Below are 576716 nucleotides of genomic sequence, written 5' to 3' on the forward strand. Positions count from 1 at the left end.
CTCTGGGGAGAGCAGAGACGGGACAACATGCCGTCATTTCTCAACCTGGTCACGAGTGTCATTAAGTCAATAGTCCCTCCTCCGCTGATGAGGTAAACATTATTACACACAGCCAATGGGTAGGGGAAAGGTCAGCATTTTTAAACCACACCTCGGTCTCCCACTGCCTGTCAGATCAGCTTTCCTTGAAGTGAGGTGACCGTTTTGGAGCAGAGACCAGCTGAGGGACTTGTTACCAGCTGACTCATGCAAACCCCTGCTGCAGCCAATGCTTGTCCACCCAAACCAGTTGGTGTGTGCTGAAATCCTACAGCAGGGTCCTGAGCATCAGCCTGCTGGGACAAAATCACCCCTTCCCCTTGCCAGCACTGAACCCAACCCCAACCCCAGCCCCAATCTCAATCTCAATCCCAAACCCAACCCTCATCCCTATCCCCATCCCCAATGCCCATCCCTATCCCCTGTCCCAATCACAACCCTCATCCCCATCCCTATCCCCAATCTCCATCCCTAATCCCTGTCCCTATCCCAAATCCCCATCCCCAATCTCTATTGCCAATGCCCATCCCTAATCCCCATCCCAACTCTCATCCCTCTCCCCATTCCTAATCCCTCTCCCCAATCCTAATCTCTAATCCCCTTCCCTATCCCTAATCCCTATCTCAATCCCAACTCTCATCCCTATCCCTATCCTCAATCTCAATCTCAATCCCTATCCATATCCCCAATCCCCAATCTCAATCTCAATCTCAATCTCAATCCCCAATCCCAGCCCCGCCCCATCACACCTCCCCATGACTCAGCACAACCCCACCCCCGCCCTCCGATTGGCCGCCCGCCTAGCGCGCGCAGCAGCCGGCGCCGGCGGCCCGGGGGTCCCATTGGCTCTCCCCTCCGTGACGTCATCGTCGGGGGCCGGGGCGGGCGGGAGCGTGACTCAGCAGCGGGCGGGGGCTGAGTCAGCAGGAGGGGATAAAGGCGGCGGGGCCGGCGGCGGGCGGGCGGCCATGGAGCTGCCGGGGCTGGGGCGGCACTGCGCCGAGAGAGCCTGCAGGAGGCTGGGTGAGACACGGGGGGTTGGTCCGTATTGGGGTACGCTGGTTAGTGCCAGATATTAGGGCTTTAACACCTCCTAAATCCATCCCGTGGAAGAGTGGTAGCTAAGGCTGTAGCATTTCGTGCTGGGGTGTTGTTGATAAGCCTAAGGAGCTTTTGTGTTTGAAGGGAAAAGTCTTTTGAGACAGGATTTTGGTTTTGTTCTTCAACCCCAAGCTTCTGGCTAATGCCTTTTGAAAAGTTTGTGTTTTAGGAGCTCCTGGGGTACTGATGGTTTGTGTTAGCCTAGCATGGGGGGGGAAAGTTTTCAATCTTAACTTTTGTCTTTGTGCTTATGAAAAATAGCATGCTCTTCCTAGAGTTACCTGGGTTGTGACTATACCAAAATGATGATTTGCTTTAGGATTTATTTGTCTTCAGTAAGCGTGCTGTAAAGCTGTTAACTCTGCTGTATACAAATCTGTTTTCTCTTTTCATTCCTTACCCAGACTTCCTTCCTCTGAAATGTGATGCGTGTGGGGAAGTCTTCTGCAAAGACCATATCCGTTACGATGACCACAAGTGTGGCTCTGCCTACAAAAAAGTAAGTTCCTGTACATGAGTCAGTAATTGACACTGCAGAATTGCTAAGTCATGCAGCAAGGCTGCTCTGAAACTTGACCTGTGGTTTCAATAAAAACAGGTGGGAGAACCACAAGATAAGCTACTGATAGAGCTGAACTTCAGCTGCAATGGGACAACACTTCTGAGTTTACTACTGCTGGATTCTAGTCTCTTTCACTTATTCTGCCCCTTTCTAAAGAGAGGTGCCTTATGCTTTAGCGTAGTGGGGCCCAGAACTTTCTACAGCCCATATTCTTTTGAGCTGCAAGACAGGATAACTGCAGGATGAATAGGAAAAGTGGGGCTGAATGTTAATCTCTAGCTCATACTTGGGCTGTGTAGTGTTCATGACTACACTTTCAGGAAGCCTAGAATCGCATCTAAAGTGAATTTATTGTATATGTTGGTACACACTTACTTGGCATAGCACTTCTGGCTTTTTGGTTACAAATCTGCAGTTACCTTCTTGAAGGACATCTTTAAGAGCATTAGTAAATGAGTGGAACATAAAGCACTTATAAATATACCATCATTAGGCATGGTTAAGAAAAGGAGAAGGACAGAACAATAATCGGGTCAGACTTCTAATCTGTGTGGTGTGTTCTTAGAATGTGCAGGTTCCGGTGTGTCCACTCTGTAACGCACCCATTCCAGTACAGAAGGGGGAAATACCAGATGTTGTGGTTGGAGCCCACATGGATAAGGACTGCAAATACAATCCGGCACAGCAAAAGGAGAAGGTGAGAAAACTTGTTGAAATCTAAGCTACTTGCCTAATTCTTGTGAAGCTTGGTTTTCTGACAGCACAATGTGTAGAAGCTTATTCTGTTTCTTTTTTTGTTCTAAGAGCGCTTGAGCATTCATGCTTCAGCCTGGTTGCTACTTGGAAGCTGATCTCAGAAAGCAACCAACTATTGCTAATGTAGTTTTCTCTGTTATCTAGATCTTCACAAACAAATGCTTAAAGCCAGGATGCAAAAGAAAAGAGATGATGAAGGTAGTTTGTGAACAGTGCAATGGGAACTTCTGCATAAAGCATCGGCATCCTCTGGACCATGACTGTAAAGGGAGCAGCCACCCCATCTCCAAGGCTGGGTAAGCTGTAGCTGTGGTACTTTGAGATTAAGCTGAAGCTTCAGGGCTTGGTGGGAAGCTCAGACAAATAAGAAATTCTGTAGACTACTGGTCACTTCAATAAAAAAGTTCCTGAACCTTGTACCTAACTTCTGAAAGCCTGAGCCAAGGGGGGGAAAAAAGCTTCTTGTCAAATGCTTTCCTAAAATTCTTCCCACCTTACCTAATTTGATAGTATGCTCTTTGAAAATAATAATAAAAAAAAAAAGCCCCGAGAACAGGTGCTTGCCAACCCAAGTACCTTCTAATGTCTTGATCTAAATACTAGAACCCTACTTAGAGCCTTGAATTAACCAAGAATAAACTGCGGCAAGGTATTGATTTTAAGCTTAACTTTAATAAAACATCTCTTGCAGGCAGACATACCTTCCTTGCTCTGTGCAGTAGGAATGTAAGACTTGTGCCAGATGTGGATAATTAAACTGGATGGAAGAGTGAGACTACTGGAAGCATGCTTAAGTGGTGCTTAGCCTGGTTATATTTCTTTGTAGGTATGCAGCTCTGATGAGAGCATCTCAAACTGCCTTCAAGTCAACAGAAGCAATTGCAGTGCCATCTAATGGGAACCGTCAGCACAACAGGTATAAGCTGTGGAACACGATGAGATGGTTTAAAATAGTCTTATGTCAACACAGCATGGTAGTGCTGCTGTCATACATCTAACTGCTCTAGGCTTTGTAGTTGACCTTTGATCAGTGTTGGGAATATAGCAGAGAGCTTTCTGACAGCACAAGCGAATCTTTATTTCTCCACACTGTGAGGATTAAAATGGCTATGTAGACACAAGCATTAGGGCATTAAGTTGTTTATTGTACCAGCAGGTTGGTCTCCCACCTGCCCAGAATGAGGCCTTTGGTCAAGTTTTGGAAGACTGGTGCTTCAGTGTAATGCTGAGAAAGCACAGCAAATCTGAATGACCCAAGTCATTCCCAGCCATGGTTTATCTCCCTTTGACTGCAAGTTGTAATTGAATGACTCTTACAGTTTACTCTTCTGTCTTTCAGATGCAGATGATAGAAGCTCTTCACACTGGATCAAGCATCTGCCTACTTCAGTTGATCTTGTCTGAAGCTCTTTAAACTTTTTCTATGCAAGTAACTTATTTTTGTGTATAATCTCTTATGGATTTAATAAACTGTTACCCTTTAAGCCAACTTTTTGTTTCTATATTTAGAATAAGAGCTGTAATACAACCATAGAATTACTAAGATTGGAAAAGACCTTCAAGATTATCTGGTCCAACCATCACCCTACTATGAAAAATGCTTGGAGGAAACTGGGGGGTAGTTTTAGAAAACTAAAATTAGGGTGAAACAGTGCTTGTTTTACTTAGGTCGTGCAAGGCTAAACTGAGTCTCATAAGGTGAAAGACTGAAATACATGTTAATGTCATAGCTCTCAATTCTTTTGGAAATGATCTGGCACAATGCAGCATTGTGCTTGACGACAACATACCAATGTGAAGTCAGTTTTCTATGGTGTCTCTTGTTTTCTGAATGTTGTTGGAAGTACTGATTTATAAAGCCATACCCTGTCCTTCTAGGCCCTCCCTAAGCAATTCACTGTAGGGATAGTGCTCACAGAGGCATGCACAGCGTAATTCTTCATAATTTATTGCCCCCAAGGTAGAAATCTAGACTTGTATTGGTATTTTTCTCGCAGTTGGGGCAAAAAGGAAAACAAGCTATTAACTGTTCCTTGTCCCACATAATAAGGCCAAAATACAGCACTGTCAAAGGAGCCTACTCTTGCTCCTTTCCTGAAAGGCTTAAACAAAAACACATTTTTATGTCTATTGTCTTCACCAGCAATCTTACCTGAAGGCTCAGCTCTTTGAACTGCGTGAACATCCAGCTACTTAGTTTGGGGCCCAAAGTACTGTAGCTTGAGGAAATGGAAGCGTGCAGTTAATGAACAATGCTAATTCCCCAGCTGTGATCTAAGTAGACCTCTCATCCAACTAATTGTGAGAAAAATGCCAAAGCTTACTGATGATGTCAGGGGGCCAAGACCTCAATTTCATGTGTCATTGGAACCATTCCTCTGCATGCTGGGGCTCGTAGGCTGGAGTATTGGTTTAGGACTAATGGATGGGTAATTGCAGTCTATTGAATCACCTGCAGTTGAGTTCCCAACCCCATTTTCTTGAGGTGGGAGGAATAGCAGTTTGTGTAGCTGAGAATGCTGTGTTCTTTGACCTGCCTGGAAAAAATAATCTTTAATACTGCAAGAGATGTGAGCATGATTGCAGTTAACGCGTATGGTTTATACAACCTTGGGGCTTACTGCAATTGTGCAAATGGTGTGTGCTTCTCGTTTCTATTTGAAGAGGCTTAATTCTTAGATTATGAATGCTCCCTGAAGAAATGCAGATTTATGGTCCCTTACAGGAATAACACAGATGGCCAGCATATTGACTTGTAGATCTTTTATCAGAAAGGGGGAAGATAATAAAATTTCTAGCAAATGCAGAACAACAAAAAAAAAGTGCACTACTCCCTATTGTTTAATGTGATTTTTTCTCATCCACTGCCATGTTTTTTGGAGAATGGTTAAAGCTATATGGAAGGTTATAGTTGGCCAAACTGAATGTCTAAAGCTGGCAGGTACAAATTACCACTGCTAGTTCCATTTAACCTTGTTTTATGCAATCCTGTGGTCTAAATAGTGATCTAACAATATTTGTAATACTGTGTTTAACCACAGGGTGTCACAATAGGATGTGTAATAAAACGATTGTTATTCTAGGCACTCTAAACAGAAAACATGCTTTCCCCATTCACATTGTAACAAAAGCCTAAATTATGGCTCTAATTTTAGATACCACCACCTAGTGATTATCTTGTGTGCTCTAATGCTGTAACTCATTCCTAAGACAGCACTAGTTATGGGACTTTTATAATTTTTCTGTATAGTATACAACTGGACATGTTTCCAAACTCTGCTTTGTACCCTGCTGTGGGAAGAGTTTGCAGGGGGAGCAGCAGCGGGTCCTGACAGCACTGTGATAGGTACCCCATAGTGTGGGGAGCAGGTAGGTGGAAGCAGCAATAGTTGTGACCCCAGTCTGGTCAGGAGAAAGAGGTACAAAGGTTTACCTGTTCATGTGGGTATGTGTAATATATTGAGCTATTGCTGCCACAACCAGCACCTTAGCTACTGGGGTCAAAGCAGTTGGAAGCTGAAAACCCTGCGTCAGGTTGTCACTTAAAAATGTTCTGGTGACTCATTTGTTTTCAGTAAATATTCCTGCCCTTAAATCACTGGGGAGATGTTTGTGCACAAGGTAAGTATTTATAGCAAATGGAAGCTGGTACATTTCCAGGAACCCGTGTGCTAGGCGATGTTTGTCACCCACCCACACCTCAGCGGCTCCCTGCCCTCAGAGCCCCACTGGGCTGCTCCAGCCGCACAGCACTTATGATCTGCTGACTGAAGTGGGTGATACTGGTCCCTGGGGAGCCAAGAACCCCTGTGCTAGCCCACGAGTGGGTGGCAGCGCTGGGTTGTCTGGGGGACACCGGGGGTGGCCGGGGCGGGAGGGCTGCGCGGGGCCTGCAGGCCTCGGTGGGCCCCAGGCCCGGCGGCCATCACCCTGGCAACGGTCACCATGGCAACGGTGGCCGGGGCGAGCGCTGAGGCCCCGGCGCGCGGAGCTGACGTCACACAAAAAAAGCCGGCCGGGCCAGCCCTCAGCACGCTCCCTCCGAGCGGGCGCTCGACACCACACCTCGCCTTCCTATTGGCTAGTTAGCGGATTGGCAGCTCCGAGCGCCAACCGGACGCGTCCGCTGCCTTTGCTACAGCCAATAGCAGGGAGGGGGCGGGCTGCGGCGGGGAGCGTGAGTGTGAGGTGTGTGAGGGGGCCGCGTGCACCCCGCTCGCGCGTGGCCGCTGAGGGGCGGCCGGGCCGGGGGGAGCTGAGGGGGATCCGTTGGGAGCCTTTGGGATCTTTGGGGATCCCTTGGGATCTCCACGCCCTCGCGCCGGTGTAAAAGGCAGAGTAACGGCCGCCGGCAGGCAGAGCCGGGGCCGCGTGGCCGTGCCGGCTTCGGGAGCGGGCGGCCCCGAGGCTGTGGGGTCCCGGGGGGAGCGCAGCCGGAGCGAGATCCTGAGGAGAACGGGGAAAGTCAGCCGGGCAGGTCCAGGTTCGGTGCTAGCAGTGTTTTCAGTCAGATGTACCTCTTCAGATGCTGTGGTTATAGGGTAGCCTGTCAGTATATGCTTCTCTGGCATTTATAATAAATTAAAGTTATTTAAAATAAATAAAAGGATTCTAATTGCACTTCTGTAGTGGCATTTAAAATAATTAATTAAAATAAAAAGGGTTCTAATTGCACTTTGGCAGCTTCTAATTGCATAGCGTTCTGTTCCAGAATGGCAAAAAAGAACACGCAAAGCAAAGAAATGAAGGAGGAAAAAAGGAAAAAGCTAAAGCAGCGCATGGCCCCAAAGGGAGAGCTGGAGTCAGAAAGTGAGCCAAAGAAAATGAAACAGAGCCTGCAGGTAGGTCATCCCGGCTTCAGCTGTTTAATTCAATAAAACAGTTACCTGTGCCGCTACCTGTGGTGTTCAGCACCGATCCTGAACGTACCATGAGATTCCATGCAGTGATTCCTTGGATATGATTTACCTAGAGTGAAAATGAAAAGGTAAACTCAGCCAAAATCTTGAGGCCTGTGTGATTTCTGAATGTGGTTGTAGCACTCAGAGTACACGGTCTCTGTTCTGAATGGTTCTGTGAAAGGCAGAGGCTGGGTGGGAGCATGTGAGTGAAAGGGAAACCAAATGCCTTTAAGCAACTGTCATATGGCAGTATAGGCGTAGCCTAAGTCTTCATGTGATTCTGAGGGGTTGGAAGCACATGAAAGATTTCATGGAAATCCCGTTGATTTTTGGTCAGAATGTGAAGTGGCCAGAAGGTGTCAGCAGTCTCTATATTACGGAATATTTGATAAAGTAGTAAGAATGAAATTAGTGATATTGAGATATCGTTTAAGTGGAAACTTAAAAGTAAAAGCCTTTTTTTCCCCTGAAGAAAACAATACAAAAGCAGGGCAGCTTACCTGTGGTTTTCTGAGTAAGTTAATGCAAAACATGGATCAAAGCATCAAGTGTTTGGATAATATAGAGAACTGGAGAATGAAAGGCAAAATTCTTTTCCTTAGGAACTGTAAGAGTGACTTTAAGCCATGGTCTTAAAAGCATTCCTTGTTTACTGACCTAACATAAAATAAATGTAAAAGGTACGTATTACTCATTTATAGTGAGATGCATAGTTCAGTGAAGATTGTAACTAAGAAGCAGTACTTGTTATTTTACTGTTACACTTTATTGAAGCTTATTGGCAAGAATACTTGTGGTTTTTTTTTTGTTGTTGTTGTTGTTTTTTTTTTTTTTTTTTTCTGAGAGCTTTTGCATTCATGTATAAGTGTCTCTAGCTATTACATTTAGAGTTTGTGAGACAGTGTAAGAAAAGCAGACCTATTAGCAGTGGCTATTTGGAGTCTCTAAATTCTTGCTGTTTAGATCTCAGCAGAAAGGTGCTTAAATAAAGTCAGGGAAGAGTACATCTTTGTCTACATCAAAGCAAAAATGGAAATTCTTGTATTTATTGTATGTTCCCTTAGTACAAGGGAACGCTTATTTCCTTTGTTGGTTCTATATTATAGACTTAGATCCACAGAAATATAATTCAATTTGTGTGGAAATAATTTTCCAGGATAAAACAGTATGAAATTGAAATGCCAAAATTAAAATTTTATTGCCCGTGACGTTCTGAAGCATTTTATGTACAAGTGGAAAAAAATCCCAAGAGGACTTCAAACCCCTGGCAAGCAGGGACTTTTTCGACCATCCGATTAATATCAACTGGTAAGGACTTAGAACCCCCAAATTGGTGTTCCTTCATTATGCAGACTGTAGGACTGTGGAAGAAAGAGCAAATATTAAGTGGAAAGCAGGCTCCTTAATACTACTAGGGAACACCACTAGGCACAACAGCTCTTCTAACTATAAATGTTGGTGTCAGTGGGTGGCTTAAACATGTATCTGGTGTTAGTTTTAGGGAATACCATATAAGGTCTATGAGAAGCCATTTTTTGGCATCAGCTTTATAAACTGTGACTGTTGATAGTAGGAAAGTGTAAGTTAGTAGACCCCGTTTTTTGTTTGAAATGGCTGTAGGGGATGAAAAATGTTAAGCAGATTTTAAGCTATTTTACTTTAGGAATAGTTAACGAATGTCAGCTGTTTACTGGTTTATGATTATTACTCAGCATGTGTACCCTCAGCTTTGTGTGAAATAGTTAAGTCATAGTGGCATTGGGTTTTAAAATGCTTTTGATGATAGTGCAGTGTGGAAAATGTAGTGGGAAAAAAGGTAAAATTCCTTTACATATACGGGAAGACCAGAAGGAACTCTGAAGCTGCAGAGAAAAGCGCTCAGTTGGCTTGGATGGAGCAAAGATTCAGGCAACTGCTGAGCGTGCTTGTTCTGCAATCTAATTTTCTTTATATTTTTTTTTTACTTTAATCTGAAATTTTGATAGAGCTACAGAAATTCCTGAAGGATGACAACTGGTTTCTGATAAACTGTGACTGACTTCTAATGCGCTGATTTAAAGCCGATTTTTTGGCCTTTAGGCACAAATGGGTAGGTTCCAGTTTCTGTTAGTCTCCTATGTGATGGAAATAAGTCAAAAGATAGTAGCATAGCACACTGCTTTTGGTGGCGGGGAGTTTTCTGTGGTTCCTTAAATCACTTTACTTCCCTGTGGTTTACTTTCTTCCTATTTTACTGCAGCACTTTCAGTCTCCAAAGTGGAAAACGTAAATCTCTAATTGATTTTGTTAGAGCTGCAGGCAGGCACGTTGAAATGTGTCTTAAGTGACTGAATTTAGTATACATTGATCATTCTTTTATGGAATTTATTTCAAAAATTCTCACCAGCCTAAGATTAAAGCGTTTTTCCTTGGAACAACTTGACCTTTCTGAGTAATCTTGATGTTTTATTGATTTTCATCTACTCGATTTCTATTGTTTACATTAAATAACAAAGAGCAATTCAAGTCCAATAAAAATGTTTTCATGAATGATCTTAGAACCACACAGCTCTAGTAAAGCCGAACGATACAAGTTTTTAAACTTAAATCAGCCTTGTGTTTTTATTTGACAGATCTCCCTAATGTTACTGCTTTATTTAGTTACTTGGCAATAAAACCCACATTTTTAACATTGCTTTTTAAAATGCCTGGGCATTAGTTTTACTAGTTTTTTAATGATTTTGTAGTTTACTAACGTACTCACATGTCAAACCTTACTACAGTTGGAGATTATTCTTTTGAATTATCACATACTATAGGCATTAAAATAAGAGATTGAAAATGTGCTGTCTAGACTGGTGGTCTGAAGTTAAATACTGGCTTTTTAAGTAAGAACTTTCTGATGGACCTTGTCTGTGACGAATTAATTTTGTTTCAGTTCTCTGAAAAGAATATTTACAATATTGTTAACTGTCATGTTCAAATAACAAAAGCATTAGAAGTGCTTGTTTGCAATTACTCGTGTCTTGCTTCTGTTTATGGATTTCTTCACCCTTCAAAGTTTCAGCTGCCTCAGTGCCACAAAAGCTTATCGAAACAGTGTACCGACACTTCCAACATTGTCGTCAAGGAACAACATGTTGTGGTTACTTTGTTCACAAAGGCTATTTGAGTTCTACTGAGAATGACCTTACTGTACCAAAGCATCTTTTAACCTCATAATTTAACAGTAGATCTTGTTTCTCCAGTGTTGTTTTCAGAGCTGCAAGCTTTCCTCAGAACAGTAAAATTCTTCCAGAGTTGATCATCTATTAAGCAAGAGAGACTCGAATTTGCTAATCCATAGAAAACAATATTCATTTCCTCTTCCTTCCCAATTTAGTCTAGCAAACATTGTAACTTCAAGGAAAATTGAGTAAGAGCCAGTCAGTCTTTATAAATCAAATCCCATTGTTCATGGTTGACGGGTATTTTAGATAATGCTAATAGAGTATGAGTCTTTGCCTGTTTCTTGTTATCATCAGCATTGCAAATGGTTGGAGGAGGAGGAATCAACATTTTCCCCAGATGAAGGCAAAATCAGTGGGAAAGGAATTTAATTTTTGAGATTCCATACAGATAGTACAAACAATGGCAAATAAACAAGTAGCTCATAGTGTTTCTTTAATCAGAGGGCTAGTGTGCAGGTGCCCAAACAGTAAGCTGTATTTACTAGATGGGAAATGGCAAAATTACTAGGGAAAGTGTTTCTCTGTTCCTTTTGGGGATTATTATAAAGACAAATAAGGAGTTATTAAACTAGTACTAGAGCAAAGCAAGCTACAATGAATGATTCTTTAAAATTGTTTTGCTTGTAGTAGTGGAAAACCCCATAAAAATCATGCTGTTTATGCCATGGAGATAAAACATTTTGTCATGAGCTTGGTGAAATAGTTAAGAGTGCTACTTTGATGTGATCTCTAATGCTGCTTGTAATCAGGTAACTGTTTAGTAGTTTGAATGTTTAATGAATGCAAACCACGCATTCATGGTACAAGACCTATCACAGATACTGTAAAGCTATAACTGGGAAATACATTTATTTATTTGAAAACCCACTAATTCATACTGAAGTCTGTTTTGGAAATAATGGGTTGTGGATGATTTGCAAACAAACTCTAAGTCCTATCTTTTTACATTTATTTTAATAGGAAACTGATCATGTAACCATCAAAATAACTTGTCTTGTTTTTTCCATCCTAAACAATGTTGGGAAGTTAACACTTTGCGTGATGTTGCAGGATGTTCTTCTGATTAGCTGGCTACCGGTATTTGCTGTATCTTCACTTCTATACATTAAAATTTCTTTTTGGAAACTGTGTTCTGAATTGACCATCAGCTCTTTCTGCATTTGTATAGTTTTGCTTTACTATGTTAATCCTGCTTTGCGTGCCTTAGCATTACCCATGTATTTACTTTTGTTTAAGAAATATGTAGAAAACCAATCTGATATATTGAAAATAAATTACTAAAAGCTTCATTTTGTTTAGCATAACCTCCTAGAATAAGAATCTTGACTTGTACTGTTCTTGGCTGTTTTGCTTGTATCTCTAACATGCAAATAGGGTTTTATCCACATTATGAAGAGAAGATGACACAATCTTTCATCCTTGCCCTATCTTTCATCTGCCCCCTCCCCCTTTGATCTAGGGATACATCAGCAGTTAGCATTTTGCTGGAACGGATACCTCTGGTAAATTAATGTCTTCTTTCTCAGAATGGTGAAGTTAAATGTCAGTATGGATATTAGATCACTTCTGTTAGTCTTCTGGGTTTGGTCAGTCTGTAATTGAAATGTTGGGCCTATTTCTCCTCTTTGGGCTACTTGCAGTTGATTTTTCTATTCTTTTTTTTTTTTTTCTTCCACAAAGAGCTTAGTTTGCTGGCCCATTGGCTTCTGATTGCCTCTCTGCGGGATGGCGTCTTGATAGCTGAAAAAATTATGAAGCCATAAACCCACTTGGCATTTATGACTTGCTGTGTGGGATCTCACTCGGTTTGTCTGCTTTCTTAATATCTATGCAATATTTTTCAAATTAGGAAAAAGAATAAGAAAACAAACTTAGAGGGCAGCTGCTTATGGGACTGAAATGTTTGTTTCCCGCTAACACTTTTTACTCAGAATATTGATAGAGTTGCTTCAACTTATTTTATTGAATTAATGATGCATTTATTTATTTATTTAAGAGGTTAAATTCATTGCGACACTATATAATGTTTATAGAGAATACCGGGCCTTTTGTAAACAGACATGTCTAAGAAGGTACAAAATAGTGTCTGAAATACGGATATGCATAGATTAGGCTAAATAATTTTACATTCCTTTGAAAATTATTTTTGTAATGGTAGGAATAGATTTCCCAGGAAGGAGTATTCACAGCTGGGAAAACAGTTGCTACTTTGAAGATGGTTTTCCCAGGCGAAAGGCTCACGTCCCCGACTGTGTTTGGTATAAACAATACGTGGTGTATTTCTTACTTTTGTTTAAAGGGATTGTGCATTTTTTATTACATATTAAACAGCAAAAATTTCATGCTAATTCTGGGTTTTTGCCTTAATCTATCTACATTCAAATTTAATTCCTTACTTTTGCTCAAAAAGCTGGGATATTAAAGTGATGGGGAGTTTGGTGGTGAATGACAACTGTCCCTTCTTCCCTGTCAAGAGGGGAAATTCTTCTGTCTCTTCTTGGAGCACATAACCGATGTTTACTTTCAGCTCCCATTCTTTCCTTAGTGGTGAGAACTTCCCTTGACTCTTCTTGTTAGCTTTCCAATATAAATTCTTGCTTTCATGACTTAGCTGCATGTATTTTCATGAAAATTGAAACTCGGCACAGGATTCCCACTTGTGGGCTAAAGTTGTTGAGGAATGGTCTTCAAGCAGTCGCTGAAGTGAGGAGTGAGGGCTAGGTCTGCTGGAGTACGTGTCACCCAGCTCCAGTCAAGTGAGGACACTGCTTTCTTGCCATTGTTAGCTCTTTTTTTTTTTTTTCTCTTTTCTTTCTGGTTTTACATGAATAAGTTCTGGCTCATCACAGAAGGAGGCACCATAAATTACTAGAAAGGCCCAAATTGCTTAATATAGAAAATTTGGTACAAACCCCTCAAAAATAAGTAGACACTCAGTTAAAAGAATGTGTCTGATTACATGTTTGAATTCTCAAAACACATCCTACTTGGCAAGAAATTATGGTGTAAGCTTGAAAGGATAAGCATTTGCTATGTTCTGATGTATGGTAAAGACCAAAGCAATGGGCATTCAGAGGCAGTTGTTCTTGACAAGACTTGAGATTTGGAGCTTGTACAGTAAGTATAACTTATTAGTGAAAACCTGAACCTTGTGGTTTGCTCCTTCCTGTTTATTGCTCTTGGTACAATTTTGTTAATGTTAATCTGTTTAAACAAAAAAACACGCAGATTTGGATATTTAAAGCATGGTAGTTCTAAAAAGCAACAGCTTTCCCAGTCTTTAACAGAATGCTGCTGCTTTTTTAAACAAAATAGGAGGCTTCTATAAGGCTTTTAAAAAAATGTATTAGTGTGTTTATGGAGTATATTTAAAAATAAAAAGCCACTCATTTTGAGCAGAATGGGGTGGTGATGGCTACTTCCATGGTATGAATGATGAACTAGAATTATTTCACCAGAATTTCCCTCCTCTGAAATACCTCTTGTGTTTAGAGGCAATATTGTGAGCTACATGAAAGATTAGTGTATATTTATATATGTTAATTAATAAATCGCTGAATAGATGGAATGGCTCTTGTGTATTAGATCAAAGCCAAGCAGATTAATAAATACTTGTAAAATGCTTGTCTGTACATCCAACAGGTAATTAGAAGACAAAATTAATCTTATGACTTGTAGAAGCTGCCTGAAGTAATGAGGGTACAAGCATGAAGATATTTGACAGAGGAATCTCTTGCTTAAAGAACCAGACCCTGTCTTTGAATGCGTTTACCTTTTTCTAATTGAATCCCAGTAGAGTTCTGTAGGACATCAAGCAGAAGATCATTGTACAATGTTTTATTAAATTTTCGGCATTATCTTAATAATTTGCATCTGTATGGCAGGCTTTTGCAAACAGCGTATGTACACAAGGGACGACAGAGCTCTGCTCCTACAATCGTACTGCTTGAAACACGTCAAAACTGTTTGGAGAATGTACCCAATGCTTAAAGCTGCATCACTTAAAAGGGAACACAGAGGTTATGTAAAAGAGGAAAAGAAATCTCAAGTATGTGGGGAAAATGCATGTTTTTATTAACTGTCACTCTATTCTACCTTTACATTTTTTACATAGTAGATAATAAATGGGAGAAATTTGTGCTTTTTATTCTAAAGGCTTTATTAAAATAAACTTACGTTCTTTTTTTCATGGTTCAAGTTTATCACTCTCCATTTAAAACGTGTTGCTGCCTTTACAAAGATTTGTCTGGATTAAGTCACGGGTCTAGTCTGGGTTTACAGTTAGAGTGGCCAACTGTCCTGAACCTGTAGGTAATACAATGAAGCCACCTGGCCGGGGGCCCAGAAGTCCTACTCTATGGCAGTTAGAGTCAAGAAGAGTAGGAATCTTGCAGGGGCCAGGATTTCCCCAGATCTTCATGCAGCCCTTGTTAAGGGCTGAGCACGCAGTTAGGTTCTGTGTGATTTGATGTCAGCTTGAGCAGCTCCTCAGCTGGCAAACTTGGGCTTCTGACCCATGGTGTGTCATCAGTGCCGTACATCATCAGACACTTTTACAGTAGAATAAGGAAAGAACACATCACGTCTTAGTGTAATGTAAGAGTTATAAGCTTTAAATAATATCAAAAGTAATTCTTCTGAATTCATGTACTTGAACGCCAACAGAGCTGCTAAATTAAGTTTCCGCAGGTATCACTATCTGTATCTTCTTTTGTCTTGCTACCTATCCCACAGTTGGACACTTGGAACATAATTTAAGTGAGCTCTTCCCTTGGTTTCTTTCTGTTTGCTGAGTGTACTTGTATCTAAGTGCTGGAATGAGTTAAATGGTTTCTATAGTCAGGATAAGGCTGTTGCTCTTTAGTTCTTAATGGAGAGAGAATGAATGGAAGAAAATCTTATTTGCTATTGTATTTCTGTTTCTATTGAGAGAATGTCCGGGAAAGGAAATGAACGTTTTCTGCCTCAACTGCAGAAACATCTGCACCACTATTAAGCAACTCCATCAGTGAGCTCTTCTTGTTGAAATACACTTAATTCCATTCTTAAGGATAATTTAACAACATTCTAATATTTTCCCTATTTCTCTAGTATGTTGTTTTTTCTCCAGTTTTTCTGAAGTCCTTCCAGAAACATACTCCATGCGATTTGAAAAGGTTCTAAGCCTGGGGAATAATAATTTGTTTGCAGGTCAAGTGAGTTGGGATTTCTACACAAAGTTGTTGTTCTGGAAAGGCTTATCCTGCTGCATTAATACTAGCAATTAAATGCTTTTTTAGGGTAGTTATATTTACATGTTTGTGGAGCTTTCTTGATAACACGTAGCTCAGTAGTTTGCGAACTTAGAACTGAAGTTTCTGCATATACTTTTAGCAGACAGCATTTGAACAATTTGGAGAAATAGGTTGAAAAAGTGGATGTGGTTTTATCCCTGGAGCTGAATGACTTCAAGAGCTGTTCTAAACACACAGGCTATATCATGAGAGTAAGACAGTCATCTCTAAATCTGGTTTAGTGGAATTAAACGTGTGCATGTAAAATAACTGAAGCACTGTATAAGAGACTGAGTTGAAAATAATGAGCTGGTCCTGCAGTGTCTGAAGTCCTGAGAAGGCTTTTTTGTTGTCATCTTGGGTGGCTGGCTCAGTATGCAGCTGTTTATTCTTAGCTTCTGGCGGTGTCATGCTGCCATATGATGGAATGGAAGCCTAAAAGGAAGCTAAAAGCCAAGGGCTAAAACTTTGGTGTATCCTATGTCAATGGAGAATAAATAGTTTGGAAAATACCATTGAAGAAAAGATACCTAGATTATAAATATGAATGGAGAGTTCAGATTTTCAAATCTAGTGTCTCTCCTTAAAATATAGCACATGGCATGGATCACAAGAGTGTACAGGCGAGATGATCTGTATACATGGCTTAAAAATGACTTGTTCCCTGTCATCTGTTATTGCAGATTAAACATTTAAAAAAAAAAAAAAAAAAAAAAAAAGAAGATAAAATGCAATTCTGAGATGGAAATGTTTATTGGTGACATGTTTATTAAACAGAATGTAAAAATAATAATCGTCCCTTAACATAAACAGTCTCTGAACAAGAAATGGCTAGGTCTAATTGTGGATCAAGGGGTAAATGTAATTGGTAATGTAATGGTAAAGTTCTGTTGCAAAGACATAATTCAATTAACTGACTTCAACAATGAATTTGGCTCAGTGCTCTTCTTTTATAAGAGACCTAAATACTTGTATGCTGGTCTGAATTTGTAGGGTATGAGTGGGAGGGAAGGATGCTCTCTTAAATTAAAGCTGCAGCCACATCTTCGTTTTCAGCCCAAATCAAATGAATTCATTGATTCATCTTCATGCTATTAAAATTCAAACCTGTCTTCTTCATACTCATTTGTTTTTCCTATTTATCTAGAATCAAGTTGAATGTAGAAACAAATGGAACTATATGGTAATCTAGGTTAAATTTGTTATGCTTTTATACTTGTGACAATCCTAACCAGTCAAAATTGTCCAGGTAACTAACCTTTTCCCTTTTGTAATCATAGTAAACAGCTGAAACTACAGCAAAATCCTCCCCTGATGAAACATTATTAGCTTCTAATGTAACTTGATGGCTGGAAAAAAGATGAGAGCATGCATTATACAGCCAGTGAATTTTGTCTAAAAGATAGGTACTTGGTCTGAAATTCAAAAAGCATTTTCTGATAGAAGCGATATTGAAAAAAAACATGTTTTAAGAATTCTGGTTTTTGCTTTTAACATTTATTTTATAACATATGTTCTCTTTTGTAGTTGATGGATCATTCATTTTGAGTGCTAGCCTTCTGGTGTTTTTGTCGAACAGAGGGGAAGGAAGGGGTGACTTGTCTCGCATCTGGTTCGTCTTGCTGGGAATCTGGGGCCGCCTATTGCATCTGATTCAGCCTGCTGCTAATTTGTGCTATTGGGATTTAATTTTTTTTCTAGATACCCAGTAATACTCTGTTTCCAAGACATTTTCATGTTAAGATACTATTTACAAAAGCAGTTAAGGATTTAAGGGATTCTTTAATTTTTCTGTGTGCATTTCCTAATGATACTTTTCTTGTCTGGAGACTTAGTGTAGGTTATTGTAGCAAGGATTGTAAGCATCTGTGATCTGCAGATTTTTCAAATCTCATAATTGTGGGTCCAGCATTTTAGAAAGGCATACGGAATCCTGTCCTTAAACTAAACAATTTGTGAGAGACCTCAGAGAAACGTTAAATGAAAAAGTATCCAAATTCTTGCTCTCATTTCCGCTTTACCCTGCACTCCTGAAAAGCTTTTGTTTAATGATTATCATGCTCTTCAATTTTAAAGAAAACCGTATAAAACATGGGTCTTTTTGGTTCCTGGATGAGCCATAGCAAGAAGTTATTACAAGATGATGGGCTGCAGAAAACATGTTGATCAGCGTCTGTGAAAAATACAATATAAAAATGTATGAAAATCATGTGGCATCTCCTTAAATATCAATTTGTTCATAGTTGCCATTGAAAAACAAAATCTGTGAAGCAGTGTGCTGTTTTTTTTTTTTTTTTTTTTTTTTCTTTTTTACTTGGGAGAGGTTTCTTCTATTTATTTAAAATATATAGCATGTTTAAATGTAGTCATTTAGGTTCAGTTCAGTAGGAAACTACTCAGGTAGCTCAGATTTGTAATGTGCTTTTAAATGTGTAATAGGACGTTTCAGGTTGAGTAGCTAAATGCTGTTTTCTTCATTCTATAATAATCTGATCTTTCCTAGATTTTTCTGTGGTATCAGGACATTACTGAATATGATCATGCAGAAAAATTTCATAACATGTGCAAGCAGGCATTTATTATTACTATCTGTTTGTGATAAATTTCTGAGCAAAGAGATGTTTGTGACTTGTTACCTGCAGTGGTGTTAAAAGGGCTTCCAGCTTGATGAAAAAATATTCCTATATTGGAAAGGTGGAGGAGGGATAAGTTTACTCCTAGATGAGCAACAACTACAGTTGGGAAATTGTATTGCTGTAACCCCAAATAAGTTGCTTTATTCATGACAAGTAAGATCACACAACCCCAATATATCTGCATGCTCAGATGGTGCGTTTTACTTCATGGAATTCAGCTGCTGAAAGAATTATCAGCTCATTTAGTTCTGTGTTGTTTGAAATAGCCATCTTTCCAAGGTGTAACTGACGTACACTGTCAGTCAATAGGACATGGAGAATTGTGGCTAATTCCAGACAAGAAAATAATGAGGGAAACGGGCTAGGTGTAATGCTGCAGGATAGTTTGAGACTTTTTGGTATGTCTTGTTTAGCAACTTGGTCTATGCAGAGGAGGCATGGCAGTGCTTGCACCTTTATGGAGAGAAATTATATTTAGTGTTCTGCAGGAAAGATGGGACTGAATGAAACTTTTCCTTGGGTCACGGTTAACGGTCACTTGGAAATAATCAGCAGTTGCAGCAAACTCCACCCTGCAGTTCCTGTTTTTGTTTCAGCTATTTTGTCCAGCTATCTATTTCAAATTCAGCCATCGTCATGGGGCCTCTGATTATAGGTCAAGTCTTTTGTGGCTAAACTTCCACTAAGGAACTTAAGTATTTCATGAGAGCTGAGGGCAATCATTGTTCTTACTGCTTTCTTTACTGGTTAGAGCTCTACTAGTTGCTTTAAGCGTCTATATTTTAGAAATCCTCTAAAAATCTTTTTTTTTTTTTTTTGTGCTAATTGGTTCATATATGATCCAATATATTAAAAAATTGGGTAAAATACCTTATTCTGCAGTGTTCTGGTGCTTTACTCAGTGAATTAGTTTGTGTATTTCCGAGATGCAGCGAATGACGTTTTAATGGTCTCGAGCACCAATCTCTAGGAACTTTATAGCCTCCTCTGAACAAGTTCAGTAGTAACCTGTGCTAAACCTCATCCAGATTTAAAACCCAATTATCTCCTGACAGAAATCAGAAGCTGTTGTTTCCATGTGTATGGTGCTAACATTTGTTTTCTTAGTATAATTTGTCTTCAGGTGAACAAAGCAACCAACATGCACCTTAAAATCCTGAAAGACCAGTGGTTTCTGGAGGTGGGATGGACAGAGTGCAGGTCTGATGACAGCTAATCACGTTCCCCTTTACAGAAAGTTCTTATTAAAAAAAAAAAAATAGATTTTGTCACTTTCATAAGCAATCCCTAAGTCTTTTTTAGAAAGTGCCTTTTTTAAAGCCACTGGATTCTGTTCTGGCCATCAAAATAGGCCTGCAAAGTGTAAACAGATCTCACGCAACTTTCATTTAAATCTGAATGTGAATGAGCAATCATGTGCACTTGCATTTTTGACAAAAAGCCCAGTAATATCTGTCCTGGGAAAGACTGTCTTGGGCAATCCTTAAAAGAATGAAGCATTATGTTTTGCTTCTATTAAGTTCCTTGAGATGAACAGCCTAGTTACAGATGATTTCAGGTTTGATCAAGTACTGATGTAAACAGATTAGATTTGAGACGAAAACTCATCACCATTCTAGATTATATTAAGATTTTAAAAAGTTAATTGTGGAAGACGTGCTGGAATACAATGATGATAATACTATATAGTTCTGGAAAGCAAAGTCATTTAACTTAACATATTTGGATGAAAAATAATTGTTTTCTGCATCTTCATATCAATATGTTGCAATGATTTTTTTCTCCACTGTTATGGCAGCTCCATTATTTAAGTGGAAGTACCTTATCTACACCAGCAAAATAGCATCTCTGATAATCAAGTTAAATCTAGAGTCTTCCTAGCTTGATAAAATTTTCTTCTATATTATCGGTCATACACATTTAATATAAAATAAAGCTCCTTCAGTGCTCAGCTTTTAATAATCCTGTTCATAATTAAATATAAATCTGCCTGAAACATTCTTCTACTTTAAAGTTATATTCAAAATGTTTTTATGACAAACCTTCAATACTCAGCAGAGCAATATAATACATACGCACGCAGGCGCGCTTTTTTCTGTTAGTAGCAAGCATCTTGTTCACTATTTGCACAACTTCACAGTTGTATGTTTTCTACAACCACTGCTAAATCAAACCTCCGATTGCTCGTTACTGTCAGGAATGACAGACGTTAAGGCAGCCTGACAAAAGCGATGCAGCGTTGACATTTTGGTTTTCTGTTCAATGTACAGTCGCAGTTTGTCTCTGAAGGTTTCCCCTAGAAAACTGTAAATTAAGGGGTTCAAACAGCTATTAGAAAAAGCTGCAAGGTTCACAATATGTCCTGTTAAGGGATAATCGTGTCTGAAAGATGGGCTGCTCGAAGAGACAGGTTCGCTTTTCTTCTGGAGAAGCTGAACACTAATGAAGACGTTTTCAGGTAGCCAGCAGATAAAGAAAACCAAGACGACAACAAAAATCATCCGAAGAGCCTTTTGTCGCCGCAGACGAAGACTCCTGTGCTTGTGTGCTTTTATAAGAACTCGGACAATTAATGAGTAACAAAGACCGATGATCACAAAGGGGATAATAAACCCCAAGGTTATTTCTAGCCACTGGATTTCTTTTACATCTGCAAAACAAAAATGGATCTCTCCGGTGTGTTGTAAGTGCACAGCTGTAAACGGAACTAGTGCTGCTGAAATAGATGCCATCCATATGAGACCACAGCTTAATCTAGCGTGTTGCATAGTGCGAAATATGTTGGACCTCATTACTTTTGCCAGTGCTATGTATCTGTCAAAACTCATCCATGTCAGAAAGAAAATGCTGCTATACATGTTGATCTGAAGGAACAAAGACATAAAGGTACATATAATAGTGATATCGTAATACTTTTCATCAAGATTAAAAACCTCAATGAGAGAATCTGCAACTAAAATGAGATCAGCTACTGCAAGGTTTATAAAGTAAAGGTCTGGAATAGTCATTTTTTCACGAAAGCTTATGTTCACAACCAGTATCAGAATGTTTCCTACAAAACCAATAGGAAAAAGGAATATTGTGTAAAGACACGATAAGAAAAGACCAATAACATATTGTTGGTGTTCTGATTTATCAGCTAATCTGGAAGATAGGCTTTCATTACACAAATGCGATCCGTTTAGGTTAAAAGTTGTACTGTTGCATATAACAGGTGATAGCGAGGCAGAGTAAGTTTCCATGGTTAAAGTATCTGTGCAAAAGATAACAGTACTCACAGTTTGGTAGTAATGCCCCAAAAATCGGATTTTTTGATGTTTTCAAAGAAGTTCATTGTAAGCATTTTGATTGGAATGGAAAAAGAAACACTTTTGTATAGGAAATTAAAGTTCTTGAGAAGCCAAATTAATTATACTTGAAAATGACTGAAATGTGACAGTACAAAAAGTAAATTTCTTAATTTTGTTTTTACAGGCCACTGTATACATTGCAAGTGAGAGAGTTTGCCATTCCTATATGCCTTAAGATCATGTAGGGAATCTTTTTACCATAATGGTACTTGGATCTCTTTAAAAAAGGCTTTTCACCAAGTGTTCCTTCACGCAGGGTGGAAGATAGTAGAATATTAGCTCCATTTGTTTTCTGTTAATAATCAATGAACATCCTTGGACCTGCAATTTGTAAATGGAAAACCATTAATCTAATACTCCAGCATTCTACTATGCACCATATGTTTTTTTCTAGCTTACGCAGCTGAGGTTGTAGGAAGCATGTTCAAATATATATACAAAGGTTCAGTTAAAAGGATTAAAAGCTGTTTGAGATGTTACTATATTGTGAGGTAGGTCTGTAAATTTGGCGAACGTTCTAGGGATTCAGTACTGGAATATATAGAAATACAGAAAATCAGATGAGTGAGTTTGGCCTAATAAAGACAGACTATCTAAAGTTTATATAGTGTGTGTATATATAGTGTGTGTGTATATATTCATTTCATCAGCAGCTAGTAAGCTTATTAAGTAGCAGAGCCTGTGGCTGAGAAAGCAGCGGAGACGAAGAGCAGTTGGTTTCCTCTGCTTTCACTGGGAAGGCAAAGGCAAACTTCAGAAACAAAGGTACTATAAGCAGCATATTGATTTACACCCACAGTATTAAACTCAATTTGCTTCTCTTTGCAATTAATTATGCTGCACTGATTGCTGGAAAGGAAAGGAAAACATCGGTAATCCCATTTGTTTACTTATAAACACTGAACGCTTTGGGCTTGAAGCATTGCTAGAAGTTTATTTAAAAAATATCTCAAACAGAACAGTGAGAAAATGATAACCCAGGATATTTTGTGTTAAATTTTTCAAATTGATTTAATCTTCATCTTACTACCAAAGCCTTCATTGTAATTGCACTAAACTATATTTAATTGTTTATTAGTAAAATCAGTGCATATTTCCACCTTTTAATAATTTAAAATACTGCAGATGCACAGTCTGGGGGAGAAGGAGCAGACCACCAATGGAGTTAGGAGTATGAGAGTATTTGTAGTCAGAAATGCAGGTCTGAGCTTGCTGAAACATGTTCAGGTTGTCAGAAATAGCTACTTAAGAGAAATCTGTGTAGTCCCAAAGCTTTTATTTCATAGTGCAATAGCAACACTTACAGAGCACTTATGCCTATGTTTGGAAGTATTTTCATGAGGTGAATCTTTATGCTAAAATATCCGTATGAAGTGACATGAATTTGAAGGTTTGGTGTTTCACGCAGCTATCAGTCAGACACGAACCCCTGCCTTTTACGTAACATCCTTTGATTTTTCAGGAAGGCAGTAAAATGCTTTAAATACAACAAAGGTTAATTACGAATCTGAGCAATTGATTTTAAAAGGCAGGTCTGTGGTTAGGTTTTAGTTCCAACTGAAAGCCCACCAAACAATTGCAAAATTACAGGTAACCACGCACTAAACGCTCCAATTTACCTTAATTCCATTTTTCCAGAGCTGATTTTCCTCCGGACAGCAGAAGGCTGGTTCTTGCTCAGCTTCACGCTTAATGCATGTGTCAACTTGGCCGGTCGTGGCAGGGAAAACTTGCCTTTAGGTGTGCAGAGCTGCAGTGAATGCCACCTGTTGACAATTTGGTAGTAAAAAAAAAAAAAAAAAATCATATAAAAGTCTCTTCTGTTTTAAAACGCCTTAAATAAAGGATAGTTTACAACAGCAAAATGCAGATCTTGCTGCATGCCCTTGGCAATAAAACAAGCTTTATAGATTCCCAGGGTTGTTCTAATTTGTGTTCAGTTGAAGTGCTGCTGAACAGCCTCATCAGGCTGGGATTAACCCTGTTTCTGCTGGCTGCTTTTTTACTAGAACCAGTCAAATGGCTTTTGTCTCGGATCTGTCAATTTTATTTTGTTCATTTTACCCCCTGCCTGCCTTCAGTGTTTTTTCAAGTTACGCCGGCCATTCAAACCTGCAGCTCAGCTGATCAATAATTAAGAGATTTATTTTCAAATCATAACGAAGCATGATTTACATGCTTATAAAGCAGCAATTACTGATAGGCAAGGTATTTTTAAAAGCCCCTGGATAGTCTAAAGAGAAATATTAGATTAAGAGAGATCTGGCAGCTGAGAAGGGTCATTTGCTGAACTGACAGTATAAATCTCGGTTTTCCTACCTTGAAGGCGATCCCATTTGCCTGTTCGTATTTAAATTTTCAGGTACACATCTTTGTCGCTTCTTAGGATTGTTCAGTTCCAAGTCACATGGATAAAAGAAGCTTATTTTGCAGAGAATGTGGAGCCTCAGTCTTGCATAAAGCCACCAGTGTTGCAGGTGGAGTTGTGCATTTCATCTGTAGGGGAAAAGAAGTGCTTGACATTTCCCAAAACACCACCTACTGGTGGCTAGAGTTCTTAAAATGGAAAGCAAATTCATTTCTCTCACGAAAGAGCAATATTTTGTATGCCTGAATTTATTTTTTATGATTATATTTATCTGGTAACTTAATGTTAAGTGCCATTAATGCTGTGCTTCAGTGCAGTATTCTGCTACTGGAAAAAGATGAATGGGATCTCAGCAATTCAGATTTCAGGAAACCAATGTTACAGTTTCAGCAGTGTGGAGTAAACAATTAGTGTGCCCTTATAATGGATGCATTAAATCTGTTACCATGGTCAAACACTTTAGGTTACAAAAGATCCCATCCATAGAAGAGCGAAGAAAAAGTTCTCACCCAAGTGGCTGTGGGAAAAGAGGGTACTTTGCCTCCTGGTGCCATTGAGCCATGCTTTATTTGCTGGTTTTCTTGCAATGTGTTGTCCACAGGAGTTTTGACAGTGTTGCTGAAAGTGCTTCTGAAGGTGTTTGGACATGATGATGCTTCATGAGTAGTTTGGGAGTAAATCTTACTAACTTAAAAGAAAGTGTGTGTGCAAATCAGTACTGGTAAGGATTTCCTGCATAGACTTGGAGTGTCAGTGGATGGCCTTCTGGAGTCTTTCTAAACAGGATAACAAAGACAGAGGGCCTCAAGTGTTTTGGTTTGAGAAGTGTACAAACATCATCGGGTTATGGGACTGCAATAACTGTAATGTTAGAAAATCTTGTGATACCAGCTTTGATGGTCTATTTTTTTCTGTCTTTTGAATTTTTCTTCTATAAGAAGAGAGATATAAAGAGTCTTTATTGTTGTTTGTTGATCATGTGGTTTTGCTCTACTTAATTCTGCCCTTCAGAGCTTTCACTGATCTTGTAAGGGCCAGAAGGATTTTTATTTTTCTTTATGTGTAATATTGGCTTCTGGGTGTTGCTTGTAATTACGGGGGGGTGGATTTGGTAATCAGCTGCTCTGTCTGTCCTTGTTTTTCGAGCTATGAGTAGTGGCTGGTTTGCTATCAAAATGTATAATTCTGTTATGAGTGCTAATTTTCTGGTTTGAATTCATGACAAGAAATGTGTCATTTTGCTGTAGTTCAAGAATGGGAAGGGAATTTTCATTTGAAAGAGCCCAAAAGTAGCTGTTTTTCCCGCTAATAGAACTATGAAGCATAATATGAGACCAAATCTACTATTACTACATGGTAATTAGTGAGTTGTGTATTTCACTAAATATTTTATGAGACGATCATGTGAATTCTCTGAATTTTGTTTCCTAAAACAGATGACAACATCTCCAGGTTCTTGTTTATGCAGGCAAGTTATTGTTACTGATTAATCCATCTTAATCTCACTGTTCACCACTTCCATATTGAAAAGGGTCATAAAATGCTGAAAACAAATTTTAGCAGCTGCTGAACATTGTACTCTTTTCTTCCCATCATTTGCTGATATTCTGTGGGACTTCATAATGAATGCCTTCATGATCCATCTTTAGCTGCAGTTGTGACAGCATTAAATATTACAGTTCCGCCTTGTCGTACCTTATCTTGATTGTTGCTGAGAACATGCAATGAAAGCAACTGGTGTGATAGCCTTCATATCACGTCAGAATGCAATAATCCAGCATTTAATTTATTTTTTTTTCCTAGCAGTTTAATTTTAAATCTGTAGTGGTCAACTTCCCAAACACTATATGCCTCAATAAACACTATAGGGTGTTTAAGGAACAGTAGTGTAATCAGCAGAGATGTACATAGGTGTACCAAAAGGCTTAAAATGGGGTATAATGTAAGATACTCTCTACATAATTTAGCAATCTTCAACGTATGTGCTGACTGCTGTGTTGAAAAAAGAGCAGGACAGCTGAGGAAGAAGGAGGGAGGTGAGCATAGGAAGAACAACGTAAGAGGTCCAGCACATCATACCTCTTGACCCTGGTTACACGGTAGCCCTCCAGCAGGGTGGTAAGTAAGTAGGATTAGGCCTGTAGGATTTAAAAGGTGTTAAATTCTGCCAGAAGTGTGCAAGAGCACGAATTGGACTGAAACTGTTGATTCCAGGAGAGACTAGATCAGAGCCGGGATGTAGAAAGCTGGAAAAAAAGTAAGGTACTGTATAGCATCAAAGAGGAAAGAGGTATGATTTAAAATTATGTTGGAGAGCTTTACAGTGTAAGGCAACTATGTGCAGAAGAAATAAGATCGGTATCAGTATCTCTGCTGAAATTATCTCCAGAGGACATATGGATGCTGTTGTAATGTTCTTGAAGTTGTACAAGCGGATTGATCTCCACCTCCAAAAATCTCTCTCATCTTTCTGCTATCATGCATACCAGTTCTGACCTTTCTCAGCTACTGAATGACGTCTTCTGCCTGGGCCTGTTACCGTCTTCTAGAGCACCCTGGTATTTTATCCCAGCCACTCTCAGTAACTCTCCCTTTCTTACAAATAATCAAGCTTAGCTTGAGTTGGAACAAGTAATTGTGTTCTATGCCTGCAGAAAACCTTGGATAGGGTGTATTTTTTTTTTGTCTCTTCAGTTGCCAGTAATTCTGAGAATGTGTTTTTCTTACTAAAAATAATTTTTAAAAGTTCAGCCTTCTCTTTGCAGGGACACCACCTGTACCCATTCAAACTATTCTGGTAAAACCTTCTTATTTCTCTTAAAGTGTATATTGCAAAATGCTTTGGGGGTGGGAGAGGCACTCAAATTTTATGAAATTGGACCACAAAGCATTGTAAAGTGAAGCACTTTCATCATAGGTCTTCAGTCTCTGTCCAGATGTGATAAATAAAACTGAGAAAGCAGCAATCCTTTCTGACTCTGGTAGTTGAGTCTGGCAGTCCCTTGCTGGACACTTCACCTCTCTAGTTGCCCAGATGAAAGGGTCGCTGCAGTTGCCACTAGCTGCTCCAAGATGAGAGAACAAGAATTACAGTGCCAAGGAAGCAAAACATACTATTTCATACCAGTCATTTAGTGAATCAATTTGTTGTGCAACATACATAGTATAAATATTGTATACTGTATTTGTTTTGGATAATTTTCTTGAGTTTTAACTCTACTCCAAATCTGTAACTACCCCAAAATCAAGCTAAATAATGCTGCAGCCCTTTCCAGGTCTGTAAGTTTGAAATTTGAATGCTTCTGAGGCTAGACTTAATAACACACATAGGGGTATAGGAGATAAAGTTGTGATTCAAGTGCAAATCCAGTCTCTCTTCAGATCAGATGTTGTTTTGCAATGGGATCAGATCAGATTTGAGCCAGCTGGTTCAGCAAAGATGAGTCTTTAGTCTCTACATGTTCCTTTCCAAAACTCATTACCAATTCAGAAATTCAGTGCTTAAATTTCAGCAGTCTGCTCATTTCTCTTATTTTTCTGAACGGAAGGTGTTTTTTTTTCATATGAGCCCATCTTAGATACAAATGTTACTGGTACAGAAATAAAATACTCTTATTTAAATTTTCCGGTATATGGCATTAGTTAATTTTGACAGTGCCTGTAAAAAACACATGCTCTCTTCCAGAACATACTGGTCAAAGCTAGGTGAAGCCTGGAAGAAATTGATCAACAAAGTTGTTGCTGGTATAGCTGGAAAGAAATTTGAGCGGTCAGATCTTATTTTGTTCTTAGAAAATACATTTCAACTTACTAATAATTTAAAAATAATTACTTTTAATCTTACTCAAAGCTGCTCTTCTACCTCAAATTTGACCATTTTATAAAGCTTTTTTGGGATTCCTTCTGTTCCTTTCCTATTGCATGTAGAGGTGTCTGCCCTCGTATTCTTGCTGAATCAAAGTCAGTCTTCTCTAGGACTACATGTTCATTGTCCTGAATTTTAATGGGAATTGTGTAAGTTTATCGAGAATTATAGCAATACAGAAATGTTTGTAAAATCAGGTATTCATAACAGTTTGGATTATTGTTATACTTGTCCACCTCTTCTCTCCTGATTACCTTTGTTTTCTCCTATTAAGTTGGTCTTTTCATTGTATGAAGAGATTTTTTTATGACACTATAACCCACCATCCAGAAAGGACTCTGTTTGTCTCCATGGCAGGAGCTGTGGATAGGAAAGAGACCAGAGAGCAATGGTTCACATTGTGCAGATAACAGCAAGAAGCTACACCCAGCATCACTCACAGATTTACAGCATAATTCATTGACAAGACATCATCGTTCCCAAGCCTTAGATCTGACAGTAGATCCCTACAGCTTTCATTTCTCTGAGACCTTTGGTGTGGTTCTGGTTCAGCTCTATACCACACTGGAGTTTCATCATGTGTGCTGCCCGTGCTGAACCTTCAGGCTCCTGCAGGTGCATTGTTGGGATTTGCTCACTGTTAGACCAGTTTCCAGGTCCCAGCCAATGTTACCTAATGAGGTCATACTTATTTTCAAACTTCACTTTCAGGCACCTTTAACAGTAACTCAGGACACGGAAACAATACAATATTTATTCTTTCATCCTCAAATATAAAATATATGGAAGCATTGAATAAAGTAGAATCCTTTGCGCATAATTCACATGCTAGAAAATAGCCTACTTAGCCATGAACTGATATTTTCCATCAGCTTACATCTTTTGACATGCTCTGTCACTCAGTCTGTGGGCTTTCTTTGCTGACGTGCTGCTCTAACAACTCCTCTCTTCAAACTTCTTTCTGCAGGGCTGGTGTTTGGTCAATGTTGTTTCATCTCCCTCTTCTCAGGTGGGAAATGAAACCTCTGATGCCAGCTGAGAAGTCCTTGCACAGCTATGAAGTTGACTCTTGAAGAGATGGTTCTGATCTACGCATTTCCTTTTCGACCAGGTTCTAATAATGGTCTAATACGGAGTGTTCCTTAGTTATCCATCTGTTTGTGCTGGCAGCAGAACAAAATTGAACAGGAAAACAGACTGACAATGCAGTGCAGACATTTCACCAGTTGATTTGTACATCTTGCAGAAACACTGGTCCTTATGGTCATAGTGAGACTATTGCCCTCTGTTTTCCTGTGATAGTCACCATCTATAAATTTCTGGACTTGAATATCTAAAACTAATTCCATATATATACCTTATCATTATGGGGTAAAATGTCCTTTAGTCTTCCATTTACCCACCTGGCTGTTTTGCAGAAGGTGTTCCTCTTTGTAGACCAGGGCCCACTGGTCTCTTGTCTCAGACAACCCATGCCAATTTGCACCAACTGCACACAAATCTGGACCCCATCAAGAAGGCTTTCCAAAGCACACAATTGCTATAAAATCTCTCACTTCCTTTAGCATCCATGTGACGTGCTTAATCAAGTATATTCTTGTCCTCTTGAATGCTATACAAAGGTATGCATTTTAAGCACCAGTGTTTTTTTTTTCTTTAGAAAAAAAATCTTTTTTTTTTTAAAGAAAAAAAATTTTTTTTTTCTTTAGAAAAAAAATCACCAAAAAACCACCTTCAGGTCCCTTGAGCCTTGCTCAATACATCACTGTGCTTTTCTTTTTTTTTAAGACTTGCAATCCAAGTCTACATCTGTATCCAAGATCTAGCACAATTTTGTGCCTTCCCTGTCATTTCTGTTCTCTCCTCCATGAAAGGAAAAGCTGAAACCGAAGCCAAATATCTAAGGTGGCTCCTGGCCAATTTGTGTCACAAACAACATGCTCAAAGCCACCATTTAAAACTTTGCACCTAAGTCTCAGCCTGCATTGGCAACTACTTCTGGAGGGCTACATCTGAATTCCAAAACTGCAGCAACTGTTTCATTCTCTGATTTGGATTTTTTTTCACCACTTTGCACCATTGACCTGTAAATTCTCATGTAGATGTATAATGTTCCTATCCTGTCTCCATCAGAGCCTTGATTTGTGTCTAGATCTCGGGTTCTGGTTTTGTTTGCCTTTTTAAAAGCAGTTCTGCTGTTCTGGGCCTGGCTTTTCTCATTTTTTAGTTAGGATATTATTGAATGTGACTCTTCAAGGCATGGGACCTTACACTTCTGAATGAACTCATCAAGAATGGCTTAAATCAATAATTGCTTAAAGTCTTTATGCAAAGTTGAAGCTGAGCGTACTTCAACAAAAAGCTTTCATTCTTGCACAAAGTTTTAATTAGCCATCCTGTCGATCTTTCCAGTTCAGTGCCTCAGAAAAGACCCGAAGCTCTTCTTTATGGACCAGCGTTTCCATTAATTTGAGCGTGGGGTTTTTTGGCACAATAATTCAGATAAAAACCTTCAGGGTTTCAACAAACATAGAAGAGGAAAATGGAAAAAATGAAGGAATGCTTGATCTTGTGTATGGATGTGTGTATAACCCAAGCAAGCAGTGATATTTACAGTATCGCAAACTATTTCAGGATTATAATGGGCTCAAACCATACTTCCCTGGTGTTGCTACTGGAACTAACCGGCGTTAAAAAATAAGATTAGTTTGTAGGGCAAGAAATCCCAGTCCAAGGAGGAAGCACACCTGCGAAAATGTTTTGGCTGCAGATTTTTACCTTTGTTCAAAGTTGCCTTTGGTTATGTTTTTGTTTGCATCTTTATCAAGGCATCAGTGCTATTACAAAAGCAGACTTGTATGGCAACAGTACTTTTCCTTCTGTTCACCTTTGAAGTAACACTCACAGAATATAGGAGATTAAAAAACATTTATATGGACAAAAAACCCCACAACTATCCCTACATGCCTTCTCAGAGATAACTGCAAATACTAGGCTGAAGATATTTTTCCTGTGATGCTGCTAATAAGATAGTCCAAGTTCGGGGTCTAAAGAAGGACACAGTTTTCCTTCATGAAGAAGAAGGAAAAAAAAGTAGATTGACAGTTCTTAGAACAGCAAGTATTACTGAGGTGTTCTTTCAGGGGTTGTAGACTACTGGTATTTCAAGGTGATTGTGGGTGGTATTTCTCCTTCGGCAGTTGTGTATGACTTGAAGTATTCTCTCCTTACATGGTTTGTGAAAACAAAGTATAAATACCAAAGTAGTACAGCTCTCCGCGAACAATACTATTTCTGCAATATTCATCATGAGCTCATTCGTTGGAGTTCCAATGCTCTTCTGTAATTTTAATGTTGTCCTGAAGAGAATCATAACGTTATAAAATAGATGGCATATAAATATTGTTGTGCTTATAATGAACACAGCGGCGTACGTACGAATGTGCTGCCGTAAGTCTTCAGCTTCAGCAGGTGCTTTTTTAGCAAAAAGGACAGTAAAAGAGAGTATCTGAAGAAATGCTGGGATTCCAAATCCAAAGGTGAATTTAATGATCTCGTACTCAGGCCATGCAAATAATGGGTCAGACTGGCACTCTGTTTCCACGTGGTAGTTATCCGTGCCAACCAGTACTGCTTCGGTCAGTGACAAACAGAAGGCATATATAAGTACGAATGCTACACACGATACGGGATTTTGGGTTGCTTTGCAGAGAGCAGTCATTGGCAGAAATCTCTTGAGTAATAGTATGAGGAGTATGAAAAGCAGAACATACTGAGAATTGAAATAACTGAAGTTGAAAAAAAAGGACAGGATGCTACATGCAAGGCGGGTTGCTTTTAAGTAGTCAGGTCTAGGAATGACCGTAAATGATAAAAAAATCATTATGATATTGCTGATGGTGAAGTGCAGAAGCAATAAGTCTAATTGTTCCATGCTTTTGTGTTGTAAATAATTCTTTATGAGAACAATCAAAATGCATATGCCAGCTGTTAATCCTGTGGGCACAAAAAAGGCGATGTAGCAGTGCATGAGTCTGGAAATGATGTTCTGAGATGCTATGAACGCTTCGATTTCTTCTGGGGAGGAGGAAGCAAAGTTCTTGCTCGGGTAGCTGAGCCACGTCATGTTGTGAGAAGCCATCCCTCCTGCTGTCCCCTGCTTGCCTCCGTGTAACTGAGTTTGGAACTGAAATGGAAAGGAAGGAGAAACAGGTTTTAAAGTACAGCTTGTGTTGTCTCTGATTCGTTGCGTCAAATACCTTGTGTGGTCAGGAGGGTTTATTCAGAATAAATGCAGTGCTTTTTTTAAGGGGCGTGAAACCAGATCCTTAGGTTCATCTCAACATGCATGGCATTTCTAGCCAGAGAAATCTGGCAGTTAGTTTTCCATCTGGCTCCTGCCCTCACCACCACCCTCTCCATCGTCCCCATTTGGCGCAGACAGGACTTGGGTTAGCTCCGTGCAAATGGGACCAGCCCTACAGCCTTACTCAGTTTTAGTTTTGTTTCCTTTCTGTTACAGGAAAAAAAAAAAAAAAGCCTTTCACAACTGCAGTCTGTTGTACTGAGCAGCCCATGTAAAATTAATGTGGATGTTTAAGGACTGTGATGAAGTAACAGTGCTTTCATGCAGAAATGTCTCTATGCATTAATAATGCTATCATTTTAGATGGAGCTGTTGCATAAAACTGCAGAAGAATATTTTCTGCACACTCCGATTTGAGAAAATGATTGCTGGTGCAAGCCTCTTGATAAAGTTTTGGCAAGGCACATTTTTTAGAACTGAGTTATAAATGCCTGAAAATAGGGAATTTTAAGAGTAACAGGGGTACGCTCCTAGCTGTAATGACTCAAAGATACATTGATATAATAATTCTGCTACCACATAAATGTTTGGAGGATCCCTTTTTAAGACGAAAAGCCTTGCCGGAAAACATTATGTATACTCAACAAAAACTAAGTGTAATAAATACGTGTATATAAATTTCCTATACCACCTACATGCACAATTGACACGCTTTCTATAAGAACATTTCCATGCAGCTTGTACTGGTGGATTCAGAAAATAATGTGCATTTTTTTATTATTTTTTTCAGTTATAAAGTTATATTTTTAAACATGACGTAGTGAACTGACTATTCCTAAGGAGTTTTGAGTATCTGATTAAGCACGTTCCTTAGTACTGAAAAAAATCACACATGCACACTTTTACAGTGTAGAATATTGTTTTCTGGGAGAAAAGAAACAAATGCTTTATTTGGAAGGATTTGAATTTTGTGTTAAAGTTGAGTGCTTTTACTTTGTTCTGTTGCATGCAAAGCTGGTCTGTACAAGCACTGTGTGTAGAAAGTGAATCTGGCAGAGAGGACTGGAGTTCTCCTTATAGGAGTTCCTATTGTGTCACATTAATAACAAGAATTATATACTTGGTTGTACATAATGCACTTTTCCATAAAGGGATTCCAGTGATGTTAACTCTTAATGTGGAAGTAACTTCAAATTGGTAAAAGTTCATAAAGATACACGAATGTTTTTAAGCAGTGTTCATTATAGATAAGTCGGGGTCTTAATACTGCTTGACAGTTCATTTATGGCTGTTACCTCTGACACTACTTCATATTTCTAATCTCTTCTCAAAATTGGAATTCTAATACTGGTTTTAATTAGAAAAGCTGACTTATCAAAGTGACTTTGATTAAGTGTATATATATAGTCTCATATAATTATTTCATTCACATAAAACCACGCGGTTGTTTTGATTTAGCAGTGTTCTTTTTCCCTTTTTAAGGACAGAGTTTTTCCTTTCCAGAGGAGGCTATTTCTGGGGAGGTTCCACTGTAGGAAGAAGCACTGATGCTCACAGAGAAGTTTTGTTACAGGTCTGCTCACAGCAAGGGAAAAGTTGGCTGGGCAGAGCCTGGCTGCGGTCTGAGCTCTCCGCTTGGGTGCACCAGGTAGGAAAGCATCGGTAGGCCAAACTAGTACAAGTCTCTGAAGCAAACACTAATTATTAGAGTCAGTATAGGTTTGAACTTTAAAAATAGACTGTTAAATACAAATAGTCTTGAGAAAAATGGGGTGAAAATCTTCTCAAAGATGCTAGGTTTGGGGAGGACGTATGGCTTGTTAGTTGAGGAAATGTCTCGTAAATGCTTGCGTTAGAGCTTTTGTTCCTGTTGAGGTTATTTTCACTATGGGCCACTAAGAAAGCATCGTGTTTGTATTAACATGCTCAAACTGAAGAGAGAGGATGACTTAAAAAAAAAAAACAAAACGCAACAAACCACAAAACCTCACAAATCTAGTCAGTTGATTGGCTCCTCAGTGTTCCCTTGTGCTGGTGATTTCTCCTTTCAAAATTTTAATTCCAGAGTATCTCTTTTTGAAATAAAACTGACTAGTCTGAATTACACTTAATTTTAGGTGGTAGTTTAAGAAGTTCAGAAAGATTTGGATCATGTCTGTGTAGAGTTAGATGCAAAGATTTTGTTTGGTGAACCACGAAATACTGAAGTGCTGGGGAATACATTCAGAAAATGTCTTGTTAATCAAGTAGCTGCAATGCTGTCTTACTCCCCTTTGGCTCGTGGCTGTGCTTTTTATGCGGATATGCATAAAAGTGGTCAACTGTGCTAGTCGGTCAGCTGCAGCCAGGCCTGCTTCTCCTGGCCTCCACTGCTGCTCTGATTTCTCTTTAATTCCTGGAAATCCAAAGACCGTGAACTTCCAGCTTCTACAATTCATCTCTTAAATGCTGAACAGAAATCTCGTGAGTGAAGCAAACAGTGTAAGTTGAAGTTTAACCTTCTGTTGGAAGAGATCTGAGGCCTAGTGCGCTTCTCAGCTTTGCAGAGGATGTGGCACCTCCTGAGCACCTGCAGCAAGCTTCTCACTGCTAGCAGAGGTCAGCAGCCCACACAGTGGTTTCAGGAGGTTAAAGCATATTTACATTTTGAGAAGCTCTTCTCAAAGATTGGCTCCAGGGTTACTTTCTAGGCCCGTTAACCCTTTTGCAGAACTGAAAGTTTCCATTTAGTCCTGGCCCTGTGGAGGTTTCCATTATCTTCTCAACAGCTCTCACCCCATGGGCCAACTCAGTGCACTCAGCACAGGATCTCAGACTGTGCTCAGTCAGTATCATTCAACTTTTAGAGTGGCATAATTGCAAAGGAGACAAAGGAAGCGGTTTTAGGTTTCACAGGAAATCATGGGGCCTTGCATCAAATTACAAGAAAAACAAGATGCCAACTTTTGTTTAAATTTGTTCAGGATCTGGCCTTGGTACTGATACTGGCTTCATTTTTGATGGAAGCAAGGTATTTTTTATTTTATTTAGCTACTTTTTGGGTGTTTAAGACAAAGTAAGGACAATTAAACTTCAGACAGCATGTTTCTGTAGTTGCAGCTCATTGGGGGGCAGGTTAAACTAAACCGAAGTAATCCATTCAATTTAGAAATAAACATTCACCTGGGGGAGAATAACACTGCAATGATGTGTGTATATTTATAAACAATGTAAGTATTAAAATTTTGTTAGAAAAAAAATAATAGGTGCGGTGTTTTAAAGGGAACTTCCAGAATATCGCTTTAGGTTTATCTACATTAACAAAGTCGTACCAAAGCACCAAGCTGCTGGCATCTTTGCGGTGTTGGGTCAGTATGTCCATAACGCTTGCTTGCAGTGAAAAAAAATGTTTATCACTGTGTTTATTCATTCATCAGTCACTGAGACCAACATCAAACCAGCATGTCAAAGCTCTCATGTACAGAAACTGTGGCAGAATTTGTTTTTTTTCCTGGTTCTCCTCAGGTTAATTAGTAGGGGAAATCCACACTACGCTGTTTGCATCATCTTTTCCTGTATTATCGTACTCCAAAAGCCCGTTATCCCTTCTTCACTTCTGCTCCCCCACGTTTTAAATTTAATTGTTTTAATGGATAGTAATTTACATGTTGTTAATCCTTCCCTAACTCCACGTGGCCTCACCAGTTACTCTTTGGGTTTTCCCTCTCTCTGACACAGTTTCCCCACTTATGACTGATCTGCCTTTGTGTCAGCTGTTGTTGACGTGGATGCGTTTGATTTTCACTTTCTGAACCACAGCTCGTACATTCTCCTTCACTTCCAACAGATGGAGCTGAGCAAATGAGCACAGCCTTCAGAAGGCAGCTCAAAAATAGCAAGTTGTGAAAAGTCGACTTCTCAGCGTTGCGAGGATCTAGTCTGAGGTTTCATTGTTTTGTTGCATACACCCATCCACACCACCCCATCTATTTGATGGTTAATTCTTGCAAATGGAGGGCTTGGTTTCAAGGAAACTCGGTGATTTAAAGTCTAGAAATAAGTGTTTCTAAAACAGGAAGTTTCTGCCTGGCAACCCAAACTCTTCCTCTATAAAAAGCTTGGCAGGGCAGCCTCTCTGTGTTCTGCCACCAGCCTTTAGAAGGAAAAAATTCTTTCATACACCAATAAAGCAACATATGTAATACTTCTTGTGAAACTCAGCTCTTGGTAGGCATGGGCTACATCACCCCGTGAAAACAATGCAGCAATTTGGTAGGTGGAGGACTAATACACACACACGGATTTGTCCTTCCTAGGTCTGACAAGGTGGGGGGGGGAGTTGCACTATATGAAAGATTGAAGTCTAAAATACTATATTGATTTTTCTTGTGATGTCACCGTGACAAAATTCCTACACTTTGGAAAGTATTTGAGGTTCAGGACTCAAGAAATCCTAATCTCAGCTTCTGAAAACGATCAGTTTCTGAGAAAATGAAAGCTGCTATTTTTACTTTCCTAGAATATAAGTGAGTCAGCAATAACTGAACGTAATCTTCAAAGTAGCATTGCTGACGTGTTTCCTGTCCTATGGAATTCTCGCAGTGTGGCCGGGATTATCCAAAAATGTCTGTCCTTTAAGCGACTACTCTTCGGCAATCGGAGTCTCTGGTCCAGACCACTGAATAGTATTTTATCATCTAGCTGCTGTCAGTTCAGTGGGAGTTCTGTATTTACCCAAAAGCAGTCATTAAATTTACTCTATTTAATGCTCAGCTTTATGAGGCTGTTTCCCAGAGACAGCATTTTATATTGTGTGGTTCCAGTCTTGCTAAAGAAGCAAACGCTAACAACTTTAAATGACAGCCATAGCATCACAATTTGGTCCTCTCGTGATGAATAAAGCATTGCATATTCAAAGTAAAATAAAGCACTTACCTTTTTAAAAACGTGTTCCCCAGATACAGTTGACTGAGACTCTATGTAAAGACAGACGAAATATTATTGTTCGGAGGATACAGCCCTTTTTATTTATGCAGAAAGCAGCATGTATGTATTATAATCACTCCTTCAGCTGCTGTAAATAACGGTGAAAAGTCCAGGCGCTGGCTGACTACAAAAACACACAGTTCTGCAAAGGAAACAGGAACTGGGCTTAAGTCATTCAAACCATACACGTTGCATGTTTAGCAAACCTATGGCTTCATCATGTGACTCTAAAGTTCAAATTATCCTCTGCAGTGAGAAGTTTTAGAACAGAAAAGTAGTGTTTGTCCCAGCCATTTCTAAGTATGTGAGGCCATCCAGTGGTTTTTTGCCTCTTCACGAAGGAATCCTATGCATGCTGCCCAGCCTTTGCAATTACGTGTTTTTTTTTTTTTAACTGTGCTGTTGTAAGTACGAGATGTCTAGAAAGGAAAAGCTAGTTGAATAAACACCGAGCAAACCCCTTACTAAATGAGACAAAGACTTAACACAGAAGTACTCCATGTCAGAATTAAGAGTCCTTATTAAAATTAAGGTGATTTCTATTTTTCCATGGGTTCTGGCTCTTGGAACACTCCCAGTATTGTACACATGCAACAAATTATTTTTCCAGATGCTCTGCAATGACCATGAAGTGTTAAAAGCCAGGATTTTGGGTCTGTAGTATGTTTTGGGTCTGGCACAGCATCAGTCTTATTAGCGACTTTTCAAAAGTGTTCTTAAAACCTCAGATACAAGTGCATGCAGCCTTCACACCTCAGGTACAAGTGCATTTGGAAAGCAGCAGCTACATCGTTCTTTCTCGTACAAGCACAACCATGGGAAAGCACTTTCTTGTCATCTTTTAATAGTGATCAGTGCTTTCTGTCTTCAAGGTGTTTTACCTGTTGCATTTTAATAAGCTTTATTGATAAACGTGAAAAGAGACCAAATGCTTCAATGAAATAAAATTAAACAAATGTACTTGAGTCTAGATTTCAGATACCAGCATTGCATGTTGCCTGGAGAAAATATGTCAGCACTAGGTCTACATTTCTGCCCAAAGGCTGGCATTACTGCTCCAAACACTTCTTGGGAACTAGAGAAACAAGTGCGTGGCAGGTCCCGGGTTGCAGCAGTGGCCCAGAGATGTTTTAGCTTTCAGCTAAAAAGTTCAAGTTTCCAAAACAGCTCTTCAGTGGGGCTCTGTGAAACGTGGTTTCCAAAGAGGTTACAAGTGTTATTCAGAAAACCCCGACTCCCATGTTGGTTTTCGTTTTGATCATTTTAGCATAGTTGTTTGCTAGACTGAGGGGGTTGTTAAATAAAACAAATAAAAAGTAGTTCTTCCAAATTGCTACTGAAAAGCCTGAAGCTGGCTGTGTGGTGTACCTGTTGGGTATATGGCATTTGGGTTTAAGGTGTACCCAAATCCAGGTTCCTTTTGTTGCTATCAGCTTTATACAGTTAACAAGGACAAAGAAAAAATGCATTAAGCATGCAAGTCAGGCAAATATTTTTTTACTGTTGATTTTCCATGAAAGATACAAATTTGAAATGTCACCTTATTCTTTCTAGGACTTGGCTGTGTGGAGAACACACTGAACTATGTAAACAACCAACTTATTGTTCTGGAAATTGCAAGAAAATTTCGGAAAGTATTTGGTCCTCGTCTGGAGGGTAGTAAATTGACTTTTTAGGCTCTAGAATGAATTGTGTGCTTATGCTGAGCAGCTTTGGCATCACTTTGTTGCTGCTTTCCACTAAAGTGCTCTGGATGGGCACTTGATCTCCTTTCCAGTCTCCTCCTGGATTGATCTCCTCTGCTTGGCTCAATTTTTGGCTGAGGACCACCAGCGACCAGCTGGGGTTTGTACTTTTGCAGGTTGCACTGGGTGGGTGTACGTAAAGATATTTTACTGCACCTTTTGGGGTTATTAGTAAACTACAGGAGAACCAACATCTGCACCAAAATTTTCAGGATTATTCAAACTACCCTTCATAAAGGTTTAAATTATTCAGAGTTAATTAGCAGTCAGTGAACAAGAAGTAACTCAAGTGAAGATAAGCCTTAGCACATCAGTGTTAAGACTGCATTTCCTGTTTTTCAGTAAGTGCTTTTCTGACGAGGCTCACTGTAGTAAAAGAGAAGCTCAGAGCGAGGTTGTCCTCTAGCAAGAAAGAAAATAAAATAGAATCAGAAAAACAAAAACAGAAAGTTATTTCTTACACCTCCCATCTTAAAAAAAATAAAATTAAGAGAGAGCTTCCATCTTGAAAATTATGTTCACATTTATAAACATTATTCTGTACCTTGAAACCTGTAGTAAGTGTTATTACTCAGGTTTATTTAGAGGGAAGAATGCTTATTGTACTTCGAATTGGGAGCAAGTAGCACGTTACAATTTCAGGATGTGTGCATAGATTCAGAAAACATCCTCATTTTACTGGTGGAGGACTGCTGAGAAATACGTTCTTCCAAGCTGATGAAATAAAAGAAAAGCTGTAACAGGAACAGAGTTTAGAAAATCAAGGTTTGCCAGGTCCATATTCCTTATTCCTTTTAGACTACGCTGATAGGCATCTTAACAGAGTGTTTTATCAGCAGCTCATTGTGCAGTTGTTTTCACAGTTGATGCATTACTAAAAGAAAAGCAAGATACTGCTGTTGTAAAATCAGCTGTGTCCTTTCTTAAACAATAGAACAGTTCAGTTTGCTTAAACGATCACAGGGCACGAGTCATGAGAGCAGTGGCAAAACGAAGTAGTGTTTAGCTGTAAAAACTGCAAAACAAACTGGCTATGACAGTATTAAGGGTTGGCCAATAACATTCACAATTCCAAGAGCTACCTGTAGTGTGCTGCTGTTGGCAAAAGTCTTGCTTGGTTTTTGACCCAACTTATTGGTCCTATGGCAAAATAAATGTATCTGGTACCGGGTGGGCAATGATCTCGTAAAGAAAGCAGATGAGAGCTGCTTTGCTTTTGACCAAAAACTTAGCATTTCTCTTAATTGTCCTGTGTTACTGATGTCTTCCGCAGGATACGGATCCCTGATGGTAGGTTTAATTTGAAGTGGAATCCCTTTCTCTTACGTATGTATGCCAGATGAGAAACTTACCTGTGTTCTGTAACAGGCACAGTCCAACACTACTGACTTGTGAGACACTGAAATACGGAGGTTTCAGTCTGAGCATCCTCTGGAGTAATGCACATCCCTCCAGCTAAGTGCTATGGAGATGCCAATGTAAGGTACTTTTTGCTGTAGGGTTATTAAGGCAAGTTTCCCCCTGTGTAGAGGAGTGTTTTGGAGTACTCAGTGGCTGTCGCTGCCCGCTCCCAGTGCTCTGTAATGAAAAGCAACTGGCGTGTTACTGGAATTTCAAATTGAGAAATAGTCAATGTTCATTGCCAGAGATATTTTTCACAAACCACTGTGTATTTCCATCTGATTTTTTCCTCTAGTGTAATTATCTAACAAAAAAATAACTGGTGTGGGATATTAGCCGCAGAGCTTGGGTGGTTAGAGGTGCCTTGATGCTGTATTCAAAGGCTGAGCTTGCAGGCTGGAAGCTTCTGTGGTGGCATTTGAGCACCTTAGGGCTTCTTGTATCAATGCAGTGACTCAAGATTCCCAGAGAGGGAAAGAAAACAACAAATCACCTTTTTTTTCTTTTTTTTCTGAGCATCTATTATAAGCCTTTTGTTATATTGATGCCCAGTTGACATTCACTCTGTATAACTGTACTTGTGAAATGCTTTGCTTTTCATTTGAATGGAAGTTTTGTCTTTTGCTACTTAACAGCAAGCAAATTTGTGTCCTTGATTAAAGGAGTATGGAACTTTGGGCCTTTTAGATAAAACATCAAAACAAAACACCAAGGGAGCTTGTACGCAAAAGCAGGAATTGATGGTTTGAAAAGTTAATGTAGTTTTGCTTATAGATGAATTTTAGAATCAGGTGGTCTATGTGAATTTGTAAAATTTGATCATTTTGTGGGCTCTGCTTGAACTGTCTGCTTCGATGGGGTTAAAAAAGCACAGGCTGGAGATGTGGATACATAAGCAGTGGTATTAATAATTAGCTATGCCTCAGAGGCTGGTCAATCAACATTTCTTCCTCTTATTCTTGAAAAGCCATGTTCTGCGCTGCATGATTGCTGCCTCAGGATTGCTCACCCATGATTTGCCATTAGTGATTTTATATTGGCTTATCTGGGCATTGTTTGTAATGTAAGCTGTTTTATAAATAGTATTTTATTATTATTACTACACAGTAATGATTCCATTATTCCTTGTTATGGGTAGATCACCTAGGTACCTCACCCGTGAGAGCTCAAAAATTGCTTTATTTCCAAATAATACGCTAAAAAAGGATGGAAAAAACCTTTTTCCTAACGGCAACTTTCATAAAAGAGCTGGGCTCTGCGTAACGCTGCAGGTGCTAGAATGATTATTTAATTGTACATAGGCTGACCTGAAAAAAATCAGAAACTTCTGTATTAATTATGTATGAAATCTATTTCATTGCAAACTAGTGAAACCATAACTTAATTAGAAAGAATTACAATGCTCTGGAGCTGAATGGGAATGGCACTTCCTTTGATCTCCGAGCATCTTGTCAACCACAGTGACTAGTACCAGATGTTTCACAAAAAGTACAAGAAACATATGCTTTTTTTTAATAAATATTTCTTTTTTTTTGTGAATAATCAGACTTAATAGTCTGGTTAAAAGCCTTCTGTTAGCTTCAAAAGTAAAGTTAACCATTGTTGAGGTTTCTTGCAACAGAATTTTCTCTCATGTACCTCGTCCTCACAGCAGCGTTTGTTGTAGAAGCTGTGCTTAATTTTGCCATGACATGTGCTTGCGGACAAAACCAGCTAGTACATATTTGTGTTTAACCAGAAATTGGAACGGATTTTTTTTTTCCAATGATTAACTTAAATCCTTTTAATGGTTTTACAGATCTTACTGCAGTTGTGAGCTGCGAGAGTGTTCTGCTAGTGACCACCAGATGGAGTTTCTAAAACAGTTTTGAGAACCTGATGCCAGGATTAACATCAAAAGTCTTTTAAAGGTTTTTTGGAGCTGAGTTAAGAAACAGTCTTGGAAAGTTTACCAACTTAAAGATGAATTTTAGCTTAAATATACAAATGTTGATGCAAGAATTATACCTTTTGTTTTTTTTCTAATTAGTAACATACAAGTGATAAGTAGAAAACCTCCTACTGGTATCAGTGGGATTTGTGGTAAAAACACTAAGATAGGGGATTAATTACATGTTTTTGAAGGTTTAGTTCAGACGGAGATGAGAATCTGTCTGTATTTTGATAGCAGAACTACTCCTCCTGTTGGCTCTGGGTATCCTTACAGGTACATTTCCTGCAGCACAGCTCTAATTCTAAACCTGTTCCTCTTCCTGTTGGTCCTCTCTCCAGGCCTCTGAGTTGGGAGTATTTATGCTCTTGCTTATTTATGTCTTCATATAATGCATCATCAACTACTTAATAACTGGAAAGAGGAAAGAGAATGCTTTTTTGTTTTACAAAACTTTTAGTAGGAAGGTTTTTCTTTCTTTTCTCCCCCCCCCCCCCTTTTTTTTTCCCTTTCCGTTATTTATTTATTTATTTATTTATTTATTTATTTATTTATTTATATTGGGGGGGGGGGGAGTAGACATTTGTATATTTAATTATAAATGCTCTGATAAGAGTCTGGTATTTTAAAAATCTTTTCCTGTCATGGTTTGTAACAATACAAGAACTGTCCGCTATAGACTATAAGTAGCTTTGCCTATTTTTGTAAATGTACTTAAAAGTGCCAGTTCTTTAGAAGGGAGGAATATAAGAAAATCACGCAGACTTCCCAGGTAAGGAAAAGACTTGGTGGGAAGAAGGTAGAATGACAACACAGATAATAAATCCACTGCGCTCCTGATGGGAAGAGAATGTATTCAGAATATGTCCAAGTGTTTTGATGTATGATGGAAAGTTAAAGGAAATACAACAGAGGAAACATTTCACAGTTCAAATTTGTTGCCATGGCAGTCTGCACAGCTGTTTTTGTACATTTAGGTTGCTTTTGCTTGGAAAAACTCTTGCATGATATAGTTAAGAAATACACAAGGTTTCGCTCACCAAAAGCTGTAAAAATTAATCTTAGAGCATATGTTTCAGATTCATCAGTGTGTTGAGCACCTTACAGCTGCAGAAACTTAGGCAAAAGTCAGTCCTTCTTGAAGTCCTGACTTAGCAGAAGAGCTGAGAGTGGCACTTAGCCAGGCTCTGCCTTTGTTTTCGGTTTCCCAAACTGTGCCACTGCAGCATACAGCTCATGAGAAGGTCTCCAGCCTGGCCACTCTCCTGCTTTTGTTTCTAATGAGCATTGGTAAGTAAGTTTTCAGCTAAGTACATATCCACAGCACACACACACACAAAAAAAAACATCAAACCTTTTTTTTTATGTGTGTTCTTTCCCCTTTTTTGGTACAGGTGTCATATTTTTGTGGTATCCTTGGGGCTTCTCTTCCTATTTGATAGTTCCTGTGACTGTTCCAAACTGTAGTTGTCTTCACCAAAATCTCTCTGCATTGACAGAAAAGGGCTGATTCTGATGCTGTGTTGGTCTGGCAGGCCATAGTGTAACCTTGTTGACTTGCTTGCTTGTACCCGATCAGCTGAGGTTACTTGCATTTACGTAGTTCATTCACTCTTCTCGAAACTGTAGGCTTGTGAACTTCTCATGGAGCTGCATTCTCATTCAAAACCCTTCCCCTCTATGTTGTATAAAGGGAGTTCAACTGACCAAGATGTTAAATACAGCCTGTCTCGTTAAGTGTAATGGTTATATCAGAAAGGTCTGAGGAATGAAGCATCAGAAAGTCACTACTCTGCTTAGAGATGTTCTCCAATAAGAGTAATAGAAAATACTCTTTAAGCCTTTGTGTGGAAGTAAAGGCATCTTATCTGATACTAGTCTTTGACTAAGCAATAAAATATTACACTCCCATTTTGCACGGTTAGCATTTTGATTTATTTTTCACTGAGACAACACCCAGAAGTAGTGCCTTGGCCTGTTTTTTTCTACAAGGAATGTACCAATAACCATTTAAAGTAGTTTACTTTTACATGTCATCATCTTATGCTTTACAGAAAATTCAAAGGGAACTAATTAATAACTTTGAAAGTACACCCAAGAAAATATTTTCATATGTTGTGTTAACTAACTGATCCATGGTGGCTGGTCTCTGGTTATGTGCAGTAATAAATGTATGACAGAGCATATTACCCTCCTAGAGCTAAGTTTTCTTTGGGGTGTCAGACGTATTGGTGGTTATATTAAGTTCTTCAGGGAACCAATTTCTGCAGGGAGCTGTGACAGCAGAGAGAGGAGGAAGCGACAAGGACATGGCCAACGTACGCGTTAGTCACCAGCCCTGTATTTCTGGCACAAATTACTGGCCCATGAGTTGCAGGATTCTTTATGCTGAAAAAAGCTGGGGCGTGTGTGCCTTTTTACCTTCATTCGCAGCTAACTTCATGCCAATGCATAATTAGATTTTAATGATGTAAAAATTATGACCTAGAAAATCTGATAATTTAACATGCCTGGTTTGACATCCAAGTCATGCAGCTTATGATGTTGTGATTCAGTGAAGCAGCACAGGTTTAACCTTGTCTACAACAGGCTTTCTATCAAGAAGGACCCCCAAAAATCACACCTCTTACTGACCACATAGGATTTAATATTTTTTATTAAGTCTTATGAGCCAGTAGTTTCTTTGTGAAGCTTTGCCTGAAGTCCATTCCTGTAGTTTTTTGATATAACAAGGAAGACCACAGCTCTTTGTTTTAAGTAGAACCAGAAATTTTCTAGTGGTTGGTCACTTTCTTTCCTTAACCGAACATTGTGCCTTCAGAGACCACCTCAGCTTGATTCTCAGATGGAAACTTTGGAAGCCAGGGCCCCTGCTAGGTGAAGCAACATGAAACTGTTTTAAACTAGCTACATTAGTACCTTCAGCAGAAGCAGAGACAAACATCTTTGTTAGTTCACTGATTTGACTTAATTGGATAGTCAGGAAGAGGGCTATAAGCCATAGATCATCTCAAATATTAAGTTTAATTTTGTGAGAAAATAACACTGTTAATAATGGCACTTAAGTAGTGCTTTCTTTCTAATGTACAGTATATACACACAGAAACATACAGTACACCTTACTGTTCAGAGGTTTACATTTAAATGATACACTTTGAGAAATAATTTAATAAATTCTTTGCAAATTCTTTTTACATCAGTAGGCTGATTTTTATCTTGCATATATACAGTATTTTATTCATATTTAATTAAAAGCAAAATAGACAAGCCCCTATTTACAAAGTTACCAGAAACCTTCGGGTATTGAAATGGAAAAGGACCCGTTCTTGAGAACTTGGTATGTTAAAGATTTGCTCATAAAAGTTCCTCTATAGTTATGTTACTGTTCATTTCCTTGAGTATTTTAATGTACTTGCTCATGTACTGTTTTTATATAAATATTGCAAAGTTTTTGCTTTGTGGGATATTGCTTTTGAAGAGATACCATGTGAGGGCACTGAAATTAAGTTCTGAATTTCCTTACAGTAGCAGTCAGTTGCATGGCACAGTTTCTTTGAGGCAACTAATATACCAAATTAACTCTTAAAAATCTGAGTTTGTATCAGTTTTGTTCATTGAAATATAAAACCTGTTTGCCTACATGATTGCCATCACATTTAATGTATTATCAAGGATACACACAAACATACTCAGCTCTGCTGCTCAACTCTGATCTTTCTAAAGAAGGATCTTTAGGAAAAAAATCACAATTGAGGTTTCAGGGGTAAATTATATAAAACTTGCTCTTTCTCCATCACGAGTAGCAGCTTCCATTTTTCTGAGCGGTTCCATTTGTAATGTCAAATCACTGGGTGGAATTTGTGTCGGCGTGACAGAGTTAGTCTAGCAGCTAAATGTGAGTGGTGCACAGTCTCAAGTGTAAAGGACCAAGCATGAAAGGCAGCAGAGGAGCAAAATAAAAATTAAATAAAATAGCACATTTAGATAGAGAACTGAAAAAGCTGAGGAAAAAAAATGAAGAAAGATGATGAGAGACATGATCTGAAACCAGGAATTTAGTGCGCGGAGAAGGGAACAGAAATAAATGCAACAGTCCGTGAGGCACAGAAAGTAAGGTGTCGTCGGAGAAGGGGGAAATGGAAGCAAGAAAGCAGCATACGAGTTAAACTTGCCCCTAGTGCTGCCTGCTCAGCCCCTCCGTCCTGGCAGGGTCCCAGTTCTGGGATCATCCACTCACACCAGATAAGCCAGTTCCTCCCGGCTGGAATTCGTCTTCCTGCGTAATGGGTCAGAATTTCTTTAACAGCTTTTACGTGAGAGATTTAACGTGATGCTTTAGGGAGCCTGGGGTCCCTCGGGTAGGATGAAGAGCCTATTTGTTCAATGGTTCCAAGGAAAGGTTTCTGAGGAACTTGGGTGGAAGTGAGTGCTTGAATGCTTACAGTGAGTGTAGCTCGCAATAGTTAGAACCTCTCAAGTTAAGAGAAGAAACAAAACAAAAACCCAATGGTTTCCAAAAAAAAAAGCCAGTATTGTGTTGGCATAGAGGCATAAATCAGTGTGTGAATTGGACACGGTGATAAGGAAAGGCTTCCTTCCTTGACGTGGTTTTAATCAGCAGGCTAAAGCTATGAAGTAAAGTGGTGTAATTGTGCTGGCTAGCTTTCACAGGGAGAAACCACCACCGAAATAAATGACTTACTGTATAGGGTTCTAAGGGTTAACCAGATTCACTAAGATATGAAATGCTCTTGAAAACTAAAGTCTTCCACTGGGATGTTGGTAACTTAAGGGATGATTGTATATGAATCAGATAAGCAAAAATGGCTGTGGGAACAAATGGCTTGGGTAACACTGAAAAGAAGGAAGATCTGAAAAGACTGTTCCTCATCCCCTTCCCACGTAAAACTGAAGCATGTCTCCATGCTGATAAATTAGGGTCAATTATGAGATAAGATCGTGCAATGGAAAAGGTTTAATTCTGTTTCAACTCCATGGTTTTTCCATACCAGAGGCTCAACATGCCACAGTTGTTGATTGAAGTCATGTGGAGTAAGCTGTGTTGTGATGGATGAAGTAATTAAATGATTTATTGCAGGGCCAGTGACAAAGATGCCTCGCTGTCCCCAGGCTGGTGGGAGAATATCAGTTTAACTTCTACCCTGTCCATTATTAAGAACGCAGCAACAGCTACGGGGGCAGCAATTCAGTTTGCTATTGTGAGTAACTTGAGTTTTTTTTTCCTGCAGCAACGTTTGTATTTCTCATGTATTTCATACACTCTGAACTGTAGAATTTGGCAATCTGGATTGGATTTCTTCATCCCCATTGTGAAATACAGAAACTATACTTTTACTGTGTATTCAAGAATCACATTGGGAGGCAGTCCATTTTTCACAGGTCAGCAAAAAGCTGATCTTGACTGGAATTTATACCTATGACTCCCATTTTAAAATCTTGTAAGTATTGAAGGATTTTGTATGGTTTCCAAACTTCCAGTGATGCCCTAGATTAAAGAGATTTCAATTGATTTGTTGCAAACATATCCCTTGAAAATACAAAATGTTAATCATAAACATATTTATTTTTAAGACAATTACTCTTGTTACATGAACATATGTGGACCATAACACTTAGCCAGACGTTCTTTACTACTTGAATTTTTATTTAACTTTGTAAACCACTGTGTCCTTCATTTTAATATGTGGGATAAACATCTCTCAGTTCCCCTAGAATTAGTTAATAAATATTTCTGAATTCTTGAAATGTCTTAGGATGCCAACAAAGCACTGGAAGAATAAACAAGTTTTTGTTAATTGTTATATCTAGAAAAAAAATGATTTACCGCACATGTTAAAAACTTAGGTTAGTTTGTGTGAGAATATAATTTCTGAAAATAGTAAATTAGAGATCTTTTAGAGGGAATTCAGTGATGGAGAAAGAAATTAAATAATTTAATTTATAATTAACATTTACTATTTGGACATGTATAATTGGATAATATGATCTTTAGTAAAGATCATTATATCATCTTCATTGAAAAATACTATTTACTTCATCAAGAATAGCACTGTTACTTCTTTGTACAGAAAATAAGGTAATACCTTTTCCTCTACAAGATACAAGGTGCTGTGTATTCGGTCAGTACTTCAATAAACTGTTTAGCGATTTCTTCAGACAAGAATATTAGAATGATGAAGACAGAGCTTACGCTTTGTAACCAGTTCAGTGCACTGAAAATATTAGGTGTCACAGGAATTACAGCACATAGGCCAGAGTCTTACAAGATCTCAGCAAATAATTAACTATTTGAAAATTAAGACTGTTTCATTAATTGAAGGCTCCTCCAAGTCTCCTGGTTGGGACTGTCACATCAGTGACTTTGGGTGCCCACACAGCAGTGGCAGTCTGAGTGCTGGTATGCTGGTATACTATGTCCTGCAGTAACAGCACCAGGGTTTTTTTTTTTTGCCTATGTCATAACTTGCTGTACCACTGTGCGTTCGTGTGAACACCCTTGATTTCCACAGTGTATCTTTTTAAGCAAACGTCGTAGTTTGTTAGGAAAGTTTTTGTTAATGTATCTGTAGAGCAGAGGCATTACAAAGCTGCTTGAGAAAGCCAAGAATTTGGATAAAATCTTGGTAAAATGTAATATTCGACTGTAATTTTCATCTGCAAATCTTCCTTGTGCATAAGTAAATGTGCTTACCAAAAGGGTAACATAATAGGGTGTCCATAAGGTGAACTGTGTACAGACTGTGGCAATCAAAAGCCTGTGCACTGACGGATCTAATCGTCCAGTGTCTTGATCCAGTGGTGTAGCCTCTTTGCGTATTCGCAAGATCAATATAAGTGCATAGAGTACCGCGACAGCTGGTACAACATACCCGATAAAGACCATGATGGCATCTGCTGCCTCTTTGTTCTGCATCTTGGAACATTCAATTATTTTAGTGGATACGTGATTGCAGACGTAGAACAGAAGAGATGAGAAACTTGTCAGCATGGCTCCACCCCATATGAATCCACAGACGTGCTTGGTGTTGTACACACTTGACATATAAGTTCTAGGTAGAGCGCGTTCAATGTAGTAGTCCAGACTGAGTAACGTCGTAGAGTACATGGTAACTAAAGACGAGACGTTGAATAAAATAAGCAAGGTGATATAAACTTCGTTGTTAGAATTCCAGATGGCCCATTTTGTATTGGCAAGACCTAGAAGGTACATTGGTGCCAGGGTGTTGATGATGAGACCGGCAATGGCTATGTTGACGAAGTAAACATCTGGCATCGTCATAGTTGCTTTGTTATACAGATTAACCAGGACCAGCAAGCCATTGTAGCAAAGGCTAATTGGGAAACATATAATGAGGTAGAGTAGGGACAAGATGGAAAGCACAAAGTGGAAGTCATGGCAGAGATGCTGGTCCTCACTGTTCTCGGTACTGTTTAAGGTTTCACAGCTCCACATAGTGATTTTAGCTCTTGTATCTTCTCTGCTGGTTACCAGCTTTCCTGTGGAGAGAGAAATAGTAAAAGTAGTATTGAAATATTACATTGTAAGTGAAATGGAATGTTGTATGAAGAAAACATTTTAAAGATGAAGATCACACAGTTCATGTAACTGATCTATTTCAGGTCAGTGACTGAAATGCCTTTTCATCTTATTAATCTGTAAGAAAGTAATATATGAATCAAAATGTCAGGTGACTAGTAAATAAATGTACAAAAGTTTTAATTTTTTAAAATGAAATTAGTGGTGAATGAGTCGATACAGGATATTCAACAAAAGTAAACCATAAGCTGTACATCTTTAAAAGAAATACTGGTGTAATATATGAACATAAGTACTTTTTAAAAAATTATGAAACAGTGCCTTTAATGTATCTAATACGATGTTAAAGTATTTGCTGAAGAATACAAGAGGAACTACAAATCTCAGCAATAAGATGGGGAATGGAATTCTCTATGGTGTTATGTGGTAAATACAAATAACCTCTCTTAGAGAGCTTCCTAAGAGGCACATCCAAGGCAGTATGATGAATATATTTTGTGTCACTGATAAAGCTAACAAAGACTAGAGGAAACTTGGAATTGAGGTGGAGACTTTTTTTTTTTTTAGCAGGTCTGTTTGTATTCAGACTTCTGTAACCATTTAGTTCTGAAAAAACAATGGACCTCTGTAGTTTAGGGAACCTAATATTGGTGCAGCCTGGCTTTCCAAAAAGGCAAGAATTAGTTATCATTTCCTCTCAAAATAGCTTGAATTCTTTAAAAAGTATGCTAATGTCAGTAGTCATTGTCCAGCTATCTTTGTTTTATCATCAGAAAAGAGATAACATTTTAACTGAAATCAGTGGACTTCTCAAAGCAATCATGAAAAGTCTCTTTCCAAAGTGCAAAAATAAGTAATCTCTAAAACACAACTGAAAACATTCAAAGCCTTAAAATCATGGGTATTATTCCTGCCAGGACATTTCTGGGACAATGTGGAATTTATGTGGCAGGTGATTTCCCATGTCAAGCGTAGCCTCAGATCATCAGATATGCAGCATTGTTTGCTCTTTCCTTTCAGCACGTATAGAAAAGCATAAGTACACATAAATGCATTCTTTCCAGAGAGAGAACAAGATTTAATCAAATCCACAATAAACGTTGTGCAATTACAATGAATGTTACTAGACAGCATGCTACACTCAGTGAACCATATGCCTAAATGATACAGTATGGGTTTTGTAAACATAAGATCTTCCACGGTTCCATCTCTCTAGCGCTAATCCTTTGACACTTAGCTGAAGTACAGGATTTGTTCCAGAATCATGTCAGGTTCCATTTTTATTTCCTGCTGCAATTACTTGGTGTGTATTTTTTTTTCTAAATACCACAGTCCATGCCAGATATCAGGCTAAAATGCAGTCATTTTAGCTGGCCAAACACACTTTTATTCCACTGTCATATATTGAATTTTCTCAGGTAAGGGACTTCTGTGGCAGTAGTGCAAGATGCAGTTCTGATGTATTCAAAGCTTTCCTTCACCTCTGTGGAAAAACTTACTTTTGTTTGTTTTCTCAAATCAGTTCTCTAGCTGTAGTATTGCATAGGTGTACAAACTGTAATATCATCATGGTGCCCTTCAATCCTCATACTCTTTTTTTATCACTGAAAGCAACCCAGTTCATTTTCAGGAAGAATCTGTTGCTTTTAAATCTTTAAAAAAGGAAGAGACAAGCTGCCTTTCCCAGTTGAAGGTGACCAAAATTACGTCTTATTGAAGTGCTAAGGCTCAATTCAGCCAAAGCAGCAGACTGGAACGAGGTATTGCAAATATATGCATTACAGTGAGCGCAAGGGTGACTAAGCACCGGCACGGATACAATCACGTAATTCCATTATGCAGGTTTATCCTTAAGCACGTAACTTCGATTACTCCAGACTGAATTACATCAGCCACAGACTACCTGCCTGTGTATTGTCTCAGAAGGAGATCATCACTCTTTGCTGCTAAGCTTTATATTTTACAGCGTGGTGGGACGTCTCGTGTCCCAGTTGTTTGTAGTAATTACCCCTTTTTACCCAACTCCTCTAACTGCAGGTAAATAAGTTCAATTTTAATGACAGCAGCGGTAGGAGACTTGTCCGACAGTAATGTTACGAAATCTTACAGATCTTACCTCAGAAACAAGCAAAAATGAAATCCCTGTTAAAAGTACTTTCTGAAGAGACCTTTTTAGCAACTTCTGGACGATGCCAGGCAAAGTTCCTACTGCTGATGTCCCTCTAACACAGCGTTCATCTGTGCGGGTGCTCAGCCCACGGCTCGCCAGCTCCTGCCACAGAGGCAGCCCCGGCCTCCAGCCGCAGCCTGGCCAGGGCCTCGCCATGCTTCAGGGGCAGGAGCTCTCCAGAAACCCCAACCGAGCGCTTCTCCAGCGCCAGGCACCTTCTCAGCCCCGGCGTGGCTGCGTCGCGGAAGCCGATGCTGCGGTGTTTGTGTTTGTGCTGCCTTCTGGCTCAGCCAGCCCCAAACGCTTCCCCCTCTCGTTTCGGCCGGGTTTACGCTTTTATCAGACTGCGAATCAAGGTCAGGACTTGAAAGGTGGAACCGAGAGGAAGGCGAGTCCTCCTGCCCGCTGCTCGCGGCCCTCTTACCTCCCGCTCCATCTCACGTTCCTCCGTGCCGCGGGACCCGCAGGCGCCCCGTCTGCGATGAGGGGAGCCTGACGAGACGCCTCGGCCTTCTTCTCCGGGGGCACATCGCCTGCCGCCCCACGGCGCGCCGCACGCTGCACTTGTTTTTCCCCCGGTGACTTACTCACAAGTTTGTGCACCGCCAGGCCCCTCCCTTTCGCTGTTTACAGCCCTTTTTTTCCAGAAGTGAGAGGCCGGGCTGGCAGCCGAGCGAGCTGCTGGGGTGCGCTCAGCCTCGGGGCTTCACATTCACGGCGGGCAATGCTGGGGCTGCAGCAGCAAGCAAAGCTGGCAGGGGAGTATCAGATGGGGACGTTTGAGAGCCCCTTCCTTGCCACCTACAGCTCTTGGGCAAGAGCATGTGCTTTATTTTTAACCTGTGGTAAGAATATACAGTGTTGAGGTTTCAGTTTTCTAGGCTATACATCCTGAACAGGCAGAATCACCCATGTTAAGAATCACCCAAGTGCTTGTCCTGCTTTACAAAGGTGACTTGTAGCAGGTAGGGAGACGAGTTTCTGGGTGTTTGAATGTGGAGATGGCTTTGGTGTTGAGAAGAGGGATTAAAATAAGACCGGTCCTCACTTTGTGATGGTGTTAGGGATTCTGCGCTGTCTCCTTTTTTTGGTAAGTTGAACAGCGGGTTGTGCTCAGTATTCATGCCACACACAATTAATGATGTATGTACTCTCTATCCTTAAAATGAAGCATGTCCATGCTGTCTTTTGAAAAGTTTTGCGCTGTAGGTTGATAGTTTATTGCATATTGAACTGTGTACTGTGGATGTTCTGTTGGTCGTATGAGAACTCCTCAGGCTCACAAACTGAAGTCGCTTCCTCCATCAAAGTATAGTTTAATGGATAGTGACAACTGAAACTGAGAGCTGCCCCCATTTTCCTAAACCATTTACCTTATATTTAGAGATTCTGAGTTCTCATTCTGCAGCAAATAAACAGCAAAGAAAAATCCACTAATTAAAAATTAAATTAAGCAGGTGTTATGGGGTAAACACCAGAGAAACGCTAAAAATGGTTAGTCTGTGTTGAGTTGCCCTTTTCAGTGCAGTTTGTTTTTATAGACAAGGTCAGTGCTTCTTGTTCCATACCTAACAATTCACTATGAATGTTGTAAAGCCACTGTAGCTCCTAAATAGCAGAGGATTCATATATTTCTTTTTGATATGTAGTCCACAGACAAAATTAAACATGCCATGAATAACTGTGTTACAGACTGTGCCATCCAGTCTTGGCTGCCTCAAAACTTCAGAAGGACTTTAATCATCCGAAGTTCGCTGGGGAAACAGCAAAGTAGGCAAGGTATTAGCATAGAAGTACTTCTAAAGCTTGGATAGCTGGATGGAAGCCAGTTTTTTTACATGTCATAAAAATTAATGGGGATTTTATTTAGATAAAAATCTACACATAGACTTGAGGAAAATGTCTTACAACATGCAAAAAGTTAAGAGCACTTGGTGGCAAAAATTATTGTAGAAAAAATGCATAAAGTAAACTTCAGTTAATGAGTAAGAAAAAATCAAGTGCTGCTTTGTTCTACTATAGAGTCCATAGCTGTAATCAGTTGTTTTCTTCAGAAATACATAGGGCAGCACCAAGTTGCAGAGCAGGTTGGTTAACAGTTTCAAGCATGACCATTCTGCACTGATTATTTTATTTGATGTAAAAAGAAACAAAACACACACACACACCTTTATCCTACTGTAGCACTGTCTCATACTGTGCAGTTTAGAAAAATAAATGCTTTAGTCTACTGGCCCTGTTGAGTTATCATCTATACATGAAATAGCTTTTACCTAGATAATCTGACCTCTGAATATGCATTTTGACAAGCTGTAGTATCATTACAAGCCATATGTAGCTAATAAAGCTGTTGCCAACAAATGAAATCTCTAAAGAGGCCTAAGATTCACGCTTTCTCTTCTAGAGTTCCCAAAGGATCTCTTAATTTGTACAGAGACCGAAAACAAGGAGTATTGCACAGGAAAGGCTGAACAGAGCTTTGCTCCACCGCACAGGCTTGTTCGGGTGGAAGATGAGAGAACTGAAGGGCTTTGCCAGACCTGTGCATATATGCATGAGCCATGACTTAGTAGATTGTCAGCTACTCATCAGGGTTTGTAAGGTGCTTTTAGAAAGTGACGCACTAAATATTATTTATGGATTAATCCCTAACAATTTAAATAATGGATGATTGGTATTTCTGAAAAGTAGCATACCTGCAATTAGTTGGGCCTCAAGAGGAGCACCCTCTGAAATCTCAAGCGCAAGAGAAAGCCGTGTCATGCGGCTGTTACCTCAAAGTCTGAATAACATGACATTTTTTTTGGCTAACTAGTTTACATACATGCCATAGGGATTAACAGAAGAGTTGTTGGCTGAATGTACAGAAAAGTAAAACTAGATTGCCCAGGTTAGAGAGGAGAAAAAATGCAGCAGTGCAGGCAAGTAAGGTCCAAATCCACCTTCCTTGTGCAGTCGCTGAGTTGCTATTGTTTATAATATAATGATACAGCTCAGATAAAATGCTTTTAACCTTAGTGTAGAAGAAAATCCTGCTTGATGCTGGGCTGAAAAACAGGCCTCTTCCAACCCTATCATTTATGTCTTCATGGTGCAATCATTGACCAGTTTGACAGGTGGTATACTTATAATTGATACCGGTTTCATTTTATAATGTAGTTAATTCCCTGCACTATAACGTGAAAGAAGCCATGACTAAATTACAAGAATAAATGATGTATAAAGTAGCATTAAATTAATCATTCTGTCTTGGTTGTTCAAAAAGTACTAATAAAAAAGCAAGAGGAGGTCAGTGGGAACAGGGGTGGTTTTCTTCTTCCTTCAGTCTGAGCACTTTCTAACACGGTTCTGCCAGAGGGAGCACAGGGTTGCCAGCCCTGGCAAGTGAATTCAGGGGCACAGCAGGCCTTGTGGCCACCCCCTCCCACTGACTGCACCTTTATCTTTGGCTCCTTTTTTTAGCACAGTAATTTGAACAAACAAACAAAACCTAACCTTTGACTCAGCCCATCCAACTGCTGCCTACCCCCACTTCGCTATGCGCAATTGGAGTCTGTGAGCCCATTTCCAGCCTTGCAGCTTACTGCCTCCCTTCAGTCCCGTCTTAGTCCTTCAGAGTTCCTTCCGCCCAGATGTAAATGCTTACATACGTTTTCCTCTGTTTTTTCAAAAATCTTGTGTTTCACATCTGTCTGGCCCTTGTTTTCCCTGCTCTCTCTCCGTGATGGCTCCATTCCAGTTAGCACTGCACCCCCCATCACCGTTTGCTCATATAACACACGTATAGTATTATACCCCTCACAGGGGTTCTCAGTATTACATTCTTCACTTCTTCTCTTCTCTATCACTTTCTTAAGAGACATCCCAAGCTGCCTCGGATACATTCTTAGGCATGTCAAGCCAGCAACAAGACCTGCATCTCAGCAGCCACGGTGTGTTTCTGTCACACGTGGAGTGAGGACACAGTTGCTCATGCTTCTGAAGTCATTCTTAGACATCGTTCATTCATCTCGCCGCTTTTCCAGAAACTGAATACACGGCTACTTGAGAACACTTCAAAATTCAGCTCCTTCCCATGGGCCCCTCTCACTTGCTTTGTGACCCTTTTTATTGTTCGGCAGATGTTCGCAGCCACAGTCAGTTGTTTATTCTCTCATTCTATAAGCACCAGCGTTGTGGTAAATCACCCTGCCTTATAGCTGCAGTGTCATTCAGCTCCCACTTCTGTGATAAACTGCTTACTGCTGCTGGCCTGGTAGCAGCCCACTAAATAAATGCAATTTTTTTGCTTCTGTTTCAACGGTTTGTTTATATTATTTTATTATTGCTATATAAATATATATCATTCCCTCTAATATAAAATGTTAACAATTTTTCAGCTGCACATTTTGTTTAGATTGTTCATTTCTTTGGGAATCTGAGTGCATTTAAGGCCATGCCAGAACTAAGTTCTCTGCAAATTGCTGTCAACAAATCAGTAAGCATCAAGCGAGTTCAGGCGCTCCTTTGGAAGAAAGAGGAAAACTCATTTTTAGGTAATGGCAACTGTTTTTTCAACACTGTGTCTTCAGGTTCAGAACTGTGTCTTCTGTCAGATTGGAACTGAAGGAATTTCTTCTGTCTTTAAAGTTCATAGAAGATTGCTCAAAAAATGTGTGTCCATCAGTTGTGGATAACTGCATTTGCTTTTTTTTTCTCATTTTCCCCTCAATTTTTAGGTAGCTTAAAGCTTATGAGAACAGATAAGATACTCCAGTATAGGAAGAATAAAAGATCAATTACTCTGGAAACCATGATAGAAGCTGCCAAAACCCGTTGTATCTGTCAGTAAGTAGTAGCATAGTAGTGGTCTGGAGAGTTGTGGTAACCGAGTACCATGGGATAGAGGAGAGAAATGAAATTCTTGCGAAACTGGGGAGGCTAAGTCTTGTGAAGAGATCTTCCATACAAGTCTGGAGAGGCCTTAGTGCTGGATTGAGTCCCCCATTCAGAGACAGATCTGCCAGGCACATCTGCCCTCCCAGCTAAATCCATCCATTTCCCCCGTAGGGCAGCCTCAGCAGGAGCTGGGTTGCAGTGGCTGCCCAGGGCTCTGCAGGGGTTAACTCTGTACGCTTGGTTGTGTTGTTCCCTTATCACAGTGCCCAAGTATCAGATGAGTGAGTATGACTGGTCTCCTGCTCCACCTCTTCCCGACTTTCGCTGTATCACTGAATTCCCAAAGAGTCTCTGCATGGAAAACATGACAGACCTTTTCTTCAGCAGGTATTACAGCAAGAAGGGATTTGCCAGAGAGTGGACAGTGCCACTTATATCATGGAATTGTTGTGGCTCAAGGTTTCATTACTGCAAAAAGTGGAATCTCTTACTTTTGTGCACTTGTAAAGGAAGGCTTATCCACTAGGCAAAATAATTTCATGTTCAAGTGAATCAGTGCATATGCAGTCATTACCTGTGTTTGTCTACAAGCCTTAGCTGCCTGGGTTTCTGAAATAAGTCACAATTTTTAGATACCCACATATCTACTCGGTAATATTTTTCTTTAAAAATTGAGTTATTTACAAAATTAAAAGCAGCTACTTTTCTAGTACTCATACTCCCAGTAACTTACAGTGTATTAAATAACAATAATAATTAGAATGAAGCTTCATAAGGTGTTCTGAATTCTGGATTTTATAAAGCTAATGGGACTATGCGAAATGACAGCTTCTAAATGTCAGCAGAGCAGACGGCTCCGTTCCACGTTCAGTGTGATCAGCCAGTTAGTGCTGCTCCTCCAGCTCCTCGCTCACGCTGTCAGGGCACATGGAAGCTGATTTTGATACAGCTTTCCTGCTTTAAAACTAAGTAGCAACAAATCTAAAGTAAAGAAAGTTCAGCGTCAATTCAGATGAATGAAAATTGTTTTGCGCGTTGTTCGGTTTTGTAATTGGTTCAGTGAAAGCCTTTAAGAAAAAAAAGCTGTAACCTGTGGCACAATTTCCACTATGCTTACAACTGGTGAGCCACAGAAACCAGAAGACTTAATTGAAACGTACAAGTTCAGTTTCTTGGAGAGCGCACAAGACCTTTAGCTGTAGCAAATATTTACATTCAATTTAAAACTGAATGTAAGTTGCAGTTTCTTTTAATGTGAAATACTTAAGTCAGTGGGTCAGACAAGGATTACATACACCTTCAGAAAGCACTCTCAATAGCTTGAAGTTGCTGTTCAGAATGTAGCAGGGACTCGATAGATTTACACAGAAGCTGCAATTTGTCCCACTGTCTTTAGTGAAACTATTTTTTTTTTTTCTGACTTAATGAACAGATGATGGGTGCATGATTCACTGAAGGATCTTTATTATAGGATAAAATTTAACTTTTACCCCCCCAGTATCTACAGACGCCTTAAACTGTAGAATAACATGTCAGTTTGGGGCAAAAGACTGGTTATGGGGGAAAAATGCATTTATGAAACATCTTTTGTGTGTGTGTAAAGATCAGATCTTGGAGACAAATTTAAAATTCTCTGTTGAGACCTTTTTAATATTTTAGAAAAGAGGAAGTCACAAGACAGCTTTATGCTAAATTTCTTTGTATAGATCATTTGCACTTCTTTGAGATGGCAAGTGGCCAGATCTCTGAATTTCCAGTGTTTTGGGAGTTGCTCAGGATTCCAGGAGGAAGGATTGTTCATGAACTGAACGTTATGATTTAAATCAACATCACTCCATTAAAGACCAATTCTCAGCAGTCAAAATCAGTGCAAATTATCCCTATTATAGATATCGGGGACTGAGCTCATCCCAGTGATGGAGCGTCAGAGGCACCAGCCCTGCTGGGACTGCCCTGTCCATGAGCCAGCGCGGTGAGCTGGCAGGGTGGAACCAGCAGCTCTTATCTTATCTCAGCCCTCTCCTTGCTGGCTTCACCCGTGCTTGGGGTTTGTGACAGAGCACTGCTCAGAGCTGGCAGCGCGGAAACATTCCTCGCAGATATTTTACTGCCAGTTGCAGACTGACAGGAGGCACAGATGGTAGTTTTCCTGGAAACTATAATATAATGTCATTTCCTATTAGAAGCATAAGTGAAAGCTGACTCAGTGACTTATCAACAAGAGATCACGTTGGCTGTGTAGGACACTTGTGAAACACTCAGATTGCCAGGACCATGTTTCCAGTAAATCCAAAAATATTGACATAGTTCTTTCCCATATAACGCTTACAAGAGTCACTATGAAACTGGATTGAGTTTAGAGTTTGAAGGGAATAATCTGCCCCAGCAGTTGTAATGTGGCTGAAATGACTCCAAAAGCTGTCACATCCATCGAAGATAGCAGGTATCTTCCTGATCATTGTCAGCAAAAGTCTGAGACATCTTGTTCTGGATGCTCCTACGACTTTTCACTTCGCTTGCTTGCTGAAGGAAATACCAGTTCCTAGCTGCCTCTGTGACTGAGATGAACTTGCCTATTTGCTGATTTCATCTTATTCCATTTATAGTGTCTGGAGACAGTATTTTCACGGAACGTTTTAGGGAGGTTAGTATAATATTAATACTGATGTAAGGATGGCTATTATTAGACTGTAAGATCTGGAGCAGGAGCTTTCACTTACGAGGGGCTTGAAATTAACTGAGGCGTCTCACTGCCACAAACAGGTGGTGATTTGTGCTGCTTGTCTTGTGCAGCTTCCCATTCCGCTTCATCAGTGACAGGGATTTTTACCTGTTGTTCATCAAAATTTTCTGTTGATAGTCTTGTTGTCTTGTAGGGCTCCCTGTAGCACCTACATGTACGGGATGATCCATCAAACTCCAAAAAGCTCATAATGACCTTTACCACCTTCTGTTCTAGGATGCTTGCCAAGCCTTGGACAAGCGTAAGTATTTGATGTTCTGTCACTTGACTCCTTGGCTATGCTTTCACAGGTGTGTGGGTGGGAATGCTTCCTTGGTTATTTTTAACGGAGCTCAATTCTTCTGTGCGTGTCAGTATGAGGCCACACAAACGTTTCCAATGACAGAAACCACACGTACTTTGTGAGGGCGAGCAATGCGTGAAGGGAGTCTTGGACCTGTGTAAACCTTGGCTCTCTGAATCAAGTCTCCCAGTACAAAGATATCTGTGGAGTTTTATCTCAAGTATACTACCTGTAACTGCCTATTACCCTGCATTCTGTCCAACCCATGGTATTTTGGGAAGCATTGCTTAGGATTTTTACACATTCCTGGGAGTACAGCCCAATAAATGACATTGAAATAAATTCTACAGCTTACTAATTGAACTTTATCATTTCACATGTCATTAAGCAATTATTGTTTTGTTGTTGTTGTTGTTTGTTTGTTTGTTTGTTTTCTTTGAACAGGTTTATTATTATTATTTTCTTCCAGTTCCCAATAGGTATACACCTTAATAAAAGTATTTCACACCACAGTAAGCCAGCACAACTCCTGTAGCAGATTTTGTTACTGCGGAAGCTGCATAGAGCCTCGATTATGAATTTACTTTGTATATCTGCTTCCTTCTGTGCTAATGGTTGGAAGCATGAGGAGTAATTACTTTGTCACAGAGCCAGTTTCTTAGTAATGATTGATAAATGGTTGTTTTTACATAGCCCACAGATACAGGGTGCATACGATCATTAAACCACAGTTTGTGAGGAGGTCGCTGGAGCCAGCTAGCCTATCTTCACTTAAATGAACATTGCGTGTTTTAGCTGTTATGGAAAATTTACAGTATACTCTGATAAAGCCTTATCTGCTGTTCAGATCCTGAACACAGCAGTTAAAGTGAGTCATTCAGACATGAAGATCATGATCATAGATGTTCACATGAATCACTTTGTCCAGACGTTCAATCAACTTCTTTTTTCATCATTTCAGAATCGGTTCAAATTCTATTAAAATCCCTGCAAATCCAAAGCAAATCCTGCTTTGACTTAAATGATGGGGCCAATCAAATACGTGAAGAATATGATGCTGGCGTAAGAAGTAGTATGCTGCCTTTTTATGCTGCTTTAACATTTTTATAAAAAGGACATAAAGTTCAGTTGACAGAGCCCTAAAGCGAAGTAGGTCTTGTGCTAAGTACAGTAGAAAATAGATTTGCAAATATCATGGTGATTAGCATAGTTAAAAATGCTTGTGGAGGCTAAAAAAGACAGCAGTCATTCTGCTTATTTAAAGCTTCTGCTGAAAGCAGGAAATTTTTAGTGCTTTGAAGTTTGCCTTTGGCTTACCTTCTTTTGTAATATAAATGAAAATGCAGCTTAATTGTAATTAATTAGTTAATTGGCTATTTCAGTGTCTTCTAGCTGCTTTGCAGTAATATTTCACAGTATGGCTTGCTGTGTGTTTTATTATTGTGCTATGAATAGAAGATTCATAAGTATCTCACTTTCACTGATAACTGTTCTGCTTTATTAAAGGCTAATTAGATTAATTTTTGATCAATTCCTCTGCTTCATGTCTGTCATACTGTTCAGAATTTAATGTAAACTAAAATTGAAGATCTCCTATATTCAGAGCATTTAATAATAAAACCTTAAAAGCACATTCTCAGTACATACAAGAAACAGTGAGAAGTGCAACCTGATATACAAGAGAATGAAAATTGATATGCATAAGAAAGCCTACTGTAACTTTCTTTTAGACAAGTAGATAAAAATAGAAAGCAGTATCATGAAAAGTTTAAACAATTATGTTTTTCCTAAAGAACTGACATCTAAAAACTGAACACTGATTTGTAAAGATAGAGCTACTTGTTTTCATTCAAGGTACATTATTACCAGTTGTTTCCAGACTCAAAAAAACAACAACAAATAAACAAACAAACAAAACCCCACAAAAGGAACCTAAAAGTTGAACTTCTTAAAAAATCTCACCTGGTAGGTACCCCCTTGCAGCTTCTGGATGGCTGGCAGAAACATTTTGCCCATCGAGACAGAACCTTTAGAAAGTAACTCAGCAGAAACTCCAATCTCTCATTTCTCTAGCAAGAGTAAACAATAGGGGAGGCTTAGAAAAAGCCCGCTGACGGCTGCACCAGCCCTGTTCGTGGCACCGAATCTGTATTTACATGTGACTTCCCCTGCACATACATACACATAATCTTTTAAGCTTCAGCTGCACGCTGCTATTGGCGGAGAGGGCAGTTGCAAAAACAAGGCATCCACAGTGATATCTCAAAGTGATTAAGTCCGAAGGGTGAAGGGGTGTTAATCATAGGGCCTGATCCTGCCATAAGGCCTATTTTGTTTACTGTATTCACAACTGTCATAGGATTTTGTTTTGTTTTGTTTTTTAGCTGAAAGGACATTACTGTGGTTTGAGAACAGTCCAACCCTCGGTATAGCTGCATAGCAGGGGACTGATAGTGCTGGGGGGAGCTGCTTTGGTACCAGAAAAAGAATTTTTACCAGAGAAGTAGCTGTTCAGCAAAGCTGTGCATGCTAACAGTACAACAAACCCTGAGCAAAGTGAGCCAAACTGGCAAAAATACTGTGTTTGTAAAATTTGGTTTTCCTTAGAGCTTCTCCTCATGGCTCCATTTGTCAGGAGCCAAACCCTTCCCACCTTCAGACACCAATGCTACATAGCAAAAGCCTGTAGCATCCACCTGGCCTCTGTAGAGTTTAGACAGAAACCAGCATTAGAACTGAAAAAGAGCCAATGTATATTTTAAAAAATACTTTAATGTAAACCTCGGAATTATTTTAAGCATGCAAAAAGAACATTTTAATTAAAACAAAACAAAAAAAAGAAAATGCCACTGCTATATCATTCTTACTTTAATGAGATGATAAGTAAATGTAAATTCCTTCAATTTGAATGAAAAGTGTATAATATCAGGATTCTGTGTACTTAGCTTGAATACAAATAGTCCTTAAATAATTTGCCTTTTAAAACTGTAGTGAAGTATTAATTTATGTGTTTTCCTCCCTGCCCAAAGCAGGAAGTGTAATGGATGCTTTTACTTATTAACCAAAAAGGAGTTGACCCCTAAAATATATGAAGAATGTATGTAACATGCTCTTTGGTGTATGTAAAATGTACGTGTTTTGTTATTTTATGCCACTAGTTGTTTATTTTTGCTCTTAAAGCACCTTGTAACCTTAAACTTCACAACAGGACAAATATTTCTGTGGACTTAAAGGTAGCACTTGCGAACTTTTTTGACTGCTAGTGTTTATGATCGATGTAGTTGCCTAGTTCAATTACATTTTCAGTTTGGATAAGCTTTTTTGTTCATATTAAAGTAAAACTTGGTTTTCCATTTTTTGTCTTTATAAAGGTAGTAGCACTGTCTGTAGATTCAACTATTAATTTTGCTGTACATATAATTTTCCGTGACATGCTCTATTTTGGGTATTTTGGGGGATTTGTCAAACTGATAGATAACAAAGCACTTTTGTAATCTCGTATTTTTATGGGGAGGCAGTGTGGGGCGGTCCAGAATTACGCTTTTTTTTCCCTTTTATTTAATGGTTTGTAATATTTTATATTTATCTCTCTTTTGGTTAAGCCATGATGTGTGGTTTGTTTTGAAACAGAGCAAATACCCCCAAACTGTGCTGATTTACGTTTGATGAAATATCAGTGATGGTTGCCTGCAGAGTTTAAGGCGAAGTGGGCTTTCACTTTGAATTCAGACCTCATAAACTTGAGCGTACGGGCTTTGTGCAGGAGCAACATGAAGCTATTGGGAGGTGGAATTAATATTCCTTCAGTCCCTGAGGAGACCAGCGGGTAATAACGTGGCTCCTGTGCGTCTGCTGCTCCCCTGGCGCTGACAGGCCGCACCACGCGTCCCTTCCCGACACTTCGTGCCTTATCCTGATCGGGTCTGTCTCACGCTCTTTCCCTGAGGCTTGTTGGAAGGTAAAGGTGTGTGATCCCTACATGCTGATGCCATGCAGTTAGTGGTGGCTCTGAGCATGGTGGTGGAGGCTGTGGTGCTTAGATGGTGTGGGTCCATCCCTTTGCCGATGCCCTTGGTGTCGCGCTCGCCCTGGTGTTGGTTAGGGCCTACCTGTGCGGCTTTGTGCTCAGGCTCTCTCCTGGCCAACAGGCGAACAGGGATGCCTGATGTTTTCCTTCAGTGACTTATTTTTTAATCTGTCTCATCACAAAGTAAGCAAGTGCCTGCCTAGGTGAAGGTGTAGCCCTTTCTGTGGCCTGCCCTGTCAAGAAATTTAGCCCATACTTCCAACACCTTTAAACACAAGGCAGGTATTTTTTCTGTGCACGTGGTGGAGATTCAACTGGGCAGGAGCACAATGTAAGCGTGAGGCATCAACAAAACCACACACACTTCTGCTCTGCCTCCCTGTGAAGGAGAAGATCCTGACCACAGAAGCCCTGGGGGTCTCCTCCCAGGCTTAGTTTTCAGCTACTTCATGTTGCTGATAGTGGCTTGATGATTGCTGACTTAAATACGGCCCCGAATACAGTTACCATTGCTGGTGGTTCCCTGAAGTTAGTGCAGTCATAAAGCTCCTAGTAAGCAGTAGCTGTGTTAGTGTGAAAGGCCTGCTGGAGCAGAGCAGCTTTCTGTGTACATATACATTGTGGTGGTTCAAGGGATGAAGTCACCACGAGTTTGAGATGCTGATGTTTCTGACACACTGCTGCAGCTGATACAAACTGATAGACAATTCTGGTAATATTTTGTACTTACGGAAGCTAAATAAGACAAAGATTAGTAAGTTCTGTTCAGTTTTGTTCAGCAACATCATGACTTTCCAAGGTTAATCTGTTAGGAGTGCTTAATGCAGTAACTTAGACTTAGGTAGAGTTACTCCAGATGGATTAAACAAATCGTAAGGCTAAAGTAAAAGTAGTTATTTAGGACTGTGGTTGCTTGAATATTATTTTTATGAGCTGAAGTGGTTTTGTTGAAGCATCGTTATGACATTAGTGAATTAGTGGCTGTGCATCTGGGCCCTTGTTACCCATGCATAAGTTGTCAGTAAGGAATAGTTATTTAAATAAAAGGGTTATCAGAACTACTCCTCGAAATGCTTTTAGTCCTAGCTGAAACGATGGTACCTTCAGAGGAGCTCAAACAGCAGATCAGTTAGTGCACGATGGAGAGATTGTGTTGTGGGCAAAGATCTCCTCATTCCATTGCGCAGATGTTTCCAGTCCCTGACTGACACTTTTTCCTGTTTTTCAGTGCTGTTGTTTTAAGTATAGAACTAAAAAGTAATATTAAGGGGGATTCATTTAGGGCTGTTTATTTGAGTTTTACCTTAGCATGAGAATTCAACAAGTTTATAGTTGGTCATAACATGCCTGAAAATGCTTTGGTAATCACTTTAAAAAAGAAATAAGAAATTGAATTTGCAAATCAGCTGAAGTAAGGACGACTTGCGAATTTTAGATCAGTTGCTTTAGAGCTGTCTTTTGCATGAGGACAACTTTTAGTGCCTCTTGTTTTGTAATCTGCTATGACATTTCAGGTTGCATGAACTCTGATGGAAAACTTTAAAGACGAGCCTGCAGTTGTGCCCACGCTGTAACCCAGATACTTACTGCCAGTTCTTTCTTCAGAACCGGCATCCCTATTTTGAGAAACATGCGAGCAGCTTCCCCCTGCCTGGCGGTGCAGCCTTCCCGTTGGCAGGGGCTGCCAGCCCTGCAGCAGTGTCAGCGGAGGGAAGTGTGTCTGCGCTCCCGCAGCTCGATTTCAAAACAGGACCACAAAGGTGCACTCTGGTATGGTGCCTTATAGTGAGCTCAACCTGCTGAGACAGGTGCCTGAGTTTTATTTCCCTTGCCCCAGATGCACTGGTACAGGAGGGTCAACCTGCAGTGGGTCAGTGACAAACAGGCTGGGAGAGGAGCGATAGCATCTGCACCCATCACGGCGCCTTCCCCTGCTGACGTGACTCAGGGTGCTGATGTGGTTTTAGCAAAAATCCCTCAGACCTGCTAACCCAGCTAATTCTGAGCAGCTTTCCAGAAGTATTCAGAGCTTGTGATTCCTTTCAGAAAATGCTTTTTATTTAATTATTTTCAAAAGACCACATTTCTGTTTCCAAAATCATGGTTCTCTGCCAAAAATAGGACAGAAACCAATAGTTGCGTACAAGTGGGAATGATAATAACGGGCAAGGCAGGAGTATTTCTGTCTTTTCTATTTAGCAGATCATTTCACTTGGGTTCATTTATATTTGACTTCTAATCTGAATGTCCAAAGCACTGAAATTCACTGTTATGTGGATGTGTTAGAGACCCTAATGGCATTTTCATGCATCTTTTGTTTCTGCGTACTTTGGATAATTTTATTAGCTATTGTTTGAAAATGTCATTAGACATTAAGTCAGTTTATTTAGCTATCATAGGCTAATCCAAACGTACAGAAGGTAATACCCTGCTCCTGACCTCTCCCTGCCTGCAGGCTTTCAGATGTTCTTTCTTCTGCAGACCTCAGGTGGTTGGGAAGGGGAAAGGGCTTTCACCCTTTGGGTATTTTGTGAAGACCACAGGAGGACAGGCTGCAGGTACCCCAGCTCGGTTCCCAGCACAGGAGAAAAGGGAGAGGAGATGATAAAGCAAAGAAGAAGTCAAGGGCTTTGCTGTCTTCCTTGATAAATGGTAGGGTGAAGTCTCCCCACCCTTTAACCCTTTTAAAGGTCTTAGATTTAATGCAGCAAGTTTGCATGCTTGAGACTGTGGTCAGCTAGCAGGATTTCATAGCCAGTTGACCATGAAGTACTCCCTCCTCACTTCTAAAATCTACTTGGTTGAACATTACCTCTTGAAGCTTTGCAGATTTGGGGGAAAATTCTTGCACAGAAATCTTTCAAGGTGAGGCTACAGGGGTCAAGGAACTCTTTCTTTTAAAGGATATTAAAAAAGAAAAAAAAAAAAAGTAATATGCCTCAAACATAAGAAATTGAGTTGAAAATCATTTCCTCTAGTTATTCATTTTAATATTGCCACTTTGATCTGTGTGGATTTGCAAATACAATTTATTAATAAATCTCTCCCACAACAGGTATTTTGATAGTATAAATCTATTGTATTTGCTGCTAATAGCAAACTTTAAAGGGAAGAAAAAAAAAAAAAAACAGAGGAAGAATGCAACAAAAATGTTGACCTCAATGAATAAAAATTGGACTGTTTGTACCATGAGAAAATGAGATAATTATGGCTATAAATTCCTTTGCTCAAAGAATGAAAATAAACAACATACACGCTATGTGGAAACAGGAGAGAACCATTGCATTAGGACAGATTCCCTGTAATCTTTTCTCCATGGTAATTCTTAATAATGTGGGGATGTTTTTTTAGTTAAGGACTAAAACTGTTGAGAATGTTCCTGGAGTTTGGCAGCTTTGCAAGATGAAAAGGCCTGGTTTACAAACATTCCCGCCCAGGAACATATTTGGGAGCCAGTAATGTGGTGTTTGGACACTACTACTACGAGGAGCATTAGATGCATTTCTTACTGCTGCATTACAGCCATCTGGCAGGTAAGGGCTCTGTTTGTCTCCTGTGAAGGCTTTTTAGAAAGTCTAACTTGGAGCCATTCCACATAAAATTTACTTGAAGGCTTATTCTTCTTTTGGAAAACAAAACAAAACAAAACAAAACAAAAAAAACAGGTAACAAAAAAAATACATGTTAAAGGGTTAAACCATCAGTTACATACAGCACAACAGCACCACAAGCTATTTAGGGCCTTTGTGGAGCTTGACTCTTTATTTCTAGATTGAAAATGAATTTTTGTTTTAAGTGATAGTTAAATGGTTTTCTCTGACACAGATTATTTGTGTTACACAAACCGTATCAGATCTGTCTATAAAGCTCAGCATTTTCTCTAGAGTGTCTAAATCCTACTACAAAGAGTACTTGCTCCTTAGTCTGACACCCAGTAGGGATAAAAGGCTGACATAACATACTACTAACTTGTTATAATTAATTGCATGTTTCTGTACTTAAGTGTGAAGGGTGGAAAGTATTGCTTTAAAGACTACCTACAAAACTGGTGAATGAGCAGCCACTTCAAAGAGAAACGTCCAAAAGAGCAACAGAAGGGAAGCTGCTTTTGAATTCCCTCAGTTCCTCCTGGCAGCCCCGAGCTCACAAAAGAAGCAAGAAATGGTGCTTTTCTGTTGTGTTAGTTACACAGCCAGCTCCCAGCAGATAAACCTGGAGGTGGAGCCGCCATATGAGGTTCCTTTTAATAACCTGTGCCTGACATAGATGCCGAAAGAGTCTTACCTAACTTTCATGGTTTTCTCTTTCTGGCAAAGGGAGGTTCCTCATGCCAACTCTAGACAAGAAACAGACACAATTCTGGAGCCAGTTGTAGCTCTCAGTTGCACTGGCACATACTTGAGATTGAAGCCTTTGCAGTTAATCCAGATTTACAGCTTTACAGCTGAAGCAGCAGGATGGATCTTGGCTTCTAACCCCTTTTTATTTTTCGGATTTCTCTATATACAGCATTGCTGTAGTTAAAGAAGTAGAGCAAAGCATGTGAAAATGGAAATCTGATTTTTACAAGAGTGCTCAGTTATTTCTTTAGGATAAGTTGAAGCTCCCAGAATTGTGCTTTCACACTAATTGTCCTATGCTTTTTGAGCCTTGCCTGTGCAGCCATGCCCTAGGTTCCTTTAACCAGCACTCCAGCTGCATGCAGCATGTACTTTGTTGCTGCAGATGACAGCTCCAGACGGTTGCCTTCATTCATTCTGGTAATTGTGCTCTGCCCCTGTCCTTCTTAGCCACCCGCTGTGCTGTACACCCTGCACTGACCCAGTCAGCTGCCCGATTGCTGTCTGTCTCCATCACTCTTTACTTCCCACAGCTATACCAATGGCTTTGTCTTGGCTTTGGCAATTCAGTTTATGATTTACTAGTTCCTTGTGTCTCAAATTCTGGAAGTGTATGTGCACTTCCATTGTCTTCAGGTGTCAACAGTGAATGATCAGAGTGATCATTTAAAGCAGGGTTAGGAGGCAATTGTGAGGGTAGCTATTCCTGATGATACAGTAAGTAAAAAGGATCAAGTGAGTGAATTTGTCATTTCTAATAATTTCTTACACTTAACATTACATGAAATTAGACCTGGAAAGGAGGGACTTGCAGTAGGTGTGAAATGCTAAAATGTCATCTGTGTCCAGCTTCTACAAAACCTTACCATCACTGATTGCCACTGTAAGAATTAAAAGTCATCTCATGTAGTCCACAGCAGCAAATATTGTCAGACAACGTATAATGGAAATTTGTAAGAGCTAATATTTAATGTCTTAAAATGAGAAGCATCTAGGATAACTCTTGAAATCACATCACTTGAGTTCAGTATATATTAACAAAAAAATATTAAGGTTAATACTAAAGTACTTTCACCAGATGACTTTAAATTAATCTTAGGATTACCTTAAAAAAAAAAAGGAGAGAAAAGAAAAGAGCCTTCGAGTACTGGGGACACAGGGCATTCTTCACATTGCTATCTATCACTCTCAAGCATGGCATTGAGAGAAAAATTAGTCAGAAATAATGCCATTTCCATCCCTAAACCTGTGATTATTTGAATACTGAATGCTTTTAAATGATTTGTTTCAGGCCTTTATAGTACAAATTCACTTTTGATAGTTAGATATTTACAAAGAGGCAGAACAAAACCCCACTGAAGTTAGTAGGTCCCGTGGGGCCCGGGGTTCTCTCTCACAGAGCTGGTTATAGTGCTTTTCTTTATCGTTGAAGTGTTTTAGAATGTCGTTTCCAACTAAATATATGTTCTGTATCTGACAGGTGAGGAGTACCAAACTTCAAACCGTCAGACAAAGTGGTTTTCCTTTGTTTTGTTTAGGGAGATCTCTTTGATTATGCTTGTATTAAGAGTGCACTGCTAGGTAATGATAGAACATACATCTGCTTAAACCAAATTCAAAGAGTATCATGAAGTGACACCTGCTTAAGTTTTTAATTAAAGTGACTTAATCTCTAGCGATCTCTACATACATAGGCAGAAAGTAGCTGTGTTTAATGTGTACTTTGAACCGCCATTCATTTAGAAATCAAAGATTTGTAAATGAAACACAGTATGCTAGACGTGATGATATTGGACTGGAATCCCTTTTTGTTGGCATAGCCTATTTTTTCTGATGCTGCCAGCCCCTGGGAATACATTCTCATTAAAATTATGTATAGAAGCAAACATAAAAAGAAAGTTATCTTAAAAAATAAATAAGTGCATATATAGAACATTTTTAAATATGCAAATATATATAGTTGTTCATGTAATGGGGAATTGCTCCTGCCTTTTGTGAGCAGTGTTCTGCCATTAAACAATTGCACTGTCTGATGAGTTACTATTTTGAAAAGTGACTGTAAAACCATCATGTATTTTTTTCATCAGTTTTCTAAATTTCAAGTCTCTGGCGGAGTAGGTCAGGTAACTGAATGCTATTTAATGGTACTCCTTGTTCTTCAGTGGGTAGGGTCCTTAACAGGCTCTGCTTAACTCAGTCATCTCTCCCTGTTGGCAGTGGCAGTGCATGGCCTTCACTTTCCCTGCTAAAAAGGCAGGGGAAAGCTCCAGCTCCTTTTTGTGGAAGTCGTGGGAGGTGCCATTTCCTCTAACAGGACTCTGATCTTTTCCTTGCTGCTGACTGTGTTGGAAGGCTCTGCAGAGGAATACTGTTTCTGTGCCCTACAGAAAGGGATCTGTTTTCCGTATTTTTCCTAACAGGGTGAATTTTGCTGAGGTAATATGTCTTAAAGACTGATCTTAGTTTAGTTGATATAAGTTCATATTGTCTTTCTCTCAGCTTTCCACCTACAAAAGTCCCTTGATATTCTTGAAACAAATGTACAGACAGTCCTGTATTTTCCCTCTTTTGTCAGCTGGTGATGGTAAATGTCAGTAAGTGATAGTGAACGCTGATTTGGAATGGGACAAGGAAAAAGAAGCAGAGGCAGTTCGGTTTTTGCAGATCCATAGTTTGTTATCCCTACCTACTGGTGACACCCATGGTGATTTCCAGCGTAATCCTATGTCTGACCACACTGCTGCAGTCCTCAGGATGGAATTTAACATGTGGGACCTGTAACCTCGCTGCCTGGCACAAGTCTCCTAGTCATGATTTTTCTTTGCAAAACGAACACCGTCTCCTACGTCAGGAAGGGAGACAGAAACTTCATAAGGGAAAGATGAACAAAGCCCTTAATTTGTGAGAGGAAGGAAACTGGTAGGGAGAGAGCACGAGCACTGTAACAATGCCAAAATGGGGGGGCAGCAGGGAGGGGTTGGGGGCAAGCTGGAGGTGTAAAGCACTGTGCTGATAAATGCAGAGTGATAAATTGCGAAGAAGATGCAGGTGCTGGAAAGGGCCCTGGGGTGGCTGGGGAGTGGGGGCGTGCGGAGGAAGCCCAGCTTGCACGGCTTCGCTTGTAACCCTGCTGGCACGCTCGCCTTGTCCGTGTTACGGATGTGCGGAGGTAAATTACTAACGAAGATGTGTGCGGATCCACCCAGAAGGGAGGTGAATGTTTCTTGATAACATTGTGTTCTCAAACATCAGCTCTGAAATGCTCAAGACATTTGCTTTTGATTTTCCTTTGACCACCTGCAGAGCTCACCAAACTAGTTTGGGGTGAGAGGAACAAGACTGCGCAAGGAGCTTTGGCTTCATTTAAATGTGGGTAGTTGTGCTGTTACGATGGGGAGTTAAATACTGAAATGCTAGCTGTTTGGCTTTTTTTCTTTCCTTTTTTTTTTTTTTTTTTTCCCTTTCCTTTAGAAATTCTCTCTTTCCCTCATACTATGGTTTATTTATATTGCTACCTTGGCAATATTGACTAGCATCTATAGGAACTGCACTCAGGGAAAGGTGCTGAGATTTAAAAAAAAAAAAAAAGGGTTAAAACTGACACACAGGTATTTCACTATGAAGTTTACTGATGGCTGTTGCTATTGCATGTCCAAAATTCATAAAGGACAACTTTATTTGCCCTCTTTCGTGTTGTCTCAGCTTTGCTTCAAAAAGCTGCAGTCATCACTGGATGATTTAAATCAAAAAATAGAGTCAGAGGTTAAACTTTTGCCTATTGTCTTTTTTCATCCCACCATGCATTGAAGTAAGGAGCCCAAATCTGTCTGCACAGTAAGCCTCCTGCAGGTGCACAGTGGTTGTGGCTTAGGTCCACCCAAAACTTTCTCTTCTGCAGGTGGAGTGAGCCTAGTTCCCTCAGCCTCTGACCGCAGGGCTGCAAGTGTTCTGCCCACAGCTGTCCTCATGTTCAACTGCTCTCAGTTTATCAAAGGCTTTTGGGAGGAGGGATGCACAAATCTATACAAAGAAATATCATTTTGGTCTTTATGCAAAAAGATCTTTGTGTAAATCTGTTATGTGGAGGCTTTGGGAGGTTTTCATGTGTTTCTGTGATTATTTAAAAAAATAGTTGCACCACAGTCTTGTCATAGCAGTATGTCTGTGATTATAGTAGGTAGCCGAAAAAAAATCTGGGCAATGAGCTCAAACTTTTTTAGCTGTGTCTTGTGGGTATCTAACTTAGAGGAACATTTTCTAGGCCAACTCTAGGTTTTGGGGTAACAGACATTATAATAACAATAGCAACAATAATGGCCCCTAAAAAGATGGGATGGATTCAGTGGGTTTATGATTGTCCTTCAGTGAAGAATTTAGACTAGAAGCTTGTCTTGCTATGGCTGATACCTTAGTACATCCTTTCTGTCCTTACACATGAAGTAGACTCTAAGATTAGTGTGGTTGAGTATATTGGAAGTAATAGAAAACAGACACAGAAAAATTGTTGCATGTTTAAAAAAAATCATAAAATGAAAGAGGAAGTGCATCATTTATTATAACACCATGTAGACTAATGAAAAACATACTGCAGCCTGGAAATTTGTTAAGAGCTGAACTCCAAAAGTTTCCATTCCCAAAAATGCCTTGGGGCCTCCGGCTGTAAGCTTGTGGCTAAAGAGGCCCTATGGTAAACTGACATAAAAAATAACTACTCCATAAACATTCAGCTCCTGTTTCACAATAGTTGGAAATAAGTTTTAAAGAAGTGTTCCCAACTGATACTGACTATACTTTATCAAAGTAAAAGGAAGGCAGGCAGTGCGTTTATGACTAGAATGTCAAACTGGGAATGAAACACTGGGGAGATGGGTATTAGGCACAAAAATGTTATGCTCATTGTACAGAGGAGAAAATGAAAAAGATGAAGCGATTTGCCAAGAGCAAGAGCAGCAGTCAGCACTGGCAGAGCTGGTGTTAGCATTAAATAATTCCTGGCTCTTGTCCTTTGCTCGTTAACTAGAGCAGGGCGGACAGCACACCTACGACACGCTGCTACGAGCAGGTCGCCAGCCTGTGCTCGAGCACGTTCTTCAGGCTGTGTGCGAGCACACCCCTGTGCCCTCAGAGGAATGGTGTTGGTCCCTTAGAGAAGGCTGAATTTGGTGTCTCTTTTCTTTTAATCTTTTTGTCTTTCCTAAAGGTATGTTTCTCCTGCAGAGTTAGCCCAAGCTGATTCACTAGGTGTTAGCTTTGCCTTTCTCCCCACTGACCAGCCTTTGTCAGTGCATGAAAATCTCCAGCACTGACCGTGGGGTTTCAGGCAGTTCTAGCTGACATGATGGCCTGCTGGTAGAGGTGGTGAGGACAGCATTACAGCCCTGATTCCTTCCTCGCAGGGGTCGGCAGGCAGTTTGCAGAGATGATGTCAATTAAATCCTCCAAGTGGTTATGTTCCTCCAGTCTGTTTCTGCAGTTCCTGTGGATCACAGAGGTTCTCCTGCCTGGCAAGGAGTCCTAAAGTGCCTTAGGATCACGGCATACATCCATGAAGTCCAAATTTCACAAGGCTATAAAGATGTTGTAAGCTGGAGGCGCCTTCATCTGAGCCTGTGTAAATTGCCAGTTTGTGAGCTTTGGGGAGGAGGTTGATCTGGGAGTCAATACAGACTGCCTTCGCTAACTCTTCCATGAGCACTTAGTAAGTTTTCTAGTACATTTTTACAGAAATAAATACCAGGTCTAGAAATCCCAATGTTGGTAAGTATTTTCACTGTTGTACATTAATAAAGTAAACATATGGCAATAGCAGTCACACTGTATTGCTATACCTGTACTTACGTGATGTGCAGCACAGAAGAATGTCAGTCAAAGACTGAACCACTGGAAGAAAAAAAGAAGAAAGAAAAGGTAAACCAATTGCTCATAGTTGTTTGAAAGAAATGAAAAGCAAATTTCATAAATTCTGTTAAATACATTTCATGTGTTATATTTCACTGTACCATGCTTTTTATAGCATTTACAACACACAATATTTTCATGCAGTGATTAGAAAATCCAGAAAGTAATTGTTTACAATGTTTGGTATTGAATTGCTTCATGATTGATTACTGACTCAATGACTGTAGCTGAAAGGTTGACAGAGTTACTGTATCATAGTGGTGTTGGTGTTGATGGCTTTATTTACATTTTGAGGTGAATTGAGTTTCTTGAATAAAAGCTGTGGATTGATCTAAAAATAGAAACTCACAGCTTTCTTCTCCTCATTGGAAATGTCACATGTACTGGGTTAAAACTGAAATGGAACAATCCCAATATGAAATATTTGGCATGTAGTGAGATACTATGACAAATGTCAGTTTGATTTGTTATTGTAAAACACAGTGGTTTTGGCATACTGTGTTACGCTAATTCACTTTGGTTACTGAGGATATATCTGCTCCTTTGCACACTGTGGGAGAAAATATGGAAAAGATGAATATCTTTTAAAGTATATCTTTTATACTTATATTTTTATAAAATATCTTTTAAAGTAAATTATAACAACAAAGGTGTAGTATGTGTGACCACTAAGAATTTGTAACCGGTATTTCAGATCTAAGTTATCTAAAGGAGAGGAATGATGTAAAGCACTAATTTCCATATTTCTTGCAGTTTAAATTAAAGTTTTAAGTCTTTTAGCTTGGATAAGTGATTGAACAATAATACTTGGCGAGCAAGATAACTTTAAGAACAGATTGTCGCTATAGTAAAAAAGGTGTATTTTCCCCTAAAAAGAAAGATTAACTTTGAGGTTACTCAATTATGACTGAGTTTTGAGGGAAATAGAGTACTTCATTTGTGAAAAAATGGTTTAAGATAGCAGCCTCTGCCAGTTTATTCTTTTTATATTGAAGTTTTACTGAAAGATCAGTAAGTGTCTGTGAAAGATCTCATCTCCCACTGGCCTGCATTTCCCACTAGTGCTGCTGGTCTCTGTGATGGGAGCCACCAGCGGCCCGGCCCAGCCCGGCCTCTGTCCTGTTCCTCACGTCTCGTGGCAAGCATTGGAGGGACCAAGAAAAGTACGTGGTGCAATCGATATTTGGTTGCAATTTTAGTTTCACAATCTGGTGAAGAATAGTAAATAGAAGCACTAATTGCTATTACTACACGGCCTTGAACTTGAGAGAGCGATTTCCGTGTGTGTGCCGTGGCCTGTGTGTGTGCCGTGTCACGCAGCTGGAGATCACCTCCCTGGCTCGAGCAGCCCTAAGACCTGCTGGCGTGCCTGGCTGCTTGGTCTGCAGCTCTGGCTGGCCTCCCATCCCACCACAGAAACAAATGTCTGCTAATTCATGTGAAGAAACAACAGATTTGCTGTTTATAAATTCATACAGATTGAAGCTGTGTTGCAGGTGCTGTTAAGACAGCTGCCCCGAGCTTTACAGCACAAAACACGTGTGGGAAGCTTTTTCCCTGTTCGTTAGCAAGTTCGTCAGGAGGATGTGAGCAGTCCCGGCCGATAGGCCTCACTGCTGGAGCGTGGCACAGCTGCCTCATGCTCTGGCACTCCTCAGTGTCCCTCAGCGACCTCCAGCCCGCCTCCTGACTAACACAGCCCCTCAGTGCCTTTGCTGCGGCCTCACATCCAGGTATTTATGGACGTGATGGAATTAGACACGTGAATTGTCATTGAATTCAGCCGGCTAAGCTGCACAAACAAACTTATTTATATCCATGGCTTGCTGCAGTGCTGAGATCGGCATTCAGAGGACCACTGTCCTTTGCTCACACGGGTTCGTAGGGTGGGTTGGAGAAAGATTTGTCCATACCAGTCACCAAGAAGCTTTGCTTCTGCTGACCTCATTGGATTCACGAGGGTAACGTGGGTTTCGTTGCCTCCCTCCATGGTGACTCAGTAGCTTTTCCTAGATTGATCTGTTTTTCTTGCATTCTGAGCCCTGTTGCTGAAGTACATTTTCTTTTAAGTAGTAAACTAAGTTTTAGGAATGATTAAATCACAACGTGAATCATAACTGAAATGCTGAGCTCTGCATACTGCTCTTCACATCTATAAGCCAGCAGGGATGAATAACAAGTTTTGTAGCGACAGACTTAGAGCGGGTCTGCAGTTCTGCTGAGAGGTGAACCCACTGCTTTATGTGTCTTTTGATGTAAGCAGCTCCAAGGGAATAAACAGCTGGTTAGTCAGTTTGCAGAGAGCTTGCAGCGTGTCTGAATGCACAGAAGCATTTCTAGATAGCTTAAAGAATGTAATGCCTTTTCAAGTGTCATATGTCATGCAGCATATAATTTTATTCATGAGGCCCGAGTTGTGTATTCCAAGAAAAATCGTAGATCGTATTAATCCTATTTAATTCTGAGTCACAACATAAAATTTTGCAGTGCTGTAATTAACAGTAATGAAAGATAAGGAGCAGCAGCTGTATAGCTAATGAAGGAGTTAATTTCAACGTGTATTTTAGCCCATTAAGTACTATAAAGCAAAAAGCCTTGTGTTGCCAGCATGAAGCAAAGGAAGGCAGTTAACCACCGCTCCCCTTGCCAGACCAGCAGAGCTGGGGATGCCGTACAGTTTAGGCTTCACTAAAATTGATTCATTAGCTAAGGCAGTAGCATGCACTACAAATGTGGAAGAATATATAAATCATTGTTACGGTTTGTCTTATCCCAAGGAAAAAATTCTTTCTTATTCTGCCTATGTGAATATCATTTTTTTCTATGAAAATGTTTCCCTCCTTTCAGGTTGGAGTATATTTTATAAACTGATTTAACAGTTTAGTTCAGGTTTTTGCTCTGTCTGTCAAGACTCTCCAGAGGCTGAAATCTGCAGGCCATCCAATACATCATTGTTCACATTGTACTTCTTTTTAACAAGTCTGAAACGTTTTCCTTGTGTGGTTTCGCAACCCCCTTTTTTTTTTTTTTTTTTCCCCAACAGCATGAGTCCTATCACTAGATCAAATTTAGAATTCACTGCTTCCAACAATTGTCTAATGGATCCACATGTTTACACAGCATGACATTGGCATCCAGATAGTGCTGTCAAAGTCTCCAGGCTGTACTACTGTCTCATGCTTCCTCCCTTCTCTTAAAAAATAATAATAAAATAGCTACAGTTACAGTTAATCTGGTATTCTGGGAAGCAGTGAACAGTGCTTTTACTTCAGCCACCAGTATTGCTCCCAAAATTTAGAAAACAACCCTTTTTTTGATCTGCTATATATGAAAATGTCAACTCTCAGGTATTTTATCAGCACTTATTGTATCAATCTCAAAATGCTATTGAATGGGAGACCGGAAAATAACTTTTCCAGACTTGTTCTTTTTTTTCTGTCCTGAGGTTCCCAGGCTGAATGACAGCTTTTATCTGTGTATGCCACTGCTACCAGCACAGGCGCTTGTGGCTTTCCGAAGCTCCCAGCTACTTCTCCCTGCCACTGTGCCGTTGTGTCAATACGCGTTTCTCTAGCCTGATGGTGAACAAATTACCGAACTGATGTGTCTGCAAATTAACCCACCAGCAGGCAGCCTCAGTCACTGGGCGTTTGTGTGGCATGAGAGGACCTTTTGTAATTAACTCGCCTGTGTGTTTTGCACAGTGCTTAATTCCTGTTCTGTGTGATCGGATGTAAATAAATCAGTAGCAATTACTTGGCAGCAACTTTCTGCAATCAGTTGCTCTGAAGAAACTTAGCCCATGGTAGCATTAAGCAAAGGAAGGGGGGTTTGGCTAGGACACCAGAACCTTTCTTTTTTTAATGCTCTCATGGGATCTTTCACTTCCACACAAGCAACTGCTTGAACTGGCCGAGTGGTCTTGATTTAACACTGCTGTACGAATACTGCTTGTCCCAGCTGCAGGGTATCATAACCTCTATTTCCTTAGCTTAGATTTGAAATCTGGAGCCATATGATTCAGATGAACCATGACTGCCCTCTCTTTAACTTGATGTATTTGTTTTGAAAATACCATTGTTCGGTCCAGGTTTTAGCTCCTAAGCAAATTAAGCTGATTTGCACTGGTAAATGGGGAATACTTAACAGCTTGATTAAAAAAAAAAAAAAAGGCAAGAAAAGCTGAAGCAATTTTTAACTCATCAGTGCCAATGAAAATACATCATTAGCATAAACTTTTTAAAAAAAGTTTTTAAGATTAAAAATGATAGGTTGTCCCAAAGGTAGCTATAGCTCTGATGCAAAAAGTACTTCTTCCAAGAGCAATTACATGCTATGCAGCAACCTCACAAAAATGTTGCTGCAGACAGGTTTCAGAATGAAGGCTGATGAGCAGAACTGGGTTAGCTTTGCATTCAAAATTTGATTTTATGTGGGCTTGTGTTCTTGTGAAGCTTAGATACAAGCTCTTGGATTTGAAGTAAAGCCAACTGGATTTGTAAAGATGCCTATCGTATTCCCTGGCCCTGTTCAAATCACCAGAAAATATTAAGGCTGACAAGCCTAACTTGATCTGCGTCTCAATATTTTTATGCTAGATTACAGTATACATAGAAAAAAGAAAAGTCTCTACCACAGCTGCAGCCTGCTTAAAAAAGAAAAATTAAAAAACAAAACAAAACAGGCCTTTTATTAAAAATAAACATATAGCAGAGAAAATGGAAAATCACCTAATTGCCCATGAGGGTTTACATATGTACCACGTGACCAAAGGTCAAGCTAAATTGCCATGATTTTCTACTAGGGTTTTGTAATCACTTGTTATATAAATGAAGATTTCTTCACAGGCTTTAATTGGTACTATTTTATAATTAAGCTTATAAACTTCATAATCTAATTAGATTCTTTTTTTCACTGCTGGTTTGTAGTGGCGTTTTGTGAATTTCCTTATTTATTTATTCATAAATGCTCAGAGAGCCTAAACAGCAAGTTGAGGGCTGGGATGCTTTCCCAAATATAGTTCAGAGCTGTCGGTCAATCACTGAGCTGCTCCTGCTGTCCGAAATAGAAGTGGCCCCAGCAGCACCTGCCAGGACAGCATGTACAGGGGGCTAAGTTTGGCAGGTCGGGATTTCTGTTCGATAGCGTGCAGGCAGGTTGCTCGTAGGGTGTCTGCAGAGTTGCTTCTAACTGTTACATGTATTTTACAGGATGGAAGAGTACTGAGGGAATTGCATTCAGATACTGAAGACGACCTTATAATTAAGATGCAATTTTACTCGCTTGATTTAGACAATTCTGCTTGCTGCCCACCTGCTTGGACTGAGTGAGGTTCTTCCCTTCTTTTTCCCCTCCCTCCTGGGGTAATGCACTGTACAGGTTCTGAGTTTGGTGGAAGACGGTGGAACTATTCCAGATTTTAAAGCTGTTTTTGGTGTCTGATGGTAGTGCTACGGAGCAGGGACATTTGACGTTTGCAGAGTGCATAGCAGCAGTAACATGGCCAGCTGGAGCAGCTTCCTGCACTTTACCGTCAATTCCCTTCTGACTAAGGTTATTCCAAATTACTTATACACCAGAAGACATAGCCCATCCCATTTTATATTTTATGGAATGTCCCAACCTCGTAGGCTGCTCTGATTTCATTTATATTCACAGACGCACCCACAAAGCTTCCACTTAGCACGTCCCTGTAAGTCAGACCTGCACGGGCAGCCAGGAGCGTGCTTGCTCCAGCCCTAGCGCTGCAGCAGCCTGTGCTGGTGGGCGGAATGGCACAGCATCCTTGCTGGCCAAGCAGCTCCCCAAAAAGGAGCACATGTGCCTCCTGGCTTGCTCTCTGACATGAACGCCTGCATTTTCTTGCCAAGCAGCTGGCCCATGGGAACGTGACCACCTCCTGACAAGCTGCAGCTGGGATGTCCACACTACCTCCCCTCCCCATGCATGCCAGGTGGTGCAATTAGTGCTCAGCTAACCTGGTGTTGGGTCACACAGCAACAAGAGAGAGCTGTCTTCGTGCCTTTTACTGGTAGTTAGAATTGCTAGAGGTAAAGACGGCAGGAGGGAGGCAGAAGAAAGGGTGGCGAGCACTGTAATGCTCCTGAATGGGGAAGCTGGAGGTGGGCTGAATGTTGTTGTTACAATAGAAGAGAAGAATGGGATTTCGCAATGAGAAGGAAGTGGAGTGCCATGGCATTGCTACATCAGTTTCCAGTGGCCCACCCATTTGTTTTGACAAAAATACCTATGCTAAAGCTATGTAGGATAGACACATACCTTCAGACCTGTGGTATTTAGGTTTCATTATTACTCTTTGAAGGTTGAGCTTGATGTTTTAGTATTTTGTTTGGAGACTTAAACATTTAGGTTTTTTAATTCTGCCCTTCTAGCCATTTCCCTGATTTACCTTGCAGAGTAAATATGCTTTCATTCAGTTTTCCAGACTTCTTTCCTTTCTTTGCTTTTGGCTTAATTTTGAGATATGACATTCAAACCACAGTTAGAGGTGAGTGCCTCTTTGAGAGAAATAGGAAAACAGCAAGGGAGTTCAGAGGCAGCAGTTTATTTTTCAGTATGCTGCAAGTCCGCTGACACAGGTCCTGCCAAAGGCACCAACTTTAACAGCAGCAGCACTTAGGAGAGTGTGCTCAGGGTTTCTGGCAATGCTCACAAGCCACTTAGAAAAAACACGCGTATCACTTGTGGCAAGAGCTCCATGGCTTGGAAAGCACTGCTGCAGACCAGTTTATAAGGATTTTTTTGTCTTTGTACCTCTCAGAGTTATCCATTTTCATTCCATCTACCATGAGCCCAGTTTCCTCAGTGTTGATATCTAGGATCTTAACATCAAATCTGTAATTAATACAGCTACATTTAGAAACTACAACATTTGCAGTGTTAAAAGCAGCAGCTCATTGTGTTACACAGTGCGGCATTTAGCACGTTTTAAATATTCTCCACTTGTGCATGTACAGATTTTTATAGTTGAATTAAGAATTTATAATATGCTGGGTCTCATATTCCAGGTCTGTTTGTTTCTAAAGCTGGGCACAGAACTCAGCCTAGGCCATAAACTTCTGTAGATGAAATGAAGGCTGATTAGAATTTTAATACTAAGGAAGGAAATGGTCTTGGGTAGTGCATTACAGAGCAGAAGAGGCCTTCTGTTAATACACAAGAGTATTACTGTTTTCTTGAACTTTGCCTTCCTATCCAATTACTGCTTGTGCCTAGAAATCATAACTCTGGTGCCTCCCATTTGATAATGTTGAATGCAATCCTCATGCTAGTTTACCTCATTTCCAGTAGTAAATATCATCTTGATTATACAACTGTTAGATAATACACTCCTAAAATTGAATAATAAGCAGTACTACATGGTTTTGTTGATAAACAAAGCGAAGTCATGATGGTATATCTAGCTGGCCCAGTTTTGTCTTTTTAAATTAAATGAAATCAAGAGGCTTTTCTTGTGAAATGCTTTTCTTGTGACTAACTTATTGCATATTCCACTCTTTGTGACACAAACAAAGCTTTCAGTGTTGCAAACGATTTTTCAGAGTCAAACAAAGTACCAGGAATCCGTGTTGTGGGGTTTCGTCGCATGCACCGCAGAGACAGCGCCGTGCTAGCAGCCTCTAACGAGCTCACCCAAGGAGCAGGTGCAGGCAGCGCTGTGAGCAGCATGAGCCAGCAGAGCAGGGACGAGCCAGCATCCGTGCCCTGCTCCCTGGACTGGGCTGGATGCTTTGTGCTTCTCTGAATCTGTGGTACTCAGCCCTCGCTGCACATGCTTGTTGCACATTTATGGCAGGACGCTCTTACCAGAGTGCAGAATCCCATTCTGGTATTATCACATGAAAATCGATTCTGATCCCTCAGCGTTTGGAGTGTATTATTAGCGTGGTACAACTAATCATTTTCATACAAGGGGAATGAAAATCATGCCCTTGTTTAGATGCTGCATGTGTATTTATAGGACCATAATGCCCAAATACGGTGGTGAAACTTGGCTGCTTCTCCTGCTGGTTTCTGTGGTTTTGTTTCATTGTCCAGAAAAAGTGACAACATTCTCAGCTCTGTGGCATCCGTCAACATGATTCATGTCATGTCCACTTTTGGCAGAAAAAGAGAGATGTATATTGTTTGCTTATTCCTTTAAATTTTATAGTTTTTTTATCTTTCTTTAAGGATTTTTGTTTGCAGTTCTCACACCATTAAAACATCACAGTAGGGACAGTCTGAAACATATTTATCCCACTCAAAAGACTCAGCGGTTTATGTATAGTCTGTTATGCAAGTAGCTTTACTTTAGATTTTTTCCCTTTTTTCTTTGATCACTTGTGTAACGTTTTTTGAAATGCGTGTCTGATGTTGATTCCTTTTTGTGTTCTATTAGATGCATTTGATTTTGCATCTGAAAGGATTGAATATTAAATGTCCTTTCCATATGTGTGTATTAACAGCGTTTTAGTTTTCTTCTTTCAGACAGAGCAGGGAAATTCCTAGGATTTAGGTTCCTAGATTCCTAGCATCTTTATGAGGAAGTCTTGAAAAGCTATATTAGCAAAGCCAAAAAAGACCCTCCAGATGTATTTTTATATTTTTATATGATTTTTATAGTGTAAATTAGAGCAGAAGGAACAAGCTATGTCAGAGATAATTTTGGAAATGAAAAAATAAAATTATTGCATTATATATATATATATAAGAATGGTACAGATAAACTCTTGACTCTCTTAGCGCTTTTTTCCCCCTGTATTAACCTACCAGTGTTTCAGTAACCAGGAATATATGAGTTTATGGAGACTTGGTATAATTAATCTCTTGCTAAGAAGGAGAATTGTAGTCAAAGATTTTTTTCCCTCTCTTACAGTAGACAAATGCTAATGTTTCCTTTCCTTTCTGAACTTCCAGACTGGAACAGTGTTTGATAAGCTGACTCCGAGGGTGAAAGTCCCCTTCAGAGATGCTCGCTGTACAGCATACCTGCTCTTTGGTTTCGTTTGCTGCAGTTTATAGGCACAGCACAGCAAGGTTAGTTTTGGTATCTGCATTAAGCATACCATTTCAGTAACGTTCCTGTTAAACAGAGGGCTATGTAGTGATTCAGCGCTGAGCATGCAGATGATTCTACAGCTCTAGAAAGGCTCATTTCTTTCTAGTCCCATATGTTATCTTTAATCAGGAAGTAAGGAGGAAAGCATTTGAACTGAGAAGCGTTTGGAAATAGCATGAGCAAATATAGAAGCTCAGACCTTAGTAGACAGTTTTACAGACTGCAAGGGAGGATCTGATTGTGGTTTTGCCTGCAAATGTTTTTAATCTGTTGACTTTGTTTTTAATTACTCACGACTGTGAGTGATTTTATGTCAGTCATGTGAGTTGTATAAGCATTTGAAACTGAGCTATCATGACAGGCTTTCCCTACATGTATTTTTATTTCTTCTTCTCTTCTCAATTCGCTCCTCTCAAAAGCCGAGAAGAAAGGAGCCCTGCTCTTGAGTTCCTGGTGAGATATTTCTTCCTACAGTAGACAAAACCAGAAGGCCTATCCCAGTGATCCTACTGGCATCTCTTATCAAAAGCTTCTCAAATGATCCAGGCATCATACAAAATGCTAGCGTGAATCCAGCTTATCACAAGATACTCAGCAGTACTGCTGTTAGCAAAAGACACTGAGAAGCCCTATGTCACATCACATACCAGTGTTCCCAGTGCTGACCCTGGAGAATTTCCCTCCCTCAGTGCTACCTGCCCTGATGGGCATGGAGCAACCACCTGCAGAACTGACCGGGTGCCTGTGGGTAGACCCAAGAGCCCCCATGAGCACTGAACGAATATTTGTAGCTTTGTCAAAGCTGTCTCCGTCTAGGAGTTTGCAGAACAACTCGTTGGAGTTCAGCTTACACCTTCACCCATGATTTCTTCCTGAAGGATGATGCTGTGTCCAACACTTGTTCTGGCAAAGCCGCCTGAGCTTTACTGTAATAGTTCTAATTAGATGTTTCTACAAGATCACTGCTTGAGAGTCACCACAAGACAAACATTCTGTGAACAATTATCTGAAGAAGTTGTTAATTAATGTGGAACAACTACAGCTTTTGAAAATGTATTGTCTGTACAGATACCATAAATCCACTTTCCTCCCCACTTGCTTGTGGAGCCCTTTGTATTCTGGGTTCTCTGTTAACAAAGGTGCTGATGTGCTGCTGTGGCCTGTTCTCGTGCTGCTGGCTGTTGTGGACAGGCGAGCATGGATGATGGAGACACAACTCCAAAGACCCTGCTAACCAAGCCAGTGAGGTATTTCACAGTCTTTATTTATTTATTTATTTATTTAATTCTGATTATCAGTCTGGACAAGGAGCTACAGAAATGCTACAAAACTTATCATCTTTGTAGTGGATTTTGAGGCTTCCTATGTGGAACACTTGTTGAACATAGATTTTTGCACTTTGGCCAAAATAAGAGTGTTTTTGTGTCTTTACTTCCAAATGTGTTGAAAGCATGTGTTGCTATAATACTATTTATTGTACAGCACTTAAATAACTTTATGTAGTGAACATATGCTAAGGCAGAATTCATAAATGGCATCTCCCTCAATTTAACTTCTAAAGTATTTCTTAAATCTGAGAACCTACATCTTGGGTCCTGTTATATGTAACCACGCAGCTTCGTAAAGAAGACAGACTGGAAAAGTTTTTGGACAGGATTGTGAAAATGATTAATATTTGACCCTGTTGTGCTACAAGAAACATTACGCCAAATTCAAATGTCATCCAAATACAAACCTTAGTCTGAAAAGCTAAAAAGGAAACTGTGAAAATATTGAGGCTTTCATTATGCGTGAAGGATTTCAGAAGCCTTCAGAGGTCTGTGTGCACTTCAAAATGGGTTATGTTTCTGACACCTCTCCTTGCGGGATTTAAAGCAGTTCTTCTATTTACAAGATAAACAAGTGTGATTAAGCGCTTTGTTGGCAGTAGATCTATTCTTCTTTGAATACATAAAAATGCTGTAAAAAAACCATGACAATTACTTTTAAGAGGAATTGGTGAACTGTATTAGCTATTTTTCTGCTTTCATTTCTAAATTTATAAGCTAAGTAGTTAAGGAGGTATTGTAGGTTAATGATTTATTTGCAATTAACAACTCTTCTTCAGTCTTGTAAGCATACTTCCAGCGTTGCAGTGGAGATCAGTCTGGAGATTACATTTGCTGCCTTTACTTAGTTTTTCAGCCTGTTATGAATTTTGCACAGATTTCAACGAGTATTGCTACTGCCAAATGTTTATTCCTTTCACCTAAACAGTACAGTGCCCTATTGCTGTACGGATAGATGTTCTCTGCTTCAGCATTTAGCTTGCAGGGACCTGAGAGGTCACCAAGAAGCTCCAAGCAGCAGGAGAATGCGAGGAATGGTCATCAGGTGAAATGGGGTGTTCCAGCTCAATTCCAGGAAAGCTCTTTTCACTGTAATTAAGGTCTGGGACGCATTGCCCGGGGCAGTTGAGGACTCCCTGTCCCTGGGGGCATCCAGCACCCAGCCAGGCAAAGCCTCACATCGCATCACCCAGCGCCAGGGATGTGATTCCTCCAAACATTGTGACAATTACAGTAGAAATCCTCCTGAAATAATAGCTCATTCCTAATAATGCCCAGTTCAAGGGAAAAGCAGTACCTAAAGCTGGCTCTGGTTATTTAAGCACTAGTCCTGGTAGATGAGGGGTGTTTTGTTCTTCTAGTGGATGTGTTCTTTCCTATTAAAGCAGTTCTGTTCCTAAAACCTTTCCTTTCCAGCATCCTGTCAGGCATCCTTACAGCAGTAATGTGCTGAGAAGGGTCTAACCCTAGGCCAGGTACAAATCTTTAAGATCTGGTGAGCTCAACCTGTATTTTGTTCTGAGCTGCCTGAGGGGGGAAAAGTCCTTTTGAATGAATTTGTTCTCTTTCTAAATAGGTAACTAGCCAAATGCATCTCAAATATTTGTTCTACCATTCAAATATTGGTTTAGGTTTAGAAAACAAATTAACCTAATGTTCGAAGAATTAGACATTTTGTACCTGGACGCTTTTCTGTGTCATTGGTTCTATAGTGATGACCCTAAAGACTTAGGTCAAAATAAAAGAGCCCTCTGATGAAAATCAGAAAAATATTTTTGCAACTTGGATGATTCTCTTTGCTGGGTGCATGCGTGTTAAAATAGCACAGATGTAGGTTTAAATTTTCGTAGTTTCACTGGGGGAAGCTATTCAAATGACAGTGCTCTTTAATGCTGCTAATGTGGATGTTTTTTCTGAAGGAACTGAAAAATATAAAGAACAGTTTGAGTGTTTTGTTAGTCTGTCAGTACTAGGTGAAATCAGTTTTATTTGTCTATATGTATTATTTCAATGAGAAAGGAAAGTTGTAAAATGGAGCAATTTTAGAGCAAAGGTAAATGAAATTTCTTACAAGCTAGCTTGTTTACTGATTTTTTTAAGGTTCTGCATAAAATAAGAGAACTATGTAAGTTCTTACTCATTTTCTTTTACCCTTTTGCTTATGAGTAAGGCACATCAGTGTGCAAAATTTATTACTTCCACTGTAGATATACCAGTTCCTGGCTTACTTTTATATTAGCTATATATTTTTGACAAAAAAATAACTTGGTAACTGAACATTCATTTCATTTTGTGATTAAATGGGTTGGTTCACAAACCAGAGCAGTCTGCTATTGTGGCTGCAGCTAAAAAACAGCTCTGGGTGGAAATTCTCCCCTTGTTCAGAGGGGCGCTCGGTCTGCATTGTCTGTGGTCTCAGTGGCTGTGCCTCAAGAGCCTGGTGGTGTCTAAACTGGGTCAGTGACCATCCTGCTGCCTAATCCTGAAGTAGAAGAAGGAAACTCCTTTTCCTTAGTATATGATAACAGATTTTTGCACACTTCCTATCACGAAGAGTTGTGAGTAGATGTTTTTGCAGTAACATTGCAAATTCTCTGTTGATTCTTGTGATTCCCCTGCTGCACGCTGCTGGTCGCACAGCGTAGCCCAACGTGTGTCTGTTGTGAGGTTCCAGAGTTCAGTGAGTATTGTGTTGTTCTGTTTACCTAAATATGAGCCTTTTTGAAAGGTGGCTGGAGTTTAACCTTGAACAGGGTATTGCCACTTGCTTTGAGTAATTGCTGACCTCAGCCATGATGCAGACGGGAGAGGAAATGCAAAGGGAGGGACAGAGGATGGCAACATCTATTGTTCTCCATCTTTGACTTCCTTACCCCATCTTGTACATTTGCATTTCTATAGCATGTGAAGTTACTAATCTTTATTCGATTAGATACCCTTAATAAAGGGCATAGGTTGTTACTAGATGGTGGCATTCTTTTATTTTATTAGTGTAATAATAAAACCAAAATTTTACTTTGGAAGTGTTTAGACTACTGGAGCGGTTTAACAATTGACTGGTGGTATTACCCATCCCTGAATGAGCAAGTAGAAAATTAATTTTTGAAACTAAACCAAAAAATTGCTTCTGATGTGTCTGTTGACTGCAGATTGGTAGGCAGAAATTGAAGGGGACTTTCTCACGCATCCTAAAATGCAGGAAGCTAAACCATGTCCGCTCACTGCAGCTGTAAATCCAAGTGGCTAGAAGACCTGACAACTCCACTCGGAGCCTATGTGCTTCCTGAGATGTTTGTTTCCTGGATTTGCTTTGGAGTTTTCGATGGGCAGGAAGTCAGTGTGTATGCTGAACAGTTAAACACTGCGACTCAAGGAGTAATGGCTATAGCAGCCAGAGCACACCATCTAAAGGGAGGAAATAAGGGAACAAAAACCTCACCTAGGAGGACTGAGAACAGAGAGGGACTCATCTTTCATGCTGATACTTTCAAAATTGTGAAAAGGGGAGTTCTACGCACCATGAAAATCTATAGCTTGCTATATTGCTATAGATCGCTGTGTTGGTTATCTGTTGATGTTTTTTGAATGAACTTGCTTGCGTCTGCCAGAAAAATAGCTTTTTCAAAATGGTGTTATAGTGAAGGCATTTTATTTGATCCTTGTTGTTACAGTACTGTTACAAATGCTCGCCAATTGCTAATGCAATAGCAAATGTAAAAAGAAGAGTTTAGCTGGATTTATGATAGACTGATTCTAGCCTGACACATTTTGAATAATAAAAATGTGAAGCATACAATATTGCCAGTCTTGGGTCAAATAAAAAGTCATGTTCCAAATCATATGTTTAAAAATACCATGACATTTTCATTTGCTTTCTGGTTTGCTTAACTTTAAGTAGTAGTAACTGCCTTCCAGGCAGCTGCTCAAGTAGCTTAGGTTCTCTACTCAATCTACAGCATTGGTGTCTGAGCAGTGAAGGTGCAGAGCTGCAAGTGCTCCATGCAGAGGTGTTGTTGGTTACCCACTTCTACTCTTGTTCATCTGTCTAGGTATGGAAAAGAGCAAGTATTCCAGTCATTATGCATGTGCTCAAGGGTTTTTTCTCCTCCGCTTTTCTCATGTGTTAACTTTTGCTTGAATATTTTACACTTATTTTTCTTCTAAGGAATGGTGTCTTAAGCCAGAGGGTGCAAAAAATGTGATCTCATTGAGCTGTACAGCCGCTTGTCTCCGCCTTTGCATCACCTCCTCGTTTTGCTGGCACAAACATTCACAGTGAATGGAATCGGGGAACAGATTCGGTTTTGAAGTAACCTTTGCGGGGGGGATAGAGAGGTAATTTTAACCCAGATGAGTTTACAAGACGGTACAAACACTTGTGCCAACCACAGGAAGAGGCGGGAGAATACAGACTGTGTGTCTTTTGGCAGCAGTACTAACTTATGGTGGTTTAAGTTGTTCCTGAATCTGCCACCTGAAATTCTTTTATTCACAAATAAAGCTTTGTTTAGAGCCTGAACAGAAGCGTTCCGTTGTGTAATCTTTCACTGTAAGCAAAATATATTACATCTAATTTATAAGCGTATTGTTTGTACTGCTGCAGTCACTGTGTGACTATGTTTCCTGCAGTAAGTTAATCATTTCTATTATAACATAATGTGGATATTTTAGTGTAAGGCGGGAAAGGAAGAAATCAGAGCTCTGTGTAATGACATTAAGCTTTTAGGCACATAGACAGCTTAAACGGACTCACAGCTGCTTAACATATGCCCTCTGCCTGAACTCGTTTTATCACTTGGTATCTGACTTCTCTCAACATATAAAAAGTTGATGTGATTGATTGTTGGTTATACAGTATTTGTCAGGGTGAACTGAATCATTATGTATATAGATTCAAGAATATAGAAAAATAAAGCTAATAAAATTTTTCTTGACATTTTTTCCTTTCAATAAGCTTACTTCAAGTACTTCTTGTTTGCAGGAGTTGGTGGCTGCTGGTTTTGCTAAGCAGCAATTGCTGAGTGATTTAGAGAACATCTCTGCTCCTTTGTTTGGATTTCATTTGCACAACCATTTAGAGTTATAAAACTGTCAGCTTAGGAATAGTCTATATGTTTTGCCAGGGCCTCATGTAAGCAGAGTTTATATTTTCCTCTCCATTTTGTGTGCCATTTGAATTCTCCAGTATGGATTGCCATTCATCTTTGCACTGGTCATTAGAATATAACCATTCCTGCAAGTCCCATGGCCTTCTTTAGAGAGGAGGAATCTTCAAAGTAATTATGAAATCGCACCTCAGATTAGTCATAAAATAAAAGAATGTAGAAGATCTGTTAACCACAGTATCTCACCCTTGGCCAAGCCTAGCAGTGATGGAAGGCTCTGCTGTTGCTTAAAAACACATGGAATTTAGGACTGGCTGTGACTAGAATTGAATCACCATCTAAACATTAGATAGCATGGACCAGAACTGTTAATTATATTAATTACAGAACTCTCAGATTCCCTAAAATAACAACAGTGTGTTGAAATATTGCCTACTGCTTGGAGTTCTGCTTGCTATGTTCCTCTCCGGCAGAATTTTGCAGGTGACCAGGCTTGGTTTGGGGTTGCATGGAGGTTGCAGTGCCTGGATGCTGTCATTTGGCACGAGGTGTAGATAACTCTAATATATGTCAGGCTTTGTGTACTTATCTTAGGTTTTCTCTTCCTATTGTTCATAATGCACCATGGATGTTAGCTATTAAGTACTTGATGAAATTATAGAAATGCTGATGTCACTGAACTGGAAGCAGAGCGGTATCGCATGTGGAGACCAAACAGCATCCTGGCTAGCACTGTGAGGTCCTGCAGTTATTTTGTTGTTGGTGGTCTCTCTCAACAGCATTTCCACCTTGCTGAGGACCCAACCTGTACGTTTTGCTAAGCACAACTGGTCTTTGGTGGTTGTCGCAGTGTTTGCTGAGCTGTGGGCGCCCTGTCAGGGAGGCGGGTGCAGGAAGCGTTGGGCTGTGCTGATTGCATCTAAGTGGGGCAGGCACATAAACACACAAAAGAGCTGACTTGCAAAAATAATAAATAGTTTGGGAATGTTTGATTTTTACATATAAAAATGAATATGTACTGTATGAAGGGAGAAAATATAATTCTGTAATATGTTTTTTTGGGCTGAAGATATGCCTGAAAATTAAGAAATTTTTAAGCTGAGAAGTTCCGCTGTTGGTGTAAATTTGTTACTTCAGGCAGGTTGCAGTGTTTGGCTTAAAATTGCCAACATGAACCAGGCTTCCTGTCATGAAAGTTGTCAAGAGCATTTGATGAATTAAATTTTTATCTTTTATTTCCAGTTGTATCCCAAGACTAATCATAGTAAGATCTGGGTGAATAGGTACAAAAAAAACACCACCTTGTAAACATTTTCAAAGCCAGGAAAAGTATGAATCATGCTGCTGTTTATAACTTGAAAGATGGAAATTATCATGAATTTGCACCTCTTGCTGTTGCCAGGTGCCTGGTTGCTCAAGTATAGTGGAAGGGAGGTCAGTGCTTCCGAGCTGATTTGGAATTGTGTGAGTCAATTAACAGCAGCTCTTAACAGTCAATGACATTTTATGGAAACCTTAAATAAAAGCAGAGTTCATTCAGGGAATCTGGAAGAATGATGTGTAGGAAGTAAAATGTTTTTGTCTTTGTATCTTGAGAGAAAACCCAGTGTTGACTTCCCTGGCTTCTCTAACTCCCCGCTGCTCCCTCTCCTTGACTTGAGATTTCAGTAGCCGTGCTCGCTGTCAGGGCTTCATCTCCCCAATTCCACCTTATGACTTTCCAGGATTTGCTATTAAACTCTGTCTTACTTTGCTCTCCTTTTCTTCTGGCAAGCATAAACCACTTCGCTTTCAAAGCTTTGCAATCTATTCCCACTCTGGCCATTATCCCACACATGCTATGGAGATGTTGACTTTCCTCTTTTGCTGACAATTCAAACATTTGCCTTTGACAGCCTGCATTTTCTAATGACCATCCTTGGTGCTTTCTACCGCACTGCCCTGTGTGCACTGAAGAAGACGCTTGTAGCTCAGCACAGAGGCACCTTACTGTCTTTTTTCAAAGCCTTCCTTAAACCTTCTTTCTGATCCCTGCAGAACTGTGTGATACCAAAACAGGTATGTGATAAGCTTAGTTCTCCTCCTATTCCACGTTACTCTGTCTGTAATTATCTACTCTAATTTAGACTCAATTTTTAAGTTATTTGCATGACAGCTGTTCTCTGTCGTGTTTATGCTTGATTTTATCAGATATGTAAAATATAACTAATAAAATATAACCACCACCAACACCTTGGTTTGTGTTGCATTTACAATGACACTCTTCAGTGAGGTCATTGGAAATGCAAACAGGTTTTATGGAGGGATTTTTTTCCTAACCAGTCGACAGGTTTTAATTTGGGATCTTAAATCATAATTGTTTTTCAATTTTCTGCTCTGCCTCACAAAAGCATAATGAGGGCACACCTGATGCTATAAAAAACAGATGTCATTTCAGTGCTCCAAGACTGTGTGATAAATTTGGAGGGGTTATGAATTGCAATCATAGACATGCACTTATCAGGGAGCTCACAAGAACAGAGAAGTAAAGCGTTGCTAAACAAGGTTTAGGAACAGATTGCACTTTAATTTCAGAGACTGAGAATGCAGAAGCTGGGGGTGGAATTTTCTTAAGGAACTTTCAGGAGACCATTTCAAACTGGCAAGTAATATATTCAAATTCTTTCTTCCTACCAGTCACATTTAATCAGAAAGTACTACTTGGGCTTGACCATTTTAAGTGGAAGAACAGCAAGCAGACTGGGAAGAAAGCTAGGTCATGCAGTTTGTGCTTACTTGGAGAAACATCCTTCCTTTCCTGTTCTCCTTGAGACAAAACTTCTTCAAACAGGATGTTCAGTGGGAGCTGAACTGTACATGAGATACAAGTGGAGCGTTCTAGCACTTTTTTCATTAAGCAGATTCACACAGGTGTTCAAGGGTGTATTCATGGAAATTAAATGTATTTTACATGAATGACCATTTCATGGGAAGTCATTGGCACAATCTAAGTCACCCGTATCTAGTTATTACTGAACATAGTCAACTGCAAAAAACTGTTATTTCCATCACATTTATTCCTTATTGTGTGGCAAGATGTCTTTTATTCATAACCAAACTGAAAGTCCAATTCTCTATTCCCCCAAGCTGTCTATTTTATTGTAAAGCAAATCAAGCGGCAAGATGCGAGTTGAGGTGGCTGTTACCCTGATGCTCCGTTGTCACCCTATGATGTACAGGACAGTTGAGGAGCAGCATGTGTTCTAGGTGTTGCTGTGGGTGTCTGCTTTAGGGTTGCTGAATCATGAAATGAACACATTCTGCTAAAGAAAAAATCCTGCCCACTCTGTTTTCTTGAGTGTCTTATTTTGGGTCTTGTTCATCATGGTTTAAAATTGCATGTTCTGCATTTGTGTGCCCGTGTAGTTGAGTGTATGCGTGAAATACCTTCTGGAATACTTGCTGAAAAGATCTTAGTGTATCAAACTATAGTTGTTAGTTTTGTTAGATACTAAATTCATGAATAGAAATGTGTTCATTTTTTTCTTTGGTTATCTGGGAGAACCCAGAGTTTGAAAACAGAGGATATATACCAGGGCATGAATTTGACGTAGCTATACAGCCTGTTGAACTCTGGAGCTAAAACTAAGGGGGAAGTTGGTTGCTTTATTGTTTTTAACAAAAAATGTCTTCCTTAGTCAAACATAAGGAGTCCTGTTTGAATTGTAAGGCAAACTGCCTTCCTAGGGATCAATAACCCTTTATTTTTCATTTAGTAATGAATCTCCTGTTTCACTAGTCTTTCCCATAGATGGGGACGAATGCACCTCTAACTCTATGTTCCTTTTTTTTGATCAGAATGGGTACATTTCAGGTGCATTACAGGAAGGCTGTCAGTTTGAAACTGAGCAAACTAAATATGCTCAGCTGAATGAAAGCAATGCTGTCAACATGAACAAGTGGTGTAATTGAGAAAAGAGGTATCTTGAAGCTTCACAGCATTCAAGAAGTGTCAGATCATGTTCGTTTGAAATGCATGGAAATGTTCTTTTTCCCGGTGTAGACACGAGTATTATGTGTCGTCCAGGACTGGCCACCCCGGTGCTTAGCAGACCCTGAGATTCGCACTTTGTTGTTGCCATCGTTGTTGAATTTCACCCTATTTGAAAGAATCACTCAAATTGGTTTTGTAGAATTCCAGACCTTTACCTTCATCAGGATGTAGATCAGTGAGATTAAAACAAGTGCTTGTCCTTTCACCTTTAGAAGTGTTTCACCTACTTTTGGTTGTTATAAAACCCTATATACTGCTTTCAAAAAGCTCTTTTAGTGGTATGTATTGCTGTAAGGACAACTGGCATGCATTATTAGGAACTCTTGACTATGCAGAAGATAGTTGAGGATGAAGTACTTCTGGTTATGAGACCATCAAGACCAGCAGAATCGTGAGAAACAGATTCCATCATATTTTGCTGTTTCCAGCTTAACAAAGCAAGATGGGTTTCTTCCAGATCTTCGTACTCTAAAGGAAGGGTTTGAAGGACTGGGTCTCACTGCTCAGTGAGTTTGCTTTAATACCATTGGCATGACTGGAAAACTTTGACAGATCTTGCCCTGTGGTATGATTGCTAGCATATCTGTATCTGTATTTGGTCAAAACTTCTGACTAAGAAAATGCATGGTACTTTTTTTTCCCCCTCTGTTGTGTGCTTGAAAATAACACATTCTGTTAACAGTAAATGTTATGGAAACTCATAGCACTTAGCTTCTGAGAAACACCGCTATGAACAAAAATATCCTGCACTTTTGCTTTAAAGTTAATATTTATATTTTCTGCTGAGAGAGTAATGGGAAGGAATATCATTAGAGCTTGAGAATGTCACTACAAGTGGTGTGCATTGTCTGTCCCACCTAAGCTTTTTTTTTTTTTTTTTTTTTTTAATGAAGTACAACCTTCAGTGAGTTCCTCTGTGTAAGGATAAATTTAGCTCGAAGAGCGGTGGAAACCAGACTTGTAGGTTGGAGTGGAAGTGACTGCTGTGATGCCCTCACTGGGTGCTGTCATTTCTGCAAGGGATCTGTGCAGGGGAAGGCAAAACGTGGAACAGATTCTGCAAATGGGAAATTGTGGTGAATCGTGGGTCTATGGATATGCTGCAAAAGTCAGGCGGGACCGTTTTCTGAATCACCAATTTGCTTTTTTAAATGTTAATTATTTTTCTCACATCTTAAGCTATAAAATCTTACGACTGTTTTGTACCAAGAGTTCAAAACTGGACTGATAAAATCAGTGTAAAAACTTCTTAGTGTTTAAACCTTGCCTCAGCTATTCCCGTAGTCTGATCAGAACTGTTCAGGCTTTGAAAATGATTAAGCAAACTTCTGTGCAAAAACAGCCCTAGAGATGGAGGTGCTCTCTATGTCATTCTTTGGGTCATTTGCATTTCAGTGTGAGGAGAAAATAATGCAACCACCCTTAAAAGGCCGTGTTTCCAAAGAGCAAGCTGCATCTGCACCTGCACAAATACACATGCACTTGTTGAACTCCAGGTCCTACCCCCTGCCTGGTGGTACTGAGATAGAGGAGGCACTGGGGAGGCTCTTCTCTCAGCTGTCGGTCTCTGTCCATCTGTCCAACTCTGTGTGTGCCCTCAGGCTTGGGGCAGTGAGGTGAGAGGCTTCAGGAGCACTGCCTTGGTGTCCTGCATGTGTCTGGGGGCATCCAGCCCTCCCCAGCTCTGGGCAGCTGCTGTCACCATCGCATGATGGCCAGCATGGAGGAGGCAAGTCTGCTTGCTCCCCCGGTACCTATTCGTGTCTGTCCCGTTAAATTCCTGCCATTGCTGGGAAAGAGGTGCAGCCGTCATCATTTTTGCTTACTCTGCCAAGGACAGGCTTCGATTTCACCCTCAGTGTCTCACTGATGTCTAGCTAAACCATGTCATTTTAAGCTGGTCCAAACCTTGTGAAGGATTTGGGGATCTCCAGCTGCGATCTGTGTCTTCTCATTTTTACAGGGCTGTCTGTATAAAAACTGCCTGCTGGTAAAACAAGTGCTGGGTAAGCCTGTGTTTGTCATTCCTGACCTGTGTGTCAGAAATCCCCCCTGGCTGCATGAAGAAATGATTGCTGAGCCCTTTCCGATAGAATAATCCGCGTAGCCCGCGTGCATGCAAACACCACAGTTCATGCTTCAGACCCGCACATGGAGCTCAGCGCGAGTAGTGTGTGTGGCTGCTATGGTGATTAAAATACATAAATAAGATAGATGAGCACGGACCGTGTTAGCAGTCCCTTGCTGGCAGCTGTTCAGATGGCAGCCAGCTCCAGCCCACGGTGCCGGGCGCGTTTCGTCGCCCCAAACAGCCAAAGCAGCGGGAGCGCCGGCGGCTCCTGTGAGGGGAGGAGTTACGCCATTGCCCCTCTACCTTGTCAGTGAGCAAATTCAGCCCCAAAGTGGCAAACAAAGGGCTTTTGTGCACTTTTACAGCTCGGCGAGGGTTAGCGGCCTGCCACAGTTTTGAGCCGGGACGAGCTCGGCGCTGACCTGCCTGAGAGGGGACCGGGGGGACGCGGGGCAGCCGAGGGAGGCTCGGTGGGGAGGTCTCACTCCCATTTCAGGCACGACACAGGGAATAGTTAAAAGCAGCTCCCACTTACCTGGGTCTGCGCTTTGCTCACGTGTAGGCGAGCGTTTCGGCCGCCTTAGGACGCAGCTGACAGCGATCGGGGCCGTTTGCTCGCGGTCAGTCCCGCAGATCCAGAGGTCCCCTCCGCCGCGGTTGACATCCTCGCCTGGCTGCAGGCTCTCGCTGACTCGGATTCCTCCTCCTTCCCCTCTCACCTTCTAACATCCTCCAACTGCAGAACTCATCCCTCTCCTGAGATGCCGAGCGGTGCACTTGCCCCAGGAACTTTCTCCAGGCAGGACCCGAATTCAAAGCCAGCCTTTCATTTTCGCGGCGGAGTGGCAAGGGCGAAGGCAGCGAGGGGAACTGGAGCGCTCGCTTCCTTTAAATCCCCACCAGAGTCTGCTGAGCGCTGAAAGCGAAGCCGCTTGTCATGGTGAGCTTCAGAGTTTAACTTCAGGGGGGAGGGAGAAAGTGGAAAGCAAACTGAATGCTGTAGTGGAGATTTCTCTCTTCCCCCACTGGGCCCCTTGCCGACTGTTTTTATTGATTTCAATCACTGGAGGCTAGCGAGCTCGCAGAAGAAACACTGTGTAATGTGTTCTTTCCTGGCTTTCATTAAAGAAACTCAATGCAGTGCGGTCACGCTGCCGAGCTCGCCTGGCAACCTGCCTACACCCTGTGGTACCTCTTTCATTGGAGGAGATGGAGCTCGTGGTTTGTTTTTTTTTTTTTTTTTTTTTTTTTCCTCCCCTCCAGCACTGATTTCAAAACAGCTTATCCTCCGCTTCTACCTTCCGCGAGCCCAAAGCTGTTTAAAGTTGGGAAGCAACTGTCAGCACCCCGACGGGGAAGGTCGTGCTGGTGGCGGTTCAAGAGCCGAGGGCTGGGACAGCCCCGCACTCCTTTTATTAAAATTCTTCTCGGGGAGGGCTGAAGAGGGGCTGAATGTGAGCCACGGCAATGTGGATACAAATGATTCCCGAGGGTTCTTTTTTCTCCTTCTCTTTCTCGTTTCTCCCTTCCCCTGATTGGAGAACGTGGTTTAATTAAGGCTAAGAGAGTAAGCGGAGTCCTTCTGCAAATCTGTGAAAATTCCTGGCACTGTCGTCGTGCAAATGAAGCAAAACGACATTCCCCAAGCCTGCAGTAGTGCAGTTGTCTTAAATACTTCTGTTGCATTCAGGACTGTGATACTGGTGGAGAAAAATGAGAAATAAAATATGGTACTAATTTATGCTTTAGAACTTAATCTGTTACAGTATGTACTTTATAGCAGCAAACAATCTATAAAGTGGAATTCAACAAGCTAGTTTCTGTGAGTCGTATTGTTCTGCGTGCCTATAAATCCTTTCATTTAATTTAGTAATTTGCTTGATTTCTTCTTATTATGCAGATTCTAACGTTAATACATTATGTGCTCTTCAGAACTGGATGTAAGTCTATGAAACATGCAAATATCACCCAGTTGTAAATAAAGCCTGATTTCGAGCCACAAGGGCTGTGCCCATTCAAAATTACAGCTGCAGATTTAGGGTACCACCTGGTAGCTTGTGCTTATGAGATACCGTATCTGGGTATGTAAGGACATACTCTTTTAACGTTTGCACCACTACTAAAAGAATCCGTCCCTGGATCAGAAAGATAAAAAGCTTGTTCTTATTTAAATCTGGCTTCCTGCAGAACTTGTTTGAGGCTTTTCTGCCTGGATTGCATCTACAGAAACCTTTCCAAATCAACGTAATTTATTCCCAGTGTTTCTGTTGCCAAGAGTTGAGATTTTTAAAGCAACTAGCTTTTATGAAAAATTTTAATTATTTCTTTATAACATATATAATTTTTTTTAAATCTTCCTCTAGAAGTTCTACAGACATGATATAAGGAAGTCTTATTTCTGCAAATGTTACTTTTAAATCAAAGCTTGCTTTCTGCATGGGAATTATGTTTCATGTGCTCTCTCTGGTCATACTTCTTATTCTCATAAGGTGCTAAATGACAGAAAATGGTTATTTAAATTCAATATGGCTGCAAACTATTTTGTGTAAATTCTATAGCTGTAGTTGTAGCATAGTCCTTTGGCAAGCCTCAAATAGTAAATCATTTGTCAGTCTTTCTTTTATGAACCTTGCATCTAAAGATTTGCCAGCCTTTCTTCTTTGTAGTTTTTGAACTGTATTTATAGATTCTGCTTTTTTGTTTTTAAGCTGGCAGATGGCCAGTTATTTATCTGGCTTCATATGTATTGTGTATGAGGGAAACAGAACATTTTGTATGCTAATATCGTGCATGGTGCATACTTGGGGCAAAAGGCTGCTTGTAAGCAGGATCCATTATGTGACGAGTCGGTAGCTCCTAGTCTGTTCTCGGTCAGCGAACAAAGCCCCTTTGACATTGCTCTATATTAAAAGTTATGAAATAACACGAGCTTAATGAACAAACAAGGCACAATGCTGCTACTATGAAGCGAGCTGTATCGTCCATTTCCCCTTCTTTCTCTTCAGAGTTCAAAAATTTGAAGCCTTCTTTATACTTGTCTCTGTTAGTCATGTTAAAATATATTCCTCTGAATTTCTGATGCCACTTGCTTTGCTGTTCTTTTGCTGGGCTGGTACAAAAAGGTAAAAGCACATTGACTTTTGGGGCAGCTGAACTCACTGGTGGTAACAGAAACTTGGTTTCCTTCCTTTTTCCAGCTCCCTTCCTGTCGCCTTTGTCAGGTTTCCTTTTCCATCACCTCTCTGCCCCAGCCAGTTCCTTACATTTAGTTTCCTTTGCCAGGGCATACGGCTGTCAGGTCGCACCCAGGGTGTTGCAGTGCTGCCAGAGCTCTGAGGATGTCTGCTGGAGGAGGATGAGCAGCACTCCTGGCCCCAGCAAAGGCAGCAGCTGTGCTGCGCCGTGCGCCCTCTGCACCTTGTGCCACACACGGGTTGGGCAGAGCCCCTCACCAGGCAGCAACTTCTGACCTACACATACAAATCCCAAAGGCACATTTGCAGTATATGAAAATCAGGTTCATAGGGGCACTTCTTCAGAGTTTCTGACTCTTGTCAACTTTATTCTGTGCTGGCAGGAGACAGCTGGGCATGCAAATGTAGGAGTCTTTAACAGCGGGAGAAGGAGGAGCAGAAGCCTTTAGAAGACATCTTCAGTCATACTGAAGTATGAGACAGCAAAGGTCCTTTGGTTAACTATAAATCTGGACACAAATTTAAAAATGTGCTTGTTGCTCTGTTGAAACACAACAAAATTAACGTGCTGTTAATATCATCTTGGTACTGGCTGTCCAGCTGTCACAGTTCATAATACCCTGGCAGTTGACGCTTTTATACAAATTCAGGCTCTGAAAAACTGCACCTGTTTGTTTTTGCCACTCTTGCTGCAAAAAAAAAGGGCCTGATGTCTTCAGCAGGTCCTCTCTCGGGTAAATCTTTCTGCCTTTTCCAGTTCCTCTTCAGTCAGGGTTGTTCTTCTCTGTTCTGAATTGCTTAGCAGGGCTGCTGGATATTTAAATCCTGCACTCACTTCTGTTTGAGATGGCTTCCCCCTTATGATAGGTAAACTCATTTCTAAAGACAGCCTGTAAAATGTTTTACATTTGTGCAGTATTTCAAGATTACAGATAATAATTAAAAACTTTATTTTTTTAACTCATTTATAAAACTGCCACAGCAGAAGCCTCTAGATGTTTTGAGTCAGATGTCTTAGCCTATTTATTTACACAATATTACTAAGCTTACCTAGAAATAAGAAATTTCAAGGCTGGCATTGATGAAAGGCTCTATTGGCAGTCTCTGTCCTTTGCATGCAAATTGACATAGTATAGTACAAACTTTGGGAATTTGCTTGAAAACATATGAGCTTTGCATCTCTTTTCCCTTGTGAAGATGACATGGATTTTTATGAGCGTAAATGTTAAAGATCTGGGGGTCCACCTCCTTTCCAAAATACAGCAACCAGTGGCAGTACCCCTTCCAGCACCTTTTCAGGCCTTCTGGAAAGTTTCCAAGTGGAAGACTCCCACCTCCTTAATCATGAAAAAAGCCTGCCTCTCCTCTGAATGTCATTCATTCAAGTGTACTGACCTGCCCTGACCTTGTTTAGATTGAGATCTAATGAGCCCACGGTCCAAGGTGGTGTGGGAGCTCACAGTAGGCTTTGCAAATAAGCAAGTGTTGTGTTTTTCTACATGCATGTGTTTTAAATTTATCACGTCAATAAACAAGTGTATCACACGCTCGAGTACGGACTTTACAGCGTTGTAGTTAAGAATAAATTGTGCCACTACAAATTGTGATGTCACATTATAAATATAAAAGGAGACAATGTGGAATATTTATGACCTCAAAACAATAAAGTCCCCTGTTGATTTGTGCTTTTTAAAAAAATTATTTAAATAATGAGGTAATGCTCAAACTCTGAATCTGAATGGCTCTCAAACTTCGGACGCATCTCTCAGAAAAATTGTCACGCTAATGGTACAGGGAGAAAAAAGATTAAAAAATAATGCTGTTGATTCGAAGGAGAAATGCGTTTTATGAAACAGATAAAACTTGAGGCTTTCAAATTAAAAAAAACAGTCGAGGACTGATTGTAGTACCTACTGCTGGCCTAAATTGTGTTGACACAAATGGATAAAAGTGTAGCTGGAATGAGAGACGTCGACTGCAAGCGTTCACAGGACGTGTGGTGGGAGTCCCAAACAGAAGCCTACTGAACCATATTTTTGTTGGGCCGAATTACGGTCTGTGCTATCAGAAGGGTACCTTAAGCTATAAATCCCGACTCTTTCAACCCTGGAAAAGCTCCAGCCCCGAAGGGAGAACAATGCTGCTGTTTCAGATGGCCTACAGTGCAGAAATTGTTCCGCTGGAAACAAACGTTGTTAGGGCTTGGTATTTATGTTGGGACCCACTTATAGGGAGGGAGCGACTTGTTTTGTTTTTAATGGAGCGGTCGGGAGAGGGATAAAAAGCTTTTTGATAATGTGAGGAATGTGTGGGGGAAGGGAAGGTACAGAGATACGCATTTACTGTAAGTATGAAGGAGCAGAGGCCTCTTTATCAGAGCTGCTCTAATGATGTGCCACAGTCACTTTATTTGAAAGCTTCATGGCTCACAGAAAAGTAAACAAATTCATTACATTATTTTTAAAAGAAGATTAAGTGTAGTGTGTCGTCTGTTGGACAGCTGCTCTAGTAATCTTTTACAAACACTTTATAAATGACCACCCTCGGTGTTTTTCTGGGCTTTGTGTGGCTGGATTGTTATTTTAGTAAGTACCAGGACAGTTTTTCCAATGAAAACGGTGTTTCCTGTAAAACAATGACATACCTACCTTCTCCCTAAATATTATTTCTTCTTAGCATGAGGTATAAATGTCTGCTATACAAATGCAATGTCTGTTGAGGTTTTTTGGGTGGATGCTGGCTTTCTGTAATAATAAATAAAAAGCATTTTAAACAACAACAACAACAAAAGCAAATCCTCTTTTCTGCCTCACTCGCATTTGTTCTGATGTCTGCTTTGTCCTTTTTTGGTCTGTGAAAACAGAGCTGAAAAAATGAGTCAAAGTCAACTTAGATAATGCGGGAAGTGACACCGAACAAATGTTTAGTCCTCAGCAGGTGTCTTTGGCAAATCAGCTAGCATTCAGGTATTGCTGTGTTTACCTATCCTTTGCTTTGAAGGCCTTCAACAATAATGTTATTTAGCACCATGTTTGGATTTTTGTTTTAAGGCGCTTGACAAACACTAGCTGATACAATCCCAGGGATCCATTGCTTCATAAAGAGGTTTTAACCCATCTCCCTGAAGCGATCGATGTTCTCGTGCACCCAGGTGCCTCTACCAGGGGAGGAGGGAGCAAAAGGGACATTCGTGCCTGAGTCTGAGCACCAGCTCAGAGACCTTTGTCTCAAGGCAGAAGAGACTTGACAGGCATGTTAAGCATCTTGTGGGGTCCCCTTCCCGCTGCACCGCGGTCAGGTGCTCTAAGCTAATCATCAAATGACCCCTTCCTTCAAAGCCCAGTCCATGAATGCAGGTCTTGTTCCGGGAATGCCGGTGGTGGTCGGGCTCCTTTATTGTCCCAGCCCCGGGACGAGATGCTCACACAGCTGCCGGAGGCACTGGTGACTCCTCCAGTTTTCCTTGCACTCTTCTCCTGGGCTGCCTCACGTTAATGCCATTTTTACTGCTGTTGGGGCTGTTTTTTCCTACACATCTTATAAATAAGAGCCTGGCCTCGTAGGAAATTGTTCCTTGCTCAGGTTGTCTTAACAAACCCAGCACAGCTGTTGCTGAGGAATTGGATTAATGGAGTCATTGGCAAATCAGCACTGTTTGGGCAGCATCTCTGTCATATTCCATGTTCCTGCAATCCATTTTGTTTCCAAAGCATCGCCTGTGGCCCCAACACCTCTTGTTAAATATCATGAGCAGGATGCTCGAACTGTCTCAACATAAGGTGCTAAATATGGTTCAATTTTTTAAAAACTTTAAAAAAAAAAAAGGGGGGGGGGGGGAGCCTGACAACCTATTCCAGTCTGAGCTATAATTTAGAAATGTGTCCATGTCTGCAATTTTCAGTTGGCTACAAATGATACAAAGGAATAGTACAGCACAGCAGCTGAAAACCCTGAGCTCATCACAGAAGCTAATACTTCCAGTGTTTTTGTTCTTCGCCTGGAAGAGATGGCAATATTTAAATGGTGCACAGTGTGCATGCCTTACCCGGCATTGATTCACAGTGCCCATGGAGGTGGCTGAGAAGCAGCAGGTCCTCAAACCACAGTGAAGGTGTCATGGTTTTATTTGGGACAGCGTGAGGTGTGTAACTAGCATGCTAAGAATTAATACCATCCCTTCGCTCTTGGATTTGGAAATATCTATGAGGAAGTGTATGTGTCCTGTTTGCAAACCTCTGTGTATTTTTCATTGCTCAGTCATTACTGGGAGGTTGCACAGAAGAGGTGGTTTCATTGAGTCCCAATCCCTACCGTTTCCTGAGGTCCTTAGGGACTGGGATATCCAGAAGCTACGTTCTCCACGATTTTGTGAAGGTCTGTCCAAGGTGATCATCAGAATAGGGCTCTATAAAGGATCTTAAGATCCGTCAGATCTGACGTCAGTCCTTCTACAGTGTGAATGGGAAGAGGAGGGAAAGCACAATCATTGCTAGTTTTGGACTGCAGTGCTCACACAGGAAAACAAAATGTACTAGAATGTGGAAATCGTGGGGGGATGTTGAGTAACAGCCTCTTAGTATTACACCAGCTGGATTTTTTTATGCTTCCAGTTGATACTTAACAACTCAGAGGACTACTGCCTGGAAAGATATGAATGAACCAGTGCTCAGAGTCACTGGAGTAAGTCTTGTCTTGTTATGGAACAGCTTGAACAGCTTTTTGTTTTTAGCTTGCGTGATTTCCCACTGGGTTTCCCCTGATAAACTCATCGTATCTCTGTAATGCTCTTCTTCTGTATGTGAAATAAATATTTTCATTTGGGGTATGATTATGCATATATTTATAGTAATTAGGTTTTCATTATGAACTGTTCTGTCTGAAAACCTAGTGAAACTTTAACCTTTGGGGATATATGTGTATATGTTTATGTAAGATTGTGCATATGTTTACCCGAGATAGCTGAAAGATCTCCAAGAAGGCTGGGATGAAAATGGTGGTTGTCACATCTTCCCTTCTGGCACAGTGGATATCAAGTGTGGAAGACAGAGATTTTCTCAGTGCACATCAGGATGAGATTACAGCCCCAGAAACTCAGGATCTTAAGGAAACTCTACTCCCTTACATATCTATATATGCTAAAAAAAAGTCCATAGTGAAATATAGTGTACAATAAAATTACGAAGATTGAAGTGTCTGGTTTTAAATATTACCGTTCCCTTCAATTAAAATTATGCATATGTTGTTTACCTTTATTTACCCTATATTTAAATGTTTGTTATTTCAGGAAACAGATGAAGAAGATCTTACCCCAGAAGAAAGAAGGAAACTGGAAAGAAAATTGAAAAAGGAACGCAAGAAGGAAGAAAAGAAGCTGATGAGAGAAGCTGGAATCTCTACTAAAAAAGAAGAGCCCAAAAAGCTGTCAGGATCAGAGCTGGCTCTGGCCTATTTAACCAGGTAAGACTACTAAAACCCCACTGCAGATGCTCCCTGCAGAAGCAAGCTGTAAACCATGCCAGAAATCCAGAACAAGCTGAACCAAGTAATAAGACATTAAAGGAAATTGCTGTAGTTAAGTAATAAGTTAATGTTTCATCTCATTTGACACCCTGTCACCGTGTTTTATTTATATCACAGTAACTACTAAAGGATTTTGAGTATGCTACAAACATTTTAAAGAAAGCTCCTGTCCTGAAGATCTTATAGTTGATATATAAATATCACTGGGTTAGCTGCACTTAAAAAGATGAAAGGCACATTACAGACAAGATTGCATTGGGGAAATGAGTTTTGATTAAGTGCACCATTTTAAGCAAAGGAGTTTCACTTGTTCTCTTTTTGTGAGCAAATTGCCTGAAGTGGTTAAGCATTATGGAGTCCTAATTTAACTTAACGCATGATATTTGGATATTTGTAAATTAAGAAGGGATTATGCCACCGTTACAAAGTTCATAGTGTGCAATGCCTTATTTCTGCATACCAAAGCATATAGCCAGTATAGTGGCCGATTTCAGATCGGAAGCAATTACTTTAGTTAGCATACTTATTTAGAATACTTTACATTCCAACATAAAGCAATGTCTATGGTTAAAATAGAGAACTACAACAACGCATTCACAGTACACTACAGACAGAGGTCTTGTATAAGCAGGAAGATAGTGTTTATTTTTTCCCCAAACTACAAAATATGCCCTGTCTCTAAGACCTGCAGAAGGCTGGCGTGTTACCAATAGTGGGTTACCACGAGGAATAAAACCAGTGTGGCATCTCTAGCCGTGCTTAAAACTGAAGCATGCAGACTGTCTGAATTGTTACTTACCACTCTCAGTGGGGAGGGAGGAAATTAATTGCATTCCAGGCAGAGGGACATGTGCATTTTTGTTACATAACCCTCAGCATGCAGTGATAGCAAAATGACAATAATATTTTTGATCTGGAAAACAGCTGGAATAGTTCACCGCTGTTTTGAACTGCAGACGGATTGACAGTTAGCTTTGAACCATCTGCTCAAGCTATACTGTGGTATGTGTGCTAGTAAGTGATGGATCTAGAGATAATGGTTTTCAGGTTTGGAAAGCAAAGGAACAAGCTGTGGGTTTTTGTTGATACTCTGCTGTTATCTGTATGGATCTGTGCCTTGTTAGATGAGAGAATATGAAACTATATTTGAACTAATTTGACTCCAGAGTTTCACTTAACCCATACCCAATTACTTTGAAACAGTGTTCCTGCTACATAGTTCAGTAATAGCAGAGTTCAGCTGCTATAGGTATGGCAGTAGGTTGTCTGGGATTGGTTCAGCAACTGATAGGAATTCTGTAGACTTATCAGGGATGGTCATAAGATGCTGAACTACCAAGCAGATACAACCATAGACAGCATTCTGGCCCCAAATGTCCTGTGACTGTCTTGGATCATCTTGGCTCAGTCCTTTTGTACACCTCTGAAGTATTTACTACCTATTTTTTTTTACTGGAAAAAGAAACAACTAGATTTAGAGTCATCACAGAAGGAAATCATTATCTGGGGAAAGGAAACTAAAATTCTAGCTCTGGAAGTCCACTGTAAAAACCCCAGAAACTTGAGTGGGTCAAGGATTTCAGTCTGTGTGTTTTTGCAGAGCTACGGGCATGAATAATACGTGGGAGGATAAGGTAATCTTACAGATGCAAGAGCTTAATATAATTGGAAGTAAACAAAAGGGTGCTGTGGATTTATGTTTTGCCCCACCTATGGTAAAAAACCTTCCATTAAATGAGGGTTACTAAGTAAGGTGGCATCTTAATTCCCTGATGACATGTGAATCTCTTGTAGGACAGGTGGAACTCGAAGTACCATACAGCAATTAAAACTGTCATTTTTATTTCTTAAGAGACTATTCACATCATGAGAACACAACTATATGGGGCTTCAGCTTTGACAGGAAAATATTTATTTTAATTTTGTTTGTTAACTTGCAAAGAAAAATGCTGGAAAGTGTTCGGTGAAAGAATTGCGTTACACGTAGTCTTCTGACATGCAAGGGTAAATACAACTTATTTTGTAGGTCATACATATTTGAAGAGGTAGCACTTCCCTTAGAGGACAGAATCATCTTTTCTGGTATGTGGGATGAAATAAAGAGAAATTCTTCAGCAGAGGAATAAATTTCCGTTTCAAGCGGTAACATTAGGGAGAAAGAGCATGACTTTACATGGAGGAAATAAAACGCATTTAATAGGATCTATTGTTTCCTGGGGGATATTCTTAGAAATTCCTGCTTCTGCAGCAGCTTCGTGTGTTCTGTTTGAAAAGCAACATGGAGTTAGCAGGCAGCCCGCAGCAGCAATACTCTCGCTGCTGAGACACTAAGACACCTTTCTAAAGCCATCCCTCATCCTTTTAGCTGAGAGGAGTAAATGAAGAGAGTGTCAGTGAGGGGGTGTTGGGGACAGACAGGCCCATTCCTGGCACTGCTCTGCCTGGCACCTGGGAGCGCAGCACACCGGCATTCACAGTGGTGCCCGCAGTGATGCTTAGCACAAAGAGCGATGCTAGACCAAGCCGTGTGCCTGTCCCTGACTGGGGTACATCCCTGTCTACCCCCAGGTGCTGGGTGGCATTGCCAGCCCAGCCTTTTTATCTGCTTTCTCATTTGAGTTAGAAAAAGGTTTTCACTCGTGACTGCTCCAGGAGAGGAGGAGGCCACATGGCTCACGGTTCTTTCTCTTTGCGTTGGCCTGAAGGAAGAGAAAAAGGGGAGAAAAAAAAATTGTCTCTGCTGACCAATTTTTGTTTCACCATTTCCCTCCATGAGAGAATCTCAGGTGGTTTCCCAGCGCAGTTCTGTCCAATGCGGTACTCACGGTGTGCCTGCAAAAATAGAAAGAAGAAAGTCTCCCTGCGTCAGATTCTCCAGCTTGCTGGGGACAGCAGGCAGCAAGATCTGAAGACAGAATTAAAAATAGGGTGCTGAAGCAAAAAGGGAGGCAGAAGGGTTATGAAACTGTGAGAAGGAGAAAAGAAAATGTAGAATAATGCTAAAAAAAACACGTGAGTGGTACTGAACAGAGGAGAAGAAATCATTAAAATTACTGCAGAGGAATAGGAGAAAGCAGGAGCGAAGCAGTGAGTATTAGTGGTTGCATAAACTACATAAATTTCTTTCTTTTAATGATGATGTGCCTTTTCTCTTTTATGATGGTAAGTGGTGAATCATGTTTAAAGCCAAGGTTAGAATGTCTCATTACTTTGATTCTTGGAATATATGAAATAAAAATCTCTCCTTTTCTAAGCATTACGTGCCTTCAAGTGAAAAGATGTTGCAATTCATGAGAATGCTAATTAGACTTAATTATAACCCAACTGACCTTCTGTGGTGCTAAAATGTTGGCAGAACTTGTTTGTCTTGGCAAGGCATTCTCTCCTAGAAATGTTTCTATTCTTAAGTTTGGCTCCGGAAGTTCATTGCTATATGTATCTGCACGTATGGTTTTCTCCATCACCCATTAAAGTAACAGAAATATGAGTAGATGTTACCAGAAGTATGTGGAATTACAGGACTGGTATCTGAAATAGCAGAGATGGAAAGTATCGTTATCTGGATATTGCTGTGAATTACCTAAGCCTTGGACTATGATGTGTTTACATTTCAAAAATCCACTGCTGGAGTACATTTCTTTTCTCTTTGTAATAATTTGTATTCTTCTAGTAATGTGTGTCACCAGAATGTTTCCCAAACAATGCCAAAAGGCGCTGTCTTTTCAGTTCCCTTTGCAGAGCTTGCTTTGTTCATCCCTGACTTAAATGTAGGTGTGATTCAGAATGGCAGGCGCTTCTTAGAAAACAAGAAAATAAAAACAAGAAAAAAAAAGAATAATGCAAAGCAAGGGCAAATTACAGAAACACAAAAGTAAAACAGAATTTCCCACTGAGTGGGGAAATAGTCTGACTCTGCAGAACACCATTTTTTTTCCGATTTTGCTGAGCACAGTGGCTGACTGGTAATGCTGCTGAGAGCAGCGTGTGACCCAAGGCAGCTCTGTATCTGCTGGGGTTGCAGAATGGAGGCAGATCCCAGTCCTTGGCCAAACTTCATTAAAAACACTGTCAAGCATGGGAAGTTTTTGCAGAAAACTTGCCCTTCCTTTAAAGAACACAAATCTCAGGGGCATCGCTGCAAGCATTTATATATAACATGTATGAATTACATAAAGTTGGTGTTTACTCCCAGGTTCTTGCTGGAGCAGGGGCTGTCTGGGGAGGGACATGAACAGGCAGCTTAGCATTAACTCAGCGCTAGGATCTGGGAGATTTCTGATTTTTGGAGGACCAACAGAGGCCTGTGCTGGAGTGTAAAGAGGGCAGCAGCACCTGAGAGTTGTGAGCACCCAGCTGGGATCAAGGTGGCCCTTCAGGAAATCGCAGAGGCATTCATCCAACCATGCAGGTGACTTGAGAGAGCTCCCGGGCACATACAGCCACACTCGTGAGTGCTGAAAAACAGCTTCTAAATTTAACATAAATTGAGTGGGCTTGTGTCAGATTCAGTTTGCTTCGTTGACCCATAACATGTTTTAAGCTGTTTTTTCTCTCACAGTCTAAGCATTTTTTTTAGCCACGGTCAGTGATGATTTTTGACGTGTGGTTCTGAACTTGTTTAAGTCATTCTCCTTGGTGCCAGTCTTAATCTTTATTAATTTCAAACTTGGCCCTGGTGCTGGTGTTTCACCATCAATGGCTTAAGCTTTTACATATTAAGAGTAACCAATGCACTGGAAATCTAAACATCCAGAGATTGTTTTTTCTCCCTCCAGAAACTGGCTGCTTGGGTTTGACAGCAACTAACACTAACATCTAGTGTCATTTCTCCTTCCTCCACCCTCCTGGGAAGGCAACTGTGCTGTGTCGGGAAGACATCAGTGGGTGTCTTCTGTACAATGCCAGATGAAGGCAGAAAGGCACAAATGATGTGTGCTTGAGGCCCTCCCGCTGGGGATGCGTAAGACCACTGTTTGTAAGTGAGATCACTTCTTGTTTGGAAGCAGATCTGAAGAAAAATATTTTGCCCTAATTTTTTTCTTTCTCTTCTTTTTTTTTCCATGCTATGTTGAGATTGTATCACATTTAAGCAGATTTAAATTTTGCTTCTTAATTTTGGGTATAATTCATTGGAGGTTTTGGTCAGTTAGAATGCTGTTACTATTGAAAGAATGACAGTATTTCTACCCTGCATTAAAAGTCTGTGTACACTAAAATTTTACATTAATATACAGTCCATTTCAAAGCCAACTTCTCTCCAACAATTTGCTACTGGAGTAGCTCTGCTAGAAGCTATGGACTTGCAGTGGGAAAAGGTAGGTTTTGTATGATCTGTATTGTGTAGAAGGTTGGATTTCCATAATAGTCTCTTTCGATATTAAAACCAATATGGTGGGTAGCATGAAAATTAAATGCAAAATCAAATTGCCTTTAAGTCTAATGCGTATTAGACTTATAATGAATATAATGAATATTTGGGGCAGATTTTCTGTTTTTAATCTTGGGAAGAAAACTATTTGAAACATTTGGAAATTCCAGCATCTGGAATATCAGAATAAATAGAAAGACCCAAACACTCATGCGATTAGGAGAGTTTAAACCACCAGTGGTTTAGGGAAGCTTCAGTGTCAGTGTATCAGCCTACAGATTCCCTAAATGTTGGGCTGCTCTAGATAGTGCAAGGCTTCACCTGATGTTCCACAAGGCATCAGCAAATTGCTAACGTATCTCTCTGAGCAGATTTTCTTTCTCATTGAATGGTGACTGCCACTGTCCCCAGGATGATGTTACTGGCTTATGTAATGTTGTGGGATGGAATTTGGTGAGCCCTTCTGACACAAAGTGTAGCACAGAGGGCAGGAATGTCTCACCGCAAACACTGTGCCCTAACAGCCAGAACAGAGGATGAGTTTCCTTCGTGGCAGGGAGATGCAGCATGCATAAAGCTCATCAGTTATCTTCATGTTCATAAACTATTGGAGCAGTGATCAAATTATGAGCCTCAGTTATCCAGGAGCAAAAGTAGGAGGTGAATTTGAGAGAAGCTACTGTAATTAGGAACAGCAACATTGGCAAATTCCCTTCAAGAGCTGCAGTTTTAAGGAGTCTTGAACGAGCAGTTTTCCCCCAAAGATTAGGGACATTGTGGTGGAGGCTAGTTTTGCTTTAATAACTGAAGGGTTATTTTTTAAAGGTTCTGGGGCAAGCACTAAGTATGGATGTAATGAATGAATTCCTACATGCTTTTAGTCACTTTGTCACATTCATTAGTTATGTAAGAGACCGCGTGAATCCAGGGAGTCAGCTAGAGGGTAAATTTGCATTTGGCGGTGTTCTGCGGCTGTTTTTTGTGAACTTGGGCAGGCACTTGCTACTATCTGATTTCAAAGGCTTGCACTTCTCTTGATACTATAGAGAACAATGTTTTTGTCCTTGCACTGCTCCAGCTTTCTGTATTGCTTGATTTTTAATTTCTCCCTACCTCTAAGCGGTATTCCTCTCTTTAACCCAAATAAGCATGCCCGTAAAACTGAGTGTTGGCCAATTGATGTTGATAGTTGGACAAATTTTAAAAGGGGGTCTCTGTCTCTGTTCATGGCAGAGAAAAGCAGGCTTGTCTTAATAAGAGAGTAGAGTTACCTTACGGTATTCTACAGTCCTTTGTGTACCTTCAGTAGCCCCTGGTGGAGCCATGTCAGTTCGTCTGGCATTCCCTAGCAGCCCCAATATTACTCAAAAACCCTACAAAGCTGTCTGCCGCAGTGCCCACAGCTTTGCTGTTTTTTAGGGTGCCAATATGCCCACATTATTGCTGGGAGGCAGGTGGAAAAGGCACGTTCACTCTCCAGCTGTGGTGCTGCTTAGGGCTATTCTGCAAATGTACTTGGGCATACTGCCTTCTGTAGAGGGCAAAGCTTGCTGGTAGGGTATATGAAGCAGAAAAATTACTCTGCTATGTTGGTTATGTTGGACCTGTTACTAAGCACAGTTTCCTGAATCACTGCATTTCCCACATTTCCCACATGCCTCTTAAGAGAAGCATCTGTAATGCTCCAGCTTTCTCTGGTCCTTCCAGACACCAGCACCTTCTCTTTGTCTTTGAACTTTGGTGTCTGTGACCTTTCTGGCAATGTGAGACCTGAACACTAACACAGCCACTGCTGCCTCGTGCCAGCCTCACGCAGAGGGAACCAAGAGTGTGTGTGCGCTTCCTTCTGCTGTGTGTCACTCTGGCTTTGGGTTATAGGCAACAGTATTGGATTCATCATTGAGCTGTGTCACCTTGTGATTTCACATTTAATTTGCTGCACTTCTCTCCCCAGTTTATTACTCAGTTTGTGCTAATGACAACAGTGGCACAAACACTCCGACTGTCACCATAATAAATGTCCACTGACTGTCAGAGGGACAGTGCTTCTCATCCTACTGCAGCCTGGCTGCAGCAAAGTCAGATACACTACTGTTTCAGTGTTGGATTTATGATACACACTTCCAAATATTAGTGTTCTCATCATCTGATTATTCAAACTATGCATTCAGGGCTCTGTGAATGTCATGTTACACTCTCGGTAACAGCAGCACGCAGCTTTTGCCCGTTTAATCAAGATGTCTGACAGCAGCCGGACTCGGTGATTTTCAGTCCCTCTGATACACTTACTGACTTCTGAACTCACTTTTCTGTGTCTTGGTGGCAAGTGATATGCAGAACTGTGCTGGAGCCCTGCCAGTGTTTTTCTAACCCCCACATGACATCCACAGGATGTCATACTGTACAGGAATTGCTTTTAAAGCTTTATTCACTTCTTGGTGGTTTAGCTGTTTTTTATGACCCCAGTACAACAATTTTGCAGCTTTGGAAGAAGCATGTTAACATCTACCTTTTAATTCAGTGAGTTCATGCAGATTTCTCTTCTTATATATGTCTTTTGTCTTTTTCCACCTCTAAATATTGCAACTCTCCAGGCTGAATGATCCAGGCTTTGCCTGAAGAAGGGCACACCAAAGCAGGAGGGCAATACTTTTGGTCTGCAGCTCAGCCACGCCAGCCCAACTTTACAGTGCAGGTTGGTAAACAGATGCCTGTACCCCCTCTGAGCAGAGGAAGGTGCCTGCATGACTCTGTGCTGTGCAGAAATGCTGACTTGGGTCTGGAAGCTGAATAACCTGGTTAACACTCAGATAAACCTGAATTAGGAAGCCCTGCCTCTCTTCAAATGAGCCCAGGCACTGCACAGAGCTGCTGGTTAAGCCATCTCCAAGGCCAGAGCAGGAACCGAGGCTTCTGTAGCTACTGAAGATAAACTTGTCAGTTAAAGCTAATTCTGACAAATAATGTTGTTTACTATTTAATTCTAGAAACAGTCACCAAATGTAAGAACAAAAGGCATCTTTAAATAGTGTAGAGCCAATCTTAGCTATTTTTCCCATGAGCTTCTGGAGAGGAAAAAAAAAAAAATGAAACATGGGAATACATTCCGCATGTCAGTAATACTATCCTGGAAATGTTCCAGGTGGGCCAAACTACATTTTTTATAATTTCAGTTGTTTCTAATAAGTCCCTTCCATATTGATGTATCAACTTTTGAAGAACCTAGTTACCTACCAATATTTTTGGCTGTATTTTGCTGTTTCTAGCTTGCTGAGTTAGCAGCCCCATTTTCTAGAGAGAGAACAGGTGATTTAAGATTCTGAAATGTCAGGTTTTAAGGCTTCTAAGCTATAAGTAGAAGTTCTTAGATATTGAAGATGTTTATTCAGTATTTCCAACTCATTCAAAAGGAGGAAATCCAAGAAACATCAACTACTCTGTGGTTCTCCAGGAAATTAGTAGATGCTCATGATGACACTCAACTGAGCTTTGGAAAAGCTTCCAGACTCACAGGACTTTCCCTGCACAAAACCTCTTATGTGTTAGCCATTAGTATTGTTCCAAATAAACTTCCCTACATCTGAAATAGGGAATAGATTTGGAGTTACTTTCTGACTGATTTGATTTGCACTTTTGTATGGCTTAAGAGGAGAAAGCAAGAGAGAAAGTTCATGTCCTTGCTAAAATTCTGACCATCAGCGGCTCTTATATCTTGCTAAATCTGCTCATTGTTCTATTTAGTTTATGGCAGAGGAAAGAGATTTCTTTTTGTAAATTTCATACCCATAAATGGTCACTAAATTTTACAAAAAGGGAAGAATACATTAAGAAACTCTAATCCTGCTTTATGGCTCCAAATAAAATCACTCATCTTTCCAAATCTTTAATTTTATGGAAGGTCACAAGTGCATATCTCAAAGCATATTTCAGTAAAAGCTGTGGAGTGATTTACTTTGAAACCTTCTGTCTCTTTGTGTTTCTGCCATTTTTTTCAGTGTGAAAGAAAGCTGTCAAAATATTTAGTTGGGCATTTGGTTCATACATTCTCATGGGGAAAATATATGTTTAATAGCATCATTAGCATGAATTTGCAAATCCTTTAATTTGAATTCTATCTTCTGCAGGATCAGCTGAAAACAATGTTATTAACTAATGGTACCCATCTTTGTTGAGATTTTTATTTTTGTTTTTAAAAAGTTTTCTCTGTCTTTTATGGGTTATGGTAATGGTAATTTGCTTTTCTACAGTACGGTTACTGACAGTGTATCATTACCATAATTTGACAAAATTAATGAAAAATACTTTGATTTATTTATTCTCTCCTGTTTTGACAGCTTTTGAGAAATTGTTACATTATCCCATTTTTCAGATGGCTCGATTAAACTGTGATTAAATTTGTGACTTACTAAAGTCCTTGTACTATTCAAAGGTTTCCTTTCAAGCAAGTGACACAAAAGAAATGAGGCATAATTTTCTTCTCAAATGAAGAGTCTGTTTTTCTTTTGGCCCTGTACCAATGCCTTATCTCCACAGACCTGTAGGATTTTTCTCAGTTCCATGTTTTGAAAGAAGAGCTTGCATAGATTTTTTTCCTGTAGTGTTCTCTTGAGATATTTCTAACAGCCACTAGCGTCTGTACTGATTTCTGGGTGGGCATGCAATGTATGGATTAATATTCCAAATTCTTCTAGCCACTCTGAGAGAGCTTTCTGTATTCTGTGTTGGGATCTACTTAAAATTGCAAGAGAATTAGGACAGGAATGCTTTTTGTTTTGATGCATGCTTGACAGCAGTACCTGCATCCACTCAGTACCTTTCATAGGATGCTAATTCTAACATTAACCTGACCTTAACGATGTACTGCTGTCTACACAGTCCCTTCTTGTACTGCTGCAAGTGACCAGAGCAGCTTTGTTTCTCTTTATTGCTTTTGATAAAATGAGGAATAAAAAACTCAGAGTTAGCCAGCTGGAGATTACAGACAGCACTTTTGTTCTCAGTCACATATATAAGATTTTTCCTGAGATCTTGTATCTAATGAGATGATGGCTTTAAAGATAACTTGTGCTCACCTGACCGAGGAGGCTTGCCATTCATTCTGGATGAACTGATTTTTTCCAAAGTTAAGTTTACTTTTATTTACATTTTTTTCAGCAGGATTTTTAAGACTCCTGATAAATTTTCTCAAATATGTTGTGACAGCTATAAATTGTATTAGCAGTAATTAGCTATCGTTCTGTGAAGTGCTTCCTCAGATGGGGAAAACTACATTACACGTGTTAAGCCCATAAATATCGGGGTAAAATACTTTATTTTTTTTTTGCCTGATTCTCTTTCCTATAAGATAACTTCTTTTTTTTTTTTTTTTCTCCAAACCTAATTAAGAAAATGTAATGCATCCTTTCTTAATGACTCTCATTTCCAGTAAAATAAAATTTAGTATAAATGAATTTTCTTAACAGTTTATTAAATGTAGTCATTAGATATTTCTCGTTGAGATCCAGCTTTCTTCTGTGCATAGTATTATACAAAAGAGGATGCATCTAATTAAATAATTACGCAGCTTTAATATGTTATTTCATCTGGAATGACTGCTCGTAACCTTGTGAGATACATTAGGGAGATTCAGAAGCAGAAGTCTGTAATAACAAGCTAGGCTACTTCAGGACCTAACCCCGAAAGTATCTAGATCCCTGTATTTCTCACTGGAGTTGAGAGCTCAGCACTTCATACAAGCACTTTGACCTCTTTCATTCATCTTGAGGAAGGCTTGTGTGCTTTTCAGGTCAAATATAACCAGAATAATTAAAATGACCCATTTCATGTCTAAGTGTTACAATAAGCTATCTGTTGATATTTTTAAACCAAAAGCAGATTGCAGAGCTTATTTACTTTATGCAGAAGAAATGCTTTTGCAGTGTGTGTTCGTTCAAGGAGCTCTCCTCCCCTTCCAGCCTCTGCTGTCGGCTCTCCTCTGGCCTCCAGCCCCTTGCCTCATGCCTTGCTCCGAGCCCATCCATCCTTAGCCCATCTTCTGGATTCAGGAAAAGGGCCTTCTTTGCTCACCCGCCTTCTTTCATTCAGACGGTGCTCTTGACGTGGCAGAAAGGCAAAGGGAAGGTTGTATGTTTTCTCTGCCTCATAAAATTTAAATCTAGGAGAATTAACACTGCTGCTCACTTCCTCCAACACATTTAAACTATTCATCCAATGCCCAGCTACTCAAAATAGTGGAGAGTAGTTTTGTAGCTCTAGGGAATCAATTTGGCTAGTCAGCCAAAGCCAAAATTAAAATTTAAAATGCAGTTGGCAATGATTATTAATCAATTAGCTCCAGGGAGCCATCAGAGCTATCCAACCAGAGTTAGAATAACAAGCAATATTTTTAAAATAATAAAACTGGATCCTTAATAAAACTTGTCTCCTCCTTCACACATTTATTAATATGATGGTGCCCAAAAAGGTATCAGTAATTACTTTTATACGAACAAAATTGAATTGGAATGAGAGCCATCTGCAGGAAGCAGTAATTGGCAGATCAGTTTCTCTGAGCGTAGATTATTTAAAATCTTAGTAACTCAAAGCACATCATGGGATATTGGAAGAGGAGAATCTCATGGTGTCCAGAATACCATAGTGCACTGGCAGATTTTGCTATGCAGTGAGAGGTAGCTGAGCATTTCAGCAAAGTCAAGGAAATCTGAGTGGACTGTCAGCTACTGTACACTTCTAGGATTTTAGTATTTTTATTGACTTGGTATATTTTAGAACTCCTCTGCAAAAACAAAAGTAAATCACTCTGTAAGGTGCTGGTTACATCTTGGGTAGTTCACACAGCCAGGGGGTCTGCAGCACGCTCTCCTTCTGCCTCTGCCATATTTCATAGTGAAGGCAGCTGTGGGATGTCTGATCTGGATGCAAAAATGACAAAGAGGGTTGGCAGGTTGTTTTTTTTTTTATATTTATTTTGCGTGTTTCTCTATATTTGCTCTTGCTGTTGGTCCAGAGTAACCCCACCTCTGGTAGCCTCTCAGGGGCACTGTAAAAGCCATCTGTGTGGTGGGTTATTTAAAGAGGGCTTGATGAGAATCCAAGAACCCAGGATTTCTTCAGTATGCTTACAGAATATTGTCACCAGCAAGGGGCAGCACCGTAGAAAAGGTGAGGGGCCAATGCTATGACAGAGGCTGGAGGATTGGTTTCTCCTTCAGGAGACTTTCCTCCTTTCCTGGAGGCTTCAGCTGGATCCTCTGGGCAGCACAATGTCTGGGACTGATTTGAGGCCAGCTCTTTGTTCACATGAGTGGGGATGAGGGGAAGCCCTGTCAGGAAGTCTGCAGAGGCAGGATTTGGATCTTGGGGGCGGGGGGCGGGGGGAAAGGAGGCCAGCCATGGCCCTGCGGCTGGGCTGGCCTAGGTGCTGAGAGTCAGGAAGCATTTGTGTGGTGCTGGAATGTAGCACAGGTCGGCCTTTGGCTCTCAGGCATCACAATAGCAGTGAGAGGACGTTACTTTTTCCTGTTAGAGTCAGGTGTTACTCTGGAGCTTGGAACTCCATGCAGAAGAGCACATCTGATCTTGTTGGCTATGGAAATCCATTACGTCCTTGCTGAGGTACAAACAGCACAGAAACACCCAAGGTAAGGACATCGGGTTAAAAAAAACAACATATTTCCAGAAGCGCTTTGCTGCTGTAAAGACACTTTCAGCTCAATATATTGAACAATAAATTGGCACCTTAGTATCCTGGATGCTTCAAAGTAAAATCCATCAGCCAACACCTTCAGTATTGAAATCCTTCTCCAAGTGGCCATTTCCTCATCCCTCCTCAAAAACTTCCAATGATAAATTTTCACACAAAGGTGGTTTTTCTTCCAATATTTTCTTTTATAATCAATGTATGGAAAACTATGATTCTTTATAATTCTGGTGTTTTCTTCTTAAAAGCAGAAAGTAAATTTTTTTTAGTCATGGATTGCTTTTCTGTTGCGATAGGCCCTAAAAATTATGCAAACTTTTATTATCATATTGTTAAATATTTGATTTTGCATAGCAGCTTTTTATAGCTTTTCTAGGTCTTTCATTAATACTGTGATATTGTAAGTATAACTATAATAGCTATGACCCAGCACTGCTGAAACTACAGGTTTTTTTTGCATAGACAGAGCAAGATTGTATATTAATGCTCTGCTAGCTGTATACACGACTACATGTTACTGTTGCAGACTGTGGCACTGAACAATAAAATCAAATCTTCTACATCTAGCTTGAAAGGACTTGCATTGCTCATTCCTGTGAGCAGTAAAATCCTGTGATTATTCACTCTTACTGAGAACTACCACAGGACTTAGTCTTCTCCCAGGAACACGGAATTATAGTGATCTCGACCTGGTTTCAAGCGATGTGCTTGTGAAATCCCTCCTTTGATCACATTCATAGATACTTGGATTTCTCCCTCAAAAAAATGCTATGTGATACTCTTACCCAGCATAGCACTTAAAAGCATAAAGATATGTAGATTTAAATTCTTGAAATGGACAAATCCAGGAAGACAGAAATGATGGTCTTGGATATTTGAGTGCCTGAAATGTTTAAATTTTAAGATTTTTTTTTCATTTGTTATGAATTGTTTAATCACTGATATTATTGTTTTCTTCTCTAGGATGCTAGGATGGAGTTTTAAAAGCTGTCATAAGATTTAAAAAGGGAAAAAAAAGAAAAAAAAACAATGTAGTTAAGCTTGAATCCATGCCCTGGCAAGAGTATTCTGTACCACAGCTGGACATTGTGTGGTACAGTGGTAAGACAGAAGAGAACTGACCTTACTCATTTTTTCCTGGGTCTGGTAGCGTATCCCTCATCAGAAGGCATTTATATAAATGGATTGTTGCCAACCTTTGAAAATGATTTTACTTGCAGCTGGCTTCTTATATGGTTTTTATACAGACTTTGAGGCCCTCTATCTCCTCGTACCCCCCAGGATGTTCATCATGGGAGGGAGGCAAAACAGTTGTTTTCATTCATCCTGTCCCTTGATTCTGATCTGGACATCAGTGAGACCAGAATTAAGTGCAAGAAAAGATGGACATCTGGAGAGGAGATGGGGCTTGGGCACAGTATTAGGGTAGCATTTAGTAGTATATTGTATTCCTTGCAGGAGCTGAACAGATTGGCTGTGAAGGGATTTTCAATTCTTTTTTCTTCTTCTGTGATAATTCAACTCCTACTTTGTCATCTTTTTAGAAAAGTAGGTATAATAAAAAGTATATTTGGCATAATAATATACTAGTACTACCTTTGGTCTTTCAAACCTGCTGCTTTCAAGCCTCTCTGCTACTACTAGAAACAACAGAAAGTTGTCAACATAACATTATTACTATATTTATTTTTGACTCAAAATGCAATTTTGCTCCAGACAGGTGAATACAGATATCTGCAACTAAATAATATGCTAGAAAAGGAATTTTTAAAAAACGGATTTTTTTCCCGGTGGCATGTTGGTGGCAGTTGCAGGTAGGTTGGTGTCTATGAAAAGCTGACAAGTTGAATCACAGTTAAGATGTGCTGCGTGTATTGTAATATATATATTCAAGGTATGAGCTCTACTGATGACCTGCCTTAGTATTTTGAGGCATTGATACAACTTTCTGGGTCAACTTTCCTTTCCATGTATCATCTGTCTCATCTGTTTATGCTCTGAGCTCTTCAAGGCAATGTCTCATATTGTGTTTGAACAGTGCCTATAGTGGGGGAGGAGGGGGATTTCTATCTTGGATGAAGCTTCAGGATGCAAACATAATATAAAATGTTACAAATAATGGCAAGTGATAAAAGTGCATATAATAAAATATATGCTGTGATAAACATTTTATGTAGATTTAATCAAAGTTTTGCTCTAAGGCACAAAGGCTCTTCCCTTTTGCTTTATAAATACTTTTTAAGGAAGTTCCGTGACCTGTGTCATTTGCTGTACAGATACAATCTGTCCTTATATTGGACATCAGGACCAAAATGAGATACTAAAAAGAAAGTTTCTTTCTTTCTTCCTGTATGTGTGATTCCTAAACTAAAAATAAAAATAAAAAAGCTCCTCTCCCCCCCCCGCCTTTTCACAAGTCTTTAGTCATTATGCTACGTATAAACCAGATGGACGAATATATTAAAAATTGTTTTTAAACCACAGATTGAGAAAGGGTGCCAGGATTTTCTACCAAAAATGTGGCACTGATTCTAAAATCTGTTGACAATTTTGGAAAGTTTCTTCTGGCGAAAGAGCTCTATTAGTGTCTCCTCTCTTCCAGGAAAATAAGAAAAACCTTTATCTAAATCATAAGTTAATTAGCTTCTAAGCTATAATCGAGAGTCTCAGTATAAATATATTAATTTTCCTAGGAATGGGAGTTGTGACCTAACAGAATAATCCATAATGTGAGAAAAACACAGTTTAAAATAAAGGCTATGACTCTTTCTTGCGTCTGTGCTTGAGTCCTGCCAAAGATTAGTGTGTCAAAGATTTTAATTACAGCCATCCCAGTCAAGTCTTTGAAAATCTATTTAGAATTTAAATTTCGGTTATTTTTCCCAAATGAGGAAAATGAGCACCACATGCACTTGAAATGAGGTTTCCCCTTATCTTGCATAAAATGTTGGCACATATAGTGAGCCAGCTTTCTCGGCATGCAGAATGTAGGGTTTCCAGAGCATCGCAAGTCCTTGCGATCACTTTCTGACAATGCTGCTTTTGGTGATCGCAGATATATGGGTTTGGTGTTGACAATGAAAGAAACTCAAAACCTACTTTTTTAAAAGTAAATTTGTTTCAAATGCCCCGAGAGAATTAGAAGAAATTCTGAATAACTGTGATAAAAATAAACGCCTTAACATTTCCCTTCAAATAACTGCATGTGTTATGACTGGATAAAAAATTATTATTTCTACTTTGCTATAGGCACTATAGGGTGTATATAAAACTTGCACCCACATCCATATATATTTTATATATCCATATAAAACCTCCATCCATAAAATAGCTCTTCTCCCATGAGAATGACACTTTGCCAAATTTCAGTGCCCTCCACGGTGCTTCCAGCAACTCCAGGGAACCTCTTTGGGGAGCCAGGTTCCTGTGCTCACCTGTTGGCCACACGAAGCATTACAGTCACCCCGAAATGACCTGATAACACTATTCGGTTTCCACATTCTGCTGTATAAAGGCATTTTTCTTGCCTGAAATGTAAGTGCATGGCACGTTAAAGTCCCCGTTATTGTATCTATTGCATTGTGAAATACTAGAGCAAATCATTTGAGTGTCAAGTGCTGCAGTAAGGCTTTAAATATTGTTAAGGGAGTTTTTTAGAGTGTGGTTGCTCTTTATTGAGGAAGCACCTGTTCCACACATTTACGGACAGGGCATTGAGGGCAGGAATTAGGCCTCTTGCACCCTTTGCAGAGTGCTTTCCCTTGAGGGGGTGTCCTGGCCAGAAGGCATGCTGGGCACGCAGTGGCATGAGTTGGAGCCAGAGATGTAGAAGAGTGTAGGTGTCCTTGCATTTAGCATGCACCAGTATTCTCCTGCCTTCTGGTGGGTTATTGGCAGCCATGTTTTAGGTTTTGTTTTTCTGAGACTTGTCTCCAACCCAATGATCTTTCCAGTTCAATGAGTAAAACTCTCGGTTCTCAGCACAGTGCTTTTCTGCACATAGGAGATTATTTAACAATCGTGACAGCTTCATAGTATTTTGTCCTGGCCAGTAGTCTAAGCAGATGCATTGTTGTCTTCCTGAATCCAATTTGTAACAATAATGTTTTTTCTTACTGTGTTTCTGGAACCAATTTTACTACTTTCCCTTCCCTTTCTCTGCTAGGACATCCCAGAGAGTGCTGTGCCCTGCCTGTGACTGGTTGTCTTCTCTTTGCCTCCTTATGCTGCCAGTACTCAGAAAATGTCCTTTTTTGTCACAGTGCTGAGAAGGGATGTGGTTAGGAGTTTGAAGGCAGACAACATCTGCAGTGAGCAGCTGGGAAGGTACAGCTCAGCCATGTTTTGGGAACAGATCTGTATAAGATTAATGTGTAGACTAAAGCTCATTTATGTGATAGACCAGTGAGAATCTTGGGCAGCTTTTCTACATGAGACTCTCATGCTAAAAAAAATGAAAACAAAAACAAAAAATTCTTTGGGCCACTTGATTCATTTGATTCATGTCCTCTGTATCTTCAATTTCAAAGCCATTTAGGATGAGCATTTGCACAAACATAAAAGTTCTCTTTAACTAAAGTCAACCAATGTGTTTTTTCAATGAGCTAGAGCTCATAAGAAAGATTCAAACATTAACTGTGTAAAGAAGGCAATTAGTGTTTGTACAATATATTGAAAATTATCCCTAGGCGTACTGGAAAAATACATGTTTTAAACATGTATATTCTTCATCCAGTTCCGTAGTTTATATTAGATTTGGACATAGATGCTTCTAAAAGCTGCCATATTAATTCAGACTGTGAAAGACATCATAATGGTCTATAAAAAGTTGGGATTTTTACTATAATGTAGTTGGTCTTACTCTGTATATTTAATCACTCAAGGGAAAATCCTATTCTGCTGCTGCAGTATGTCAAGGAAGCTTATCTGCATATAAACAGCAAAAAGAGATCTCTCTTGAGTTACAAAGCTTTAACATTTGTAGTTTAAAAGTTGAGCATTTCTAAAAACGCACTATTTATGTCATTCTGATAAAAAGAGATACCCCATTCTCTTTGGCACCAAGTGATACTTTCAATAGGCTTTAAAGCTGTCAAAGGAATAGGAAAAAAGCTGTCATAGTCACAGGAATCAGTGGAAAACTTTTGTTTTTATAACTGTGGAGGGTCCAATTGCAGGGAGCAACTACCACATTATTTGTCTTGAAGATTGTGCATCCATTATCATGAGTGTTTTGGCTACAGTTTGATAGGAAATCAGGTCAGGAGAAGGACCATTTTCCTGAGGGGGGAGAAACAGGGATCGAGACAGCCAAAGAAAGGGTTCCAGTTAGAAACTTGAGGACGTTTTCAGAAAACATGAATACATCCACGGTCTACTAGGGGAAGTACAACTTTTATTTTCACACTCGTGTAGCCTTTGTTTCTCACAGCACAAGGTGCAGGTCAAAAGAAATGGTTTGGGATGCTCTGGTGCTGTGATGGGCACAGATGTAGGTTCTGTGGTTGATTATGTTAAAGCCTTTGTTGTTCTTATTATGGTGTATGTAGAGAGAAACCTTTCTAGAAGACTAGCCGAAACTTTGTTTTGTTCCCACAAGAGAACCCACTAGAGTAGAAGTGGGATCTTAGATGCAAGAGTGCAATGGTTTGCCTTAACATGTAGAAAAGAGCATATGGTTTTGTTAATAGGCTCATAAGAGCAATTAACCTCATAGTGCACTCAGTTGTTAGTCTCAGTTGTTTATAAACTAGGTAATAAAGATATTTTAACGTGGTATAGCTTTATAGGAGGTTAGTGGAATCAGGCTACATTTTTCAAGTTAGTACCTGTTAGTACTCAGGTGAAGGTACAAGTGATAGAAACATAAAATCAGCAGAGGATAAAATATTCCCTGTTAGGTAGTATATCTAACCAACGAATATGAGTCACAAATGTATAATACTTTGTATAAAGACAGAAAAATATGTTAAAGGTTTTCATTAGAAGAGGGACTGTTTTCACAGGATGCAGTCACAGATCTGTCATTCAGCTTGTTCTTGTCACCTTGCAAGGATTATAATGTAAGCAGTTTCCATGCTCATTTCGTGTTAAAAAGAGTTTTAAACTTGCCTTCTTCATGTTGTACAAATACACAGTGTTTCCCCATAATAGCTTCCATGCTGTTGCTCAGGAGGATGAACCTTATAAAAAAATGGGTTTCTTTCAACATCAAGTACCATCATTGTCTTTTTTTCTTCTGTTTTAAGGACTGGTAGAAATTAACTCCCTTCCTGCACAAGTTCCAATTTCTCTGTTAGGAGATACTGATTTGGGAGACAGAGCTTGGGCAGAAATAAGCCAGTGACCTGCCCCACCACGTACCCATAGAAAGGCCCCGTTGCCTTCCTTCTGTCTGCTCCTTGCACTGCAAGTTGTGTATTCTGACAGCCGTTACTTTGCACTGGGGTCAAGGGTGCCAAAGGTCTTTGCTTGCTGCAGATATTTTGGTTTCCAGGTTGGGGGGTATGAGGATGGTATTTTTTTATTTGATTCTGCAGCTTCTGACAACCTGCTTTTGGGCTGTCTTCTGTCTGTTTATTGACAGTGTCCCAAAAGAGACCTCTACATCAGTTCAATATTGGATTTAATTTTAGTCGTGTAGAATATCGTATGTTGTGGTTATTAATGTTGTGTCTGTCATTTTTCATTTACTGTTATTTGTCTCATTTTTACTTTGTACTTTGGGTACAGAGATTTTTATTGAATTTAGCTAGTGATAAGCCTAATGAGTTGTTGCCAGTTTTTTTTTATCGTGAATTTTTAAGTCAATAAAACATTTGTGGGGCTGGAAGGACAGAGGCTTCCAGACTTGCAGTCTTGTTTTTTTCTGTTTCATTGGATTGACTGAGCAACGTATTTACTGGTGCATCATTCCTCGAATATGAGGACTCTTTTGCATTATTAGACTTGACATTGTTTAAACAATACTAATTCTCATATCCAGCTGGCTTTTCAATTGATTTCTGTGCTCTCTGTTGCTGCGTAAAACAAGCTGGAACATTAAAGACATCTTACATGCTACCCTCTGGAGACTTGTCTTCCTTTTAGAGAAAAATCAAATAAGTATAAAATTTGCTGGGTTTTCTCCTCTTGTTTTCCACTGGAGCTTTAAATGATGTGTCAGTGTATTGACAAATTTTGTACATGTTAAGATGCTAATTTAAAAATTATATATTTAAAAAGCAGTATTCATTTTAGAGTGAGATTTGCTAGATTGCTCATTTGTTTACAGAACTAAGCATGTGTCTCTTCTTCATCGAAAACAAAATATTGCTACCTTTAAAATTATGTTTAAGATGTACATAAAATTGCCATTTTAACCCAGCTAAAATCTTGCATATTTAAAATTTGATTGCTAAACAGCCAAAAGAACACTGACAGATGTTAGTCATTTGTTTTGCACGTTCACTTTTCAGAGTATCGAAGCAGCCTGCTGTTTTGAGCTAAATATTGAAATCAGAATTCCCGGGGAGAGCGAGGGGTAAAGCATTTTCTGTCCCATAAATGTCAACGTTGAAGTCATACCTTTCAGCAAATCAAAGCCTTAAAACATATGCTTCTGAAAAATGAATTTGCTCTGCTCTCTAGCAGTCCGTAGCTCATGGGGGACGAGGGAAGCTGTGCTGAGCTCTCCTGCTATTTCCTGTGTCCCAAAACGTGCTTCAACCACTGCAACCAGGGGACGTGGTGACTTCTGACATGACTCTGCTTCCAGTTCCTTAGGGGCCGCTAAATTTCACATGAATGTAAGCTAATTGGGAAAGGCTAAATATCTAAGCCCAAACTTGGGTGCTTGTCCACAGGTCTTCCCCAGACACTCAGGTAGGCCAGCAGCTGGCGAGGACAGCAGGGTACGGGTTTGGGGCTGCCAGTTCTCCTGGGTCAGATGAGGGCAACAGCCTCTCATAACTGCCTGCTCACAGGGGAGGAGCAGGGCCCGGTTCGTAATGTCAAGGAATCAGTGCTTGCTGATGAAAATACTTAACATTCTTGGCTAGGATCTCTTCTATGATCTTCTCGCTTTTTGCACAAAAGCCATGTAGCCTTCCCTCATACTCTTTTTCGCCTCTTGAGTAAAACATTTGCTGATATCTGTTTAACCCAGTGTTGTGAAACTCCATGCGGTGCATGCAAAGTTACGTGGGGTTATTATAAGAAATGCTTTATGAATAATAAATATTTTGATCACACAGTAGTTCATTCAAGCTTTTTCTTTTGTTTTGTTTTTGATTTTCTACAGCTGGTCTAAAAATCCAGAAGAATGGAAGTTTCAAAAAACAAGACAAACCTGGCTTCTCTTGCACATGTATGATAAAGAGAAGGTTTGTATTAACAGTATTTTTTTCAGAATTAAAATGTTACGTGGTTTAATAAGCTAGTTGTAGTTATTGTTTGTTAATAAAAAGTTACTAGCATTAACAATGCACTTTTCTAATAATTTTAAATAATAAATCAATTAACTATGTTTTTAACTAAAATGCTTAACCATTTTAATTGCTTGTAATTTAATGTTTCTATTTTGGGGGTGATCATTCTTCTTTGTACCCTAGACTTTTACACTTGATGCATGTGAAACATAGAAAGGATTGACATTATATAAACCTGAAGCTATTCCCTGAAGTGGGAATATATTTGCACTGTGTCCTTCAGTTGAATTTCTGAATATGGAACCCAGTGCTGTAAGCTACGGTTCTTGTATTGCTTCAGATATCTCGGGCTCCATGGAAGATGTACAGACATATTGCCAAAATGTTAAAATAGCTTTCTCATTAAAATATGAGTGAAACCTTATGTTGATTGTAAAAAGCATAAAGTATAACCAGAAGCTAGGCTTGCATCATCACTGAAATCCATTCATTTCATAACTTAAAAAACAACCTAAATTTAATTTCCAACAAGCATCTGACCATTGTAGTACAGAACAGAGGATTTCAGATCATTAATTTTGTTGTGCAATAGAACAAACATCTAGCCGTTTGCACAGTGGCTTACTTATTGATTCATTTAGTTGACATTCACTCAGATTTTGCTGACTTTTTGTGTGCACTTGGACATTTAAGCATAACAATCTTCCTGACCCAGATTACTCTGCGTCGCTTAAGCCAACCACCTGACATAGGGTGTTACCTTTACGATTAAAAGTACATTTAGAGAACCGTATAATTAAAACCAGAATTTCATGAAAGCAAAAATGTTCACATGGTGGAATACTTTAAAAAGATTAGTTGCAGAATACAAATTTGTTAGTAGGTATCTTTTATTCTTAAGTGTCTCCTTTAAAAGTCTTTATCAACCTTTTGAAATCGATGTGTGCTCTTTAAAGCTACCTAGAAATTGTTTTATAGGCAGAGTGACGTTTTTGCTTTTTTACCTGTTTACTTTGGGATTTGTTTTGAAATATAGTGGGAAATAATTAACTATGAGTAGATTTTTTTTCGTATATCAAAATACAGTTTTACTCCGCATTTCTCAATATTGAAATGAAAGCTTCCTTTCTAGTATTTTTTTTTAATCTGATGAAAGCATAATGATTTATTTATATTCACATATTTTGTACTGTTTAGTAATAGGAGATGCATTGAATATGAGCTTTAGATAATGATTAACATCTGCATTCAGATTCAGTAAAGTTAGCAGAACGGCTCAAGTGCTTATAATCAAACATGTGATGAAGCCTTTTTCTTCATCAAGTCTGGGGAGGGCAGACCGGCTTCTTTTGAATATGTTTTTATACCCAAATCCAGCTTCCTGTCCATTACAGAATAAAATCTGTTGGATATCCAAGCATGACTAAAATACAAAAGGAGACATGAGTTTCCTTCCTTCCTAAGCCACATCTTTGATCTCTTGGTGTCACTCGTATGCCTACTGAAAAGCCATGCCAAGAGGTAAATTAAGTTTCCTGTACTGATGCTCTTCTTTCTGTAGGAAATAAGTTGAGGTTTTGTAGTCATTTACAATGTGAATTTATTTTTAAGTCCCTTTAACATCCATCTGCGGGTTGGCTGACAGCTTCAAAGCCCAGCCTGTATACCTACGGTGTGTATACTTCTTCAGGATCCTGTACAAAGTAAACACTGCTTCCTCTGTTGATCTTTGTCATTTGGCACAACACTTTTAGAAAGTCACTACACAGATTGTCTTCAGCTTCTGGACTGCAAATCCCTGAGGGGGTTCTGAAGTTTCCTCAGAAGGTAACAGAAAAGCCAGCTCGGTGTCAGCAAGCTGATGCTCACTGCACAGATATCTCTATTTGCCTTGCAGAATAGGTGGGCATCTGCAAGTCTAAAAAGTCTGAAAACTTCTTGAATTACAAAGGGTAATTTAAAAGCAATACCTGTTCTTTTCCTGCTGTTATTTAGCAGTGTTTCGCCCCTTTTCATGATGTCTTACAGTTCCTGAGCATTCAGGAGCTGACAGTAATTATTTCACTTGGAGATGTTTCCATGTTAGCCAGTTCCAATGCATATTAATTAGAACAGAGGCAAGGTTGGTTGAGAAAAAGAAAAAGAAGCAAGAAAAAGTGCAAAAGAGTGTAAAACAACCATAGTAATAATAAAAAATCCCACTTGCCATCACTTCCACTGGCCAGAGACATAGTGAGAGATGTTAGTATCCAATTTCAAGCCTCCCCAAAAGCTCATCTTAGAAACAGACTGTGTTTCTTTTTGTAAAACCTCACCAAGCGTTCCTGAAATTACGTGTTTTTTTTTTGTTGTTTTGTTTTTTTACTGTATTTTAAGAATTAAGGTGTTGATTCAACCAACTTTTTGCTGTCTTTTTTTTTGTTGTTGTTCTGGTTGTCCAGTCCTTGCTATGACCCTATTGTATAAGGTAGGAGGAAAAGATATTATTTTGTCTACATGCTCCTGTATTGAAATCTCTTGCTGAAAAAATAAAACAACAAATAATTGTGTTACACAAAACAAAACAAAACAAAAACAAACAACGAACAAAAAAACAGACTTTGAGCACTTGTGTGCTTATGCCTACGGCCAAATGCTTTATAGACCTCAGGCAGGCACACGTCTGTCTGCACACTTAGTGTTTCGAAGTTCAGAGTAGGCTTTTAATTCCCCCTTTAAGCACTTTGCTTAAATGATATAGTTATAACTGTAATTCCACGCAGTGAACTATGAGTGTACCACAAGGCCTGAGAACAAGAGGCATAAATTATGTAGATAATTTGGCTAAGGTTTGAAATCTAGAAATGTTGCTGAGCTTTAAAAAACCGACGCTGAGTATCTGCATTAAAGGAGCACAGTCGTGCTGAAATCGTTTGCATCTGAACATTTTTGTCCGTTAGCAGCACATGTTTACTGTGTGTAAAAATGCTTTCAAAAAAGTAGGCATTTTTCACTATTCTTCAATGTGTTGGATAAGTATATTTCAGCAACACTTCGTATATCATCAATTTCAGCGTTAGTCACTCGAAAATTAATATTTTTTGTATCTGAATTGTTTCTTTAACATAGGAGTGTTTGTGTGAAGAATTTAAAGGTTTTCCATAGTGTATAAGTTATGAGGCTGGATGTAGACTTCAGTTTTGATTTACTGCTCTGTAGTATCTCTGATTGATTAAGGCAGCCCTGGAATATTTTCTTCCTCTTCTTTGAGAGTGATAGAAGTTTTAGCGATCAAAGTTACACTGCCAAATGGCGATGGAGAAATAAGTTGTAAATTAAGTATCTGTTGAAGCTCTGTCTTCTCTGAAATGTTGATACTTTGCAGAATTGAAACAGCCCTCGCACAATTAGTCTCCAGTCCTTTAAATACTTACGTATGTTTAACTTTACTCATTTTGAGTGTGCCTTTTAAAGTTATATGTGTAAAGTTAAACATAAAGAAAAATATTTGTGGGATTAGGTCATTTTAACATCTGATTCACAGCTAAAATATTCTCTTATTGGCTGCAACTTGTTCCACAGATACGCAACATAAAGTTAAGATATGCTTCAGTGTAGGTCTGTTCACCTAATACTTTTAAAAATGCATTGGTTTGAAATACTGAATAAATCATTGAAAAGTCTTTGCTAGGCTATTGCCAAGATTATTTAATGTAGTTGTATGTTGTACCAGATAAGCTAAAATTTAATCTATTGCTAGTTAATTAGAAAGGAAGTAAAATGGGGGTAATGGAACTGTAGATGACTAAACTGCTTTTGATGTTAGACATATTAAAAGAGCCTATCAGTTTTAGTCAGCGTGATTTAAAAATTATTTCCATATGTCTGAATTCAATTTGTTTTTCAAATTAAATTCTATTCCTTTGTATAAGCATTCTGTCAAAGTCACAATCTGCTGTTTGCTGGTGGGTGGTATCTCATCTTAGCAAACAAATAATTTTGGCGGGTGGTTAGGATACTTCCAGCAAAATTCTTTCCTCAGACATGTGCATGCAGTTCTCCCTGGGTTTGGTAAGGTTTGCATGCACGTTTCCAAAGCCAGGATTTGGCTAGTGCATTTTTTTCCTTCCAACAGCCCTCACAGGCTGGAGCTCTCTCTCAGGCAGTGTTTGCATTTGCTGATCAGCATTTCCACATCTGCTTAGCATTTCCCCTCAGATGCTTTGCCCATCTGAGCACATGACAGCGCTCTCACCATGGTCCATCCCTCCTGCCAATTCCAACACTGGCAAGAAGTGCTTCCATTAGCAGTGGGCATTGCCAAATGCAATAGCCCGTGAAATTCTCCTAATTATCTTTCAGGTGATGGTCTGACGTGATTATGAATGAACATTGAGAGAGAAGAAAATAAATCAAAATTTTTTTAATTCCTTCTTTGTTTGTTTTCTATTCTTTAAAGGTTCCAGATGAGTATTTCACCATTTTACTGGATTATCTGCAGGGACTTCAAGGCAAAGCACGAGACACAACTGTGCAGAAAGCTGAAGCTCTTATGAAGGAGTTGGACGGGTCAGATGCAGAAGACCCGAGCATGGTGGAAAAGAGCGAGCGAATACGACAAGTTCTGCAACTGCTGTCCTGAGAGTGTTTTTGTGTCTTGATGGTTGTCTGGTGGAGAGAAGGATAGAACGCAATGCACAGATACTACAAATCAGTTGTAAAGACATATTTTGATAACGAATCTTTATGCTAAATTTTCATATTTTGCACTTGTGTTTTCCAACCGCAATTATTTATAATGTTTTGAGGTGATGAAATCAAAACAGAACACCGTATTTGATCCACAGACATGCTGTTTTGATTAAAAGTAATCTTACTGCGTATCTTTAGAAAAATAAACCTCTCTTTCTTGTTAGTTTTTCTCCACTTCCCCATGTAATTAATGTTAAATAAGAGGAGCTTTGCAGTTCTTAATAAGAAGAGCAAAGCAACCAACAAAAAGCCTGGAGGTTCTTTTACAATGGCAGCTTTTAAAATTAACGTACAGTACAGTGCCTGCTCAGCCAGCTGTAATCTATCACTTTCAGCTTTAGAAGTATGTCATTTGGATTTGGGAAAGATCATTTTCAGTCTGTTGAACACGGGTTGTATAACACAGTTGCTTATTAGTACTTCACGCAGCGATCTAAAGATACCATCAGCTTTGTTAGTTTTCCTTGTATATTTTAAAGGTTTCAAATGCTTTATGGCAATTGTTTAGATATTCAGATAATGTACAGATGGGGACAGATCAAATCCTTTGACCACATGTAGTGAAATCATCTGATTGTACATAAACTTATGCTAAGATGAGAAGTGCCATGCTGCAACTTTTTGTGGATAGCCTGCCAATGTTACATTTTTTATCTTTCTCTTGTAATTGGCATCCAAAAGAGTTAATTTGTGTTCATTTGCTTTGACATGGGACATTTGTCTCCTATGAATATGCTGAAAATGAGGCTTTCAAGTAAAAAACAAGGACATTAATTACTCAAAAGTTGGATGATTGGCGTATTTAATAACACTTGTGTTCAGACAGTGTTCTTGACCCAATTCTTTAATCTTTCTGCAAACGTTGTTCTTACTTTATTAATAACAACAGTATGAAATGTATGGTATTTTGGAAGAGTAGCTGTCTTTGGGAATTACTGCTTTAATTTGGGTGGGTGAAGGAGAGGAGAATCTATGGATATGCTGGCCTAATTTTTCAATAGGCATTTGAGTGGATTTGACAGCCCTCACAGTCATGGATTACTACAAATGTTTAAAAGTATGAAATTTATTACTAGTAACAAATAACTTATGCTTTCTGACTTATTAAAGATGATGTTTTCAAATGAAAAAGACTAGAGAGCAGCGTGTCCTGCTTTAACACAATAATTGTGATGGAGTTAACACAACGGGGAGCAGACTGCAGCAGAAGTGACCAGCCTCTGTCGAGCTGCTTATGGCTCAAAAGCATTTCAGGATGACCATTGGATGTGGGCTGTGGAGCTAGCTCTCTCAGAGGACGCATGCAGGGTCAAAGCAGGGATTTCCAAAGGGCTAGAAGAAAGGATGGCACAGGTACAATGCAGGAGGAAGGAAGACATGCAGACAGGTATGAGGGAAGATCACAGATGAGTTGATGCTCTCAGTGAAGAGTAAGCTTGGGCAAATGAGGGGAGAAATGGCAGAAGTATAAGACAGAAATGCAGGTTTTCACAAAGTTGAGTGAGCTCACATGCAGGACCACCCTAATATTGTAGCTGTCAATTTAAATGATCTTGTTTCTTCCCCTGTCCCCTTTGCTTTCTCTTTTTCTACCACTGATAAGGTCACGAGATGGAAAGATCTTTCTGAGTCCCAAGGCTATATAAAATTGAGTTTCCAGTGCAAAAGTCAGTGAAAAGGATCTGTAATAAAGGGAAGTGATACTGACATTAAGTGAACTGGTACAAGATCTTTGGATCTTGTTTTATGCCTGAGAATGTGCAGCTGAGAAAACCTGATGTTAGTAGAAGCAGAGGCTGATGCTTTTTTCTCTCCATGAGAAGGAAAGATTAATTTCTAAGGGATGAAGTTTTCAAAACGTCTTCTTGTGATTTTATGATTGTATTTTAGGTGTCAGAGAAGACTGTGTGTTCTGCCTTAGATATTTGAGAATCACCACTTTTGATTTTTCTATTACACAAAAACGTGCGTCCTCATTGTGCACTTCTTACACCTTGTAGCTTAAAAGCACAGCACGCTGCAAGCGTATTCTGGAAAAGACTTGTAAAAAGGATTGCAAAGGTAAGGCACAGGTGAAAAGATGTGAACCTTTTATCAGCATGATAGATTTAGCAAGATTTGCCTTCCTTGAACCTTTGTTCTGGCTATATGTAAATGCCATCAAGATTAAGAATGTCATATTTCTTTTTACATCAATTAATATTAAAAGTATGTAGGGCCTGCCAGTCTGCAGTCCGTGTGAACAATAACGTGGGGAATAGAGCAGCTAGAGCCTCTCGACAGTGCAGTCTTTGCTCTCTTCTCCAGCTCAGTTCCAACTTTCACTTCAGTGCTACCAGTTACTGGATGAAGGGTATGGTCTTTGGCTTTTACTTAATGCAGTTACAGGAAATTCAGAAACTAACAAATAAGGTGTCTGTTGTTCTGCTGGTGTTTGGTTGAGAAAGCAATGTATCTGCCACATGACTCTTCGTGTGTGGTACTGCTCAAAGGCCAGCAGTGTCTGGAAACAGGTTAAAAGTGGAACTTCTGCTTTGTGTTGTTACTCTACATGGCATGGGCTTTAAAGCTCAGCTGGAAATACTGTAAATATGTTTTTATACTCAGTGTTGTAGTATAAATAGGAAGGGACACTTAAATGGCATTTCACTTTTTTCCTTTCTCCTTCTCTTTAATCTTCAACTAGTAGGCAAAAAATTAATCTTGCAAACACCCATGAAATACAAAAGTAAGCACTTTTCTGGGAGGTGTGTGTTGTTAGGCCCATTTAAAAGATGAGATTGTGAGGACCTTACCCAACACAGTGTGCAAATTCAATAGCATCTGTGGCAATCAAATTCTGTCTCTTCAATATGTGAGCTACCAGGCCAGCTTCTGCTTCTTGCTCAGCTTGGGATTTTAATCTAGAAGTTTGGATTGTGTAATGAATAAATTTAGTCGGATTTCCTCCATGATGTAGTTTAAATTATATATTTTAAATTATTAAATGTATAATACCACTATTGAATTCCTGAACCTGGTCAAAGCTGTGAAGGAAGTGACAATCTGTCACTTCATTCATTTTATTCTGTCATTTAATCACCTAGAATTTTCCAATTTTAACATTAGTTGTAGCTTAGCCAATCATATAGATACAGATAGGACAAAATGGTGTCTGGGTTTCCGTTTAAATGTCTGCTGTGTTCATAAAACTTGAATCCAAGGCTAGAAGTAACAGTGTGTACAGTCTGACAAATGACATCTTCATCTGCCTACTCTAATTGTCTTCTAGTTGGGCTAATCTGCATTGTGTAGCTCCAACTAGAAGAATTCCTATCTTAAGAGAATGCTGAAGTCAGGGCTTCTAGGCAAAATAAAGGAACATTAATTACTCAAAATTGCTTAAAGCTGGAACTGTGCCTCTAATGACAGTACTAATTACTCAAAATCTGACAATGTAAAAAGTTTCCTTTAATTCGGCTGATCCTTGCCATGGATTTTATATCTTCTTGGCTCTCCAGTGTCTGCCCACAATTTTAATTTGTTATCACCATTGTAAAATTACTGAGTAAATGAATTGTCTCTTCTTATTTTGAAAGGATAGATCATAGCTGTTGAATGTGTAGTTTATTTCAATATTTTGTCCCTCTGGATAATAGTTCTGCTGTGTTTTTGTTAATTTAAGCAACGTTAAATTTGTTAACTTTTGTTAAGTTAAGCAATGTGACTCTTATCTCATCTCCTACCATTGCAGGTAGCTTAGAAATACATTTCTTTGGTTCAGACTTGATAGCTCTTTTTTTTGTTTGTTTGTTTGGTTGGTTGTTTGTTTTGTTTTGTCATTTTCTTTAATTTTGCCACTAAGTCAGAGTCAGAAAAAGCAATAATAAGAGATTTAAGTTGCAAAGTCAGCACACAGAAAATTAGAAAACATAAGAATGGAAATTGTCTATGTAATTTTAATTTTACTCCTTCATGCATATGTAATATGGTGCATCAGTACTGTATTTTCCATTACATATAACTAATAAGTCATTCATTCAGTGTTTTCCTAGCAATTCTGCTGCTATTCTTATTTTCAAAATTTAGTTCTACAAAGTAGTATTAAAACTAGAGAAGTCACTTTGCTGTGTGGATTTGATCCTGCAGAGAAGGAATTAGTAGGAACTTTCCTATTCATTTCACTAGGTGTAGCAGCTAGCCACAGAATTTTCATCACAAGCATTCCCTTTAAAACACGTTTTAATATTTTAATTCATTTACAGTCAAAATACTGAATTGATGTTACTTAATTTAAACCCAGTTTTGTTGACATAAAACTTTCCAGTGGCTTATTCTCATTTAGTCTTTGGTTTCCTTTCAAGTCTTCCTTTCTGTATGGCTGAATGAGCTAGTTATTTCTGCCTCTGCAAATAGGAATATTAGTTGTTTACAGTGATTCCAGTCATACAAGAACACAATTAAATGTCCTTGCCTTTGCAGCACAAGCTGCTTTTAGCCGTGATTTATAATTACATTCTATTTTAATTTCTTCATAAGAACTTACATAGTCAACAACTTAATATGGTCAAAAATAATTGTTTTTTAAATTATGTTTTTTTCCTGCAGCGAGCGGGCACTACCGAACTAAATAAAACTAATGAATAAGTGAAGGGGGAAGGGCAAGGCAAAACAGTGGTTTATCTTTCTTTGTCAAAACAAAGCTGAATAAGAAGCTTGTGCTACTAGGAAGGTTTGGCTGATGTTACAGACACGGAGGGAGGGACCTTAGGATAAAAACAGAAGAGCAGTCATACAGTTGCTCTTACTGATTTTTCTTTTTTTCCTGCATACAGAAAATTTTTGGCATTCCCCAACAAAACCCACAAACACACCTACGTCAAAAATTTAAATAGGTTTTGAAATCAAATACTTGAAGGTCAAGAAATGCCACATGTATATAAATGGCCAGAAGAATTCTAATTCTACCTCTCCGGGCCTCCAACCTGGAGACTGAATGAAAAGGGATTGTGTTAGAAAGAAACAAGCAAAAAAAAAAACAAAGTATGTGAGCGCATAGTTGAAGATTGTTACCAATCATGCTTCCATGCACAGCGAGGAGGACTTACATTTCCTATTCGTTTTAGTTATTTGGATTTTTTAAGAAGGTTTGCTGATAATTGAAGTATCACATAGCCTTTTGCTGTTACGACTGACATCTGTTTTCTTCATGGTCCCATTGTATTTATAAAACCATAAGCCTTGGGACACAGGGTCTGTCACTCTCATTTGCTTATAAATAGTTAGGGCTAGCTGTGGCCCTGTGAAAATAATCATTTGTTGTTGAGCTCCTTTGGACCCAAAGAAGGATGTTGAAAGTGCGTGTTTCCCTGTACTCTTCTAGAGATATAACAGACTTTGGCAGCATCCTTTGTATCAGCCAGGCCTTCTTAAGCTCCATGAAATTGCCCAAACGTGGTACAGCATTGCTGTGTAGAAATTTGCCAGGCAACCCACGGCTCTTATCTGTGGTGCACTTTGAGACACGAGGCTGCAGGGTCTCAGCACCCAGCACAACACCTTCCTTGGCCTCACCGCCCATTTTCAGTCTTGGGCTGTTGAGACTTGCAACCATTTTATTTGTCTACTCCTTTGTGGGCTTAATTTGACTAAACAAACTGGTTTACAAGTTCTTTTGGCATACTGAGAGCTTGAGCTGCAGCCATGGTTTCTCTCTGGTAGCATAGATACGTGTAAATAGACTTTATGGATTTTACAGCTCGCGCTTTTTATTAGAAGCAGAAGCTCTCGCAGGATCCTGGAAATGACTGACCAGCTCCCTGATTTACCTTGTTAAACAAGATGGGTATTTCCATGAGCTGTCACAAATGCATGCCAGCAGATAGACAGGGCTGCAGTGAGCCAAGAAACCAAGTATGGGCATCGAGCATACCAGAGGGCAAGAGTGACACTCAGGAATGTAACCTCCTGAAGTTCCCTGGTTAAGGCAAGATGCCACCTGGCACGACTCCTGGCTGCTGTAAGTTTAAAAATAACAAATAGCATCCCTATTACATAAGGAAATCTTTTGTCCATGTTTAATGGGGCAATTTGATAGGAGAGAAAGAATAAACATGTAGCTTCTCTGAACTCTTACTTGTGGTTACTGCTCAGGCCCAAAACAACTGAAAATACCACGGCTGATTGTAAGCAGGCACCCGCACACAAACCGCTGGCACTGAGCAGATGAAACCAGTGAGAAATTCCAGTGTCTGAGCCTGCTCATCAGTGGCATCCCCCCCAGTTCACAGCCCTGGTGCCAGCTCAGCCCCAGGAAGAACTTCGGTGCCTTTAGTGCTGATGGTGTTACCAGAGCATAAATACCTCCGAAGTGTGTGCATAGCCAAAGCAGCCTGTAAGCCTCTGGAATGCCACCGTGTCTCGGTCACATTCTGCTCCTTATCACCATCAAATAGATAATGAAGAAGCGGCTGAAGGTATTGTGGATGAAACTGAAACTTGTCCCAGTGGTGTAAGCTGTTTTCACCACAGGCCAGGTCAGTATGGCTGTTACGTGATAACCTTTACCAACATTTCTGGGAAGCTTCCCAGGCCTGTTGTTAGCAGATGGTCCTCACACGTCTCTTCTAGGTCCTCAGGTCTACTCACACCCTCTGTCCTCCCAGAACAGGCTGCTTCCACCACCCATCTTTTTGTGACAAAGCACTTTCTGGTGCTCCTCACTTAAGTTAGGAGGGCAGAAGGCATTTGAGATTTAAAGGCATCAAGATATCCTACTCTGTAAGAACTGAATTATCCTTGTTTGGAAGAGGTGATGCTGTCTGATCCTCATCCCGGGCTGTGCTGAGTGTTAGAGGTCCTGGAGGATGTCAGAGGTTGTTCAAGCACTTTTAAAACTGTGCTGGATGCCTAAAAAGCCTGACCCTGCATGGAGCCTCCTCCCTGTCCCACGGTGTGGTGGGCTCCTTGTACAGCTCGTGCAGAGCACACACCTCCATCACAACAACCTCAGCATGTTGTTGGGTATTTTTGTTGTTACAAAGAAGAAAAAGTTTTAAGTAATTCTGATTTCCAGTGGTTTCAATACGCTGTTCAATCTCAAAGATGGAAAACCTGCCGCGGGCAGATGGTTGCATTATGGATATGGCACAAGTTACCCTCCTTTTCTTCCTGTACAAGCTCCTAAGCAGGTTACAGCTTACTTTAACTGGTGGGTGGAAATGTTCAGCTGACTGAATTAGCAAAGAAGATGAGGAGGAAAATGGTTTGTCAAAGTTAGAAAATGCAGAAGTTAGCTTTTATTTCCAAACAGGATGGCTATTTTCCAAACAGGCCAGATTTCCTCTTGTCCTCTTCAGGGCAAGATGAAATGGCCTCAGGCTGTGCCAGGGGAGTTTTAGGGTGGATACTAGGAAAAAATTATCCACAGAACGGGTTGTGAGGCATTGGATCAGGCTGCCCAGGACGTGGTTGAGTCACTGTCCCTGCAGGTATTCAAAAGATGTATCCCTAGCACCATGCCTAGGGACATGGCGTGGTGCTAGGTTAACGGTTGGACTTGATCTTAGAGGTCTTTTCCAACCTAAAGGATTCTGCGATTCTATGATACAGCTATTTGGGGTCTGAGTCTGTGATATTCAAATAAAACTCCTTCAAAAATGATCACCTGTGCAGCAATTTGTCATGAAGTAGCTCTCGGTGCTTTATTATGTCGTATTTTCTTCTGCACAGCCAAGGCTGCAGACTGCAGAGCACAGTCTGTGTGAGGAAAACCACAGCAAACTTGCCAATTGTTTCCAGAGATTGGTTCAAACTTAGAAAATACTCATTGGTGCTCTCAAATAAAATCAGGGGTTCCCCTTTTGTTTTCTGAATCCCTTTTTATATTATTTCAGCTGTCTTTGGACAAAGAAAGGATAAAAAAATAACCACAGAGAGATCAGGAGTACATCTTTGACGTTGTTTAATAAGAAAACAGTGACTTTTGTTGATTTATTCAGTTAATGCAGAGCAGGCAGTCTCAGTCTTTGTTGGTTTTTAGTGTGTGTGTGTCCCAGTGGAAGACAAAAACATGGCAGGTGAGTGTGGGTTTGTGTTGTTCCCAACACAAGTGGTATAGATGGTTGCTTCTCCAAGAGAAGAATGAAGGGAATGTGACCAATGCAGTCCTTCTGCAAACAGCACAGCTTGTGTGTGTGCTTTTCTGCTCCGCCTGTGCTGATGCTCCCCTTCCTGTTAACAGAACAGCGTTTCACTCAGCAGAGTGGATCAGTCAACCTTGATTTGCATCACTGCTCTGGCAGTGGGGCTCGTATACCTTGTAAAACTGCTTTAATAGTCAAATTAAACTTTTGACCTGCTGTACAGCTACAAGCCACTGGTGTTGGGAGCCCTGCGCAGGAATGCTTCAGAGGATGCTCTGCGGACCCCAGCAGCAGTCCTGGTGTGGGCAGCTGAGCTCAGGTAATGGAGAACACGACCTTGTGCTTCAAATACATTGAACGGGAAGCAAATTTCACTGTAAGGTTAAACTTTTTGAATGATGATTGAAAATGGCAACTGCAGCATGCATGCCTTGATGCCATAGAAATTGCTGATGCCTGGTTTGTTGTTTTTTTAGAGAGCTGAAAGATATTTGCAGTTCAGCCAGTGTCAGGGAGATTATCATCAGTCCTGTGGAACATTTTGCTGCAGAGATTTGAAAATGACAAGGTACCGTGTTGTGCTGCTGCAGCCGTACAGATTAAAATGCACTGTAACTTTTCAGTTTTTTTTTTTTTTTTATATTTGAAAATGATAAAATAATTGTCTCAGAGGAAGGAAAACAGATGTCTCAGCTGGCTTATCTAGAAAACACTGTCATATCTCTTAGGCACGACCTTCACCCAGGTTATGTTATCTTTCTTGCAACTCAACTAGATCATTATAATGGGCACCAACTTGACATTCTCTTGAAATGGTTTGAAATGCCCAAGCTGTTTTGTGGATAGAAGAAAGTAAAATGCCTGTAGACCTGTTCTGATTGTCAGGTTGCTCAGGCTATAATTCAAGTCATTAGGCTTAGTATATAAAGCCCCTCGTAATCCAAGTCTTAAGAATCTGAAAGGTCACTTGTGGTCCAGTAATCCTGAATAGTAAATGTGAAGAGTGAGTGGTGACTGTTTTGATCCTAAACCACCTCTTAAAATAAATGCTGGTCTCTGCCCCCAAAGCATATGCATATTATTTCAGAATGGTCCAAGAGGCCTTGTAAAGAATAAGCACATTGACTGTCAAGCAGTATCTTTGCAGAGCAGCCCAGAAATGGTGTTTGGTAACTGGCAGTGCAGGATGATGGCATTGAAGGGGCCCTGGGGTAGTTCTGGAGGACAAAAGGACAAGTGGCAAGCAGGCAGAGCTCTGGAACGTGAGCATGGGCTGATGTGTAATTTACGGGTTGATTCCATGCGGTATTGCAATTCGGGAGCCCAGTCCTTCACCTAGCTCCTTGGCATCTCCTCAGAAAGATGCCAGAGGGCTAAAGGAGTGGACAACTGGGAATGCTGGGCCATTTATGGGACCACTTGTCATGCTCCCCAACCCCGTACCCAACACTCCTTTTCAGCCACATTTTGTGCTGAGGGTGGTTAGAAGCCTGCTGGGAGGAGGGCTGGGTGACTTGGTTTTCCCTGTTTAATAAAGCCTTGCCATTCAATTTATTCAGTATTTGGAGTGAGTTCATGTTGTATTTATTCAGTGATACTCTGGATGTGGTTATTTTTGTGCCCTAAAGGGCCTACTTTTCTATTACATATTAATATATAACTTCTATTAGCATTAAGGCATGGTGTATGCATAAAGGGGCACTGAATAGCTAGACTGTACTGAAATACCTGTGACCCCTTGGCCTTTCCATATAAAATGATTTTTAGTACTTTGTCCTTGCCGTGTTTCATCAGAGGATCCTGCCACACAACGCATAGCTGGGGAGGTCTGATCATCCCTTTATTACAGAAGGGAACAGCGGAGGGAAAGAGATTAAAAGATTTGCCAGCAACACAGAGCAATCAGTGGCTGTGCTGAAAATAGAAACCACGCTCCTGGTTTCCATTCCCCAAACCTGGCCTCTAGACAACACTGCTATATTAAAAATGTAAATGCAGATATAGAAAAATATTTCCTTTTTCAAACCTTCCCCGCTAACGTTTTGTCCTTTTGACTCCGTGCTTCTCAGGATAAGCTGGTACCTGGCACCCGGATCAAAGGGTCAGCAACCAGATGGGCTGCGCATACTGAATATAGCCCAAGAAACTGGACAGAACCACCAAAACCTCAGTGACCAAGCAGCTCATGGCCAAAGGTGGGAGGAGGCTTATGTCTATTTTGAGACAGAAAAGTATTCAGTAGCTGCAGGCTACTATTCAAAATACTCTGATTACTGTATTTAAGGAAGACAAAAGTGATGCTGTTGTGATACCCAGTCAATCGGCCTTTGTATTTCAGAAAATATTCTCTCTTACAGTGTACCGCAGATATGAAGCTAGCATTTTAAGAACATGCTGGCATTTTAACTGTTAGGTATTAAATTTGCAGTTGATGAGTAAATCAAACACAACTGAGGTTGGAAATACATAACTAGAATGGAGCAGTGAACTGAGTCGCACTGAGGAGCTGCACAGCTGTGGGACCTCTTGCTCTTCAACCCAGAGATGCTGGCAATACCATTAATGGTCTCATTCCTTTGGGTTTGTCCCAGCCTTATTTCTGTTCCCATATTGTTCCTCTATGCTGTAAACAGGCGTGATGATCAAAAAATAAAAATAGCATGTGGATGCAACCCAACCAAACAGCCAGAGTAAACTTCATGGGAGAAACTGAATTTAGAAATGCAGCACTGAGTCATGCCAAATAGAGCCCATGTTAAATGCTTTTTTAAGAAGCAATTAGAACACAGTCTCCTTTTAAAGACAGGACAGCTAATCATCTTCTCTGTGTTCTTTACGGGGCCACAGTGCTGCAAAGCAGGGCTAAATATTCTGCCAGCGTCACTCTTGCACGTCTTTGTATGAGCAGGGTGTGGGATGGAGCTGCACTTGCTGAGAAACTCCCCGCAGAGCTGGTGACAGCAGCGCATAATCCACCATTGTGTCCAGCAAAATGGCAAGCACAGCACAGAGGGGTCATCAACGTGTCGTCATCTGGGCATCTGCTGAAGCCAGGGTAGGGCATTGAGCCCCCTGCAGTGTGTCCCTAATTCCTACTGAGGTTAATGACAAGCTCTTTTATAATGCAAGGGTGAAACTCGGGGATGATGCCAGGGGACAAGAGCTGGCCTCAGTAAAGTTGATGCATCTTCCTTAAGTCGTCCCATCCCAGAGCTCAGCTCCTTCTGAATCTCTTCCCCTCTCTGCTCAGCAGAAGCCCAAGTAAAGGAGATGAGATGAACTTCTAAAGCCTGATGGCAAGCTGATCCTGTGCCTGTTCTCTGGAGTTTGAAAGCTCCTTGATCTAACAAGTTTGGGAGCAAGCGCTGCTTCCTGCAGGTCACTCACCTGCTCGAATGGTGGCACGATGGTGACAGGGGAGTGACACCTGCTGGTCCGCAGGTCTGGGTAAAACAGCCTGACTTATCCACATATATTTGTTCAACTTTGATTGTGAAATCAGTCAAGAGCTGAGGTAAACACACAGGAATTTCTTCTGGGAATATTTGTGGGATTATGATAGGTTCTTCTTTATAAAAAGCAGAATGCTTATGAATACTTCAGTGATTTAGAAGATTGTATTCCACCAGCTAGATTTATGTTTGCATAATTATAAAATTGGAATGCATAATGCATACCGTCTATTTCTGGCTTTGCTTCCCATCATCTCCTCTTGGAGCTCTAAGACTATTTTAGTGATTGGGAAAAATCACTGTTCAGAAAAATCTTTCGTGTCATCTCCATGTTCATAGGTGTTAGGAAGGCAAGAAAAAAGCAGTTCCCATTAGCAAAACTGTTGCCTTCTGCCTTTTTTTGCTATCTCAGGAGAGCAAACATATCACTGATGAAGACTCAACCTGATGAAATTTTCAGTGTTGAGCCAGCAGCTTCAGAAACGTGTCCACACCATGTGAGGTTAACGACACTGTGGCCACTGACATTGAATTTTTAGTGGTTCAAGACCATATGCCTGCAACCTAGTAAGACTTTTACTGGCCAATGGTTGATGGAGCAAAATTTCAAGGATTTATTGCCTACTTCCTAAAGAACACACGAGGGAAACAAGGTTGGCCAGCACTGTAACCCACCTTTAAAAGGGACAAACTTCCTTGCTGCATATTGATAACTGTCTGTGCTGCTAACCTGGTCAGATAATACTGCTACCTTTTAACTTAAAATTACTGATTGGACTAAATATTAATCTGTAACCTAAAGAAGAACATGGTGTCCCTTTGGGCAAGTTTAGCACAGTCTCTGGCATGCATCTTGGCCATTCAAGACAGTGACACAGCAAAGCAATATGGTGGCAAACGCTCCCAAACTCCAGTTTGCCAGTCCCTAGCTTGCTTCCAGCAAGGGGCGGGTTTGTTTAAAGCAGCTCAAAGCCATGTTGAGGTGGGCTTGTTTTGTAGTATGGCCACTGCTGAGGATATGGGTTGAAAACCACAGGCTGAATTTTTAAACTGCAGATTTCAGGTGTTCGTGGGGGATAAAATAACCTTGTGTTAGATTGAGTTGCATCGTTACCTGCTGGTGGCAAGTGGCCTGTCACCCTCTTCGGTCTGCCTGCTAGCAATGGCTGTAATTCCAATCTTGCTCCTGCCACTGTCTCATGAGGCCTTTGAACTTTCACAGCTGGATTTTCCCCCCGTAAAGCAAGCATAAAAGCAGTGCTTTTGCTGGAGCTCACTCTGTGCCGCACTGGTGGGTATTGTGCCGCTGCTGGGGAGCAGTGAGCAATGCCAGAGCGATAGAGTAGCTGAGAATGCAGCAGAGAAGAGATGTGTTGGGGCTTTTAGAAAGACAATCTGCACAGCACTGCGGAAGCTTGTATTTGATTTAAGCACTTCAACCTCCTTGTGACAAGTGCCTGGCTGCTGTTCTGCGCACAAGACCTCTCCAAACCCAGGCAGAGCTTGTGCTGCCAAGCCCTGTTATGGGAGATAGCTTTTTACAGGCGGCTCTGACCTCATGGACAAAGCTTTCGTAGGGATCAATGACTTAAAGGCACTCGTTGTGCGGTCAACAACATCCTGGCTGTGCAAGGTGCTTCACCACAGCCAATGTGTTCAGCCAGCCTCTTCAAACCCACTCGAATGCTGATTTCAAGGTTGCAGCTTGAATAACCCAACCTGGAGAGGGCTGACCTTGTTATCGCAGAGTGGTCGGCTGCTGGTTGGTGTGTAGCAACAGGGAGCTGTGTAGGTAGACGACTTTGCCCGTGATTTCATGTTTGCTTTGGAACCACCATCGGGGTCCCGCTCTCGGGGTCCCATGGGGTGAGACTGGGTGATTTGGGTGCAGGGGTGGCTGTTCCCATGGCTCTGGGGTTGGCAGCATGCATTTCCACCGAGTCACAGGCTTAGCTTTGTGGAGCTTTCTGTGCAGGTGAAGGTGGAGAAGCCAAGGCAGGATTGTCCATGGATGCCCTCAGGAGTAGATCAAGATGGGAAATTTAGGTCTTTTTTTACAGAGAGAAAAAGGAAAGGGTGAAGCTGAAATCTTGGCAGAAAGAGCAAAAAAGTATTTATCTTAAATTTGTGCTTGTGAATAATTAAGTGCCTGCTAAAACCCATGATTGAAGCTTCGAGGATTAGTGGGCAAGCAAATGGGATGAGAATGCTAGGGAAGGAGAATGTTAAAAGCACAGCAAATCCTACTTCAAAATGTGCTACAGTTGGGTCTTCCATCGTGGGGAAGGAGAGCCCAGTGTTATGGTTAAGAGCAGATCCTGAGGCCTCAGAAAGGAGCAAAAGGTCTGTGAGCAGAGCTTGTGCCAGGCTGGTCCCTGGAGCCTGAGCATCTTGGAGCAGTAACACAGCATCAGCCGGAGCTGCTGGGTGTGCTGGGGAGGGGACGGAGCATTCACCTCTGCTGCCTGCTTACTTCATTGTATTCCTTTGAAAAAGATTACAGAGTCAAGGAAAGGGCAGTCTGGTTTGGGACCAAGGCCTTTTCTCTTAAACAGAAGTTGAATGCTTTACTGCCTGTTACACAAAGCCACCAAATGCTCAGAAGGGACATTAACTGGTGCGTGCTGCATACCCATGGGGTGTGGAAGCAGTAGCATGGGGCAGGGACCTGGCTGCAGGGTGAGAGCACATGCCAGCGTGCTCTGTGTGTGACTGCCATACGTGCTGGTGAATAGTATGATGCTACCCGGAATTACCAGATGTTGCTTTGGGGGGCAGATTGAAACACCTGCTAAACGTAGTCCTGGTACCACTGGAAGATTTTGAAGGCCCTGTCTTCTGATTCCTCCAGGTGCAGGGCTTGAGTGGCGTGCTGTTGCCAAGGCTCCTTGCAGTGCAAAATTATAATTATAGTACGGTACACCCAGAAATAGTGATTTTCACACCCCACCTGCCCATGGCTGGCCCCATGGGCTGACGCAGGCAGGAGAGCTTGGTTTCTGCACACCAGTCCTCTCTGTTCAACTTCTGATTTGGAAGGCCTTGATCTCCAAACTCATAGGCCAAGGAACGACTTTCTTTTCCAACAACAAATCCGTGGGTGGTTCATACCTGGAACACTCTGTGTAAGGGCCTCTCTTTCTGTAACTTCTCCTCTGACTTGTGGCGTGACCCTGCCAGAGCTGGGGAGGTTTGGTTTTTCAAAAGGTTCATTTACTCCTAGATAAAGATTAATTTTCATTTTAATTTTTAACCTATATCTCTTATGGGAAAGTGTTTTTGCATGCCATCTAAGATGCTGTTATCTTTGCCCAGCTTTACCTCTTCTGTGGGTTGCTTCACCCAGCAGGTAATGAATAACCTTCCCCCTTCCCTCGCTGCACAGGCTGCAGGCAGGGAGCTGACTTTTCCCTGCTGGGTTCTGCATGGAGATGCAGTCTCATTGCTTCCTCGCTCCCTCTCCAGGAATCACAAAGACAATTTCAGCACCCAGCTGCCACCTCTGCCTCTTGCCTTTGGTAAGCGTTACGCTGTGAGAAGGTACAGTTCCTACACCACTTGCTGCTTACCTCCTGTTGTACGGAGCCCAAAAGACCTTCCAGCGATGACGGTAGCAAAGTTGAGTCAGCCCCATGGGAGCTGCAGCCACAAGGGCTGCATTCACAGCACAACCCCACTGCTCTCCAGGCCAGCCCGGAGCAGGGCAGCGCGCTGCAGTCCTCGGGTGGTTTGCTCAGAGCCACACAGACAAGTCATTGTCCCAGCAAGGACATGAAGGCACATATCCAGACTCCCAGTCTCCTGGTCTTACCACAGGAAAATGCTGTTTATAACACGAGTGGGTTTGGGGTGAAGTGGTCCAGGGTGTGCGAACCTGCTGGGTCTTGGAGCAACCGCAAAGCACACTGAGGGCTGACGCCACCTCGTATCGCAGTAGGGAGTAGTGTGAAATCCTTGTGATCTAAAAGGGTTCCAAAAAGAGACGTCAAATGTGCTTTTCCTACCTGTGGGACGTCACATCAGGTGTGAGACGAGGGTAGTTTTACAAAAGCAATGTGTGTTTCTTATAATGAGGAAACCTCTGGCAGGTCTCACTCTGTTAGATGACAGAAACCAGTGGGAACAGCAGATCTGGCACAAAGCCTTCCACATCTATATTGGTTCAATAACCCAGCTCTCCAAGACATGTTTTTTGTATTCATTTTGTCCTGTAAAGAAGGTAACACTGTATGGGAAGCAGGAAGAAAGTCACCTCACTGAAAGACCTGCTCATAAAAGTTTGAGGCACAAAACTGAATTATAACTTTGGGATTTCTAGCAAGGAATTAGTTTTTCACCAGCCTCTGATGGGAGAAAAACAAGAGGAGCTCAGCAAGTGCATTTTATTGAGCTTTCTATAATGCAGCCAGCAGTAGGGAAGAGTAAGAGCTGTAGAAGTGCCTTGTTAAGTGTTGTACACAGCACTGGCCAATCCTTCAAGCCTGGTAGCTCAAGTTTCTTTCTTTGAAATCACTTGTAGCTGTGGGGACCCTGTGTGTTGGTTGGTGCTGGAAGCCACCAGCAGACGGATTGATCAGAGAGGTGCTGGGCAAACCCCAGCCCAGCAGCACCAGCCCAGTGTCCTCCAAGGGAGACCGGAAAAATGACTGCAAGCCAGTAGCAGAGAAAATGAGCTGAACGCTGTGTGCTCACAGCCAATCGATCCGGTGTAATGGTGGCACATAAGCAGGCTGTAGGGCTACCCCGATGGAGAGGCGTAGCTTTCTGTCTGCAGTCTATAGGCAGATCTTTAGGACAGCCCAGATCAAAGTGTCAGTAAATAGGAGCTGCTCATAGAGATTAGCAGCAGAGTTCCAAATCTGCAGAGGCAACAAGTGTGTCCTGGATTTTTTGCAGGTTTTTGCATTGTCCCGTTCTGTTTCCTTTCACTGGGAGAAAATGCTTCACTGCAAGGACACAAGAAGGTGGAAGGAGCTGGAGAAGTCTTACAGCCAGCTTCATGCATTGCCTGGAGCAAGTCTCTGCCTGCAGAATCTGCTGCTGCTTTGTTGTACCATGGGATGGGCAATGTTTGTGAAGGATTATTTTGGGATCAGTATTTGTAAGGTAAAGAGCTAGAAGATAAAAGGTGAAGATCTGCCTGTGTTCAAGGAAGAGGCTGAATGTGGAGAATGGAAGAGTTTAGATGGAGGAAGGAAGAGAGGGATGAAGAAGGAATGTAAAGAGGGGTTTCATGATTAATGCCTAATAATGAAACAGATGTGGGACTCCCAGGTGCTGGGCAAATTATTGCAGGCAGAAGAATTTAAGCCAAACTCTGGCAATGAAGCAAACCAGGCATGCCCCATGATGTGGGAAGCCTGTGAGCCTGCACCTCCCCAAATTGTGTTTGGACTTTGCCTTGTGCAGACATAAATTCCAAGTTTTGTGGAGATATGGGCGTGGAAGGGAAGATTGAGCAAAGCTCAGAAAAGCCCCTGGTATCAGATCCTCTGAATAAATATAATGTGAACATTCCAATAAACACATCTCTCGGTAGCTTTTCGGAAAGGCAGGCTCCACCAAACTATGGCTGCCTTCATGCCCATCTTCATCTGTGGGCTGTGCTTCTTGATTTTATTAACTGCACTCTATGTTTTACAAGGTTTCAAGCAATCAGCTTTAAAATTGCCACCCGGTCCATTTCCTCTTCCAGTCATTGGTAACCTGCATTTGCTGGACATCAGAAGGCAAGACAAGTCCCTAATGAAGGTAAGAACAAGCATCCTCTGTTTTTGGGGTGTTCAGGGTGTTGGATGTCAGCAGGTACCTGGTTAAAATTCTCCCTCAGATGACAGTTCTGAGATAATTGTTCAGTGCCAAGTGCACTTTAAAAAAAAAAAAAAAAAAAAAAGAAGTTTAATAAATTAAATGTAAAGGTTTTAAAATGGCCAAGGAAACTTTTGAATCCCAGCTCTGCAGAAATTGATGTTAAATATGAGCAGTACTTACATGAGGACTACTCACACACTGAGAACTATGAGTGTCCTGTTTGGACTGATGAACTTCAACTTTGGCATCTTCCTTGTGTTGTGAAATACTTTAAAATACTTGAGTGTCCGCATGGCCAAGTTGAAAGATGGATGCTTAAGTATAGTTGCCAAAATAGCTTGTATTTCTTGTTCATGATGGCAGTTCTTTGAATGGGAGTTAGGATAGCACAGCCCAAAGAAGAGAAGTAGGAGAAAATTAGTATCATTTGAAATAGTGAATGACTTGGACTTGTGCAAGACAAATTTCTCTGTAAGAATCACGGTTGTCTTGCATCTGTCTTCCAGAAAAAAAAAATAGAAAATTTCAATGTGTTTCTTCTCTTAGAGCCAAAATATGGCTCAGTGGGCATTCCACGTGTTGGGACCCAGGGTGTGAGTATCCTGCTCCTTACACCAAGCCTGTTAGCATCAGTTTGTCAGCAGCCCTCCGGAGTGCTTAGCACTGCGTAGGTAAGAGGGATGGTAAGAGGGATTGGCTTTCCCTGTCTCTCTCCAGTCTCTGTAACATGTGAAGGGCCTCCAAAATGCCTTTGGAGATGCATCTTCATCCCTGTTCCCATCCCACCAGCCAGCCCTCAGTGCACTCAGAGTCCAGGGCTTGGGAGCTGGGAAGCACGTTTGGCACACCGATGCCTTTTTTCCCACATTAGATTATGGCATCAAAAAAACAACTGAGAAAGATGCCTGCTGCCGAGCAGACCCAGTTATGCCTGCTCTGCCCTGACATGCATTCAGGCTGGAAACTGTGAATGGGAGAGCACAATGAGAGGGCTCCTGGGGCTGCAGCAGTGGGCAGGTGTTAGGGATGATATTTGCCTAGTAGATTATGCAGCAGCAACCAAAGTGTTATTTTGAGTGGATGACTGAAATCAGAGTCCTCCTAACACACACACACACACACACACACACACACACATTAATTATTATTATTTTTCATAAAGAAAATGAGTCTGGCTATACTGCTGAAGTGCAGATTAAACTCTGCCAGGGCTACCTGTTGGTTTGGTACAGCTGCAGGGGTTGCTAAGTTTTCTCCTCTGGTTTATATTTCCTGAACTGTCTTTTGTGGGACACCAGGCTCGATCTCATAACAGCTTTGTGCAGTTCCAATGGCATTGCTCTCAGTCAAGTCTTAAATCCCTATATGGCCTGGCAGGACTGTGTCCATGAGCCTTGCAGCGAGCTGCTGCTGCCTGGCTCTCACATCTTGCTGTAAAGCATCGCTGGTGGGTACAGACCTGTCCTGGTGTGCAGTGGCTTGAACACTGTGGTGTGGCAGAAATAGAAAGAAGTGTGTGGGACAGTGGTCATTTCCTCAGACGGATTGAAAGAATAATGGTTTCTTGTATGTCCATCCCTGGTGAACCATATTACATATCTCTTTGCATTAATTGTGGCATTTTTTTAATTTAAATTTAATCATAAATTAGGTCACCTTTGTTCTTCCATCCTCTCGTGGTGGGCTGTGGCATTGCAGCCCACCAGCTCAGACGTTGCCCGGTAGCTGCCTGCAAGATGTCCCTGATGCCTTTGTGCTGGTGTTAGTGTCCGAAGGGTCTTGTTACTTTCTGCCTCTTTAACCCCCTGGGCCAAAGCGTGTCCAAACAGCTCAGAAAATGAGTGGGTTTGTGGGTTGAACAGCCCAGTGTGTATTTGCTTTGATTCCTGTTTAATTGAAGTGTCTCAGGGTTCAATCTCTGGCATCTCTCCAGCCCCTCTGACCACAGGAGGAGGAGTGAAGGCAATTCCTTAACCACCACAGCAAAACACACTGCTACCACTGACGGCTTCTATTTCCTCTCCTCGTAGATTTCAGAGAAATACGGGCCAGTGTTCACTGTTCACTTGGGGTTTCGGAAGGTGGTGGTGCTGACTGGCTACGAGGCAGTGAAAGACGCCCTGCTGAACACGGCGGATGTGTTTGCAGACAGACCCATTATACCAATCTTCCATCACATCCAACATGGAAATGGTACTGGAGGTTTAAAAAGATAAGGACGTGTTCACTGATGGTTCTTAAGTGTTTGGGTTTTTTTTGTTGTTGTTGTTTTTTTTTTTTGCGTGTTTTTTTTTTTTTTTTTTCTTTCAATTGCAGCAGTATTTAAGTCTGGAGCTGCATGCGTACCTTCAAGGGCTATTTTTGATGGGTTTGGGGGCTGTTGTTTGTTTTCTTCAGAAGAATAGTTGTAGGCATCTTTTTGTGTGCCTTATCATTTTTTTTTTCTTTTAGCATCACTTGGGTTCACATTTCAAGGGATTTTTTACAGTGCAGAGGGAAGGAAATTATTTTTCACATGAAGGCCGAGGTCCTTATGCAATCTCTTCTCTGCTGTTACTGGGAGTTCAGACAAAGCCTGGATCAGGCATGACTCATGATAAAGACTGCAAGAACTGGCAAGAGTGCAATAGCACGGGCTGTTTGTACCTCAAACAATTACTTCTGTAAACAGATTTTTGGCATGTTTCTGAATTGCATGCTAAAAAGTAATACATTGCCCAAGACTAGACATTGAAAAACAATGAAGGGAATAATCCAGGGCTGAAAGGAAAAGATCTGATGACCTAATATGTATATAATGCATACAGCATGTGGGTTTTTTTTTTATCTTGTTTTTAAGAGTGAGGCCCAGGGTGAGGAAGGGTATGCTATGCTGCTTTCGCAGCCTGTGCATGATGATACAGACTATGTTCAGCCTCTGAAGCCCACCTGGGAAGGGAGGATTTCTGAATTGTACCCAAACTGTCTCTGCCATAAAGGTTGTCTCTGTCAAATACGAGATTTTTTGGCTGATTACTTAATGCCAGCTGAGGGATATTTCCTGGCTGTAAGCAGTGGTGCCTCCCTGACACCCCTCCTTGTCCCCCTGCGCAGAAGAAAGTTCATCCCCTAAATGCAAGCACTTCAGGGAAATAGTTTGTCCTGTTCATGACATGGTCAGAGCACTGTCATCTGCTCCCAGCCTTGCTCTGTGAAACAGCTGCATTGTTTTTCTGAGAAAAAACAAGTCAGCCTGAGATAAATACCATGCATAGAGCATTTTGCCATGTATGGCTGCAAAGAGACGAAGCTACAAAAAAGCCAAACCCAGAGATTTGGTGTGAACAGCACCTGGCTGCTTTAACGGTTGCCTCCTGCCCTACAGAACCTACCTGGGGCTGGCCTTCCCCAAGCACCCCAGTCCTCCCAAGCAGGCTCCTCCAGGCTGCAAAATAGTTGTGCTTGTGGTGGTTCTGAGAAATTCCCATACCACCTCGGCAAACGAGCCATGCGATCCCTCCGTAGGTGTGTTCTTCTCATCTCAAGAGCTCTGGAGGAAAACGCGGCGGTTCACCATGACAGCCATGCGGGACCTTGGCATGGGGAAGCGGCTGGCAGAAGAAAGGATCCTTGAGGAGCTTCAGTTTCTCATCGGACTGATCAAATCTTTCAAAGGTGAGCTGGGGATGTGTTGGTTGGTTTATATTGGCAAAGCCATAGCGAAGACCTCTGGGTTGCTCTGGAAATTCCAAACACAGTTATGATTTTGTTTGTTCCCAGGTGGACCTTTCCAACTTCGATGTTTGAATACAGCCCCCACCAACATCACCTTTGCTATACTCTTTGGGAGAAGGTTTGATTATGAAGACCCAACATTTGTCACTCTGCTAAGACTCATAGATGAAGTTATGCTCCTTCTTGGCTCTCCGTTCTTGCATGTAAGTCACCCTCTGTGTTGAGAAGCTCCAGTATCTCATTGGAGTTGGTAGCTCAAGGCGATTTACTAACGCTGGATGGTTTTGAAGAAGCTTTAGGGTACTGAAACATAGCATTCTTTGTTCAGGGGTTTTCCGCCTTTGTGAAATCCCACAGCATATGTCCTGCAGAGGAGGTTCAACATCACATGGTAACACAGGGCTGAAACACTGAAGTGACCTTGTCAGAAGAAAGGATGTGCTCACTTCTGCAGCTTGAAAGTGCAATAACTGAGGTTTTCAACCATACTCCTACTATTTTTGGTCTAAACAAGGCTCGGGTGGAAGAGACTGGAGGGAATCAGGTGCCTCTCGGAGGGCATGGCCAGAATTTCTTTCTTTAAAAACATAGCAGCGATAGAAATATCAAAATACTGGCTTTGTGCATGTACCATCATAAATAGCCATGCTGTGTGAACATCCCAGAAGTAACCAGTTGCCTTAGGGATGATTCCACGTGTATTTGGGAGTGACTAAGATTTGGTGTTTTGGCTTCTTGCTACATAAACTAGTAAAGTCACAGAGTACAGGATTGCAGACTCAATATACAGACCTTTCACACCTGCTATTGTGGCACTAAATCAGTTGGAAAGTGAGGGCATGCCTGCTAAACAGGGCTGCACAAGAAGTATATTCCAACTAAGGGGCTCTCATCTGCTCCAAGAGCTCTTGTTAATCTTAGTCCATCACAAGGAATAGAGTATTAGTTACTCAAGGTAATGTTGAAACAGTCATCCAGAAAGCTGTCTGAAAAATAATTAAAAAAAGGATGCTGATGATTTTTTACCTGAATAAGAACAATGTACAATGAAGACATGAGCAACATCCCTTTTCTTTTAATCTCTACAACAGGTTTAATTTTTGCAGAAAACAGCAAAATTATAACTGGTTAGCACAGTGTAGAACAAGAGATTTGTGAATTTTATTCTGCAGCCAGTTTATTTCTAACATTAAGAAATGGTGTAAGTAACCCCCCGCACATAAAATGCAACTATTTATTGTGCTGTGAAATTTAATGATGCTGAGAAGTGAGTGTAATTGATTTATAATCCATGTGAAAGTTAAAAATGATGATCTAACAACTTTAAAACACGAGGATTTGGGCTTGCTAAACACCCGAAGTTTTCTTTGCTAAAGTGTAATGCTTTATCTTTTTACTTTATTACCTCCTTAAAAATGTAATTTCATTGTTTCATGAGTTCACTATCACTTTCCCTTAATTGTATTTTTTTAATTCATGTTTATAGGCTATGTCTAGACAAGTCTGATTAGCTCCATTCATTTCTGTAAAGAATTTTTAGTAAGAGGAGACATTTTAATACAGTAAATTTTTTTAAGTTACCAACAAAGAGAAACTCCAATACTATATCATTTGGTTCCTCACTTAAATGATTTCTCCATTATGATACTTAAGTTTTACAGTGTAATTGGGAAATTTATATTTTTCTATACCTTTTTCTTTTTTTTTTAGCTATTTAATTTCTACCCATTCCTTGGATTTCTCTTCAAACCTCACAAGATTATACTGAAAAAAATAGAAGAGGTGTGTGTAATCTTAAAGAAACACATCAAGGAGAGCAAAGAAAACATTAATGGAAACAACCTGACAAGCTACATTGATGCACTGGTATTCAAACAAGAGGTATTTTAACAATATGATGATTTCTGTTATGGTATCTATGCGGAGACAATCCGTGTTGCTTGATTAATGAATGCACTCTGCTAAGGTCTACATGAAAATATTTAAATTTTGGATAAACATCCTCCTATTCACATGTATCACACTGTAAGGTCTCTAAAGACTGCCTTACCCCTTTGGGTGGTATCTCCTTTAACATCTTCCAGGGACAGTCCCTTCTAGATAATGAGATGTTGTATCATGGTGCTCATGATTACAATAAGAAGTCCAAAAAAAAGCAATGAATAGATGTATCCTAGACTGTTAGCAGAAGTATTTGTGTATATAAAACGTGGGTTGGCAGTGTTCTTTCCAGATAGGGATGTGTTCTTTGGGTTTTCACTACAGACTTTAAAGCTAGCGGAGGACATTAAGCAGGAAATCTCTGGTGCATAGAGGTGGTGTGTTTGGAAAGAGATGTGAATCCTGACTAGTTCTAGTGATGGGACTGGGAATCAGCAAATGGAACTGGAACATGAGTTTGCCTGGAGGTGGTTCCCAGCCATGCGGGTTCCCAGCTCTCTTCCACCTCCTGTGATCATATGACTCTGGGTTTGAGAGCACCATCCTAGTTCTGTTTTCCATGCTAACAGCAGTGACTTTTTCTTTATTTTTGCTACAGGAGAAAAATAAAGATAGTCCTTTCCATGATGAAAATGTATTGGCCTCTGCACTTGACCTGCTCATGGCTGGCACTGAGACAACATCCACAACATTGCAATGGGCTGTTCTGCTGATGATGAAGTACCCTGAGATTCAAAGTAAGACACCTTTATGGTTTTGCTTTTCTTACATAGGGTATTAAAGTATTCTGCAGAGACTTCATAAATGCTGCTCACCTGTAAAAGTGTCATAGCTGCCCACGTGTGCTAGAGCATCCCAAATCTGAGTGCCTGAAACCTGTCCACCTCTGTCCAAACTTTGCATGCTGCCATTCAGGACCAAAGGATCTAAGGGTTTGTCCTCATATCTGCTCCCTGGGGCTGGGAAACTCCCTGCCCTGCATCTCTCACCACCCTGGGGTAGTTCAGCCAACAGTCAGTGTGGGCTGGGATTTGGAAGGTGCTTTAACACTGAGGAAAACTCACTTCATGCCTTCCTTTTGCCCTGCAGAAAAGGTGCACGCAGAAATTGAGCAAGTTCTTGGCCCTGACTGCTTGCCTACCTTTGAGGACCGGAAAAAAATGCCCTTCACCACCGCGGTCATTCACGAAGTGCAGAGATTTGTCACCCTCCTGCCACACGTTCCCCGGTGCACCTCCACTGACACACATTTTAAAGGCTACTTCATACCCAAGGTACTTGCTGCTCTCCGGACAAAGAGCAGGGTGGTTCACATGCACCACACCAGTGACCCACAGGGCAAAATGTCACAGGAAGGAGGGAAGCTTGTGGCACAGGGCTTTCAATGGGGGAGAGCCAGTTTCCTAATCCTCCATCTCCTCAGCATCCAAACTGATGGAAGTGTGACTTCAGGGTTATGCACACAACTCCTCATTTTCCATTACTCTGTTTGTTTTCTCATTCGGTCGTGATAATCTGGAGTCCATTCCCTATTCTCTTAACTCTCTCCATTGTCATTAATGCCCTATAAAGCAGTGCTGCCTTTGGAGCACGGTGGCATTGTCGTATTGCCTAATTGAGGCAAGCAGAGATCATCTGGCCAGGAAGGAAGCCTGGCTAATGTCGTTCAGTAACAGCACACAACCACTGTTACTTAATCATATACTAGTCAGTGATGCCAGTGAACAGGATCTCTCCACTAACTAGCATCATCTGGTCATGCACGAATCTAGCAACTAGTTCTTTGGAATTTTGCTTGCAGAGGCAGCCCAAAGGGGGAGGTGTGGTTATGTGGCTGCATGGGCGAAGCCCTTAAGCAGAACGTGGTTGTGCTGCAGGGAACTACAGTGATTCCTCTGCTCACCTCTGTGCTGCTGGATAAAACACAGTGGGAGACGCCAGATGAATTCAACCCAAACCATTTCCTTGATTCAGAAGGGAACTTCGTAAAGAAGAAAGCATTCCTGCCCTTCTCCACAGGTAACAAAAGTGTGGCCTTGCACAGGGCTCTGAGCACCCAGAGCTCCACAGAACACATCAGTCAAGAGTCAGGATTGCCTCTGACAGAGTGCCTCTGTTAGGAACAGCACTGACATCACTGGTGGGAATGGTGCAGAAATATCTGCTCTGGGTCTCGATGAGTTGCAAACAGCTCCTCACACTGTGCCCTACGGTTCAAAGACACCACTGGGAACTATAGAAGCCTCAACACCCTCAAGCAAGAGTTCTACCTTCCCTCTCCCTTGGGAAGGATGGTTTCTAGGTTATCCCAAATCAACTCCTTGCAGGCTTAGAGGGAAACAGCCGTGTTCAAATAGGTGTAGGAGACCAGTGGTGGTGGCTGCTGAGTATCTCCCCATGCTGTTTTGCATTCCTACAGCCTGCTCTGTCCCTCACACTGTTGCTACCAAGCAGGAGGGAAGAGTTGTCTGGGGAGCCACTACTCTACAGACAACGATGCTTTTGGCATTGCAGGGCGGAGAAACTGCATTGGAGAAAGCCTTGCCACAGTGGAGCTCTTCATCTTCTTCACTGGCTTGATCCAGAAATTTACTTTTAAGCCTCCATCTGGGGTCAAAGAATCAGAGCTGGACACAACGGCAGAGGCTGGATTCACCATGAGACCCCATCCACAGTGTGCCTGCGCTGTGCTACGCTCATAAGCCCAAGGCTCGGAGCTGAGGAAAATCCCTGTAATTATTTTGTGCAGAGCCCTACAGACGCACAATGGAGAAATCAGATCCCTATGCAGTAGATACAAGTAGTGTCTTCTTACTCAGAGCCTTTCAAGTACTGGCTCTATGCTTAAAATGTTTATTGAACAAATATTTTTCTAAGCAGAGGAGAGCTGATGGGTAAGGTTACCTGGAAAATACCAGCCAGATAGATGGCTGGAAATGACAGAACCGTCACTGCTTTACATGTTAAATACACAATGTAAGAAAGTTATCCTCGTTCTGAGCTTATGAGAGAAAATGTTTCTCAGATGGGGGTTATTTCTTCATTTGGAATACAATATTAGATACCAGTGTTGTCTCATCCTCGAATCCCTGCTTTTTTCCCATTTCTTGCTGTACATGTGATAAATTATTCCTTGATACTTGCTCTTTTTATGTCTGAGGCATGTTCTTCCAACACTTTCCATTCTGGGTTTGAATACCAGATGCAAACCCTGCACTGTTTAGGTTCCCTGTGCTCTGAGGGACCTCATCCCATCCCTTCATCTCCGAAGACAATTGGACTCTCATTTACAGCTTCTTCCTTGATCTGAAATGCTGAGTGGAGGCCAGAAAGATTTGATAGTACTGTAGGGAGGTCGGTTGAGTCATTGTCCCACAAAGTGTTTGAGCAGGTTAACCCCTGGGAGGGATCCTTGTCTGCTGTTGGAGAAGAAGACTCCTATTCCCTGTGAACCATCTGATTCTCCCAGGATAACGGTAAATAAATAGTGCATATGTCTTTGCTCCCAGCCTTGCTCACAGGTGACCACAGTTGGACTGGGGATGCATAAAGCCTCACGGCTTAGCTCTGCCCCCTTTTGAGAGCACTGGTTTGTAGCTGGCAGGGCATTTTAGCCCATTAAGGAGTGCAGGGTTGGGCTGCCTGGGACTTGGAGGGATCGTGGTGCCATCTCGTGGCAGAAGGAAAACAGAAATGAGATTCTGCACAGCGGTTATTGCTCTGGCCGGTGCACAAAGGGGCTGCGAATAGAAGGTGGTCCTCATTTTACAAATCTGTACAGTTGCTGCAATCCTGACACCTGATCATTGCCCCTTCGAGAGCAGGGACCCCTGTCCCCAGCATCAAGCAGCACCGGGGATTGCAGGCAGGGATGTGGAGCACGCTGCCCAGCCCGCTGCACGTGCCGTGAGCCACAGACACGGGGTGAGGTGGAGTTGTTCATACCTAATTTTCAATACCCAGCAACCTGTGTGCCCCAAGATGTTTGCCTTCAATTCAGGATGGTGTGTTGCAAGGCACAAACATGTTTTGCAGCCAGCAGGAAGACCCTCAGGGCCACTGAGGAATGTGGAAATGGTATTTCCACCCACTTATGAGCCCAGGGAGCCAATGTTTTCTGCTAGATAAATCAGTAGCTGAGTCATAATCAATGTTCTGCCATCATTTGGCTGAAGGAATAAATGGGAGACAGCACTTTCTTCTGTGGAGATACATTCAGCTATCTAGTTTAGTGTGCTGGAGAGCAAGCGATCACTTCCGTCTGTCTGCTAATACAGGTACAAGTAAGATACACTTGTAAAGGAGTCAAGGGAACCTGTTTCCCTTGGATGTTTGCACCTTGTGGCTCTCTTTGAGGCATGAATATTGCAAATTCTGCTGCTCTGCCTGACAGAGAAAGCCAGCAGGAAAGGTGATGTCTGAGAAGAGCAGGCTCTGGAGGCTGCTGTGCTTTTGGGAAAGGAGCCACCTCTCTCCTTCCAAGCCAGGACACCCAAAGCCAGTGACAAGGGGTCAGGTCTGAGGTTCCACCAGTGAGTTAATGCAGATTTGAACCCAGCCGTTTTCTCCCCCAAGCACTAGGTGGTTGCCACATGTTTCTTCTGAGTTCATATTAGTTTTGAAGGGGGGTAGAGCAGGAACAGGCCTGGCCTCTCAGAAGCCAAAGGCAAAAGTCTTTTTCACTTCCCTACCTTCATTGAGTTGATGTGTAGCTTGTTGCTCAGTTGCTTTACCTGTCTGCCCCCTGAAGAAGACCCCATCCTGCTGCCCAACAGAAACAGAGTCAGCAAGTGATGCTTTGGGAGGGCCAGAGCTGAGGTGAGAGACTCAAGGTCCAAGGCACTATGCAGAGAGACAGCACTAGCATCAGTGAAGGTGTGGTGGGAACCTTTCATTCTGCCCCTGCAAGCAAGATGTGATGGTTAGGCAAGGAAAAAAAAAGTGAAAAACAAAGGCTATCCTCAGGACTGACCAGTAGCCATAGCTGAGCTCAAAGGGAAAGCTCTTTGCCTTGGAGAAACCACTCTGCAGATATGGAGGGTGTCCTGCTGAGCAGTTTGTTAGTAGGACCAGGGCATTCAGAACCTCTCATCCACCAGATACGAGTTGAACTGACAATATTCATTGTCACTCTTGGGCTCAGGATCAACCTTCATGTTCTGTGCAGCACAGGGTTGGGTGGCAGGCACATCAGATATAATGAAGACATGGGAAAATTAAAACTTTATTGGGTTCCCATGAAGGGAGAGACAAACAGGGTGATAAAGTACATGATAAGATAATGCATATGGAAAAGGCAATTCACAGGTGGTTATGCGGATGGAAAATTGCCTGAGCTATACATCAACTGGAATAGGATTGCAGAGTGTGATGGAAGATAAGAGTGCTACAGGTAGGGACAGCAGCCAGATAAAGCCACAGAGTAAAGGAAAATAACCAAAACCAGGTCGCTTCTAATCCCTGATCCCAAGTCTCCTTGAGTGCATGTATGCAATGTAGGCACCGTGAAATTAGACTCCATTTGCATGGTTGGTTCCAGTGGCCAAAGTGTCCCAAATACCGGATTGATTCCCCAGGAGATCGTGAGAGAGGGAAAACATTTGCTCCTATTCAACATGGTCAGGAAAAACAGAGAGTCATAAAACGAGAAATTGCTCTTGTTTATTTTCCTGTATCATTAGCCTTTTATGATCAGTTGCTGGTACAAATATAAACTGGTGTCAGAAATGTAGCTCTTCTTTCTTTCAGGCTGTGAAGCAGCAGTGAACTTGGTGGTAGCATCACTCAGCCAATTAAACAGGTTCGCAGACTTTGAGGTGTCTTTCAGGACTCTGTTCCAAGGCATAAAGAACTTCATCCCCAAATCACATGAACTGGTCTGTTATTTTTCACTCTTGTGTTTGACCTGGCTGCCTAGCCTGACAGAATTTGCCTAGAAGCTATGGAGAGCTTGGTTCAGGAGGTACCTGCAGATGGTTCAACTGTGTGACCCATGGCATATTTCTGTGACTCGCTGTGAGTGTCAGTGTGTCTGTCCCAGGGATTTGGGGCAGATTTGTGCAATGTTATCAACCTTGCTGCTTTGCCGTGGGAACCTGGATGTCACACCTACATCTCATGGACTGTGTGCATGTCACCAGACATCCTCCGTGGTCCTTCCACCTGCTCCAGGCACAGCCTCCCTCTCTGGAGAATGTGTTGGTGAGCCAGGATCACAGTTTGACATCGATCGTCTGCACCCCCTCGCAGCTCGGGACCAACGAGCGGGTCAGTGACCTGCGGGGCAGATGGAGAGGTGGAGGGCAGTGGAGTGGGAGTGGATGGAGACAGCGAGAAGGAACTACGAGCGTGATGTGTCAGGATGGGGGTAGCGAGTCCTAGCCAAGCTAAGTTGGGCCTTAGCAGCTTCCCCGCTTGCCTGGGGGGCTCTTCAGCGAAGCTGTGGTTATTCACGTAGGATAGCACAGGTTGCCTGCGGCCGAGGCCTTAACGTGAAGGTTGTTTGGGGGACAGTGAGGTCCAAGTCGGACTCTGAAACTCCTGGCTGGGGTTGGAAAGTAAATGTCTGCAGCAATCCTACAAAGAAGACAAACAGTTCCATCTTGGCCAGGCTTTCTCCGATACAGTTCCTTCGCCCTGCAGAGGAAAGCAGTGGGTTTACTTGATGGAAGTATCAAGTTAAAAACAGGAAACATAATGGAAACAGGGGTGAAACCTCTGAGGTGGCTTCAGGGCATTTTGGAGCAGAGCAGCCCAAGTTGCTAAAGGTAGCTGACCCTTCACACTGGCATCAAGTGGCAGCCACGTGGCAAGCTGCAGGGTTATTTTGTATTTATGATGTACTCTCTTCTCTCCTTTCTTCGGAGGTTATCTTGTCCAATGAATGGGGGATCTCTCGCCTCATTAGGCAATGAGTTGTTATCCTGCCTGTCACTTGCGTGCAAAGAGACCAAGCAAATCCCTTCCTCTCCTTCGCCCTGTTCCCCTCCCCACAAGACTGCCTGTTTAGATCACCAGCTCTCTGGAGCAGACAGGCTCCTGTTCTGCGTATAAGGGTGCTTAGCACAGCAGGGCTGTGGATTAGGGTTGCAACTTTTGTATTCAATAAGGAGGAGATCCTTTCCTTCACCAAATCGCATGCATGGACTTACGAACCTTCCAACTCCCTCAGTATCTTTAACTGGTCCCTTTCTCTTGAAAAGCAGCCTGATAGAAACATGCCACCTCTTCCCAAAGTGGAATGGTCCAAAACTCACTTCTCACTGTAATAAAAGACTGTTTCTCCTTTCCTACTCCCCCTTTGTGCCAGATTCCCAGCCCTCACATGACAGTCCCTGTAGGGGTGAAGCACTTGGTGGACAGCGAGAACTGGCTTCCTAAAGTCAGAAGGGTCTGAGGCTGTAGCATGTTCTGGAACACCTTCAAGCCATCATTGCAGAGGAACAGCTGGGAAGCGTAAGGTTACACAGGAGGATTTGTAGGATTTTACAGGAAGTTTCCCTTTGTAGTACTTATGGGCTCCTGCAGTGCTGAGATTTGTTAAAATCCCAGCAAGACTGCTCCATCCAGCTGTGCCCTCTTGTAATGCACGCGGCTGTAGTCATGGAGAGCACAGGCTGGGAGGCAGGCATTTCTGGAAATTAGCAGCCTTTGGAAGCATTTATGGCTGTCAGGAAGGCACTAAGTGATATTTCGTCTTTTACGAAGGCTCAGGGGAGAGTTTCTGATACCTAACAACTGTTCCAGCCATTAGCTCAGTTTGAGTCCGAAGGGGGCTGGGATTATGAGCCTCCAGGGAGAGAATGTTCATTGTATATTACAGGTGAAACTAAAAAAAAAAAAAGTTTGAGATGACCAAAATTGCAGACAAAGGTAGTGTCAGGAACAGAATCCAGGATGCCAAGTGCCCAATAACCCCCCCAACCACAGGGTGGCTTCTTCCTCTAAAAGAAATGGTCTTGATGGAATCCTTGGCAGCCCCAAAAAGGCACCACTTAGTTGAGAAGACCCCATTAGTGCGCATTGTAATGAAATGATCCCACTGTAGCCTCAGCTCTGCAGGTCAGGGCTTTAGTCACCTGTGGAGAAGGGCAGGAAAGCCTCCCTCTTCACAAAATTCCCTTCAGCATCGAGGAAGTGGTTGGGGTTGAACTGGTGTGGTGTCTCCCACTGTGTCTTGTCCAGCAGCACGGAAGTGAGTGATGGGATTACAATTATACCCTGGAAGAAAATACATGAAAGTAGCTTTGTAAGTAAAATTCTTGGGCAGGAGCTGTTTTGCTTTATTTTGTGACACAAACGTTGTTGTCCCAGGAGATTTGACCCTGAAGGTTTTATCCCATCAGTCAACAGAGAGAGATGTCAGTGAGAATTTCCCAGCAGTGCCAAGGATCGAAGCCAAATGCCACGTGGCACAGCGAAAACCTCAGGCAGATCCTGTAAATTCCCTGGCAGATGCTTCGCTGTGCAGATAGCATCAAAGAGGTAAACCAAGGTCACTCCTGGAGTGAGGAAGTGCTGAGCATGAGAGGGCCTGAATCAAGTCCTCTAACACTGTTCTCCATGGACTCAGCATAGTCACTGGAGAGGAAGAAACCCTTCTGTGGGTAATTTTGGACACTTTGGGCTCCTGTCCTGTAGCTCACTCTAAAGAAAGTGGTCTCTAGTCCTACCAGCAGAAATCAGGAGGAGCAACCCAAAAATGGGCTGGAGCAGTTACCTACCTTGGGGAGGAAGTAGCCCCTGAAGTGGGTGTCAACAGCAGTGCAGCGGGGAACGTGGGGCAGGAGGGTGATAAACCTCTGCACCTCGTGTAACACCGCGTTGGTAAAGGGCATGTTCTTCCGGTCCTCGTACGTGGCCCACGTTCCAACTTTGATGGTTCTTCCAATCTCCTCTTGCACCTTTTCTGGGAGGAGCAAAGAAAGTTCAAAAAAAAAGTTCAGAACAAAAAAAGATGTGTCCCAGCAAGGCAGCCAACACTTCCGGATTCAGTTTTGGTAAAAGTATGCTTTTCCAGGTCTGGAGGGAGAGGATTCTTAAAACACCATCCCAGCTTTCCCTAGCTCTGTCTCTAGTTTAGGCACGTGCATGGGCTGTTCTCCCAGCATCATGCTCTGGTCTCCACTCTTTCTCCCAGCAAGGCACAGGGACTCTTTTGTTGTAACTTCATTCAGCATCTAATTACAGTGGGAGTTCGTAAATTAAAGAGGTGGGAGGCCTCTCCCTCCCATATCAGCCATGCCACAGGAGGAGAGTAGGTGAAAGGAGCTCACTCTGAATCTCCGGGTACTTCATCATGAGCAGGATGGCCCACTGGAGTGTCGTGGCTGTGGTCTCTGTTCCTGCCATGACCAGGTCCAGTATGGATGCTATTAGGTTTTCATCGTGGAAGATGCTGTCTTTCTTGTTTTTCTCCTTGAGAGACACAAGCATAGTGACCGGTAAGAAAGCTCTTAAAAAACGAAGTGTCAGCACTCAGCGGGTTTGGGAAATACCACATAACCCACACAACTGTTGGGCATGATCCTGTGTTTGTGAGCTGGGTGATGGATGGCTTGATCTTGCACACACAGCAAACAGCACCAAAGACAGGAGATTTGGAGTGGAGTGGTGATTTGGAATTCGTCCCCACCCAGAAGCAGCCTGGGGCTCAGGGCCAGATGCTGTTGATAGTCTCAGCCTTACAGGTTTGGAAAGAGCCCAGTGGCTCCCCTGTACGGAGGGAGATTCAGCTAATCCCAGACTCTTCCTACCCAGGAAGGGAGCAGCAAGACTGCATCCCCACCAGTGTTCAAAATGACATTTCAGAGTGCTTCTCCTGGGCTTTAGGACTGCAGTGAACCTTCCTCCATATAGGTGTGTAGAAGAGCTAATGCCTCACGTTGGCCCAGCTCCAGTGGGAAAGAAGAAAAAACTCAGAGTCCAAATATTTTGTGTGGAATGAAATCAACTGATGTGTGAAATTGCAGAGTCTCTGCTAAAGTGAGGTGCAGGGCAGGGCTAGCAAACGTACTGACAATTTATCACTCAAGTGCTTTAAGTGTATCATTCATCTTGGAGCAACTGTATCAATGATTAATTGATCTGTTGTCATAAAAAGAAAGGCAGAGTCAGCTTTCATGTGAATTCATGCATTTTCTACTATGAACAAAGAGTTCATCTCACGTTATTAGTGCTGCTATTTCAGGACTGGACTGAGAGAGTGACTTTCACTTCTTCACTTTGGTAGAAAAATCCCTGCAGTAAATTAAACCAACTGTCTGAGACAGGAATCTGATTTCAGTGCCACAAGAATAACAGAGTTACCTTCCACACATTCACATGAGATGACTGAAAGCAAGACTCAGCAACTGTTTGACCTAGAAAATCCAAACGAGACACTGCAAACAGCCAACAGAGCTAAGCAGTGACATACCTCGTGTTGCTTGAATATCAGTGCATCAGTGTAGCTCCTCACGCTGTTCTCATTGATATCTTCCCTACTTGCCTTCATGTATTGCCTTATAATGGTGCGCACGTCTTCTATTTTCTCAAGCAAAATCTTGTGGGTTTTGAAGAGAAATCCGAGGAATGGGTAGAAATTGAAATACTAACGAGGAATTAAAAAAGAGAAGCAATAGATCAGTAGAAGTATCAACATGATGAAATACCTTCTTCCTAGGACATGATAGATCAGGTGAGATTCGTCTTTTAGCTGTACAATTTTAGCATCCCAGGGACCCAGAGGGCTCACCGGCACATTTTCGTGAGGGTGGGCTTTGAAACCTATGAGCTTTTATTCAGTACTACCTAATTATAAACATTTGCACTGTTGTGTGGGAGCAGCTCCTCTACCAGTAACAGGCTGGTCAGCCTCTCAGCACGCCAGGCAGGCAGGCAGTTTATGTGACTGCTTGTTTTTTTCCAGCACCCGTTATGAATGATTGGGTATGATGGTTTGAAGATATGCAGAGTTTTCCTGGTACTCTCTAAGAAAGCATTTTTAATGCAGTCTGTGAAGTCTCCCTCACCTAGATATCAACACTGAATGTGTCTTTTTAGAAAACACCACAAAGGCAGAGAAAGCCTAGATGGTGTGATTGTGTTGAAGGAGCAATCAAATACCTGTGGAGCTAAAATGACCATAGTTCAGTTCTCATTTTAGCTCCACACAGATCTGCAGGATGGTGCAAAAGCCGGATATCAGAGGGGAATCTGGCTGTACACCTGTGGTGACCAAGGTGGTACATGAAGAACGTTAGAGGTGTAACAACAGGTTCCAAACATTTGGAAACTCCTGAACTGTTCCCTGTGATTTGTGTGGCTTGTTGCAATGTGCCAGCGGAAAAAGGCATTACCCTGTGGGACAGGTTACTTACATTCAAATACGGAGATCCCAGAAGAATCATAACTTCATCTATGAGTCTTAAGAGAGTGAGAAATGTTGGGTCCTTGTAGTCAAACCTGTCCCCAAAGAGCATGAGGAAGGTGATGTTGATGGGAGCGATGTTGAAGGACCTCAGGCTGAAAGGTTCCCCTGCAATGGGAGGAGGATGGAGGTGTTGGTGTGATGTTGTAGCAGCAGCAGTGACACATGTGGTGCTGTGGAGCACCGTGATGGTCCCCAGCTCACCTTTGAAGGATTTGATCATCTCGATAAGGAAGTGAAGCTCCTCGAAGACTTTCCCTTCCATCATTTGTTTGCCCATGCCGAGGTTGCGCATGCTGGACACGGTGAATCTCCGCGTTGTTCTCCACAGCTCCCCGATGGAGAAGAAGACACCTGGGGGAGCCATGAGACATCACTGCTGGCACCATGCACAGAGGATCCCCACCACACAAAACAAGATACGGAACTGGACGAAGCGGGATCTCCACAAGTGTTTGTGCTGCCCAGTTTCTAATGGATTTGGGGAATAAGGATCTCCCATTTCTCTGTGCCCCATCCCTGTATCCTCTCAGCTCAGTTTTCCCAGTCTCACCGAGCCTGTAGCTCATGAAAAACCAGCTCCCACCCAGCCCAGCCTGCCCCAGCTGCAAGATAAGCAGTTAGGGCTTTCAGACCACCACTGCTTGGCTGTAGGGCTGGGGAGAGAGGTTGGACTTAGTCAATCATGCAACCATTCTTACCCTGTTTGGTTGCAAGTCTAGGGCCTCAAGCAACAGCGTTGTATCTTTGAAGCTTCTCCCTTTGTTCTATTCCAATCATAAAGATCTTTTATCTTTGTGGGATGGGATAATTCAGTCTTGTAAACCCTAGACAGTGCTGAACTGTTTTTTTGAGATTCCCAGTAACAGTGAAAATACACTCCCAATGTATTTTCAGCAGTGGTAAAAACACTATCATTTTGTGGCTGTCACTGAGCTCATGCCTTGATGATCACAGCCACCATGAGCAGGGATGGGTATTTCATCCCATCAGAGGGTTGGAGATAGTGAAAGAAAAAAATTGTGTTAGTAATCTGAGGACTGTCTCAGACAGTGTCAATTAAAAAAGCTGGATTATAGTATTTCACATCTTGGCTGCAAGGTTTTTACATCTATTTGCCTTTTTTAGAACAAACACAGTTTTACAGCAGGGTAGTTTTAATTTGGAAAGCAAAACTTCTCAATTTAAAAATGTCAAAGCAAATTTCTAAATTTGATTTTTCTTTAATTCAGGCAATTTCATCTGGACCACTCATTTTCTGCAAACAGCTTCAGAGTCAACAAATTGACATTTGCTGGAGAGAAAAAATGTTTCATTGGAGAATTTGTGACCCTTGCTACTTAACAGCCCCTGTGAATTTACAGCTTCAGGTCACCTCTGAGCAGCTCCAACTTGGGTTAGGAAGGTAAGTGTGAAAGGACTTATAGTGCAATACCGACAGTTTCCCAAAGGGATATTTTATATGTAAATCAGCTCTGAACGATGCTTTTCTCCCCATCGATTCCTTTTCCTTATGTAGCGATAAATTCATCTCTTGATATTATGGCTGGGTAATTTAATTTCTAATTGTAATCCCAGCTCCAGCCTGTGACCAGCATATAAAGCTGCCTTTTGGCTGCTCACCGCTAAAGCCCCAACCGAAGCAGAGGGCGGAAGAACAGGGCAAGATGTCCTCTGAACTAGTCAGGGATGGAGAGCCACCTTGGGAAAACTATGGGATGTTTGTGGCAAGAATTTCCAGACTCAGCCCACTGCTGAATACATTTCACATCCCAGCCTTGGTGGAGACAAGATGCTGGGGAATCCAGCATCCAAAACTGAGGTACCTAGCACCAGGTGAACAGGACAAACCCTTCAGATCCGTACAGCCCAGCCAGCCAGTCCAAAGTCCCATGACCCCACAGGGGAGGTTTGGAAATGTGGTGGTGGCAGTGAGCTGCTCTCAGGGGCATTTATGGAAATCACCCCAGAATTACCACTGCACCTTTAAAAATCCCACACCTTGCCCTCCAATGCTTAGGATAGGGATCAGTCTGCAGGTGCACTGCCAAAAACAATGGCAGTGTAAAGGAGACGTGCGTGAAAGTGAGAAAAAACAAACATTTTCCATCGGCTTGGCTTCAGGAGGGTCCAAGGGGGATTTTTAAAAGCCTGGCTCTAGGGAAGCACTGAGCGACGGTACCATCCCTCCCGCCCGCCCCCCCTCATTTCTCTAGTACCGTTTCCGTTCTGAATTTGGTCAAATATTGGGATGGATGGTCTGTCTACAAACTCCTCTGTGTAGTTCACAAGCGCCTCCCGCACAACTTCGTACCCAGTCAGGACCACAACTTTCTGGAAGCCAAAATGGAGGGTGAAGACCGGGCCATATTCTTCCGCAAGCTGAAAGAGAGGCAAGCTGTGACAGTCAGCAAAGAAGGAAAGTGCCCGTTTCTTTCAGAAAGGACTTGCTATGTCTGATGCAGAGCCACCCCCTGCAGAGTGGCATCCATCAGTCGAAGCTCATCATGGTCAAGCACCAGGTGTTTGCATGGATGCCAGGCTGGTTGTTGGGGTTTATTGCCCCACGGCAGCCCCCACCCCTCAGTCGGGGCCTTGCTAATCTCATTTCTATGTTAAGGGGAAAGTCAAAAAGTGAAAAACAAAAACCAAGTACCTAGAGTTAAAGACCAGACCTCAAATGGCAGCCCAAGTTGACAAACCAGAGAGAGACAAAAACGGAGCAGGCATTTCAGTGCAAATAATGATGCTGTCACTCGGGAAAGCTCCTGCTCATGACACCCATCTTGTACCAAAGCACTCCAGCATCCCTGCTGCTAGATCAGGAGCCAAGCTCACCCACGCTGGGTGTACAGTTTGCCCTGCACGACCACGAATTGCAATCCCATGCCCCTGTGCTTGGACCTGGCTTTGGTAACTCTAGCTTAGCTGGGCACAGCAGGGAAACCTGTGGCAGGAGCAGGAGGCTGCCTGAACTGCTGGCTGACCCTGTGCTCGTATGCAGAGAGATGCTCGTTTTGCACCAAAAAGGGCACATCTTTGCCACAGCATAGCCGGGCTCTTTGCAGAGTGTAGCAGAAGACAGTTGAGGAAATGCGTGCTCGGTGAGGACCATCGCACGTGTGCCTGCTGCTACGTGCCTGCTGTGTCCTCAATGCCTGCTTTTTCCCTGGGTATCTCCACGTCACTGCACCAGCAGCCTGCCCATGAGGCTGAACACCGCTGCTGCGGCTGCACCATGCTCCTGGCAGTCCCTGGGGACAGCAGAGAAGGGCAGCACCAGCCCTGCTCTGCCTCCCAGGCAGGCACACGCTGTGTGTGTGTAGCCTCAGCCTGCTGCTGCTGCAGCAGCAGCTTTTGTGGAGGAGAAGGGTGCATCCTGCCTGCCTGCAGCTCTCCTGTTGGAGTGCCCAGCCAGCAACCACTGCTGCATATTGCTCAATGCAGTCACCGTTTTTTTTTTTATTATCTGTGGGGTGAGAAGCAGGGATAACCCCTCTGGATTCATCCCAAATTAAAGGCAAACATAGGCGATACCAAATACAGCCTTGCAGGTGATGAAAGCATGCAGAGGTAATTCAAAAACACAGTTCAGAGGCAAACATCTGCCCAGCCCCGCTGCGTAAACTGCCCCCAACCCTGCTGTTGCCCACAGACAAGCCCAGGGGCTGCAGCCTCACCCCCCAGCACCACAAATCCTCCCCAAGAGCTGCCAGCATTTGTGTGGCAGGGGTGTTAGGGAGCCTGGGCACCGCTGCTGCTGTCTGTTTGCTCACTCTCTCTGTGTCCCCAGCAGGTCGATCCCTTGGTGCTTCTCTGCCAGGGCGAGGAGGGAGCGCTCAGCAACCCCCCGGGCTGTGCCAGCCTCACCTGATGCCAACAAGCGGTTTACCAGCACGAGCAAAGTAAGTCGTTTCAATTGCAAGCTAATGGAAGAGCTTCCAGGCTGCTCAAACTTTCCATCCCACTCTTGTACTGCTATCTAGATTTTAATGCAAATCCAACTCAGCCAGAGGGAAGTCGATTTTGCAACAGGGTGTCTGGATTTGGCACCCTCTGAAGCAGTGCTGGGGTCACCGCATCGTAAAATTTCCCCACCGCTTCTCTAGGGCGCGGGATAAGGAAGCAGTTTCATTTCATGCTAGTTCTTTCCTAATGCTATACAAGTTTTCTGTGCATCAGAGCTGTCAAATTAATATTTAAAATCCCACAAGCATTATACACTTCATGTACATCATCACAATTACATGAAGAAATCACATATTACCCAGAGGTCTTTTTTTAATGGTTGATCGCTCACAAATGGCATTGCATCAACACAGACATTGGCTTGAAGAAGATCAGAGAAAATATTATAAAGCAATTTTCACACCTTTACAATTTAGTTCAAATTAAAAAAGACAAAAAAAAAAAAACAAAAACGCACAGATATAGCCCAGGCAGGTTTAAAATGCACAAGGGTCTGGGTTTGGGGTTTTTTTGTCCTACCTTCATTAGAGATTTATCTTGCCTTCTAATATCCACCAAATGCAGGTTACCAATGATCGGAAGAGGAGTTGGACCAGGAGGCAATTTAAAAGATGAATTTTTAGAGCCAGTTGAAAAATAGATTACAGCTAATAATACTGCTGCACAGAGCAGACAAATTAATACAGGATCAGAGATAAAAGAAATTAAAAAAGACATTTTTTTGTAATAATATATTTTTTTTGTGTTAGAAGCAATAAAAATGCAGTGGCACTGTTCAGTTTCTGCCAGCTGGCTTTCTGTTTGTTCTCTGCGATTGCTACAAGCACTCGATTCTTATTAAGGTTTGTAGAGTACCTAAATAAATACTGCTTACTCCACCCTCTTTAAACACCTCAGAGAATGTGGTCTAAGCAGTTTGCAAAGCCTGTCCAGAAGTAAAGAGAGTTTCAAATTACAAACCTATGCATGTGTGTGCAAGAACATATACATGGGAAAAGGTGCTTGGCATTCCTCTATAGCCTCCTCCTCCCCGAGACCTCAAAGTCCTTTACTAGCAGTACTATGACCCTCCGAACACTCTGCTGACACAGGGAAATAAAAAGATTCTTTGAGTACTATTAGAAACCTCCAGATTCAGGTTTGGATAGGGTTTGAGATCTCCAGGCTGCTAGAGAAAGAAATAGTGTTGTTAAGGGAGACTTTAACTTTGTTGATGTCAAGTAGAGATCAAAGGTTGTTGATGATGGTAAAGCCCTTGTATCCCTCGGTGTCGTAGCCTGTAAACTTTATCATAAAGTAAGCTCTGAGGTGCCCAGAAGGGATGTGATTGCAGACTCTGTGTCTGAAGTGGAGGACATGTAATAGCTAGCCATGGAAAATGAGCTTGGATCAAATGATCATGAGTGGATTCAGCATACATGAAATGGAAAGGCAAAATTAGATCTGAAACTTTCTGGGGGGATTCCTCATTTTGAAAGAGCAGCTTCTAAGTGAGAGAGGGAAGGAGATGAAGTTAATGAAGGTGGCTGCCCTGGCAGCTCCAGACCGTGAGCAAGATGGAGAATGGAATTAATTTAAGTCAAAGGTACAAAATACCTGGAGCTTGCATTCCTCCTAAAGGTTAACATCTCCTCTGGAGGAAATTGAGATCTGGTAATAAATAGTCAGTGGAATAAGTTTGTTTGGGGAAGAAAGATCTCTTACATTGTAAGGAAGCACAGGGCTAAAGGTGCATTTATCCAAAGGTTAGATCGTATAAAGAATATTATTCAGCAAGCATGTCCTCAGACTTGTGAATGCACAGAGGGTAGGGAAGGAAGTGGCCCGACGTGAGGAGAGCATAGCTGTGCTAGCACGGTCCCGAGGCAAACGGCCGCTTCGGTGCATGCCGGAGCTGCCGCACAGTGCGGAGAAGTCACAGCGCGGTGGTGCCCAGAAGCAGAAGCTGTAAGTGTGTCGCAACACTTCTGGGATTTTTTTTTTTATTAGTTTCCAAGAAATGGGCTGGAGGCAACGGTTTTCCGAAGAGCATGCCTGGGATGACTCAACCCTGCCTGCTCAAGTGAGCAGAGAGGCAGGGGGGGCGTAAAGGCGGGCGAGCAGGATCGGGGCTGGCAGGGGGCACAGGACATGGGCACCGCGATGACAGCTGGCAGGGGCATGAGCTCCGTGCCCTGGGCAAGGTGTCTGCTCCTGCAGGGCTTTGCTGGAGCGGAGCACCCTGCAGTGCAAGAGCTACGTGTCACTGCTGCTCGTGGTATTTCATCCTTGCCCTGGGAGCCACTGAAATCATAAAAAGGCCTTTCAGAGAAAGAGCCTTAAATTATCTCTGAAAAGCCGGGGGGGGGGGGGCGGGGGGGGGAGAGAGTGTGTTGTGTTTTTTTTTCAAACCAACCTCTGAGTGCAATGCATTAAAATGACAAAGGTAAGTCAAGCTCTTGCGATGACAAGAAATTCCTGTCTCAATAATGCGTCTGGGCTACGTGCTGCCCTGCCTGAGCACACAGAGCCCAGCACAAAGCACCTGCCAGGCGCTGACAGCGCTCCGGGTGCATTCCTGGGGCAGCCGGGCCCCTCAGGGTGCTCGCAGCCAGGTTGTCCCCAGTCCCCGCGGCCCCCTGACACCTCATGTGAGCCGAGCACGCCGGGCAGGACACAAGCACAGGCACTGGTCAGCATTGCCCATCACCCTGAGCACAGCCACCACGTTTTGGCAGCCCATGGTGTGTAAAGCCAAGGAAAGCACCAGCCCTGCATCCCTTAATTTAACTTAAATCCCCAAAGATCTCTGTGCCCTCCCCGCCAGCCACACTCTTGACTGTTCCCGTTCCTAGCAGTGCATCCAGGACTGCAGGCTCAGACAATCCTTGCAGGCTATTACCACAATGAGTTCCTTTTAAGCAAGTGCAGGAGCTTCAGGACTCACTGTGAGAGGCCACATCAGAGCCATCTAGAGCAGCATCCTGCCTCAGACAGCAGCCAGGCACTGGGGGAGCTCCAAGTGAGCACTGTACGATAGTGTATTCCCCAGCCAAAAAAGGTTTTTTTATTTCTGATGTGGCTTTTACCTTGAAGAATGTGGAGTTGCATCCCCCCTCCGGTGTTAAAGTTTGTAAAAGGCAGAAAAACCTATTTCCTTCTACTAGCTTAAATTTATTGCCATTCACTTTAATTTTTCGCTTTGCATCTGCAGATGAGAAAAGGCTAATGGAAGCAGATGACTTGTCCTCTCTGGGACATTGTGTGGCCCTACTCTTCCTGCCTCTCTTCTACATGTCCTCGTTAAGGCAAACAAGCACATCTTCCAAGGCAGTGTGTTTGTGAAGGGTTTTCCTTCTCCATCATTGTTTTCTCTTCACACAATACCATCTCAGCTGCTTGTCTGTCTCCCTGGGACCAATGCAAGAAAAAGCCTTGCATGGCATCTTAAGCATTTTGGAAATCTGAGAGGACTCACTCTCTAATTCACCTGACAATGAGCTCTGAAAATTGCTCCCTTCTTATGTAGTTACCCTGCATCGACATGTGGACTGTGCATTTGTTTTTGATAGCGGATACTTTTGAAGGGGATGACTACTAAAGTATTGGAAAGAGCTGTTCTGTTGTGACCTTACGGAGTTAGAAATTCCCTGATTTTCTGTGAGCTGCCTGTGGCTCGGAGTATTGCTCACCCTTTGCATTGTTAAACATGTTCTGGCCGCGTGTTGCCCAGGGATCCCTGCACTCACCTCCCAAGCGTGGGCGTATTAAAGGTGCTGCAGCCCAGCTTTATCAGTTTGACCCTAAATCTACTTCATCCTGCAACGCCAGATAAATCAACAGCAACAGAACAAAATATTTATTTGTTAAGTAGGAGCTAAGGTCAAGCTTGCAGTAGTTCGACTGCAAATAAAGCAAGAGCAAAATGAATGTAAGCAAGCAGAGCAGCAAAGGCTTTCGTGTTACAGAGCTTGTTAAGCAGACTCCTCGAGATGTATCTGCAAGCTGGAGCTGGCTCCAAGGTACAATGCGAGTGCAACACCAGTGCAATACAGTGCAGGTACCAGTGCAGTACTGGTACAAGGCACAAGGCACAGTATAACTATCAGAGTGCTGTCTTTAGCTGTGAACTAAAGCTACTGGGAAGAATCAGTGTCTTGGCTGAACAAAGAGCACCTGCTTTGTCATCCCTTCATAGTCCGTTCCTCCTTTCTTCCCTTCCATTTGCAGCACGGGTCAGGTTTAGATGACAGTGCCATTCTGTTACAGACTTGCCACAACCACCCCCTTGGTCTCTGTAACTGTCAGGTTCTCCCTTTTCTCTTTTCATCCTAATTTGCCTTTCCTTCTTCCAGAGCAACACAAAAGCATGGCCAGTGACTCACCGCTCCCTAGCCCACATCTGGTTTCCTGCCTCTGTTCTACAAATGAAGCTCCTCTTTGACCAGCACCATCACTCAGATTTCACACCTTCCCTCCCTGCAGGTACAGTTTGTTGTTCCTACACATAATGGCTGCTGCATGAGATAAATCATTAACTGTGCTCATCAAGCAGCTGCTCTGGGAAGGCTGCAGCCCCTGGGATGTCACCAGCTTTCTGGAAACCCCATGCAACAAGTTCATGGAGCAGATGAGAGAATGGGTAATGAGGTCTAACCTGCTTCTTCTTCCAGTTTTACGGTATTACCAGTTTTTCAACATCAGCTTTCAGTGACTACATACAAAATGTTATTACCTTTGTCTGTGGTGCAGGATCTCTGCTGGCAGAGCATGAGCTTTACCAGCTCTTTGTGACATTGGTTCCTACCTAGCACTTTTTGCAAGCACTAAAGTTTTGCTTGCAGTTCATGTTGTGATGGCCCTGATCTTGCTGAGTATTGAGCACAGATAACTTCCATGGCAGCCCATGGCAGTGTTTTTTTGTGCCTATCCCTGGCACAAGGAATGTCTGGAGAGAAAGACAGCTTGAAATGCCAGGGGATGTGTGTTTTGTCAAGAGCTGAAGACAGAGGGTAACGTTTTCAATAGATTTTAAGCCCCATTTTCAGTCAGGTGGAAAACAGTCTTGCCCCTATCCATCCCACCACACCCGATGCATCAGACTGCAAGGTTTGAATCAGGAGCCAGGGCATGATGCTTCACCCTGCAGTCAGAGGAGAGGAGAGGGAGTGATTCAGACCTCATGGCAGCTGAACCACCCGCTGAAGGAGCCTCTCTCTCTCTCTGTGGATGCAGAGAGGAGCTACAGCTCCTGAGGTGCAGGTGAGGAGGGTTGAGGCTCTCTGACAGCCCTCCGATGGGAGCATGGCTGTCCTGCTCCCTGTCTGTCCCTGCACAGCCCTCGCCCTGCCTCAGGCTTGTGTCTGGCTTTAGGTGTGCTGGTTGAGAAACGATTCACTTTCCGTGGCTGCTTGTTTTCTGCCAATTTAGGTGTCTGAGCTGGCCCAGCAAGGGGTCAGGCGTGTGTCAGAGCCAGCACGAGGCAAGGGAGTGGTAGAAATGCCATTCTTAGCAGAAACAGAAAGCTGCTAGATTGGCCCCGTCATAAACAGGCTCTCCAGTATAAAGCACCTAGTGTGATGTGGAATGAGCCCACTTCCCAAACCACTTAGGTGTTTCCTGATAACCGTCCCATGCCTGGCCCTTGGCATCAGCCCATGTTACGCCCAAGTGTCTGGGACGCTGTGATAAAGATAAGGCAGGCTGCGTTGCACAATGGAAGCTCAGTCTGAGTCCAATCTCAATAACCATCCCGGGGAGATTTCCAGATCCATTAAGTGTCTGTTGTCTCCAGCTGGGCCATTGATAATCAGCTCTGCTGTATAGCATGGACTTCGGGCTGAGAAATTCCCCGCGGAGGCTCTCAGCCAAGAGCCTCTGATGGGTTACATCTACAGAGGATGCTCAAAACCATTTCATTCTTCCAAACAGCCCTGAAAACTGCATGTCTGATGTGCTGTTCCAGGAACGGATCATGCTGTTTCTGAGAGCAGTACTCAGGGGTGTCTGAAGGGTTTGCATTATGCAGACACCACAAAAGCTTTTGTAAGGAATCATATGAAGGAGAGACAATAGCAGTGCCCAGTGCCCTTTCCCTAAAACTCATGTACAGACAGCTTTTTTCCCCTGTAACTAGACTTGCTTTCAGGCTCCAAGTGTTCACTACATTAACTCCCTGTTGTTTGATCATTCATAGGGCACAGCACAAACCAGGTGAGGCATGGGATTCAGGGTGAAGCCGACATCAGCAGTGAGATCTAGATCTGACTTGTCCACTCCTGGAGGGGCTTGGAAGACAAATTTGCGGAGCAAGCCTGCGAAGAAGAGGAACAGCTCCATTTTGGCCAGTCCTTCTCCAACACAAGCCCTTCGTCCTGAAAACAACCAGGAGAGAGGTAAATGATAAGCACCGTAACTGTTGGTGTTGACATCTGAGACCTTCTAAACTGGGTGCACAGTCTGTAAGAGCAGGCTGCTGAGGTAGGAGGTTTCTCCTTCCTTCTTTCTGTATATTTGAGGTGCTACTGACCTGGTCTCAAACCACACAGAAGCCTGTAGGTACGTGAGGTCTCTCAGTGACTGGGGGTAAATCAGCGTCTCCCAGATCTTTCAAGGAAGAAGTGGTTACTTAACAGAAATGGTGGACAGAACAAATGACCAGAAATCCCTTATCCTGTGTTCTGTGTCCCGGACTTTCATACTTTCCCGGGGTCGGCGGGAACTGTGCCTAGCCCCAGGTGAGGTACAAATTACCCCTCTCACCTATGGAGAATGGAATAAATGCCTCTCTCCTAATGAAGTTCCCATCAGCATCCAGGAAGTGGGAAGGGTTGAACTGATCTGGGGTTTTCCAGTGCAGCTCATCGTTCAGAGCGGAGGTCAGCAGCGGAATAACCTCTGTACCCTGAAAAGGATCAAAGAGATTCTTGGTAGCTGTTTGAAGCAGAAGTGAGCTGTCTCTTTTCTTTCTCATGGGAAGAATAAGATTGAGCCATGGCAAATAGAACCAGAGGATGCTTCCTGGCCCCACTGTGGTTTTGCCTACTATCAGCAGTTGCTGCTCTCTTTTTGGACCATAAAAGATTTCTATCTTACAGATTCAGAGAGATCTTTCAAGAAATATACTGAAGTACAGAGAGGTTCCACATTTAGCATAAGATATTCCAACCAGTGTGACTTAATTACAGTCTCTCATTATTCTGGATTCAAACAGCTATCACAGACCACAGTCCAGTGCATGTTTATAACAGTTTATAACAGCTGCCCTGGATCCAAGACAAAGGATTACTTCATAGTTAAATCAAGCATCAGGGCGTCTTTAGATTTTTCTTCTTGTCTGCTTTAAATAAAACTGTGAGGAATCTGTGTAGCATAAGCTGCTGGCCCCAAAGCTCACCTTAGGAATCACATAACCTCGGAAATTCACATCGGTTGGTGTTGCTCGTGATACACCCATTGGGACAATATTGGCAAATCTTTGTATTTCATGTATCACTGCATCCGTGTAAGGCATTTTTTTCCTGTCCTCCAACTTAGGCATCTCTCCAGGTTCAATGACGTGGTTCATTTCTTCCTGAATCTTTCCTTGGAGGAAGGAAAGGAGTAAGAAGCTGATATTTCTCCTATGTTGCAACTAGAATAGCCTTCAGTTTGGCCAAGATGAAGAACAGGGAAGACTGTGAGGGGCATTTAGGAAGAGCAGAAAGTGGGACGGGTAAGTCAGGGCATGTTGTCATTCTTTTATCTTTGCTGTTGAACCAAGGGAGCTTGAATGGAGCCACTACAGGACATTACATGCCCGATTCTGATTGCACACCTTTGTTACCCCATAGCCTTCAAAAGAAGCCAGATCAGGATCAGATCCGGAGGAGGCAGGAGACCTTTAGTGACGTAAGCCAATAGCCTGCAGGACAGTAATGCTGGGGGAGCTTTCCTGTGACTGTAGGCTGGCCCTTAGCCTCTCCCACTTGTCTGGGCTGTTTTGTTGCAATCCATTTGAGTAAAATCCCTTTGTAAAGTCAGAGGTTGTTATCTCCCTCGGAGCACTCATAAATAATTACTCTAAACAATACTGAATGAGTTCCACTCCCTTCTATAACCAAAGCCTTAAGCATGCAACAGAATATTGTACAAGAGGACTTTTCAGCCTTACTCTGAATTTCTGGGTATTTCATCATCAGAAGAAGACCCCAGCGCACAGTTGTAGAAGTGGTCTCAGTCCCAGCAGCAAACAGGTCCAGGGTTGAAAACAACAAGCTTTCATTGTGGAACATAGTGTGGGGTTTCTTTGACTCCTTCAAAATAATCAGGTAATAGCCATAAGTTCTACAGCAAGACATACCAGTACATGACTGTGTTGCCACCATTTGTATCTGCATTTTAGCTTTCTGTGATTTCATATGCTCTGGGAAAATAGATGTTTAGTGTTTTAGCATTAGGATGTACACTGTATAGAATTTGTCCTGTTCTGGGTGTGTATCCAGTTCTCAAGTCCAGATACTGGGTCTGTAAGAGCTCAGTTATTGTGATGAAGTTTATCACCATACTGTTCTTGCAGGAAGGTTTGGGATGATCTCCTTGCATGTGCTGTGTGGCAACTTACTTCACCACGTGGGATAATCCTGACAATCGGATCCCCTTAACCAGCAGTTTCAGCAGAGCGATGGAGCGAGTACAGCACTGCTCACTGTGAGTAAGAGCTTTGATGTGTTCTGCCCACTGCAGTTGTTTTTACTCACCTCCAGGCCCTGACAAATGATCAGTCTAATGAGTCAGAACTGAGAACACACAAAAAAACAAGACTTAGCTTTAAAGTACCTGTTGTTGCTTCATCAGAAAGGCATCAACAAAACCTGTTAAGTTATTCTCATTAAACTCTTCTTTGTGCTCTTGGAAGAGCTTCTGGAGGAAAGCGTTCAGCTCATTGATATTTTGTAGCACAGTCTTGGAAGCTCCAAAGAGAAATCCAAGGGATGGGTAGAAATTATATAACTGTGGAGCAACAGAAGTCTGTTAATTGGCATTTTGAACATATACGGGTATCTCAAATCACAGTGTTGGTTCCTTGTCCCATGTCCTGACATTTCATGCCATAACTCCCCTACTTTAACTTGTACTGTCCAAGCAGCTACAAATCGCTGCAGAAATAGTGTGCTCTTTTTGTTCTATGTCTGTATAAGTCCTTGCCGTGACTTCTGGGAGACTTAGCTTAGCCACAGCACCATGCTAACACAGCTACACCATTCCTAAGAGCAGCACTGAGCACAGCTCTGTGGTATGCCATGTGGACGTACTGGCTGTCTGGAAGGGGGGTCTCACCTCCATCCTCCCATGAGAGGTGTGTACTTCTTCAAGGAGACCACTAGCTGACCTAGCAAGCAATTTAGCAAATGTCCTCTGCTTGCAGCTTGTATTAGCTGTTAGCTTGCTAAGATTGGGTTTCAGTGGCCAAAACAAAAGAGAAAGAAGTTTGTCCAAATTGTTTCAGTTTCAGAGGCAGAGTTGAGAAGGCATTTCAGGGCCGATCTCTGATATGGGAGACGTATTGTGCTTCTGCTCTTCAAAGAGGGTAAAATAGTTCCTTTAATAAAGACTATTTTTATTTCTCTTACTAATAAGCTGCAAAGACAAAGCCCAGGTGTGTGGGAACCTGTGTATTGGAGGTACAGGTCCACAGATGTGTTCAGTACAGGCTGGCTGGTTGGTAATGTTCTTGTTCTTGCCCCAAGAAACAAGACTTGGGAGGCCATGAGTACAAACACAATGGAATATCCCCTCAAAAAGCTAAAACTTAAAATCAAGCCCTTACCAGCACCATCGGGGAGCCCAACAGCTTGGTATTCTCATTTAACAGCTTCAGCAAAGTTAGAAATGCAGGATCATCATACTCAAACCTCTCTCCAAACAATATAGAGCAGATGACGTTGGATACAGCGTTGTTGAGTATCATCTTCGTGTCAAATGGTTTCCCTGTATTTCAAGTAGTGCAAACAAATGGCAATGTGATTATGCCCATTGCAATGCAGGAGTATGCTGCTGGGGTAGGGGTGAACAGGCTCTGTTTGGACATGGACATGGTCAGACAGTGCAATGTAAAATGCCACATTCAATGAATAGGAAGAGAAGCAGAGGCTCAGTTGGGTTTCTGTGGAAATGTAGTCCCAAGCTCCACAAAAACACTCATTCACCACCCAGAATGCATGGCAGGGAACTCAGCTTCAATGTTTTAAGGCCTCAGTTTAATAACCTACTTAAGCATATGCTGAACTTTAACCATGAGATACCATTGGCTCAAAGTTTAACTTTCATTAATCTTTATTGTTCTGCTAGACATGTGTTCTGTTTCTGGATGAAATTCTTGATACTCACCTTGATATGATTCAAAATATTTAACAAGAGAATTTAGTTCCTCAAGGATTCGGACCTCAATTGTTCTCCTTCCCATCCCAAAATCTCTCAGTGTGGACAAGGTGAATCTTCTCATAACTTTCCACAGCTCTCCATGGCTGAATGCTATGCCTAAAATAAAGGTGCAAAATCCTTAGGCTATCTGTGGTTAGTAAATGTTTGTAAGGCCTTATTACACGCTGGTACCAAAGCTGCTCAATACATGGCTACGTAGACAAAAGGCAATCATCAGAAGATGACGTTCTCTGCTGTGAGAATATAATGAACATAGTCAAGCTACGAAACTAACCATCCAAAAGGTCGCTTACCATTTCCTTGTGTCATTTTCCTAAATATGGGTATTTCAGCTCTCTCTCCAAATTCGTCAGCATGATTTAAAAGGGCATCCTTGATGGTTTCATATCCAGCCAGTACCACAGCTTTCCTTGGTCCAAAATGCACAGTGAAGACATTGCCATATGTCCTGGAGAGCTGACGAGGTGAATAAATATGTTCATTCAGAACCAGACCTGGACCCAAACGCTAGCAGCAGCCACCCTAGCCAGCTTCCAGCCCGCAAAGACCCTCCCAGCCCTGCCTCGAGTCTCCAGGTGCTGCCGTAGTGCAGCTAATGAGCAACAACTATCACTTGTCAGCATCTCTGCTTGCACTCTGTTTGCACAACAAGGTGTTTGCTATCACTGCTCCTATCAGTTGAGCAGTCAATAAAATGCCATTGCATTCCTGTGGTGTTCTGCAGGAACAAGCCAGCATGGTGATACCACTGTTCAGGGGCTGGTTAGCAAATGCTGCGGCAGGCCTGTTTATTTTAATATCACTGATCTGAGGCAAGAGGGTACGCACACAGCTTTGGGGCAGTAGCCAGAAACACTAGAAAAACAAAGCTAGACAATAAGTCTTTCTTTCAGGACAGCACTTGTTCCTAATTATTGCAAGGTGGGTAGTGTTGGAGTCATAGCAAAATTATTTGCTGGCCACCAGAAACTTGAATACAACCAGGAAGCATACCCTTGGAGATAATGTCACAGGAGCACTAGCCTTTTATAGGAAATTAAATATGAGTCATCTGTCACACAGAAGGGTGGCTTTGACAATCTAATAATTCACTCGGTATTTTAGACTTGGTTTGAACACACTGAGAGCCATCCGCTCCAAATGTCTTCGTGTTTCCGACGTGCCTGAGTTACCATTTGCTATGCATTAGATACCTACCGAAAATTGAATTTCAGATTAGAAGCAGCTCCTGTTATTACACCAGACAAATTGAATTTGTTTTCATCAAGCAGTTGTTTGACGGCTTGGGAGATAACATTAGCACTGGTTCTTGCCTCCCTGGCAGCGAACAGAGCGTGCGGCAGGTCTGGGGGTAGGGCATCACAGCCGCTTCCTGGCCTGCCTTTGGTCATTTCTTTACATTAGTACTTCCTGGCATCAGCCCTGGTTCTTCTCAGCAGCACAAGGATTGGATATGGCACGCCTGGAAGCCTAAAGGAAGCTGCCCGGCAGCTTAGGGGGAGTGAGCCTGGTGCCTTCAAGAGACATCTGTATCATAAATTCCCCAGTGCCACCAAAAATAGCTGCCTTTCCTTAGGGGCCCCCACAAGCACATCTACGGTTTTCGAATTGCCCCAGAATTGGCCCTGACTCCCTGTGGGAACACAGCAGATGCTTTCTGAAACAAGCACTGCAGCTGGCCTTAAAATATGTAGGTATTTTTTTCTCGTTTAGAAATAAAATTATCCATGGAGCTGCATAAGAAAAAGCAATCTGTTTACCTAGACATACAAAAGCATCAACTCTTAAATAACCCTGGCCAGTGTGCGTGCAGGGGAGGGGTTGGGAGGCAGAGCTGAGCTTTGCATTGCAGGGATGTATCTGGCTTGGAAAATAAATGTGCACATGACCCTGCTTCTTTTGCTGCAGGGATGACATCCTTCCTTCCTTCCTGAAGAGAGGAGGGAGAGGTCAGTCTGCAGGGAGCAGTGTTGGTATTAAGTGGCCCTGATCTGTCAGCAGGCTGGCCCAGCTCGTGCCTTCTGCCTGCAGCCTCCCAAGGGCTGGAGACACCAATGAGACGGAGCTGATGGCAAGGGGTGAGGCCCACGTTTGTGTGTGCGTATAGGAAGAAGCATGGCTAAGATGTACATATAAAAATGCATGTGTGTATACTTCTGTAGGTAATGTTTCATGCCACCAGCCTGCCTAATACACCAAATATCTCATTTCTGCCCACCATACAACACAAACTCATCTCAATTTCCCCAGCTGCGTTTCTCACTTTGGGAATTGCACGTTTCCCTGCTGCCTGCTTGCTCACACCCTACCTCTGTCAGCGACTGGAACGGCTTTTTCAGGTCCACCACGTTCAAGTTTCCGATCAGAGGAAGAGGTCGCGGCCCAGGAGGCAAGTTGCAAACCGTCTTCTTCAAGCTGGTCAGAAAGTAAAGGAGAGTGACCAGCCCTGCTGCCAAATAGAGCAGCGAGCTAGCACCCATGCATTGCAGCAGACTCATTATGGCCATGTCTAGGTCAAAATGTAGGTAGGAGCATCTTGGGGCTTCCTTTATAGCCCTTCTGTCATCGCCTGAACACACCTAGTGGGGAAGTGGCTTTACTCTGAGAAAAGGGCTCTCGTGTCTTGTTTACGTCCATTCAGACCACATGTACTCTTTTCTTGCCAAAAAAGCGCCCTATTTTATTGAGAAGCATGGATTATATTAATCTGGAGCTCCTATTTCATCCACAACACCAGGGCAAGGTGTTTGTTTTCCAGTGTTACGGGCATGTTGTAGTCAATGTGACTGCTGGGGCAGAATGAAGGGACAGGACCTGTGCTGGATTCCCCCACGGCTGCCATGGTGCCATGTCACAGGACCCAGCCGGGGCACTGGCAAGGCACTGGAAGAAGCAGGACGCAGGAGGAAAAGCCCTCGGTATTGCCTGGAGTGGTGCCGGCAAGGCATTCCCTGGAGAAGACAAGACTGACCAAGGAGGAGATGAAATGAAGCTGACATGAAGATGGGCTGATTCCAGGCCTGGTCAGCTTACAGCTCTGCTGCTCTCTGCTTTTCTGCCACTCCAGTAAAAACACCTGCTTGAGCAACCCAATGTCTTCATTGCAGACATTGTTATTGTCCTGCAAGTCCTCTGCTGACAATTCCAAAATGCCCCTGAAACTACCTCAGTCGCTGTTCGTGTGCTTGGATGTCCATCTTCATCTAGTTTGGTGACGACTCCTTCCCAGCTGTCCTGCCTTTTTATGAGCATATACATGCAATGCTTTAGGAGAGACCATCCCCTTCAGACAATGCTAGGTTGGGAAAGAGAGCCTGAACCTTTGTAAGCCAAGGGGAGCCAGGATGAGGCTCTGCAGCAGGCTGGGCAGAAGGAGGCTGCCTGGGCAGCTGTTGCAGAGCGGGTGCCAGCCAGGAGGAGCACGAAGCAGCAGCTTTGGCACTCCAGGGGCACTGAGTCATTCAGACTCCATGCCAGGGCAGGGTCTGCAAGAGCAAGCATGCCTGGCTTGCCAAGACAGCTCGCCGAGAGCCACCCGCACCCTTTGCATCTTTGGGGGATGTCAGCAAAGCAGAGGTGGTGCTGAACAGGAGGCCGCAGTTTTAAATAGTGGCTCAGGGGGAAGGAGCCAATTTGATGCTCCATCACAGATTCTCTGGTGGGGATATTCTGCTCCCCAGTTGTGTATTCTGTCGGATTACTGGGCCGTGCTGCTGCTCAACCCTTTAGAAACCTTTAGTTTTAATAATGCTTTTGCTAGAATCCTCCAAGGCTCTTGGGTGCAGGCTCCACTGATGGAAAAATGATAATTATTTATTAATAATAATAAAAGTACATTAGCTGAAGGCAAGAAGAATCAGTAAACTCTAACTAGATTTACATGAAAAAGGTGCCTGCATGTCTGCTTGTTCTCCACAGCTAGTTATCAGGGGTGGAGGAAGGCTTTCTCACAGGGGGACCTACCCTGGGCAGAAGAGATCTAGGCAGAGCGGGCAAAGAAAGGAGAAGGGATGATCAGGTCCTTCTCAAGTCTGCTGCACAAATACAAAGGTCTTGGTCTATGCCCTCTTCTCCCAGACGTTTCCAAGAACACCCAGTTCTGCCAGACTCCTCTCAGCAAATGGTGTGACCACTGGGGGACTCTTCACACTTTGTAAGATACAGCGAGTGAGGAAAAAACCCTACGTGGGTACAGTTGGGTACCAATTAAGGGAGTTTACCATTTACTGTTTACATACAGCTACCATTGCTCTGCTGGAGTAGAAGTGGCTACTGGTATCGAAAGGCGAACCTTCTGAAGGGCTTTCAAACCACTTAAAGCTCAGGTTGTACCTGGTGATAAGAGACGGTGACATCCTTTCTCAAGAAATGTGGCCATGAATTTGCAGCAGGCTGAACTGATGCATGCACTGCGGTAAATAATGGATGAGTTCTCCGTGGAGAGGCATCATGGCAGTTTTAAAATACCACTAATGCCATTTCCTCACCTCCATCTCTCTTCCTCACAGACCTCGGCTTCCAGTATGCAATCCTGAGCACAGCCAACTGCGTTGTTGGCTTGTGGGTGAGGCACCCCATGCAGGATTGGGGAGTAAACTCCACTCCCTGCCCACCCACATCTTTGTCTTTCCACCAGCACAATCTTCAGGTGAGCAGACTTTATGGGCATAGCTCAGGGAAATAATCGGTTCTTCCTGAAAAAGGAGCCTGTACATTAAACAGCCACACTCATCTGTGTGTTCATCTGGAATCAATCTGGATACAATCTTCTAATGGGACACAGGTTAACAATGCTACAGTAACAGTTGGATAAAAAGCAGAGAAAGAGCTATTATAAAGCCATAATTCAGTCAATGAGTTCTGATAACATAATAAACCATGAGAGTGAACACCAAGGGCTTGTATGCCTTGCAAGTCCCTACAGCAGATTTATAACCACGAGAGATGCCTATCAGCCCATGCATTGTTATCAGGGATATATAAAGCATGAGCACACCCTATTAAACATTAACAGTTTTAAAGACTCAGATGTGTTAAAACTCAGGCTGCTCCTTGCCAAGGGACTTCACTCACCTTGACAATGATAGTGCAAAAAAAAAAAATCAAAAGCCATAGACTTTGACCCGCTTCATTTTTTTTTCATAATTATTGCAGTATTTTATTGGATTCCACCTGCTTCTTCCCATCCTGCAAATCAGTACTTCTGTAGGATCACAACAGGATAGTGATACGTGTTTGCTATGGCCATTTTGATACAAATCACTTGTACTGGATTTCTTTTAATTTCTTCTAGAGCCAGTGCCTCAGCATTTACTTTTGGGGCCCCTGTCTTGAAGCAGATAGAGATGTGGATTTAGATATACCAGAATTGCAACTAGCAACATAAGAAGAAGTTTGCTTTGGCTTTCAGCACCATGTTTCTGTTTCTGCCACGTTCCCCTCTGTGCTTTGGCTCAATCATTACAGAAAACGATCTATCATTCTGTACATCTTTGCAGAGCACATAGCATATTAAGGCCCTGACCTTACTGGCATGAAACCGATTTCCCTCTAAGTGCAAAACAATAACGTTTCATTAGTCATCCATAACAGAAATCCCCATTCCCCAGACTACTCTGGCAATATTCTGCATTTTTGCTTGTCTAGGAACCTGAATTAAAAGGGAGAAAAATGGTTTACAACAGCCTGTGGCAGTGATGTAGCAAGAGATTTTATGTAAGAGCTGGCGGCGAGCTCACGGCGCGAGGGTGAGGCGCAGCAGCGAGTGCTCCTGGAAGGATGTTTCTCTGAGGTGTGTTCTGTGCCGGGGCTGGGAACAGCCGTCTCAAGGGCACAAATTCCAGCGCCTGAATGTGCTTGGTCTTGTTCAACTGATTCATTTCTTACAGCTATCCCAAGTCGAGCAACAAAATTGCCTACTGCTTTACTCAGAGGCTTTTACAGCTTGTGGATAAATTATTTTCCAATTAACTATGTGTTAATTTGGCTCTGTAGGCTCTTAAAAGATGTAGCAAGGTGAGGAGGAGAAAACAAATGAAGACCCAGACTTAGTACTGCTCACTACAAGGAAAAGGGATTCTGATTTCTGCTCTGGCGTAGTACTTCTAGGTGGTCTTCCAAAAGTAATGTGAAGTCGGTAGAAAACCCATCTGAAGGTGTATTCGTAGAGATGACAGATAAGCACCAATAGTGCTAAAAGTTTTCAGTGTGTTCTGACAACACTGTAAAAGAGCAGTTTTTTTAAATGTTACTTTAATGCGTAATTAATGACTAACAGCTCTGATTCAAGCAAAGGATTATTTTTTTTAATCAAACTTTTAAACCAATGTGTTTTGTATCTATCAAGCTGTGCAACTGGGAAGTCCAAGATTTCTCCTAGTTCAGGGAGTCGCAAATTCTGAACCTTCTAATTTTATTTTCGGAAAAGGCTCAGGACTAGAGATACTGTAAAATACTCAAGGCTTTAAAAATTGTCTGATCTCTCCTGTACAGTGGGCAACTTTTTACTGCACCAGCTATTTCAGATTTCCCCAGTACCGTGAAAGTCTCTCGCTTCTTTGAAAGACAATGTGTGAAAAGCATTTAATTCCTGTTAGTGACACTGCTCTTCTTGGCACCAAATTCTTTTGGAACTGGTTGGCTTAATCTGCAAATGAGATTTTTTTTCTTAACAAGGATTATCTAATGGAGGTTTCATTTGATCTCCTTGGGAAAAAAATACACACTAAACTGCTGAAGCACTTGTATTAGATTCTAAGACACACTGTGCCTTTAAAGGAAATTCTAGAAGATACAACTGACATTTGCAGTAAAAATGTTAAGTAATCATAACCAAATACCTGCCGCTATACCTGACCTGAATTTAGGTAACTACAAAACTTAACACTCCAAAGAACGACACTGTGTTAATTAATAGGTGATCAAAACATTTTGATGTAATATAATACAGCAAACTGATACAGCCTCTGCATAGATTTGTCTCTGTTAGGGAATAAGTCCATTGTGGGATCCCAGCATATCTTTTGCTTTGATTTCTTCCTCCATCACACAGGCAATCAAGCAGTAAAACATTGTGCCAGAAACTAAGGAAGATAATTGGGGCAATTTGATAAAATCGAATGCCTTGGCACTTCCATTAAAGTTGTTAAGATAAACCAAAGGTGCTTCTCTACTGCTCAGCCATCTGAGATCTGAGAGTTTGTTGCATGTCTTTATGAAGGAGGAGTATCTCCTTTTTACTGTTAACTGTTATAATGAAGTCAAGTGGAAAAGTGCTATTTACCATATAATAAAAAACATCTATTGTTCATAGGCCTGAAAACCCAATAATAAATAAAACCTCACATTTCAGGCTGTGTAAACCAGTTGCTTATGTAATAGAACAAGGTGTAATTTTCCATTTACAATTTCAAATACTGTAATAAGAAAGCAATCAAAGCATAAACAAACAGCACTTTAAATGGTGCTGCAGGTAATATTTCCATAGTGGTTGTCCCTTACATTTGCAGCTGTTTCTTTTTTTTTCCCCTAGCTTCACATTATTTCTACTTATCTCAGTCATTTAATTAAAAGAAAATCAACTTTAAAATGATGAAAGACCATCTTAAACCAATTGCAGCTACAGGCAAAGAAGAAAAAAGACTGCAACAGCATAATCCACAGTTAATACTCAGGTGGTTTAAATTAACACCATTTCTCATTCTCCTTTCAGGATGAGATCTGAGGAGTTTCAGAGAGCATGCTGTAGACCTATGGGCAAAACAGTGTTTTCCTTGGTTATCTTGTGAACACCTGCAAGTTTGCATCTGCAGATGACCACCTGTTTTTACTGGCCTCGTCATGGTAAGCTGCCTGCCTGCCCCTTGCCAGTAGGAGGCGTAAAATAACGTAGTGCTGCCCATGAGGTTTTTGCTGGGCTACCCTTACTCGGGTCATTAACTGTGAGGATTAATGAGGGATCAGCAGGCCCATTGCTGCTGGTTGAAGCTTGCATCACTGCAGCGGGACAGGATGGCTCTTTTGAAATTCTGCTGAATTGAAGAAAAGCTTACACAGCCTCAGCCCGATGTGTGGATCCCGAGGCTCTGGGCTCACCCCACCAGCAATAGGGGGTCCTGAAAAGGGAATTTTGCATGGCCGTGGTGTGTGAGGCACATCCCACCTGGGGTCCTGTCTCAGCCAGACCTAGCCGAGGCGGCTCATAGGTGAGAGCAGGGGTACTGGTTCCCCCATAAACACATCTGCTGATGCTGGTCTCAGCGTTTTGCTCTTTTCCCATTTGTTTACAAATGCACAAACGCATTTTAAGAGAAACCATCCCCACCCTCCACCCTCTGTAGGCAGCTTCCCCATAACCAGCACTCCCACCCTCCCCATCTGTGGGCAAATCATGACACCAACAACGCCTTTAGGAGAACAAAACGCTTTATTCCACTGAGCTGCGTCAGGCCCCGGTCGCAGGGAGCACCTCCGGCCTTCCCTCCCCTCCCTATGGGGGGAGCAGCCAACATGGCGGCGGCGGCACGCTCTCCATGACGACCGCGCGGTTGCCATGGCGATGCCGTTTCCATAGCAACGGGGGGCCCGCCCTCGGCGGTCACGTGGTGCGCTCGATGCGCTCGGCGATCCCCGGCGGCGCAGGCCCGGCCCGCTCCCGGTTCTTGTCCCCGTCCCCGTCCCGCTCGCACCATGTCCACCGCCATGAACTTCGGGGCCAAGAACTTCAAGCCTCGCCCCCCGGACAAAGGCGCCTTCCCCCTGGACCATTTCGGTGCGGTTGGGCAGGCCCGCCCTCCCCGCGCGGCCTAGCCGGGGGCCTCAGGCCTACTCCCCCCCCCCCCCCCCCCCGCGGCCTAGCGCCGGGCCTCGGGCCTGGCCCCGCCGCCCCGGGCCCGCAGTGAGCGCGGCCGCGGCTGTGTTGCAGGGGAGTGCAGCGCCTCCAAGGAGCGCTTCATGGAGTGCCTGCGCCGCAACGACTTCCAGAGCGGCGCCTGCCGAGAGCTCTCCATGGCCTACCTGCAGTGCCGCATGGAGAGGCAAGTACCGGGGGGCTCCCCCTTCCCCCCGGCCCCTCCGCGGCGCCCTTTGGTTTTTGTAGGGGTGTCGCCGTTCTGGCATTGATGTGCAGTGGGTTCTGCCCTGTGGTGAGGCTGGGCACACCCTGCGGGAAACGGACGGGGTGTTGTTAAGGGTGCTGAGATACCTGGGCGCTCCCATGTGTTATATGGTCAGCGGTGAGGCTGCGTATCCAAACAGTGGGAAGAGCACAGCAGCAAAGTGTAACAGCACCACCGATGTTGTAAACCACGTTCACTTAAAAATGCAGTAAATGATACAAGTAGAATCTTAGTAAGCTCTTACGCAGTCTGTTAATTAAGTTAACCAAAAGTCAGGTCAGCCTCTGAGAAAACTTTCATTATCTAGTAACAGAAGACAACAACACACACATTATAACAGCAGTTTTCCAGTTGTGTGTGTGAGAGTATATTTTTTTTATGCGTTAATATTGCTTTCTCCAAACTGAAGTTCCCGAGGCTTTGCCAAGTGACAGTCACTCTACAGATGTCTTGGGTTTCTTTACAGGAAATAACATTAAGTAAAATAGAAGATGCTGTTATTTTCCTTGTTATAGACTATGTTCTGCAAAACGTTTTTGTTTTGTTGTTTTTAACTTAGGCAACTTATGGCTAATGAACCACTGGAAAAATTGGGATTTAAAGATCTGATAGATGAGAAACCAGAAGCAAAACCTCAGAAGTCGTAACGAAGGAAGACGACTTTGCTCTTCGTGTATGGAAAGCACAACTCTTATGTAGTACATATTGTACTTCTGTGCGTATTGCGATTGGAAGTGTTTCGTGACGGAACCTTTCTTCCAAAATATTTCCTAAAATAACACTTTGCTTGCTTCAGAAAGGACTGCCTTTGTGTACTTTCCTGAAGTATTTCTTAGCCTTTTTCTTTTAAATTCTCTAGCCTACTCTTGAAGATCCATGAGAACTTTACCTGGGAGAAAACAACTGTTGCCTGAAGTGTTCTCCATGCCTTTGCAAAAACAGTAAACTCTTGCTTTTAAAAAACAAAAGCAAACGAACAACCCCCCCCCACTTTTATTGTGTAGATCTTGAACTGTATTCTTACGTGTGGTATTACTAATATGCTCACAGCAATTACTTGTCAGGTGGAAATAAAGCTGTTGCGTTACTTGCAAATTGCTTTTTATTAAATACTGGAATTGATTCCTACCTTTAGGGTGATCTTCTCACACAGCTATAGAAAATACTTGGATTTGGTTTTTGTGGGTCTTTTTTTTTTTTTTTTCAATCTTCTTACCTTTGTTGTTGTTGGGAGATTATTTGTAATTCCAGACACCAGTCTGTAGTTGCCAGTAGTGATTCTGCTTTTATTTGCTGTGCTAACAATGTTCACCTAACTTTACTTCATCACTTAACCAGCAGGCTTTCATTATGTGCATCTTCATTTCTTCACTTAGAGCTGCCATATGTGCTTTCACATCCTTATGGTGATCAGCGTGGAGATGGCAATGACACTTATTAGTCTTCAGCGTAAACGTGAGTTGCACTTATAAGTGTGGCTGGACCTTTTCTTTTAAAAATGTGTTATGTCAAAAACGAACAAAAACCCTTCAATAGATCGAAGCTATTTATCTAGAAAATACAGTATCTTGTTCCATAACACATAGGTGCAGCCCTTACTTTGAGAATGTGATGCACCAGCCTATATGGTAGACTTCAAACCACGTCTGAGTATGGCTTTGAGATCCCTTGCAGGTGTTTGTATGACTTACCATCAATTATCAGAGCTAATGCGATTTGTAATGCAAGTGAGTCTTTCTTAATTGATATGAGTTCAGGCCAAAATAACTCGGCCAGTTAGCCCCCCTAGAAATGCGTTCTAAGCAGTCAGTAGCTTCACAAATCTTTAAGATGTATTTTCATTGTCTTTCCAGACCACACCCTTTTTGTTTGTTTTAAATCCATCGAATCATTTCTTTCTGTACCTTGCTCTCCAACAGCAAGGTTTAGGGGCAGATAGGGACGCACACGGTTTGCCAAGGCAGTTCTACGCTCTCCTTTATTTGATGTCCTCTGTTTGATTCCATCCTGCCATTCCTGTGCTCTGTTACTACTCTTTTTGGTTCTGCTCCTCTCTCTCCATCTCTGTTCCCAGTCATCCAGGAAAGGGTGAAGGAATATTTTCTGCTCTTCATATTGAGGGGTGGAGATGAGATTTAAATTGTTGCTTGGGTCTAATCTGATTGAACAGACTACAGAGTTCAGAGCAGGACCCTGTTTGAAAAGGATGTTTGGTCCCTGCTGCATATTTTTATTCTGCTTCGTTCCACTGTTTAATTTGTATCTTCTGGTGAGATTAGTACATTTATAGTAAAGAAAGCAGAGATTTTATTGCTGAAGCAGATATTAAGAGGCTTTATATTAAACCACTGAACAAGAGCTTTCTATTGGTGATACTGAGTAAGAATTATTAAAATAATCTCCTGCATCTTCAGAAGAAAGAAACCAAATTTCATGCTTCCATGCTCCTTAATTATTATGAAGTGATGTTTATACCTACAAGGGATTCAAAACCCACCAGTGGTGGTGGAATAATTCAGGGTGTTCTCAGTGGTCGTTACATCTGTCTGTGTCACTGCACGCTGATGTGACCAAACGGTTACTTCACGATTTCAGCCCAGTGTTTTCCTGGGAAAGTTGTAACTGTCATCCAGGTTACTGCAGAGTAAGAGGGGAAATGTTTCTCAAGTCTCGTGTGACTGAATTTCAGCTGCTGAGCTGGAGTGATAGCTGCTGTTTGAATGAACTAAGATTGCATGCTGAGAGAGGAGCCGGAGGAGACTATATTTTTTTTTTTTATAGTGTCCAAGGCCTCAGTTTTGGACCCGTAGCAGGAGGCATAGTGGGAACAAAAGCGGTTCCTAAAAACTGCGTGCCATGCCAAACCGAACAGGGCTCGGTGCTGCTTGTAGGCCTGGAGTCTTCCCGTAGCATCCTGGTGATGTAGCCAGCAGGACCCTGCGTAGCATGGGCTGACTGCTGCTGAGCTGGCAGAGCGTGCTCCATCCTTCACTAAACTTACTGCAGGAGTAGTAATTGCCATCCTGACGGGGATCACCAGGGTGGGAATTTTGCACCTTTCACCACTCTGAAGAAAACATTGTCCTGTGTAGATCCATGAGTTCATTTCATCCCACCTCCCAGCACGGTGAGTCACCTTCATGGTGCTGTCCCTTTTGCACCAGAACGAGACCAAGGGTGGCTGTGAGTGTATAGCTGAAAACTCAGGGAGCTGACAGAGACACATATTTTCTAGCTGTAGGGCATGGGCTGGAGAAGATAATGTGTTCAGTGGAATTGTGAGGTGAGTTCAAACCAGGAGGGGGCTATCAGTTGGTCTTGATTGAGATCTAATGCTACTAAGAAGCAATGGAAAAACAGGTCATTAATCAGTGCACAGCCTGGGGTCAGACAGTTCCGACTTGCTCTGGGGACATGTGCCTGCAACACTGGAGTCATCTGGAAGAATTTCCCGGAATGCTCTTTAATTTATTCCTGCCAACACACAGGTCGTTAATTAAAACCTTTCTCTAAAACCTGTTTATTTTAGCTTTGCTTGTGGGATCCAGGTTTGTTCTTTCAAATGACAGCAGTGTTTTAAGCCAAAGGAAAGTCGTAAGTTTGTAGGTAAGCTTTCCTGTTCCCGTACCAAGGAGGAAGCTCTCCAGAAGCTGACACCGGGCTGGGTAAGTTTATTCTGGAAACGGTGAGCTGAGGCTCAGGCATGTGTGGTACAGGGTAGGCAGCATTGTCGGGGTATGATTTCTTTATGTATCTGTTTGGAGTTAATGAGCTGCTGTGCTACGTGTGGCGCCAGGAGCAAGGTAAGTCCCACACAAGTGCGTTAATCTTCCCGAGAAGTGGGTGAACGTCCCTGCCTGCACCGGTGCTGCCTGCCAAAGGCTGCCGTGAAGCACCCCCTGCTGACAGACCCTGGGACTTGGAGGAATGCAAACGGCTGCAAAACGAGGTTCTTCTCAGCTTAATGTACAGACTGCCAGACTGGCTGTAGTTGTACAGGTGTGGAAGGGAGAGCCCAGAGCAGGAGGAGGCGTTGACTATCTTGCGATGAAGATCTTTGTAAGCTGCTAACACAACAAAAATCAATAAGTGAGGGGCTGTAATAGTCTTTCATGTAGCTCTTTTTCAGCCAAACCACCTCACACAATAAGTAGGTGCTCTGCTGCTTGGGATCATGTCCCAGGGAATCCCCAGAGGGCTCCAGGTCAGCAGAGCTTTGCGTGTTGGCACTTAGAGCACATACTCCTTTTCTTAGTTCAGATTAGAATCAATTCAACCACAGAGAGTTTAACCTTGATTGCTGCAGTTATTTACAGAAAGAGAACATTGCTGCAGGCCAGCCCTCCTTACGTCTTCCTGGGAGACCTTGAGCTTTAGGTGTATCTCCAAACAATGGCAATGAATTGCAGAACAAGGAAGAAAGGGTTTAATAAACACTTCCAAGTCTGCAAGTTCTTAAAAAAAAAAAAAAAAAAAAAAAAAAAAGCCTATACAAAGAGAACCTCCTGTGGTTGTGCTGGAAATGAGCCATGGTCCAAAGTCCTGCGTATAAGCACAATGAGGCGGCGCTGCTGTGGTAGGGCAGGGTTGTTACCGTGCTGTTACTGCACCTGCCCCCTGGCAGCGGGACGCCAGGCATAGCGGGAGGGCTGCACCTGTCAGCACGGAGCTGTGGGCAGGCAGTGGGTGCAGCCCGCTGACCTTCACCCTCAGTCCTCCCCAGTCCCCTTCCAAAGTGTTCTCCCTAGGTTGTGCTGCCTGCTCCAAGGCCACAAATTCCTTGCAGCTGGGCATTATGCTTGCAGTGAGTGATTGCCCGCTTGGTTTCCTTTGCTGACCACAGATTTGCTGACCTTTGCTGGTGACTAATCGCCCTTTGCGGCAGCAATCAAAATAGCCTTTCACTTACTGCCGCTTTTGGAGGCTCCACATAGCCAGTGCTAACTGCGGGAGGGAAGGAGGTAGGTTGGAGCACCAACATTTGCACCCTGTTGTCTCACTCTGCTCCAAGCAGGCCCAGAGAGCTCCGGGAGGCAACACTAAGCTGCTGGGGCATTGCAGGGAGGCAGTTAAGGATGAGGAAATTCTGTAGGCAGACCATGAAAGAAGGATTTTTTTTCCTGTATGAAAAGTGTGGCATTGCTTCATGCTGTGTGCTCTGAAAAGTGCCTCGGGTGTTCCAGTTCCACTGGAGAGCAGTGTGTTTCTAGACTTCTCTGTGATTCCTGGGCATGGAATGATACTTCTGCCAGCATGCAGGGATACAGTGATTTCTAGCACAACCAGTGACCCCAAAGGGTGTTGGTTACTGTTCTGCCTGCAGGAGATCCCCTCTGCAGTAGATTCTCCTGCTAAATTTGGGAATGTGGCTATGTTGTATCAGGTTTCCCACAGAAATCAAAGTTCATCGATTAACAAAAATAGTTTGGGGAAGGTATATGCAAGGGTTATTTTCCCCTTCCTGGGAGTTTCAGTGAAAATTGGATGTCTGATCAATTTTAACCCAGTTCTTTGTTTCTTTTAATGACTTTTCTTTTTTTCCCCTGTGAATAGCTGGCAGTGCTGCACTTCTGTCAGGATGCAGCAGATTTTCTAACTAGCAGATTTCAAGACAAAATGCTCTCCTTCTGGAATGATGGTGCCATATGGCTTGAAACGCAAAAGTGATCACCGCTAGAAATAGGAGCTTCATAGAAAGTCACCCAGAAGTTCAGTGTGTGTGTGTGTATGCAGAGGACTTGATAGACCTTGATGCAGTTTTTGTTTCCTGGTACCAATGGTAATACAGGTTTTTTATGGCTCTTCCTAGAGACTCATGTTTGTGTTCACTCACAGGACTGCACAGGCTGTTTCACCACTAGATTATTCCCCTTATTCCAGGAGATTTTGGGATTTAGATTAACAGGTGTATCGGTCTGTCATGTCTGCTGATTCCTGCTGGGCTTGGCTGGATGGAAGACCCTCCAGACAAGCCCAGCATTCACCATACAGCCCAGGCAAGCTCCCATTAACCCCGGTGAGCGTGAAACAGCTCAGGTGCCTAAAATCTGGTGGGCTGAAACCAGCCTGTGCCGTTCCACACTTCCCTGGCTCTGGTGGGATGTGTAGCTATCTGCACGAGCAGTCTTTCCCAGCTTCCACGCAGAGTAAGACAGCTTCCCACTGGATAAACGTGGGAGGGACGTGGTGGTCCGTCTGGCTGCGTATCCTGCTGGCTGGTAGTGAGCGGTGCCTTGAACCAGTCCTGTAGATGCTCTTCTGCTCAGGTCCTTATGGGTTATGACAAACTCTTCCAGGAGCATCGATGGAAAGTAAGTAGCCTTGCAAAAAGAGAGCAGGGTGGTAAAGAAAAGGAAAATGCCCAGAACTACTCAAACTTTTAACTTTATCTCGATGATTTTAAAAAGCAGGCAGTGGGGGCTGCTTCTGCAGTCCCTTTGGATGAGTGAGCTCTTTGTCTATTTTAGTAACTTTCTAGGAGCTGACAGCTCTGATTTCTGGAGGATTTCTGGTGTCCTCAGTGCTAGCAAGCCCTGCCCAGCAAGAACCTGTTAATGTACCTGGTTCTAATCCTGCTTGGGGCATGTGGGGAGCAAGTCACATGGAGAGGTGCTCTAAAGGCAGTCAGGCCTGGTTTCGGTTGCTCAATTTGCATTTCTCTGTTACCAAACTGTGTTCTGGGTTTCAGCAAGCTTAGGAGGCACTGAATCTCTCCTCAGGACAAGCAGCAGATTGGTAGCCCTGCAGAATCTGGGACACCAGCACTGTGCTGAGGATTTGTTGTGATGCTGTGGGCTGCAACCTGCTTCAGATCTTGTGAGTGCTCAGCAGAATCTAATGCCAAATCCTGACTTTCTTCACGAGAGGCAAGATTTGTGGACACCACACAAAAATTAAGCCTCCTGCATGGATTATCTCCTCTATTCCAGTCTGTGCTCTCAAATTCTTTAATTTCTTCTCTGAGAGAGGAGGCAGTAGTGGAGCTGCTGGTTTGTGGGGTGAGATCCTGCTCCCACAAACCTGCTGGTGAAGAGCCAGGGTTTAATTCCCAGGAAACAGCAAATCTCCCATGAGCTTAGAGGAGCAATTTGCTGGCAATCTACAGGGGGCTTTTCCCTCTGGGTTGCTCTGACAACAAGTCCTTGGTAACGTGGCTTGCTAGATGGTCAATAGCATTTCACTACGTGGAGGAAAGCAGGCAGTTTTCAAGTGGGCAGACCTAAATGGAGAAAAAGTCCTGCTACTGCTACTCAGGAATTGCACAGAAGCTGCAGATCTGATCAGCGCCAAGGAACTGGCTGGTAACAGGATGCTGAACCAAGCAGGAGAAAAAAAAATCAAAACATTGGTAACTGAGCTTTCACATCCCTGTGACCAGGTACCAAACTGGGAATCTCAGGGTGGGGATAAGGTTGGCTGCTGGCATTGCTGCAGTTACCTCCCCAAGATTTTGCTCCTTACTTTGGATGGGGAAGGGAGGGGGTTACACTGTGCTGACTTTGACCCAAGTATTCAGCAGGCTGTCCTTAACCCCTCGTGCTCACCACCCATGCGTACCAGAGCACATGTCAGGCGGGCAGGCTCTGCCTGCTCTTTGGTGTGTCCTCAGCTTGTGTGTGTGCACTCAGAATGCTTGCGAAGGCAGCATCCATGTGTGCCCATAGCCTGGCAACACAAGTCTGCCCCTTCTCTCTGTGCAGTTACATTTGTGCCTAGTTTAGAGGTAGCAGTGTGCCAGACCAGGATCTGTACAGGAGAGCACAAACAGTGGCATAGATCAGGTGTTAATATTCTGCATGTGCAGGTAACAGTGTGAACACACAGGTGAGACTGGGGGTCCCATTCAGTTCCTACCTCTTCAAACTGTGTTGCAGGGTCCAGTGGAAAAGCAACTGTCCGCTGCCAGCTGCTTGGAGGTGAACGCCTGGGAGGAGGTGCATCCCGGCCTCCTCACGTGGGAGATGGTCAGCAGGGCCGTCTGCGTGCAGGACAAAGACGTAACGAGCAGCAGGTCGCTGCACAGTTTTGGTGATACAGGATGCCCAAGTTCTGTCAGAGGGTCAAATGCTGAGCTTGCTGGTTGCTGAAAAAGAACCAGGTGGGTGAAAAACAAGAGTGAGTCTGGAATATCTCCTGCCTTTTCCTTTCAGCATTCACTCCAGGAGACTTGCAGGTGTGGTGGTGCCAGGTAGAAGGGCTCATTGGAACAGAGAGATGTCTGAATTGATGGCTTTATTTTGGCTTACTTTAGCAAATAATAGGCGGGGGGCGATGTTTATCACTGAAACTGGAGCTGGCTAGTGCTTGAGATCACAGCTCTAATGGGTTGGACTGGCTTAGACTGTAAATCACGTTAGCAGCGCTAATAGCACAAAGTGACTGGTGTAGCAAACCCTCTGCTGCAGCAATAACCCGGCCCTGCTGGTTCTTTGAATCAGGCTGGTGCTGCTGCTCAGGGCTGGCTTGGTTATTAAAGCTCTTTCGCAGAAGTCACCTGGGCAGCTGCTTTGACTCAGCCACCGAAATGGCTGTTCTGTCACTCTCTCCCCTGCCATTTCCCAACCTGGCTTGGGCTCTTTTTATAGCCTGCTATAAAATTGTTTATTTTTGCACCTGTTTATAAAGGCTTTTCAGCCACAGGGGTCTCATGATGATGTTTTCATGGCTTCTGGAGCAGGGCTGCTCTGTTGTTGCTAGAAATAATTGCTGTTAATTAATTCTTTGCTGATTTTTCCTTGGCAAAGCATACTGAAATAAACAAATAAGTGAACAGCATGCTCTGTATCCTGATGTTGTGGGAGCTGTTACGAGGCATGCAGTGACATCCAAACGATCCCATCAGCAGCCAGAGGAAGGTTAGGACATGGTCTTCAACTTTCTATGGACAAAGTTAATTGGGGGGAGGCTCAATTACCATCTCCAGCTGTTCGGCAACTTCCTCCAGGCAATCATTTCTAATCTCTTTCTAGAGAAAAACCACAGCTTTGTTTCCATCTAATGCTTTATTCAAATCACAGCTGAACAATATTACAGAAAGTGATGTGGTCTCAGCTGTCTGAGCTGAAGGGGCAGCTGAAGGCAGCAGCCCGTGATACGAGATGGGCTCTTGGGGGCTGTAACTGTGCCCAGTTTCCTCTTTTCCTCTGTGCCCTTCTAAGATGGCTTGGCTTCTTTCTGATGACTCTGGCTCTGCTGCAGGGACTTCCAGGCCAGAAGCGATGTGCTGGGCTTCAGCTCCTTTCTCTCTGTCCCGCAGTCCTGCCGATAGCTTCTCCAGCATCCTCTTTGCACTGGATGGGAGCACCTCCTAGTCCCCCAGAGGACACAGCAGCTGCCTTGGCCACTTCAGTCTCCACCCTGCGATGGGACATGGTGCAGTGCAGTCTCCTGACTGAACGTCTCCGAGCTGTTCCTGGAAGGATGAGCCATTCAGGCCAGGGAGAGATTAAGTTATTGGAATTGAGCAAAAGCAATTTCCATGATGAGTGTTTGCCCTGCGTTTTGCACGTCGGACCTGTCCCTGATTCAGGTTGAATTGATGATGGCCAGCTCTGACTGATCACGCTGCTTTTTCGTGGAGGAGCCAGTGCCCTGATGTGCGAAGCTCTTCACGTGTGTGATGGCTTTCTCCATCTGGTTTCCCAGACCAAAGCCTTCTAATTCCTATAAATCAGGAATCATGCTAAAAGCAGTGGTGTAACAGGGGTGTAGGTGAATTATTGACTTCATTGATCTAAATTCATCTTCTCCGAGAGCATCATTAGGCAGCACAGCTCCCGTCAGGTGCATGGTAGCTGCTGTGGAACCCATTCCCCCAGCTGCCCCTTGGTGTCCTATTTTATGTTGTATGAAACAGCAAAGGGATTTTTGTAGTGCGTTTTTTCTTTTGTTCAGATTTCCCTCTGTGCAGCAGACAGATGTAAATACCTGACATCCTGAAGCTTAGCAAGTACCCAGCTGCTTTCCAGGATATCTCCTGGCTCCCAACCACCCATCAGTGGGACAGAGAACCCTGTGTGACCCTGGTGAGGAACTTGCCCTTCTGTATATCGATTCCCAAACCAGCCTATTTCTGCAGTGAGCCCAGGTGGAGGGAAGAGCGCTGTCACACTGGAGGAAGAAACAGAAAGGGCCCGAGCACGTGATGGACAGGCTGAGAAAAGTGGTTGGGGTAACTTTCCTTTCTGTGGTGGCAGGGTTGCGAGAGCAGGTCGCAGCTCTGGGGCGTAGTCACGGATGCAGGGCAGGAAGAAACTGGCTGGTTTGTGATCAGTGGCTCTCACAGAAGCCTGAAAAATGGCGTCTAAGTAAATCAGCAGACAAATGTTGCTCTGCAACTCCTTCCTGTCCTCTTTCCCTGTTTTTTCTCCCTTGACGAGGAGCTCAGTGGTCTGGCATGCACAGCCAGTAAATGATGGGAGTAGCAGGCTTCTTTTCATGTCAGTACCGCTGGGCTTTGCAACAGAGTTGGCCACTATGCAAATGTGGTGAAACCCTGATCTGCAAATCACTCCACAGCGAGGCACATTTAGAGCTGCAGGACGCCTTTTCCTCTTTGGGGCTGGTGCAGGTGCAGAGCAGCTCTGCAGATGTAGGGCTTAGGTCTTGTATTTGGGCAGCCTCACATAATTTTCCTTTACATTCTCCTCTTCTGTGGAATTAACACATCTGTGTGATCAACACATCTCAAAGAGGGAGCATGCTTTTCCCTGTCCTACACAAAGAGAAAAGACCACAGGAACCATAAAGCAATTTGGTCAAAATCAGAGCAAGTTGGTGTTGCTATCAGATTTTCAGTTCAAGGATTTTTAATTGCTGTGGTCTAAGCTCAGCACTGCATGGCATTCCTCCCTCCCAGGTGTAGCCACTCTTGATTTAACTCAATATTATTTAAAAAAAATAAATCTAGAATTTTTTTTTTCTCCTTTTTTCTTTTGAACAGAAAACCATAGCACAACTGAAACTAGTTGCTTTACTGTGGGAGTGGTCAGTGCTATGGCTTGTTCACACAACCCCCAGCTGCAAGAGCAGATACTGCTACAACCTCTGCTGTAGTGTCAAGGAAGTGTGAGGGACCCGAGCTGGTGTTTCTGCTGCTCCAGAGTTTTGCTTGAATGCGGTTGCAGTGGCATGAATTATTGATATTTCTGTTAGGGTTTGCTGTTCGCACAAGAATTTTTAATGTTTCCCCACATTGCGCTGTGAATGCACTCCCAGGTCATGTAAGGGACTGAGTTTAATATCCTTGTGTTCGAGTGATTGTGGCATTGATTTCGCAGTTTCAGGGCTGGGGCTGCAAAATTAACTGAATGCCAGTGTAAACAGCCCTCTGGTAACAACGCAGGGCAATCCCGGGGTGAAAGGAGCTGATACAGAGGGGCAAAGAGAAGGTAATTTGGGGATTGTTAGTGAATTTTCAGGGTGTCACCACAAAGATGATGAAAAGGTTTCCAGGAATTCTTGAGCATCTCTTCCCCTGCCCTCACAGTTCAGCATTTGTAGAGGCTGCCCTGGCTGCCACCGTGCTCAGCACCTGGAGAGATGCCATTAATAACGTCTGTTTCTAAGACAACAACCTTGCAACTTAGAAAAGCCCAGCTAAAAGTGTGGGTGTTTATAAACAGACATTTTACACACAAATGTGCATGTATATATGTGTAAATATACGTATATGTGTGTATAGCTATAAAAATGATGTCAGACTTAAGAAGTCACTCAGCAGTGGAGAGTCAGAAACCATCTGAACGAGGATGATACACTGGCAGTGACAATTGGTCTCTGGAGGGTATGGCCAGGGGCTGTGTAAGAACTGGGAGAAAATTCATTAAGCACTCCCTGACAAGCTGTACCCACAGGGAAGTCATGGGGAAAAGCTTGGATGAGGTGTTGGATCCTACAGGGAGCAGTCTGACATGGACCTGCCTGAGCTGAGGTGCCACCAGCCTCCCAGGAGCCTGCCAGCACCACCACAGAGCTCTGGAAATGCACTGGTATGTGAGATTGAATCGAGCCCTTGATTTCCAACTAAACAGAAGTTTCTCCTCCATCCTGGCTGGTTTGGTCCTGTTCCAGCTTTTCTCCCTCTCTGTGCCCCCTCTACCCACCTGTGCTGTTTGGTTCCCAGCTGCAAGTCTGGAGTAGGATTCTCACCGTTGTGTTTGTGCCAGGGGAACTGGGAACCGTTTGGGGCCTTGGAGCTGTGGATGACCATGGCTTGATCTGTGCTGGCCCCACTCTGCACTGCCACTGCTCAGCCCGTCCTTTATGAACCGCTCCCTTCTCATCGCTGACAACAGGCTCTGTTATGTTTGATTTTATTACAAGATATAAATTTCTGTCTGCAGCCCTGGTTTCCAGCACGCAGAGAGGGATTGCCTAGCAACCAGGAGAACAAAAAATTAAGAGAATCAATAAGACTTAATGGAAAGCTAAACAGAGACTTTAAAACCAATCTCCCTCCCAGCCCCTGCCCCTGGTAAGTTCATAATGACTTGCAGCATCCCAGCTACTGCAAGCTACTACAAGGGATTCAGCAAGTGCCTGTGCTGGAAACGCCAGAGGAATGGGGCTGAAGTGCAAATGAAAACCTCACCTCCTGGCTTGGATTTAGGTAGAGCTCTGCTCCTGTAAGCATTTACACCAGGCAGTAGTCCCACAAATTTGAATATAACGGGGTTTTGGAGGATTAGGGCTGTGATTCTGTGCTGGAGCCAGTTGGACTGGTGTAAGTCCCCGGCAGGTGTTAGTGGCAGTGCTGCTCCAGGTATTACGGGCAGGGAGGGTGAAGGCAAGGTCGCCTCTGGGCACACCAGCTGGTTGCTGTGGCTGAAAACCTCAACAAAAGGACTCAGAGTGGGATTACGCCTTTGGTTAGCATGGGAACGAGTTTCCAGATGTCATCAGCCTACACGTGTACAGGCAGCAAGCGGCAGCGCAGTGCAGAGCGCCGCACAGCCGGCGAGGAGCAGCCTGACGTCAGCGCGGAACAATCAGAAATTAACTCGGTTACGGCCGCTTGCCTGATGGCACAAATGCAAAGGTCACTTAGGAAAACGTATTCCAGACAACGGGGGCATTGTAAACGTATCAGGCCGTGGTTTTGCCCCTGTGTAAGGGTGTATGCTGGTTTCTTTGCACAAAGTGTTCTTGGGAACCTGCGGCCCTGCTCACATCCGCGTATGTTGGCAGGATCGGTGGTGGTTCGGGAGTGGAAGGGTTCCAGGAGCTGCAGGGAGCCGCCTCCTACTGGCCCTTGTGCCTTTGGCCCTGTAGGCAGCAAGACTGGTGCTGTGCAAGAGGTGCCCTGCTCTTCTTGAGGAAGCAGAGGTGGACAGTTTGAATGGGGGACTCGCTCCACAAGACCCAAACCCTTTCTATAATCAGAGCTGCATTCACCATGAATAAATCGAAGCAGCCTAACAGCTGCCTGCAGCCTGTGTTTGAGAGGACGGATTCTGCAGGGGTCTTTCTCCAGACACAGCCCTGACCCCCTCCTCTTGGCAGATTTCCCACATCATCACCTTGAGTTACCCTTAGGGGCAAAATGGGGGCCAGGAACATTTGCCCGTAGGCCAGGTGAGGAGCAGCAGAGGTGGCAGTCCTTGATCTCAGCACAGCCATGGTGCCCTCACCCCAGAACTCCCTGGGCACCAAGGATTGGGGTGCAAGGTGTAGGGGGACTCTTGGAGCGTGGTCCTGAGATACACGGAGAGGAAAAAGACGGTGATGTCCTTTTGGAGAGCAGCACAGCCCGGGGAACCCCAGCTGCGCTCAAGCAGCGAAGGGCAGGACTCCGGGAACCCCCAGGCGGTGAGGTGGGAGGGGGACACCCAAAAATTCCTCCGGAGGCAGAGGGCGGCCGAGATGGGGACACGAGGGGGAAGTCGGAGGGGTTCGGGTGGGGTTGGGGCGCGGAGCCCCGGCGGCGAGCGACCGCTGGAGGTCGCGGGCGAGCGGCTCGGCGAAGGGGGGAGAGGCGAGAGGCGGATCCGGCTACCGAGCCGGGCGCGGAGGCTGCGGGGCGGGGAGGCTGGAGCCTCCCGGGGGCTGGGAGCCGCCGGCCTGCCCCTCGCTCGGGGCCGCATGGAGCAGCAGCAGCAGCCCCGGCAGCCCCTCGCCATGAAGCTCGCCTAAAAGAAGCCTCGGCGGAGCCTTCCCCTCCCCTCCACCCTCCGCAGCCCCCCCATGGCGAAGGAGAGGAGCAGGAAGGCGCTGGGCGAGCTGCTCCAGCGGCCGGGCAACGCGGCGTGCGCCGACTGCACCGCACCCGGTAAGGGCACCGGGGGGGCGTGGGGACGTCTGGGGGGCTCCGAGCTTCTGCTCCGGGGTCCTGCAGACCCGCAGCCAGCCCTACACACGCACCCGTAGCGGGGGGAGCAGAGACATCGCCGCTCCCGCACAGCAGCAGCCTTTGCCCGCAGTGCCCCCCCCCGCCGCTGGGCTCGGTAAAGCTGGGGGCTGCGGGACCTGCCCGGGAGAAGGGGCTTGGAAATCGCGGAGCAGGTGAATTCTCCTTCCCCGGCCAGTTTTTTTTTTTTTTTCCTTGTTTTTTTTTTTTTTTTTATATATATCGTTATGTATTTTAGTCACCGCATGGTAACAGCTAAACGTGCCTTAGGTTGGGCAGGGTGGCTCTGAAAGGTGTAGGGATGGGATGTCCTTTTCAACCTCCATCACTCCATAGGCAAAAAAATAATAAATCCTGCTTCAGCCAAGTTATTGATACAGATTTCTATGGGTTTCCAAGCTCACTTGGAGCCCACCATCCAGCTCCCACCGTCACCAGCGGTTTCAGGTCCCCAGCCTGCATCTCGGGAAGCTGCAGCACACTTTCAGACGCGTTGTGGCTGGAGAGGACAAAGAACTTTCTGCATGGTGTGAACTGCTTTGCAGTGCTGCGCCGCCTGCTCTGCTCCCACCCATCGGCTGTAGCAGCCCCCCTCTTGGGTGTCGTGCTGAGCACAGCTTGGGCTCGCCACATAAGTGGCTCCCTAAATTGTCCCTTCCTGGAGGACACTTGGGCTCGATGGGATAATTCTTCCCTGCCCTGTGTGATATGAAGCCTCTCCGCAAAATGGGAAGTTCCTCAGCATCAGCAGAATAGGGTTGAAGCTGTAGGTCATTGAGATAGCTCATGCTGGGGAAGTGTGGTTGTTAAAAGACTAAATGGGCTGGTAAAACAACAAAGCTGTGTTTTGCTTTTGGGGACACCTGTGTGCAGAGATACCTTGGTGAAACTTGGAGAGGAGAATGTGGGCCAGAGTCTTTTGTAACACGAGGTGTGCTACATTAATATCATTCAGCCTCTTTGAACTGTGGCAGCATTACTTCCCTGGGACTGGACCTCTGTTCTGAAACCCAATTTCTTTAATTATCACTGTGCTTCGGTACCTTTGGCAAATAAGAGCTAGCAGTGGTGCTGTAATGTGCTCGTCTGCCCAGGAGGGACAATAAATACGAGATGCCCTGGGTTATTTAATGTCAGATGCATAACTTGTGTCTGTAGGTAATACATAAAATATTCAGGCTGGGTCCAGTTGCTTGTCCTGGGCAGGTGAGGCAGGCCAGGGCTTTCTGAGTCTGGGTAGGAGGTGACGTGGGACAGGTGTCTGGAGAGCCTCCAGAATGGGGTGTAAGCGTGGCCTTCACTGAGAGGTGGGACACAGAGAAAAAGGTGAGAGCTGGTACTGGATGGACAGCTGGAGAGAGAAAAGTACCAAAGCAGAGGAAATAAAGTGAGAATGAAAGAAGAGGAGGGTGGAGAATGAACAGGAGATGCAGAAGCATGTAGTACTCCTGTGCTCCTACATGTCGTCATACTGCTGATGTGGTGCACCTGCGGGGAAGCGAAAGGTCAGGATCCCTGGTTAATCATGATTGCTTCCAGGTGGGTGTGTGCCTTCCCTGAAATCCTGAGGTGCTTCAGGAGCCATGATGAGAGGTAGCCATTTAGCTCAGGGATACAGATAACAAAGGATAGGATGGGTTAGAAATAAACCAGGTGAAAATTCTTTGTTAGTTTAATTCATGTATTTGGAAACTAGCTGGGTTTTCTTTTGCTCTTGGAAATGTTTGTTTCAGAAATCTGCCAGTCAGTGGAAGTTTTTCCCTCCCTGCTGTTAAAAAAAGGTTTGTCTTTTGTTCCTGAGCCTCACCCAGGTGCCAAAACAGTAGCCACAGCCCTGGAGTGAGGGCTTGTCCCAGGCACTGTAGGCTCACATAACAAAACCGCGAGTTCCTGATGCAGAAGAGATTGCAGCTGGGCACCGTTGTGACTAAGCTGTGACCATGCAAAAAATCAACCCCCAGGACGTACAGGGAATGTCAGGGAGGCAGCACCTTTTCTCCTAGGCTGTGGAAGGAGCTTTGTTCTCTGCAGGTCGTCACCTAGCTGGATTGTTGGTGAGCTCCAGGCAAAGCCTCACGATTGCTTGGCTCTGGGCCAGCATTTGCCACTTAGGTTATTCCAGCTGAGGACGATTTAAGTGGCCAAGTCCTAGAACCAAGGCTACTTGTGTGGCAAGTCTCAAGTGGCATTGAGTCTGATGCTCGGGAAGGTCGGATCCATGCTCTCTGTCTTTCCCTGGACCAGCATGCGGGCCGGCAGGAAAATCTGTTGTGCAAAATCAGAGCTTCCGAGGCGTTCTCCCAGACGAGATTTTGAGGGCATGTCTCAGGTAGGGGGAACAGGCTTACAGTGCTCTGGCCGTGACAGCTGGGAATGCTGTGAGGATGCTGAAGCAGAGACTGATAATGAGCACGGCAAAAAAAAAAAATAAAAATCACCGTGGCTACATTTCATGCTTGCAGTTCTTGTTTTATTTTAAGGGTTCTTAGTTTTTTATTAATTGCTGCTTTGCAGAACCTTAATTTTCAGTGAAAGGTGTTTCTGAATAAAAAAAAATCAGTTGCAGAAATGTCATCTATCCGTAAGGAGTAATGAGATTGCATTAGCTACATCTTTGAAACTGAACTGTGGGGCAGGAGCCACAGCAGTAGGGTTATGGGGTGTGGGGTGCCCTGCCCTTACACTCCCCTGAAGTCAGGGTCCCAGATGTTGTTTTGTGCCGTGTTTGTTTTGGTGGGTTCCAAGACATGCTTCCACCGTGCAGACAGCATGGGAAACGCAGCCTTAAGTGCAAACTGAGTGATCGCCCTGAATTGCTGGTGTGTAATGGCTCTCGATGTATTAGAATAATCTTTTTTTCTTCAAGACTAATGTGGCAGTTCAGTGCTTTTTTTCCCCCCTAAATGATTCTTTGTCTCAGGCAATCTTTCCACACGTCACGAGAGCGATGGTTATCTCAGGGCATAACAAGACCTTGAGTATTTCTCCCTTTACTCCATTTTTCTCTAACTTACGGTTGTGTTTCCACTAAGCGAGAATCATTTTACGTTGTGGGGGACAGTGAGGCTCTGATGACAGAAGTGGAAATCCCATCAAACTAATCCTGCAGTTTAAACCCCTCCAGCAGTTTATGTGGCTTTTTTTTTTTCCTCTTTTTTAATTATTATTTTCATCTTTCTTATTTGGGATGAATTACTGGGGACATGGACCCTGGAAGGAGTAAGGGAAACATCAGCTTTTCGGTGCATGGGGCTTAGGTGAGGTGAAACCGAGAAGGAACAGAGGGTGAGTGATAGAAGCGAGCCTTATATCAGAGGGCTTTTGTGCTGCAAAACACAGTGGATTTGGTATTTTGGTGTAGTGGTATATATAAAAGCCTGAGGGTGGGTGGCGTGCAGCTGAGGGTTTATAAACACCTTCCTGCAGCCCCAGCATCATCTTGTTTCTAAACCAGGTGAAGCTTTTCCAATCCCTTGCTTTCATGAAATAAGGGCGGTGATTTGAGGAAAACCCACGAGTGCCAGGCATGGCGTGATCCGTCCTGGGTTAACGAGGGCGCTGAGAAGATTTGATCTCGAGCCTCTCCATCCTGTATCCGCTCCCCAGTCCTAAGAACACAGATCTGGAAGGCAGGTGACTGAGTCATCGGGTCCTGTCTCGTACTGTCATCCTCAGTGACATCTCATCCCTCCGTGGAGTGATGGGGCTCTGCTGTGGAGCTCGTTCTCTCTTTTTGCCCCCACCACCTCCCACTGGAAAGCTGTTCCAGAGCTTTGCTGCTCTAATGGCGTGAAACGGTCTTTTCATTTTCAAGCTAAAAGTGGAAACTTGTTCCCGCACCTCCATTGTCCTTCAACTTAAAGAGTTCTTTCTCTTCCCAAGAATTTAGCAGCTCTTCTCCCTTGGCATAAACAGAGTGGAGGGAAAGAAGGGGGTGAAAAAAAATCCTGTGGTCATTGTATTTAGCCACGTTCTGCAGGGAAAGGGAACGTTTTCAGACAAAGGATGTGTAACGTGACGGTGCTGTCTGTCCTTTCCCGATGCCCAGGCTTGCAGCAGTGCTGTGGGTTGCAGGCAGCAAGCAGAGGGGGCTGCTGAGACCTGACAGCTGAATCGAAAGACCTTGGCAACTTTAGTGCCTTCATTGAAAAATGTTCCTACTTAACGAGGAGTGTTGGTGGGAGGCTGTTTGGCTTCAGTTTTAATGTCTTTTATTGTTATTTTTAAACATGCATGACCAGGGCCTGTTTATTAACCTCCTAATCCTTTCCCAAAGTAAATAGCAACAGAACTTCAGTGCTGAACGTGGGCTTCTCCTGGTGTTTAGCAAATCAGCAGCAGCCGAGTGGCAAGCAGAAAGGGCTTCACTTGCATTGACTGCACTAAAACCCCAGTGATTACATCTTCCCTTATAGGACACGAGTTACCTTTCTTGTGCAGGGTGAAACGAGGTTTTGCCTACCTGCATGGGTTCTCTTTTCCCTTTGGTGAGTCTTTATCACCTCAAACAGGGGAAGGAGGTCAGAAATACGTGTGGAAGCTCCATCCCAGTAACAGACTGGCTCCATCTCAGCTGGTGTAGCTGGGATGCAGCCCCACAGCTTATGGCCCAAGGCATCATTCACGTGCTGGAGCCAGTGGTGTGAGCTAGAGGATGAGTTTCTGGGGCGCTGCAGTGCGTTGGCCACGTTCTTGCGGATGTTTGTCTTGGTCAGTGCTGGTGCAATAACTGGCTTCAGACAAAAAGTGGAGAGGGGACATGTGGGTGAATTTTGTGAGTCAGTTCTTGTTCTTGCCTCATGGTTATTTTGGGCCTATTACTTCTCTACTTCATGTGGCTTTTACTCAGGTTGATGGCATTTAGGGCTTTTCAAACTGGAACCTTGTTTTTATAGCCAGGGTACTGGAAAGTTTGATTGAAAAAAATATATGCCACTGCCATCCCACCTCCTGTCTTCTCTACTCTCCTTTTGGTTTGCATAAATTATCTTATCTTGGTTCTCGTTTATTATTTTGGGGGTTCAGCCCTAGTTTTTTCCTCTGTGGGTCATTCTTACACTTAGTAACGTTGAGTTGAAGCTGCAGAGTTCATTTGCTGTATGCTGGTTTTTCCTGGGGCTTGTGGTGGCCCCAGGAGGCTGGTTGGGGAAGTTAATTTCTGAATTTAGCTGCGTTGCCCAAGTGTTTCAGTTTTGCTTTGGATGCTTCTCTAATCTCTGCCTGTGCCTTCCCTTTCAGATGAACAAGATATAAAAATGTCACCCCAATGTCCTTATTGTGACTTTAGTTTAGCTTTATCTATTTATTGTTTTTAAATGAAGTTGTATCACGTTTTTAGTTTTAAAGTCATTATAATGGATTTACAAGTGACCAAAAATCTCTACCGCTTTGTGCAGCGAAAGCTTTCTAGAGCAAGCATTGGTCATTCTGGAGCAATGATGCTGAGGGATAAGAGACTTTCTGCACTTAAAAGACTTCATTTGGTTTAATGTTCCCTTTGCTCCTTGTTAGTCTTTATTCCTTTTGGCTTGGCATAATGGAATAAAGTCATTTGTGTGGAACTTAGGAATGCCAGAGAGTTTTCATTAGGCTTCGCTGCTGTTTGCTTGACACTCTGGAGGCTTAGAAAAAATCATCTTTTTTGGGTAGGGCCCAAGCGGTGACTAGTGCACCAAAATGGCAATATATCATAATCTGGAAGAGTGAGGAGTGCGTGGCAGTGGCTGCATTTTCTGGATCAAAACAAAAAAAGTGGCTTAAATAAAGTTACTGAAATCCCCGGGTGTCCAGGGTGCTCCAGCCATCGAGGTGTCTAGCAGCAAGATGATCTTCAGGTGGCTGCAAAGACTCCACTGCTCACACTACATCTGCTGATGGTCACTGCTCTGCAGAAGCATCTCTCCACTGGCCATGCTGCAGGGAAAGTCAGTTCCCTTAACCTAAAAGGTGCCAACAGTTTTTCCCCCAAACTTCCTTTCCCAGTTGTATAAAGACATGGATTTAGTCAGATGCTTGATAAAATGTTGTCTCAGAGTCTACTTAAAAGCCACTTTTAAGGGTTGAAGCCTGCAAATATTCAAAAGTTAGAGATCTCTGTCATTATCTGCCATAAGCTGAGGGTTTTTTTCATGTCCTTTGTGCTGGAGAGCAGAAGCAAAGACAGACGGGCAGTGATGTGCTTTGGGGAAGGCTGTAGCTGCTGCGTGCTTTACAAAGGACTTTAAAGAAGCATCCCTGCAGACCTGGGCACGCACCCTGGCCAGCTGCCTGGGGCTCTACCATCAGCTTCTGCAGATCTGTGGGTGCAGTGGCTTTGTAGCTGGATTTCTCTGAAAACTGTGTCACAAGCACGCGGGACAGGCTGTGGGGCATGAGTGCGAGGGGGAAGTGGCCTTGGCAGAGACCTCCGGAAGATGGAGAAAAGGGAATCCTCCAGCCTCCTTCCTGCCTTGGGGGCAGCACAGTGATGCAGAGTCACAGGGATGCACCAGCCTGGGGGCTTGTGTGAGCCATAATCCCCTGGCTTCTTCAGACAGCTAGAAATTTGCTAAGAAATTATTTTACCAGTGACACTCTGGAGAGATTTCCCTTGGTAGATCAGTTGATTTGGGGACTTCACTACTTAGTGTTTTTTTTTTTTTTCAAGGGGTCTAACTTAATACCGGAGGCTTTTCAAAGCAGGCCACAAACAGCCAAGTGTGTACAACTCTTACATCTCCCCCACCCCACATCCCCTTGCTGCGTGATTTTTGGATTGAAGAGTTATATTTGGATTGAAGAGTTATATATTGTTATAGCACATAGAACAACAAACAGGAAGTTGCTATTAGTGTACAGCAGCAGCACAAACTGCCCGGTGTCAGGTTCGGTAAGTGCAGTTAAATGTGCAGCTCTTCTGTGGTGCTTCCCTATGTGCACTGTTAGTGATGCTGCCGTTTGGTGGAAACGGAGCTCGGTAAGAGAAGAAATGTTGTAAGAAAGGTGACCAGGAGGAAGGTGTGGTTTTATCGAATGAGCTGAGATTATCCCTTCTAAGAGTTGGGTCTTGACACCGCTGGTCCTGTGGTCTCCGTCTGTTTTCTGAACATGCATATGTGCTCCTGTGTATAGCCCAGCTCTTGCTTTCTTAATTAAACACAGCTTGATATTGCATGGATATAAGTTCAAGATTCTGGCCTAAAGAAAATACTGTTGGTATTAGGAAAATGCTGCACAGCCCCATTTATGGATGAATCTCACTGCTTAAGGTGCTGTTTGGCCACGTTGAAAAGACGTGGCTTGGGTACAAGTTGGCTCAGCGTCCTTCAGACCTGACATCACCTCTGTCTGAGCCCAGGGATATTTTTACAGGGTGTTCCTTCACCCAAACAGATTCTCACGCCCTGTCTTGAGGAATATGTGATGTCTCCTAGTCCCGTAGCACACATCAGTGCAGGTGGTGGAGGGCTTACTTCTTTGAGAGGACTTGGAAACATGAAGCTGCAGACAGTATAAAGAAATCTACCTACGTGCCGAAGATAAAACTGTTAACGTAAAACAAGTGTTGAAGCTCCTGATTAAATCCCACAGAAGCCAATGCATGCTTTGATACACGTTTCCCTCAGACAGGTGCTGCTGCAATCAGATATCAGTGCTCTGGGAAGGCTTGAAGTGTGATTATTGTGTAGCAGCGTGGCTGAGCACGTGGTGCTGCTGACGGTGTTAGCTCCTGACTCACAGACTTGGCTACTGCCACCTCCTCTTCCTCACTGCTGCTGTCATTTGCTGCTCCGTGGTCACCCCATCCCACAGACCCTCTCGCCATCCCTCATGCCTGATCCCTCTCTGCTGCTATCAGACCTTTCCCATGGCCATTTTGACCCTCTCCGCTTGCTGCAGCATGACTTCAGCAGGCTTTGGGTAGGACTATGTTTGAAGATAGACCTATAACTCATGGCTAGAGATGGGGACATTGTGATGAGCTCCATGTGCTCCTTTTTTGCCTATTTCTTTGTTTCTTCTTACAACTGAACCAGCTTTTGGGTTTGTAAAGCAGCTCCTGGACTGCCATGGAACAGTGGTGCAGCAGTGTATAAGATTCTTGTTGCAACCCTGTAATTCTGTAACTGGCAGCAACCTTTGTAATTGGGGTGGATGTCTGCTGAGTGCTTCTTTTGTGATGTGAAGGAGAGTCAGCCCCAGGTGAGCATCCAGGGATCTGGGCCGATGGCACACAGCACCCTCTGCCCTCGCTGCTATTGCTGGATGCTGGTAGCACTTGGTTCCTGCTGCTGTATGCTGAGGTTGACTTGCACGGTTTTTTATTTGCCACGCTTCAGCTGTAGTGTTTGGAGTCTTGCACGAGGATGGGAGGCCACATGAAATACTAAAAAGCACCTTTATATCTGGCCACTAGTCCCCTGTGATGTGGCTGCTGGCTCTGTGGGACTTGCAGCAACTTGGGAATTTGGTCTCCTCTCCAGGGTGGACACCCAGCTGCGTCCTGTGGGGCTGCTCACTTAGCTCATGATTTTATAGCTAAACATGACCAGGGAACAGGATTTGTCCCCTCCGTGGTGTGCTGGGGTCTGGTGGCCGTCCCCACAGGCAGGGGCTGCCCACCCAGGAGAGCTGTGGTGCCCCGTGCCACCCCAATCCCTGTCCCTGCTGCACTGACACGGCCAGGCCGTACCCATGTGTGAAGAGAACGTGCATCCCCCTGCTGTTATACATAACTGCTGCTCCGTGAGGAGCAAATGTTCAGCCAATTACTGTGGGGAAATAAACAACTGCTGGTGGTTTGTGAGGCAGCAAGGCCTGCCCTCCTTGCTCGGGGGCGGCCTAGGCCTGGGCGGCCCCCAGGCCCCTGCTGCTGTGGGGAGGCTGAGGCGAGCGGCCCGCGCTGGGAGCAGATCTCCACAGGGAGGAGGCGGAGGAGCCAACAGCGGTTGTGTGATGGATTTGTGGCTCGCTTGGCGACTTGTCAGGGAGCTTTTTCTTCTGGGGTGCAGCTGGAGTGGCAGGCGCTGACATTTGCCGGTCGGGGTTCAGACAAAGAGGCCTGTATTGGCCTTATTGGTGCTGAGGGATGATGCTGGATGCGTCCTGCCCTCCGCCGCTTTGTGTCTACGTTCTGGGCATTGCCTCTGGAGGCTGGCAGCAGCTCTCCTGAGGAGGAATTTGGAGACGAGGGACGTGTGTTTCAAGTGCTTTGTGTGAGACGTCAGCTCAGGGCTGTAAACAGCTCAGAGAAAGCACAGAGCCGCCACCAGCAGCCTTTTTCCATTAAGGCGAGGGCTGGAAACCCTCCTGGCTCAGAGGCCTTTTCTGCTGTGCAGCCACGACTGTGGGAGGAAAGTCTGTATGCTGCATTTCCACTGTAAAAAAAATAAAATAAATAAAGAACTGTCAAAGCAGAGAAGCAGTATAAGCGTTTCACCAAGCTGCTTGTTTTATAGGGCAGTTTTGGTCCACACAGGCCTCGTTGGGTGGGATTTGCTGGTGAAGGGAGACATTTTGTTCTTCGTGTGAGTGTGGATTGACTTTTGGGGTTCTTGGGCACATGCAGTTGTGTGTGTATTGGGTTTCTGTGAATAACTGCTGCTCCTGAGGTTGCAGTTCTGTTAATTATTAGTGTAACTGGTATAACTGTTAATTTAAACTAACATAGACCTTCTCCTTGTATGTTTATTTGATGCCTTTAGAATTGGAACTCAGCCCTGGTGACTCCTGACCTCCCCTGCCATCCCCTGTCCTGACCACCTCTCCTGCCTCCTGTGCTGAATTTAATAGACCAGCCAAGTGCAATTTTCTTTCTGTTTTTCTTTCAGATCCAGACTGGGCGTCCCATAGCCTAGGGATCTTCATTTGTTTGAATTGTTCAGGAATCCATCGCAACATTCCACAAGTCAGCAAAGTGAAGTCTGTCCGTCTGGATGACTGGGATGATGCTCAAGTGGAGGTACGTGCATCTCGGGCTTGACATGCCAGTGAGCTTGGGTCGTTGTTTTACATCACTGATCTAAATGCCACCTACCCTCTGGCTTCCTCGCCAGCAAAACTGTAAAACCAAGTCCTCTCTAAAGATACTACAGCAAATGTGATCCCAGGAAACTAAATTCCAAAATGCGGGAATGAGATCTGTGGTGCTATACTTATGAGATCTGGTTGAAAAATTGAATAACCATTTCATGAAGAAATTGGGAGGATTTCCCTTACCCCTATAAAATATCATTAAAATAGTGTGTGTAGAAATTATTAATTCTAAATGGACCCTCTTCATTTTCTCACGTTACCTCCAGCTGTAGTCTAGCATCCCTGCCCAGCTCAGCTGTTTCTGACTCTCTTCCACTTAGCACTGAAAGCTATTAAACACAGTGTCCTGAAGAATTGAACCCCTGCAACATAAATTCTCTGTATTTATACAACACACCTGAATAGATTTGGATGATGCTGCTAAAACCAACCAGGAAACCTATATGCTTTGACTGTCATTATCTTTAAAGGCATAGAGAATGCTAACACTCATTGATTTTTATCTTATTTTGTAGATTTGAGGTTTTTCTGAAAGCCACAGCTCTCAGTCATGTGTTTTGTGAGGAAAATAGGCTTTTGTTTTGCATGGGCTTTCCCTTCCCTGATTTTTTTTTTTTTTGAGTAGGCTGCATATGTAAACTCAAGGTCCTCCAAAACATGAAAGTAATAAAAAAAAAAAAAAAAAAAAAAAAAAGCTTAGAAATAAATAATAAAATAAAAGCTTAGCTGCTTGTTCTGCTTGTGTGCTTGGCATTTGATACAAGGCAAAACATATTTAGCATGGGCTGCATGGGAGGGGATGTTTTTCTTAGGCTTGTAAAGTGACTTTCATTAAATAAAATCTATGAATAGGAAAAGATGTGGTTTTGTTTGCAGTGTGTTCAGCTAGCCATTTTTATAAAAAAAAAAAAAAAGGAGGAAATGAGGGCTGTCAGGGCAGATAATTTTATTTATTTTTTTTAATATACTTCAAGCTCCTTTTTGAGGTTGTTGGCATGGCTTTGCAAAAATAAAATTATCCTTTTCCAAGTGATGTGTTCCTCACCAAAGCAAACAGCATAGGTCATGTTGTCAGGTTATTGCCTTGCTGGAGCCATCTCTGGGAGCCATCACATTCCTGTGCCTGCAGGTGGGACATGCCACCGTGTGCTGCCTTCTGCTGTCATGGGGATCAGTGGGAATTGTGCATGTGTGACTGGGATGCGCACCCGCCCTCAGCACTTTATTAAGCAGATGCCCTCAGGGAGTGGGGTGTGATAATTTTCAGGGCAGTCTCTGCCCAGTAGGGTGGCCTGGCTCCTAGGAGGGACAGCAGCCCAAATGATTGAAATGATCTGATGGGATTTCCTATCCTACAACATGTCTGTAGCAAAAAAACCCACCCTGATAGTATTAAGTAGACTGCTGTGGGATAGTGAGCACCGACAGTTTTAGCTCCTTTTTCACCTCTGTGCCCTGTCTCTGAAATGCCAGGCTGGATCAGAGATGTAATATCTGTATAGCCAGAGTGTCGACGGGTCTCCAGGGCTAATTTCTGAGGCTTGGTTTGCAGGCACAGCCTTTACAGCATCCCTTCTGCACACAGAGAAGCCTTTTAATAAATGAACACAGGCCCCATCCCACTTAGTTTATTACTCTGTAGAAACAAAGGAGGACGAGAGGAAATAGCATTAAAAATTTCTTAATTTTTTTCTTTTTTTTTCTCTTCTCTTTTACAGTTTATGGCCGCAAATGGAAACAATGTAGCAAAAGCAAAATATGAATCAAAAATGCCACCATTTTATTACAAGCCAACATTTCTTGACTGTCAGTAAGTAAATACCTTTGCTGGTAAACAATATTTATTTGTTTGTGCAGCTGCAGCCTCCATAATGTTTTAGTTTTAGCATGATACATTTTTTTCCGCTGCAGAGAGGAGTTTCATTTATAGAAGGCCCTGAAAATCTTTGTTCTTCTGAGCGCATATGGTAGAGTTTATACCACGCGTGGGATCTTATTTAATAAGTCCGGTTGAGACGATGCAGAGAAGTCAATAGTTTGTCTGTTCCCCAGACTCTCCCAGGTTCCTAAGGCTACAAAAATGCCAATTTCTACCCATTGATTTCTGCCTTTTCAAATAGCCCTCCTACATCAAAACATAGCTCGCTTATCTGATATATGAGAGGCTAGGTTACTTGTAATACAAAAATGCTGGGTTTTAGTGCCAAAATGGAGGATTTGCTTTTTTTCTCCCTCTTTTTTTTCCTCTTGACATGACAAATAATCTCCTCCACGAGGACAAGCAAAAAGATATTGTATCCCTTACCGTGTAGTGTAAACCTCCCTTGTAAGCTGGGGCAGGCTTTACAGACCATGGCAGCTGAGCAGACAGAATGTGCTGTGCTGGCCAGAGAGCAAGGAGAGGATGAACGGGTGGTGTTTGTTCCACGGGATTGTTTTCTAGGGCCTGATCCTACCGTGTACCAAGGGAGTTTTAAATGTTTGTGAAAACGGTCTTCGCAGAACCTTCTCTGGAGGGCTTAATTTCCAGAGCCAGTATTTTAGTATGAGCAAGCTGGGGAATAGTAGCCCTGAGATTGCTGCTTGAACTGCTGTCAGCAGTGGACAGGAGGTTTTGTTCAGCACCGTGTTATGGAAATGCCCGGTCTGTATGTGAGGCTCTGAAATGCATTCAGACATGAAGAGGTGCCTAAAATTGAAATATTGGAAGCATTTGTTAACTCTCCCTGTGAGATGCGAGCCTGTGAGTAGGAAGGCTCTGCTGTGTTCCCCGAGTCTGAAATCACACCAAAGGGTTTCACAAGCATCTTCATTCATTTTCAGGGTGACTTTATATTCTCAATCCTATATTTGTCTTCCTACATCATGCAAAAAGCCTTTGTGGGGAAGAAAGAAGAGGGCTCCCGTTGTCCCTGTGTTGTATATTGGTGGTGCATCCATTACCCACAATTCAACAATGCCCAAATGCAAAATCTGGGAAGACCCAGGTGTGAACAGCACTACCTGGCCTTACAATAAAAGAAATCATTCATTTGTGCACAGTTGGCAGGTCTCAGTTTTGATCTTAAAATGTCTTCTGGCAACAAATTCCGCGGTGCCTGCAACTGCAGGACTGATTTGAGGGTTGGCCAAGCCACTGTGTGTTGTGGAGAAGCGTGCTCTGAGCGTGGTGTGGTTCTCTTGCCAGGATTATTTTTCTTAAGAAAAACGTCTCATTGCCTTACCTCTCCTCTTGCTCCAACACCTGTGCTTTGTGGGAGAGAGCCCAAGGAGGAGCTGCCAGGAAGGAGCTCCCAGCCAGAGCGGTCCCGCAGTCTCTGTGGTGTGTAGTGTTCATCCTGGGGAGCAGACAATGCAAATTCAGCTCAGCGTGGCAGCACCATTGTTTATTTTTTTCTCTATTTTGGAAGAAAAAATAGCTTCAGCAAAAGTGACTTCTCTTTCTTTTTTTAACTCTGCCTCTCCCAAGAAGGAGAAAGGAAAGGGCCCACGTTTGTTTGACCATGTGGGGAGGTTGGGACCTTTCTGTTCCTACCTTGAATGGATGCTCCTGGGTCCTGACTTGAGGAGGGTGGGGGAAGATGGTTCACTACTAGAATAAGTGGGGTTTCTTGGGGATTCAGAAGTGCTTGTGTGGGTGAGGACCTGAAAGGTCAGGGCTGTGACTTTGTAAGGACTCGTGATGGAAAAAAGATGCCCCAAACTGGGTAGCTGGAGGAGATGGAGGGGACTTGCCTTGTGACAGTTAAGGACAAGACCTGCCTTCTGCCTGTCTGTGCTCAGGTGACAGGATTGCTGCTCTTCTGCCCAGCACTGGCCTCCCCACCCAGCTGGGGGGATGAGAAGACCCGTCCTGACCAGGCTGCCTGCTTTCCTACAGGCTCTGGCATGCCATTGACCCACCCAGCTCCGTGCACAAAAGCCTGCCTCTGGCTCCCCAGGGCAGATGTATCCCATTGCTGCAGGGCCTGGTGGCCACAAGTTTCTTACAATGCCTGTCTCAACGTCCCCGTGGGGGCTGTGGTGACCCTTTCAGATGCTTCTAGCATCCTTGCCAATCCTGTGCATCCACTGCTTCATGATCTTGCTGCGTAAATAGATTGCACTTCCTAAGATGGTGCACCAACAAAAGGAAAATTGCTGCTTGTTTCTCTCGTTTGCTTCTCCTTGGAGTTGGGTTTAAACCAAAAATCTACAGTCTCTTGGCAGAGCATTATTCATGCTTGTTTCCCTTGTCTTCTTAGTGTCTCCTTGATGTAAAGAAGAAAAAGTGTGCTACAAGCTCAATGTGTTACCCGAATGGCAGGAGGAGTTGCTAGCTATGCCAGCAGCAGCTGTGACCTGGATGCTGTCCTTGATAACCAGACAGCTCATGAAGTGCTGCAGTCCTGAGAGGATCCAGTACCACATTTGTGTCGCTGAGATCCAAAATCCCAGCAGTTGGTTGTGCTGTTTTGAAACTTGCTTGTACGTGGGTTATTAAGGATGGTCTTCATGTAGTTGTTGTGCTTCTCCTAGCAGTGACAGCGCTGAGGGAGTTTGTCTCCATGCGTCTCAAAGCAATCAGCAAGCTGTAGATTTAGAGGGAGATGCACCCCACTGCCTTTACTGGATGCTGTGGGCGTTGGGCAGTGCTGGAGGTCAGCACATCTCGGAGGCAGCTGTGCCCTCCTGCACTGGAGGGCAGCTACTGAACAGTAAAGAGCCAGAAATGGCAGAGGCTCCTGCCCAACTGCTCCTAGCTGACTGCAGCTCCTGATGCTAAACTCAGGGGTACGACCAGATTTTAACCTCCTTCAACTGACAAGCTGCAAAATAACTGCACTGAGCATAATGGGAGTGAAATAAGCATGCAACCCATACCGAAGGGTTTTTGTTCCATCTCACGTCTCGGTTAAATTCAATTAGGTGATGCGTGCCAACCCCAGCTGCTGTCGTGTCCTTTTGGGGCCATCCGACCTGTGCTGCGTGTTGTGAGGTGGCTGTGAACTGCGCCCAGCTCCCCTCGCAGCGGTCAGGCTGCAAGCACGCGGAAGCTGGCCCTGCTGCTCAGCCAGCTTTCAGACCACAAGCGTTTTCATCCCTTCTGCTGCTGGGCTGGCAGAAATGTCTGTGGCTCGTTCTGAGCTCACTTAGTTTGGCTTCCTTTGATAATGCAGCATGGGCTTTGCTTCTGCTTTATTTTTCTTTCATCCTGTGGTGGTGTTGCGCTCCGGGGAGTGGTGGCTGAGCTCCAACCACAGCCCCATAAAAGCAGTCTCCGAGATCACGTTGACCCTGCTGGGGCAGCTGCTCAATCTGCAGCCCTTCCCGGATGCCTGGTAGAGATGTATGTGGCCAGGCTTATAACCTGTGAGTTATAAGGGGGTTACGTTTTTTTTTTTGTTTTGTTTCTTTATTTAAAGCTTTTCATTTTGCTCTTAGTTAGGAGGATGAGGCAAGGCTAGTCCTCCTGTAAGTTGCTGCTTCTGGGACGGTTTGTCTGCTCTGTGCTTGTAACTTGCAGATATTTTGCATAGGGACAATTTTCAGCCTGCGTGCCCGAGTTTCAGAGCTGAGCCTGAAGCTCTGCTTGTGTGGGTGCTCTCTGCAACATGGATGTGATCCCTCGCAGCAGCAGGTCCTGTTCACGCACTGTGCTGCTATGCAAGCAGCTGTGGGTACATCGTGTGTTGGGGATGTTTTGAGGGCAATGTGCAAGGTTGTATTTTTCTTTCTCTGGTCAGAGGCTCCCTCTGCCTTTCAGTAGATAAATACTAGCAAAGATCAGGGGAGCTCTGCTTCGTAAAGGAGTGTACATTTAGCTATCTCCCTGCCTTGCTGCATCCCCGTCACTGCAGCAGCGTGAGCTGTTCCCAGCTCACAGCGCTGGGTGGCATGGCCATGGCTAACACCTCCAGCCACCACTAGCAGCACGCTGTTGTGTGCCGACCTGCGTTCTGCAGCATCTGGAGGTTTTGGTGCTTCTAATTACAACACCCCATGTTGGATGGCTGCGGTGGCTGGGCATGCTTTGTGGAAGCTGCTCTCAAACTCGGCGCATCAGGATGCTGACATCTGAGCCGTAATAAGGACAGGCTGTTCACTCCTTTTAGTCTTTTCTTTGGGAATCCCTCTGCCTTGGTTGCTTGAAGAATTGCGAAGCTCAAAACGAGGGAAGAAGTGCTCTGGAGCTAGCTTGTCCTTTTTTCTTCTTGCCTGTGATGTTGCTTCGTTCCTTGGAAATTACGTGGTGTTTGCCTGCTGCATCTGGCTTCTGCATCCTCCGGAAATCCCATTGTGGCTTTCTGGCTCTGTCAGAAACTTGGCAGTGGTTACAGAAGTGGAGGGATGCTCTGGAATTGCCCAGGGAAATTTTACCAGCTGTGCACAGGAAGAAAAAAAACCAACACAGACCAAACAACAAAAAATCCATTCTGCCCTCTCCTTTCATCTTCCATCTGCCAACAGCTTGGCCCATGCAGTGGGAGCAGTGAGCAGAGCAGCCAAGTTTTGTAAATCTGGGGAGTCCCTGAGGCTGAAAAGAATACCAGACCCTGCTCCTGCACCAGCACAGCACTGACCCAGAGTGTTGGGTGAGGAACTTAAACCACAAAATCTCTCCTTGGATGGTCATGAGTGATCTTGTTCCAGCTCTGTACGCTGGCAGCAGATTGAGAGCTGTACCAGTAGCAATTCCTGGGGTGGATACAGTGCAAGCACAGGGTAAAAGTGAAGGAAAAAGGCCTTCTTCAGCCATATGCTTGACAGAAAACTCTTAGAAGATGAAGAGAGAAGCTCCTACTGGGCTTTTGCGATGCTGGAAGTACGTTCGTGTCCCTGCCCAATACTTAACAGTGGTTCATGTCGCTTTGTTGCTTGATTCAGTGACGCAGAGCATCATACGTTTGGTCTTTATGCAAAACACTTAAATGTACTGACTGTACAGTGCGCTTAAGTGCCTTGGTAGGAAAAATGGGGCAGTATGGGTTGTGCTGGGTAGTTGCCTCATCTGGAATGAGGTGAGGCATCAGTCAGAGAGAGGATGTATCCCAGTAAGGCTTAAGCATTAAGGTTGAGCATTTTGCTCCAGCTCCTACTTATTAGTCAGATTCTTCAGATCTTATATCCATGGCTTTCAACAGTGCCTTGATGTCTTGGGTATAAAGCTCTTGTGGTATTGCAACACAGCCTATCAACGACGGGCTGCTCATCAGTTCCCGAGTGCTAGAGCCTCCTGTGATGGCTTGAATCACGCTCAACTCCCCTTGCGCTGGTAAGGCTCAGAAGTAGTGAAAATTCTCTTCTTGCTGCACAGGAGAAGGGGTTGGAGCAGGAGGTGAAGCTGGAAGGGCTTTTAGTCTACACTGCAGTGGCTGCCCTTGCACTGTATGAGCAAAAATTTGGACTCAGAGTTAAAATTTCATTAAAACTGAGTTTTGACAGAAACTTGGCATAGCTGTGCCCACAGAATTGCATCTGAAAAAGCATTTTTAATTTTTTCCTGGACAAACCTCTGACAAGCTCCAGATGCTTGGGTTTCGGAAAAGCTCCATTTGGGTTTCGGAAAAGACGGTCCTGGATGACGTTCCTTAGTCTTTGTCTGGTTTGGTGGCTCACAAGGATGTCACCAGGAGACTGATGCTTGCTCTTCAATGGATTTTGGGCCACTTACAGCTCTGGCTGGGGCTTCTTGACTGGCCTATGTGTCCAAAAAGCTCAGCAGCCCCTGTGGTGGGTGCACCATAGAGCATCCTAGGAAAGCCAGCCCTGCTGAAGGTCTTGTTTAACGATAAATTGAAGACTGTAGACTTGGCTGACCAGCACTCCTGTGCAGAGCACAGTGAGGCCATGCAGCCACAATTTGATAACAACCATTGGAACACAAGCACAGCTTTTCCTGTGCTGTTTTGTGCTCTGCAACAAAGGCTTTGAGTATGTGGGACCAAGATAAAGCTGCTCCACTGACTTCTTTTAAATCGTTTCTTGCTGATCCTTTGGCAGGGGCCACATGCTTTCGTGTGGGTGGCCAGGCAAGCCAGCAAGTACCTACGATGAGATTTGGAGGTGTTGGTGTTGGCAGTGCATTGTTGGCCTCCAGATCCACAGCCTCCTTGGTGCCACGCAGTCCTGCTCCATTCAGTGGGCAGCTGCTATTCTGTTGGAAACGTAGTCTTTCCTTATTTTTTTTCCTTTGCTCCCAGGTTTTTATCCTGATAATTACAAAGAGCTTTGTTTTAATTGCCAAAACCATGACACATTCCCTGTAAGCAGCAGCCTGCCAGACTTTAGGTGGGCTGTTAAAGCTTTTGGACTTGATCCTGAAAGCTGTGCGTCTCCGCAGTTCAGGAATGATGGTTATATTTTTCTAACAAACACAAACTGCCTATTTGCTGCACATCCCATCACCAGAAATGCAATAAAATAACATAAGGCTACTGCTGCAATCAGTTCTGGTCACAGAGTGTTGGAATCAAAGGGGGCTTTGGATGTAGTGTCGTGTATTAGGCATGTGATATCTGCCCTGGGTTATTTACAAACAAATTAACCTCAAGAAAAATACACTTCAACTAAAACAGAGAACTCTGTCAGCAGCAAACATCTAAAGGCCCCCCAAAGGCATACTTAAAATAAAATGGAGATCAGTTCTGAAGTCTAATGGAAACAGTAGAGGGACTATATGGCTTAGGGACCTTTGGCTTGGCCCTGAACTCTGATTGCTTTCAGATCCTGTAGATACTGAGACAAATTCCTGTTTAGATTCACGCAAGGACTGCCAGTGACACTAGGGTTTAACTCCAGACTCAAAAGCTTTTTTATTTTTTATTTTTTGTGGCAGCATTGCCTCCAGTCAATGGTACTGAGTATGGTCAAGTCCCTGCTCAGCCTCTCAGTCCATAGGGAGATGCTGGACTCCTCGCCATCCTCCTTGGGTCTTTGTTTCAGTTTCTTTTGCTAGAGCTGTTCTGCTTTCTATAAATAACATCTGGAGCAGAAGCTGCAGCTGCTGGCCTTGCATCTGGTTGTCCTAACTGCGGGCTGCTCTTGGTGCATCTTGATTTTCGGGAAATCGTTGCTGAAAGAACCCGGGTTTGTGATTATGAGGAAGGAAGAAAGAATGTGTGAGGTGGTGGGAATTTGTGTGAGCTGGGAACACAGCATGACTGGAGTCTTATCTGCCATAGGACTTGCCACTGGAGCCACTTGTGGTCTGGCCCAAGTGCTGGGAGAGGTTACCGAGAGTTTTTTGCAGCTTCTCAGGACATACATTTGGGCTAGGTACTTCACGGCTGATAAATCTGTGCTCTCTTGCACAACAGCTGTGGAGATACTGAACCACTGTCACTGACAGCGTCACGGGAAATAAGTCATTGCAGAGCACTGTTCCCTAAGGCGTAAGGACCAGCAGAGTGTATCTGTTGTAGTATTTGCATTATAGAGCAAGAGTGTTTTCCCATTGCTGTGTATGAACCTTATTTAAACATTTGCATTGGAAGGCTGACTTTCAGAGGCTCCGAACAGCTGCAGCTCCTGCTGAACCCACAGAAGTCAGCTGGAGCTGAGGGTGGTGTGAATTCTCTTCCTTATCGTTAAATTCCTAATTGTCTTGTTGAAAAGGTCCAAGTTTGGCTATGGTGACAGCAAGCTGTCTGCAGCAGCCAGGCTGGAAAATTGCACAAACAGAAACAAATTTAAGTACTAATGTTGATTTTTTTTTTTGATTATGTTTCTGTAGCTTTCTTGATGAGCAGCAGAAGTATAGAAACAGGCAGTTAAATTCTTCCTTCTGGGTCAACAACATTCTGTATTTGCAGGCTACTGTGTTGTAGGTATTGGATCAAGAAAGAGCATCCTGCTTAGCCCACAAGAGCAACTTGCACTTCTATGAACCCCATCTGAACCCCACCGTGAAGATCTGGGGATGGGTTATCCTCAGACTAGAGCATGGCACAGGGTGACAGCAGAAGGGAGATGGGTGTTTGCCTTTCAAGTTCACAGTCAAACTTGCAGATATGTGTAGCAACTAAAGATCGGTCCTGAAAACAGGAACAGAAGGGGGAAAGGCAGATTCTCAGTGCATTATTTCTGCTACAGCAGAGGCTCACAGTTGAGTTTTGGATGCAGCAAAGCAGTGGTGCTCCCTGAGGCTTGTGGGAGAAGGGCAGGGAGATGAAACAATGGGTGGGATAAAATAGATGTGATTATTTCCTCCTTTACTTCCAGGAAACCTATTACAGCCATGGTTCTGTTTGAATAATATCTTGCAAATGTGATCTATTTGTTTGCTGTAGCCCCTAGATGAATTTTCACAAGCACTAGTAGTATGCTTATCTGCTTTGAACATTTCTGGAATGTGTCTTGCTGGGAAGCTAGTGTTAAATTTGTGCGGTCAGCAAAAAAAAAAAAGAAAAAAAAAAGAGATGGTTAAAGCATATCAACAGTTTTCGTTAGCGGGGTGTTGATGTGTTGAAGTGTGATGGGTTTTACAGAACACGCCTGATGCCGGGGGATCTTTCACTGTCATCAGTGTAGGCCACTTCTAAATGTCTGCTGTGAAGCTGGGATGACACATGCCATTATTTCCATGTGTTTCTGCCTGCTTGGGCTATTTAAGGTTCCCTTGCAATTAACAAAGCACAGTTAGAGCTGTTTGAAGCTATCGCTATCTTATTCTAGATTTAAACTACTTACGTCCTTCATTAATTCCAGTACTCACCCTAAAATAAAATAACAAAATGTATTTATAATGTCTGGGTTGTTTATTCCTTTCTGGAAGTCTTGGTATCATTTTCAGCATGAAGAACAGAAGACTAGACATAATAGACATGTTTTTCACCATGTGTCATAGATTTCTTTCTTAGGGTAAGCAGTCCAGGCTCTAAGTTTGAATGTACCAAGTCTGGGTTTTCATATCAACAGTTTTAGGGCAAAGATTTATTTGTCTTTTATGTTTATTGCTTTTTTGTTGTTTTGCTTTGTGTTGTTTTGTTTTGTTTTGTTTTGTTTTGTTTTTTCATTAAACAATCCCATTTACTAAAGAATCCAGTCTGAGGAGCTTATGTTTAAAATTGTTCATATACTGTTGGAATTATGTGCAGAGGCTGATTGGGTGGGTGGAAATGGGCTATTTTACTAAATCTGTAGATCTTAGTAAATTTCCAATAAAATAAAACAATTGATTTGCTCTCTTAACACAATGGAAGAAGCCCTTGGGTGTGTTAATTTAATTTTTGGAAGACTTTTAAATCACAGTAATATTTTGATTTCAGAGTTAATGATTATGGATTCTTCTTTAGTTTATCTTGGACCATGTCTACTTCTTTCTTTTTTCCAGACTGCTGCGGGAACAGTGGATCAGAGCCAAATATGAAAGGAAAGAATTCATTCACAGTGAGAAGCAGGAGCCTTATTCTGCAGGTAGTGAAAGAAACTTTTGGCAGATAAATTTTTTGATGTTCGGCACCTTCCATTTTTCTTGTCTCTGTTTATATTTTCTTTATATTGATTATTGCTTGTATGTCACTAAAGAGGAAGAGAAAGCATGATCTTTTGGACAAGATTTGTCCTGGTGTTCCGTGTATTTGAGTGGGAATATTGGGAATGTCAGTGCCTGATGGAAAGTAATGAGTTATCAGGAGTCTTTCTGTTGACTCATGATCAGTAAAGTACCAGCGAATTTGTTTCTGATAGCTGGAGACATAAATGCACATTAAAATGGAGGTAAGGGTGTTTGTCTTATGGAGGTGACTTTTGCTGTGAAAAGATGAAATCAGATTAACGACAGTCTGGTTAATGGTCAGTAAGGGCTAGGTTCAGAGAATAAGTCAGTTTTCTTAAAGAAGGGCAGAGTTTAAGGAGGAGGTGCAGGGCTTGGCCAGGTTTGTTGTGCAGCTGCACCAGCATAAGGACTGGCACAAAAGTGCATGAAATTAACCGGATACTTTTTTGCTATATGTAAGTGGCCTTTAATTTATTGTGCATATTAAGGAGCTGACACCGGCTATGTGCATGCGTGACTCCGGGATAATTTTATTACCAAGAACCATGTTGCAGATGAAAGGTTAAAATTTTATTTTCATTCTGCTTTTCAAGACTAATAACAAGCAGGTAGCTCCAGCAGTTTGCTGCTATTAAAACTTCAATTAAAATCTGATCTCATATAGTCTCAATTTATGTTTAGAGTCTTTCTGCTCTGCTTTTTTCTATATATGAAACCTGCACATAATGTGCGTGCATGTGTGTGTGTGTAATCCATATTCATGTATAGTACACTGCACATTTTATTTTAGGTTTTCCAAACAGTCTGCTGGAGTTGGACGTGTTATATTAATGATAAATAGTTGATTTCCTAGACAGATTTGGAATTTATCTGCCAATATGTGTATAATGTTCACCCAGGAATAATGTTGCCATTTCATACCGTGCAGCTTTTAAATATAAAAGCCCAGATTCAACGGGGTACTTCAGGCAACCTCGTCGTTTTAAGCACAATTACTCCTTGTGACTCCAAGAAGAGGGTGTACCTGGTTAGAAAGAAGTATTTGTTCCAGTGTTGTTCAGGCAGAAGGGCAGTGTGTTCTGACCTTTCTGAAAAATACTGTAGGAAGAGCTCGAACAGAAGTTTATTTTAGCAATGTATTTTGTAGCTGCTTTTCAGTAATGCTGTTGCATAATATTTAACTGCATGGTGAAGGGGTAGGGTTTTCTCTCCTCTTTGAAGTTCAAACACCATTAACTGCAGAACATAAAAGAGAACATGGCAAGCCATTTTAAATGAACAGCACTTGTGGGAGAAGGAGAGGAAAGGAAGGCAGGCTGATGGGCACCTTGTAGGTTGTGTACCATTTTTTTGGTTTTATGTATTTTCTCTGAGAACTGTATCACCATCAAAATCCAGCATGGGAGCTGTGTAAATTACCTGGGCGATGCTAACCAGGATGTCATCTGTTCATTCTTCTGAACAAAGCAGGGAGGTGGGGACCAAACTTCCAGCACCGACTTATCCTTTCTGTTTCACCATAACAGCTCCCGAGATCTGGTTGCAAACCTGTGCTTCAGCCTGTGCCAAACCATGCTACTTCTGCTGGACAGCGTGACGATGTTGGGGACACTGTTTTCAGTTCTCTGGCTGTTACACTGGGATCAGTTGTTTCCCAGGGCTGTGGCTTGTGTTGTGTATTGGTGCTGGATCACCAGGTTGCCAAGCTGGTGTGAATCAGTGCCATCAATGAGCTGGTCTGAGCTATGCCATCCAAGGCAGGCTGGAGTTTGGCACTTGCAGAAGAAGCTCAGCCACATTACTCGTCCCTGCTCTGCCCTTATCACTGCTTGCAGGGGTCGGTCCAGCTTAGCAGCCTTGAGGATGCACCCTGTGTGGAGCAGTGCTCGTGGCCTGCTCGTGCTGGGTTCAGCGCTGCTGGGGGCTGCAGAGCATCTGGGCAATTGCTTTCCATTCATGACCTCCTGAATGGGGATGCACTAGGGTGGGACTGATACAAGGAGGCCCTCTTGCCCACCCCCCACGCAGTTTGTGTCCCATTTAAATTTATGTATATCTCTCTTTCTCTCCAGCGTTGCCTTAGACCGTTTTTTCTCACCATTCTGAATTCCCCAGAGGGGTGTTAGATTACCAGTTTCTAAGCATGAAACATTTTGTTGCTAATAGAGATGTCGGTATCCATTTTCTGTTGTTTCTTGGAAGATTTAATTCCATTTTACAATCCCAAGGGCAGTTTTGCATTCTGATATTTGCTCAACAATTGCATAAAAATAAGAAAATGCTATCTTTGAGCAGTTTTGAGTAGCATCCTTTTCCAGGCAGCCTGGTGAAACCCGAGTCAGAAATTCAGAGTTCTCGCTTTCAGAAAATCCTTTGGGGAGAGACTGCCTGGAGCCTGTAGATGCCAAGCAGAAGCTATCGCAGCTGAACTGACAGCCCTTGGAGAAATGAGTCTCAGGACAGGAGTGTCAGATGTGCAGGTCAGCACTGAGGTAGTCACGTAGGGGAGCCTGGCAGGGGGATGCGGCAGACTCGTTGGCTGCTGGTGAGAAGTATAAACAAGAGACACGAGTGTGGGATGCAGAGGCAATGGCTGGGTCTTACCCAGCTGCTCCAAAAGGCTTTGCATAGCCCCCTGACCGATGGGAAACTGCCCTCTGTGATGGGAAGCAATGTAAGGTAGCAGAAACGGAGTTGGGAAACAGACATACCTTGTGTGAACAGAAATCCCTGGTGTGGGCAACACTGGGTGTTCAAGCAGGACCTCAAACCTCACCCCAGGGAGGAGCCCTGGCTGCAGATCCACAGTCTTCAGATGTCCCCTCTCTGGGGCACGCTGTTACACCTGCAGTCATGGCCATTTTCCCTCAGTACAAGATTCCTTATAGGAACTTCCACAGAAATTTTAGGGAGTTTCTTGCTCCCACAGGAAGCCTTTGGACTTTAGCCCATGCGCCACTGACAGCTGCAGCTTCCAGCTCCTGTGCCGTGGGATAGTTCTTCAAACTCTGATGGTTTCATTCCTCTGAATGAGCCGTCATTAATGAATATGTTAGCACCATTGATTTTAGTGCAAGGAGTCAGTTTGAGTTCGGGTAGTGCAGGAAGATTAGTAAAACAGTGATTAAATGCTTCGGTGATCCACTATCGATTCTTAGATACACCCTTTTATACATTTGAGCTCTTAATTCGACTGCAGTATTAAAGCTAAATAATCTGATCATCCTAGACAGACTTCATGAGGCAAAACATTATTTACACCCCGGTAATCCTGATTAATGCCATGGTTGTGTTCCTCGTGCTACTGATACTTTTGTTGCACAGTGGCATATAGAGTAATACCGATTTTAAGACCCCCACATTAATGCATTTGAGGGTCGTTTTATCCCTTCTGATAAATGAACTGACTCAATTACTGTCAGTCTCCAGCTAATTGTCCCCTCTCAAGGAGTTTAATGGGGCACAGGCACCGACTTCTGGAAGTGAAGGGTGGTATTAATTGCCGTCAAGTTCCAATCTGGAACTCGAGGCAGTTGAAAGGTTTGTGTGATTGTCCTTTAAAAGCTTGGATGTCTTCCCCTGCTGTTGACTGGCAGCAGTTACGGCAATGCCTTCCAAATGTTGTGCTGAAAATTAGTTCGTTTGGGTGTTTTTGATTACTCTTTATCAAATGGATTTATTTTAGCCAAGGAAGGTGTGGAGGGAGCAGAACAGTGTTTTCAGAGCTGGAGCATTATAATAATATAAATTGGTAAAGGTGCAGCTGCTCTAATGTATCTCAGGCCACAGACAAGCGAAGGGGATGTGCATGTGGCCAAGAGAAAGCAAAAGGGAGGCGTCAGCTCCTGTAAGCCTGCCTTTGGCTTCTGATGGACCCATCTCACTACCGCCAAGGTGCAGGGAGATCTTTGGATTCTTTGCGTTAACATTAGCAAATGAAACTGCTTTACCTGGTGTTAAATCTCTTAATGCTTGTCAGGGAGAAATGGCGTAACTTTACATTTCGGATCGTGACAGCGCTTACCCATGGGCTGAGCATGGGAAGCGCAGTCAGAGCTAATGGGCAACGAACAGAGATGTCTGTGTAAGAGGAGGTGGCACCTTTTTCCTGGGAACACTGACTGTGTCTGCCTGTTATCTGGTGCTCATTGTGGGTGAGCCCTGGGTGCTCGTGCAGTCCGTGCAGACAAAGCTCACCACAACAGAGGTCCCACCTTTTTTGACTAATATCTGCACAATTGATGGTAGGCAAATAGGATGCATCTGAAAAGTATTCTACAAATAAATCAGTGTGAAACCGACTGAGTTCCCTTCTGCCGTTGCTTTACTGCTCCTTGTCATTGGGAAGAATGTTTTTCCCCTCTCTCTTTGCCTCCTACACCATCTTTCCAACTGTAGTTTCCATGCAGGACCCAGCACTGGGATGTTCTGCTGGAGGGGATGTGAGAACTGGCAGTCGGTAGCTGTTGGAAGACGTAAAGGTTTGAAATGACCCTCGCCTGGATGGGGAGGCGAATCCTGTCTCGTGATGCAATGAGCTGGTCCGGTGCCAAAGCTTTTCTTCGAGCTCCAGCTGGTTGCTGCTTGGTGGGTGCATTTTGTCTCACCATTGCTGGGAGGGGGAGATGCTGCAGATTCCCCAGGGTGCTGCTGTGTGGAAGACACCGAGCTGCAGAGAGCAAGCAGCTCGTCTCAGGTGTCTCTCAGGCAGGGTACGTTACAGCAAACTGGAAGGCGGTAGGAATTCTGCTTCCTAAAACCAAATTGATTGTACAGAGTTCAAACAAGGCAATCCTGAACCTACGCGTGGTGTTCCCCTGGCCTTGCTACAGCCACACACATCCGAGCAGACTGTTCTCTGCTGGTCTGCTCCCTGAGCTGATCCCCTTGTTTCCAGCAGGGATGCAGTTAGCACTTCCCTCCTTCCAAAGCCAGTTGTGAAACTCGCTGGTCTGCGGAGATTGGGGTGCTCTCAGAGAGCCAGAGGAGCACCATGGATACAAGGAACAACAAGGGATTGGGTTTTGGCTTAAATACTACCAACTATAGTAGTGGCCAAGGCCATATGAATAATCTTTTGACCAAATACTTGATGTTATTTACACTAAAGCAAAGGCAGGGGCATCTCTATGGGGGGAGAGAGAGATCCTGACTCACTGCTCTTCTTAAAGAGTCCAAGCCCAGGAGAGCAAAGGCTCACCAGTGAGGTGCAGACATACAAGACGTTAAGAGATTATTTATGCCATGTATTGTTATTTAATAGGGTCACTGAGATGGTTCAGCAGTGATTTACAGGCACTCAGACCAGGGTGGAGGTGCTTTCCAGCACAGTGTGAACAGATGGCGAGCACGGGGTGAACTTCGTGCAAGCAACAGCTTCACCAGACACAGCTTGCTGCAACTTTGCTGCAAATGCTGCTTTCTTGTATTTTCTATAAATAGGCCGGCACGTCCTGGTGCTGTTAATTTATCAGGTCGTGGAAGAGCAGTCAATAAAGGGAGAAGATTCGCAGATCAAACATGCTGCTACCAAATCTGCATGCCAAAACCATTCCGTTTTAATGGGACAGGGGATCTGCAGTCCTCCCGTCCTCACAGCACATACTGCTGGGGATCTTTCACGTTGAGACATTTTGCAAAGGTGTTCGGGATGGGAATGTATCCTTTGCAAGGAGGGAGGATGTAAATGCCAGCAAGCATCATTGCTTTCATTCTTCAGTCATGGGAGGCTGCAGCTCCTCAGCTGATGCAAATTGTCCTAGGTCCCATAAAAATGGTGAAGGAATTGAGATTTACACAGGCTGAAGATTTAAACCCTGCCCTTTGGGATGGAAGTCGGAAAAGGCCTTGATTGTTTGATTGGTGGTTGTATGTCCGAGGGTGGCGGCCTCTTGCTCCGCAGCGTGAGATAATACAGTGGTGCTGCAGCCTTAGACAGCTTTAGCCTCTGTTGGTTTCTATTCCTTGTATTTGCAGCGTGGACTAGATCTCGTTGCCATTACTGAGGGCTGAGAAGGGCGAGCTCTGCACAGGTAGCTCCGAAGGGGGGCATTTGGCTGAAGGTGTCCGTTCGCTTGCCCTGTGTTCTCTCAACACCCTAGAGATGACTTTGCTTATGTGTTAGTTTGTATTTGTCTGCAAATAGGGTAGCAAAGTAAATTATGAGACGTGAAACAACACCCTAAAATCGTAAAATCTGTGCACTTTCTATTCCATGTGGCTCTTGCATAACACAGGAAACAATCTGAATTAATTTTTCCCTGCACTTGCACAGTTGGAAGGCTGCGAAGGACGAGAGCAAACACACGGGATGTGAATATGTTCCTTCTCACTGCGAGGAAGATACCCGTATTAGTTCAGCCTGACCTGCAGTGATGTAATGCGGTTTATTTTGGGCGTGATCAGACAAAGCAGTGAGCACTGTTGCAGTTTAAACCCAATTATTTTAAGTGACAGACCTCATCCTCTGCTGTCACTTTCCTGTTTCGGTGAGCGAGCCTGCAGTGACACAGCGATGCCGTGCTTCAGCCCGGTGTTTTTCTCAGCCTCAGAAGCAAGCAGAGCACAGAAATAAAGCACCAGCTAGAGGGCTGCTGATGCCGTTTGTTAAGATGTTCATGCACGCAGTCCTTAAGGAAATGCTTGTGCAGGAGGGAGCTGGATGTGCTGCGTGAACCGGCACCATCCCCTTGGCTTGCCCAGCACGCCCAGTAGGACCCGATGGTGGAGGTGATGGGAGTGAGGTGGAGGTGACGCAGCTTTTCACAGCTGCAGCAAAGGAAAGGTGGTCGGACTTTCCCTGTGAAACGTTTTTTGCCTTTCATCGTCAGATGCTAGCAGGAAGTGGGCAGCTTTGGTGAATTCACAGCTTCAAAATGCAGTTAGAGAATTATCAAATGTCTCATTTGCCCACCTTTCCTTTTTGGGTGGGGGAGAAAAAGCATCACAGGCAATTTCAGAAGGTCAAATCGCTGCTGCCAGAAGTGTCCAGTCTGATAGGATGAGTTCTGAATCATGGTAAGCTGAGAGCTTCTGGGAGGCTGATGCATTTCTTCCTCCTCCTGGTTAATTGGCAGAGCACAGCCTGAGGGTCTTGGGGTGCTGGAGACAGGAGAGAGAGGGCTTTTGTGGGGGGAGGTTTGTGTCCTGAGGAGCCAGGGAGGACAGGGATGGTGTGTCCGTGCTGCAGCCTGCTCTGGTGCTGCTCAAAGCAGAGGCGTTTTTGCCAGCATCCTTCTCTTTGTACACATATGTGGCTGTGCCAGTAATGCATGCTCTGGTTTCTGTACCCTCCTGCCGCATTGTCTGAACAATGTGCATCCTCGACTTCTGCAAAGATGGCTTTTCTGATGTAAATGCTTTCAGTGAGGGAATGCAGCGTAATGCTGGGTGCTGAGCCCCATTTCACAGGTGGGTGCATGGAGGGCCCTGGGGGTCTGCGTGCTGTTGGGTGGCAGGGGCCGGGCCCCAGCTCTTGGTACCTTGAGGGGTCAGTGCGGGTGGGAAGGGGAGCTCATGGCCTCAGGGTGAAGCTCCCTGGGTTGCAGCCAAGGTTTTAGGCTGGTGGCTGCTTGTGTTTGTCATCAGGGCTGGTGAGCGTGGCCATTTGGCCCTGTCCTACCTCTCTGAGGGCTGTCTACTTGCAGGTGAGGGCTGCATCCTTGACTGGTGTGAATGTGTGTTGCTCTGTTGAAGCTTGTGTTGGGTTCTGCTCTCTGAATGCCTTCACGTCAGACCTGGTCTGTGCTCAGAGCATCAGGATGCTGTGGGTAATGAGATCCCCTCCCGACACCTGATGAAATGGTACTGTGGCAACAACCTGATACAGATGGAAATCTGTTGTGTGAAACCATCTCCTCCTAGGCAGGCAGCACTGTCACAGGTGATTCCTGTAACATCCTGTACGTGCTGGTGAGCACATTCATTAAACAAAAAGGTCTAATCGAAACTCTATTCTTGCGAAGGTGTTACCAGCTGAATGAGGAGCTGCTTTTAGTGCTAGGAAGGCTTGAGCCAGCTGATGTGCTCAGAACGGTAGCCAGATACCATCTCAGCTTCTCTCATGCAGCCTGACATGAAGATTATTTCATTGCCGTATTTTTGCAACCACACGCAACCCGATGTGGACAAATCCTTGGCTGATGTTCCTGTTCACGTTTCCACCAAGTCCAGTGAAGCTCTTCTCACTTTCCCCAAGTGACGATGGCGCTGTGGTGACAAGCTCTGCATGACCGCAGAGCGGGACTGCAGCGCAGTTGGGTGTAAGGTGAGAGCAGGCAGGCGACATTCCCTCGGAAAAAAAAAAAAAGAGGCATTGCCCCACTGCAAGAGTGGCTCTAAAAGAGTCAGCTTTGTTGTTTCTTTTGCAAGCATGCGAATTATCCTGTTGTTTTATAAGCAAGGAGAAGTGGAGCATTTAGCAATCACAGATAGCTGCATCTGGCTGGGATTGTCCAAGGCACTGAAAAGCCAGAGGGGAAGATGAGCAGGCAATGCTTGCATAAGCTTTGGTTCCTTAGGACACCAAGCTTACGGGAACGATAAGAGAAGCCACGTGATAAGTTTTTTATTTTATATAACAATAATTATATAATTATATAAATATTTTATAATTATATATGATGAAGATAAGCTAGGAAATGCTTATCATTTTTATCAGTAGCTCACCCAATCCGATGAACAGGCCACCAGTGCCTGCTGTAGGAGAGTGTTGTGGTGCAAATCCTTTCGGGGCAGGATTTGGTTTTGCTGTGTCTGCAGCGAGCTGCCTGATCAGCAGCGTGGCTGTGGTGCGAGGCAGGTGTACCTGGCCATGCTGCAGCCATACGCGGGCTGCCCCTCTCTTGTGTGACTTGGCTAGGGATACAAATACTTCAGCACTTTTTTCCCAGTGCTCCTTCTCTCCCTCCCCCCTCAGTTTACAACATCTCCTTGTGACAAAGCCGCCCTCGGTGCCAGCAGGCGGCTGTGCCAGGCTGAGCGGGGCCGCGGCGGCTCTGCCTGCTTCTTGCAGGGCTGCAGCGTGAGCACAGGGAGCTCGCGAATGCGAAGTCCTGCAGCTGATCTGGTGATCGATGGGACTGGCTTTGCAACTCAGAGCCCTTCTTAATCAGGCGGTAAACACCAGTAAAAACGAGTTTATAAGCACTGCTACCTGTTTGGTCTTCCAAGCAGCAGAGAAATAGCTGCAAAGCAGTTGCAGTGGTTTGAGTTCATGAAGCCCCAAGTCCTCCCCCAAATCCTAGCGATATTTCTGTTGACAGCAGCGAGATGTGAAGTGTCACTTTATAAACACTGAGTTACATTAGACTCTGAATACCACAAAGGTCTTAAAATCCACATGGCTGATGCAAAGCTATAAGTAGTCTTTAAAGCGCAGCCTGCGTCGTGTGTCTGTAAAGTGAATAGAACCACGCAAATAGAGAGTTTATTTTCCTCCCCTTCTGTTTTTATGCTGGCAAGTTTCCCATAATGCCAGTGACGTGACTCTTGATTTACACCATGTATGGAAATTTAGGAAAAGGCTGCTTATAAAGGGCTCTTCTACCATTTTGTGAGTTGAGCTTCTGAAGATACTGGTTTCATCTGTAATCTCCACCCAAAGATCTGATTTTTTTTCAGCAGTTTCCGTGAATGTAAATCTTTACTTAACCTCAGTGCACCCATGACTGATTGGCCAACAGAGCTGTCAAAAGCTTTAGCAAGCCTTGACCTTAGCCCACAGAGAGGAATTTTCAATACAAAGAAATCAGTTAATTTATTTCTCCGGCATAGCCTCAAAGAGGAGTGCCGCTTTGCTCTGGATGATTTCTAATGCCACTGTTATCTGATGATAGCTGCAAAATGGATGAAAGTCTCTTCTTATGCTTGAAAGGCTTGAGAATTAGAGCTGGGCTTTGAGCGCAGCTCCGGCGCTTTCCGCTGGTGCCTCTCTTTGATGGGCAGCACTTGTTTGCATCGTGCTGACTGAGGCAGGGCTGCAGCGTGCATCGGGAAGGTGAGGCGTGCTCAGTGACCTGCAGAGCATCCATCACAGTCTGGTGCTTTCGGTACAGCCCTTCTCTCCCCATCCCTGTAAGCAGAGCCTTCATGGACCTGGAGATTGAAATAAAAGAGGAGAGCTGCTAAAAAGCAGGGGAGCTAAGGGCAGCCTGCTATTTTGCTGAAACTTCATGCAGAGTCCTGCACGGCTGAGATTTAGACATCAGAGGAGATGCTTTGTGGGAGGAAGTCATGACAGTGCGATGCCTGCTGGTGCTCGGTGTGCGTACTGTGATTGCATCACTGGTGCCTTCTGTTAAGTCATGGTTTCCAGTAAATTCCCAGCAGCTGCTTCCGGTGTCTGGCTGAACTGAAGTGCCAGGTTTGGCTCTTACTAAGTTCTGCAAAATGTTGTTACGAAGCCGTGCTCAGCCTTTCTCTTATCTGTGAGATCTCGGCTAGTCCGTCCCGAGCTCTGGCTCCATTTCTACCATCCCCAGCTGAATCCAGGAGCGATTCCCCTTTGGCATTGCTATACCCTTGCAAGCTGGTTCTGTGCCCTGAGGGAGGTGAGGGCTGCCCTCCAAAGATGGGCAGCAGAGATGCTGCTCCTCTCTGGCAGAACTGAGCACGTGAGCTGTGGTTGGTGCCTGGTAGGAAAAGAGTAGCAAGTGTGCCTGGTGCCGTGGGGACGGTGGCTTGCACAAACCTGGGGGGGTAAGCAAAGGGACAAAGCCCTCCCCAAAATGACGCAGACGATGTCACTCCTTGCGTTTCAAGGGCACACGAGAGCATTACAAGTGGGTTGGGTCTGTGCTCCAGATGCTGTACGGACGTACCCTGGTGTGCAGATGCAAAAAGCAGCCCTGGTCCAGCAAGATTATAATCAAAGAGCATTTAGCAGGGGTGGGCGTGTGGGTGTCTGCACTGACACGAAAACCTGAATGCCCGCCAACATGCCGCTACTCCAGAGATGTGATTAGTCTCTAAAGCTGCACATCGAGGTTACTGCAGTCTGGTGGCCAGGAGGGGGTTAAAGCACAGGCATCCCTCCAGCGAGGAGCCTGCAGTGAAACCTCCTTCTCATGCAGGCACAGACAGGGCTTCTGTTCTCTGGCACTGACATCACCCGCGGGTGGCCGGGAGGTGACGCACGCCGGGAGCCAGGCTCCGCGGGCACTGCAGCACCCAGGAGATGCTGGATGTGGCACAGCACCCGCTCAAAGCCCTCATGCTCCTCTGTGGCTGGCTGGACCATGCCCAGGCTGTCAGGCAGGCACAAAAAGTTGGTGGAAGGAGCGTTGGTGAGCGGCTTTGGTCAGCGTCCTTCCCCCTGGGCTCCTCCTGCTGGCCTGGCAGCCTTCAGAGCTGGTGGCTGGCAAGTTGGGATTTCCACAGGTTTGGTTTTCTTGCAGCCCAGACACGGTGTTTGGTGGTTTGGGAGAAAAGCACCTGCATCACCACTTGCCCATGCTCAGTCACCTTTTTATGTCTTCCTGGTTTAACCCTGTATTTAATGTTACACAACTCCCCATCAGGACTTGGTTCAGGAAACCTTTCCCCACCGTCTCCTTTGCGGTTTGAGGGAAATGCAGCCGCCACTTTCAAACAAAGGGCTGCTGCTTCCCCTTCCTCGGCAGGCGTGGGGCATGCTGCGGGACAGCTCACCTCGCCTGGCTCTGCAGCCTCATCCCGAGCCAAGAGCAAAAACCCCACAGCAGCGCTCACAGGGGGAGGGAAGGAAAGGTGTCCATTAGGAAAAACAAAACCAAAAAAAATAAATAAAATAACCTCCCATGTACTTCCCTGCCAGATCAACGACACCCACTGCAGGCATCAGCAGTGGCAGACCCGGTGCTTTTGGAGAGCGTCGCGCAGCCCTGGCTCTGAGAGCAGCCTGCTTTGCGGTGCAGGCGGTGTAAGCATCAAGCACGGACCGTGCTGCTGCACAGACAAGACACATCAAAGAGCTGTTTAGCTAACAAAACCAGGAGGAAAGATGTGAGGGGAGATCACAGCATGGTTGTTGTCTTGTTTTGTTTTTTTTTCCCAGGTGACAGGGACGTGCCCACGCTGTGTGTCCCTGTGACAGGTGGGATGTGCTGGGTCTCGGCAGGGTGGCGGCGTGCACCCAGGGACTGAAGCAGCCTTTCAGTGCTTTCCAGCAACATTTTAAAGTGCTGATTCTCACACAGGGCAGCCCCTCTGAGACAGGGATGCCACCTAATGAGGCTCCATTACAACCCAAGGAAGGTGCTGTGCCGCTTCCCCACGTCGCTAAAAGGAGAGCATGCACTACCAGCACCAGGAAACAATAGAAAAGGCAGCAAATGCAAAAGCTTTTTGTTTAGAAATAACTTTGGTGCATTTTTACTTTTTCTGCCTTTTGTACACACAGCCCCCTCTGGGTCATGGTTAGAGGCCAAGGACTGCTGCTGCACTCTCCAGGAAATCCGCGAGCGCTGCAGTGACCCAGTGCTGGCGTGTGGGGATGGAGGAAAATTGATGTTCCTCTTACAGATAGGTGGTGTGCAAGGAAAATCAAGGAGCAACGAGCAACGTGCTGGTGGCTTCAGCTCCCCTAAAGCACGTAGGCAGCCAGAATCACAGGCGAGGACGCGTGGGCCCGCGTGGGAGGGATGGAGTCGGCCGAGCGACATGTTGGCACCGCTGGCTGTGGGGGGGCTGCGGCACCACCGCCGGCTGAAGCTGGATGTTCACAGTGAGGTTAGGATCCAGCTGTAATTTTAACAGCTGGTTCTGTCAAGCTGCCTTCAACACAGTTCTGATCCCAAATTCTATAATTAGCCCGGCAGCAGCAGCAGCTTTCTCACAAAAATTAAAGCAGCAGCGTTGCTTGTGGCAGGGGAAGCAGAACAGCGAGAGAGCAAGCCTTACTTCAAGTGGAAAGGGCTGGCTGATAAAATTTTAAATAGTTGTGGTTTGGTCTTTTTTTTCCTCTCCATCTAAGTGCTTTGTGCAAAATGTTTGGTCAGTTTTTTGTTTTTTCCCCTCAAAAAAGAACGAGTAAGAAGCGCTGTTTCATTTTGCATCATGTGTAACAGAAACGTTTGCGTTTGTAAACTCAAGTAAAAAAAAGTTTCATTTGTGGTCAACTCAGCATCAGGTACGTGAGCTGAGCTGGTCGGGGTTCTCATGGGAGAGACACTCAGCACCTTCCTGCTCTTACACTCAGTGGCTGAAGGCATCCCCTGTGTTTTGGGGTGAGCTCTGGGTGGTTCCTGGCAGCCCTCCGAGCTGCTGTGCCCCTGGGACACATGGTAAGTGTAAGCTGTAAGATCAATAAGGTGTTTGAAACACCCCAATTATCATTGACAGGAGTCAGTCCTCAATAGCTTTCCCTGTCTAGGGTCAATCAGCTCGAAATACTGCATTTGGCATCTCTTGGACTGTTTGTTCCTGTAACCTTGGGTTTCTGCAGTCAATAAACGAATCCATTCGAACGGAAAGGAGATAAAGAAAGAAATCAGGCTGGTTCTCCATGGTTTTTGATAACTTTTAGAGCAAGAATAAAGGAACTAGCCCTTTCTATTTCTGATGGTTTGTGAAGGGAGTTCTTGGTGTCCTGATCTCTACGGTGTTTTCACAGTGTAGTGACACAGGGCCAAAAGGCTGGTGCAGCATCTTCTGGTGATGGGGAGCGAGTGACTGGGAAGTAACGCTGTAACCAAGTACATGGGAAAGGCTGATTTCATGGCAACTTGTCCTAGCTTAATTAAATTGCTATTAAAGAACAATCCATTTTATGTTGGAGACCTGTGCCGGGCCAGGCAGTTTCTGTCTCACCAGATGAAGGACGTGTTTCCGGAGTGAGGTCATGTCTTTTGTTCTGGAGTTTGCTGAAGACATTGCTGAGCCTTAGATGAAACTTGACCAAGAAGCGTGAGCATTTGTTGATGCCTCTTTCTGCTCGGCACCAGCCCATCTCCATCACTGATTTCATAATTCTGTGCTCCAAAAATAAAACGCTGCAAATCTGTAAAGCTGTGGAGGGATGGGGAAGATTTGGCATCTGATGCAGGGAAGCTCTGCACGAGTGCCCTTGCTGCAGACGCGAGTGATCCAGCAGCGAGCGCTGTCTGGATGTGTCCACTGAGCTCTGAAGGGAGGTAAGGGGAGGATATGGGACCATATCCTGTAGTGAGCTTGCTTGAGATTTTATCCTGATGCCTTGGATGCAGCAGATAAGCCTGCAGCAGAGGAGTTGCTCACACCCCTCCCCTTACCTCTTGAATGCTTGCAGAGAAATTGGACTGAAGATGCCTCCCCAGCTGTCTCAGTATGCCTGTATAAAAAAAAAAAAATGCTGCAGTTGAGGTGCACACACAGCAGCTACGGAGATGAGCCACGTTCATTTTCATAACCAGCTCTGTGAGAACAGCCCTTGAGGGACGTGATTATGTGGCACATGGCTAACAACCAGCACATCCCCAAAATATCTGAAAGGCAAGAAAGCTGCTCAGCAGGGAGTGAATTTCAAACTTGCACGCATTGCAGAGGCTGGAAGAAGAAATTTTAGCATAGTAAAGTTAGTGGAGTTTTGGCCAGTGATTTATTTAGGCTAGGATTTAGCCCTGGTTTATATAATTACAGAAGTTCACAAAGTGGGATCGTCCTGCTCCAGGGACGGGGGGTGATAGGTTTAGAAAAGCAAACATCCAAACGTGTGCAAATATCCTCGTGCAACTGGGAGGCTGTGGCTGCACCGCTGAGTGCACCTCCCTCCATCCCACAGCTCCAGGAGCATCCAAAGGAGCCGATTTCTGGGACAGCTGTAAAACTGGCAGCTGGGAGAGGAATGAGTCCTAAATGAAAAAATTCTCCATTCCCCACATAAAGCAATAGCTTCGCCTGTAAATGTGTCGAACCCTCAATAATAGATGATCAGGAGCCGTTAGCACCGCAGCAGATGTGCTCAGAGCCATTTGGATTTCTCTTCAAAGCAAACAAAGAGGAATGTGGTGTGCGTGCGGGGATGGATTTCCCTGATTTACGATCGTGCAGCAGCGCTGCCTACGTGGGGGGAATACTTTATTCCGGGACGCCCTGGAGAGAGGGTCCTAAACCCATTTGAAGTCAGTGGTGAACTTCTCTGCTGACTTCACTCAGGCTCTGGTCGATGGTTAAGTTCATTTAATCCTCGCATGGATTGATCTATGGGAGCAGCTGCCCAGGCTGAGATTTTATTTACTGTTAGGGGTGTCAGACAGTCCATCTAAAACTGTTCGGGGCTGGGAGGATATTTTGGCCTGCTCCCGTAGCTGTGGTTTGAGGCTCTGCACAATGCCCGCGTGAAATGCAGCCCTTCAGGTGTTTCCCAGAGCTCTGCAGTCAGTTCGAGCCAAACCCTCAGCAGCACGTGGCTTGGCATAGCCCATCTGGGGTGCATGCTGAGGGTGGAAAGGCTCCTCATCCTCAAGCCTTTTTTTTTTTTAGGGTCTCACCCCTTTGCAGGGAGAGAGCCTGCTGCATACTACTCACTATTTTGGCCACGTGTCTTCATCACGAAGCCTCTGCTGATGGCCGTGCTGGGTGAGAGTGGCGAGGGGGAGCACGTGGGAGACTTGCATGGAGCTCTGCCAAGCACAAACCTTGAGCACAGGGTTTATCCTTTAAGAGCAGGGTGAGGATCCATCTGTGCTGCCGGCTCTTTGGGGCTTCAAGCATTTAAAATTTCATACAAAGCCTTCTGCAGGGTGGTGGTGGGCAATCCCTGTGCCCCTTTCCTTCTCACCAGTGCATCTTCCTGGGCAGCTTTTGTGCATGTAGCTGCACAATGGCTTCTGAGAGGACTTTTGGGGGGTCTGTGTCTCACCCCAGTCTCTGTTTTGGGAGTGGTTTCAGCAGGGTAATGCTGCTGCTGTAGAGATACTGCTGTGACTCAGTGCTGCGTGCCTGTCCTTAGATGTCTTCTCTCCCAGCTTCCCAGCTAGGTCAGACCCCAGATGGATTCGGTGCTGGTAAGGGGGATGAACATCGCATTGCGAACCTCTCAGCTTTCATCTGCCTTTTTATAATGAAAGACCGGATTCACAAGATCAAAACCTGAAGGTTATTTACCTGTAACTGGAATTTTTCTCCAAGCAGCCAGCAGCTCCCTGGTGGCCGTGCAGGGATGCCACTCAAGGAGGAAGCATTTGATTTCCAAGTAAAATTAGATTCCACATTCAATTCTCAGTAACACAAGCACAAGACTTCCAGTAAAGATGTTTTCTGTAGAAGAGGGTTTTAACCTCTCCCAGCAGATACAATCTAATTGCGCTGCAGCAGCTAACTATTGCCTTATCTTCAATATGTAAACACTTGCTCAGTAATTAAGTTACCATGGAAGTAGTACTGTATCGATGGCCAATTATAAGATAAACTGATAAAAAGGGGGCTGTGTTTTCTACAGAGCACACCAAATCTGATATGCCTATAATGGTCAGGTAAAGACTTGGGAATGTTGTGTTTCAATATATTCTCCTGATATTCATGCTTGCATAGCTTTTTCAGGGGAGGTGAGTGCTCTCTGGGAGATCAGCTTTTCCAGGAATGAATCTATTAAAAATTGAAGTTTTTCTCTGGTGAATGTCCTTTGCACCACCTTACCTTGTACTCACCCAGAGATTGCCACATCCTGCTGCCTTGTGTCCCCACCTTTCATCCCATGGATGGCTCCGTGGAGGCACCTCCCATGCCTTGGTTCTGCTGCATTCAGCCAGCACAAGGGGCAATAAGATCCCATCCGAGATACCTTCTGGGAGTATTAATGTCTGTATTAATGTCTTTGTCACCTGAGAGCTACTCTGTGGGGCATGATAATATGTGATTAAAGAAGCCAGTTAGAAACAGTTTAGGAAGCTGGATTAGATACCTGATCTCTTACTATGGTTCCTTTTATCTGACAGCCCAGTGAAAGAAAGGTGTCTGGATTACACTGGGAGACATCGGAATCAACAAGAGCGTTCTCTGGGTGCTGGGCTTAGTGGTGTCATGAACAATTTTAATCGTTTCTAAATGGTGCCAAACATCACAAGCTTAATGGATTTCAGCTTTATTACTGGGGCTTTGCTTAGAAGCAATTTGGATTTTCAGCTGTGAGCCAGCAGTGTAAGTGTACTCAGGGTGACATTAAAAGGGACTGGAAACCCAGGGACTGACCTGGCATTTAAATACCATGTGCCCATGCACGGGGACAGACCTCATCTTCTTTCCATCATGGTCAAGACCTCGATGCTCTGTTAAGCCCAGCCCCATGTTGTTTCCATAGGGGCAATGTGTTTGGCTCCATTTCACGTGCTGATCTCCAGCAGATGGGTAGCTGAACAAGCAACTTTTTCCATTTCAAAGGCTTTGTTGCTCACGATGAAGCAAGATGATGATTTCTTTGTGCAGTGATCTCTACAGTTTGTTGGCTTCAACCTCAAACTTCTTGGAGGCATGATCTAAACTGGTCTCTATCCTTTGTTTTGGGGGGAGTGGGTTAGCTATGCCGGTTTTGGGTGACTTGGCTGGAGGGAAAGCAGTCACTGCCTCCAAATCCAGTTTCTCTGGGTGGCTTTTTTACATCATGGGAGAAGACGCCCTGCAAGATCTCAACATCGAAGAGGGTTTTGTAAAACTCTTTTGACTTTGCTGGGAGAAATGGTAACAGGAGGCAACCTTGTGCGTCAGGCATTTGTGGATCAAATCTGTGTAAAGCTGTCAGGGACAGAAGTCCCCAGTTCAAGACCGGTGGTCACTGAGGTCTCTTCAGCTGGTTGGTGCTCTTAGTCTGGCATGAACAAGAAGAGGGGGAAAAGGGGAACATAGACATTTGTCAAGTTCTCCTCAGGAGTAGCATGTGGCATTGTTTCCCTTATCAGTAAAGGGAAATACATGTGTTCCTGCTCCTTGTGGGTTTTTGTGCCACCTAGAACCACCAACCTAAGGTTTCGGGTGCTTCTAGAGCAGAGTTGAACATTAATAACGATGTTTTCCCCTAGAAGGCCAAGGAGATGTCTGTAGCACTTTCTCAATCATCTACTGAATCCTAGCTTTGTGTGTGATGCAGCCATTCAAGTACTAATTGCCTTTGATTAAGTCAATCATTTGCAGAGTGAGTGGGTTAATTGGGTATTGTGGAAGCAATCGATCTAATCAGCTGCTTGCATCCATAGCTGAGGCGCTACAATGCAGCAGGACAATAATTGTTTTATGAGCTCCTGGAAGGCAGCAGAGGCAGACTGGATGGCAACAAGAAACCTTTCTCTGCAAAATGGCCTTTAGGAAAGGTAATTTGCATGCTAAGTGTTCATTAGGAGAGGCCTGATTGATTAAGAGCTGGGAAATTCTCCCCTCTAAAATGCGTGTGCATGAGAAAATGGCTGGCGTTGTGGATGGTAGATCCTGGGCTCATTTGCTTGTCTGAGCGTGGCGTGGTAAAGGTGTGTTGTCCTGGGGGTGGGTTGAGGAGATGTTGTCTTGATGGTGGGATGAAGGAGATCACAGCCAGCACCACGAAATCCCACTCGGTATGACACAAGATGCTCCAGACACCCATCCCCACACGAGGTGCACCTAGAGCTTACCTCCCAGGTGCCCTTCCAGGGGCAAGGAAACTATTTGGTCTGCAGGACCACTCAACACATACCCACTCCTTGCTGAGCCTCTCATTTCCAAAGCACTGAACTGTGCCTGAACGGGAACAGCTCCTGGTGGCTCCGCACATGGCCCATGCCAGCAGTGCCTGGGGGAAAGGAGAGGATCCCACTGCATCCCCCAGCCTCCGGGGCCCCGTCTGCCTCCTGCACGTGTGGATGCCGATAGCTCCAGTACACCTCTGTCTGCACTGCTGAACATGTAACCAGCAGGAAGTGTATTTATCTGGAGATGACTGCAGAATTATTTTCAGGGAAGTTATAAGCTACTCAGCACAGCTGCAGACAGGGAAAAAAAGCTGCTGGTGCCGTGCGGTGGACCAGAGGAGCAGTCGAAGCCTTGGCTGCAAGCTCTCAGTTGGCTGACTGCCCTTGTCAACGCTTAGAGGGGACGCTTTCTGTGTGGGGAGGACAAATTTGTCTCCAAACAAAGAGCAGTGTTTTCACTCCACAAGAAAATTTGGCTTTTTTAAAAATAATTTTTATTGGAATGCTTAAAAAATTCACATTGAAGTCAATGAACCACAACAAAGAAATATTACAACTTACAGCAATCAAATCAGACGATTTACACTGATGCAGCCAAAGAGGAGGTGTGCAGTTCTTTTTGCAACACTATTTGAAGTCCAGTCCCTTGGGAAACCTTAGGATACGCCACCTTCTAAATCCAGCTCTCTGATTGTGGTTTATTTTTGAGGAAATATCCTTCAGACTCTTCGTGCTAAAAGGAGGCTGTGACATCAGTGTCAGTGGTGGTAAAGGATGGTAGGGATTCTCCACTCAGCTGCTCCAAGTAATTATGCAATTCCTTAACCTCGCAGAAAAAGCAGGCACATCATCTCCAGTGAGTACCCATCCACCATTCTGGTTTAATTAACATCTTACAGCGGGAGTGTAGCAGGCTACTCAGCTTCTGACATACAGAAGCGGTGATATGTCCCTGGTAATTTTAGCAGCAAAGTGATGTAGTTGTGTTTATATCTTCCTCTTCATCTGCAAAGCTCTGAATTGGGGTCAGAACACCTTGTCTGGCTGCCTAGAGAAAAGAAAACCGACTTCAGTAGGTGGAGGGGCCCTGCCCAATCTCTAGGAAAATGCAATTGTTCTTGGATTACGCACACAAGTAAATTTTTTCCTTTTTTTCAGCCTTCCATGCTTTGTCTTGCAGTGAGACCAGGAAAAAAAAACAACACAGTAATGCACTTGTTCTTGGGCACAGTATCGGCTTTATCACTGTGCTTGGTTTGGATATAGAAGCATGTTTCTGGTTTTACCACTGACCTAGAAATGTCCTGGAAACAAAAAGTTCCGTTCCCAGCTGAAATTGCAAAGTAGAGCACCAAAGAAACTGAAGAGCAGATGTGGTTCAAGTACAAGTTTATCGTGTTTTACATAGGATGAGGGAAAGCAAAATCCATGCCTGGTGTTTTTTTCTTTTTTTTTTTTTTTCCCAATGCAGTGCATGTGATTGTCCTTCTCTTGGGATGAATTTCTTTGTTTTCTGAGAACAAAGGCTGAAACTGAAAGAGTCATTTTGGGTACTTCCTATAATCCGCATGCTCAGACATGCCAAAAGCCCCATCAATAAGCACACACCATAACGGCGCTCTGAGCTGGGGAAGTAGCAATATCCCTCTTCTTAAAAATAGGGAACTTGGACAAATTGCTGGAGGAAGTCAGATGGAAAGATGGTATCTGTGTTAGACTGTCTTGAGAGCAAATCCTCTCCCATGCTTCCTCTGTAGCCCCTTGGATGGTGAGAAAGCTGGGTTGGGCTGGAGCACCCCAAGGGCCGTGCCATTTCAGGTAATGTGCGTGCTGTTTGTTGGCCAACTTTGTCACAACCGTTTGGCGGCTTTTTTACAAGTGTCCCCGTTTTGTGGCAGAGCTGACAGTTTGGTTTTTCGTTTTGGCAGGTGGTTGAAGTGAGAGAGTGTTATTTCTAAAGGGTGCTGGCCAGCAGGTCTCCATCAGGTAGTTCTTTCTGCAGCCACGGCTGGGTGCTGGTGATCAAGCGCGGCGTCGACAGGCGGCCACGTCCTTTGGGAGAGGATACAAATGTGCCCTAGTGCTAGGAATTGGCAAGTGTGGCAGGGCTGGGGGTTGTTTTGCTTCAGAACAAGCAGAACAACCTTCACGAAGGTCTGAATGTGACCAGGTACCTTTACTCTGGAAGCTGTTGGTAAGGTAGTGTGGAGGCGAGGAGGGACTCTGGTACCTCAGCTCTGAGATCTGCTCCCCTCTCCAGCCTCCTGCAGTTCTTTCTCCAGCTGTTTTTGCAATCTTTTAGATCGGGCTGCTGAGGACACGTCTTGCTGACATACTGTTTGCCCGGGGAAGCTGGATGAGTTCATGTTCAGTTCACGTCCAGTTCCTTGTGTTTTGCATTTAATCAGCGCTGACAGGGGTGCAGGCAGCACGTTTGGACAGAGCAGAGGAACAGCTCCCGAGGACACAGCCCTGGAGGAGGAAAGAAAGAAAAGAAGCAAGCAAAGGATTTAAGAAAATCTGTGCCAAAGTACAGCAAAATTAGCAGCTGGCTTTGTCAGAGCAGCCAGGAGCTCTTTTGCAGAGGCAATGGTTCTGGAAAGAGCTGGCATATGAACTATGGAAAGGGATTGCATTTGCTATTATGTTGGGGTTTTTTGTTTGATTATTGTTATTTTTTTAATTTATTTATTTTTTTCTCCCTTGGAGTGGAATTCAGATAACTGTGTTTTGCCACAAAGGGCTGGAAAAAGGGAAATCAAAATGATGAAAATGTCCATACACATGAGGGCATGAAAACCTAGGCTTCCAGCCTGGCCTTGGCACTGGCTCACAGTATTGTCCTGGGCAGCTCACCAAACCTCTGTGCGCTTCCACCTCTTTGTATAAAACTGTTAGGATGCCTGTGTGCTGGGGCAAGTGTTGTGTGGGCTTTACAAATTTCCAGTTATTTGAATTTGAGATCCTCTTTGGGGAAATGCGGAGAGTTTTTATTCCCTGTTCCTGAAGTGTTAAGAGAAATTACACACAAAAAAATAAAATAATTGTGGAGGAGAGCAAGTTTAACAGGGAATGCCTGCAGCACCCTTCCACCCTGTGCCATTCGGATGTTTGTAACAAAATACTCCAGAGCAGTGAGGGAATGCAACCTGCAGCCAAAACGTGTGGAGCTGCTCCGAGGTTGTGCTGCTGAGGGCTGAGCTCCATGCCCAGCGCGCTCTGCTGAGCTGGGCAAACCCAGGTGGGTGTTTCTGAACTACAAGATTATGTTTCCTCCTGCATCACCTTGTATTTTGCATTTGTCACCATCTTCCATGTGCCATCTTCTCTCTCTCTTCTTTGACACCAGGTTCCTTTCCTCCAGACCCAGCTCTCCAGCCCCCGATGAGCTGGCGGTGTTTCCCCCGTGTCAGCGAGGCTCTGAAACCATCCCCACCACTTAGCCACTTGCCGTTCCAGAGGGCAGCTGCCTGCCGTCAGAGCCCCGGCAGCATCTCTGCCTCGTGTGAAGCAAATCTCACGTTTTTACGACTTATCAGCCAGGCAGAACCTGCTGCCTGTCTGTCTCCTGTCAGCCCCGCGTTGTGAGGGCTGGGATCCCTGTCCAACTCTGTCTCGTTCAGGTGCTATCGGGCACGTAACGGTTTTGCTGATACAACCCTGGCAGGTAGTGGCCTTCCCTGCAAAGCTGGGAATTAATTTGTGCTGCAGCAGTGATGAGAGCAGCTCAGCCTGTGCCTCGCGTGGATGTTGCTGCCCTGGGCTCTTCTGGTGGCTTTCTTGGCCGGCTTCCCCTTGCTTAGACATTGGGTCTTAGCTGTCAGTGGGTGCTTCTTTCTAACACTGCGAGTGCCCTCCGAGGGATTGGGCATGGCTTTTTGGTAGAAAAGTCCCAGCTGGAGTTGGGATGGGATCGAATTGTTAGACTGAATCCGCCAGCCTTTGGGGAGGATGCACCCCAAGCCTGAAGGACAGACGGCTGGAGCACAGTAAGAGCTTTGCCCCTGTAATTCTCCTGATGTCTCTGGTGTCGGTGCTTTGGTTCCCGGGCTGGTGTACGTGTGCTGCTGCGAGTGGGTCTCGGTGCTGTGTCCATGCGGAGCATTTGTCCTGGGCTGGAGGGACGGGAGGGCTCAGGGCTGGAGGGATGGGAGGGCAGCAGCGTGACATCACGTTTTAAAAGAAAGCCCTGCTGCAACACATGACCCGAATAAAATACAGAAACAAAGGAGAGGCCGCAGACAGCTGTAAGTATTTCCACCCCTTACATCTGCAGCACGTTATCAGCCCACTTGCAGTCCTGCACGCCAGCAGCTGATGTGAGCTCGGATTTATGACACTGTAGTTAGCATTCAGCATTACCGACAGCACGGCCTTTGCCATTGCACTTATTTACACCAGATGTTGACAGCTTTGCCTCGCAGTCAGCAGAGGTCTCTCTGAGGAGCTGGAAAAAGTATTTGGCTTGGGGTTTCATCAGTCCAGACAGAATAAACTGGTATCTTGACTTAGCAGCAAAGGCACGTTTAGCTAGATGGGCAATTTCTCTTCAGTTAGCATCTTTAGCCCTTGTCTGTGTTACTCTTTTCTTTCTGTCATTTCTGATTGTTAAATGTACTTGTGTGTGTGTGGACTTTTTTTTTCTCTAGGTTTCTTATGGCATGGAACCATTTTGTATCATTTGTACCTGTAGAGCGAGTGTTGAGGAGTCGGCTGAGTGGTTTTTGTGCATCTTTTCATCTGTGTGTTAAATAAATCCTACATGACACTGGGTGACATGAACAACTGTCTGAAAAGCAGGTTGAATAAGGATTTTCTCTACACCACCATTCATAGCACTCAGATGAAGGACAGGCTGCTTAATGATTCCATAGCCACTTCCACATACTAAAACAAAAAATAGTTACAAGTTGTTATAAAATGTGCAGTTTTTAACTTTAAAATCCTACCTTCTGAGAGCCAAAACTGGAAATCTGAAAGAATTGAAATTAAGAGAAAGGGGAACACTTTTTTCAGTGGGACTTTTAAATAATTATATCTTAAATTTATATCATAAAGCTTTTATTGGACAGTTCTTGGGGGTTCCTGTTTTTTTTTTTTTTTTTTTTTTATCAGTGCAGGAGGCCCTGTCTTGCCTGCCTTCCTCTTGCTCCAGAAGTGCTATTTCCATAAGCTGGGAGAGGAGGTACCAGGAGCTGTGGCGGGGTTGTCCCTTGGGAACAAGGGCTCAAGTCTTTGCCCATACCGCAGCGTGTGATGCACAGTGCAAATCCCCCTTTACCTGGCACGTCGCTGTATCAGAGCATGGGGATCTCTGAAGTATGGGAGGTTGGGAAAGAGCATCAGAGTGAGAAAGGCAAATCCGAATGAAAAACCAGTTTCTTCTGTCTTGTGTGATCCAGCCACACATTTGATCTACTTGGTTTTGATGTCAAAGTTCTTCTCCTATTCTTTATCCTATCTCTTTTTTCAGCAATATGTTTTATTCCTGGTTCTCAGCAATTGCTTTCTGCTGCAGGGTACCGAGAAGGATTTCTGTGGAAGAGAGGACGTGACAACGGGCAATTCCTAAGCCGAAAATTTGTGTTATCGGAGAGGGAAGGTGCACTGAAGTACTTCAACAAAAATGACGTGAGTTTCTGGGGCTGCTCTTTGTTGATGGGGGAGCACAACAGTAAGAGCATCTGTGAACAAATAATTTCCAGGCCACTGTTTAATTTATAGGGTTACAGAGTTTTCATAGCGTTGTTGGTCACCGATCAGCACAGGACAAGGGCACCAGCTTGCCAGCCTCATTGTAGGGTATGCTCTTGGTCCACCACCACAGTCACGGTGAGACACCCTAACTGACCATTTTACATCCTCCTGCTGTGTTTTAAAGTGTGTAAGATTTTCCTTAAACCACTAATGAAGGAGTTTTTCTCAGCTCTGGCTGTGTATGATCCAGCTGAGATGGATTTCCTATCTGTGGCTAGCTAGTGGCAAAGGTAACGCCACCTGACAGGGGTCACTGGGGTCTGAAACCTCCTTTAAGTGACATGGCAAGCAATCCTGAGGGAAAGTCCTCGGGTTTTTCTCTTGCAGTGTCAAGCGGTAGAAGCATTTGTCTTTTCCCCCAGAGCAGATTTCATTTATTGTAAGTGAGATACAGAGCTATTACCATGAAAATTGGATGGGTGATGAATGGACAGGCACTCTACTACTCTGTACCACATAATGGAGGGAGCTGAGGTGTTTTCCTCTGATCTCTTAGTCTCCCCTGAAACCTTCAATGTGTCTTGATCACCTTCAGAGAGGGTAATGCTTCCATCACAGCCGTGCATCAAGCTCCAGTAAAACACCAACAGCCATCCAGAGCCATCAGCAAGCCTCTAAAAATATCTGGTGCAAGTGCTGCGTTGTGATGGGGACATTGTTGGCCATTCGTGCAGAGGGGGGGACCATCCAGCCATGCTTCTCCATGCCCAGGGGCCAGCTTAGATAGCGCTGTCTTCTTTTTCAGCTTTGCGTGGGGTGGTGCAATTATGCATCCTGACAGGAGACGGCCAGTCATAAGTGAGGGAGAAGTGAAAGTCCCAAATCCGGCCCCGATTCAGTTGCTATTAACTGCTATGGTGGCTTAAGGCTTTTTTTTCAATTCACTGGTGACCATATAGCCATGGTGGGAACGGCACTGCCTCGGCGCATCCTCTCTGCTGGGATTTCCCTCCTGTGGTCACCCACAGCAGGTTGGCTTCCACGGCAAGTCCTCAAGTTCCCGAAGCAGTGCTGGCATCTCCTCCCATGCAGGGACTTCCCTGTGGCACTGGAGGGGGGACCATTGCTCCACTGCGTGGCCTTCTGTCCCCTGGCTGTGTCCCAGGCTGTGTCAGCCACCTCTCTCTGCCCCCATCCTTGTCCTGGGGTGCAGAAATGAGCAGCAAAATGCCACCAAGGAGTTTTCTTCAGCTTCTTGAGGTTTCAAGTCCTGTCACACCGTGATGCTTCAGGCAGTGGGAGCATTGGGTTGAAATTAGTCACCACCCACAAAGCTGTTCATCTCCTTCTGAAAAATCCTTCTGGTTTTGTCCCCATTGCAGCAGAATAAAGCGATACCAGCTTGGCCAAGTGCCATCTAGCTTCCAGGGAGATGGAGCCTCTCTCATCCGTGTGTCCCAGTGCTGCCGTCTGGAGACACTCACGTCTTCATGCATGGGTTGCGTCACATCCCATGGAGTGGGAATTGGCTCTGGGGGGTTTCTCCTTTAGCTAATTGCAGCTGTAACTCAAGAGACTTAGCACGGCCTAAAGCTGGTGTTACAAAGAGCATAATATTTATTTCTCAGAATGTTTCATTTCTTTATTGTATTCATTTAGTTCTAAAAGGGTGGTACACTTCTAGCGCTGGTTTGTAAGAAGACACTGCTACAGAATACAGGTGACCTGCCACAGAGGGTGAGGATGGGGTTGGTGCTTGTGAAGGGCCTGATGCAGAGTCATTGCTGGGCTAATCCATCCCAGAGGTGGTTGTGAAATACACATTTGATCCTCTGGAAAGAAAATACCCAGTTTAGAGGTCAAATGGAGGAGCAGAGTCAGAAGCCAGTGGCTCATGTGGAAGGATGGGACCAGTGAGGATGTGAGCATGGTGACCCTGGCAGTCAGGTCTGATGTTTGTAAGGGGATAATCCTCCGTCCCTCTTGGGCAAGGATGAACTGGCTGGGGGTGCTTGAGATGCAGAAAGCATTCTGGCCTGGTAGTTAGCAGTCTGTGCTTTTTTTTTTTTTTTTTTTTTTTTTTTTTTGTCTGGCTGAGTGGTTTTCTTTCTTCTTTAATAGTGCTCATCCAGGTGTAAATGCTGGTCATTTATCATCATGTAAAGAGGCTGGAGGAAATCTATGAGTCAGGAGACAATGGAATTAGAAGCAGGGAGAAGAGGCATGAAGTTGCTTGTCTTTCATAGCACAACATCCTATCTTGAGACCTGACCTGTGTATTTTGCTTCTGGGCTGAAATCTTTCTCCCCTTGAACTTTAAGGAATTTCACAGAACAGCAGAGCATTTTCCCATGCTGGCAGAAAGCACTCGTCGCTGCCTGAGCAAAGCCTCAGATGTATTATCGCCAGGCAGTTTTGTGTGCTGGGCGTTGTGTTGTAGCTAATGGCCTCAATCAGGAGTTTGTTTCTGACACAGTGAACTGCTTTCTGGTTTGAAAGCCAATTTTCAGGTGTTTGCTCACTCAGCTGTGTTTTTCAGGCAAAAGAACCCAAAGCAATTATGAAGATTGAACATTTAAATGCAACTTTCCAGCCTGCAAAAATCGGGAACCCACACGGACTGCAGATCACTTACTTGAAGGACAATAGCACAAGGAACATCTTTGTTTATCACGAAGATGGCAAGGTGAGAGCATGGAGGTAACGGGGGCTTGTTCGAGGTCCTGAGGGATTGGTGCTGTGCAGAGCCAGCCTGGGTCACACCTGCCTCTAACCCAGCTGGGAGTTGCTGGGGGATGTGGGAGGCATTTGGGGCTTTCTAAAATAGAAATCTGTGGAGAAGAGGGCTCAGGGGCCTGGGGCATTTCTTTGCACAAGGAGGACAGTGGGACACAGAGGTCAGGGCAGTGAGAGGAGGATCACAGCCCTCCTGGAGAGTGTTGGAGGGGACCTGTCCATGGGGCAACCAAGAAGAACCTGAGAGTCACCACACTGCCCCATTGGACTCAGCAGTGCAGGCTGGGGTTTTGTCTCCACGCACTGGTGTGCATTCCGAGAGCAGAACCAGGTGAGTTTGCCGTGATGCCATCTGGCAGGCATATCTTCATCTCTTTCCTCCACCAAATATTTGGGGTTCCCCAAAAAATAGCAGCCCTGGAGTGGCCAATAAACCCAAACCTAAAGCTATCATGTTCATGCGGCGTTTACAACCCTGTTCTGGTGGCAATCCCATGTGGACCAGCACGGCAGGTCCCCCAGGATTCGTGGAATTGTCTGGATGCACAGCCCGTTCTCTGTTCACCCAGGTGGGGGGAGCCAGCTGGCTTTGCTAGCAATAAGCAGTCTGTGCTCACAGCAGAGCCACTTGTCTCCAGACCACAGTCCAGCTGTGCCACCAAAAACCAAGGTGCTCTTGATTGAGAACGAGCACAAGAAATAAAAGGAAAGGAAGGAGCTCTTTTCTGTGAAAGCTGAATCCCACCATTGTGCCCCTGTCTGTGGTGCTGGCAGTCTGCTCAGTAGGGCTGGGATTTTGCTGTTAATTATCTTGGATTGAAAAAGACGATTTTTCAGCCGAGGCCCCTCTTCGAAGGAGTGTTTTGTGACGTTGAGGCCACTGCTGGAGCCAGGACTGCCTGGTCTGAATTTCTGCTCCCACGGGTTGAACGCGGTTGCTCCTGCCTCCGTTGGGGTGTGTGGGCAGGAAGCTCACTGGTGCCATCTGATAACGCCTAAGCTGAATTTCTCTCGACTTCCTTGAAATTTCTTTGCACTTTTGGCTGGTTGAGGAGTGCAAGAAGGTCAAGCACCCTGTGGTAGTAACCTCAAAAACTCACTGGAGTGAGGCATCCAAGAGGATCAAGGCCGGAGGGCCAGCCTGTGTCACCCTGCTGCTGCCCCAAAGCTCCGGGGGCTGGGGCAGCTCCATGCAGCCGGGGGCTTCCTTAGCACCTACCCACCACCACATGGACCAAGCCAGCTGAGGTGAGCCTGAGGCACCTGCTAGGGATGGACAGCGGCTCTGCTGGAAATGAAATGAAGAGCAGCACACCCTGTGTGTGAGCGGGAGGAGCAGAGGAGCTCGCTTTTTCACTTTAGGCCACAACAACAGCTGAAGCTTTAGGCCAGAGCAGCACAGCTGAAGGCTGTGTGCATCACACCCCATGTCTGTTAAACTAAAAATGGTCCAGGGGTTCTAACTGGCACCATTTTCCAGTGCAAACAAGGCCTTAGCAGAGCTCTGCCTGTTTTGCCAGGAGAAGGGTTAGTTTGTTAAAGGCCGCTAGGCCTTTTGATGGCCTGAGCTGGAGGCAGGGAGGTGCAGGAGAGGAGAGCAGTGGGGTTTGCATTACAGGTCTCATACGCCGTACCATCAGGACCTGCTCTGATGGTTGAAGGCAGGCAGGCTGGCAGGGCTCCAGGCGCGCCGTGGCTCGTAGAAAAGCTGCAGAAGCTGATTTCCCACCGCACTGAGCTCCTGGCTGGGGCTGAAGCTCCCTCTGCAGGACTTCTGGAAGCCAACACAGGTGCAGTTCAAAGCTGCCGTGTGCTGCTGCCATCCCTGACGTTATCGTCATCCTTAGCATCCTTAGATGTGGGCTGGATCTCCAGGAAAGGCCACCCTTCAGGGTAAAAACCATTATCTTTGAATCTTTTCTGGACAAATTAGCTGAGTGCTCTTCCCCAATGCCAAAGAGCCGCACGAGGAGCCTTCAGGACGGGCAGAGGTGGCATGGGGGATCACTCAGCAACAGCAGGAGTTTGTTGCTTGAGCTCCAGGGATTGATGAGCAGGAGGAATGATGAGAAGAATTTGTATTTTTATCCAGTCTGAGATCGCATTGCCAGTGCAGGTAGCTCAGGTTCAGGACAGAGGCTAGAGGCACTATCAGGCATGTGAAGTTGGGTCTCCAGTGGCACTGCCAGCAAATCAGGAAGAAGCTGAGAGCCTGCAAGAGCCATCTGCAAAGGTACTGCCAGGAGTTCGTTTTCTCTGCTTGCTCGGAGACATAAATCAGTTAAAGGAATCTCTGCTAATGAGCTCATGAGACAACACTTTCCTGTCCAAAACCACCAAGCAGTTTAAAGTTGTTCTTGCAGATCAGATATATCCTCACCAAATCTGTGGTGGTGTTCATGATTATAAATGCATAAAACCTTTAGCAAGGGAGCCTCCTGGCTTTGCAGACAGGTACAGTTCTGTGTAAAGAAAGGTGCTGAGGCGATGGGTGATTCATTCTCTAAGAAACAATCGATTGTCTGCTGTCCATGAGAGTTTCGTCCTCTGCTTTTCTGCAGGGAGAAGCCCTGCCTCACATCCCAGTCAAGGAGGTGACCCTCAGGCAGGACATCCAGTAACCTTCCAGCTGGTGACTGTATGAAATATCACCATGTTAACGTTACAGCTTATTTTTCGTTACCTCTAACCTGTTATGGTCATCATTAGCTTGAGGAGCCAGTTCCTCCTGCTGATCCTCTTTGTGCTGCTATCTGGGTTCTGCTTAGCTGCTTAAGGTAGAAAAGCAAGTGATAAGTAAGTGGAACCTCAGACAAGCAGGTCAAAGTTTTCCAAAACGTTGTTTGCTTATGTCCTGTTATGTTTTTTCCCCTTTCAACTTGAAATAGATAACAAGCCAAAGCAGAACATCAGAACTTTTAGAGGATGTCTATTTGCTACATTAGATCATTTTTAAGATACCTCAAGTTCCCTAAAACTGAGATCTCCAAAATTACAAAGAAGGGCCTTTTTTTTTTCCCTCGATCATTTTTAAGTATGTAAAAATTTAAATCTTACTGAAGGCAGACTTCTACTTGGTTACGGTATTTCCTACACTACAGCAACCTCACCTGGAAGGTCGGTTATCTTAGGATCACATCTGGCTCACAGAACACTTCACACGTGTTAATAACAACCCATGCATCCATCTCCTGCATAACCACAGCTATTTTGGAGGGGAAATGAATGGAAGGAGGTTTTTTCCCTGGAAAGGAAGAAGTGCCACAGCATCTGGGAATCGGGCTGAGACTTCAGCATCATTGTGCTTTTCCACAGAGGACTCAAGGATATGGCTGGTGGTCTGCAGTACAAGGATAGAGATATTTGGTGACTCTTTTAGCAAAATACAGAACTATATTGCTATGGCCTCCGAATCTGGGGAGGATTCAGGCATTGAAAGTTTCCTCACACGCTCCTCATTCAGAAGGATGGGACTGGTGATGGGGAACAGGCTGTGGTGGTGTCAGGCTGGCTTTGGACCTGCAAGCAAAAGGGGTGCAATGGGGGTAAAAAAAAAAAAAAAAAAAAAAAAAACAAACACGTTCCCAGGATCAGGCTTGCTGCTGGGCTCAGCATATCCGTGGTGGGCTTCACCAACTCTTTGTGCACCAGGAGGAGGGGTTGGGGCCATAGAGCACCCCCTGCATGTCCTGCTGCTCCTCGTCCTGGAGCTCCCCGCTGCTTTGGGCTCCACTAATCCTAAGCGATGGCTCCTGAGTCACCTGAAATATCATTTCAAGCCACCAGCTGGGTTTTCCTCTGCTGACCTTCCCCCTCCCACAAGCGCTACTTAAGCAGACGGGGAGCTGGGATAAGTGCTACCAGTTTTCTGAGCCCTGCAAGCATCGTTTACAGAAAAATGATGCTTGGGCAGTGGCTATGGCACGTGAAGGGTCATACCCATTGTTGGAGTTTGTTTGTTCAGAGGTGATGGCTCGTAATCCTCATCCTCTGTACAACCTGGGCACCTCACCGTGCTCTCCGTGGGGCAGAGGGTTTTTTTTTTGTTTTTTTTTTTTTTTTGAGGGCTGCCACTAAACTGCACTCTTGTCACTTGGGACAAAGTGCTGGGAGAGCTGAAATGCAGCAGGATCACATCATTTTGTTATGTGCAGACTATGACTCGCTGTTCTTTTTCTTTCTTGTTATTAGGAAATTGTGGATTGGTTCAATGCCATCCGGGCAGCACGTTTTCATTACTTACAAGTGGCGTTCCCTGGAGCCAGTGACGCTGATGTGAGTTTTCCTGCATGTTTTTTTTTTCCTACTCATTTTTATCATCTTGTTAAAAAAGAGGAAAGCTTGGGAGTAGTGCTCCATCCTTCAGTGTGTGCTGTGCAATTACCATTATTTTGGTGTAAGGGGCTTCGGACCATTTTCAGACAAAAAGTTCTACAGGGAAAATCATAAAAACCAAAAGGAGAGAGCCTTACTGGTCTGCTGTGGTACAGGTGGCTGGCTCATCTGCATAGAATCGCCAACAAAACCCAACAAATAAACCCATCTCCTTCTTCAGAAGCTTTAATAGAGTTACTGCTTTGTCCAGTGGTCAGTGAGAAGGTTTGGGTGCCCTTGAGATCGTGACAAAGCACTTGGGTGGGCTCAGCTGGGGCTTTCCCCTGTCCAGGGACCCTCACAGCTGCCCAGTTCCCCCCTACCCCCTCCAGCTGATGCCACGCTCTTTTTTTCTCTCCTGTTTGGGTTGTTCCAGCTGGTGCCAAAGCTTTCTAGAAACTACCTGAAAGAAGGATACATGGAGAAAACGGGGCCAAAGGTAGGGTATAAATGTTTCTGCAATACCCCCAACACCAAGGCTTTCTCTGTACTGGGTGGAGAAAGGTCTGCTGGTGGAACAGAGTCACCCTCACTGGAGAGGTGAAGCCGTAACGCTGTAATCACATTAATGAGCATTTCACCCCTGAGCTTTGGGTTTGGAAGCAAAGGTTAAAAAATCCAAAAGTATCACAGACCAGCCGACCCCATTTCTCTGATTGCTGGCCATTTCTACAAGCCCACCGGGTGCAGCTGGTCCCAGAAACTGCCTTTCCCAAATTGCCCTGGCCTGCCTGGGTCCTCCAAGCTGCCCAAAACAACCCCAAAGCCCTGGGTGGTGCCCAGTGAGAAAGGTGCTGCTTATTTTGGTGTGTAATCCGGCACTTCTTGACTCTCCAGCAAACAGAAGGATTCAAGAAGCGGTGGTTCACCATGGATGACCGAAGGCTGATGTATTTCAAAGATCCTCTGGTAAGACAAAGGAGCCTGGGCTGTCTGCAGGGCATCATCTGCAGTAAAGCCCAGGCTGACCCTCAACAGAATGCTTGAGCAACCCTCACCAAGTGCAGATTTTTCTGCATCTGGTTTATGCATTCCTTGGGGGGGTTGGGCTGATGGCGACAGGTCCTGAGTCCTGGGTGCTGCTGGTGGGGTCTCCATGGGACCACTGGTGTTTTTGGTGCTTGGCTGCTGCACTTTGCACTTCTGGCCACATGCACAGCAAGCCATGAGATGGCTCTTCTGTATCCTGCCTCACTGCTCCCGTCTTCTAGGATGCCTTTGCAAGAGGGGAGGTGTTCATTGGGAGCAAGGAAAACAGCTACAAAGTCCTGGAAGGGCTCCCGCCATCCACGCAGGGAAATCACTGGCAGCACGGCATCACCATCGTCACCCCGGACAGGAAATTCCTCTTTGCCTGTGAGACAGAGGACGACCAGCTGGAGTGGATCACCACCTTCCAGAAGGTTATAAGCAGGCCCATGCTGCCTCAGGAATACGCAGGTGTGTGCTCACGAGGTCTGGAGAACAGCCTCCTCCCATTTATTTCTCACTTGTTAGAGGAAGGGATGGATGGAGAAGGGTCAGGGATGTGATGCCTGTGGCTGCTCCCTTGCATGCGGTGTGAGCAGCCTCTGTGAGGCTCACCTCTGGAGGAGGAGGGTGGTGTCCTGCTGCTTCCCTCCTCCTCACCCTGTGGTGATGTCCACAGTACTGTAAGCACAATCGGTCACCCAGTTATGAGGATAATCAGACCCAAAGAGCATCAGCAGCACGAGGTCTGCCCGCAGAGCTGGGCTTGTTGTGCTCCTGATGCTCCTGGCTTTAACTTTGTTTTCTCTGTTGTTTTTTTGTTTGTTTCAGTGGAAGCCCATTTCAAGCATAAACCTTAGATGGGACTGGCTGGTCAGACCTGAGGAATGAGCTTCTGTTTACAACACAACATGGTTTTATTTGAAATGTTAAAAATAATTATTAATAATAATAACAGTAATAATAATAATAATACTTCCCTTTCCCTTCATCATTCACTTGATCATGTTGGAAGCCAAGAAGGGCAGCAGCGAAATGTGACAGATGCTGATCCAACCTGAAATTTGTTTCCATGGCTCCCCCTTGCACCTCGTGTCCACGTGCAGCTGATTTGGGTGCCTCCTGCAGTAGGTACCTGCCTCGAGGACCGTGCTGGCTGGAAGGGGTGCCCCACCATGGGGTGACGAGGAGTTTTGGTGGCACATCTCATGGGTACGGGGCTTTTTCTGGACAATTTGGTCCGTGGCCAGTGCAAAAACCCAAAATGGTTCCCTGTGGCAAGTGGTGACTGTTTTGGGGGACGAGAGGATGTGCTCCATCCCTCCTGCCCACTCAAACGCCCTCTCTGAGGTGCTGCTGGGTGGTGGGGTTGATGGTAAGCTGCTTTTCTTCCCCTGTGGCTCAGTGCTGCTTCAGTTCTGCAGGAGATGCAGCCCCAGGGCCGAGCCACCTGCTCTGGTGGCAGAGCTCAGCCAAGGCCCAGGCTCACCAGAGGGCTTCGGCTGGGTCAGCCTTGGCCCCGCTGCTGCTGGGGGCATCCGCCTGCTCCTCCTGCTGCCCTGGCTCCCAGCCAGCCATTTTCTAGGGGACACCGTGAGTCTCTGAGATGCTGATATCCTAACGGGATGTGAAGCGTGACCCTAATGAAGGAGAGAAAACATTGTCTTTAAATGTAGGAAGCTGCAGCCATTGCCTGGCAGGGGAGTTTGGAGGTGACCAAACCATGTGAGAAGGCAACGACGTGTGTCCTGCTCACCCACATCCTCTGGACCCCTAAAACACGAAGAAGTGCCAGAGCTCAGAGCAGCTTAAATCAACTCCTGGTAGTAAGTTTGTCCCCGTGTTCCTCCCCATGGACAGTACTTACCATGCAGTGCCCCAGCCGCTTCCACCCTTCCATCCCAGTTTGTGCCAAGGTGAAACTCCTCCTGCTTCCCCAGAAGGGACAGGGGAGCACCGCCCTTCCCAGCTGAGCCCACCCGTCCTCTGGAAGCCACCACCGCTGTCACCGTGGCCACTTCCTCAGTGCCCGTGCGGGCGGAGGCCCCGGCGGGGAGGCAGCGGGGGCCGTGCCTGCTCATGGTCTGGGCTGGAGGCACTGCGGGGACCTTGGGCATGCGCCTCCTGGGCAGCTCGGGTGGAAATGGAGCCCAAGTTTGGCTTGCGTGGTCTCATGGCGTGTAAATGTTGCTAGATGACTGATCCTCCCGCTGCCATAGAGGTAAACTATAAATAAATCAGGTGTGGGTGGGCGTCACACCTCCTAAGTGGTGGTGATGCTGTCTCTGGGCTAGTTTCCAACAGAGGCTTCTCACCCCCTGGCTGGGCTGTCGCTGTCTTTTTGGGGCCAGGTTGGTTGGGGTTGAGCTTTAGGCTGGGTTGTGCCCAGCCTGGGTGCAGGCGCCTCCCTTCAGCCCTGCTGGCTGCTGACACGGTGCTTCTGCAAACTGGTTGTTGCACTTTTTTTCCCCCAATTCATCCCTTAATTATTTTTTTTTGGTTAATTTTTTCCTGAAGATAAAAAAGCTGCTTGAAGTGACATTTCAGCAATGTTTTGAGCACTGTAACTGCTGCGGGTGGGGGGGCGACGCGTTCGTGGCGATTGGGCTGGGACCTGCACACAACGTGCTGAATTTTTACCTGAAAAAATGTTTTTCTGCATCCATTGAGTAACAGACCGAGACACTGATCTGTCCGACGCGTTCCTTACGTTGGTGTTTGTAACCGAACCCATCTCATGGGCTGTGTACGTTTGTTATGTCACTGGTAAGACAACTGTGGTACTAAATGTCATTCGCACCAATAAATTATGATGTCAGATGGGTGGCAGTGTCGTGCTGGCTCTGCGGGAGAGGTAAGACGGGGGCTTCAAACCAAACCCTGAGCCTCCAACCACGAGGCGAGGTGTGAAAGGTGCTGGTAGAGCGCTGGGCACCCACAGCACCACATGGCCCACTGGGGCTGCCCGAGGGGGTGGGCTGGGGTGGGCGGATGTGTGAAATAACTGTGTTATATAACACACATCTAACACAGCGTCCGTGTGCATACAGAGCTGTACTGTATAGTGAGCCATGATACATTTTTATTTGATGTATGCATACACACAGAAAATATATTTTACTGAGCCTACCCAGGCACACAGATATAAACCCCATTTCATGTTATAGGATGCTGTGTGCAAAACAGATTTTTTGTGTGTATGTATATATATTATAGTTTGTAAGAACATATGCATGCATGGCTTTATGCATCTATTAAAATATATGTTTATAGAAATCTAATTTAATTTACAAATAGATATATATCTATCTCACACGTGTACATACATACATTGCCTGTTCATCTATAGCTGGTGCTATAGCCTTTTTATAACTAAATTTATTAATTTTTAATGAAAAGCATGCACCTGGGTGTTTGTTTTATAATTATATATAAAATTTATAAAGTTATAAACATGCATTGTTCTATGTAATTGAAACTAAGTATAGTGCATAGAAACGTATGTACACACATGCATAGAAACATATGTACACACACATACATAGCACTCTGTGTGTGTATATGTATATATGGTTTACAAAAAAGTACGGTATTTATAATTTTTTTTCTCGTAAAAAGTAAGGCACGTTAGTAATAGGGAAAAGCCAGGCCAGGCTGTTTGTTTGTGGTTTTAGGGAGCTAGAAAGATCATGTGTGCGTGACAAATAAGTAAGGGTATGTGTGTGTAAAATTGACTCATATACTGGGTATTATAATTACTATGACAATTATTTAATGATAAATTACATACGCAGAAGGCTGTCTAAATTGTGTATTATGTACATGTACATATATATATATATATATAAAATACATGTATATATAAAAGTCACTTAGAGCCACATATGTGGCCACTGCTGCTGGACACCCATGGACACCTTGAGCCGCACCCAGACACCGGCAATGAAATAACCTGGCTTTGCTGGGCTCTTGCCTGCTCTGTCTGAGAGCATTTATTACATTCCCATAGCAGCAGCCCTAGTGTGGGGCAAGTACTCCCCAGTCAGGGCAGGGGCATCACCACGCTTGGTCCAGGCTTAGGGCAAAAGAGTGACTGTGCAGACACTGCTGAGCAGGAGCAAAGGTTGCAAACCAAAGCAATCTGCGCCTGTCACAGACAGTTCCTGCCAAAATTATGCCTTTACAGGACCCACAGTCAAATGCAGGGTGGGGGAGGAAACAGCAAGGAAAGTAAGATCTCTGCTTGTAAAACCCTCAGAAAGCAGCACTACCGCAGATCCTGGTATAAAGTGTTTATTTGAGACTTCACAATTAACACAAAGTCTGCCTTTCAATGCCTTTTTTTTTTTTCCTTACAGTCAATAAATTTGTATTAATCCCTCCCTCCCCCATGCATGATTGCTGTTTATTAATCTAAGCCTTCTTATTTTCATCATGAAAAAATAAAGCGTTTCCCCACTTCATCCATTCGCTGTACCACTGACATCCGCTGTGCTGCATCAAAGAGGAGGAGATGTAGAATTGCTATGCCTACCATTGGGGTTGAAGTTACTCCATTATTTATTGATTTATTCTTTTTACATGAAGTGTTAAATGAATCAATCACCCAAGAAAAATAAATATATCATAAAGAACCAAAAGTTCTGCAGTATCCCTTTTCTTTACATGTAGCTGCAGGTTAAATGCATACGCTGTTTGTGGCAATTCACTTTTACGTTTGGTGGTGAACTTACACTGAAAAAGAATCTGTTCCAAAGGAGTAGAGCCAGGAGTCAGAGGAGGTATTTTGGATGCCAAATTTTAATACCTAGGCAAGAGATCCATGTGGAAGCCAACTACCTGGTTTCCACTGATCAGCTTTTACTCAAGAGCAATTCAATCTTGTGCTTTTCAGAAAGTATCAGCTAAACCCAGGCGTGGGCTCAGCCAGTGCCAGCTCCTAGGCAGCCTGGAAGGCAGCACGACTGGCGTGTCTGCTACTCGCTGCAGTGGAAGCGAGTTCCTGGGATCAGTGTCTCTTGGATGTGCAGCTCGTATCATACTGCTTGGCTCATCGCGCAGTACTTTTGGCACCAGCCTCGCAAGTAAATTATTCAGTAACTCACCCTGCCTCTTGAGATGGTCCTCAGAGGTGGCAGAGGTCAAGGAGGCTTTCCTGTAACAGAGATGGTATTGGGCAGGCCGTGAAGTAGAAGACCCATAGTTTTGCTTTATTGAGTTATTGTGCAAAAGGGAATACTGCATCAGAAACCGTAGAAGACTATAGTTTAATCAAAGTCACCAGCCGCTGTATCGGAAACCTGCTAACAATTGCTCCGATTGGTTCTCTTGGCTACTCTTTGTTGGTTTCTTTTTTTTTTTTTTTTTTACATAAATAATATAGACCGAACATTATAAACATTTCAGCAACCATTTCTAAAAGACCGGAGGAGCCCTTTTAGGCACCAAGAAACAACTGCAGGATTCAATTCCAAAACTGTCTTTGGAGTCATCGAATCATCAGATTTACACGGCACCCAATGACAAAAATATTCAGTCGAGTTCGATAGGACTGCTATCTTCCTGACCATCTTCTGTGTCATCATCTTCTCCAGTTCCCATCAGACTGTTTAAAAGATTTCCTAGAATAGAATACAGGACATTCAACCTTGCCAGTTTTATATTCTCATCTCAAAAACTTCAATTGTAACCCAGTTCCCATTAGTAATTAGTTGATCTGGGAAGCTGTATTTTGATAGTATTCCTTCTTGGAGAGTACACTGGTAAAAAAAACACCCAAGGTTGTATGCTTTCTCTGTTCCTTATAATTCCTTGTAGAAAGCCAGTACCAGTGTCAGCATTTCATAAACGAATGCTCTGGGAGCATCTGTTTTACATCAGCACTGATTAGAGCTCTACCAAATCCACAGACTGTACTTTAGGAAAATCAGCTACTGAAGTCTGAGGAAATAAAGCTTGTACACAAATAAGATGTTCCTTTACATTCGGAAGTTATACCAGAGCATCAGACACTAACCGTAAGATCATTTGCAGGCTTCTCCCTGTCTCAAAGAGGAAAAGTCTACCAGCATCACCAAATTAATTTCACATGCAACAATTAATCATGTATTCTACAGTAGTGATTGGTTCTACAGGCTATGAAAAAAACAACTTATCAGAATAGATGATCTGCTTCCAGCACACCTGTTTTATGTAACGTGCAGCTCTGAAAAGCCGGGCTGTCTGTATAAACAGCTGCTGACGTACACCTTACCTAGTAATCCTCCGTAGGACGATGTCTGCTTGGGCGGCACACCAAAGAAAAGCTGTCCTATTCTATCTAGGTACTGAAACGACACAAGGTGGAGAACAAAGTCAGCTACCTCATTTACAGGTGGAAACGCCACAGGCAGCACGCATACCACATGAGCTAGCTCACTGACTTCTATCTACAAGCTATATTCAAAACCCCTACTTCTGAAATAAGGCATCAAGGAAAATTAAAATGCCCTGCATTACACATTCATGGCTTTCCATTTGCACTCCTAAAACACACTTGTCAAATATAAAACAAGCACTGTATGAATTTCTACCAGCATCTCACTGCTTAGAGGAAATGCTTAAAGCCAGTGCCCTTTGGTGGCTGTCTCAGATTACGCAAGCTGTGACCTGCGTGGTTTGCAAAGTCACGGAGCAGGCGACAGTCAGCTGCTCCTTAATGCTGTAGGTTAAATCCTGTTTGTAGTCACTGGTAACTCACCTCATTATACATGGGATCTCTTTTCAGTGACGGTTGATACTGTTCACACAATACTGTAAATACTGTTAGTTTTCCCCTAGGAAGGAAACAACCAAAAATGTGATCTTTGTAACCACTGAAAAGGAAAGTAAGAAGAAAGTGAGAAAAATCAGACTGTACCCATCGACGGCCAGTAACAGGAACCAGATGAAGTTTAGCAGTGGTTGAACAAAGGGAGGACCCTTTTCTATTGAAGGGTGTTTCTGTGTGTATGTTGTAAAAACAACTGATGCGCTGGTCTTATTTTTTAAGCAGAGAAATCTGCAAAAGGAAAACAGAACAGGGAAAGTTAAAAATAAAAGGCAAAGAAATTTCACCTGCAGAAAGAAAAGGAAAGCCAAGCATTCGACAACTTCTACTTTAATTGTGCACTGAAGCCCTCTCAGGCTCACACTGATGGCAACTACTGCAGCTGGTACAAATGCACAACTTTGGCAACTGTTTGGAAATCAACCGAGTAAGGGGAAAATTTCTACTAAATTACACTATGGAGTAAGTGGGTTACAAGGGGAACTGACATTAAATATTAATAGAACGAGTTTAACCAAGATCTAAGCAGATTTTATACAGCAAAGGTGTCTCAAAGACAGCATCAATTAAATCAAAACAGAGGAAGACTGGCTAATGCATGATTCTAATTAAACATGACATCACATTTATTGTTCCAGAGTTTATGATGCTGAGGTAAAAACCTAGTTAAAGACCTCCCTCTGGCCCCATCCCCTCCCAAACACATCTCCTTTCATTACCTATCTGTCAGTGTCCGATAACTTAGTCATTCCCTTAGTGCCAACTCAAACTAACATGGCATCAGGAATGCTGATGGGTTTAATACATATCTCTAAGTCTCATACTAAAGCTGCACTTTGGCTCCCTCAGCCATTTGTCATGAGTTAGATTGATTTCCCAGACTGATCAGATCTTTCCTCAGGTCCGTTAATTTAACTGGCAATCTCTGCGAGTCCCAGAGGCCTCAGAGACTTTATCTGGGACAAACGTTGTCAGCAAGCACTTGGAAGGCTGCCACGAGCAGTCTCAGTCTTGGTCACAGGCTCCACATCTGTACCCTCGGATGTGCAGGGCATAGGGCTCTTGTGCCTTAGTGCTGAGCAAGGAACTGCAATTATTTGTATTAGACTACAAACTGCTACATAAGAGGATTTAGTATGGTATTTGAGATATAGACCAGTAAAGGATGTAGCAGTGCTTCTGTCTAAACACTGGAAAAATAATCCCTTACCTGTAACCTCTCCCCAGAATTTCTTCCCCCCCAAACAAAGACCCATATAACTGTTTGAGCTCTGCATACGGTGGACCTATATAAAGGATTTTCTGCCACTCAACATCGCTACAATCTATAGCAACCAGCTATGGAAAGCAGGACAGATCTTCATGACAGCTGAAGGCTGCCAAATGAGACAGACTTGCTCTCACCTCCTCCCTCTCCCCCGACACCTACTCTCTCCTGACTCCCTGCTGCACAGTCCTGTCCCCACCTCCTCCTCAGACTCCTCCGTGAGCTGCTTTCCCTGACTGAAGAAAGCCATCAACTGATTAAACTCGGTAAAATTGGCTTTGTCAGCCTTCATTGTGCATGAGCTCTGCGAAGGCATGTAATAGCTTGCATTCCCACCTCCTACAAAATAAATGCTTAAAGTAAATGAAAGCCACCAGCAACTCTGTTAAACCATCGCTTTATGCTGCTCATAAACCAGGGTTAACCAATGTTAATTATCTCAGGACAACGAGGCCGAGAGCAAGTACTGTGCCAAATGTAAATACAGAGCCTGCTTAGTGCCAGCCTTGGTAAGACCATCTAGGATAAGTCCTAACTCGGCATAAAGCAGTGTAAACAAGAAGAAAGACTTGTGCTTCCAAGGTCAAACAGATTACACTGAAAGCTTGGACCTTCGTACATTTTACCCCACTCTCACCCCTTCAACACGCCAGTGTTAAGATGCTTTTCTATTGTTACCACACAAAGTGAGTTTTGGAACCTCTGGCCAGTTTCACAGCTGCTTTAGAAAAGATGCGCGGTTATCCTACAGTTCTTGTGATTAATCAGATTGGCCTCAAACACAGCGTCATCTCAGCAAAACAGTTAAAAAATTGTAACACCTACTGTAGGACTGCCTGTGCTACAAACATGTCCACCTCACTGCGATAGCCTCTGGACGAGGAGTATTCTACTAGCATATTTGCACAGCCTTCGCCATCTGTGGAGTGCAAGAAGTGATACCGAGATTCACTATAGTTTTGCTCTACAAAAGGAAAAAGAAAATGGCTTTTAAGAAATCAGTTCATCACAGCTGAACACAAAAACACATTTGTTAAGCTTGCACATGACAGCTAGAAAGAGAGCTACACACAAGGTATGTAAACAAGACAACTAGCAAAGAGACAGCATTTTCCTATGTAAATTACAGACAACTTATAAAGGGGGTAATAAATACGCCATCCTAAATGCATTGGGGTAAGTGCTATTGAAGTATAATTCATGCAATGCCACCACAAAGCACAGCTACCGCTGGGACAAGCAGCTTGAGCTGTGGTCACAGCCTTTTGTCTAACAGCACGCAGACATTTCACGTGCTGTCAGCAGCACTTAGGAAAGAAATCCAGCAACTCTGTATCACAGCATGTGTACCACGGAGCCCGACTGCACCTTCAGCATCTTTCATTTGAAGTGCACAGAAAGAAGGCATCTCCTATTTTTAGCTTAGCCCACTCTTGCTACCAAAATTAAAACTGCTTCCATGTGCTGAAGAGAACAGCAATTATGCAGAAAAAAAGGTGCAAAAAATGGAAATGGTTTGTTAGAACTTAACTTGAAGCTAAGTATCATGCAAAACCAATGTGATGACAAATCAAAACGGGAAAGCTTCTCTTTTTGGAATGTAAAGCTTTGCTTGAAAGATCTCAGCATTTCTAATGGATCACAAAAACTAGAGACTAAGAAAATGTGCACTTTGATCTTCAAAAGAATGGCAAGCAGACACCTACGAAATGCGGATTTTTTACTTTCAGGATGCAACCGTTTCTTATCCTAATCACATCTCAGCTTTTAACTTTTAACACTGAGGAAAATCTTCCCTTTCTGGCTGGCAGCAGCCATCAGAAACCAACATCAGTCCCACCAGAACAGCTACAGGGTTTCATATGGCACACCAAAAGGCAATAAGCTGGAATGGTGACCATTGGACTATTACACAAAGCCATGATCATCAATTACAGCTACAGGAAAATTTAAAGTAAGTGAACTAAGTTCACTTACTAAGTTCATTAAGTAAGCCTGCACTGGTTTTAGTTCACAGGAAACCAGAGGAGAGCTGGCATTTATAGAACTGTTCTCATTCACCTTTGTATGTATTGAACAAAAGATTTTAAAAACTGACTACCAACTACAATTAAAATAATTATTTAGTGCATGTTAGCTTATTTGACATCCCATTTCACAATCCCAAATAAATCTAATACAACAGCATTCATTCTGAAATGCCTGCTGTTCAACATCTCCAAAGTACCTAACTGCAGATCCAAGGACTGTGTTGTGTGCTGTATTTTTATCTTTCTCGGGTTTATCCAGGATTTCAAAACAAAACAACACAACAGCCTTGCTCCCCAACAATTTTCCTTCTAATGACTCTTAATCAAACTACCTCAGTGTCCAAAGAATCAACCTTCCTCTGGCAGAGAGCTTTACCAGCAGCTGTTTGGGACTTTGCACTAACATAGAGCCACAGGCCTAATTTTTCTGTTAGTAACGTTAAACTGAATTTATTCCAAAAATCAGGTAAGAGCAGAACATTGTCATCTCAGCTTCTGTAGATTATTTCCAAAGTAGGTCTCCTATAATATCATACTTTCAATGTTTTCAAAACAAAACACAGAAAGAAAAAAAAAAAACAACAGTTTAATTTTGCTTACCTTTCCAGAGGGTAATTGCTAGTAACTGGTGTAATTTGGGATGGCCGAGTTTTCCTGATCCTCCGCTAGACCACTTCAGTGCTCTGGATACAAAAGCCACTCTTTCAGGAGAGTTTGGATCCATTAAACTAAACAATTTAGCCAAGTTTTCTAGAAGCAATAACATTCAAAAATATTTAGCATTAAGAGAAATAGGATGGATGATCTGCTGCTTCTAGAGCATCCCTAATGTACAACACTTAAGATACAGTGCTGTTTTGTCTGTAAGCTCCCTTCTCAGTCTCTGTGAAACATGTTAAACCTAAAACCACGACACTGAACTTCAGCAAATACATTGCATACATCACGTCAATCCCACATCCACTAGCCAGCAATGATCCCTCCACTGCCAAAGGCTGGGCCTTGCAGAGAGCTGGTGACAGCTCCCCTCCTTCACAGTTTGGTGCAGGGATCCCAGAGTGTTGCACAGTCCCAAAGGGGACGACGGATTTCAGGTTACAGGAGCGCTTGCCATTGATGAGGCAGCTGCGAGGGAAAGTCTGTAGGTTGGAAAAGGTCCATCAGAAGTCCGAGGTGGGATACAAAAATGTCAGAGTTTGTCTAAGGGAGCAAAGAGCAGTCTCTGTCCCTTCTGTCTCCAGCTGCAGTTGTTAAGAGGAGCAGTTTGCCCATGCAGCAGCAATTGTCTGGCCACGCAGCTTTTAGGGTCTTCCTGAACTCCCTGCTTACCTAATCTCAGAGTCAGAGCAGAAAGATTTCTTTGTGAAGGGCTGATTCACTGCGCACACCACCACACTGCCAGGGTGGGCAAGTGCCATCCACCAAAGCCCTGGAGACACGAGTGACTGGGCAGACAAAACATTACCCTTGCATTGCAGAACGGAGGATGCCGTAAGACAGTGATGTTTATTCTAAGCATGTCCCCTTGCTCATGGCATTGTCAGTTACCAGGAACCCATTATCCTCTAATAAAATTTTCCCTCAGTTTATCTCCATGCCCTAGCCATGTGGGACGACAAACAGAAAGGATTGCAGGTTTCAAGACTTAACAGCCCCTGTGAGGTGAAAACATACCTAAACACCACCAAAGCAAGAGCAAAGGTCACCTTACCTAAAAGGTCGTCTGTTACTTTTGCATCCGATTTCTCCAAAGACTCCAAAACCAGCATGGACAGATCAGCAGCACTGTTTTGCTACAAAATAGATGCATACCGGTAGTAATGAACATAGCAGTAGAGAAAACATCAAGAAAAGTTTTGTTCCTCCAACAGAATTTTGTCAGAGGCATATTAATGTTGTTATCAGCAGCTACAGCTAAGGCAGATATCAAATTTCAATCCTCCCTTACAAAAGTCTACAGTAACTCAATGGCATCTGAGAGAAGCCTTCAGGAAAGCAAAACAAACACTTGGTTAAGATCATGTTTGGATGCTCACAAACACTTCTACTTTGTGTCCCAGCTTGGAATAATCCTTCTTTGTGGAGAACAGCTCAACAAAGAGACAAAGCAAAAGATCACCAAGCAATTAGCCCAAACATTTGCCACTGAGGATTCAGTGCTCACCCTATAAAATCTTTCAATAACCCCTCCCGACCCCCATGCAAGAGCACTGACATACCTGGTTGTGGCTGAAGAACAGCAGAGCCCCTGAATACATTAACTCTCTCGCTTCTGGGTGTTTTCCTTGTGACATATACCTGAAAACAACACCAAAGTGGTGTATGCTTAAATGAACTGCATTTAAAGGATTAAAGAGCAGTGACATTTAAAACAAAGGCAGCAAGACATTCATTTTTAAATCAGATTAGTTTCAATAATGACGTTCCTGTAGCTGCTGCTGTGATTTGGTTTCTGCCTGTGACTGGATGGAATACGAGCAAATAGCATAAGGATGAAAACCGAGCTCCCAAACTGATCTGGGCTGAAGCAAGGCACAAATGATCCCAGAAGTTCACCTAAGCAAAAGATGTCAAGGCATTAACCCCAGCTGTTAAGCGCAGCTCAGACTGTCGCACAGCTTTTACTACACGGAAAGCAGGCACAGTGACAGCGTAAGGAATACAAAGTGACTCCAGCCTCCTCCCCGAGCTCTGCTTCCTGCCCTTCTACGCCTCTGACCGCCACTTCTGCTGCCGGCAAGGGGACAGCAGCCACACGCAGGCCCTTTGCTGAACCAAGTAAGCCGGTTCCTCTGGTGGTCTCTAGAAAGAGACGAGTGGCCAGCAAGATTTACCATGCAACATGTGACAGTGTTCTCTTAAATGCAATGCTTTGGGATGCACCTGCTGCAGCTTCTGCCTTCCTCTGCTGGGAGTTAACCAAGAAATGAAGCAGGACAGAATTTGGTCCCAACAGTCACATCAAGAACAGGAACCTGTTAACACGGCACGGTGATTACAGCCTGCTGCACGTCACCACTACAGGCAACTGAAGGTCTTGGACAGTCACATCTCTAGATCAGAAATTTGGCATTTCCTATAAAAGTGGTTGAGGAGTGGCAGCAGACATAGCTCCCAATTCCCATTTCTCTCAGCTGCCTCTCAAAACGCACATTTCCTGACTAGTCAGTAATAGCGGGCAGTGTGCTCAGGTCAAAGATAAGGCACCGATTCTACCGCACGGCTTCAGCACCTGCAGCTCTTGCTCTGTGCCAACAGCTGGTTGTGCTGGGCCCCTGCTTCCACCCTCCTGCTCCTGAGGGCCAGGGCAGCGCCAGGCAAGGGGGGCACTGCCTGCAGGGAAACGGAGCGCTTGGTAGCTCCCCAGTGTCCTGGTGCTGCACGTGAGGTTCCTGTCACAGGGTGACATTCCTGGGAACAAGTCCTACTGGTAAAATCGGATCTGACAGTGAACAAGGGAGGAGGCAGAGTCTTCCTGCCCCGCTCACCACCTCGCACACCACCCAGGTCTGTCCAAACGGGTGAGCAACGCGGTCAGCACGGATGGCGTGGCAGTGGGGCTGTCAGAGCGAGCACCCTCAGCAGTTCAGATTTGTGATCACCACAGCGAGTGCTTCCCACATCAGGCAAGCAGCTCGGCGGCTCCAGCACCTTTACAGGTGGCCTCACATCCACGTTTGCTCCTACATTTTAACTCCAAATCTCACACTGGATTCCACTTCCACAAATTCATTTTCATTAGATTCCCAGAGTAATTTAGGAGCTCCTAATCTGGGACTTATTACAGCCAACTCCAAAAGAAACTGTCAACAGTTTTACTATATAAAATACGTTAACTTTTAAAATATATATAATTATTAAAAGTGCTGGGATTTTTGGAAAGAACTTTTACTACAAAGAATTTTTAATAAATATTAATTACGTTGATCTAAATGGCATTTAGAACCAAGCAGTAACACCCTGCCAGCCTCAAACACATTTTGGCTTATGACGTTTGGAACCGAGTCAAGATTTCAAGTTTAACTTGCACTTCATGACAGAGCAGACTGGTATTTTACCGGCTGGTTTTGTTTACGGTGAACAAGCACAGGGTATCCCCAGTCCAATTCCGCAGCTGCAGTCGCCTCACTCTGTGCTAATCTTTCGAGAAAACTTTACATGTAACACGTTTTACAGAGGCCAGACAAGGCTATCTGGACTCTTTCCTGGCCTCAGTGACTTTCCCAACAAGTTCCACAGTCCCATTACATCTTTTTGCCTGGAAGGAAATGCCTTCCTAGCTACGCAAATACCACCTTTCCATTTAACTGGGCACCTTCTTTCTCCTGCATTTAAAATGGAAAAGACTGGAACTTTGATTCCAAATTAATTCAGTGAGGCTTAAGCAAAGCATGTGAGCTAATACACTGAGAACACTGGATGAGAAGTGACCTGCTGAGCCAAGCCATCTCCCCCACTGCAGCCACCGCATCGCATAATCCCTCCTATGAAACAGGCCACGCTTTGTCTCAGATTTATTCTCCAACGCAATTTAAGTCTTAAGACTGTGACGGTGCCCTCGCTGACCCCACCAGAAGGGTGCCGCAGCACACGACTGCCTTCATTTAACGGTGCTGAGTGCGGGCAGCAGGGCAGCCCCCCCATGCTGGCAGCGTAAGCGGCCAACGCAGCAAGGACAGGGCGCCAGGACTCTGGCCCTGCTGATGACACACCGAGGACTCTGTCCCCAGGGGCTGGCTCCTGCTGTGAGGACACCCACGGGCCCGTCCCCGTCTCGCTGTGAGGGGCCGTGACACCGGGGGGCTGCGGGATGAGCGCCCGGGCCTGCTCCCCTCGTCACGGCCGTGAGCACGAGCACCGCGCTGACGGGGAGAGCTGTAACCGGGCTCTGTCGGAGGTGACCGGCGGAGCCCCGCGGCTGTTTTGGGGCACCCCCGGTGGCCGTGCCCGTGCCCGTGGGGCCGGGGCCAGGCCCTCAGCGCCCCCTCAGCGCCCCCCGGCCCGGCGACGCCGCTGCCCCTGAGCGCGGGCCGGGCCCCCTCAGGCCTCTCAGCCTAACCTGCCACACAGCTGCCCGCCCCGCCCCGCCCCTCCCGCGGACCAATGAGAGGGCGGGAAGCGAAGACAGGCAGCGGCTCCGACCAATGCGGAGGCGGCGTGGGCGCGGCGGGCGGCAGCAGGGTAGGGTGCGTGGGAAGGCTCTGGAAGGCCGGGCGGGGGAGGGGCAGGGCGGGCCGGGCCGTACCTGAAGAAGAGCGTGCGGTACATCTGGTGCGCCTCGTAGTAGTCACCCTTCTCGACGCTGGCGCGCAGCTTGCCCTCCACGCGCTGCACGCCGCCGCGGTTCCTGCCGCCGCCTTTCGCGGCTTCCTGCTCCGCCGCCATAATCGCCGCCGCCATCGACGCGGAGGAGGCGGGGGGGGTGAAGGGAAGGGAGGGCGCATGCGCACGCACGCCCGGAGCGGCGTCGCGACTCCGCTGCCCGGCTTCCGCCCACTGCGACGGCGGCCGGCGAGGGGCAAAAGGCGCGGCTGCGCGGAGCGGCGCCAGAGGGCGGGGCGGGGAGGGGCTGGCTCTGGGCTCCCGGGGAGGGAAGGGCAGGAGCTGGGGGGGCTGGGGGAGGAAGGGCAGGGGGCATAGGGAAGGTGATTTACTGCGGGACAGGCCTGCTAAAAAGTATTTTCAGTCTTTTTTTTTCAGCTGCCAGAACCTCCCCGCTCCAGTCTTGCCCACCAGGAATGCTGCAGTGATAACTACACCTTCAGCCTAAGGTGCCCGTGCTGCCTGACATCACACAGCCCTCCTACATTAATTGTAATTATAAAACTAAAGCCATCCGGGTATCCCCCTGCCCCGCACAGCGAAGGGCAAAAGGTCTTTCAGCCTCCTGGTAAGGCTCAGTCTCATCTGTCCTCCTTAGCTATTTAAACGGGTCATGGAAAATACAGAAAAAGAATCTTTATTTCTTATTTCAAATATTACATGCACTTTCAAAAATTAAAACTCTTTATTTAAACATTTCAATAGCATCTTGTCAGTTTTGGAGGCAGCAAAGTAACAGACGATTTGAAAAGCATTTACAAAAATACATTGCACAAAGTCCTATCTTGCTTTTTTAAAAATAAGTTAGTGTTATCCAAAATATTCCCACCCTAGCTACCTAATTTCAATTTATACAGGATAATTCTAATTTTAAATATGTAACATAGAATATGAAAACACCTGTACATGTGTAATCTAACTCCTCTGCATAGGCCATAGGTTCTGTCTCTAGCTCAAGTGAAAAAAAAGTTCTTCACGCAGAGACTTTAAACATTCGAGGACTGTTGTGCAACATACATATAGCTCTATTCAGAAAACCAGTCAGCAGTTCAGTGTGTTAACAGTTCACAGGTAACTATAAAATGCGTTGTAATAGCAAGAAAAATTCTGCACACAAGTGCATTTTAGGAGTCTTTTCTGAAAAGGATCTTCCAAAGTAGCAATCCTAAAGGAGGCCGGCCCTAAAGCAGTCTCAGCACATTCTGCATGGAAATGGCACAAGACTGAGACACCACTCTCATCTTCAAGTTTCAGGGGAGGATCTCAAGAATACCCATATATCCCAATACAGCAGCACTGAGCATAACTCTGTCTTGTGCATGTTAAATAACGAGCTCTACTTCAGTTGTATTTCCCACATCCTGCATTATCACAGCACAACATTTACTGACTATAAAATAAACCAGATTAAGGAATTATTATAAAGATATTTTTTGACAAATTAAGATTTTTCTTCTCTAGGCTTAGTTCCAAATCAGCCTTGATGGATGTACTGCTCGTACAAGAGCTGATAAGCCTCCTAAATTGCTTAGTAAACAGTATACAGCAGTTAAACTAATCAAGTTGCCATGGTAAAAACCCTTAAAGTAATTTTAAGTTATCCCTGACTTTTAGAACAATTCATGGCCACAAGTTGCAGTAAAGCATTCTCAGTCGCTGGTGTTTAAACTAGTTTTGGTTGTGTTAACTTTCCCTGATAGTAATATTTATTATGTAGTCAACATTTATTGAATAAGCCCTTTTGGATCCTGCAGAAGGACAAAAAAGGTCAACTGAAGGACACCTTTAGCCGCAGGCGGTGTTCAAAGTGTACTACATTATTTGTCTTATAGTGCCAAGCTAACAAAGATGCAGTTGAGTCCTGAATTAAAAAAAAAAAAAAAAAAAGATCCTAGTTGCAGAAAAGTGTGGTTTTTATTCTTTTTAAAAACCCTATACATTCATTTGTAATAAAATAGGTATATCACCTGTTTGCTAACTGCGCTTTAAGAACCAGAGTAGTTTGCATGCATTATTTCTCTCAGCATGGACACAAAAATATGAAGCTAACTGGCTATTACAAGCTGAGCATGAGCAAATAAATTTTATACATTTCTGCTGACAGTCTTCTGCCTTTATCAGAGGATTGGTAATTCCGTAGTATATATCTTGCATCCTTGTCCTTTAAAGATTCCAGTGTTCTAGGCTTTCCGGTATATACAAATTGAGAACAAAATGTACAACAAAGCAGCCCAAGCTGTAGTGTAGATTATTCGGCAGGTTTCCCATGCACTCTGAACCGATAAAGACACGTATATTCAGCATGTCCCCAATTAGAGAGAATTCTCAGTTCCACTATTTGGAATACATTGTTACTGTTCTCCTAGAGAAGGAAAAAGCAAACACACAAAACAGAGTTAGGTTTCTACGATGAACACGTACAACTGAAGCTGCTTCCTGCAACTACAAACTTCTATTAATAATTAAATTATGCCTTGGAAAATTTATACCACTTTAAAAAACAACTTCCTTTGCCTTGCAACTGCTTGTTTATTAATCGAGTTAGAAGTGTGAAGTAAGTTTATCTTTTCTTTTTTCTCTTCGTAAGTTTATTATCTTCACACCATTTGTGTCCAGATGGCACAAACTTTTCCTCCCTTCTCATCTACTCAGATCACAGATTGATGTAGACAGGCAGATACTTTCTACCTCTGTTTTTACAATGCACAACAGAGAACAAGGCCCTTTTCTTCACTGGCACTACTGTACCTGACAATTCAAATCCCATCACCCAGACTCACCATCACTGGAAACATCTGCAGTGGCTCTCCTTCTTGATCGTAGACGTACTGTCCTAGGAGTACACCTTCTTCTTGATATTCATCATCTAAACCCTGTAACAATAAGATGAAGATTTTGTTTTAATGTCGATTTTAAAGGAAAAAAAAGCTAAAAGTGTATCTACATTACTGAGTATCAACAAGCTGCACCCAGAAGTCTATCAAACCAGGATCAGAGTGTTTCCTGCGCAACTTAATGCTAGTTCAGGCATGGCTGCACATTGGAGTTTCCTACATTGCAAATACCTGTGCTATGTTTTCAAGTTTTTAGTCACCCCCCTTAATTTCTACAGCAGAACCACTATTGTAGTGTAAAATATAAAGTGTTCAGGACAAACAAGAATGAGAGAACATCATGGTTATAAACAAGACAGAAGCCAAGAATCAGATGTTTGCAGATCACTCTTATTACTGCAGTTGTATAGCCTAAGAAAGATCTATTTAAAAAAAAATAAGATGCATTATAAATACAGTGAAGAGCTAAAATTGGGGAGGGGAGGACAGATGAAGGTGTATGAAACAACTAAATACATCATTTAAATCATCATCTCCCTCCAAAGGAACTTGTTACCCAAGCAAGACAAAGCAAATACAACTCCCCCCAAATTAGTTTTAGCGCTTACTTCTAGGTCTCAAAGCTCATCAAGAACATAAGCAATTCTAAGAGCAATGACAAACATCCGTTTCTCAGCTGTTCTCTTTCAAGCTGTTTATTTTTCAAGACATGCATCACAAATATTCTTTACGTTTACAAACTTCACTTAAGTTTAGGAAGACTTACATATACTGAGAAGTTCCTAGGAGCACTGGTGATATTTCCTGATGGTGAAAGTGTTTTTGGTATGTGTTCCATCGTAAAGGCAGTTGGATAGATCTTCATGGAAAGTCTAATGACAAGATACCCCTCCGATCCCTTGAAAGCCCAGCAGTTACCTGGATACACGTCCGGCTAGACAACAGATTTCAAGGCAAGGAGGCAGGAGGGTGGGGACAGAACATGACAAGACAAGAACGAATACAAGAATTTTGTTATTTTTCGTAATGAATTCTGAATCATGAGAAATCTTAAAAAGATAGATAATTTCTACCAAATAGCAAGTGGCAGGACATAAAAGTCATATTCACAACTTTGATTTTAATTACAAATTCACTCCTGCCTCTGAAGGACAAACAACATCAGATGACACTTAATTGTGTTAGCAGAACTGTGTAATTTCACACTACAGAAAATGGAAGATATAGACTGCACAATTTTAGTTGCACTCTTTAGGAAGACAGCATACCTGCCTGAACCACCGCCAACATACCAAAGAGCCAGCTTATTATTTTATTTTTTATTTATTCATTTATTTTACTGGAATCCTCCCAGTGCTTACACTTCACAGAAGTCCGATACACCACTCAAGCCTGCTATGAGAACCTTAGTTTTTCTAAAGCAGAGCATGGGCAATGCCACTGAACTTCAAGAAATAAGTTCAAAATATCCCTGTCTCCCACTGCCCACAGTGTATTACAGACAAAGATCCAGCATCCAAAAACAACTCAGACCACTCAATGCAAGATAATGTTACTGAATTTGTTTACTTGGCCTTTAATTACCTGAATCACCACTCTGGGAGATTGAGAGAAGTACCATAAAGGAATTCCAAAGAGGCTAATTAACGCTGTTTTGGTCTCATAGGTTTCAGAGCAGCGAGTACTCAGAATGCTGCCACCTCAAAAAAGAAAAGCAAGTTAGCAGAAATAAGTCTTTAGGAAGGAGTAAAGAATTATTTTGTGAAGGCAGAGATGTCTGTGTAGCTTAATGAATATACCATTTCCCCCCCAACCCCCCCCCAAAAAAAACTAAACTAGTAAAGGTATTGTTGGTCTAATAATTTTCCAATTTTCTCATTTTCCAGTGCAGTGCTTCTATCAAATACAATGTTAGTTAAAGAAAATGTGAAAGGTTTTTAGTTTTATAGGGCTGAAAGAGCATGTATTTTCTATAGTGAATTCAGTGATGTGTACATCCCACACATACAGATCCATGGTTCTCAATTATCCAGTTACACATGTTTAGAAGTTATTCTATCCCAGTCCATGCGTACACTGGGAGTCACCTGTTTTCAGCTGTGATAAAGTAGGTGGCTGGTATATGACCCTGTAAACAATATGCACAGACTGCAGTACTCTGACCATTTGGTGATACACAAGGATGCTCTCTACCCTTTAGCCCTCATTTTAAGATTTGTAGCAAACACTATTTTTACTACTCAGGTTATTTATATTATTTCTTCTACTATTTACCTCCAGATTCTAAGGCAAAATCCACCATACCGGTCTTGTCTTGAGAGTAGAGTTTCAGTGCATTGTTTACAATAATCTGTGCTTGCTACAGATGGACACATAGAATAGAATGGAAAGAAATGTTTTAATATCAAATGATAAAAATTGATATATACACACACCTGTGAAGTCACAAACTTAAGTTTGAGATGTTATACTTCATCACAAGTCTTTGAAAGCCTCTGTCAACATAGAAGCTATTTTTAAATGCTTCGTTATTGGCTTAAAACAAATTGATACTGCATCTTGACTGATGTTTTCTTCAGAATTTGCATTCATTCCCCACCTTCTGAAATCATTGAGCTTTTTTCTTTTTTTTTTTTCCAGTTTGGAGATAACATACTTTTGCAGGGAAAAAAAGCACATTCACAATGGCTGTAAGTGCTGTAAGAATTCACTGAAACCATTTTCTGTAGCTCTCCCCATTTCAGTTTCTTTCTTGAATCTCTTAAAAATCACTACCATTTATACTGACAGTCATGCTCCACAAAATGCCTAAAGGACAATTTGTCTGAACTTATCACTTAATTTTACTCACCGCTTCCGTGATTCCAGAGATCCCTGCATTGTTCACAACATTTGTTACTACTTCAGATGTTACTCTTTGGTTTGTAATAGCCATATGTTGGGTAATATTCTTCAGGATCTGCAGCTCCAGATCCTGCAGCAAAGTCTGCAGGTCACTTTTGGTCACAAAATTGGATGTAAGCCATTGGAGAAGTGATTCAGAAAAGTCCTTGTGTTGATCACCAAAAAACATCATCCTGACAGATTCTTTAACCTGGGCATCTACCTAGTAGAAGCCATTAACAAGAGAACTGATTAGTCTTTATAAACCAATAAGTAATACCATCTGTATATAATAGGCACATGTGAAAAATCAACATATATATTTCCAGTAGTACCGCTAGGTCTAGATTTCTCATGTCTTTTAACTAAACTGACTTACAGTGGAACAACAGATAAGGTAGGTATGCAGAAGACATGGACAAAATGGATGATTACCTGGTTTGGTGAACAGCACACAACTAACAAAGCCCTACAATCTAGCAGTTTACATTAGGGGGTCTGTTTCAGAACAAAAATAAGTTGATTGCAACATTCAGCTCTTAAGGGGAGCAGTGTACCTGTTAGGCCTAGTTAAGCACATCACTAAGTCACTTGCTTATGGCATACTTTGATTTGTAGACATACATGTAGCTAGACTATCTTGTGATGACACTCAGATACGGTATTTTAGTCAAAGTGGATAATCCTGAATCTAGACCTATATTTTATTGTCTATATTCAAACTGAACCTTACAGAAGGCATCAAAAAAATAGAGAACGATTTTTTTTATTTTTTAAATAAGTCTCAGATCAAAAACCTAACTAGCTTTTACATGACCTCCTTTCCATATTTACATGATACACCAGCTGTAGCACCAGCTGTAACAGCAATGTACAATACACACAACTGCTATTGCATCATCTCAAATGCAAATAAAACTGCCATTGTGGAAAACAAACCACAAACTCATCTGATAAGACGCCACATAGTAATGGAAAAAAATGTCACAGTACCACTACCAAAAACACTACTGTTCTTTAAAATGAATACTATCACCATGTTACTTTTGCAGTGCCTTTCAAATAAGTTTGTGAATGAAATCTAGTATTACTAAGTTTTACAAGAATGATGACAGAACTTACTTTTTCATGAATGACATCCATTTTCTCACAACTCGTCTTTGCACTTTCCCCAGTTAACAGCTCCGATTTCACCTGAGACAACTCTAGTTCTAGCTTTTTAACTCTGGATAAAAGTTGATTATGTTCATCCTCTCTGATAAAAACAAGGAGTCAATAATTAGGAAAGAGCAGTTTCAATCATTCCATCAAATTCCAAAGGCATGAGAATATATTCGTCTACCACAAAGTGCTTTCGTAGTTCAGTTATTCAGAAATGGACATTGGGAGCTTACAGCTCCTTGAAGGTGCTAAGGCATACTTCGAATGAATTTATTCAAAGCAAAACATTTCAAACTTGTGAACAAATCCAGAAGCGATGACTTTCAGAACATCATCACATTGACAAGTTAGTAACTCAGACACAGATTTCTGGTAGCTTAAGGCTGGACAGACCAGTTGAGCTTTATTTGCCTGAGTTTGCCACTGATTAGAGTGAATTGCAGGTTACCTTAGTTAACGCTTGCCTGCCTACAAAGTTATTCTGGTTTTGGTTGTGTCTATAGGTAGCAGGTTACATGACCACTACAGATCAGTGTTCAGTATGCAGTATTGGAAAAAACAGTATTAGTCAGCATTTAGAAGCTATTTACATCTAATTTAAATTAAAATTCACTAAGTGTTTTTCTCCTCCCAAAGGGGAAACTACTTAACGAAGTTCTGCAGTTGTTTTTTTCTAGTATTACACACAGTACATTAGTAGTGAGTATAGATGACAAACCAAAAACACAAATTAAGTTTATAAATCGTAAAATTAAAAAAAAAAAGTTAAATGTAAAGTGTATCAAAGTCATCTACTGTATTCTTCACTAAGCAATTTAAGGAAAAACTCTCAAGCTTCCATAAATACGTAAGTCATTCTACTCTGCTACATAAGCAGATTTCTCTAGTAAAACATGTAGCTGCAGATCACTCACGTCAGAAGTGGGCCTTGTGCTGATGTTCGGCATTAGAAAATCAAGTTTGTGCTTGCTGACATACACTCTTAAGGTCAGTTAACTGACACAAGGGAAATTATAATTGTATTTCAAAGAATGTCTATTGCCATCAGTTAGCTCTAGGACTGGAAAAAATATTTAAAAATTGCTCATACCTTACTGTTTTTGCTTTGGCTATGTCAAACTCCTTCTGAATATCCTAAAAAAATACAAAAAGCGTTAAGTTTAACATACAGAAAGAATAAACACAAATGAAAAAGTGACACTTTCTAGCCCCACCTATACAGGAGTATGTTCCTACGTTATTTATATTTGTGCCTCTGTATCATAAGATTTTATTCCAAATAGCATCTACCTCCCTGGCAGAGTAATTTTTAACCTTTAAACTGAAAATACCTTTAAGAATGGAGAAGGAAGAGAAAGAGCACAGGTTTTGAGACTTAAACAAGCATTAAAAGCTAAAATGAAGCAAACTGGATTTTGGGATAGCTAACACACAACTTAAAGCTTTTATCCTATTTTATTAGTTACCACTATAGCTACTTATCAAAGCTGACTTTCAATACCTTAGATTCAGCAGACAGCTTTTTAAGAAGATCTTCCAGCATCACAATGCGCAGCTCATGTTCTCGATGTAAAGCCAGGAAGTCAGTCTGAAAAACAGGGAAGGAAAAGGCGTGTACTTTGAGTACAAATAGCATAACTGACACTTTATAAAAAGTACAATGTTTCTTTCATTCTGTGATCAAAGAATATCAAGAGTGCTTAAGTGATTTATCCTGCAGGTAGCATAATAAATTAAAGTTTGTAATAGAAAATAAAAAGATTTGATTCCACGGTAGGAGGAGTTACACGCAGGTAAGTTTACCATAAAATCCCTTCATCACTAGTCTTTCCTAGTGTTTCCTTTCTGTATTAAAACAGGTAAATCCAGCTGCTTCTCAGCAACATAAGATTCTACTTTAGACCATCTATCCGGAATCATTTCGTTGTCAGCAATAACAGAATACTACTGAGCACTTCCTCATATTTACTGCTTAAGAGTTAATTCATACCAAGAAGAGAATCATAAAGACAGATCACTAATAAACCACATTAATAAAATAATACTATTATCAGTCTCAGAAAGTGTCAGTAACTGACTTATCTTTACCTTTTCCTCCAGTTTCATCTCTTTAAGATGTTGACCCATTACATTTTCTATTAGCTTCAATATTTCACTTCTGTCACCCATCTGGGCAACCTGATCTTGAAGATTATGGAGTAGAAGCATCACTTTACTGTACTCTTCATCGTGGTGATGGCATCTATCAGACACGAAGGCCATTTGCTTTTCCAGCTCACTTATACGACCGGAATCAAAGATATTTATGGTATCCTAAGGTGTAAAGATTTTTTTTTAATATATAAAAGTTATTTTCATTACTCTTGGATGTCAAGCAGTTATTGCAAAATACTGAGGACAGGGGAGTTAAGAGGTCTTAAGAGACTAAAGTACTCGCCTAGACTGTTTTGCCTTACCTTTGTAGGCTGTACAGTATGAGAAGAACCAGGCTGGGGCTCAGGAACATAAATAGAGTCATCTATCCTCTGTACTTTATCAATTCTTGTCCAGTTCAACAAAGGCAATAATGAAACGAAGCCATCAAACCCCCAGAACCATATACCTTTAGTGAGCAGAAGCAAAAGCAGAAAGGGTGTTCAATCTACAGATTGTCTTCTTATTTAAGGACACAAACTACCTTTCATTTTAACACACAGTAGACACTACCCCAGTCTGAATAGGAGTTAGCTACATGAGCCAACTTAATGTTTTTTTTAAAGTCAACCACTCAAGAGCATTAGGGAACATCCATCAGTACCACTTACACAACTATGAGGCAGGTGACTTCTGCTTATATATCCTGATATATCCTTACTTTTGTATTACTACTTCCCCGGAACATAGATCCCATTTATTGAGTAGGACAGGCCATACTCACTGAAGGTGAGTATAAATATTGCTTTTTATCTTATGGCAAAATATTTTCCTTTACATCCTATTAACTTAAGGGAAAATATCTTGCCTTACACCCTATTTACTTCATACTGCATTGCATAATATCTAACAGAAGTTGGAAGAAACTTATGCTTCCATGGAAACAGCAATTGACAAAGACTACGTTTATTTCTGCAATATCTTAGTGAGAAGAAATAGTGTTTCCTACACAGGGTATCTTCTTCCTTTCTTATTCTCCCTAAAGCTCCCCACTGTAAGTCTCTTAGAAGTTATCTTCTCCCTAAAGTGGATATAAGCTTTTTAGGGCATGCAAAGACATGAAGTTGCTTTTCAAAAATATCTCAACACCTTCTATTTCAAAAGAGACAACCAGCTTGGAACATTGCCAGCTAACCTGTCTAAAGTAGCAGTATTTCAAGCAGTTAAGGTATGGTTTAAAGAAAAAGAATGATTTAGTGTGCACCGTTAAGAGAATTTAAACACAGTTTTATGGAGATTGACAGCAATCAAAAGCAATCAGTACATAGCCTACCCTTTATGATCTCAATGCTGTTCCTATAAAGGGAAGTAAGGAAAAGAGTCTTCAGCGCATTTATACTTACTCTGTTTGAAGAGCTCTATGAAATTAAACCAAAGTTATTCCTTTCATAGGAAAAGAGCCTATGGTACTTTGAAAGCATTCACAAACGCTTCACAAACTGAAACTTGGTCTTTTTGCTTCTGAATTATCTCCTTAAGCCTAACGTTCAACTAAAAGTACTATTTTGGTACAGCAGTAGGAAGCAATCAGTATGATAACTAAACAATTCACGTACCTAATAGAAACAGCAGTGGGATGACAAACAGTAATAGCTTGAAAATCTTTGGAAGGCATCTAGAGAAGGACAGGAAAGAAACAATGCATTTATTATGTAATATCTGGGTAAAGAATTTGCTCACAAGAAGTTATTTGGAAAGAATACATACCTTCTAAGAAGAAACACCTTGAGCAAAGACAGCAAAGTAACAAGTTGATACCAGCCAGTTCTAAGCAACCTGAACACGCCAGAAGCTGCTCTCCCTAGAAGACAAAAGCAGTGACACGAAATAGTTATTGCAGCACATGTTCACGGAAACCAAGGAGAGGGACATGCAACTGTGGCCAAGAGTACTTTGCAGGGCAGAGAAAGGCACAAGCACAGGCAACACACGCAGATTAACATCTAGGTTTGTATCACAGTATGACAGCATTATAACAACAGGTACTCAACAAAAGCAATAGCCATGCAAAAAGAAGAAACAAATCTCTTGTAACAATGCTATCTTGCCAGAAATTCAACAGCGAAGTTTGAGTCCAAGTTATTACACACCGAGGACCTCAGTATGTTTCAAGAAATGCACAGATTAGCAGAACGAGTTTTTGCTAAGAGGAATACCATGACAGGAAGTGACTAGCAAACCAAAACACACCCCATTTTTCTTGACACCCCTTATCTGGGTTATTCACACACATAGTCCCTCATCAAACAGTCTGGTTAGTCTCCCATTATGCCTGCGAACAGAAGCATGTTCTTATTAACCATATTTTGGTCAATAAAGCACAGTAGCATGTGCATTTCAAGATATCAAAGTTACAGCATAAGCACAGCAGAATTAGTGTAAGCCAACTACTGCAGATTCCTACTTTGCCAAGAAGAAACAGGCAATGTACAGACATGCACACACAAATTAGGATAGTAACCTGGAGAAAGAATGGCCAGCCAAAGTAGAGACAACACCTTCTGAGACACAAGCCATCCGGTTGCTCCCACTGTTCGCAACACGTGAAGCATAAAGTAACCTAGGTTATAACAAATTAACTATATGGTAATAAGCTTAAGGTTCTCTTGCAGTACATGCACTAGAATAAACTCAATTACCCCGATCATTACTTGTTCTGCTTAATTTTAAACCATACCTTCCAGTAACCTACAGACTTGTCTTTTCAGTATTTAAAAGCAAAGTGAATCATTCATAAATATGAATCCAAGCAAAATCAAGACAATTTAGAAGCAGAATTCTCAGGTATAGCAATAGACAACAATCAACAACCTCTATGTAGTTAGAATACCACTTCTCAATAGACAAAGTTTATATTTTGTATCACGGCATTATCAGAACAACATGCCAAATATAATGGATAATATCAAAAAAGTAATACTGTAAAATGTTTTAAGCACATCATTTTAAAAGTGTTGTATTTGTTCTGAATTACGCGTTGAGTTTGTTATCTAGGTTCATATGTAAAAAAAAGGAAACAAAATTTAAAAACCCAGTGAAAGAGTTAATGTCATCTCAAATATACTGATAAACAGAAAAAAAAACACTAATGAAAGTTACAAGCAATTAATTTTCATTTAATTGAATGCTCCCAGGGATCTTCAGAATGTCAATTTCAAGTCTCTTAAAACAAAAGCCAAAAGCAGCAGGCTACAACAAAATGCTGTAACTTCAATCCTACTGAAGCCAACAGCTACTGTATCTAGGACTAGGACTGTTCATTCCACAGAACAGACTACATAAGAGACATTTAGAAAGTAATCCTACATTTTTAGATTAGCAGATATGTCCAGGTTAATCTGAGGGATTATAGATATACCAACCCAACATTTTGCAAAGCATTTAAGTGAATGAAGGGTCTCAAATCATTTTCCTTTGCTGAATAAAGAACGCTCAACCGATTCTTGATGCCTGTGCCATTCAAACTAGGGAACACTCATCTCACAGGGAAGAGTCTATCACTGTATAGGATTCCTGTAAAAACTGACTATCATTAGAACAAAAAAAAAATGTTAAAAACCCTTTATTTAAATTATTGCATACCCATACCTCATATTCCTTTAACAGCGGCTTTCTACCCTATCAAGAGTACAGGCTTCCCCAAAGCGCAATAAATTAACAATCCGACTTTTCTGTCTAACACACAAGATGTATGCTGTCACCACACCTTGTTTTTAAATAGGTAAGCCAGCTACCAAGCTTGTACAAAAGCCATTATCAGCACAAGAAATCAGAAAAGAAAGATGCTGAAAGATGTTAAGCAATTTGATTTCCTAGACACTTTACATTTTAGTCTACATTGATAGATGAAGATTTTAGAAAAAATAATCACAGAACAGTACGAATGATTAATATTGAGACATTGTGATGCAAAATAAAAGCAAAATAAAAAAAATGTTCAAGTCAACCTGCATAAGAAAAGGTGTGCGAAATGGTCCTTGCTACCCTTTTAGCCCTTGAAGATTGCATGTGCTCTGTGGTGTATGTTTCAAGAAGTTTCTTCCCCTTACAGTCATCACCTGTTGGTTGTGGTAACAGGTGATTAATGGGACAAAATCAGGATCAAATCAAGATTGTTACAAGATAATTTGAACAAGTCTACTTCATGACATCAGTTAGCAAGCCAAGAACTATTAAGCAAACTCCAACATACTAAAACTTGTCTGGGGTACAGTATACTAGGTAATCACTGTTCTCCCCTCTACACCTAAATTAGAAAACAAGCATTTACTGTGTAGCTTCCATACCATCATTAGAGCAACACCCTAGCATACAGCCCAAGGCTAATGGTAATAAATTCTTGTACTTACATATTGATTCCTCATTCACATCATGATGGCTATCCTCTCTGTAAAACTCCTTTACATTCATGCTTCCACAGTAATCTGAGTGAGCTGCAATATATCCAGAAAGGATAAATGGAATGCAATTCTCAAGCTCAAAGCCTTTCATATATCTTGATTTTAACTAAATTTGTTTGGTTCACTATTAAAAGCCACGTTACCCATAGGAAACCTGAAAAATAATCATGGAAGAAGTATACCCTTTGCAATCCTATTTTGTCTTCCTTAAATAAGAAGGGGTTTCTGGGTTGAAAAAAGAAAAAATATCTTCCTGCTTCTTTTCAGATAGCAAAGTTAATTTAAAAAACAAGTTACAACTCATCAAATCCTGAGTAACTATTCCCATCTGTCAAGTGAGCCACGTCTTTATATTGGTTTTATCAGAAATCTTAAGCAACTGAGAAAAGAGCAAAGACAGGCTATAGAGCACTGAGGCAGAGAAGACAGGAAAATACACAAGAAATTTTTATACACACATAAAAATCAGTTACCTTCTATATAGAGTGATTTAACTTCACTCATAGAGCATATGTTACAGACGAAAAAGGCAAAGAAGAATCGAACTTATTCAAGGAAAACAAGAATTGAACTTATTCAAGGAAAACAAGATGTGTATTATTGTAATACAGAGCAACAACTGGAGTTTTAGATTTACAAGACAAATTGAATTAAGGTTTAAGTGCAAAATGGCCTGAAAGATTCAAAAAAGTAGTCCAAACCTTAGCAGTCACTGAGCAGTTAAGATTCCACACTATCACACAAAACAGTTTTGAAAAACAACTTAAGCTTCTATCTTCTACAATCTTCTAGTAGAAAATCAACATGGGAATCATAACTAAAACACAGATGTCTCTCACATACCTGGATCCTGATACTTCCAGAACAGAGGCAAAATATGAAAAGGGCAGCACAAGTGAGAGAATTAAAAAATAAGAGAGAAAGACAAGAGCCAGCCAAGACTATAAAAAAAAAGAACACCATAGTGCCATACATGAAGTCTGTAAGAAAAAAACACAAAGAAAGACACACTGGTTTTCTGTGGAGACCAAGGAAGACAACTGAAAAGGTACCTTTAAATTCATAACTCAGCTTCAGCAAAACCATTTGAAATAGTTGCACTAACAGGGATGCAAAAGATGTTGCAGTATGTTTGACCAATCGCAGAATCTTACTCATGAAGAAATACGTGCCCCCTATTAAAAAAAAGAAGTGTGAATATAAGTTATTCACTCACATAAAGATGTACCTCTATTCTCTGATGACCATTAACTTGCAGAAAAGTGAGGATGAAGCATCAAAAGCCTTTGTTTAGCCAGGAGCACGACACTCAAGAAAGCATGGTTTGAGAAGTCTAGATGCATTTGGTATTACAGGTGAATGTTTTTGCAAGAACTACGACTTCAAGACGATGGCTTCAGCACAAGTACTTTTCCTTAGTGAGGAATTAAGAACTCCAGTGAATAGTGATGAATTCCTTGCTTACAGAACTAACGATTTCTCAGCGATTTGAGCTGTCAATCATGATTTTATGAGCCACAACTCCAAACAATTTGGATTTACAAGGGAAAGGACTTTTTACCTTCTTCTTGCATTTACACTAAGGGAAGAGAGTTACTGTAGAGGTCTGCCTCAAGTGCTGAAGAGAGTTCTCCTTTGAGCAGCAGGAACAAAATCAGTCCTCCATAGTGCTGCTTTCCTAGTATCAGCCACATTCCAAAAACCTGCCATGATTCCGTGCTGTCCCACCCCCGACACAACTTCAATTGCTGGGTTAGAGTTCAAAAGAGTATATAAAGATGGATTCATTTCTAAGATTATCCTCTGTGAATACGAACTCTGGAACACAACAGCTTCCATACAGTGTCAAAAACTAGCTCATTTTGCCAAGATAACAGAATTCCTACCTGTGCTATACAGTTTCAGAAAGGAAATACTTGTCTCAAAAGTGTTCGAAGTCATACCTTGCACTCCAAAACAGGTTTATTGCTACTGAAAACGTGCATCATTCAAGAATAACACATTTACAGAATCCCAAAAGAGGTTCCTTTCTAATTCAAGGCCATTGAAGAAATATCACATTAGTGATCATTGAGGACTTCCAACAATAAAGAAGCTCAGGATGCTATGCAACAGATACATAGATAAAGCCAAGACACTGATGCCAACTATCCACTATCCAGAGAATGGAGATTGCCTTAGGAAGGCAGAAGTCTTCCTCTCTTCTTCTCCTCCCCCAGCAGATTCAAGTGTTTTCAAGTTTCAAGAATATAGTCGCTATACAGTCTATTTAGAAAGAGTTTTTTCTCCTTTGGAGTTCAATCTTTCGAGTGGTTGCGGTTCACCTCTTAAAAAACAACTCTAATAGCCTAAAAGGTTAAATAAAAAAACCTACAAAGAAGTAGACATGTATCTCCAGGTTTTCTGGGGTAACAGAAACACTGCTAAGTAACAATTCTACTCAGTCTTGAAAGTTCAAGTCACTTAAGAAAAAAATAATTGGACCATATTAGAAAAGTTCCAATTTGAAAATCCATTGACAAACATGTGGTCTGATAACAAATCAAGAGACACTTAAATATCAATGCTGGTTGCAGCAGCACATTGTGTTTCATATCATTTTGGACATATAACTTAAGATACCATGAGTTTCAGTTGATACAGAAACAAAAATATTTCATACAATCCAATCTCTAGATTTATATTAACCAATAATTAAACAGGGGAGGAAGAGTACTTAAATAGCACTACGAGGAAAATGCATCAATTAAACCATATAACATTCTGCTATGTAAACAAAGCACAGTAGAAAGTTACTTACTAGATGGATGTTTCTGGCTCCTGTCCCTAGAGTAAATTCTGGAAGATGGCACATAAGAAGCTGATTTTGCTGTAAGAGCCTCCTTCCGTTCAGAAAGCATGCTGCAATCACTGCAGGTGTAGCCATTTATCATTGTGGTCTGTGTTTCTGCTGTTGCCATATCTCCATTTCCCTGTGTTAGCATAGTACCACTACCTAGCAAACCAAGAGTAGAAAATTCAGTGCAAAAATTAATTGCACTAATTACCATTAAATAGAACGCATGGAAAAGCAGAAGGAAAGCTTAGTTACCCTTAGGTTCGCCATCATCATCAAGACCTTCAAAGAAGAAAGAAAAAAAAAAGACGAGTTCATTCCCAAATATCAGGAAGCCCCACAAACAACTATTATATCTGACATGAACTTAAATTAGGATTCTTAAAAATGACTTTTCTTTGCGGTCTTAAATGATTGGTATTTAACTTTTTTTTCAGTCCCTCAGATTAGCAAAGTCTTTTATTCAGATATTAATGTAGTATGGCAACAGTTAATAAAAAGCATTCTATCACAAAAGCAGCAAAATATGAATGACAAAGCTACACTTTTCCTTAACTCCCATTTGACTTCAAATCTGTTAATTACAAGCTTACGCTGTTTTCGTTGCTTAGTAATTACACTTTGGTACTACCATGTTTTAAGATTCTGTTTCAAGAGACAAGTAATCTAAAGTTTAGCATGCATTCTACTAAGTTTGAAACAATTTTTCACATTAGTACTCTTGAGAGGTCACAAGCATACTGACTAAAAACAAAGTAATCTGAACTGGGAGATATAATTAGACACTGATCTCCTGCACAATACTTTATATAGTTAACTCCCATATTTTCCTCTACAATGAAAAAAGACTCCAGAAAAGCATACCTGTACATACTTGCTAAAACAAACCAACCAATGACACAAACAAGAAACCTCTTGGGAAATCCTAAAGTACTGCTAAGTTAAAACTTTCAGACTAAGGTATTTTAAATTCAAACACACTACTGCCTATAACAAACAAAAAAAATCTTGTCCTTTGTTTTTTCAAGAGAAACTTCAAGTTATGTGTTTACTCTATGCACGTTTTGAAGTGATAGAGATAAAAATATAACTTAAAATTCTTATCTGTAAACCTATACCACCTATAATGTTGTGTCACATAATCGTATACTTTTGGTTTATATATCGGCTACACTGTGCAGTATGTCCTGATGTTGAATATGTCAGCACAACCAGCTTTACTAGAGTGCAAATTTCCAGCAGACATCTTAGCAATGAGACACCTACAGCACAAGTAGAAGTATGTGCAGGTGTTCGGGGGCAGTGTGGAAAAACAAGTGGGGAAGACATGGTTTGGTGTGTATAAACATATGTCTATAAGTGTTTTTCACAGTTTGATGACCAATAGCAATCATTACCTACCCCAGAAATGATCAACTTCTGTTTGCTCTCGAATCGAAGATTCATCCAATACTGTGGACACCATGGATGCATCAGTGGTATGGCTATTGAAACTGCTTTGGCTATAAACGGGAGAGCTGAATAGGGTTTTCCTCGGTGTGTCTCTCACACTGCCAGATTGTTTATTTGTACTTTTGCGCTGCCTTACCACCCTAGAGAACAAAGCAAAGATAAGAGACATAGCACTAAAGTTTTGTGTTTTGTTTTGTTTGTTTTTTTAAAGGCTTTTTCAATACAGATGTGACTGGACAAGTCAGGTTTCAAAGAAAATTATCACTTTAAAGCATCTACAGTTCTGCAAAGACTTCATTATAAACCACATAATGAATATCCTTTTCAAAATTATGATAGTAAACTTTGAGAACAAGGAATAAAAATAAACTATTTTTGTACTATCACATTCAAACAGCAAGTCTCAAGACTCCAATAAATTGTGATTATAAAAATGCTTACTTAGACTGTTCTCTGAAAGTCACGTTTCCAGAGTAAGAGCTGTCATGAAGGGTATCACTTCGGGCATCATCTGTTTTATTAAATCCTGCAGCAGCTAACCGTAAACTACGCCGTGACATTCTTGGTGAATCAAATACTGGATCTATTTTGTGTTCAATTTCAAAATCCAAAGCATCTGAAGAATAACTTGAACTAAAGCAAAATAAGAATGGCAAAGTTACCAGAGTTGAAGAGAAAATTCCCCTAGAAACAAACATGCCATTCAAGTTAGACTGTTTCCATTAAAAGTAGTTTATCCAGGGCTGTGGAGCAAACCCCACACGATACGCTGTGTTACTCAAACAGTTTAGGAGTATGAAGGTATTCAAGGTTCTCCCAAGCAATTCCCATTACAAGTTTAACAATGGAAAGCAAATCACAGTTAGAAAGAAACAACTGCCATGGAAAACATGTTTGCAGTTGACCCAGAGTAAACATTCATAGCGCAGCCCCACACACACAGAACTTCTGAGATCAATTGAAGAGACAAAGCCATTTGTGACAAAGTTTCTTTATCGTGCCTAGCAACAAATTAAAAATCACAGTACACTAAGTCACAAGGTAGTTTCATTTTCATTTTTGTTTCATGTTTCATCACACAAAGGGCAAATTTACACACAGACAAGCTTCACACCAATATCCCAGGAACACTACACATCTTTACACTTAATTCTCTCAGAATCCTCCTGAAAACTCACAATGAAAGCAAAGCAGAAACACAAGGCAAATACAAATAGATTAAGCAGAAGGATCAGTAAGACACACGTTTCCTAAAACAGAAGCTTAGCCTTGAGCTAAACTTGCACTCACAATGAACAGAAACATTCAGTTATGTAACTGAGCAGAGCTTGTCATCGCAGGGCATCCTGCAGCAGGCCAGCTCCTAGAACCACTTAGCACTGTGAACCAAAGGGTCTAAACTCAAAACGCTCTAGGTCAACGCACCAATGGAGTCTGTCCCCTGCTGGGCCGCAGGAATATGCAGAGCTGTAACAGAAGGTGCTTTAATACTCCTGGGGTTGGTTTTTCTTTTTTGAGGGGAAAAAAACACAACTGAGAAATGTATGAAGTATTGAAGCAGCTTCCTCACCAAAATCCCTAGAACGAACAAACAAGTTAGAGCTGAGCGAATATTCTCCTGTGCAGTAAGAATTTAAAATGGATTCTTTCCTGTTAAGAAGGCATCCAAACAGCTGCTGTAAAATGGAATTTTGCAAAAGCAACCTTTCTGATGCAAACAATAAAAATCACAGAACATTACAAAGTAATCGTATGGAAGTGGTGCATTACTCTGGCATACAAATAAGTTAACATCACGAGTCCTCCTAGCTACACTTACAGCAGTGACTTAATTCTGATGAGGGGGTGCTTCTGAAGCAAGTTTCTTGATTGCTGCACAATGTGAAATAAAGCATACAAGGTGCAACTGAGATAGAGCACGTCAACTGAATTTCTTTTGCCTAAAAAACCTAGTTTCTTTCCTGCAATGTGCTGAGTTTGGTGCTCCAGCAGCAGACAGGCAATCAGCTCACAGAACCAGACCAGAGTTTGTCTGGAATGGCTTCTTCTATCGCCCAGAGGTAGGCAGATCTGACAGCAGGTGTTTGGCACCACCTGCCTGATTGTACTGATCTGCCTGCTAATGCTGCCATGCACAGTGCAACCTTGGGCAAGGCAGGAGTCTTAAGCACGGCTTAAGATCAATCTGGCATACTTTATACATTATGCTGATTAATCCTTCCCGATGTTTGGGGTGAGGGGAAAAGGAAACAGACAGGAGTGGCCTCATGTGAGAACAGACTTAGTTTTCATCTGGATAGGCACAGACGGCTGTAACAGAGTTTTTTTCAAAAATGGTACATTTAAGCAGTTTGCACTGTGACAGATGTGAAGCGAGAATACAGGTTAAATACAGCTCTTCCTGTTGTTCATCCTGAAGTGACCAGCCTCAATAGTTAACTGTTGAGTCCCTCCCTAAACAGTTGTTTCAGAACTCAGTTTTGCTATTTACACTTGCCACTATCATTTGCTTTGCCTCATCTTTGCCCAACATTTCTTACAGACACTCAATTCACAAGAACACAAAGTACACAGGACAAGCCGACAGCTGTAAGCAGCCTCAATTTGTTTCTGTTTGCAAACACTTGCTGCTATTAGGGATGTCAATGAGCATTTATATCAATTTGGGTTCAATACACAGCCTGGAGGTGGGCTCTACTACCTTAAAAAAAAAAAAAAAAGTCACTGTACCTTTTATTCTAAACAAAAAAGAGCTTATCTTGCTTACACAGGAAAATGATTCTTTTCATACTGAAATAAAGTCTCCAAAGGCAGGACGGTGTCTACAGATCTAACTTGCCATTTCACTCCCCACGTTTTGAGAAAAAGATCTTTTCCTTCCACAAAAGAGGCATTACAGCAAACAAAAACCAGTCCTTCCTTTCAGGAGACAGAAGTGAACCTGTACATGGATGGTATTTCTACCTAGTATGCACGGCTAGCCAAAAAACACTAAAGGCAGGATGCAGTTAGCCTACACTGCTAGGTTACCTAGGAGACAGTGCAGATGGGTTCCTTCCCCTGACAAGCAGCTCCCCCGGCTGCGGGCAGACCTGCTGACTTATCCAATCTTACATCTATTTCCAGCTTCTTAGCTATTACCTTGATACCTCCTTCACATGAGATCTGCAGAGTAAGAATGCCCTAGAATTCAGAGGGATTATTCTCAAGTTGTACCTTTACAAGCGGAATGAGAATGACATCTGCCAATTTTAGCACACATGTACCTTTGTCTAGAGGACAGCATCATGTATTTTGTGAGCATTCCTCAGCACAAAGCAGGCATTAATGCTCTTGATTAGTTAAGAGCACAGTAGAAAAGTGCTACAGCTACATTTCTCTTAGGTGTAAAGAGACATCATAAAACACGGACACAGGCATACAAACAGCATACAAGCATTTACATGCCTTCTGACCAGGGCATCACACACCCACAGAATGGCCTGGGTTTGAAGCAGCTTTAAAGACCACCCAGCTCCACCCCGTGCCATGGCAGGGATGCCACCTGCTAGGTCAGGGTGCTGTCCAACCTGGCCCTGAACACCTCCAAGGCATCACTTACAGCAACTGACCAAGGGCGCTACCCTTTGATTAGTCCCAGAACACATACAAATAGTCATTTACCTAATTACTTCACTGAAAGATGAATCCTGATTTAATGCTTTGGGACAAAAATTAAACTGAAATTTTATCATTTTAATTCAGGCTTGGAAGAAAAAGCGTTAGAGGTACCTGAATTGACAAAAACATCTCAAAAGATGTTGTTTCAAAAGATCTCAAGAGGAGAGATCAGCCTGAAGAGGGGGCGTAAATTACATGTTGACAAGTGAGTGCGATTCACAAGTTTGACTCGCATTTTGAGGAGGATAAAAGGTTATTTAGCTGTATCAGTTTAATGTTTTTCTGATCTCGGCTGAAAGAGTACAAGCACAAAGTACAAGCACTACAAACAGCTATGAATACACAGTAATCCCTGTAAGTATTAATAGAAATTCTATTAATAGTTTATAACCAACTCTACATGTATTAATAGCTTTATGGCATCTGGATTCATTAAACTTTTTTCCAGTGCTATACACACAAGCAGTTTTCTTTAAAGAAGCCCACAAACAGATTTTGTAAAGATGGAATTGTCAAAGGCAGAACAAGACTTATCAAGATGTAAGCAAAGCAAACACAGGCAGGGATGGAGGGAATGAATTTCAGCATGAAAACACTTCCGATGAGCAACTCCCCTAACTCACCCTTTCTTCAGGTTATTCCAATATTAATTGGCACAACACTGAAAAAATTACACGAGTAATACATGGCTTTCTGCAGATTCAGCATGCAGACTGCAGTTTATTCTTAACACCCTGAAAGCAGGCACTGCACCAAGCAGTTTTCCCCCATTATTTTAGGATTTTGGGCTTCGTATAATTTTTTCAAGAGGAAATTTTAGAGTGCTGTCTAATCCTTTCTTCCTATCCAAGGAAGAGTTACAATGAGAAAATGTTGACCTAGTTTAACTATACCTGCCTTCATTAAGGCCATTTTAAAATTTCAGCTTAGCAAGCTCTGTTTTAACACAGAAAAACAGGATTCCAAAAAGCTTTGAGAAGTGTAACCCTCCCCTTCTATGAAGAATTCTTCACAATTTACCAGCTTTGCAATGTAACAGTCTTTGTTTACATAGGAAGTCAAACACTTTCTACATACTTTCCACACAAAAGCTACTAAAGTTAAAATGAACTATACTCCAAATTCACAATAGGACTTATCATTCTGCATCCTCCCTTCCTGGCAGGCTAATCTTGCTTGTATGGTATTCTTGTCTGCTTCAGTGAGAAACCAACTCATAGCTGACAAAATAGTAAGCAAGGAGACAAACCTAGCTCAGACTGAAATTAACATGGGGTTAGAACAAGCATGCCATTGAAGTTCACGTTTCTAGTACTTTTCAAAAAGAGTATTACAATGTAAATAAAAAAAATAAATCTTGATAACTGAAGTTAGTACTAGGATCTTCTTATTCTCTCCTCTGCAAGAAAGATTAGTTGCTGTGGAGAAGATTGTAGCGTTGAACATAGTAGTATTGTTTCAGGCAAATGTAACAACACAGGAAAAGAAATCCAATTAGATGACAATTGCACAGCTCAGTTTAAGAAAGATATGCTCACACAGACATGAAATCATCATCTAAACAACCTAAGGAATCAAAGTCAGCTTCTGTTGTCCAGCACGTCCACTTGTATTTAATCAACATTTAACCAATCGTTTTCTAGAGCTCCAGGAAGAGCTGCAATTTGTTTTAATTGGTACAACATAAACACATTCCATTTTGCAAGAGCTTCTGACAGCCTATAGTTAAGAAAAAGACACTCCCCCAGCTACACGGTTTTAGAGTATACAAAAACAAATTCTAAAAGTATTAAATTCTACAATTTTGTCAATTCCTGGTTTAATGGCAAGAAGCCAAGTATCCTGAAAGCTAAATACTAGATTAACACATGTTAAATACATAATAGTGATTTACAAGCACAGAATAGAAAAAGAATCTTAATGATTTTTTTTTAATCCTAAAATAGCCAAACCAGTAACTCAGACCCATTCATGCATACTTGCTTCAAAATGCCTTTACTAATTCAACAGGAAAAACTAGATGGATTTAATCAGCAGACTATCTCTATTAACATTCAAAAAACTCAAATGGGTATTGCATCTATTTTGAGTAGCGTAACACTGAAAATAGTAGACACACTACAGAGTTGTTTTCTGAAAACTGAAGTGTCTAATGATAAGATTAATAAAAACACAGGCAAAAAACAAGTTCATTAGAATACAGCTTTTTGTATTTGCACAACAAGCAATTTTGATTATAAAGAGTGACCAATGCGCAACTTCCACACAAATTCCACACTAGCAGCAATCAGGACATACTAATCAGTATTTTAGAGTGGAAAATAATGCTAAGTCACAAAAGCAAACACACAGAACTTGCAATAGAAACATCTAAGAATTTGGTGACTTTTAGAGAGAGAACAGAAATCGTAACTAGGTGGAGACTAGTTTATTCATAGTAACTAATAAACACTGAGTCATATCACAGCCACTGTCCCATCAGTTCAGCATGTATCCTTTCCTCCATTTAGGACACCAGTTATTTTCAAAACAGACGAGTTAAAACATGCTTCTTTAGAGAGGCTGTCTACTTACCGTGAAAGCTATACTCTCCAGAATTAACAACAGTCAGAGCACAGACAGTTCCTCTACAAGAAGAAAAGAGTTCTCACCTGAGTGCATATGTATAGCCAGTGTTCTCTGGCACACATTGGGGAGGAGTATACATGTGAAGTCGTGAAAAATCCATGTTGACTGTTTCAAATCATACTGTAAAAGGTGAAAATAAAGCAATGCAATGACTTAAAACTATGTATAGTCAACGTAAGAGCCCTTGCATTGTTCAGCCTGTGTTATGAAGTATTGAAATAATAAAAGCTGTTACCAAAAATATGGAGCTCTCAGTATTTCAGCAGTATTGCTGCTAGTGCTAGATAGCCCTTATCATTACTGCATGAAGCTCAGTGTACTTCTGACTGCAGTTGGGTGTTTTTTTTTTTAAATGATACTCTATTTTTGGCAATTTCCGAGTTCTCTGGCACATTACTGTAGCGTGAGCCAAGCCTTTATCAGCACTGAACTACACCACTTCCATATGAACTGAGTGATGCTGCCAGCCCCAAAAGCTAAACAATATAGATTTCAACATGTTGCCTTGCTTTCAGAGGTCTCTTCATAATGAGTTTTGCTCCAAAAGCCCATTGAGCAAAGCACGGGCTGTTTCGTGTACTACACTTTGTTAGTGCATGAAACGTGAGAAAGTTTTTACATATATTCAAATCATTTTATTCTGTAACCTTTGAACATGATCCAGTAAGCAGCAAGGTTCCCTGTGTTTCACATTAAATTGTATTTATTATTGTATTTATTTTCAGTTAACTTGTGAACTTGTGTCATAGAAATACTAACACGCCCTAACTGAACAGCCAAGTGCAGAATGACTCACGTGGCTAGAATTTTCCAGAGTGCCAGCCACTTAAAGAAAACACACACACTGAACAAAAACAAACCCAAAAACTTACAAAAACTTCTCACAGGGTCTTCAAAAAGATATTGCAGTTTTAGGAAGGAAAAAAAAAATGATGTATCAAGAAACTTGTGTGACTATTTGTAGTGGTATGTAAACTTGAACTTTTAAAATATCTGCAAAAAAGCTTAATCCTGTCTCTACTCAATTAGTTACAAGAAAGCTGTTTTGCTTTTCTAGAAAATAGTCTTCGATAGTAGGTTACTGATAGTTAACAAGTAGGGACCAGGCTATTCTGGAATCACATGGTTAGTAATGTGGAATCCTGGCTATTTTCAGATTATCTATGGCTCCTGTTTCAGCAGCAGTAAGAGATATTACACACAACTGTATTGACATGCCTAAACTAAAATGAAAATATCCTTAGCTACACTGTAATCAAAACATCAACAAATCTCTCATTTTGGGGTTGTTTACTATGCCGAACCGAGTTTTCAGTTGTATAGCGGCCTACACATAAGAAATAAGGACAAAAAACAGAGTCACAGGTACAACTAATGCCAGTTCAAAAGGAAATCTCTGCATGTAACACTAAAACACTGCTCTTTGCCACTCCACCTGCAGCCCCCAAATCCTAGTAGCAGGCTGGATGGGGCTTTGAGCAGCCTGGTCTGGTGGGAAGTGTCCCTGCCCATGGCAGGGCGTTGGAAGTAGGTGATCTTTAAGGTCCCTTCCAACCCAACCCATCTTACAATTCTATGTCAATAGGGTAGGAGGGTACTTCCACTGCTACTGGCAAGTGTTTCTCTCTTGTTTTTACATTGAAAGTTACAGGCCTAAACACTGTAGCTTTCTCAATGCTAGCACCTCCCATGAATTTGTAGTGTTAATGAGAAATAATATCTCTGGCTTCTGCTCCTTACGCACTAGCTCCTGAAGATTAGGAAAAAAAGGCATTTCCATTAAGTCATCTTTCTCTAAATTTGCTTCACTTGTCCCAGAGCCATAATGCTTTCACTGGCTTGTGCATCACGTTTGTTCTTGCTTAGAGGAAGTTTGGCTCAGTAGTGCAGAAGCATTAGCAAAGCAGCCTAATTCTGTGCTAGAATAAGCAGCACATACTGCTGGAATGAACAGCAACCACTGCCATACTTCAACAAACAGAGCTCAGGAAACTGAGACCAGACAGCAACAAGCCCCCCAATAATGAAAGTGGAAACACAGTGAATTTTGAGTTGAGGGATGTTGACATTGAAGACTGGACTTAGGATGAAACACTGGCAATTCAACAACTGATGTCATGCTCCTGACATCCAGCAATATTTTCCCACGTAGGGAACTTGCTCGCATAGCCTAGCTTTCCATAGCTACTAGCCCTCCCGTCTGCTACTCACGTAGGCAAAGCGAAGGCAGACCAGAAAATAACATGCTGGCTTGGCTCAACTTTTTTTCCCCTGTTCTTTTCTCCTTCCCCACCAGTTCTCTTTAGTTGATTTCTGAAGAAATCAAATGCTAGAATTGCCATCATTTTATTTTATAAAGTTTGAAACATACCATTTAGCTACGTAAAATGAGTACTTGACAATGGCATTGCTAACTAAAAAGCCTTGCATGCATTAATGCCTAGGTCTATTAATAGTTGGCTTTCATAGCACCAAGATCTCCAGTAGGGACAAGGAGTTCACCATCTAAACATCCCACAGCTAGAAACTGCACTTAGAAAACTTAGGGACTTTGTTTGACTCACTGTTGGTCTGATACTCTAAAATTAATTCAGAATCAAAGGGAAAACCATTTACTCAATTTTTTGAAGTAACAAAACTGCCTTAACTGACTTAAGCAGAACTTAAATTTTAATAGGTATAACCAAAACTTTCAAAAATAGGCACCTAAAATCTATTACGAAGCTGGATTTATTTATTTATTTATTTTTTTAAAAATCTTGCTACTAGTTCAATAGTCCAATTTTAGGTAATCACTTCTTTAGGACAACCCCCCACGTCCCCTCCTCAAAACAAATAATCAGCCCATTTTATTCTGAAATATTCTACATACTTATTACAGCAGAACTTTAAACTACAGAGCAGACCAGGTGTGGTGGGTGGAAGACAATAACTCCCTCTAGTTTGTTCGCTCTTGTTTGACAGCACTCCAGCGTTCACCCATCCCAGTAATTCCTCCTGTTTATGAAACTTCCATATACAACTGAAGCAGAAAAAAGGCACGCTAACAGAATAGTTTGGAATTTCAAAACTACAAGACCTGGCAGGGAACCTGAGAGGTAGTCTCAGTACTTATTTCCAGTTTCATCATTTTCAGGGGCTCACCAGCCTTCTGACTTGGCTACCATAGATCTGTCTGGACCAAGATTAATGCAGGTTTTGAGTAAAAGTTTGGTGCAAGCATTAGTAGGCCTAGATTTTAACCACACCTTTTTTTTTTCTTTAGAAAGACCATAAAACATTTGTATTACTATTTTTTTAAGCAGTTAGATATGTTAAAACAACTTAAACACAACTGAAGAGAAGCACACGTTTGTTAATCTGAAACGGAAGCAGCGCCTAGATAGCCCTGTCATACCACTACAAACCAGCTTCTCTCCTACAGAGACAGCTGGATTATCTGCTTTTAGGGGAAGCAGACAAAAAGTCATCTCAAGCATCATCTCTCTCTCTTGCTATCCAACTGAATCAGTGTTCGAGTAAATCAGCAGAATAGAAGTGCAGGAGAAAACAAGTTCTGAGCTGGGCAGAACACAAGGAAGCCCTGGGATTCCTCTGATCAGTGCAGAACTGAGCTTTGAACAAAGCTCCCTGGCTGTCTCCAGAGGAGCTGACTATGAAGTGTCCGAGCGACACCAGCTTGTAAGCCTGTTTACCTAACAGAACTATACGCTTGATCATCACTTTCAGAATCAAACTGCCTCAATAAAACCCTAACAGCACTGCTGGAAGCTTCCTTGGTTTTATTGTTGTTGATAGGATGCTTTGACAGGGGCCTTGGAGCACAGAAGTGTCACAAGAGGGAAGGCAGCACCAGATATATGTTGTATTATACGCTACAAATATGTACCAGGGAAAGGATAGCCTCCACTTACTCTTTTTTTGGGCTACAGAGACAAAAATACTTTCTAGGCACTTTCTAACGAACGCCCCTTGCAACAAAGGAAGCAGTAGATGGGCATTTCACAAGTGGGACCCTGGCAGAGCAGAAACACCCACCAGGAAGTCTGCTAAACAGAAGAAAACCGAAACCGAATTTCCCAAGGCCCAGAAAACTTTTGTAATTGCTGGACCACCCTGTGACAGAGGACACAAAGGAAGCAAGCCAGGACTTGTGCAATACTTTAGCTTTTTGGAGGGGATCACAAGTACTTATCAGTAAAATAAATCAGCTGTCTACAGCAAACTGACAGAGTTATGTCACAAATCAGGAATGAGAAAGTTTGCAAAGTATAGCTTATATTATAGATTATAAGGTTAGTAATAAATGATGTATTTAAAGCCTTAGAAAGATGTCAGCAGTACAAGTAGAACCTATTCTACCCCTATCTTTTAAAGCAAATAACTCATTTAAGCAACTATGACCACAAAAACTACTCCGACTTTTGGGCAAAAATTGTTAACAGCAATGGAAATCTAGCATGTAACCTTAGCAGTTCCTGAGAGCAACCTATTTTTACTTGTAATTTCAAATTTTATAGTAGTATTCAGAATAACCAAAGAAATTTCTTCTTCGTATAAAAGGCAAAGTAATTATACCCCATGAAGTATGTTTCCATATATCCAAATAACTACAAGTTTAAACAGGCTGAAGAGCAAAGAGCTCCATGCTAAATCAACATTTTATTAAAAATACACATTCTTAGAAGATCAGCACTCTTAAAACAGAAGCAAACGAACAAGACAGTAATCAAATTCACGTTTTAAACTACGCGTTACCGTTGAGTGCTATCAGAGAGATCCCCAAACACAGCTGTCAAGCTGAAACACTAGTAACGAAGAGGTTTTCCACAAAGCGGTAAAAGCGAATATTCACAGTAAGCCCCCTTTAAATGGCTTTTGAAGGGAAGGCTGATACAAGCCAGCCACACATGCAGCAACAGCGAGGCAATAAACACGGCTGCTCATTGTTTACACACACGCAGCACCCGGAGCGCTGCATGGCAAGGCACTGAGTCACTTTACAAAGGAGGGAACCTCCGCGCTGTCTAACAGACAGGCACCGGGTGATTTTATAAAGCAGGGACCTCCACGTTATCCCCCAGCCGGTTACAAAGAGCCGAAAGGCGAGGCCGGACGCCGCTAGCGAAGCGGCTCGGCTCCCCGCCGCGGACCTGCCTCCATCGGGTTCCAAGAGCCGCTCCAGAAGCCCGAGCTCGCTCGCTCGCTCACGCAGCTCTCCCGGCCGCTGCCCCCAGCGAATGGAGGCGGTGCAGAGACCCGAGAAGGGCCCGATACCAGCCAGGAGGAGAGCCGGGCTCTGCCGCCCGGGTGCCGGGATCCCGCGGGCCGGCCCCGCCGAGCGCTGAGGGCAGCGGGCGCCGGGCGCCGTCGCAAAATGGCCGCCCGGGCCCACAAAGCCCGCAGGCCGCGGCGGTCGGGGGCGGCCGCTCCGAGCCTCCCGTGCCACTCAGAGCCGCGCTTGGAAGCCACTGGACGAGGCCGCTGGGGCCAGCCCTCGCCGCTCTTAACCCCTGAGCTGCTGCGAGCAGCAGGGCAGGAGGGATGCGCTCTTCGGAAGCGCGGAGTTGCGCGGTGTGCTCGTGCGCTGAGGGGAAGCGCGCTGACAGCGAAAAGCGCGGCGTGGTCAGCATCTCGCACTCCCTGCTTACCTAATAAAATAGCTTCAATATTAACTGTCTAATAGCAAAAATACAACCCAGCATCCCACTCGGTGTCCGGCTCCCAACTCTTTACCTGCATACCCCAAAAAATCTTCAACTTGCACTCACCAAACCGCAAGTCAGTGGAACAGCGCAGCCATAGTAGGTGACGTATCACAGTAGAAGAAGCCTTGATGACAAAACTCAGCAATAAAATGATCACTTACAACGTACAAGCCCCACGGCTCACTTTCCTGTTATTAAAATCAATATGAATAAAGCCCTTCAGATGAGCAACGAAATTAGTCATTGGCTTGTAAATTCAACAGAAGCATGAACCCCTAACAGCCAACTCCAAAGCACTAAGATTTGTTTATTTTTTAAAGTTTGCCAAAGCGAGATTTTCAGTTCAGTTTTGTGAAATGATAATCAGAAAAACAGAGAGAGTGAGATACAGGGATTGCAAGCACTGCAGAAACACTGATCCTGGAGTTTGCTATCTAAGATTGTCCTTTTCTGTAACAGATGATAGACTTGTAGATTTGTTTTTAATAAGTGGAGACGAAGTAGGGCAAATCAAACGCTTTCTTTTCAGCCAACATAAAACTTTGTGAGACCACCACAAAACAGGCGCTGCATCTAAACAGTTCCATGTTCCACCAGCCCCCCATCATTACGGGGGAGTAACCAAACCTGGCTATCACGTGCCAAACACACCTCTACAATCCCGAAGTGAACCCAATACTGACCTATGTGATGTTATTCTGTAATAAAGCCACAGACAGGGCTGATACCTTTTAACAATGCGCTCCCTACAGGAGCAGCACACAGACAGGAGCCAGCCTGAGGTACCAGCCCGAGGGGGCACAGCCTGGGCAGGACCAAAGCTTTGATTACAGCCTGTCAGCTCCGCACTAAAGCCAAGTGACTGTATAACACCAAGTGCTACAGCACACATAGTGACTCTCCCAAAAATCAGTGTGTGAAGATCTTGGTTATAGTTACCTCTAAAAAAAAAAGCAACACACCAAGAGCCAGGCCAAGAGGAACCCAAGCAGCAGCTAGCTACGGCAGATTTCCTGCTCCCGCTCCAGCAGTGCTGATTCAAACAGCTTTGGGCGCCAAGACGAGGCCAACACCCGACCCAGCGAGTGCAGCCTCCCTTCCTGGCGCCTTCCTGCGCCTCCCGGCGCCCTATCACCTGCCTCCGGGGGACCACAGCGGCTGGGCCGGGGCAGGCACCCTCAGAGCCCAGGGAGAAAACGATGGGAAGGGAGCGAGCGGCGACAGGGCGAGCCGAGGGCTCCCCAGAGGGCGGCTGCCCAGGGCGGGCCGAGGCGGTTGCTGCCACCGCCTGTCAGCGGGCGAGGGGAAGGAAAGCGCGGCCGCCGGCGGGGAGAGCTCCTCGCCAGCCCGCCTGCTCCCAGGAAAGGCGGCCAGAGCCGTGAGGGGAAGGGGAGACACCCGCCCGCCCAAGGCCCCTTCCCTTCCCGCGGGGAGGCTCCGCCTGCCGGCCGAAAGGCCCACGGTAGGCGGCTGAGGAGCGGCCGAAGGGGCGCGGGCAGGGGCCGGTCGTTACCTGGTGCCGGTGGAGCGAAGGAAAGGCAGAGCCCGCGGCGGCGGCAGAGATTGGCCTCGCCCCGCCCGCTTTACCGAGGCCGCCGGGAGCCCCCGCCCGCCCCGCCCGCGCTGTGCCGCCGGCAGGGGCCCGCCCTTGGACCGGGACAACGGCTCCGGCCCGCCGCCGTCCCTCACTCGCCGCGGCCCCTGAGGTGCCTCTGCCGCTGCTCCTGCCCCGGGCTCTGCCCGCCGGGCGGCCCCAGGCCTCGGCGTCCCCCTCAGCAACGTGAGGCCTTGGGCAGCTGCGAGTGGAGAATACCCGCTAACCGGGCAGCCGAGCAGCTCGGGGTTGGTCTTCCTTTCGCTTGCCGCTCTCTGGTGGGATTTCCAGGCCTTCGCACAGCACACCCCGCCCAAAGCTCTGGCAGTCTGAAGTGCTTTTGAGCCTGTTCTCCGCACAAAAGAGCATCAGCCCCCAGTAACCACTGGACTACTGTGCTAAAACAAAAAAAAACAGGTCACGGACCTGTTTTCAGCAAAGAAGTCGAGGCTTGAAACAAGCCCTTCCGCTCAAATATTTAGGGAGCCTATGCAAATACAGTCAATGTGAAATCTGTGGCTCAGTTACTTTTTCTAAATCTTTGGTCCCCCCAGCCCTACAATGGGCTTGGTGCTGTGATATACTGCAGTCAGCAACTGCTCAAGTGGAAGAACAGGGTATGGGTAACTTAATGTGTAACCAGCCCAAAAACATTTATTTACTCATGTTCAAGAGAAATGACTCAGCCTGCTAGGAAACACTGGGTCATAAATATGTTACTATTAAATGAAGAGGCTCTTTGTACTTGTTTGGATGCAAAATTGGTGAGAAGTTAGAAGAATGAAAAGTAACATCAGGACATTCAAATAAGTCATCAGCTAACATCAATGTAGCACTGACTTTAGGCAATGATTGTTTATTTTAAAAGATCTATGCTTCAGTTATGTGAAAATTTTAACATGCTGTAGCCAAAGTTGAGCTGATCCCAACACCTGAAATCTAGCACATAATTTGGTAAGACACTCAGCCAGTCACAACCTCTCAGTAGATGGCTCAATAGTTTGCAGAAAGGTGAGATACCTCCCTCTGCTGACTACACCTTCTCTTTCTGTACTTTGCAACCATTTTTGTGTCTTTAGAGCAGAAAATGCACAAGACAGAACAAAAATCACTGAGCTTAAATCTCTCAAAGTCTTTGGCGGTACAAGGCCAGGTCTTCTCAGGATCTTCTCCACCCGTTCCACTGGAGCCCTGCCAGGGCAGGGTGCACTCTGCTCTAGCAGAACAAAGCACATATCACTCCCTGGGCACTGCTCCAGCTCCCCAGGCTGCTGCATCTTGTCTTGGGCAGCTGTTTTTCCCTCAACCAGGCCGATAGACTTGAGAAGGATGGCTTAGATTCAGCTCTGCCTCTGCTCCCTGGCTATGAGGAGCAATAGAGCCTTTCGCTTCTAGAATTTAAGTGAAACTTGGTCCAATAGTCCAATTTTGTTAAAATAAGCTGGCACATAGTTAATTTTTCCACAGTTCAGAAAAAAAAAAAAAAAAAAAGCAAAAAACAAAAAACAACACCTACTCTGTAGCAAATAAAAACTATTTCAAAAATTTTCAGCAACCAACAATGAGCTCTAAAACATAAAGCAGGCTCAATTTTATCAGCTAAACTGAATTCTGTAGAAAAATGGTCAATAGGAATAAAAATAGATCGTATTAGAAGTATTTCAGTTTTGATGCTCTAGAAAGCAGTTATGTATTTAGAAAAAGAAAAAAGAAAAAAAGAAAAAAAAAAAGCTTTGTTAACTGACACCAGGTATAGGGAAACTACAATGCATGGCCAAACAATCCAAGGGCCACGTCTAGTTCCCCTCTCTTCGCACATGCTTGCTTTCTTCCTTTCCAGTTCGACTGTGATTCCCAGAGCATTCCTGCACTCACACCTAGAAAACCTGTTCTGCTGTATTCTTGCCCTTGCTATCAACCACAAAATTAGAGGTACTCACAGCAATTAAAAGTGTGAGCTGAACATGACAGTGACCAGTGCAGCAAGGAGTTTCTGAGTGGCAAAACTGGGCATGGCACACTGCTGTGCATGTGGGAAAAGCTAAGGGCACAGGGAGCTCAGCAGCAGCATGGGGATGGCCCCTGGCTCCAGGGTCTTGTGGCAATGTGTGGCAGGGATGTACTGGGCAAGGGGGACTCTGTAGAAACACTCCTGTGTGAGGATGTGTGGTGACCTTTATGTCCATGGATGAGGGGATGATCATGTATATGCATTAGTATGAAAATTGCCTAAAGTATCTGAAAGTCTGATTTCTCTCTTGACAATTAAAGAAAAAGTTTCTCACCAGACATTTTGGTTAAACTGATGAGGGCCCCTTCTTCACACCATCACTGGTGTCAGCCGAAGGAAATGGGTGCTCCATGCAGTGTAGTTCAATTATCAGTAAAAAGGGGACTGCAAAGCACTTCAATTTTGCCACTAGATCCTGCCATCGTCCTGACTTACAGGGGATTTCAGACATTAACAAGAAAAGCCGATTACACAAGGCAGGCTGACAGAGCAGCCGTTCTCCTCTCATCTGCTGCTTCAACTCAGTTACTGCCCTTCTTGAGCTTCCCTGGGGGACTGATCTCAGTAAGTGGACACAAGCCTGTTAGCTGTAATTTTTGTTGATCCTTCAGCTGCCTAATAATGAAGACATTTTGCTTTATATTTTTCCCTCTCTTTTCAAAATGTGGATAGAGCTTTGCTAGAAGGGTGGAGTTGAGGCTCAGTCCACCATGTATCTAACTGGACCAGCTCTGATCCTGTCATCTGTGGGAAAGCCAGCAGTTGCTCACTTTCCCACGCAGTGATGCTAACACAGATTCCACAAATAAAAGAGGCTTTGCTCTTCTCAAGCCAGCAGTTGATTTCCACAGGCCAAGAGGTTACTTGGTGTCTGCAGCACTGCTGTAATGTGTGTATTCTGCTTGCACAAGTGACTTCTCATAAGCAAGGTAAAACCTACGCAATAACCAATCAGAACTCTAATCTGCATGCTCCGGTGTCTGAAAGCTTTTCAGTTAAAAGACATAGTTCACTCTAATAGCTCTATAGCTATTACAGATGATAAGACCCACAGTTAAGAGTAGGGGACTTCACAATCTATTCAGAGCAGTCATCACATACACAATATTCTGCATCAATTTTGTCTGCTCTGTTCAAGTTATAGGTACACTTCAACAGTCTTTTCATGATTACCTCAGAGCTTCCCTCCTAACTACATTTGTCTGCCTCTTCAAACAGCAAATGTAGAAGCAAGATCCAGTTATAGCCAGAGGTTATAGCCAGAGGTTGGTACTCTGGGGAGCACACCACATGTGCAAGCAGACAAGGTGCATTAGCGCATCTTTACCATGTGATGAGATGACACAGTGCACTGCTGGACACCTGCAGACAGGCTGCCTACAATTTGCCTAAAGCATTTCTGAAGAAATGTGCAGATTGCTTACAAGGACCCACATGGGTGAGAGGAGGATGGATGGGGAAACAAACTTAACCTCCAGTCTCTCCTCAAACTGCTCTCTCAAGATGTAGCCTTCTTGTCACAGTCTAGGTGCATTAATTTACAGTGCTCTCTTCACGTCTAATCAATTGATTCTATTTAAGGCGGTCAACAAACATTTAGAAGAGTCTACATTCAGTTAGCCAAATGCATACACTTACCAAAAATTTCGTTTCACTGAGAATCCAAGGATCCTCCGCAATAGGTCTTCTAGCTTGTAAGGACAAAAGTCAGAAGCATGTATGTTCGTCACACGATGGGCAGGGCTAGTAAGTCTGCTTATCTAAAGTCTGAAAGTTTGAGATAACCATTTTGCTCAAGAAAACTCGTCCTTGCTTAAAAGTTACGTAATTAATATGATCATAATAGCATTATGCAACGAATCCAAATAAAATCTAGTACACATAATAGCTGATATAGCAAGATGGAAAAAAAACACCATACACTTCAATCGTGTACCTCCTGACACAGCAAGAGGTTGCTGAAGCAAGACTTCAGGTTGTATTGGAAGAATCGGTTGCTTTGCAGTGCTTTGAAATCCTGTTTTTCTGAGAATAGGGTGTTGAATGAAATCTCAAGAGGGCTCTGCTAAGATGGCTATGTAGTCTATTTCCAGTCTAATTAGATTGGATTTTTAACGATTGATTAGACTAAGAAAACAATTTCACAGAAACACAGAATAATTGAGGCTGGAACGGACCTCTGGAGATCATGTAGTCTAAATCCCTGCTCAAGCTGAGTCAGGTAGAACAGGTTGCCCAGGATGTATCAGGTTTTGAATATCCCCAAAGGGTGGAGACTCCACGACTTCTTTATTCAATGTAGTTTTCTAGTGACTTGTATTTACTGTACATTGTAAGAATTTCTGGTGGCCTTCTCGTTATATTGAGCTACACATTATTAAGTTATTAGTCAACCAAACTGCTGCTCAGTAAAGGAACAGTTATAGCTTTTCTTTTCATGAAAACTTCAAAGACACAGTGTAATTGATTTAAAATGAGCATCCAGTTCTAGAGAAATGACAAAGAGCTTTTAGATTGCTAAGAAAGTACTCGTTTATTCAGTATCTTTGGTGTTATTGTCCCTTTTGATAAGGTTTTCAAAACAACCCAGTATTTTATGGAGGAGTAGCCACAAGTTTGCATAACTTTGCTTTTAAGGTAGAAGTAGGTCTTGCTTTGTGTATCTCTTTTCTCTCAAATGTTTCTTTGAGATTGCCAGTACCAATTGATGCAAACAGACCATGGTTTGGTACAATTAAGTTAAGTCTGAAAAAGTAGTTATCTCAGAAGGATAAGCAAACATGAGGAGTACTCCTACATCATAAGGAGTATTCCCAAACCTTGAAGAGCCTGTTCTTAGACTTGATACAAAGCCAAGGTACTTGGGAGGTAGAAACAAAAAATATTTTCTGCCTATAATACTAATAATTTTAAAAAATCAGGAACCTGCTTTTCCGTGATTTTTGTGTGCACAATAAATAGCACTGTACCCCAGAATGACTTAGACAGGAATCTAAGAAGCCCACTTTATTACATAGCTAAGAATGTGAGAAAACTCTACAACTTGTACACTACAAAGGTATTTAAAGAAATGCTTTAACCTAATATTGGAGAATTTCACTTCAAAGTAGTATGCAAACAAATGTTGCTTGCCTTCCAAGGCACTGTAGGATAAACATAAAAGATGCAGATATTTAACAAAAACAATATAAATATTGTTAATCTAAGTGACAAAACAGCACATTTCCTTGCATTACAATCCTTAATTTAAAAAATGTTAGTTTTATTCTCAGTCATAACATGTAATACAATGACAATACAAAACATTCCTTTAGTGACACCTACTCAGAATATGTCCCCTATGTTATGCTAGTATAAGTACTCAAAACACCATGAAAATTCTGCTGCACTATGCAACAGAAGTTTGGCTGTCTTCATTTCTGATAAAACTGTTCCTCACAGACCTGACTCTGCAAAGTCTGAATATCATCCAGTTTGAAATGCTCCTTAGAAGACTAAGTACTCGCTGAATTACATAAATTTAACATTACAGTATTATTTTTTAAAATAAATTATCTTTCTCAAATATAAATAGTGTCAGATTCCTCAAAAATATTCCTCTTTTAAACCTTGTACCTGGAAAAGTTCCAATGCAACATGAATTTAAACATTGTCTTATAGCTAGGAAAAGAAAAAAAAAAAACAAAAACCACCTTCACATGGCAAAGAACATAGAATTGTGCTAACCTGAGTTTTAAATGAACTAATACTGAACGTACAAAGGAAAAAGAAATATCTATTTATTGCTTAGCCTACCTTAAGAAAATGAAAATATGAAACCAATCCAGATCAAACAGATTTCACATGCAGTTCACTAAAAAATCAGCACTGATTCATAAAACTGGTTCTTTGGCTGACTGAATGTGATGTAGTAGTTGATTACAATAGACTGGTGTTCGATGCTTATGTATAATCACTTCAATTTCTCTCACAAGCAGTTCTGGATATAAAATGCTGCCTTCTTTTAAAGCATCTGTAAAACAAAATATGGTTTATAAAACATTAGCTGCTCTGTCTTTCTCTGTCCAGGTTCCCTCAAAGTAGTTGAAACCTAACCTGGAAGTTTTCTGTTAGTTGCTCAATCATGAAAAACTAATTCCCCTCTCATTTACTGGAGTCTGCATTTTGGTATCTATATGCTTGAACGCATAAACGGATACACCAATAAATTCCACAGAATTTATTAAGAGATAGGGTATGGTCACATCCTGCAGTGGTTAGCGTCTACGGTCCATATCCTGTCTACTGTCTATACAGGGTTCTGATACATCAGATATGCTCATATTCCGACTCTAGTGAATACTAGATAAAATATTCTGCATACAGGTGAAAGGTCTGAGCTCATACTCACTGAAACTAGTCCCTAGCAGTAAGAGTTTTCAAGTGTTACATGGAAGTAGCATTCTTTGTAAAGCATTGTCAAAAAAATATGAATGAAAGTCTTACCTAGGACTGCATTTTGCGTATCTTGATCTTGGTCATCCAGATGTATCAACAGTTCTTGATACAGAATCTCAATATTACTTTTCATTACGGATTTCATATCACTGTCTTTTACACAATTAAACCAATTAGCTAAGGTGCGAGCAGCTGCCAGTCGTACATCACGTGAAGCATCATCCAAACGCTTTAGAACTTCTGCAAAGGAACAAATATACAACCAGTCATCACTATTAACAGAAGTTATCTTTTTATTTTTATTTCAAAACATAAATTTATTTTGTAATCACTGAAATTGTTGTTGCATTTATATATGTGACATCTTTCTGTCTTTTGAACTTGTGGAATACATGTATATTCTTCCTAAAAGCATGCATAGGATTGTTATTGGATTGTTTTCTAAAAGTTAATTATGTTGTCAAAATATTAAAATACATTTATGAAATTATTTAGATTAGTTGGCTAACAAACTCTACCTACATACCAACATGATACCAATAAGCTTTAGAGAAAGTATCTCTATTTGACAACACAGCACTGTAGATTAGTAGTTTCTTCTTCTTTTTTTTTCTTTTTAAACCTACCCCACACAATATGGAGAACGATGTGATTACCATTTATATAACGCATTACTGTTCTACTTTCACTATAGTTAAAACATTATTTCACATAGTCTAAACTAGGAAGCAAGGCAGATGAAATACTGGTAAGCCTTGGAGACAATAACACTGACTAAAGTTCCATCTAGTGGTCTAATGTATAATAACATCGGGAATAATTCAGCTCAGTTCTGCTTAGCTGGTAGCAAGGGCATATAAAAATGATATTAGCATATCAGCAACAGAATATCTTAATAAAATGAAATGCTGCAGTTGAAAAGCTAGTACAGAAAGGGCCTGCAAGAAGCAAGTGCTGTTGGAGTCATACTTAATACCTACTCACGTGTGTTAACATCTTGATTCTTTAAAATGCATACCTGTACTTTATATACTTTATGCAGTCTCACTTGGCAATAACAAATCATGTCTTCATCTCTGCAGGATTAAAATGTTAAATTGCCTCTCATATACAAAACTGTTGCTGACCGTATGATTTTGCCCAATCTACTTTTTCCACTTTTTTTTCCCCACTTTTCCTTCATTTTATATAAATTACTATATAAAATTACTCTAGGGGATAAGTACCCAAATAGTTAAAACATCAGATAAAAGAACTGAATCATAGCACTAGAATATGTTTATGGGAGTAAAATAAACATGTGTGAGAAACCAAGTCAACATGAAATCCACACCTGTTTGTACCACTTAAAGGCTTTTTTGCTCTTCACGTAGGACTAAAGCCATTTGACATAACAGATTTGTCATTTCCTAGTCTGTGTTAGTACTTTCATTGCTACCAGCTGCAATTAAACTGCAGGTGAGGTGGACAACCTTTGGAGTGAATCCTAAAGCTACAGAGAGAATCTGCTTACCACTCCAGAACGAGGACTTTTTATCATTACAAACAAAGCTTCTATGACACCTCAGGAGAAAAAGTAAGTGTAAGTTTTCAATATGGAGACGTGCCTCCATCATAAAACCCCAAAACTCTCACACTTACCTGGGTAAATCTTGGTAAGCTGGTCTTCATCAAACTGCCTCCCACAGACTTTTAAAAAAACACCAACAATACAGCAACCCATCAGTCGACTAATTTTAGAGTCTTCATCCATGGCAGCAATAATTTGGGGCATTAGCACATCTTTGACTTTCAAGGTCTAGAATTAACAAGAAAAGCATATAAAAAACAACAGCTTTTCAGTCTCTCTGAAACAATATGCTTATTGGTTACATCAGTTATCATTAGATCTGACAGATACTGGATTGCACAATTTAAAAAGATGAAGTTAATTATAATTACACCTGAATCTCTTGACGTTAGCTTCATTTTTACCTCTAAAGAAGCTTGGGAAATGGAAAATCCACCAATAGAGCAGCCATTTCATGAATACTCAGTATATATGCATGAGTTTTACATTATCTGTAAAAGCTTTAGTCTTGCTTGTCTTTTTATTAAAAAAAAAAAATAATCTTGGCAAGACTTTCAGTAATTTGGAGATGAGGATTATGTGTATGTACCAGTAGATGGTGCTCTTATTCCAAAAGGAAGCTTTTAAATAAAGATTTTAATACAACATTTTTAGTCAGTTTCATTATTTGACTTTAATATGTACATTTCATATACATTAATGTAAAAGGGCATTTAGGTCCCCCACTGATTCAGAAAAACATTTAAACACAACAGTAGTCTCTGATGTTATTTTTGTATACGTGAAATCAACCAGTTACATGTGTTCAAGCATTCTGTTCAATTAAGGTCTGTTATAAAGGCAATAAAGATTATAAGCATTTAATAATACTTAAAGTCCATTTGTTTTTTAAAATGTCCTTATATTGAACATTTTTCCTTCCACATGCCATTTTTGCTAGCAAACAAGCTTCAAAAACCTCCTCAGATTCAATTAATCCTTGATCACTACAGCACCTTACATTTCTTTAAGCATATTCCTTGCCAGCTCTCTATTTTAGTTTCTATAGATACCCTTCAAGTTCCATCTCAACTCCTCCTGCCCTTTCCAGGAATCTTTTACATTTTTTTCCTAAATGGACCTGTGGGCTCCAAGGCAACCAGACAAGTTGTCTTCACCACATTACACAAAAGCATGTACTGGCTAGCTCCAGTGCCGCTCCGCACGTACTGGCTAAGGGGCCAGTTATGTCAAGGGCCTGAGTATTTGGTGTGTCAGAACTGGCGTTATGCTAGAGCAGATCTACAAAATTTCATGATGGCAAGTTCTACAACATATAGCAGGTCTCAGGTCTTTTGTCAGGATATCACCCTCTCCTCACTTCTGATCATTTCAGTTATTAGCACTCAGTTGCAATTAATTTTATTATGAAAACTATACATCCACCTGAAAATCCTACTTAAAAAAGGGATTTTTTTTTCATTTGTTTTCCTTGCATTTATTTTGCTTTCCTGCCTAAGATTTCAAAGTACGCTTGATGAGAAAGAGAATTTACCTCTTCTGGTGAAAGTGTTTCACAGTGAATTAGAGCCCAAAGGCATGATACAGCTGTAGTGCGGATGGCAGCTGCTGTTCTTCCAGCATGCCACTGCAGATTAGGAGCCAGAATGTCTTTTATCACAATCTCAAGGTAGCTAGGGAACAGCCTGGAGCCAAAAATAAGAAAGCAAAACAAAGGTTCATGAGAAATTGGTAGAGAGACTGACAGGATGTAAAAGAGAATTTTCTGTCATAGAAACATAGGCAAAAAAGGGGGGGAAAAAGACAAAAAAAAACCACAAAACTTATAAGCTAACACGATTATAATGTATGTGATAAGCCTTTCATAACTTAATTTTTCCAAGGCAGTATTTAAACAAATACCTAACATTCATGGAAAGGGGAGCCTAGACTTTCTTCCACTTCAGACGATGCCCATGACTCACTGTGTTATCTTGGTAAACTACTTACCTTCTCTCTGTCTCATTTTCTCCGTCTGTGAAGTGGAGATAATGCTCCATGTGAATGCTGTGAGGATTCATTAATATTTGTAAGGCCCTTTGAGACTGTCCAATGAAAGGTATTCACAATGTGAAAAGTATGAAAGCTATTGATGAGACCACATCTACTGATATTGCAGGGAGTCTACCCAGAATACTTCAGCTTTCCCTTGGCTCAGAAACTTGTCTCCCTCAAGGATGTGAGGTCTGTAGGATTTTTAAACGGTGCCAGTCCCAATAGCAATTTGCTTTCATTACAAACGTACAAATCTGTGATATTTTTGCTGATGTGTTTTCCTGATCCTCTATTGAATGTGTTGTTACAATACTAAAAGCTGTTGCAAGAATCAAAAATTGCAAGAGGCAACATTCCCTCATACCCATTTAATTTAATCTCAAGCAATTTTAAATTAAGAGAGAAAGATATAAATCTTACAGACAAGTTTAAAAAGACTTTTCTGCATCAAGGAAGCCATGTCTGCCTGGCCCGTCAGTAAATAATTAAGGCTCTGGTTATTCACTTTGCCTCTGTGCCTTAAAGAGCAGCTGGCAGTGTGCAAAACAGATTGACTATTAACAGGCTAAATCTACCTTGACTCACATCCCACTCTATTCAGACTTCCAGCAGACCTGGACTGCAGCCACCTGAGTGCAAAACAGCACATCACCACCCGGGTGCTTGACAGAAAGGGAAGAAGCTGTTGCTGATTTTCTAAGAGTCCTACAATGCCAGGATGAGTAAGTGGTTCCCACAGAGAGGTGCCAAGCCACAGGAGGAACGTAACAGGCAGATGTCGACAACAAACAATTATTGTTAAGTACCTTTTAACTTCTTTTTTAAAAAACACAAACAAAATTAACAACACAATATCATCCACCAATGGTAAAACTTTCCACAATAATATTATATCAATGTAATCACAAATGTAATTGTGTTTACTTCTTTCCTTTAACTATTCTTTACCCATTGCAGTTAGACCGTGTCACTAACGTATGATTAGCTAGCCCGCCAGACTTCTGTTATCTACTGCACATACACAAAACTGACAACCTCTTATCTTCTACATGAAGAAAATATGTATGCCTGGCTGCTGCTTAGTCACCTGGCTAAAGAAAGGAGCAGTCTCAGAAAGTTCGTTCTTGCTTCTTGTCCAGCAGATGGCACTTATGATTCAGTAATAACAAGAAATCTGAAGTCCCATTAGACACATCTGAATTTGTCAAAAACCTTTAGATTTACTATTTTAAACACATTCCTAAGAGTGAATAATTTTCCATTCAAAAAAATTGCCAGAAAAAATGTAACTAATGATCACCATCATTCCAAAGCAGCTCCAAAGCAGTTCTGGGCTATCTGATCAGTAGCTGTTTCTGTTCTTAATAAAACCCTCTATTAAACTGTAAAGAAAAACAATCTGTCAAAACATAGAGGTAAATTCCATCAGCATTATGTTAACCAGAATGCTATGCTATTTGTGAGAAGTCTTGTTCTACTGCTTTGAAATAGAATCAGTAAAGCAATACTTGGCAGTTATCTGACACAATAACGTCAGACTTAAACAAAATTAGATGACCATACAACTGTGTTTAGAAGAATAACTGAAACCTTTCCTATCTAAACTGTTAAAATGTTTTAAAGAGCTGAACAAATTACTACCAGCAATGAATGTGATTGTGTAACCAAAACTTACTACTACTTCACTGCCCTATCTCTCATTACCATTAAGATGTATTTTTTGCTCTTGCTAATGCATTTAAATTCTCCCTCTTTCCATTTTCAAATCTTACTGTTGTAAACCTATGTAACTTAATTTTAAACGTGAGCTATTTCCATGAAAGAACATATTTGTGCTATTTGTATTCAGTTAGTTGAGACTTTATTTTAAACTGGATAAGAAACAACTAAGATGTAATCTATGCATATAACATAATAGTTCTTATGCAGATATAGAAGGCAAATAGAAGGCAAGCTTTAGAATTAAATTAAAATTGCTAACCCCATTTTATGGACTTATATAATTAAAATGGAATGAAATTTTAATATTTTAATTTGTTGTTGTTGTTGTTGTTGTTTGTTGTTTTTTTTTTTTTTTCTTGGTTGGCTCCTTCTCTGCTTTCACAGCACTGCTGCACTTGGCTTTATGCATTTGTGGTTTGGCTGTTGTTTTTTTCCCAAACTTAATATCCTAAATCTAGGTAATTTGAAACAAAATTGTATTTGCTTTTACAAAACAAAAACTCCAAAAATGTTTTGTAAACATCTTCTTAAATGCAAAATCTTTATATGTCGCTTCCTCCAGTAAAGCATTTGATTTTACAGGGGTAAGTAAGATCAAAACTTCAAAGTGCCATTTCACTCCCTCTACTGCTTTTCAGTTTCTGAAGATAAACGTACTGGTAAAATTCATTGCTTTGCTCCTGTTCTCAGAGGACAGAGAGACTCATTATGAGCCATGCTGGGCCATCCTTAGCCAGGAGTCATTCTTGGTACAAACAGGTCTATTAACCTTACTGGATGTATCTAATCTTGACAAAAGGTCATTCACTCACGCTGCCTGGAGCTAAGCAACTTCCATCATGGCTATCTGTGGACAGGCAGTGTGATGTGTAGCTCTATTTGCTGAGTACACTACTTTGAAACATATTCTTCTATTTTTTTTCAATGGTAATTGCCCTTTTTTTGTGAATCCAAGTGAAGCTAATAGCACAGCGGGTTTGTTTTCTTCTTCCCTCATTTGGTTCCATTATTCATACAAATGACTGGGTTGCACAGAAAAGATTTTTTATTCATCCTATTTGACTATTGCTCAAATAAAATAATACTGCTTGATGAGATTTACCTTGTGGTCCTCCACTGATGATCTCTCTCTACCAGCAGTACCTGCATGCCCTAAGAGAGTCAGGACTTTGTAGCATGCTATGTAATGTACCTGTCATACTGCTTGGATGCTTTCCATAGACCAAAATGAGAGGCAGAACACCAAATTAAACCCCCAGTTTTCAAATTCTATTCTGCTGTAAGCTACAATTATATTTTTGAGGTGAAAGAGCAGGACTCCAAATAACTGCATCTGACACCTGATAAGGATTTGAATATTGGATCCTGAAAATATGTAAAGAGGTAACAACAAATATAGCACAAAAGCTTTCAGTTAAAAAAGGACAGTTTCATTACATTACCTCTTTCACACTAGCTCAGAAACTATTAGGGGAGAAACTATTAGGGAGAAACTATTAGCAGAGTTTCTTCAGCTTAAGTGGAACCCCACTGAAGGGTAAACAGGAGGGTTCTTCTGCCCATACCCTCCACTACCCTCCACCCCCCATTATAGGATGGAGGCCTGCAATATACCAAATAGAAATCTAAAAATGGCAAAAATATACCTACATTCATCACAACATGGCCTTAAAGAATCTGTATCAGTGTTCAACATATCAGGATGCCCACTGAGTGCCTATTTGCTCCTCAGAATCATGAAAAACTAAGTATAACTGACTGTTGTGATCAAAGTACTTTTAGAAAGAATGCTTCCTATGATAAAAAAGAAAGGGAAAAAAGGGAAAAAAAAGGAATTTTAGAGAGTTAAAAATGAAAAAAAAAAAGATGCAGACTGTATCAGAATGCATTGACATACTAAATGCAGCAGGCACTGGGAAAATGGAGTAGATGTACTATATGTATTCAGGACAACTTTGCAGAAGAGTTTTCACTGCTAGTAGGGCTAAATTAATAATGACAAAGGGCCCCACTGCTGGGATTGTTATAAATGGAGGGTTTTTATATGCATGGTAAATTATAGTTCGACTCTATTTGCAGTGCTTAAATACTGCAAGCAACAGGAGACTTCCAGCATCAGTCACCGAGAGTAATAATAATTCCTTCCCAAACATTTAGTTCAATCACTTTTAAACACCATGCTATACCACAACTTTTAAATGGCCATATTTTTCAAGTATTTGATTGTTTTCTTACCATAGCTACAGGCAAAGTTTGAGGCTTTAGGACTTGGCTGGAATGGAACAAACAAAAAAAATCCTCTCTTTCCTAAGAATCCCCATCTTAGCTTTCAAACATATATTATTTCCAACTGTAGTACTTTCTTTATTTCTTAAACTATCCAGATCTTCATGATATCCAATCTTAATTCTTCCACAGTGACAACGATATGAGAATTATAGTGGAAGAAGTCCAGACTTCAATTTTCATACTTTTTATTTCTTAATTATTGCCTTTGCATGCCCCTTCTGAGCATTGTTAAAAAACACAGCAAGAAAAATATGCTATAGAATATGGTGGGAAAGCCTTTCTTCTCCCACACATGCTAACATGGACACAATTATAGGGGTTAAATAACTACCATGGTCATTACTTTTTAATGCTACTTTAGTGTTCAAATGGCCGTGTGAAATTAGAACTCTACTTACCCCTGAGAATTGACGGTTTCATTTGCTTTCTGGAGCAACTGTGATAAAACAGTGAAAAGTTTTAAGCGCATCTGGGGATCTTTGTTTGGCTGAAGACATGTCTTAAGAATGAGAATAAAGTCATCAAGAGCTTCACCTATGACAGGACCTAGAGGAAGAACATGCAACACCTATTTTGGAGCACAAATAAGTTCTATTTGGATGTTTAATATCAGAGTACTTAAAAAAAATCATAATATGCTTGGCATTAAAGTAATATTTAACTTCCCACTCTTGCATGGCAGCTGTTGATATATCCATGTTACATTGTATTAGCCAGTGTAGAAATACCTAAGCTAACTCTCCCTGTGCTCAGGTACTTGCAGACTTAGCCATGGCAGCATGGTGCTCCCTGAAGACTGCTTTATCCCACATCTCACTTAACTGTTTTGGTTCTGCGATGCTACAGTGTATTATGTAGCATATCAATGACATCTGCTACCTGCTGGGACCAGTGCAGTATGAAATGGCAGTCTGGGTGGATTAACACATTTGAGGGGGGCACTAATGCTGTTTGTTATGTAGCTCTGAAAGCTTGAGACTGTGCACAAAGTTCTGGTTTATCGAACTTAATGGAAAATTATACTGAAGCTGGTATGACTGTGATACCACACCAAACAGCAGAATTGGTTGGCTTCTATCTTCTTTCAAGTTTTTCCACATGCAGCATTCAAGCAAAAGTGTTCATGACTCCCAGAGGCACATGAAAGGGCATGTTTGAAAGGGTCGGCCTCAAAACTTGGATAATAAAATTATTGCAGTTGTATTATTCCTCCATGATGATTATTTGAATTTTACAAGAAAATCTAAAATATGGTGATTTCTTAGAAGGTACTATTTGAAATAAAAATATTTCCCAAACTCATTTCCTAGTCTGTTAACGTTTTCACATCCTTTGATGAATTCTGTTTTTACCACTAAACGATAAACAAACAAAGCCCAACTTGTTATCCCAACATCTAAAGAAATGATTTTGTCAAAAGAGGAGGAAGTTTCTACCATTCTCCTTGATATTGATTAATAACTACATGGTTTTAAAGAGGAGTATGTGTAGACCATACACATGCATTATTCTGCAAGCTGCTTACTGTAGAATGCTCCTTCTGCTCTGTTTGCTATAAAATGCTTTCCCCTAGGAACTTCTTCAGCTTTACTTTCTTGTGATGCACATTCCATTCAACTCCAGTCACTAAGAAAACCCTCCCAGAAAGCGACACAACACTTTGGCATTTCTGATGACAAGAACATTCCTCACATGTGAAATGAACAGATTGAAGCATTCAAGAATCCAAAACAAGTTCAACAGCATTTAATTATATCTGGAAATTTAATGTTTAAAATTAAAATAAATAAATAAATAAAATCAACCGAACTTCAGTGTCTAGACTTAAGCAACACAGGGTGAATGTTAAGCTGCAGTTTGCTATATTTCCATGCCAACAAGTAGGTCTCTATTTTCTTAACGTTTATTCAAGATACATTGCTTCATGTGAGTTCTGAGGAATTTTTAAGACACTTATTATATCAAACTGATAACAGCAACTCAACAGATGGAAAATAAACAAAATAATCTACATTGTTAATTTCAATGTAAGCATACATTCCTGAAAAACAGTAAAAAATGAAAATTTAAAATAAGTAAACCTGATTATATTGATCAAAAAATAACATTATGTGTGGGAATGAAAAGAAAGAAAAATGAACAAACAAACTGAATAGCTTTAGGAGATGCTGTGTCAGACAGAAAACACAGACAATAGCATATAACCAGTGTGGGATACAAGCCAAAATGTTTGCCCAGACGTTTTATGATTTATTTGCCATTAAGGAAAACAGAGACAACTGTCTAGAAGTTCCTCAGTCATGGGATGAGGAGTGCAAATCTACAGAAAAGTTGGCTTCTTGGAACTTGCACTGAAAAAACTTTTTTGTTCTTTCTAAAGACGAAAAACAAAAAAAAAGTACTTATACTGGTTGATGCACAAACCAGTGAGTGGGTGTTTCATATAGATTTGATGAGTGTTTTTTTTTTTTTTTTTTTCCTTTTTTTGAGGTTCAAGTATTAAATGCAGAAGATAACAGTTACTTAAAACATATCTGTCCATCTTTATCTGTCTGCAATATGGATACTGGTAGCCAAAGTCACTGCATACAATCCTGCTTTACCCAATAAAAAGAAAAAAGCACATAAACAGGATAAAACATCTCAAAACAGGAGCCCAGAACAAAAAAAAACAACTGCCTGTCACTGCCTCCCTTGCCTGAAAACATAATCAGGACAGCTATGTCAGAGGTATGTTCACTGTGGAGATCTGAAGTTAGCTGAAATGTATGCTAGAGTATTTCACTAAAGCCTGTGTAGTGGTGCATTGGAGAACTTATGTGTGGAAAGGCTTGTACAGATAAGTATCTTTTATAAGATAAGGGAATAGATGGAAAAAACAGATACGCTTTTGGACACCATAAGTTTTTTTTTTTTAAACTTTTCAACTACCTTTTCATCTCCCCATAATCCCTACCTGTTTCATTTACCTGAAAGTATACTGCTACTTAAGTGCTTTTGGTAGGCTCCTTGCAGCCAAGGAGTCTTTTGGAATTTGAGCTGCTTGAATGTTTTCACTTTGGTTTTCATTATACTTGTGAAGCTTTTGAATATTACACTACTCATTATAAAACACAATGTGTCTGCAGGCTACCAAGATTATTACTTTATTATTATTATTTTTTTTTAACTGGATGAGCTTTCAAACTACTAAATAAGTCATACCTGAATGATTTGCGATGACATCTAACTGTAATATTTCTGGAGAATAGCAGGTCCAAGAATCATGTGATACTGAAACCCATTCCAAAAGCTGAATTATATGCTGTTTGTAGAGACAAAGAAAACTATCCAATTGCTGCACTTTGGCTAATGAACACACTGTTTCTTCTGCCTGTTAAAAATAGAGATGAGATACTTCATCTTAACTGGAACAATATACATACATATGTATATATTTTTTTTTAAAGGCAAAACTTTAAAAAATCTGTTTATGCTATGAGAAGGGAAGGAACAAGATGTGCATAGTTTCAATTTGGACAATCAAGACCAAATATATAGTGTCTGCCTACAATAAATCCTTTAACTTTGATTTAATGACAAATATTTGTCCTGATTTCAAAACAAAATCATAAAGAATACAACAATGTAGTAGCAAACTAAAAGAATCAAATCCGTTTGAAAACCTATCCAGAAACTAACCAAATATAAACCAGTACTTATTAGTTTTAAAGATGTAGTGATTTTCTCCTTATTTAACAACGCTTTAAAACATGTTCATAAAGACAATTTCCCAAACTCACATCTAGGAGGCTGTGGCAGCTTCCAAAAAATATTGCTGCTCCTGTTTGGAGACGATAAGGTACTCCCTCTCTCGAGCGCCTGTTTTACTTTTTTTCTTTCCTTTTAAAAAATTTAATTAGGCAAAATGCTCAAAAAATTTCTCTAAGAAAGAGTTTATGAGCATGCTGAACGCAGTATCTATAGTATTAGTGATTTCAGTGGACAGTGAGTAGAGAATAAGGAGAAAGGAAAAGTCATAACCCCCACTGAGAAATGACCTATGTTGTCAGTATGGTCTCCGGTTCTAGAAGGGAAAGAAGTAGTGCAGCACTATGGGTGACACCATTTGTCTTTAAGTGGTTCAGTACAACTACAAATTGTAGTCATATTTTTAATATTTTTAAATTGAACTCAATTGCACAAGCTAGCTGAAACATGGAAGCATTCTGCCAGACAGTCAAGACAACACAGAATAACTTGTAGGTACAATACTCATTTTCTGTAAATAAATTGGAAGATTAATGACAACATGGCAAGACAGAAACCGTTCTCCATCAATGACCCCCCCATCTGCAATACTTTTCTTTTATTGAACAAAATACAAAACAGTTACAAAACAATGCTTCATTTCGAGGCAATTTAAAATATACTATTAAGTAGTTTCATGACTGCAATAGAAAATAGGAGAGATCAAATTAAATATGCCAACAGATTGATGTAGGTTTTCTCATTCAGAAGGGTCTCATAGTAAAAAAAAAAAAAAAAAAAAAAAATAGAAAGGGTGATTTTCTTTCCTATATCTGAAGCTAGCAAGTTTAATGATGCATTATTTTCATGCTTATAATCAATACGTGCCCAAAGAAGAAGGAAGACAGCATAAAACAGTGGCAATGAAACAAAGCCTTACCTTTAGGTCACCAGGTATACCACTGAGAAGCTCAATACACGCCTAACTGACTAACATCTGATATAGCTCAGTCTATTTGGGGCTGTAAATCATACTTCTCATCACAATACCTCATTGCTCAGTTGGTGGTCCTGGTCTTTTTCCTTAGCCCCAAGCAACTAGAAACATTGCAGAGCAAAAAGGGCCAATCAAGCAAGTAGAAGACTGCAACACCCACAATCAGATCGTTTCAACTGTGGCCTCATATCCCTGCGATCTTCTGTCTCCTGTCTGAATTGAAGTTCTATAATGCGAATTTTTGAATAATTTATTCTTACACTCAAAATCTTTTGATTCTGAATGCAGGCTTCTCTTCTGAACAACAAATTTACATTCATAAGGCTACATGCAATACATTTGTTCTACATGTTCTTAAGAGTATTTTAACGTGGACTTCTTGCCTTCTGCAAGTTGAAGTTTCAGAATACCCAGTAACTGGGAAAACAAACAAACAAAAAACAAACAGCAAGCTGTGTTTGTCTTTGTAACAGATTTATATATTGCTCTTATGTAATCTCTTTGCCAGATTCTGTCTAGCTGAAAGAAAGGCTAATGAGAAAAAAGATTCTCATCCAAAGTACTGTCAACTTTAAAAATAATCTGTAACTGCAGGAACATCCTAAACCTTTAATAATCTTTGGAGATTAACTTTTCCACATATGTAAATATATGGAATTTACCTCCACGAAACTGCTTTCTTTGTAGGAGTATGAATCCATAAGATTTTAAATAGACATTGCTGACTTTATGGACCATTTTAGGCCTAAACAGACAAGATACTGGAAAGCATACCAGATCAATCTGTCTGAGGTCTACTTGGACAGATTTTCTCTTTAAAAACAAAACAAACAAACAAAAAAAGGCCCAAAAAACCAAATCTCACTCTCACATTGGCTCTTTATGAGACAGATCTTTGTCCTGTACCTCTCTGTCCTGCAAAGTCTGTTCAATACTTGTTTCAAGCTTGTTCCATTTTAATTCCTTCAGATTAGTTTTCTATGTGTATGTCTCCTTGGAGGCAGCCTGTCAGCTATGGGACCATAAATACTGATGATACACAGGCCTTTGGAATATCATGCCTGGGAGCAAGAGAAAGGAAGTAGAATAGCCATCACATTTAAGGAGCACATTTGAAAAAAGACAACTCGCATAGGTCACGATTATACTACATGAGGATGGCTCGCTGATTTATTTGATATTTAGCTCGGGGAACTAAAAGGAAGAGAGAACTAAGAGAGTTTAACCAAAACGCTCATCTATTATCAGGGCATCTAGAGATGTCCTTGATTTTAAAGTGTTCCTGCAACAATATTTAAACTTTTAGTTCTGGTCAGGGGTAAAAAGGTCAAACACTGTAAAATGAGTCTGATGTGAACCTAAACATAGAAAAAAAATGATCACTTTTTTTTTTTATGGACAGTAGCACTCTTGATCTGTAGATGAATTGTTCTTTATGGTTAAAAAAAAGAGATCTGAGACCATCTCCACAGTTCTGTGTTGTAAGTTTTAACAAATATTACCCAGCTGACAACCACAACATTTTCTGGTGATCTCCTTTCACTACATCAACTTTTTGCACAATTTAGTCTCCCTCTTCAAAGTTATCTTCACCTTGAAGTCAAATCGCTCTAAAGCCTGCATTTCCCTTTACAGGTATCCCATTTGTAAACTCTCACATTGAGATTTCTGTCATTCAAGACAAAATAGTTTATTAAGATAGTACCTCTAGAAGGAAGACTCCTGCCCCTCTCGCCCCTGTATAATATCAGACGCTAAAACAAAAATTATCCAGTGTAATGGTTCTCTTGATTGTCATCAAGCCACCTGTTAATACCTTAGGCGACTATGCAGTGAAATATTGTTTCTAGATATAAAAACAAAGTTATTCAGAAGCATCTTTAGTTCTCTTCCCTTTTTAGGTGTGCCACCAATTTTTTCCTGGCCACTTGTGTGCATGTGTACATAACCTAACGTTAACAATAAACCAGTGACTTCTATCCATCTAAAAAATTAAGCAGCAACAGTTCAATCAGCACCAACAGCATGCCCAAAGCTTTGCAGAACCCAGTGATAAGTACAAGCTCTTTAACACCTCCTTTCCTAAACCATTACCTTAACCATAACATCCACTTAAGTAAAGCATTCTCCTAGGCCAATTGCAGCCCTTACCAACTGAGCTTCCCATGCTCCATTAATGTACTTCAAGCCATCTATCCTGAAACCTAATCTAAATGCACGAAATATCTTGCTTTAACAACAGCCTGCGGACCCATACTGACCACAAAATAAAACAGGACTCTAGGGCCCCTCTCAGAATCAGCACATATTTTTAATTCTGTGGGCCTTCACCAAAAGTTATGAAGAAATGTAGCTCTCCAGGCTCTGCTGTCCCAAACTGTAACCCCAACTCCAAACTTAATTTTATTGTTTACCACATGTAGTATGTGTAGTAAGAGGTGCACAACTCTGGACTAACCATAAGCTATTACTCCCCACTGATACAGCCAACCCTTCAGTGAACAAGCCTTACAAGATACAACAATAAGGCCAACTCCTACGTTTCTTATGAGAGTAATATGTTTTTCTGTTACATCAGCCAAACCCAGATATTAAGCAGATTTCTGCTCATGTAGGAGCTAACATATTCTGCTCTTCAGGCACTAGTGTTGCCCTAGATTTTGACCACAGATTTATTACCATACTAACCCTTAGCACTACCATCTTCCAGATCCAGAAGAGAAATACTCTCCGTCACTGCTAATCTTCATTACAACTCTGTGGATTTTCAAAATTCAACACTAAATGAGATCTTGAAACTGTTGTCTGGAAATAGCTATAGCACTTAACAAATATGAACTGTTTGATCTGTTGCTAGCAGAAATATCAATATTTTGACTGACAAATGATAACATCCATAGATCTTTCATCCTTCACAGTGACTTCTAAATATTAACTACCAGAACAGTGCCATAGAGATAGGTATTTGAAGAACAGCTTTATTTTTATAATCCAAGTATTCCCTCATGCTTATTTCATTCTAACAGAGTGAATCCAATGAAGTTGAAGCTATATCCATATCTAAATATTTAGCTATTGTATTTCTGCACATTTTTTTGAAACACCAATTGCTATACACACATACGAAAATAAGCAATCCTTAAGAAATACTACAAGGATGATACTTCTTAGCTTTCACAGATCAGATTTTAATGTTTTATTCTTTTGGATACATTGCTTGCACCTGTTTTAAACAGACTAAATCCAAAGCCATTTCAGCCATGGAAAAAGATGAGGAGACAGACAAAGGGGCAGAGTCAGTGTCAAGGTCGATGCAACAGCAATTCACTTCAAACTCTACCAACATTTGTGAACCTGCTCACAGTTAAGGATTTCTGTGGTTTAATGTCTAACAGCAAGACAAAGTATCATGGCTCTGTGTATACGAAGTGCTATACCAATAGGAAAAAACAGAAGCATAACAAAATACTAAACCAGTTAATTGCTTACCTTTTCTTTAAGGTGCTGAGAATTTGGTGTTGCCATTACTGTCACCAGAACTTTCAAGAGCTGCAAGCAAATTTCTTTGCAGTCTTCCTGACACACTTCAATTAATGCTTCTACACAATAAAGCAATTGTTCCATATAAAAGACCTATTTTTTAATAAAGAAGTAAGTTTATTATGTTTGTTAGAAAATATTCATTTTAAGGGAGAGAGAAGGGAAGTGAAAATAATAAAACCTGAGTGCTGAGTGCTGTATAATCTCCTAAATTGGTAATTTATTCATCATTTCGTGTTAGTTCATTTGACGACCTACATTCTACTTTGTATAGAACTCAATATAATCTTCTTCCCGTGTCCTGTTAACAAAATAAACAATCCTGCTCTTAACCACACAATTGCTCCATTGTGAATAAAACATCAAAGTATTTCAGAATGCTTTCTTGTAGTACTTTCTCATTCTGAAGTGTAATTTGTTAATTAATAACATGTTTATTACAACTTTTTCAAATATAATTCCATGTCTTACTATTTTGAATGGAATATTAATAGTTAAGTACATAAAACAAGAAAACCTGAGTGTCTGCTTTTATCTTTGTCAATTTATCTCATTTGTTGCAATATAATGCCTGTTATCTCGATCCAACTAATATCAATGGAAGTCAATATTCCTGTCAGTCAGTTTGCAGCAACTTCTAGGATAAAGTGCATCTGATAATCCATGAAGCTGTCAGACTACATTTAACTAACAGAAGGGGCCATTGTTATAAATTTACTTCCAAAAAATAAATCAAGCCTAGGAATAGGTTAGTTATAAATGTTATTAATCTCATGGACATGGTCAATCCTTAGCTAAACAGTGTCTATGCAGCATTTACTCTCTAAAATAGAGAAAGATTGTTTTCCAAGACCAAAGGCTAGATCAAGTCCACAATTCCACCAAATGCTTCAGCTGCAGATGAATGTGTCTACTGTATATAATGCCAAATGGAAATGGTGAGCTTAAGACCTCATAGCAATTTTGCAGATATACTTCAGGGAATTGTTATTTGAACAACCAAGTTATAGCGCTTCCAGTTATATGAGTTCCTAATCATCACACTCTTCATGGAGATTAAGGTTAATTCTCTGCATCACTGGTATATATTCAATTAGGGAAGAAACCTAATGAGGGAAGAACTTCAAATGTATATCTTACATTGGCTCAAAAAGACAATTATGCCAGATTCAATCTATACACATGAATAACTTTTTTTAAAGGGAAGTTTGAATCTGACACGAAGTCAGAATTTTCTGAAGGCATCACAGTGGCCCTTTTTTGGTCATCTTAAGAACAGAGGTCTAACAAACTTTTGCTGCCATGAAAGCTGGGATTTCATCTGTGCGGGAGATTTTAAGGATTCTTTTTGTGCATGTCTAACAGATCTATTTCTGGGCCTGGGCAGGTGATGAAAAGAAAAAGAAAAAAAAAAAAAAGAAAAAAAGAGTAAGATAAAAATAAAAAATAATCCTGGAACTTTACAATCTCCATTGCACGCTGAAGAGAAGCCCTCACCTCCTTATATAGCAATTGATGAATATTTTTCAAATGCCAAAATGCAAATGGTTTTCAGGCGCAGCCATTAGTTAAGGGTACGCTCAGGAATAAATTGCTAATTTAGAAATGCCTTCCTGCTGGATTCCAACCTAATGAGAAGCAACCAAGCTAAACAGAATACAAAACATGCTCCTAAACTTACCTGTAACTGTACTGGTACCTTTCTTTAAAAATGAAATAAAAACAAAAATAAAAACAATAAATGACATTAAAATGGAACCTTTCTTGGAAAGCCTGACACGTCAAGCGCTATGGACTGTGAAAAGTTGTCAGTCATTTTTACTGATGATGATCAAAATATATTATCTTGTTTGGACTGTGAACACAAGGCATTTGAAAACATCAGTTAAATTCTGAACCTGGATCAGCCAAGGGAGTGTACAATTAGTACAGTACGTACTAACCAGCTTCTTCTCTCTTTGTCATGCCTTTTCCTACTACCACCTGAAGCATTTTACTACAATTCTCAGACTTGAATCCACATCTGCTGTAAGGATGGATTACCAGCAAGTTTTTGGGCATAGTATATTTGACTAGGTGACCACAACTAGGAAAAGAGTACAAGGTGGCTCAGGGAGGACATGGAAGCTCCTGCCTTTGTCTCAGATACATGCCTACAACTACTATGATGGGATAAGGTGAGTGTAAGAGAGAAAAGGGAGCACTTAAGGAGAACAGATGAAAAGTTTGGAGAACCACCAGTCTAAAACTTGGGACTGTTGTGTATTTTCCAATCATCCTTACCTCTTCAGATCGCTGACAAACTCCAGCTTGTGACAGCATGTTGCCAAGATCAGTCAAATGAGGTTGTAAGATTTCTTTTGGGCTACCTCGAATCACTGCAGTTAGAACCATTATACAAGAAGGCTTAGGTGTTTTCTCAAAGGCTGATGTGATTAATTTCAAAGATACCTTAGGGTTGACAAACGTTCCAATCAATTCTGCTGCTTTCACACACTGAAAAAAAAGAACAAGAATATCTTGAGGATTTTTCTGAAAACACAAGACCATTCAACGTATCATGGGATTTTTCTTTTTATGATTCCAGCTGCTATTTGAAATGCCTTGTAGGCCTTTTCCACTCACTCAGTAATGGCTATATGCATGAAGAAATTTTCTTGACATGTGTTCAGTAAGCACATAATAAGGCATGCAAGCACTCTTCTCAGCAACAGACAAACTTCCATGAGAAAGTAATGTAGAGAAATGAAGTGTACAACTTTCAGTGTAATGAAGTCTCTAGCTTAAAATAACCAGATGCTGCAGATTTACTGGTTTCATTTTTTTACTCCAAAAGCTGTTCTGAGGCATGCTCTCAATGCCCCCACTACCCATTTATTAAAATCAATAACAATAAAAACACAAAAAAGGAATTTTTTGTCATAGTAGGATATTTTGACAGGGACATTACTGATCTGGCTTACTGTGGAAGCGCTGTCATGGAGGATCTGCTCGCTGCTTTCAATCTCTTAACTAAAAAGGCTTAAATTACTATCTTTTCCCCATTATATTCTTGCTCTTTGATCCCATCTCTTACTTGCAGACACATTGGTATGCTGTATTCCACGTTAAATACCATCACACCAGAATTTACTCTCTGACTGGTGCCTAGCATTAACAACCAGGTGCATGAATAAAGATACAGTCTACTACTGCACCATTACCTGTGCAACAGGAACATTTCCTCCTAACCCCCTTCACAGAGACCAGCTGGGTAATTCTTATATCTTATTTGGTATTATTGGGTTAGAGAAAGACATGCACATTTCCAAGCTTGGCGGTTGTTCTGAAATGGGTTCTTCTGTGACAAAGGACGGAGGAGATAATCATAGTACTCTGGGAAGCAACATCACAAAGGAGCAAAAAAGTATTCACAAACCAAGTTGCTGAATCCGAAATTTTGGCATAGGGAAGAGTAAAATTAATTTAATCCTCCCAATTAGGATTAAATCTTTTGAAAGCACCTGTGAAGAGATTAGTGGTGGAATTCCAAGAAAGAGACAAGTATGGTCATAAAAAGGAAAGGGAAGACTAGGTACTGCTGGAACACATACTTTTGATGCTATATTTACAGCACTAAGCACTAGATGGAACAGCAGAGCCACGTGGGTTTATTCTTCAAATTATTTTTTCTATCCATTTTATATTAGCAGCAGGGAACTTGGAAGAACTGCCTATATCTCCTACATCTGTCCTGGGGCATTGATTCAAAAAGAGGTGTAAAGGCATTAGGAAATCAACAAGATGACGTCTGACTATTACAAGTTTATTTCTCTCTGAAATATTGATCAGCCTGTGACTGGCTAAGCTTACAAGCTCAATTTTACTGTAAGGCGACGTTGTTAAAGATCAGATGCGGATTCTGAAAACAGAAACGAAATGGGTAGAATAGGTAGGAGGGGATAAGAGAGTAGAAGCTAGGGAAAGGAGAAGAACAATTTAGGAAAAATCAAGGGAGGCAGACAAAAACTGGTATTGAGAAAGAATATAAAAAGAACAAGAAACTGCAAGGAAAAAAAACTTGAAGAAAAAATATCATTTCAGGAATGGATTTCTCAGCCTGCATATGGCTCAAATGATAGCAGGAACCAAAAGAAAAGCTTGATTTAGGAAATCAACTTTTTTGACATTGATTGGACTACTTGCACCCAGTAAGCTGAACAGATTCTTCCAATTTCCCAGAACAATAAAATCTGCACCTTTAAGTCAAATTACATTTATGTTATATATATGCTGTTTTGCTTGTGTAGATACGAACAGATTTTTTCTAAAGATTGTAAAGAAAGTTTTTATCACCTGTCCGTCCTCTGATATATGTATTTAGTGTTTTTAACGACGTGCATTTTATTGATTATTATTGAACCAAGTATTGAGAGCATCAACTGTTTGATAAACTGTTAGAAAAAAAAAAAGGACACTACCTATTCCTTGCAAAAACAATGAAAAAAATAAGATATTTTACAAGTATTATCTCAAGTATCCAGACAGTGAATATGGATATCACATGGAATAAACATACCTCAATATCTGGTTGGAATTATGGTTGGATTATACGGTAGGGGAAGATAAGTCAAATTAACTTGAAAGGGCATGACCTGCACATGTTTTTAAATGGAATTTGTTGCCCCAAGCCTTTTAGACTCTTAATCTTCTGCTTATGATTTTTAAGTAGATTGTTATTAATGCTTCATGGGGTTCGCATATAAACTAAACAGTATTTAAATAACTTTATTATTGGTCTTCATACCAACAATACAAGAATGATTTTAACATAGTAACTATAATTTTCACATATTTTTGACATAAAATACTATTAAAACCTGATCCTGCAGTCATGGGAAATTTCCTGTGACCTAGGGTAAGGCCATCCTTCACAAGACACACTCAGGACCATAAAAATTAGGGGCTTCATTTACCATACAGCAGATATTTAGACAGAGTGTACTTACATTCCTAACTACCTCACTTTCTTCATCCAAGCATGCTTGGTACAAAGTTCTAAGCAGCAGATCCATGTGTTGTGTTATGTGATCCTCTGCATGTAGCAATAACGTATACAGAAGCTGGGACGCTTTTATTCTTGTGTTTTCAACCCAGTCTGTTATATCATGACAGAGGCCTGGAAGAATTTTGGAGAGGTTTCTTGACACAAGTTCCCGACAACCTAGTCCTGGTCGTGTCACTAGAGAGTAAAACAAAGCAAAACAAACATATAATCAAAAACACAATGAAAGAAATATCAAAGGAAAAGCTAATGCATGCTAAGCCTTAGAAAACTCTAAGGGCTCCAAGATAAAAGCCTCAGTATGGAACAAAATATTCCAAAGGCTGCTGAGGATTTCACATCTGCAAGCTGTATTTCTTTAATATATATTGCAAAATTCTAACTCCACTCAAGTCTGAAAATGTATATATTTATTACTGTAAAGTTGTTTAAACTATATCCTATAAAATGTTTGCAGAAAGGGAGAGGGAAGAGAATTTACATGAACACTACCCACTTTGGAAATTGTGGCCTCATCATTTCCTTTTAAATGTTATAGCAGCACCAATGTCTTTAAAAGAATTAGAATGAAACCCACAAACAAACAGATAAAACAGAAGTAAGATTCTTCTCTGAAAATTCTGTGGTATCATTGAGTTAAATTATAACTTGGAGGGGAGGGAAAAGCAGAAGTCATAAATAGTACAAAGGACACGAACTGCATTAAAACAGACAGTATCAATTGTGCCCTCTAAAGCAAAAAGCTAAAGAAGAGACGGGCAAATTAGAAGTAGACAGGGAAGTTACTAGCCAAAAAACAAGTCTGCAGTATTGGATGTGTGAATAAAAACCCAAGAAAATGGCACTGAAAAAGGCAATTAAAAAAATACAGTAGAAAACTAAGCATTATAAACAAAAACAAACAAACAAACAAAAAACCACTATATATTAAAACAAAACAAAACCCCAACACATGAAAATCTGACTACTGAGGGTCTATGCAGGCTCAGGATATTTTCCTGCATTGGCCCATATAAATACAAATGCTGAAAATTAAATGGACTACAGTAAATCGTATGAAGAATATAAAAGGCTTACAGAAATGCCTACGAAATATGAAATATTTCATATATTTCATATGCAAAACTATGAAATATCTACAGCAGAAATAAAATAAAATACAAATGTCAGGGTATGAATTGCTACCTCTTTTGTCAATGGAGGATAACATTTTGGATTATGAAAACTGGCAATGAATAACAAAAGGTCAAATAAAGAAATCAACTCAAGACAGCAAATACTGATGGATATCCTATTGAACCTGAGGCAGAATTTTATTTGAAGGATCCGACCATTCTTTATCAGCAGTTCCTTCATTTCAGATGTTCAAATGCAGGCATTTATCCCTGTAGCTACTCCTGTCAAAGACTTCCCTGCTACAAACTGTCTGCACCTGTACCCTTGGGCAATGACTACTGCAGCTCAATGGAAAGCTATTCAGTTGCTCAGATGACACCAGGTATGAGGTCTAATTCTCCTCCTCCTCTGACCTGCAGTATCTGTCATCACAAGATGAAAGCACAGGGAGGCTCATATGTCAGGTTCATTAGTTTGAGAGTTGGACAAAGATGGCTAAGTAAAATGTACTATAAGCTCAGTGGAAAACACATTCCAGAATGTTGAATATTTGGCTGTAAGTCAAAACAGACAGCTACAAAATGTTAAAATACATCATTATCATACTATACAAAATACATGCGTATAGAAGGGACATGGGGGAAAGAACACACGTACTAACAATTCATCCATACACAAACTGTGGCAAGATACCACAAATTATTACTTGAAACTAAGGTATAATAGTTTCCTTGCCAAAGCTTTATGTCTGTAAGATTAGGTAGCCAATCATCCTTTCCTCTCATTTTTCTTCTCTCTTGTCACATAAAGCCTGACATATAAACACATAACACACACACATATCACAGTCAAGCCTTCGCTGCATAATCCTACCACCCAAGTCAGTGAAATGCAGGGCTGGAATGTTGCCCAAATTTGTGAAGCATATTTATTGTGCTAAGAAGATTTCAGAAAGTACATATGAATTTAATGTATGAAGTAATCGATAGATGCCTCTTTTTAAAAAGTCTGCATACACACCAATAAACAAACAAAGCCCCACACAAGAGATAACAGAGTAAGAATAGTATTAGCAGTAAAACGGGAGCAACTCTTTGAAGGACTAGCACATAAAGCTTTTTCTTTCACTCTTCTCCCTCATCCTTGCCTTCGCTTATCTGAGTGCAGGTAAACTGTTTTTTTGGCCACATTTTTCATCACAGCTTTAGTTACCTTCGAGTATTAGAACACTGGCTATATATCTGCTATAATGCCATCAGAAGGGCTAAGCACTTTGATGACCTTCACTGTGTCATAACAAAATTAGTGGCTGGAGCTCAACCAGTTTATACACATTAAAAAATTATCTGACAAAAAAAAAAAAAAAAAAAAAAAAAAAAAAAGGGTTTCTGCCATCACTAGTGGAAGTAAAAGCATTTGTTACCATTTCCAAACCCCTAAGGTACTATTACACATCAAATAGGGAAAAATATAAGAAATATACAATATATCTGATAACAGATCAACTTGACTCTTCAAAGCTTAAGAGTTCTGTCAAACCAGTCACCATTATAAAGTGCCTCCCCTTTCACTCAACCATTACTGCGTAAAACAACTTTAAAAGAGGAGAAAAGAAAAAGAAGAGTAATTTCAAAGGAGAAAGGACTCCGGAACCAACTGTCATGGAAAGGATTTTGCTGCTGGGGATTCTGTGATGTGATTGTCAGGGAGGCACAAGTCAAGCATGAACCTGTTCTTTCACACCAAAAGAGTTTTTGTTCTGTTAAATATGAGTACAGAAATCAATAAATGACCCACTTAAATCCTCTCTCTCACCAACACACATATGCATATTTTTAAACATTAACTTTATGAACCTGAGATGGGAAACATGCTTCATGCTACTGCAAATGTATCATTTTTAATACTACCTATAAATCATACGGTAGTAAAAAGTTATCTACCTGTGCTGCATATCTTTTTTTTTTTGTGTGTGTGTGTGTGTTTGTGTAATAAAGGAAATTATTATTTCTTTTCCTGTACTTTTCATGTATGTGGGTAGATTGAAGTTAGTATTCTAGTATCTTATGGAGAAGTTTGAAATAATTTCATTTTTCTTCCATGAAAATTCTGTATATTTAGTGGTGTGACTTATTCAAGGAGTCAGTTCGAAGGTTCTTTCATTCTGCTTTCCTGTCATCTCTGTGCCCATTCTCCACCTGGCTGCTGGCTAATACAGAACTTTCTGCTGCTTCTACATCATTCCTTTATCTCTTTTTCAGTTACATATATCGTGTGTAACTCTCTCTCTCTATGTCTGGAAATGAAACTAAATTCTATTCATCATTTTTTCCTAGCAAGAGAGTACAACTTCTCTCAGGTCATAATCCCTTTTTTCCCCTTTTAAATACAAGTTCTTATGAGAGCTATTTTTATAACAGTGCTAAGCCTGTCCACCCCCACCACCTCTTTTACCAAAGATCACTTTTGCCACTGAACATTAGTCTATGCTACCCTTACACATTAATAAATATTACATCTTGTAATGAGTATTACACAACTTGCGCTGCAGTTCCAGGATACAGGGATTCAAGATTATTCAAGAAATAAAAAACACAACACTTTCTGTGCGACACTTACCGCCTTTGGGATAATGAGATGGTGAAACACTAAAGTCCATCTTATCCTTCAGATCTTCTTCATTCTCTTTCTCCCATTGTAAACCTATCTTTTCCCAGTAAGTCCAAGCCAGTGTCCTAGGCATAAAATAAAAAATAAATTAAAAAAACAAAAACTAAAACATTGTGTCCCCAACAGGAAAACACTCTAAAATGAAACTTCTGGAAAATATAACTTGAATTCAGCTGGAAGGATGGGAAGTATTCCTATTATTTAAACAGGCATACTAGTTTATGTACTCAGTGGACAGAGGTCATCTCTTCCATAGAGAGTTCTGTCTTTGTCTCTCTCACTGTCTTCATTTCTCATACTTGAACATAGCATTCAAACAAAAGTTACCAAAGATAACACTATCACAAATAGGTTCAAAAACAAAACAAGTTTGTTTGTTTTTTTCTCCAAGCAATGCACCCATGAATACAGAAATACTTCCACATGAGCCATTTATTTAGGGGAGCAGAGGGGAAAAAAAGAAAAAGGAGAAAAAAACAGAAGGGTTCTGCTTACATATTTTCAGGAATTTCATCAGTAAAGCTTCCAAGTAACAGAGGAATCAGCTTGTGAAAATACGAGTATCTGTCTCGTAGATGCAACAGCCATTCTCCAATGACAGTTGTAACAGCTTGTCGAACCTACGTGGATTAAAAAGGAAAAGAATATATATTTTTTTAAATTAGGTCAGATAAACACTAAAAAAAAATGCTTTAAGTATAAAAGACTTGCATCAAGTGCATGAATAGTCTCAGGACAAATTACAAGAATCCAGGATTTTCTCACTTGCAGCAGGCATCTTACATATCATGCAAGATATCATGCTCCCTCTTGTGTCCTCTCTCTGGCTTAGGTAGTCTTAGATCATGTGCTGTACAAAAGCACATCTCCAAGAAGACACGATACAGACCTAAAGCAGAACACCCTAAATTGTTGTGGTTAGAATATCTCTGAGAATGTGAGAAATGTAAATTTCTGTGGAATTTGAACCAGTCCAGAATGTCTCCAGATGACATTTCTTCATTTACTTTAAAGGAAGCCTATGCTAAACAGTTGGAATGCACCCGCTCCAAAAATAAAGTATTTTAGTTATGGTTATGTAGCACATTTCAAAATGACTGTTCCAACTGCAGCTAATGAAAGGAAATTCTTTTGATGTCAAAAAAATTTAGACAGAATTGAAGACACCCTTTAAAATAAGAAGGTATGTATAAACTTCAACAGCCTGCAGAATTAATTAGACAGCAGATGAACAGGTCATCCACTTTACTTTTGGATAGTTTACAATTGATCAAGCTTGTATGCAACATATTTACATACCTCATCCAAATGAATGGAAGCTGAAAATTGAGGGGGAAAACAAACAAAAAAAAAATCAGATATGAAATAAATCCAGGAAAAAAAAAAAAAAAAGAAGAAGAAGAAAAACCACACCTTGGGAATCTCATCAAATAATCGCTGGGCCAGGTGAGACAGAACATCATCCACAGACTTTCCATTTCCAAATTGTATCACTGCTCCCGTAGCCTGAATTACATCGACGCGGACTCTGTAGTGCTGGTGTGAAATTGTTTGCATTAACGGGTTTATCAGAGATTCTGACTGCATGTGGAAGTGCTCTGTAAGGGGAGCGAGAGAAAGAGAGAGAGAAACTTCAGGCAAGCCTTTTTCTAGGTGGGTGACAGATCTTGAGCAAGATGATTTCTGTAACACTAAAAACAAGCTGATTAATGTTTGCACTACAGCAGTGCTGAACAGCAGCCCACAGGCACTTCCCACACACAAACGCTATCACCCACATGCTGTAACTACTCAGCATCCATCCCTCGCTTGATTCTTCTCCATTGGATCCCCCAAGGCTTACAGAGTGCTCCTGTGAGGGTGTGTGTAACTGCCCATCTCTCATCCCCTCCTGGCAGCATCCCCACAACCTCCTACTGCCCCCTACCTCAACCGCTACCCCTCCTGGGCACCGCAGCCCCCATCAGCCCATGGCCCCCTCTTCGCCCATCCCTGGTTCCCACCTGGCACAGCCTGGGCACAGGCCACAGCACACCTGCAGCTCTCACGCCTGACCTCGGCGTAGTGGTCCAGGAGGGTGGCCTGGAGGATGCGGACCACGTCGGAGAGGTAGGGGGCCACGGCGGCCCCGCAGCGCTGCAGCAGGAGGCCCAGGAGCTGCAGCAGGCCGAGGCGCAGCTCCTCGCAGGGCTCAAAGCCCTGAGGAGGGCAGAGACGCTGGGCCAGGGCCGGCAGGAGCACGGGCAGCGCCTCCTCGGGCCGATTTCCGTGGCTGAGCCCGTGGCGGAGGAGCTGCAGGGCCAGCTCCCGGCACCGCTCCGCCGCGTCCCCGGCCAGGCAGCGCGCCAGGGGCCGCACCAGCTGCGCCCCGAAAACCTCTTGCACCACGGCTGCCGGGAGAGGCCGCTCCTGCACCTCGGCCCGGATGGTTTCCAGAGCCCGCAGCCGCGCCGCCCGGCCGCAGTCGGGGCCCTGCAGGGAGCTCAGGGCCCGGCTCAGGGCCTGCGCCACCTCTGCCGCCGCCGCCATGCTCCGCCGTCGCTAAGGAAGCGCGGCCGCGTTGCTAAGGCCGCGTTACGACGGCGGGCGGAGCGCTTTACGGCCGCGCGCTTTACGGCCGCGCCGGGCCGGCGTCGCTAAGGGGGGCCTGGGCTGGGGGTGAATGCGCTGCTCTGAGGGGGCGGCTCAGGGCTGGTGGGGGCAGCGGGGAGGGAGGGCAGCGGCATCGGCTTCTCACAGAGCCGTGGAGTGGTGGTAAAGGTGCTGAGGCTGAGGGCAGGAGCAGAGCAGAGCAAAGCAAAGCGGCCAGGCCTGCGGCGCCGTGCCCCTGTGGAGCAGGGAGCTTCTGGTGCCGTGGTGGCTTTGTTTTTTGTCTGGTTGGTTTTTGGCTCTGTGGAAGTTTTTACAAGTCCTGTGAGGAGTGGCTGAGGGAACTGGGGTTGTTTAGTCTATAGAAGAGGAGGCTTAAGGGGAGACCCTATTGCTCCCTGCAATTACCTGGAAGGAGGATGTGGTGAGCTGAGGGCTGGCCTCTTCTCACAGATAACTAGTGATAGGACTAGGGGAAATGGCCTCAAGTTGCACCAGGGGAGGTTCAGGTTGGAAGTGAAGAGACATTTCTTCTCAGAAAGCAGTTGGGTATTGGAAATGGGTTCCCCAGGGATGTGGTGGCGTCCCCGCCCTTGGGGGTGTTCAAGGAAAGGTTGGACATGGTGCTTAGGGATGTGGTTAGTGTGTGATATTGGTGGTAGAGGGGTGGTTGGGCCAGGTGATCTTGGAGCTCTTCTCGAGCCCTAATTACTCAATTTGCATTGTTTTCCCCTTCATTTTTTTTTTCCCCTGGGAGGATCAGAACTGCCTTGTTAGCAAAGGCATGGGTTTCTATTACACCATTATATATTTTTTTAATATCCACCGAGTTTATGTGTACCCATACTGTATTCGTATGGCATTTGTGTGCACTTACATCATATTCATGAGGCATTTGTGCGCTTTACACACTTCATGTGCTCTTTGGATGACCCAGCTTGGGCAGCCAACCCGTCTAACAAAACACGTTCATTGGGATCTCGTTCCTTGAGCAATCACACTTAATTTAAGATGCAATAAACTACGGAGCTACTTCAAATCAATCCTTTAAAATACCCTTGTGCTGAATTTATTCTGTCACGACGCTGCTCCTAGCCTGTCGGGGAGCGTTTTGGGGTCCCTCGGGGGTGTTTTGTGCACCCCTGAGACCGGCTCCGGGGGCAGGGAGCCAGGACCTGCAGCGACACCCAGAGGGGGGACACCCAGGGAGGGGACACCCCGGGGGGGGACACCTCCGGCTCCGCGGCCGTGCCTCCCTCCTGCCGGTGCGGCGGAGGCGGCGGGGAGGCCGAGCCTGCGGTGAGTGACAGCGGCGGGGCTTCCTGCGGCTGAGCGGCGGCCGTGCCCGAGCCTTTGTGTGCGGGAGGGCGAGGGGGGGCCCGGAGGAAGAAGAAGAAGAGGAGGAGGTTGCGCTGCGGATACCGGCGGGGGAGCCCTTTCCTCCGGGAGGGCAGGAGAAAGCCGCCGCCGCCGTGCCGGCCTCGCAAGGCAGGTATTTACCCGCTGGCCTCCAGCATCAGGCTCCGGCGGCCTCCCCGCAGCCTCCCCGGGCCCAGCAGCCTCCCGGAGGCCCCTCGAGGCTCATCCCCGGCCGGGTGAAGGCTCCCCGGGGTCCTGCTGTGGGCCCCGGCCCTGCACGGGGGATGCCCCGGGGCCGGTGTCGCTTCATCCCCCGTCCCCCCGCGTCGCCTCGGCTGGGCTGCCCCGGCTTGGAAACCCTAAGGGAGAGGGCGAGGTGCGAGGTCTACCTGAGACCCAAATCCTCCCGGGACACAAATGTGGGTTTCTGGGAGGGGGAGGCTGTAAGGGGACAGAAATGTAAGGCTTTAAGCCGCCGTTTGGTAAGTGGTTTTGGAGCTCACGGCCTTGAGTGATTAATTGCACCGTTATTTCTAAGGGTTGGCAAGCGGCCGGGAGTTAAAATGCTCTTTTTGTAGTTCCCGGTGTGTTGGTTTTACGAAGATGACACGGTTCAGCATTTCCGGAACATTAAAACGTTTTGAATTGTCAGCTTGTGAATAGGCAACAGGCAGTGCTAGAATATCCTCGCTGATCCACGTTCCTCTGACAAAGGATTTGAGAATTGTCTTTTCTCTCTTTCTTGCACCATTTTCTTAACCTAGGTCTGTTTACTGTTTACAAGCCTGAAGATGGCTGCTGCTTCTTCCTGCAATGTGGAAGAAGACGAGAGCCTGAAGGGATGCGAACTCTATGTTCAGAAGCACAACATCCAGCAGATTTTAAAAGAATGCATCGTAAATCTTTGCATAGCAAAACCAGATCGACCCATGAAGTTCCTCAGAGAACACTTTGAAAAATTAGAAAAGGTCAGTGGTTTTCAGGTGACTTACAATTTTCTGGTTTTGAGCTGAAAATATTGTTTAAAGAGTTTCATATATTTTAGTACATTTTTCCTTTTAAATCTTAATTAGCAAGCTACTCTTAAAAAGAGAGGTTTTAAGAAAACCCCTCAGTCCTGTGTTTGCTGATGCCTACCTATATTGGATAGTATATAAAATGATGCGATACCAAGATTATAATTTCTTGCCAGACAGAACTTGTTAAAATGACCCAAAAACCTAGAACCATGCATTGTGTTACAATACATGGTATGCTGAACTTTGATCTATAGGAAGAACTTGCCTACAAGAGCAAAAAGTGCTGCTGTTCCCTGTTCATTCTGGTGTCAGGTGATGTGGTTTTCCCTTGCCTCTGAAAACAAACAAAATCAGGGAACCAGCAAGTTCTTAAAACCTTTAAAGTTTGATTACTTAATTTTATTATTCTTTCTGGTCTGTATTGTATATCCTGGGATCCTCCATCAAGAGATACATTCAGAGAGATTTCATATACTATGTGTGCCTTCAAGAGCAGCGCAGAGGGGCAAACATACTTCAAAACATTCTCAGGCAGATCCTTACTGAGATGTACTGGTGTCTTTTGCAGGAAGAGCATATTGTGTGAGCACAGCTTTTCTCTGGGGATGGGACTTCTCTAGAAATAATGGGAGGATAGGGCTGCAAACTCTTAGGTACCCAAGTCCTCAGTCTATCAGAAATTTTCTTCATATACTTAATTTAAGAGGACAATTTATTATTATTGTTTTTTTTTAATAGAAGTATATAAGGTTTGTAGGCTTAAGATACAGGTTTTATGTATTTTTTTCTTTTTTTTTCCTTCAAAGAACAGAATTTTGTAAGGACAGAGCAAGAACAATTAACTAGTGAATAAAATGTAGTGCTGATATATTACTGGTGATACAAGCATTGTATACATCTCATTGTTTCTCTGCTTTTCAGATAATTTTTTGTATGGGTGGGTATATACCAGATTTGTGTAGCTTTAAAAAAAAAAAAAAAAAAAAAAAGCAAACATTTTACTCTATTGGAAACCTAGTAAGAATGCCTGGAACATCAGGAAGGGATAGGAAGTACAAAATATTTTGTGTTGTATTGCTCATTATTTAAAAAAAAAAAAATTTTTTTGTTTTCTTTTGATTCTGCATATGCTAAACTTCTGAGAGGCAAGACCCATTTGAAGAGAATTAAATCTGTTGCATTTCCTTTATTGTGTTATGAATTGTTTTCCATTTTAATGTATTCCATTCTGAACTTCCTGCCTAGAAGGATAAGTATCACTTCTGCAAAATATGTTAAAATTTGCTGTAGTATTTTAGAATATTCTCCATAACTATTGGGATTACTTGAGTTGTTTTTCTGTAGGAGTTTTGCTTTATTGATCTTAACACATTACAGGCAAATTCAGAGAGGTTGTCAGCTCCTACCCTTGAGAAATTATGTTCTTTTATGTAATTTCCTATTATTTCCCAAAGAACATCACATACTAGAATTCTGTACTAGGATATTGATTATATTATTGCATATCACGAGAGATGATTCAGAAACAGCCAGTCCCAAGACATCAAATTCAATGATTGTCATGCCTAGTATGGAAGCAAGCAATCTTGTTACTGACTCCTGTAGAGCAGCCTGTGAGCTAAGCCTGCTGAGTCTAAAGCCTTTAGGATGCTTCTGGAGGTTTCCAGCAGTGTAATTCTTCTTCCCACAGCAGTTTGATTTCCTTGCTCAACCATCTCTTGAGGACTTTCTTGGGATGATTTGCACTGTAAAGGGTTTTCTGCTGGAGGATAATATTTTGATTTGGTTGATTGCGTAATATTGTGGAAGGAAGTCTGTGGTCAGAAGAGTAGCTGTCCCTTCCCGAGTTGTAAATTTAAAGGGTCTTCTACAGTGTTTTTCTTCTTTCTGCACAGAGGTGGTCTAAGGGAGACATGGTTTCTATTTGCCTGGTGTTGGATATGAACAAGCTTAATTATGTTCCTAGCATCATCCAGTTCATCCAGTGTTCCTGTGCAACAATGACAAGAAAAGCCCTTTTTAGCGAGAAAACAATGAGTTTTCGTAGGTTAGTTGCAGAATCAAGGCCTAATTATGTAAATGTGGGGGATATCCACATTTTGATTGACTTGGTAGAGAAGTCATTCGAATAAGTTTTATCCTGTTTTTTGAAGATACTTGTTATATGTAGTTATGCTGAGGAGTCTTAATTTAATTGTGAGTTTAGCAATTGTCTATTACAGTTTTTTTTTATGGGAATGGGCTGTGCATGATATGGCATATTTGCTATTAACTCAGTGTGTGTACTTTTACTTTGCTCCTGTGCAGGGAGAGGAGTGAAAATCCTTGAGTTTAAGCATAATTTTCCAAAACAAAGTAATGTTTCTTTCCACTACAGTGTGGTATTCTGGGGTTATTTTCCAGTCATGTTAAAATAGACAGTCTAATTAAAATAGACAATATGTTCCACTGAAGAGAGCAGCAGAATAGCAGTATATCTGTCAAAAACTCATGTGGGCAGTTTAGAGATGAAGTGTGGGATATTTTCCCAGTAATTAAAAAAGGAGCTCATGGAAAATGTGTAGAGCTTGATCCACATCAGTGTACTGGAGCTACCTCAGAGGTGAGTACAAAAAAAAATTTCATTTCATTTTGCTAGTTCTCATAAAATAAAGTCAGAAAAGCAAAATTTATTATCATATGCAAGATCAGACCAGTTCATCAATGCTTTTAACTATTCTTCTTCTAATGACATCAGTTAGGTCCATTGCCTTCAGCCTGCTAGATGGAGGAGTGCCAGGGACTAACCCCTGACCCCACGACACTGGCCCCAAATATCATTCTTTGGTCTAACACGTCTAAGAGCAGGTTTGTTTTGGCAGGAGTCGGTCAGAGCAGTTCAGAACAGAGCCAGGGAATGAGCTAATGGTTAAGAGGTACAGACTGTCTTGGGCTAGTGTTCTGGCCCATGGTTGGGCCACTTTTGTATTTCACAGTGTAGATACAGCCTGAGAGAGCTGTAAAGTGAAAACATGAGTAAATACTTTAAGAATAAAGTGTTAAAGATTGAAGTTTGATGTTTGATTCTGCAGACATCATTTTCAGTTGGAGAAATGCCAAAGTTAGAAAGAATTTTGTTACCTTTAGGATTGCAGTTTATTATATCAAGTACAATGCTTTTAAAGAAGTATAACTTTGAAAATAATTGTAGAAAAATGTTAATAGATATTTTTCTGTTCACTTAATACAGTCAGGACCTGCTTGCTTTAAGATGAAAGTAATGCTGGGAGTCAGCCTAAGTTTCTGTATTCTGGAATTGTAGTTCTCAAGTCATTTTTATATGCTGTGACCTACAAACTTCAAAATGACATCTGCTCTGATCATGTTAACAGTTACTTTGTACAAATCTTTAACATTCCATTGAGCACAAAAAAAGAGTTGAAAATGGTTTAGATACCTGAGATTTTTAAAATGATGTAATGTTTTCTTTTGAATAATTTGTTGTAAATTTTTCTATGGCTGTATAGAGCTTCTTGTTGGTGGATGAAGTGAGGAAAACCTTCCCTTAGTGATATTAATTGGCTTTTTTGGAGTGGGGGAATAGATGTTAGCTAAGAAATTTCGGTGTTATTTTAACAGCTGTAATTATGTCCTGTTCACTTGAGAACTAAACAAGGCATATCAGGGAGGAAAAAAACCAAACCAAAACAAAAAAATCAAACAGCAGGAAACCTATCTTTTAGCTCTACTTCTTACATTATAAAAAATAAATTAATTACTAAGAAATTGCAGGCAGAGACTTCTATTTTCAGCTATACTTGAGATTGCAAAACTTTCATTAGTGTCTGACTGGTTAGTGCCATGATTATATGATCAAAGGTGGAATTGTCTTGCCAGGCTAAGCTGGACTTTATTTCAACAGAAAAAAAGTTATAGTAAGAAGTAGAACTAGTGAAGAAAATAGCACAAAAGAGGGGGAAAGGGGAGGAACCTGCAATATATGTTTAGGTATTGGTAATAGGTATATATTACCAAGTATTTTGATGAAGCCATTTTGCATGCACTGTATTTTAGTGCAATGGCTTTGCCGGCAGAGCAAGTAATTTCTGATACCTGCTAGATCTGAGTGCTCTCTTGGTGCCATCTGTTGCCCTGTGCGCATACAAGAAGAGAAGTACCGTGTTGCACATGGTACTTCATGCCATGGGTTGCTGTGATTTGGTAGTGCTTTTATGGACTCAGGCTGATGCTGCGTGTCTTACGGTACCATCCAAAAAAGAGAGTTTGGGAGAACCCTGGCCCCTACCTCTATAATTAAATGAAACAAAATGAGGTTGTTTGGGTAGCTCCACCTTGTGGTATTAGACAATATGGTACACAGACCGGATGAGCAGAAAAATAAAGTCAAAATTTGTGACGGATTTGCCATAAACTAGGTCTCTAAACTGCAAATTCATTCACAGTTAGTAAAGTACAGTTTTTAATGTATAATAGTTTCAGGACCAAAGGTATTTGAACATCAGACTTCTATTCTGCAACAGTAGTCTTGCACAGTATTTACTTTTTTTCAGAACTTACACCAGAATGTGACCAAAACAGTGAATTAAATTCTTGTAGGTGATTATGCTAAGTATAACTCATTCCTTTAAGATAAGCTAGGGAGAGGCTATGGGTTGGAAGGAAAATCCTGCAGAAGAAAAACTATCTAAAATATGTATCAATTGCACTTTTATCGCACTAAGCAGTGTGATAAAGATTAATAAGAAAAATATTTCTGCATCTTTTAAAGCTTGCAAAGCAGTTGGGTGGTGTCTGCTCTGGTCAGAAATGTTGCTAAAGCATGTGTGAACATACCTGAGCTACCCAAGATGCTGATAACAAAGAAACGGTGGAAGCACTGGGTGCTGTATAACTGCAGTTCTGAGGAGGCTGGGGCAGCCTGTGCTGCTGCCACTTCTCAGATACCATTAGCTCTGAGAGCTAGATTAAAATCAGCTCAGGTCATTCTGTGTGTGCTGAAGTCAGACCTCTGGGTCTGCTGTAGTCAGCCATAAGAATTGTTAGGAGAGGCGACTGTTTTAGTCTTGGAACAGGTAGAAGAAAAAAAAACACCCATTTAGCAAACTTTCCTAAACACAGGAGGTTTAGGGAAAGGTGAAGGGTGAAGAAGGTGAAAGCAGAAGTTCCCTATTTCTTGAGCAGGACAGGCTATAATCCATTGAAACTGATGTCCAGCAATTTTTAAAAACAGAAAACCCCAAACATGCATGGAAAAAAATGTGCTTTCAGGTGCATTGAATTTGCACAGTACATTGTCACAGGAAGATGTTGAGACCAAAATTATGGTCCCAGTAGATTAAATGCTTGAAAGGAGGGAACACCCGTTGTTAGCTGCTAAACTCAGGAGCTTTGATAAAGCATCCCTTTTGGAAACTCCTGAAATTACTGATTGTTTCATGCTAGAAGGATCACTTTGCCTGAAATGTTCTTTATGCTCTTTCCCTAAACCGCTATTATAGGTAGAATATAAGGCTAGGTGGGATTGTGATTTGAGTCGGTGCAATAGGTGTTATGTTAGACAGCTGATATTTAGAAAAAGTATTGGCAATATCTTTTGTTTGCAGATTCAAAAAATCTCTCTGATGGAGTTTAAACTAATTTCTAAGTAAAACTGCATAAAGGAATGTTTATTGGGGAAAACATATTTAACATGTTAAGAGCTTAAGCATCAGGTAGAGAATATGCAGTGACTTAAAGCAAGTCTTAGCCCCTTTTCTCTTTAAAAAAAAAAAAAAAAAAAAAAAAAAAAAACCAGAAACCACAAACCCATGTGCTTACATTATTACTTTGAGTTCAGGCAGTCTTTGCATGCAGCCAGATTGCAACTGTTCAGGTGCAGCTCACCATCGTGAAGATTTATAGCACAAGATCACATCTTTTTGTGCTGCTAATTCATCTTGTCTTGCTCCTACATCTCGGGAGGATGCCAGCATTTTGATTTATACTGAGGTAGCTGCTTTTGCCCTTAGAAAGCTTTCTTTAAAAAAAAAAAAAAAAAAAGCAAAAATGATAACGGAGACTCAGGAGACTAGTGTAACTCAGGAAGAAATTATAATGCTTTATGAATGTTATCGTTTTTAGGAAGAATATAAGTACAGTCTGTACATTCTGTTGATGAAGTTTTCAGTGCTTATAGTGCAAATATTCAGTGCCTTATCTATATTTAGATTATTGACTGTAATTGAAAACACCTGTTTCATTTTTAGTTCCACGGTAAGGGGAAGCTTGGACTAAATATAACTGGTTTCAGTACTATCAGTAGATGTTATAAGAAATACTCCCATTTATATAAAAATAACGACACTGCTTATTCTATCAGTGATGCCATAGTGTAAGATAGGTATGGTTTCTGGACTTGATGCGTCCTGGCACAAGTTAGTGTTGTTGCTGTCTCCTGAGGATGCCAACTCAGGTACCGTGTTAACTCTTCCGTGGCCAGCTGCTGGTAGCCTGGCCACTGCTCAGGCGTTCTCATCACTGCCTGTAGATAATTACAGCATTACACATGCTGTTCCATCCTCTCTCTATAGGACTGGATTTAACTTCCACACCAAAGTAAGGCTCTTGCCTTTAACAGAGCAGCCAACTCTTCTTCTCTTGATGCTCATGGACCCTTACAGCTAGGAGCAGGGACATCCCTTCAGGCACACCTCTGACTGCAGCATGTTAGAGGCTCTCAGCCAGTTTAGTCAGCTCTGTCAGATGCAGAGTCCTTGAGCTGATTTAGGGGCCCTCAAGCCCTGTTGCACTAATCAAGTTCCAAAAAAGAGTTTGCCCACTTTGAAATCCTGCTCGTATTGGAATTGGTGCTTGCAGAGCTGGCTGAACGTCCAGCCCAGCGTCTGTCTGCAGTCCAGCAAATCCTTCACTATGTTGGCTTGAGTTTGAGGGGCCTGTTGGACTACATTGCAACTCACTTCATGCAAGGTCAAATGTAAGATTATGGGATGGATAGTTTTGAGACTATACTCCTATAATTTGTCCTAATTCTCTTGCTGTGTGGCTTACAATAGTGCATTGGGCAAGGCGCTCTGAGAACTGTTGAGCCTTTTAGTTAAGGCTGATTGTCTATCCAAGGCTAGGCAGTAGCTTTTCTCGAAGGCACTAAACTATATTGTTTCCTTGTATTGCCTCCCTGTTGTAGAAGATAACTTGAGGAAAAGAGTTAAGCTTTGACAGTTTTCCCACAGTAATTATTTTAAACTGCAGGGCATGCCAAATAGAAATGATAGCAAGGAAAGAGACTGTTAAAATGATAAAAACCAAAACAGACTTCCAACATGAGGATAAATTTTGGATTTGTTTGTGTTTTTAAGTTATGTAGATGCTGTGGTCCACTGTACTCTAATAGTTCATTGTTAATACATGTATTCTCCTAACTGCATAAAAAGATGGCTTCTTCTTTTAAAATATTTTTAATGCTGCATGAATTCATTTTAATTAGGCACGCAGAATGGGGTTTGGGAACGTCCAAGTGAACAGCAGTAGGACTGAGTGGAGAACAGCAGTTTTCACAGCAGAGTTAAGATAATTTGAAGGTTGGCTGTGTTCCAATTAAGAAAAGCACGTTAGGTTTTGAAATGCGGGAAAACTACTGTTTTTCTTCGTGCTGTGCCTGTCTGTGACTCTGTGCTTGCTGCTTGGCAGCCTGGGTTGAAGCAGTACCCTGACAGTTTTGTAGGCTGGAGCTGGGGAGGTTCTGTGCCTCCCAGGGAGCTCAGCTTGCCAGCTTCACATCGCCCCTAAGCAAGACGCTAGGGAGTGGAGAAAGTGAGCTCTGGGAAACCCGACATCAAAATATGCCCATAGATGTTTTGGTTTTGATTTACTGGCAAGTTGTGAAGAGTAAATCGAGTGGGATTTTATGGAGGAGAGGAAAATGTGGCAATGTTTTAGCGATGATTTCCATTCTGGAATAACCTAGGGAACACGTGATTTTGAATAACCAATTGCTTTCAGCAGCACATTTGATCTGAGGGTGTCAGAATGCTTCTAAACGCTAAGTAGGCCTACACAATAGAAGTATTTTGAGGAGCAACATGACATGCTAGCATTTATGATACCCTCTTTGTCAAAAACCTGAATTACTAACTTTCTTTGCCTGTGCTCTGGTGGCGCGTTTCTGCCTTCTTCATGTAATAAGTCTCGTTAAGTTTGGTGGCGTTTCTTTCAGAATAAGTGTCTGCTGTGTTAGATGGCTAGAATGAAAAATAAATAAGCAGCTTTGGCATTACATATCAAGCGATTAAAAACTTTAGTGACTTAGGCATTCTGGTTGTTGCTGAAAAATGAACCACAGTATTCTTGCATTATAGTTTAAATTACTTTTATCCAGTAGAAATAGAGCTTTCTGTGGGCATGTTCCTTTTTATACCAGGTATGCATGCATACATTGTTATTTGGCTTTTAAAAATCAGAAGTGTTGGCTACAGTTCTCTTGGATTATAAAAGCCTTTAAGTATCAGAAATACAGTCTGTGTTTTGTAAGATAACCTTTCTTTCTTGTGTATGCTTTCTTTCTTACATATGATAAAGTAAGAAGGGAAGAGGTGGTGATGTGTCGAGATACTGCAAGATGCCAAAGGGGAGGACAAGAAGTGTTAACATGTTGCAGGAGGTAAAAGGGCACCAGCAAAGGGATTCAAGAAGGCAAAGGATGCAGGAAGAGCTGCAGAAGAGTAGGTGGATTTTTGGCAGGAGGCTTTTGACTAGATTGGAAATTGGGAATGAACTAAGATGCAGAGAGGCCATGGAAGCTGCAGTGGTAGTAATCAAAGTCGTAGATAAGTATGAAATGGATAAAGACATCAGTAAGAGGGGTGGATGTTAAAGGGATTTCTTAGTGATGCTGTAGAAGAAAGCATTTAACATCCAGAAGGCAGTGGAACAATGGTGAGGATTGTGTGAAAGGTCTCGCATTACAAGCCTGAATGATCTTAAAAGATAGTAGAGTTGTCTACTGTGACAAGGAAAAGACTGGGAAAGACATTAAGACCTCCCAAATTTCTCTCACTTTCAGTGATGGAATCAGTCGTTCCTGTGCTTCCAATGGAGTGGTTTGCTATAAATCATTGTCAGTCTGCAGAAATGATAGTGTTTCCTCTGGGTCAGTTCCAGTGCAAAGAGATTAGTTGCTTGCATATGAACCAGGCTGTGCATTTGCTGTGGATAAAACAAAAGCAGATTCCAGGTCTGTCAGTCAGAAAACTTTGAGCGTGCTTTAAGGGGGAAAAAAAGAGAGAAAATATTTCATTTAGAGTGCGCTTTGTGTTGTTCCTTTTGAACACAATGAGTAAGTTGTAGGAAGCTGAGCGGAGGTAGTGAGCAGTGATACCTAATGGCTGACTTGCTTTTAAAAGTCTTCCTGGAATGTTGTTGTAAAGCTATACAGTGATTTGGAGCCTTGTCAGGTGCTATCCTTCCTTGAACTTAAACATTGTGTTTCCAGACAGTGACAAAGCCTGAAAGGAGAGACTGGGAGAGGAACTACTGAAAGCGAATTTCTATTTGGAAATGCTCCAGCTAAGAGAGAAGAAAGCTGCTGGGTCAGGAAGTGTCTGTGCTCCTCAGCAGTAGTCTGAAAGGAAGGGTAAAGCTAAAAACTTGCTTAGCATTGTGGTCGCTTCACTTACAGTGTTTAAACTCATTAAAAACTCCTAAAAACATGAATCAGGAAAGGCAGTGACCCTGTGCACTGATGACAGCATGCTAAATTCCTGTGTTTTATACATTAGTCTCTTGCAGCACCATTGTCTTAGCCAGAGGTGAATGTCCAAAAGATAAATGGGCCACTACAGATGTATTTGTTGGTTCTGTTTTCTTTAAATTTGATGCAAAGATGATATATTTTCTTACCTTTCCAGTTTTTGGCTTGCTTAGCATTGAAGTCAGCTATGGTACTCCAGTTTTACAGTCCATCTCCCACAGAAATCACAGGGAAGATGTTTGTTCACAACTTGAGCTAAGTTTTTAATCAGCTGCAATGTGCTTTTCCCAGAAGTAGGATTAGATTAGATGTATATGAAACAGGACATTACTGTCACACAGCGGTGATGGTTTGTAGGTTTGGGGTGTGGTAATATATCACATACTGGACTGTAGCAATGACTCAGGAGGCTTCAGTCATCTGTGTGCACGTGGCCCATGCTGCTATTTAATGCTCCCTGAGTTACACAGGATGCCCACTGGGGCTGGTATGTACAGCACAGGGTTTGGCATTGTGGACTGGCAGCGGAAGGCCAGGCAAGGTCACCCAAAATGCCGCTGGATGTAGAAACACGGACAGCTGAATCAGACCCTGTCTTTTGGAGAGCTGCATCTTACCCTGCTGCACAGGTCAGAAGCAACTCACTGAAGCCAGTACCTCATTTTAAGGTGGGCATAATTGGGAAATACGATTGCTCTGTCATTGTGAATTATCTGTGCCATTTGAATAGCGAGTGAGATAGCCTGTTGTCATGACAACAAAAGATGGTGAGGTGTTTACTTGAAAGTGAGTTCTGCACAAGCGTCCACATCAAGCCGTGTCTGAAGATCCCTGTTTGAAGAACTGCTCTTCAGAGGGTCTGTTCCTCCTTTAAAGTACTTGCTGTGCTTGTGAGCTTTTACTCCAGGATATATGGAAGACGGCTTTGTGGAAGCTTAACCCAGGATACAGTCTGTGCTTTTATTTTCAAAAGGCACTCTTTAGTTCAGTAATGGAAATCTTACCTAGACTACAAATAGCAGCATATGGAAAAGCCAGCCAGTCAACTATCTGCTGTTTATATAAAAGGAGTTTGTAGCGAAGAGACTTCCTTTTAAAATGAATCATATGGTAACTCACTTTTATAATCCTTTAATATCGTTTTGGCTTTAAAAGGTATTTGGGTTTAAAAGCATGCTTTACGATATTAATTTTATCTCACTGAGCTTGCTTTCTTGTATAAATCTGTGCTGTGGCAGAGGAGATGATATTTCTTAATTCCTTAGAAGTGCCTTTTATACAAGTGTACTGGAAAACAGGTGTATATTTGACATTCAAATGGGGTAAACTATTGCTTTTCTCTGTGAGTGCATGTACCATGCATAAAAAGAGCTGTGAAAGTGCTGCATACAATTAAATAGTTACCTGACTGCCTTCTTGTTGTAATTAATTACCTTTTAGTATAATTTCAACTGCTTACAGTTCAGAAGGGTATTCATTACCTTTCAGTTAAGCTAATGAAGAAGGTGCATTTGATTTTGTTCATTTAGTGCAAAAAGAGAACGTTACACTGTCAGAGATCCATGAGCTGAAATACCCACGAACATTATTTCAAATTCTTCAGTCATAGGTTTGGTTTTGATGACTAGGTGTCAAATATAATGAAAACACATAGCCCACATACTTTTATTTATAATGTTTGTATTTCTGCAAGTGTATAATTGTAATTAAGGAAGCTCGAGGTAGTCATCAGTTATATGTGGGGAAGAAGTTGATGAGAATGCTTAAATAAGACTTGCAGATTTTACACAATAGGAAAATCTAGCTGAGTCATTTGTTACATATACAGGACTATTATTTGAAATTTGAATCGGAAGAGTTCCAGTAAGAATGCAATACATTTGAAGTCAGCCTGTTTGTTTTTGTTTGCTTACATCACCTAATTTGACTGTGCTATGACCCAGGAGTTGTAGTCTACTAATCCCAATTAAAAAAAAAATAAAAATACAGACATCAGAAAGAACTTGTCACTTTCTGTGGCATGTCAGGACCTTGAAAAGTCAAATCTTTAGTCAGCTCTCCCAATTTTATCTCTCTCTGCTTGTCTCTTAAATATTTTAATAATCCTTTAGTCAAAACAAGAATGTGTGACTTGTTACTTTGAACTATGCAACATGGGAAATACTGTTTTGTTATTTATTTCAACTCTCAATAATACATTGCAGATCAGTATGAAAGGCTCCTTAAGTTAATAACAGGGGCAATGTCAGTGATGGTGAAGAAAGAAACTGGAACAAAACCAGAAAAGACAAGTGGCATGACTGGATTTGTCAGACATTTGTAAACATCGGTGGCAAAACATATATTAATCATCTGTTTTTCTTGCAAGCTTTAAAACTGTGAACTTTTGCCAATTTTCTGTACCACTCTTCTAGTGTCATACCTGATGAGTTAACTCTAACTCATTTCCTGTGTCAGTAAGACCAACTGGCTATGTTGGTAATTGGCCACATGTCTAGCGCTGCTACTCCCAGATCCTTCCTCCTCCACTGCCTCCTTTTACTAGCTGTAATTCTTCAGTCTCTTCGGAAATTAGTTGTATAAGACAGAGGCCGGGTTCTGGTATCTCTATCAAAGGGAAGTTGATTTTATTGGGCGTAGGAGCCTCAGCATTGATATATTTTTGTTTTTCTTTTGTGTAGCCTGCAACTCTGCTAATACAAATGCTCTCAAAAATACTAGAGTCATTTAGTGAGTAGTGTGCTGATAGCTGACTGTGTATACATCGATCAGCGTAACGCTATCAGAGTGCATCTAATGCATGTGACAATAGAGTAGATGACAGCAAATAAATTGCTGGAATACTGCTGTGCAAGTCAGTGTGCCTCCTGACAACGCTCATGTCTCCCTGCTGCACAAACACTTTGGTTTCCTTTATGGGACAAGCTGAAGGCTGAACGCATGGTCCGTCCCGCTTCCATTCCCCCCCTGCCTTGTCAAGGTCAGAGAAGGCTAGAAGGAGCAAGTGGAGCAGGCACCGAAGAGGCAGCAGGAAGCGGAAGAACAGGAGATGGGGCTCTGACACAAACTTCTAGGTGCAGTAGCCATGTGTGTGTAGAACCAGCAGTTCTGCTCAATTGTAGCTTTTTTTTTTTTTTTTTAACATAAAACTTAATGATTTTATGTCTGAAAATATTACAATTACAGGTAATCTTGTTTGTCCCAGTTCTTCGGAAATCAGGTAACTCAGTGTATGAGTTGACAGCATCTTGCAACTCTCACATCCCATCTTGAAGATCTTGTGTACTGTTTCCTGCTCTTGTTACTATCTCTCCAAGGATTTCCCCTTCATATTTAACTCTGTTCCATGAATGTGGAATTTGGAGAATAACCTCCCTATTGGCCAGCTGATGCTAAGCCAGCTGTCATTTTTTGTAGTCCTCTGGAGCCTACCTTGGATTTTTATTTTTTTTTCTTGGAAGTAATACCATTGGTTGTAAATCTCTTATATGGCAGAAATTCTCTAGTAGGGAGCATCTTTGTTCTTTCTGGTGATAGTAAGCCTGCAAAACAGAGCAAGATGAAGAAACATAACTAATATATCGACATGTGACTTCTGGTATGTTCTATTTGCAAGAGACCAAGATATGTACAAGACAACTAAGAAAATAACAGCTGTGATGTTGGAGAGTAAGCAAAAGAGGTTTGTTCTTTTTCTTTCTCATCCAGGAGTAGCAGCAATGAAGTGTCTGCAGCTTATAGTACATTGGTTTCCATTATGTGTGCAAGAGTTGGACAGGTCAAGTATTGATGATACCCGTATAGTAGTTAGTGTCAGTCCTTCCTGCTGCTCATATTAAATTTTTAATTTTCTTTGACCAGTGCACGTGTTTAAATTGACAAATGTATAAACGTAAAAATGAAGTGGTTGCTGAGAGTTGTAGCAGAAGAGTGTATCGAGTCTTACATACATAAGAGCTGCTTCATTTGTCTCTTTTTGCTTTGCAGGAAGAATGCAAACAAATATTGGCTCGGCAGAAGTCCAGTTCCCAGTCTGATTCTCATGACGACGAGATTTCCCCTCCTCCTCCCAACCCAGTGGTAAAAGCCCGACGCAGGAGAGGAGGGGTCAGCGCAGAGGTCTACACGGAGGAAGATGCTGTTTCTTACGTTAGAAAGGTAACGTATTGCCATCTGTCTAACTCAGAAATTTACAAGACAATCAAATAAATCACATTTTACTAATAATTTATAGAGCTTGGAATCGTGGATCAGTCTGTAGTGTGGTGTCCGCATGTCAGCATGTCCATGCCATGGGCTCAACCGTCTTCTCAGCTCATTTGCTGCCTCCTTGACTACGTATTTTCCCCATTAATTTTGCTTCACTATTTTATATTCTTTCCCTTTTTGAGGTGTGCTGTTAATGTTTCCCTCTTTAATGGAGTGGGTAATTCTCAGCCATTTTCTTGCTGTTAACAGAATTCTTCAGTTTCAGAGTTTTGGCAGAACTTCATAGTTTTGGAAAGTGGCCCTTTCTATTGCTGCATTTCCTCCTTTTTTCCCCAGAGTCATGTCTAGCTCAAGTTTTCTCCTAACCTAGGTCATGTAGGTTCCCTAGATCATACCAGCCACATGGTTTCTGTGTTCATTGGGTACTGCGTAACCCGATGGTTTTCAGACGTCTGCTGACTATATTGGGCTATTTTGTGTCCACTGTCTTTGAAGAAATTATGATTGCAAATTAAATAGATGTAGCAGGAGTTAGAATAATGCAGTAAAAGGAATATTACTGAAATAAGATCTTAGAATATAAGAGAGACATGAGGGAACTGCTGAGAGAGGAACAATTTGCCTAGAACTTGTGGCTGTTAATTGAATAGTTCACTTTGGGTCTTGTCTATGTATGTCATTGGCAGAAATAGATACCACAACACAGGTGAGGGTCTGACATTGTCAAAGCCTTTACCTGACAGTAGTTTTCAGGTCCACTCCTCAGTTATTTACATGAAAATCAGGTCCTCTTAGAAGTAATATGTAAAGTATCTGTAAGCCATTCAGAATATGGAAACCTAGCACTATTTAATAGGTCCTTTCAAATGGATATTTTGTTTGGGTAGGTTGCATTTGTTCTATTTGAATGCTACTAATTTTTGGCTTTAGAAAATCATTGGCCAGTATCTCCCATGGGATGCTTTCCAGCAAGTTTCAGAGTAGCTGTGCATTCACTGTGTCTGTGTAGCCATGCTGGCCTTGCTTTTGGAGGCTGAAATTCTAAAAAGCTTGATGTATAATGTAAAAGAGAGCTAAGCTCATGTTTCGCTATAGTAGAAGTTTGAGAATCCGTTTCCTTTTAAAAATAAACCGTCTGTGTCAACTTACGATCACTGCCATAGAAAGGTGCATAATATAATGTTCTAAACCTGGCTTAGTTGCACAAATTGCTCCCAGGACACAGATCTCTCCAAAACAGAAATCCCATAAGCAGTAAAACCTGCAAATCCTGCTTTTCTGTAGCACTTTTCTGTATGGATTCTCTACTGTTAAATAAATGTTGATTACACGCTGTGGCCTTTCCTTCCTCTAGATTTCTCTTCCTTAACTGCCTTTTTCATGAAAGCGACTAGCTAGTTCATATCATTGATACCTCTTAATAACTCTGCAAAATTGTTTGAAACTGGTCAAAGCTTTCAGAATTTATTAAATGACAGGCAATATAATAAAAAATGTCATATTTATTTAAGGAGCTAGGCTAAAAATGTGTTTCATAAGGTGGACAGATTCTACTAATGTGCATTCATGCATGCCTGGAGTAAATTTAACCCGAAGAGCTTTTACTTTATGAGAATACATTTTGTCGGTCACTGTTTTTTGGCAGAACACTTCTTACATTTGCAGTCAGCTGTGCTTCTGTCATCCACGTATGATACAAGTTTGCAGGCTACCCTGGGATTTTCTGTCCCAGGAAATAAAGAATTAGGAAAGCTTTTCATCCTTACAATTATGGAAGAGTATTCTTGTGGGAGTTAAATAGTGCTTGCAAGTACCTGCTATGTTTTAACAACACTGTGGTCCAAGTATTAATGCACTGCACTGTTAAATCTTGCATGATGCTTTAAAAGCCACTTTCAAACTTTTTTCTTTTTGTACAGTCTGTAATATCCTCCTTAAAAACTTCCAAGAAAGGGTAACATTTGTCTCTGTTTAATATGGGCTCCACATGACTCTTCTGAAAATCGAAGGAAATATTCCTTCCCACACTCAGGTCACACCCCCGAGTAATTTATGTTTCTAATGGAACCTGAAGTTTTCTTTATTTTCTTCCTTTTTCAGCAGTGATGCCAGTAAGCCCCAACAGTAGGATTAGTAGCCAGTAATCGGTCTAGAGCCAGAAGAAGCAATGCAGATCATATTCTGTGTGTTCTGTGGCAAGGGCTGTTGTGATTTTAATTTCCTAGAATTAGCTGACTGAGGTTAAAAAATAATAGTAATTTAGGGGATAGTTTCCTGTCAGGCTGTAGATGCTGCAATGAATATAGAACTAGCTCTGAGAGGTTTTGTGTCAGTGCTTTGTCTTCTGCCATAAGCAGATGAATCCCATGGCTGTGTGTTTGCGGTTGAGGTTTCTGGAGCAGAGAAAGAAAGGGGGACACTGAAAGAACAAATTATGAAACATTTAAAAGTGTAAAAAGCAAGGCAAGGGTTGTATTAAACTATTGCAAACAGATGGATTTTTACATAGTAGCCTGGAAGAATCACTGGCTTGAATTCAGGTGTTGGATAGAAACACATCTGGGTCGTAAGTCAACTTAAAGGATCCCTTGAAGGGGTGAGCTATAGGATGAGTAGTGCTAAAGGCAGTGCAATGAGTTATGTCACTTGAGACAAAATCAAAGGAGATTTAACTGTGTGATTTGAGCAAACATCTGGCATGGTTCCATCCTGGGGAGCACAAAGAAAGTTCTCTACAGAGGGTTATTTCATTGCTTCATTCCTGAAACCAGAGAAAGCAGTCAACACATCTGACAGAACATGTAGTTTACCAACTAACAGAAAAGGAACCTTGTTGCAAAGTAGATTATCTGCTTGAAGAGAAAATTCAATGATTACTTAGAAAAGTGATAAAAGTCACGATCAAGTGATAGTTCCAGGTATTTCAATTTGCTCAGATGCCTGATTGCTGGGACATCTGAAGGATCTTTCCTGTGTTTTCTGTGTCCCTGTCCCACCAGACCCACCTACATGTAGGTCTCTGCTTTGTGGTCTCTGCATTGCTGCAGGTTGTGACTGAGAAAGACCAGTCAATACTATTCTATTATCAGCCAGAAAAGCTGGAGATGAATGTGTTAGTGATTTTGGTTATCTACTCTGGACTTTTCAGTAGTAAGCTGAACAGCTAGGGTGTTTGTAATATAGCAAGAGATCATGACTGCAATTTGGTCCAGAGCTTCTTATCCCAGACCTTGTATTTGTTTTTCAGTTGTCCTCATGTTATAAAAACTGTAATTTCTTACTTTCTTAGTGACTTTATATTATAGCTAAAATCTGCCTGTGGTTGAAATCAAACTGCATCCGTTATCTTGAATAATGGAATTTTCTATAGATTTCAAGATCTATGAAGAAATACAACCTACCCTTCCTCCTTTTCTCCTACAGGTTATTCCAAAGGACTATAAGACTATGACTGCTCTTGCAAAGGCCATCTCCAAGAACGTGCTCTTTGCTCATCTTGATGACAATGAACGAAGGTATGAGGTGCTTTATGATTCTAAGGATTCTGTAGCTTGACCTGAAGACAAGAAATTGTGTTAAATTTTAGCTGAGAAAGCTCCTCAGGGATCAGAACTACTCAGTGATGTGTTAGAGTTATACTAGACATGCTCCCTCCCATGATATTATGAAGAGGTTAAAATCACAAGCTAAAAAAGAAAGAACAGATTCAAATCCATTCAGACATGCTTAATATTTTAAAATCAGCTGTGCCTGTGGTGAGAAAGGACAAAGATTCTGTCTGCATTGACGTTTTTATTACTGGCAGCACATCAAGCAATACAGTCCTTCAATGGGATACTCGTACGCTTTCAATCAAAGCACGCTCTCAAGTGTGCAAATTTTGCTCCCTCTTGCAGCCATTTACACAGTTTAATTACTTTGCAATCCTAATTATTATGATACCACATTAGCATGCAGATTTCTGGAGTAATTAGAAGAGGACTAACTGCACATTTCTTCAAGCTTTTTTTACCCACAACAGAGAATTCCTGAACAGAACTGCTGAAAATCCTAATTATACCATCTGCATGCTACCATGACAAGCACTGGAGGGGTGGGTTTTCTGATTAGAAAAGGCACATTTTGGTAAAATGTTATCTTAAGTAGGTGTGAGAGGGAAAGATGGAGGGAAAAATGCTCTGTCCTGCACCTTGTTGATTGTACATCATGGTTATGGTGTCTCCAAACCATTCCCAGTGTTTATTTGTGTCAGCCAGATTATCCTGTTGTAGATACGTGGTAGGAGGGAAGAGATGTTCACAGTGTTACTCCCGTGTGTGCTGCAGAAGGGTCATAGACTGCCTGTTCTTGCAGTCCTCAAACTACGGCTTTACCAGGTGTGTACTGCCTCTGCTGTCAAAAGCTTTAGAATCTTCTTGGTTTCTGGATTTTGCACTAGGGCGTAGTCAGCTGTATATCATCTGCCTTGCTCAGGTGCCACATTCAGGCCTCATGACAAGCATAACGAGGTATTGCTCATGTTGGAGGAAAAATGAAGTCACAGAAAGACAGTGCACCCTGCTTTTGCGGACAGGATTGTGATGAACAAATAAATTGTCCTTTCTTTGTATTTTAGTGAGCATATTCTTGAAGTCATGCCATTGTTCTTATCTGTGTTTGCTTGTCAAGTGTGGAGGAGTCAGCAAGTTGCAGTATATCACTGCTGTCACTTCCAGTTTGCATCTGGTTGATGCAGATAGGTAGTTCCCTAAAGTATATAGCATATGACTTCGGCTGGGGTTCTGTCCTCTTGGAATGCTGGAAAACTAGATGAAGATATTTGATTTTTTGTGCTGCAGTGGTGGTGTTTATTTTCTTCAGTGCTTTCTACACTGAAGACAGTATCATTGTTTCATTTAATTTTGTGGTTGACCATTCTCCAAGATTTGGGAGGTCTTCAGGTGGAGGAAGGATGGACTGGTGTTTCAAATAATTTTGTTCAGGTTTACATTCATGGTTTTATTTTAGATAGCATTTTTTTATATGCCATGCTTAAAAAAGGTTTGCTATCTATCACACACATGTATACACACATGCACATGCTCTCTGGTGTAAAATTATACTGAAAAGTGCAATAAATGAGAAACTGTAACTGCATCAATACTAAAAGTGACGGAGATAGTTTATCAGTAACTCTTGTCAAAATGTGTGGTTCAAGAGTAGCTAATAATATAAAGAACAGTGCAGCTGTGAAAAGTGATGTGGCAGTCAACTGGTTTCTCTTGGGATTTATCCCTGACTTCAGTAAAATCTTGATAAAACTTGAGTTAACGTCCTTTGTTCTTTCCAAGTCAGTGGCGAAATGCCCATTATTGTAAGTGGAAATGTGTTTTTAACTCTAAGGAAGCTCTTTTTCTCATCTGCAAAATCAGGAATGTGTGGCTTTTTAATTGCATTTACACACGTGCACCTGATGGATATTTTATGTGTGTCCTTCTTTGTCTGGGACTGGTCTGTTATGTGCTCGCTAACAGCAAAACTTCAAATTCACATGGATGTATCACATTTTTTATTTTATTTTATTTTTATTTTTTAGAATTGGTAAGAAGCTAACTGTAAAAAGTTAAAGCAACATCGGGGCTTCACAAAGTCCCTTACTGTGTTTTAATAGGTATAGTTTGGTTTTGATTTTTTATTAGAGTATTTCACACCCAACACAAGTGCCATACTATATTAAAAATCTCTGTGAAATACTTACCAGCAGAGGATAACCGTTGAAGACCTGTGGGAAAACAGGGATGCCTTGGGGTTGATAAGCTTAATTATGAACTGGACAGCTTAGTGAGTTGCAGAGAGTACATGGGTATGTATTGGTGTGCTTACACTGTGGGCTTATGCTTGTGTTTTCGCTAGTTATTAGCCCAAACTCGGTTACAGTCTTTTAGGAGCAGCCTCGTGTCTGGGTTTGTATATGTGCTTTGATTTGGTTTCCTTTTTTTTCATTGGGATGTTTGGCAAACCTTGGCCCTTTCACTTTTTTCAGACTTTGGTGTGTCTGCTTTGCAGTTAGGATGTATTTAACAGCTGGCAGTTGAGCGTGGATTTTTCATAGTGCTCTTATATCATCCTGCAGGTCCCTAGGCACACGTGCTTTAACTCTGCTCTCTCCTCCTTTCCCCCACCCCATATGATGGCATATTGGCTGGCTTCTGTTCACATGGGGGTTTTGCCCTTCATTCTGTGTTTCTTCCATACTCCGCTTCCTTCGTGACTCCACCCCAAAACTCTTGGAAGAGAGTTTTATTAGGTGGGCAATGAAGCATATTACTTAAGCTCAGATGTGAGTCCAGCAAGATGTTTTTGGAAAAGCATAGTTCATACTGATGCACAAACATCATGCAGAAGCTATGGAGCTGACCACCAAGTTTTCCAAGGCAGAGAGCACTCTAACAACCTGCTAGTTATGACCACTGCAAGATCAGCAACTTGGTGCCTGTCTGGTCCTGATTTGGTGCCCCCTGAAGCCTCAAATACATATGCACAGTGCTTCATAACTGATTCTTGTGTGACGGCTCTGGAGGTGTTCCTAGCAGCACAGAACAACTTTTGATGCAGAAGACAGTGCTGTGCACCCAGAAGATCCAGGAACTGCTCGGCAGCCTATTCAAGGATGAACAGCCTTGAGAGCTTTGAGAGAGAACGTCGGTGGATTTGGACCTATAGCCAGGTAAGATGCATTCACCCTCTTTTGATTTTTACTGGGGAAAAGTGAAATGACAATATTAACTGTGAGGTATTTTTGCATTATAACCATAAATTTAGTTTATATAGATAATGTTCTTTGCCATGATTTGTCTTTAACTTCAGTTGAGAGCAGAAGCCATCTTGTTTCCCTGTTGTGCCCTAGACAAAGTCACAGTAAAAATTATTTAATAAAACACTACCAATCCTTGCTTATGGCATTTGTGCTTAATAAAAAGAACTTAAAAATTAAATTACACTTAGATGCACTTTTTGAAATATTTTCTTCTGTTATCTTTGTAGTCTCCCTCCAGAATGCTGGTAGGAAGTTATGTTAGGTGACCTATGCTGTTGGTTCTGATGGCTGAATAAAGTGAAGAAGCTCCTTACTGACCTTATTCCTCCTAGCTCCAACATGATCTCATGGTTCAGGTCCAACTATGCTCCTAACAGGCCTAATTCTGAAGGTCGTTAGAGTTTGCATAAACTTTCCCCCTTCTTTTGGTATGTGGCACTTGAGAATTTTGCATATGGGACAAATCAGCAAGGCAGGGTGCGTTGTATTGATGCCCTCTCTACTTAGTAGTTTTTGTTCACTCAGCAGGCAATGAATGATTTATATCTATGCGAAGATAAAATTACACCCATAGCTTGGCAGCAATTTATTTTCTTTCCCACTCTTGGATTTCCAGCAGATTAACATCCTCTAAGGCTTCCTCATTGTGAAATGGTGTATAAAGTCAGAACTGGTGACAAGGGGCTAGTTTGATTGTCCTAATCTCTTTTAACCTAGCAGTGTAGCTTGCAAGAATTTTTATTGGTTCAGCATGTAATGCTGCAATAGAAGTACACACCCTTGGTTTTGCTATGACGTTGTATAGTAAAGGGGGAAAAAGAAGGAAGAGATTGTTCATTTTCCTTCTGTGGATAAAAATAAAAAATATTTCATCTCATTTCATTGACAGGTTGTTCAGTCTCTGCTGGACTGGGGCAGCCACTGAGGACTCTGGCCTGAAGGGGACAATGAGAAGGTTTGGAGGAAACCTGCTGTGGGAATGCAAGTTGGACCCAAAGCTGACGATAGTCAAGGAGGAGAAGGAGATGTAACTGCAGCATAACCAGTGAATGAGAGAGCAGGACTGAGATCAGCAGGCACGTCATCTTGGTGCCAGGATGTCACCAGTGCCTGCTCCGCTGTGAATCATGAGCTGTGCCTTTCAGTCCATGTTCAGAAGTGTGGTGGATTCTTCACCGCATTAAGTAGTGGAATGGGTAAATGTTCACTATGTATTTATGTAAATGCTATGCAAAATTAATATGTTAAGGCTATGTAAAACTTTTTCATGAAGGAGCAGAGGGTGTAGATAGCTATTTAATGTGCACTTCCAGACTCCACTTCTAGAGTTTTTGCTGATAGCATAACTTTTACAAGCATTCTATTCTTTATTGCTTCTGTATAAGCAGCTGTGATGGCTGTAACAGCTTTCAGAATATTTCTGTGTAATTTATTACTTGGATTAATAATAAATTGGTTTGTTTGAACAGTATATTGGTGTGAAAGTACTTTGGAAACAAAAGTTAGAAAAATTTATTTAATACTTTTGCTAAAATATTGAGCTCTTACAAAGGCACAGAAAAGCAACAAGTAAACTAAATGATAGACAAAATGGCTGTATTTATTACAGCAATACACAGTGTTTCATTGCTTGCGTGTTGCCTGCGTGTCAAAGATGTGAGGATAAAGGGCTTTTTTTTATTTTCTATGCTCATCAGAGCCAACACATAACATGAAAATTGGCACTTTTGTTTGGCATTTAAATCAATCGAGAGTTTTCTCAAAGTAAAAATTCTTACCTTTTTCCCAGCACTCTTTCAAACTTTGTGGCGGGAAGACACTACTGTGATACTATAGATAGAATTGGACACATGTATTGTAGATACCATAATCTGGCTGTTAGCCTTTCAGAAAGATATTCTGTGACCTCCTTACAAGTTTTTTAATGAAGTTGTCTCCAATTCAGGCAGTTTTGTAAGCCGTGATTGGGGCCCAAGTTGGCTCCTATAGAGAGATACTGGGCGTAAACATACACTATTTGAAGGACATTAAAGTCCTTCAAAATTAAGATTTCCTCAGCACTGAGATACAGTAACGTTCTGAAAATGTATAATGGGCAGCCTCAAAGCGGAAATGAGTAACGTGTCTGTCTCCTGAAGACAAAACATCAGAATTAGGCTTAAATTGTACAAGATGGATGTAAACTAGACATGTGGTAATAATTTCTAGTGGTAAGGACACTTAGATTGTAGAGCCTGTGATTGTTAAGACTGGTTAGGCAATTTCTTTGAACATAATTTAGTATGTCCTGTGTTTGGATGGGAGAAGTCTCTTAGCTCTGTTTTTGTCGTGCCTAGATCCTCAGTAGTAGAGATGTTTGTGTATTCCGTGTTTATATCTTTTTTTTTTTTCTCTTCTCATTTTTAAATGTATTTGAAGGGTTATTGTTTCTTCTCACATCTTTTGTTTTTTCTATTCAATCTAATTCTCCCCATCTTTCTTGGCAGACCAGGTTCCTCAGACCACTGACCATTTTTGTTCCCCTCAGGTTTCTTCAGTTGGTCCACATCTTTCGTGTTTCTTTGTATTTTTCACAGCAACAGGAGATTGTTGATTTCCACTTAGCATGTGATCCTTGGAATCATTGAATCCTTTTCTGCATAAATGCTACCTTGGCAGTGAGTCTTCACCATGTGTTTGGACTGTTGGTTATTTCTACCCAAACATAATACTTAGTAATTGTGTCTTTATTTGTTTCTAACTGCCTGTAGCTCCTTTACAGCTAGGTATGGTCTTCAAATTCAGAAAACACAACCTATGTCATCCAGGTCATTAATGACTTTTGGGGACTTTTTCAGCGTAGGCATAATCTAAAATGGAGAAAAGTGGTTTACTTTAGCTAACAGGTGAATTTTAGTTGTTGTCCTGTTGATTTGATATTAAAATATTTTTGAAACTTCTGGTGATTAGTTAATTTCAAGGACATTATTACTACTATAAGCTTTATTCACTTCTGCATAACACCATGTTTTACTAAAGCACTGGCTGCAGGCCAGCTGGAAAGTTTCATATATGTGGAAGAAACCTAAGACGGCACCATTCAGGAGCAAGATATTTTAGAAACAGGATGCCACAGCTATGACGTATTCATTACACATCCTGTATTTTCATTGCATTTGTAACTTAACTCCTTTGTTAAAAAACAAACACAGATCTAGCTTCTGCCTGTGCTTCTTCATATATTGCACACAGTCTGTGGAACAGTGCAAGAAAACTTCCATTCCCATGAAACTGCTTTATTATTTCTGTAGCTCCAGGAGTCCATGTTGTGCTAAAACCACGTGGATGTTTAGGGAGGATACTTACTCTGCCTGCTGTAGGCATCTAAGTTGGCTACTGCTCAAAAACACCTAAGCTGGGAGCCTCAGGGTATGGTTTCACAATTGATTTAACCCAAACCAACTCGGAGCTGCTACCAAAGGAGGAAGTAACGCAGTAAGCGCAAGACTTGGCTACTCATTGCTTTTGCTGTTCTTGTGCTGGCGTTAGCACTTGTGCAGCCACAGGTAGCCAGCTCAGCTCTCTGAAGAGTGGTGTCCCCACCCTCCCCTTGTAGGGATAGTTTTCAAGTCAGATCAGTTCCTTCCACCCTCTACCTGGCTGCAGAAATCCTTCAGCTTGCCTAAGGGAGGCAGTGGAAACGTGCAGCTGAGGGAAGAGGGCAGGGCAGGATCTCCCTTTTGGCAGCAGCAGTGACTGAGATCAAATTAAGAGATGGAAAAAACACACCTTGAGGTCCTTTAGTAGTCACTGGACAAAATCAGATTATTGGAATAGGTGGTGTGAATACCTCTATAATGAGCAATTGTTCCTTGCCAAGAATGCTCAAAATGTAGAGGTAAGCCACTCAGAAGGTGAGAGATGGAAAGAATAAGAGATGTGAGAGAAATTGCAGAGCTAGGGGCAGAGGGCTTTTTTGAGTCAGTAACATGGCTTCCTTGTATGATGTTAATTTTTTTTATGTGACCAAACTGTCGGAGGAGTTTCTTCCTCCTCCTTTTTGAAAGCAGCAACAGGGAGAGGATGACTGCGTCATCCCATCCACCCTGTGCAGGGGTGGGCTGCGTCCCATGAAGGTTTGCAGAGGCGTGAATGTCCCATCTGTGCTGGAACTCTAGGAGATGGTCAGCAGACTGTGGTAGTATGGGGGCAGAGTATGTGAATACACAAACTATATGTATGTGCTACAGGTTTGGTACTGAGGAGACTGGTGCACAAGCAGTCTGTGAGAGATTTTTTCTGATGTTTAGTCGTATTTGATGATTAGCCTGTTTTTTGAATTCTGCTTGTAAATAACCACAAAGAAGAAATGTATCTCTCAAATGAACCAAAGCATACTAAACAAAAGGTTTCCTTCTGTGGATAATACCAAGATATTTTCCAGGTAAACTGTCTGGCAATCCAGCCTTCCTTTGTGTCTTTTATGCCTTGTTTATGGCTTGATTCAGCATGCTTTTCAAAAGAGCATGCTTAACTGTAAATGTGATTGTTCGTTGACTTGCTGTGGATGTCAAAGGAACTATTCATGTATTTAAATTGAAGCAGATTCAGTCTTGCTGAATTGGAGCTTGCCAATGAGGAATACTACTTAAACTAGAAGTTATGGATTTTGGAGACAAGAGTCGTCTGGCAGTAGTGATGGAAATGAAACCAGGTAGAATTGCCCAGCCACTTGGAAAATAAATGATCCAATTCTCCATTCAAGGATTAGCTGTGAATTTAACACTGACTTTATTTTCCAGTGCATCCATCTCATTTACCCAAGAATTATTGTCTTTAATTACCATTGTGGTGCCTGCAGGCAGCACTCTTTAAATTAGTTATGCAAAGTTCTGCTCAGCAGTCATCAGGAGATTGTATCTGCTTTACTATCAATCCCTCTACAGCAGCGTGACAGCATTCAGATTTTGTACTACAGAATCATTTTTGTGATGTCAGTTTTTGGCCTGGTAGATAGGTTATTCTCTTAAACATAACTAAAAGCACACACATTTGGTATTTATGGATATTTTTATCTTTAGAAACAAATACTGTCAGTTCATAGCTTTTTAGAGGTTGTGATTCACCCTCAGTGTTTTGTTAGACAGTTTATATTCTTCATCACAAATACTAGTGGCGCCATTCCTAATGGCAGTTATTTTTAATTCTGCATAGAGTAGTGGTTTACATATGGGCAGTATGTCACCAATTCTGAAAAACAGATTTAAAGCAGAGAATTAATTTACCTAAGTCCTTTTAAACCTAGAAAAAATGGCCCAAGACGAATAGTATTCACGTATGCTTATGAAAAAAATACTGTATCTGTATACGTAAAACAGAAAAATTAAGACTGCTGAATTTAACAGGCCTTGTAAAATCTTTCTACCACTGCAGTATATGTGACTGTGCCTTTGTGGGCTTCTTTACACAACAATTAGCTGGCAGCCGTTCTGAAAATGCATTACTCAATGCTAAGGCTTTCCAGAATTAAACACAAAGGTTGAATAAAAAAACACCACTCTTCTCAGCAAGTCTTTATCCTTCGCATCAGAGCAGCTGGAAGCTTGATGGGAGCAGTAATTTGTCTCTGCGTATGGAAGAACAATGGTTTATTTCAACCAAAGCTCTTTAAAGCGATGCTTCCTTTTTTTTTGCTTCCTTTTTTTTTTTTTTTCTTTTTTTCAGAAAGGTTGTAGGTAACCTGTCAGCAGTTACTCCCACTCTAATAAGTCTTCATTAGGCGACTGATTTTGCAACCTTCCACAGTTTTGAAAGCCTACCTTTCTTCAAGTGGGAGTATTACCGGCACCGGTACCAGAGGATCAACTGTATGATTAAGTTGCTTAGTAATGCATTTAGAAGGGGATGTTCAAAGAGCTTAAAGGAACTAAATATTCACATTGATTGATATACAGTGGGAAGTGAACTATCAACTCTTAGAAGGTTCTCTTGAAAATCCCCGTTTTATATTGTGAATATTTCGACCTGTTCATTTCCATTACAAGACGACATCTGCCGAGTAACACTGAATAGAGAGACAGAAACCAACCTTAGAACAAAAAATAATCTGTAATACCAAGGCGTTCAGTGTTTTTTTTTTCTTCTTATAGAAACAGAAGATTCAGCTTAGCAAACAGATGAAATTTCTCTGTCATTCCAGTGCACTTAATGGAAATACCAAGTGGAACTTACTTGACTGTTAGACTCCGAACTCTATTCTAATGAAGAAAAGGCTGACAAACCCAAACAATGATTTAGTTCTTGTTTTACAAGTTCCTTGCTAAAGATTTTGACCTGAAGTACATTGCATCTTGTGAGGTAACAGCTGGTCTATCATTGTCTTCGGAAAAAAGTAACAGTTGCTAAGATGTCAAGAAACAAAGATGGTCTTTGAATCAACTGGAACAGCTGTAAGAGACTGACACACCATGCACTGTCAGCTGCTTAAGTCAGATATTGAGACTGGCCCAAACTGAACGCGTTAACCCTTTGGCACCATCATATTCCTTTTCTCTCTTTCTACTTTTCTATTAAAAGAAGGCCATAAAAATAAATTTAGTTTTCTAATTGCCTTTTGCTTCCTGGAGTTAAAGAAAGAAAACAAAAAACTCTGATTTCTTTTACATTTGTTCAGTTTTTATAAGCAATATGAAGACCTGCCTGTGGACAGATAAAAATTGCACTAGAAGCATATAATGCAGTCCTCCATGTAGTGCATTAAATAGAAAATAGTAGTACATATCCAGAAAATGGCATCAGATGCTGTTTTAAGGCACTCTGCAGTTCTGTAAGTGCAGAGCGTGTTTAGTTTAACAAAGCAGAATGAAAGGTGACATGATCATGGTCTAAAGGGAAAGGTGGGTGACAGCAAAGGTCTCTTTAATAGACAGAGGTTTGTGAGATCCAAAAGCTGGTGGCTGAAGTTGGGCACATTCAAGCTGGAAAAGTTGAGTTTTTGCTTTTTTGAGTAAGCAGGGAACGGATCCATAATTTAAATTAGCACGGCATGTGGCAGATTTTCCATTGCATGAAGTCTTCAGATCAAGCTTGGCTCTCCGCTGCTGCTAGTTCTTAAAGAACTTTCTGAAGTACTCCATTATATTCCGTGTTTTTTTTCAGAGATGGCAAAATGTGATGACATGAAAATTTATTTCAGTTAATGAAGAGTCAGCACTCATCTCTAGTGAACAAAACACTTGAAAATATGACTTTGGTATGCCTGAAAGCCAAGCTTGGGGCCTGACTGATTTTTGGATGCCTGAAATAGGCACATGTTGGGTGTCTTTCTAAACTATTGTTCTAGTTCAATTACAAATGATTGGATACTATTCAGGAGCCCCTGAAATTCTGTGGTTGATAGCATCAGGAAGGCTGTGGCTGCCTTACCACCTATTAATCAGTCATCTGGTCGTGCTGCACATCATAGTTGATCTCACTGCTAACAGGGAAGGTGAAGCATCCAGCAGTGGTACCACTGAGCCTTCTGCTTTGTCCAAAGCGCTTATGTGACCAGACGAGGAGACTGGTGTGTCAGTGCTGAACATTGTGTTTTCTTGACCAAAAAGCCACGTCTGCCAAGCTCACTCCTAAGTATTTACGAGCAGTGCATGGTGATGGCTTCTTGCAAAAATTATTTCACTGACCACATATAACCTATCTTCTTGTGCCCTGTTCTTTTATGTCCTAATCCTGCACCATTTGGGTAACTAAAAGATTGGAAATTAACTAGAATATTGGCAATTATCGTCACTGTTTGCAGAATCAGATTCAGTTCACTCTTCTGTCTGTGGATAAAAAAGCATGAGAAAAGTGGATTTGTATCTTGATCCCAGAGGATTTGAAAATTCTTTACTTATGTGAATGAATATCCTAGAATAAAAGCTGACATAAATAGAATGATTTTCCAGATGCGATAATTGAGGTAAGAAGAATAAACTGCGCAGTGTAGAGCTTTAACTCACATTAATGGAAAGCACTTCACTGTCGTGATAATTTTGTATTTACAGTTACTACAAGGCCCATGTAAAGGCTAGACCTCCTGATATCACTCTTTGAATTTGCAATGAAAGACCGAGTTTGCTGTCATTAAGCCAAATTCCAGCTCAGGTTTCCACTTTTTTTTTTTTTTTTTCTGATATTTTGTGAGATTTATTTATCATGAAGTCAGCTGTCTAAAGATTAAAATGATTGGGAGAAACAAGAAACAAAGCAATATATTTACATATTTTCTGAATTTTATTTTATTTATTGTTTAGAAGATTAGCAAGAAGACTTTGCTGCTACGTTTGAAATACTCGCTCATTTTTCCTCTGTTTGTTGTCCAATAGATAAACTTTGGTCCAAGCCCTTTCCTCACAGAGACACATCATGATTTCATGAGGCAAATGGGAATTACTTTTTAATATCCAGAAACAGACCTTGGCCTTTTGACATCCCGATAATTCCCAGAACAGCTAACTGAACCTTCACCATGATAGACTGGATTTGCTATATTAAAATATTGTAGCAGTGCCATGATTCCAATTCCTGATAGTTTCATCACCACAGTTGACCTGTGTTCCTTTTACAGCTGCTTTCATCAGCATGGTTACAACATCAATACAGATTTTTCTTTGCTATTAGAAATGTGGTTTAAAATAGTGATTTGGCATAAGCAGCCTTTCATCCAAGTTTACTTGCTGTTCTTTAGTGGCATGTCATGTATCGTGTTTTCTTTCTTATTTATTAAACCCTGTGCTTTGACTGGAACTTCTTTCCAAGAATACAAAATAATCATTCTATTACTGGAACATACAGTTTGATTCCTTCACAGGTGAACAAGAGTTTTGCAGCACTATCAAAACCATCCTCAGCAATATCAGTTGGTTTACCTGACTTTTGGTACAAAAATATTGCTGAAATAAAGCTGCTCAATGGCTTAGGCAAGTTGTTGTGGCATCTTTGGACTTCATGCTCTCCTTGTCAAACCTATTCCACACGCTGCTATTGAGTCACCTTCAGAGCAGGGGCTACGAAACAACCCTTTTTTATGTCCAGTGCCTTCCGTGCACATCCTAACGGAGCTCTTCTTAGATTTTGACAACCGTGAAGTTTTCTTGGCCATGCTACACCATATTGACTCATGGTTGTATGACTCCTAGCATTTTTTGGTAATACGTAAATTGCATTTAGACTAGAAAGACAATAAGCGTACTAATTCAGTGCACCTTAGGGTCTTCCTTATGTTGCGGGTTCTTTTTGATGGCTTCTAAGTGCTTTCATTTACTTTGCTCTTTGGGTTTGGGACTTCCTCCATCTTCTGGCTTAGAATGTTAGACAAATTCAGCACTTCAATCTGATCTTCACTTGCATATGTTCTATGTAGATTATTTTTAATTGCCCAGGCTATATATAATTATGCCAGAAAATTTCATTTTTTATTTTTTCAGTAACTTCCTGTTAAAAGAATTGCCTGACAAATACACTTACTGTGAATGTGAGCAATGTGCATTTAGAATAGTTTCATTTTCAAAGGATGCTTTCATGGAAAACAAGGTTAAATTGTGTGGGAGCAATGGAGATTCTGCAGGTAGCTCTAATAGGTAGGTTCTTTCTTCCTTCCTTCCAATGCTTAGTGTTATAAACCAGGTTAGAGTGCAAGAGATGTAGTGAGAAAAAGAAAATACAGAGTTTTGTTGGTTTTAGGCTCCATATCAACTGCATTCTTTGTGCCCATGGGTGAAGTGAGGCAAAATTCATGCAGAGTTTGTGTAGAGTTTATTTCTGGTAAGCTTCTCCACACTTCTTATTTATCAGTTTTATTTGTTTGGTTGCTTAGTCCTAGTGCCGTGGTGACACCCTCTGGCAGTGGCAGGATAGTTCCATCTCTATTAAGGGACTCTTCAGCAAATGATGAGCAATCTAGCTGGAAAGGCATTGGCATATCCTGTGCTTCGTCTCTCCCAGAGCTCTTTTGGCTCAAGACTGAAAATCACGCACGTGAGGTTAATTAATGTTGTACATGAATTTGGTGGCTAATTGATACAAATTAAAGTACCATCTAATAAATATTGCTGGGCAGCTCTTTTTTTTTTTTTTTTTTTTTTTGGTGAGCAGCTTGAAATTCTCCCCTTGCACTTAAATTAATTTGTTTACATCAACTCTCAGGCATGCTTTTCTCTCCTGGAGTGAAGCCTCTGAGCAGAGCCTTGCAGCCGCGCTGGCTGTTCTTGTGGCTGGAGCCTTGCACCAGGACAGAAGAGATGTCTCACCAGTCCATTGTACCTGTGAAATAAAACAGGTTTGTAAAGATGGAAGAGCTACTGTGTGTGTGCCTGGCTACTGTTAATTTACCATTTTGCGTTGGTAATGCTTTATTTGTGCTGTTTTACATTAAGCTGTTATGGGTCACAGAATGCAAACTTCACGCAGCTGAAGCTTTTTCCAGGCAGTATAATGAGAAAAACCAGTGAGCTGTAGAGGTACTTGGAACAGTGAGGTGGGGTAGCAGAGGCTTGCAGAAAGGTGCTAAAAAGCACAAGTCCTATTAAAATACATTAAAAAAAAAAAAAAAAGGAGCTGGAGACTACTTAGTGTTTTTTGTTGGATCTGGATCTATGTCTCACTTTTGTAAGCAACTTTGTACATGTCTACAGGGCAAGCTAGTAGTACAGAACTACCGAAACAATCAAGTTTGGGCAAAGCAAACTGCCTGGCTTCAACAGCCTGAGGATTTGTGCAGGGTAATTTACCTGGCCGCTCAGCAGCGTGAATTAGCCCACATGGAGGTTGGTGCTGCTGGACTTCTTCCAGCATTCAAGCGAAGCTGAGGGCTGCATTGTTAGAGAAATCTTGCTACATGAATGGCGAGCTGTGGTTCTGAAACAAAAACCTTAGCAGGAGCTATTCCTCTGTCCCCTAAGGACTTTTATTGGCGTGCTTGGAGTGAACCCTCCCCAGTTCTATAGCAGGGGCTGAGCTGTCCTGCACTGGTGATGGGGACTTTTGGTTTAGGGCATCGTGACTTCTCAGCCTCTTGGTGAAACGTGAAGGTTTGGCTCAGCTTCTGAAAGCAGCCATCGTTGTATCTGCCACCTGGGGTCACTGTGTTCAAGGTTATTGAAAAGGAGAAGTATAAAGTAACAAAGAAAATAAGTAAGCAGTAAAAACACACTTCCAAACCCTAACCCCTGAGGCGAAAATTTAGATTTCCATAAGTATACAAATTACTTGAAATTTTTATTGTGTGTGGAAAAAAAATGAAGCCGTATATTTCAGTGAGTAAACAGAAGTCAGCTTTAACAAGCCAGAGTTTTGTATAAAGAAAGAAACTATCAGAAGAAAAATGTTATCTCTCATAGACACTGACTTATTACAGTAGCTCTTCTGCCTGTCGGTTAGTGCAGTGTACTGCAACCAACTTTAAATATTTTTGTAGCAGTATATTGTTGTTGAAAAACACTCAGTGGTGTTGGGGCTGATCTCAGACTTGTTTTACACTGGAATTACTGCACATATCTCAGTCTCTTTTCATATTATTTACACATACGTAAGTGAGATTATAGGTGAGTAATATATATTTTACTCTGCACCCATCTTACGGTATTTCTTAAGTGTGCTATTAAACCTTTATCTCAGCTAACCCCACATGATATATTATGCACCCACAGTACATCTTACAAGCACTTTAGCTGAATTTTCAAGCTGGCTGAGCTTAAAGTTGTCAAAATATGTATTTATTTTAAAACTCCTCAGAACGCTATATGGATGTAAATCTTTCTGTGGAAGTGCTGCATTGTGAGAGAGAAAAGGCTGGGAAAAGAGCAGCTCCAGATGATGCAAATGCTACTTCAAATCTTGTATTTACAGCATCGGCAGTGTGTGTGCTGCTCTGAAGCAGAACATACCCCCAACAGCAGCTGCACAGCTGCTGCCTGGTAGCCTGAAAGAGAAAGTCAGAGCTAAAGCAGTAATGCACAGCAACTGTTTTTCCACTTTTCTGTTCACAGATTCTTGTATAAAGACCTGTAGGTGAGAACATATTTTGATTGCTGTACCTGGCCACTGGGTGGCCTCCATTAGAGCTGAAGAAGAAATGTACATCTAGGCAGTGCATCTTTTATTTCTTAGCCAAATACTGCTGAAAGTTCTAGATAATGGGACTATACGAGATATTTCATGAAATTCAGGCTGTTATTTAGTATGGAAAATTGGTAAATTGATATTGTGCCCCTTTTTTGTCATTCATAATTAGAAATGATGTGTATAATTTACTTAATGTTTTCGTTGACATATTTGTGCTTTCAATTAGATAAGATGTAATTCAGTTACAGGTATAGCTGAAGGAGAATAGTATTGTGAAAACAGCATTGAACATAATACTGTTTCTTCCATCACTTTTTGCAAATGGAAATCATACATGCTTTGCAGTATTGAAGGGTTATATAGTCAGTGTACTGCAGAATTGCCTTGCATAGAACTTCAGTGCCTTTTAAAATCAACTCTGCATCACTGGCACCATCTCAAAGTAAAATTATTTAGCATCCTTTTTAGTTACATGTTTTTTAAAGCATATGTAAGGAACACGTTTTAGTTTTCTTATAAACAGTATTCTTTGGAGTAATTCATTATGTATGTCATTACGAGGTCAGGATCAGAACATTATGTTTTTGCCTCTTATAGTGAGATAGCTTCTCATAAAGGGTATCGTGCTGCTGTGCTCCTAATTGGTACTATATGAAGAATGTAAATTAACATGTTAGGTTTGATGGGAATGGTGATGAGGTTGGAAAGGCGTCATTAGTATGCTCAATAGTGCAAAATAATACTTTGCTTTCCTTCCGAATTCAACTAGTTAAGCTAAAAATATGGCACAGCTGCTTTCTCTTTACACATGTGAAAATGTGTGGAATGTGAAGTAAGAGAGAGAATTGCAACCCTTTGGGCAAGAAACACAATGTTCGTTGCTGAGACACCCGTTTCACCATCTCATCATGTGAGCACTCTACCCAAGGCAAAGCGGGGCTCGGTGGTACCATTTGGGCAGGACCTGGATGCGTTGGGCCTCCTACCAAAGAAAAGCAGCAGAAGTGGAGTAGCAGGCAGTAATATGGATTTTGTTGCTGTTAGTAGATTCAAGATAAATTGCCAACTCCACTTGGAGCTACTATGGCCTAAGTTCTTTTAAGCACTGTTGAACTTGAACAGTCCCTCGAAAGCATATCTAGTCCTCACTTAAATGCTGCAAATGGATCAGATGAGAGATTAAGACAGAAGTGGAAGATCCTTGGGGATGTAAATCAATACTTATTAATGACATATAACTGCGTTAGGTCTTAGGAGAAAGGAGAGCCTTGGCTGTGAGATCTGATTTGTAGCTTGATAGGAAGCTGTGCAAGAGACCGGGAAAAAGGCTGGATGGCAGTGGCTTGATAACTGAGAAGCAAATGATGGAAAGCTTTGTAAAGTATATTTATATTAACAATAGTTGACTCTTAAAAGGTGCTCTTTGCCTGTTGTGCTTTGGGCTTTTTATTAAGAAGGGTAGGGAACCATTAGCTATGTTTAACACTGTTTTTGGATATCCTTTGTTACTGTGATTGATTAATAAAATTGCAAAGTGAATGTCTGATCCTGAAACTAGATCTATGCAAACAAGCCCTTACAGTCCTGCAGGGCTCAGTGGACATCAGTGGGAGCTACTAGACGCAGGAGGATTAATCAATATTAAATTGACTGCAAAGCAACATTAGATGAAGGAGCTCTGGACTGCGAGCAAAACAACAGAAAATATTGGTGGAAGAGAATTAAATTGTGGTCTTAGATACCTCTTTTATAAAACTAACTCAATCAGAAAGTCAGTTTTTAAAAATTCTAGGGCCAGTTTAAATTTGGCTGCCTATTGTAGTTACTGGAAGTCTCACATAAAACAGTATATTCCTAATGTGATTGAATTAATGTTTTCTTGTTATTGGAGTCTGCTTTTTCTTATTTTTTTTGATTTAATATGCAGAAGTATAATACTAAAGCAGTACATTGCATAGATTTGCAAGTGTAGAGCTTTAAAAAAAGTGTATTTTCCTAAATGTAATTTTTTGAAAGTTTCTGTTCTTTTTTTTTTTTATGTTCTTTTGTGTTAATATTTTTGAAGTCTTTGTTTGGTGATTCAGCCTCTTGGTAGTAGGGTCACCCAGCTTTGCAGTCATGGAAACATGAAAAATCAGAGCATAATTAAAAGCAATATATTAAAGCAAATTTATAACAGTTTGCATTTTTAAAATGCAAATGAAATATGAGATAAGACCCACCAACATTTACTATGTCTGTTGATTGGCAAAATCCATCTACTGCAGATTCATCTGTTGGAGATTTGATGATTGGTAGCATATTGCAGTTCTTTTTATTGATAATTCAGGGTTTAACTCCAAAGATATTTTTAGTTCCCAATTTCTATTATTGATTATAATTTCTGGTCAACTTGGATTCTGTCTCCATTCCTGTCTCCATTCTCATGATGTTCACAGCAATGCTGCTCTTCCTTTCTCCCTTAAATCCACCTGGATTTCATTCTGGTCATTTTCTACTATACTACTCCCAGCCCTTGACATGCTGCCTTACATCTCTCTTCCACTTTATAATTTCTGATTTTCTTCTGGCAGCTGTTCAATTTCAGAAGAAAAAAAATAAGCCCATGAGTCTAGAGAGGCAATATAAATTCCATTTTTATCAACATTTGTCAATTAAAATCTGATATTACTGAGCCTTTTTATAAATAATTTGACTATTCCAAATTTATGTGGATAATACCTTGAACCACTCACTCCATATATATAACACTTATAGATGGCAGATGAGGAGAGATGTCTCTGTGAGACTATATACATTTACAAGTACAGCAATAAAATCCATTGACTACACCCCAGTGTCACACTCGGTGTGTGTATGCTCACACTTTTGCACATGTGCGTATATGTAGCTTTTAGAGATGAACTCGTGTGTGAATATCTGATAAGATATAAAACTGAAGCATGAAATCTGGGCTGATCTCTTGAGTTGGTTCAAGGCCATATTCTGGAAAATGATTTGAGTTCCGATTCAGCCAAAATCCCTTGAATGTGTTTTTCTGGCAATATTTTCAAGAACAGCTGATCTTTCCACATATTTTCCATTTGGGTTAGAAATCTTAAGAGTAACCAAGATGCCACTGAAATACTGCTGTTTGCTGATCATTGAAAAAAAAAATGCAACCCGTATCTGTGGTGCCATAACTTTGCCATTTACTGTTGGTGTATCTCAAAGCTCTAGATGATAGATAATGATAATAAGGAGACCAAGTTGAAGTTAATTGCAAAACATTGCTTATTAGGCTTGAAAGAGACATAATAGTAGGGCATACTAATTTTTTAAGACACTGATTAATATAACAGCTACAGAAAAAAACTGGCAGTGAATACGTTTCTAGGGAGTTTGCAGGATTGCTGGTTTATGCATTTTCTTTTACAGCCTACACAGTTGGAGATAATTCAGAATCTTACTGTTTAAGACTAAGCCAAGTATCTAAAATCTTGTGACCATATTTAGGGATGGATGAAATGTTTTGGTTAAAATAGCTCACCCTCCCCTACACATGCCCATATTTCTGTCCTGTCTTCAGACCGGTGAAAGGAAGAGACAGGGGGACCTCAGAGATTTCCTTTGCCTTTTCTTTTAATCCATCAGCTGGGTGTTAATGATCTCACACTGCTTATTCCAGTACCCAAGCACCTGCGTTCCCTCTCGACCTGGCTGAGTCGCCCAGTTTGCCAGTTACTGTGTTAATCCACAACTGTATTTTGGTTTAACCATCCCACAGGCTGAAGCTGGAGAAGCACTTGGTGGCGTGTGGCGCTGGTGCATTGTGCATCTCATCCAGCACGGTGCTGGGCTCTGCCAAGTGTTGTCTGCTGGCAAGAGGGAAAGAACAGGAGGACAATTCAGAAGATAGGGGGATGATAGCAAGGCCTGAGGCTTTTCTCTTTTCTCGCTGTTCCACTGGTGTTGACTTTCTCGGTTACTGTCATTCCCTGTCCATACGGCGTGTTTGTCTGGATAGAGGCTGTCTGCATCTCTGCTGAGAATGTGCAAAATATGGAGAGGGCTCGCACGGTTTAAAAATAGCATTTATTAGCAGAAAAATTAAAGGCTAGAGAAGGATGTTGGGTGGAGCAGTGAGAAAGCAGTCCCAAGCTACCTCTGTAATAATGAAGTTCTTACAGTAGTCCTAGACAGCCTGTTCCCAGTCTGTACCAGGACATACAGTATTACCCAGGGCTGTGCCAAGAGCCTGAACTTCACACATCCCTGGTGCTCAGTAACTCAGCACAGCGCATGCAGCTAGGCTTGGATTTGCAGAGGAAATCCAGAAGACGCTAGGAAAATTTCTAAAGCAGGCTAAATGAAACAGGCTTCAGATATATATAGGAGGTGGATTCTGAAAGCTACCAGTGGCAAAATGGAAGATTGTTTTTGAAGAACAACTTGTCTCATTCCTGACCCCGTAACCTTCCGTGCGAGCCAGAGGGAGAGCACTGATGCCAATCCAATAGGCATGCTCAGCAGATGTCCAAGGCTCTGTTTTATATCCAGTGATACTAAAGGTTGTTTATAAAGGCAAGACGTTATTGTTTTGAGTGTTTGGCACTGCCTCTCATCTTTTAAAGTTGAGAGGAACAAATCTGATGAGGTTTCCAGCTCTTTTGTCTCAGTTACCAGAGTAGGCTGTCAGAAATCAGTGTGTCCTCTCTGACAGTCATCCCGCACTTGCTTTACTCGTCATTGCCCCGATAGAAAACATCTTTCTTCATGTCCTTGGGAGGACAATCTAAGAGCGTTCTTTTGGATTATTGAGTACAATTATCTGATAGTGCAGAAAACCAAGTCATATTACCCCTTGGATAACCTAAATGAAGGTATTTTTATTTCCCCCGGTTTATTGGGCTACAGTTGCTGGAAAGCTGCTTCATAACACTACTGTTCCCATGGCAAGACAGTGTCTCGTTTCCAGACTAAATGTTTATATGTGTTGATTCTTCATGCCCTCGTTGTCCATTAGTTAAAATAACTCTTTTTCAACTCTGATCTTCACCCTCACCCATACCTCTCATCTCTATGTATTTATAAACTACAATGACGTCTTTTATTCTACTTCATCTTACTGCTGTAAATGATTCAGACTCTTCTTATCTTCTTTTATAAAAGATAGGCTCTCCATTATGCTTATCATCCCAGAATATCTTTTCCTACATCTCTTTGAATCAAATGAATCTTCTTTCTTTGTTTCTTTTGCACGTGGTAAACTAGAATTGTGCACAGTATTGAAGGGAGATCTTTTACAGAAGTGCTTTTTACAGTGGCATTAACACTTCCCTTGCTCACTTGGAAGTGACCCAGTTTATGCTGATACAGGGTGGTTTTGCTTTTTTTCCCAGCCAAGGGTGAAAAGGGTGGCTTACAGTTATCCAGTGATTTAATAAATTCAGATTAAAGCAGAAATTATTGCCGTAACTTTAACGTACGTGGCCTTTCATGTTAGATTACTTCGTTTCACTCCAGCTTTATTACTTCAGTCATCAAAAGCATCCATTTTTTTTCTGTGATACTCTGTGCAGTACCTCTGAACATAGCATCTTCTTTCTTAAAAGCAGGCCTTGAAATATTCTTACTAGAATTACCTCTGGTCTTGTTCTTCCAATATCAACTGTTGCTAGTCTATCTTAAATTGTTGTCTTAAACACATTATATATATATAGTTTTTCTTCCTAATCAACTTTGCCATTTTAACCATCAGTCTACCTTATAGCACTGAACATGCTTCCTTGAAGCACTGATTGATTTATTTTGTCTAGAATATCAGTTATCAAATAAAGGGAGTAAGCAAATATTGCAGTGTGTCTCATTTTCCAATTACCTCTATAACTTTCATTATTCTTCCCTTCAAAATTTGTTTTTAAGCCTTGCATTACTGAGGTTAGACTAATGGACAATCTATAGCCGCACAGGTTACCTTGGGGTGACATCAATCTATAGCTATCAAAGATGATGAACAAAGTGTGTTTTAGTTCAGTCTCTTCTGAGCTGGTTAATAAAAGGTCAGACAATCACAATACATTCCTTACTGCAAATCAGGAAAGGTTATACCTTCCTGAGCCTTTCTGGAAAAGGATTTCAGACTGGGGGGATGTCTAATGGATTTATTTTTCAACTACATGAAATCTACCCACTAGACTAGCTCCCCCTTCAAATGCTAGTGAAGTAGGCATTATTTTTAGAAATTTCTATTTCTAGTTAAAATAACCAAAGTGAGAGAAGTTGGTGCTTTTCCATTTGTTTTGAAATGGACTCAGTGGAGAGGTAGTAAGTCTCTACTGAGTCACTACCTCTCTTAAAATCTCACCCCCAACTTTCCTTGTTATTTCCTCATCATTTCCTATGCTGTGAAATAATTATCTATGGAGTTCACCATATAAAATATATATTTTATTGCATTGAGAATCCATAGGGGACTCTTCACAGTAGTCAAAAGAGCTTCAATTCTAAGGGAAAATTTTTGATTCTATTTCAAAGCGAATGTGATTAACTATTCTAAATATTCTGAATATTGTAATTCTTATCACTATTCACTTACAGTCCCTTTATGAGCATCCTCATGGGGTAAATAGTTTGCAAGAAACAAGACCTGCGTAATTTTTAGAGCAGCCAGTGGAAGACATGTTCCGGACACAGCTGACACAGCTTCCATTCCTTGAAGGGAGCAGTCCTTTTAATAGTATTTTAAAGTTGTGCTTATTAATTAACTCTGGTTTGGCATTATATACTTCTGAACAGGACTGTCTCAAAATTAACAGTCCTTTTGAAAACCCATATGTGTTTAACTTCTAATTTTGAGAATCTTGGCTATAAGTTTTATGCAATGATTCTGTCTGTCAAGAGAACGCCTAGCACTAGTTCTCATCTGAATCTAGAACACTGACTAGAAAATTGTTTTCGTGTTTGCCAGTTTATTATCTTCTTCCATGTTCCAATTTTTATATAGTTGAGAATCACTGTTCTTTCCAAGTTAAGAAATAAATCCTGTTAAAGAGTGCAACCATTCTGCCATTCGCTGAATTACAGAGAACATTAATAAAAATTAGTGAAATATGAAGTGTTCATGTTAATGAGACTTCAGAGGCTCCTAAAATATTTGGAGCAGTATTTCATGGTTTGTTTCTGAGTACTCTCTGTAGAGGCCAGCTGTAATATGGTCACTAAAACCTGTGGCTATACAGTAGCCTTAGGAAACCTGCGTAAAAATAAACCACATCACTTGATAGAACAAAACAGTAAACAGGATACGAGGGCAGAACTATATACCACAGAAAGCCAACGACATAAAAGAGACCATTAAAACAAATAATATAAATGAGCCTGAGACAGCTATAAGACCTGTAAGGTGATTAATGTCTGCGGTGACAAGTTGGAGGCATAGAAGGAGATTAAAGATTAAGTTAAAGGTAGCAGTGCTAACAGGCCTTTTCCTGCCCAGCAGTTCTAATTGTTCTTCCTTCCTGCAAATTCAGTGGGCAGCAATGTATATGCAGTGCTGCATTCTTCCCTTAGACTTGTCAGGCTAGTAGATGAATGAAATTTTTTAAGCACTTTGTTCTGTTTTTTTCTCTCTCTCCCCCCCCCCTCCCTTTTTTTTTTTTTCTTTTTTTTTTAACCCTCTTCTGTTACCCATGGGGTGCATAGGTAAAAATTCAGAAGTGACGTGGAAGCTGTCCCTTTTCACGTTAGACCATGTCAGGCCCTGGGACGGTAAGTCTGTGTTGTTGTAAAGCAGCCTCAATCTGCTCAAACCGGTGCACTTTACAAAGGGAGAGGCCATCAAGAGGCATAGGTAAGGATTGCAAATTTCTCTCACTTCGCTTTCCAAAACAATTGTTCAAAGAACAAGAAAAAACTATAGTATCAAAAAGGCCCTGTCTCCTGAACCATTAAGGCTTAGTTGTAGTGTATCTACTGCCTTATTTGCAGAAGGTTTTAACACTTGACCTGAAAAGTCAACAAAAGAATCACCATCTCCCATCTTAATAAATTAAGTTCTATCTTCTCTAATCACTTCCTACAAACACACAAAGTCATCTGTTTCCTTTTGGCTTAGATCTTGTATACTGTTTGGAGGAAGAAGGTCTACTTTTGTCAGCACTCCTGTTAAATTTATTTGCTTTTCTAGTTCAAGGAAAAAGCCTATAACTCTGAAAGTCATCCAATGCTTTTATTTATTTATTTTGTTCAGTTTGATTGATAAGTCTTTGTTCTGAGCACATACAGAATTGACCACAACTACAGTAGAAGTGCCTCTTGTTAAAACACTTGCAGAATATCCACGTGTTGCCTTCCTGTGCTCGGCTGGCGTAGGAAGCAACTTGACCTTAGATGAAGTCACACTGAATTTAGAAGTGCGCCCTCATAATCAGTACCTAAAATCTTCCTTGCTGATAAGTCTAGAGCTCAACAGTTGTTCAGCCAAGTTTGCTGTATATAACTCTGTTGATGGCAATAAGGCAGCCAATTTGCACTAACAGACTTAGGGGTCCTGACTTCCCTTTGTGCCTTGGTAACATTTCACCCAGCTCACTGGGCAAAGAAAGTCACTTGGAGAAGCAGTAATGTTACCCCTAGATATCATTGGTGTTGACATATGCAAATAGCTGAATCTACCACTCATTCAGAATTGGTCATTGATTCTTTCTACCATATATATGAAAATACATTTAAAAAAATATGTTGATCATTTTTTCAAATAATTTGTATAAATATCTCTAGATATACTTGTGTCTATAAGTGTATACATATATATATATATATTTATTTATTTTATGTTTCATAGGCCATCAAGATTTATTGTCCTTGGTAGTAAATATTGACCTTGGATTTATCTCAGTCAATGTTTACCTCTTAGGCCAATAAATCTTGAGGTTCACCTTAACAGAAGTCAATATCTGCTTAGTGTTCAGCTCCATCATTAATATAAATATTTTAGTGACCTTTGCATGTATTAGTCTATTTTTTAAAGTCAACTTAATGTTACAAATCCTATGGCACATCAGTAGTTTATTTTTCAGATCTGTTTATTCATTTAAGAATTTTTTTTATAACCTCTGAAATTACCGTCAAGTGTGATGTGGCAGAAAGTGTACCTTTTTGAAGAGGAACGTGAGTGTATGATGCTGTTTAAAATCTAGAGGGAAGTGGCCCATAGTAGCAGGATCTGTTTGTGCAGTTCATCATGCATTTATCTACCAGCAGGGTATAAGCATTACTTCCATAGCTGGTTCTTTTCTGAAAGACATGCATTGCTCTTTTTTTCAAGACTTTCTTTGTATGAGCAAATCTTTCTGAGATCAAGTGTTTGCTTTTCTGTATCTTTCACTGAGTTTAGGGTTAGCAGGGACCTTTAGACCACCTAGTCTGACCTTTTTATCTCCTACTATCTTTATCTCCTCTATTTAAGAAACACTTTTCGCTGCCTTCCTCCTCCCCTTTCTTTTGACCCTCACCAACAAGAAGTTTGTCTGCAGTGTTCTTGTTATAGTTATCTTTTTAAATTGCACTTGATTTGGGTTGATAGCATCTCGGTCTAGACCCAGACTGAAGTGTCCCGAGGGCTGGAGTTTTGCCTTGTATATGGTCATCCATAAACACACACAAACATTGCCCTTTTCTGCCTCTGACTTGGACGTGGTCTATACTTGGGCATGACCATTGCATCTAAATATTACCAGCCATGGGTTGAGTCCCTTCCTAGCTCGTGACTACTTCCCCCTAAAAAGTAAGAAGCAAAGTGGGTTCGAAGCGACCTCCCTCCCCTTCCTCTGTGCCCAGGAGCACAAAAGGGGAACCCATGAGCTGGGTCCCCAGGTCACGCAGCCCTCTCCTTACCACAAAGCAGCCCGATGGCAAGATTTTTACAGGATCCAGGACAGTTACTTAATTCAGGCACTGTGCTCAAAATTCTCCTTGTTATTATTACTGCATTACAAAGCATATATATAATACTTGCAATTACAAGACACTTCACAAGTGCAGATAAGAGAGATGTTCTTTGTCCCAGAATGTTCTCTCTTTAAATCCCTGATTCTACAAACCCTTTCATTAAATTATTCCTTTTATTTCAAGTATGAGTGGTGACTGTTCGCACGGCTAAAAGCTTGCGGGGTTAGACCTTTTGCGAGTCTATAGAAAATTTACTGTGAATGTGGAGAGATTTCTATTATTCGTTACAAAGGTGCACGATCAGGCTGTAGGGGTAAATGCTTTAGAAGCGTTGGGCTATGGAGAATTCTGATCCCTGTCACATGAAACAGCATAAATGTCAGACCGTGGATTTATATGAATATTCCTTGAAGAGAACCAAATACAAGGAATTAGTTGTTCTCTCGTCCTATTTATTCCCCTTAATTGGATTTATTTTAAGTGGGCTTTAGTATAGACATTTCTGCTTAATTTCTGTATTGTATTTTGGAATTCGATATCAACACGAATAGAGCCAGCATGCCCTATATTAAAAAGCCTATTTAAACAGCAAAATCTTTTGACTATTTTTTTTCTTTATTATTTTTTAAACTTAATCTAAATCAGTTCTCAGTTTACAGGATGAGTATTTTAAGATGCCTGTGCCGGAGCAGTTTGTAGCAGCCTATCCAGCTAGGACTCGGGGTTCTTTTTGCAGGAATTATACATGGTGATTTTTTTTCCATCATTGCTTCATGTTCAGAAATAAATGTCAAAGATGTGTTTGTGTTGAGATAATTTGGATCAGCCATATATCAAGTCTTCAAGAGATGGAACCGTGAAGCATTTTTTCTCCCTAAAGTTAACATTCAGAGGGATTTGTATGCTACAGGCCATATCATCTCTGGTTTATGTGTGAGGCCTGATAGAGCAAGCACGGCACTTGGCTGTTTTTCTGCAGTGCATGCCTCTAAGTCAGACTGAGGAGCAGCTTACTGTTGTCAGCATTTGATTCATAGAGTTGTGTAAATGGGCAAAAAATTCCTTTCTGTCATGCCAGAGGCCAAATTAAACAGAAATCCGTGAGCAGGGAGGGCTATTTAGTTTTGAGGAAACAACATGAGTTGGGTGATAATGTACCTTCGCAAGTTTTTGCAATTTGGTTTGGGCTGAGTTTGTCCTGGTTTATTTAATGCCATAAAATACGATTCTTCCTGCTGAGAAACTGCTGCAGAAATGATACCAGCATGAAGGCAAACACTGAGCCAGCAGAGCTGAGTGAAAAGGTGCAAACACTCCACGCCGTTTGGCGGTCGACTGAGAGTGACCAAAAATGTCTGCGTTAATACTGATCTACCAGCCTGCCTGACGAATTCTTCGTGTTCCCTTTCAAACAGGCATCTCAAAAATGTGCCGCAGATACGCAGGAAGGCATATACAATAGTGCTTTTTCCCCTCTCTCATCCTGGCAATGTAATGAAAGCTCAACATAGCTGAGATTCACGGCCTCGCAATCCCTGTGGAAAGATAAAGTAGACCTGTGCACGTTAAATCACTGAATTTAATACTGGCCGCTCCTGATTTTTTCAATATTTGCAGCAGAACGCAGGAGAAACAGAGTAGTGATGTGTTTGCAAGGCAGTTTTTTAAAACAGCAAGCTGATAGTAAATTAGTGCGGTGAGGTTAGAAGTAGCAGGTGTTCCTGCCAGTAATATTGCTGCGTGTCTTAAAGATTGCTTTGATGTACATTTTAGTGGTTAGTGAAGATTCTGAAAGAAAATTACTGAGAAAGAAGGAACAAAGTAATGCAACTCGGTCTGAATTTATCTCTATGTGTATGAAGAAAGTGTGCCCTTAGGTCTGCATTTGTACGTTCTGTAGATTTAAACAGCTCTTCATGCCTAAAAAGCTTCATTTTCTTCAGATCCCTGTAAATACAGATCACTTAAGAAAAAATATATGTATCATCTGATCTAATCGATCTCTATTTTCTCATTCTCTGAATTACTGAAGCTGTAACAAATGAAGCTGCAAAAAATGAAGCTGCTTTAATTGACATAGTTCACTATAAACCTCTTAAAAAGAAGTATTTATTGTCTAAGGAAATTTTATCTCAGGTTCGTTTTATTGTAAAGATTCTATCTCAGAAATGCTGTGAATCAGAGATGAAGGGGAGTAATGATAAACTTAGGGAAAACATAAGGAAAATGTGTGGGTGTTTGAGTTTGCACATGTCTGTAAGCTATAATAGATATGCAAATATAAAATCAAGTGCTTGTGGACATGTGGTTTTGTGTCAGCTGTGAATTTTATTCATTAGCTGTTTAACACTACATCTATGCAATTTTAAAAAATAATTCTGACTCATTCTAGATAACCTTTATCAGCTTTTTTATAATGATTTCATTTACTGATCCAATTATAAACTAAATTGAATCCTATCCACTAACACAGGTTAAAATGTTTTTATTATATGCAGCTGTTTGATTTCCCCAGGTGTGGGAGAGCACAACAAGGATGGAAATTAATTAAGCAAGATGTGGGAGATGGTTGCGGCCGTATGTTATGTGCTTGTCAGCCAAAGGAGACGCATGTCAAACACTGCTTGATTAGTTGCAGCATGCGTTTTTCTGACTTGCAGGAGGCATGCTGCTGAGTGACTTGGTAACTAAAACTCTGCAGAGGCTTGGCTTCAGTCACTAATCACTTCCCAGCTTTTTCAGTGGCAGGACGTATTGATACACATCTTACATGAATTATCCAAGGAGTTCCCTGATAGGCAAAACTGTTTTACATGAAGCTGATAAAAACCTGCTCTAACTGCATTTATATTTAGCATCTAATCACTAATTCTTGCAGTATCACAAATGACGAGGGCCACCAGGCACAGAAAGGAAAAGCTTTTAGCCTAATATCTTATACTTCTTATTTTTTATCTATTTCTGTGGTGATATAGTTGCCAGGTAGAGGTGCTGTCTTGTGAGACTCAAATCTTTCTCCTAGGTGCAGGAGCTGTAGTCATAAAAGTAGTGTGTAGGAGCAGTATGTATGTGAGTTGAAGGAACAATCACAATAATCAAATACAATTTAATTTTCCCATATTTATAAAAAACTCTTAAGAGTGAATCTTGCACAGAGTACAAAAATAAGTAAATTAAAATAGGTGAATATTGGGTTCAAGACCAAGTTCCTACAAGCACAATTAGCTGTTTACAGGCATACTCTGAGTAGGAAAATTGATTAATAATTGATTAATTGGTAGAATAAATCTTTCCCTGTCAACAGTTTGCTAGCCAAAGAAATGCAAGAAAAGCTAAATATATAATATTTCTCTCTCATGAAAGACTGTCCTCTCCATCTCATTTTCAAAGGTAGAACAGAAAGCACTATTACTGTTTTGGGGGAGGTATTTTTCAATAAATAATGTCAACAAAAGGTAATGTACATAGTATGTTTTCTTTCCTATTTACTTATGCAAATGTGAAATGTAATTTACCATAATTCACTATGTCTTATGCTCCTGTGTCCCTAAGTTGAGCATCTACTCCAAGAGATAAGATAGTAGTGCATTTTGTATCTATCACTGCAAAGGCTTGGGAGCTCTTTAAATCTGAGCATTTGCTAATATATTTTCAAAGAACTTCAGCTGTAATAACCATTTAGATTAGTGATCTTTATCAGTGCCATTTACAAGGGACTTCTTTAGCTATATTATCTGAGTACTAAAGTAAGGATGATGAGTAGTGCGTAGTAACTCTGGTTTAATTGGGATAGTCCAGAAGAGGGAGCTTGAAATTAAAGAGTGAAGGGATTTAAAAGTACTAGAAGAAATAAATTGTTCAAATATGGGAACTTTGTGTTGGTCACCCTTTATCACTGGTGGAATTTGCTTCCTATCAGTAACAGCAGAGATTTGCTTTGGGGATGATTATTATTATTGTGGTGTTTTCTTTCTGTCCCACCAGAAGGAATTAAGTTAATATATTTATTTATTTTTTTCATTGTGTTATCCACCATTTCTTTTCTAGCATGTTTGAGAAAGACACAATTAATTAATTAACTGTATGGTGGTTACATGTAAATTGTATATACTCATCTGTGACTTATAGGACCATTCTCCTCAGTTAGCTCAAATATACTGACCTCATTTCAATTACACTAGAGATGAATTTGGCCCACTTTGTCTCAAGTACATGATTTTTCATCGTGATAAGCATTTCCCCAGGTCATTTCTGGAATGCCAGTTCATGCAAATAACAGCTTTGACTTAGTTACAGTGCCCTTCTGTGCTTCTAATAATAATATATTTGGAGCTTTCTCAGAGTAAAAGCTTCAATATATTATGCTTGCAGCAATGCTTTGTATAACCTCCATAAATGTCTCTATCTTTAAATTAGAGTCCTGTACCTGCTGGCTAAGGAAAGAGTTTTCAATCACTTATCCTTTACCTAATAAAACAGAAAGAAGCCTGTGCAGTCTAATGTGTGTGTCTCTGTCTGTGTATTTATATATGTAGATATATATATTTGTACATCATAACCAAGTAGAAACTGTATTTTATTGGACCAAGTTTCTCATTTTTTTTTACTTGCTTGTTTTTCTCTTGGCATCTAATTTTACCCCCCATTTTGAGTCTTACTTCCAAGATCAAAATCTTGAGAATGCTTACAAACAGAAAACAAACTGACAAATATGACTAAGATCAGTAGAAATATCATTTTACAATGTCTTATTTTGATATTAACCTTTTATTAAGAAAACTAATTTTGAAATAATACCATTGTGAAAAGTAGATTCTCTGAAGATACCACAGTAGAACATGTAGACAGTTACAAAACTTAAAAAAATATATATTTTAAATGGGAAATGGCATCAGCCATTTTCTGCAGGAATATTCAGTTTCAGCAAACTGATTATTTTCTGCAGGAAAACATGTTTTTACCTAATTTGTAATCAGGATCTCCTGATACGCACAGAATTTGTTGCCGAGCAGCGATACTAGCGATGCGAAGTTGGGATATAGTCTCCTCGCAATTATTTATGCAGAAGTGCACAGATACTCCTACATCTGTACACACACAGCATATTTTCCGTGCATTATGCATGGGATTTCCTCCAGCTGGCCTCCTGACTCGAGCTCCCCTGCCTCCGTGGTGCCTGCGGCTCCGTGCCGTACCGCCTTGCCTCTCCTGCTGCGGGAAGCTCGTCGCCAAGACAGGGCTGGAGGGGGCTTCCAGGGGTTCCTCATCCCACCTGCTGCTCCAGCCAGGTCCTCTTGGGGTTGGCTGCTCCAACCGAGGGCCTTGCAGGGCAAGGTTTGAAAGCCTTCCCTCTTCTGGGCCCCTCTTGCAGTACTTGACCATCCTTAGAGCAAGATGTTTCTGCTTATCTGATGGGAATTTCCTCTGTTCCCGTTTGTGCTTGGTGCCTTCTGCTGTGGTCCTCTAAGACGGGTCTGGTTCTGTCTTTTGTACACCATCCCATTAATCAGCTGTAGAGAGCAGTAAGGTCTGCCCTGAAATTTTCATAAGTGCAGGTCTAGCACCCTCTCTTCATCTGCATGCTTCAGCCCTGGACCATTTTGGAGGCCATTGTGGACTCACTCCAGTTTGTCAGAGTCTTTCATACATGCATATGGGAGAGCCCCAAACTGGATGCAGTACTCCATGCTGCCTTACAAGTGCTGAACAGGGGGAAAGAATCGATTCCTTCACCCTTCTGGGTACCGTCTTGGTAAAGCAGCTTGGTCTGCAGTTGTCCTTGAACTAGAAGCTGTAAAATATGTGTAAGTGGTCTGCTGTGAGCTCTGGAGAGCTGTGTTCAGCTGGACCTGCTCCAAGGGTTGCCTTGTAGCTGCAGCCTGGCATTAGGTCTGACGTGATCCGTGTGGCCTCACATACACGTTTGGTAGTGTCCTCCCCCACCTCCCTGCATCCCCCATGTGCCTTGCCACAGGGTGTCTTCCACTGGGACTTGTTGAAGGAAACATGGGTCTTCCATCAACCTCCTAAAAGGTAAGCTAGGGATGATAGCAAGAGGCAAATCTGAGTTATATGTCCACTGAGCCCTGACTTCTGGATGAGTGTGGTACAACAAAGGGCTTAGCTGCATGATTTCCACAAACAGATGCTTCTGAGGAGTGGACAGGAAGAAAAGAGGCCTTGGCATAAGCTATGGGGTGGGGTGGACCTCGTTATCCTCCAGCCGCAAGGCTTGGCCCCTTTTTAGAGGATCACCTCGTACTGCAGTCGGCCATGGCAGATGGTTTTCCAGATGAAGATCCCTGCAGAAACCCTGTCTCTTTGAAAGCTATTTTTAATGTGTTGAAGATGATCTGAACCATTGACCTGCAGATATATATAGAGTCTGTAAAATAAATTGATGCTATGCTTATAAAGCTTCATTCAGGTCGTTCACTGTAATAATTAATGAACCTATAAAAGGACTTCATAGAACAGTAAAAATGGAAATACTTCACAGAAACATAAGACGGCAGTTACATTTTTTTTCTGTTTCACATGCCTCTAAGTTATGTGGATTTGTGACTTAATAAATGTTATGGAATTAGACATGGACTTTAATTTAGAATGTCTTCTCATGTCTAATTTCAAAGACTCATGTGGTCATTATAGTAAAATCATTGTATCACTTAATTGTAATAATAATTAAACATTGACCATTATAATGAAGTAATTTAATGTTCTCAATTGTTAGTAGCCTTGTTTGTTGCTATAATTAATTTGTTGCTCTCCTAACAGGAAAAGAAGTTAACGGAAGTAGCTGCATAATGTTTTTATTAAGGATTCAGGTATGACTCTCTACCCTAGGTACATGCCTGTGACACCACATATTTGATTATAGCAACTGTGGGCTCCAGACCATTAACTTTAAATACCTCTATAAAGGAATCTTTTCTTTTACCTGTGCAAAGTATTGTTTTTATTCTCAGTAGTCATTTGATAATAGTAATTGTTTCTTAGTGGTTTCAGTGTTGTACATCAGCAATGACATGCAGTGTTTCTAGGATCAAGCTGTGGATCAAAGGTTTATACTTACATGGTGTGCACCACATAACACAGAGCCTCCCATTTGTTTGGTGGTGAAGTACTGCAATTATTCCTTCATTGCATAGATGTTAATTGAACCCAGTTGTTGGTTTTAAGTTCTGTGCTCTTCGTCCTTACAGGGCAGGAGAAGCTTGTTGTTAGAACAATTGCTAGAAAGTTGTTATCTTTTCAGGAAATGAATCATAAGAATATCTTAGACAAGCAGGAGAAGAGAACAACCTCCAAAACTTCAGAAATCTTAAAATAGTACCCAGATACAAGAGTTACAGCTAAAAAAGGCAGAGTTGTTATCAACCATGTTTACTAAACTTTAAGAATACATGAGTCAGAAAGGTTTAAAACACTGAAATTCTCATGCTAGAGCAGTCTTAATCAAAGGAAAAGTTGCATGTCTTTGTTGAATTATGCCAGAGTAACTACATATCTTTTAAACCTATCCTCAACAATACAGGGCTTTCTTTGTTTTGTTAGAGAGATAGCAAAACAAGAAAAAATGCTGTGTAGCACACATATTGAAGGCTTTCAGAGTTTGTCTGCAGGATGAAATTGTTCTGATTGAACTCTGACAAATTATAACCTGCAGGTATAACGAGGATTTTCCATTTTTGTCTAACACATATACATTTTGTCTATTCCATTTTTCCTTTCCTGTAATGCATTCAGCACAGCAAGGGCTGGAAAGAAATCTGATTGTGAAACTGATAAATTGTCTTACATAGTTTCCCTATTTTGGCCATTGCCATGGTCTGGTTCTGAAAGTGCTTGGAATCCTTGTTCTCTCGCTTTGTTTTAACAAGCTTGGTCTCAGTTGCCCATTGCCAGTACTATATTACCTACACTGCACATTATTATTTTGCCTATCTCATATACTGTGCTGACTCCAGGCAGCCTCAGTGTAAAAGCAGATGAGATGATTTATTTTTATCATTCAGTTTTTCTCGTGAGAAAGAGAAGCTCCTGGGCCTGCCCTCTCTACTAGCTTCTTCTTAGTGCAGTCATTTATGTCTTGGCAAACAGGGTGTATAAAATGCTACTGAATTAAATCAGCAAAGTGTTTCATCATACTTATTTTGCAATCAGTGTGATAGATTGTTTACTGGTATAAACCTTTGCTGCCTCATTGATTTGTGTGGCGTTTTCCTTTTTTGCATGAAAAGGGAGTTGGCTCAGCCTGTGCAGGTGTCAAGAAGTCATACAAATGACAGACAGCGGAGGGTCAGACCCTATGATTTCAACTCTGACCACAGCCATTTCCAGTTCTCCTGTACACCCATGGAAGATGCTTCATGTGCTAAAACTTGCTGCAAGTCTTTGATATCTTTGACCTTTCTGAAAATGTCTTTTGCATTTTGATATTCCCTAAGAAGACAGGTGGTATTTTTTGATTGAATAGATAGAGATTTCATGTCTAAACACATTTCTTGTTCTGACTTTGTTGGACTAGTTAACTGTTCTGTATGTTCTGTGCTGCTCACATGCTTCTCTTATAATTTGTTTTTGAAGGATACTATCAAAAAGTTAAAAATAATTAAATGTGCAGAAATCCCCCTGGAAAACATTAGTAATGTCCTGCTAGTGCCTCCCTTTGGATCCAAATGTGGGTATTCTTGTACATACAAACCCACTTGCAACTATAGTTCCAAAAGTTGTCCTTGATACCTTCTGGTTGGAACAAATGTTTGGCTCCAGGTGCCACAATTAAGCAGACACTGATCCTCTGGAAGCAGGTAGGGAAGTTGTGAAAAAAAATACAGAGCCTATCAAAAACTATTAAAAAATTTGGCTCTGAAGAGGGTCAGAGACAGCCCTCCAAGGACAGATGCCGAGCCCAGGAGGTGCTGGGTGCAGTGCATCACTTGTGGCTGCAGTCTCATGGAACAGCTGCTGAAATACCAGAAGTGGTTGCCCTGTTTTCTTCTTCCATCACCTGCACAAGTCATCTGGAAACATGGCAAATGATAACATTTCCATTTGAACAAAATAAGGAAATCCCTGTGAGCAATTCTCGTTTACGGCACAATAATAAAAACCCTGGCAAAAAATCAAGCCCTTTCCATATCAGTTCAGCACACAGAATTGCTAGCACAGTTGATGTCAACAGCTAAATAGCTGGTGCAGAGGCAGAAGACAGAGGCTGCTGTGTTCTTAGTGGTGCAGCTCAGACAGAGAAAATGAAATCACGGTAGTTCAACATTGGGCGAAGACTTAACTAGTGATTTTCTGGCTTTCTGTTTATGCTGTAATGTAGGGACATGCATGCATGTGTCTGTCTCAAATTATTTAACAGTATTTAACAATACTTTCAAAACCAAGAAATGCAATTACCTAATTTTGCAGAGCTGTAGGAGAACATGGCTACAATCTTTGCTTGATGGTGAGATGGTTGCAGCACTGTATTTTTAAGGGCTTCTTTTTTAGCCATAATAATCAGCAAATTATTTTGAATGGCTTAAAAACATAAACAGGTGCATGAGGCAAGAAGAAAACAACAGGCCATATTTTGACCTTGCTATATTATTTATGCCTTCTATGAGTGCCACTTCTTAACTCATTCGGTATTTAAAGCTTGATTTGTTTTCTCTACATAGTACAGACTCAGGACGAGGCTGAAACTGAATGTGGAACATAGGACATTTACTGGGGAGGTGGAAAATATGTCTGCTTATTGTAGTTTCATATTTTGGCTTGGGTCAGGAACAAATCTTTCAAATTTTCAAAGTATTTTGGCATGTTGATCCTTGTGACATTTTTGTGTTTATTTCAGCAACTGTGAATAAAGGCAATAAGAAAATTCTCAAAACAGATTTTACACTTAGTCTGAATTAAATGAAAAGCCAGATTTCATACAGGGACCTGAAGCATTCGGTACATTAGATAATGATAATTTCCAGAAGGGTGGTTTTCTTTGGTGGTATTCTAAATGTCCCGGCTTTTGGCTGCCAAACTTGTAGGTTGAGAAACTTTGAGGCTGCCTCTTGATCCATATCATCTGAGATCTGAGTCTGTTTAATGAATCTCAAACTGAGCATCCAAAAGCAGAAACACTCCGGCTCTTTAATCACTGTGAGAGATCTTGGCCTATCCATATAAATTAAGAACAATAGTTCCCAAGTAGAAAGAAACATGACTTTGTATTTCCAGTGACAGTCATGATATTACTGGTCACTTACATTTGTTTATCAAAGATATGTCCTTGTTTCACTTTGGAGATATAAATCAACACCACCACAATTACAGATAACATGTGTGTCTGTGTGTTTATATGTGTTTGTATGTATTTTAGGCTAATGTTTGATGATGTATCCTTCAAAGGTCTCTTTAAAAATCCAAGCCTTCATCTAATAAAATGAAGACCTTGTTGAAAATCATTGTATTTGTGATGGAAGGAGGCAGCAGAATATTCACGTAAAACAACTGCCAACAGACTTTGGGTTCATTACACCTTCCACTGAAAGTTTCGGTCAACGAGTTTTTTGAGAAAACTATGAAGTGTTGTAGAAATGAGATGTGGAACATTTAGGAGAAGGACACAGTGCTATACATAATTTATTGGGCACTGTTTGTACAGTCAATTGTTAAGTTATAAATAAAATACAGCCTTAAAACAAAGATGAAAGGCTGAAATTGTGGGTAGTTATTTCCTCTGCATTTCTATTCCAAAAAAAATGTTTCCAAGTTTGTTCGAGCAGTCACATTTTGGTTTGGTTATTGATATTCACAGTGTCATATCTATTTTTGGATGTTTCACACTGAAGACTTTATTCTCTGCCATTTGGTGAAGTGCCTTCTCCTCCAGTAAATGTTGCAGAACTCTTTGTACAGCACAGTGAGGTGACCAGGCCCAGTGGAGGGGAAATCATGGGGAGGCAGATGAGGCTCTGTTGATACCAAGTTTCCAGGTCCCAGAGCTACTGAAGAACAGGTTGACTTGCCTCATTGACACAAGGTCCCCTCAGTGACTGTTCCTGTTCAGCACCTAACATCATGGTACTTTTCCCCAGCACTATGCTCCCATTTCTTTAGGCTGAGAGTAGGCACAGGAACCAGCTCCACAGCCTACACCAGACTGATGCTTGTTTTCTGCCAACAAAGAAGTCCCTGAACTGGAGAAATCCCTGAACTGGAGAAATGCTTAACCCATGTAAGCTCATTAAAAATGAGTTTAGTGGATGTAAGAATACAGTCCACATACTTGTCAGAATAATTTATTATAGGTCTTTGCATCGGTGCTCAGAATGGGGTGCGAACATGGTCTCTGCAGCACCTCTGAGCAGGCTTTTTACCAGTGATGGAAGCATTTCCTAAATGTGAGTGGAAATAGCACAGGGTGGGCCTGATGAAAAAACAGGGGCAAAAAGTATCATCTTAGTATAGGTCTAAGCATCCCTTGCCGGTACTCAGGAGCAGCAGGAGGTGCTTGGGTTCAGATCTCCCACTTCTGCGAGTGGTACTGACCCAGAGCCCTGGTACTCCGTCTCAGCCATGGGAGCAAAAACGTTCTGGCTGCTTAAGAGGAAAGACATGACCAATTTGAACTTAGGAGTGAAACATTTCCTAGAACTGAGCCTGAATAAATTCTGGAACAGTTGAACAGGAAATAAGCTAATAATGGGATTTTACAATATGCATTTCCCATATAAGGCATTGAAATGCAACACGGGTTTGTTGCTGATCTTCTGGCTATTTTGATGAAAATGTTACATTTCTCCACTGTTTGCACTCCTTTACGTTTGTGAGGAATTTGCTCCATTCCATTCTAAGGGTTTCATCTCGCCTCCCTCATCGGTGGTCCTCGAACGGACCATTCCCACTTCGGACCAGCGAAGAGCCTACTTAACAACTCCGCCTGGCTGCCTTTTGTTTGTGTCGGGGAGCTATTTCCTTTAGCCCTTGCTACTGATGCATAGGAAGGGGAAGAGAGGTGGGGAGCACCCGGCTCAGTGCTGTTCATGTGTCTGAAAATAAGTTCCCCAAAACCCCGGTGTGGAGAGAGGAAGCCCTGGCTCCAGGGAGCCTGCTGTCTCCCTCAATAAACAAAGGACTGGGTTTGGGCAAGTTGCCCAAAGTGTTGGTGCAGGGTGCGTTCTCGCCCTTACTGCTCTGCCTGGCCTTTTAAGGATATGTGACAGTATGCTTAAGAACACAGTAAGGTGTGTAATTCAGCGGTGATTAATGAGGGAAAGGCTCTTCTGTAGCTTCAGCGTTTCTATAGCATTGGTCATACTCCCTTCTCACTAGTAACTCGCTGAAGTGCAACTAAGATTTTCAGTTTAGCCTCCTGTCTGCTGCACTGTAAGTGTAATCTCTTGCCAGCTCTTATGCTGCGTTAATTTAGAGCCATCTACCTTTCCAAATGTACTCTGCATTGTGGAACAGGTTTTGCTTGTGAATGTGAGGCCAGATGTTCAGAAGAGCAAAGCTCCCATTTAGGCATCTAGCAATTACTGCTGTGACACATACTGATTGCAGCTGAAAATCTGAAATCTGTCTGCTTAGACAATAAAATATTCAAGCTGGCTAGTTTGTGTAATGCTGTAAGAAGTGGCCTATGTGCATATAATTCAGGAGTTCTTTCAAAATAGCATGCACTGAATCACGGCCTTAGTTTTAAACGACAGCTTGTGCCAAACTAGTTATTTTGGTTTCTTGCCAAGCAGGGGTTCTCTTGCAACTAACATTTTCCTTTTCTTTTTCTACCATATCTCTTAATGAAGGCTTAATGCAACAATGGCTGTAGGTCTACTGGTTAGATAAGAAATACGTCTGATTCATTAACAATTTTTTCTTTCTTTTCCAGTGACATATTTGATGCCATGTTTCCCGTTACGCATATCGCAGGAGAAACAGTCATACAACAGGGTAATCCTTCCCCTCTTCTTTACCCTTGCATGTTTGTGTAGACTGTATGATTCACATCTCTCCATCTGAGAGTTCACCATCTTTGCTTAGTGGGAAGAATGACCATATTCCAAAAGCTTGTAAGTGGCGGGCTATATCATAAGTTCATTGATGTGGGCACAATCTTTTGTTCACAATCTTTCCTAATATATGTAGAGCTCTCTAGGGTTTCAAACTGCTGTGGTTAAATGTAGATAAGTAGTATTTTAAATTAAAACGTTCATTCCTTAAGATATTCAGGAAGTAAAGCACAACTCAGAGTGTGCAAGGGTGGCACAGGCTAGCTGAGGGTAATTAGAGGTGGAAAATATTTTTGCAGTTGTTGGGAATATTCAACACCTCATTGTGCTGTATCATAGCTATCACACTTGGCAACTTACCTGCATGCCTGCAGCATGTTGTGGAGGACTTCAGTACCCTCAGGATATACTAAAGCCTCTTGCTTGTTTATATTGAATAAAGTGTTGAATCAATCAAAAGAGATAAATTAATGCAATTGAAAAATACTAATAGGAAGAAATCATAGTGATAGTTTGATTTATGAAGGAAAGTAGGCAAGGATGTTTCAGAAAATGAATCTCCCTGTAAGTAATCTGGTGTACAGGCCTGTGCAAATATGTACAGAATTAAATATGGAGACAGGAAATAAGTGACTAGTTTAGCAGACCTTCAGGAAACATTCACCGTTTATGTTTTGCTTCCAGGTGACGAAGGAGACAACTTCTACGTGATTGACCAAGGCGAGGTGGATGTAAGTACACAGTTATGGTCTGATGCTTAATTTGATTTTGCGTAATAAACTTTTATGCACTGGCACACAACTTTATCCAGCCATGTTCTGTGGTTCTGTCTCCTTTGTTCTTGAAATAGATTTCACAGGATTGGTCTCATTACTTCACTTTTGTTGTGTTAAGTCATTTGTGCATAATTTTATAATTGGCATGTTTTACATCCTAGCTTATTTGTCCATTTCAGGCAGGAAAATACGGTATCAAAAACAAGCAAATGACATTATCTTCAGAACCCTAACCACACCTGGAGGTGTGCAGTCTTTGGCAGAACAGGCCACCATGCTGGAATGCACCCGAGGGTTCAGATCAACCATAAGGAAAATATTTTCTTTAATCAGTTAGCTTAGCTCATGTGTTTTTTTTTCTTCCAAATTGAGATACAGCCTCAGGCAGCTAGTTTCATCTCAGAAACCTTAATTTGCTTTTAAAATTAGATCCAAATATACGAACAATGCAGCATATTAATAAAGCAAGGATTATTATAAGTGTAAAGTGATCTGTTAGACCACAAAATGTTTAAGGGAGTGTGTGGTGGTTTAATCAGCAAGTCTTTGAAATGCAGCTTTCTTCTGAAACTGCCTTCCACATTGTAATCTATTCACCTCTTATCATATTTATGCTGTATGAAACTGACCCTTTTGCAGTTTTGCTGCAAGTTTCTCATTTGACAGAATTCTCTATACACATCTTTCCTACCAAGGGTTGTTGGGTAGGATGGGTTTGCTCATTAGCAACATTGCTCTTCAACTGCCCAGATGAGTTTTGTCTGGAATACTTAAAGGAGAAAGTGATTTATTTTAAATCCAGGCAGGAGGCATACCGTTATTTTAGTGAAAGTTATGGTTTTTTTTAGAAGTCTCTTTGTGTCAGGAGACCATCTAATTGGTATTGTTGGGAATTGAGAAACCTCACATGCTGCCTCTGCCTCTGGAAGCTGCTTCTCAGGAAATCCGCCTGACTCACTGTTCCTATCAGGCATACCTCTCAATAGCAAACATTGCCACATACACAGTGCCATAAAATAAAAGAACAATATTTATAGAACAGTGCTAAAATTTAGTTTTAAAATAATTGGTTCAGTCCTGATACTGAGCTTAATGACTTCACTGGCTTTGAATCAGACCCACAAACATACGCAAATGCACTATTGAAGTTATAGATTAATCTTCGTTAAAAACAATTTGCCTTCACTGAAAACCTTTAGGAAAGTATTCTCCAATGTTTGGCTCAGGAACAGAGGGGGTCCAAATGACCTAAGAAAACAATCTCAAAATGCTTGCAATTAATTGCAACAAAAGATATCTTCCACATGCACACATCACTTTTACACACAAAGCACTGACAAAGTGGGGAAAATAAATGTCCAGGGCCTAGTTTTTTATCTGCTTGTAAAACCATCACACAAGGTGCTTTGAAGATTTTCTGTAACTGGTGGTTGCCTCTGTGGCCAAGGTGGCCTTATCTCTGCAAATGCTGAGAAGCAGTTGCTTAGAGCATCAGTGGCTCTATTCTCTGTCAGGGAAGACAGCACCTTAGTTTCCTTCCCTGGTAAATCCTGACACCTACTCAAAAGCACTGTTACTACAGCATGCTAGTTGTATATCAGAGGTTCTGCTTGTTTTTTATGAATAAAGTTGAAATTCTTTCAGAAGTAATCTTCACCAGAAATGGTTCAAGACGTGTCCAGATCATTTTTAATTGATGATTTCTTGAGTTCATGAAAGTCTCATGCAGAATAATATTACATTTCCCAGAACATTTCAGGGGCCTTTGAGGTTTTTGAGATAGGAGTTGGGGTAAAACTTGAAAAGTAACGAGAGCAACTAAGTAGCCTCATTGCCACTGCAGTGCAAGTACCTACAGGCTCTTAAACTCTACAGAGGTTTTTGAAAATTTTATCCTAGACCCCTGGTTTGACAGGCTGGTGAGCAAGCAGGTGAGCAATCCTGTTGACTTTTGTGAGATTCATGTTTAGGATTAACTGATCTTAGGAGTGCTTTCCTGAACAAGGGAAGTACCACCCATTATTTGCTAAATAAAGAGTGTAGCGCACAGCTTTGTTTTATGCTGTTAGAGTTGAAGGCAGAAATTCTGTTTGTATTCTGATTAGTTTGCAGTTTTCCAGTCAATTAAATAAGATATGGGATATTCAGTCTTCCTGCCTTGTCTCAGAGATTTCCAAAGATTTCTAAGAAAAAAAGAAATTGCTGGATTCCTTTGAATAGATCACACCTTCATGTTCCCAAGCATTCTCAATCCCTACTACCCTCACTGCTGAAAGCAGCCTGTAGCTGCTAGGAGAATGATCAAAGTGGAAAGATCCACAACAATGTCATCCTGACGCTTCCCAGATCCGTGGATGGGCAGTTTTCTGACGTGAGCAGTGGGACAAACACATCCTAATTAGACTTAGATGTCATTTTGACTGTGCTTATTCTAGGACCAGCCAAAGCTCCTGACTCTTTATGTCTTGAAAAACTCTTCTGTGACCAACTATCATGATGTCCTCCTTCAACATCCTCCTTCCTTCATCCTGGTGGACCTAACTGCTGCAGTTCCATCTCCTCAGCTGGGTGCTCTCTCTTTCCTAAGCCTTGCTTACATCTTCAGCCAAAAAATAAATGAATTCCTTTGTGAATTACTGTGGAAGGCACAAGAAATATTCAGTCATCCAGGAGCAAGTTGCAGCTACACCATGGGACCTACAGAAATTACTTATGGAAATTGCCTTTGCTGTGAAGCATGCAGGGAAACAAGCCCTATCCCCCAGAGATTAAAACTTGTACCAGGACAGTTGGTGCAGAGCAGCTCATGCCCAGTAACTTGCTTGTGTATAAGGCAGTGGCTCCCAGCCCCCATGGGTGTGCGCTGTCAACTCTGTAAATATAGTGCTCCCCAGAAAAAAAGTTCTTCCACTTTCTGGGCAACAGTGCTAAAATCCTTGTTGTCTGAAGAAAATCCAGACCGCTAGTAACTGAGCTGCAGTTCATTTAAGCCTTGCCAGATACTTTTTTGGCATGCTTCCACCCTTCTCCAAGAAAAAAAAGCTACTTGGAGAGTAGACAATTGACCCCGAGACTTAAAGCCTCAAGCCATTTTCTGCCTAGTTCAGCTGGTGTTGGCATATGCATTGAGGCTTTTAACCCCTGGCCAGGCTGTGCTTTCATCATTTCCATGATCTGCACAGAAGTGGCAGGTATGCCTGGACTGTGGATCCAAGGAGCAATTTACTCTGAGCAGCCAGGTTTACCATGCACATGCACAGATACATATAAATGAAATCGCAGTTACCATCATAAAATTTCCATCCCCTGGAAGAAAGTTAGGGCAAAACTGAAATAAAATCTATCAACCAAGCAAAAAACAAACAAACAAACAAACAGAAATTACCAACAAAATGGGGATAACAAAAGCAGCAAGTAGTGTTCTGAGTTAGGAAAAAGAAACATTCTAAAGTAATTTACCATTAGTCTTGGGATAGGCACCCAGAAAAGTAAGTAAGAACATCTCCAATTTTTTTAGAAATAATCAAAGTCAAATTGGAAGTATGATTCAATAACGTATTTTGAAATATAATATGTTATCCTCAACTCTTTTCCTTTCTTAGAATATTAGCACCCTGTTAGCATAACCACAGATTAAAGTATGTGTACATTTCCTTCCTGTTATTACTGTGGCCAGCCCAATAAGATGGAATACCCCTCAGTTCACAAGCACGCTGCCCTTCTTGACATGAACTGTGCACCAAGGGAGAAGAGCACATTTTTTTTATGTAAAAAGTTTTTTTAATCTCACTTCCTTATGGCAGTGAAGAAGATTTGCAATTATGTGGCAACTGTTGTGAAGTTAATAAAGCAGACATCCACAGAGATGCTGGTAGCACTTTTACCTAACTTTAAAGAAATCAAAGCGTTCTTCAAAGAATGCAAAAGCCATAGGAGCTGAATATGAAAGGTTCTTGGTTGCTGGCTGTTATTTTCAGGTCATTTCTTTACAGCAGCTTGCGATCTGTCTTGTATACTTACTCAGCTAAAAAGTGTGTAAGCCATCACCTTACTGCTTTGCAGCACTTCCCAGAACATCGTTTGTAATGAAGAAATCAGGAAAAGGTGGGTCTGGGAGAAGCTGGATTTTCTGTGTCGTATTCCAGGTGCTAGAAACCAGGATGGGAAAGGTATTGTACCAAAGCAGGCACTGGGTGGGAAGGGGCATGATAAAGTTACCGATCACAGTCTTCCTTAGCTCTCCAGGGTTGAGGAGAATTGTAAACTCATGACCTGGCCCTGCATATGAATAAAGTTTATACTAGGTAGATAATGGCATGAGGTTTGAAGTTTCAGAGGTCAATTGTCTACCGGAAGCTTTTCTGCTTGGAGACATGTGAACGTATGCCAAAATGTATCTGGCAGAGCTTAAATTACAGCTTCCAGTAAAGATGTTGAAAGCACCTGCTAAAGTATGTGTCTTGCAAAAATCTCTAATCCATACTTCTAAATATAAAAGTGACTTCCTGTTTATTATTTTAATCTTATAACCTCACATTTTTTACTTTAAAAAGCACCATCAACTACCATTTTAGAACAGATGTATTTTTTAGACCCAACAACTTCCCATTCTATTTAATGTCATGGCAACTTTCTACAGTCATTCTCAGGTTTTCTTCTTGTAAAACAACAGCAGTCAAAATACAGTATAGTGAAAATTAAAGGGAAAACTTTTCAGTATTTTTCCTAAATAGCTTCTTTGTTTACTGTATTAAGTTATATTTGGAGCTGTAAAGTAATATTATGGACAATAGATAAGATTATCTTTTTACTGTAGTTCAAATCTTCTTGAGGCCCTTATTTGTATATACAAATTGTCTAGTTTGTATATACAAAGATGAAAATTACATAGTGGTTTATGTGAGAATAGTGCTGTTTTTTAAAACTAGTTATGTTTTATAATCCATAGGTCACTTTTTGTTTGAATTCTTCCATCTTTAAGGTTTTTCCTGTTTGACACCTTTCTAATTTTGGAAGGATACTTTCTGAAATTTTAAACATAACTTCTTAAAGCTTGGAGTTTTCAGCTTGAATTTTTAGGATACTGAAAGCAGTCTCCAAGTTAGTGTATTTATATTTAAGAAAAACACATTCGTACTACAAATAAACCACTGGCTTTATTTGGGAAAACTACCCACATATAAATATCCTTCATGTCTAAGACTTGCTTATTTTTCCAAGACGAACTAAACCTCATCTTCATTTTTGGATAACAAATATTAAGGCTTGACAAGACACAAAGCACAAATTATTACAAACAGATTTGAGGGAGGGAATTTAAGATCTGAAAGTTGCAATGCCTGGAACAAATTAGATTGTCCACATAGATCACAAAGTGGCAACAAAAAAAATGCTAAATGTCTACTTGAAATCTGTGATACAAAATTACAGATTTGGTAGTAGAGGTAAGTTCACTCCTATACAGCTCAGAGATATATGTTCATATTGTGCTTTCAAAGTAAGATGGTTATATTACTGTGGTAAGGCCACATTGTGCTTCTCTAGACAACGGGAGGATGGATGAGGCCAAGATGCATTCCTGTTACATTGAGCATTGTGTGACTCATTGCATATTCTCTCGCAGTTAGCACATATGTATATCGTGGACTATGAAGAACGGAACCGCTGATGCTCACAGACGATTTTTCCCACTTGTCTCCTAAAAAAAACCTAAAGTGAACCAAGTTGCGTGATTTTCAAGCCCACAAGAATCACACTGCTCATACTACATGGTGGAAAACAATAGAAATCTTAAATACTCTTGATCTGTGGAAAGTAGGTGGTCCTGATGGCTTTATTCCGCCTCATATTTGGGCATTTGCAGTTACACATTTCTGTCCAGCTGCATGAAAAAAGAAGGTTCCAACTATTACAGAGCTGTGATCAGCAGGTCAAGTAACAAGTAGGAATAATTCACTTGTGTACTCGCTTCTTTGGTTAGAGTTCCCAATTGCCTAAAACGGTCTGAGCCAAAACCTCAGCCCAATATTTTTTTAGGATAAAGTAGGTGATCATCTGAGCTGCTGCCATATAACACTGGCTTTCATTAGCTGTTCTGAGCCTAAAATAGCTTTACTTCCTACACCTTACAAGCAGAACCACTTTCCTTTCTACTTCTTATCTTTTTTTTAAAAAAAAAAAACAAAAAAAAAAAACAATTTGAAAGGGAATTGTGGAGTTGAACTCTGTAAAAGGGCAGAATGGCATTGTGATGTATCATCAATGCACTTTAACATCATCATGAAGACAAAAGTTAATTGTTGACTTAGGCCTATTCAGAGAATGATGTGCAATGGTTTTCCTCTTAGAAAACAATAGTTATTCTCAATCTGTTTCGTCTTTTGAAGACTGATATTGGAAATGGCATTTTTATTGGGGGAGTGAATGCTGAGCCCAAAGACTGTCAGATCAATGATTTGGTTTCACTTCAGAGTACTTTAAACCTGACACCCTTGGGGTGGGGGAATGACTATTTGCATAAACTGTTTATAGGCTAGATGTCAAACATCTTTCGGGGAGTCTTGTCAAGTAAGACAGTAAAATTAGTCTTAAAGCAGATTCGTAGTAGCCTCTGTTTACAACAACTGTGTAACAGAAAATGACCATCCTTCACTTGCTCTCTCTTGAGTTTTACCAGCTTAATTCCCTTCTGGGCCGCAGACATAATGCACAATGCTTTAAAAAGAAACGTCAACCATACTTCTTAAAAAGGTGTTGGAATAAGTTTATTTTCTGCTTTTAATTCAAACCCTGGTTTGTATTCCTCAATGAAATTGTCACTGCATTTAACAAATCATTTTACCAAACTGCTTCTTGTGCAAGAATAAGAACTGTTCTTCACAAAAGCGCACAGAAACACATGTATTTTTGTGTGCTAAAATTAATAAAGGATACTGACATTCACACTGTAGTCCAAAATGTATTAAAATCTATTACACTTTCCCTATTGACCCTAGGAATTTTTTGACAACCTCAGAGATTGGGCTAGATGATTTTAGAGGTCTTTTCCAACCTAAACAATTTTGATTCTGTGACTTTGGTTGAAGTTTGTACTGAGGACATGAATTAGCTGTAGTAAACCCGGGGTCCATCTGATGAAATACCCCACAGTAAGAGTGTATCCCTACATTCAAATATGCATGTGGTCAAGTTTGCAATGGATTAACTGAGTTTCACACAAATTTTCATAAAAACTTTCATACATTATGTTACCAGCTTTTAAGAATCTTAAATCTATTTATCCATTTCTCCTTTTTTTGTCAGAAAAAAAAAAAAAAAAGATCCAGAACCAACAGTATTACCTGCTTGTTTCACCTACCAGGAAAATGCTTGGGTTTGTCAGGGTTTTTAAAACTTCTTTTTCTAGTTTCATCTTTGAGGAGAATCAGAAGTAAATTCAATGTTCTGTGCGAATTTCTTTCTGCAGGGAGTGTAAAAGTTTGAAAGGAAACGCTGTTGTTATTCTCTTGTGTGATATTCTCCTACGTGTCATTCCTTCTGTAGTGGCAAAGAAAAGAAGCTGCAAACACCTTTTGTGGCTTGAGCTCTTTCTTGGCAGTCTGCTACCACCTGCCTATTTTGGATTCTTTTCCCCATTTATTTCAACCCCTTGATCTTTGATGCTCCAGGAACATAAAGAGCCACAACATTGTCCGGAATCCAGCAGCGATGCTAATACTGCTCCTTTTCAGCTCTTTCCCAAGAGGTCCCTTGATCAGCTGAACTGCTCCATGGCCTCATCTAGCTCCTACTGAAACAGCTTTTCACTCACCTCAGTAGGAGCCAGATGAGATCTTAATTGAATATTGGGAAGATAAATTGGGATTGATTCCAGCTGTAGTTTGTAATATGCCTTTTCATCATAAAATGAAGGTATAAGTAAAATTAATACCGACAGTTCGTTGAATTTTGACCCTAGTTCATTTATTTTGGTCACTGTCTTTTCTCATGCGTAGCTTGAATACACTTCTATTTCATGTTTTTAAAAACTGTTCATCTGCTACTCCGCAACTGGTAATAGGCTATGGCCCTTTCCTTTCCTATCATTTCCTGCTAAAGACAAAGATACCTGCGTATTTTCTTCATTATATTTTTCTTCATAAAGCTTCCACAGAAGTAAAATTAATTCTTGTTGATTTCTGTTGTTGGCCTGTGACAAAGGGGGACATATTCTGCACCAGATAAATGCACACAGCCTTTCCTACCCTCTAAACTCACTGACACATTAACAGAATGAAAAGGGTTTATTGTGTAGGCTTTTACCAGCAAGGCTACAAGCTAGCTGCAGAATACACAATCCATACTCATTTTAGAATACATTATTATCTCTCAGGAGCTGTATGATCAATGAGAAATTCAGCCCAGTGTAAAGCACCTGCCTAAGCCCCCTTTTCTCTAGCAAAGTTTTTATATAGGACTCAAGCGTAGGACTTCTCAAATTCTGTGTCATCCGGGAGTGATGCTGTGTGTAGTGGTATCAATCCATGCCGTGTTTCGAGAGGATGTTATCTAACAGCCTTTGGGCCAAACATTGCTTCACAAGTTCAGATGCCTGAGTTACAGATGAAGGATGATTCTGTGTGTAGCTTCCCAAATGCAAAGCACTTGGTACTCTTCACTAAGGAAGAAACAGATTTCAATAGTTACGTTTAAATGTGGGAGGCACTAAGCCTAGGGAGGGAAAAAAAACAACATTCCTTTTCAGAAGATGTTTCCCTGTCTTAAGTGTTTTTAATTTCATGGCCATGGTGCTTTTCGGCAAACCTCATTATACGTATCAACAAATCTCCTTCCTTTCAAGTTTGACAGTGTTAATAAAAAGCCAAAGTTGTGACAGTTCTGCTTGTTGACTGTCTGAGCCTCAAACACAAGAGGGAAAAGCCGATGCCAGTTAACCACAGGAGCTGAAAATGCAGAGAGTAAATACCAGCATTGTACTGAAGCAAGACAACTTGAAATTCTGTCCACAAAGCAGGTTGTTGCCCTCTTTGTGACTCACTGAGGAAACTGCTACGCTCTTGTTTTCTTTCTGTGTCCCCAGCATTGACTATTAGAAAGGAAACTGCTAATAGCTTTTTAGGTAACTGGCAGGAGAAGGAAAGCTGCAGCTAAAACTCCAAACTGGTTTTGCTTCTCTTTTTGCTTGTGTAGGTTTATGTCAATGGAGAGTGGGTCACCAGCATTGGAGAAGGAGGTAGCTTCGGGGAGCTGGCACTGATCTATGGTACACCCAGGGCTGCCACGGTCAAGGCCAAGACAGATCTCAAGCTCTGGGGCATCGACAGAGACAGCTACAGACGCATTTTAATGGTAAGTTCATGGGGAATTACTTGTTTATGGAGCTAATATTTTTTACTTTCTTTTGTAGTGCCAGTGCTTTTATTCTGTGATCAGATTACCCTGATGGCAGAAAGCTCTGCAGCCTCCGTTTCTATATAAAAGAGAGGACATGACAATTATATCAAGTAACAAAATCAAGTGAAGTAAAAGGTAGCAAGATTCAGTAGAAAGATGCTGATTCAGAAATGCAGTTGAATAATGTTATGAATAACTGTTATACCTGAATAACTGCTGACAACTATGAAAGCTTCAGGCTTCCCTTACCCACCTAAGCTAATGCAAGTCCTTTCCTTCTTGTTCATCTCAAAATGTCATCACTACCCCTTGCCTATGGGGTCTTTGAACTTGTATCATGAACTCTTGAAGGCAGGCAATGCTAGGGAAATCCTAAAAAAAAAGCCTCAGTTGGACTCTGCCCTCCATCTTTGTCAGCCAGCACACAGCCACAGATATCACAGGATGCGAAGCTGCAGTCTGTGCTGACAGTTCATGGCCCTGCTCCTTTCAGACTCCCTGATCTCTGCAGCAAAGCTCAGCAGACCTTCTGGGCACCTGGGGTGTGTGCTAGGTTATGGGTTTGCTGTCAGTTCTTGAGTTGTGTGTTTATAATGAAAACTCTGACAGATAATTATCTTTAGCAATGACATAACTTTTTTTTGAGTGTTTGTTTCTGATCTCAATGTGCCTATCATTTCCTTTTCCAGAAAATATTCCTTCTTTTTTATTATTTTTTTTTTGGATAATTAACAGCTCTATGTAAAGCTTCTTTCTCAATAGGACTTTCCTATAAAAGCTGCATTGTTTCACTATGATCTGAAGAAAATTATACTATGCTCTCAGCATAATAAAGGAATGTGCATTTTGAGATCATATATATATATCCAGCAGATGTCATGGGTAACTGAAAAATTAGCAAAAGGATTGAGTAGATTTTACAGTTAAATGATTAGTTCTTAAGCAACTGAGTGTAAGAATGATCTTTATTTATACTTGTGATGACTGCTAGATGTCTGTTTGAAACATTATTGTTTTTCAGTCTGTATTTCATGGTCTGGGTTCTGTATCACATAAATGAACACCACGCTGACATCCAGGAGAGTACAGCTGATGGAAATATGCTCTATCCCCAAATGTTCAGCCTGCTAGTTCCACAACAAGATACAGGAATAATGTTGAGAATCATACTGTCTTCTCTCTCCTGTCATTAAGCAGGATGAAATTTTTGAATGCTTCCCAGTGCAGGGAAGTAGTCAGTAGTAACTGAGACCTTTCTTCAAGATATTTCTAAACCATAGGGCAGGAGAACTTCCTAACAGATTTAAAAGGCACATTGAACTTACTTGTCCCATATCCTACACAGATGCAATGGAGGGGTGTCTGGGATAATGGGTGCAATGAACCTGCATGCTGCAAGGAAGGATTGAAAGTATAAAAGAGAAGGAATGTAGATAGAAAATAAATGTCAGTACAAGGCCTACGTTCTTTGGCTTTTTCAAGCATAGCTTTTTATGGCTGCCTTTAACTTTGCTATTTAAGAATTTAAGGTTAAGATTCACAGGCCTTATAGCCCTGAGGTAATTTCAGTCTCAGCAATGATGAAAACAGTGGAACGTAACGTGGTTCAAACTTGTGTGCAATTCAGTCATGTGTCTGTTACCATCTGATAGCAGGCTTCAGGAGATGCAGAGACAGGATTTTACTAAAAGGGATTAAAGTCCAAGTGGAATAGGCTATGTTTGTAATGCTGGCTTTAGCCATACATATCAGTTGAATATCATGCATTTACTTCTGTTTGGCTCTAGTGTAGTGATAACTGCGTTTCAAATTCATGTAGATTTTGTGAACCGGTGGCCACTGTACCTTTCATAGTAAGCTCATCTTCTGCATTGGATGAGACCTCTAACTTAACAGAACTTCCTTACATCTTTCTCTCCCTCTTTCTCCTTTTTTTTTTTTTTCTTTACAGTTGGGGCCATTAAAAATTCTATTACATTAGATACACAGACAGCATAGTTGTCATATTCTCATATTTAGACATGAAATATTTCCGGTAGCAAGGTGATTTAACTGATGTAAGTATTAAAAATGTCCCATTTTTAGTGCTGCCCACTGCAAAAGCAATTTACTTCCCCAGACTACATAGATTCTGCCATCTTCTCATTTCTTTGTAGGTGCAGTGTGGATAATTTCTTGGCTGTAGGTGAAATAAGATGCCTGTCTTTGTGCATTCATATGAGGCAGGTTACAGTGGCTCCCTGCACATTTCCTCAAGCCGAAGAATTAATTACATCATGTTTCAGCGTCTGCGTTTCTTACTTGAAGCTAACTCCACCGTTACTTGGCTGTTCTTGCTGTATTCAGTTTTAAGATGCAGTAGTAGGTGCCTTTCAAGTCCCAGAAAGATTATTTTCTGACATTTAGCCTCTAACCTTATGTTTCTAGAAAGCTGCTGGATATTTTAGATGTAGAAATGCTTCTGCCTTTAAATGAGAAGTAGTAACGCTTAGGATAACTTTTGAAATATATCATTTAAGATGATTCAAAAACTGAGAGGGAGCAGTGTTTTTTTTTTATTTCCCGTTTGCAAGTACTTTTCCTGTTTGCAAAAAAAAAAAATAAAAAAATAAAAAAAAAAATCAATGACCTTTTTCTACAAAGACTTTTTTTTTTTGTCTGTAGTCAGATAAAGTCCTTCCATAACCCGTGATAATGTTTTTTCTTTTGTCTGCATTCCTTCCTGGCCATGACCAGCCCCGTTTTTCTCAAGCTAGTGTTGAAATTTTATTCAAGTTGTAAATATTTATTTGTGAATCATGCCTTCAGGTCCACACTTGCCAAAAAGATTTTATCCTGTCATGAGACACTTGACTCTGTACCTCATTTCTCCTTGCAGGCTCTGTTTTGGTTCTTTGCTTCACATTCAGTCAGCTCTGGTTTTTATTTCTGCTTAGTGCCATTTTCCCCACTTAGAAGTCTCATCGATACTGACTGGTTTATGGTATGAATAAAATGTATCTCAGGAGGTTTGGGAGTTTTGGTTTTCCATTTTCCTGGATAGACAAAGCCTGATGCAAAAAGTTCCTGCTGGCTTTTAGTTACAGTTGTCATCCATTTATTACTTTTGCCTGTCCCAAAAGAAGTTTGTTAAAATAGATATATTTCTTTATATTTCTTTGTCTCAGCTTAGGTACCCTGGTGGCTTGAGGGTCACATTCAAGTTTGTTTTAGCAGCTGTGATGATTGTAAAAGTTGGGATAGTTCTTTTTGTTCAGATTTGCAGAGAAACTGCTTGGCTTTCACTGCAGTCCTTGACAAAGTATTATACCATGAAATTCATCATACTAGATGGATTACAAAAAACACTTCAACATGTTCCCACCTCAGTACGCTCACAAATTATCTACCCATCTGTGTGTTCCATTTGCTTCATAAAATTATCTGTGCTGAGTTCCGTACTTTTCACACTGTTGTAATTTTTTTTATGTACATATTCTCTGTGTGTACATCCGCAAACAGAAATTTATGTATGTATTCTTTATTTAATTATTTACATTCTTCTGGGAGAGATGTAAAGGAATTTTTGCCTTAGGATTCTCATCTAATTCAGTTGCTAAAATGTTGCTGCTTTCTTCTTTGCAATTGGGATTCAAGAGCATCACAGAGTGAGGAACATCCCAGGGTAGTACAGTATTTGTATTCTAAATATAGCAAATACCACAAATACCAGAGAAGCAAATGTCTGTATCCCAACATCAGATTGATCCCCCAGACAATTCAGTTCCCAGACTGAGGAAATTTGAAGTATTAATTTCTTGTAATTTCTTTTATAAGAGAGTCTGATTTGGGATAATTTAACTATCTTATGGTTCCCATGGTCCAAGATACCTGGCCCTGAGAGGGAAGTTGCATTGTATACAATAGTTCTTGCCTGTTTGGCAAACTTCGCTCCTAGAAAACAAGTTGTAATATTGGGATATAAGTAATGATAAAGCAAGGTTTGTCAGTTCCTAATGTTATGCCTCATTTTATTTATGCTATTTTGGCTTTGCTTTGCCATCTTTTCACAGCTTGAATCTGAGAACAAGTTCTTTAGCAAGTGCCCTTTTCCACTCAGATGAAGTCAAGTCAGAAGGACTTTGTGTTTCATAAATTGTAGATTGCATGGCTGCCAAAGCATAAAGCAAATCCAGAGGCTGTATTCTGTCTAACATCTGCACATCATAGCACCAGGACCTTGTGGGTACTGTTTTGATGGCCACTATTGCATTGTTTCTATGACTTTTTTTCAGTCTCCTATAAGAATGTACACCCTAAGCATCATTCAATATCAGGTTTACATGGGGATTAACCGGCGCTGGAACAGTCCAGAAGGCCATTCCGGCGCTTCCTGCCAGCTGCATACCTGCCAGCATAACTCTTTTATTTGAAACTTGAGCCATGCTTTGCCTTTCAGTAGCCATTTGTTTGGCTTCTTACTGAAGGTGGAGATTTCTAGGATGGGCTGGATGGAGATTTCCAGCCAGCCCTTCTGCACAGCTGAAAAAAGGGAACAAGAAAGAAGACAGTAAGAGTGCTGGAGGGACAAAGCAAAGAGGCAAGCAGAGGGGAAGAAGGGCAGAGAACAGATCAGAGAAATGGGGAGGAAAAATGGAAGAAAACAGAGGACGTGAAGAAGAGCCAGCTGGAAAATAGATGCGTCAGTCCTTTTCAACAAGACCCACTGTAATCTCTGTGACATTCACTCTTCAGAGCCTGTGTATTGCCTAAGCTAAAGCCAGTGCTTGCTATGTTAAGTGGCCCTAAAAATGTCTTTGAGCTGTTTTCTGGGTAGATTTGGCAAATGCAGGTGCTCTCGTTTCTCCTTGTGACAGTTTCAGGGAGGAGCACTGCAGATTAGAATATTAATGACTCTTCATAATTAGGGAGAACCTCTGTCTTTAGGAAGATGAGGTTGTGCCTGACAGCTAAGAATTGGGGAGAAAGTGAACAAAGGAAAGTGGGGAGAGGGAGAAGCAGCAACTATTGAAATAAGAAGATATTAATAGGTTAGAAAAAGCAGAAGTAATAAAGACTTTTTAGAACATGCCATCAAGAACCCTGCCAGTACAGAATTATTCATGTACATTTACTATTGTTTTTATCTGGCTCGAGCAGTAAGATTTCTGCTGCTTCCCTTGGGAAGCTTTTCTGCAAAAGAATAAATCTTAAGTTGGGAAAACTTCTTTGATATTCATCTTAAATTAGATTTTCTTAATTTTCTCCTATTACTTTGAGCTATGTCAAATTATGCTGTATTAAATTGTCCAATCTTTCTGTCATATATCTGTAGGTGATTATCACTGTCTGCTTAAAAACTTCAGAACCATGCATGTTAACTATGAGCATAGTTTACATATGATCCCAGTGCTGAGCTAACACATATGGGCTGAATTTGTTTTGCTCCTTCCCTATCAGCTCTCCCCAAGTGTTTTAGTGGTTCTGCAGGCTTGGTTCAGCTTTGGAGCACTTTTCTGGAGAAGAGGTACCCAGGCAGTGTGTAACACACCAGGTATAGTCACATCAGAGCCAAGGAGATGGGACTTCATTCCCAAATGATGTCTTTGGGTATACAGACCAAACTAGCCTTGTTGCAGGATGATGTTGCAAACCAGGTTCTCCTCTACTATCTGTCAATCTCTTTCAGCTTTACTGTGTTCCAGCTTTCTCCCTTTCCTCAAATGTCTGTGTTTTGGAGCTCTTTTCCTTTGTATTTTAAGCTATATTTTCTGAACAGAAGCTCATGCTATTATTTTCTGCTCCCATTTCTAATGTCTCTAGACCCACTCTTGTTATTTTCCTCTCCTGGGAAGCATTTGTGGTATCTCCTAGTCTGCAGATATTATTACTGTCTGATTTGTAGCTGCTTCTAGAATAACCATGAAAATACGGCATAAGATCAGACTTGCACATATCCCAGTGAGAGTGCTGGTTGACACTCCTACAGAAACTACTTGAAGGGCAATAGAAGAGGTTATGTGGTATTCATATTCCTGGCCTCATGGGTAAAGTGGCTAGACCAAATAAAGCAAGTATAAAAAGGAAATCAGGAGTTAGGTAACACTGCATGCATGGTGGGGAATGAGACGGTAATATTGGGCTGATGGAGGAAGGTGGGAAAGTAGGCAGTCAGCATGTTCTCTCTGTTACATAGCCAAGAAAGAAGATCAATACCAATGGCAATAAGAACATGCTTTGGTTTCTTGTAAGAATTCTACTGCTGTTTTTTTGTGTGTGTTTTGTTTTGTTTTTAATCCTATATTAGTGTTCTCCCAAGATCTCTTCCCCTTGTGCTTATGAAAGCTTGAGCAGGAAAACACACACAAGCAAAAATAAAGTGATGTTCTGGCCCCTGCTTGAGCGTGAACTATACATCTTCCTTCTGTCCTTCTGGAAGGGGAATTGGGATCTAGCTGTGCTGACTGGGAACCAGCCTCATGCTACATAAATGCAGAGATATCTTCTGTGCATGCCTGGCATGGTAAGATGAAGCTCAGCTATCGGGTGGCTCCTGGGACCCTGGAGGCTGTTGTTTGTCTCCTCCAGGAGAGATGGAGGGCTGCAAGGAGCTATTCTACAGGCTGAGTTACGAGCCATTAGTTGGATCACCTTGGGTTTCACTGCATATGCTGGGAAATAGGATTTTAAAACCTCACCCACTAGTTCTTCAACAGGCTTTGTTTTCCCTTACCTATGTCAGTAGTATCATTTAGAGACATGGGGTGTTTAAGTTATACATGAAGAGTAGTCCCAGTTGTAGCTGAGTTTCGAGATAATGAATACACAAGACAAATAATACCACATTACAGATAATGATAATAGCACATTCAGTTAGTTCTTTCCCCTTCTGTTTTGCTTATGCACTTCTCTTCATGGTGAATTCTGTACCTCTGCTCTTAGTTTAGCCAAGAGCTAACACACCCATCGTCCTGCAGGAAGTGATGGGCTCTTGCCCTCTGGGCCAGCCGGGATGCCAGCAGTCCCTACCTTCCTGGGTCTTGTCTGCGTCTCTAAATACTCAAAGCTGTGGTCAGGCGACACTTATGGCTGCTGATTACTGCTTCTTAAAATTCGTCTGTGTCCACAGTCATTTAAAAAGCATTTTCCACATCTGTCCCTGGGTGCCCCAGCCCATCGCGCTAAACCACCAATCTGGTTTTCCACAGCTGTCAATTTTGCTGGTCTAGTTTCCACTCGATTGTAGGGAGGAAAGCAACAACTGCGCAGTGTCCAGTTTTCCATTCTTTGTCTCATGGTGAGCTGTCAGGATTTGGCGTGGTTTGCAGAGCCTCCCCTGTTTGAAGTTCATTTTTTTCTTTTTGGCACTTCAAATGCTCCGGGGGCCTCTGAGGTTGAGAACCAGGTTTGTCAGACAGAGAGGTCAGACAGGGGTTAGTGATGCTATCTCTGAGAGGCCAACTGTCAGCACCACGCTTGGAAATTATGAAAGGGGTGCAAAGGAGGGAGACCTTGGTGGCTGCTGCTGATCCATGGATATCTGGGAGGAGCAGCAGTTTCTGCTGGTGCTGGGACTGTTTTGGAGCAGAGGTGGCCCAGGAGTTGAGGCCCTGGCAGCCTCTGCTGATGCTCTTGCTAGAAGCTGGAGCCATGGCCTGCTGAATTTGGTGGAAGAAGTACTGTTTCTTTTGGTTGTTGGATCAGGCCTGAACTGAACAGTGTGTGTAGGAAGAGGGACCATGTTAACTGCTTAGCTATATCAATGTGCTTGAATCCAGTAGCCTTTCCCAAGTATTTCTGAATGCTTTGATAGCAAAGGGTGAAATGTTTCTTCTCCTTTTCCTTTGTATATCCCCACTTTCTCTGCTTCTAGCACTTACCAATGCTCACTTTGAGGAGTAGAGAAGTGTCTTTTTCTGTGGCAGACACTGACATTTGCTTTTTTCTTTCTGGCCTATGAATAAATGCCATCTTCATTTCCTTTCCTTCAAAAGATGAGCATTATCACCTCTATGCTGTTCTCCTGCTTTGTAGATTTGACTAGCAGGCACCGGACAACCTTCAATATCTACCAAGAATTTATCCAGACAAAAATGATGTGGGTTGTCATATGGCACAGTAAACTACAGGGTAGCAAGGAAGACTCTGGAATTCCTCTTTGGTACCTGGGACGGGTTTCTTTTCCAGTCGCTTGTATCCCTGAAGGAGTTATAGATTAATTAATAATTTTTGTCTTGGTAAAGATGCACTGTGTTTATTCATAACTGACAATATCTCTGACAATAATGTTTTCCGGAATGGCTGCTTAAGAGTGCCTTTCTGTGGTGATCAGACTTCATGTAAGCATAAGTTTTCTCAGTAATTTGTTACATAAAAAGTCTCACTAAATTGGGAATGACTTTGCTGGTGGCTGCACATACATTGATGGATTGTCTGCTCCAAAACACTTAAATCTTGTTAAAAATAATTTGAATAGGTTGTTCAGCTGTAACAATACATACAACATTGTACACGATAAAAACAAAGGCTTACACACAAACACTCCTGTCATGAAAGAGGTTCTGACCTAAAACGGTGGGACCCATGAGGGGGCATTTTATGTTTTATCCTACTTTGTAACTGTAAATTCCCTTCTAGTAGGGCCTCATTGGTAACAAGATATATATTGAATTAGCTAAACAGTTAATTGATGAAACTCTGGCTTTAAATGAGTGCCTGTAAATAATGGATACAATACACCCTTGGTGTCCAGTAACACCACTGAAGTCAGTGAAATTACACCAGGGTTGAATTTGATTCCTTCTGTCTTTGCTTATCAGGAATACAACTTGCCCAGACATTTTATGGGGAAACATTTGCCTTAGGCTGTTTATACTGGCTATGCTTAAGATTTGGAAGCAGAGGGGAAAAAAAAAAAAGCAGCTGTAGGAAGAAAACACAAAAATACTTTGTATAATGTCCTACCTTCTTTTTCTCTCTCCTTTAATAACAGGGCAGCACACTGAGAAAGCGGAAGATGTATGAAGAATTCCTGAGCAAGGTCTCCATTTTGGGTCAGTTGCCCTTTGGACTTGTGTGTTAGTTCCTCTGTTAGACATGCTGGCTGAATGAATTTTGGTCTTTGATGGCGTGATGAAAGCCATGGTGGTCAAACAGGAGATCTCACAGTTGCGTCATTTCCTAAGGAAAGAAAGTGTAAAGGGCCCTTTTTTAGGACTTTTTTTTCTCATTCTTTAATAAGCACTGAACATTTATGTTAAGGGCAAATCTTTCCTTAAATATGCCAGCAGGCGTGCACTGGTAACCTTTCAGTAGCTGCTGTTACTGAACTGCATATAGATAGAAGAAAAAGCAGTACAGAGTTATGAATTTATCATGAAGTCTAGTTACATCCTTTCAGGTGACAGGTGAGAAGCTTTTTCCTGCAAGAATACTGTATTTAAGTGCACTAAGCAAACTACCCTCACAAATCAAAATGGACTGATTTTTTTCTTCTGTCTTTTACAGCCTCTGTCTCACATTCTTAAAACATCTGTTTAGCTTCTTGTCCTTGGATTTTGTTTCCCTTTGATTAATGTGATAGCCACGAAATTCGGACATGTTCTTGATGGCCTTCAGTAGGAAAAACAACAAACCCATAATGCCTGACCAATCAATCACCATTAGGAGAACAAAACTTCTAATAACGAGGACAGTGTTAGACAGTACAATGAAACGTTGATTCTGTAGGAGAGCCATCATGTTTCTACTAGGGCTATTTTGAAAAAAACGGTTGAGGATTAATTTCCTATATAATTAAAGTACTTGTATTACTATTTAAACACTTTATTTCATGTTTACTGTATTCCTCCATGATTTGAGCTTAGGTACCTGAAATACGAGAGAGTCTTAATGAAAACAGATCTGAACTTTTGAGAGGTTCTGTGCATGAGATTTTCAATCATATTTGTGTGCTTAAAGTAAGGCCAAGTGTATTACTCACTTACTAATGAAATTTTCATCATTTAAATGCTTTCTTTTATGCTTAATTTAAATCTTTCTAAATTAAAAGCTTAAATTATACTAAATTACAATGAGTATTTAAAGAAAACAAACATCTCTGCACCTGTACTAATAGGAAGCAATTACAACAATGAGACATCTCAAAACAATTTCAGAGTAGAAAGGTTATTCAAAGATGCGCTTCCTTAAACATGCGGTTTGCCATATAATTGTATCCTAGTTTGTAGTATGGTTCTTCAATCTCAGTAAAAAATGGGTAAGGACTTCAAGATTTGAACCTTTTTTAAGTACAGAAAAGCACTGGACAAAATAACACATCATTTCAGGAACTGTGAGAATTTAGGTGAAGTGTTTAAGGATCTATTTCACATGTCTAAATAGTAGGTGACAGCTGGAAAACTGCAAAGTATTTTAGAAATCTCAACACAGTACTGGGAAGTCAACTTCACCTCATGCATTATTGCGGTCAGAACTTAGTGATTTCTCACTGGAAAAATCTCTACCTGCTTCATACACATATTTTTCAAGGCCTACTGTCTGTAACTAGCTACATAATTATAAGAATATATCTATTTTTAAATCTTACGGATTTTTTAGATTATCAGTACCTGCTTATCTAAAGAGATATAACTACTCCATTTAAATCTTTTCTCCAGCTTTTAATTAAATGTAAAGACATGAATTATATGTACTTTTTAGAAATAAAAAAATGGTCTACTTTATTTGATGTTTGAATTCAACTCCGCAACTAAAACTTTGAGAGTTTTATCTTGTACAAACTTCTATATCATACTCTGTTTGCAAGAACCATTAACCAATGTATTTGTAGTGGTACAATTCCTTTGGACAAAAGAGAGACACTTCGTGACTAGAGCTGGAATTAGCTTTGAATTTTTCATAAAGGCAACTGAAGAAGAAGTTTAAAGGGACTCTTTCTTTTCATTGTTAATTGCTGAGTTCTTTCTCAAAAAAAAAAAAAAAAGAGAAAAAGCCTACTCTAGTCTGTATGAAAGAGTTTTATGCTTATTTTTAGTCAAACAGAGCACTTTTGAATGTTGCATTGACAATGTGAGCTTGGACTTTGATATTAATGTTTCTACAGCAAAGACCATAGCAGGAAAGAGCATTAGTGATTATAAGTGGAAAAAATATTAGAAATAATTATTCCTCAAACTGCAACAGGAAGTGCGTAAAAATATGAAAGATAGATGTATGTGTGTCCAGCAACTCAAAACTTAACATTTTGTGCATTGTCCAATGTGATCTAGTTTTTTTTTGGGCTCTGTCTGCTCTTCTGAGCTCAGCCAGAAGGCTTTTTAAATTTTAGAGAACAACTCTTTCACCTTCCCACAATAATTCTAAGCAATATTTTGAACAAAATGGGAAAACCACAGTCTGAGCAAACAACCTAAATCTAGTCTTGTTATCAGAAGCCATATCTTGACTTAAATTGTTTGGTGATTCGCAATGAGATGAGTAAGAATCAACAGAAATTTAGTAAATGAATTTTAGCCCGACTTCTTAAGACTGTGGAGGTTATAACATTGTGTTATCTGTTTCTTCTAATAACTTTTAAACCTGTTGCTTTTCTCAGTCACATCTGATAGAAAGACAGAAGTTCAAATACATTTCATTGGCTTGAATTCTCATGCAAACAGGCAGAAGAGAGAGACACAGATGAGCATCCTTCCTCTCCCCGAGAGCAGAGCAGGTAGAATTCACCCCTTAGCAAAGCCACTGGGAGGAAGCCAGCAGGTCAGTGAGTAGCCCAGAACCAGCCACTACGCAGACTGTCTTTTGCCAGGCAGGTATAGGGGATTTGTGGCAGCTGCAGGTAGGTGATAAGAACACAAAGGGGCAGGAGCTAGGCTTTATGAGTTCTTTTACTTATAAAATAGACTGTTAATATTTTCTTATTGAAGTTTACTTTGAAGTTTTTTTTTTCTCTCTAAGTGGCGTAAGGAAAAGAAAAATAGCTCTTGCACTTTTGTGTGCATTCCCAATGGCCAAAACTGCAAATGGAACAGAGGTGCAACTTTACAGAGCTATACCTGATTCCACCGCCACTGTGCTGACAGGGACTTGCTCTTGATGTCGATGGTTCCTGATCTCACACATGGGAAAAGAGTCTTCTTTTGGATTAGCACCTTTCCAGTGCTTATTAAGAAGGCCATCAGTAGCCATCTGAGAGCAACTCTGATGAAAAAACAGCAGGACTTGTTCTGGCATCTGGGTTTCGATGTGTTAAGAGAGGATCTCAGTAGTATCTCACAACAGCTAGGCAGCATCTGGGCAGTGCAGATCAGACCACAGACTTGGGGAACTGTCAAATTGTCCTGTCCAACTTTTAAGATTATTATCTGGGTGATTATGAAAGTTTAAGGCACAATGAATAAATTCATTTTCTCAATTTGAAGTTTGTACAAAGTGCATGGATGAGAGAAATGTTTCTTTTGTAACAGAACCAGGCATGTCGGAGCTGTCAGTTTAGATATGAATCTTCAGCCAAAGTAAGAATCTTTTTATAATAAAGTTTTATGATCTTCAATACTTTAGAGTCCTTGGACAAATGGGAGCGGCTGACAGTGGCTGATGCACTGGAACCTGTCCAGTTTGAAGATGGAGAAAAAATTGTTGTGCAGGGAGAGCCTGGTGACGACTTTTTCATTATTACAGAGGTAAGTTTGGCATCTGATAAACTGTGTCTTTTCCTGGTAAAGATCAAGACGTATTATTAAAGACATTTGGTTTCAGTTTAATGTCTTGCTTCAGCATAAATCTGAACTAATTCCATTCAAACCAGGAGAATTACTCAAAATTCAGATGAACTCAGACACCAGTTCTGTGGAAATACCTTATGTGAGTGGAGGAGGACAATCCCTACTTTCCAGGAAAATGTAAGACATGGAGTTTTGAGATGTGTCTAGTGTCTTTACTGTTTGAAGGTTTCTTTTCTACTTAATTTTGCTTTTGTTCCAGATTGCCAATACTTTAGCAAGGCTGGCCAGGCACACAGTGCATTGATCTTTGTTCCCAAAGGGACTTACAGGGGAAATCACAATGAACATCTGTAGACTGGAGCAGGAGACCTGATCTGAAAATAGATAATTTGTTCTTTGTTTTGCCTTAAATTCAGTCCAAATGGCTGAGCCATTTTCTTGTTTACTCTCACACAAGCAGACAGATCTGTCAGGCAGCTGAAAATACTGACATCTTTTTGGGAGATTATCTAACACTTCAGTTCCACTGTTTCACTTCTGCAAACAGATGCTGATGGGATTTTTCCTCCCTCTCTGACATAAATATTTGGGTCTTCAGTATCTCACACAAATACTTAGACACTGTGATGTAACAAGTTATAAAAAAGGTATTAGAGAGATTCAGACTAAGGATAACAAGCCAGCATTAGGATATGATTGTGTACGTATTGAAGTAGGAGTTTGGGGCATGGTTTTCAGTGCCAGCTGGGAGTGTTCATACCCAAATATATAGACTGGGAGTGGCTGATGTATGTCTATGTGTGACAGTTCAAATGCACATCTCTGGCCAGATGTTAAATGACCAGCAACAAGGCAGTGATGGCATCACAAGGGGTGCTGGTAATCTGAATTCCTACCAGTGGGAGATGGGTCAGGTGGATGTAATGAACTGGTGTCATTGTGTTGCCTTGGGAGGTAGTTGTATGTACAAAGAATGCATCTCTGGTTCCATCAGACTGCTGTGTTGTGATGTGATTTTTAGGAGGAAAGAGACCATACCCTACACAGATGGTGAAGGGCTTGTACAGCACCCATTCCAAACGGCTTAGAGGCCAACAGGTTTTCCTTTGCTTGCTACTTATCTGTGAATTTTTGGACAGGTGCCTCTATCCAAGGCAGCCAAAATTTGGTTCATAATCAATATATGATACTTAAAATTCCATTCTTTCTTCCCTCTTGAGTGTTGGATGCTGGTGCTGAAATACATATTTGATTTATGAACATAGTTTCTCTTCTGAAATAACTGCACCTGCATAGCGCACAGCTACACACTTGAGGAACTCTAATTGTGATGAGCCTTCAAATCAATAGTGTGAGAATAAAACCAGACTAGATACTAGATAGGTATTTTTTTCATTAATAACATTTTTATTACATAACAAAAATTTAGGAAATAATTTGTTCCTTTAGAAATATGGGATTTTTATTCCTACAAGAGTTACTAGGTGTCTTGTATTCCTTGCAGCAGCATGAGACTAGGAAAACCTGATTTTCTTAGCCATCAAAACCCATGTGGAAAATTGGCAGCCTGCTAAAGAATTACTGAGGGCCGTTATTTTCTCCCTCTAGAAGGAACTGCTGTTAAGACTTGAATGGGTAGAAAAGTATTAACACTGTGTACTGTGTAATCATAAAGTATCTGCTCACCTCAGCCATCCATTATAAATCTAGCATAGTTTCTTACTTTAGAAATTGCCTGTATTTTTCTACATTAAAGAATGAACATCCAGTATCAATTATTTCTTGTGCTGCAGTAGTATTTATGCCTGCTCGCCTGTAGTTTAAAGATTATATTTTAAACCTGGTTTCACATGAGTTTGCATCTTTGATGTTCAATTTGTCTGCAGGATTGCTGATGAACCCACCAGGAACACTTTATTCCACAAACTTTGGTTGAAATTAATTTTGGCTGGTTTGTTGTCACAACATGCTGAAAAGTCATTAGCTTCTCTCATATATTTATTGATGTTTGTGGCCTTATAATCCAAACACTACAAATATAGCTAATTTGTTAGGCTGCTACGTGTGCAGAAACCATTTCATATATCACCAGAATGCAGCCTCCTTTGGAGTACGGTATGTCCAGTAGTACAAAGCTGAACTTTCCCACAGAATTTTTGGGAAGGATTCTTATTTATTATAAAACGTAGTTACTCATGACATGCCTTAAACAAATCAGTTACCAATTTCTAAGGTTTTAGTACAACTACAGAGATTACCAGCATCACACATACTGGTTTCAAGTGGGATCTTGTGACTTCTATCATAAAAGGTTCTCAAAGACACCCAGAACTCATGGATTTTAAATTGCTAGCACAGTTTTCTATGAACTTCATAAATTGTTTATTTCTGGATAGCCTGCAATGCTGCCTTCCTCTGTGACATCGTACAGGATGCTGTCTTTTAACAGCCTACAAATGAATTGGCACATTCAGGCAGACTGAAATGCAATTTTTAAACACCTTTTTAAGGGGAGACTTACAGATTGACCAGAAAAGCAACTCCTGATTTAAACTAGAAATACCATCCTGGTTAGTACGGAAAAGAGTATTTAGTTTCCCTTTTCTATCAAACAAGCAGATTCACCTTTTCCCTTTTTTTCTTAATATAACCTTTTTCATGGCTTTCTGTCCAGCATCTGCCTCCAGTGTTGCATAGATCACGGTAGGGTGCAGGCTGTTTGAGGTGCAGGATGTATGCATGAAAATGCTACGTGGAGGCAGAGGCTGCAGCATGAGCTCAGCCAAATTATTAGAATAACAAAAAATATGCATGGGGAAGAGCTACAGGAAACCAGGCTTGTTAAGTCCACTGCTCACAGTGCTCTTTGTGTTCATTTTTTGTTAAAAATCTGATGAGAAGAGTATTACCCTGAGATTTAAGGACTGCAAGATTTTTTCTGCCATGCTAAGTCTTCACAGGCAGCAGTAAGATGTTTACCAGTAAGTTGGTTGGGTGTTTTTTCATTCAAATGTTAAGCAGCCTTCAACAAGATTTAGTTTAAATATTTAAGGCTGCTATTTTTTCCAGTGATAGAATTATTTTAATGTTTATACCATACTCCTTAATTTGAAGATAGGATCAGAAGTGAATGCATGCTTACAAAAGCAAAATAACTACTTTTGTGAGGTTGATTTACTGCACTTGAAACTGGTAATTAAGAAAAGAAAAAAGAAGCAGCCCTGCAGTTTCTGTATTTTCAGATATTTCCAGGTCTTATTTTCCCACTATGCTTTTCACACAACAAACTCGGGCTTTCCCAGACCAGACAGATGTGGAATGTATCTGTTGGATTCCAAGGTCATGGAATTATCCCATATGAGATTCCTGGCACAGAGGTGAAAAACTTTAAGCACCATGAAACAATTGTTGCCATAAAGAATTATGTTTTGGCAAGCGTAAATCATAACAGATGTACAGTTTCTAACAAATACATTTGCAGTTGTATTGTACACTGCCACACTGTGTAACCAACGGTAGGGAGGATTTATTCATCTGACTTCAGATAAAGCAAATATTTTTAGCTAGCGTTTTAAAGTGGTAGCTTGCAAAGGCATGTGAGCTTTGCAGAGTTAAATATCCCAGAAGATGTTACGTCCCTTTAAATGAAATGCCATTTGAACGAGGGCTGATTTTTTTTCCCCAACTCGTGCTTTGCCACTGACTTCAGTTCAAGCAGCAGCTCAGACTAGTGTGGTAGTTCTATGAAACTGGAAAGAACTGAGTTTTTTGCTGTTGTCTAGGTTACTGAACAAGGTAGTGACAATAGTATTAAAAATAGAGGTTAGGATCGTGTACCATTCTGTAACTTCAGCTTCAAACTTGGCTCGGTGGCACTGCACCTTGGAGAAAAGTCCATAATGCAGCTACCGAAAATGCTGGGATCTGCAGCCGTGAAGTGCCCTGCTGGGTTTTCCAGCTCCCAGCCCTCCCTGTGTCAGATCACTTGGATCTACTTGTCACTGCTAAGCACCATATACGACACACAGTTATTGTCATGGGACTCCGCTGAATGTGCTCGGGGAGTCTTTTAATATCAGTTGCATTAGAGAGCTCACTGTGCCTGACCGGTTGCTGAAGTGCTGCCAGATGGCCCCAATTCTCCAAAAAGTTTGACATGGTTTAAGGAAAATGCACACACAGATGCAAACGTGTGCAGGTGTGGGACAGGAAAACAGCAAAATGGTTATGATAATGCCACACTGTGCCCACGGAGGACAGCTTGTAACTGTCCTTTAAATGTGCTGTCCGTAGCCTGTCATCTCCTAAGAGGACAGTTTGGTTTAAGTGGTGCATAAAGCAAAGAAATAAAACTGCATGAGAAGCAAAACATTTCCAATTAATAGCTGGTTGAGCTGCCCAGCAATAACATGCAGCAGCCTAAAAATAAAAGAGCTAAAAATAGAAGATAATTGGCAGGAGAAAATTCAAGGAGAAATGGACCCATTGTATCAAGCAGTTTCACATTAGAATTTTTACTTTAAAACATTTAAAAACCTAGTATTTTTAATTGTAGATTAGTGTTAGTGACAGTGTGTAGTTCCAGCCTCCTCTGTAAGTCCTTTGTGAAAAGCACTGAAAAAAAAGCTTGGGATTTGTGTTCCTTATTGTTTTCCTGGTGGCTAGAAAGGAGGCAGTCAGGGCCTCTGATTTTCAGGCTTACTTGTATTATCAGTGCAGCCTGTGGGCAGATTGTTACCCACCGTGGGCCTCTGCTTCCACATCAGTGGGAGTAATCCTAATGACACTCCATAAAGGTGAGTAAAAGCTTCACGGGAAAATGTATTAAGTGTCCACTAACACTGAAACCAGGGAATGGGAATAGCAAGATTGGAAAATAAGAGAAAATTTTCACTGACAGTGCAGAAATCCTTCCAAAACTGGTGCAGAGAACTGCCTGACTGGTAGAAATTAGTTAAATGAATTGGTAATAATTATTGATCCAGCCAAGAGTAGTGCTGATCACATTCAAAACAGCGTTGTGATTCCTGGGGAGCTGCTAGTTGTCATGCTGCTGTTGACATTTCAAGTCAGAGCCACTAACTGGCTCCAGTCTGGGCAGGATCCACTGTGAGTTATTGTGACTGCTGAAAGCATGCTTGAGATACTGTCCTGTAGGTGAAATCAGTGTTTCCAACCCTGCTGACACTCTTGGCATGCTGTGGAGGGCCTCTGCAGAAAAACAGTTCAAAGCTTCATTAGGTGGAACAGTGTTTGTAAACTCTTTGTAGCATGGTAACGTGAAGGAGAGGAGGAAGATCCTTGGGCTAGCTAGGAAGGGCACTCTGTTCCTTACAGAATTGGGCCTTTTTGTAGGAAAAGTAGACTTGAGTCTTAAATTGCACAAGAAGCATCTGAAGATTTATGATTTAAAAGCTCTTCAAGAAAGAAAAGAAAGGAAAAAAAAAATAATAGCCCAATTGTTTCCTGCTTTAAATTGTTGCTCTTTGACATTCTAACCCAAGAGAGACCCCTTTGGCAACTACCCCTACAACAGGCAGGAGAACTACAAAGTAAACTTCTTCCGTATGGTTAATGAAGTCACTGCCTTAGGCACACTCTGCTATCACACCTGATAATCTCTTTAAAAACACAGTGTGATTAATTATTAATTAGGAAGATGAATGTTGTCTAGAAAAGGAGTTTCAAAGGCTACAATCCGAATTGCTTAGTGTTACCAGGATTTTGTTGATACCAGGTATGTTTGTTAAAGGCAGTCTGCAGCAACTCCTAATATGCCTCATAAATAAAATATACCTAATAAGCAGAGCCAGCAGTCACTGAGGGCTCTGCAGTTTGCTTATTTTCAACCGTGGAGACATTGTTTTCTGTAGGACTCTTACAGGAAAGGTAGACTCAATTTTGTTGATATCACCTGGCTGTACTCAAACAACAGCGCTTCCATTGGCCCTGCATCAAAGTTCATAGGCGTTCAGGGTGCCATTTTTAATGGCCAGCTGATGTCAAAGATAAAAAGGTAGGTGTGTGATTAGGTGCCATCCTGCCCGGGGATGGAGGTGAAGTATTTTGCCATGTCAGTGACTGAAACGCTGGTTTAGTTCATCTCTGGTTGAATTTGCTTTAAATTTGACTTCAGTGAGCAGTGGATCAGGCTGCATATATATGCAATCTTCAGCGTATACTTACCTCTCCTCTATTAGAAAAGGCCAAAATTTCATAGTAAGCAACTGGCTGCTCCACTTCTTGCTCCCAACTGCAATGGGAGGACCTGTCAGTGACTGCAGCTTTTGGTCCTTCCAAATCTTTCTCCAGCCCCAGTGATAACCATGGCAATGTAGGCACCTCCTGTAAATTCTGCAAAATCTGAAACCACAGAAGTGATGTATGCTGGATCATTTTCTTAACATTTTCGTGAGATTTCAGATTAGCCAATATTTCTAGTCTATTTTAGAACTTTGCAGATTTTGTTCCTCATTTGTGGCAGAAACCAGGACAACTGTATGTAAATTCTCTGAGTTGCTATGAACCCAGAGATTGGAGAATAATGTATAATAGTTTAAAAATGTATGGTTAAAAAAGTACTGTCAAACCCAGTCATGACTCAATCTCTAGTCCACAATCAGAATTAAGTCCTTTTGCATCATCCTTCTCTAACAGCATTCAGTTTAATTTTTATATTATAAAAATGAAGCATTTTTAAGAGAACTCTGATAGGTAGGAAAACAATGTAAAAGTAGCATCCCCAGCCAACATTTAGTTATGGAAAGAAAATTCTCGCCTTGATTGGCAAATTCATGTGGCTTTCTGTAGGCATATGACCAAATAATTTTGAGAGCCATAATTACTGTGGCATATTATCTATGTAACCTGTTTACCTACTCGTTAGGTACTTATCTATTGGTCTTAAACATCTCATGAACTTCATGGAGTTGATGCTCACTACACCTGTGTGATGAGGTGTGTGAGGCAAGCACCACATTACATGTTAAGATCTGAAGCACGGGCACAAGAACTAAGATAGCTTCTCATTCCTGCTGAAAAAAATCAGTGGGAATTAGGTGCCTTGAAGGTCTGGATCTTCATGCTTTTGCTCACAGTAGGTCTAAGGCAGAGAAGAAATGTGAACTCTGTAGCCAGAATCCCAGGCTACTGTACTGACTGACTGTCCTTTTTCCTTTACATTAAATTTTACAGCCCCAAAATAATGGGTGCTCTTTTCTACTGCAGCTTATGTGGAAGTCGTTTGCACGTTGTATTGCTGACTGAAATTTGTTTATTTCTTCCCTTGTTTTTGTATAATAGTCTTTCATAAATCAAAGGTTGGCAAATAATAAAAACCCAAGATTATTTACTGGCTGAAGGACTATTTGCAGTGTCTTTGGCTACATAGTTCAAAGGATTCGTCTTCTCTTGGAAAGTAGCCCTAGAACTGCTGATGCTTAGCTGTAAAATAAAAGCCGTCCCAGGAATGATGCTATCAGCAGTCCCAAAGGGCTAAAATGGCAGCTGAGGAGTGATATGCTCGTGGTCTTCCAGGACACTGCGACTGAGAACATTGCTTATGCCAGCATCATGAGGTACATGCAGGACTGTGTTACTCCATCTCACTTGGACACTGGTAAACTTACATCTTAAAGCAAAAATATGAGGAAGAGGCAGTGTGGCAGTCTTGTTCTCAATGGTTTAAAAGTAACCTCTTTTCATAACCTCTCTTTGCACATACTATACCCAGTGCAAAAAAAATGCATATGAATGTTTCCCCAGTTCATTTCTGACATGACAGCTTGTGTAGGAGTCTTCAGTCTCATTCAGTTGTAATTTAAAACATCTGATTTGTAAACCCATAAAATGTAAGTTTTAGCTGGAAATTCAGCCGCACCCTGCCCTCTTAGCACTATAGGGTATGCGGAAAATGGAAGATGGCTTGGTGTGCAAAGATGTAAAACCCAGTGTTAATAATAATCAATTTCATGCTTAGTACTTGTGTGCTCCACTTGAATTTTCATTAAAATCAGTGCTAGGTTTTCTTTGTTTTCAGAACCAACTGTGTCTTTCTACGTACATAATGCTTGCTTTAAGGCATGGTTTTGGTTTTGAGTCGTCTCTCTTTAGTCTTGTTCAGTAGAGTCTTGCTACCATGGAAGTCTGTGGAAGCAGCAGAGGTTCACAGGTAATGAAATGCCTCTGTGTGAGTCAGGAGAGCAGCCCAGGCTCCTTACCCCTCTAGGTTTTCAGGAGGTTCTCAGGATCCTTATAAACAATTTGGCATTGAAGACTGAGTACTACGAAAGCCTGTTTCGTAGTACTTTCTCAACATGACCATGAACATTATGATCTCCATGATAAACTCCCATTTCCCCTTCCCCCAGTTTACTCCAAGTTTTGTTTCTTGCTCTGAAGCTGTTGCCCTAGCTGGCCACAGCTGCCAGCCCAGCCCTGGTCACAGCATTAGTTATGAGACTTTAATTATGATGTCTGTCTCAGACTTTTGCTTGGTCTGGTTACTTCAGTATCTACAGAATGTTTTCACAAAGAAGCAGATGGTGGTAGGAGTAATTGGGCCGTAAAACAACATTAACAGCTAAAAACGATTTTCACCAGAAAGGATTTTGCGGGCAGGGTGAAGGAGGTTCAGCACTGTTTTCATGTTTTCTCTCCCTTGCATTCAACACTGCCCATTCTGTAGGTGGTAGCAGGCAGCACTGTCTGCTTCCAGGACATGATAACTGTAAGGTCAGTCACAAATATGAACAGTTGATGAATAACCCATTATAGAGTCACTTTTATGTTGACTCAGTGGACATTTCCTGGCTTCAGAGAGAGTAAAGATAATGGCTAGCTTTGTAGAAAGAAAGAATCTCTAAAATGCAACATTTTTTTTCCTTTGTGACTTTTATTGCTTTGTAGGCTGACATGTCAGAGGGAGGAAAACAGTGCATTGTTGCCAATAATCCACAGCGCTTGGCACAGACAGTCTTTAAAATCTGGCACTGGGATGAATATTAATTCAGTTGTTTTCCCACAGAAGCTACTGATTAGTCAAGGCCAAGTATCCCTGAGATGATTCATTAAAACCCAGCATCGGAGCCCACCTTGACTGAGCAGATCGGCTTTGTGTCACCACTGCAGCAGGTGGACTGAATATGTAATAGAAGGGGCAACTAGAATTCTAGAACAGGGTGAAGATGAAAGTGCAGATGGACCCCAAAGTCCAGACTATGGTGCAGCCGCTTCCCAGCTTTCTGCCAGCAGCAGCTGGGCACAAAGCCAGGATAACTAGCCACAGAGGATTACACCCCAGGCAAGGGGCTCCTCCCATGTCTAAGAGCTGCTCTCGTCACCCCTGTGTCACCATCCCCTTGCTCCCAGGCTTCCCAGTGCCAGTTGGCATCTGGTGGTTTGGAAGAGGCATGGGATTACCACGGCCCTGAGTCTGGGAGGCTCAGAGGCCACTGTGACATGCCCTGTTCCGTGCTGCTCCCTTGCTTTTTTGACTCTCGATGAAGTCTTGAGGCTACCAACACTTGGAGGTGCCTCTGTTGGACTCCTGAGAGATCCTAGCTATGCTAATGCAGCTAAAGGGCAACATTTTGAAGTCAAAAGACTATAAAGCTGAAAGTTTTGATTTTGAAAAGCTTTTCAACAAAAAAGTCTTAATGAATAAATCCCAATTTTTTAATTCTTTGTGCAAAACCACTGTTTCACCTCCACACGTGAGGCAAAGTACACTTTGTGCAGTACTCTGCTTCTTTTGGTTTTGCACTGTCTCTATTGGTCTCTGCCTGAATCTTGTCTTGTTCCATCTAATATTTCTTTTACTTCAAGTACATTTAGGTACAGGACAACTTTCATGCAGGCTGCTTTAAAGAAATAATGAAGGGAAAGATTGCCTGAGATACCGCAATAGGAGGATGAGCAAAATGATCTAAAAGGTCTTCCCATGTCAAATGTCTACGATTTTAAATAGTAAATGATCAAGGCAAAGGCATTTCCTGGTGATTAATGACTGGCTGGGTGTAGTCATGTCTGGGCCTTAACCCTGGCCTCTTGTATATCCCTAGGAAATGCCCTGTGGCTCAGTTGTTTCTGCTGGTTCAAGCTACACTTGGTTTATGATTGATTGTCATTTTTAAAAGTACCTTTATGTTTGTCGCTATTTTGGTGACTGCTCTAGACAGCTTTGTTCCTCTCTCTCGGGTGTGGATGTTACTCCTAAACCAACATAAATGTGCCTAGATAGCAGAAGTGATGGAAGCTTCGATATGCACGTGGTAGTCCTATGCAGGTGTGATACAGCTGGTACACACAGTGAACTGCGTATTGTTTAGTGTCAAGCATGGCTGTAGAGCTCACGTATAGGATCCATGCCAGCTGGGAAGTAATGTTTGCTTCCCACCTTTGCTGAATTGCAGTCCGCATTAATGTTGTTGGCAATTAAGGCCAATAAAAAATATGATGAATTAATGTTATAAAGTTATGATGATTACATTATGATAATCATGTACATCATCACTGGAGTTGTTGCAGTATAAAGGCATTTTCTACAGCACTGCTCTCTCTCAAGGAGGTCATTGGGGTACCCCAGTGCTCCCATTATTACCATAATGCTGCCCTTTAAGCTCATTTGACATAGCACTGTTAAATCTTAAAGATACTCCCAAGGTGCTGGCTTTCTGAATATCTGCTGAAATCAGTGGCACTCAACATTTTTTCTAGAGTCACAACTGAATTAAAAAGACCGAATGTGCAAAATATTGTGTATTTGTTTTCAAAGCTGGCAGCAGCTCATGTTTCTGACTTGGGCATTGTCTCTTTCACTGTAATCTACGGAGATCCCTAATGGATGGAGAAAAGAATTCACTTGCTACAGATAAGGAAACCAAACAACCAGCACTTTTTCACTTAATGCAAACCTGGGGGCTGTTCTTGTAGACATTACTTACTAAATAGCCAATATAACAGGCACATCATAAATGACAGTCATTAAAGTAAAGTTTGCCAAACTGGACCAAAGGTTTCACATCAAAGAGAGATGAATTGATTTAAATGATCATTTTTAAAGTGGAGGGTGAAACAAGAGCTGACAGATCTCAGCAGGACTCACAGATCCACTAGGGAACTGTTATTTCCAGGATTTTTGTAGCATCAGGAGCTTTTGGCCCTTCTTAATTTAAGCTCATGATTTGGAGATGCTCTATGGGTGATTTAATTACGTGCCTGAACCAGTGAGTAGACAGATATGGTTCTGTAGCTTATCGTCCTTGTAGCTATGGCAGTGTAAGAACATTGCCAGGACAGTGTTTGTAGGTAGGAAAATTGTATCTTTTATTAGATGTATCTGGAGAAATAGACAACTCGAGGAAAGGAGTGTGTGCCCAAAAGCATTTCTCTTTTTTTCTAGCTAGTTGGTCTAATAAAAGATATTACTTCCACAAACTTTGTCTTGCCTGCAATTAAATAAAATAATCACAGATTCACACCATGTGAAAGATCTTTTAATTCATTTCATATCTGCTATTGCTTCCAGTAAAACCAGTAGGAGTCCTTACATTGAGTCCCGTGTGATTCACTGCGTGTATAGGAATGTTTTATACCACTGCACAGCCTCTTCCTTCGTCTTTTTAGCGCAGATTTAATAGCAGCATATAATGAGGGCTTGTGTTGCTGGGGAGTGAAGGGAAAGTTATCTTTTCAATGTGTGAATTATGGAGTGTGTGGATTAACAAAGTGAGAAAGAGCAAAGGTATGTTCATAATAGAAATTGATGGAGCTAATAGCAATAACAGATGGATAGGCCTGACCTTTTTCATCGCTAATTCTATAGAAAAACTACTGCATTGATCTTTTCTAGTGGATTGTGCAGAGGAAAATGAAATAAGCTAGAAAAACTTTCTAAGCTCAAAACTAGGGTAGAAGTACAACATTGTGAGGACATGGAGAAAAAAACTGTCTGCCATGCTTTACTTTAAAAATAAGTGAAAAAGTAAAAAATAAAAATGGAAATGGAAATAGAAATAGAAAAAGTAGCTTATTGCTTGTAAACATTCAAATTCTTTTCTTCAAGATGTAGAATTTTATTTTGTATACTTAGTGTATCAAAAGGACATAGACATTGATGTTGCATCCTATCATCAGAATAAATAACCATTCTTCAATTTTAATAACGATAAATATGTCTCTTATCACAGATGGAACCTCACTGAATTTTTTACTGATTGCTTTATCTTTACACTGAGAGCTTTGGCTGGTGGAAACAGAACATCAACAAGGGTTGGTTTAACTTTTAAACCAAAAAGTTAAAAAAAGCAGGGCTCATTTCCCTGCCCAACCCCAGCCCCTGGTAAGGGGCCACCCTGCACAGCCCACCCTACCCAGTGGTACCCAGGACACTTCCCTGCCAGCGCAGGGGGGATCCCATCTGATCCACAGAGCTTCCTCTGCTGGAATAGGGGGAAGACTACAGGATTACCCCTCTGACCTTGTTGAACGTTTGCCTTTTATAACTAAGCTACTTAGGCCAATTCCTGGCTACAGAATTCATACTTAAATATGAAGATAGAGCTCCTGAAGCACTTCGTGCTTACAAGGACATGCAGGATCAGGCATGGGAATCTTCATGTTGATCCAGATGGGCCACTGTAGGATGTCCTACTCATCCCTACAGTCTGATAGTTTAAAAATGAAACATCTATCAAAATCTTATTACTTTGGAGAGGATGGGAGCTCATGGATTATAAACCCTAACTTATTTTTTTGTATCTTAAATTATGCTTCTGTATCTAAGCCATAAATTTTTACCAAACAAACTGCTGATGCATTTGAAAGACAGGAATAAATACTCTCAGCGCTGTGACAGAAGCGTTACAGAGGGAGTGAGCAGGTGCGTGGGGTGAGGATGGCAGAGAGGTGGTGATGGCGCATTGCTTTTGGAACTGCTACTCTTGTTGTTTTTGCAATAAGATGCCTGTATTTACTAGGAGCAGAGGAGGGGAGGTTAATGATATCGATTCCTGGGAATACAGGCACTCCCCGTGGCTGAAAGGGAATATTCCTGGATCCACCAAAGATCATTTCACTCCCAAGTGTCTGCGAGGAGAACGACATGCCTGTCTGCTTTCAGTTTCATATCATCACAAAGTGCTGATTTATTAAATGGTGTAAAAACTTCTTCACAGTGTTTGAGCATGTACTCTGAAAGTTTTGCTCTGTGGCGTAGGAGGCTGAAATGACTATCAGGGTACAAGACAGTATTTTAAATTGAGCAGCACTAAATAGCCTGATCCTGAAAATCTGGGACTGTGCAGTTTATTTCACAGAGACTGATCCTGCCAAGTTTTATGTGCCATTTAAGGGGAAATGTTTTCCGTTGAGACCAAATGCTTTTGGTGGGTGAGAGTGATAAGCCCCTTGAATCCTTACTAGATAATACTCATACCTCCCAGGACAGGGCTCAGGAGGTTTATTCAGGGCTACCATTTATACGAGGCAGGGTTTGCTCAAGCGCAAGAAGGACGGAAAGCTCAATAACTGCATTGGAAAGATTTGACAAGTAAACTAAAATGAAATACAGCCGTGAGGCCTGTGATGGGAGCAAGGGTAGGGGTCAGCACCTAATTCATTTAGTATGAGAACTTTGGTAAGTGTGTAAATATTAGGGGATTGTTTCTGTATTATTTTATTTTTGCTCTGCTTACACTGCTCATGTACAATTGGACTCTTCCTCTGATACAGTTAGAATAACGTTGTTTCCAGAGATAAGATACCTAAAGTGAAGGTGAGGCAGATAGATAATTATAAATACATCTTCTTTGTTTCGTGGTGTGGACGGTCTTCCCGTGAAGGTCACTGTGACAATGCTCCAGGATGTACTTGTGGAGCTGGTGACTTTTGCAGAGAGAGGCCAAACGGCGTAATCAGATCTTACATCTGGGTGCTCGCTGTCAGGGTTTCAGGAAACTTCTTTTGCTCCATGATAGACCTGTTCTCACTGGGCAACGGGAAAAGCCTATGTGACTGTTAAAACAAGAGTGGAAAAATATGTATCTGGAATATGCATTGCTTTGTCCTGCCAAGCCAAGTGTTTATTGTGGAGGCCAGACACATCTGTCCTCCTCCAACAGATAGCATGGTGTTTCTTGGATTAAAAAGGCCGACTGTAGTGGAACAGTGGAAGAAATTGCTTCAGAAGACTGACTTATTGAAGTCCTATATCATATGGACCCTGTCAAAAAAATATTAAGCACAATAAAAGCTGACACTAGGGGAGATGAAAGCAATATTGCTTGATATTGTGATTACCTTTATGGCAACGTGTTCAAGATGAGCAATGGGAAACTGACTCTTTTTTTCATTTGACCTGGGCAGTCAATATGATTACTTTGGGGATTTTTTTGTTGTTGTGTGTAATAAAACATCTGTAATAAAAGTTTTTTAAAAAATAGTTTTGGGAAAGAGAACGGAGACATGGATTGCAGACAGCTATTTGGGTCAAGGGGTTAGGTTTTTGCCAGGCTCCAGATGGGGACTGAGTGGAGGACAGGGGCTGGAAGTGGTTCTGAAGCTGATTCTGACTCCATTGCAAAAGCAATAAGAACAGCATTGAGTTAGGCCCATGCACTGCACCTGATCTGAAGTTTGTCCAGAGAGAGATTGATAAGCACGTTATTTATTCCCTTTATGAGGTATTTCTTAAGAATTCTGCTTAGGAAAGTGTGTTTGTTTTTAAAGCTTGCAGTAAGTGCAAATAACAAAATTCATTACGCTATCTTTGCATTTTCATCCTCTTTCAGATTTACTGGAAGATCTTGGAAAACAGCAGCTTTGGCGAAACAATTTAGTTATATCAAGGATAAGGAATTCTTGCTGGAAACTTGACAGGCACCAAATCACTTTCTTAAATGCCGTCCTTTCAGTTACTTTTGTGGATGGCCATACACTTGCTGTGGACAGTTTTATGTACACGGCAGGTCTTAACAGCAGATAAAACCCCAAGCAACTGCGACCAAAAGACCAAAGGCAGCCTCCCTTAATATGTTAGCTTATTTCTGAACAACTGATCTTGAAACATCGCCCAGCTCAGGTGTCCTTGCTCCTGCAGGTTGTGCCAAGCACATGGTTCTGTATCTTATGCCATCAGATGTCTGGCATATCAAGAGTGAAAGCATTGAAGCCAAGAGTTTTGCAATTGTTTTCAAATGGACTAGGATTTACAGCCCTGCTGTTTATTCAGTATTTTTTTAATGCTGATACGGCATGTGGCTGGTGCAGTAGAATGGTAAATTGTCATGGCCAATATAATGTGGTGACAGTCTGATATCTACTAATTTATACTAAGCACAGATTACTGCTAATGGGCAAAATAAGACATTATAACTTCTACTGTGTCAGATTAATTTGATATACATCCAAGTACATATAAAAACCATCAGATGCTTAGCACCTTTCAAACAGTGCTTGCACATTATTTGATTTTTGGCTCTGGTTCCTGCCATCATCAGAAGTAATTTACCTCTTCATTTGTGTAGCATAGAAAGGTTGCATTATAAATTAACCTAGAGAGTGCCCCAGCAATTCATAAATTATATGGGCTTAAAAATAACCCTGCTACGAAATAGGACATGATGCAATACAACAGTATTACAGCATCTTAGCAGTACTTGTTCAGAAAAAAGCAAATTATGATAATTTGCTACATAATAGTGGATATTCCTGGGCCCCAGGTCCTAGAAAAACAAAAGTCAGACCTGAAGCAGCCTCACATTGTTGTTCAGATTTACAGTTCAATGACAATGTTCAGGATCCTATGGGGCATATTTAAACACAGCACAGAGGTGAAGGGCTCGTTCTGCAGGGTGCTGAGTGCCTTTAGCTGCATTGAAGCCAAGGAGCTTGAGGTTGCTCAGTGTCTCCTTGAGCCCCCATTGTAAACTGAAGCATACATATTTATTTCGATGCAAGGAAGCTGAAAGATGTGTGCAGCTGTCTCATCTGCACTGAACACTCAGCACTGGAGGGAGGTTTGTGCTCCAGGCTGGAGTGGTGCTGCAGCTGGTTACAGGCACCAATAGTGCAGATGAGCAGAGCAATATGCAAGGCTTGTGTGTTAAACTAGGGGATTCCTGTGATATTGTCCAATAACTGGCATCTTCCAAGCATAGGTCACTTTACTGTGTCTCCCCCACTTCTCTGTCCAGGTTGTATCAGCTCCCAGGTATTACTGTACAAGCTGAAAATTAAAAAAAAAAAAAAAAAAAAAAAAAGCATTTTCGATGCTCTCCAACAGCACCTAAATTCTGCCTCTGTTTTGCACTGTTCTTGCAGCAGCATCAGGCCACTGTCAAAAAAATTGGCTCTGCAGTCTATTTAAAAATCTTGTTTTATTAAGAATCTTTTTAATTTCAGTTATGATCAAATATGTTAACATTTTGCCTTTGCCATGGCTTCTGGTGTAGACTCTGAACATAATTTCTAATGTCATAGTAATTTTTTTGCAGAAAGCAGCTACCTTCTTCCCCTACAAAAACTTTGTGCTGCAAATAATTTAAGATTTCCTCCAGGTTAGAATATTTTTGCATGTAAAACCCCTTTGAAGGTTTAAATAGACTGTTACTGAGTTTTGACATGTATTAGCACGTGTTAAGCACTGCAGTTATTAACGGTCGTGGAGACAAGACACATTCCATCTCTCAAGTGACTGACTTGCAGGTGTCCAGATCACTAAAGGCCATGAGAAGGCAAAGACACTAAAAAATACCACTTTCTGTTGCAATTAGCATTAAAACTCCCTTTACCAACAATCTTGGCAAGAAAGCCAGTTAATGTTCAGGTGAGGAATATACTCTAGTTGCTGCTTTACAAATTTCTGTCCCTAGATTGTGGCTGGGAAAATTGCCTTTTTAGTGCTTATGATGAAAATCTTCTCTGCATCACTTGTAAGGTTCCCCATCCACTCAGAACATATTTTTAAAGTATATTGAAGCATACATTTGCACAGCATGATGTGCATTAGTAACATAGAAATTACTGAATTCTGTGCTGTTCCTCTTGTGTTGTGCCTGAGCCCAATCTGTCCACATCCAAACAATGCCACATTCATAGAGTGAAATCAAGTTTTCCATACTGGTGGATTTTTTTTTTTTAATTCTTCAATTCCTTTTATTCATGTATAAGAAATGGAGATTGTCATCTTTCCCATAGCAGAACTAAAGGAGTGTGACGTGTCCTGCGAAAGCGGATACTCCAGACTCAATACTTTTCAAAGGGGTAGCAGGTTTAGGCAAAGCAAAGTAACCTTCCCCGCTTCTGTTCCCAGGGCACAGCTTCCGTTCTCCAGCGCAGGTCTGATAATGAGGAGTACATTGAAGTGGGAAGACTTGGACCATCAGATTATTTTGGTAAGAAAATTCAGCCTAAGCATGGTTCAGAAAGACATCAAATGGGATTGTATGAGGTAGTTGCTGTCTTAATTAGCGTTCTACTCTTTAACGAACAAGGGGTTATGCATAGGTCAGCTTCTGCTTTCAGCAATACTGAGAGATTTCACTGAAGCCGAAACTATTCCTTGGTTTACACCAATGTAGCTGACAGGAGACAGCTCCAGAATCAGCAAAACAGTCTGAATACATTTGTTTTCAAAGGCATTTTACACGCATGCATTATGCATGTGTAATGCACTTGTACTGTCAACAGAATTATGTAGAGTGTCTATCAAGATAATATAAAGGGATATGTTCTACAATCAAAGTAACTGTATGGTGGCCTGAATATGCACTTTCCAAAAAAGAGGCGCAGACGTGTGACAGCGTATTTGTCCCTATTTTCAGGTGAGATAGCATTATTGCTCAATCGGCCCCGGGCTGCTACGGTGGTGGCACGTGGACCCCTGAAGTGTGTAAAGCTCGACCGGCCCCGCTTTGAACGAGTGCTCGGCCCTTGCTCTGAGATCCTCAAGAGAAACATTCAGAGATACAACAGTTTCATTTCACTCACTGTCTAAATGATTCCTTTTGGAAAGCTGCCTTTGTGTGACCTTGTGCACTTAAATTTGCTCTGTGCAGCTCCATAGCTTTATAAAGAAAAAAATAAAAGGTGTGCATTTCATGTGTATTTTTTCTGTTATGTCATGCACTGGATGTCAGTTCAAATATTATGTATCATTTAAGAAAGAAGACAACTGTTTGGATAAGACTAGCTTGGGGGTACCATGCAGGGAAGATTAGGCTCTTGGCTTGCAGGCAAGATTTTTACCTGTTGTTGGATCATATAGATAAAACTGTGTTTTTAACTATTTAAACTATGTATGAATGTCTGTTTCCCTCATTATCTTTCACCTACCCTTAAAGTTGGTTTTATTCACCTTTTGTAAGCTTCTTTGGTAAAGTGATGTCCCTCTGCCTGTCACTTCTAAAAGCCTTTTCACTGCTTATGGACTGGAGGTTTCTGAAATCCATGCGGTCAGTGGCAGTTGCACAATTTAAGAGGGAAGGTTAGAGAAAGGTTTTGATCATTCCAGTAAGCCAAGGAAAAGTAGAACTTTTGAGTCACCTTGTTTGTGGTTTAGAAATAGGGGCCATATTCCTCTGTGTTACAAGCCCTTTCAATGGGAACTTCACTGAACTAAGCGGGGCTTTGTAACATATTTATCTGCACCAGAGTGTCCTCAGCCACTTTTTTGAATATTATATGAAATACTTAAGAGATAATGGCAGCTGTACATTAGCAGTTTAATAGGACTCTTTTACGTAAGGTCCACTTAATTAAAATTAAAAGCCTTTTTTTTAGTATATGACCAGGATTCTCTGAAAGCCACATACATGTTCCAAAATGCTGCCTCTCCTCCAAAAGACACGTATTGCAGAACAAAAAGCACCAGGAACCTGCAGTAAGCCCCATGTGGGTGCAGCCTTGCAGGCAGCTGTGGCTGCTCTGTGTAGATATGGGTCTCCTCTTCAGTGGAGCTTTTTGCAGAGCCAGGCTTTGCTCTGCAGCCCTCCAGGATGGGATCAGTTAGATTATTCTTTGGGGAAGCTTTTCCTTTGAAGGAAAACTTCTCTTTGCTAACGGAAGCAAATCCCTGCATCCCTGCTACTCTAAATGGCACTGCTCACTTTTCAGTTGCAGAAAAACTGTATTTCTTCTTAATGATAACATTACGCTGAGTAAATATGAACTTTCTATACCCTTTACACGCCAAAAGTTATATAATGAAATAAGGCAGCAATCTTCCTTTTGAAACTAGAGGTGTTAAGAACATGTCTAGAATTACTCATACTGGTGTTAACTCCTTTTTGGAGTTAACAAAATATAATTTCGGATTTTCCTACTGACTCCCACCAAGAAGGCTCTTGGGACCCAATATTCCAGTACCTGTCCACAGTGGTTTTTACAGAGCTAACTGCTCCTTGACTTCAGAGTCTAAGTCCTACCATCACTTCAAGGTGCTTAATTTATTTCAGCATATATTCAGTGGTCCTGTCATTGTATATCAGTTGCTACTATTTATTATGATTATGTTATGCTCCTTGCATGTAGCAAATATGACCATTCATGTTTTTCAACCTTGCAGTTTTATGACATACATTTATATAGGCAGACGCCCATTATATATCTCAATAAACATATAAGCATTTGCAAAACTTCTGTTTTGTTTCACTCTTTTTGTATTCTCTTCTGCTATTTTTAAGACATATTTTTAAAGGTTACTAGTCACTCATGTATGTTACTTAACCTATTGCATTTCTGTTGTATTCATAAAAAAATGTGTTTTGCATAATATGCAAGACACATGTCTTGCTAAACACCGAGTTATTAGTCTCACTGTTTAGAAGCTACTTGAGCACACACACACAAAACAGACTCTTTTGAATTTTGAACCTTTATAGATCATGAAGAATACATTTGAATTATGGTTCTATTATAAGCAAGTTCAAGAGAAGTGTAATCGTTTAACACCAGGGTTCCTGTGCTTGAAGTGGAACAAACTGATATTCTATGACATTTGAAAGATAATTGTAATATTTGCAGTGGATGATGGGACAGAATTGCAGTATGAATAAAATTCTTCTACATTACTTGTGGCTGTTATGGGTTTATTAATACTGAAAGACTGTATGAATAGAAGTCATGTTCTAGTTAAAATCTGCATATCATAAAAAGTTTGAACTCTGCTGAAAATAATCAGATGCAAAAGGACAAAAAATAGACCAAGAATCCTAGTGCTATATATAGGAATGGAAAACAAACTGTTTTTTTGCAGGATTAGCGTGAAGAGAAAAATTCTTGGGTTTAAATGTAACCATATACATCTATATAAAGAAGTAGGGGTTCAAGGTGTCTCTAGGCTCTTCATGTTGTTGAGATGTCAATTTAGCAAGGAATTTAAGCACATGTGGAACATGAAGTACGTGAGCTGTCTCAGTGGTTTTAGGGACGCTGTGGAGAGCTTTGAAGCCCACAGGGCTATTGGTGCAAGCTGTTGTACAGAGAGCTGGAGGAACTGGGTGAGAACAGAGTTGTTCTCAAATACCAGAGCTTTTTCTCCCAGTATCACAGACAAAGCCCACAGTCTGGACCACAGAGAATCTGTCCCAGTTCTTCCTCTCTGCTTTGGGCCACACAGATTTTAGAAGTGCAGCTTCCCTAGGACTGAAGCACGAAGCCATTTTTGGCACCAGAGCTGTGCTGTGCTGCTGCCATGGCTTGGCCAAGAAGAACTGCATTGAGGACAAACTTCTCAAAGAAGGCAGAGCTTCTGAAGGAACTGCCTGTATCTCTTGAATCTGGATGGATCAGGATTGAAGGGCTGGAGATTATGGCTGCTTGGTGAGAAGAGGTATTTAGCACGTTGTTAAGTGCCACACGCTACCTGCAGTGTCAGCCAGAGCTCTGGGTGGCCACGTACGAAGGCATCTTGTGGTCCAAGCTTGGCTCTGGGGCTGGAGCCGTCACCCAGAGCAGTGTGCTGGGCTTGCGGATGTGCTCATGCAACTTCTCTGCGGTGGCCCCCACACAGGAATCTTGGGCGGCTCCTGGCCTCCAAGGGCCATCCAGCTTTCCATTTCTGGACTGTGTTATTTTTCCCCCTTCGCAGTGATTCAGGCGGGAAGGACTCATCTTTCCAGAGAATTACTCACATTATGTAGCAATCAGAAGTGACCACTCTCTCTGAGGTTCTTCCAGATGGACATTACCAGCCCACGCTCCCCCAAAAAGAGCATCTCACCACTCCTCATTGTCTTTCTTTTTTCGGTTGGTTTTAATTGTCTAACAGCCATTTCAGGACTCAGAAGAGAAAGAAAAGACTGTATTTTTAATAGAAACTGATTGTACCTCTGTTTTTTTTTTTTTACAAGCCCCATATGGCTGACCATGCTTTTGTGTATGTAGAAGATTACTGCAAGCAGTCTCCAGCATTCCTACCACTTTGTGGCAATGGGTGCCTGAAGTTGTGCAAAGGTACCACCCCCGTGAATCCTTGATCCTCAAGCAGGCGCAGTCTGACATGACGTTACCTGTTCCAGTGTTAGTGGAAAACAAGAGCGGTAGCAGAGAACAAAGTAATACCAATGCATGCTGGCTTGGTTGTTGGCTGCTGTTTTGGTTTTCTTGCAGTAAGTGATCTCCAGAAATGGAGCCACCGCACTAAGGGTGAAATTTCTCCTGCTGTGCAAGGTTGCACGACCTGTGTGCATCACATTTGGCTCTGCAGTTCTCAGTGGCACGTAGATCCTTTCCTTCCTATCTGTGGAAGAGATCATATTTGTTCTTTGTGTACATTTCTGTGTAGCAGCAGAGAGAAAATATTGTCTTGTGCAGAGGTAAAACCGTGATGATGTCCTTGAAAGGAGCCAGAGACTGTGATGCCTGTGGTTTATTGCAGTGTTACGTGGATGCAGCCACCGCAGTTGTGGTGTCCCCCAGGACTGCGGCAGGTGGGTGGGATTAGCAGAGCAGGACAGTTAGGGTCACACTGCTGACACAGTGAGCACTAACTGGTTTAAAAAACCATGTTTCAAAGAGCAACTCACCATTCAGAGACAGAATTATCTACTCCTGCATGCCCAGGCATGTTTTTTAAAATTTGTTCCCAATGATTTGGCAACTCTGCCTGTAGTTTATTTTCCCCTTCCATGCATAGAACTGCTCAGAAACCCGTAAGGGGGTTTTCACAGCCAGAGGGACTTCTGTAGGTCTCCCTTCCCTCTGGAGAATGAGAACATACTGGCTAGGAGCATATGTGTAGCCTTGGAAAGCTGATGTTACAGGAATGCACTGTCTTAGGTGCTCCTAAAAAGGGTTTTTCTACAGCCATTTGCTGCTCAGCAGAGTTGTATCTGGGATGCAGCACTTGCACAGCAAGCTGGCCTTTTCTCTGAAAAAGCTGCCTGGCCAAAGGAGCTGGCATCTGCAGCCATCTGGTATTTTTGTGAAGGCTGAGGATGTTTTCTGTGCTTGATCAGACTCCAATACCAGAGTGATTCTTCTGAGCTCTAAAAATCTGGATGCAGCTTTTAGAAAAGAGGCTGCACTTTGCCTGGGAAAGCAAAGCAGAACATGAATGTCTCACTGGACATGCTCTGGAGTCCTGTCTCAGAAGTGCATGGGTGACTATTTTGGCTTCTGAGGGCTTCAACCTATCCCCAGCCCCGTTTTAATCTCTGTTTCCAAGTTACTCTCTGCAGAAGTAGCACAGAGAATCTGTGCACAGACAGGCTGAAACACCCATCCCCGGCTCCTGCACTTGTGCAAGCGTGCAGAGTTCTCTTTAAGAAGTCATGAGTTCTCATGGAGGAAAAAAATAATCATTTTACCCAAAAAGACTGCTCCTATTCCAGTATAAACTGTCTCCCAAACATGGAACAGCGGCATGCCATTTTGCTCTGTGGGCCAGCAGTGCTGAATGAATTGGCAGATGCTGCGCTTCTGCGCGATCCCTGGTAGCTGCTCCAGTGATGCTCCCCTTTCTTTACAGCTCGGGTTCATGTTCAAAAGGTTTAATTTCCAAAAAGGTGCCCCTTGCCCAAGCTCCCTGCCATCGGGAATTGCCGGGTGCATTCCCGTGCCCTTGGTGGGTGCCGACAGCCCGCGCCTGGCTTTGGAGAGCTGGCAGTTGGACGCAGGACATATAGACTGATGATGAGGTAGGGATTTTCTCACCACTGCCTGCTGTTACTGGCTCTCTGGATGTTCATACTGCTGGCTCTGGGGAAATCAAGCCTTTCTGGGAAGTGGCTACTCCCTATCCTCTTTATACAGAAAATGTATTGTTATTGTTTGAAAGCACTTTTGTATTGCCTTAGACTACAAGCATGGCAATTGTTCAATTAGAAGACATCATGGTGCATAGCAGTGAAATACAACGTACAGTACCATGCAGTATGTATTTTCCAGATAAACTGGGAAAATAGTGAAATGGATCCGCGAAGTGGGGGCACAATAGCTGCTTTACATTCCTCCACATGTGTGGAATTTATATGCGCTACAGAGTGACTCTGTTTTGTTACCATGTGTTTAAGATAATCTGACGATTTGTCGTATTTCTAGCAGCCTTCATTTTCTCAGTTGTGTTTGTGGTCCGCGCACAAAGTAGCAGAGACTTAGCGAGAACATGGCTCTGAATTAGTGCTGGCTGAACCCTCCCACCATTTATTTCCACTCCAGCAGGGAGAGAGAGAGAACAGACTTAACAGTTGAGAAATACAAGAGGCTATTTCTCCTGCTCATCCAGGGGCAGCTCGAGCAATTTGCCAGAGAGGAGTAGCTGGCTGCGGTCACAGTCTGTGGGTTATTTCATCGAGACTTCCAGCCTCGAGGTGCATCGCCTCTGGGCCCCACCCTGCCCGGGAAGCCGGAGCCTGTGGCATGCAGGGGGGGGACACGTCACCCTATAGCCAAACCCATGTATCAGTGATGGCAGGAATTGCTGCAGGAAGGGAAGCTGTGCCTGCTGGCGCTGGCCCTGGCACTGATGGAGAAGTCCCGGTCCTGGTCCTCCCACCCAGGAGTCGTGCATCCTTGTAGGGATCTTGGCGAGGCTGGAGGAACTATCTGGGAAAGCAATAGGGCTGCTCCTGAGCCTGGCAAAGCTGCAAACGGCCGCCAGCAGCATCATGTGCCCCGCTCCGGCTGACGTGAGTGCTCAGATGCGTCCAGCACGTGTTACGATGGGCCAAATTGCCATGAGATGGCAGGATGGTTCCTATCCTTGACACTTAGCCAGTAAAGCATCACACCCTCTCCTATTGCCTTGCGTTTCTGGCGCTTAGCCCGGGATTTAGCTTTTAGCGAAGTAAGAGAAATCCAGAATTAACTCGGGACGGCTTTTTAAAACTTGCGTTTGCAGTGGGCAGAAGGTACTGAAGCCACCCAAGGAAGATGAGCGCCAGCCCAACAAAGGCACCCTTGTGCGGGCGGGGAGATGCAGCAGAACCTGTGTCCGGATGAAAGCTGCCCTATCAAAATAGCCATAAACAAACCCGCCTCCTCCGCTACAGAAAAGCTGTTGTGCCAGGAGCATATTAAATTGTATATGCTTTTTCTCAAGGCAAAAGAATTGCAGCAGTGACGGCAGCTGTGCGTGCTGGAGCCGAGCCACTGTATTCAGCTAATGAAGGACGGGGTGGGGGAAGGACTGCAGATGAATGTTTTATTCAGAGGGACCCACACTGAAATGATCTACTGGCACTGGGGACATGTGGTAGGGAAAAAATCTGATGGCCCCGCCACTGAAAGCTGTTTGCCAGAAGGCAGCACAGGTGATGGGTCAGATCCCTTCCCACGCCGGGATCGGCGGTCCTGGTGGTGCTGCTGTTTATAGGATGAGACAAGCTGGGTTTTTCCTTCTGTGGGTTTCCCTGAAGAGGTTCTCGGTCTGAAGCCGCAGCAGCAGAGCTGGGCTGCAGCTGCCCATCTGGCCCAGGTGGAGGAGCAGGTCAGGGGCAGAGGGGTGCAGAGCTCGGGAGAGGCAGGTGCTGGGGCTTAAAACTAACAAGCAGAGAGGAAGGCAAGCTGTTCCTTTGGGGCAGTGGGCTCAGGACTCACCCTTAGCTGCCTTTGCCAAGGTGAAACTTTACTTTATGAGTAACTAAATCCTCTTCCACTGTGAGCTGCAATTTCCTTATGAACAAAGTTGAGTTGTGGGTAAAGGATATAACATAAATCCCCATCAGCCACAAATTTAGAAACATCAAGAAATTAGCAGGATGCTTTCCCTATTAACTCAGGAGCACGATAGCATAGAATAGCATAGAGGCACCTCACGGCTCCTTGGTAGGAGGGAGTGAACTGAAAAGAATAAATCCAGAAAGGACAATTTATGTGAAAACACCTCACAGGTGCCTCATCAAAGGTGAGCTTATCCTCAGGCCATGTAGTTCAGACGCTGCAGCAAGGAAATGGGATAGAAGAGCCTGACACCCTTTTCACTTTAAATTCAGTCACCACAGCCTATTCCTTAAGGTAAAGAGGAAATTTATGGCCCTGCTGCAATGCGAGCAATGCTCTGTGAGCGCCCACAAGGTAAATGCCCTTTTGTGTTTGAATCTGTTCCATTTCTGAGGTCACTGTGCACATAGGGCTAACATGATTCAGTGAAAGGAACCCATTTTGGTTGCTTTTTAAGCAGATTACAGCAGATTAGCTGACTAATCTACATGGAATCCTCTCTCCAACAATGTCAAATGGTAAACAAATCCAGCCACTTTTGTATTGCATATAAATATTTACTGTGGATTTTATTGAGATTAACTTCAAATGATGTTTGCCACAATGGTTTTATTTTATGACTTACTACCTTCAGTAACGTAAAACCTTTTGAAAGAAACATACCTTCAGCAAAGTGTGAATGTAGGGCTGATCAGCTGTACAGTAGCATGTATCAGAGCATGTATACAAACAGAAACCGAGCACATTATCAACAAGAGATGAAGGAAGCAACAAATAAGAATGAGAGCTAGCGGTGCAGAATGCAAGTGCCTGGGATTATCATCACATCAGGTGAAGTCTTCCCTGGAAGATGTGACTTGCATTAGGAGCTGACACCCCCCTCAGATGTCAGTGTGCACAAACCTGTGCTTGTAAGAATGGAGGCAGCCCTTCTAATGGAGCAGGAGCAGAAGCAGAAGGGGGCAATGCGCAGTGTGTGCCCAGAGCAAAGAGCCAAAGTACCAAAACCAATGATTGCTGCTGCTGTCATGAAAAAGCCAGTGTGGGTCTGTGTCTGACAGCACATCACACTCTCGATGGCATTTCGGGGGCAGACATCTTCGGCCCTCCTGAGCCACCCATCCCCATGGGGCTGCTGCACCCGTGGGTGCCGGGCTGGAGCGCTGCCATACGCTGCGGTGCCAGGAGCGCAGCTGGCCGCGCCTGGGATGTGGGGAATGTTGTGTCTACCAGGCTAGCAGAGGAATGCTCAGTTTACAAGACAATGGCTTTTTAGGAAGCCAGAAAAACTTAAACAGCCTTCCCAGATGGAAGATTGTCCCTTTCCACCCTTTGTACAATTAGGGCAGCTTCATACTCCTATAAAGAGATGATCTGTTTAATATAAGAGATTTCCAAAGTCTTAGCAAATGAGTATCTGAGAACTGGCTTCTGATGTGGTTTATGTTCTTTTTGATAGATTTAGGTTATGGGAATGTTGGTTACAGAGGCAGTGAGTGATTCATGCTGAAACCATCCGGGTGCCATCTGATACAGGCCGTCCACCCGAAGGTAGCAGCGGCTGCTGTGCGTGTTGTATTAGTGCTGGCAGTTCCAGCTGCTCTGTGGTAACTTCTAATTGCAGGAAAACTACTACAGCAGAGAAAAAGAAATGGCTGCATTTTGCAAAAGAGAAGTAATGCTCACCAGGTCAGCATTCACATAGCAAGCTGGGGGGGTTACAGCGATGCCTCGAGACCTCAGAGTGAAGGAGCTGCAAGGAGCTATACCAGTGCTGCAGAAGTGCAGGTCCCCATGCAGCATCAGACAAGGGCAAAGCAGCACAGGAGGCAGCTGGCTGCTCTGTGCTGACTGCCCACCTTGGAGTTCTCTGGCAAACCATCTTCTCCCACCTGACTCCAGCTTTGCCTTGGTAGCACCTGCAGGATCAAGCCCTGGAGCAGATGGGGGAAAGAAGCAGGGGTGAAATGTCTTTCTGCTCTGTATTTCTTCCCTAGAGTCAAGCATTTCCATTTGAAGACTATCAAAGCCAGCAAAAGGGCAGAGGGTGGTCTGTGAAAGATCTCACCGGGAAAAAACTCAGAGGGGGGCTGCTCTTCAGGAAAGGACTGCATCCCCCCAGCCCTGCTGTGCTTCCCGCAGCCCTCATCCACCTGCTGAGCCCTTCTGGCTGGCTGGGGCTGGTCCTTTTGCTGGAAAATCCCTCTCTGATAACTCTTAGCACCCCAATCAGAGAGCAGACACCAAGAAATGATGCCAGCACAGTGCCTCGCACAGAAGTCTGCTTCCAGGTGTGGGCTCAGCACTGAAAGTCAGGTGAATGAAGCAGCAATGGGAAGATGCAGTGGCCACCATCAGCCACCTACCTTGCAGCACATCTCAGAGCTGAGCCCTGTCATGGACAGCAGCGTTGGAGGAACGGGGATAGTCGTCATCAAAACTCGCAGATTCCCTTTGGACTTGCATAACTTCTCCCAGACCTCTGTGAGAGCAGGGCTAGGCCACCAGCCAACAGCTCTGCAGTGTCACATACCTTAGTTGCCATGTAATAAGCAGAAGATTTGAGGATCCTATTTTTGTTTGCAGGATTGCGTGTGTGTTTGGTTTTTTTTTTTTTTTTTTTTTTTTTTTTTTTTTTTCCCCCTCAGGTTTCTCCCCCTATTATGAGTTTCAGTGATACACAGAACCAAATGGAAAGATTCTGTCTTCATTTATATCAGATTTATAGTTGAGTTATGGTGTTCGCTCGATCATTTACTCTGAATTTATTAATGTTAAGATAAAATCAGTCACCAGGGATCACCAGGCTGGGCAGGCACCAAAAAAGCCCCCAAAATGCTGCATGATGCCGCTTGTGCTGGAGTGACAGCCTGCAGCCCACTGTGCCCTGAGGGTGACACAGCAGCACTGGGACTCGGGGTGTCCCCATAACACCACACATCCATTCCAGTGAGGCCACCCCACTCCTGGGTTCTCTCTGCCTTCTGTTTTGCATCACTCCACAGGCTGCATGCCCACAGGTAGCCCGTGAACCCCACTTCACCTGCAGTTGCCTCACCATACTTGCTGTGAGCACAAAACCTCTCTGAGGAGAGCAGAGGGCAGCTGCAGCAAGAGGCGTGCAGATCATCCCTGGTCCAGCACCAGCACATCCCTTTGTGCATCACACAGGTTTGTGGCCTTGGGTGAGGCACAACTCCCCAGATAAAGGCGCAGCAAGGCAGCCTTGCCGGGCTGGCAGAATGACAGCCAAAGCCTTGTGCCTGCAACTCCTGCCTGAGATAGCACGACGCGCTTTCAGGATTTATTGCCTTTATCCCCATTTGCGGCCAGCCTGAATGTTTCAATTATCTTTTCATGTTTTGGCATTTCCCTAACAAGCAGTGTTATTTTGTTGCTTCTGTTTCAGCGGAGACAGACAGGGCCTTGTTTTCCAAACACTGCACGCGTACATTGAAAAGCAAGCGGGCGATGGTGAAGCATATTTGGTCTGCCTTGGTGGTTCGAAAGGTTATTTACCGACCTCTGCCTCATCACCTTGCCCCAGCAAAGGCTCTGGTCTCAGCCATTCAGCAATGAATCCTGTTCCCGCTGTGATGGGCTCATGATTTTGTTGCTGACCCTGGCAATTCATTGCCACAATTCATCCAGTCTGAGTTTCTTAGTAGTCTGCTCCCCAGCTTGACTTTCTCGAGGCAAATTCAGCCTTAGGGTAACTTAAAGAGAGGAGTTACATCAGCACTGACTCGAGCCCACGGTTTCTGCTTTTTTGGCTCTATTTAGTATCTCAAATTGCTTATTGGCATCGGGTGGTTGTTTTCAAGATCTCACATAGCTTCAAGTCTTCCTCTCCGATGCTACATACACTGATAATGAGCCGCGTTTGCTAATCTCCCATCAGGATTCATAATGTCATAAGAAAAACCTGGTAGAAAAAAAAAATGTTCATCACAGTTTGTTCTGCAGCACAAAAGGTCATTCTGGCTGAATAGTTTGTCAGAAAATTTCCATTTAGTGTGAAAGTTTTCAGGGAAAAAATGTGAGTTTCTCCTCGGCGACAACCAAAATGTTTCATTTCCGATAGCTACCAACTGTCCCCTCTTCAGGAGCACAAATGGGGATGCAAACACAAAAAGGGTGTTTTCTTCAAGTCTTCATGAAGAGCTCTGCACATTTCTCCAGCAGCCCTCCTTGTGGCGCCGACTTACCCATCACCCCCAAACAGGCTGTGGAGTGGCATGGTGCTGGGCCCTGCAGCTTGCCCTGGCACCACACACTGATTTCCACTGGGCATGGGAGGGGTGGTAACTGCAGGAGGATTTTGTGCATCTGGACCCTTCACAGCGACATCGAGGGCTAGACTGCTGAAGGGAAGAAAAGTGGAAATAGAACCTGATGAGAACTCTCCTTATGCTGTTGCCAAATGCGTTCCTTCGGCATTAGCAGATTAACCTAAAAAGATTCTGGCCTCTTGTTTTCAATCTCATCCCACCCATCACTACAGGCGACACTGTTGGCTGACCTGGGCGTGCACCTGAAACAACGGGACTGCTGTGTGTCCTTAGCAGGGGATGTGTCCCAAAAAAACCAGCATTGCCTTTCCACCAGGCAGGGAGCGATGGTGACAGGGTGCTGTGATGGGAAGGGATGCACGGATCTTGAAAACAGAGTTGCAATAACCTCTGGGAGCCAAAATGCTTCATTTCAACAACAGAAAAACAATTGCACATGAAACCTCAGATCCCAGGAGGGCATGATTAAAGGAATGGATTTTGGCCAAAGGGGGAAAATGGATCGACTCTGCGCATTCACACCCAGTGGCGTGGTCCCACGGGTGCTGTGCAGGTAAGGGGAGGGCTATCTGCTGAGCAGGGCTTGCCTGCAGCTGCTGCTAAACTCATTTTTAATGCAGCGTTTTCGATTATTTCCTATTCACTTGATACGCCACCAAAATAGATCCAGTTCTCCCCTGTTTTAGCCTCTGCTAAAACCCTCAGACCACATCTTCTCCTATAACAAAAAGTATGTGGAATTGGCTAAAAAAGAAACATTCCTGTTCTCACAACACTTAAAAAAAAAAAAAAAAAGGTCTACTCCTTTCCTAAAGAAAAAAAATATCACTTATAAGACTTTATAAAACTGCTTCTGTCCAGAAGGCTCCTGCATCAGATCAGCTTTGTCCCTTTAACCATTGCTGTGCCAAGCCTCGCTGTAAATTATTAATCATCCAGAAATAGCTGCTGAAAATAGAGGCTAAAGGGAAGGCTTGATAACAGCAATGCGTATGGCATAATTTATTTTGATCTTCCTGAAAGTCTAGCCTGAAGCCTGCAGCCGAAAGTCTGATTTGTGAGAAGGCAGGGCAGGGCAAGGGAGAGAGAAAGCTGCAGGGACACAGCCAAAAACAGATCACAGACCGCATGGTTAGGGGGGCAAATATGGGGTGGGTTCATTGGAGCCCATGAATAGCTTGAAAGGGGAGAATAAGAGGGGGAGAGAGAAATCAAGCAGCAAGCTGAACTTGTGAATGCTTTTGGCATGAAATCATGAGGGCAAATGCAAAGCTATCCACCCACGCACACATGCATGGAGCTGCCACTCCACGGGGACAATCCTATATATATATGTACATATAATGAGTCTCATATAAATAATGAGACATCAAGGGGGGTTCACTGCCTCTTTACAGTGGAGTGAGAAAGCTCTGGACCACGCTGCACCCCTTGTGAGCTCAGCACTAGGCGCAGCACTGGATGAAAGCAGATGCTGAAAGAACAATATGGGATGCAAGCTGGATAAATGCAGACACTGTAAGAGTGATCTGAGATGCAGGGTGGATATATGCAGATGCTAAAGGAGTGATATGGGATGCAAGCTGGACAAAAGCATGTTTTAGTAGCAGTGAGGTGACTCTGGGCAGGGGCTTAGCCCCTCGGGAGCTGGGATGAGCCCTGAAGATGGGGACAGCTTGTGAGTGCTCCTTGCCCTGCCCTGTGGTGGGGTGACCCTGCTGGTGCTGCAGAGGAGGGAAGAGCAGAGGTGTGCAGACCCCACGTCCAAGTGGCAAACATTGGGAAAACTGCAGCCAGGCAGAGCTGCCTGCAGAGAAAAGGACATTTTGTTGTGAAGTGTTTTTTCTTCTTCTTGGATGTATTTTTTTTTCCAAGTTGCATTTCTTTGTGAGGCTTTGTGGACAGTGTGGGCAGAGCCAAGTGGAAGGAATTTAAAGGGAGAAGCCAGTTCAGGGTCACAGCCTGATACGCGAACATAAACCAAACAACTACTCATGGGACAAAGCAGATCCCCAGAGCCGACATGGGGCCACGGATGTGTGGGGTGGGACTGGTGCCGGGGGCAGCGCAGGCTGCATGCGGCCACCAGCCAGGGCCACCCGGGCAAGTGAGGAACGACCGCAGCCAAAACAAGGAGGGAGGCTCGAGGTGGGCCTGCATGGGGAGCCGAAGGGGCACAGACCCAAGTAACAAGCCTGACTTGGCTGATTTGGTCCTGGCCCTTCATCTGGGGAGGGAGTTTCTGGGCAGTTTTCCAGCTGGGGCAAGGGGAGCCCGGGAGAGAGCGGTTAAGTGAACATGGCCTGAGGAGGGACAGCATTCAAGCCATGCACAAGCCAAGAAGCCTTGCAAGGAAAAACAGTCAAATTGTTTGCTCTGTTGCCTTCATATACAGCAAGGACTTCACCAGCAAGGAGTCTGAGGCACTACTCAGCTATCACAGCTCTAGGGAAGGAAAACAGGAAGGCTGGATTGCTTTCGTTCTGCTCTGTCAGTGCTGGTTCATTGTCACCTCTCCTCTGGCACCTGCTTCCTTCTAATCCATGCATAGTGAGGTTAGAAAACAACCACCATAATGAAAGAAGACTATTGCAGCTTAGCCTAGTATGGCTTTGGCTCCTGCATACACAGCCAGAATTTTGTTCTCACACTGGTTTCATGCTAGGGACGCTCCAGACACAAATTTCTTACTTGCTTCTTACTCTGTGTACTGCCTCTTTGGCAAAGTGTCCCTCAGTACTGAGGAGCCTTTCCCTAGGTGCACGTGGGATCAAAGGCAGACCTCTGGGACTGCTTCCCCACGAGACTTGGCCACAAGGACTGTGGCCCCATGAGACTTGGCCACAAGGATGTTCTCAAAACAGCTGGAAAGGCAATTTGAGAGGGAAAGAAACAGGTTTCATGTGGAAGCGGGCCTAGTGTGCAGCACGGCCATCTGACCAGGCCTAATGTGCAGCGCGACGATCTGACCGTGCCTTGCCAGAGCCTCTGTGAGGAGACTTCACCCTGGGGTGAGGTGACGGCCACACACCTCTGTAGGCCTCCCAGCCACAGCAGGTGGTGCTTTATTGGGGAAGCTTTTCTGGCATGGCCACACGTATGCTGGAAATTGAATTGCAGTCCTCGTGTTCGCTGTGGATCAGAGCTGCATTTTGAAGCAGTGATGTAGAAGTTAAAGACTCCATAGCTGATTCCCAGTCTCTTGAGCCATCTGGCTCCCTATCACTATTTTATCTCTCTCAAACGCTGCGAATGCTGAGGCCCTGTTCTGGAGTAATGGTGTTTCAAATTAAATCGACAGCCAGTTTGGGTTACGCAACCATGAAGCAAAGAAACACCAGAGGCAACACAGAAAGCCCCTCCCAGCAAAAGCTCCCGATGACATTTATGGGAGTAGGTGGCTGAGGGGCTGCAGGGGGAATTCCAGATGGATGGGGGAAAGTATCAGCGGTACTGCCAGCCTCTGATGGAGGGTGGGACCGGGGGCACCCGGCGAGCCGCTAGGGAAGCTGTGGTTATGAGATCAGAGGGGCGGCCTGTGGAAAGTCAGCAGGGACGTGTGGAAACCCAGTGGGCAGCTAGCAGTGTGGTGCTGGGATGAGCATGAGATGAGAAGGGTGTGGTAACGCAGACTCCAAAAGATGAAATGCTTGCTGAACGCCAGGAAAAGAAGCAGGTCTGTCCCGGCGACGTCAATGGAGTGCTGCAGGCCCAGGGTTAGTCATGCTCCTAAGTGCTAGGCTCAGCTGGGGCTGTGCTTGACCCTGCCTCTCCATCCCTCAGAAAGCCAGGGATGAACTAGACCACACAGCACACTGTGCACCTCCAGAGGGAAGTGATTAAGCCATGAATAAGAGATCCGCCAGCTGTTGTGCTCTGAGTGTGCGCACATGCTGTCGAAGAATGGCAGAAAACTAAAACGTAGGCCAAGAGTGCCTGAGACTAAAGGTGAGACCTCCATGAAGGACCATGGCAACAGCTACAAGACTAAAAGCATGAGCAGTGGAAACAGATACCAGGATAGCATGGGTGTTTGAATTCTGACATCTTAATTTCAAACAAAGGAGGATAGGAAACTATTTTTTAAATCCTTCTTGTTAAGTAATGCTCACAACTCCCATTTGGACGGGAGCTGAACATACACAACTTCTGGACACCCTTCCAGCATTTCTTTGCTTCCTTAGCAGCCAGAAGGAGCAGCTGGCATGGAAGCGGTGCCATCCCCTCCTGGACACCAGGCACCGGGGCAGTATCCTGCTGCTGCAAGGCTGCTGTGGTGCACGGGAGTGTTTGGGGCTGCCTAGCTGCTGCTCTCATCAACTCTGGCATACACAGAAACCGAAGTGAGACAGAAGAGCTGTGGCAAAAGAGGGAGAAAAAGAGGCTGAGGAGATCTGGAAACCACAAACGGGGAAGGAATAGGCAGGAACAAGGAGAAAATGCAGTAAGAGGAGGGAAGAAAAAAAAAAGTCATGGTGAAGGAACAAGAGTAAATAAACTGTGTGATACAACCAGAAGCAGCACGAGCAGTTCACCGCTTGTATGCACTGTGACTGGGCTGTTGCCCGTGGTATTTTGCTTCACAAACTCACTCAGCCATTATGCACCGAACGATCATTAATGCAGCAGATGCAGCCAGACGTACGTAGGAGTGTGTTAATATAGGACCTGATGTAAAAAACACCTGCTAGTTTGGCAGAGTGTCTCAGGAAAGATACATGTGGCTCATGTGATTCTGCAGTATTTACAAAGGTATCTACTGCTTTCTCATCACACCATGTGTAATTCCCATTTGCTTTTCCGGGAGCTTTGCACAGTGATGGTGTAACAGAGACACCCGGACAGAAGTTAAATGTAGCTGGTTCCACTTACACTAGCAGAGAGGCTGACACCTTAAATGTTCCTTCTCCCCCAAATATTCCTTCCCCTCCTCCCCCCACCTCAGCTTAAATACCTAGGACATGGAGAAGAATTTTCTCTGCAATACCTAGGCTCTGAGGCCTTGATTACAATGGTTTAAGCTTTTATAAGCCTGAAGCAATTGTGCTGATGCCATGAAGTTACACAGGGAAGAGGCACTTTTTGGAGATGATCGCAACATGGCCTGCCTTGTCCCAGTCCCAAATTCCACGCCGCTGAAACAAATGTGTGTCATTCCTGAAGTCTTCGAAGTGCTGACGTGCTCTCCTGGCATAAGATTATCCTACAAACCCAAGGCCAGGCTGGTACCTGGCAACCCGGCAGCACAACGGAGCTGCTTGCAGGAGCACTGCAGGGACGGAGGGGTCTGACTCACATGCAGACAGCAAACAGCTGCAGGGAGTTCAGATGTCACCACCCCACAGCTGTCTGCCCAGGCTCTGCGGGAGGCTGCCCACGGGCAGAGGCGGCCGGATGGGATGGATGCTTGTGCCTCAGCTGTCCCAGCCTGGGGCCCAGAGGGATGCATGGAGAAGGCAGGTGAAGTGCAGGGCACCACGAGCTGGGGAGGCACCTCTGGCATGGGAGCAAAACCTGACAGAGGGAATACCATTAACTCTCCCAGCTAATTACAGCTCATTTTTCAGGATCCTCAGCAAACGGGTTTCTGCTCTGCTTCCCTTTTGCTCCATGGGATTTCTTTCCCAGGGTTCACCCACTTCTGGTCTCTCCTTGATGCACTGTCCTCACTGGAGCTCCTACTCCCCACCTTCATGCAAGGTGCATGCACAGGAGAGAGCCTCCAGCACAGGTGGTCGTGCTGTGGGAGCAGCACGTCTAGGATGCATACAGAGGTGGGCAGCCAGAGCTACTGCCAGCCATAGCAGTTATTCCAGACACAAAGCAGGGATACAGAAAAAGCTGGTTTTTTATCCCTTGTCTCTTTGCTTGCTTCTTGGCATTTTAAACCTTTTCTGCTCACCTTTCTCTTCTCAGATTTTCTTCTGGCACAAAATAACTGCGGCGACACAACCTACCGCCTTGAATTTTGTTCTCAGCCTCACAGTCGCCACTTTATTTTGCCTTTTCCCAGTTTCATGAAAGAACGCAGTCGCATGAATAACAGGATTATTTATCATCCTCTCCCTCCCCTTCCAGGATGACTTGCTGTTTATGGAAAGCACTCGAGTGCAGAAGAGATCGTGCTACAGTTAAACAGACAATGCTTAAAGGGCCATTGCCTGTGCTCTGGTTTAACAGCATTTCTCACTGATTTCTAAGAAAGAAGGAGTTCTGTATCTGGGCTGATGGGTACCGCATCACAAATTGATGCTGCATGGTAAACTAATTCTACATTCAATAGGACAGAGGAGATGATTCTGCATTTCACTTTTTGCAAAAACCAAGAAATTCACTTTTGGTGTAAATGCAGGTACACATCCCCTTAGCAGGCCAGTATCAGATCACAGGTATGAACATGGCCTTTGTGACACATAGAACAGTGGCTAGCAGGTCACAGACTTAAATAAAACACCCACGTGTCACAGCTGAATGATGTGACCACTGCGTGCCTGCAAGAGCTCCACTAGACCTGGAGTACAGCTGGATGATGTTGGTGGGTGGCTGAGAGATCAAGTGGGTTTGGAAATGGTTGCCCCCAGCTTCTCATCTGCAACGTGCAGGTTGTTTAGCTTCACCATGTCCCCTCTGCATTTCCAGCCACGTGCCTAGTGGTTATAGAGCTTTAGCAGCTTTTAGTAGGAAACTATGTAAGCACAAAGCACTGAGAGTAAGCAGCTGGAAAGCGCTCAGTTCCCTGGGAAGTTCTGCTGAGGAACGCGTGTCGTAGCATGGGTTGCTTGCTCTGCTCGGGTCACCACCAGTAGTGGGTCTGTGGGCACTGTGTACCTCGAAGGATGGAGGTGTGCTGAGACGATTAGCTTTGGGGAACATTGTTAGTGCGGGCTCTGTAAAGCCCTGCGAAGTGATGCTACACCGGACTGGGGACTACATGTGTGGTCCTTTGGACTATGCGCAGCCACTGAGACCACAGGAGGACCAGGATGCTGTATTTTTGGAAGATGAAGATGAAAGAACAAAATGAAAAGACAAATGTACAGAACTCTGCAGCAGTTTCTTAAAAAAAAAAAAAAAAAAGTTAAAAAAAAAAAAAAGAAAGTCATGCTTTCTATTTGCTCCTTTCCTTCCCCTCTATTAACTGGGTTTCTGTGACAAAAAGGATCAGAAATTCAATTAGGAAATTTCACAGCCATTGCAAACATCTGCAGTTCAAAATAAATTAGCGATTCCACTACAGCAGCCTTCCTATCTCCTTTGTCCTTTGGGCATGGCTGGATCCTGCAGCCTCTGGTGTATGCAGGGCTGAAAATGCATGCATCATTCTCGTGAGTTTTTATTGTAAGGGAGGGAATCTCACAGGACAAGTGTGTAATGTTGTAGGAGCAACAAGGTTGCATGGATACAAGAATACAAACGGGGCGGCCTGCACTTTGAGAATACGAATTCTTCAGAAGAACAACTATCTCACTGTGTTTGGATGGTGTTTGGATGAAGCTTAATAAAATGGACTGCTCCAAGCTAGGCCTCCGCAGGCTTCCAAGCTACAAACAATGAAGAATAATATCACAATTTTATGGTACTTAGTATGGCTGAGTTACATCCTGGATGGTCTCCACAGAATCTCTGCGACTGGCTTTGATTTGAGTCAGAGGAGAAGGGTTTTACACCCACATTGCTGAGGATAAATGAGTACGTCACGCACAGGACCCTAGAGACCGAGCCCACAGCATGTTACTTTCATTTACAATGCGTATCAGCACGGTATACCTTAAGCTGTGCTGGTACTTTCACAGTTATTCAGCTGGATGAACTAAGCATTGCTGACAAAACACAGCCCATTTTTAATAGCTTTATCCACCAGGCAGAAGATATCCCCGACTTGCAGCAATTCTGCTGTCCCATAGGGGTGGAGAGCAGGGAGCAACTTCATCTACCCACTAAAATAGCGGGCCGTGCTGGTATGCAAGTGCCCTAGTTTAATGCCTAAACATGGTATCTTGCTACCAGGCTGGCAGGGCTGCCCGTTCATGCTCCAGCCCTGAAGGTGAACTGTGTGTCACTCAGCATGGCTCCTGCGGCAGGGAAGGTCAGGCAGCCCCTTGCTTTCGGCTGTGCTGCTCAACCTCCTCAGTAAGGAGAAGCTGGGCAGGGGGAAGAACACATTAAACAGAGAGCTACTAACTGCCTCTGCTATTAAGCCAAGGCATTTCTACAGAGACTAACCCCTGCTGAAGTCAAAGGGGCAGTTCTGGGAAGTGTTTGGCAGCCCTAAAGGGATGCTGCCCCATGCACAGGGCAGCAAACCCTCTCCAGAAATATTGTGGCTTCAAGCACTGAGGCGCACAGGTGGCACTGGCCATGGCTACCCTCTGTGTTTGCTGGCAGGGATATGGTAACACAGCTCTGAGCTCCTCCTGATCACTCTGGTTAGCTGAAACCCTGCAGCAGATTTGCATCTTATGACTATTTAAGAAAATTATCAACCATGAATGCATCTGGAAAGCTGCACCAAAAACTTTTCAAAGAAAACAAAGCCTGGCCAGAGGGATGGAGCCAGTGCAAGGATCCAAAAGGAAGAGCTGGAAAAGGAGGAAACAATATTTGTAGGTGTATCAGCTGGAATACTGTCTTTCTTGTTCCCCTTGCAGCTTTCCTTGTTGCTGTTCATAGGCCAAGTTTCAGGAAAGAGGCTGGTTTGCTATCTCTGCATTTGCAACCCATTGCCTGTACTTCACTTGCACCTGGGTCAACTTCATGCCTGTTTCCAAAGGCAGGTAACAACTGAACAGAGGGGAGAAAACCTGCACCATTGGCATGTGCCCCTCTGAAAATACAGGCCGAAGAAATGGCCAAAACTAGAAAGAAACCACCCAAAGTGAGTGAGCTTCTGGATTGAACTTCTGGTATGAACTTTTATCCTTAGTATTATGTTGTGTGGCAGTGATGCTGAGCAGTGTGGGTCTGAATTGCTGACAGCATTCCTTATGGTCCCTTTCCAGAGCCAGGATGCTCTTGGCTCTGGGTCCATCTTCAGTTGCCATGGCAGGACACATCCCACAGAATGCACTGAGCCCCAAACAGCCCCTACAATAAAAGCAGGTCACCCCTCCAGAAAATCCCAATCCTTACCCAACCTCACTCTCATCATTTCAACGTGATTATCAACGAGGCAAAATCCCCACTGAAATCAACTCTGGGAAAGAATCAGATGGCTTTCCCAAGACTGCTTCAACAGGGAGGTGATTGCAACGACGCTACTCCTCTGGCAAGCGAGTGCCAATATTTCAGCCCAACCTTTGAAACAGCGGCACCTGCCTCGCTGCCGCGGCACTGTGCCCTGGCTGCCCATGCTCTCCTGTGCATCGCGGCCCCGGCACGCTCCTCTGAAACATGAGTTGGTCCCGCCACGTGGCCTGAGCTAGCCGTGTTTCTAACAACTGAGCCTGCATGGATTGAAATAAGCTTTGTGACTGGTGCTGGAAGCCTGATTTGGGGCAGCCCGGCTTTATGTGTCGCCACTTGCAGAAAACACAGGGACCAAATGAAGTAGTTTCATTTTGTGTCAAGGAGCGCCTGCATCCCTTCCCCCAAGCCAAGTGCTGTGCAAACCCTGGAAATCCTCCCTCTCAACACTCTGTCATAGCGTAATTCTATTATAATTCCTGACATTTGAGGGGCTTCTAGCAGTATGTGCTTCAAATTAGACAAGCAATATCTTGCTTGCTGCTTTCAGATAAATAAAAAAGTGCAAAACCTGATTTTATGATGCTCTGTTCTTTGTGCTGATTTTCTTTTCAGCCTATAAATACCACCCTGTCACTCTCCCCACGTGTGGTTATAGGTATTACATAAAAGAAGAAATTTTATGTTAGGTGCACACATGTTTAATAGACATGTAGACTGTAGGAAATTGCCATGCAGAAGTAGAGAAGTAGAGAGTATGATGCTTTTTACATAGCTTTGCACGCTTGTGAGGACTCTTCCAACTTGCTTGGCATGAATGCATTTTTATATCCAACAAAAGGCAAGGAGAAGATGTGTTTCATAACCAGGCAGACAACCCAAGCACAAAGTTGTGTGCAGATTCCGTGTGAATTTTATTTGTGTTTCCCAGTCTTTGGTCTCTTCGGGGATCTTACATATTTTGCGTTATTATCAAATATTTGCAATGATCCATATAAACAGCCTAATGTTAAAAGCTACTCCAAGTGTAACTCGACCCAGAGGAGAGATGCTTATCTGAGCTCCACAATGACAGATTTAAAAAAGATGCTGATGCAGTGTTTCTCATAAAATGAGGGGAATGCAAGAAAAATCAAAACTGCATAGATTTTTTTAACACTAGATAAAGTAGGAGCTATCTCTACATTGGCTTTAACAGAGAGTTGCCACTTGGAAAAGCTACAAATATACAAAATACCTACAAAATACCCAGCACTTGTGATCCCAGACACACCAGCCAGCAAAAGGAGGAAGGAAAGAAGAAAATGCTTAGTGAGACCAGTACTGTCAGAATCTATTTCACTGTTTGGTAATTATTATTTTTATTACTATGACAACACAGACCATAAGAGTTTTTTCTTTTACCCAAGCTAATGATAAGTGCAGATGAGACTTTTTTTTTAGCTAAAGTCATCACCTTTTACATCTGTGATATACTAAAGTGCCATCACATAAGAAAGTGATGGCAACAACCAGAGTGACCTGCCCCATCTGCCTCCGGCTGCCCGGATGGGTCTGCTGCAGTGTGGCACTGGGATCATCTCTCGTTATTTATCAGGAGGCAGTTGAGAATGGCTGCACACTGGCTCAGCATTTTCCTTTAAAAAAAAAAAAAAAAATCCCCTTTTTAAAGTGCTTCCAAATCTTTTACATCTCTTTTCCTTTTCTCTCTTTTCAACCCCCACCTTTTTCTTCCCCCCCTTGTGGTCCTGGAGACCACCCTGTAAGTCTACATGACATCATGAGAGAGAATTAAACGTACTTGAAAGGCCACTTCTGTTTTGGTGGGAACTTCTATGCAATTGCAAAGTGCCCATTAAAGCACAGGTTGTTTCCTAGAAGCATGTCCAAGCCAGTAGCGTGCAAACCCCTTCAGGGCTTCTAGAAAGCATTCGCTTTTGAAATGCTGAAGGAAATTCAGAGATGAAAGGATAAGTCTCCCTGGCTGTGCATTTACAGTCTATTGTCTTCCATGAAGGATAGTATCACTCCTCAGTTGTGTTATTGCAGTTAATCCACTTAAATGCTATTGGATTTTCAGATGAGCTGAATTCTTTGCATCTGCTATTAAGATGCTTTGTTTAGATGAGAAAGGGCTGGTATTTAAATCACAATGAGTTCAGGGAGATGTCAGGGTGCAGCAGGCACCTTGTGCCAATCCGCGCCGGGGAAAAGGGGGCATTTGCTCGCCGGGGCGGCGGGGAGGGAGGGAGGGAAGGATGCGGGAGGAGCCCCACCTGCCACCGCCCGGCTCCGGCCGCCGTGGGCTGCAGGGACGGGGGGGGGCTCCGGGGCCGGCTGCGGCGGAGCCCCGGGGTGCAGCGGCTCCGCGGCCGCGGAGGGGAGCCCCGCACCCGCGCATGCCGCAGCCGGGTGCCGCAGGGCGGAGGGCGCCCGCTGCTTTTATTAGTATTATTTTTTTTATTATTTTTTATTTTGGGGAGGAGGGGGGCTCTTTCCTTTGCGACGGTAGCTGCGCTGCAATAGCTGCGTAAAAAATCAGAATAATAATAATAATAAAAAAAAAACACAACCCGCAGCCGCGCTGCCCCTCCCCTTCGGCAAACGGCGAGCTCTCCCCCCACCGCCAAAACCGAGTAATTAACGATGGAAAAAAAAAAAAACACCCTCAAACCCTCCGTGATCATGGCGATCTCTTCCGCCTTATATAAAAGGCAGGGGCACAAGGTGGATCCCGTAAGGTTGCAGGGCGGCTGTTGCGCAGCAGCTCCCAGCCCTCCCGGCTCCCCCGCCCCAGTGCCGCAGAGGGCCGGGGCGGCGGGCAGGCTGCCCCGCTCCCCTCTCCTCTCCTCCCCTCCCCTCCCCTCCCCGGCCCCCCAGCCCCTCGCTGGCTTTTTTTTTTTTCTCCCTCTTTTTTTTTTTTTTTTTTTTTTTAATTTTCCTTTCCTTTCCTTTTTTTTTTTTTTTTTTTTTTCCCGTATGTGGGCAGAGCCCCTCTCGCCGTGCGCGCAGGGGCTGCAGCTGGCGGCACCCCCACTACTTGTTGTTTGTGGGTTTGGTGCCGGGAGTACCGGGAGGAGGGACGGGGGAGGCGCATGGCAGGGAGGGAGCCCTATATGCTGCTCCTCCGCTCAGCCACGCTCCAGACAGGCCACCGCTTCGCAGCGAGCCCGGGAATCCTCCCTCCGCCAGGAGTTGCAGTTCGTCTCCGATCCCCTTGGGATTTAAACCTTGCATACATATATATATATATATATAATTTTTTTTCCTTCCTTCCCCCTCCTCCTCTTTTTTTCTCCCGTACAAAGTGGGGAAGGAGCTGCACTGAGGCAGCCCGCGAGATCTTGCAATATTGCTCCGATTTATCACTGCAATTATTCATAATTAATTACCATTTTTAACCTGCCCCCAAGCCGGGGAGGGAAGCGGGACCATTCTCAGCAAGAGAACCGTTTCCACCCGTACCAATAAAGATTTTTTTTCGTTTTTTTTTTTTTTTTTTTTTTTTTTTTTTTTTTTTTTTCCCTTTTTGCTAAAGGGGGAGAGGGTGGAGGTCAGCCCGGCAGGGGAAAGGGGGGGGCAAGAAGCCGGCAAATCGAGCAGCCCATCAGTGCCGGCGCTGAGCCGGAGGCCGGGGAGGCGGGCCCCAGCGCCGCCCGCCGCCAGGGGGGCGAGCCGCCCCAGCCAGGTGATGGGCGTTTCGGCTGCGCTCCGGATCGACTCCTTGGGTTTCACTTTGGTCTGATCTAAGCAAATATGCAGAAGTACCGGCTGGTCTAGTCCTAAGAGCCAAGAGGAGCGAGCGAGAGCAGCAGCAAGGAGAGCGCGGCCACGCTCCCGTAGCGAGGGGAACCTACAAACAGCGGCAGCGCCGTAATTAAAACCCCCGCCGCCCCGAGGCAAGCCCCGACCCCAAGCCTGGATGCGGAGGACCCCCGAGCCACCCCGCTGCCTTTCCCCTGAGGGATGGTACTGAATTTCTGCGCGGCAGGAGCCGGCCTGCAGCTCCTCTCCATCAGCGTTGCCTTCCCTCCGTGTCTAAAGTGCACCAGACCGCGATGAGGACCTGGGCTTGCGTTTTGCTGATAGGTTTTGGCTACCTGTCCTTCACCTTCTGCGAGGTGGGTGAGAGCGGTTCGCTGCGTGCTCGGGGCTCCCCCGGGGCCACCGCAGCCGGGGCTCGGGGGGGGAGCCGGCGTCGGAGGAGGGCACGGGGGCGCAGCGGGCTGCGCACCTGGCCGCGGGGCTCCGCGGGCATCTCCGCGCCCTGCCCCTGCTCCAACCCCTGCCCCTGCTTCTGCCTTTGCTCCTGCCTCTGCCCCTGCTTCTGCTCGAGCCCCTGCGTAGCTGAGGCCGAAAGCAAGTTGCCATTTCCCGCATGCCAACGGCGAAGGGGGAATGACCGTGCATTCCGCTCCGGAGCCGCCGGCTGCGCCTAAAAACCCCAATAATATCCATATATACGCATGCATGGATGTGATATATTCTGTCTCCCCTGCGGTGCAGGCGGGCTGCGGTTATTTGCAAACAGAGCGGTTTCGCGGAGCCGCCCGGCAGCGGCCGCCCCCGCGGCGCACGGCGCTGCACGCAGCCGGCCGCGGGCACCGTTAGTGCCGCGGGCACAAGTGGGGTGAGGGTCCCCCCGGGACACCGCTCCCCGCTTCTGAAGCTCGCCCAAAGCTGAGGGGCAGAGGCAGGGGGGCCGGCCTGCCATCGGATCGCTGCTCCCGGGGGCGCGGAGCCGCGGCTGGGGCTTGCTACAGGTGGCCCCCGGGGGGACAAGCGCGGTGCTGGGCGCTGCGGGGGGGGGGGGGGCGAAGACGACTGTAACTTTTTGGGACCGGGGCCGTCGGGCACCGGGAGCCGCCGGTGGGATGCAGGAGCCCCTCGGGACCCCCCTCCCAGCCTGGGGGGAGCCCGGCCCCGCTGTGAACTTTACGCCCGCTCGGGCAAACTTCGGCAGCAGGCTGCGCGGGTGGGTTTCCAGCGGCTGGAGAAATGGGGCTCGGGGAAAAGCGGCGTACTCCCGGCGGGCACGGAGCCCGGTTCCCCGGCAGGCCGGAGCCGTGGCGAGCCGTGGCGCAGTTCAGCGGGGGGCGCGCAACCCCCGCAGGCGCGCAAGCGGGGGCGGCGGGGCGCGCTCCGGCAGCCTGCGGAGCGGAGGTGGGGAGGGGATGATTTTTTTCCCCCTTGCTTCGCCCAAACGCGTCCTGCAAGCAGCCCGCACCCTCCTAAAAACCCCGACCCCTCCATCCCCATCCCCGCGGCTCCCGATCCGCGGGGCTGCGCGGTGACCCGCGGTGTGTGTGTGTGTCTTTGAAGGAGGCCGAGATCCCGCAAGAGCTGATCGAGCGGCTGGCGCACAGCGAGATCCACAGCATCCGCGACTTGCAGCGCCTCCTGGAGATTGACTCCGTAGGTAAATTAGTCCCGTCCTCCTTCCTTCCGCGCCGTCGGCCGCCGCCGCCCCGGGGGGAAGGCACCGCGGGCGGCCACGGCGCAGCGCCCCGCACGCCTCTCGCTGCTCCGGGCAGCCTCGCCTCGGGGACGAGACTCGTGCGGGGACCCGGCCTCCAGAGCCAGGCTGCCCTGGGCAGGGGAGCTTCATTTCAAAGGGAGGCGGCGGCCAAGGGGGCAAGATTGGGAATGAAAACTTCGGGGGGTTCAGGGTGGAGAGGGACCTAGTGACCTTCTGTGTTTTCAGACCTCTCCGTCTCTCAGCGGAGAAGAATTTCCTTAAGGTTTGTTGTTGCTCTCGCATTGCTCTGTTATCTTTAAACTACTGTCCTAGAGGTATTTAAAATATTTGAAACAATATTTATGAATGAAGTAATGTCTCTTCAAGCGCTGGGCTTTATTAAAAGGAAAATAAACCGTCCGCGCTGATTTTAAACAGGAACCTGCGTATGAAGCTAACCCTGACAAATACACTTTTTCCAAAAGAAAATAGCGCAGGGTTATTTTCTGCATCATTAGGCATGCAAATGGGTGTAGTGAGAACGTGCAGTTCAAACAGATCATTGCAGCAGTAAATCAGACCGAGAAGTGCTGTATTACTCGGCTTCTTATCGTTTGGTTTCACTTGATGCACTTTGTTCCTGGCAATTTCTTGCTTTAGTTGAGAGAGGATAAACCGGCACCTTTGATGTGCCCAAGGGAAACCTGCATCTTTCTGAAGAACAAACATGGAGAAAAATGAATGAGTTCTTGCTTGCATTGGTACTAGGCCATCTCCTTTTAAACCATATGCTGTGTGTTTTTGTAAAGTCAGTGCCAGGTTCAATCACCTTCATTCAGCATTGCAGGATCCTTCTAGAGTTTAACTCACTGCTTTTAGTATAATTCTGTATTAATGAGCAGAAAGGCACTAGGAAGATGTTTTACAAACATGGCTTTCAATTTTCATGTGATTAGGGAGCAAACAGTTTCTTATTACACTGAAAATGGGAATATTTCTTTCTTGCACAATACTTTACCATAGAGGCCAATTACTAATTACCAGATCTGTTGGCATTGGTTTAATATTTTTGGAGAGCAGTGCTTCATCATCACTGCAATTAAAGAAGCTTTCACAACAGGGAAGGGGTATGCAATACATATTTCCCCACAGAAGACTGTTTTGGACCAGACAAGTGCACTACTGCTAAAATCTTTTTCCCAGTGAACTCAGTGGAAGGCTTGGCTGTTGTTGCAGAAGGGCTGGATCTGAAGACTAGGATTTTAAAATACTGCATGTTTTTTCTGCACTTGATTCACTATACTGTAGCTACCAGAATACATTCTTTTTTTCAGTGTAACAAGCACATGCTTCATTTTTAAATACCACTTGCAAGGAGAGCAAAAGTTCACATGGCTCCATTGCAAGAGAATCAAGCAGACAAGTGAAGCAACGGCTGTAGCTAAATAAATTAGTGGAGGTAGTGGAGGAAATTTATTTCAGAAAATAATTGTTTATGTTGTGGCAAATATCATCAGAGGATGCATGACCAAAAATTGAAGAGGTCAGCCGCAAGTTTACCATTTCATTTCGCAGTTTCTGTGCAATTTGTCAGTTTAGAAACCATTAGAGAAACAAGACATACATATTTTACTATTTCAACATGAAACAGTAATGCCTGAAGACATGAACTCAAAACAATATTTAAAAATAAAATATTCAGCCTTTCACCCTGTTCTTGCTTGTGTGAGTGCTCAGTTTCCATGCTTGCTAAGCCTCATCCTGAGCTGTGCAGGCAGGATTGGATCTTCACAGACAGTAACCACTCACTCTTTGCTATCTACATTTATGTTTTCTGGGCACAGTCCTGCAGTCTTTACTGTCATGAGTAATTCTTACTAAGGGTTTATCAGAGTGACTAATCGAACGTTGAAATTTCCATGTTTTCTTCAGTAAACAGGATCAGGCCTGTTTACTATATTTAATATTAGTTTGGATCAGCAAATCAAACGTTTTCTACTTGTCACTGATAAGATGATACTTCTGAAACATATTTCCTTAGGGCTGCAATTGCATTTAGGGAAGGGTTACTTCAGTGAGGGCTTGTACAGCAGATGTATTTCTGTTGAATAGCATATACTGATTTAACCCGAGGATCAGAATAAAAACACTCCACTAATTATTTTCTCCTTCATTTTAGTGCATGGTGTTGCCAGTCCTTCTGCATGCGAGTAGCCCTGTTTAAACTCAGTGGGTGGACTTGAGAATTAAGAATGATCTTGTAAGGGAAGATCTTGCAGGATCAGGCATGCATGCAGAAAATGTCTGATATTCTTGAGTAACAAGGCAGAATCTTGTGGAAAATGAAGGAAGAACACTCGTTTTCTTTTCTGCAATGCAAAGCATATATTTTTAATTGGGAAAGTAAGTTTTGTAAGTCAGAGTGGGCAGGTTTTTCTTCGATTCTGACAGATTTGGTCGCTATATTGTAGCACAGAGATGACTGATAACCCCCTTCATAAAATTAGAAACCACACCCCCAGACCATCTGGCATATTACTTAAAGAAAAAACACTACCCAACATGGAGCTTATCATTGTTTTCAGAAAAAAGAAAATCCAGGCCAATTTGTCAGAGCCCAGTGCCGCGTGTCCGATTCAAGAAGAAATCACAGTAAAGACAACATGAAAATGCTCCGTTTATATCAGAAAACAGGTTTCTACGTTAATTTGCTGCGACTGGGATCCTTAGTCAGCAATGGGGTTTCATTGGCATGACGGAGAGCAGAGGCTGACCCTATTTAAAACAGAAAGCACGCACGATCCCAGGAAGTAGGCAGCTGTAGCGTGCAGAGTACAGTTTTACTACTAACAGACAAAATCACCGAAACGGGGGCACTTCCTATATTCCGCCTCTGAAAGTTCTTTTGGCTCAGCAGCGTGGTTTTTCTCATCGCACTTCACCTCTCCCATCTGTCCTGTGGGAGGTAGAGTTCATTTCATCACCTATTATGTTTGCCTCCCGCTGGGAACAGACTTTCCCCCAGTCATCTCCCTGCGTGGGGAAACGCAGGGCTGAGTGTGTTTCATTGCATGGTTTAAGGGCATCAACCGCAGGGTCACCTTAGGCCATGTGAATTTAACGGCCTGTGATTAAGAACTAGCAGAGCAGCTTTTTGTTAGGTGGAGAAACTTCTAAATTAACAGTATGCATTCATGGAACAGTGTTAGATGTCTGCATCCCAGAGCTCAATCTATTGGAAAACCTTCTGTTGACTTTGTGGCTTTTGGTGTGGCATGTAAATTGAAGACATTACAATACCATGTGTTAGCTTTCCTTGCACCTCTTAAACATTATGAGAGGCGGGCATCTGCCATGTGTGTCCTGTGTTTCCCTGAAACAGATAGAGGGAATACTCCTCCTCCTTTACAGTTGGTTGATCACATCTAGGTAAAGGGGAAAAAAAAAAAAAAACACAACTAAACAAAACAGGATCTTGCAGGCTGCTACTTATATTTCCTTTAATAGATCAAAGTTGAAAACTTAATGACATCTATCTCTGCATTTGGATGTCAGAAGGGCATATTTTGCATCAGCCAGAAAGAAGATCAAACAAACAGATTGACGTTGCCTTGGGCTTTCTGGCTCTAGGACCGATTTGCAAGACAGACCATTTCACTTTATTGTACCTTGCACTGAATTCCTGGAAAAAGAGATAATGAGAATTTCCTAAGCTGCTGCTGTTGGTACTAGAAGTCTTGGACCTATACTTTTTGGATGTACATCAAAGTGACATCTAGAAGGGTTTGCGTTAAGGCTGCGTACACTGGGGATTGTACCTCACACGTAAAGTTGTTTGGGAAGGAGATGGCAATGTGAAAATGTAAAATGATAAATATAAAGTAACAGTAGTCTTAGGATGCTTTCCACATGCTTTTTTTGGGAGAAGAGTAATCACATATTGGCAGGATGTCACAGGAACTCTGTGATTTATACTCCATGACCTAGTGGAAAAATGCCAATCTGGCAAAAAAGAACAATTTCAGCTACACTAATGGATTGACCAAGGCTCATTGCAAGAGTTTTTCTACCCATCATTGATATGTTGTCAGTACATAAAAGATTACAGAGAAATTTCTTGATCGGCTGCCATGAAAACATTTTTTTATTATTAAAACATTTAAAAAGAGCTGCATTAATCTGGCTCCATGCAGCATCCTCCATCTTCACTTAGTGACAAGCAGTGTTCAATTTCTAAACTAAGAACCATCCGTTTCTAAGCTTTCTGCTCTAAGCCTCATTTTGTTTGGTGCTAAGCACCCATAAATTCCCATTTTCTTTGCTAAGAGCTGAAACACCTTATCCTGCAATTTCATGTTCCTAAGTCAGTACAGTGGTGGGAAAAAATGATGCAAATTAAGACATGATTTGTTGAGGAAACCTTCTGCCAGATTGTAAATTAGGTATCAGGCTTCTTTAAAGTCAAACTAGAGTGAGCTATTTGTAATTACTGTAGCATCATTGTTCTAATGAAGTAAAATAAAGTCTTCTAGCCACACATCCAGAGACAAGTGTGGATTTCAAAACTGACTTTCTGATTTTTCAGCCCTGCTCGGGTAAGACTCCTGTTGACTTCAAGATCTCTTGAAGTGCAGTGATTTTCCCTTTGACTTCATTGGGAAGTGGAATTACTTCCAAATGCCTGTGGGGATCAAAGAAGACCAAGTGCCTTAGCATGATAGTGTTGTCTGACACCAACCATGTGCTCCATAATTCTGTTTATTATATAAAAAAAAAAACAAAACAACATCAATGCTCTGGCTATAGAAATAATACAATTTGCGTTGCATAATGCATCGAGGTTTAACTGGAATGTGTTTTGCAGTCTGCCGCGCTAGCTGTGTAGATCTCTTTTTTAACCCCCACAACGAGACGTGAACTTATGAAATAATATACATGCCTAAGATATGTAGTGAGACAGTGAGATACAGTATGAGCCAGAGGCCTTCTTCACCTTAGAAATCATCTTATAAGCAACACATGCTCCTCGACATGTCATTTTTCTTTATAAACATAATGATAGAATATGGCTAATTGCAGCCGAGTTGAGCAGTTAGATATAAGCACATGGCTAAACATATTGGTTAGCAGATCATACTATTACTTTAGTCTTACCAGTTTCTTTAAACAAGACAGCAAGAAATCAGTCATGTTAAAAGGGAACTATGCCAGCATGTTGAATAAGGCATTAGGACCCGTGGCTCAGGCTGGCATCATTGGCAGTTTCTCTTTTCAGTGAGATGTCTGTGCCCACCAAGCACTTAGGATTAACGGCATCAGTTTTGTGTTTAATCTTTTTTAAACACCGTTTGCATGCAGACAGAGATGCTTCTTGCTCAGAGCTTAGCTGGGATCTTACACTGAGCAAAATTCCTGCTGCTCTCTTTTGAGTATCACTTCATTGCCTCAAAGTGAGGGAGAGGTCGTGACTATCTGAACTTGCCAAGAAGGAGGTCAGTATTAAGGTGTTGGGTGGCTGAGTGTTAGGGAGCGGAAAAGGGCTGGATGAAGATCAGAACGGATCCTCATTTTGCATAACACCGTTTGGGGTCAGGTGGATGGCCCAGTGCCATTGGAATGGGATGCAGGAGACCTGGCTCCGCTCCCCCGCTCAGTTGCAAACTTCCTGTGGGATCTCTGGCAAGCCTTTTTATTTACCCCACAGATGAGTTTTGTGGAGTATGGGGTACAATAAAAGCAGAAATAAAATACATTAGTCATTGCTGTGCTACGTTACAGGACTGGGACTGCAAATAAGGCTTACAGTCAGCTAATCTGTTAGGTTCCAAACTTTCCCATCAAAATCAATGAGAAGCAAGCACTCAATGTAGGAAGAAGGAGCCTACTTATTTGGGTAGATTGAAACTGGATTTCACAATGACTTACTTCAGACAAGGATCTGGTCTGCTGATGAGGAAAACAGGACCAATGGGTGCTCCTGGCACTATGTCTTGGATCTCCTGTTTCATCTTGTTTTAGCTAACTATGACAGTATTTTCCAAAGAGTGAAAATACACCTTGAGGCACAGAGCTCTTTTCAAGGTGCTGAAGATGTCACTGTCTTCTTGTTTTACCAGGCTCTGCAGGTGATTTCACAAGTTGCATGCTGTTTAGGGCAGGATTTCTTGGAGGGAAGAGGAAAGGAGCTGGTTTATTTGCAGAGTGTGCCCTTTACGATGTGTGTTTCTAATAAAGTAAAGAATAAAGCAAGTTACAGAGTCACAGTCGACTGTGCATGCAAAGAGAACGAGAAGCAGGGAGCATGACAGTGCAGAAGACAGAGGAGTGTAGGCTGTTGGTAGCATGTAGAGAGGGTAATTGAGTACGCTGTAATAACCATTTACATTTTTTTGGTGTACATCACAGTTTTCTTTGGAACCAGCAGTGAAACCTTGAAACTCTCCAGTGACATTATAGAGGGCACTCCAAGCAGCAGAGTGCTAAAAGTCTTAGTTTTGCTGTACTGGAATCTGCATGCAGTCCTCAGTCTGCTTACATCTTCCTGATCCCTTGTTTGCAGATTGTGCTTGCCGTTTTCAGAACCCCACTGCATGGGACATGACCTGGACTGCTTCACTTAACAAAACCAAATAGTTGGAGCAGTTATTTTATTATTATTATTTTTTTTTTTATGATAAATGAAATGCCAAGTTTTCCATCTTTGCTTTTTCTCATGGCCCTTTAACCCATGTGGTAGGCTTATTTAGGGAACAAGACAAGCCTGGATGCAGTCCCAGAGTTTGCAGTAGCTTCAGATGCCCCTCCAAAGGTTAGGATACTTCACAGGGGATTTGTTCTGCAACAGAGAGACTAAAAGGAAACCCATGCTAGTTACTTTTTGCTTTTGATTCTGTCCTGAAAACCAAGCAAGAGAAAAATTACAGAGGCAGCATTGTTGCTGCTGGGTGTGTAATACCATATTTTCTACTGTAGCCTCATGCCAGAACTTCAAAAAACTTCTCAAAATAAATATTTCCTATGAAATATTATTGTTCTTATTTCTACACCTTTCCAGTAAGAAAAGCTTTACATACCTTTCACATAAAAATGCAACTGTTTTACTTTAGATACGGTTCTGTGTCACAGACTATGCACTGTTTCTGGGGGCTTCCAGTAAAATGGATATTAGAATTATGTTGTGCATGCTTGTACACGACATTTCATGTTTATGTCTTCCCTGCCTTATACCCTTGCAATTGCACTGATAGGAATTATGTTAGACTAATAGCAGAAGGATTTGGTCTTGTGCATATGAACAGCAGTTTTATATGTATGTAACAGTACTGTAACAACATTCAGGCTAATAAAATAGCTGAAGTTTAATATTTTGTTTCCTCTTTCAGGATATGATGATGTTTCAGAAACAAACTTGAGGTCTTATAGTGTTCATTCTGCTAAACATGTGCAAGAGAATCGTCCTGTGCCCATTCGCAGAAAAAGAAGCATTGGTAAGAAACAAGCTATTTGTACTTAGGGAGTAAAAGCAGAGGGGTTGCTTTTGGTCAGCCAAGCAGGACATTTCACTGGAAAAATGTGACACACACAAAGGAAAAAAAGGCCATTTCTAGCTTCTGTCTTTCTTTCTGCACAAAACGAGCTGTTGCCTGAGAAGCTGTCTTCTGGAGGATGTCCATAGGAGACAGACAAGCACGAATTCTTTACATTCACTTTCTTGTTGCAGCATGTTAGAAAGCTAGACCTTGGTTAGAAAATGCTGCAATATTCAATGTATAATTCATAGTGTGGGGAACAACTACAGCAGTGTGCTTTAAAAAACATCAACAGTTGGTAGAGGTTTCAGTACAGAAGCTCCACAAAAGGAAACAGCTTGACTCTTTATTCAAAAGAAAAAAACAGTTTATCCCCAAAATTAAAAGCCATTGATGGAAATGCTAGGGCATTGATTTCCATCATTGTGTAGGGCACCAGGCATGTTTACAGGGGATTTTTTTCTATTTAAATACTAATGATGGTGATCCAAGAAAGCCAAAATCCCAAATTAAAGAGATGCTGAGGAATATTAGACCATGTGTATAAGCAAAGCTTGTTCATCTGATTAGATCTGACTGTTTTACCATTCTAGTCAAAGGCAGAAAATATCCATGTTCTTATTTATTATGGGTTATTCCGAGTCAATATATTCTAACTTTAAGCTCTGGTTGTACGCAGTAGATAGCACAGCATGCTGTCAACATGGATTTGCAGTGTGAATTGGCAAGCGCGCGTGTCACATTGAATGCCTCTAGAGAACAGCGGTTCTGAAACAGTCTGCTACACTTGGCACCCTGCTCTGCAAGGTGTTGAATGCATCCCCATAAAAGTCAGTGGGAACTGGATATGCTCAATAACTTGTAGGAGTTGCCAACTATCTTGCATTATTGGATCCTTTAATTTTCTTGAGTTCATGGCACTGGGAATTGAGAATAATTTTCAGTCTATTTAGATGACCAGAATGTACCTCTTTGAAAACCAAGCCTAGATTTTCATGTTACAGGTGCAGACCAGGCCTGAATTTCTTGTGCTTCAGGAGTAACTGAAGAAGCGCAGGCAGCATTCCAATTCCCTGCCCCATATGACCCAAAGCTATCACTGCTTCCACTGAAAGGCAAAAAAATCCAAGCTGTCTTCAGAGAACTTAGCTCCAAGCAAGCAGTCTCTGCGATTGCTATTATTTTCTGGACTGGCTTAAATTACCAGCTTGACTTCTCAGGCAGTCCTAGGTTGAAAACGATGCCTAGTTTGGAGTTTTCATGGCAGCAATCATGCATTGCTGTGGCACAGAGCTACATGTTTTGATGCTTATGTGGCTGAAACTGCCATCTACAAGCTCAGCTTACCTGAGACCAGCAGCAAATTTGTTTAGCTGAAAATTACACTGCAGGTTCTTCAGTCATGCTACTCTTGTCATTTTGCCTCATTCAAAAGAATAACAAATCAAGTAAAACCCAGCAGGTACAAAGACTTGATAACATCAATTTAGGAAAAAAAAAAAAAAAAAAAGCTGCTGCTCTTGGGGATGGCAGATGGACCAGACTCCCTGATATGAGGATGTTAAGAGTGTGTAAGTGGAAACCCAGGACTCAGAAGTTTCAAGCTGGCGCAGGTTGTTTCCCAGCTCAGCCAATTTGGGTGTGATAAAAATATCCTCAGTGCAACTTCTGCTGTGGCATTTGCCAAGTATTGCATGTTTGTGTGATAATATATGCGTGCAATGATTGCCCCAATACTGTAAAATAACAGCTGCTGTTAAGCAGTCATTATGAGGCTGTATTGGAGGATCATCTAATTGGGAGTAGCCTCTGGCTTGCTGTCACTTCTAAAGAGCCAGGCTTGCCTTATCTAGTGGTATGTGCTCCGAGCTATGTTGGGAGCCAGGCCATTGTCATCCTGCATTTTAGGGCTGGGTTTTTGGCAGTGAGTCCAGACTTTCTGTAAGGAAGCACCCACAGCGTAGTGGTAGGCAAACCACTCGCAAAGTACTCGGCACCGGCTTGTCAGGAAGTGGTGCGAACTGAGAGCGCTGTCTCAGCCCTGGCTAAGGATGCCACTGGTAAATCAGCAGCGTAAAGTATCTGGGCACTCTGAGGTGAGAGCAGCTGTTCACCTGGAAGTGTGAATTTCTTCTGTTCGCAGAGGAGGCCATCCCAGCTGTCTGCAAAACACGGACGGTTATATACGAGATACCTCGGAGTCAGATTGATCCCACCTCGGCCAACTTCCTGATATGGCCACCTTGCGTGGAAGTGAAACGTTGCACTGGCTGCTGCAATACCAGCAGTGTGAAATGCCAGCCCTCACGGATACATCACAGAAGCGTCAAGGTGAGCAGATCGTGGCTGCAGAGCCCCAAGAGGCTCCGCCTAATTCTAGAAACTTCAGGTATTGTGGCTGTTCTGCATGACCTGAGTCTTTATTATCCATCCTCTTAGCAAGAGGGTCAGATACAGTGCTCCTCTCTATTTTAAATGAGCAGAGGGCCTTTTCAAATGACATCATCATTGGAAAATCTTGGGTTTGGATTTGATTTTCACAGGATTCCCTTTAGGTTTTTCTCTTTTTGTAATTAAAATAAAGTTGATTGTGTCTTTCCCATGATCTCGCATGGTACAAATCTTAAAGTTAAGAAGATAAAATGACTCAGGGGGCATTGGACTTAAAAAAATAAATAAATCACAGTATGGAATTCTGTTTTCTTAATTAAATATTATGCAGGCTAAATTGGGCTTTTATATTTGACAACATAACACTTTTGATCTGAAAAAATGTGTTTCAAATTATCTTACCCCAGGGATAGAAGACTCAACAGCTTCATGCTGTATTTACTCATTAGACAAAATCCCTGTTGCAATTTTCCAGTAAATACTACGTGAAATATTTCTTGTGTTCATTAGGCTTCACTGTGTTCTAATTTTTATCAGTGTTTAAACAAGTAATGTTGATTTACATCAGCATGTAGGAGATTAGACTTACATTTACCATTTATGCTGCTAAACCTCTGAGTTCATGTTGCTTTGAGTATTTTAAGTGCACAATTTGTTAAAAAACAAAACAAACACATTCTTGAACATAAAATGGCCCAGCTCAACATACTTATCTCTGTTTGGAATGGATTTCGTTGAGAAAGGTGCTGTTAACTCATGTAGCGCTGTATGTTTTAGACACAAAGAATGGCATCTGGGCCAGTTCATTGTTTTTCATACACACAGGCAGACATCTGAGAAGGACTTCTTTTTCTTTTCCTTTTTTGAACATTTGAAAAATGTTTTCACACACAAATAAGCAAGAAACTTGTCCCAAGTAATAGAGAAATCTTTGACTGTTGCATTCCCTTGTTGCCCAGGGTCCCCAAGGGCTCCCTAAAAGCCTTGAGGTTGCAAACTCAAAAAACAAGTGGCAGCACCTTTGCAGGATGTCATTGCTGGGTCTGCTTCCTCAGCACACATAGTCTCTCACTCAGTCTGCTGATATGGTTTTAGGGCTTTTAGATTTGCATTCATTTTAATAGGGTGCAAGCTAAAAGTAGGCTCAGCTGAGCAGCTGCTTTTTGTGGTTGTGTAAATATATTGCCACCAGCAATATCAATATACGTCAGCCAGCTTTGGAGGACTTTTTTTTTTTTTCCAAACTCCAAGACTGCTCCAAATAGTCATTAAGTAGAAGGGAAAGAAAAAGGACAAGAGGTCAAGCAGGAACAGGATGTTCATTGTAAAGGTTTGTAGGCTGACCCCACTGTCACACCAGAAACCGCTGAACAGAATCCATATTTATGCCCTCCAGAGTCAGATCCTCTTGTAGCTTTGATATAATTAATGATTTTATGAGCTTTTTTGCCAATCCGACATTCAGAGCTCAATGTCTGCTCATGCCATTAAGTAGCTGGCCCAGAGTGAGGGTCTCTGGAAAGGTAGGGGAAGCAGTTTTGGAGAGCCTTCTCAGCTGTTCCTGCAATGCGGTTGGAAAGCTGTCTTGTATTTTCCCCTGATGTCAGACTGTATAAAAGCCCTCTTTTGATTAAACATTGAAAAGGCTTTCCCCACTTCCTCTTCATTGACAAGGTAGTGAGATCATAGCTGGCCCATTCACACTAGAAAAATGTTCACCCAGAAAGGTCAGTAAGTGGGTTTGCATCATCTAACAGGCTAAAGCAAAGGGTGTTTTCTTTGTCTCACTGAGGGCCACTGTAGTCAAGGTTAAGAGACAGCCGTGGCAGTGTGGGAGGAGCACTGGAGGGGCTTGTATGGGACATTCCTTTCTTGGGGACGTGACTCAAAGGCTACAGGGTTTGGGAATGTCCTCATTTTGCCTTTACTGAGCCTTGGTTAGGTGCCCAGTGTACTGTTAATGGGTTTGTGGAACTGGAGCTGTAGGGAAGCTCCAAGCCAGTGGCGTTGGGTGACATGGCTTCCCCGAAACTGGTCCTCTTAAGGTTTCCCCTTCGTGGGGTAGACGAGTGAAAGAGAGGCTTCCCCTGCACTGTAACAGATGTGGAGAGCACAGCCCTCCTGGTCCTAAAGAAATCTCTATTCAGTAAGCTGTACCCATAGAGTGTTGCAAAAATGTGATTGAAATGAAGTGTCTGGTTGGGAGTTACACTTCAATAGGAAGGAAGGAAGGCATTGCGTTACTATCCTTCTGATAGAGGGACAGTGACAAGGATTGGTGAGGAGGGTCGTTGGTGTCTGTTACAGATCCATTTCTTCTGCTGTCTGCAAAAGCATTTCAGTAACATCTGCAGATTCTGATGCTTCTGCACAGTGAGATCAAGTATTTACCAAGTACTAGACCTTAATTTATTTGTGGGGTTCTGAACTGAGTCTTCCCAGGAGATTTTTTTATAATGTTCAGCATGATGTTCTTCACGTTTTTGGTCAGGGCAGCAGAAAACAGTTAATATTACAAAGCAAATCCTGCCTATACTCCTAATATTGAATAGTGAAGCTGAGTATTAGTGTTGATTGCAGCAAGGCTTGTTTCCAAACTAAGAAATGAGCTAAATCACCTCAGCTCTGCCTTCTGCTTGGCCTTGGGCCATAGCCATACGTGCTTTTTTTTTTGCCATTTCTGAATATTCAGTGTTGAGCTGATTTGGGAGAATTTAACCTAGTTCCTACAGTAAATTAATATGAGAGAAAGACCAAGAGAAAAGGAGCCAGAAGGGAGGGAACACAGGAACTGCTCTGCTCCTCTGTTGATGTTTGGAAGTAGAGAGGTTTTCAAGAGATGGACAAAATCCCTGCAAGTCAGTGTGAGCTGTTCAGCAGAGCTGCCCAACACCTGGAAAGGTTAAGAAGGTCTTGTAGAGTGAACTATGTATGTAGGTAAAATGGCTGTATGCAGGTTTAAGAACATTTTTCCTCAGTGACTCTTTCTATCAGTAGGATAAGCAGCACTTTGATTTAGCTGTGACCTAAATGAAGATTACTGCCAGCACACAAACGGACCGGCAGGCAGGTCCAGCTGACAGGTATCAAAGGTCAATTTGGGAATGGGAAAAACAAGGGAAACCCTGTTCCAGGTGAGATGAAGACTGAAAACCGGAGAGGTGCCCTCAGAGCATGAGGAGAGCTCTGCTATCCAAGTCATTTGCCAGAAGGCAAGGCCTGGCTGCTCTGTCCTAGGGTGCTAGGGCATGGAGACCTGCCATGACTGTACCCTGCTGAGGGGGCAGTGGGGCTGCTGCAGGACCCCCAGGCTCTGCCCCCGGACCCGAGGCTGTGTGCCCTGGCTGAAGCATGGCCACCGCACCATAGGAAGTGGCTTCCCCCTCACTGCCCTCTGGAGGCCTTCCCAGCATGGCCTGTGGTGGCCTCTGCCTCTTGCACCATTGGGACTGCATTTCTGAGCACGCCCGCTGCTGTGACAGGGCTGCCCCTGCCTCAGGCACTGCCAGGGCCTTTTCTTATCCCAGCAGCAGGGACAGCACCTTGCATCCCTGGCTCCGTGCATGGAAAGCTGTCCCAACCCCACCCTACGTAACTGTGCACAGGACTTCTCTTAGGGATTTTGCTGGAGGAGTGCCCTGTGAATGTCTTTAATTGGGTTTTTAGCATGGGTGGCAGCCAGGCTCTGAGGCGGATCGCCTCCCTGCTGCTTCCCATCCCTCCTGTGCTGGGGAGGCACACACAGCTGGCACAGTGTCTCCTGGAAGGCACTGTGCCCATCTTGCTGTCCTTGGAGCGGCGGCTCTGGTCCCACAAAATGCACAGTGACTTGCCAGAATCCCTGCTCAGTCCTTCTGGTGCCTTTGTGCTCTGTAGACCTGCGTCTTGTTCGCAGACCTGAGGGCTGTAAAGATTACAGTTGTGAGGTGAGGGTAGGTTTTCCCCCCATCTTGTCAGAACACACCTACTTTAATATAGGAGAAATAACTAATCCCAAGAATCATCCTCATTCAGCCGTTGTTTTGGTTTTATTTCCCATCATTTATTTATCTGTCAGCCACATGAGTTTCACTGCTGACTGTGTTACAAGGAATTTTCTGTATTGAGACTCATCTTGTAAGTTCCTGCCCTTGATAAATTCTGGCTTTGTGCTAGAGGTGTTCTGTATGCTTTTTCTTACAGTGTTGCTTTCCACCTGCTGCTACTTCCAGATATTGTCTCTCACGAAGGAGCGCTATGTGTTCCCATGATGTTCCATGAGACCACATATTTTTCTGGCCATCTCAAAGAGTTTGGTAATAATGCTCATGATAGTAACTGCACAAGATAAACACCAGGAACAAAAATGCAAAGAAGAAAAAAGATGCTAACAGAAGGCCAAATCCCACGCTATTAGCATAGCCATCCCTGTTTATAGCCACTGAAAATCTGACCTGCAACCTTTATCGTTTTAGATTAGCATTAATTACAGATCCTGTTTGGCAGCAGGTGCTAGGAGATGACACAAGCACAGCGATTTAACTCTATTGTGTGCTGCTTCAGTTTGAATGTTTACAACATACTGAAAAATGTCATTCCTTTAACTTCTGTAGCATGAAACAAGAGAGTGAGATGTATGCTGGATTGTATATTAACTACAGCACAGTAAAAAAAAAAAAAAAAAGACCTTTAAACTGCTTCTTAAATTCATTATGATCCTTTTCTTCATGGCATCATCTTTTTTTTTTTTTTAATTTTAATTTTTATTATTTTTTTACTGTTGTTTAATACCAAATAGCCATAGGAACTACATACATATTTCAGTTTGGACAACAAAGCAAAACAGGGACAGACTTTGTAAAGCTTGATTACAGTTTATTTTTGTTGCATGTAATTTTCAATAAGCCTGGTTTATTCCAACAGCTGTAATAAGCATGGCAGATCTGAAAAGTGTTTCATGATTGCTGGGTCTCTTTCTTTGTCTCTGGTGATAGAGGTGTCTTAATTACTGTTTGTTTTTGTAAATTTTAAGGATTAGTCATCCTTTGATGCCAGATGAGTCAGTCTTACCATACATTTTCAAATCTTTGCGTTCAAAGGCTTGATGGAGTTGAGTTCTGATAGGAGATTTTGAAACATGCTGCTTCAACCCATAGTTAATCTTCAAGCAAAAGCATTCTTCTATGTCACGGCCAGCTCTTAATCTGTTTATATGGAGATCTGACAGTTTTGGAAGATACCTTTTACTGTGGACATTTTAGTTACTGCATCTGTCTTTCTGCAACTTTAGTTTTCTGGATAAATGAAAATAGTCTCCAGATCCTGTTGACAGAAGAGGTGGTGACTAAAATGTGGATTTGAAATCCTGGCTCCGTGCAAGCAATGGCAGATCTCCCATTGACTTTAATAAGGCCAGGGTTTTGCTCTAGCTTCTGTTACTGTCATTCACAGGTCCCTGGTAGTTTTTTGTCCACAGAACCAGAAGAGTGTTTCTGGGAACTGGGAATGTGATGTTTTTTCCAGCCACCACTCTCGTTTTGTGAGAGTGTTGTTCCATTTTTAGGAGGGCCAGGGAATGGTTTTTGCAGTGTGAAGGTTGATTTGGAGCATTAAAACCCCACCAAACACACAAGTAAAGTATTACCAGGAGAGTCTGTAATTGTGAATGCTTTATTTGGTAGTAGCTGGAGGTTTTGCTTGGGCTGGACTTTTTGGCTCTGTCATTTAACTTCTTTATAGGCAACCATCCTCTCTTGTTCTTCTGCTCCCTCATCTATCTCATTTATAATGCATACCTGTGTTATGTAGTCTTCTTGTTTTCTGGGACAGACATAGTGCAGTCCTCTTTTTGTCAAATGGTAGATAAATCATTAGTAGGACTGAGAAGACATGATTTCATTTCAGTGCTTTCCATTTCAAGCAAATGGTTAGCACCCACTCATGCAGTGTTCGACACAATTGTAAACTCAACACTGGCCCCTTACACGCTGTCTAACACTCTCTTTTCTCACACTATGCTGTATGTCCTGTTGCATGGACATGACCATCATGCCTGTGACACTTAGCACAACTCTGTGCCCAGCACCCCACAACCCATCTTAGCGTCCCAGCCCAGCAGTGTTCCTGCCTCCTGTGCTGTGCCTCCTCTCCTGCTTGCTGGCACCGAGCTGGTCAGGTTTCCTCATGTTCAGTGTCCCCCCAACCCCAACGTCCTTTTTTTCTGCATTGGTTTCCTTCACATGGGAGACTTCCATGTAGGCAGAGCTTCTCCAGCATGCTCCTTCCTTCAACCTTACCTTGCCCTCCAGACTTTTCTCTTAAGGATGCCAGTGCTTTGGCCCAAAGTGGAGCAATGCAGTTGGAAGCTGTTGGATGGAACGGAGAGGAATAGTGTACCTGCTAGCCATCCACAATAAAGCCAAAGGCTGGATCCAGTTTGCAAGTGGCAGTTCCCTTGGACCTAACAACAGTGCATGGGCGCTCTTGTAAGCAAGTCCCAGTCCCTGCAAGAAGTGAGTAGGACTGAGATTACTGCTTTCTAAGCTGATACTTGGATGCTGGTTCTCTGAAGAGTTGGGTGCTTTACGTTCAGAGGGCTTTGAAGGCAACAGTTTGTGAATTATAAAATGTGTTACAAACCAACCTAATGTCTTCACTGTTAGCCTTCAGCATAAGAACAGTGGTCAACATGTACAGAAAAGCATGCTAAAAGTAGCAGTCCACAAGAACAAACACTGATTGAAATCCCTACTTAAGTTTATTGTGGTATACATGAAAAATGAGTTGCTTAAAACTTCAAAACAAAATGAATGGGAAATTGTTTTATCTCTTGGGGGAAAAGAAAATTGTTTCAAAGTGCTGAACTTGAGTAAACAAATAGTGCAATAAATGGTTACATGATGCACAATTAAGATAAAAAATGATTAGTATGCTGACATTTTGTATGGGTTTGGCTTCATTCAAAAATAGGGGTATATAGTTATCTGTCTTCAGTCCTGAACTATGTTAATGTGTCTCAGTACGTACCTCATCGTATTTTATAGGTGGCAAAAGTGGAATATATTAGAAAAAAGCCAAAATTAAAAGAAGTTCTGGTGAGATTAGAAGAGCATATGGAATGCACCTGTACATCATCAAATACTAATTCAGATTATAGAGAAGAAGAAACTGGTATGTTTTCCTTTTATTTTTGCATTAATGCTTATTTCATATGGACCTTGTTTTTATATTAGTAAAGAATGTAAAGCAAATTTTACTTCCCGTGAACTTAAGTAGAGAAGCCCCCAACTACCTCTCCATATGTTGAAGATGCAAAATTAGGAACAGTTTGTACTGGATAAAGAGTATGGACTTGAAGTTTAAATTCTATCAATTCGCATTAGGTCAGCCTTTAAATAAAAGTAAATGACCGATATTATTCAAGTCTTGCTTAACTAAGTTAAAGGTTGTCCTGTTGCAGCTTATTGGTGAACTCTGTTGCCTAATTTTTTTAGACTTTGTGGAGACAGGGTTAAGGCTGAGATTTACTTGACCTTGGGGAAAATATTAATGAAAAGAATATAAAGCACTTAGGAAAATATATTTTTTTTTATTTAGAAGTAAGGAGTTTTGAAACAACAGTGCCAGTTCCTGTTGTTTTCTTATGCATATATAGTCAAGAATTTATTGGCAGTTGTTAGGTTAAGTGTGTGTTTGCCTTCTCAAGACAACATTTAAATTATCATGGGGAAAGATTTGTGGGGAAGAATACTTATTTTCAACATGACTTTCATAAAACCACCTAAAATTGCTAGCTCAGATCCTCTTGCTAGGGTGCAGTAAATGCAGGACTTGACATATGTAGAAAGAACGTCTCCCATTCTCCTGATTTTGGTTGAAGGTAACCCCAAAAGTTGCTTTTTCTTCTGCCAGAAATTTAGGGGTTCAATAGACCCAGCTCTGAGATTAGAGTCAGTGAAGAGCAAGTAAATATAGGAGGAAAGCTGCCCAATGGTGATGGATTTCATAGGTGTCTGGGTAAGGAAGGATTTTCTGTACTGCCTCTGTCTAGCTTGGAGACATAAACCTGGTCTAAGTGAATGTAAACTTCAGTTGCTATGTACAGAGCAGAAGAATTAGAATTTGTGTAAAAGCAAAGATAGGTCTCTGCTGTGATTTTTATTGGACATAATTTATAATCCAAGCTGAGTGTTTTAGCTAAAACTAGGTTGAGTTGTGAGTAGACAAAAACACATTTAAAGTGATTATTTTTGTTGTGTGTATGGCTCGATATTTTTTCTGTCCTGTATTTGGAAAAAACAGTTCTGCTAGATCAATTGTGTGTGAAAAAATGGAGTAAAATTGGAACGGAAGAATAAAGTTTTCTAGGATTTAATTACTGATAGGAACAAAACTTGCACCAGCAAGTGGATGGTGAGCTGAAAATAGCTTAACTACAGATCTTAAAGCAAATGTTGAATACAGCATGGTAACAGTAATTATAGATGGATCTTGGAAATGACGTATGCAATGCCAACTTCGTTTATTATTTCTTTACTTTTGTATAATTACTTTGTAAACGGAATGTCAAATCAGACGTTATAAAGTTATTACTTTAATGCAAAATATAATGAGATTTCTTTGAAATGTAAACGGTTTGAGTATTTATTACTTCAGTGTTCAACAAAATGCATTACCTTAGGGCTTTTTACCAGCCCTGCCCTTATGTTAACAGGAAGGCCTAGGGAATCAGGTAAAAAACGGAAACGAAAAAAGTTAAAACCAACATAAAACCTACTGGAACTATTTGATATTCAGGTAGGACCTATATGCTGAACACCCTAATAGCACAAGTACTGGAAAACTTAATCAAATATCATCACTTCAACTTAATCACTGTTCAAAATCTTGACACTTGCTACCTCAAGGCTGCAAAGAGATTAGACTTGATTGGCTTTGATAATTCTACCTGCTGGTATTTTTCTTTTAAGCTCCACATCACCATCAGCATCTTACATTCTTGAGCTACTTCCTCTTCTTGCTTTTTTTTTTTTGTTTGTTTTCTTTTTATTTATTTATTTATTTATTTTTTGGAGGGTGCTAATACTTCAGCTTCTGAAATTTCAAGTTCCATTGCCTCTGCTTTTGTTTCATTATTATTGATTTCTGAGGTCAAAGCATCACATAATAATGCATGAATGAATTGCCAGGTTACAAACTGTTGTATTCTGAGTCATTGGCTGTAAAATATTGAGCATATGTACATGGTAAATATTATTATATGCATGACCATCAAACCCTTGTTTTGGCATGAACTGGGATTGATTGTACATGCACCCGAGGTGATCTCTTGATCTGCCTACCTGAGAAGGAAGATGCTTAGAAATTCCATTTTTGTGTTGCAGGGCCCTGTGCTACTTACACCAGAAAATTAAGATCTTTTTTTTGGTCTGTTCAGTCTCAGTAGGATGATGCCAGTCACTTATCAAAATTCATCAGTTTTTCAGTGTAGTGAAAAACTAACACCCTCTCAATGCAAAAATGACTGAAATCCTTTGGCCAACATATTAGCAATGTATGATGATGGCAATACACATTCCAAATTAAATACAGAGTTTTCATTGCTTAATGACTTGAAATTATGTAAACTGCAGTGCTTGCAATCGATTCTAGTATTTGGAGCGGGAATTATTTGAATTTTGCAGTGTATATGCCTAACGCCTGTATGATGGTGAATTTGATTTCAAGCACCTATTTTTGCACATAAACTCCCAATGGCAATTTTCATTTATACTGATGTATCTTTCTAAAAAATGCTAAACTTCATATCCTGTTTCAGATTAACAGGTATTTATTGGGAGTAGTATGATAGAAGCAAAGATTTTCTAAAATTCAACTTTAAAAGTGAGCATGTAAACTCAATCAAAACAGCATTTAGAACTTCTTGTCCCAGGTTAGTGACTCTTCATGCAGAACAGTTTTTTTTTTAAGTCATCTACTTAGAGGATAGGACCTTTGATTCTAATCATAGAGTTATTGTATCTTTTTTCTCTCCTGCAGATGTAAGGTGAAAATAAGCTAGAAAAAAAACTTCTCTCTGGGACATGGATGTACATGGTTTGTTACATTCCTGAACCTACTATGTATGGTGCTTATTGACTGTATACTTTATTTGTTCTCCTATGTGAAAAAACTGGCTCAAAAGAACACTTAATGAGAACAAAGAGACAATGTACATTTGTTTAATGTGACATCAAAGCAAGTATTGTAGCACTCTGTGAAACAATAGGAAGCTTCCCTGTCCAAAAAAGAAAAAAAAGAAAGAAAAACAGAAAAGAAAAAAGACAGTTGAATGAATGGAGGATACCCAAAGTACCCAAAAACATGACAAAAATCTAAGTGAATAGTGGACTTCTGTCAGAGCAGTCAACGGTGCTTTACGTCAAGAAATGTGCCTGCGTTCTTGATGAAGATGGATGGATGCTGATGGACTTCAGGCACAAAAAAAGCAGGAATGTATGAAATGATCAAATGCCACGCAAACACTATAGAACAATACATCCTTGCTTGGTGGTGTTTTAAAAGTCTATACAAAAAAAAAAAAACAACCTTCTGGGGAGCCTTAAGTGGATTTTTTTTTTTTTTTTTTTTTTTTACACCATAAAGTGATTATTAAGTTTTCTTTTTACTCTTTGCCTAGCTTTTTATTATCTCTTGGACTACATTTGCCAATAACACATATAAAAGACTGGTATAACAATAAGCAGAACACAAAACATTATGGTATTTCTCCTAGTGGGATGCAAACTAATGAGATGTATTAAAATAAAAATGGTATACCTATGCATAATTTTCTAGACGTTTCTTGGTTTATGTTCCCCAACCTCCCCCGTAATTTAAAGCATTACAAAAACAGAAAAAAAAAAAAAGAGAGAAAAAAAAGAGACGTGCGTAAACAAATCATAGGATATCCATGCAGAAATCCTTCTTTTTTTTTTCTTTAAGACTTATGCCAGTTGCCTACTAGTGATATTGTGTTAGCAATTGTCATTCTTATCAGTATACAGATACTTTTATTTCACATGTTGGAGCTGTGTGAAATGTACAAATTCTTGTATCTGCATTGTACAATGTCATGGTGGCATGGGAACTACCTTGCTGCAAATATTTGAACAAAACCTAAAGTTCTTTATTTTTGGTAAAATGTTATGCTTTATGTGTATTCAACAGAAATATGTGTTTTTGTAAAGGTGAAGTTTGTATTTTTATCTAAAAATTAACAGTTTTATATACCTGAGAAAGCCTGCTATGTTTTCTTGAACCAAAAAAAAAAAAAAAAAAAGAAAAAAAAAGCATTTTGTGGTCATATTTTTGTAGTAGAATAGCCCAAATAACATCAAAATCTATTTTAACTATAGCAGGGCAGATAAAATACTCTGGCAGAAGGTCCTGTATTTTCAAAGTGCCAAAGGATTAAATGTTCAGCTCCCCATGGATTTCAGTGGGAGCCACATGGCTAAATCCTTCTTTACTGCTTTGGAAATTTAGGTCTGTGCCAGATATGACATGGCTACTCACTTGGCCAAAATCACTGCCCCACCCCAGTAGTTTGGATTATGTACCCTTTGTTTTATTTGGATTATCTCACTGGATATGTAAAATGAACTACTGGTTTCTTTTCTTTGTGAAACATCTACAAAGAGATGAAAGAGTTTTCTCCTCTTAGTTTGGAACGACAAAATGTTATCTTAAGACAGTGTTTCCATTCAAATCAAAAATATCTTCAAATGTGAATGAACTACAGAACCTTAAAACAACAAAAGAGAGAGATTTTTAACCTTTCCATTTCTTTAAATATAGTTCAAACATCCTCCTCCCTTTTCCCCCTCCGTTCCAGTAGCTATGTCCAATTTCAACCAAACAAAGCAATGTTAGCTAACAGGCATTATTGGCTTCAGATGCTAATGCAGAGATAGAGTTAGTCACCGTTCTATTTTGTGATCATTTTCCCAGTGTATTTGTTGAGCACCAAAACTGGAAATACATTTAACTACGATTGTCTGTGCTTGTTTTCCACTAAGTGTACTGTTCACAATGTTATGCACATGAATGTATGTGTCTGCGTTTAAAAAAGTGTATAAAATGTAATTTATATATTTATGTTTCAGTGGGATGCCAATAATGTTGCTCCGTTCCGTTTTTGTCTAAAAGATATCTAATGAAAAAAAAATCATTTATCCATTAAAATCATGTAGATGAAAAGCATTATGTGACCCACTCAGACACTGTGCAGATATAAAAGGATGTCAAAGTCACTTAAGTGGAATAATTTGCCAAACAACTTTTTGAGAGTCCTTTGGTTGCACTGGCATAAGAGGTTGCATTCAAGTCTGTGGGCCAGATTCCCTGGAGTAACTCTGTTGAGTATAATGGAGCTCTGCTGATTTACACCACCAGGGAGTCTGGCCCTCTGTTAAAGTCCTGGAAAAGAGCAGGCCAAGGCATGCATTTTACTGGTGCCAGCAAATAAATTTGTTATGCCAAATTCAGCAAACCAAGCGGGAATGAAGACTGAACAGAGTCTTCTCCAGTAGTCGTTTGTTTGAGACTTGTAGTGTTGAGTTAATTTTGTTACAAGGAATGAAACGCACATGAGTCTTTGCTCTCAAGCACAGTGTTTATATGGCATGCAGCAGAAAACACAAAAATCTCAGGGCTATATTCTCAGCTATTATAAATTGGCAAAAGTTTTTGATTTCAGCCTCCCCTAAGCTAATTTACATCAGATGAGGATCCAGTCCATGGTTTTAAAATATGAGGAGTAGTGTCATGACATAAGTATCATTTACTGTTGTTCGGCTGAGATATTACCCGCCAGCTTTTTGAACATTACAGGCTATGGTGTTAGTAGGCCTTCTTTGAGATGGCAAATACAACCAGAAGGAACAGTAACATTAAAGGTTGTGACACAGGAGACATCAATTCAAAGTTAAGTTGGACATTTCAAGGCCCATATCCTCAGCTGGTGTAAATCACCATTGCTCTGTTGCCTGCAATGGAGCTGTACCAGCTTACACCACTTGAGGGGCTGGTCCCTCATTCTTGCTCATCCCTTTCACTACTCGGTCCTGCAGGGATCTCAGATTGTTGTGTACTGTTAATGTAATCCTGTGTTCTCTAATACTTAAGCACAATAAGTGAATATAAGAATGAGTGTCAGACTTAACTTTGAATGTCCAAGCTCTGAAATGGTTTGTTTCACCATTGTGGCTGTAAATTAAACAGTTCTCTGTGCATTTGTGAATGCCGTGTCATATCTTCTTCCACTGTTGGAGCTGGACTCCATCTGGACTTTAGAATGCAACATGTGGAGTGTTAGAGGGAAGGGTGTGAGCAGTTGGAGCCGCCAGATATGTGTTGAACAACTCTGTTATTCATGGGGTGGAGGGCTAGTGGGGCACTTAAGGAATGAATTTAAAATGGTAGTTGTTGAAAGTCATGTTTCCGTGCAATCCTTAAATATCTTGTCATTTTTTGTCCTTGCACAAACCAGGCAGAGATTTAGGGACAAAGTGTTTTGGCAAAATGTTATTCCGTTTACATTCTACAGTCACTTCCTCTGTCCAAAGGTTCAGAAGTTGTTGGTCTGATTTTGTGGTCTTTTCTGATTGAAAAGCATATTTGGAAGACAGTGCCTGAAAACAGTCTCCATGTTATAATATGATGCATGAGTGTTGATTCTCTAGTCAAGTCATTACGTTTAATACTGTGCTTCATCTTTCCTGAGCTGCCCTTCAGTTGCTTTTATTGAGTGAAATCAAGGAATATGTGCCAGTTTTCTTTCCTTTTCTTCTGTTCTCTGTCCTGCTTGGCATCTGCTTTGTTAGTGCGTGGTGGCTGAAGGCAGTTGCTCCTCTCCAGCCCTGGAGGTTTCCAGGCAGCTCTGGTTCTTCTATATCTTTGAGCTTAGGCTTTTTACTCTGCTTGGAACAGCATCTCACACATCTCCTCCCTCCAGTGGGCTTCAGTATTCCAGGTTCTCTCGGCTGTCTTCCTTGGGTCCATATTCCTGTTCTGTGGGCTGTTTTACAGCTATTTTCTGCCTGACTTTCCCATCTTTCTCTTTCTCAAGAAGGATTTTCCCTTCCTAGGTTCTTTCTCATCATATATCTCTTCGCTCTCCTCCTGCCTGAGAGAACAGTCTTTGATCTGTTTATCTCTAAATCAATTGCTTTATCTAGGCATGTGCCCTGAGATCCTGTCTCCCAGGCCAACAGGCCCATAACTGATCCCCCACGTGAAAAACAAATGCTCTTATATAGACAAGCTTTTGTGGAGAGGAAAAGATTCATCTTTGCATTTGGAAAAATATTCGTTACTGAAGGCTTGCTGCTGAAGCTCTGTCCAACTCCAGTAGCAGTGTAACTCTGGAATAGTGGTGTTCAAGCTATTCCAGACATCTGACAGTTCAATTAAAATTCACTTTCCCTTCATAATTTAATTTGAAAGTGTACCCAAAAGCAAAGATGAAGTTTCAAAGCTCCCTCAGATTTGCATGCTCATATTTTACAGTAAATTGAAGGAAATCATGTTTGTGAGCCCCTTCCACGACTTTGAAAATCTTATCCTGAGTATTTAACTTATCCTCTCTTGGGCTGAAAATCTTGGTTGCTTTAAAACAGAAACAAAGCAGAGGTACATAATTGTTTTAAAGGAAGTTGTTTTCTTGGTGTTTCTAACTCCACAGCTTCTAGACTAGCAGATCTCTAGATAAAGATTGTTTAAACCCTTGAGGATCCCACTTATGTGTGCTTTAATTTCAGGTAAAAGAGAGAAGCCCATCAGTGTTTTATTCCCCAAAACTAAGCCTATATTTTGTATTTTTTATTTTATTTAAATAATTACTGTGTGTTTTCCCACATTTTAATAGAAGGTATTATTCATGTTTGAGCTTTTCTGTGCTGCTCTTTGCTGTAGTGTCTCACTGCAGCACAGCCTTGAACAGGTTTGTACTCATACCCCCTCTGAAATAAAGAACTATTGTTATCCCATTTTAGGCGAGACCGAGGCATGGAGAAATGACTGTGCAAGGTCACACAGCAAGGCTATGGCAGAACAAGGGATAGGACTCAGATCTGAGTGCTCATCCAGTGCCCTAAATCACACGACCATCTTCCCTTTCCAGGAATGAATCCTTGCACCCTTAGAGCTAAATACTGAAAAGATTGAGGGTAAGTCATTTTGCCTAATTATTGTGCATTGGATACATGATCAAAAACCACTGCCATATCAAAGAATGTAGTGACGGATGCAAATCCAGCTTTCAGCCCATGCACTTATGCAGCCTGTTATGCTATCATGAACTGGTCATTTCCTGCATTTCTAAGGAGTCAACCTTTCGTGACTTTGTAGTAAAAATTACGCACATAGAAAAAATGAAGACTCATATTTTATGGGAATTTGCGAAAATTCAGTAGACAATTTTTCATTGTACTTCTCACATCATTGTTATTCATTCCTTTTATGGTGTGAGTAACGTTTCCTAAGGGAGCTGTTTTTATCATGGGCCCAATCCTGAATTCTTTTCCCAGGCCCTAACATGGAAAAACACGTTTGCCCTTCTTCAAACTAGTGCCTAAACATGCATGTAACTTTGGACAAACATCCCACTGACTTTGGGCAAACGGAGCAGAGTTGATGTTTATTACTGTTTTTGTGCAGAGTGTGCTTTTCTGGCACAGGGTTGGGGGTCTTCTTGTCCTTAGAGTCTTGAAGTATGTTGGAAATAAACCCAAAGAGAATAGCTAGGAGAATTCCCTTCTCTTTTGCTTCCATGGAGGTTGCCGTCTTGCTGTATTTGTTATTTTCTGAAAAACTATTTTCCTGGCATGGGTGGATTCAGGACCACCATTACTAATGCCAGTGATCCAGTGATCCCCTTTAAGATGATCTGTTCAGGTACATCAGAGAACATAATTTGAAAACTCACAGTCATATCCATAACAGAAAAATTTGAGATGGGAAAAAGAATTAGATAAAAATTCATGTGAAATGTGGCACATTTTAGGTAAAAAAAAAAATGAAGAAGAAGAAGAAAGTGCACAAGATCAGAAGACTGATCATTCATTTTTCAGTTGTGGAATGTTATCAGTCCCAGTAGTCATTCTAATTATTTGCTGCATCAGGCCAAATTATGTGCTGAATTAGCTCAGAATCACTACAACACATAAAAAGTTATGGCTGGTTCTCGTTGAACTGCTACCTATTATCATGGCATATGACTGTAAGGTGGGGCCCACAATCACAGTTGTAAATCAAAGAACGAGTCATAGGTTAGGTACTGTTTTCCTTGGATATTGTCTCTAAGTTTGTTTTCTGTATGCTAGTTTCTTGAGGGATGTTTGGTGAGCTTTTCAGTTAGGTGTAAAGCCAAGAATACGTAGTTCCCAACCTGAAAGTTGCACAGTCATCCTTCCAAGATCAGGCCTGTTTTGGCCTCTGTAAACTAACTTTGACCTTCTGTAATGAAGGCAACTGGTTTTACTGTCCATCTTTGAAACTGAGAGTAGCTGTTAAGACCAGGCATGCACAGAATAGAAACACCCAGAAGTGCAGATGATCCATGGGGATTAAAAATCATCCTGATTCTTGAGAAGAACTGGAAATTAGTAGAAGAAAAGCATTTTAGACAGTTGAAAATCCCACCCTGGCTTATTTGGCAGGTGAAAAAAGAATACAGAAAATCTACTACATGTAGTGATTATTCAGTGACAAAATAGCTGTTGATAGAAAATGTTTGTGCTTAAATCTTTCAGCAGTTAATAATCATCTTTATAGACCATAATACCTGAATACTTCACTTATCGATACATCAGGGCTTGGATGGACTTTGAGACATATGAAAATGGGACACTCCTTAGGCCAATGGTAGCTAGCTCTATGTTCTAGTAACTGATCAACCAATTACATAACTGGCCAGATCACTAACTTACAGAAATAGATACAACCCTATTGACTTCACTAGAGATGACAAGTTACCTGAGAATTGACCCGAAACTCTTGACATGAAGCAGATAATGGTTTCATATTTTGCTGTTTAGTGTTGTAAAAATAGAATCATTTCCTGGAGCAGTTAAAACAAGAAAATCTGGAAAAGCAATTTCCCACAGAGACTCATCCACCCTGGAATTTGCTAAGGTCCCCGGATGTGAACATGTGCTGTTAGAAAACATAAAACAGCAACTTTGTTTAGGGAAGCCTCTGACCTGTCAAAAATGCAAAGCATTCATTACCAGACTTTTCCTTGGCAATTAGTGGGTAGAATTACTCATAGAAATTGTTTTGTTTGCTCATGAGGGGAGAAGCAAGACATAAATTCGAGATATCCCCTGTTTGACCACAAGAAAGAAGACTCTGTTCAGAGGGGGCCTGTGGGTGAAGTGCTGAGCGGCCTCAGATCCCTTTGGGAGTGAACTCAAACTTGTAGACCGCACTGAAGTATCAAGAGCACTCCAGAATTGCTGGAGTTCCTGGCTGTGACATTTTTTTCAGTGGTCTAAGGGACTTCAGCATCTGATCCTAATTCTTTTTTCAAGATTTTCAGTAAACCTCAGCTAGCTTCAAAATCCCTCTCTCTCTGTTCTGCAGAGCAGCCAATTTTGACCCAGGGATGTTGCTTCCTTCCCTAGGCCATGGCACTCAAACCTCAGGTTTGCTTTCTGCTGTTTGGTGAAAGTGTTTTCCAGCAGTGACTTTTCAAGTACCTGTTGCATGCTCAGTTCACTGCTGAAACAGCCTGATATTTCAGATGGGGCTTCCTCCTTGCTCCAGCCATACTTCACCTTTTCCTTCGCACTTTGGTTTTTCCTCTCTTTTCTGTAGAAAGGTGATGCTGGTTTAAGCTGAAGACCAGGGGAGTTATAAGAGGCCAGATTTTCTGCTCTGAGCCCTGCCCTGCTGGAGCCTGATGCCCAGCTGTGCCTGCTGTGTGGAGCCAGAGAAGGAGGGAGAGATGCTGCAGCACTTCAAGGAAGCCAATATATGCCTCCTCATGCTCGAAAGGTCCTGTATGAAGATGCATCCTCCCTGGCTGCCACCAAGCCCTGCAGTTTCCCCCTTTTCCCCTTGCCTAGAGGACCCGTTTCCTGACGCTGACATGTCCCTCGTGCAAGGGAGGGTCTCATACTGCAAGACGTGGTTGAGGAGAGGTGGTATCTACTTAGCAGCAAGATTCCCATGGAAACTGAGTGCTCTGTGCTCACGCACTTGGGAGGGAAGACTCTTCTTGGTCCAAACTCACCCATAGCAAATTGAGCTGCTCAGAGCTCTCATTGGAGCAAGGAAGCTACTAAAATATGTCTTCAGGATCTGAATTCTCCCTTGACTGCAATGGGTTTCCACCAAAAAAAAAAAAAAAAAAAAAAAAGCGACAGAAGCAATTTATCACAGTTAGAATGGTTTCTTCAACAAGCCACGTATAAGTCCTGCAGGTTAATGCTCAGCTTGTGCATTTTACTGATGGCCACAAATGCTGCTTTTAAATCATGTTGTCACGATTTGTTCAGGGATTTCTGTTTCTCTTACGTGCACTTCAGAATGGTTTGCCTAACAGCTTGTATCCATTTGTTGTGAAGAGCCTGCTGGCCAAACCAAAATGCTTAGGCCCTGTCTGTATATCTAATGGGAGTTTGGGGACTTAGCAGCTAGGTTTAGCAAGTATAAGTGTTTCCCATTAACTCCCTGCATTCCCCTAAGTTGTGATTCAGTAAGGTACTCAGTGGAAAGCTGAACCTGAAGCACGTGAGATGTTTCTTTGAAGTTACTCGTGCTTCAAGTTAGGCATGATCTGAATTGGCTTGATGAACTGAGGGCCCAAATAGCCTGCTGCGGTAACAGTGTAAACATGATGTTTTCCTTTTGTGCATTGCTCGGAGTGATGCTAGTTCCAGAAATGGTCTGCAACCTTTCAGGAAACTATACCATAGTACTGAAGGACAGCTTTAACTTTTCAGTGGCTTTCTGTCAGCAGTTCTGCTACGGTAGAAAGCCCATAGATAGCAATGGCTGCCCTCTCTGGGCCTCTGAGGTCTCTCCCTTCCTTATTTTCTTCAGCATGTTTCTTTTCTAAGGCAAGTGAAAAAAAAATCCTTAAAAAAATCATTAAAAATCTTTAAAAAGGTGGAAAATTAAGCAGATCATATCATCTTGATTCCTCTATCTACCTTAATTAAGGAGAAGTTTGCCAATAGTGATCTGGTATTTCCTAAAACAAGCATACATGAAGAACACTTTAAGTGACTTCAAAATAATTTGCAGACTAGATCAGGAAAAGATAAAACCAGAAGTGGAAACTTCTAATACACTTTATAGCTCATTATTTACAGGAAATACATTGTTGCATAGGATACTAATGAATTTTGCAGGATGGAATTTCCAAAAAAAAAAAAAAAAAAAGTACCTTTTGTACCTTAGAAGAAAGGCCTTGGATCTTTTAAAAGTATGATAGACACACTGTGGCTAGAAAGATTCTACCTCTGGGAAAAGGCTTTCTAAAGTTTCAAATGTGTACACTGTTGTATTTCTGTAGCAACTTCCTGGATGAGCTGCTGAAAGGTGGTAAAGGAAACGGTAGATTTCTGTCTTGGTTTCAGTTGTCTTGTTCTACACCTGAGAAGGCAGAACACTGCATTGCATATCTGCAGCTGTAGGGAGAACAGCAGAATCACATTTGAATATGAAAGGATGAACGTGGTGAAGCTGGTACTGATGTTCTCTATCAGCTAGCGAGGCCAGGGAAGTCAGGGAAGCAGCATGGATACTCAGGTTTACCAGTGACACTTGCCTGAAAATTAGTATTCGCCTGATTCTTAACTAACTTGATTGAAGAAATAATCCTAAAAATCTGTTTCTGGACAAGGACCCAAATCCCAAGCTACTGGATTTTCTGCTAGTGAGTTGCTGCTCCTCTAGGCCTCAGAGGCATTGTGACACACAAGTATTTCACGGAGATCCTGTGGATGACAAACAGCATAGTGTCACACGATTTAAATTGTTCCCTGGTGTAAACAAGCCCCTCGGTGGTGGCTAGAGAGCTGAGGGGTTGTGCTGTAGCTCATCTTGTGGTTTCAAGTGCAGATGTGCTGTCCCAAGGTAACACCAGCTGGTGTAGGGAATATCCCCCCATGGGGGATATTTCACTCATACTGCACTCACATTGCAAGGGCAGCTTTGCTGGAGGTTTGAACATACTTCAGGCAGCAGGGCATTTGCATCAGGACTGAAGCATCCAGGCAGTGAAGATTGAGCATTTTTTTTTCTTAAATACAGGCTAAATACTTAAATATTAGGTTAGCTGCTCTTTCTATCTTTAGGCACTAAGATACCTCTAAACTTGTGGCTGCTGGAAGGCCATCTTATTGAAAACCAAGAAGCATTGGCCCTTGTAAAAATTTCTACTCATGCTTGAAAGTGAGGTTTAGGCTCCTAAGTCATGAAAAGGCTTTTGGAAATGTTTGTATTTGTCTTCCTGTTTCCCTATAGATCAACCTGCTTGGCCTGAACTGAATGTATAAATAATAAACAGCTGAAAGACAGTCTGATTGCTTCTTTTTGAGTGTTTCCCTTATGGAGTGCTTGGGGTCACATGGCATCTACTATGACCTTAAGGACCTGGTTTCTGGAGGCTTTTTTAAGATGCTAACAAACCCCTCATTTTAACTAGCCATCAAATGAGCCAGTCAGTGGTAACCATTCAGGAGAGGCATTAGGAGAGCGTTCTTGCTGGGATACAAGATGGCTCTGTCCATGTGCTGGCCAGGCATGAAGGGCTGGAAAACTGTGTGGTGGAAGAGACTATTAATCTGATTTTCCACAACTTTCCTTGCAGCTGCATTTTTGAGGAGAGAGAGAGAGAGATGGCTAGGCTTGCAGTAACATGTTGTGCCGTCATAAATGCTACAGCCACCATCTGTTTCCAGCCCACGACTTGAAAGAAAACTGAGCAGTAATCTCATAATTCACATGAGCATTTTACACTTGTGAACCCTTCCCAACCTTTGTCTAATAATGAGGGGAGTGCATGGTGCTAAGGTTCGTATTTTTTCCTGCACGTATTAGTGTTTATTTGTATGTCTCTTTCTGTTTATTTTATTTTTTCCATGGGCCCATAATAAAAAATTCTCTGGGAGGAAAATCAGACCAGTTCTACAGTCAAAAGAAATATAATGAAGGCAAAAGCCCAATTCCATTGACCTTGCCGCCAAAATTCTCCGTGAGGAGGTGCATTTAACATTCCTTGCTGTGTTTGTCTTAGCTACTTGTTGATTAAAAGAAAGACATTAGAAAGTGAAGAGGCAGGTTGCTGAACTGCCCTTTTCCCAGAAACACTACTGCTAGAATAGCTGGACATGCGCATTTGAAAACTGCACCATCAGATAGGATGGTAATGGTAGGTTGGATTTTAATGAAAACAAATTCTTCTGCTAATCTTGGCTTCGGGCTGGCCCACCGTGGGATTAAGGATACCACCTGCTGTGCCAAAGACATGCTCAGGTTCGAGGCTGCTGGTGGGTGGGAAGAACAGACATCTGAGAGTGACGCTGGTGAGCGATTGCAGTCTGTCCTCTTGCAGTGCCCTCGGGGAAGGCAGAGTTGAGATCGTGTAGTTGGTGGAAATACTGCTCCTCTTCAGCCTGAAAAGCAAGGCTAACGTCATTAAGGATTTCTTTCTGACTGTTCCACAAAACCAAGGGCTGCTGTTTCTCTCATCTTTGGACCCAATTTGCACGCCATCTCCTAGCACAGCTGAACTGGCTGAATGAACTCCTGCACTCCTCTGGCCTTAGAAACAATGACTTCCAGCATCTCGATAAGACTGCAGAGCAGTTTAAGGATGAAAGGGCTTCTCATTTCATATATACCCCACTGCTGCTAGAATTGTAAATCCTTGATGGACTGAGTTTATAGCAAACTGCTACTGCAAGCAGGTGAAATATATTTTGTGTTGTCATATGTATGGTCAAACTGTTCAAGAAGCCACCAAACAAAGAACTGAGCTTCTGATGGGAAACCAATCTCTTTCAATTTTATTGAAAAATAATAAATACCTATCAAATAAATGAACTTATTTTGACATGTGACACCTGTTGGGTGATCCTCAGTATCTCCAAGATGTGCCAGTAAGTGAAAGAGTGTTTCCAGCTGTTGCCAGGTCCAGCAAACATGGCATGAAGTTCCACCAAAACAAGGTTTGTAGGCTCATTAGGTTAAGGGAGTAGATCCAGACAGCCCCTTTTTTACCACTACTTGCTATTCTGGTTGTGTTTGTTAAGGTAGCAAGGGTACACCCACACAACTCAGCTTTTTGGTCCCTTCCTCCCTACAGAAGCCACATCCAGCCACATTGACCTCTGTTTGAATCAATGACAAAGATTCATTAACCCATATCTTTCTGTGGTCCTTCTGACAGAGTTTTATCAAATTTTATTATTGGTGGGCCTTTGGGGTCTAGAAATGCCTATTTTGGTGCTTCGTGACAGTTGATGAGCTAAAAAGGAGACAGTAGAATCTCTTCAAGATGATAGCAATGTGAATCATGTATACTCCTGTATCATTTTCCCACAGAGTGAATTGTCCTGAAAAGTTAACTTATTTTTTACCCAGGCTAATTGATTATAGGCAGGGGGTGCTGGGAGCTGTTGGATTAAATAGTCTCTCCTCATTTACTGCTCCCATCCTGCTGGATTCAGTCCCTGCTGCCTCCCACTCCCTTGTCTGTAGCTTGCAGCCGCATCTGAATGCTCACGTGCTGGTACAAGCCTTCTCCCTGCCCTCCTGCCGTGCCCCTTGCTGTCCTTGGAGCTGCAAGCAGTTTTCCTGAGGCTAGGTTTCACATGAGAGGGAGCACATGAAGGGCAGCAGCAGGGAAGGTCTCTGACATGAAATTCCCAGGAAAAGGATTTGCACATTTTATGACCGTTCAGATGGAAATGCAACGGAGCTGAATTATTACTCCTTAATCCTGCTTTCTCACTTTCCTCCCAGCAGCCTCCTCCCCTCAAGCTTAGGTAATACAGAAGCTTATAAACAAATCCCACTGCATGAAAAATAGCAAAGGGGGGAAAAAAGGGGACCTGGGTTAGGGCTGTGATGGATAGACAGGTGGAAGGCAGGCACCAGAAAGGACGATGAATGGTAAAAGCCTTTGATGGAAACACTAAAGAGCTATTGAAAATCCAAGGGGTGGGGGGAGGGAGGAGAAAGAATAGCAGGAGGAGGGAAAGCAAGGGAGCCGTGCCCCCCTCCCCTCCACCCTCTTTCTCAGGATGTTGAAAGTATTTGTCCTTCGTTACAAAATGATTGAACTGCCGCCAGGCCAGGCCACCCTTCCAGCCATTGCACTGGGAAGCTGGCATTTCTGAAAGCCTCGTTGCCTCTCAAATTTTATAGCTTTCCCTTTTGTGGGAGTTTTTGTTTTGTGCTACTTGCAAGATTGTTTTCAGTTTTGCTGCATATCGAAGAAACTATATTTTGTTGCTCTGACCAACAGAGTCCAGGTAATGAAAGGAAGAATTAAAAAATAAAGGCCTGTTTTTATCAGAATATCCAGCTGTCTGCCTTTTATTGAATCAGAATTTAATGCATTTGGTATTCATGATGTTGCATTAATATTCCTTCGGTTCATTTCTAGCACTTTTTGAAGGAGGAATTTCATCCTGTAAATAAAGCTTCTGCCTTATTGATGTCTGTGTGTGTGTACAAAAGCAGTGCCTGTTCTTCACAGACATGAGTAGTAAGAATGGTCTGTTGTATCATAATAATAATAATAATTATTATTACTATTGTCATGAGACATGCAGGCAGCAATGGGAGAAGGTACTCTTTCCCCTTTTTAGAATGGACCATGAACTTCTGGGATCTCCCACCTTTGTCCTGTGAGATCTACAGATGGAAAGAACCATTAAAGATTCACATAAGTGACTGTTGTTGCTGCTAGAGGATGTATTTATATCATGTATTTATATGCGTATGTACTTATATAAGCTTGTGAAGGACTAAAACCATGTGTGTACTCCTGAGAATTAGATCCAGATGTCCAGATAGCCACCCTCTACACAGGCTCTTGTTAACCAGGTGATGACCCAGGGCCATGGTGCATGTGTGATGCCACCCATGTGCTGTCACTGTCCGAGAGGTGCAGGCAGGGTGAGCAGGGCCCTGGCTGTCCCGTGTTAGCTGTGCAGGGCGGCTGCATCAGCTGCATCCTCAAGGGCACTCCTCTGACAGTCAGCTGTCCCTTACCTCCAAGATTAGATTGTGGGATTAAGTCTTTTATGGGCTGGCTATGCTGTATAATTAAAATAGGCCTAGGAGAGGCAATACGCAGCACATTCACATCTGAATTTGGGGAGGAGGGGCGGAAGGAGGAGAGGAAAGGGAAACTGTGCTTGATCATAAACACCCTGCAGCTGACAGAAAATCTCTAGTAAAGTAACTTTGCAATAGCACTTTCCACCTGCACATCCTCAGTACCTGGCTGCTTCCATTATAGTTTTCAGTACCCCTGAGGGAGGTTCCTGTGGCTTTATCCCCACCTCCAGGAGAAGAGAAAGGGTAAGTGATTTGCTCAAGGTTAAATGGGGAGGCACTGGAGATCGTGCTTCAGTCTCCTGCCTTCAAAGGAATTCGCCGCAGTGACCAAAGCAAACAGCCCCTGCTGCTACAAAGCCGGGCCGTGGCATGTCATTAACACTTTGTATCTGAGATGCTGTGTCCTCAAAGGTATCTCTGTCCCTGCAGACAAACTCTTAGTTCTTGAGCGTGGGTGAACGCTTGTCATGGTGCCAGGGTGACACAAAGTCTAGAAATTATGATGGCAATTCAGGTCATGGCATAACGGGGGAAAAATGCTGCCTCAGAAGTGTCCCCGTTTAGTGTCACTGCTAATGATTATTTAAGCTGCAGGACATGACAGATGCAAAGATCAGGTTGTAGCTGATATGACTCATGCCTTGAAATAACATTTTCCCTTCTTACATTGTGAAAATTGAGGAGGTATGGGAAGTGAAGGAAAATGGGATTTCCCTGGAGGTTAAAGATTTTCCTTTAATCAGCTTTCATAAAGTTAATTAAATGTTTGGAACAATGGCTCAGTCCCGGGATCCGCCCGCTCTTGCGTAACCCTCTCACAATACCGTTTTCACTTTCATGTTTATTTGCCAGCATGATTCAAAGTGAGAGCTGAGCAAGACTCCCGCTCCGAGGAGCTACTTGGCTTTTGGGAGAACTCGGCTCCCTCTGTTACATTTCCCAACAAGATAAGATGCAGACTCTCCCCTCCTGAGAAAGGGCAGCCAAGAGGGCTCGCAGCACTTTCTGTACCATTGCTATCCTATCTGCAAGTGGGGATAATAAAAACTCATCGGCTTTATAGAGGTATTTGGAGGTTGGTGCATATAAATATATACCCACCCATGAGGAGAAATAGGTGTGTGTCAATAGAGATTGATACGTGGATAGACGTATTCTGGTTAACGCAATATATCTCAGTGCTACGTGTTCCTTGACGTTTTCACTCTTCCTGTAGGGTAATTGCTCTGTGCCCATGGGAACCATAATTTCCAGTCCTTCAGGCAATGGGTTGAGTGTTTCGTGTAACCCAGGCTTGTGTGACACACACTGAGAGCCTGAGGGAAGAGAAAATTTGGGGAATGGTTCATAGGTTCATGGGACGACACTGATTTCCCCAGTGACCTCACCCCATGAAAGCAGGAGCTATGCCGGGCAGATTGCCATAACCCAGAAGGTCTTGGTGCCAAGGAGGTCTGTCTGTCCTGGTGGTCTGAGATGTGTCTGTGTGTCCTAGAACTGCTCTATCAACGTCATCAAAGCACCCAGAGGCATGTACAAGGGTGTGCAGGTGGGCAGAGCCACAGTCTGGCCATCTTTTAAGCTGGAAAAGGTTTTATTCAAAGAAAAGATTTTTGAAACTTATGAATGTCAGGCAGTATCAGAAAAAAACAATCAAATAAGGAAACTGTCCCGTGGTGGGGACAGTAGCTCGGGGTGCAGGAGGGCACCTACATCGGTGCAGGCTCTTGCTTCCCCAGCAACATGTTAACATCTCCGCCAAAGCTGTTTAAACACAGCCAGCCACTAGCCATGCAGGCTCTCAATGGCAGTTTCCCTGTTGACACAATGCTTTTGTCTGCTCCGAGGAGGTGCTCTGCAAACATGAATGTTGGACGGTTTTCATGTTACTTATTTCTGATTCATTGGTTCTAAATTAGTAGCTCAGAGGCACGTAGCTTTTGTATGGGCAGGGGAGGAATTGCCTCTCTTCTCCCCGCCTCTGAAAACTTTGACCTGTTCAGATCACAAACTGTAGGAAACCTCTGAGGCGAAGTCCCAGGTACCGCCAGCAGCCAAGGGCTGAAGTAAACAGATTAGGTCTGTTGAAAGGTGTTTTAAGGGAGTTTGGAACACATGGCTGCTTGCAGCAACCTAATACACCACAGGCAAGATTGATTTCAAGACTGATTTTGATAGCGCGAAGGCTTCTCCCTTAATATAGGAATTGTCTGTGTATTTAGTACATAAAATCCATTTCTTTTCTGCTTGGCAGTGCGAGACATGAGAGATCGTAACTTCCTCTCCACACCCCTTTGATTAGCAGAGGAGTGGCAGGAGGAATTTTTCTTCTCTTGGTCATTTGGGCAACCTTTGAGCCCAGTTTTCCCACCCTGTTCCCCTAAAGGAGCTGCAGAGGCCACGCGAGCGAGCTTTTGGCCAGCTGGGAGCCGTCAGCTGCCTTCAAAGCCTCGGCAAGCCCTTCTGCGATAAATCCATGGCGAGGTGTGTAATGTGCGTGGTACCAGCCCTGTATCCCACACAGTTCCCATCTCAGCAGAGGCAGCATTTTTATTTATTTATTTTTTATTATTATTATTTTTTTACAGTGGAATACAAAAGGAGAACCCATTTCTTGAATTTATTTTATCTAGTGGAGCTGTCAGGGTTATCAATGTTGGGTCTTTTCATACTCATCTTCCCTGAGGGCTGCTGGCTGTAGGTTTTTCCACCCTTTTGCAGGCGTGGGGTGGCAAAGCCCAAAGATCTGTTCCCTGCCAGATCTTCCCTTGCAGATGGCAAAGGACATCATTAACTTACACATGAAAGAAACACACAATGCTCTGCACATTTTCAGCAGAGACAAGTGGAAGTTTTGTCGTCACCCTGGCCTGGCATCAACTCCCAATTCTCTTTTGTTTCCTCTCCCTGTGAATCATTTCTCCTTTCCACTTCTCTTTTGTTTGCTCCATAATTGCTGGCTTAACCTGGAGGCACAGGTTTCCCCGTGGAAACATCTCCACGCTGTCAATCAGTGAAGGAGAGGTGGTACAGCTGGTACAGTCCTTCCTCCCTCTCAGGACTGAATGAATCATCCCTTGAATATGCAATATCAGCCAGGACAGGAGCCAGGATCCTCAACAGACACACAAATTCCAGCATCTCTGGAAACATTATTTCCACATTTTGGGCAGACTAAGAAACAGTAAGTAAACAAGTAAGCTGTGGCATTTGCAATCTCTGTAGTTTTATTTAAAGTGACTGCCTGTGCTCTAAATGCCTGTGTGGGTATTAAAAAATACAAGGAGAAAAGCATGTATCCTTGATCTGATAATGCCCAAGGCAGCTTCACAGTATGGCCCATTTAATGCCATTGAGCAGTCCATTGAACAATTAAGAACCCACCAGAAACAGTAACTGCCTGCTTTCCTCCTGAAAATTCACACAAACTGATGCATCCCAACCCCCCTCTGGTTTTGGCCTCTCCCAGTTTTGCTGTTTGTCCCTTATTTCAGTTCCTTATTAAGATATAAACCCAAAGATGTTCATGCATCTGCTGAACATAAAAGCACTTTGACTGGGAGCAATGGTGTTCCTTCATGGAAACAGGAGCAGGTGGCCCAGGCGTCAGGAGACCTCTGGAGGAGACCTCTGGAGAAGACCTGTGCTCTTCGCTTCCCTGCGGATGGAGCTCACACTGTCCAGAGCTCCAGCCATACAGTTAAGTCTATACATAATAGCAGTCACACAGGGCTTGTGGAGAAAGTTTCAGATGCTATAACATAAGTGGGACAGTAACAAAAGATGAAAACCTCTGTGCCTCAGTTTCCAAACTGGTAGGTTAGCTGGGGTTCTGCCATCCCAGCCAATCTACCCTCCTTTGCCTGCATTTCCCAGCTTTTTTTCTACATTAAGAGAAGTCTCCCACCTTTTCTTAAGGCCACTTCCTTCGATACAATTCTGCCTTTAAACATAACAAAAGCATGCTTTTTTTTTTTTTTTCCTGCTCCAAAATGCACATTCCTACAGAAATCTTCATGTCTCCTTAATTTTTTCTCTTTCTTCTGATGGTGTCAGTGCTGTCTCTTGCTCCCATATGGAGATGTTTCCCAGCCTTTTGTCCTTTTCACATATGAGCAGCGAAAGGCACAAGGGCTCCTTCCCTCAGACAGGTTCTTGTTCCAGAATGTTTTCCTACCAAGCAAAGGCCAATTTCCTCTGCTTGATGTAGGGATGTAGCTGGGGAATCAGAGAATATTCACTGTATGATCAGGTAGTCCATGATACAGCATTTTGTAACATCAGATGTTTTTCCTAACGTCTCATGAGTTGTGTTGAAGAATTGGGTAAAACTGCCCCCGAATAAGTACACGTATGTATGCATTTCACAGTTCAATGTGTGTAAAATGAGTGAGAAACACTGATCTGACTGAGTGGAGAAATACTGGTCAGGAGGGCTACAATATTGTTTTCTGTACTCTTATTGATACTAATAACTAAGATTTTTTTCTGCTTTGTTTTCGTGCCAAGGTTGTGACTACAAGTTAACCTTCATCAGTCCTTCTGATGATAACAGTAAAAGTGAAGTACTGTTAAAATTATCTTCCTATATGTTTAAACCACTATGGCACTTTTCCAGGCAGTGTTTGTACCCCTGTTTATGCCGCAGACCTTGGTGACCCTAGAATACTTTTATTTATGACAGCATAAGCATCATTTCCATGGCAACATGCTTTTCAAGCTGCAGATTGAGGATTGCAATTTCCTAAGCAATAGAAGAAGCAATGGTGGATTTTTTTCCTAATCAGCTAGTAGCAACTTTCATGTGCAAAATCCTTCAGCCACGACAAATCATTTAAAAGCTACATTACAATCAACACAGTTTTAAAGCTCAGCATGTTTAGCCTAAAAATAAAGAGAGTTATATCCAGTTGTTTAGTGGAAATGAAGATCATGCAATGACATCCTCACTGCTACTCCAGCAAATTGGTTTCAACTTGCTCTGAGATGCAGCCTAATGAGGAGCAGAACGGTTTACTTCACTAGAATGAAACATTATTTACAGAAAGACTGCTGCATGATTATAATCCTGTGTGGATATCCTTTTGGATAATGCTTTCCCATATTGGAGGAGATGACCAAACCTGTTTGAACACAGTCCAAGCTATCAACAAAGGAATGTTATTAACAGATAGGTTGGTTAGTGGCTTGTGTGAAATTGCCCTTAGTACTTTCTGCCTTCAGAGAGCACTGGGGTGGAGCTGAGCCCCAAGACAGAGAACCTGCCTGTGCATACACACACATGCCTGTGGAGCCCTTCCTGCTCTTGATGGCAGCATAGGCAGAAATAGAGAACTGGGTCTATAAGGAAGTACTGCTGGGAAGCACCACAGTATTGCTTCCCTCTCCAAAATATCATTTTTCAGAGGTGCTGTCACCTCAAAAATGGGGAAGCTGAGGTGCAGGAAGATGCAATGATGTGCCCGAGGTTCCCTGGCTGGGGTCCCAGGGCACTTTCCTGTCTACATGGCCCATTGATCAGAGTAAATTATATCTAAAATATTGCTTTAGGGAATTCAGAAAAAGATGAGGATTTTTTCCTGTTGCATCGTCCTTGAAAGTAATGGAATCCCACTTTGTATCCAGGCAGGTTTTGCTGCTCACCTGGCCAAGCCCAGGAAACTGCTGCATGTTGGTAGGCTTAGCAGAACTGAATCAAATCTCTGAATATTATCAGTTACTAACATCTCTAATTCCCAATCAGGGGACCAATGAATATTTTCTGCCCCAGGGAGAAGTGCTCACCCTCACATTTGCTGGCGATGGAAAAGGAGGAAGGCTTTTGAGCGTGCTCTTATGGTTTCAAACTTGAACTTGGAACTGTTTGTTTTTGCTACGCCACCCCTTCCGCCCTAGTTAATAGTCAACTTTGAAACCCAGCTTTATGTCCCATGTGTTTGATTTACATTTCAAATGCAGGGCCAGCAGGGCAGGCTGTCTAAATCACTTGTCAGCACAAGGGAAGGAGGTGACACAGTGGGAGGAAAAATTGAGACATGGCTATGCCCAGTATAAACTCTGTAGCAGCTGGGTAATGCTGTTACAGGGAGAGTCCCCAGCAAGCAAGAACTGCTCACCTTACTCAAAGGTTGAGGTCTAACCCAGGCAACACACAGGGACTAGCTTGTCTCCTTTGATTTATGCCTGATTCTTCCAATGCTGCAACCCTGCATCCTGTTTTCCTTGTCTACTGCAGCTGTACATTAAGGTGAGGGCTTGGAAGGACCTAGCAAAAGAAATTTATTTTGAAACCAAAAATAGCCTGTCGTGATTTTATTTTTTTTGGTCAGCATCTTGCAATCTTAAATTTTTCACCTATCTGTAGCTGGATTGACACACAGGAAACCTATCTAATGGCGAGTCGGAGGGCACAGGGCAGAGTGAGTTCATGGGCCACTTTTGAAAATGGTCTGGCTGGAAATATCATTTTCAGCTCTCTTTGATGAGGTAACATCAAGGAGCAAAGCGACTGCACACACCACGCAGGCCAACACTGAATGGTTTGCAGGACCAGTCAATGGAGCATTGAGGAAAGGGGAAACATTTGCAGAATCAGTCAAAAATGAATTAGGCGTGTTTTAAAGCAATTACTTTCCAGACTGTTGACTCTGAATGACACAAATATGATCAGCTGGTCCTTAGAGACCTTCACAGGCTTGACCTGATGGACGTGGTGATGCCTAATCCTGCCCTTGCTGATGTTGCCCAGAGTCACACATGTGCTTGTTTCGACAGTTTTTGAGCAGTCCTGCTGGCTGCCATGCACTGACCTGATGTGTTTGTACAACAGAACGACCTGTTCCTTTCATCTTTTAAATTAGACACTAGATCCTCAGGCTGCAGAGGGAGCAACCATCATAGAGATGGCAGATGACAGAGCCAACGCAAAGCCCCAAGTCTACCTCCATCAGAGGCTAGCATGAGCCTCATGCCTCTCCAGTAAGCCCACACCCACCACAGCTTCCCAGGGTTTTACTGGAAATAGCTACGTCTGCTTCTTGTGAGCATGTTAAAAACTACCTGCCAGATTCAGCCAATGTAAAGCCCCATAAATTCATTCACCAGCTTTATTCCCGGAGAACTGCTGCTTAATGCTCTGCTTCTCCATAGCTACAATTTCTCTCAGTTTATTTTAACGACGGAGCCTTGCTCTCAGTTTCACCACACACATCCTCTATATTGCTAAAAACATACTGATGAACATGAGCTGTATTACCAGAAATCACATTCCAGTTCCTGTTCCTTGGCTCATTTCTCCCTCATTTCCCATTACCTTCCTATTTTAAGACTGCATGCATGACATACCTGTCAGCTAGATCCACTCAAATATTTATCCAGTAATTTAATCAGAATTTCATGGTAGGTTGCTGACTGCATTGATGATTTTCTCCTCATTCACATAGCAGTACATTAGAGTGCTGGAAAGCTGCAGGTTCATGGAGATGTATGAACTCAATGAAATTTATAAATTGTAAAGAATTTCCCCTTTTTCTTGCAGCCCTTGAGACCTGTGAGGTGCCTCAGCCATATGCTGCACTAATGTGGAAGGGGAAACACCTGAGACTGACCGCACTTGGGCATCACTGTGACTCTGAATTGGTCTCAGCAGTGGACCAGCCACCAGCACATGCCAAAGAGAAAGCAAGTAGAAGAGGGGCAGAGTCCACTAAAACAGAATGTGAAGGGTTTTGGCTTTAAATTTTTGAGGACACCCTCTTTTTGTCTTCTTAATCTGCAACCTATCTAAAGGCAATCATTAAGGAGAGAGAAATTACAATTCATGGGAGGCTGTTCCTCCCAAAGAACCTCCTTTCTTATTCCAATCATATATGCCAGACGAGAACTAAGTTATATAATATACGAAACCTCCAGACTGTGTTCTTGAACCCCACCATGATCCCAGGCTGGATCACTCCTCAGCTGGGCTCAATTCCCAGCCAGAAGGAGCTCCTGAGAGCCAGACACCAAGGCTGAACCCCAAAACCCACCCCTCTGCATGCCCCAGGGCTGGTGAGCCCCAAGATCTAGTGGTTTGGCTAATCAGCCCATTCCTCACCTCAAAATGGGGCCTCAAACAAAGGGAGGAGAGAGAAGTGGCACCCTTTTATAGTGTGAGTAACAGCTCAGCAGTATGTTCCCCCAAGGCAAGGCATGCTCCACACTCAATGATTTCAAAAGAAGATGAAAAAAAAAAAAAAAAAAAGGAATGAGGAACTAACTCAACACACACTGTAGGTAGGTTTTGGCTTCTCTGGGGAGGATTAGAGTATAAAATTCTAATTCTGTATCTGCTTAATGTGTTACAAACAGCTTTTCCTTTTTCTTATTCCCCCTCCTCAAACCTGAAAACACTGCTTCTTTACCAGATAGTGCTCTGCCTTGACAGGATGGGAGAGATGTTGGGTATGTATAGATAGAGATATTCTATCATCTACTTCCATTAATAGCTACGAAGAATAAGGATATAAAAGATAATCTCACTTTGTTGCATCCTGTGACCACTCTTCAAGAATCTCGTTACTTAATGTTTGAAACATCCTTTGGAGGTAGATGAACATAATCACCCCCCACTCATTCCTGGCTCTGGAAGCAGCAGCGCACTTAGATACACGCTTACCGCAAGCCCTAGCTTTAGCCACAGCAATTCAGCACTTAAAACGTGTATGCTTAAGGGCTTTGCTGCACTGGCTGAGCTAGTGTGCTTGATATCTTGCAGGATAGGGTAGGAAGGCAGAGAGAGATTAAGTATTTTATCATGTTCCCAGGGAAGTTCACCACAGTTTCATTGATTTCTGCAGAAAATAAGCCATTCCTGAATAGTTTGCACAGCTGGGAAAGAAGCCCAGGAGATCCCAGTGTCCTATCCTTTCCCCCAACCATTATGCCATACTTCTCCTGAAAGGAAAATGGGACATGGGGGAATTTACAAATTCTCTTGCAATCATGTAGGTTGCTCCAAAAAGAAGTAACATTCTTATGTAGCTAATGTAAATCTATAGTAATTACTTAATGATACAACTAAATCTGTTCTAAGCCCTGCAGAAAGGCTGCATTAGGTGTAAGTGCAAGACTGGAGACTGCCTTTCAGAATACCTTGGCAGTTTTACTAAAATAGCAGATAAAAAGAGATTCATGCAACATTTTCAAAAGCGTGGATTTTTTATTTTATTTTATTTTTTTTTCCTGCAGTACCCTTACTTAGCTGAAATTCCAGAAGTGATTGCATTTTACTTGGGAATATCTCCTGCAGAAGTGGCACAAGCCGTAGTAGGAAATAACTTCAAACTTATTGAAATTCATTGCATTTTTAGTATATCAGCAACTTCAAACTGTTCTTGTTAATTGCTGAAGAAATACTGCCTTTGCTTCTCAAACAGCATTAGCTGATATCAGCCAAACTAGGAATATGAAAACATTTCTCAGCTGGAAGATCTCCTCTCAAGACTTTCATAGATGCAGTCAGACTAGGTAGTTCAGCATGCCCTGATTTTCTCAAAGCTCTCTCAAGAATTATAATAATAATTGCAGTATGTTAGTTAGTCCTCAGGGATAGCTCCATTTTCCATGCATGTAACCTTTACTGCTTTGGGATGCAAGCTATTTGTTTTGGCAGCCTGAAACAACCCATAACTTCACCATGATAACCATTTTTAGTTTGGCCTGTGGATTTTTTTTTTCTTTTTCAAATCCATCTGTCCTGAGAAGTCAAATTCCTGATTTTATCATGCACCACCCACCCTCTTTACTTACAAAGACCTCAGAACAATCCTTCTTCTCTCGCCTTGCTCTCTGGCTTTCCCTTGCCGTGTTCACAAAGAGGTCCATGTTTCTGTTTCACTATTTCTGTGTTAAATATATCTGTCCCTGAAATTTCTGGACACTGAGATAGGGAGGTTCCATGTTTATTACCTCACAATAACATCTGAATTACATTTGTTGAATTTACAAGTTGTTAAGAACAAGAAAAACAATCCAGAAATCATTTTCCCGTCTGCCAATATTACATGTAGGATTTGGGTTGTTAGGTCTTGCATCATTACCGGGAACAGAGATTCTGTTCTTTGGACTTAACAAAGCTGTTGAAGATGGGTGCGTGCATTAGAGAAGAAAGCAGCTCTTTCTGCCATCCTGTTCTATTGCTTTCAGAGGAGAAAATAGCAAAAACATATCTGCAAGAAAAATTATTCAGTCTGGTTGGCAACAGTTTGCCATCCAACAGGTTCACTCAGGCTGTTTAAATGGGTGATTCTTTTTTCAGATGTCCAGCATCCAAATATAGCTGATTTGGGCGTTTTCTATATTTAAAAAGAGAAGACACATTTTTTTGAGGGCAGCAGGATGAGTGCAGAGCATACGCAAGGTGGAGACTGAGACCTGAGTACCCAGTGAGAGCCCTCAACTGATTTTGATTGTCACATTATCCTGGAGGAAAGGCTGTAATTAAATTGTAGTAAAGTGTGGGTCTGCTTCACACTGCATGGGGACCAAGTTCAGAACAAAATCTGCGGAAGGGAGACAGCAACAAGTCTGTCTTTACCTTCTTCCTTCAGAGTGTGCCCCCCCTGAGCTACATCACTTTTGCATGGTGTGCTCTGAGCACCTGCCCAAGTGCAATTAGACCTGAATAAACCCAGTGATGGGAGGAAGAATCGTTGAAGAATTGCCTTAGAGGTGCTGGGAAAGTTGTGGAGATTTGCGTGACACTGCAAAAAATGCGCCAGAAAAGCACATATTTTTTTTACTACTATTTTAGGTGTAGGAACAAAAGGATTTCGAGTCTTTCTTGCTTCCCATAGAGTGAAAAGCTGTTCCTCCAGGTTCATCCCAAATCATCTGTATGACAAATTGCCTTCTGGAATTAGCAGGGAGAGACACTTTGGCCTGTTACGCAGAGTTAGCAGGGTTTATTTGGTTTATCACAGCCAGCTTTCCTGCACTCCAGAGCCATGCTCGCTCCCAGCCAGATGTTCAGAGGTGAGCCCAGCATTTATGCAATGCCTCATCGGACCCGCTGAGTCCTCACTGACAAATACATGCAGGAACACTTGTTATCTGCTTGGTTTGTTCATGGGGGGCATACAAAACTGCCTCACGGGCTGGATTCAGTTACTGGCACTCCCAAATGGCCACCTGTGGTGGGTAGTCAGGGATCATAGAATCATAGAATCATAGAATATCCTGAGTTGGAAGGGACCCTTAAGGATCATCAAGTCCAACTCTTGACACCGCACAGGTCTACCCAAAAGTTCAGACCATGTGCCTAAGTGCACAGTCCAATCTCTTCTTAAATTCAGACAGGCTCGGTGCAGTGACCACTTCCCTGGGGAGCCTGTTCCAGTGTGCAACCACCCTCTCTGTGAAGAACCCCCTCCTGACGTCCAGCCTAAATTTCCCCTGCCTCAGCTTAACCCCGTTCCCGCGGGTCCTGTCACTAGTGTTAATGGAGAAAAGGTCTCCTGCCTCTCGACACCCCCTTACGAGGAAGTTGTAGACTGTGATGAGGTCTCCCCTCAGCCTCCTCTTCTCCAGGCTGAACAGGCCCAGTGACCTCAGCCGTTCCTCGTACGTCTTCCCCTCAAGGCCTTTCACCATCTTCGTAGCCCTCCCCTGGACACTCTCCAACAGTTTCATGTCCTTTTTATACTGTGGTGCCCAGAACTGCACACAGTACTCGAGGTGAGGCCGCACCAGCGCAGAGTAGAGCAGGACAATCACCTCCCTTGACCTACTAGCGATACCGTGCTTGATGCACCCCAGGACACGATGGGCCCTCCTGGCTGCCAGGGCACATTGCTGGCTCATATTCAACTTGCTGTCTACCACGACCCCCAGATCCCTCTCTTCTAGGCTGCTCTCCAGCGTCTCATCACCCAGTCTGTACATGCAGCCAGGGTTTCCCCATCCCAGGTGCAGGATCCGGCACTTGCTCTTATATATTTTTTTGGTTTTGAAGCTATGTGTCCTTAGACTCATGCAATCACCCCATTTTTGTTCACAATCAACACTGCAACAAACTACGCTGTGTTTTGAGAACCCAAATGTATAGACGTAGAAATATATTTCAGCAACATTAATGTGTTTATTCCCATGATTATGAGTGAATGAACTTTCTAATAATTAATATTAGTGTATTAATAGCAATATATTTAATATTTTAATATTTTTCAATACATATATTAATGAGTAATTCCTAGCTAATTAACATCAACACTTTTTCTTTCCTGATGAGTCACATCACTATTAACCAGTTTGTTCTTGGGAAACTAGAACTCAGAAGGGTCCCAGTTCCCCCCAAGGCTATACAGCATACTAGTGGAGGATATAGAACCTGGGCTCAGGAGCCAGCTCAGTTCCCAAGCAGTCACATGGGAAATTTGGCTTCTTTACTCACAGGCTTTGCTCAGTCAAAAAGTTGATTGCTTCTGGGAGTTACATTTGAAACAGACTTGCAAGATCAAAAATTTTTGTTTTGTTTTGGTTTTGTGTTTTGTTTTTGGTAATTACCGTTGTTTTCAACATCCCAGTCTGAAGAAGTGCTGGACCAGTCTCTCTGAGCCGTAGCTGGAAGGCGCCCTGGGTCACTTAGGGGTGGGAGTGTTGCTGGGTGAGCAAAGACAAACCACATCACAGGCTTCCCTATGTGTAAAGGGAATGGTTTCCACCACTTGCATAATGGCAGAGTGGCAATTAGCCCAGGGAGAGAGGGTGAAAACAGCTGATCCTTCTCTTGGGTACAAGGACACTGCATCCGATGCTACCAGCAGCTGGTTTTGGCTGTCCATGGCAGTGGTGCTGCTGGGTTTGGGGCTGCCCTCTTGTTTCTGCATTTCCCTACTGCCTGCTTCAGTGCCTGCCCCTGGCTGCTTCTTTTCTCTTAGGGAAAAGTATGTTTTGCCACCAATATTTAGAAATGACCCCAGTTTTGTCATTTCCCACCCCCATGGTTACTCCTGATCCAACACTGTGAAGAATTAATCTTCTTGATGGTGTCTAGGAAACGTCTTTGTTTAAATCTGCTCTGCCAACCCACTGCCATAACCTAAGCTCACAGATATGTCTCTTTGCACACAGGTGTCATTCCTCTGGATCTTTTAAGTTCTTCTGCTAAACTGCAACCCATTTATTCTGGTTATCTAGAAATCCTCCCTTTCCCTTCAGCCCAGTCCACCTTTCATCCCAACCATCTGGAAAACTGCTGTTAGGCAATGGTATCTTGGTCTAATTTGTATGAAATAATTGATTTATTGCTGCTACATACCTTTCCTGATTTTCCTGGGCATGGTAGAAATAACAGGCTGTTCTAGTCTTAAAGAACTTTATATAAATTGCATTCACATACAACATATCTCAGTGATAAGGGGACCTGAGCTCAAAGGAAGCCGCACCATATCTTAACTCTCTGGAGTTTTGGAGGGTTTATTTTAATAATAGCCTGACTTTAGCATATACAATCTATGGTATTTGAAAAGCTTAAAACAACAGCCACAGGAGGATCCTGTCGTACGTTTTGCAACCCGTTCTCACATCAACAGAGCGCTGATCCTGCATGGAATTCATTCCACATTTTATTCATTATCTGAATGAGTTATCAAGACAGCTCTCTGCCTGGCTTGAGGTACCAACATAGTGCAGACAGATTTTTTCCCACAGAACTCTCTGAAGCGATATTGTCAGCATAGCTATATTTAATGGGTTATACCCATGCAGTCAGTCTCTCAGTGCAGAAGAAATAGTTTACAGTCTCTGAAACCCTACACTCCTTTCTGCCATGGAACAGGAAAAAGTAACATCTACCATCATTCCTTTTGCATTTTGCTGGATCCAGGGGGAAGGGAAAGCCAATAAAACAATGAGGACATTGAAAACAATATTCTAAGAGGCAGAGTAAGGCAAAAAAATAAAAAATCAGTAGTCAACATCTGCAAGCAATCTTCAACCACAGCTAAAGACTGCCTTTAAATCCACATGTCATGCCCTACTTACCTTTGCTTTAGGCTTATTACTAGTTTAGAAATAACCTGTGATCTTCCATATATCATTGTTTTTGCTGAATGAAGAGTTAGCACAAAGACTGTTGCATGCAATGAGGTTTTTCTCCAAGTTAAATGCTGTTAAGCAGACAATAACTGACATTTTAGAGAGATAATACAGGACAGCTTTATGTACCCTCTGAGTTTTCTATGACATCTTCCTTCAGGATGCCTGAAGGAGCTCTTTGCCACATACAGTAATGTAAAGGTCATCTGTCCTGAAGTGATTTCAATGAAATAAAATTTCCTGTTTCCTGATTTCAAAAAAAGGTCCAGTTCATGAACATGGTAGAGAAATGTCATTTCACAGTAATCAGGGGACTGAGGTAAGTGATGGAGTAATGGTGTGACCTTCAATTCACATCTAAAATAAAAGTTTGTTGGGGATTGGAAGAGGGACCAGTGTGTGAGGCTTGGGGTTAGGGTACGGATCTGCTCCACACTATGCATGACATAAACACCATGAGGGGAAAATAATCATTTTAGTGTGGTTTGGCAGGATCTAGTGTCAGAACGGTGACACTGATGAAAAATACAATGGACTAAACATTCTGGTGGCAAAATTTGCTTGTGGGTGCGCGAGTGAGTGACCAGATCATACAACTCAGCAAGGACAGCAGTGCCAGGGGGATGGAGCACATCTGACCTGGGCACTTGGCACAGCTGTGTTGGGCAGCTCATTGTGATTGAAATACAACAAGACCATGGCAGGGTGAAAGCCAGGAGCTTACATGAGACATCTTCCACCTCTGTAAGTCCAAAAAGTTATTTCCAACGCGTTATTGTTAGAAATATAACTGAGTTGGGAAGTGTGGAGTTCTTGAAATACAGATATTTAAAGACTAGCTTCTAGCTCAATGCTAGATCAGTGTTCATTACCTCTCATTATGGCCTGTGTGGTTTGTGACTAAGTGCCTTTTTTTTAAAGTCATAAACCTCATCAATTTTAATGGCCCAGCTCAAGATTTGTCTTTCTACAAGGCATATGAATAAATCTGGCTGCTCTTCTGACACAGTTTAATTCTTAATACTTTGGTTAGAGTGGAAAAAACCCAGTCTTCTTGCCCACTATGTCCTCCTCCTCCCCCCCATTACAAAAAAATACCAAATGTGCAGGTTATAAATAACACAAGTTATCTAACATTTCACCATATAAGGAATGAGCAGAACTGGAAATACTGATTTCTTTTTTGCCTTTAGCATTCAAATTAAATGGACATTGTAGCAAACTGAATATTCCCAGCAAAAGAGACTTTTCTTGTCATACTGATCATGTAAACCTGGTGTTCTTGTGTCTTGCTTTTACCTTTGTTGGCAAATGTGCCGGTACTTACAATAACCGAGAACTGTAAGTTTGACCTTACATTACTAAAACATAGGTCTATGACCAATTTGAAAGCAGGGGAAACTGGGCTCCTCCACTCTTGTGTTACGACTTGGGTAAGGGTAGGGAGCACATTGGAAGGGATGGTCTGTTAAAGCTTATGGGACAAGTATCTACCTGCTGAAGACTAATAGGAGCTCAGTAACACTATCTTCAATAACATGGCTTTTTTAGCCAGATTTGGGGGGCAAACACATCACTTATGTCTTTTCATATAGCTTAAGTTTGAATAAAGGACTGATGCTAATCTAGGGCTAAAATAGGAGTTTGAGGTAATGTTTTTTTTTTTTTTTTTTTTTTTTTTTTTTTTTTTTTTTTTTTTCTTTCTTTCTTAAATAAGGGTACCCTTCCAAACCCCTTTTCTCCATGAACAGGAGCAGATTCAGTTCTGGCAAGCAGTTCCCTTCCTGCTGAGCTTCTTTTCTGATGCCTGAACTGGCCTGCAGTTAATTCATAAGGAATTAAAGAAGGGGATTAAGATATGAAGTTGTTCTGAGCCTCTCTGTCTTAAATGTGGTGATAAATATCAGTTACTGAAAAGCAGTTTTGTATCCCCTGGTAACACTAGGCTTAAGAAACATTTGATGAATAAAGAGTCTGGCTACCTGGTTATTGACAGTCCAACACCCACTTTCACTTATCTCCTACCCTATTTGCTCATAAACAGGTATAAACACATTTGTGTAAATAACTGAAAATAATGGAGATATTCACTGATCTTGGAAGTGAGGTGAGTTAAAGCAATGAACTGCAGTACATGTTCTTTATGCATGTACAGCAGCATAAGGAAACTGTGGGAAGCTAATTTGCAAGCCTGTTTACTGAATACCTGGAACAACTCCCATTTCCCATTTAAATTAGCTACAGGAAGCTGAGTGTCTAATTTGCTTCTCCAGTACCTGCTTGTTCTACTCATTTATGTCCTTACCCTCATGAATTTTAGTAGACAGTCTCTCCTGGCATTTCAGATATGTTTATTGCTGCATCTATACCCTGTAGGAGCATCTCCAGGGAAAAAAAAAAATAAATACAAACTGCTAGCGCACTGCCCTGGCTGGCTTTGTACCTGCTTTGCACTACATGGGCACAAATTGCTATTTGGAGTTGAAGAGAACAGCAGGTCAGGTGCATAATATCCAACAGATCCCCAGGCCAAAACCAGTATGCAGCTCTTGCAAAAACAGAGATTTTGAGGAGCAGATTTCTTGCTGCAGTTTATGCTAAACCTGTTCTGCATCTGGAGGTGTCTGTACATCCAACATTATAGCAAACAATACATAAGCATTGTAATAGTAGAATGCAAAGTAGTCCCTTCCATACCCAACAACATCTCAAAGCTTTTTTCCAACCTCATCTACTCAGGGACAACCCAAAGTGTGAAGAAAGCCTCCAGTACCCCCAGCTTTGGCCTCTCCTTGGAATAGGAGGGGACATGGCTTTGGATGTGAGAATTGCTCACGGAAAATGTCTTGTTTTTAGTCCCTGTGCTCTGGTCTCCAGAGTCTCTGAGCTTGAAAGCTCAGCTGTGCGTCTCTAACCAATTACGGGCTGTGTTAACAATGCTTCTTGCTTTTCCAGAGGTAGATTTCTCAATGGAAAATTGAGAGAAGTGTCAATAAGCAATGACAGTTTTGAAAGCAATGGGCCAAGTTTTCTTCTTGCCTATGGACATGTCTGTATAATGGTTTATCATCATCTGTGGCCTTTCTTAACCAAAAGTCAACTTGGAATATGCTTGTAGCCAAGGAAGTGCAAGGTAAATGCCTCTCATTTAGCAGCCGATAGCTCATGTCTACTCAGGATTAAGATTTGTAATGGCACAAAGCATGTTGAGCCGTATTTTAAAAGTCTTCTCCAGCCACTGCTGGTAAGATACTTTCACCAGCCAACCTGTCCCTTAGATTAGAGGCTCTTCTATAGAATGGTAAATGACAATCTCATACATTTCTGCATTAGTTTGTTTGCTACTGACAAGGCAAGAAAATTTCTTTTTTCTTTTCTCTTTGCTCCCTCTAGAGAGGTCAGGATTTATCCCTGAATGATGACATGATCTGCTTCATGCTAATTAAATAGAAAGCAAATAAGAACTTTCGCTTATGGTATCTTTAAGCCCAGAGGTCTTATTTTACATTTCAGTACAAGACTGAAGGAAATTGAAAACATTATTCCTCAGAGAACTGAGATATAAAAACACTGGGAAATATTCATGTAAGCACTGCACACAGAAATATCTTTCATTTATGTTCCCATTTGTTAAAACAAAATGGTACTTTTTTAAGCAAATGATGAAAATTGAATACTTTCCTCACAGTAGGAATATTGCTGTTATTAGTCTCACATCTAGAAAGGGTATCTCCTCCCTGGCCCTGGAAAACATCTTTTACAACAAATTGGAGTCCAAATTTGTCTTAATAGGTGACTTGTCTTTTTGAAGCCATTGCAATTTGCTCAGCACTCTTCTTTAAAATAATCATTTAAAGTAGAGTTGGAAAAAGAACTGTCATTCTTTGAGTATCAATATTTGATCCACTGTTTTGACTTTTACGAATGTATCATTATGTCCTCCTCAAATACCATACAAAGGGAATGAAGTGCCTAACCAGTAGTTAAGAAAGACATATTTTTAAATCAATGCTGAACACTAAGTAGTTCAATGGAGTTCTAATAAAAAAGTGCATGTGTTCACACACACACAAAATAAAAATCCAGCTAGTGACCTGGAACCTGCAGCTTTTGCTTCTGCAATGACTTAGGCTTCATTTTATAGGTTTCATTACACTCCCATTCTCCAGGTGGGTGAAAACATGTTCATTGAAAGGATCTTCCCATAAAGCCACAGAACTCAATTCAGTGGTGGAAGAACAGGGCATAGGTGGTGAACTTTTCTGGGGCTGAATTACCTCACTCTTGTGCTAGCTTCTAGTATTGCTAAATTAAATCACAGTTACTCCTGAACCTTTCTGGAGAAAAAATAAATAAATAAAAAAAAATTAAAGCAAGGCTCATGCAAGACATGTAATCAGTGGAAGAAAACCTTGGGATGAATCAAAATGCTGCTGGAGAAGAGGAATGATGGAAAGACTTATTTAATTGGCTTTGGATGGAGTTATACGTAAAATCCACCCTTAACTAAGTCCTTAGTCAACATACATGAACCAGTAATTCAGTGGAAGATATATGGGGAAGGCAGCAACAACCCATGAACACTACAAGAAATTGTCAAAGCCATTTATCTTTGAGAGAGTCATTAAGGGAAGACCACAAAGCTCCTTTCTCCAGTGGATGTCTCAGCAAGCTTTGGCATACCAGTGCAGTCACCCATATCATCACCATGGAGCAAACTGAGGGTGCTTTTAACCATAACACCGAGTCAAATGAAGCCATTACTGCAAAATTTCACAGAATCTGGAAAACTAGACCGCGTGAATGTCCTTCCCGCAAATGTGGGAAACACTAGCTCAGCCATACTATCCTCCATGGCACCTTCTTGAAGGATTGTGTATGTACCTATAAAAATCCCTTCAATTTCATGGTTTTTCACTGGCTACTGATACCAATGAAGTGCTTCAGGAATCCTTCCATGCCAATAGCAGCTGTTTTGCACCTGGTTTTATGGGAAACTGTGAAATGAGATTTTCTCAAGATTTTTGGGGGGTTGAGAGTGGGTCGAGACCTGATGAATTTAAAACAACTATATGAAGCTTTATTACACAAGGAAAATCATGCATTCCGGAAGAATTCATTACTAGAAGTCTAATGAACTATCAGGACCTCATATTTCATGTTTTGATCTTTTACTGATTTCTAATGAATTTTTTTATTTTATTTTATTTTATTTTTTTTACCAGGAAGGCAGATTATGGTGACTAATCTCAAAAGAATCTTTCATGTCAAAAGTAAATCACAGAGGATTTGCTTTTCTCTATATAAATTATTCGGAGAATAAGCATAATACTATCAACTAATTTTCAGTTATACAAAATAGCATGCTAAGGCTGCTTGAAAATTTTCCATCAAGATGGAAAGTGGATTGTTAGCTGAACATTTTTATTAGTATCTGCTTTAGTTACATTTCCATTTTTTGTTAGAAAACTGATATTTTGTTGGATGAAAGTCCTTCCCTCCTCCAGTTCCAAGAGCAAAAAATGTCCAACCATTTTCTACTAAACAGGTTTTTGGTTTTTCAGGTTTCCAAGAAACAAAGCAAATATATCCACCATATCCCTTGTCTAAGCCACTTGATTTTACTACAGCACCGGGTAGGTTCATAGCTCGCTAGAACAATAGTGTGCGGTGCATGTCAGCAGATCTGTGGGAGAATTATGTCTCTGCCCCTACAACTTGCAATATGACGAGAAGAAAGGGATAGAAAGGAGAAAGAGGAAAGATGTGCATAAGCAGACCTTTTATTATTTTCTATAAGCCCCATAGTTCTTTCTGTATAAAACCTTCAGTAAGAAGATAAGCCTTGGGGCTAAGTTTGGAAGAGAATAGAATGGGTAAGGCAGGAGGGAAGAATGGTGGAAAAAATTTGGAAAGGTGAGAAGGAAAAGTGTGAAGGGGAATAAAACTGAGAGAGGGGGGGGGAAAGTCAGAAAAGGAAGAAAACAAAATAAAACAAATGAACAAACAAAAACCACGAGTCAGGAGACTGATAGTAGGTGATGTGGGGCCTGAACAGATAGGAAGGGGCAGGATAGAAGTGACCCCACACTATCACTGCAAACAAGATGAGCAAAGCCTCTGGAGCTGAGGAGATGGCAGGACACCATGGCCATGCCTCTCCCTGTGGCTGCTGCTTTTCTGTATGTGGGATCACTTGGCTTTGTGTCCCAGATGGGATTCTCTAGGAAGGGAAGCTGGGAATGGCAAGGCTGTAACTTTTCACCCTCCCCAGCCCTTTGTGCTGGCTGGGAAAGCAGCACTGAGGCTGGGGCATTGCCCATGTGGTGGATCAGCAAAGTGGTGGCTGGGAGCTCTTGGTGGGAGTTCCTGGTGGGCTCTCTGTGGGGGACAGAATGAAGTGCACGGAGTTATTAACCTGGTAGCTGCAGATAAAGTATTTACTGCAGTGGAAAAAAAAAAAGATACAGAGATGCATTTCATTCTTCTACTGTTAAATCAGTAACAGGCAGCACGGCTGAGCGAGCCAGGCGATCCTATTACATTTCAAAAGGTAGCTCTAGGGATTCATCATCCCCACACTGCACGCTCCCATATGCTGTGTGAATGAGATGGCTTTACTGGAGTCACTATCTCCTATTGGCAAGATGGGTATATTCCAGGAAAGCTATTAAGTGAAACGTTTAAGTCTGATGTCAATGGTATTTCCCCACCACCCCCAAAGCAAACTTTCTTTCTTCTCTCTGGCTGTCTTGTGTATTAGCACATATGAAAACTTTACTGATATGAATTATAGAAATCTACCAGAGAGGCTGTTCTGCAGTAGCACAGAATAGGGAGGCTCGGTTGTTACACAAAGCACATCATGGATGAATGAATATAACAGAAAAACAGAACATCATTAACAGTCCAAAGGCTAGCTAAGTGTGCTGACCATAATTTATTCATATTTGCATAGGTTTCTCTTCTGATTCTGACTAGACATAAATTAGAAAACCTGTTCAGCCATATCATGGATCCCAGGGAGAAATGCACCTTAAAAATTGATGAGAGAAGTGCCTTCACTTTAGCACTCCCCACTGGCTTCAGAAGGCTGACAGACATCTTTTGGTGAATTGAATCCAAGTGGTGTAAGATCTCACCCCATCTCTGGTAACAGAACATAGCAGCATTGGTCAAGTAGTGCCCAAAACTCTGATGGCCTCCTTCATCACCTTCTTCGTACACATCAGGCTCAGCAACAGTGGAGCAGTCAAGTGAGGAAGAAAAATTGCTGAGGGAGGACCCTCATCTGCAAGGTCCTGAGGTCTAGAATTCAGGGCCCAAACCTCCAACATCCCCTGGAAGAGTTCAGGCAGCCTGAGAAGAGGTTCACAAGTAATAGTGGAGGAAAGCTCCATCCCAGGTGGGTGCAGAGAAGCTGGGCAGGTGCCTGGTGGGGACATTTGGCCAGTGTGCCAATAGTTCCAGTACTCCATGCAGACCCAGGCTGCAGGATAATGCAGAAATGTCAGCTTATTCCTTGGAACAACAGTGAGCCAAGGAACAGAAAGGCCTGGTTTCAAGCCATCTCCTTGTATCATGTTATGGGGAAAGGAGCAGCCCTGGTTCTCACCAGTGCTGCCTGATAAGTCACTGAATTGCTTCCCAGCTGTCCCCAAGTCACATGCCCTCAAACACCACTTTGACACGCCATTAAGGTCTGTTCCTCAATAAACATTTCCCTCTTTAGGAGGAGACAGAGCCCACCCAAGTCTGCCCAGACTGTGAAAATTTGCTCTGTGCTTGTCCGTCTGAGTCAGATACAAGAAAAAAACATCGTGTGCATGAAAGTCCTTTTTGTCTCGTGTGTGGGGGTGGGGGCCTGCTGGCATTTCGACGAGCTTTTCTGTTTTCTTGTTGAAGTTCTCATTTATGTGCCATACTCTATTGCTAAGCTAGGGACAGGTTGGAAAAATCTCATATGGAGACATTCCCATTGGCTTCTTGCAAGATTGCCAGACAGGCAAGGGAAGTGCTGTACCACTGGTCCTTGCAGAAGATCTCTTGCTTGCTGGGGATTTCAGATTTGGTTCCCAATTTGACTAACACAGCCAACCCCCCAGTACCCTTTCTTCTTTCCCCAAAAGGAGAGACAACAGATCAATTTACTACTTGTACATGCCTGTGGTGAGGTTTGCAAGGGTGGCAGCTCTCCTAAACAAGTTATTTGTTGATTTCTGCAAGGGCCTTACCTTCATGCAACGCCATAATTGTTCTCCCTAGGGTTGCAGTGACACTGCGTCTCCAGCTGGGTGAGAGGGGGGAAGGTGGCACAGGTTCACAGAGCTCCCTAGGGCAAGGAGGTACATGATGTGTTTGTGATCCTTCCCCTGTACAGGAGAACAGCTGTGACATCTGAGTGATAAACATGCTACCAGTTCTCAGCCATGAAAATCCAAATCCAAATCCTTTTTCTCAAGGTAGAGTGCCTTCCTGTGGTCTTTTTATATCCACTGGACACTTCAGTTAGTTGTGTAAGACCACTGAGGAAAACCTGGCTTATATGTGAACATGGTGAGCAAACTGCCACAAAATCCTTTAAAATTAACCGGGCTATAGTTTCTTCATCTTTCTAACTCAAAACCTTCCATGTCTGCTGCAAGAAACATGGGGAACATATGTGAGGCAAGGGCTGAAGTGAAATTTGAGCTAAGTTACTGAGTGGTTTCACAGTCATCTTCCCCTCAGCTGAGGTGGTCAGAGAAGGATGTTAGTGTCAGTGACACTCTCCAGCTAAACCTCTGCTCCCTTGCCTGGACTGAAGCCAAAGGCAGAAAGGGAAAACCAAGAAGCCATCAACGCTGCAGTCCTGCCAATAGGCATGTGGCTGCACACAGACAGGAGACCATGAGACGTGATTGACAAAGAAGAATACGTGTTGGCAACAAGTGCTCGATTCACATTTTAAACAAAACACAGCAGGCAAGTTTCCCAATGAGTTCAACATTTGGTCAAGGGATAGGAGTTCCTATAAACACATTTGTAGTTATGCTGGTGACTAAGTCAACCTCCTCATCTATCAGCAGGCTCATAACAGCAAATTCACATATGAGGAACTGCCAGTTTGAGCTGTTTTTGGAGCCACTTAACCAAATGGAAGGAGAAGGTCCTGCAGAGGGTGCAGGTCAACAGCTGCTTCTGCCATCGAGGTCCAGACGAGGCCAAGGCAAGGAAATAAGAGATGTCACTGAGATAAAACTTTCAAACACATTTGGATGACCCGGTTGCTTTGGTGATAATTGGCATGTAGGGTCCTAATTGCTTTAGGTGACTGATGACATTATTTGGAATGGCACAGGTACTCAGAAGGCTGATTCTCATTGACTTTGAAATCTGAGCCACAGCACAAAGAGTTGAGTGGTTCTCAGCTGCTGATCGTCCTTTCAGCAAGGCAGTCCTGATTTCTAAGCCTCTTTTGAAAATAGGTCTTGAGATCTGAGATTAACATTTCCCAAGACATCTAAATAACTCAGGGGCCTATTTTCTGGTATTAACATTTGTTAAGCAACAATAGTTGTAGCTTAGATGATAGATTATTACTTTTGATTTGAAAAGTACCTATGTAAGGCCTCCAAAAAGCCATACACTATTGTTCCAATTCTGGAACTGGAATTCCAAGGGCTTCGCCTACCGTATATTCTATCTAGGATCTAATATTATAAGACTGGGCCTCTCAGTCCCTGAAGAGTAGGCGACCACTCTTCTCTTCTTAATGACTCCATGGATAACATCCGAAATTTTTCTCTCTTGAAGTGTGGGGTCATGGTGCAGAAGAGGCTGAGAAACATTGATCTATATTTATAATTTCCTATTTTTGCCAATCCTGTTATCGTTTTCCTAATATACAGCACTTTCATCTTCCCAGGGGTCTACTTCCTTTGAAATATTTTCTTGGTATTTTTTTCTTCTTCATGTTTTTACACTGACATCATCTAGTTGAAAATAATATTTATTTTTTTTTCTTATAAAAAATTGTTGTCTTCAAGGCAAGAGATTGCTGCATTTCCTAGGACTTCATTGTATGTAGGTCTGTTTGTCCTTTATTTAAAATTCATGCTTATATTCTCATTGACCCAATAAAAGCAAGTTTTATAAATAATAATAATTTAAAAAAAAAAAAAGATTACAGAAAGAATGGATTATTCCATTGCTTTTTTTCTAAAATTGAAGCAGGTAATTAACCTATCAGATTGGGTTTGCATAGCATATTTATCTATCAGGTATTTTGTATGTTTCAATGTTTCCCTTATCCATTTCTAATTCCCTGCTGAGCCAATAATATTTCTAAAAATACTTAGAGGGTGAATTCATTGGTGTCCTACTAAACGATAGTTTGCCTATATTTTTATGATCCAGTCAAAGTAGGAAAGTTAACATACTAGGAAAAATAAAAAATAAAAAAATGCTGAAATCTATATAATTGTTTCTCTGCACTATGTAGGCCAGAGAGTGTAAATGACATTATACAGAAATCTCCTGGGAGAGTCAGGTAGAATAGCAGGAAACCAAACAGCAATAATTGTGTGCTGTGCCCAAAAGAGCTGTTCACAATGACAATAGCTGCAAGGACCTTGGACATCTCCAGCCACTCCAAAAAATACAATTAGTAAATACCTATGATAAAATCATTGCTGAGTCACTACATAAATACATCCCTTTTGGCCTCATCTGGGCAGATATGAGCTGACTACTGCAGTTTTTGTTCTAAACCAGTTTACCATTCAGCAGGTTGCCATGAATTAATTAGAAATAGGATAGCACTCAGAGACAGGTTTTGGCCACAGTGACTGCATTCAGCATGAACTGTATGGCTGTAGGTGCAGTCAGCTGGTTTGCTACCAAATAACCAGAACAGGAGTAGCTGTAATAAGATTTTTTTTTTTTTTTTTTGAAAGGGCCTAGATGGGGAATAGTAATAAGTATTGATTTTACATTACAGAGGTAATTAGTTAGGAGAACATGATAAACTCCTTCTCTTGCCCACTTGTCATTTGGGCTTGTTCCTTGGGTGAACAGCTCTGTCTTCCAAGGCATTTCAATGGCACTGGGGGGCCCCAGTTGTGCTGCCCTAATGCGAGTGGTTAATAATGACAGCAACAAGCTGATTGAAAGCTGTTGCAGCCTGAAATATATCCCTTGCATCAGAGCTTGGGTGTTGCAAAGGGGATACCGTGTTGCTCAATGTCCTTAGTGGCCATCCACGTTAAGAAAGCTGTAGCAATAATCAGTGTTTGGAGGCCTGAGCTGGCAGCTGGGCCAAATGCTGATTTAACCTTCCCATGTGTGGGAATAGGTTTGCCTGTGTCTTTTGTTCTAAATTTCTGTTTTTCTCCTGTGTCAGCCACATCTACGTTACTGGGACATAGCATGACAGTGCGACCCTGAGGACAGCGCTGCTTCTGACTCACAGTCAAGCATTTATGCTTAAATCATGTCCTTTTATTCAGGAGCCATGTCACAGAAAGTTAATAATAAAATGAAGTCATGTCACTGGTTCACTGAATTCCCCAGTAAGTCCTTCAAACAGTTAGTTTATTCCTCGTGGAGGTGCTCTGACACACAGGACCACTAAGTTTCCAGAAGCCAGCACTGAAATGATCTTTCCAAAGCATCAGTAGATAGGCCATCCTTTTGTTCTCCTCCCTTCTCCCTCCCCTTTCCATTCCTTAAGCCTCCACAGAAACAACACTGTGGAAGATTACGTTGAAAACAAGCAAGAAGCTATAGAGACCCCTTTCACCTGCTGTGAGGTGCACAATAGCTGGAGGCTGAAAATACTTGCCTGATTCTTCTAAGAGAAAAGTCTCATGTGAGCTCTCAAAATAGGACTTTTGTGGCATGCAAGCCAGAGTTGAATTTCATCCCAGTCCCGCTCTCTGCTGGAGAAGGAAAAACTTGATATTATTAACATAAGAGGTGAGGTTAGCTCAGGAATCTGTGCCAGAAGAAGCTGAAATCACTGTTGTACGTTTTGGAGAGCTAAAGGATGATGGTTACAAGACGCGGTAGGTGCCCAATTCTGTTGAGTTTCAGCTGGAACAGAATGGCTAATGTGCCCTTCAAAATCCCAGCCCGCATTTCTTCCCTGCTGCAGTTACAACAGCACAAAGACAATGTGGTAATGTCTGCTGTGTTACAGAATCTCTTTATCTAAAAAAAAAAAAAAAGTCCTGTCAGACTAATCAGGGAATTAGCAGCATTACAAAAGTGCTCCTCACAAATGCTAAAATGCAGACATGACTCAGATTAACTTTCAGATCAGGAAACTTATCTTTCTGGTGTATAGCACTAGCCTGTAAAAGAGGTTTCTGGCTTTATTGCTTACTTGTTTGGTGACACTTGGCAGAGAAACACAGGGCTTCTTCTTTTTTTTTTTTTTTTAATTATTATTTCAAAATCTACTGGAAGGGATTTAGCAGTCTTTTGGAAACATTTCATTTTCTCTATTTTGAGGAGATTTTTGACCTTTATTAAAGACTTTAATTGTCCAGGATTGTCACATCTGATTTCTTTAAATACTCATAAGAGGAAAAACTCACAAAGCAAATGAAAGGTTAGTGAACTTTGCTTTATATTGCTCACAATGTGAACTTTCAAATGATTGGAAAATAATTTCCTTCTATTTTGAATGATAGAAGTTAAAGATAGGCATGACCTATTAGATCACTGTGAGCATTTCCTTGACAGTGTGGTTTTGTTTCACTAATCAGAAGAGAGGAACATAAATTTCTGAGGTTGAGCAGTTCCAAGGGCCAATAGTGGTTTATAGAGACCCTCATCATGAGCAAGACCTGAGCCAATTCAGCAGGGACCGGATGCCTTCACCACTCGGCTTCTGTTTGGTGGCCTTATGAAATGAATGAGTTGCGTCTGTCCGATGTAGAGTGAGTGGGGATGAATAGCACAAAAAGCACTCCTATGACTGCTTCTTTTTACTGGATTTCTTGGCAGCATGGCTGAATATCAAATGGATGTGGAAACTGTTGTCCCTTTGCTCAGAAACTCCCAAACAGGGACCTAGCTATGTAGAGGAACCTGCACTTCCTTCACCCTTTGACATTTGATTATTAATACCAATTTTGAAATACACAATCCGGTTGATGAGCACAAAGAGAGCGAACTAGGAACAGCAATCATCTTGTTGGTTCAAAGCACCCATCTATGCTCTAGCAATCACATGAAAAAATTGTTTTCCACAATGTTTCCTAGGCATGACTTAGCTGGCGATTTTTATTTTCATTTTATTTTTTTTTCCCCCTTAACCAGTATTACATTAGTAGAATGTATTTCCGATGGCAGGAAAAGACTTGTTCTAGTCTGGTTTGGAAATAATCATGGAAAAGCCTCTTAGCATATCTCAGAACTGGAACAAATTGCTGTGCTGCAGTGTGTAGCTCCTGCTGCTGCTTATCCAGCAGCAACTTGGGACAATCTCACTCAGTTCGAGGATTTTCCAGGGCCAGTCTGCCTAGCAGTTTAAAAGTCTTTAACAATACCAAGGGATTTTGCTTTCTCTACATTTCTAAAGGGTGATGGACACAATTACTGGTATTCTGGTTAAAATTTATCCTGAATCTTCAGGGCACTTTACTGACTTTGGCTGAAGCCAGCTCAGTGCTACTGTGTGGCAGGGGCAATGTATAAGGCATATATTGCAGACTTTAATCCAATGCAGTACAGAAACTGTGATGGCACCTTCTCAGTGAGCTGACTGAGTGTTAGATATTCAAACATTATTAATGTTCATGTTCACAAAGCTTAGCTGTATCTCATAAACACCAGAAAAGACCTATTCCTTCTTCTCATGGATCCAGAATAAAATCCTCTGTCTTTTGGGAGATGGGATACGAATCAGATACCATCCCAAATGTGCCAGGGGTAGAGGGAATTTAGTGGGAGCTAAACTGTCATAATGTACTGGCTACAGCCAAATGCAAGAGTTGCATAAGCAGCTGTTTCTTTATCAGAGACTTGAGTGTGATATGCAGAGTTTGGAGATGTAATACAGCTGTAGAGGATCACATCTGAAATGTAATAAGATCTGAAGAGGTTGAGCTTATTTGGACATTGTTGTGTCATTGAGAATGTCTTGTTGGGTTAAATCCAGACTTATGGGCCATGTTGCATCTGCAAGCATTGAGGAATGAAATGGAAAAGAGGGGGAAGTCTGTGTGGGGTGGGCAAGGAGGAAGGTGATGTCAAACTGCAGCACCGTGTCCTGGTTCAGGTGGCCTGCTGGATGGGACACAGGTGTGTGGACTCCATATATCCCTCATGTGGCATCCAGCATGGGACTTTCTCTTTTAAATGTGGGCATTCGCTGGTGGCTATCACTCTGGTATCACTGGGGCCAGTTCCCCATGACATTGAAGGTGCAGCTGATGTAGAACTTTTCCCAGCAGCTTGAAACACAAGCTGATCTCAGCACATGTGCTGGGCTGTCCTCCCTGGTGGCCAAAACTGTGTCATGGTTGAAATATGAAACAGATCCACGTGTGAGAACTGCAAGGCCACAGAAATTGAGGAACACGGTGCTGAAAAGTCCAGCTTCCTGCTATCTCAGGTACCATATCCAATAGTCCCCTACTAATTTTAGAAATGAGCTTCTCTCTGTCCCCTCTCCCTCTGTCTCTCTTGTGTGTGGCATGGAAATATAGTGAGACACTGTGATAAAGTGGTTAGCTGAGCTCCTTTGAAGCTGTACATTTTGTGGTGTGTCAATCCAGATTTATTCAGAAGCTGGGATGACATCTCCACATGTTATCTGGTGCATCTGACAGTCTTTAGTGGTAGTCCCCCATGTTGTGGAGTAAATGCCATGCAGATGAAGATTTATTTCCATGTGTATAATGTCTCCTAAAAAGACTCAGATGGAAGAAACGAGCATTATGACAAAAAAATCCTTTTAGCCTGTGCATGCCCATTTATATGCTTGAATAGAAGTGCTCAGTGACTTTTGAGATGCCTTTGGAAACTTTGGCCAAACTATTTCTTAAAAGGCCTTATAAGAACCCAGTTTGACTTGGATTTTTCCCAGCATGGTCTTAGCTGCAGAGCGTTTGATTTCCTTGAAGTAGGTAGAGTTTGTTTAGTTCTTCTGTATTTGTGGAATTTTGCATGTCCTGGAGAAACCCTCTATTTCCTAGGTTTCGAGAATGCTGTTTGCTAATAAATTTCTGCTATATTTATCTCATCATTTGGATTTTATCCTTGTTATTCTTTGCCCTGACACAACAGATTGCTTTTGGATGGGTCAGTCCTTTGAGCTCTTGCTTTCCCTCTGTTTCCCAGTTTTTCTGGGAAATGATACAGAAGAACATACATTTCACCTTGGCATTTAGCAGCCCTTTCCCCTCTTATCTTTTCATGAGCATTTGGAAAAGTCATGCAGTAGGCTAGCCTGACTGCTGGGTGTTTAAGTAGTTCTGTTAACTTTAATTTTACTTGATTTCTCTGTTCTGTTTTCATATGCATGCCAGACAGCTCATCCCCTCAAGAATGTCCTAAAGGCATCTTCTGCCATAGTAAATAACAGAAGTGATAGTTAAAGTATACATATATAAATAATATTTGCTCTAGTGTGTGAGTTTGCCTTGCAAATATGAAAATGTGACTGAAGGCCTCCATCTCTGCATTCAAACCCTTGCTGTACAGTGAAATGAACTGGAATGTGCTGCAGAGATTTTCTTTGATAATGTCTGGCTTATAATTTACTTTTGGCTGAAGCAATCAGTGAGGGAAATCCATTTGAATGGCTTTGTAAGAACACTTTATTTTTTTGGTGCTGCAGGCTGCAAGTTTCACACTCTGAGACTAAATCCCATTCGCATTGTCCAGGTCCTGGGGAGAGACATTTATTTAAAAGTAGCTGAAATGAAGCACAGAAACAAACTGTAAGTGATTTTTGGCATTAGAAGTGCAGTGACTGTAAAGCAATGGCTCAGCTCCATATTTTAATAGGCTTTAACGTATCAATTATAGTGCTGAGTAGTAATTAGGGCTATACAGCAAAATGCAGAGTGACCGCTAAACGGTTCCAAAGTTGTGGGAGTTGGTGGGAAGGGGGATTTGGGAGCAGACTGAATTCTGGTAATAATACTGCTGGGTAGGGAACAGAAAATGTAACTATTAAAAGATGAATTTTGATTCAGAAATGCAGGCAAGCCTTACCGACACTGATTTCTCCCTGCAGCATGAAGCTAAGTAAGTGAGATGAGCAGTGGACAACTCTTCGGGGACCACGGGCAACAGAGTGTTCATCCTAACAGCTTGCACAACGTCCGCCTGCTCCACTAAATGAAATGCATCTAAGAACCCTGCACAACTCGACCGTGCTCAGCTGTTTGGAAAGCCTCTAGGGGTGGAGGGTGAAAGCTGAGAGCTGGGGAATGCTGCTTCTCATTTCAGCATGGCCTACATACACCCCTAAAATTCCACTGTACAAAGGGATGCCCAGCCTCCATATACACTCCTACCATCCTGCACTCAGCAGGGGAAGTTGCACTGATTCTGTCTTGGAAAGGGCACTCTAAAATTCTGGGGGGACGAGGGCACTGCAGCCCATTAATAATAATCACACTCGTTGCTGAAGGAATGATTCAAACCACAAAATTACAAATTTCCTTCTCTTGCTGGTTGCTTTCTGCTCAAATTACCCTTGAGACAGAGTAAAATGTCCATTGGTGTAGTCCCAAGCTATGGGACTACTATTCCATGGATGGTTGGTCATAGAGATGGCAGTCTTTATCCATGTGAGGCTGCCTGCTCAGTCCTGTAATCCTAAATGAGCCAAGCCCCAAAGCTTCTCTCGTTTTCAGGGTGGAGTCAAAGCCACAAAACACTTCTCCAATGTTTGTAGCCAGTGATCAATTGTAAGCTAAAGAAATATTTATTTTATAGTGTAAACTGAGCAGCGTGAAATTTTTGCCCAGGATATTCCTCTTGATGTTACTATTTTGATATGCCTAAGTTCATTGGTATAAATAGTGTGCAGTTGTCATCACATTTAACTAAAAAAAGCCCTCCTCAGTTGACAGCATAGGTATCATGAAGTCACGTCACCCCCTACTAAGTAACTTCCACTGGGGCCAAATGCAGGCCTCTGAATGACAATTATGCTTTTCTGGCCTTGGCTGGCATGTAATTTAGGAGCAAGGGAAGGCTTTCAGGAGCAAACATTTGTAGGCTTGCACCAATGAATCATATACTTGAAAACTTTATCCACCATAGCTGAAAACAAAATCACATAGGAGCCAAAAATGCAAAGCAGGCCCCCTGGATGTGACATAGTTTGGCTGGCTGCCAGGAAGCTTCAGCAGTCCTCTAGCATGATTGGAAACGAGCCAGCAAGTGTCCTTCATGAGGGTGGATGGAATGAAACATTCACAAGAGCTGATTTCTTCGTGTAAGATCCAACAGAGAGAAATGGTTGTACTCTCCTCGTGAAGAGTGAGATGAAAGATTATCCCATTTTAGGACTCAGCCTTGTCTATCCAGCAAAGTACTTATATGGGCTCCATTACTGTTCTGTCTGAGTGTGCTGTAATCCTTAATGCATTTATTTTTGTGGTAGGAAGGCCTGATGTTAGTGCTTCAGATGGTGAAGACATGAATGGGAACACAACATTATGCCAGATGCTGACAGAATAGATATTAGTATTGCTAGTCTCAGCAGCAAAGTAAGTTGTTTTACTTGAACCAGTATATCTGAGCATAAAAAATTGAAGGAGAGGAGAGTCAGTCTGTATGAGGATAGGGAGAACTGCCAAGACTCAACTGGATAAGTAACACGTAGTAAATGCTTAGAGTCACCTTGCCAGACAAATATTTGCCTTTCACTTTGAATGAAGACCAAATCATGTTCTAACTAGTAGGACCAAGAAATTCCGCACATTTTAGTAAGTTGAGTGTCCTACACAAACTCCCAAAGTAAGTATATGAGGGCAGACCTGAAGGGTTTGCTGGATATATAGAAGAAAAAACAACAACAACAACAACAACAACAAAACTCAGGAAGATATTTCAGTGTAGGAAAAAAAATCAGAGGGAATGCTGGAAGCTGGAAGGAAAAGTGGAAAAAAGCTTTGTAAATGAATGCAGTTAAATACAACTGTACTTGGAAGATGCACTTCCTATTTAGAGATGGTCAGAGGGGTGGAATCCGGGAGCTGAACAGGTCAAGGTCTCTGGGGAAACACTGGGAAAGAGCTATGTCTCGTCCCTAAATCAGATTAGCTCTGAAAAATATCCTCGGGGAAGAATTAAAATATAGTGTAAAGACTGTAGTCCCTGTACCTTTCTAGTCATTTCTAGCAGCCATGAAAGCTTCTTTTTCTTGTTCAATGAACCTAATGCATAAGAACGTGGTAAACAAAAGACTGCAGTAAAACTGTTCTTTTTGTGACAGATGTGACCTTGGTGTCATTATTTAAGGACCGCACTTAAGGGCAATACTCATATTGTTCTTGCATCATTTGCTCTGTCTGCTGTAATAGTCTTTTATGACCATTTTTTGGAAATAACTGATTTTATCAGTAGTTCTTACTAGATGAGTTGCTTTGCTTTGACTTCTATGCAACTAACACAGTTTAAATGAAAATATTAAAAATACAGGGAGAGGAAGGCTGAGACAGACCAGCTACTTTATCAATGGGCTAAGCAAGAGTAGAAATCAGTCACTGGTTGAGACCCTTATTCAGTGCAGGCTTCTCTCCTACAGGTTTTTATTACTTTAAGCTGAGCCAGAAATGACGCCCTTATGATTTCCCTTGGGAAACCTGGGATCCAGAGCTCTCTGCATTCAGCAGGAGTATTTCCATTGACTTTGATGGCCTTTGGACTAGACCCTAAATTTCCATGGCATTTCTGGGACTTGTGTCTGAAATTCACTTGCTTTCTTTGAGCTTTCTCATGCATCGTTCTGGCTAATACATGTACAGCCATAAATATAGTGTGGCATGCAGTTAAGAAGTTCTACAGTTTTTAGTCAGTAGGAAACACTGTCTGATAGTCTGCCTAATTTGCCTTTCCAGTTTCATCCTATTATAGCTCACTATATCCCCTTGGGCCCCTGTGATTTCTCTCCTTTCTAGCACCTGTACAATCATGTTTTGTTACCTTGTATCATGTATGTAAACATGGAAAAACTTAATTAAAATGAACAAATATATCAAATTGTTTCACAATATATAATCTAAGTACTTATGTACCCTTCAAAGGCATATCTGAGCCACCTGAATAAAGCAGTGTTTAGCAACTATTAATTAAGTGATGTTTAAACAATGCTTTGAACATGTAAAGTGGTAAAAGTTTCCAAGTATGCCATGATCGTTGTTATCACTGTTATACAAAAATGAGGAATGTACTAAACTTCTGTGAATCCCTCCCAATTACTGAGAACTTTGTGAGTTAAAGAGAATCAGCCATGACAAACTAACAGATTGTCTTTCTTCCATCTGGGTTGTCCTTTTGTTTCACAAAAAGGGTATAAAGTGTACTTTTTTTTGGCCATCTTGTTTATTTAAGCACATTTGTAAAAGCCTACCGCAGAATGGTTATTCTAGCTTGAACAAATCCTTCCGGGTCAGAAAGTCCTTTGGATGGCTTGAATCCAACTGTTCTCCCTTCCCATTCCTCCCTTTTAAGTTTTGAGTTTCTGTCAAAGTCTGGGCTGAATTCCTGAAACCAGTTGGAGTGTAGCTGTTCTTTTGTTCCCTGCTGCCAACTGCAGAAAGCTACGTTCACCAGTTTTTGTAGTCACCAGCTTTAAAATTGCTAAGTCCCATTGCTTCCTTTGAATGACCAGATGCAAAGCAGTACTTTAAACGTAGGAATGATTTTACAGAGCTTTTCACTTGTAGTGTTGGATGGACTGCTGTGCTGTCTCTCATTTCAAGGAGGAATGCCTTAAACAGGCTGTCTGTTTCTTAAGACTGTCAGAGGTAAGGCTGAAACTTGCAAAATAACATCTGGAAAGCCCAGATTCTCTAATATAGAAATACTATTTTCATCGCTGAGGATTGAAAGCTATAAATATAATTCTATCATTGTAATTAATTCAGCTTAAAGGGATGTCTTCTGTTTTTAAGATATAAACATTTCTTATATAACATGGTTTAAATGGAGAACTGGTTCAAGTGCTTTAGGGCTACTAAGTTTTTTTTTGCACTTGAAGGTACTAGATGTTTGGTTAATTTTTGTCCTCTTACTATTCATCAGTGAATTAAATTACTGTTCTGCTTGTGGATAGAACTACAATCCAATTCATTAATCATATTGAGATTTTTAAACCTGCTCTACTCTGTTAAGACTTGTTCTTCATAAGTCTGGAAAATATTTCTTTCATCAAAATGGCTTAATGCCTATAAACATGTTCTAATTATATTTTCTTGGAATTAATCAAGTTCATTATGTTAAATTTGGGATCTACTTCTGAAGTGAATCTGAATTGTGAGTGTCTGCCATATTCCCTTCAGACATTACTGATAAAAATAATGGTGTGGGATTTTCAAAAGTACTCATTTTTGGCCTAATCCTATTCCTCTTGAAGTCAATTGGAGTTTTACTCTTCCTTCAGTGGTGTGGACTTCAGCCAAATCTGAGCACTTCTCAAAACCTTATAGTTCTGGGAATTTTTTCAAACAACCTAAGAGAAAAAGTATACACAAGGTATCATTTGATTTAGTATAAGTAGTACTTATACTAAAGTACTGTGGCTTCTCTCTCTCTCTCTCTCTTCCTTCCTTCCTTCCTTCCTTCCTTCCTTCCTTCCTTCCTTCCTTCCTTCCTTCCTTCCTTCCTTCCTTCCTTCCTTCCTTCCTTCCTTCCTTCCTTCCTTCCTTCCTTCCTTCCTTCCTTCCTTCCTTCCTTCCTTCCTTCCTTCCTTCCTTCCTTCCTTCCTTCCTTCCTTTCTTTCTTTCTTTCTTTCTTTCTTTCTTTCTTTCTTTCTTTCTTTCTTTCTTTCTTTCTTTCTTTCTTTCTTTCTTTCTTTCTTTCTCTCTCTCTCTCTCTCTCTCTCTCTCTCTTTCTCTCTCTCTCTCTTTCTGTCTCTGTCTTTCTTTTTCTTTCTATCTTTCCTTCTCTCTTTCTATCTCTCTCTTCCTTTTTTCCTTCCTTTCTTTCCCAAAATAGAGTCTTAGTGAGCATTTGGGCTGAAAGGTGATTAAACTTCAATGTAGTATGCTATCAGATATTTTTGGGTTTTACATGAGGAAATCCTTCAGTAAGCTAAAGAATCCCTTACAGCCAAAAAAGGACAATAGATTTATAGAAAGAAGCCCACTTGCACAGAAACTAAGACAATCTTTTTGTCTGAAAACCCTCCAAATGTTTGATCTTTATCTCATTAGTTCAACCACAGTTGTTTCCATTTTGCTTTATTTACAGGGACTGTGTCTTGAGGTCCTCAACTGAAAGTTTGGTCAGGTCACTAAAAGCTTTTTCCTGAGTGATGGCATCAAGATTTGGTATATTGCAGATTTCTGATTTTTATCTTGAAGAAAAGTGAAATTACACTATCGGCGTTGTTTGAAATTAAGGATGTTCCAAAAGGAACATGTTGAAAATGAAAGAAGGAACTGTTTATCTACCAACACCTTTCATCTGTGTTCATTATATTCCATGTTTTACTGAGTCCAATCTTATGACATGGTCAGGTAACATCCTGAAATACCCTGTCTACCAATATAAATGCTTCTTGCCCTTGAATTTATTTAGTTTAAATACTATGGAGTCAGCAGTGGAAGTGTTGCAAGGGGGTGCAATTCTGGGAAGTGAGAGAGCCAAAAATAATTTATTTCCCACAGACAATTGGGCCTGTCAACATTTATGAATCTTACTAATTGCATTCCAGCAACACTGAAGGCCCCTAGCTGAGATCAGTGCCTGCCACTGTCGACAGGTATATGGGGTGGATTTCCTCTCACTTGTCTCAGAATTGGCTGTCTGGCTGCAGATAGGTGTCTAGACTCCCATCATAACCTGTGGAGAGAAACAGCTGCCTCCAAAAGCCAAGTCACAGCATCCAACCCATAACTGATGTGTGACAAATCACCCTCTGGCAGTTCCTACCTGTTTCCATTGACAGCAGGGGAAGCCCAGATGAGTAGACACCTCCATGCAAGGCAACTGAAGTTGGATGAGAACAATCCCACCCAGGCTGCTCACATGTCACTAATTGCGGTGACAAAGGATCTTGCATGTGTTTAAAACTGCCAGCTCAGGCACTGCTGGGTGTAGGCCCCCCTGGGTGAAGTCTGTGGGGTTGTTGTTGGAGACCATACTGTGAATGTCCCACTGACCTCCTTCAAAGTCAATATGGCCACGTCACTGTGAGCTATGTTGCTAGTCCAGCTACTGAGGTCTACCTTGAGAGGCCATTCTTCACATCCACTGTGTAGGTGGACAGCAAGGGGTGAGGGAAGGAACAAAAGGCCTATGCACATGGAGGTAATGGTGGCAGCAGTGTCCAGGTCCCTCAGCTGTAACCATTGGAAAAGTGGCAAGACAGAAGTGCTGCTACAACCATGAAACAGTATTTGCCACCAAACTTGAGGGCTACCAGGATTAAAAGTCTTGTCTTGAGCTTTCCAACACAGAACTTTTAAATGTCTAGCATGCAAACAACTTAGACAGCTGATGCATAATTAAAAAGCCACTTTCATTCATTTTCCAAGCAGTGTGCAAGTTTCCCAAGTGTCCATTGGTTACTATCGGGCAATTGCTGATAGACTCTTAAACTTGCCCCCAGGCTTTAATTCTGTGCCTGCCTTTTTGTTAAGCACATACATTTGGAGAACTGTCTGTCAATAATTACAAGGAATTGAGTCTTGGCACTTTTATTCTGGGAGCTGCCCTGCTGCTGGAAAGAATCTAACAGAAACATACTGCAACGAAGCATTCAACATTGTGACATTGCTTGGCATGAGAGATAGCTCTTTCTGACAAGTTAAATGCTAATTTTTATTGAAGTTAACAGGAAAATGTGAAATTGGTCTCTGCACTTCACTTATGCAAGAAATTAGGAAGAAAGCCACCAGCAATTGCTGTTTCAACATTATAAACTTTACTTTACAACATGCTGTTGAACCAGAGGAAATCCTTTGATTTGTTAGAAATGCATGCAGATTGCTGATCTCTGGGGAAAATACATTATTTTTTTCCTCCACAAAGAGACAAATACTCATTTCTTTGTGGGCAACTAAAGCAGTAATTATCATAGTGATTGCAATGCAGGAATGGAGTAAGCCTAGGCCAGTGATCCAAATTTTAATCGATCAGTGGCACTACCTTCTGCAAAAAGAATACATTTTAAAGCAATAGTCAAAGACCAGGAAAAGGGAACTGACCTTTTGGCAAAGAAAAGTTGCCAAAAGTTTCAGCAAAACATGGGAATAGTTATCCAAACAGTTATGCCAATCCAAGGTCTAAACTGCTCCCTGCCCCCTGCCCTGATTATTTTACTTGGTATTTTGATAATTTGCAATCAATATTTGTATGTCGTAAAACAGGTCTCCAAATATAATTAGATGGGCCTAGAAAATGGAGATGGAATAAATATAGGGTGAGAAATATGGGGCTCCTTTCATTCAGCTTCTAGGTTGTTAGAAACATCATTCCATTTTTTTTTTTCTCCATAGGCACCAGGAGTTAAAAACTTGATGTTTTTTCTAGTTTAAGGAAAAACTCTGATCTTCATGCACTCACTTGTCTCCAGGGAGACCATTTAAGAAAAACAAAATACTGAGAAATGAGGGATAATTCAAAAGGTCTAGAAGCAGTGTATTTATGTTAAAAATATGTTAAAAATATTGATCAGTGGTTTTGGAATTTAATTTTCTGCTTTGTACTCTAAGGGCCTTGGGTATAGAAAGGTGCTCTATTACTCATTTTATCTATACAGTTCTCCCCCTCGCCACATCCTGTAAAAGCACTCAGGGTGCTGTATGGTAATTAAAAGGTGATACTAATATTTCCTGACATGCTCTATAAAACATCTCCAATCAGCTTCAAACACATAAAAAGGAAAAGGAATATAGTATAAACAGAGAAAGAAAATGATTATGAAGGCGGTTCTGTATCAGACTCTGCAAGGATGATTCCTCCAACTTTATGCTTGAGTGTCCTTTCTTGTGCCTTTTTTTTTTTTTTTTTTCCTCAAAAAGTAAATCATCTTGGTTTCCCTGCCTGCTCTGTCTCTTAGACGAAGACAGCTAAAATCTCCAGATGCTGATGTTTTTCAGGCTTGTTTCCCATTTGGAGCCTCATGGGCAAATTACCCTGTCATTCAAAGATTTTCTGTAAGAAAATAGAGGAATTTATTCCACAGAGTTCAGATTTCTCCAGCCTTTGTGCTGTCCCAGCCACTGGTATCTGAGACGCCTGATTTGAAATGCAGTGGTGATTTTTTTGTGCTTCTGTTGTGACTCTGTGTTATGTGGGCTGTAGGCAAGGTGACTTGCCAGATGTTTACATCACTTGGCCTTCCTGAGAGGGAGAGAGATGTCTCAGAGCAGTGCTCTGTAAGAAGAGCATGGTTGTAAAATAAGGTCACAAATCCAAGCTGGTAAAACACCTGCTCCTTCACAAAGGTCCTAATTCTGTGTATTGTAATTGAAAGTTCTTTTTGCTGTGGGATTTGAATTTCTGTATCTATTTTGGATCTTCCTTTACTTGCTTCTTCTCCAATATTTTCCTCTCTGAAGTGAGCTAGATATCTGCTGCCCTCTTTTCACACAGCCATTTCCATGGGACCTGCATAACTTCTATCCAACAGCAATTTTGTTCTAAAATAGAATGACGAGTAATCAACCTCTTTGTATTATATAAATGCTCTTTGGCTATCCTCAGAAATATTCAGCCCCATTTTTGATACCATTAAGCCCTCTGTGGCTTTCTGTAGTGGTAGCATCCATAAATTTATTGCACCTGGATTTAAAATGTGTTCCCTTTGACTGGTTTTGGATTTCTGTTTCTTCGATTTTCTGTTTCTGTACAGCAACATGTAGGGCACAGCACCTACTCTTGACCACTGTCTGCTTTATACAACACAGATACCCACAAAGGGTTGTTTCTAAACTTTCCAGCCTCCTTTCTTTACCCTTCCCTGAATCCCTTTCTCTTTTGAGTTTAATGCAGTGTATTTGGTTTATGCTCTACAATGCTTCATCATGTCAAACCTGACTCCACGCTCAGTGATTCAGCAAAGCACTTAGGCCCACAGTGAACTTTAAACTCAGAACATGCTGAAGTGCTCTACTTAACAGAGATCAGATTATTCATGTGCTTAAAGATAAGCATTTGCTTAAGTACTTTGCTGAATTCAGGCCTAAACACACACATTAAATTCACCAGCTAGGACCCTTGACAAATTTTACCGCAAAGGTGCCTACCTCTCTCCATTGACTATAAAGGGAGTCTAGATGACTAGTATAAACTAGATAGCTAATCTTTAGACAGCTGAAATTGGGTGAGAGGAATCCCACCCTCTGTATCTATCTATTATGGTGTCAGGCATTGATCTCGGTTGGGGGCCCTGTGTATTACTACGAGGCAACTAATGAGAATCAGAAACAGTGATGGGCCCAAGTGGTTGTGGGGAGTGATTTTTTGGCTCCTTCCCTTCAGCAGAATGGCACCCACATGCAGCAGGTCTGAATGTTAATAACTTAATTAATTCTTGGACTTGAATTCTGCTCTGCAACAACACCATGCAATTTTTAAACGATCTCCTGTAAGAGATGAGATTTTGAAGTCCTGGTGTTTTGAAATGAACTTCACACTGTCCTTCTGAAAAAATTACTGGAAAACTTTCAGCCTTGACCTAATGGTTCAAAGTTACAGAGACTGAGCTAAAACGTGACTTTAATGTTATCTAAGCTTTTTGTTTCAGTTTTGATCTTTAAACTCAGGGTTGTCACATAGTCAGGAGTGGTACTGGGTTTCTGCCAGACCTGCCAGTGGCACAATCATATGATCCATTACATACCCAGTAACTCAAGAGTGTTTTTAACACTCATGTGCTTGCAGAAATGCCATCTTTATAATGTAAAATTCCAGTGAGAACTCTCAGCTTTATACTTGCAGACCAAGACTTCAAGAAACTGCCCTATGTAAATGAGCATGGTTTTGGGGTAACCAAGGTTCTGTATCTGGAAGCCCAGACTGTGGGTCCTGCAGCACCTACTCCTGCTGTGTTTGCAGGTCTCACAGCTCAATAGGATCAGGGGGAACAGATAGTCTGTCATTTTTGGGAGTCACCAGATCTTCACTCTTGGACAATGATGGAGTAATTAATCTAGATACAATGCTCTTCACTTGGCTTATCATAGATAGAAAAACCTCCATTCATCTTCTTCAACTGTTTACCCACACAGAACAATGCTACCAGCTCTGATCTGAGATAGATTTTTGACCACCAGTAAACCTTGAATTTCTTTTGTGATGCTCAGTGTTCTTGAGAATCCTTGGAGTGGAAAGACTTGGGGTTTCCACCATGCAGTGGTACATTTGAAAATAAAAATGAATCAGAAGCTGACACCTCTTGAAGCCAAGAACACTGTGTTGGCACTGGCACCTAAGTAGGGAATTAGGGAAGTTTCCCCTGAGCTGGAGTACTTCCTGGCTGATCTGTGGGATTCCTACGTATTCCCCACAGGGTCCTGCTCCAGACACAAAGGGGATAGTTCGACAGTGGAGGATCAGGTCATTCAGTCTGTACCCTAAGAAAGAAAATCTTGTGTCCTGACAATATATTTGAGCAGTTCATAGTGGGCAATACATGCAGGTATTAAGCTGAGCAAGAAATGAGAAGTCATAATGACTCAGGTATGAAAAAAAAATCAGCAGGGAAAAATTAAAAATGCTCATCCCCCCAGAAAAAAAAGTATGTCATTTTTTAACTGTGTCTCTGTAGTGTTAGTTTGCTTTTGGCATTTTCCTCTTTATCTAAAACCTCTCAAATAAGCCGTAATGACAGCATAAATTGCATGTTCCTTCATGCACTGCCTTGCAAAGTGCAGAAATTCCTTAGGTGTCTTAAATTATGGGCTTCTTTACGACAAGTGACTTATATTCTGCCTGATATTTACTAATATGCTGTGAATAGCACATATATTGGGTAGAGTTCATAACATTATTAGACATTCATTAGTCTATGCAAGCTTCACATGTTTTATTGAAAATGGATTTAACAGTCTAATGAACTCTCACATGGCACAAATGCAATGAAAATACCTGTAGACCTGTAAGTGAGAACCAGCAAAACTAACTGTATAAAATAAGGAGGAATCTTTACCAAATCTTTATCCCTAATTTAAACTCAAACCTGAATGGAAGAATTTGTGATATCGTTTAATTTTTCAATATTTCCTTTTATTTTTCTACTTGGATTCTTTTTCTTAATTTAATGGAAAAGTCTCACGGAAGCATTTTAAATGTATTTTCATTGGGTTGGGACCAGAATCTATTAGAAATAAGACAAGAAATTCTTAATCTCAGGGAGTTTTTCTTTAAAAAAAAAAAAAAGAAAAAGGTTACTGGGGAGTTCAGTTAAACATCTGCTGTGATGGGGCTGATTCTCCCCTGGCCTGTAAGTGCTGTCATTTACACTTCTAGAAACTGGGAAAGCAGGAATATTTCTCTGATGTAGTAGAAGTTTGTACCTAGTTCACACACATTTAAATGAGCACAGTAGGGACAAAGTGGTGGGAGTCTCGACTGTGGATCTTGCACAGTCTGGACCACTAAGCTTTTTTGCTGATTCCCATAGTGAGGAATGATTGCTCTGACACTTTTTTCCCTCCTTTTAGCACTGACATTCTTATGAGAAATTCAAAGCTGCTATTTTTGGCAGTCATGAATAGTATGATTTTTGGTACCTTACAAATTTATTCGTTTTTTTGGGGGCCATAATTACCACAACAGCTTTATGGTCCTTGGCACTAATAAAATGTTTTAAGCATTAAAAAAGAGGTCTGTAAACTAATGAAGAGGGTCTTTAACATAATGTCCTGCTTCCCACAAAAGTGCAGTCACACAAAATATCAAGACTTAAGAGATCATACACAACACTTTCACTGATATGAAGCCAAATTCTGTTCTAATTTGAACTACATCAAATTTAGACCAATGTAGATGAAAAATACCCCAAACTTACAGTTTTCATAATTGCAAACAACCCATAATACACAAATGATCTTTGCAAGTGTAAGTTTTTTGGCACTATCTCCATACCTTTTTTTTTGTGGAGTACGATCCTGATTTGGTAGTGTTGAACGTGATCTTTATGGGGTTGCCAGCTGTGCTTTGAAGAACTCAGGTCATGAGAAGTGCTGTTTTCTTTTGCTCTGTCTGGGTGTACCTACTTGTTTCAAATAAAATAACTCAATGGGACTTATACATAGGTTTGAATGGAAGCAATTGCTTATGCATTGTGCTGATCTGGGGATAAATGAATATCTCAAGAACTTGCCATTAGTGGGTATTGATATTTTCTGAGGTATTTGTAGGCGAGCTTTTATTAACAGCTCTGTCCTTCAGTAGTGGTTAATGAATCACTGTTGAAGTCGCAGGCACTCTCAGAATACATAGGAAGCCAATTGGGCTCTGAAAGATTATTCTTCTGTTTATTTAGCCACTGGCTCTCTATTTGTAACTGATAGGTTTAAGAGCTGGGAATGCTGCATTTCCCCGTATGCTTTAGTTGACTTGTTAGAGATAGTTGTTTGTGTCTGATAAATGAGAGGATGATGAAGGGCTGGCTAAATGCGATGGGGTTTGTTATCTGCAAAGGTTAGGGATGGGAATTCCTCAAGTAGGCAAAGCCGCTGGCTTCTGGCAATGAGTAACTGTTTTGTCTCAGATGCAACCTGAGCTCATTAGTGCTCGCTCTTCCTTTCACACATGCACACACACCCTCTTGGGTCCACTCCAGCTCTGTGCAATGGCTTAGAGGGAACCAGACTGTTTCTTCTCTTTGGTTGGCTTGGAAGTCTCAAAGTCTGCAAAAAGCACGTGGATATCTGTGAACCCCCCAATTGCTTGAAGACATGCTTGATTGCACCAGAAAATGTGCAAAACTGCAAATGGAAATACACTAAATGTGCAAAAAGTGGAAAATACAGGGAAAGTGGAGACCTGTTTGAAGATGCCGGTGTAGTTTAGTGAAGTGTCAAAATGTAATGGGCAAATTTAGAAGACAGATTTGTTTGCAAGTTTGGTAAACACAAGGACATGTGGTTTGCTGCAGCAATAAACAGAAAACAGCAAACAAGACATAAACACCGTGACCACTGGGCATCAGACTGTGTCTATGTGGGTTCATATGATACCTAACAAAAGGAGTTGTGTGGACAATTTGTCAGTAGGAGAACCCTCAGCTTTTCTGAAATTCTGTATATAAGTGCAAAACATAGGAAACATTTCAATTTAAAAATCCATTGCAGCTGCTGGGATTCTAAGCAACATCTCTCTGTTTTGTTCTTCCAGATCTGTATTTATGGTATCTGTTAGCTGAAGTTAATGCAGATATTTGCACTACACTGAATGATCCCCAAAGGTGCTGTCCAACCTCAGGTATTCCCTGACTCTATGAAATGTCTTGCTTTTGGACACTGTTATGTTGTGGGTTGGTTTCAGTTTGCAAGTTGTCTTCAGTTTGGCTTTTCTGGCTTGCATTGAGACTACTTTTTATAAATGTATAATTTGCAAATAAAGCTTTGAATAAAATGATTAGAAGCAGTCCAGAGAGACTGGGATGTAAATAGCACCGTGAGAATTTGGAGACAGCATATTAGCTGGTAGCTCCTCAAAGACTAATTGAATTTAAAAAAAAAAAAAGAAAAAGAAAAAAAAAAAAAAGTGGTAAGTGCAAAAAAGTTGACAGTTTGTCAATTGAAGTGACTAGTGATTGAAAATTATCCCTTATCATTATTAGTGGAAAGGAATGGGTTGAGTTATGCTGGGTTGTCTTAATTGTAATATGGCTTAATGAGGAGTGAACATATAGTGTGAAAAAATTATATAAAACAGCTTCTTTTCCTGTGGAAAGCAGATGTTTAATTGCCCAAGACCAGAAGCAGAAGAACACATGGCCAGCCTATCTATGTACTTTACAGCTGCAAATGTTGCTTGTTTTTGCTGCTCTTACAGCTGACGGCTGCAAATGGAATCTGTAAGGTAACTGTGAACATTTCCCTTTGTCCAAAAAAACTGACTCACCTGCTACAGTGAGTGGACAGGAAAGGAAATAACTCCTTACCATTATTATTACCTCAATTGAAAGAGTGGGAATTAGTCTAGTACAATGCACGAGGTTCTTTTTATCACCAAGTACAAGGTGATAACCCAATGTAGTCTTGCACAGTAGTTTCTAGCAGCCTATCTCTCTTCACACTGCCCCTCCATGAACCTTCCTTGTGTCTGCCTGGGGGCTCTGCACCCAGCCAGGGCTGCATTTCAACAACAGTGAAGCTCTTCCAGCAACAGTGAAGCTCTTTCATCCACAGGGACCTCTGGGGTTGAAGGACTGTGGAGAAGCACTGCCAAGTTTGTAAGATGTTTTAAAGCAGTGGAAGGAGAAGGAACTCATTTGAGACAAATAGCATGGCCAGAAAACTGTTGTTTGAAATTCGTATTTGCAGTTTGCTGGCATCTGAGCTGCAATCACTATTGTCATTGTTTGTAATGGGCAGTAGCAGATAGAGCCAGCACAGCACTTACCAAGGCAGAACTTTCATGCCAGATACACTCCCCCTTAATTTCCTTTGTGTCCACCAGGGCAGGGAAGGGAGGAGAAGTCACTTCACTCTGGATGCAGCTGGTGATGACATTACAAGAAGCGAAGGGACATCTGGGACGACTGGTGCGCTGTATGATTCTTGAGAGGGACAGAGCCAGTAAAGATTAACACCTGTTTCCAACATCCATGTTCTTAACTAACAACTTCCTTCCACAAAAGCTAACTTTATTTTTTCCCCTCTCTTTCTTTTATTTTGTTGCTAGCAATGCACAGTTTTGTTGACAGCAGAGGCTCATGTGTTGCAGTAAAGCACAACTGGTGTCCCATATGCCCTGATAAGTCTCCCAAAAGAGCATGCAGACATGCTTCCCCTTGGAAACTCCTTCAAGACAAAACAGTCAGAGCACTTGGATGTCAACATTACACATGGTTTGTGAATGGGATCTTTGAACTTCAGGTTCCAACATACATACAACTTCCCCAAACTTTAAGTTGGGAAAAAAAAATCTTTTTGATGAATAAGCTGGCTATTTGTATTTGAAAATATATCCAGATTGCATGGGGCTGAACCTCTGGGAGATCCTCAGGAAAAAGGCATCAGGAAGAGAGAAAAAACATGGGCTTGTGAAAGTCACAAATAAGGGAAAATATATAATATTCAATTATTTCTGGTTGCAGAGTTTATTTCTATTAATGTACAGACCCAATAGATGGTTGCCATGATACAGAACAGTTTTGGGAGAAGGTGTGGAGCAAGGAGGGGATAGGACTCAGAGGACTCCAGGAAAGTATATGCTTTTTATGGTTTTACAGCCTCTGACCTCTTCAAGTCTCTCCCTTTGTGTTGCCTTTGATGCACTCCTGGGAATTCTGGCTGTGCCTCCTTTTCTGCATGGACATGGAACTCCCTTCAGAAAAGAGATGCCGCTGGCCAAGTTCCCAAGTTTATTGCTATGACAGGCAGCTTGGTAACTGCCCTCCTAACTCCCCTGGGGTTAACAATGTTAATTAATATTGGAATTAATACAAATAACTCCAAGCCCACTGGAGAGCAGTGGGTGTTATAAAAAGCATCTACTCCTGGAGGCACTTGGCAGGGTGGTGATGGGAAGGAAGTGGTGATGGGAAACGAGAAATGTCTCAAGAAGCTAATGAGAGCACTGCCCTGCCATGCTTTAATGGCACGCACATTGTTTCTGAAACAATTGGATGCTTTGGCTGGCATCCTCCTAGACTTATTCCTATGGTTTTCAATCTTCAGGTGGCAATAATGGCAAGGAAGGCAGCTCCTTCTGGCTTGCCATTAAAGCATGGGATTTCTGTGGAGGTGAGGATCTGGCCATGGGCTTGGAAAATTAATCAAAGCCACCCTGTACACTCATAACTCGTTAGATCTGGAAATGGAGGTATAGGCAAAGAAGGAAGTCCCTGAAATAATGGACATTGATGCCTCACTTCCTCAGCAGGAAAATGAGAGAGCGTTAGGGCTGCAGTGTCCTTCTGCTCCTTTCCAAGGTTACTGCTCATGCCAGCTCATTGCCTCAACCATACTCTTTTAGCTTTCAAGTAAGCTGGTCACCTCTCAGATCACCCACATCTTCCCTAACCTATCACAAGGCAGTTTTTCTGTGCTACAAAGCAATCCACTGGACTATGAGGAAGCTCTTCCAAGCTGCAAAGTGCTTGGTGCTTCAATAAAGCCCCCATATGAGGAGTAGTGATAAATTAAGTGTTGTTGAAGTCCTATTTCATAATATGTGAGAAGAGATTACAAGCACAGAGACAATAGGAACCTCATAGCAGAGCTGTCCATGTCAGCAACAGAGGTCTTGTGCATCCTGATGGATACACCTGGTGATCTAGTACAAGAGTGATGGAGAGTACCCAAGCCCAGTTCAAAGGGCCAGGTCACCTGGGGCCTTCTGGAGCCTTCGTCTCCCTCATTTTTCTCTTTTCCGTGCTGAAAAGACCAGTTCCACCTCGGCTCTCCACTATGCTCAAGATCAGGGTCCAGCACAGTTTAAAAAGGAAGGAATATTTATGGTCCAATTATGATCCTCACCTTCAAGCAATGAAAATAGCTCTATGGACAGGACACATATTTCTTCTCAGTGATGGTAAGGTGAGAGCTGCAGCCCACCAGGTAAGCACCTAGAAACCCAAGAAAATGCTTCAGCACTGTATGTAAAGAAAGAACAAATGTATCTCATGTCTGTATGTCTGTATTCTCTTATTGTTATCACTGGAGCTGAGGAGCGGTAGTGCAAGGAAATTTTGCTGACAAGTTCAACTCATTGTGCAATTAACTGGCATAGCCTGACACCTTGTATTCATTTGCATATTTTTAAATGAATTTGGCAAGTACTAACACTGAAGGTAGCACCTAGACATTCGTATTTGTGCAAACACACCCACCTTTGCTAAAAAGGTCACTATTTTCAGCATGGACTTTGTCTCCCTTTCATTTGATTACATGTACTTCCTCACATAGAGTGTTTTAAATTATTTATAGAATATGCCTAGATCCTTATGATATTTCTAAATGAAGCATAATATCAAACATTGTCTCACATATTTTAAAACACACAAGCTCCATTACTGTTTGATAATTGCTAATTAGCAGATAAATGTTTCATACTCCCACATTTTTTATCCTCCAGATACAACAAAACAAACAGATTAACAGAGGAAACCTGAGGACTGCAATATCTGTTTTATGATAAGAGCATTTAGTAATGTAATCCCTACTATGTTCAGCTCTCAAAGACAATGTACTGGTGACTATGTGATACAGAATAATGAATGAATACAGAGGTACATTTGTGTTGTTCCCTGGTTAGAGTGGGAACAAAGATTTAAATTGCGGTGATTTTATTCCTGGGCATGCTGCTAGTTTAAATGACTTGTTTATGGCCGTAGACTAATTTCAACCATTTTATGTCCTGCTCTGTAAAATGGAGAAAATATGTAACACACTTTCAGATGTGTGCCCTTGTGTATCATTGCATGGGAGTATCATTATTCTTAGACTACAATAACAAGCTAATGCAAAAGTCTAGTATAAAAAATAATGATAATTACCAGTAATACAAGATATCAAATAATCAACTTCAGGTGACAAATACAGGAAATCTGAGAAGTACGAGAGGGGAATGGGACTTCTTCAGTTGCTACTTAAAACCAAATTATCTAATAAAAACAGGATGTGATTGTATGATACTGAGTCATGGATTCAATGTGAGACACTGTGCTATATTAGTGGATGAAGTAAAAAGGTATTTTGTCTCTCTGGCAAGAAGTAAATCTGGTATCTAAAAACCACATACATTATGGTTTCAGATATCTGCATTTTTCCAGCCTAATTCTTGATTGTTGCAGAGGAGATAATTGTTTAGCATGGGTCTCTTCCCAAAGTATCACCATTTAAATTCTCCAGCTTGCAGCAACACACTTTCTATTTTGGCAAGATGAATCTTCTGGTATCTGCATACCTCTCCTGTTCCTTCCTTCCTGTAATTAGGGCTAAATCTGCTCCAGGACCTGTTCTTTTGTAGAAGGCACCATTTTTAGAGCAATACATCATTGGCAAGTCATCACATTAACAGGGCTGCCTCTCCAAAGAGGTACAGTATCACCTTGATCACTCAAAGCAGTGCTCAGTAAAGAGCTCCATCAGTTGGTGAAGAAATAGGAATAAACTCATTTTAGCTATAAGAGTGCAGGTGGAACCTGCCTATCAATCGAATAGCCTTAACAAGGTACCTCTATTTTACAATTTCCTAATCCTTGTCAACATTCCTAATAATCGTGGTTTGATTTTAGGGGTTCAAGTTGAGACAGATGATAAATAGAATTTGGTTTTGCTTGTTTGCTTATTTCCCCATAAATATTTATTTGCCTCTGGAAATAAAATCACTTCTATTTTTTGCACTTCCTTTGCCTTTGCTTTCCATGACCACCAGAGTGACAGTTTTGTATTAGCACAAGTGTTTGCAAAAGAAGCTCTTTTCAACTCCTTTAATAGGACTGAGGAATAACTCACGTTTACATGGTGTGCCTTTTTTCTCAAAGTGCTTACCCAGAAAGAGGCTTGTGAATAACTTACTGATCCCTGCCTAGTTGAGCTGCAGACAAGAATTCAATGCTTTCATAAAGACCTACTTCACAGGTTAGTCTGGTCCCCACAGCTTGTCTTTCTTTATTGAAGATCAAGATCTGCCGATCAAGATGCTGAAATGAATGACGTGACTTAATTTACCCACTCACCAGGACAGTGTAGAAAATTCTCCAACAACTGGAAGGCATTAAAAATATTCAAAACCCAAACTGAAGAAACTCACATAAATAAATCTGAAAAAGCCATAGATCGCTCATTTTGCAATAGAATTGTTTTGATGTTTTTCTGTGCTGTTGTGGGATTTAGGATAGATGAATGATATCTTCAAATATCATGAAGGTCAGTCTGAGTGACAAAAATAGATGTCCCAAGTTAGAGACTCTGAAGAGCACCAACCTGTTGGCAAACTCGGCCTTATCTTCAGCTACCTGGTATCTACTTGAGGAAGCGGATGCTGCAAAGTGAAACCGTTCTTCCCATTATGACGATATTTTCCCTTCTTACCAGTACTCAAAAGGAGCCTGATGGATTAACACTTTGGTTATACTGACAGAATGACTCACAGGCTTTGAATTTTCAGTGTTTCAAACGTTTGCATAGAATGAGAGCTCTTGGCTCAAGACTTCCATGTTATTATTTTTGCTAAAAAGAAAAAAAAAAAAAGAGAGAGAGAGAGAAAAAGAAGGGGTACAAAGCAAACCAAATCATCTTTAATCCAAGATCAACACCTGCCTTTTGTGTTTCCTCAGACACCAGCAGTTGTTCTCCGGTTTGTCTGGAAGCTGAACTTCAAGACCTAAGCACAGTCTTTCAGTCTTTCCAGGTGGGAGTGTTGCTGTAGACATGTCCTTGCATGACCAGCTGGCTGATGGAAGGCACAAGGTGGCCCCAGTATGAACTCCTGCACAAAGGGATTTTGTTTCCAACATATACAACCAAATTTTGTTAATGTATGAAATTTAAGGCCCCAGATCTGTTTCTTTTTATAAAAGAGAGGTAAATTAATTATGTTAATTAGGTGTGCAAAGGAAATATAAAATATGGGTGCAAAAATGTGTGTCCCTTGTCCACTGCCATTTCAGACTACACGTCACTGAGGCCATGAGGCCATGCCTCCTTTTTTTTTCCTGTCAATCTCCTTTGAATAGGTGAGAGGAAAGAGTATTGTGGTGCAACTCCTCAGTTCCACTGGACCACTGGGAACCTGGGAACCTCTATAGCAGCTGCAGTCATCTGAACAATGTTGAGTTGGTCCAACAGAAGTGGTTATCTCAGTTGCTGTCCTCTGGTTGTGAGCTAAAATATGCTATAGAAAACAATGGGATAATGTCTCCTGTAGCTGGGTCCACATGCCTTGCTGCTACTCCAGTTCTACTGACCTGCTTCATCCGTCTGTCCTTCCATCCATCCATCCATCCATCCATCCATCCATCCATCCATCCATCCATCCATCCATCCATCCATCCATCCCAGCAGCCCAAGCCAAGCCACCCTCACTGGAAACCCCAAACTTTCATTGTTCTCAGCTGAGCCCCAAGCACATTCGGAAGCAACACCCAGAGCTGGGATTTCCTCCATGTCAGCACATGGAGGGGCTCTCTGCTGACTCACTGGATTGGTCCCAGAAAGAGCAGGTTCAGAATAGAAACCTCCTTGCCCTTTCTGTCCTGGAGAACAATGTCTCACACATTTTTTTCTTTTTTCCCCTAAGTATGACAAAAACATTTTGCTTCCAACTTGGCAGGGTTAAGCTAAAAGGGTTATGCTCAGTGCTCAGAGCAGCTGATTGTATGCTTTAAAAGGAGAGGAGTTAATCAGTGGGACTGTTTGCTACTTTCATAAGATTTTCTTTCTTTCTTTCTTTCTTTCTTTCTTTCTTTCTTTCTTTCTTTCTTTCTTTCTTTCTTTCTTTCTTTCTTTCTTTCTTTCTTTCTTTCTTTCTTTCTTTCTTTTTCATGGAGAGATGGAAACTTAAAATGGAAGGAAATTCAAGCAAAAATCTTTCTTCCCAACCTGATTCTTCATATTTTTGCAGGACAGTTATTAAAACAAAGACCAGTGATTCCAACAGACAGGAGAAGGAATATTACTGAAGTGTAGGATACCTCACACAACTCAAGTTCCTGTGGGGTTTTGGAATGTTTGCTTATTTTCTGTTATTATTTATAAAATGCCTAAACATCTATGAAGTCTACCTCAAAAAGGGTAAGTCCCTTCTGTATTTAACTAAACATCAGCATTACGTGAATCTTGTAGCCAAATCTCTGTGGTTTGGTGGTGATCCTTGTACCAGCTCAGTTCCTGTTTGGTAGCAAGGGAGTTCTCAGGGAACCACACTGGCTGTGGCACCCAGCCTGTCTGACCTTCTGCTCCTACCACCCATCGCTCAGGCAGGCTGGCTCCTCTACAAGCTGGCAGCACCCTATTTTTGGTAACTGATCCCCTGGGTTTTAGCCAACTGCCCTCTCAAGGGGCCTTATTCAACTTGCATCATTTCAGTTTAAGACTGGCTGGGTTGTTGAGTTAAGCCATGCACTCTCTAAGCACTGGGCAGAAAGCTTAACAATTTCTGAAATGTTGCAGAGCTTCAATCTGTAAATTATTCTGAAAATCCAGGTCTTGCAGTCCTGGCCGAGAACACTTTCAGGAAGCAAGGTTGTTTCCTCAGTGGAGATGGTGACTACCTACCAGTGAACCAAGAAACAGAGAAAACAATACTCCTGTAAAAAGCAATCATGGACACTGGAGAAGTGCATTTTAATATATGCCTACCCTAACTGTAGGAGAGGAGAGATTTGAATGGTCTGTTTTTCAGAGAAAGAATCCCAAGTCATCTTCTCTAAAGTATGTGTTGAGCTTTTGAAAGTCTTCCCCTTCCCCCTCCTCCCTGCCCATCTGTACAATAAGTACAATTGTTAGACAAGGCAGGTCTTTGTGCTCCAAATTTAATACATAGTTTTTGACCCATGGAGTGATAAGCTGGAAAATAAATGGCTGGATTTTCCCCAGTGTTGAAGAACGCCTTTCAGATTGACTTGGGAACTTGCCTATTCTCGTCTGCCCACCTGGCTTTCACTTTGATATCCCTAACATTATCATAACTTTTATTGTCTTTTCATGTCAGTCAAACCTTCTTCACTAAATTACTTTCATTTATACATCCTCTCCTGCTATTTGGTCTGATCATCATCTAAGATTTAAGGTGAAAAAGCTTCTTCTACTTGACAGGGTGGGAGGTGGAAATTACTATGTGAACAGTAAACTACAGGTTACATAAATAATATGTCATTGTATATCACCCACCAGAGCCTTAAATCAATTCATTAGTTTGTATAAAGCTTTTGTGTGCTTTTTAACTGCATCATATCCAAGTTGATTGCACATTTGGTCTAAGTTTCTTTTTCTTCCTTTATGTTGTCAGCTTTCAGCTTCTTATATAGTTATGCTGAGTGTGTTTCTAAAGATTGTTTTTCTTTTTTTAGAGGATTGGTTTATATTTTTTCTTCACTTCTTGACACATCCCTAGCCCAAGGCAAAAGTGTGCATTTTGCTCATGGAAGGTAGACACAGGGATATTCTTCACTGTGCAGGAGTGAAAGGCAAGCTGAGATATGCCGGATTAATGAAAGGGGTACTGAAAAGCAGCTGGCTGATTCAGAGCAAGCTATTCACCTGCTTTTATGCTGCTTCACAGTAAAAAAAAAAAAATTTAAAAAAAAAGAAAGAGAGAAAAAAAAACACTATAGTTTGAACAGTACTAGAAAGATAATTTATCCTAATGCCAAGGAGTTTCCTACCTTTTCTTCATGGGCTAAATTTTCTTTCATAGGCATATCAGGGAAGACTGTCTTGGTTGAAATTCAGGAGAGTAAAATAATCCAGGAGAACCTTGTTCTGGAAAAGAGGAGTATTAGTGGAACAACCTTTTTGTTTGTTTGTTTGTTTTGTTTTGTTTTGTTTTGTTACTGGTTTGGAGAAATAAGGAAGGGAAAGACAACATTTTATTATATTGTCAGTAACTTCCCATGTTAAAATACTGGCCTATCCTGACTGCAAAGGAAAAACAGACATTGATTTGATACAATGGTCTATTTTGTTATTCCAGCTGAGATTTTCTCCTTTATTTTTCTGCAGATCTCTTCTGCCCAGTAAATCAGGAACTGCACAAAGCTCCTTTACAATGTAGACCTGAAATACAACAATATCAGCCAAGACAATATCCAAACAGTCATGAAACAGTCATCAAAAGTATGTCTCCTTGTTTTAGTCCCCGTAAGAAGTAAAAACCTTTCAAACAAAGCCAAATTCTAATGAATGGTGGCTGTTTAAATCTGAGTTACCAAAACCTTTGGCTGTGCCTGGACTTTTATTTTAATTATTTGTACCATTAAATATTAATAGGTCAAATAAACCCTCTTTCCCAAGCAGATGAAATCTGTACAATGAAAATAAGCACATTGTATAACATGAGCCAATGTTACCCACATTGATATCAGATAATATGCAAATATAGACCCTGATCTCCCTGGACAAGTTTTCTTACTGACGTTCTGTGAGACCAAGAAGGAAGTCATAAAAATTAAATAATAGTCAAGGCACTGAAACTTTTAAAATCTGATCCAAATCTCATTGACTTCAGCTTTTTTTGTCTCTACTGGCTTAAGGAGCTTGGAGTGCTGCAAAACCTCAGTGACACACAGTGAAATCACTAAGTAGTGCCACAAAGATGAGGCAATATCATATTTGGTGGCAAATATATCCTTAATGGCTTAGCTACAGGGATGAAAAAGAAAAATGTGGAGCAGATTGTTCAATTTTTATTGGGATCTCCTGTATAATTTTACTACAGGCTCCCAGTCTTTGCAGAAGCCCTGTCAGCAGCTCATTCCAGCCAGCCAGGCTCTGCACATTGCCTTCCCAGCTGGCAACTGCATATTTGTCCCTTGGACTTTTTTTGAAATTTTTTGTACCGTACTGATGAAGAGGAGTATGGGGGATCCTACAAGAACTAAGGAGATGTCCCAGGTCTGGGACCTTGGTGAAGTCCAGGCAAGATGTACTCTAGATTCAGCTCAGAGTCCACCTCTTGAGGTGTAATGAAGAAGACATGTAATAAAATTGAAAAGAAGAAATGAGCAAGGATAGAAACTGAGAGTTTCTTGGATTGATTACTTTGTAAACATCCTCAAATGATGTCTGGAGTGGTTCCGGGGGAAACCCTTCTCCTCAATCTTTTGATCTCATTTGACCCAATCATCAGTCTTGGCGTGAGGAGGACTTCTAGCTACGGTTAGATTTGTGCATTGAGGAGCAACCCCTATGCAGGAAGCCTGGTTTCTCTGAGATGTGTGAGTCTGCATGTGAAAAGGCTTTAAGTTTGACTTGAATATGGTGAAAAGTTAGAAAAGCTGTGAAAAATTTTATGGACTAACTACTGTTCCTTACTATGCCTCATCAAGTTAGGAATAATGTTATTAAAATTATGGCACTGGCATCACAAATTCAGGCAGCTGAAGAGTTAAGAAAAATACTGTGAAATTTAGAAGCTTTCAAAAATGAAACAGGGAAATTTAGAAGCTTTCAAAAATGAAACAGGGATTACTATAGCCAGAATATTGTGATAATACACCAAAAAGTGAATGTAAAAGTCCAATTTAAAATTTTAAAAATGAACAGTTCCAAAAGCAATTTGCTTTTTTTTTTTTTTTTTTTTTTTTTTTTTTTTTTACATGAAGAGCATACTATTATTCAGCAGAACAGCTATTAAAAATGATTTAAAATCCTTCCCCTTATAACTGCAATTTGGCTGCAATAGGAGAATAGGAGATCATGTTTTGGAGCAGATAATACAGAAGGACATATATTTATTTGAGTGGTGTAGAAACTAGATTTCCAGCTTCCCATGATGTTCTGCAGTTGTGAAATATTGACATTCTCACTCAGTAAAAAAACAAAATCAAAACCATAACAATATTTTCTCTAGAAAGAAGAGTTCAGGTTGATCAAAATATTTCAAATATTAAATAGAAATACTCACAAAGAAAAAGTAATTATTTTTGTTTTTAAACAGGTCCTAAAAATTCAAGAAAGATTTATCTGATAACAACTTTCCCTGTAGTGTTTTTTGTTGCTTTTTTTTTTTTTTTTTAAAATAATCTTTCAATTTTGGTGAAATCAAAGGGGATTTTTCTCATTCTGAGGTATTTAGATTAAAATTTTTAACCAGGTTTTCTAATGACATGCACTATTGTGGAGGCTGCTTCTTAAACTGTAACCCAAACAGTCTAAATATCGCACTTTGGCGTGCTGATGTGAATGAGACAATGCTTGCCTGGCTGAAAACCAAGTGTTCAGCCCTTCCAAAGCACACTGATTGGAGTCATAACCATCCAGCTAAATCGAAGCCGGTAATTAAAAATATGCAAAATGGCTTGGAAATAATGTGGATCTCTCTGAATGTGGATTTTGAATATGGGTGTCTCTCACATGGGTGAAGTGGATAATTGCCTGCCTATCCTGCTTCTATTCACTGCAGATAATTGAGTTGTTGTCAAACACTTCTAACACTGCCTATCACATTAAATTTGAGACAACAGAGGGGTTCTTTGAATAATCTCATTTTTGAGGCTGAGGAAGCCATTTGCTTTGTATTTGCCTGGGGAACGGCATAGCAACAGGAAATGAGAAAGACAAAGAATGGAGAGCGCACCAGACTTTGCTGCACTCTAAGGCTGCAAAGGTTCACCAATGTGACTCAAAGCCCCTCACAGCACAAAGAAGGCTGACCTGTCTGTGCCAAATACAGCCTCTGGCTGTAGATTTAGGTGTTGCCACCTCCAGACAAGCTCTGGTGCTGCTGAGGGCTTTGTTTGAGCGCTCAAGTCTGCAGAACAGGAAGGACTCATGTGATACTTTCACCATGATGGCTCCCATGATGGACTGACTCCTCTCACAGACCACCACAAGCCCCAGGCTTTACTTCTGCAGCAGCCTCTTCCACAACAGCTCCCTGGGCAGCTCTTTGAAGCCTCCTTCGTGGTACTGCCCCAGGGTTTACCATGGTTGGCATGTTTGGACTTCCTCACAGAGACATGCAGATGACACAGGTTGGGTCACTGCGGCATAGGAAAGGGGAAAGCGATGCTCCCAGAAATCTGAAGAGGACGGGTGTATTTTTCCCTCTGTTTGAGGCTCTCTGGCAGTGTGGCAGGAGAGGATGGGATGTCTCAAAGCTGCTGCAGCAGGTAGCTCCTGCTCTTTCTAGTGTGCTCCCTGGAGAAACCCTGATACTATTTGCCTCCCTTTCTCATCTGAAGTTGGAATTTTAGCTTTGCTCTGAGGTGTCTGTTCTCCACACTCTCTCAGCCTCTTTCATATGATTTCTTAAATGAAAAAGCAGGCTGAGCATGAAGAAGAGACCGAGACAAAGTCACACTCACATCTGCCTTTTCCTTCTCCTGAGGAACAGGATCCTGCCTGGGGTGTTTCTGGGCACATGGTGATGAGTTTCACAAAAATTCCCTTTCACCATTAGGATCTTGGAATTTATGTTCCCACATTTATTATAGTAAAGAGGTTAACCTGGAGCTGCTGCAGCAGAAAGCTCTTGCATGTTGCAGCAGCCAGAACAAACCTTTGAAACCTGGGAGCACTTTCAGACATTGTCTTCAAAGAGCCCCCGCTGTCAGAAGACCTTTTGCCACAGTAATAATGCAGTAGTCTTATGGCCTGGAGATGGCTTTTTCTGAGCAGCATCACTTTTATAGAGAATAAAATACACCTGGGTCCTACTATAGTCCCTACACAAAGTGCAGCTGCAAAAAGCTGCTGTCCATACAAGCTAAATAATCCTATACCCCTGAGATTAGCATTTGTCTTGTTTTGATAGCAAAAGTTAGCAACTGACATGAACCAAGAGGCACTGATGCTGCTGCAGAAGGAAATGGTGTCTTCTCTGTTTCTGGGTTTGCTGGGATGTTTACACCGTTGTGGGAAGCAACCCCATGCTAGGGCTGGCAAAGGGGCAGCTGCAATTGCTCTGCTTGGTGGCTTCATTGGCTTTAATATCCTTCTGCTTGGGCACAGGGTCCTGCATGGATGAGGAATCTGAGAGAAAAAGTCCAGCCCATGTTCATAGATTATTTTCATGTTCATATGACCCATCGGTCATAATTGCATTAAGCAGCCCAGGGCTGCTGGAGGGAAAAGGCTGGGCTGAAGTCACCCTTAACTCAATTTCTACAGTCCAAGTGGCTTCCAGGGGCCACACAGCAAGCAGGTGGCACTGCCAGACCTGGAGTTCAACCAGCGCCTGGCTGCAAGCAACAAGCCACAGCATCGGTTTCCATACTATAATTGTTAGTGTGTTAAATAAATTCCTCCAGGGACACGTGCCACATAAAATGTTTAACTCAAACAAACCGGAAAGCAGATCAGCTTTGCACTGTCATTTATATTGGAAGAGTAGGCATGTTAAATCCCTTTTTCCACAAATCCCTTTCAATAAATCAGTTTTGGAGCAATGCAGCCGGTTGTCAGGTACTTTAACAGTGCTGCACTTTTCAATGACTCTCTGTTTTAAAAGACTTTCTTGAAAGTTATATTGAAATAGACCGAATAGTTTTGGAAAAGAGAGGTGTATACCCAAATAGCTGGAGTGAATGAGCTCATTCTATGTATCAGGGAAATGCACAGCAGGCAAAGGGTGGCCAAAATTATAGGCCAGGTAATTTCAAAATGTTCTTGGCTTGCTGTGCAAACAGGTGTAAATCTGCTGGATGCATTAGAAGTGAGTGCAATTCAGTTGCAAGGCAGGAGGGTTTGAGAAGCCTTGGGTAAGACATGGGAGGAAAGCCTAGCTCTGGCTCATTAAAATAACTGTGCCTGGGAGCTTGCTGGCTACACCTGCTCTGTAGGAGTACTGGCAGTGCTTTCTCCAGCACACAGCAACCTGCACTGTCTTTTGAAAGCAAGTATAAGGCATGGAGGCAACCCACAAAATGACCATAGGCATGAGGTGTCCCAGAGAGTTCAGCATGCATTGGCAGTGGTTTGCATCACTGGGTAAAAGCATTATGGGGAAAGCAAGAAGTGGAGGTGATGAGAAAATCAGGCAGGCCAGCACTGTCAAAATTATCTTTCACTGGCCCTACTCTAATGAATTCTTATGGCTGCTGACCAGGAATTCTCTATCCCAGTGTCTTCACACTGCCCTCCTTCCTGTCAGTTTTGCAGAGCTTATCTTTTCATGTGGCAGAGTAGAGTCCCAGGATTTTAATTTGGATACAAATGATCTCAGGGCATTATGAGCCCCAGTAATTACACTTCAAGGCAAAATACTTTGGTTTCTACTTCATTTTCATGACTTTCCTTCTTGGCTTAGAGGTGTTTGAGCAAGGGGAAGAAGGAGCCATAGGACCTCAACTAAATTTCACAGGATATTGGTGAGCTTCCATTTTCTTTTCTCATTTTTGAACCTTAAAGATTTGTGTTGTATTCAGTCACATAGCTACACAAATTAAGAACTTAACTTGGCAAAAATCACCATAGAGTCCTTTATTGGCATCTTTCCTGGAATGCCAGCTGTTCGAGCAAAACAGAGAGGCCAGGCTCTGCTGATTTCCCTACACTTGCAGATACCTGTTCCAGATTTATTTTTTGAAGAAATAATTTAGCATACAGGTGGTTTTGGGGTGGAAAGTCACTGTTTTTTTGCAGATTGCCAAGACTGATGTGACATCGGGTTTGGATCCAACTGCTAGCATCAGGGAACTGAACTCTGGTTTTAGCAAAGGATGCAGTTTGAAGTCCATCATTGAATCCAATTGCAGGTATTTGGGGATAGGAATAAACCCAAGAACTTCTTTCCTCTGAACTGCAGTTCAAAAGTCCTGTATCGTGAGTGGTGATTAGCAGAACTGATTTTATTATGACAAAGAAAACAGCAATGAAAAGTGCCAGCATCAAAGTCTGTGAACATTTTCCAGGTTTGCATTTTGGAAGACACACATATTTTCAAATATTAGGCTTTTAAATGGTTTGCAGATTGCTTATGTACAGAAGGACAGAGTAAATCACTTTCATGGGGCCACACTGCCTGATAATACCAATATATGTTCATTAGCTACGTAACTGTTATCCCAGTCTGAAAGCTGTACTTTTGTTTCTCCGTAGTGCACTTAGAGTTACTGGAGCATGTTGATTGATTCCCATTACTGAAAGTTTCTATCAGGTGACATGCATGCAAAAAAATCATCCTTAGTTGAGAGACAGGAGGTTCATGGGGGGAACAGGTAAGATGATGGTGATAAATTAAAGAAGTGGAACTTCCAGCTGACAAAAGAGTTGAACAGAACAGAAAAAGAGAAGAGAAGAGAAGAGAAGAGAAGAGAAGAGAAGAGAAGAGAAGAGAAGAGAAGAGAAGAGAAGAGAAGAGAAGAGAAGAGAAGAGAAGAGAAGAGAAGAGAAGAGAAGAGAAGAAAGAAAAGAAAAGAAAAGAAAAGAAAAGAAAAGAAAAGAAAAGAAAAGAAAAGAAAAGAAAAGAAAAGAAAAGAAAAGAAAAGAAAAGAAAAGAAAAGAAAAGAAAAGAAAAGAAAAGAAAAGAAAAGAAAAGAAAAACTCGTCACGAAGACTGTCCACATTGGAATAAGTTGCCCGGAGAGGTTGTGTTTGGAGGGCTGGGCTGGACAAAGCCTTGGGCAACCTTGGCGTAACTCAGTGTTGATCCTGCTCTGAACAGGAGGATGGATCACAGATCTCCTCATGTCCCTTCCAACCTGAATTGATTCATGTTTCTGTGACAAATTGTCAGTAACCAACTTTTGCCACTTAAAAATAAGTGACCAGTTTTGCTTGTCCTCAAGCACTCACCTCATGCCTCCACTTTTTGAAGTGAAGGGAGAACAAATGGAGATGCTGCATGGACTCCCGTAAACTTTTGCAGCAATTGTTGCTGAGCCATGAAGTAACCACTTAGCACTTCTCCCTGTCTTGTTCTGTTTGCTGCCCAGTTTTTCAGCCTAAATTGAAGGTGTTGATGGGCTACGTTTGGCAGAATAATAGGCAAGTAGTACAGGTTACAATCTGAGTATTTGCTTCTGATCAGCACAGTCATAATTTTATTGTTGCTGTTGAATTAGGATCTGGGTAAATTCCAATCAGAAATGTACGATCTACTTCTGTGGTAGTAATTACTGATTTGATTTCCAGGTGTCCTACAGCCAAGTACAGTAGGTGCATGTTGATATAAGTGTTCCAGCTTTCCTTGTGAGTTAATTATGTAACATGCGTATAAGAAATAAGCCATGAAAAACATGGAAATTCCCAGATTTTCATTTCCTCTTTCTTATTGAAATTCTGTTGAATAGATGGGTTGGGTGAGCACAGCTACAACAGGACTTGGGGATTTTGTGCAAGCTGTAGTCAATATACAAAGAAAAAACAGGTTAGTTAGTAAGACCTTGATTCTGACTATGTTAATATGACCTTCTGGGGAAAGGAGTGTGCACAAGTTGCAGTCTTTCCCTCTCCGTGTGCTTAGACAAAGCCCTGTGCCACAGGCCAGCAAAATTGATCAGGGTGAAGGCATTTAGTGCTAGCAGACAAGGATGGTACAGTGAATATACAACCATCACCCACATTTGATTACACAGAAAGGTTTGGTGTAGTAGCTTTTAAAATGATGAAAACTGTCTCTTGATCCAGACCAAATAAATGCTTTGCATTGCTTGCTGTCTAGGCATCACAGATATGACTCCTTCATGCAGTATGCAGCTCTGGCAATACAATCAAAATGGCAAGAAGGTATTGTGAAACTTGCACAGCAAAATGGTATGAAATTATTTCTGAATTCCACTTCTAACTGAATCAAACTACCACTTCTGAACTGTTTTTTTGACACTATGCTTTTAAATGGATGCTTCCTTGTGTTTGTGGCTGCTGTGGATAGTAAGGCCCTTACAGCTTCAGCATCAGACTAGCTGTAGGAGGTCCTTGGAGGTCCTGACAAAACTGAAGGCTTTCAAATCTGAAATTCACTCTAGTGAATTGGCACAGCCAAAGGGATGCACCAAGTCTCCCTTCTAATGCTATATCAACGTGGGCATAAAAAATCAGAGAGGTGACCCATTCCACAGGCATTTATGCAGACCACTGCAAGTAGAGACTAGCTAGGATGCACTGCAGCCAAGAAGTAGCTGGTCCCTGCAGAGCCCTAGTGCTGTCCCAGATAAAAGCCCAAGCCTGGTTTCTCCCCGAGTGTCTGCTCTGCCCCGCTGCCATCCCCTACAGCTGCAGCAGAAGTGCTTCTCTCTGAGGCCAGCTTTGTGTTGTGCTTGGCAGGCAATAAGGCCCTGAAAATAATCTCTTGTATTAGCTGAAACCCTCTCATGCCAACTTCGTGATCCCTCTGACATATTTGCTGCCAGCTTTTGGTGTCAGTGTGTTGGCCGGTGTCTCAAAGCAGTTACATTTTTAACACTGCACAATGCGTACCTTCTCTCTGAGCTTCCCTCTTTTGTGGATGAGCAGGACGTGGGGAATTTGGCTGGATCATTGCTTTCCCCAGTAAAGACTGGGGACTGATGGAGAAAATGATCTGTTGTCCCCCACAGTGTGCACCAAAATGGCATGTGGTAAGTCTCATTCTGATTTCTGAAATGCTGGATAACAGCCACTGTCTCTCCAGCCCCATACAAATTCTTTGGGACTGTCTGTTCTCCAAGGCCTTATTTGAACAATTCACTGAAGAACTGGAAGGGATAAGGTGATCTAAAAACACAGTGAAATTCCCCCCCCCTCCAAAAAAAAATACCACTGGAAGGTTATTATTATCTTTTATTGTATTAAGAAATAACCCCATCCATAGGAAAATAGTATCAGAATATTGAAGAGATGTAAACAGTGATCCTCATTAAAATAATTTTATAATAATAAAATGAGCACACATTGAAATAAAACTTGAGGAGGAGTAGGAAAACAAATGGTTTAGTGTCCTCTTATAATCTTCTGTTCCATTTCTCTCCATCTTTTAAGAAGCCAAATGGTTTATTGAACATTAACAGAGAGGGCAAGGCACAAAACCTGTCCCTGGCATGGAAGACTGTCCAGCATAAAATTCCCTGTAGCTGTTGGAGTTAGAAACTGCTTTCAGTGCTGTGATGTAGAGCAATTACAAGGCAGCTATTGAATCCTCTATTGGCTATGACCTGCAGAACTTTAGTGACCACAGAGCAGCATTGCATGGTGCCAACCATCCCTTTGCCATGGAGCCTGGGACCAGGTATTGAGATGATTGCCAAAAGAAGGGGCTTTGTAATAGCAAGAGCAAACCAGACAGCAACAAAAGAATGAAAGCATCACAATGAAAACAAAACAAAGCAAACAAAAAAAAAAAAAAAAAAAAAAAAGGAAGGTGGCTGTAACTATCCATGAAGCTATGGGGAACATTGGTGACAGGAGAGCACTATGCAAAGTTGCTTTCATACAGCACTGAATGTGCACCTGCAGAGCAACCCAAGCCATTCATCAACTGGAAAATGAAATAGCATCTGTGTTTTTCTTTAGCTCGTCCTGCTTTCCTGTATTCAAGCCCATCACTGAATATTTTGCTACAATGTATTTAATATTTCAGGTGGCATTTCACTGATACAACAAAAATAATGAAATGTACACAATGCTGGAAAAATTCTTCTGACTCAGCACCTCAGTTGCCCTTCATAGTGTTGGTATTTTTCAGTCAAATACATTTGGTCTCATGAATTAAGAGATCAGTCTTAATTTTGTCCACAGATGGGGAAGTTTTGCTATTTCCATTATTCTATGCTACATGAACAAAAAAATAAAAGCAAACTGTAATATATTTTTGTGGACAAAATGAGTTTGGGTTCTTTCACTTTTCTTTTGGCATTCTCTCCTGTTGACAGCATGATTTGCACAAAATTACATTCTGTTGATAAAAATGTGCTGAAATGTCTTTCAGTTTCATTGACTGAATGATTTGAAGTAAGAGGTTTGACAAAATGCATGTTGTCGACAGAATGAAATGGGGAGGGTGGAAGGAAGAGTACACTTCAGACATATGGAGTAAGCAGTTATATATGCACTTGGTTTGTTAAAAACTCTCTTCAGAAAATATTAGAAAGGATTTTGTGGGATTCAGTGAAGACAATAGTTACTTTGGAAAATCTCATTTGCACAGATACATCTGGCAGTGGAAAAAGGCATAAAGAAAGTTAATGGGTGCAGAATTTGGCCAGAGATCATTGCAAGTGCTGTTATACTTCTTCAGATGTCTTTCTATCCAAATAAATTTCCTCCATTAAGTTTACAGATTTCCTCAATCAGCTTTTAAGGGAATACTTGTACTGGAAATGAATGAGACAGGGAAAAGAGGTATGTTAAAATTTATGAAAACATCTGTTGGACGTTCTGAGAAAGATGCTTTTGTTTTAATCATCTTAGCAAGATTGATGGATTTTATCAGGGCTAAGTACTGAATAGTCCCAAATGGGCTCTTTATCCCAAAGGCAAAGCACTTAAGCATATGCCTAATTTTAAGCATGTGAATAATGGCCTCATTGACTCCAGTAGAAAACTCAAGTGCTACAGGCTGAGTATCTTGGATTCTAAGGTACTTTGGACTAGGGTTAAAACTATGACCAAATCGTATCAAAAACTAATCTTGAGTGTAACTTTATAAAAGTATTAGAATTTAGGACTAAGTTTTCTATAAAATAAATCAGATTATGTACATGCAGCTTGTTTTATAGGATAGAAAGGATAAAAAGATAATTGCCTCTAAGACAAGTAGACATTTATGGAGACTTACATGATATTAAGACTTTGTGTGGTAACACAGAAAGGATCAACTTGGTGAGAAAACAAAAATCTGTTGTCCATAGTGGGATTGCTTTATTTTAGCCAAACATATTCATTATACAATATGTTTATTGCTTTAAGTCAATTCTGAAAAGAATTTTAGCACTTTTTTTTTTTTTTTTCCTTAGCTGTTTTCTTGCAACAGCATCCTTTTGTTGAGCACCAAGTCCGTCTGTCAGTCAGAGAGGAAAAGGAAGAACAAGAGTCAGATTTGTGCTCTCTTTCAAGAGTGGTTCTGTAGGTATGGTTATGAGCTGTGGATACTTCTGGGAAATTTGGCTTGTGAATTAAGTTGTAGATGGTGCTAAATTTCCATTCCAATGTCCAGCTCATTTTTTTTAAAGGTTGCTATGTGTATCAGAATATGGTGCTGAACTACCTTAAATTACTTTTCCAGACCATTATCCCCATTTCAGGATTCACTCCCACACCACAAACGCTTACTGGCAGGAGCTGGTTCAGAGTAATAAACAATAGGGCTTTACGTGCACATGCTCAGTTCATCTCATTCTGTTGTCAAAACTGATTGCATTTCTCTGTTCAAACAACAAGTGAATCAAACTAAAGGAAACACCTATGCAAAATAATTCTTACACGGGGATGATCTCCTTGTGGTTGGATGTGCTGGAGTACTGTAAAAGCTGAGCAGTAAAGTGGGCTGTAGTGGTTATGATGCGGAAAGAGGGAGCCCAGCATGCATCTTTTGAGAAAAAAGCATGCTTTGTATTAATCTAATGTTTGTAGTCCTAAAAGAGAGAATTTGGCGGTGGTTCAGTCTGACATAGTGCATAACATGGAAGGCAGCGTTGAGCAGTTACCAGATACATAAACTAAGAGCATCCTCATGGCACGTATCATCTCTTTGATTCTAAAGAGGACACCAATGTTCATGATCTTTCCAGACAGGCATTACCCAGGTGATCAAATATTATCATGCTTGACTCATTCCACACTTGCACCTGGTGGCTATTGATTCCTGTTTTTGGAAAGCCTTGCTATACATTGCACATGCCCATTTTGAATGGAAATGCTCTTCAATAACATTTAATGGTGCAGGAGTCACAGCTGCAAAACAAAATGTTTTACAGAAATTTTGGAAATTGCTTTTGTTTGGCCATGAGAAAGTTTTTCTATTTTGCTTGAATGATGTCATTATTCTTTTAGATTTTAAATGGCAATTGCCATCCAACTCACCAAGACTTGGAAGTGCACATTTGTCCTCAGACGTAGGATGCAATAGTGTCTCAAGAAGCTATGCACATCTTTCTGGTTAACATTGCCTATGTTTAGGGCTGATCTTACCCATTAGGCAAAGGTAGTTGCCTCTCTCAAGAACAGTCTAGGTAGATCACCATCTATGAAGTCATGAAGAAGACAGATGGAGAGAGGATGCAATGCAGGTACTATAATCAAACACATTCTTTTCTAGAATGAAATTTACATGGCAAAAAAATTTACACAAAAAGTTAGATTTTCCAAAGCTGTGAAAAAAAAAAATGGATTAACTGATCTGATGTGAAATAGAGAACTTTGGTTAAATTACTTCACAACACATAAGCTATAAGCTGCCAAAAAGAAGTCCATCAAAGCAAACTTTACACTTGAATGTAAAAGACAGCCAGGCAGATTTTGCTGGAAGAGGAGGAATGCTGGGGTACAGTCACCAGGCACAGAGCTGGTGCTTACCTAACCATGGAAGAAGATAGAGTCTGTCAGACCATTTTCTAATTCTGTTTCTATTATCTGAGAGTAGAGCAGATGACAAATCTGTTAGTTCAGAGTGTTGACACAATAAGCTTTTATCACTTTTTGTCAACAGAACATAATTGTGTTCAGATTACCCTGTCACAGGGGAATAGCCATAAGATCATGTTGTCCATTAAAATAAATGTCATGTTCTATTTCTGGGCAAACAAGAGAGAAATAGGAAGAGCAGTGCAAGTAAAGAAAAAGCTTGAACAAACTATTTTTTGAACAGCATTTTAGTTATACAGACGCTGCGATAAAGCAGCTGTTCACCTGAATCTGACTCCCTCTAGCCCCTCTATATTAGATGCCAAGCCCCTGTGTTTCTAACATCTTTCCATCCCCACACCATCAAATCCAAACAGTTCAGTGCTCTTTTCTTCCAGCACTCTTCTGTTACTGATGCCAACTACAAACCACAGTGTGTCAACAGCTGGAGTGAGAGAAACTCATCAAGGAGTGAGAGCAATGCTCTCCAGGGTTTGGGCATGATTGGTGGGTGGAGGGCCATGACTGAGGGCATAGCTGAGATGACATAGAGGTCTCTGGTTCGAGTTATCACCCTATTTGCCCTCTCTGTTGGTCTTCAGGATCCACCTTGCCAAAAACCTGAAGTATGGCCCCTTTTTGGAGACAGTAATTGTGGGGCTATCAGCTGGATGCCCATGGCAGGGAAGGCATCATATTGCACCTTGCTCTGTGTCCACAGAAAAACATTCTGCCTCAGGCATCCATTCAATAGACAAAATGCAACCTCAGCTGCAGAAACGTTGCATTTTTTCAAGATTAAGCAAAGTGAGAGCTAGTATTTTTAATAAAGCAGATGGAAATATTTAGTTGGCTTCATTCTAATGGAAATAAAATTCTGCCCATCCATCATTTTTTCTTGTGACACTCTGGAGACAGATGTGAATGGAAATCTGAAGGCTGAAGGGGTTTTGGACTGGTAGCGGTGTTTGTGTACAACAGACAAAGGGGATCCGTCAGTGAGGGGAGGAATCAGCACCACTTTGTGCTTCCTGGTTTTTGGGGGTGGCTGTGCTGCATGGTCCAACACAGGTGCAGCCCCTTCTGATTTCCAGTAGCAATGACAGTATGAATCACAGCAATGCATTTGGATTTAAAAATAGGAAAATATTCTTAGGGGAAAGAAACAAACAGAAGTTCCCCTTCAAAATTCAAACTCCATCTCCCTTGGCCCAAATTTTCTTTCCTCGTAAAGTCATGTCACGCCTCACACCTTCCCATTAGTTTTTGACATGATACTTTACCAACCAAGAGACCCAGAGGGGTTGGGGGTTGTAGGAGCTTTAAAAAAGAAATAATTAATCTCCACTGAGAGTAATGTGCTGCCACATATCACTCAGCATTTCATCAACAGCTTATGGAGTCAGGAGAGGTGACTGAGAAGGAAACAGGAACTAGCTTGTGATGTTTAATGATGGAAACTGAGATATTTAAAATCTCCTGTGCCCATTTGCTATGCAGGCTGCTCAGATGCATTCAGTGTAATTACAGCACCCAGACAGAAGAGTTTCATCTTCTTCGCTCTTGGTGCCACTTTTATGGCAATTTAGAAAATGATCACACAGAGACAGAAACACTGATTAGATAACACATACAGCCTTTGTGTATTCTGTTCATGCAAAGCTTTGAACTTCTGGAAGCTGTCATATTGAGCTAGAAAATGCATATCCCGGAGGTAGCTATGACTATGTTGCTGTCTTTATTACTTTCTGAGTGACACTGTTTGAAAGCTTTGTGCATGACACAGCAGGTTTCCAGTCCAGATGGGCAGCTACAGTACTAAGTGAGATCCAAGGAGGTGTTCCTTGAAGCTAAAGGCTGTTGGGAGAAAGCATCTGCCATCCTCCTCTAATTGCTGTCAGTTTTGGAAGAAAGGTTGGTACTACATCTAGACATAAAACCCAACTGGGCTGCTATTTCGATCTGAGTTTTCACTCTTGCAGCCTAAAAATGACATTTAGGCTGAGATCCAAAGTAAGGACTGACCCTGACAGCTTCCCATGGATTAACTGGGAACAGGAACCTAGGCAGCCCATCCTTTCTATATTACTTAGCCTCTCTCTTCTCCCTGACCCTGCTTGTGTCTCTCTTACAGTAACACCACAGAGCGATGGAGTCTGGTCTTCAGTGCCATTTTTCAGCTAATCCAGATGCGCTTAAGCTACTTGGTAGGGAACTATTTTTGGCTTGTGTACCTGGAACAAGGTAGGAAGAGTACAAAAAGCCTCCCAAAGCCCCCAAAACCAAATTATTGTCAAATACTACAAATAAGAAGAGAATGCACAGCTCTAAGTGGTTTACAGGAGGTGCAATGCCATATCAGAGTGGACAGCAGGCTGCAACCTACAGCTGTCTGTATTTTGCTCTCACTGACTAGACCCCTTACCCCATCCCAGTATCCCTGTACATGCCTGATCAGTGGGATGCCTCACCTTGGAGTCTCACTCTGCATTCTGCAGCCAGGTTTTTATTGGTGTTTTCCACAGTTTCTAGCAGTTAAAAAGCAAATGGTTTAATTTCCCCTTGTATTGGGTGCAGAGATATTCACAGACAGGATGGAAAAAGGGCCATAGACTCAGCTAGATACCCAGAGGAATGCAGCTAGCAGTGAGGAGTCAGTGAGCAAGTAGCTGGGAATTAAACTGATGTTTCAAAGACAGAAGGGAATAAGGTATCATCTAGTCACAGCTGTTCAGCCACTCAAACAAGACATGGAAGGATTCTCAGGTGGAGCAGGCAGGAAGTAGGCACTGAAATATGTTTTCATCTTTTATTCTGGAGTGTCTAAATGAGATCACAGCAGAGTAGCAGCGACAGATGTTCTCTTCAACCACTGTGTCAACAACCAAAAAAAAATCGGTATGACAGGTAAGTATCAGGCCATGAAGTATCATATTTGACAAAGTTGCCCTGGAGCAGGTGGGTAGCTTCAGATAACTGTTTTTGCTCAATGACAGTTGAGAAGTGTCTTGAGAGATGTGTTCAGGACCTGCTGCTATCTGAACCTGATAAATTATGACCAAGTCTTAGACATAACCCCCAAATTGACATAGGGTCCCAAATGTCATTAGACAGATCATGGCAGCACAGCAGAAAGACATAGAAAACACATGAAGCTTAGAGACTACAACAGTATAACTGGTATATCCTGAGAAGAAAGCAACATTCCCCATCTCTTGCTTTGCTGTTTCAAAGTGGAATCTTCCCTGTTAATTTGTGAAAGAAACATTCCTGACTTTCATTAAGCTTAGCTTACTAGAAATTTTAAAAGAAAGCTTTAGTGCAAAGTAGCTGAATTCAACCTATTTTTGGAGAATCACTGGTGCCAAGGGCCAAAATACATCACTTTTTAATAACTGAGGATTTGAAAAATATTTGACATCAATGTCTCTCTCCAATTTCACCGTCACCATTGTCCATCTCCTCTAATTTCATGCTTTATTAAAAAAAACTGATTAGCTGTACTAGGTTTATCTCATCTTTACTTGGAGTGAAGTGCAACTTCTGTTTATGAAGACTACAATATAAACCAAAACAAATCGAATCAAACAATCAAACAAATAAACAAACAACAACAAAAACAACAGCAAACAGGAGAGAATAAACTAATCATATCATACAAACATAAAATGGTTTGGTTGGGAAGGAACCTTAAAGACCATCCAATTCCAACTCCCATGCCATCAGTTTGTCAAGGGCACCATCCAACCTGGCCTTGAACACCTTCAGGGATGGGGCATCTACAACTGTTCTTTGCAACCTGTTCCAGTGCCTCACCACCCTCTGAGTGAAGAATGATTCTAATAAATGATTCTGCTTGACACCTTGGCTAGTAATATGAATGTCAACACAGCCACAGATCAGTGAGACACTTACGTATGTGCTTGTGTTTAAGCATGTGTTTAAGACTGTTTGGGTTCAGCTTCCTGCCAAGGACATACTTCACTTCTGGGACATGTGTGACTTAAGAATATGTTAAGTGTTTTAGTGATTTGGTACCAGCCCAATGAATGCCCTTCACAAGTAGCTAACTAAGTATGTGCAGTTATTTCTTAGATAAAGAGAGTTCATAACTGTATTATTTGGTTGCTCTGCTATCAGCCCTGCTGATCTGCAGGTGTTGCATTGATTGAAGGACACTGAAGAGAAAGAAGTCTCTGATAATCTGTCACTGTGTTTATGTATCTAGACTTTGCTTTGTGAGCCCTGTTTAACTTGTTTTGATGGCTAAGAAGAAAAACACCACTAATTTGTGAGTTACAGATGGAATTGAAGTGCCCTAACATGATGGGCTCCAGTATTGGCCAAGCATGTTGTGGTAGGGCAGAGGAAAGCATGTAGGCAGCTAGACATGGCAAAAAAATGTGTGAACATCTTCAGAAATGGTCCAGCATTTCAGTAATGATCTTTCCATCGAAGATGTCAAGGATCTCCTTGGGTTATGCTTCCAGTGCACTGGATGGAACCATAAGACCTGTCTTTGATGCAGTAGAGATTTATGGCATTTACTGGAATCTTAGAATTTTGATAATGACATTGCTTTGCCTGTGGAAATCATCCCAAGCTGTGCTTTTTACATCTTTTTCCTCTCTAGTGACTACAGCTATGGCCTCACTGTTAAGTATGCAAAGGGCCTTGCTGGGCAGCTGTAGGTGGTCCTGCTACTTGTTAAACATCACGGTTGAATATGTGGATGCACAGTAAATGAATGCGGTTCATCATAGCCTTTGGGAAGTTGATTGGCTAGTAAGTTTTTGAAGGGTCAAATACATTAATATCTGTCCCCACTCCACTTTTTGAAAAGTAAATGGATAGAAGCAACTCTGATTAACATGTCTCTTCACTGTATTCTACTTCTAATATATACTTAAGGATGACCTTTTTCTGCAGTGTGTATGTGAAATGGATAGAGAAAGACATGACTCCTATAAATAGCTTGCAGACAGAGTTGCAGGTTATACTTAAAACAAAGTACGTACGGTTTTTAAATTAAATAATTAGGGCTAGCTTTGTGGGCCTTCTTTTTAGTTAGTGTTTGAAGTAGATGAAAATCATTGGATTTGATTTTCAAGCCTTCTTTCAGCTCACATAAGAGCTATAGACAAACTTTAATTTACATGCATTTCTATCCAGACTTGTTCAGTCTGTCTGTCAATGGCTGAAAATCCATCAGGATTATTTTTGCAGAATGCATTTTTCACAATTGCAGACTTCCTTGCTTCTACTACTAAACTATCCTTTACTTTCAGAAATATACGTTTTGGAGTACTCACCTGTTTTAACAGGATGGACCCCAGTAATAACACCAGGTGAAATTATTCACTTATGAGATTTCTGAAAAGATGGCAGAATGTCTGAATTGGCTCCAGGAATGCTGGTCACTTCCCTTAACTCAATTTTAAGAGCAATTTTGTGTGGCCTGGCTGCAACTAGATGAACTACTTGTCTTGAATCTTCCCCAGAACTCTGATAGATACTTATTTATTATTAAAATACAACCTAAGAGCGGGAAACTCTTAAAATTCCCCAAAGCTCTCCTCTAAAAATAAAGATTCATTAGTTGATCCTAGATAAATAATTCTTACTTATTCCCCAAAGTGAAATCAGACTCCTAGTTTCTATCTTCCTGAGTATCCCGTTTGGCTTTCTTTGATTGTGGGTACACCATTTTTTGTTTTGGTTTGCCAGTGACACTCAAGTGTTAAAGCCAAATTTTGCGAAGCCATGCAGAGGGTAATGTCAGTTCCTAATGTAATTCACATAGTAGCCTGGAATGACCTTCATCTTCTCATGGTGACTTGTGTTTGTTTTGGCCACTGCCTAGAGCTCCAATTTTCCCCTCTGTCTGTAAGATATCTTGTGTATCCTCCCTGTTTATGGTCATATTCACCTCTGATGTGTCATCTTTAGCATTATTATCCACCTTCTGGATTAGACATAAACCCAAGTTCTTGAATACTCTTAGTCATTGAAGATCTGATGGCACTTTTCACAAAAGGAGATTACTAACTTCCATAACCTGGCCACAAGCCAACTTGCCTCATTATGCTCTGCCTACCAGAAATTCCTCCTGCTGTTTCAATAGCTATGTTGTTTTTCATTTTCTGTCCTAAACAACTACTGAATAGATGCTGTTTTTTCACTCCATGCTATGGCTCAGTAGTGAACAACACTTTAAACTGATAGCACTTCTTTCCACTTGTAAAATGCTTTGGATCTTAGGGGCATGCTTATGTGGTATATTTTTGCTTCAGGAGAGGTGCCCATGCAGTAGTGGTCCCCGATCACTCCACACCTTGTCATGGCAGGATTCTCTGCCAGCCCTACGTATGTCTTCACAAGCTCAGTTCCCCTCAATGCTCACAGAATGGTTACTCTCCCTGGCATTTATTTTTTTAAAATAGTTCCAGTATTTCTTCATTTTCCCATCTTGTTTCTCTTGATGCCCTTAGAAAGAAACACTGGGGAAGGATCGTAGCTGCTAAGAAATGGCCTACGGACTGAGGGGAGTTATGTGCCTTTCCAGCTGCTGAGAATTCGGGCCAGGAACTTTTTCCATATATGGGAGAACTTCTAATTTAAATGAGTACTATTAACTCGGGTTGTCTTCTGGTTGGTTTTTAGTTTAAAATTAACTAAACATATGACTGAATTTTTCTTAGAGTGGGTTCCAAAAGGATCCAGGGGACAGGAGACTGTGGTGAGACTTGGCAGGTAGGAGAGCTGCCCCTGTGAAGCACACTCACACCAGCTACAGAGCACTCTCTCTCATGCTAACCTTATTACCATTTTAAGGATATTTTCAGATCTTAGCTTTTACTAAAGCAAAAAATATCTGGTGCAAAAGAAAGGAGACCAGGTAATGCCTAGATGTACATGGGAAGGGTGGGGAGGATGTGTGAAGCACCAAAAATTATGTGCCAGGGATAATTGTATTTGTACCATCTTCTTTATTTACTTTTCTATTTCTATTTGATTATGGTTTGCCAAAATCAACAACTCTGATTTTAATACAGGTGCTTTTGTTCCCAAAAATGGTCTGAATGAAACTTGGGATTGTGATTTCTTACCCACAGTCATACTGAACCTTGGAAAGCTTTCCATGCCAGGGGTCATCCTTTTATTTTTGCTTGCTCTGTTTGCTGTTATTAGCTTCTCCTATCTAGCTCTGATACTGCTGTTGTAGTATTTTGCTCCAGTACACCATGATATGACAGAAGGGCAATAGCCATTAAAGATGGACCTTGCAAAAGTGCCCTTGATTGCTAACGGGTCTTAGAAATCCAAGACCCATATAATCCAGCCCAAATAATACCTGAGATGTTCATATTAAGAATGTTGCATGGAGGAGCTGCCAGCCTTAGGAGAGTCAAAATTTGTGATCAAGGCTGAAACAAAAAAAAGGTCTTGGAATCCTCATGTTGCCTTCTGCTCAAGCCCTTCAGGCACATTCAAACATAGAATGTGAGAACTAAGTACGAAAATTGCAGTAATGAAAAAAAAAATGCCCCAGTTTCACTTTTCCTTAAAAACTTGAATTGCAGCCCAAGATCACAAATAGGTCCTCTCAGGTTTACAGACTTATAAAGAGACCCTGGGCACTGTTTTGAGTAAACTTGGACTAATTAATGGCTTAGTATTAAAAAATACATTAAATCTGTGGTTCTGCACAGTTCCAATATAAAAGTAGGTGAAATCTGTTAAAAGGGAAATGTGGCTTGTGGCAATTTACATACGTGAGTAACAAGCAATGAGAGTCCCTCTTATGGAAGTTTTTTGGGACAAGTCATGTCACATCTTTCTGTATCAGTTTTTCTATCAGTAATGACAGGATGGGAGGACTTATCTGCCCTAGCTGCCTGTTTCATTTGCAAAATAGTTTGAAAATCACTAGGGATGGTGCAACGTGTTAAAATTGCATAAATCAAAAGCATTTAAAATTTCTGTCTTAGGAGGAGTAGGAAATCTCACCTTTTCTACAGTGAAGAGGCAACAGCTGACCTATTAGTCTGAGTCCTATATATAGTGATCCATCAACACCAGGATCAATTTCCTGAAGGTCACTAGCTCTTTTAAATTCCTCTGTCCTCTCTGAATTCAGGCAGTGAATTCATAAACATGAATTTAGCTTCTCTTCCTCACCTGCATTTTCCCTTCTTTCTCTCCTGATAAACACAGGCATTGTAACTTTAAGATTTTAAGACCTTTCCCAGATGGAAAAGGTCATTTGTCTTTCGCTACTCAACACTTCCTTCATGAGTTCATTTAAACATTGCCAGACATCAGAGGAACAGAACTCAGCTGTAGGGTTATCTATGTCTTATTCCCCTTTTGTGTAGGTGGCAAAGCTGATCTAGAACAAAACTGTTTGGTTCCCATAGCAATTTACAACATGTAGCTACCATAATACTGTACTCTTCCCACTCCTTATCTACACCTGTTATGTCTTTCTTTGCCACCCAGCTAAGAGCTATAATGTCAGCATTATTTTGAATGGCATTAGACAGGCTATTTTCTAAGCTTCGTGCAGTTTCTCACTGTTTTCAGTTAGGACGGGATGTGCTTTTAATCTAAGTAGTAAAAAACATGCACTGTATTAATCAGCCACTTCCAGTTGGAGTCTCAATGAAAAGTTAATTAAAGGAGTGGAATGAAGGGATATTACAGTGCATCTACTAATCTTGGTGCATTATTTATATGAAATCAGTCATCAAAATTAGTCATGTGCATTATCTTGCTGTGTGTGGTCTGGTTTGAAATGGTGTGTTTGATTCCATTCAGCTCCACTGGCTATGGTTAAGATACGCATTTGATGTGTTATGCAGTTAGATCATATTTTGAAAGTTTATTATGTTCTCTATCTCTCTGTATCTGCAGGCTCAGCATCAAGGGACCATTAAAAGCTTTCAGCTGAACTTTGCAGTGTGTCTGAGATGAGACAAGTGACAAAAGTCATTCTTTCCCATAAGTTAACAGGCGCAGCTGCTGAAGAGTCCACTGGCTTGGTGCTGGCTGCCAGGATGTGATCTTGCAGCCTTCTGCTGCATTTTGAGTGCTAGTGGCATGTGTGGCAGTGGGTTTGCTGGGAACAATGCTTACAGGCAGTACAGTGGCCCAGGACCATGCCAAACTGCAGAATGCTGCCTGCTCTGTTAGGGAGCAAGATCCCTCTGGCTCTGCTGTTAGATACTAGCAAACTCTTACCAGGTATCATATCTCCTGCTTTTTAATTTTTTCTCCAACTTTTTTCCTAGGGGGTATACCCATGAAGAATCAAGACTGACAAAGTTATTTCAGGTTCTTATGGCATTCTGGGTGGTCAATGAACTGCTCCTTCCCTCCCCTCCTTGTCTCATCCTCTCCCGCAGAGGAAGCAGATAGAGTTACAAGTTTCAGGCGAGGAGAATAGTTTAATGATCCCTCTTTAAGGTCACTGTCAATGCTGCTGCATAAATTCACCTACTAGGAGTTGCTGTAAAAGCAGTGCTGTTAACCAGGGACAGTGGGGTGTAGCGTTACAAAGCTGTGCATGGAAGTTGCCCACTTAAATCACTGAAACATTTTAATTGGCACTCAGTAACTCTCCTTTTCTGATGGCTGCATTTAATAGAATGAGCATGTGCTCCTGGCTTGAGCTGCATTGACAACACAGTCCCTGAGAATGCATCCAAATTTTTTGTCTATTGACTGCAACAGGGCAAACATAAAAATACAGCCATTCGTTCAAACACAACACATAGCCATGAGCAAGTTCAGCCTGAATGGAAGAGCCAGGCAAAGAAAGAAGTGGCTGCATTGGCTGTGTGCTGGGACCACCCTATAAGCTTTTCCCAGAAGCTGTGGGAGAGTTTGCTCATTTGGGGGAACAGGGAGAGCAATTCAGGGAGGTATGGCTTTTCGCTTCAGTTCTTCCCCAACTTTCCTCACTGCTGTCCTTCAAATGTCCTTCACATGTCCTTTGTATATATTTTGGATATTTATCTTGAAACAAATGAACGTGTATAGCTGAGAAGCACTGTCCTCATGAGGGACTGCAAAGTGATAGTGAACTATCAAATCTGGTGAGCTATATACAGCCCCTCCTGTCAGATATTGCCTCACTCTGTAAATAGTCTCAAGTTTTTTGCAAGGTTTACCTACCTAGTTTTTTTTCTGCCCATGGATATAGACTGTGCTCTTTTATGTTACCCTTCCTATTAATGTGACAGCTGGGGGTGAATGAAGTAAATTAATTGGGAGATGCCCAAAGTGGATGGAAAAATGCTCTTGATATCCAGGACTGCAAAACTGGAGAGAAATGCACAATCTAGATTATTCTCCATATTTTACAACTTTTTCTCATTGGCTTTCTGGTTACAATGACTAAGAGGGGTTATTATCTTCAGTTTCTCATATAGACAAGAGTTCCAGAATGAACTATGGCATTAAGTACAAAATGGATATCTCTTGATCAAGGCTACATCCCCTCTGACTTTCCTCATAAGATATTAATAAGAAAGAGGCATTATCACATTCCATTTAACAGGTGTGTGGAAGAAGAAATCTCATAATCATTTAATTCCTTCTACAGTAATATCCTTCATCTGCTTTTGCCAATTATGAAGCCAAAGCAATTTTCTACTTTGTTTTCCATTGAAAGCTGAAGATGAACTTCAGGAGATATCAAGACCAATTTATTTTCTAGGATTTGCTTTCTTCATGCCAAGGAATGCCAGGGTAACCTCACTGGGTTTCATTTAAAAACAAGATTTCAGAGGAAAAATGCCATGGCTTTAGACCACTGTCTCTGTTAGTTTATTAAAATATTAGTCTTGTAGGTGTGTTAGATTGATTTGCCTTCCATGGTGTTTAAAAATAGCTGCAAGAATAATGGGTTTCATCAAAAATCATTAACTGGGTTGTTACTTTCATTTTTTAACCACAGAACAAGGTGTCACAGCCAGATTAAACAAGCCAGAAAGCATTTGGAGTGCACACAAACAGCTAGCAATTTTTATATATACCTTAACCATGGAAAATCCTGAAAGATATTAGCTGTCTTCTACAGCAGATTGGTCAGAATCCCCAAGAAAGGTCAGATTGTTCGAAGTGGCTGGTATTTGTACCAGCTGACATGAAAAGGCTCAGTTATTTATAGTGGTTTGCCTGCGTCCCCACAATGCTAGGGGACTGAAAGAGATTGCAGAGATGAAAGGACGTTTCAGTCTAACAACTGCAAATAGCCATAGCTCAGCAAACTTCTAAATTATGGCATTAGTGAGCAGGAAAGTTACCCAGCTTAAGCACAGGCTTTAATTCTTATGGAGGTAACAAGACCACATGGAAACTTTTTTTTTTCTTTTTCTTTTGGAGAGGGTGGGAAGGTGTATGTTTTATTTTGGTAGTGTTTAACTCCCTGTGTAGTTCAATCCGAACTAGAGGGCTTCCTTTCCAAGTTTTCCTTATAAGCTGTACTGTCCTTATCTGTTTATGCCAGCTAGCCACTGTGATGGTGTTGTTTTTTTAGCTATAGAACTTGGACAGGGAAAGCAGAAACTGGGGTCATGTGAGGAGAGCAATGGGACTGGGAAGAAACCCGGACCCAAGTTCATGAGAGTGAAGGCTCACCCTTTTGCTGAGTATTTCACAGCAAGTGACCCACTAGAGATCACTAGGAAGAAAAAGAAGAGACATTTCTGATGAAAAGGAAAACATTGATAACACTTATGGGTGAAGATAAGAGCAGTGACCATGGCCAAAATGAACAAAAGCAGCTGTCAACTGGCATGAAATTCTCTGAGATCTGGCATGAGGAAAGGAAACCATTGCTTCTGGTTTTACTGTGCTAGTCAAGTCTATGGAGAAAAGCTGCTTCCTATTCACCAGCAGATTTCAAATCAGCACAGAATGATGAAATGAAAAGTTGGCAAAATGGGAGAAAAAAGGCCCTTTTAGTCAGATAGATCTTGTGGGGAAATTCTTGTTTTGCACCAGAAGCAGTATGGCATGGTACAGCTGAACTGTTGTTTCTTTAAATCAGTGCTGCAGTTTGGTGTGGGATGCTCCTTGGAGCCCGGCTGGTCGGGCCAAATATGAACAGGGTGTTATCTTCGAACAGCTCATGAGCCTTCCTGAGCAGATAGCCTGGAAACAGACCCAATGACTAGCCCTAATCCTATAACCTTCCCTTGCTCAGATAAACTCCCTATTGCTAGAGAGGCAGAGGAAATTACTGATATTCACTCATCTATTTATATTCAGACAAAAGATTAAACAACTTGGAACTGTAATTATATGTCCATGGCACGGCTCCTGCAAACATGTAAGCACTTGCAAAACTTGTCTTCATAGACTTAACTGGAAATGGACTTGAGATTGTGGAAGCTGTCCAATAGAATATATTTATTCAACGATTTGGCCAAACCATTTTTTTGTTTGTTTGTTTGTTTGTTTTTCCCAGAAAGTTACGTAAAACCACCATTTTGCTGAAAACAAAAGATTTTATCTTCCCTCCAAAACTCCTATTGACTTTGTATTTTAATGAAAGTCTAAACAGTCCCATGGAATTGAACCATCATGAGATTGTGATGACAGGGGAACACTGAAACAAACATTTCCAATAGGATGTTCCGATGCTATCAGAATGAAATCACTCAGGATTTTCATTTCACAGGAAATTTCATCTATCCAAGTTCTTCTTCCAGTTAGGAATAATAATAAAAAATAAAATAAAAATCAGAAGATTGTAATATCCCTGTCTTCCAAGGGAATTTCCAGTTTTCAGCCAGCTTTGCTAAGCATCTCTCAACTGTTTACTGCCACTGGGCCATTGCCAAGGTAGGTACCTGGGAAATTTTATGGAATTACAGTGTCATTTCATGTTCCGTTCTGTCACTTTCTTTCTCTCAGTAGTCATTTCCTTGCAAAGAACACCTTTTTTGTCAGTACATGAGAAAAATGAATGATATGAGAAGCAGCACCTCTGTTCCTGCTGTGCCCTTCCTTGTGACATGGTATGGCATAAGTAACATTCAGTGGGCCACTTGGGGATGCTCTGCTTTTCACCCTCATGTTAGTTCAGTCAAAATACCTAGACAGAGCAGGGAATTGCAGTTTGATTGTGTTTACACAGTTTTGAGAGGTATCTCTAAGCAATTTCTGACTCCTGCTGACTGCCTGAAGAAGAGTTTTTTTAAGGGGTTTCTGTGTTAGAGAAAAAGATGCTAGCACTTGGTTCTCAGAAAGTGTTTCAGGCTAACTTATGGGAGACTTACACAGGAGTACTACCTTCCTTGCATGACTTCCTATGTAAGTGTGCTATGCTCTTGTGTAGCTCTCCTATGCCTTACTTTTCCTTCAAAACCTGGAGTTCAAAATGTAGACCAATAGCTAGGGATACATAGATATTTTGTGTCTGGGATACAAAATATATGAAAACAAAGAGTGACGACTCCCACACAACAGGACACTCCCTCCCTCTATCAGACCTGTTTGTGCAAGACAACAGATTTTTTTCCAGGGCAGATCTGAGAGGGTGGGTAGGATAAATCTCTGCAGGAACTCATCACAGACATCTTCAGTTCCTTATCCAAAAATGCCTAGACTTTTTACACAGCAAAATCCATCTGAACCAACAATTCAGAAATCCAGGCTAATGAATCAGGTTTGCCCCTGGCCTCACAAGACACAAGGCCACAGCAGAGCTTTCTTCCCCAGGAAGAGACAAGAGAAGAGACTGGTGACAGATGTTAATTAGGCTGCAAAAATCACCTCTGGAAAGAGCTCAGACATGACGAGGACCCTTCCAATATGCATTATTTTCCTTGGAATTGCTCATGTGCCCTACAATTAGAGTGGGGTTTCACCTACTCTGAAATGCACAGTTTAAGCAAGGTGGCATTAAGGAGTGCTTGTTTTCTTAGCATAGTTATTTTCTTCCTTGCTTTCTGCAGAATGTGCTTTATGTTAATTGTAGTAATACATCTGTCCTCAGAGTTTATCAGATTCAAGGAGATAAGTTATTGCCATCAAAGCTTATTTTGAGCTATGAGCTCCTAAGTAAATCAATGTTACATGAATTAAGATTGCCTTGAGATTGTCTTTATAACATTTCAGCTGCCCATATCTGGAAAGAGTTTCTGATCAAAGCTCTTTGAAAAATACGGCCTTAGGAATTTTCTCATATGGCTTACAAACTCTGGCCATTCCATCTCAAATGAGTTTTAATTACCAGGGCTTTAATACCAGTGATTTTA

At 42.0% G+C, this 576716-nt stretch overlaps 15 protein-coding genes and 1 long non-coding RNA gene across 72 annotated transcripts; 8 read left to right on the plus strand and 8 right to left on the minus strand.

Annotated features, from left to right (window-relative positions):
* Window positions 1–942: 942 nt before the first annotated feature.
* Window positions 943–3947, plus strand: ZFAND2A (zinc finger AN1-type containing 2A). Of its 3 annotated transcripts, none has more exons than XR_014698146.1 (7): window positions 943–1062; window positions 1545–1639; window positions 2268–2399; window positions 2603–2754; window positions 3150–3184; window positions 3264–3374; window positions 3798–3947. XR_014698146.1 is itself a non-coding variant. In XM_084536476.1 (6 exons), exons 1-6 carry the CDS (start codon window positions 1008–1010, stop codon window positions 3805–3807), a joined length of 534 nt encoding a protein of 177 aa, XP_084392602.1. In that variant the 5' UTR covers window positions 943–1007; the 3' UTR covers window positions 3808–3947. The 3 variants fall into 3 exon arrangements, 1 of the variants encoding a protein (XP_084392602.1); XR_014698147.1 differs by having other exon boundaries at window positions 3285–3374; XM_084536476.1 differs by lacking the exon at window positions 3150–3184 and having other exon boundaries at window positions 3285–3374.
* Window positions 3948–6576: 2629 nt separating this feature from the next.
* CHLSN (cholesin) lies at window positions 6577–131958 on the plus strand. 9 transcript variants are annotated; one of them, XM_084536470.1, is made up of 5 exons: window positions 6577–6646; window positions 7170–7299; window positions 104381–104553; window positions 125965–126050; window positions 130537–131958. In XM_084536470.1, the coding sequence occupies exons 2-5, from the start codon at window positions 7171–7173 to the stop codon at window positions 130710–130712; spliced, it is 564 nt and encodes a 187-aa protein (XP_084392596.1). In that variant the 5' UTR covers window positions 6577–6646; window position 7170; the 3' UTR covers window positions 130713–131958. The 9 variants fall into 9 exon arrangements, with proteins under 9 accessions (XP_084392596.1, XP_084392594.1, XP_084392595.1 ...); XM_084536468.1 differs by having other exon boundaries at window positions 6578–6646; window positions 125965–126046; window positions 130530–131958; XM_084536469.1 differs by lacking the exon at window positions 6577–6646 and adding an exon at window positions 6744–6941 and having other exon boundaries at window positions 125965–126046; window positions 130530–131958.
* Window positions 20087–29724, minus strand: GPER1 (G protein-coupled estrogen receptor 1). 2 transcript variants are annotated; one of them, XM_084536457.1, is made up of 4 exons: window positions 28315–29724; window positions 24147–24323; window positions 23447–23593; window positions 20087–22148 (listed from the first exon to the last, which is right to left on the minus strand). In XM_084536457.1, the coding sequence occupies exon 4, from the start codon at window positions 21717–21719 to the stop codon at window positions 20646–20648; it is 1074 nt and encodes a 357-aa protein (XP_084392583.1). In that variant the 5' UTR covers window positions 21720–22148; window positions 23447–23593; window positions 24147–24323; window positions 28315–29724; the 3' UTR covers window positions 20087–20645. The 2 variants fall into 2 exon arrangements, with proteins under 2 accessions (XP_084392583.1, XP_084392584.1); XM_084536458.1 differs by lacking the exon at window positions 28315–29724 and having other exon boundaries at window positions 24147–26139.
* On the minus strand, window positions 30866–37706 carry LOC311444961 (uncharacterized protein). Its single transcript, XM_084536466.1, has 2 exons — window positions 37281–37706; window positions 30866–32246 (listed from the first exon to the last, which is right to left on the minus strand). The coding sequence occupies exon 2, from the start codon at window positions 32199–32201 to the stop codon at window positions 31200–31202; it is 1002 nt and encodes a 333-aa protein (XP_084392592.1). The 5' UTR covers window positions 32202–32246; window positions 37281–37706; the 3' UTR covers window positions 30866–31199.
* Window positions 47973–97141, minus strand: GPR146 (G protein-coupled receptor 146). 5 transcript variants are annotated; one of them, XM_084536462.1, is made up of 3 exons: window positions 96438–97141; window positions 74235–74286; window positions 47973–49925 (listed from the first exon to the last, which is right to left on the minus strand). In XM_084536462.1, exon 3 carries the CDS (start codon window positions 49879–49881, stop codon window positions 48880–48882), a length of 1002 nt encoding a protein of 333 aa, XP_084392588.1. In that variant the 5' UTR covers window positions 49882–49925; window positions 74235–74286; window positions 96438–97141; the 3' UTR covers window positions 47973–48879. The 5 variants fall into 5 exon arrangements, with proteins under 5 accessions (XP_084392588.1, XP_084392585.1, XP_084392586.1 ...); XM_084536459.1 differs by having other exon boundaries at window positions 74245–74286; window positions 96438–97138; XM_084536460.1 differs by lacking the exons at window positions 74235–74286; window positions 96438–97141 and adding an exon at window positions 62002–62323.
* Window positions 131959–139275: 7317 nt separating the features above from the next.
* CYP2W1 (cytochrome P450 family 2 subfamily W member 1) lies at window positions 139276–157009 on the plus strand. Its single transcript, XM_084536454.1, has 11 exons — window positions 139276–139513; window positions 141015–141140; window positions 147294–148148; window positions 150239–150401; window positions 151713–151862; window positions 151968–152125; window positions 153633–153803; window positions 154462–154600; window positions 154953–155137; window positions 155741–155882; window positions 156378–157009. The coding sequence occupies exons 3-11, from the start codon at window positions 147966–147968 to the stop codon at window positions 156563–156565; spliced, it is 1479 nt and encodes a 492-aa protein (XP_084392580.1). The 5' UTR covers window positions 139276–139513; window positions 141015–141140; window positions 147294–147965; the 3' UTR covers window positions 156566–157009.
* Window positions 157010–159502: 2493 nt separating this feature from the next.
* Window positions 159503–170196, minus strand: LOC311444956 (cytochrome P450 2W1-like). The gene is made up of 9 exons (XM_084536455.1): window positions 169762–170196; window positions 167493–167655; window positions 165478–165627; window positions 165224–165381; window positions 164281–164454; window positions 163139–163280; window positions 162587–162771; window positions 161942–162083; window positions 159503–160499 (listed from the first exon to the last, which is right to left on the minus strand). The coding sequence occupies exons 1-9, from the start codon at window positions 169957–169959 to the stop codon at window positions 160309–160311; spliced, it is 1503 nt and encodes a 500-aa protein (XP_084392581.1). The 5' UTR covers window positions 169960–170196; the 3' UTR covers window positions 159503–160308.
* Window positions 170197–175407: 5211 nt separating this feature from the next.
* LOC311444957 (cytochrome P450 2K4-like) lies at window positions 175408–180161 on the minus strand (the record flags this gene model as incomplete). Its single annotated transcript, XM_084536456.1, has 8 exons — window positions 179937–180161; window positions 179590–179739; window positions 179030–179190; window positions 178039–178212; window positions 177374–177515; window positions 176618–176805; window positions 175984–176125; window positions 175408–175595 (listed from the first exon to the last, which is right to left on the minus strand). The coding sequence occupies exons 1-8, from the start codon at window positions 179950–179952 to the stop codon at window positions 175408–175410; spliced, it is 1161 nt and encodes a 386-aa protein (XP_084392582.1). The 5' UTR covers window positions 179953–180161.
* An 8080-nt stretch (window positions 180162–188241) lies between these two features.
* COX19 (cytochrome c oxidase assembly factor COX19) lies at window positions 188242–189854 on the plus strand. Of its 2 annotated transcripts, XM_084536478.1 has the most exons (4): window positions 188243–188413; window positions 188567–188678; window positions 189319–189432; window positions 189619–189854. In XM_084536478.1, exons 1-3 carry the CDS (start codon window positions 188332–188334, stop codon window positions 189404–189406), a joined length of 282 nt encoding a protein of 93 aa, XP_084392604.1. In that variant the 5' UTR covers window positions 188243–188331; the 3' UTR covers window positions 189407–189432; window positions 189619–189854. The 2 variants fall into 2 exon arrangements, with proteins under 2 accessions (XP_084392603.1, XP_084392604.1); XM_084536477.1 differs by having other exon boundaries at window positions 188242–188413; window positions 189319–189854.
* Window positions 189855–191542: 1688 nt separating this feature from the next.
* LOC311444965 lies at window positions 191543–199643 on the plus strand. Its single transcript, XR_014698148.1, has 3 exons — window positions 191543–193720; window positions 196634–197614; window positions 198016–199643. It is a non-coding gene; the product is annotated as an uncharacterized lncRNA (long non-coding RNA).
* Window positions 199644–202791: 3148 nt separating this feature from the next.
* ADAP1 (ArfGAP with dual PH domains 1) lies at window positions 202792–259804 on the plus strand. Of its 2 annotated transcripts, none has more exons than XM_084536479.1 (11): window positions 202792–203028; window positions 212916–213046; window positions 214839–214930; window positions 224435–224517; window positions 248729–248841; window positions 251447–251593; window positions 255835–255918; window positions 256394–256456; window positions 256855–256926; window positions 257229–257457; window positions 257818–259804. In XM_084536479.1, exons 1-11 carry the CDS (start codon window positions 202944–202946, stop codon window positions 257844–257846), a joined length of 1128 nt encoding a protein of 375 aa, XP_084392605.1. In that variant the 5' UTR covers window positions 202792–202943; the 3' UTR covers window positions 257847–259804. The 2 variants fall into 2 exon arrangements, with proteins under 2 accessions (XP_084392605.1, XP_084392606.1); XM_084536480.1 differs by lacking the exon at window positions 202792–203028 and adding an exon at window positions 203107–203261.
* A 1459-nt stretch (window positions 259805–261263) lies between these two features.
* Window positions 261264–272585, minus strand: GET4 (guided entry of tail-anchored proteins factor 4). The gene is made up of 9 exons (XM_084536481.1): window positions 272337–272585; window positions 269311–269389; window positions 268803–268884; window positions 267692–267841; window positions 265887–266025; window positions 263885–264025; window positions 263726–263801; window positions 263240–263312; window positions 261264–262607 (listed from the first exon to the last, which is right to left on the minus strand). Exons 1-9 carry the CDS (start codon window positions 272489–272491, stop codon window positions 262519–262521), a joined length of 984 nt encoding a protein of 327 aa, XP_084392607.1. The 5' UTR covers window positions 272492–272585; the 3' UTR covers window positions 261264–262518.
* Window positions 272586–273074: 489 nt separating this feature from the next.
* SUN1 (Sad1 and UNC84 domain containing 1) lies at window positions 273075–307545 on the minus strand. 22 transcript variants are annotated; one of them, XM_084536482.1, is made up of 24 exons: window positions 303682–303735; window positions 302232–302356; window positions 296484–296580; window positions 290614–290805; window positions 290122–290312; window positions 288976–289002; window positions 288685–288879; window positions 286937–287059; window positions 285834–285917; window positions 285432–285542; window positions 283946–284044; window positions 283192–283285; window positions 283041–283099; window positions 281748–281893; window positions 281380–281604; window positions 280793–280879; window positions 280382–280425; window positions 279253–279385; window positions 278099–278353; window positions 277522–277606; window positions 276832–276947; window positions 276014–276181; window positions 275194–275286; window positions 273075–274775 (listed from the first exon to the last, which is right to left on the minus strand). In XM_084536482.1, the coding sequence occupies exons 3-24, from the start codon at window positions 296558–296560 to the stop codon at window positions 274662–274664; spliced, it is 2718 nt and encodes a 905-aa protein (XP_084392608.1). In that variant the 5' UTR covers window positions 296561–296580; window positions 302232–302356; window positions 303682–303735; the 3' UTR covers window positions 273075–274661. The 22 variants fall into 22 exon arrangements, with proteins under 22 accessions (XP_084392608.1, XP_084392624.1, XP_084392625.1 ...); XM_084536498.1 differs by lacking the exons at window positions 302232–302356; window positions 303682–303735 and adding an exon at window positions 307412–307545; XM_084536499.1 differs by lacking the exon at window positions 302232–302356 and having other exon boundaries at window positions 303682–303796.
* Window positions 307546–308280: 735 nt separating this feature from the next.
* Window positions 308281–337450, minus strand: DNAAF5 (dynein axonemal assembly factor 5; the record flags this gene model as incomplete). Its single annotated transcript, XM_084536506.1, has 13 exons — window positions 308281–309785; window positions 310259–310450; window positions 311852–312008; window positions 313315–313465; window positions 318224–318371; window positions 321030–321198; window positions 326041–326184; window positions 328375–328587; window positions 331080–331312; window positions 334871–334986; window positions 335417–335541; window positions 336335–336519; window positions 336925–337450. The coding sequence occupies 13 exons, from the start codon at window positions 337448–337450 to the stop codon at window positions 309646–309648; spliced, it is 2499 nt and encodes an 832-aa protein (XP_084392632.1). The 3' UTR covers window positions 308281–309645.
* Window positions 337451–338794: 1344 nt separating this feature from the next.
* PRKAR1B (protein kinase cAMP-dependent type I regulatory subunit beta) lies at window positions 338795–438592 on the plus strand. 4 transcript variants are annotated; one of them, XM_084536508.1, is made up of 11 exons: window positions 338795–339002; window positions 339634–339837; window positions 353621–353791; window positions 357266–357357; window positions 395533–395594; window positions 396338–396384; window positions 405619–405777; window positions 414794–414854; window positions 418360–418481; window positions 435835–435916; window positions 436346–438592. In XM_084536508.1, the coding sequence occupies exons 2-11, from the start codon at window positions 339661–339663 to the stop codon at window positions 436516–436518; spliced, it is 1146 nt and encodes a 381-aa protein (XP_084392634.1). In that variant the 5' UTR covers window positions 338795–339002; window positions 339634–339660; the 3' UTR covers window positions 436519–438592. The 4 variants fall into 4 exon arrangements, with proteins under 4 accessions (XP_084392634.1, XP_084392633.1, XP_084392635.1 ...); XM_084536507.1 differs by having other exon boundaries at window positions 338795–338998; XM_084536509.1 differs by having other exon boundaries at window positions 338822–339002; window positions 339654–339837.
* Window positions 438593–460275: 21683 nt separating this feature from the next.
* Window positions 460276–546778, plus strand: PDGFA (platelet derived growth factor subunit A). 16 transcript variants are annotated; one of them, XR_014698387.1, is made up of 9 exons: window positions 460276–461280; window positions 462482–462578; window positions 470000–470104; window positions 472290–472477; window positions 479560–479686; window positions 487552–487725; window positions 540464–540550; window positions 541029–541153; window positions 541754–546191. XR_014698387.1 is itself a non-coding variant. In XM_084537457.1 (7 exons), the coding sequence occupies exons 1-6, from the start codon at window positions 461218–461220 to the stop codon at window positions 487683–487685; spliced, it is 714 nt and encodes a 237-aa protein (XP_084393583.1). In that variant the 5' UTR covers window positions 460276–461217; the 3' UTR covers window positions 487686–487725; window positions 546582–546778. The 16 variants fall into 16 exon arrangements, 7 of the variants coding, with proteins under 7 accessions (XP_084393583.1, XP_084393587.1, XP_084393581.1 ...); XR_014698388.1 differs by having other exon boundaries at window positions 541979–546191; XR_014698385.1 differs by having other exon boundaries at window positions 541007–546191.
* The last annotated feature ends 29938 nt before the right edge of the window (window positions 546779–576716 follow it).

This window comes from Aythya ferina (assembly GCF_964211825.1).
Source record: "Aythya ferina genome assembly, chromosome: 15".
NCBI classification, from domain to species: Eukaryota; Metazoa; Chordata; class Aves; order Anseriformes; family Anatidae; genus Aythya; species Aythya ferina.

Coding starts and splice junctions, on each gene's coding strand:
- GPER1 (XM_084536457.1), bottom strand. CDS start 21,719: ATGGAAACTTACTCTGCCTCGCTATCACCTGTTATATGCAACAGTACA.
- LOC311444961 (XM_084536466.1), bottom strand. CDS start 32,201: ATGGCTTCTCACAACATGACGTGGCTCAGCTACCCGAGCAAGAACTTT.
- CYP2W1 (XM_084536454.1), top strand. CDS start 147,966: ATGGCTGCCTTCATGCCCATCTTCATCTGTGGGCTGTGCTTCTTGATT. Junction 151,863..151,967: donor ACTGATCAAATCTTTCAAAG/GTGAGCTGGGGA, acceptor GTTTGTTCCCAG/GTGGACCTTTCCAACTTCGA. Junction 152,126..153,632: donor TTGGCTCTCCGTTCTTGCAT/GTAAGTCACCCT, acceptor TTTTTTTTTTAG/CTATTTAATTTCTACCCATT.
- GET4 (XM_084536481.1), bottom strand. CDS start 272,491: ATGGCGGCGGCGATTATGGCGGCGGAGCAGGAAGCCGCGAAAGGCGGC. Junction 269,390..272,336: donor TACCGCACGCTCTTCTTCAG/GTACGGCCCGGC, acceptor TGTTGTTTTCAG/GTATATGTCACAAGGAAAAC. Junction 267,842..268,802: donor AGTAACAGACGACCTTTTAG/GTAAGGTGACCT, acceptor TATTGCTTCTAG/AAAACTTGGCTAAATTGTTT.
- ADAP1 (XM_084536479.1), top strand. CDS start 202,944: ATGGCGAAGGAGAGGAGCAGGAAGGCGCTGGGCGAGCTGCTCCAGCGG. Junction 255,919..256,393: donor CTGGAGCCAGTGACGCTGAT/GTGAGTTTTCCT, acceptor GGGTTGTTCCAG/CTGGTGCCAAAGCTTTCTAG. Junction 256,457..256,854: donor TGGAGAAAACGGGGCCAAAG/GTAGGGTATAAA, acceptor TTGACTCTCCAG/CAAACAGAAGGATTCAAGAA.
- COX19 (XM_084536477.1), top strand. CDS start 188,332: ATGTCCACCGCCATGAACTTCGGGGCCAAGAACTTCAAGCCTCGCCCC. Junction 188,414..188,566: donor CTTCCCCCTGGACCATTTCG/GTGCGGTTGGGC, acceptor GCTGTGTTGCAG/GGGAGTGCAGCGCCTCCAAG. Junction 188,679..189,318: donor CTGCAGTGCCGCATGGAGAG/GCAAGTACCGGG, acceptor TTTTTAACTTAG/GCAACTTATGGCTAATGAAC.
- SUN1 (XM_084536498.1), bottom strand. CDS start 296,560: ATGGATTTTTCACGACTTCACATGTATACTCCTCCCCAATGTGTGCCA. Junction 279,386..280,381: donor GCCAAAGCAAAAACAGTAAG/GTATGAGCAATT, acceptor TGTTTTTATCAG/AGAGGATGAACATAATCAAC. Junction 275,287..276,013: donor CTAGGAACTTCTCAGTATAT/GTAAGTCTTCCT, acceptor TTATTGTTACAG/GGTTTAGATGATGAATATCA.
- GPR146 (XM_084536462.1), bottom strand. CDS start 49,881: ATGTGGAGCTGTGAAACCTTAAACAGTACCGAGAACAGTGAGGACCAG.
- ZFAND2A (XM_084536476.1), top strand. CDS start 1,008: ATGGAGCTGCCGGGGCTGGGGCGGCACTGCGCCGAGAGAGCCTGCAGG. Junction 1,640..2,267: donor GTGGCTCTGCCTACAAAAAA/GTAAGTTCCTGT, acceptor GTGTGTTCTTAG/AATGTGCAGGTTCCGGTGTG. Junction 2,755..3,284: donor CACCCCATCTCCAAGGCTGG/GTAAGCTGTAGC, acceptor ATTTCTTTGTAG/GTATGCAGCTCTGATGAGAG.
- CHLSN (XM_084536467.1), top strand. CDS start 47,492: ATGATTTATTGCAGGGCCAGTGACAAAGATGCCTCGCTGTCCCCAGGC. Junction 104,554..125,964: donor GCTCTGGCCTATTTAACCAG/GTAAGACTACTA, acceptor GATTTTCTACAG/CTGGTCTAAAAATCCAGAAG. Junction 126,047..130,529: donor ACATGTATGATAAAGAGAAG/GTTTGTATTAAC, acceptor TATTCTTTAAAG/GTTCCAGATGAGTATTTCAC.
- LOC311444956 (XM_084536455.1), bottom strand. CDS start 169,959: ATGTCTTTTTTAATTTCTTTTATCTCTGATCCTGTATTAATTTGTCTG. Junction 165,382..165,477: donor GATGATCAAATCCTTCAAAG/GTGAGCTGGGGA, acceptor CTCCCATTGCAG/GGGAACCTTTCAGCCTGAGG. Junction 162,084..162,586: donor GGGGCTACTTCCTCCCCAAG/GTAGGTAACTGC, acceptor ATTTTCTTCCAG/GGTATAATTGTAATCCCATC.
- PRKAR1B (XM_084536508.1), top strand. CDS start 339,661: ATGGCTGCTGCTTCTTCCTGCAATGTGGAAGAAGACGAGAGCCTGAAG. Junction 339,838..353,620: donor ACTTTGAAAAATTAGAAAAG/GTCAGTGGTTTT, acceptor TTTGCTTTGCAG/GAAGAATGCAAACAAATATT. Junction 395,595..396,337: donor AGAAACAGTCATACAACAGG/GTAATCCTTCCC, acceptor TTTTGCTTCCAG/GTGACGAAGGAGACAACTTC.
- PDGFA (XM_084537457.1), top strand. CDS start 461,218: ATGAGGACCTGGGCTTGCGTTTTGCTGATAGGTTTTGGCTACCTGTCC. Junction 462,579..469,999: donor CCTGGAGATTGACTCCGTAG/GTAAATTAGTCC, acceptor TTCCTCTTTCAG/GATATGATGATGTTTCAGAA. Junction 472,478..479,559: donor TACATCACAGAAGCGTCAAG/GTGAGCAGATCG, acceptor CGTATTTTATAG/GTGGCAAAAGTGGAATATAT.